Consider the following 576,716-nt stretch of genomic DNA (forward strand, 5'->3'; position numbering starts at 1 on the left):
CCCCTTGCCTGCCTGCATCGCTGAAGAGACCCCTTGGTCTCTCATTGATTTCCACTGGAAACCCGATGTGTGTTTGCACACTGCACCCGGCCGCCCCCGTGCTGCTGAGGGTGTACTTTCTGTGCTAACTTGTGTCCCCCCCAGTGCCCTACAAAACCCCCCTGGTCTGCCCTCTGAAGACACGGGTACTTACCTGCTGGCAGACTGGAACCGGGGCACCCCCTTCTCCATTGAAGCCGATGCGTTTTGGGCACCAATTTGACCTCTGCACCTGACCGGCCCTGAGCTGCTGGTGTGGAAACTTTGGGGTTGCTCTGAACCCCCAACGGTGGGCTACCTTGGACCCAAACTTGAACCCCGTAGGTGGTTTACTTACCTGCAAAAACGAACTAACTCTTACTCCCCCCAGGATCTGTTGAAAATTGCAGTGTCTAGTTTTAAACTAGCTATATGTGATTTATGTGAAGACTGTATATGCTATTTTGATTATTCAAAGTTCCTAAAGTACCTACCTGCAATACCTTTCATTTGAAGTATTACATGTAAAATTTGAACCTGTGGTTCTTAAAATAAACTAAGAAAATATATTTTTCTATACAAAAACCTATTGGCCTGGAATTGTCTCTGAGTGTGTGTTCCTCATTTATTGCTTGTGTATGTACAACACATGCTTAACACTACTCCTTTGATAAGCCTACTGCTCGACCACACTACTACAAAATAGAGCATTAGTATTATCTCTTTTTACCACTATCTTACCTTTAAGGGGAACCCTTGGACTCTGTGCATACTATTCCTTACTTTGAAATAGTGCATACAGAGCCAACTTCCTACACCCGTGCATCTATTTTAGCCATACAAGAAGAACTAACTTGGTTTGAACAAGTTGTGGGGTTCAAGGTAACCACTGGGAAATCCTATCTCCTCAATCTGACACTGCCCATGGGTGTGATGACACAGATAGCCTCCCTGACCTCATTTGCTTGGGCCAAGAAAGATATTACCTACTTAGGCATTCGGATTGTTCCCCAGGTGCCTGATTTGTTTAGAGCTAACTACCCCCCTATGATTAGGTCTCAACGAGAGGACATCAGGAGGTGGTCCCCGTTATCGATATCCTGGCTAGGGCGCATCAATAGTATTAAAATGACGGTGCTCCCCCGATTACTATACCTCTTTCAGAGCCTCCCCGTTGAGATCCCACCTGATTTCTTTGCGGAGACTCGAACGCTTTTCACAAAATTTATTTGGCAGGGCACAAGAGCTAGGGTTTCATACAGGGTACTAACGCGCCCCAGAGAGAGGGGAGGGTTGGCGCTCCCGGATCTCCTGCTATATTATAGAGCAGCACAACTGCGAGTCTTAGCTGACTGGTACCTCCGAGAGTCGGATAAGATTTGGCTGGCTGCACATGGACAGAGCAGTGACAGGCAAGACCTTGTGGGATATCCCATGGAAGCCCAGGGGGGCACGACCACCAAACGCATACCTTAGCACACCCACCGGCAATACCCTAAAAGTGTGGTACAAAGTAACTAAAGTCTATGGGCTTACGTCCTTCCCCTCGCCTCACACCCCTATTCACCTTAACAAAGCATTCCCACCAGGGGAACTTCCAGGACCCTTTCATCGATGGAGAGAAAGGGGCTGCTTATGCAATGCAAATCTATACCATGGAAACCAACTTAGGACCTTCAATAATTGCTGTAGGGACTTCCAACTCCCACAATCCAAACATTACCATTGTACACAGTTAGTGCATTGGGTCACACAGCCACATATTAAGGAAGCAGCTACGAGGGATCTTCTACCAGTGGAAAGATTTGTGCAAAGGTAAGGAGGGACAAAGAGCAGTATCTCTACGCTATACTCTATATTAACTAGGGCACAAACTGCCCCGACCCCTCGACACATCACCTTTTGGGAGCAAATCCTGGGTACCTCGGTGGAGGAGGAACAATAGCGCTAACTTTATCACGATATACCCAAGCACAACCGCTCCATGGCAGCTAGAGAGGCTCACTACAAACTACTCTATAATTGGTACCTGTATCCTGAGAAACTTAAGAAACTTTATCCCCAGGTGTCAGATAGATGTTGGAGGGGCTGTGGCATGTTGGGAGACTTTAAACACATATGGTGGGACTGCCCAACGATCTGTCCCTATTGGAATGAAATTCTCTCTCATTTGAAAGAGATGCTGGGATATCCCATTCCGATCACAATGGAGCATGCCCTCTTCGGCCTTCGAGCCCAAGAACTACAGCACCAAACATACGGGGACCGGGCTATCATGTGGCTGGCTTTAGGAGCGGCGAAGACAACCCTAGCTTTCTTCTGGAAAAAAGCGGACCCGCCTCCTATAACTTTGTGGCTAACGCGGTTATGGAAAATCCTCGTCATGGAGCGTTTGGTTGATAAAGGGGAGGGTACATGCAGAAATTTTGATTACATATGGGATCCCCTAGTTCGGTTTCTTTCCAGGGGACTTCCCTTCACGACTTGTAGCTCTAGACTAAGGGCCTTGCACCTCTTCCATATTTAGAAACCGGAGTCTGAGACGGGGGGAGACTAGAGATGACCCCCCGTAGGCCCAGGGAGGAGGACCCACAAACACCAACTTCTCTTAGCTACTCTTGACAGGACCAGGGATGGATAATTTGTTGCATGTTTACTGTTTTTTTTTACACTGTTTCACTTACGGTACATGCTGGCTACGCTTACAACCTTGCATGATGATAAGTGTCCCTTAAAGTAGAGTGTTCTTAGTGCACATTGTAACACTTACTCCAGCTGAGGACAAACGACAAAGGAAATGGAGTTGTATTGAGTAGTCTATGATGCTTATTGATTAAGTATGCTTGTACTGTTTCACAAAATGTCAATAAAAAGATTACAAAAAAAAACTTAAAAACAAAAATCTCAATTATTTTGTTACATAAGTGTCCATTATCACGATGAATGCTTGCACCAAAAAGTTTTGTCTATCACATTCTTTTTTACTAATGTGTGGACTTTACAATTAAGAAATAAAAAAAAAGCTGTTTTATTTCCTGTCATAACTGTAAGTAAAATATGTCAATGACATTTTCATCTTTAACATTTTTATGAATCAATGAACTGTAAATGAAAAATAATGTTCAGACATACTTTGTCAAATTAAAATCTTTTTTAATAATAAATGTGATACTTTTCTCATACATATTTTAATCAATTAAAAATCAGTCTAAATTATTCTATTTTTTGTAAGGTGTAATGCATATGTGTTCATTTATTCACTTATTAGGTTGCAAAAAACGCACCTGTCTTAAAACGTAAAAACAAAAATGTAAATTGATTTTTGCTGTAAGTGTCCATTATCATGATGAATACTTGCACCAACATTTTTTGTCCTTCACATTATTTTTTTTTACTATTGTATGGACTTCACAAATAAGAAATAAAAAAACAGGTTTATTTCCTGTCATATTTGTAAGTAAAATATGTGAATCACATTTTCATCTTTAATCTTTTTATGAATCAGTAATCTGTAAATGAAATATAGGGGGTCATTCTGACCCTGGCGGCCGGTGACCGCCAGGGTCACCGACCACGGGAGCACCGCCAACAGGCTGGCGGTGCTCCCAAGGGCATTCTGACCGCTGCGGTTCAGCCGCGGTCAGAAAGGGTAAACCGGCGGTCTCCCGCCGGTTTACCGCTGCCCGATTGAATCCTCCATGGCGGCGGAGCGCGGATTCAGACACCCCCTACCGCCATCCTGTTCATGGCGGGAAACCCGCCATGAACAGGATGGCGGTAGGGGGTGCCGCGGGGCCCCTGGGGGCCCCTGCAGTGCCCATGCCAATGGCATGGGCACTGCAGGGGCCCCCGTAAGAGGGCCCCACAAAGTATTTCAGTGTCTGCTTTGCAGACACTGAAATACGCGACGGGTGCAACTGCACCCGTCGCACCCCTGCAACTACGCCAGCTCAATTCTGAGCCGGCGTCCACGTTGCAGGGGCATTTCCGCTGGGCCGGCGGGCGCTCTTTTGGAGAGCGCCCGCCGGCCCAGCGGAAATGTTTGAATGGCCGCGCGGTCTTTTGACCGCGGTGCGGTCATTTGTCGGCGGGACCTTGGCGGACGGCCTCCGCCGTCCGCCAAGGTCTGAATCAGGCCCATAATGTTCAGACATACTTAGTCAAATTAAAATCTTTTTAATAATAAATGTGATACTTTTCTCATAAATATTCTAATCAATTAAAAACATAAAAGGAGAACAAAAGGCTTTCCGATTGCAACAGGATGTCAAATGGTACCCTCCTCGGTAACAAGCATCTTTTGGCCATAAAGCAATCCCCTAAGGGTTCTTTCTTGGGAGGGGTGGGTTTAGGTTTGACAGGTTTATTGACAGGTAAGATGTGAATCCAGGAGGAGGAGTACGGGTTGGAGGGATAGGATAAGATTTAATTTTGGAGGTAGAGGAAGCAGGATTGGGGTATGTGCATCCATCTGTATGTTTGGCAGTTGCATGTGAGTTTGGTGTATGTTCTGTATGTTTGGATGTGTGTTTTATGTCAGGTGTTTGGTATTCGGGTGAGTGTGTGCCCTTGGTTTTTGTTTAGTGTTGTTTTGTGTATCTGTGTGCTTTTGTGAGTGTGTTGGGTTAGATAAGTGTGCTGTTTAGGTGGTTGGTGTGATTGTGTGCATGTGTCTGTATGTTTGACAGTTGCATGTGGTTCTGGTACATGCTGTGTATGTTTGAATGTGTGTGGTTTGGCATTCTGGTAATTGTGTGCATTTGGTTTTGGCTTATGTTATTTTGTGTGTAGGTGTGCTTTTGTGTGAGTATGTTGATTTGAATGAGTGTGCTGTTGGGGTGGTTGGTTTGGTTATGGTGCCTGCGGGTGTGGTGGTGGTTGTGGGAGTGGTGGTGGTTATGGTGCTTATGGGTGTGCTGGTGTTTTTGGGCATGGTGGTGGTTGTGGTGCCTATGGGTACGCTGGTGGTTGTGGATGTGGTGGTGGTTGTGGTGGTTGTGGATGTGTTGGTGGTGGTTCCTGTGGGTCTAGTGTTAACAGTATATGAAAGTTGTTTTTGTGTTTTTGTTTCTTTGTGTGTTTGTGTTTATGTGTCTGTGTGTGTGTGATTGTACTGCCTGTGGCTGTTAGAGGGGATGCCTGCAAAAAAGTGAGTGTGCTTGAGAATGGGTAGGACTTGGGAATTGAGTTGAGGAAGGGGCCTGATTTGGGCAGAAGGTTGGACTGAATGGAAGGCTGCAGTGAGTGAGGACGCTATTTTTGTAAGCGATCTCTGCATTCCAGTCATTGAACTGTGAGTGGCATCCAGAAATGAAACCATTTGTTGCATTTAGCAGCTAGGGCCCTGGATGCCATTCACTATTGCAGCTTGGCCTACAGAGATTCTGTTTAAGAGGTCAACAGCCTCCTCACTCCTCACAGGTGGGGTAACAGGGGCAGGCGGTGAGGTGTCTGTGGCAAAGGAAACCCCAGCCCTTTTATGCGGCTGAGTTTGGCCAACTGGGAGGGAGAAACAGGGAGGGTAGAGATGGGTCTCTAAGTGGTGGACAAGGATGAAGTTGGTACAGTTCCTGTAGGGTCCACCACCACTAGGGACCGATCACTTGCGAAGGCCTCTGAAGATGATGACAAAGTAGTGGCCTCCATTTCAGTCCCATCACCCTCCATGCCACTCTGTCCATTGGTGCCAGATGTTTCAGCAAACGAAACACAGTGGCCAGATGCTTTCCCACCTTCTTGGCTAATGTCCCCTTCGCCTGTTCTTGAAGATGCTCTAAAGACGTATAGTTTTATTGTATCTGTGTAAATGTACCTGGTCATTAACTTTAAAAAAAAACATTTTTCAAATTTTCATATTTCACCTTCTTCCACGCTTTTAAAGGTTGGTTTATTTTTATCATTGTCTCATGCATGTAGGGAACATCTTCAGAAACTTTTTGGTCATTTTTGTAATTCCCCATAATTCCTCCTGATTTATTCCTTATCATTTATCCTAATCATTTTCACTTGTCTCCAGGATCTGTCTAGTGCGTCTCAATGGGTCGGTTGTGTTGTTCTGAAATAGTGAGCCTATGTCACAAAAATTAATATAAATCAAAATCCCTTTGTACATTGTGTGTACAAGTCAAACAAAGCTGATTTATTTTTATTTCTTGAAATATATATATGAATCAATGTGTGTTAATATTTACTGAAATGTTGTACCAATATTTGCATAACCCGAAAGCATGCTTCTTTTGTTTGGGCAGTTCACAATGGTAACACTAACGTCAAGTAACTTAAGTATTTCTAAAATGTTAAAATTAATTTCATAGATGTAATACTTAAGTTGCTTATTAATGTATTATGCCCTTTCTGTTTACTTATACTGCTGGAGAAATTCAAATATCATTTTGTTGGTATTTTTAAATTACTTCTACAACATAAGTACATTTATAGGGCTTGATACATTTTCAATCCACTTTAGTAAAGGTAGAAATATTTAAAATATGTCTCTGAAATATCTTTATTTAAATATATTTTTATAAACAATGTCAATAATTAAAAAAAATAAAAACTGGCTTTCAGGTTAGTCAAATATTGGTACAACATAACAGTAAAATGTAACACACATTGATTCATATGAAATTAAAAAAGAATAGGATATTCAAGTGAAATTTACCAGACTTAAGATGTTTACTTTGATGCATTTCCTACATTTTACAATCAATATTTTTTTGTGCCTGATTTAGATTTTTGCATGTGGGATACTCAAACATATACATAATAGAATTTCCCTCCCTCAAAGTCCAAGGGCATTGTAAAATATTGACCTTGGAATAGTTGGAACAAAATGGCTGTTTTCTGTGTGACGGAACATTTCATCTGCAAAAGTCCTTTTAAGAAATCTAGGGCCATATTTATACTTTTTGACGCACAACTGCGCCAACGCAGTTGTGCGTAAAAACTTTTAACACCGGCTAACGCCATTCCAAAGCGCCATGCGGGCGCCTTATTTATGGAATGACGTTAGCCGGCGGAGCTGACTGGTGTGCGTCAAAAAAAATGACGGCAAGTAGGTCTGAGGCAAAAAATCTGCCTCAACCCGATTTGCGCCATTTTTTTTTACTCCCACCCTCCATTGACATGACTCCTGTCTTAGCAAAGACAGGAGTCATGCCCCCTTGCCCAATGGCCATGCCCAGGGGACTTATGTCATTGGGCATAGTGGCATGTAGGGGGGCACAAATCAGGCCCCCCTATGCCACAAAAAATTAAAAAAAGAATATACTTTCCTGCACTTACCTTAATGTCCCTGGGGTGGGTCCCTCCATCCTTGGGCGTCCTCCTGGGGTGGGCAAGGGTGGCAGGGGGTGTCCCTGGGGGCATGGTAAGGCACCTCTGGGCTCCTTCCGAGCCCACAGGTCCCTTAACGCCTGCCCTCAGCAGGCGTTAAAAAATGACGCAAACGCGTCTGGATGTCATTTTTTTTGACCCGCCCACTCCCGTGCGTCATTTTTGCACGGGAGTCTAAATAAGGCGCACAGGCCTGGGAGTCATTTTTTAGACGGGAACGCCTACCTTGCATATAATTAACGCAAGGTAGGTGTCCACGCTAAAAAATGACACAAACTCCAAGAACTTTGGCGCTAGACGCGTCTAACGCCAAAGTATAAATATGGAGTTAGCTTTGCGTCGGATTTGCATAAAAAAAACCGATGCAAATCCGGCGCAAACGGAGTATAAATATGCCCCCTAGTTTTCATCATTGATGATATTTCAATTTGATACAGTAAAGGACATTGAACTAAACAGACTGGCATTGGTGAATGAGTAAAACATGGAAAATTGTCACATTTTACAAAAATTGACATGTTTTCATCATTAAAAACAAATTTCTAATATATGTCAACATTCAAAATTAAATCATTAATTCTAATGTTTTTGATCATTTTGGCTTGCATGTTTAATACTGATTGTTCAAAATACTGACTCACAATTGTGAATTTTGAAACATCCACTGCATCATAGATGCATTTGAAGCTATGTTACGTGTAAAGGGGGAAATCAACACCTTGACAATTGTAAAGGAATATCACACTTGACACAGAAAATAATTTTGCGCTGTTTGTTACAAATGTCACAAAAGAATGTTACATTTAGTTTAAGTAGGCATGTGTCAGCTCAAAACAGTCCTTAGTATGTGAAAAAATATAATGGTATCCTTTTAAACAAATCATAGCAAAAAACACATCATGATACACCTTCTGCAAAACTTATACCTTCAAGTCCACTTCTTGTGCATTGGTCATTAGATACCCTTAATGTTGAAGCCAAACGTTGTTGCTGTAACAAACATAAGTTATTTGAAACAAAAATTGAAAAGTAAACTTACCCCTTTCATGCTGCTGTCTGGCCTTCAACTGCTTATCAAGGTGGGGATAGACCACGGCAAGTATGTGGGCCACTGGGGGTCAGGGTGGGTGCATGCTGGGAGGAGGAGCGCATGTTTGGAGGACTGGTTATAGCTGGACTTTAGCTGACTATATGGTCCAGCATCATAGGTCCTCCCAGCACTTCCTGCAGGGAATGCTGCACTGCTCGTAGACCTACAGGGTCCACACCTTCTTTGCAAATGCCTTCCAGATGTCCTTTTTCTGATGAGAGCTAACCTGTATGAATACAAAATAGGCAAGAGCAAAAACTTGATGACTTCTAAGTAAACATGTTTTAATTAACACACATTTGAAAAATCTGTTACAAGCATTCAAATACATTAAATAAGCATATTTGTTATTAATATTGATTTGTGTTTTTATTGATTTTCTCAAATTTAAAACATACAAATTTGTAGCAACCTGTTGAGTAACTCCTTCCATTGCTATGTCCATATTTTACTAATCCAGGCCATTAATATCATCTAGACTGAGCCATTTTCATAATCTCTAAAACATTCAAATTGATTGGTATGCAATAATTCAGGTAATAGTTAAATGTTAATGTTTGAATTACAGTTTTTAATTTTTGAAAAAAATAACAAATATTTCAAAATACAGATATCTCGAAATATACTGCAAAAAATATGTCAAACACACCACACTTTCTAATGTTTTGGTGCTGAATATTTAAAATGTGTTTAAAATACACACCATAATTTAATATCTAAAAAATAAAGTTAACCTTCATTTCAATCACTACACTTTACTCATTAACTAAATGGGACATTCTAGCCTGTGTTTTTTAAAAAAAACTAAAGTTGCTCATAATTAAACTGCCAGTTTGAAATGTAACTGTTCTTCTGGTGAGCCATATAGCTTGCTGAAGAGGGACAGGACCGCTTCCGCCAGCATCTCAGCTCCTCTGGTGAAAGGTTTGGGCCCCTGTCTCCTGATTTGCCCAGAACCGTAGCTTCCAGTCAGTAAAGAGCAGCAAAAGTTAAGGAGATGTTGGTGTTGGCACTGTTAGAAGGCAAGTGAGCTTTTTTGGACGCTGCATATGTATACAAATGATGTGTATGACCATCAATGGAAACGAACAATGCCATTGGCTTTCAAAGATAGCTTTCACGTACATTAGACAATGGCTGTGTCCCTCATGGAGCTGCACACCCACTACTGCTGACTTCCATCTTCTTGCAAATGTCCTGACGTGGGGTCAGGTGTCTGTCATTTTAAATAGTGAAATAGTGTGTTTGTCAATTTCAGATGGGTCACCACCGCTCGAAATGGTGCCAAGTTTTCATAAATATGCAATATGTTAAAGTTATTTCCTTGGTTTTTTGAAAAATTGATTATGTTGTGCATTACTGTGGTAAAATGTGATATTTATGCAGTTGTCTTTACACTACCATTGGCAGAACTGTTAATAAAGTTAAAATAAATATTGCTTTTGTAACTGATTAAATTAAAACATCTAATTTATACATTTTTTTATACAAATAGCATGTAAAAATTTGAACGAAAAAACATATGTTCACAAATAAATGTTGTGTAAAAATATACTGTAAAGAAATCTTTGACACACAAATTTATGTTAAGTTTATTAAGGAGAGTGAGAGGACGATGGCTTCAAGTCATTAGACCATTTCAAGACCTTGTCACCATGGAAGAATGGGATATAATAAAAAATTACAGATTAAATAGGCAACCGGTTATTTATTTATGCCACAGCTGGAGCCAAATCTTCTTCCTCACAATAGAAATCCCAATAGTCTAATACACTGCTGCAGTATCTGGTGGGTAGGTGTAGGGCAAACTAGAAGGACAGTGTGAGGGTGCAAGAAGCTCTGGCATAATTATAAGTCTAGGTCGATGATAAATTGTCAAACAACCTGAAGGCAATCCTGCAGACAGGAGGAGGATCTAAGTACCAGGAGGAGCTGGACCCGTTGGAGGATCAGGTGGCATCAGTCATCCCAGCAGAGTTGTTGGCATGAGTGGAAGGACATGGCAGTGCTGCAGTTAAGGACCAGCAAGATTAATGGGGTAAGTGGCAACAAGGGGCAATATGCATATAGAAGTCATGCTGTGCAGTGCAGCAAGCTACGTTCCTGTGCTGCACTATATTGTGGCACGGGAGGGACAGGAATTACATGTTCAGTCATATGTCACAAAAAATGTAATTCTACTGCCCAGTTACATGTTGTACAGCCCAGTCAAGCTCTATTGAATTTGTCCAGTTCATGTGTGATGTGCAGCACCAGTCCAGTTTCACCTTTGTAGTCTGGGACATATAGTGGAACATATACCATGATTGACCAGGATTACAAGTCCGACTATACAAAGCACAGCTGGACTGGAACAGCACATTATGCATGGACACTTTAGCCCTGCTTAATCTGACTGTGACAATGTGGGCTCCCTTGCACCATGTGTCTAGTGTGCCTGTCTTGAGCCCATGCATCCAAATCTGGATTGTAAAGCAATGGAATGGAATGAGGTTGCCACAGGACTGCTCCTCATCTGAGTGTGGGCCCAGGTGTGATGTCTGTGATATCTCATCATATAGGATCATTCAAAGATACATGTGTATAGTCACTAGCATGTAACTACATTGAGTAGGTGTTGGCTTCCATGGGGCAGAACATTCCACCTCCTCTTATGTACAAATCGTTACTGGGGGTTGTGGTGAATGCAAATAATGCACATCAGAGGACCATGAATGTTTGTTGAAAGAATAGATGTTGTGTGAGCCATAATGGGCCCTTGGTGGTGCAGTGAAATGTAGGTGTTCCTGAGCACATTGAACTGGTACTATGCCTGAATGAGGAGACATTACATTGCAAGGAGGTGAGTTGTGGTGGGTGTACTACAAGGTAGCCTGAGCGATACTCATCCACTGCACATTACCTCAGCTTACTCTCATAGGCAGGGCAGGCGAGCAAGCTGTGTAGCAGTGTTACAATGGCTGCCATGACAAGAAAAATCACACTTTTCACACAGTGGTTGTGTTAACAATGGAAAGATTTTACCATCTGAAAGACAACTACAGTTCAATTTGCCCACATTCCCTACAAGTAACATATGTCCTATACATCAATGTTGAACAGAAAGTGAATGGGAATAAAATCTGTATGTCAGCAAGATTACTCATGTCAACATCTAGCATAGATCAACACTAACATATTTAGGGATAGAGCCCATTGTGTGTGCCCTAGAGGAAGTCTGTTGGTCCTCAGTCACAATAAGAAAATCTCTGAGGCAATCAAAGTCTCCTGGACTTCGCTACATAAAAGGGAGCAGTCCCTGGCTGGCATTGCTGGTGTCATGAGGCAAAGGCAACAACAACAGCCCTGCCAATATGACACCAGTAATGTTACCGCCCAGCTTGGGACCATATGCACCATTCTCCAATCTATGGAGCACAAGCAGAGCTCCTATATTCTAATTATGAGTGCATTTCACATCAACCTTATTGGCAGATCATAAGGCCATTTTCACCACTGTGCTGCCTTCCTGGTTGGCACAAGCCAATGCTGCCAGGGAGAGGGGAGGCATATCTTCTGCCCCTAATGTGTGTGTGCCTCAGATGCCTCTTGCACAATACCACCACCCTCAGGGGAGGCACAACACACATCAGAGGAGGAAAATGTAGATTTCTAATGGAGAACTGCCAATTAACATTTGTCTGTGCCTCTTGCCGACTTTCTCATTGGCCATGTGTTTATCATCATCCCACCTCCTATGCTGCCTGGTACTGTCCCCTTTTTGTTTGCCCACCTGTTAATCTGATCAAGATCAATGTGTGGACCTACTTGTCCCCATAGAAATTTAGACCTACTCCTCACAGTAATTCTCCCTACCACAACATGTCACATTACAGGTATGCTGTTTGTACTCTGTCTGGACATCCTTTGGTGATGAACAAAATTGGCCTTGTAGCGGCAAGAACTGCTAATTTGTAAATTCCTATGTACAAACCTGTAAGTAAATAAGCCCACATGAACTGGTGCATTGTATGACTGTTGCAGGTTGGACTAACTAGATGATGGCCTCTTCTTATCATCTTAACGAAATAACACTACATTCACTATAACCTGCTCTGGTTGGACATACTCAAGCATCATGTACATCCACTGCCCTGGCATTATGTCTTAAGTCTCATTTAATTGTGGTATGAGAATAAGTATAATTTACTAGACTGGCACAGTAAAAATGCCTTAATAATCATAAAAATGCTTACCTTCACAATATGGATCATGTGATCCATGTGAGCCACCAACACAGTTTCACATATCCGCATATATCTTGCTCCGTGACCATGACAACACGATAAAGCATATGTGATAGCCTCAATAAGATCCTAAATTACCAAAATTATGCATGCACTGACAATATGCAGATACTAATGCCATGACTTCTTCTGATTTAGCATCATACCTATGCCACTCAAGAAAATAGAACCCCAGTGCAACACCTTGGATATCAGTATACATGAAATGGTACTTCAGTTTATTACGAGCGGCGAAGACAACCCTAGCTTTCTTCTGGAAAAAGCGGACCCGCCTCCTATAACTTTGTGGCTAACGCGGTTATGGAAAATCCTCGCCATGGAGCGTTTGGTTGATAAAGGGGAGGGTACATGCAGAAATTTTTATTACATATGGCATCCCCTAGTTCGGTTTCTTTCCAGGGGACTTCTCTTCACGACTTGTAGCCCTAGACTAAGGGCCTTGCACCTCTTCCATATTTAGAAACCGGAGTCTGAGACGGGGGAGACTAGAGAGGACCCCCCGTAGGCCCAGGGAGGAGGACCCACAAACACCAACTTCTCTTAGCTACTCTTGACAGGACCAGGGATGGATGGTTTGTTGTATGTTAACTCGTTTACTGTTTTTTTTTACACTGTTTCCCTTACGGTACATGCTGGCTACGCTTACAACCTTGCATGATGATAAGTGTCCCTTAAAGTAGAGTGTTCTTAGTGCACAATGTAACACTTACTCCAGCTGAGGACAAACGACAAAGGGAATGGAGTTGTATTGAGTAGTCTATGATGCTTATTGATTAAGTATGCTTGTACTGTTTCACAAAATGTCAATAAAAAGAAGATTACAAAAAAAAACTTAAAAACAAAAATCTCAATTATTTTTTTACATAAGTGTCCATTATCACGAAGAATGCTTGCACCAAATGTTTTGTCTATCACATTCTTTTTTACTAATGTGTGGACTTTACAATTAAGAAATAAAAAAAAGCTGTTTTATTTCCTGTCATAACTGTAAGTAAAATATGTCAATGACGTTTTCATCTTTAACATTTTTATGAATCAATAAACTGTAAATGAAAAATAATGTTCAGACATACTTTGTCAAATTAAAATCTTTTTAATAATAAATGTGATACTTTTCTCATACATATTTTAATCAATTAAAAATCAATCTAAATTATCTTATTTTTTGTAAGGTGTAATGCATATGTGTTCATTTATTCACTTATTAGGTTGCAAAAAACGCACCTGTCTTAAAACGTAAAAACAAAAATGTAAATTGATTTTTGCTGTAAGTGTCCATTATCATGATGAATACTTGCACCAACATTTTTTGTCCTTCACATTATTTTTTTTTACTATTGTATGGACTTCACAAATAGGAAATAAAAAAACAGGTTTATTTCCTGTCATATTTGTAAGTAAAATATGTGAATCACATTTTCATCTTTAACCTTTTTATGAATCAGTAATCTGTAAATGAAATATAATGTTCAGACATACTTAGTGAAATTAAAATCTTTTTAATAATAAATGTGATACTTTTCTCATAAATATTCTAATCAATTAAAAACATAAAAGGAGAACAAAAGGCTTTCCGATTGCAACAGGATGTCAAATGGTACCCTCCTCGGTAAGAAGCATCTTTTGGCCATAAAGCAATCCCCTAAGGGTTCTTTCTTGGGAGGGGTGGGTTTAGGTTTGACAGGTTTATTGACAGGTAAGATGTGAATCCAGGAGGAGGAGTACGGATTGGAGGGATAGGATAAGATTTAATTTTGGAGGTAGAGGAAGCAGGATTGGGGTATGTGCATCCATCTGTATGTTTGGCAGTTGCATTTGAGTTTGGTGTATGTTCTGTATGTTTGGATGTGTGTTTTATGTCAGGTGTTTGGTATTCGGGTGAGTGTGTGCCCTTGGTTTTCATTTAGTGTTGTTTTGTGTATCTGTGTGCTTTTGTGAGTGTGTTGGTTTAGATAAGTGTGCTGTTTAGGTGGTTGGTGTGATTGTGTGCATGTGTCTGTATGTTTGACAGTTGCATGTGGTTCTGGTACATGCTGTGTATGTTTGAATGTGTGTGGTTTGGCATTCTGGTAATTGTGTGCATTTGGTTTTGGCTTATGTTATTTTGTGTGTAGGTGTGCCTTTGCGCGAGTATGTTGATTTGGATGAGTGTGCTGTTGGGGTGGTTGGTTTGGTTATGGTGCCTGCGGGTGTGGTGGTGGTTGTGGGAGTGGTGGTGGTTATGGTGCTTATGGGTGTGCTGGTGTTTTGGGGCATGGTGGTGGTGCCTATGGGTACGCTGGTGGTTGTGGATGTGGTGGTGGTTGTGGTGGTTGTGGATGTGTTGGTGGTGGTTCCTGTGGGTCTAGTGTTAACAGTATATGAAAGTTGTTTTTGTGTTTTTGTTTCTTTGTGTGCTTGTGTTTATGTGTCTGTGAGTGTGTGATTGTACTGCCTGTGGCTGTTAGAGGGGATGCCTGCAAAATAGTGAGTGTGCTTGAGAATGGGTAGGACTTGGGAATTGAGTTGAGGAAGGGGTCTGATTTGGGCAGAAGGTTGGACTGAATGGAAGGCTGCAGTGAGTGAGGACGCTTTTTTTGTAAGCGATCTCTGCATTCCAGTCATTGAACTGTGAGTGGCATCCAGAAATGAAACCATTTGTTGCATTTAGCAGCTAGGGCCCTGGATGCCATTCACTATTGCAGCTTGGCCTACAGAGATTCTGATTAAGAGGTCAACAGCCTCCTCACTCCTCACAGGTGGGGTAACAGGGGCAGGCGGTGAGGTGTCTGTGGCAAAGGAAACCCCAGCCCTTTTATGGGGCTGAGTTTGGCCGAATGGGAGGGAGAAACAGGGAGGGTAGAGATGGGTCTCTAAGTGGTGGACAAGGATGAAGTTGGTACAGTTCCTGTAGGGTCCACCACCACTAGGGACCGGTCACTTGCGGAGGCCTCTGAAGATGATGAAAAAGTAGTGGCCTCCATTTCAGTCCCATCACCCTCCATGCCACTCTGTCCATTGATGCCAGATGTTTCAGCAAACGAAACACAGTGGCCAGCTGCTTTCCCACCTTCTTGGCCAATGTCCCCTTCGCCTGTTCTTGAAGATGCTCTAAAGATGTATAGTTTTATTGTATCTGTGTAAATGTACCTGGTCATTAACTTTTTTTAAAAACATTTTTCAAATTTTCATATTTCACCTTCTTCCAGGCTTTTAAAGGTTGGTTTATTTTTATCATTGTCTCATGCATGTAGGGAACATCTTCAGAAACTTTTTGGTCATTTTTGTAATTCCCCATAATTGCTCCTGATTTATTCCTTATCATTTATCCTAATCATTTTCACTTGTCTCCAGGATCTGTCTAGTGCGTCTCAATGGGTCTGATGTGTTGTTCTGAAATAGTGAGCCTGTGTCACAAAAATTAATATAAATCAAAATCCCTTTGTACATTGTGTGTACAAGGCAAACAAAGCTGATTTATTTTTATTTCTTGAAATATAAATATGAATCAATGTATGTTAATATTTACTGCAATGTTGTACCAATATTTGCATAACCCGAAAGCATGCTTCTTTTGTTTGGGCAGTTCACAATGGTAACACTAACGTCAAGTAACTTAAGTATTTCTAAAATGTTAAATTAATTTCATAGATGTAATACTTAAGTTGCTTATTAATGTATCATGCCCTTTCTGTTTACTTATACTGCTGGAGAAATTCAAATATCATTTTGTTGGTATTTTTAAATTACTTCTACAACATAAGTACATTTATAGGGCTTGATACATTTTCAATCCACTTTAGTAAAGGTAGAAATATTTAAAATATGTCTCTGAAATATCTTTATTTAATTATATTTTTATAAACAATGTCAATAATTAAAAAAAATAAAAACTGGCTTTCAGGTTAGTCAAATATTGGTACAACATAACAGTAAAATGTAACACACATTGATTCATATGAAATTAAAAAAGAATAGGATATTCAAATGAAATTTACCAGACTTAAGATGTTTACTTTGATGCATTTTCTACATTTTACAATCAATATTTTTTTGTGCCTGATTTAGATTTTTGCATGTGGGATACTCAAACATATACATAATAGAATGTCCCTCCCTCAAAGTCCAAGGGCATTGTAAAATATTGACCTTGGAATAGTTGGAAAAAAATGGCTGTTTTCTGTGTGACGGAACATTTCATCTGCAAAAGTCCTTTTAAGAAATCTAGGGCCATAATTAAACTTTTTGATGCACAACTGCGCCAACGCAGTTGTGCGTCAAAAATTTTAACGCCGGCTAACGCCATTGCAAAGCGCCATGCGGGCGCCTTATTTATGGAATGACGTTAGCCGGCGGAGCTGACTGGTGTGCGTCAAAAAAAATGACCCACACCAGGCAGCGCCGTCGTAGCGGAAAATGGAGCTTGGGAGTCAAAAAATGGGGCAAGTCGGTCTGAGGCAAAAAATCTGCCTCAACCCGATTTGCGCCATTTATTTTGACTCCCACCCTCCATTGACATGACTCCTGTCTTAGCAAAGACAGGAGTCATGCCCCCTTGCCCAATGGCCATGCCCAGGGGACATATGTCCCCTGGGCATGGTCATTGGGCATAGTGGCATGTAGGGGGGCACAAATCAGGCCCCCCTATGCCACAAAAAAATAAAAAAAATATATACTTACCTGCACTTACCTTAAGGTCCCTGGGGTGGGTCCCTCCATCCTTGGGCGTCCTCCTGGGGTGGGCAAGGGTGGCAGGGGGTGTCCCTGGGGGCATGGTAGGGCACCTCTGGGCTCCTTCCAAGCCCACAGGTCCCTTAACGCCTGCCCTGAGCAGGCGTTAAAAAATGACGCAAACGCGTCTGGACGTCATTTTTTTTGACCCGCCCACTCCTGTGCGTCATTTTTGCACGGGAGTTTAAATAAGGCGCACAGGCCTGGGAGTCATTTTTTAGACGGGAACGCCTACCTTGCATATAATTAACGCAAGGTAGGTGTCCACGCTAAAAAATGACGCAAACTCCAAGAACTTTGGCGCTAGACGCATCTAACGCCAAAGTATAAATATGGAGTTAGCTTTGCGTCGGATTTGCGTAAAAAAAAACAACGCAAATCCGGCGCAAACAGAGTATAAATATGCCCCCTAGTTTTCATCATTGATGATATTTCAATTTGATACAGTAAAGGACATTGAACTAAACAGACTGGCATTGGTGAATGAGTAAAACATGGAAAATTGTCACATTTTACAAAAATTGACATGTTTTCATCATTAAAAACAAATTTCTAATATATGTCAACATTCAAAATTAAATCATTCATTCTAATGGTTTTGATCATTTTGGCTTGCATGTTTAATACTGATTGTTCAAAATACTGACTCACAATTGTGAATTTTGAAACATCCACTGCATCATAGATGCATTTGAAGCTATGTTACGTGTAAAGGGGGAAATCAACACCTTGACAATTGTAAAGGAATATCACACTTGACACAGAAAATAATTCTGCGCTGTTTGTTACAAATGTCACAAAAGAATGTTACATTTAGTTTAAGTAGGCATGTGTCAGCTGAAAACAGTCCTTAGTATGTAAAAAAATATAATGGTATCCTTTTAAACAAATCATAGCAAAAAACACATCATGATACACCTTCTGCAAAACTTATACCTTCAAGTCCACTTCTTGTGCATTGGTCATTAGATACCCTTAATGTTGAAGCCAAACGTTGTTGCTGTAACAAACATAAGTTATTTGAAACAAAAATTGAAAAGTAAACTTACCCCTTTCATGCTGCTGTCTGGCCTTCAACTGCTTATCAAGGTGGGGATAGACCACGGCAAGTATGTGGGCCACTGGGGGTCAGGGTGGGTGCATGCTGGGAGGAGGAGCGCATGTTTGGAGGACTGGTTATAGCTGGACTTTAGCTGACTATATGGTCCAGCATCATAGGTCCTCCCAGCACTTCCTGCAGGGAATGCTGCACTGCTCGTAGACCTACAGGGTCCACACCTTCTTTCATAGATAGCTTTCACGTACATTAGACAATGGCTGTGTCCCTCATGGAGCTGCACACCCACTACCCGTTCATCTTCTGCTGACTTCCATCTTCTTGCAAATGTCCTGACGTGGGGTCAGGTGTCTGTCATTTTAAATAGTGAAATAGTGTGTTTGTCAATTTCAGATGGGTCACCACCACTCGAAATGGTGCCAAGTTTACATAAATATGCAATATGTTAAAGTTATTTCCTTGTTTTTTTTGAAAAATTGATTATGTTGTGCATTACTGTGGTAAAATGTGATATTTATGCAGTTGTCTTTACACTACCATTGGCAGAAATGTTAATAAAGTTAAAATAAATATTGCTTTTGTAACTGATTAAATTAAAACATCTAATTTATAAAAAAATTTATATAAATAGCATGTAAAAATTTGAACGAAAAAACATATGTTCACAAATAAATGTTGTGTAAAAATATACTGTAAAGAAATCTTTGACACACAAATTTATGTTAAGTTTATTAAGGAGAGTGAGAGGACGATGGCTTCAAGTCATTAGACCATTTCAAGACCTTGTCACCATGGAAGAATGGGATATAATAAAAAATTACAGATTAAATAGGCAACCGGTTATTTATTTATGCCACAGCTGGAGCCAGATCTTCTTCCTCACAATATAAATCCCAATAGTCTAATACACTGCTGCAGTATCTGGTGGGTAGGTGTAGGGCAAACTAGAAGGACAGTGTCAGGGTGCAAGAAGCTCTGGTATAATTATAAGTCTAGGACGGATGATAAATTGTCCAACAACCTGAAGGAAATCCTGCAGACAGGAGGAGGATCTGAGTACCATGAGGAGCTGGACCCGTTGGAGGATCAGGTGGCATCAGTCATCCCAGCAGAGTTGTTGGCATGAGTGGAAGGACATGGCAGTGCTGCAGTTAAGGACCAGCAAGATTAATGGGGTAAGTGGCAACAAGGGGCAATATGCATATAGAAGTCATGCTGTGCAGTGCAGCAAGCTACGTTCCTGTGCTGCACTATATTGTGGCACGGGAGGGACAGGAATGACATGTTCAGTCATATGTCACAAAAAATGTAATTCTACTGCCCAGTTACATGTTGTACAGCCCAGTCCAGCTCTATTGAATTTGTCCAGTTCATGTGTGATGTGCAGCACCAGTCCAGTTTCACCTTTGTAGTCTGGGACATATAGTGGAACATATACCATGATTGACCAGGATTACAAGTCCGACTATACAAAGCACAGCTGGACTGGAACAGCACGTTATGCATGGACACTTTAGCCCTGCTTAATCTGACTGTGACAATGTGGGCTCCCTTGCACCATGTGTCTAGTGTGCCTGTCTTGAGCCCATGCATCCAAATCTGGATTGTAAAGCAATGGAATGGAATGAGGTTGCCACAGGACTGCTCCTCATCTGAGTGTGGGCCCAGGTGTGATGTATGTGATATCTCATCATATAGGATCATTCAAAGATACATGTGTATAGTCACTAGCATGTAACTACATTGAGTAGGTGTTGGCTTCCATGGGGCAGAACATTCCACCTCCTCTTATGTACAAATCGATACTGGGGGTTGTGGTGAATGCAAATAATGCACATCAGAGGACCATGAATGTTTGTTGAAAGAATAGATGTTGTGTGAGCCATAATGGGCCCTTGGTGGTGCAGTGAAATGTAGGTGTTCCTGAGCACATTGAACTGGTACTATGCCTGAATGAGGAGACATTACATTGCAAGGAGGTGAGTTGTGGTGGGTGTACTACAAGGTAGCCTGAGCGATACTCATCCACTGCACATTACCTCAGCTTACTCTCATAGGCAGGGCAGGCGAGCAAGCTGTGTAGCAGTGTTACAATGGCTGCCATGACAAGAAAAATCACACTTTTCACACAGTGGTTGTGTTAACAATGGAAAGATTTTACCATCTGAAAGACAACTACAGTTCAATTTGCCCACATTCCCTACAAGTAACATATGTCCTATACATCAATGTTGAACAGAAAGTGAATGGGAATAAAATCTGTATGTCAGCAAGATTACTCATGTCAACATCTAGCATAGATCAACACTAACATATTTAGGGATAGAGCCCATTGTGTGTGCCCTAGAGGAAGTCTGTTGGTCCTCAGTCACAATAAGAAAAACTCTGAGGCAATCAAAGTCTCTTGCACTTCGCTACATAAAAGGGAGCAGTCCCTGGCTGGCATTGCTGGTGTCATGAGGCAAAGGCAACAACAACAGCCCTGCCAATATGACACCAGTAATGTTACCGCCCAGCTTGGGACCATATGCACCATTCTCCAATCTATGGAGCACAAGCAGGGCTCCTATATTCTAATTATGAGTGCATTTCACAGCAACCTTATTGGCAGATCATCAGGCCATTGTCACCACTGTGCTGCCTTCCTGGTTGGCACAAGCCAATGCTGCCAGGGAGAGGGGAGGCATATCTTCTGCCCCTAATGTGTGTGTGCCTCAGATGCCTCTTGCACAATACCACCACCCTCAGGGGAGGCACAACACACATCAGAGGAGGAAGATGTAGATTTCTAATGGAGAACTGCCAATTAACATTTGTCTGTGCCTCTTGGCCACTTTCTCATTGGCCATGTGTTTATCATCATCCCACCTCCTATGCTGCCTGGTACTGTCCCCTTTTTGTTTGCCCACCTGTTAATCTGATCAAGATCAATGTGTGGACCTACTTGTCCTCATAGAAATTTAGACCTACTCCTCACAGTAATTCTCCCTACCACAACATGTCACATCACAGGTATGCTGTTTGTACTCTGTCTGGACATCCTTTGGTGATGAACAAAGTTGGCCTTGTAGCGGAAAGAACTGCTAATTTGTAAATTCCTATGTACAAACCTGTAAATAAATAAGCCCACATGAACTGGTGCATTGTATGACTGTTGCAGGTTGGACTAACTAGATGATGGCCTCTTCTTATCATCTTAAGGAAATAACACTACATTCACTATAACCTGCTCTGGTTGGACATACTCAAGCTTCAGGTACATCCACTGCCCTGGCATTATGGGGGTCATTCCAACCCTGGTGGTCGGTGTTAAAGTGGCGGCCAACCCGCCAACAGTCAGGCGGTAAAAAAAATTGAATTCTGACCCTGGCGGCAACCGCCAACAGAGACCGCCACTTTAACACTCCGACCGCCACGGCGGGACAAACAAACAGCGCGGCGGTCACCGCCAACAGGCAGGCGGCAGACAATGTACCGCCCACCCTATCACAACTCACCAATCCACCACCTTTTCCGGGGCGGGAGCCCGCCGATAAAAACACGGCGGAAAAAGACATTTCAAATGGAAAACGCTCACCTCTATACACTCCACGAGGAATCTGGACAGCATGGAACCCGAATTAAACATCCTACCAGCTATTGTCTATCTGCTCCTCTACCAGGAGCACGAACGCCGGCGCAGACGACAACGGTGAGTACTGCACCTACGACACAGGGGAGGGGGGAGGAGAAAAAGTTACGGGCACACACATACGTGACACACCCACCCCCCCCACACCCCCCAACTACCTACACACCAATGCAGAGCAGCAATTCAGATTGACACCCCCCAAACCCCACGGAAGAATGCAAAGACAAAATAAAATGATCATTAAAATTGAAGTATATTATAGCATATTTGAAGTTAAGTGAAATATGAAATATATAAATAAAATATATTACAACATGAACAATATATACATAGCTCAAAAGCCCGGCCCATATTTTGCTATTATCCATTGTTCGTGGGCCAATGGGCCTAAACACATGGGCAAAGCCCACACACGAGACCCGATTCCATTGGAGAGAACACTGCAGGGGCATCAGATAGTAAAACTACAGGCACCTCAGGGGGAAGGAAAGGGGGGGCACCTCAGCCACATGAGTCCACGACACCAGATCCATGAGGGGCCTCCATGGCCACTGTACCATCCTGGGGAGTGCAAAGCCACAGTCTCTCAAGTCTCTACAGTGGGTGGATTGCCCACTGTACCATCCTGGGGAGTGCAAAGCCACAGTCTCACAAGTCTCTACAGTGGGTGGATTGCCCACTGTACCATCCTGGGGAGTTCAAAGCCATAGTCTCATAAGTCTCTACAGTGGGTGGGTTGCCCACTGTACCATCCTGGGGAGTGCAAAGCCACAGTCTCTCAAGTCTCTACAGTGGGTGGATTGCGCACTGATCTATCCTGGGGAGTGCAAAGCCACAGTCCATCAAGTGGATTACAGACTCCACTGGTTCTGGAGGAGGCATGGTGCCCAGAGTGCTTTGTGAAGCCCTGGCCGACACAGATCCGGCCCTGCCAATGGGCCAGCGGTGCTTGACAGGAAGGGCCCAGCGGAGCAGTACAGAGACGGCAGTGCCCAGCGGAGCGGTGCTTGAGATGAAGGGCCCAGCGGAGCGGTGCTTGACAGGAAGGGACCAGCGGAGCAGTTCAGAGACGCCGTTGCCCAGCCGAGCGGTGCTTGAGATGAAGGGCCCAGCGGAGCGGTGCTTGACAGGAAGGGCCCAGCGGAGCGGTGCTTGACAGGAAGGGCCCAGCGGAGCAGTTCAGAGACGGCGGTGCCCAGCGGAGCGGTGCTTGACAGGAAGGGCCCAGCGGAGCGGTGCTTGTCACGGCGGTGCCCTGTTCAGCGGTGCTTGTCTTGAAGGGCCCAGTTCAGCGGTGCTTGTCACGCCGGTGCCCTGTTCAGCGGTACTTTTCTTGAAGGGCCCAGTTCAGCGGTGCTTGTCACGGCGGGGCCCTGTTCAGCGGTGCTTGTCACAGCAGGGCCCTGTTCAGCGGTGCTTGTCACGGCGGGGCCCAGTTCAGCGGTGCTTGTCACGGCGGTGCCCTGTTCAGCGGTGCTTGTCTTGAAGGGCCCAGTTCAGCGGTGCTTGTCACGGCGGTGCCCTGTTCAGCGGTGCTTGTCTTGAAGGGCCCAGTTCAGCGGTGCTTGTCACGGCGGGGCCCAGTTCAGCGGTGCTTGTCTTGAAGGGCCCAGTTCAGCGGTGCTTGTCACGGCGGGGCCCAGTTCAGCGGTGCTTGTCTTGAAGGGCCCAGTTCAGCGGTGCTTGTCACGGCGGGGCCCAGTTCAGCAGTGCTTGTCACGGCGGTGTCCTGTTCAGCGGTGCTTGTCTTGAAGGGCCCAGTTCAGCGGTGCTTGTCACGGCGGTGCCCTGTTCAGCGGTGCTTGTCACAGCGGGGCCCTGTTCAGCAGTGCTTGTCACGGCGGGGCCCAGTTCAGCGGTGCTTGTCACGACGGTGCCCTGTTCAGCGGTGCTTGTTTTGAAGGGCCCAGTTCAGCGGTGCTTGACATGTGGTCCCAGGGAACCAGATCGGGACAATATTTCCCGCTCAGTCGCCATCCGACCTTTCGCTTGCGGGCCCTCCTGTGCTGGAGTCCTGGGCCCGTGGGTGTCCTCCTTCACACCCGAAATGGGGCTGGTGGGGCCCTCCTGGGCAGCTCGCCTGCTGCCGGACTTGTCCGCCCTGCTGCCCTTGCCCTCCTTCGCCGATTCTCTGGGCCCCTTGCCTCCCTTTGTGGATGTGCCAGGTGAAGGTGCCAGGGTAGTGTCTTTGGGGGCTGCCGTCTCAGGCCTCTCGCGCCGGCCCTTCCCTTTTTTAGTTCTTTTCCCAGGGGGTGGGCTGGCTGTCCCCTTGCTGCTGGCCGATGTTGCTGCCCTAGGAGCTGGTGGACTCCAATAGCCCTGGACTATGGTCCTTGTAGTTGCAGGGCTTGTGGTGACTGAGGTGCTGTTTGGACTCTTACGAGATGGAGGGGGTGGGTCAGGTGATGCAAAGAGGTTCATTTTGGAGAGGAAAAACTTTTTAGGAGCAGTGAGAAGGGTAGGTGCAGTGGGTATGGGAGTGGAGGAAGAGGATGTGGTTGTAGGAGAGTCAAGTGTGCTGTCTTTGGGTGCAGGTGCTTGTGACGGAGGCTGTCGTGAGCTGGATGGCTGTTGGGTGGGTGGCTGCCTGCGTTTGTGTGGTTTGGAAGAGGGGGTGACAGACACAGTGGGAGAGGACACAGTAGACGTGTAAATGGCAGTGGGGGTGGTGACTGCACGTGTGCGGAGTGTTCTGGTGGGTGTGCTGGTGATGGACGTACTGGCTGATGGTGGTGTGCATGCAGGTGTGAGTGGAGACGTCACAGGGAGGGAGGAGGGAGACGAGGACGAGGGGGACATAGAGGAGGCAGTGGCTGTTGGCATGTCTGCATGTGGATGTTGCTTGTGTGAATGCTTGTGGGATGTGTGGTGCTTATGTCTGGATGAGCTGCCCTTGGGTGTTGATGTGTGTGCAGGCTGGTCTGTAGGTGTGGCTGGGATAGGCAGAGGAACAGGGGAGTGGGACTGGGATGAGGAAATCGGAGGGGGGAGGCAGGAGACAGGGACAATGGCTGCCGTCAATGCTGAGGTCAGAGCGTTGAACGATCACTGATGGGCAGCCTGACCCGAATGAATGCCCTCCAGGTATGCATTGCTCCGGTGCACCTCCCTTTCTACACCCTGGATGGCATTCAAAAGGGTAGACTGCCCAACAATGAGCGTCTGGAGGAGGTCAATGATCTCCTCACTGAGGGCAGCAGGGGTAACTGGGGCAGGGCCTGAGGTGGCTGGGGCGAAGGAGATGCCCGCCTTCCTGGCTGAGTGGGCACGGGGCGAACACTGAGGGGCTGCTTGGAGGGCAGAGCTGGTGCGCTGGGTGGCGGTTGTACCTGTTGTAGCGGTGGGCACGGATGTTGCCTCCACCACAAGGGAGCTCCCTTCCGAGGGCGTGTCTGTGTCGCTGACGTCTCCACGGGTCCCCGTTGTGGAGCTCCCCTCGCCCTCCGTCTCACTGGAGTCGGTTGCATGGCCCTCCGGGTCCATGTGAGATGCAGCTCCCTCGTTCTCCGATGCCACTTCTCCTCCGCCTGATGATGCTAATGCACACATGAACAGGAAGACCACAACAAAAGGAGGGGGGAAGAAAGACATGTTGAGTGCATGCATTGGCGACACCATTGGCGGAGAGTACAGACTCAGAAGCCCCCTGCAGTACGCCACGCACTCGGTGTACACTACTCAATAATCGTGACTTGACCTACAAGTCTATGGACGACAAATGCACACATAGGTGACCCAGGGCCATGGATAGCTGTACTTAGCACCATACAGAGGTGGGGGGCGGGGGCACAGGGCCATGCCGTACGGAGGGGCCTAGCCTACAGAAATCACCCTGGCCTAGAGATAACCACAGCCCTCCTCCCCCACCCAGACACCTCCACTGTGCGCTAATATAGCAGAATTTGCTGATACTCCCTTGTGTCTGCTGTGATGTCCTCACGCGCCCATCCAAATCGGGGTAGGCCACGGCCAGGATCCGGGACATCAGGGGGGTCAATTGCCGTGTGGCACCCCTCCTAGGTTGGGAGGCCATCCCCAGCAGAGCCTCTGCGGTCTTTCTGCTCCCGCGGCGGATGTCCTCCCACCTCTTTCGGTAGTGGGTGCCCCGTCTGTTGTGGACCACCAGGGCCCGGACATCCTTGGCGATGGCACGCCAAATGTCGATCTTCTGATGGGCGCTGACCTATGTGAAATGTACAGGGGGGGAAAATAAATATCATCATTTTCTGCATGGTCGATGTGAGTGGCCCCCCTCCCCAACCTTGCCATATGGCACATGCTCTCATCTGTCGTGCGATGCATGCCTCATTCGCTCCCCTCCCCACCATCTTTCATTCACCCAACTCAACCCAGGCATTGGGCACAAAACATTGTCCCAGTGTACTTACCAGTTGGTCTGGAGGACCGTAGAGTAGCGCATACTGGGGGAGGACCCCATCCATGAGTGTCTCCAACTCTTCTGAAGTGAAGGCAGGGGCCCTTTCCCCAGTCGCAGCAGCCATTGTCTCTTCCAGACCGAGGTCACAGCAGCACTTGCAGTATAGGTCCTCTCCTGTGGATGATCAGGTTTCGAGTGATTAAGCAGATAGAAAATGGCGGTCACGGCCGCGGCGGTGCGTACCGCGGCGGTGCGTACCGCGACCGCCGGCGCACTTCCTCATTGGCTCCTGAAACCCATAGGGTTCAATGTTAACCAATGCGGCTTAGCACCGCGGTCTTCGACCGCCTACCGCCACGGTGTGCCACGCCAGCGCATTGTCCTCACATCCCATTGTCACACTTCACAGGTCAGGCAGCCGCCATTTCAAGGGCCCACATGGCTTAATTTCTACTGCGTCACACAGGCCTAGGCCTTCCATTGCCACTCATACAAGCCATTCAATGCATAGAGAATTGTGTACTGTGCAAGCTGTGGTTACGTACCTGTGGGTTGATTGACTCTGTGCTCCATGTTGTCCTTCCTAGGCACCGTCCGCTATGACTTGCGAGGAGATGGAGGACTGTTCCCGTGTACAGACCGCTGGTGGACCTGTCGACAATGGAAGAACGACATGTCATACTCACGTACAGACTTGACAGAGCCACTATTAATGAGCTGTGTGCCCAGCTGGAGCCAGACCTGATATCACCCATCTGCCAACCCACAGGGATTCCCCCTCTAGTGCAGGTTCTGTCAGTACTCCATTTTTTGGCAAGTGGATCATTCCAAACAACAGTGGCCATTTCATCTGGGATGTCACAGCCTATGTTTTCTAAGGTTTTGTCCAGAGTGTTGTCTGCCCTGATGAAATACATGCAGAGCTACATTGTTTTCCTTGAGGTGGGCGATTTGGCTACAGTGAAGGGTGATTTCTATGCCCTTGGACATATTCCCAACATCATTGGTGCCATTGATGGGACCCATGTGGCTTTGGTACCCCCCAGAGAAAGTGAACAGGTGTACAGGAACAGAAGAAGTTATCATTCGATGAATGTCCAGGTGGTCTGTTTGGCAGACCAGTACATCTCCCATGTAAATGCCAAGTTCCCTGGGTCAGTGCATGACGCGTACATCATGCGAAATAGCAGCATCCCTTATGTGATGGAACAGCTACAGAGACACCGTGTGTGGCTAATTGGTGACTCTGGTTACCCCAACCTGTCCTGGCTATTGACCCCAGTGTGGAATCCCAGGACAAGGGCAGAGGAACGGTACAATGAGGCCCATGGGCGTACTAGGAGGGTGATCGAGCGGACATCGGCCTCCTGAAGACCAGGTTTAGGTGCCTGCATATGACAGGTGGATGCCTAATGTACTCACCAAAGAAGGTGTGTCATATCATCGTGGCCTGCTGTATGCTTCACAACCTGGCTTTGCGACGCCAGGTGCCTTTCCTGCAGGAAGATGGTCCAGATGGTCGTGTTGTGGCAGCGGTGGAACCTGTGGAGAGTGAAGAGGAGGAAGACGACGGGGACGACACAGACAACAGGGACAGAGTGATACAACAGTATTTTCAATAACACACAGGTAAAATTCAACACCGGCATTTTACAATTACTTACACTCTCCTGCTTCTCTACTGTCTGTCCTATTCCCCCAGTGTATGTTAACTGAGTTGTGACTTTCCCTTCAAATTTCAGAGATGTGGCCCCCACTGCGTGACCTCTGCTTTGTTTACCCATGGACTACAGCTGTGTGACAGTGGTATGTTCTCATCACTGTGTAGCAGCACAGCTCCCACCCAGCGGGCCCATGCCTCTGTCTCCAGGACACGTCAATCAGCGGTGTGTCCACCACTACAGGGCACCCAGGTTAACCCACCACCCCAACAACAACAGGGACCTGGGGGCAGTGGTAGTGGGCACACGGTCCAGGGGACGGAGGCCCAGGAACACAGGGGAACTGGAGGACTGCTGTGCGACAGGGGGGCGACAGGCCAAGGGAACCCACTCTCCACGAGGCCCTCTCCTCCATCATGGGAGCATACCACCACTCCCAGGAGTCCTGGCCTAGTTTCAGGAGACCCAGCGCATGCAGGAGGAACAGTATTTGGGGTTTAGGGAGGAGCTCAGAACCATCAGCTACGCCCTGGGCACCATCGTAGGGGTGCTGAAGGACATACAGAAGACCATGAGGGACACCATGGCACTCCAAGGGGCCCCTGACACTAGCCTGGACGATGAACTGCCCACCACCTCCGCCGCTAATGGACAGGACGTCCAGCCACAGGAACACCACGCCAGCACCCCACCCCCTGCAGACGGAGAACCACCCCGCAAGCGGTCCCTGAGATCCAGGAACAGGACAGAGCACGATGGCAAGACCCCCGCCAAGAAATTAGACCACCCTGATTGTCATCCCACTGTCCCACTTTGTTACCCTGTCCATATTCGAACTGGCACAGCTCCACTTCCTATGCCCATATGGGCAGTGCACCTGTGAGACTAATAGACTGGACTCTGCCATGGACATTCCTCCACCATCACTCATCACCATTTTGCCACCCCTTCCAATAATTAGCACTTCAATAAACACCCTTGAACCACAAAACAATCTGGAGTCAGTCTGTGATTTTTAAAATGTGTATTATCTATGACAATGACAAAATCCTTTCGAAAATGTAATGTCAACATACCTATGTCACACATCACAAGTCCATGAAGGATGCAAGCAGATATCACACGTTAGTAACCACACCTGTGAAACCGTAATGGAAATGTACAACTCAGTTAGCAAATACTGCTTCAAATTAACAGACAGGATAGAGGTAGAAGTGTGAAAGTAAATGTACTAGTAAAGAAATTGTTCTCACCTGTGTGTCACTGGAAATATTGCTGTATGACAGAGTCCATGTTGTCAATGTCTTCTTCCTCAGCTTCCTCCTCATCACAGTCCACAGGCTCCACAGCTGCCACAACACCGTCATCTGGAACATCCTCCTGCAGAAAAGGCACCTGGCGTTGCGAAGCAAGATTGTGAAGCATAGAGCAGGTGATGATGATCTGGCACACCTTCCTTGGTGAGTAGAATAGGGAACCACCTGTCATATGCAGGCACCTGAACCTGGCCTTCAGGAGGCTGAAGGTGCATTCGATCACCCTCCTAGTCCGCCCATGGGCCTCATTGCAGCCTTCCTCTGCCCTGGTCCTGGGATTCCTCACTGGGGTCAGCAGCCATGACAGGTTGGGGTAACCAGAGTCCCCTAATAGCCACACCCAGTGCCTCTGGAGTTGACCCATCACATAAGGGATGCTGCTATCCTGCAGGATGTAGGCATCATGCACTGAGCCAGGTAACATAGCATTTACCTGCGAGATGTACTGGTCTGCCAAACATACCATCTGTACATTCATGGAATGATAACTCTTCCGGTTCCTGTACACCTGTTCACTCCTGTGGGGGGGACCAGAGCTACATGGGTCCCATCAATGGCACCTATGATGTTAGGGATAGGTCCCAGGGCATAGAAATCACCTTTAACTGTAGCCAAATCCTCCACCTGAGGGAAAACGATGTAGCTCCTCATGTGTTTAAGAAGGGCAGACAACAATCTGGACAACATGTTGGAAAACATAGGCTGGGACATCCCTGATGCCATGGCCACTGTTGTTTGAAATGACCCACTTGCTAGGAAATGGAACACGGATAGCACCTGCACTTGAGGGGGGATTCCTGTGGGATGGCTGATTGGTGACATAAGGTCTGGCTCCAACTGGGTACACATTCCCTGGACTGTGGCACGGTCATACCTGTAGGTGATGATTAAATGTCGCTCCTCCATTGTCAACAGGTCCACCAGCGGTCGGCACACCGGAGGATTCCGCCATCTCCTCACATGTCCCAGCTGACGGTGCCTAGGAAGGACAGCAGCGACCACAGAGTCAACAATTCTGAGGTATGTACCCACAGCTACACAGAACACGACACAAAATACAAAAAGCTTTCTGTATGTGTGTTGAGTCCAGGCCTGGGTATGTGTGACGCAGTTGAAAATGAAGCCATGTGGGCCCCTGAAATGGCGGATGCCTGACCTCTAAAGTGGGACAATTGGATGTGAGGTAAATGCGCTGGCGTTGTACACCGTTGCGGTAGGCAGTTGTGGACCGTGGCGCAATGCTGCATTGGTTAACATTGGACCCTATGGTTCCCAGGAGCCAATGACGAAGTGCGCCAGCGATGATGATACGCACCGCCGTGGACGTCACCGCCGTGGACGTCACCGCCGCGGACGTCACCGCCATTTTCTATCTGTTCAATCACTCAATACCTGATCTTCGACAGGAGAGGACCTACACTGCAAGTGCTGCTGTGACCTCGGTCTGGAAGAGATAATGGCACGTGCGTCTGGGGAAAGGGCCCCTGCCTTCACAGAAGTTGGAGAAGCTCGTGGACGGGGTCCTCCCCCAGTACACGCTACTCTACGGTCCTCCAGACCAACAGGTGAGTACATAGGGTACAAGTTGTATGGGCTATGCCTGGGTGGAGAGGGCTGGATGTAAGTAGGAAGGGGGCAAAGTTCTGCGAGCATAAAGGAGTTTGAATGCATGTGCCACATGGCAAGGGCAGGGATGTGGGCCACTCACTTCGACGGGGCAGTTGGTAATGACTTCTCTTCTTCCCCTGTACATGGCATGTAGGTCAGCGCCCACCAGAAGAAGGATATTTGGCGTGCCATCGGCAACGACGTCCGGACCCTGGGGGTCCACCAGAGATGGAGCACCCACTGCCGTAAAAGATGGGAGGACATTCGCCGCTGGAGCAAGAAGATGGCAGAGACTCAGCTGGGGATGGCCTCCCAAAGTGGGAGGGGTGCCGGTCGCACTATGACCCCCCTGATGTTCCGGATCCTGGTGGTGGCCTACCCTGAGTTGAATGGGCGCATGAGGGCATCACAGCAGACACAAGGAGGTGAGTACACTCACATTCTCATGACGTTGCGCGCAGTGGAGGGGTCTGGGTGGGGGAGGAGGGCTGTGGGTCTCCCTAGGCCAGGGCGGGTTCCGTAGGCTAGGCCCCTGTAGAAAGGGAATTGCAACACACAAATGCATTCCTGGAGGGCATTCATTCTGGTCAGGCTGCCCATCATCGAACCCTGCAATCTCTGGCCTCAGCACTGATGGCAGCCATTGTCCCTGTGTCTAGCCTCCCCCCTCCAACTTCCTCCACCCAGACCCAATCCCCTGTACCTCAGCCTATCCCAAGCACACCATCAGACCAGCCTGCACACACATCAACACACAAGGGAAGCTCAGGCAAACATAGGCACCACACATCCCACAGGCACTCACACAAGCGTCACCCACATACAGACACAGCAACATCCACTGCCTCCACTGTGTCCCCCTCCTCGTCGTCTCCCTCCTCCCTCCCAGTGTCGTCTACACTCTCACCTGCATGCACTACCACTACAGCCACTAGGACTCGCACCAGAACACCCAGCACCACACCCCGCTCACCTGCACGCACCACCCCCACTACCATTTACACGTCCCCTATGTCCTCTCCCAGTGTGTCTGTGACGCCCCCTCCCACAGTACACAAACGCAGGCACACACACACCCAACATCCATCCACCTCACAACAGCCTCCAGAACATGCACCTGCACCCAAAGCATCAAAATGTACACCTCCTACAACCACGTCCTCTTCCTCCACTCCCAGACCCCCTCCAGCTACCTGTCCCAGTGTTCGTCAGAAACTTTTCCTGAGCAACCTTGACCTCTGTCCCACCACCCCGCCCTCCAATTCATAGGCCCCGTACTAGCACCTCAGCAAAAATAGTCCGGTACCAGTGGTGCCTGTTAGAGGTATGTGGAGTACACCGGGCACCAGGGCAGCCAGTGTGACAAGGAGCCAAAGCACTGCCAGTCCACCCCCTGTGAAGCACGAGAAGTTGGACAGTGGCCAACAGGAGAGTGTGAAGACTCCTGCCCACAAAGCCGCTCACAAGGGTTCCAGGGGGAGTGTCGAGTCAGCTGTGACTCCTCCCAAGGTGGGGAAGGGGCAGAAGAAGTCGCCAAAGTCTGGGAAGAGCAGCACGGCGGAGAAGGCCGCCATCCTCCCCGCTGCCCAGGACGCTACCGCCAGCCCCATCGTCACTGGTCCTGAGACCACCGCCAGAGTCAGTGCCCAGGAGGGTAGCACAGTCGGCACTGGTCCGGAGACCACCGCCAGAGTCAGTGCCCAGGAGGGCAGCACAGTCGGCACTGGTCCGGAGACCACTGCCAGAGTCAGTGCCCAGGAGGGCCCCGGCAGCCACAGCCCCGCTGGGCAATGAGGGACCGCCATGGCACACACCACTGCACAGGTCAGAGACAGCAAAGTCAAGCACCGCTGAACAGGGCAAGCACCGCTGAACCGGGCAAGCACCGCTGAACAGGGCAAGCACCGCTGAACAGGGCAAAGACTGCCATGGCAAGCACCGCTGAACAGGGCAAAGACCACCATGGCAAGCACCGCTGAACAGGGCAAGCACCGCTGAACAGGACAAAGACTGCCATGGCAAGCACCGCTGAACAGGTCAGAGACAGCAAAGTCAAGCACCGCTGAACAGGGCAAGCACCGCTGAACAGGGCAAAGACCACCATGGCAAGCACCGCTGAACAGGGCAAGCACCGCCAACTCAAGCTTCGTTAGCCCATGTGCGGCAGGGGCAGTGACGGAACTGGGACCGCCATGGGGAGCGTGATGCACTCTGGGCACCAGTCCCCCTCCAGAACCAGTGGAGAACAGCATCCACTACCTGAGTCCTTAACAGGATGAAGCACTCTGGGCACCAGTCCCCCTCCAGAACCAGTGGAGAACAGCATCCACTACCTGAGTCCTTAACAGGATGAAGCACTCTGGGCACCAGTCCCCCTCCAGAACCAATGGAGACTGTTATCCACTTGAGAGTCTGTGGCTTTGCACTCCCCAGGATGGTACAGTTGTAAAACCACCCACTGAAGAGACTAGTGAGACTGTGGCTTTGCACTCCCCCGGATGGTACAGTGGGCAAACCACCCACTGAAAAGACTTGAGAGACTGTGGCTTTGCACTCCCCAGGATGGCACAGTGGGCAAACCACCCACTGCAAAGACTTGTGAGACTGTGGCTTTGCACTCCCCAGGATGGTACAGTGGGCAAACCACCCACTGAAAAGACTTGTGAGACTGTGGCTTTGCACTCCCCAGGATGGTACAGTGGGCAAACCACCCACTACAAAGACTTGTGAGACTGTGGCTTTGCACTCCCCAGGATGGTACAGTGTGCAAACCACCCACTGAAAAGACTTGTGAGACTATGGCTTTGCACTCCCCAGGATGGTACAGTGGGCAAACCACCCACTGAAAAGACTTGAGAGACTGTGGCTTTGCACTCCCCAGGATACATCAATGGGCATGGAGCCCCGTCGTGGATCTAGCGTGGTGCTGTCATCCGACTGAGGTGCCCCCTCCCTTCCTTTCCCCCTGAGGTGCCTGTTGTATTTCTATCTGATGCCCCTGCAGTGTTCTCTCTGTTTCTGGACAGGTATCGTGTGTGGGCCTCGCCCATGCATTTTGGGCCCAGTGGTCCACGGACATTGAAATGTGCATAGCTGCACTACTAATCGTGATGTATATATTTGGAATGTGTATATATTTATGTTAATACGAGCTTACTGTATTTTGATACATTACAATGGTTGTACTGAATTCCCTTTTGTCTTTGTATTCTTCCGGGGCGGTTAGGGGTTGTTCCTGTGATGTTTGGAAATGCATTGGTGTGTGTGTTGTAGTGTGCGAGGGTCGGGTGGGGGTGGGGGTGTTGCGTGTGTGTGTCCCTGAATTTTGCCTCCCTCCTCCCCTATGTCGTAGGTGCAGTACTCACCGTTGTCTTCAGCGCCGCTGTTGCTGATGTTCGTAGAGGAGCAGGAACACTATCGCAGGGAGTATTTGGAGTTCCTGCTCCATGGTGCCCTACTTCCTCGTGGAGTGTGTTAAGGTGAGCGTTTTCCCATTGCAAAAGCTGTTTCCACCGTGTTTTTATCCATGGTGAATCCGCCCCAGAAAAGGTGGCGGATTGGCCTGTTGTAATACTGTGGGCGGTACTTTGTCTTCCACCTGTCTGTTGGCGGTGACCGCCGCGCTGCTTGTCTGTACCGCCGTGGTGGTCGGAGTGTTAAAGTGGCTGTCTATGTTGGCGGTTTCCGCCACGGTCATAATTCCCTTTTTTTTTTCGCCGGCCTGTTTGCGGTATTACGCCCGCTTTAACACCGTCCGCCAGGGTTGTAATGACCCCCATAATCTAAAAACGACCTTTACCAAAAGATGCATTTTTAAATTGTGAGTTCAGAGGCGTTAAACTCCATTATTCTATCTGCTCCCAGCAGGAATCTTCACTTTAATAATATTTAAAGGCAGCACCCATGTTAACCCATGAGAGGGATAGGCCTTGCACAGTGAAAATCGAATTTGGCAGTATTTCATTGGTAGGACCTATAAAACACATTAGTATATGTCCTACCTTAAACATACACTGTACCCTGCCCATGGGGCTACCTAGGGCCTGCCTTAGGGGTGCCTTACATGTATGAAAAGGGAAGGTTTAGGCCTGGAAAGAGGGTACACTTGCCAAGTCGAATTGGCAGTTTAAAACTGTCCACACAGACACTGCAGTGTTAGGTCTGAGCCATGTTTACAGGGCCACTCATGTGGGTGGCCCAACCAGTGCAGCAGGCCCACTAGTAGCATTTGAATACAGGCACTCGGCACCTCTAGTGCACTGTACTAGGGACTTACTAGTAAATCATATATGCCAATCATGGAAAGCCAATTACACATACATTTCACATAGGACCACTTGTACTTTAGCAATGCATAGCAGTGGTAAAGTGCCCAGAGTATCAAATGCAGCAAAAACAGAGTCTAGCACACATCAACAACCTGGGAAACAGAGGCACAAAGTTAGGGGAGACCACCCCAAGGATGCTTAGTCTCACAACTACCTAAATCTAACTTATCTTACACTAACTTAACGACTGAGCACAAAAGACTTCAACCCCACCACTCTCCTTAACACACATAGTCACACAACACAAACATAAACTATACCTAAACATAAAGTAACTGAACATGAAAATCTAAACAAATATATAATTTTTGATATTTTACATTTTTTATCACAAAGCCTAAACATTATCTCCCACCCACTAAACCATTCTAAACATATACATATCTAAATAAAAAAACCTGTATACTAACTAAAAAATCTAAAAGCTAACTTATCTAAACATACACTATCAACTAACTAAAATCTTAACAACTTAAATGCGACAATAAACCCTAAATATTAATTCATTCAAATACGTAAGGCGATCTGCCCTATTTCCTCCTCTATGTATCCATCTGAATTTTCTGGCCGTTCACTTTACAGTTCAGTCTCCTCAGTTCACATGGTGTGAAGTGGAATACTGAGACTCTTCTATGAGGCCTCATGGCCCGTGTTTGTCTAGGCTGCATGACAGCAGATGTAGTTGGTTGAATAGTTGTATGGTGTGTAGGTTTTTGGCTTGGCCCTGATCTTGACTGGCCACTGGCAGATGTGGGCATTGCTAATGCTGTTGGTTTTGCAACATCCCAGGACCTGCAGCATTTGAACAGTCATATAACTTATGCATTTTCCGATATACCTTTGATATATTGCGCACATAAGGGAAATGTTCAGGCCTCATCTCAAATGTTCATGTTTCGTCAGCTATCAGGTTGTCTAGGGTGAAAACATTTAACAGTAGTTAGCACATGCTGTATATGTGCATTAAGGGTATCATTACGAGTTTGTTGGTCTCATGACCGCCATGTTGGCGGTGGCGGTCGTACTGCCAACAGGCTGGCAGAGAAGACCACCAAATTATGACCAAATTATGACCAACAGAATACAGCCAATCCACTGCCGGCACCTCCGGGGTGGTCAGGCCGCCACATGACGGCAAACACCTACAGGCCAGTGGAGACCATGTTCCCGCGGGATAGATTACAAGACTGCACACCACCAAGATTTCCACTACAGTCGCACCACCATGGAAACCCTGGTGGAAACCAACTCTATAAAAAGAGACACTCACCTTCAGGAAAACGTATCCGTCTTGAGCCACCATGGAACCAGACCTAGACGTCTTCCTCCTGCTCCTGCTCCTGCTCACCCAGCAAATCCAGAACCAGCTAAGATTATGACGACAGACACTGTGAGTACACACACTTACCTGTCACCGTTACACAATGGCAGTGTATCTACATGCACACAACATACACATCTTGAACAGGTGGCGATGGCAACACACACACATACCCTCTCACTGACATGCACATCCACACACAGCCACATACACACATGCATATACATAGTACACGAACTATGGCCAACAGACACACATTACAAACTAGAGACCAGCCCAAAGAAAAACCACAGGATGGACAGAGAAAGAAGGAACATTTTCTTTATTAGAAAAACCGTCACCCACCAGGGCTATCCCTTGGTGGCATGCTTCATCATTGGGTTTCTTCTTGTTCCGCTGTCGAGCAGGGCATGTTACAACCAACGAATTATGTGGGAGCACTGTGGTAGTCTCACCAATGTGGATCATAAGAGGGATGGGAGTGGAGGTGTCTCAGGTGAGTTAAAATACCTGCCTCCAAGTGATGATGATGATTTAATAGATCTCACTGAGACAGTATGATTACAAAGGGGGCATCAGAAGTGGGGTGTATTTTGTACCCTACTTCCTGGTCCACATGTTTCAGAGCCTTACCCCCTAGGCCTCTCTTCAGGACCAGGGCTGACTCCCTAGTGTCACTCCTAGTATGACTACCACTATTTAAGAGCATTAATATTACATGCTATATAGTGTGGTATAATATACCCAACTGAGGTGATGACTAAAGATGATACCTATTAATTGCAATGCCCGTCCATAGTACATGTGGAAATAAAAAAAACACTTAGGGGCATATTTATACTCTCTTTGCGCCGAATGTGCGTCAAAATTTTCAAACCCTGCCCCATATTTATACTTTGACGTCCGACCCCGCGGGCGTCAAAGTTCCACCATGTGCGTCATTTTTTGGAAGGGGGAACCAGCCTTGCATTAATTATATGCAAGGTAGGCGTTCCCTTCCAAAAAATTACTTTAAGGCCTGTGCGCCTTATTTATACTGTGACGTCATTTTGACGCACAGGAGGGGGCAGGCTGGGCGCCGTTTTTTAACGCCTGGGTCATGGCAGGCGTTAAGGGACCTGTGGTCTCAGAAGGAGCCCAGAGGTGCCCTCCCATGCCCCCAGGGACACCCCCTGCTACCCTTGCCCACCCCAGGAGGACACCCAAGGATGAAGGGACCCATCCCAGGGAAGTTAAGGTAAGTTCAGGTAATTTTTTTTTCTCCGTATTTTTTTGTGGCATAGGGGGACCTGATTTGTGCCCCCCTACATGCCACTATGCCCAATGACCATGCCCAGGGGACATAAGTCCCCTGGGCATGGCCATTGGGCAAGGGGGCATGACTCCTGTCTTTGCTAAGACAGGAGTCATTTCAGTGGGGGTTGGGCATCAAAACAAATGGCGCAAATCGGGTTGAGGCCTGAATTTTGCCTCAGACCTGACTTGCCCCATTTTTTGATGCCCAAGCTCCATTTTCCCCTACGCCGGCGCAGCCTGGTGTGAGTCATTTTTTTTGATGCACACCAGTCCGCAGCGCCAGCTAACGTAATTCAATAAATAAGGTGCCCGCATGGCGCTTTGGAATGGCGTTAGCCGGCGGTAAAATTTTTGACGCCCAACTGCGTTGGCGCAGTTGTGCATCAAAAAGTATAAATATGGGCCTAATTGTCACAGCTCTCATGGATATTGAACTGCTTTATATATTGCTTGTAAGTGTGGTACCATCAAATTGCAAACTGCAGCCAACTCGTGGGGAGGGGCACCGTGAATATCAAGGCACCTCCATATTAGACAATACAAGACTTAATACAAAGGAAATATTTAAAACATTTAAAACACTTAAACATGTGAAGCACACTACAAATGCACATGTGATGCACGCGTAACCTTCTCTGTATTATCGGACTCTCATGTCATAGATCCGGGGTGGGGGGTGCTTGTAATCACACACTGAAGATTAGGCAGAGTATTAGGCCCTTTGTGGTTGTCAAAAGCCGCGACACGATGTGATAGAGATAGATAGCACTTACTTTTTCAAAGTGACATTCCTGTTCTGTACCTCCCCGGGGTCTGAAACACTCAAGCTCACACCGGAGCCGAGTTTAAGTGGATTGCAACGTGCACGTCCAGGCGTGCGGTGGCCTGCAGCACTAGACTACTACACCTCCAAGACGCCCGCTTCCCATGGAACAGACACACACACACATACTTCCAAAACACACACCAACACCCAGGTACACAGCACTGGCACAGTCAAACATCACAACACACAACACAACCAAATGACACTACAACAACTCAACTGCAACACCTCAAAAGTACCATCATTCATCCACAACACACCCCCCCACTTAACACAGCATACATAACCCACAACCTAACAATCTCAGAGAATCAACAAACACACAATCACACATCAATACAACAAGGCATACATCATATCCTGCAAAAACATATCACAACTGATCTGACAAATCAATTAATAGACACACTCATACACACAGTACAAACACATAAGGGCACACAACACTCAAAATAACACGTCAACACACTCACTACACACAATATCAACATTATTCCATGTCACAAACTCATACATGCCCATCACACAACACACAGTAATTACAGCTGGACTAATGTAATGCACACAACCACACATGCTGGCCAGACACAACTGGTAGCGCAACCACCACATACACAAAACATACTCACACATAAGCAAAAGCAGCCAAGACCAAAAAAGCCATAAGGAATGTAAGGTAGGAGAAAATTCTGACCATGGAACCAACAACTGGTTTGCCCAGATGTATGGCAATAAATAGATTACTATAAAAATATAACTATGTACATGATAAGTGGCCATGGGCCAGTTCAAACACATATGTGCTGCAGCACATATGGGACATTCTAGTCCCCCTACTTGACTCCTGACTGCCATACAACCACCACAGGTAGGGGCATTAAGGGGACAGGCAGGCACCTCAGGGAATAGTGGGGCAGAGGAGGAGGTTTGGGTTTTATCTTGGGAGGTGGATCTTTGGGCTTGGGCTTGGAGAGGGAGGTTCAGGTTGAGGCTTAGGGGAGGGCTGGCAACTCTTGGCAGGGGTTGACTTCTTGGCAGGGGAAGGGCACGGGCACCTGCAGGGGGCAGGGGATGACTTGGAGGTAGAAGGGACACAGATCTTCTGCTGGTCACACAGGGTGGGAGAGGAGTAGGCAAAAGGTTCAACTCTGAGAGGAAACATTTCTTCAACACACAGGGACAGTCATGGCAAAAGAGTTGGGGAGTGGAGGGAGAGGGAGTGGTTGTCTGATGTGTTTTAGTGGATGTCTTGGGTAAATGTGTGTGCAAGGTACGATTGTGGGTGCTGGATGTTTGTTGGGTGGGTGGGTGGGTGTAGGCATTTACGTGTTTTGGGAGGAGGGGGTGGAGGTGCTAGGAGACGCTGTGGTGAATGGGTGGCTGTCTGTTGGCGTGGTGACTGCAGGTATGGTAGATGTGCTGCATGTAGGAGTGTCTGTGGTTGTGGTATCTGTAGTTGTGGTGTCTGTGGATGTGGTGACTGGGGTGCATGCCTGCTATTGTGGTGACTGTGGGAAGCATGAGAGTTGTGGCTGTATCTGTGAATGTTGGTGTAGTGTCTGTAGGTGTGTCCAGTGTAGTGTCTGTGAAGGTGGGGGTAGCTGGGTAGTCAGTGCAGGTAGTGAGTGTTGTTAGGTCTGCTGGTGGGTCTTGTGGTGCTTGTGTCTGTCAGCTGTACCCTTCGATGTTGAGGTGGACGCATGCTTGCCTGTCTGTTTACTTTGGCTGGGACAGGGTAGAGGGGAATGGGATTGGGAAGAGGAAGGTAGAAGGGGGATGGAAGACAAAGTGTGAATGGCTGCCATCAGTGTAGAGGCCAGATCCTGAAAGGATCTCTGTAGGCTAGCCAGTGCACTGTGAATGAACTCCAGGAATGCATTGCTCCTGGGTGAGCGGGCACAGACACCTGGGTGGGGAGCTACAGGGAGGGTGGTGGTAGTAAGTGGGGTTGCGGACAAAGATGGTGCTGAGGTGATCCCAGAAGGGTCCACCACCACCAGGGAGTGTCCACTGGAAGAGGATTATGAAGATGAAGAAGCAGAAGATCCAGTCTCCCTTTTGGCACTTCCCTCACCCTCGGGGCCACTGGGTCCCTCGCTGTTGGTGGCATCAGCACTCCGGGTCCCATGGCCAACAGCATCCCCACTCACCTGTGCCCTGTCTCCTTTGCCTGCCAATGCTGATACACACAAATAGGGAGAGAGGGAGGGAAAGATAGAGAGGGAAAGAGGGGGTCATCACGTTCCTCACATACACAAATTAGAACAAGCACAACTGTAGTTATGCATATCCTGGCTAGGCTATGTTATCTAGCAACTCACATTACCTACATCATGTCACAACATGTTACTCCTATCCACCCCTTTATGTCCCCCCTCTCACCCACATCAAATTCCAATTGAGGTAGCATGACCTGAGCATTTTCTGGACTCACCGGTAAATCTATGTTAGTATGCACATCATGCCATGGCTGAAAATCTGTCTGAATCTGGATCAAAGCTCTCCATACTCCTATAACCTTAACAAACAACAGTTGACTGATCACAACATAGCATGTATGTTCTGAATCTACACCTGACCAGTCCATGTCCATAAGTAATGTCCAATGGCAGGTAAGAAGCACATATCATAGACCACTCCTCACCTGCCATTCCAATCACATGCCCGGCTGATCCCTCTGTACATATATGCCATAACGGAAACAATCACTGATGTAGCCACAACATGAGGCACCACCACACAGGTGACACCTGATGTGTAGAGCACATGTCTGGAGAACTGTCATGTCACTTCGTGTACCAAATTCCAGAGGAACCTCTGCAGACACTGAACACAGATACACCACATCATTTCATAAATGCTTGTGCAGCTACAGTGGGCCACATAGCACACATGAGACTAGCCAGCCAGGAATATCATCATAGGGCACCTAACATTCCACCTGACATGCAGATACAGTTCCACCCATGACTACATGAGTAAAGCAACACCCCTCACACCTTTCTTGACATGTGATTACCCGTACCTAAGTCCAGACAACACACATATCCCACTGAACAGATATGTACACATGATGTACACATGGAACTACACGACTGCTGTTGCACTGACAACATATCCCAATGCCAACACCCATATTAGTAAATGTAGTAAAGCAAAACCATTAAATCTTGAAATTAGAAGTCATTCAATAGCAATTCCTGTCCAAACTGCCCACATCAGCTAGGCAAAGGGTAGCAATGATTGACCCACTCTATTACATGTGACCCCAAGTAACCACTGAGACATGAAATAGGCAGACAATAACATATGTGAGACTGTTATTGGTAGGACATTGGCACACATTGCATATAGTCAAAGGGTAGCTCTGCCTAGCCACTTACTGCCTTGAGAACAAAGCCATTGGGATAAATGTATTTGCCCATACGTGAATGCCATGGAAATGCATGAAATGGACATATAGACAGAAATAAGACACCCAAAGTAGAATAGCCTTCCTTTACTCCCTTCACATACCACATAGTTTGACGATGATGGGACAATGTAGACACATCTACAGACCCATACATACTGTCCAAAACTGGCTATATCTGTGGAGGGAATGAGATGCATTTCTCACATGGAGTCAATACCTGCACCAAGAAAAATATCACCTAGCCCCTGTACAAAATACGTCAGGCACTCAGTTGCAACTACAGGTGATCAAGACAGATGGGAATGCTCAGACACCTTAGAGCTAATGGAACACATGTGCTGAAGGAAGGACCATAATATACTCTTAGGGTAGGATGAAACAACAGCTTACATCCATAAGAAATGGCTGGGTGGAGTCACACATATTGCATTGTCATCCGAGGATTGACACCTGCAGTCATAGATGTGTCATGACACAGGTGAAATAATCTTAAATAGCAATCCATGAATGCCAGATCTACATCTAATAGTCAGGCAATGTGGGAAATGTATATTCCCAGACATCTACATACAGGTTGCACCTACAACATTGTCACAGCTGCTACAGTGTGACTGCTAACACCATACAACCTAAGCCAAGTACAAGAATACAGTCAGTAATTACCCCCTTGTGGCTACTGTGCTGCCCTTAAACGCCCATCTACCTCAGGGTAGGCCACTGCCAATATGTGGGCCATTAGGGGCGTCAGGGCCTGACGGGCACCCCTCCTTCATTGGGAGGACATACATCCCCAGCTGGGCCTCCACTGTCTTCCGGGCCTAGTGTCTCAGGTCCTCCCACCCCTTGCAACAATGGGTGCTCTGCCAGCTGTGGAACCCCACGGTCCCGCCTTGCTTGGCAATACAATGCCAGATGCCCTTCTTCTGATGGCCGTTCATCTACATGGATGACATAGACAAAAGGAGAAGTCATGTATACATGCACCATAACAGTAGGAGAGGACACTTCACATCTGTCACTACAAGTGGGCACACATACCCATCCTCTCGGCTCACACACCTTCACAATATGGCATCTGCTCGCATTAACACCCTCAACAGTTCACATGCCCGAATAAACATCACACACCACATCTATCACACATGACTGGGCCATTCAACTCTCCTGCTTTTCTGCACAATATCATTGCATCGCAGCCAACCAGCCATTGTGTGATCTATCTCTCCTCTGTCCTCGTCCTCATCCTCCTCCATTGCTTCCTGCTCTTCATTGGCCATATCCCACTGACCGTTTGTCAATACACATATGTTGTGTAGGATGCAACATACAAGAATTCTTTTACACACCATGGGATGGAGTATAGCAATCTACTCCTGACACGCCCAAGCATTGGAAGTGGGGCTTCAGCAAGCCAAAAATGTGTTCAACAGTACCCCTGGTCTTGTCTAGTGCCTGGCTGTACTGCAATTCCGCCTCTCTGTGGGGATGTCCATTTGGGGTCATGACCCATGGCTGCAGCCCATATCCTTGGTCAGCTGAAATTTTTAAAAAAATATTTCTGTCAATGATTTTGGTGATTGTTACACCCATACTCCTATACATGTCAGTTAGAAATGGGGTCTTTGGTTGGCAGTCAGGTTATCCCCGTCCAAGCAAGGACCCTCACTATAGTCAGGGTAAGTCACACACAATCAAAATTATCCTGTGCCCACCCTCTGGTAGCTTGGCACTGAGCAGTCAGGCTTAACTTAGAAGGCAATGCGTAAACTATTTGTGCACTACATCATGCAACAACACAGAATAGCACCACAGTGTTTAGAAAAATATATAATATTTACCTGATAAGGTGCAGGTCCAAACGATTAAAATGCAATAAGTATATGTTGAGATATAAAAGTGATATAAAGTGTCTTTAGTCTTTTAAAATCAATCAATGTCTCTTTCAAGCACAAAGTACCTGGTTCATGTTCAAAATCTCTGCAAAGAACCGCAGAGGAGAAGATGCGTAGAAATCAAAGGGGTGTGCGTCGATTTCTCGAGCCGCACACAGCGATGCGTCATTTAGTATTCATACTGGGATGGCTGTGTGTTGATTTCCGGTGCTTGGTCATGGATCCTCTTTGGCTTGCGGGGTTTTTCGGATGCCCAGTGGAAAATGTGTGGATTTCCAGGGCTAATAGGAAGAAGTCACAGGGGCTGTGTCGATCCGGTGGGCGGTGCATGGAAATTTCTATCACACGGAAGGCGCTGCGTCTATTCTTCTCTGGAAGTTGGGCTGCATCATTCTGGCTCGGCTGTGCGTCGTTCCAGTGGACCGTGCGTCGAATTTCCAGTCACTGTTCTGGCACTGCATCGATCTTCTTGTTGCGAAGTCGGGCTGCGTCGATCCAGTTTAGCATGCAGTGAATCTTTCACCATGGTGCAGGCTGTGCGTCGTTTCTGGCAGGCGATGCGTCGATTTTGCCTGCATAAGGAGCCTTTCCCATTGAGATGAAGTCTTTTTGGTCCTGAGACTTCAGGGAAAAGGAGGCATGCTCTATCCAAGCCCTTGGAGAGCACTTCTAAACACAGCTAGAGAGCAGCAAGGCAGCTGGGCAACAGCAAGGCTGCAGTCCTTCACAGAAAGCAGTCAGGTGAGTCCTTTGGGCAGCCAGGAAGTCCTTCTTGGGAGGATGCAGGGTCTGGTTCAGGTTCTCTTCTCCAGGAAGTGTCTGAGTTGGTGGGGGCAGAGGCCCTGTTTAAAAACCCAAATGTGCCTTTGAAGTGGGGGAGACTTCAAAGAGTGTCTTAGAAGTGCACAAGTTCCCCTTTCAGTTCAATCCTGTGTGCCAGGGTCCGAATAGGGGGAGTGGCAGTCCTCTGTGTGAGGGCAGGCTACTGTTCTTTGACATCCAAGTGTCAGGTCATCCACCCTCACAGCCCAGAAAGACCCATTCAAGGTGTGTCTGAGTAAATGCACAAGGGTGCTGTCAACTAAACCCAGCCAGACATGGATTGTAAGGCATAGAAGGATTTAAGTGGAGAGAAATGCTCACTTTCTAAAAGTGGCATTTCTAAAATAGTAATATTAAATTCAACTTCACCAGTCAGCAGGATTTTGTATCACCATTCTGGCCATACTAAATATACCCTTCCTACTCCTTTCAGATCAGCAGCTACCACCCAAACAATATATAGGGTAGCCCCATTGTTAGCCTATGAAGGGAGCAGGCCTCACAGCAGAGTAAAAATGAATTTAGGAGTTTTACACTACCAGGACATGTGAACTAGACAGGTTCATGTCCTGCCTTTTGCCTATGGGTTACCTAGGGCATACCTTAGGGGTGACTTATATGTTGAAAAAGGGGAGTTTTAGGCTTGGCAAGTACTTTTAAATGCCAAGTCGAATTGGCAGTGACACTGCACACACATGCCTTGCAATGGCAGGTGTGAGACAAGGTTAAGGAGCTACTTAAGTGGGTGGCACAATCAGTGCTGCAGGCCCACCGGTAGCATTTAATCTACAGGCCCTGGCACACAAAGTACACTCTACTAGGGACTTATAAGTAAATTAAATAGTCCATTTGGGTATGATCCAATGTTACCATGTTTAAAAGGAGAGAGCATATGCACTTTAGCACTGGTTAGCAGTGGTAAAATGCACAGAGTCTTAAAACCAGCAAAAACAGCGTCTAAAATGTGGAGGGAGGTAGGCAAAAAGTTAGGGGTGACATCCCTAAGGCTGTCAGGTCTAACAGTGTCTGTTATGTGTACTGAACAACTTATACACATTTCGACCAGTATTTGACAATATTTATTACTCATACATTTGCCCATTTTATTACACATGTCTCTTCCAGGTCTCTCTGTCATTGCAGAAGATGTGCATGCACTGATTCTTGGGACATTTTGATGTGCAGATAATGATAATAATAATATTTGGATAGTAGCTTACTGTGATAGGTCTTTTGAGAGATCCATCACTACTGTAGGTTATGTGCACAATATTTTGATCTGATTTTTGTCCTTATGGTCATCCTTAGGTAAGTTCTGACAGTGCCAACCTGGTTTACACTCACACATACATATGTACCTGTGGAACCACTGATGTTGTTGCCTCATTATCTGACAATGGTGCAGCTTTTGAATTGTCACTTACTTTAGCATGTGGTTTAGGTGCATACATGTGGTGCATTCCAAACATGTTCCATTGATAGTTGTACGACTTATCGTAAGCCTTCAGCTGTTGCTTTTCAGCAGACAATTTGTCATGGTGCACTAGGATTGACACCTAGGCTTTTGCAATGTGGGGTACTACTATGTAAGACACACTGATGTTGTAACAAATATCTGTTTGCTACAGACCTGGTCACAATACTTTGGTCTTCACATGTATGTGTTATAGTGTACCTTGTAGGGGGTTGCAAACCTGTATGCCATGATTTAGTTATCGTTCCTGTGGCAAATTAATTTTGAGATTGGTGTCCTGAGTACACTGTGGTGCTTTGTCCAGGTTCCATTTTATTCCATATTGATGACTGATGTATGCAGTGTTTCCAAGCATTGTGTTAGACTTTGTGAGTTTCACATTGGTGGATTCATATACTTTTCATTTGAGCAACTTACACCTCAGAACAGGTGAGCTATTACATTGGTTACATCTGTCAATGTGGCTGTAAACCTAAGTGTATGTCTGTATATAGACTGTCAGTATGGGTGAGACATATGTGTGTTTTGCACTATTGGTTCCACATTGTTATCCAGTATTGACATTTACATGTCTGGGGCCTACACTGACCAAGCATGGCACACACAGCGTTTCAAAAGACATCTTCCTGTGTGGCTCCTGACACTTTTGTCAACATGTAAGTATACTGCCATGTGTGACACACTTACTCTTTTCCACAACACTTGTTCTCATGCCCCTGAAATTGTTGCGCCTTGACTGATGTGGAGACTAGGTTTGCCTTTGAGACAAAAATTATCTCACATTTCTCTCTTGTGTTGCCTTTGTACTCGTTTTGGCTTGTCTGGCCTACCACATGGTTTTAATCTTTGCAGCTCTACCCTCATCTTTCTTAACAATATTAGGCTGTCTGCATATAATTGATTTGAATCTCATTTACCACCCAATTCTACGTGGGTGTGTGATCACCTGATCCAATTTACTCAAAGGTATTTCTGTTTTGGAAGAAATTCAGTTTGAGATGGCTCCATGTCATCGACTGATCAAAGGCTCTTAGGCAACTGAAGATTTGTGAGTTTCCAATGTCTTTGGGACATTCCAGACTAAGGAGAAATTGTATGTCATCTGCATAGTTGTTGCTTGTGAACTGAAATTCATTGATTACTGCTGGCAATTACTTTATCTAGATGATTTAGCCTTGACGGACCCCTGCTTTTGTGAAGTAGGGTTTGGACAAGAAAAAGGGAGTATGGATAACATTAGTTTTGTTCTGAAGGTATGTAGTGATCCATTCAAGTGCAGTCACATCTTTGCCGGCTTCATAGGGTTTTTGTATTTGGATGTTGTTGGACCTGGCCCTTTTACAGGGTCATTCCCCAGACTTTTTGCCTTTTGCCTCCTTATTTTTCTGACCTTTGTTGGCTGACGTAATAACTCTGAGCACTTTTTCACTGCTAACCAGTGCTAAAGTGCATGTGCTCTCCCTTGCAAAATTGGTTTGATTGGCTTATAAATAATTGGAATATTAAATTTACCTGTAAGTACCTTGTAAAGTGGTATCCCTATACCCAGGGCCTGTAAATTAAATGCTACTAGTGGACCTGCAGCGCTGCTTGCGCCACCCACTGAAGTAGCCTTTCAATTCTATCTCCGGCCTGCTAGCGCAGGGCCTGTGTGCACAGTTTTCTGCCACAGGGACCTGGCATCTAAATTTACTTGCCAGGCCCAGAACTACCCTTTTACTAAATGTAAGTCACCCCTAAGGTACCCCCTAGCTAGCCCTATGGGCAGGGTGCCATGTATGTAGAAAGCAGGACATGTGCCAGGTTGCGTGGCCTGTCTTGCTGGTGACAAACAGCCTAACTTGGTGTCTCACTGCTGTGATTGCTGCCTTCTCATAGGACTGCATTAGAAATGCCCTGCCTTATGTACAAGGGGTATTGTCTGATTTATGAGGGGTATCATAGGCATGTTTGGTATGGTTGTGATAGTGATATGAAATGCTGCTTACTGGTGTAGGTGTATTTTTTATTACTAATACAGAAGTGCTGCTTCTAGAAAGTGCACATTTGTCCGTGCTTATGGCTCTGGTGTTTTTGCAGCTTGACTCCAATCCACGTCTGGGCAGACTGACAGTTGGGGCTTTGTGCATACTTTTCAGACAGCCTGTACACAGGGAGGGTGGAGGTGTCACAGAGGTGCATCCACATATTGTATAGTCTTCCTGGGATGAGGGAAGGGAGCAGCGGGGTACACCTGCATTTGTAAAGGCTGTGCCCTGGCCTTGCACAATAGGGTCGCTTACCCCCTCACTGATGTTTGTATCCTGTGCTGGAGGAGAGAAAGGGCACTCCCAGAACCAGTTGTAACTGGTTGGAACCCCCTCTCCTCCTCATTGATAAATACACTGTTAACTGAGTTTAAATACAGGGGAATTTCCCCACAATTTAGACATTCTTGAACCTTGAGGAAGCTTACCTGAAGCTGGACACCGGACGCTGCTGAATGGACTCACCTGTCACGTACTGCGCTGGACTTCTCAACTCTGGATTTCGGATTGGCGAATACACCAAGTCTTCTACAGGTCCTGGATGCTCCCAGATAAGGGCGACCCCTTCTAGTAGCCACGGTGCCGCTTGACAGGCTACGCCAAAGCAGACCGTACCCTCCAGAAGGAGTCCCAGAGGGAAAAAACCCCAACACTGGGGAAAAAACCTCTAACAGGAACTCCAGAAGGAAAACAAGAAAAAACTGGACTTGACAACAGGAAACAAAAATAGGCAATATCCAGGGTACAAGGCAGGAAAAAAGGAACAGGCAAAAATATCCCAAGGCAAAAGCAGGAACAAAGAACAGGCAAAAAATCTCCCAAGGAAAAAGCAGGAACAAAGAACAGGCAAAAATCTCCCAAGGCAAAAAAGCAGGAACAAAAAACAGGAGCGAACAGCACAACCAGAAGGAAGTGTTTGCAACGCAAGGAGGAACAAGACTGACTGACTTATATACTGAGAAAAGGGAAGTGACATCACTGGAAAGGGAAGTAACACCATCTTGGATTGGGAAAAGCCCATAGACCAGTATAGGAAAAAGGAAGTAGTATAAAAGAAAAACAGAGCATGCTGGGACAAAAACATGAAGAAGACAAGATGGACACAACATGGATAGAGACAGGCAAAAGGCCCAACAAAAAACCCACCACCAACAATAAAAGAAGAAAAAAGGCTAAGTAAGTGTAGCGCGACCGGGAGCGAAATATATGCTTCCCAGAAAGCTTAGTCAAAAAATGCGGGGAACGGCGCTCCGAATATCGGTAGCACGTTCCACCCGCGAGGACAGAAAGAGACGCCGCATCAGAGCGCGGCGTTACATCACCAGGACCCACCTTGGGCTGCTGCTGTGATGACCTGTGACCTGCCTGGTCACTAGGAGGAACTGCCAGCATCTGCATCCCTTGTGCTGGCCTGTAGCTGGGCCCACCAGCCCTGTGCCTCTTTTTTTTCTACCTTGTCTCCAGGGGGAGTGTGCCGTGGCCCCTAACCCCTGTAACGATCCCCATCATGAGGGGTACTTAATCCTTGGCTTGGCCACTATTGCGAGAAGTGTAGCGCTTTTGTGGGGCCCTTGGTGCTCAGAGGCACCTCACTATGAAGGCAATCACCGCCGCGGCCCGGGATAATAATAGTGCCCTCGCACTTGGTAAAGCACTCCTCTGCTGATAGGATCACTGCCGCATTTGGCTCCGCCGCGCTGTCCTCTGTGCCAACGGGGCACCTCAAAGTAAAGGAATAGGAGCGAGCGCTCTCCTATCGTGCCTCCGGGCAAGCTCACTCTCCGGAGCGCCCCAGGAGCATCAGCAGGCACCTGCTTTGGGTGCCTGCACGCTGCAGTGTGCCGGACCGGCTCACTGTGAAGATTCCCAGCTGGGCGAGGGGATGGAAGTTTCCTCAGAGGGTCCCCCTGCCTCACTGGGCCCTCAATATAATTTGTGGCCCTGTTGCGCCCCCACCCACCAGAGGGCATGGCCTGAGAAGCAGAGAAGAGCGGCATTTAGGAGCCCACAGGATTATTGCAGCCCCTTAGAGGAGAGCGGGGCTGCAATCTCTTCTCCATTCTCCCTGACGCTCACGGGTGGGGCAGGAGCCTCGCTGAGGGCCCCACTTGTTCGTCTTTGGGCCCTTGTTGTTGTTTGGGCTTGCCTGGCCCCCCACCTTTGATGGAGGCCCGGGGGAGGCCCCCAGAGATCACAGGTCCCAGGAAGGGCCCGTTATAAACATCAGAGAAGGTGCCGACCACCCCTCTCCCCCAGGAGCATCACATAGCCCTCGTTTTGCGCATAGGAGCACCAGGGGCCCCACGTTCCTCTCCCAGGCCCTAGGAGTGCCATGTTCCACCAGATAAGGTACTTTTTGGGATACTGGGAGGGTGGTATGCTCCAGGGTTGTTTTTTATAATAATATATATTGACTATATGTTCCCATTATGGGTATGTTAGGCTAATGTATGTTTATTTGGTCATGACTTGCCATATAATTTTGTAATGTTCCTGATATAGGCCCTTATGATATTTTCTATGGCAAGTGCATACAATTATTTACTGTGATTCCTGACTACTGCTTATGTTGCAGCATCCTGAGTACTTACGTGTTCAATTCCTGCAGAGTATTAGTAAATTGTGTAACGTTCTGACAACTGCTAAGGTAGCAGGGTATTACTGACGTGTACTGTTGGTCTAATTATGTTTTGTGCAATACAGTTAATTTTTACATAGCTCAGTGTTGTGTTTACTTTGTGCTGTACATTGTGCATCACATGTGTTGTATGTGTTGTGCAAACGCTTTACACATTGCCTTCGGGTTAGTCCTGACTGCTTGTGCCAAGCTACCAAGGGGGTGAGCAGGGGTTACCTTGGACGTGTAACTCCCTTGCCCTGGCTAGAGTGGGTGGGTTCAGCCTGGCTTAGGTGCATACCCTAGCCAACCAGAAACCCCATTTCTAACAGATGTCATGGTCAACTGTGTCAAAGGCAGCTGAGAGGCCCAGGAGAAGTAGTGCAGCAACTCCATTGCCGTCGATTGTGTTTTCAAGATCATCCCAGATGGTGATGAGGGCAGATTCAGTGCATCTTCCTGGATGGAATCCAGTTTGGTAGTCTGAAAGTACTGAGTTATCTTCAATATGTTGTGACATCTGGGCGAAAGCTCAGCTTTCTATCAGTTTGCCCAGGAAAGGTCCATTCATAATAGATCTGTTGTTGTTGGAGTCATGCGTGTCCAGGTTTGTTTTGTTTAACAATGGTTGTATGTATGCCTTTTTAAGGTCTTTAGGAATGATTCCTGATAAAGTGCAAAGAGACCACAACAACTCCAGAAAGCAGGCTTTATAGATGCTAGTGGCAGCCTGCAACTCCCGTAGACCATCTGTATGTCCCTTACGCTACATCAACATGCCACAGCCTGAACCAGTGAGGTATTCCAGGGCCCTATGACAGGTGCATCTTGGCAGCGAGTGTGATCAGAAGGTGCTGGTCTCATAACAGGTGGTAAGCCAGAAACATTACTCACTGTGAAAAGATTAAACTTTTCACTGTGCCCGTGCTCCCAGCTGGCTCTCACTACCTGCCAAGCAGTGCCCAGCTACTAGCCTGTCACCAGGGGAGTGTGGGACTCTGGTTTGCAGAGAGGAGAGACTTCAATGGTGGCCATCAGTGGAGCAGTGGAGGGTGTGAGGACTCACAAGATGCCAGAGCCTGAGGAAGGTCTGTATGGTTGGTGCAGGGTCAGTGTTTTGAGACCAAGTGCCAGGTCTGCCCTCTGGGGAAATGTTGATCTGTGTCAGACCTAGAAATGAAACCAATGCCTTCAATAAGATGGTGCCATGGAATGAAAGGTCGTGGGAGCTGGGGCAGAGTCACTCACAAGTTAGATGTGACCCTGACCTAGCGAAGGCAAGGACCTGTGAAGGTTTACTTTGCTGGGCTGTAACCTAACCACTCCCCTTACCTAGACAGCAATTGATACCTTGGGAACGGATGCACCAGTGAGAGCAAAGGCATACTAGACTGTTCTGGTGCAGTGAGGGAACTGGTGCACTGTGGAGAGCTGAGGCACACTGTACAGTCCTGGTGCAGTGAGGGAGCTGCTGCACTGTGAAGACCTGAGGGACACTGTACTTTAAAGACAGGGGGCATATTTATGAGAGACTTACGCTGCAGTTGCGTTATTAGTTTTGATGGCCCTAAAGCACAGACAGTACCCCATATTTAGAAGTCGACCCATGTGGCCCAATGAGTCAGTTTTAGTAAACCTGCATTGAAAAATACCTGCGCCAGAAACTGATGCAGTGATATTTATGTTTTCCTGAATGTGTGGTGCATTGTCGGCAAGCAGCGTGCAGAGCCTGAAAGGCATCAAAATTCCTGCGCATCGGCAACCCTGGTGTAAGAAATGACGCAGTGGCTGTGTTATATATATATACGGAAAAATCACACAAAACGGTTTGACAAGCTCAACTATGCCATGAAGTTACTCATTCTTCAGCTGGGAGTTGTGAGAAGACCAGCACAATCCCCACAACCACATAGGTAGGGAAGGAGAAGATAGCATGTTTTTCACTTGCAGATTTCCTTCATTGACCTCAGGGAGGATGAGGTCACCATATACTGCAGACTCAGGAGGGAGAACTTCATTGAACTACTGGACCAGATAGCTCTAAGGCTGCAGCAACCAACTGCAAGACCCACCAACATCCCTCCACAGGTCAAGCTGATGGCAGTCCTCCACATGCTTGCATCTGATTAATTCCAGATCGCAACAGCCAGAGTGGCAGGAATATTACAACAATCTTTTTCAGCCTTCCTACCCTCTGTCCTGAATGCCATCATCAACCTAACACCCCAGTACCCCCTCTTCCCCATGAAACAACAACAGCAGCTGTACACCAAGCAAGGTTCTACACCATTGCGGGATTTCCACATGTGCTAGGTGCTATTGACTGCACCTATGTGCACCTGGTTCCCCCTGCACATAATTCACACCTGTAGAGGAACTGTAAGCACACATACTCCATCAATGTCCAGTCCATCATGGACCACCTAGGGATGTTTACCAATGTGCTGGAAAAATACCTGAGTAGTGCTCATGATGCCTACATTTTCAGGCTCTCTATCATCAATGAGTGCTTCCGGGAATGGGTGATATGGGAATGGCCTACTCATTGACCAAATCTGAGGTACAGATCAGACCTCTTAACAGTACATAATGTATGACAAAATAGCCATCTCTGTGTCTGTAAACTGAGATAGGCCCATATGTATGAGGGGTGTACCTCTTACTTGCACTATGCATCATGGCACGTATTTAAAGCAAACCCCCAAGTCACATGTGTTACGACACGCAAAGCCACTTTGAATGGTGTAAAGATCCTGAGCAATGCAATGCTATGCAAAATGCAGTGTTGCATCACTGTGTGCAAGGGAAGTGTTCCATTGTTGTTGTGTGTGTGTGTCCCCATGCAACTCCCATGGTTCATGAGGCATGTCATCTATCCCACACCAGGTAAACTTTGAAATGTGTCAAATCAATTGTTCTCCCTGGGTGATGTATATTAAGGAACAAAAACATAAGTCCCCAAAGGCACTCCTGCATCCTATGTGTGCTGCATTCCATGACACACATACATAGACCTCAGGCCTCTGAGGGTTTATCTTGTCCAAGAAGGTGGCCTCTCCTGCACAAAGGCAATCACATATGCAATGCAGGCATACAAACACCATGTTGCAAGTGTGCCTGTGTCTGTGCTAGGCAGCCCATTGTGTGCCAGTGTAGGGTGGTAGGTCAGGAATGAGCCGTCTGGACAAAATACTGTGCCCTACTGCCCTTTCTCAGTGACACAGTGTAGTGCTGATAGGCAACTTGGTGCACTGCACAGTACCACATTCCCAAACATCTGAGCCCTTGTGTTACATGTACAAAGTGGGGCCCATGCACTGCAGCATGTAGACAGGTATGTCCAACATTGACATGCACTCACCAATCTGTCAATGGCAGTACCTGCAGAACATCAGTGACTAGTAATGTGTCATTTCACTCCGTGTGAATGAACATTACCACATCATCTGCACTGGGTGCTTGTCCTGCAAAGTACAATTTTAATAAATGCTGTGCCTCCTTTTAACGCCTACTCAAAGCAGGCCTTTAAAATGCCACTAAAAATGGCTTAAAGAAGTCTTTTAGGTTTCTTTGCGTAATTATTTCGCCCCCCAACACTGGAATGCCCCACTTGAATATATTATGCATGGTGTATAATGTGCTGCAAGGGGTTGCAAAGTTAATTTGTAAATACAGCACAGCGATTTTTGAAGCCTAATGCCACATTAGTATAAAAAAATTACACTAACGTGGCACAAAAGTTTTCGAAGGTTCAATATGGCCACATTTTTATTCTTGCCCTATCTACTTTATAATCTGTGTTCAATATAGTTAGTTAAGCACTCTATACTCTGCTGTAAGCATCGGGCAAAGTGCTCACTTATGAGCATTGGCTAAAACGATACTCCTCTACTCACCCATGGTTTGAGTGGGTATGAAGCATTTTTGAGGGAGTATTGTGATAAACACTTTATAGTTGGTTGGGAGAAATACAATTTTAATGGTTATGCCATCAAATAATTCAATTATATCTTGAAGGTAGACATAAAAGAGCGGATGCTGCATCTAGTAGGTATCACAGTGGCTGCAAAGCTCACACTTTAATGCATGAGGTTTGCACACTATGATACACACTATACTACTTGATCAAGTATAAAGAGTTAAATTCTCCAGGATACAAAACAGAAGGGAATTTCATGCAAGCTGGTTTCTGTGGGTTCCCAATATTATTCTAACTGATTTTATTCAGTTTGAAAACTCTCACCCCACCATGCACAGGGTTGACATTAATTATGTCATTTCATATGGTGCATTGATGTTATCAATAGTGTCATAGAACAGGTGATGTAGTATGTGATGTAAAAGCAGTGCATGGCGAAGGTGCAAGTTATAGTTACTTTAGTTCATGAAGTATAGTTAGTTGAGATAATTAATTAGTAGATTACATGGTTTTGTTAATTTAAAATGTAATCTTTTAACTGCCATTTTCAACTAACTATAATGACCCTTTACCCTTTTGATTATTTCAGTGAATTTTAATGCAAAGTAAGATGTCCATAACTGTGTGTCGCTCACCCGCAATACACATCTGACTATGTCATGTAATAATGTAAGGGGTGTCATTTCACATAATTGTTAGTTGTAGTTGAAATAATGATGAGCCTATTGGCTTCACCAAGGTGTCAGCACATCAACATATATAAAGCAGACCTGTTGACTTTGTCAAAAAGTCAGAAATAACTATAATTTAATATATATTTTATAAATGCACCCATTACAGTGTGTAATAATAGTGATTGTCACAAATTATTTTCAATAAAGCATTTAAAAACAGTAGAAACCATAAAAAAACATTAAAAACATTGAACAGTCTTTGAGACTTCCTTTTTTTAAATTTCTGGCTGCAAAGTGTAGCCAGTGTACAAACTAGAAGGGATCCCTTCTCTCCAGATGAAGAACTTACAGCTCCAGGTTGGAGTGCTTTAAAACATTTGGTAAGCTCTCCCGGTGCCATGGAATCAATGGCTCTGGACACATACTGTGTTTTTATATGTTGCTGGGCGGCTGCCATGCTCTCTGCAACCCTCCAAAACCTTAAAAAACATGCTTGGAGGTGCTTCTTTTAGGGGCACGGCCAAGATCCAAATACATAACTTAAAAGCCCTCACAGTGCATTGAACGGTGCTCCTTCCTTGGAGCAGTGAATAATAAAATATATGTAATTTATTATTTTTTATGGATGTCCTGTTCACACTCAGGGGGTGGGCTCCCCATGTTCCTGTCCCCACCTGTGGATAGGTCTCCTGGTACCACACAGGGGTGGGATCCCCTGGGACTTTAACGGCTCAAGGAGGAGGCTGTGCAGCCTTCTTACAATTTTAAGAAATGTTGACCCTGCCAGTGGGCTCACCAGGGGCATGTTAGACTTGGGGAGATGGGACCACATGGCCCCCTTCCCATTTTGCAAAATTTCAGCCCGGGGAGGGGTCACAGGGCTTTTGGGGGCTCAGAGTGGATGAACACACAGAACCCCTTCTGGTATGAATACAGTCCCAGGCCTGGGCTCCCTGGGCATACACTCAATACACAAGGACCAGCTGCCATTTTGTTATTTGTTTTTTTTATCCCAATGGAGTCCTGTGGGATCACAGCATATTTTGCCAATTTTCGTTTTGTTGTTGGCCCTAAGGAGGTCCCTGTGGTCAATGTATACTCACAAACATTTCCCCGGGGGCCACAAAGTACCAAACCTTTACATGACTTCTATCTGCCACCAACGCTCTGTTCTAATGCACCAATAATTAAAGTCAAAGCATTAGCTTCTAATGTAAAACATGAGAGAGAAAGAGATACTCATCTGGTGGCTGAAATGCAAAATGTGAAACCATAAAACCTGGTATCAGTCCTGACTTCCCCACTTGATCAAATTGTGTGATCCTAGGCAATCGGTTAATTTCACTTTGCCTCCCTTTTCTCCATTACCACATATGAGAGCCCCTTGAGATACATGAGTTCAGATTTTGTGCTGTACAAAATCTTCTCCTGTGTTTTATTCAATAAACTATAATGTTGTTCCAATTATATAACAACCAAGGCTACAGAGAACATGCACCTCACAAATGACTTTCCTCTTGGTTCGTTAATGGCATGTTTTCAGAATGGGGACAACTTGAATGTTTACAAGCTTATGTTTGAAAACTATCAGTGGTAATAAATGCCTCTCAATGTAGTGATATAACCTGATCTACTAAGATAGAACGCTCATGCATGTTAATAAAATTCACTTTTTTGAAGTTTGTAGAGAGTTTAGCATATTTTTACATGTGTAGTGCAAGAAGTCTTTAAAACTGAAGATGTTCCTAAGGATGAGGTGGCTAGGACACCTCCTTTGCTTTTTTACCTTTCATTTAGTTAATGTGTTAATAAAGTAGGCCCATTTCACAGCTTTCTGAATGTTCTTGCACTGTCAAGTGAGCATCAGCCCAGTGCTGCTGTTCACCAGGGGTCCGCAATTAAAGGTCAGGAGGGCCACATGTGGTCCCCAGGCTGTACTTTGATTATCCCTGTTCTGGGTTCTTCTCCGCCATGGGCTCTAAGTATCCCTACCCTGCCTTCTTACACTATTTTTCTGTTTTTACTTCAGGACAGGAGACTAAGGCCCAGATTTAAGATGGCCTAGCACCTCCTTGTGCCACATTAGTGTAATTGTTTATGACACTAATGTGGTCCAACGAGGCAAAAATCGTCACGTCATCTTGACAAAGTGGCACAATGCATGCATTGCACCACTTTGTCACTTTCTGACCACATTATGCCCACACCAGGCATAATGCATGCGGGGGACATTCCCCTCTTAGAGGCACAACAGAAATGGCACAGTGGAATCTAATAGATTCCACTGCACCATTTGTAGTGGCTATTTTAACGCCTGCATGGAGCAGGCGTTAAAGGGGGGCATACCATTGTTTTCAAAGGGCCTCCTATGTACTCTGGAGGAGTAGCTTCAGAATTTTGGTGCTAATCCTTCACAGTACATCAATAGTGTCAAAAATGTTGATGCTATTGCCCCTACCCTCTGCCATGGTGCGCAGTATATTAAATACGGAGCACAAATGGTGGCTATAGTGGGGGGTGCTAAGGGGTGAAAGAAAAGTTGTGCCACATTGGATGCCACGCTACTTTTCTTAAATTCAGTCCAAAGTCTTGGATTCCTATAATGGCTGCCAGCAAACTTTTTCTCATTCCTCTGTCAGACAATCAGAGAGCTCCCTCCCACAGAATCTGGCTTCCATGGGAACCAGATGGCCCAAGGGAAACAAAGCTCCCTGCACCAATTAAAACACTCATGGCATGACTTATTGGTAAATGTGTTCTATGTTTTTGCAGTGTTGTGTGTTAATAATTATTTTTTGTGACAACAGAGAGTATTCTCATCGGTGTAATGAGTCTGTAATTACTGATAATGTAATGTGTGTTATTAAACCCATCACCTTTTTCATCTTACTTTATCTCACTAGTTAGGTAGGATAAGTGTATGAGATGTACTTGCTGGTTATCAATACATTGCATATCTTTCCCACAAGAAGAAATGACAGATCTGCTTGCTAGTACAATCTGAAATAGTAAAATAATTTCCTGAATTTGCTAATTTTTCATTTAAGCGGGCATTCACAATACATGCTAGATCTCCATTCAGAAAAGCCATAAAATGGATTAGTTTAAGTAGTCGCACTAACAATCAGCTACTGTAATTAATTAAAAAAGTGCACCAATTTGTCTTCTATATTAAAATCGTTAATCAACTGTGTTTTTATAATGTGTTGCAATTGCATGGTAATAAAGCCGTGGGCATATTTACAGTTGGGTTTTAACAGTTGTTTGATTTGTGCTGGAAGAAGTAATTCATTGCTTGGAGATTCTTCTGGAATGCACGGACCCTCTGGTAGAATCACCTAAATCAAAATATCCATATGGTGGGACTACTCCTACCAAAGGACTTTTCATCCTCAGGGAATCCTCTAATGAAAGATTTACCACTTCTTCCAAAAATCAGACAATTTTACTATTCCAGATAATTTGTAATCCGGCACTTTTATTTTCAAAGAAGACATTATACAGGCGAGCAAAGCTATTATCATATCTGATTTAACATTTTTATACGTTCACACGTTTCTTTGTGTTTGGGCATCCAAAACAGAGATCAAATACATTAAAAAAAACAGAATCATATACCTCATTTAAAATGTTCTGTTTTAAGAAGTTTAAACTTGCTTCTTCATAAGAATCAATAATGTCAATAATTTAAATTGTCCACAGTGTGTTTTTCATTGCTTAAGTTATAATCGTTTCCTGTAATTTAGGAAGGGCAACCTAACCTAAAAAACATAACCTTGTTATGTTAGTTAGTTACCATTAGGGATGACTGACGCGAATATCCCTAGAGCTAAGGGACGCGTTATTTCATCTCTTTGGGTTGTATCACTTGACAACACTGAAGGTTGCCGTGTAATGTCAAACATTGTGATTTGCCAATGAAAAATGTAATATAAAGTATAACATTGCCAGACCTTTGACATGTTTAAAGTGCATTTGACCCCAAACACAAAACAAATGTTTTGCTCGAAAGAAACTTAGGTGAACAACATATGTCAACGAAATATAAAACAATATTGTGCTCATTTCTCGGACTTATATCCTATTTTTGATGCTAGATATTACATTTTATTTTTAGCTTTCTCACAGGAGACAAACAGTTCTCAAATTCAAATTATTGTGTAGTCTACTGCAAGCGAAAGATAAGTACGCTATGTTCAAAAAAGTACTTGAAATCTTATCTGACAAACTCTCAGCGTAAATATATAGTGAAAGGGTGAGCAAAGACAAGAACATTACATTTATGTAAAAATGCTGATCAAATTTACTATGCAAAGTTTCAGAACTTCTGCCGCAGGACAAATACATTTGGACTTAATTTAGATCTATGTGGACACACTGGCTTCTACAAAGTCTAACTCTTGCCAAATCGGCCAACGTTTCCCCACTCATTTAAAGTGGTAATAGGGCTATGGCGTCAAAAGAGCACCGTAGGTATTTCTATGCCAATACATGAAGCTGTATCTTGATGTCGTAGTTTTAGAACGATCCTGCACAGCTACCTATCAAAATCCATAACTTATGTACACTCTTTTCTTCTGCAGAGTACCCAGGGCCATATTTATACTTTTTGACGCAAAACTGCGCTAACGCAGTTTTGCGCCAAAAAGATTAGCGCCGGCTAACGCCATTCTGAAGCGCCATGCGGGCGCCGTATTTATTGAATGGCGTTAGCCGGTGCTAGCAGACCGGCGCTGCCTGGTGTGCGTGGAAAAAAACCACGTACACCAGGCAGCGCCGGCGTAGGGAAAAATGGCATTAGGGCGTCTTAAAATGGGGCAAGTCAGGTTGAGGCAAATAAATCGCCTCCACCCGATTTGCGCCATTTTTAACGACGCCCAGACGCCATTTACATGACTCCTGTCTTAGTAAAGACAGGAGTCATGCCCCCTTCCCCAATGGCCATGCCCAGGGGACTTATGTCCCCTGGGCATGGTCATTGGGCATTGTGGCATGTAGGGGGGCACAAATCAGGCCCCCCTATGCCAAAAAAAAAAAAAAAAAAAATTATACTTACCTGAACTTACCTGAATGTCCCTGGGATGGGTCCCTCCATCCTTGGGTGTCCTCCTGGGGTGGGCAAGGGTGGCAGGGGGGTCCCTGGGGGCATGGGAGGGCAGCTGTGGGCTCATTTTGAGCCCACAGGTCCCTTAACGCCTGCACTGACCCAGGCGTTAAAAAGAGGCGCAAATGCGGGTTTTTTTGCCCCGCCCACTCCCGGGCGTGATTTTTGCCCGGGAGTATAAATACGACGCATTGGCGTCGCAGTCATTTTTTTAGACGGGAACGCCTACCTTGCATCTCATTAACGCAAGGAAGGCGTTCACGCAAAAAAATGACGCTCATTCCTCATACTTTGGCGCTAGACGCGTCTAACGCCAAAGTATAAATATGCTGTTAGTTTTGCGCCGAATTTGCGTAGAAAAAAACGACGCAAATTTGGCGTAAACGGAGTATAAATATGCCCCCCAGTGTTCTCTCTCACAATGACGTAGACGCATTGTGGTCTTGGGGAGGCCAATACTAGGGACTTGCCAAAGTTTGGGAGAAGAGTAATCCATACAAATGGAAGGTCATGTCCACTGCCATATTCTAACGTGGCAGGTTTTGGGTGGTGTTGGAAAATGGGTTATTGGTAAGGGCAGGTAGGTACCTACACCTAGCAACAAGCCACTAACCTCCACTTAGGTCCAGTTAGGTCTCAGTAAATTAACCCCAGCTCAACCCTTGGTAGCTTGGCAACGAGCGTCAAGGCTTAACTTAGGAGACAGTGTGTAAAGCATTCAAATATCACAAAACAGTAATTAAATAAAACACAGGAAACAGTTTAAAAATCCAAAACAAATTTATAAAAATAGTTTATATTTTTATCTTTAAAATGACACCAAAACGAATAAAATCGGATAAAGGGAACCGGAGATATGAATTTTTAAAGAATTATTATTTTTCTAGCACTTAGAAACAAAAAGCGCCAATCGGGTCATCTGGTTGCACCTCGACCGGGGAAAAGTCAAAGTTTCAGGCCGACCGCGATGGAGCCCTGCTCGGCTACAGGTCGCGGGAGGCCTCGGTTAAAAAGTTACCTTCTGACTTAGTCTTTATTTTGAAGATTTTCTTCAGCGGGACGAACCTGCCAGTCCTATCCGACCTCCTGGAGCCCTTCTCCGGATACGCGATGCTGGATTCCTCGGTGGAGATTTTTACCTTCGGACTTAGTCGTTTTTTCGAGGTGAAAATCCTTCGACCGGGGTAAACCTGGATCTTGATCCGACATCCATGGAGCCCTTCTCGGATACGATGGCTGGGAGGTCCCGGTCAACTTTTTACCTTCGGACTTAGTCTCTTTTTCTGAGATTTTTCTTTACCGGGACGAACCACCAAATCAGGCCGGGTCGCGGTTGAGGCAAGCCGGCTAGAATTTCCGCGGCGGGTCGGTCCCTCTATGGAGCTTTTTTTTAAAAATTCTCAAATCTTCTCCAAACTTCTGGGGCTTCACCCAGATGTTCTTTTAAGGTTCTTTTGGGGTCCACAGCTCACCCCAAGGGTCCAGAAGTTCTGAGATGGTCCTTGGGGGGTGCGGACTACCACTCCCAGAATGCACCTGGCACAAACTCCTTTTTGGCCACTGGACAGTGGTCAGCTGGTCACTTTCTTCAGGAGTTGGTGCAGGGGACTCTGGATAGCAACTTTTCACCTGTAGCAAACAGGGAGTCCCTCCTTGAACCAGTTGAAGCCAGGCAAAGTCCTTCTTGTGGTGAAGCCCAAGTGTGCAGCTGGTGCAGTCCTTCTGAGTGCAGGTTCCAGGTGCAGGCCAGGGGTCCAGCAGGGCAGTCCTTCTTCTCCTTTAGTTCTTCCTTGTTGGAATCTGATGGGGATCTGAGGTGTGGGTGCAGGTCTGCCAGTTTTATCCTTGCTCCTGGGTGAAAAGCAGGGGGGTCCTGGTTCTCCAATCAGGTACAGGGTCGCCCCCCTGTGATGACCACTTCCTGGGAAGTGTGGCAAAAATCCATCCCAGAAGGCAACATTCTCTAAAAATCCAACATGGCTGAATCTGATTTTTGGAGGTTACATCTGGCTGAGCCCACCCACTGGTGTGGCTAAAAATCATAAACACACCCCTCTCCTGCCCTCTCCTAATCTAATCAAGGGGGCACCTAGTTGTCTGGGGTTGCAGGATGTGGGGGTGTTGCTGGTTGCTCCAAATGTCTTTCTCTGCCTTTGAAGACCAGTTTGGCAGCCCTCCCCCTTCCTGCCTCACCATCTACTGAGGGGAGATTCTCTCCCACAAGCACATTCCTTTGTGTGAAGCCATGCCACTTCACACCTCATCAAGGCAGCTTGGCTAAGCTGCTGCAGGCTGGCCAATCAGAGCACTGCAGCAAAAACAATGCAGGGCTGAAATTGGCAACTTTTTAGGTAAAGTCTAAAACTTTTTACCTGAACAAGTTATATTAAATCCCACAACTGGAAGTTGTGGGATTTATTACAACAATTAATTTGATACCAAATTCTTGGTATGCATCTTTTAAGGAGACTTTACAATTTAAAACAAAGTCTCCCCATTCTAGCCTATGAAGGCCATTTACTACAATGAGGGGAAAACGAATTTGGCTGTTTTTACCTCACCAGGGCTTATAAAACTATTTTTATAAAGTCCCTGCTTATAGTTACATGGCACCCAGCCCTAGGGGCACATATGGCACACCTTAGGGGTGACTTATATGTAAAAATAAGGTAGTTTAAGACTTTGGAACTACTTTTAATTCCAAAGTCGAATTTGCATATAACTTTAATTTAAAAGCAGCCAGCAAGGCAGGCCTGCCTTTAAAATGACACTGGGCACCTCAGCAGTGCACCTATGGGTGCACTACCTATGCTGTGGTCCCTAAACCTACATGCCCTACCATATACTAGGGACTTATAGGTAGGTTAACTTAGCCAATTATAATTAGCCTAATTTGCATATTGATTTTACACAGAGCACAGGCCCTGGGACTGGTTAGCAGTACCCAAGGCACCATCAGAGTCAGGAAAACACCAGCATAAAGTGGAAAATGGGGGCAAAAAGTTAGGGGGCCTCTGCAATCAGCCCTGTTTTCTCACACAAGCCCCCCCCCAGCCGACACGCCCAGGAGACTCAGCCCAACCCTGGGAGAGTCTTCCTGGCTTGTTAGGCGAGGAAGACAGTGAAGAAAACTGGCTGTCCCTTTGCAGGGCCTACTCTGCCTTACATCCTCCTATCATGGTCACTCCCTCTGGGTAGTGAAGCCATCCTAACAGTGAAAGGACCCATCTCAAACTGAAACTTCCCTCTAGGGGGGTCTTCCTCCTCTCTCTCTGCCAACTTGGGTAGTGAGGTGCCCACCTCCCCTACTCCTAACTTTGCTAGGGCAACACCTAGCTTACCCAAAGAGGTCACCCAACACTTGAGCAACCCCACCATGACCAACAGGGTCAGGGGGCCTACTTTGCTATTGGCCCTGGGGTCTGCCTCCCAGGCCAAGTACAGTGCTGCCAGGAAGGCTAGCACCCAGCAGAGGCTACTGACAGCTGTCAGTACCCAGAACCACACCCTAAGCTCTCCACTGACAGGTGGCTGAGCTGCTTTAGGGGCAACTTTGGGGTCCTGGCACCCCTCTTGCTGTCTAGAGTGGGGGGCTACCACCTCCTGTGGCAGGCACCCTCCTTCCACTCTCCCTTCTGTCAGTCCAGGGGCAACACCCTGCATCTGGACAGCTGCCTGACTACTCAGGACTTCCTTGGGGTCAGGGGAGGCCTCACCAGTGCCAACTCTGGGCTCCCCCCCTACTGGGGCAGAAGGCCTTTGGCTCCCTGGAACTCTTTTTAAGAGTGGCCTACCCTTCCTTTTCTTCTTTCCTTTTCTTGGGGACCCCTGTCTCCTAACTGTAGGGACTGACTCCCCAGGACTTTGGTTTGGGGGGGCGCCCTGGGCGACCGCCCCATCTGGGACCAGACCCACCTCTGGGAGGTCATTGCCCAGGATACAATCTAGGGGGAGGTCAGCACTGACTACCACACTAAACCAGTCAAGGATACCCTCCCTCTCTAGGGGCACTATGGCTACAGGTTTGGTGGTGACCTCCCCTGTGGCTATCCTGAGTTTCCTTGTCTCTCCTGGGACATACATGTCTGGGGTCACTAACCGGTCACTCACTATAGTGTGACTGGCACAGGTGTCTCTCAGGCCCGTGGTAGGATCCCATTCACCTGAATGGGGTGGAAGTGCCTACTTCCACCCTCAGGGATCACCAGCTTACCATCTGGTCCTGTCTCCCAGCTCAATGCTAGGAGGACTTCATCTGAGGAGTCCTCCTCCATGGCTACACTGGACAGCCCAGTGCTAACCACCTTCTTTGGACAGGCTGCATCTCCTCTGAAGTGACCTGTCTGCTGACAGTCAAAGCAAGCCCTACTGTCCAAGAGCTTTTTTAACCCTGGGTCTCCCTGTCTCTGCTTGTCAGAGTGGGAGTGGGATTTACTCTCCTCCTTCTTAGGGTTCTGGGGTACAGAGGGAGTCTCTTTGGTGGGCTTACCACCTCCCTCCTTAGGTTTTTGGGGACCTGCCCCCCCCTTCTTGGAGTCTCTCCCCTGGGACTTCACAACCACCCTGGTTCTCAACCACTCATCAGCTGCCTCCCCTAGCTCTCTAGGGTTGGTCTGCTTAGAGTCCACTAGATGCTGGCGTAACCTTTCTTGGGTACAATTGGTCAAGATGTGCTCTCTCATGATCAGATTGTATAACCCCTCATAAGTATTTACTTTGTTACCAATAATCCAGCCCTCTAGTGCCTTTAGTGAGGTGTCTACAAAGTCAACCCAAGACTGGGTACTGACCTTCTGGGTGTCCCTGAACTTCATTCTATACTGCTCTGGGGTCAGACCAAACTTCTTGGCTAAGCACCTCTTCATACTAGGGTATGAATCTGCCTCCTCCCCCCTTAAGGTCAGAAGCCTATCCCTCCCTGAGTTGGGGACCAACTCCCCCAAAAGGGAACCCCAGTATTGAGGCCTAACCCTTCTCATTTGGAGTGCCCTCTCAAAGGCCTCCAACCACTTGTCTATATCATCCCCCTCTACATAAGCAGGAACCACCCCCTTGGGTAATCTGGGGCAAACTCCCCCACCCATGGACACCTCAGCTTCTTTATCGCTGCCACAATCTCTTTTCTCCTTGTTTGCCCACTTTTTCTTTTCTAGGGCCAGCTTGTCTGCTTCCAAAGCTATATATGCTAGCTGGGCCTCCAGCTCTCTTTCCCTGATGGATGGGTTCTCTCCTCCTGTAAGGACCCCCTTCCCACCACTAGCTTTGGATCTGCCCCTAGTGACTGTATGTACTAAGGACCGTTCTTCCTCATCCTCACTTAGGCTCAGATGCATTCCCTCCCTCCCCTGAGTGGTTAGAGCTAGCACCCTCCCCTGTTTCTTCCTCCTCTGGAGCTTCCCCTAGGTCTACCTCTTGGGCCTCAGCCCATGCTGTCAGGGATTTGATCAGGACTTGCTTCCTGAGGTCAGTGGTTGCAGGCAACCCTCTTTCAGTACACAACCCCCTAAGCTGGACTACTGTCAGTGTGGGTAGGCTAGCCAGATCAAGCTCCATGGTTCCCTAGTTTTGTGTCAACAAAAACTTTTTGCAAAAATTGGAAACAATAATTTAGAAAAATTACAAAAATTCAATAATAGAAATTAATCCAAATTATTATTATTATTATTATTATTTTTTTGCACTAAGACAATTTAAAGGATTTTTTATTTGTTTTACTTAAAACTGTAACGTGATACTGAACACAAGTACAGGATCCCACCGCTGCCACCAAAAATGTTGGAAAATGGGTTATTGGTAAGGGCAGGTAGGTACCTACACCTAGCAACAAGCCACTGACCTCCACTTAGGTCCAGTTAGGTCTCTGTAAATTAACCCCAGCTCAACCCTTGGTAGCTTGGCAACGAGCGTCAAGGCTTAACTTAGGAGACAGTGTGTAAAGCATTCAAATATCACAAAACAGTAATTAAATAAAACACAGGAAACAGTTTAAAAATCCAAAACCAATTTATAAAAATAGTTTATATTTTTATCTTTAAAATGACACCAAAACGAATGAAATCGAATAAAGGGAACCGGAGATATGAATTTTTAAATAATTATTATTTTTCTAGCGCTTAGAAACAAAAAGCGCCAATCGGGTCATCTGGTTGCACCTCGACCGGGGAAAAGTCAAAGTTTCAGGCCGACCGCGATGGAGCCCTGCTCGGCTACAGGTCGCGGGAGGCCTCGGTTAAAAAGTTACCTTCTGACTTAGTCTTTATTTTGAAGATTTTCTTGAGCGGGACGAACCTGCCAGTCCTATCCGACCTCCTGGAGCCCTTCTCCGGATACGCAATGCTTTATTCCTCGGTGGAGATTTTTACCTTCGGACTTAGTCATTTTTTCGAGGTGAAAATCCTTCGACCGGGGTAAACCTGGATCTTGATCCGACGTCCATGGAGCCCTTCTCGGATACGATGGCTGGGAGGTCCCGGTCAACTTTTTACCTTCGAACTTAGTCTCTTTTTCGGAGATTTTTCTTTACCGGGACGAGCCACCAAATCAGGCCGGGTCGCGGTTGAGGCAAGCCGGCTAGAATTTCCGCGGCGGGTCGGTCCCTCTATGGAGCTTTTTTACAAAAATTCTCAAATCTTCTCCAAACTTCTGGGGCTTCACCCAGATGTTCTTTTAAGGTTCTTTTGGGGTCCACAGATCACCCCAAGGGTCCAGAAGTTCTGAGATGGTCCTTGGGGGGTGCAGACTACAACTCCCAGAATGCACCTGGCGCAAACTCCTTTTTGGCCACTGGACAGTGGTCAGCTGGTCACTTTCTTCAGGAGTTGGTGCAGGGGACTCTGGATAGCAATTTTTCACCTGTAGCAAACAGGGAGTCCCTCCTTGAACCAGTTGAAGCCAGGCAAAGTCCTTCTTGTGGTGAAGCCCAAGTGTGCAGCTGGTGCAGTCCTTCTGAGTGCAGGTTCCAGGTGCAGGCCAGGGGTCCAGCAGGGCAGTCCTTCTTCTCCTTTAGTTCTTCCTTGTTGGAATCTGATGAGGATCTGAGGTGTGGGTGCAGGTCTGCCAGTTTTATCCTTGCTCCTGGGTGAAAAGCAGCGGCGTCCTGGTTCTCCAATCAGGTACAGGGTCGTCCCCCTGTGATGACCACTTCCTGGGAAGTGTGGCAAAAATCCATCCCAGAAGGCAACATTCTCTAAAAATCCAAAATGGCTGAATCTGATTTTTGGAGGTTATATCTGGCTGAGCCCACCCACTGGTGTGGCTTAAAATCATAAACACACCCCTCTCCTGCCCTCTCCTAATCTAATCAAGGGGGCACCTAGTTGTCTGGGGTTGCAGGATGTGGGGGTGTTGCTGGTTGCTCCAAATGTCTTTCTCTGCCTTTGAAGACCAGTTTGGCAGCCCTCCCCCTTCCTGCCTCACCATCTGCTGAGGGGAGATTCTCTCCCACAAGCACATTCCTTTGTGTGAAGCCAGGCCACTTCACACCTCATCAAGGCAGCTTGGCTAAGCTGCTGCAGGCTGGCCAATCAGAGCACAGCAGCAAAAACAATGCAGGGCTGAAATTGGCAACTTTTTAGGTAAAGTCTAAAACTTTTTACCTGAACAAGTTATATTAAATCCAACAACTGGAAGTTGTGGGATTTATTACAACAATTAATTTGATACCAAATTCTTGGTATGAATCTTTTAAGGAGACTTTTAAATTTAAAACAATGTCTCCCCATTCTAGCCTATGAAGGCCATTTACTAAAATGAGGGAAAAACGAATTCGGCTGTTTTTACCTCACCAGGGCTTATAAAACTATTTTTATAAAGTCCCTTCTTATAGTTACATGGCACCCAGCCCTAGGGGCACATAGGGCACACCTTAGGGGTGACTTATATGTAAAAATAAGGTAGTTTAAGACTTTGGAACTACTTTTAATTCCAAAGTCGAATTTGCATATAACTTTAATTTAAAAGCAGCCAGCAAGGCAGGCCTGCCTTTAAAATGACACTGGGCACCTCAGCAGTGCACCTATGGGTGCACTACCTATGCTGTGGTCCCTAAACCTACATGCCCTACCATATACTAGGGACTTATAGGTAGGTTAACTTAGCCAATTATAATTAGCCTAATTTGCATATTGATTTTACACAGAGCACAGGCCCTGGGACTGGTTAGCAGTACCCAGGGCACCATCAGAGTCAGGAAAACACCAGCATAAAGTGGAAAATGGGGGCAAAAAGTTAGGGGGCATCTGCAATCAGCCCTGTTTTCTTACACAAGCCCCCCCCCAGCCCACACGCCCAGGAGACTCAGCCCAACCCTGGGAGAGTCTTCCTGGCTTGTTAGGCGAGGAAGACAGTGAAGAAAACTGGCTGTCCCTTTGCAGGGCCTACTCTGCCTTACATCCTCCTGTCATGGTCACTCCCTCTGGGTAGTGAAGCCATGCCAACAGTGAAAGGACCCATCTCAAACTGAAACTTCCCTCTAGGGGGCCTTCCTCCTCTCTCTCTGCCAACTTGGGTAGTGAGGTGCCCACCTCCCCTACTCCTAACTTTGCTAGGGCAACACCTAGCTTACCCAAAGAGGTCACCCAACACTTGAGCAACCCCACCATGACCAACAGGGTCAGGGGGCCTACTTTGCTATTGGCCCTGGGGTCTGCCTCCCAGGCCACGTACAGTGCTGCCAGGAAGGCTAGCACCCAGAAGAGGCTACTGACAGCTGTCAGTACCCAGAACCACACCCTAAGCTCTCCACTGACAGGTGGCTGAGCTGCTTTAGGTGCATCTTTGGGGTCCTGGCACCCCTCTTGCTGTCTAGAGTGGGGGGCTACCACCTCCTGTGGCAGACACCCTCCTTCCACTCTCCCTTCTGTCAGTGCAGGGGCAACACCTTGCATCTGGACAGCTGCCTGACTACTCAGGACTTCCTTGGGGTCAGGTGAGGCCTCACCAGTGCCAACTCTGGGCTCCCCACCTACTGGGGCAGAATGCCTTTGGCTCCCTGGAACTCTCTTTAAGAGTGGCCTACCCTTCCTTTTCTTCTTTCCTTTTCTTGGGGACCCCTGTCTCCTAACTGTAGGGACTGACTCCCCAGGACTTAGGGTTGGGGGGGCGCCCTGGGCGACCACCCCATCTGTGACCAGACTCACCTCTGGGAGGTCATTGCCCAGGATACAATCTAGGGGAAGGTCAGCACTGACTACCACCCTAATCCAGTCAAGGATACCCTCCCTCTCTAGGAGCACTATGGCTACAGGTTTGGAGGTGACCTCCCCTGTGGCTATCCTGACTTTCTTTGTCTTTCCTGGGACATACATGTCTGGGGTCACTAACCGGTCACTCACTATAGTGTGACTGGCACAGGTGTCTCTCAGGCCAGTGGTAGGGATCCCATTCACTTGAATGTGGTGGAAGTGTTTACTCCCACCCTCAGGGATCACCAGCTTACCATCTGGTCCTGTCTCCCAGCACAATGCTAGGAGGACTTCATCATCTGAGGAATCCTCCTCTATGGCTACAGTGGACAGCCCAGTGCTAACCACCTTCCTTGGACAGGCTGCATCTCCTCTGAAGTGACCTGTCTGCTGACAGTCAAAGCAAGCCCTACTGTCCAAGAGTTTTTTTAACCCTGGGTCTCCCTGTCTCTGCTTGTCAGAGTGGGAGTGGGATTTACTCTCCTCCTTCTTAGGGTTCTGGGGTACAGAGGGAGTCTCTTTGGTGGGCTTACCACCTCCCTCCTTAGGTTTTTGGGGACCTGCCCCCCCCTTCTTGGAGTCTCTCCCCTGGGACTTCACAACCACCCTGGTTCTCAACCACTCATCAGCTGCCTCCCCTAGCTCTCTAGGGTTGGTCTGCTTAGAGTCCACTAGATGCTGGCGTAACCTTTCTTGGGTACAATTGGTCAAGATGTGCTCTCTCATGATCAGATTGTATAACCCCTCATAAGTATTTACTTTGTTACCAATAATCCAGCCCTCTAGTGCCTTTAGTGAGGTGTCTACAAAGTCAACCCAAGACTGGGTACTGACCTTCTGGGTGTCCCTGAACTTCATTCTATGCTGCTCTGGGGTCAGACCAAACTTCTTGGCTAAGCACCTCTTCATACTAGGGTATGAATCTGCCTCCTCCCCCCTTAAGGTCAGAAGCCTATCCCTCCCTGAGTTGGGGACCAACTCACCCAAAAGGGAACCCCAGTATTGAGGCCTAAACCTTCTCATTTGGAGTGCCCTCTCAAAGGCCTCCAACCACTTGTCTATATCATCCCCCTCTACATAAGCAGGAACCACCCCCTTGGGTAATCTGGGGCAAACTCCCCCACCCATGGACACCTCAGCTTCTTTATCGCTGCCACCATCTCTTTTCTCCTTGTTTGCCCACTTTTTCTTTTCTAGGGCCAGCTTGTCTGCTTCCAAAGCTATATATGCTAGCTGGGCCTCCAGCTCTCTTTCCCTGATGGATGGGTTCTCTCCTCCTGAAAGGACCCCCTTCCCACCACTAGCTTTGGGTCTGCCCCTAGTGACTGTATGTACTGAGGACCGTTCTTCCTCATCCTCACTTAGGCTCAGATGCCCTCCCTCCCCTGAGTGGTTAGAGCTAGCACCCTCCCCTGTTTCTTCCTCCTCTGGAGCTTCCCCTAGGTCTACCTCTTGGGCCTCAGCCCATGCTGTCAGGGATTTGATCAGGACTTGCTTCCTGAGGTCAGTGGTTGCAGGCAACCCTCTTTCAGTACACAACCCCCTAAGCTGGACTACTGTCAGTGTGGGTAGGCTAGCCAGATCAAGCTCCATGGTTCCCTGGTTTTGTGTCAACAAAAACTTTTTGCAAAAATTGGAAACAATAATTTAGAAAAATTACAAAAATTCAATAATAGAAATTATTCCAAATTAAAAATTTCTTTTTTATTTGTTATTTAATTTTTGTAATTTTTTTTTGCACTAAGACAATTTAAAGGATTTTTAATTTGTTTTACTTAAAACTGTAACGCGATACTGAACACAAGTACAGGATCCCACCGCTGCCACCAAAAATGTTGGAAAATGGGTTATTGGTAAGGGCAGGTAGGTACCTACACCTAGCAACAAGCCACTAACCTCCACTTAGGTCCAGTTAGGTCTCAGTAAATTAACCCCAGCTCAACCCTTGGTAGCTTGGCAACGAGCGTCAAGGCTTAACTTAGGAGACAGTGTGTAAAGCATTCAAATATCACAAAACAGTAATTAAATAAAACACAGGAAACAGTTTAAAAATCCAAAACAAATTTATAAAAATAGTTTATATTTTTATCTTTAAAATGACACCAAAACGAATAAAATCGGATAAAGGGAACCGGAGATATGAATTTTTAAGGAATTATTATTTTTCTAGCGCTTAGAAACAAAAAGCGCCAATCGGGTCATCTGGTTGCACCTCGACCGGGGCAAAGTCAAAGTTTCAGGCCGACCGCGATGGAGCCCTGCTCGGCTACAGGTCGCGGGAGGCCTCGGTTAAAAAGTTACCTTCTGACTTAGTCTTTATTTTGAAGATTTTCTTCAGCGGGACGAACCTGCCAGTCCTATCCGACCTCCTGGAGCCCTTCTCCGGATACGCGATGCTGGATTCCTCGGTGGAGATTTTTACCTTCGGACTTAGTCGTTTTTTTGAGGTGAAAATCCTTCGGCCGGAGTAAACCTGGATCTTGATCCGACGTCCATGGAGCCCTTCTCGGATACAATGGCTGGGAGGTCCCGGTCAACTTTTTACCTTCGGACTTAGTCTCTTTTTCGGAGATTTTTCTTTACCGGGACGAACCACTAAATCAGGCCGGGTCGCGGTTGAGGCAAGCCGGCTAGAATTTCCGTGGCGGGTCGGTCCCTCTATGGAGCTTTTTTACAAAAATTCTCAAATCTTCTCCAAACTTCTGGGGCTTCACCCAGATGTTCTTTTAAGGTTCTTTTGGGGTCCACAGCTCACCCCAAGGGTCCAGAAGTTCTGAGATGGTCCTTGGGGGGTGCGGACTACCACTCCCAGAATGCACCTGGCGCAAACTCCTTTTTGGCCACTGGAAAGTGGTCAGCTGGTCACTTTCTTCAGGAGTTGGTGCAGGGGACTCTGGATAGCAATTTTTCACCTGTATCAAACAGGAAGTCCCTCCTTGAACCAGTTGAAGCCAGGCAAAGTCCTTCTTGTGGTGAAGCCCAAGTGTGCAGCTGATGCAGTCCTTCTGAGTGCAGGTTCCAGGTGCAGGCCAGGGGTCCAGCAGGGCAGTCCTTCTTCTCCTTTAGTTCTTCCTTGTTGGAATCTGATGGGGATCTGAGGTGTGGGTGCAGGTCTGCCAGTTTTATCCTTGCTCCTGGGTGAAAAGCAGGGGGGTCCTGGTTCTCCAATCAGGTACAGGGTCGTCCCCCTGTGATGACCACTTCCTGGGAAGTGTGGCAAAAATCCATCCCAGAAGGCAACATTCTCTAAAAATCCAACATGGCTGAATCTGATTTTTGGAGGTTACATCTGGCTGAGCCCACCCACTGGTGTGGCTAAAAATCATAAACACACCCCTCTCCTGCCCTCTCCTAATCTAATCAAGAGGGCACCTAGTTGTCTGGGGTTGCAGGATGTGGGGGTGTTGCTGGTTGCTCCAAATGTCTTTCTCTGCCTATGAAGACCAGTTTGGCAACCCTCCCCCTTGCTGCCTCACCATCTGCTGAGGGGAGATTCTCTCCCACAAGCACATTCCTTTGTGTGAAGCCAGGCCACTTCACACATCATCAAGGCAGCTTGGCTAAGCTGCTGCAGGCAGGCCAATCAGAGCACAGCAGCAAAAACAATGCAGGGCTGAAATTGGCAACTTTTTAGGTAAAGTCTAAAACTTTTTACCTGAACAAGTTATATTAAATCCCACAACTGGAAGTTGTGGGATTTATTACAACAATTAATTTGATACCAAATTCTTGGTATGCATCTTTTAAGGAGACTTTAAAATGTAAAACAAAGTCTCCCCATTCTAGCCTATGAAGGCCATTTACTACAATGAGGGAAAAACGAATTTGGCTGTTTTTACCTCACCAGGGCTTATAAAACTATTTTTATAAAGTCCCTGCTTATAGTTACATGGCACCCAGCCCTAGGGGCACATAGGGCACACCTTAGGGGTGACTTATATGTAAAAATAAGGTAGTTTAAGACTTTGGAACTACTTTTAATTCCAAAGTCGAATTTGCATATAACTTTAATTTAAAAGCAGCCAGCAAGGCAGGCCTGCCTTTAAAATGACACTGGGCACCTCAGCAGTGCACCTATGGGTGCACTACCTATGCTGTGGTCCCTAAACCTACATGCCCTACCATATACTAGGGACTTATAGGTAGGTTAACTTAGCCAATTATAATTAGCCTAATTTGCATATTGATTTTACACAGAGCACAGGCCCTGGGACTGGTTAGCAGTACCCAGGGCACCATCAGAGTCAGGAAAACACCAGCATAAAGTGGAAAATGGGGGCAAAAAGTTAGGGGGCATCTGTAATCAGCCCTGTTTTCTTACACAAGCCCCCCCCAGCCCACACGCCCACGAGACTCAGCCCAACCCTGGGAGAGTCTTCCTGGCTTGTTAGGCGAGGAAGACAGTGAAGAAAACTGGCTGTCCCTTTGCAGTGCCTACTCTGCCTTACATCCTCCTGTCATGGTCACTCCCTCTGGGTAGTGAAGCCATGCCAACAGGGAAAGGACCCATCTCAAACTGAAACTTCCCTCTAGGGGGGTCTTCCTCCTCTCTCTCTGCCAACTTGGATAGTGAGGTGCCCACCTCCCCTACTCCTAACTTTGCTAGGGCAACACCTAGCTTACCCAAAGAGGTCACCCAACACTTGAGCAACCCCACCATGACCAACAGGGTCAGGGGGCCTACTTTGCTATTGGCCCTGGGGTCTGCCTCCCAGGCCAAGTACAGTGCTGCCAGGAAGGCTAGCACCCAGCAGAGGCTACTGACAGCTGTCAGTACCCAGAACCACACCCTAAGCTCTCCACTGACAGGTGGCTGAGCTGCTTTAGGGGCAACTTTGGGGTCCTGGCACCCCTCTTGCTGTGTAGAGTGGGGGGCTACCACCTCCTGTGGCAGACACCCTCCTTCCACTCTCCCTTCTGTCAGTGCAGGGGCAACACCCTGCATCTGGACAGCTGCCTGACTACTCAGGACTTCCTTGGGGTCAGGGGAGGCCTCACCAGTGCAAACTCTGGGCTCCCCCCCTACTGGGGCAGAAGGCCTTTGGCTCCCTGGAACTCTCTTTAAGAGTGGCCTACCCTTCCTTTTCTTCTTTCCTTTTCTTGGGGACCCCTGTCTCCTAACTGTAGGGACTGACTCCCCAGGACTTTGGTTTGGGGGGCGCCCTGGGCGACCGCCCCATCTGGGACCAGACCCACCTCTGGGAGGTCATTGCCCAGGATACAATCTAGGGGGAGGTCAGCACTGACTACCACCCTAAACCAGTCAAGGATACCCTCCCTCACTAGGGGCACTATGGCTACAGGTTTGGTGGTGGCCTCCCCTGTGGCTATCCTGACTTTCCTTGTCTCTCCTGGGACATACATGCCTGGGGTCACTAACCGGTCACTCACTATAGTGTGACTGGCACAGGTGTCTCTCAGGCCCGTGGTAGGGATCCCATTCACCTGAATGGGGTGGAAGTGCCTACTTCCACCCTCAGGGATCACCAGCTTACCATCTGGTCCTGTCTCCCAGCTCAATGCTAGGAGGACTTCATCATCTGAGGAGTCCTCCTCCATGGCTACACTGGACAGCCCAGTGCTAACCACCTTCTTTGGACAGGCTGCATCTCCTCTGAAGTGACCTGTCTGCTGACAGTCAAAGCAAGCCCTACTGTCCAAGAGCTTTTTTAACCCTGGGTCTCCCTGTCTCTGCTTGTCAGAGTGGGAGTGGGATTTACTCTCCTCCTTCTTAGGGTTCTGGGGTACAGAGGGAGTCTCTTTGGTGGGCTTACCACCTCCCTCCTAAGGTTTTTGGGGACCTGCCCCCCCCTTCTTGGAGTCTCTTCCCTGGGACTTGACAACAACCCTGGTTCTCAACCACTGATCAGCTGCCTCCCCTAGCTCTCTAGGGTTGGTCTGCTTAGAGTCCACTAGATGCTGGCGTAACCTTCCTTGGGTACAATTAGTCAAGATGTGCTCTCTCATGATCAGATTGTATAACCCCTCATAAGTATTTACTTTGTTACCAATAATCCAGCCCTCTAGTGCCTTTAGTGAGGTGTCTACAAAGTCAACACAAGACTGGGTCCTGACCTTCTGGGTGTCCCTGAACTTCATTCTATGCTGCTCTGGGGTCAGACCAAACTTCTTGGCTAAGCACCTCTTCATACTAGGGTATGAATCTGCCTCCTCCCCCCTTAAGGTCAGAAGCCTATCCCTCCCTGAGTTGGGGACCAACTCCCCCAAAAGGGAACCCCAGTATTGAGGCCTAACCCTTCTCATTTGGAGTGCCCTCTCAAAGGCCTCCAACCACTTGTCTATATCATCCCCCTCTACATAAGCAGGAACCACCCCCTTGGGTAATCTGGGGCAAACTCCCCCACCCATGGACACCTCAGCTTCTTTATCGCTGCCACCATCTCTTTTCTCCTTGTTTGCCCACTTTTTCTTTTCTAGGGCCAGCTTGTCTGCTTCCAAAGCTATATATGCTAGCTGGGCCTCCAGCTCTCTTTCCCTGATGGATGGGTTCTCTCCTCCAGAAACGACCCCCTTCCCACCACTAGCTTTGGGTCTGCCCCTAGTGACTGTATGTACTGAGGACCGTTCTTCCTCATCCTCACTTAGGCTCAGATGCCCTCCCTCCCCTGAGTGGTTAGAGCTAGCACCCTCCCCTGTTTCTTCCTCCTCTGGAGCTTCCCCTAGGTCTACCTCTTGGGCCTCAGCCCATGCTGTCAGGGATTTGATCAGGACTTGCTTCCTGAGGTCAGTGGTTGCAGGCAACCCTCTTTCAGTACACAACCCCCTAAGCTGGACTACTGTCAGTGTGGGTAGGCTAGCCAGATCAAGCTCCATGGTTCCCTGGTTTTGTGTCAACAAAAACTTTTTGCAAAAATTGGAAACAATAATTTAGAAAAATTACAAAAATTCAATAATAGAAATTAATCTAAATTAAAAAAAAAATGTTTTTTTTAAAAACAATTTTTGCACTAAGACAATTTAAAGGATTTTTAATTTGTTTTACTTAAAACTGTAACGTGATACTGAACACAAGTACAGGATCCCACCGCTGCCACCAAAAATGTTGGAAAATGGGTTATTGGTAAGGGCAGGTAGGTACCTACACCTAGCAACAAGCCACTAACCTCCACTTAGGTCCAGTCAGGTCTCAGTAAATTAACCCCAGCTCAACCCTTGGTAGCTTGGCAACGAGCGTCAAGGCTTAACTTAGGAGACAGTGTGTAAAGCAGTCAAATATCACAAAACAGTAATTAAATAAAACACAGGAAACAGTTTAAAAATCCAAAACCAATTCATAAAAATAGTTTATATTTTTATCTTTAAAATGACACCAAAACGAATAAAATCGGATAAAGGGAACCGGAGATATGAATTTTTAAAGAATTATTATTTTTCTAGCGCTTAGAAACAAAAAGCGCCAATCGGGTCATCTGGTTGCACCTCGACCGGGGCAAAGTCAAATTTTCAGGCCGACCGCGATGGAGCCCTGCTCGGCTACAGGTCGCGGGAGGCCTCGGTTAAAAAGTTACCTTCTGACTTAGTCTTTATTTTGAAGATTTTCTTCAGCGGGACGAACCTGCCAGTCCTATCCGACCTCCTGGAGCCCTTCTCCGGATACGCGATGCTGGATTCCTCGGTGGAGATTTTTACCTTCGGACTTAGTCGTTTTTTCGAGGTGAAAATCCTTCGACCGGGGTAAACTCGGATCTTGATCCGACGTCCATGGAGCCCTTCTCGGATACGATGGCTGGGAGGTCCCGGTCAACTTTTTACCTTCGGACTTAGTCTCTTTTTCGGAGATTTTTCTTTACCGGGACGAACCACCAAATCAGGCCGGGTCGCGGTTGAGGCAAGCCGGCTAGAATTTCCGCGGCGGGTCGGTCCCCCTATGGAGCTTTTTTACAAAAATTCTCAAATCTTCTCCAAACTTCTGGGGCTTCACCCAGATGTTCTTTTAAGGTTCTTTTGGGGTCCACAGCTCACCCCAAGGGTCCAGAAGTTCTGAGATGGTCCTTGGGGGGTGCGGACTACCACTCCCAGAATGCACCTGGTGCAAAATCCTTTTTGGCCACTGGACAGTGGTCAGCTGGTCACTTTCTTCAGGAGTTGGTGCAGGGGACTCTGGATAGCAATTTTTCACCTGTAGCAAACAGGGAGTCCCTCCTTGAACCAGTTGAAGCCAGGCAAAGTCCTTCTTGTGGTGAAGCCCAAGTGTGCAGCTGGTGCAGTCCTTCTGAGTGCAGGTTCCAGGTGCAGGCCAGGGGTCCAGCAGGGCAGTCCTTCTTCTCCTTTAGTTCTTCCTTGTTGGAATCTGATGGGGATCTGAGGTGTGGGTGCAGGTCTGCCAGTTTTATCCTTGCTCCTGGGTGAAAAGCAGGGGGGTCCTGGTTCTCCAATCAGGTACAGGGTCGTCCCCCTGTGAGACCACTTCCTGGGAAGTGTGGCAAAAATCCATCCCAGAAGGCAACATTCTCTAAAAATCCAACATGGCTGAATCTGATTTTTGGAGGTTACATCTGGCTGAGCCCACCCACTGGTGTGGCTAAAAATCATAAACACACCCCTCTCATGCCCTCTCCTAATCTAATCAAGGGGGCACCTAGTTGTCTGGGGCTGCAGGATGTGGGGGTGTTGCTGGTTGCTCCAAATGTCTTTCTCTGCCTTTGAAGACCAGTTTGGCAGCCCTCCCCCTTCCTGCCTCACCATCTGCTGAGGGGAGATTCTCTCCCACAAGCACATTACTTTGTGTGAAGCCAGGCCACTTCACACCTCATCAAGGCAGCTTGGCTAAGCTGCTGCAGGCTGGCCAATCAGAGCACAGCAGCAAAAACAATGCAGGGCTGAAATTGGCAACTTTTTAGGTAAAGTCTAAAACTTTTTACCTGAACAAGTTATATTAAATCCAACAACTGGAAGTTGTGGGATTTATTACAACAATTAATTTGATACCAAATTCTTGGTATGCATCTTTTAAGGAGACTTTAAAATTTAAAACAAAGTCTCCCCATTCTAGCCTATGAAGGCCATTTACTACAATGAGGGAAAAACTAATTTGGCTGTTTTTACCTCACCAGGGCTTATAAAACTATTTTTATAAAGTCCCTGCTTATAGTTACATGGCACCCAGCCCTAGGGGCACATAGGGCACACCTTAGGGGTGACTTATATGTAAAAATAAGGTAGTTTAAGACTTTGGAACTACTTTTAATTCCAAAGTCGAATTTGCATATAACTTTAATTTAAAAGCAGCCAGCAAGGCAGGCCTGCCTTTAAAATGACACTGGGCACCTCAGCAGTGCACCTATGGGTGCACTACCTATGCTGTGGTCCCTAAACCTACATGCCCTACCATATACTAGGGACTTATAGGTAGGTTAACTTAGCCAATTATAATTAGCCTAATTTGCATATTGATTTTACACAGAGCACAGGCCCTGGGACTGGTTAGCAGTACCCAGGGCACCATCAGAGTCAGGAAAACACCAGCATAAAGTGGAAAATGGGGGCAAAAAGTTAGGGGGCCTCTGCAATCAGCCCTGTTTTCTCACAGGTGGGTTATGCTGGTGGAGGCTGTGTAATTCTCATGATTTGGTGGGCATTTGCAGACCTATGCCACTGTCTTGTAATTAGCAGGTGGTAGGATGCTATCATCGACAACTCAAACTTCATTTGAGTTTTTTATTGATGCTACTCAGAACTGATGGGTTAAAAATCTCCCTGTTATTCCCGACCTAAAATGTTGTATGTTTTGTAGGTTCTAGCTGAATGCCACCAACATGAATACCAGATTGTGAATCTGGTCATTCGTTGCTATGATACTTGGAACACAGCACCCTGCACTTCGATAGTGATAGGTGCAGGGTTCTGAACATAGATTTACAAGTGAATCCCTAGGATGTTTTTCACCTTCGGGTTCTGACTGACATCATAGACAACTTGAGCTTTGCCCTTTTTGTTACTCAGAATCTCTCAATGAAAAACATCCCTGTAATTTACTGTTACCCATTTATTATACTGTATTTATATGTGGGTCCCATAAACATCTATCATAGCCTTAGAACCTTCCATAGCGGGCTCTACCGGCCATTAAAGGCCCCATCCCAAAGGTAGAGGGCCTTTAATGGCCGGTAGAGCACGCTACGGCAGGTTCTAAGGCTATAAGAACATTCTGCCACTAGAAGGCAGAATGTTCTATCAAATGAAACACATTCCTCGCAACAGCTGAGGGGATTAAAATCCCCTCAGGCTCCATGAGGCTTTGTTCACAGCTGTTGCAACATTTTGAAAAGCCTGTTGATGGGTTTGTGTAACATAACATTGAAGGTGGATAACTGAATAAAAAAGATATTTCTACCCTTGGGGCTCGGAGTGATATTATGGACAGCTCCAGTTTTTCTCACTATGCTCAAATAAAATTTTCTAAAACTATTTCAATACATGATATAAATGTACATTTAATTTAATATGTGCATTATCAATCTAGAACTAATATAATGTTGTTGAATATTAACTTACCAAATGCAGTGTGTGGTAAATAATTAATTAAGTTAATTTGTGAATATTTTGGACACTATTTTACAAAATATTATTCGCACTAAGCAAGTTTATTTTTGTTTAATATGTAGTACATTTTGTTTATGACAAATAAACGTTTAATTAAATTTATGAAAAATAATGTTATTCATTTATGAAATAATATTTAATACTATATAAATATAACGTATTGAACTTAATATATATGTATATCATTTATCAACATCATTTAATTAAATAACATTATTTCACATAGGGCTGTATTTTATTTCTCTACCTCCATTGTTTTCTGCAAGAGTGTGTTGCAGTTCACCTGGAGACACTGTGCTGGTGTGTGACCTACTCCAAGGTTGGGCTACATCACATTTGCACCTGTTTTGACCCCTTTAGGGTGGTATTAACTTTAGAAGTACAGTTTGTGAATACCAATTGCCTAACACTTTTGAGGATGTGAATATCTATCAGCTTCCTAAACTCTTCTTAATTTTTTTCATAGACCCCACTCATTTAGTAGTAAGTAGTCCCCATTTTGTAGCCACTCCCCCTTAACCCTCTCACATTTACCCAAAAAAATAACAGTATACCTTTGTGTTTGGAGCTCACAGACACTGTCACAGAGATCTCCAACCAGAAAAGATAGGAGAGTTGGCGGCACAAGTCTTTGACTGAAACGTTTTGAATAGCATTATGTAATATATGAGTAGTAATACTGCAATGCTAATTTGTGCATGCAACAAAATGCAGTTTCTGAATAGACCCCTACATATTTTAGACCCTACACTGCTTCCAATTGTAAGCATGATACAGGCCAGTAAAGCAACAGCCATATAGAGAGATACCATCTGCACTTCTACTAGCACCCTCCTAAAATATGAAATGTAACAATCTGGAGGTTGCATATCAACAATGTTTACATGCCATGGCGGGGCACAGTTACTGAGGAGTATCAACAAAGACGTCAACTCAGAGCAGATTTCAGCACTCAAATCCTTGTGAATCCCCTGAGGCATTTGCCGACCTATGCCACTGTCTTGCAATTAGCAGGTGGGAGGATGCTATCATCGACAACTCAAACTTCATTTCAGTTGTCTACTGATGCTACTCAGAACTGATGGGTTAAAAATCTCTCTGTTATTCTCGACCTACAATGTTGTATGTTTTGTAGGTTCTAGCTGAATGCCACTAACATGAATACCAGATTGTGAATCTGGTCATTCGTTGCTATGATACTTGGAACACAGCACCCTGCCCTTCGATAGTGCTAGGTGCAGGGTTCTGAACATAGAGTTACAAGTGAATCCCGGGGATATTTTTCATCTTCGGGTTCTGACTGACATCATAGACAACTCGAGCTTTGCCCTTTTTGTTACTCAGAATCTCTCAATGAAAAACATCCCTGTAATTTACTGTTACCCATTTATTATACTGTATTTATATGTGGGTCCCATAAACATCTATCATAGCCTTAGAACCTTCCATAGCGGGCTCTACCGGCCATTAAAGGCCCCATCCCAAAGGTAGAGGGCCTTTAATGGCCGGTAGAGCACGCTACAGCAGGTTCTAAGGCTATTAGAACATTCTGCCACTAGAAGGCAGAATGTTCTATCAAATAAAACACATTCCTCGCGACGGCTTAGGGGATTAAAATCCCCTCAGGCTCTGTGAGGCTTTGTTCACAGCTGTTGCAACATTTTGAAAAGCCTGTTGATGGGTTTGTGTAACATAACATTGAAGGTGGATAACTGAATAATAGAGAAATTTCTACCCTTGGGGCTCGGAGTGATATTATGGACAGCTCCAGTTTTCTCACTATGCTCAAATTAAATTTTTTAAAACTATAAGTTAATTTGTGAATATTTTGGACACTATTTTACAAAATAATATTCGTACTAAACAAGTTTATTTTTGTTTAATGTGTAGTACATTTTGTTTATCACAAATAAACGCTTAATTAAATTTCTGAAAAATAATGTTATTCATTTATGAAATAATATTTAATACTATATTAATATAACATATTGAACTTAATATACATGTATATAATTTATCAACATCATTTAATTAAATAACATTATTTCACATAGGGCTGTATTTTATTTCTCTGCCTCCATTGTTTTCTGCAAGAATGTGTTGCAGTTCACCTGGAGTTGGTGTGTGACCTGGAGTTGGTGTGTGACCTACTCCAAGGGTGGGCTACAGCACATTTGCACCTGTTTTGACCCCTTTAGGGTGGTATTAACTTTAGAAGTACAGTTTGTGAATACCAATTGCCTAACACTTTTGAGGATGTGAATACCTATCAGCTTCCTAAACTCTTCTTAATTTTTTTCATAGACCCCACTCATTTAGTAGTAAGTAGTCCCCATTTTGTAGCCACTCCCCCTTGACCCTCTCACATTTACAAAAAAAAATAACAGTATACCTTTGTGTTTGGAGCTCACAGACACTGTCACAGAGATCTCCAACCAGAAAAGATAGGAGAGTTGGCGGCACAAGTCTTTGACTGAAACGTTTTGAATAGCATTATGTAATATATGAATAGTACTACTGCAATGCTAATTTGTGCATGCAACAAAATCCAGTTTGTGAATAGACCCCTACATATTTTAGACCCTACACTGCTTCCAATTGCAAGCATGGTACAGGCCAGTAAAGCAACAGCCAGATAGAGAGATACCATCTGCACTTCTGCTAGCACCCTCCCAAACTATGAAATGTAACAATTTGGAGGTTGCATATCAACAATGTTTACATGGCATGGCGGGGCACAGTTACTGAGGAGTATCAACAAAGACGTCAACTCAGAGCAGATTTCAGCACTCAAATCCTTGTGAATCCCCTGAGGGTTGAGGGAATTCGCAAGGATTCACAGTTCCAGTCTGACATGTATCAGCAGAAGGCTATGGGTTATTCGAAAGATTGTGTGAGCTTCCAGAGAGTGAGACTGCTCATGTCACACCTGTATCCCAGGCCACCAGTTTGATCCTGGGGATTAACTTATCATGGTAGTGCAGTTACCTTTCAAATAGTTATATGTGAGGTTCTTTTGGTAATGTTATGTGCATGCAGAGTACTGAAAATGGACTCCTTGGTGCTTATTCTATTTGCCACAAGATCCAAGATATATGTTACTGATGAGGACTAGTAAAGATGATTAAAAATATGGGGTTACTTTTTCCCATCTAAAGGGGACTTCACCGGGAAGTTTGGGATGTACTGTTTCCCTAGGTGACCCATGGTCAGTTCTGATTTGCATAAGGTGGACCTCTGTGTAGATTGGCACATTGGGCATAGTGAAATAGGTTGCAATGTGACCCAGAGTGATGTCCAGTAGTTTAGACTATTTGCTATAATCGCTTTTTGAGTGTTTGTTGTCAAGCCCTAAGAGGACCAGGGTATGCCCAGATGTGAGTTCCTTGATTACTGTTCCTCAGTATCCAAACTATACTTCACTGACACGGCTTAGTAAGGACAAAATTGGTCTGCTGTTGCTTGTGTCCCCTTCCTGGAGGGGGCCTAGCCTTTTGTTCAGGGTGAATAATTTCCAAGATATGCATGATTTATACACATTTGCATAAAGTAAGCTTCTGCCCAAAGTGGCACGGAGGGCTAAAAAAGAATGGATTGGGATGCCAGCCAGAGACATTGTTAGTAGATTAAACTATTTGTTAGCAATCCTTCCATCACTTTTTGAGTATCTGATTGCTATGCTAATACTTGACGCAAGCCCTTCATCCTCGCAATCACAATGTTTCCCACTGTAATCAAATGCAATTACCACCAGCCTTCTCAGCAAAGGGACTGATGAGGTAATGGTGGTTGTTAGGACTGAGGAAAGGCAGTTTCTCTCCCCATGGATAAATTAAGTCATTGATAACCTACACCTATGATTCCAAACAACACAAATAATGAAATCTATGTTAATGTGAACTTTGCATTTATTATAATATTACAATGTTTAGAACCTTTCATATAATGCTTCTATGGTTCCTAAGTGCTACAAATAACAGGTATTACTGTCTTTATCTCACTCATTCTCAGGAGCTATATTCATTCCCCATCTGAGTGAGGATTGCATTCAAAATCAGATTTTCTGCTCACTAAACCATGCTTATAAAGTACCCTTCTACCCTACTAGTCTTCGAAACTTCAAGCATTAAATATTAAGAGAGATTTTCTGGCTCCAGGGCATCCATTTTGAACCACACTGCCTGAAGAAGTGCAAACAGTATCTATCCTCCTGGCATTTGTTAAACCACTGAAAATGCATCTCCTCTGCAAATAAACAATCCAGCACTGCACTTATCTCTAGGGCCACTGCTCCATGGATAACATTGTAATCTTCTCTGTTCACTGTTGTCAAGTCCATTTGTGTACCAGATTATTATGTATAATGTAGTTCCATGCGAAAATAGCTAATATCTTAAGGTGTAGGTGCACTGCATAGCAACTGCAGTAAAAACAATACCTGATTTATAGTTGCTCAATTTTCCAAACTCAGAAGGATGAAAGGCTGAGTCAGCTCTGCTGGCATTCACATTCTTAATCAGCTTATTGCTGCATATTTAACCAGCTAGTGTACATCTCACTCAGCCATCCTGACTGTTTTTGTACAATATGCAGTCAAACGGAAGTCAATTGAGACATGTATGATTGTATTTTTTTAACATCTTTGACTACACTTGCATTTTTATTCCAGTATATCTAAGTCTTTGTTCCCTCTTAATTGGGTGTATCAATACCAAAATATTGAATATCAAAGTAAGCCTCTCTAGAACATGGAAAATATTTTGCTTAGAGGATAAACATGATATATGTAATTGTTTGTATCACTCTACAGAATTATGAATGGACTAGTAAAACCAACAATAGCATTAGGGAGGTATTACCTCACAGTGGTTTTACGAGTGGCATTAAAGACAATTCAAGCAATAGCCTCTGGTACAGCTTATGATCGCTGGGGCAGTTGGTGCACAGTACAGATAGCAGGGTGTCAGGGTGCCTGCCTCTGCTGTCAATTCAATCTCTTTTCAACCCTTGTGGAGCTCTGTTTCAAACCTCATGAACCTGACCCCTTAGGCAGCAAACAAATATTGGGATGTACTGTGCTCCACGTCCCTTCCTTGCAGGCTTCTGGCTGGCAGATTTTACAGCTTTGTCCTATTTCAATGTTAACACTTCTTAGCCATACGTTTGGTGTGTTAGAGTTATCGGCCTTACAGTGGTCTTCACTCAAAATGTTTTCCTTAACCTCTACTATTTTTGCTGATCTTGTTTTTGCTGGCCTTAGGACTCTGTATGCTTTACCACTGCTAACCAGAGCTAAACTGTATGTGCTCACTCCTTAAAACATGGTAACATTGGCTTTTTCCCAATTGGTATTTGTAATTTAATTGTAAGTCCCTAGTAGAGCAGTATTGCTTGTACCATACACAAGGCCTGTAAATTAAATGACACTAGTTGGCTTGCAGCACGTATAGTGCCACCTACTTAATTAGTCCTTTAAACATGTTTTAGGCCTGTTATTGAGGCCTGTGTGTAGAGTTTTAATGTGCCACGTGTCAAAATAAACCTTTTGCTAGGGTCAAACTTTAATTTCTAATATATATATGCAACCCCTAAAGTAGGCCCTGGACAGCCCAGAGGGCAGTGTGCGGTATTTTTAAAAAGTTGGGCATGCACTTTTAGTTTTACATGTCCTGGTAGTGAATAATTCTTAAATTTGTTTTTCACTACCGCAATGCCTACATCTTCCATAAGATAGCATTGGAGTTTCCGTAATACATTTAATAAACTGTAACTTTTAAATGGGAACAAGTATCTAGTTCAGGTTTGGTGTCATTGGAATTCTAATGAAAAATCCTTTCTTATGTTCAAGTCAAATTTTACATTACAAATTTGCAAATGCCACTTTTACAAAGTTGGCATTTTCCTGTCTTAGTCGTTAAGTGCCTATAGGTTGTGTCGTGGACACATGACTGGGTGTAACTGACAGTTGGACTTTGTGTATTCCTCCTACTTAGCCACACACAATAAAGAGATTAGGTGTGCTTGGAGGGGCCATCACTGGTAGGATGGGAGGGCAGAGCTGGGCACCACCCTACTTACTCTTCAATCGACTGTGCCCAGCTACCACCCAAAGGGTTCCATATCCCCAAGTTAGTCTGTATCCAGGACAGGGAAGGCAAGAAACCTATGCACTTCAAAGGGAAACCTTAAGAAGCTTATCCCATTTCAAAGGAAGGCCCAGGAATAAATCTTGGACCTCAGAAACCAATTCTTCAATATACCTTTGAACCTGTGGAGACTGTGCTAGGAAGAAGCACTGGTGTTCTGATGAACGAACTGCCACTCTGCTGGACTGCTTCTCTGAAAGAATGTTGTCCTGCTGTACTGACCAACTGCCTGCTGCCCTTGTACCTGGGTGAGAAGGATTGGACCTGCATCTATTGAGCACAGGACCCCAGGGTGACCCCCAAGGCTATTTGGATGGCCTCCTGTCCAGAACCTCAGAGGCAGAGGGCTCCAACCACATTGAGTCCAGCACTTGAACACTGCCATTTTTTAGTTGCATCCTGCCAGGTGGTGCCGCCCCAGCTCTAGACTCTTGTAAGTGGGACTGAAGGTGCTCTCTAAGTCCACCTGCAGATCCAATAGAACCAACACATCTCGTGTGCTGTGTGGTGCTACCCCAAACAGAGCTAACACACCTCCTCTGTTGTGAGGATACTTCCAGCACAAGGACTCCGAATTGACTTTACAGCCTACACTGTAACAATTGCTGCATGATGTCTTGTGAAACAAACCATTGCATTGCAAATCTTCATGAACAGCTGCCTCCACAACAGTGCAGGTTCCCACACCAAAGCCTCTCAGCTTCTCAGAACCAATACGTCACTGTGGCTGTGCAATGCATCCTCGGCGCTGGACTTCCATAGCAAGCCCTCTTTGAGGGGGTCCTCACTGATGATGCAGGACCTCACTTCGCAGCTGGGCAGCTCCTTTGAAATGACACATCACCTCGACTGCCTAATAAATCCTCAACATAGGACCTTGCATCTCCCCATAAAAAAGATTTAAAGTATTATTTTCCAGCAGGCCTACATGGATCCCTGTAGCCAGCTTGCACTCCATTGTGGTCTGCTTGAAATTGTGACTTTGTCCTCATCTAGCATGACTAGATATCCACAGTTGGCCCTTTTTGCTTTTTAGTGCTATTTTCACCAAATCTTGAAACCAGCATGTTTCTGGTTCTACTGATTGGATTTTTGTCAGTTTCACATTGTTTTATTGATTTAAAATTAATCTTTTTTTCTAACCTAGTGGGGCATCCTTTTTTTGTGGTGTGTTTTTTTTTTTATCACTCTTTGAATTGTTCCACAAATACTTTACACATTGATTTTAAGTCAAGCCTGACGGCTCTCTGCCAAGCTACTCGAAGGTTGAGCACAGGTGTTTTAAGGTTTGCTTGGGACTTCACCCTAACAGGGATTGTGGTGCCTGCTAAAGTAGGGTTTCACTCCCCTCAGCCAGTAAACCAATTTCTAACAGGGCTGACATCTGTAGTTTTGCTTGAGATCCTGAGATCCTGCTCAAGAATAAGAATGAGATCTTCTGGGAAGCTACGCTCTCAGTGACTATCTTGGGTGTTGTTCTATAAAACCCATATCCATGATCAGTGTAAAATCAGATGTTTGCTATGTTGCAGAAAATTTGAAGCATCACAGTCTATTCATTTAGGAGTTGTAGATGCAATTCAGTAGTGTAGTAAATATTGGTGGAATCTTGGATCTACAGTGCAGTTTTCAACTCTCATTAGATTGCATTTGGCACTAAATGAAAACTGTTTGGGGATCCTCTGTTTCTTACTCTCTCTTGTTTGCATGCCCCACTTCATCAATCAGACCGTAATTCCAGCTTGCAGACTTCACTGCTTTGCCATGTTTAGGTGTTCACACTTCTTGGCCATACTTTGGGCTGACTTCCATAGTTCTGCTTGAGTTCCTGGGATCCTGCTCAATAATTAGATCTTATGGGAAGTTGCATTCTTAATTGACATCTTGGGTGTTTTTCTATAAAGAACATATCCATGATAGTGTAAAATCTGATATTCAGAACATCATAAAAAACTGGTATCATTCAAAACATCTCAGTCTATTCATTGGAGAGACATAGAAGCAATTCAGTACTATACAAAATATTGGTGGAATCTTGGTGGTGTTGTTTTCAACCTTCCTTGGATTGCATTTGACACCAGATGAAACCTGTGTTGACAGAGAGTAGCTAAAATACCCCAACAAAATAAGAAGGTGGGGGCAAGTCTACTCAGCAGGGACAATAAAGTTGCAGATAAACATGGTAACAGGTCAATTCCTCAGTTGCATATCTAGCAGAGATTTCAGGTGATATTAACAAACAAGATTCAGATTGTTGCTTTACATTAACTTCTGTTCTTTTCATGTGACTGTTGAGTAATTCCATTCTTCCTTCTTAAACGTTTCCATGAAAGCAGTTAGGATTGCTCTACATCTGTACTGCAGACCCCCGAACATAAGTGCCTATCAAGAGTAGTGATTGGTTAACCACAGCAGACAACAGAGCAAGGCCAAATAGATCTTATTTTGATTCTGCCTTTGTCTTTGTTTCTCCCCATCAATATTTTATGTGAATGAAGCATGGAAAACTGTAGTGAAGATCCCTGCCCCTCCTGTGAGATACTGTTGCAACAGTAGGGTTAATGGTTGTCCCAATTCTGTATTGTCACATAGTATCATTTCTAGTGAAAACTCAATTTGTGAGCTCACTCTTTTGCTTTTTGTGGCCTTCTTATTATGCTGTGCTGAGAGGACAGGGAATCTAAGAGCTAGTGGTAGTGCTCCCAGGCAAATCATGCCCTGGTGGTCAGAGGCAGTGGTGTATCAAATATATTAATCAATCCAAGATGTCAAGACTAGCAAAACAGAGGCATATAGTTCCACAGAAAGACATTCTTTACCTCAGGACTCCGGATGGCTGGTGAAGGAATGTCAATGGATCTTTAGCAATGACCAAGGATGGGAGGCAATATGCCATTACACCCACTGAATATTGTAGATTTACACTGTTAGATATACTTCTTTGAATCCCCCAATAGGCCAAAGTTAAACTGTATGGGATATCTGAGATAATCTCAAGAGGTTCAATTGGTTAAATTGGCCAGCCATTGCTGAACATGGCCTGTCCTGACTCTGTGTCCCTTAAAGCAAACAAGGAACTCTCAGCATAACAGGTGGAAGGGACAAAAATAATACATCAGAAAATACTTTTGAAGTAGATGAGCGCACAAATGATGTGAATTCCTTCTAGTACTATATATATATATATATATATATATATATATATATATATATATATATTCTATATTCAGACGCAATGGTAAGATCCTGTGCATAGAATCCATGCAAAACTGAATGCGAGAGCCAGATGAATTGGCAGGAACTGTCTGCCTTCAAAGCTTTTGCAGTTGTGAGCAACATGAGAGTGAATGCACTGATTGAAGCTTGAACTCCTCGATAATTTAAGTAGTAGGGCACTACTTAGTGTTTTTGGCATACTTTCAAATATACCAACTAAATGTTTTGTGAAAAATTAAAAAAGCTCTGAGTGAACTGTTGAGACTGCAATCTGTACCTGAATCACCACTACTCAGATATGCACACTAGCTCTCAGGTGTGGAACATGAATTCCACTGGTAGAAGTTTTAGAGGATGATGATGTGGTCTTACATTCTGTAGACTGGAGCAAGAAGAGTCTGCAGGCAGCAATTCTACAGGGATCATTGAAGATGGGTGAGATCCAACTGCTGTTTCTTCTTAACTTCAACTTTAACACTCTGGTCTAAAAATGTGAAGTTTTATCTGTTAAAGGGGAGATTGTAGTGTAGTAAGGTGTTGCTTTTCTTGGCTTTTCAATAATGATCAAATCAGAAAACTAGAGTATACAAAAATGATGGATAGAAATATTGAATAAATACCTGCTACTGGTAGCTACTCAGTGGTGCACCCCAGTCCATCCTTATTTTGCACACAATGCCACCTAAGTTTGAACCCAGTAATATGCAAATCAGCTTTTACCCTGCTCCAATAGGAAGAGTACAGCCTGAAATGCCAGGCCAGGCCCTCCCTGAGCTGGAACACAAGCAACTTAGAACTGGTTGTTTTACTGTTTGTAGGGATCATCAGCCATGTACATTTCTAGTGTGACAGTGTGCACAGGACCCATGTTTGGGCATGCTCATCCCACTTAGAGCGACATCCTCAGATATAAAAAAATTATGGATGAAATGATTGAATTAATCTCAGCCACTGGTAATTACTCTGGGCAACATCCCAGTCCATTGATTATATAAAAGACAATACTAGACAAAACATTATGGCTTTCATTATGACCCTGGTGGTCCATGGACCACCACAGCCACTGTGGCAGTCTCGACGCCACGGGACCGGTGGTGCAGATTGCCATATTAAGACCACAGCAGTTTGGCCACTGCCATACCGCTGCGTCTCCGCACGGCCTGCCGGGCTGGAGGTTTTCACCTGCAGCCTGGCGGGAGTCAGATAATCGCCGGGGTTATTTCCACTAGTGACACCACCAGCATTTTCCTGGTGTTCTCACCACCACAAAATGCTGTCAGAAAGGTATCCTAATGACAGGACCTTGTGTTCCTGTCGCTGTGATACTCCCCAAACACTTCTGCACACATGCATGCATGCACACACACAATCACACACAGACAACCCCCACTCACAACATTCACCTCCATAGACACGCATACATACCCATACACATCACACACACACAAAGACACTCTCCATCCCCCACCCCATCCCTTCAACTACATACATAAATGCACAACCTCCACTCCCTCACTCATCTTCACACAACCACACCCCCACCCCCAATCGTACCTCACCGCACACACACACACACACACCATGGTCACATAATATCATACATGCACCTGCACACACGCACTCACTCACACCCTGTCCACATGCCTACCCACACGCATCACCACATTCACACATAGACACACACGCACACACAATCACTTCCCCTCTCTCCCCTCCACATTCATGACACGCATACACACACTGACACACATCCATTCACCAACCCCCACCTCCTCCCCTTGCGGACGACACTTACCTCCCCCGACGAGGTGCTCCTCTGTGAGGGAATGGGACCTTGTGCTCCCACCGCCAGCACCGCCACGCCAGAAAAAGACTGCCACACAGAATTACTGGTCGTAATTCTGTGGCGGTCTTTTTCTGGCATGGTGGTGTTGGTAATGGAACCTCCTAAGTGCTGCTGACCACCATAGTGAATGCTGCCAAATATCCGACCACTGGCGGTGCGGATATACATTGGCAATCATAATACAGCGGTTGGAAAAGACCGCTGCAGTCATAATGAGGGCCAACGTTTTTGAACAAACAAAGCATTTCTGAATAAATGTTTATGGTTTGTGATATCTTACTTAATTTAAAATATTGGTAGTTTGTAGAGCTGTAGTGTAAATGCAGGTTATGCTCCCAGGTGCTCGCTACTCAATGAATAGATTTAATCTTAGTTTTGTAGCTACAACATTCTTAGTGGCAAATTACTGAACAATGCCATCTATTGACATATTTTCTGGAAGTTTTGATAAAGTGGAAATGGACCAGGATGATAAATATTTCCTGTACTTAAATTCTAGGAACAATATCACCGGTGATGATAAATACATGGGCCAGATGTAGGAAACAGTTTTCACGTCGCGTTTGCGACGTGCAAACTGCACTTTGCAATGCACAAAACCCGTTTGTCGATTCAGTAACCTGGTTACCGAATCGCAAAACGGGTTTGTGAGTCGCAATTAGGAAGGGGAGTCCCCTTCCTAATTGTGAGTCACAGTGCAATGCCAGATTGCTTTGTGACCGCGAACGAGGTCGCAAAGCAATCGCAGTTTGCACCCATTTGAATTAGGTGGTAACCCATTCGCAAAAGGGAAGGGGTCCCCATGGGACCCCTTCTCCTTTGTGAATGGAAATGCAAACATTTTTTCAGAGCAGGCAGTGGTCCTACGGACCACTGCCTGCTCTGAAAAAATGAAACTAAAACGTTTTATTTTTCGTTTTTTTGTAATGCATCTCGTTTTCCTTTTAGGAAAACGGGCTGCATTACAAAAAAAAACCTGCTTTATTAAAAAGCAGTCACAGACATGGTGGTCTGCTGTCCGCAGCAGGCCACCATCCCTGTGAATGCCGCCACTCGCCAGGGGGTCGCAAATTGCGACCCACCTCATTAATATTAATGAGGTGGGCCTTTGCGACCAACTTGCGAGTCACAGATGGTGTCAGGGACACAATCCTACATTCCAATTTGCGCCTCACAAATTGCAAGTCGCTCTGACTCACAATTTGCAAGTCGCAAATTGGAATCTACCTACATCTGGCCCATGGTTCCTGACTTATGGATTCAGGGTTTGTAGAAAATGAGGGCCTGATTACAACCTTGGCGCAGGGTATTCCTCCATCCCAAATGTGACGGATATCCTACCTGCCGTATTACAAGTTCCAATATATACTATGCCAAGGTCGTAATCAGGCCCTTAGTCAGGTTTATGCTCTTTACATAAAGGGGACATCTACAAGCATGAATAGTGTTCTGCACTATTGCAGTTAAATTTCAGAATGGGTGTACACTTTTAAACAATGAAAGGACAGAGGGAGGAAGGTGGTACTGTGTAAATTGGTTTAAAAAAATTGTGCAGAATTATTAAAGGATTGTGGAACTTTTGCACCATACAACAGAGTGCAAAAGTGACATATCCCTTAAAAATGTGATTTATCAAGCCATGCAATGCTACCTTGTGAGTCCCTTAGTGGATTAATAAATCCTGAGTAATACAAATCGTTTCATTGCATTACTCTGCTCCTGGGAGGTGCCCCATGGGTGGTACATGGGTGTTCTAACTGAACACCCCTGGATTTTGATGCATTCTCATATTTGCCATAAATGGTAGACCTGGGAATGCACCAAAACTGCTAAGCCTCCCAGGTGAGGCATAAAGAAAAGAAATGTGTTTATTTCTCCTCATTTTGTCCTCTTCCTGTGTGTCCTGAATTTTGCAGAACACATAGAAAGAGGAAAAAGCCTCATGGCATTGTTTATGTGCCCCTTCCTGGACAAAAACAATCCTGCTTACATCACAGACACTCTTGCACCATAGTGCAAGAGTACCTGCATTGGCGCTAGGCAGCTCATTGTGCATTAGCGCTGGGCAAAGGCAAGAATGCACCATATGCTAGACACAGTGCATTTGTGCCCTTTCCCTGTCATGCAGCACAACAAGCTGACTCACTCGCTGCATGACTTTTTCGTTAAGGTGCCCCATACATTTTAATCTTTTTCTGCGTATTTATGGTATATCCCAATGGGTCTTTTCCGTCAATTTGCAGACATAAGTTTAGTACTAAAATATATTGAAGCAAATAGAAAAAAGAAGTGAAGAAGTTTACCAGACTTGCTTATCATTTCATGAAGAGTAAGGGAATAGTCCACCCGGAAAAATGTTTCATTTCTGATGAAAAAAACATGAAATGTTTTTTAATTTCCAGTATACATTTCTGCCTTAGTGTAATCCCCAGGAACAATTTTGCATGAAGAGAATTAATATGCATAGAAATATATTTGTTCATAGAAGTACTCATGAGGATTTTTAGTGATGTGAGGCAATCTGTGCATATTATAGGAGGAAGCACACCATTTGCCGATTTGCACAATTTAGGATATTACTTAAGAGTTTGACCAAATGCTACTGACTGTGAATCTGAATGACCTAATTTTGTATATACTTATACTTACATCCATGCTTGATAAAACGCTGGTTCTATTTAGCAATCAAGCAATTAAGCTATTGAGCAAAATCGTTGTTTTCAACTTAATAGAAATTACCTCAATATCTGTAAATGTGCATTCGTTGTGGTGAAGATAAAATAATGTACATTTAACAACTCAGACATCAGTTATGACGTTTCTAAAATAATAGAATAGCTTAGTTAAATTGGCATAAGCTAGAAAGTTAATAACGTGTTACTTTTTAATTCTTAAACTAACATTTAAACCACTACTTCAAAGAGTTGAGATATTTGAGTACCTTTGAAGTGCATAATCACATTTTGCTTAAAATATGCTCGTTTCTAAGGTTTAACTATTTAACTTTTTTTTTTTTTTAAAGAGCAATAATTATAGTTTGCATATTTCTATGTGATTTTCTATGTATATATATTTTATGAAAGAAGTAGATACTATTTTAAGTTACTAAAACATCTAGTTCTCTGTTTCATATTCATATATAATAAATTCACATTTTGTCCTTAAAGGCTCTTAAAGGTTCACATTGTCACAGGCAAGCGCAGAACTCCGTGTTCAGTGATAAACCACAGACGAAAATATATATATTTCTTGATTTGAAAACCACAGTTACAAAGTGAGTTATGGTTCTGTCACAAATTTCTGAAACCACTGAAATTTATCAATTAATGGTAGCAGCACACAAAACACATGCCTTAACTCTCATCACCCACCATAGTGCCATGTTGTTCTCTTTATCGCTCTTTTGTTTATTTCTGTATCTTTGCTAAACTTACATTTTTGGAAGATGGTTCAAGATAAGACATATGTTGTGTGCATTCCTACCTATAACTGGTGAATTGCAGCTATTTTACAAGTTTGACCTAGAATCGTACCTCACATTTTATCTGTGTTTTTTCAGAGCATGTCTTGTTTTTCATGATCTACTGCCATGCCCTCCTTCCATCCTATGATGGCTGCCCAACTCAATCTACACCTGGCATTTCACTGTGCACTGCAAGGGTTGAATTCAGGGCCAAGCCTTGTGCCCAACCTTCTGCAACCACCCAACCCTTACTGTGCATCACTTTCCATGTCCCAATTATGGGCCGTTAACAGCCTTCGGCCAGGCCCTGTGCCCAACACCTTTAGCTGTGTGCAGTGGGGTTAGATTTGCCTTTCCTTTTGCTGGACGTAATTTTCTAACTGTAAAATGTCAAGCAGATTAATTGAACAGTGCCAATGTTATCATTTAATGAAACTATAATTGCCCTCCCGTTCATCTTTGTCCCCACCCAACGGATTTGCTCAAAGCTTTGCCCTCCATTATCTGCCTAAAACTTGACCTTGACATAAGTAACAGTAAGCTAAACCTGCTAAACATCTTCCAAATGTTGTGTGGATTTATCAAACAGTGCTTAATTCCTTAGCAGCTGAACACGTCTTCCACCGTAACACTGAAATTCCACCCTCCCCCTTTGAGGGGCCTATATGAAATTGAGAAAACCAAGAGTAGGGTAACATGTAACATCTCTCCCAACGTTTTTGCATCTCTATCGGGATCTGCAAAGGATATTAGTAAATCAGTAATAGTTTGACCCCCCCCACTCTAACTGCTCTCCACTAAGAATCTGCACACAGCCTAAAAATCATGCACTGGGTTGCAGCTTGCAAACTACATGTCACATTTCATGCAGACTCAACAAGCAGTGCACAAGGTATAAGCTATTGCAAATTATTTTGCCCTCTGCCCTATTACTTTGACATCCCTTGCTGGATGGGCAGAAAACTTGACCTACTAATAAAAAACAACCCTTCCCTTCTCCTTCCATATTTTATGCAGATTTATTAAACAGTGTCAATGTTATTATCGAATGAACATTTTTGACCATCCCTTTTAGTGAATCTACACGAGTTCAAAATACCAAAAGAAGGTTAAATGTGAAAAGATCATGCTAAATGTCAGATCTTTCAAGTGGTGCTAAAGTTATCAGTAAATTAAATTTATTTTTTAACCCCCATTTAAACTTTGCTCCCCCTTGGAACTTTCCGAATTGTAATATACCTCCACTGGGCATTACCTGCTAACTATGTGCCACAGATTGATTAAACAGCGCCTAAGTTATAAGCAATTAAACTTTAATTGACCCACAACTCCTTTAACTGTATTACGTGCATGAATGTAGAAAATATTGGCATACTAATAGAATACCAAACCTTCCTTGCTTCTGTCAGATATTCTACAGTTTCATCACAAAATGATGAATTTATTGACCAAGGAACACTTGTTTGAGCCTACTCCCTTTTTACTGGGCCATCATTTATGGCAATGCACAAATCTAAATATTCCAATAGTAAGCTGAACATAATAAATGTATTTTAAATTGCACGTATATTTGTCAAATGGTGCTGAAGTTATAAGCGCATTAAAAAAATGCTTTTCAACTAGCAATATATACAAAACTGTTAACTCTTCAAATTCAGCCTCACACCTTTTTAAAAATGTGAACATATCAAAAACTGCTGAAAGGATGTATACCAAGTAAAAAATGCATGCTTTGTGAGTAAAATCAGTCTTTAATTGTAGCCGGTGGTTTACAGTGCCTGGCACAGGCACTTAATCGCCAACACCTGCACTTTTGACAGCTGCCACGTGGTGGTGCTTTCTCTGTAATTTAAAAAGGTGCAGAACAACATTTGTTTATTGATTCAATATACACAAAAACAACTAATAGCGACATCCCAAGCCATTCTTAGAGTTTTGGGGGCCTCGAATGGTCACACCTGTTGCAGTGTGTAGCCTAGTAGATGTATAGGTGCTGTCACTGGCAATGCTAGCAAAGGCAATGAGCAGGAAGCTGCGGTGGCCTCCTGACCGGGTCCCTGGCACTTATTGTTGTTCAAATTAGGCACTGAGTAAAATTATACTTTCAGGCACAGTTTGGTGTAAATCCACTCAGCGTGCTTTCTCTATCTTCTGAAAAGATTTCTATGGAGCTTAAACCTTAAGTGGTATAGTATATACTTTTTCATCCCTGCTTGAGTTTTGGTTCTTTGGTTCAATCGTTACGAAACTTGACATGCTGAGAATTAGCCTACTGAGTTAGTAGATTAGCAAATTTCGTACAAATCTGTGTTAAATGTTGGAATCAAATTAAATAACGTGTATTCAGTGGAAAGTGTGACGGAACTATAACCACACAGTGGTGACCAGAGAGAAGGGAGTGAGAGATTAAATAATATCGTACAGAGTTTTGACCGACACCCCTTCCTAGTGAACGTGGAATACTATAAAGTGAGTTAAAATGTTCGTTCTTATTAAACCAAAAGTCGAAAACATAAGTATATAAAGGCAAACCGTCCCCTTGAACAGTCTTTGAAAGTTGATAATTACCGTTCTCATTTTACCAACATGGACTCAGATATGACAATTTCCTCAGAAAAAAAGTAATTTATAACATATGTAAATTAATACTATTCCTAAATGTTGCCACAGCAACAGCTGCCTGAAGAAAATATTTATGGATATGTAATTTATAATAGACAGGCCCTTTTTCTTAAAAGCAGATCAAAAACGTGCTGAAATGACTAATTATAAGTATGGAGTATAATATTTTTATTCCTTCTTTTTAAAAATACATGGGTGTGGGATACCTTTACAAAAGCGTTTATGTAGTCTTTAGATTTAACTGCATCATTATGGAGTATATCTTGTGAAAAGGAACCACTACACGTCTAGAAATTGTTGGTTATGCTAATATTATCGCAAACTCTGAAGTTGGTTATTGCCGATTACCGTAATTAACCTCAGTGCTAGTTTTGTGTATGCTACATTGTGGGTTCAGAATGTGATGCTAGCTACTTAAAAAGAGAGCATGAAGTGGTTGTAGATATGGGCTCTAATCAGGAACTTTGAGGTCTTAGGCTTTTCTTGCTAACGGAGGCGAGCACCATTGGAAAAATTTAGAACTGGGCGGGCTCGTTAACAGACACTTTGTTGGTCTAGAGTCTGGTTGGGACACAAACACGTCTGCACAGTTTCAGATGTTAGTAGGCCACCACCATTTACGTGGACAATATATCACACAGTGTTGGCGGACCACTACTTTTGCTCATCTTGCAAGTGGCCCTTCACAAGGATTCACAAAATCCTGGCACATAAATATTTATGAGGTAGAATTTCTTTAGTAAACCCTTGCATATCCATTTAAATGTAAAGAGGGAGCCTGCAAAATACAGCAGAAATCCATCTTTGCATTTGCAAAGTGCCAGAGTTACACTTGTGTCTACGAGAGGTGCTGAGGCTGTAATACCTAAAAAAAAATGTCTTACTCAAAAAGGGACTTCAGGGACTGCGGGGGTGCATCAGCATCATTCCTCAAGCGCAGCTGTCCACTGCATTCTATCTCTGATGTCCACCACTGGTACTTTCAAAGAAGATGTCATGCCTTTGGCAAATTTTCAATTTGCTGTTGCTCTCAGCAATCAGGACCCTTTGTGACAACGGCAATCGTTGCAAAGCACTGGTAAATATACGTGGAATTTGCTGGGAATTCGAAGGTCCTTTTCCACGCACATTGCCTTGCGACTGTCAAAGAGCAGCACTACTGAAAGTGCAAGTCACAAAGGCATACACATTGCTTACTCCTCAAAAAAATCCCTTAATTCATAGAGACTGCTTCAATCACAATCAGTCTCCTCCTACTCTTTAGCAACACCTTCACCTAAAAAGAGTTGATCATCAGACCTATGGAGTAATTCAGGATGCGGACATTCTTTGCAACTTTCAGTTACTCAGGCAATCCAACCATTCTTTGCTCCACATCCTGATCCTTCTGGGTGTCTCCTCCTAATACAACGACCATAGAAAATGTAAGATAGATTTTCTCCCAGGGCTTCCCTCTGAGCATAAATAGGCAGCTGTAAGCAGAGGTTTGTGAGCGGGGGCAGTTCAGACTACATTCCTCAGCTGAGACTGCGGCAAGAGGGACATCACTGCCATCTCTGTGCCCAGAGGCACGCATAAACAGATCCCAGGCCCCCTGCAGCACAGGACACCATAAGTAGAGGTTTAGGAGCAGGGGAAAGCGAAGATTACGCCCCCCAGCTGAGACTGTGACAGGAGGGTGTACTGCCATTTGATAAAGTTTGTTTTGACCAATGACTTTGTGTTTCACCACTGCGCATATTAGTTGCTCAATGTTCACCAGTAGCACATGGTATGTTTTGTTCAGTTTAGCCGCCTATGGGCTTTGACATGGCATTAGCCATTACTTTCTGTATTCAGTTTAGCCGCCTATGGGCTTTGACATTGCATTAGTCTGTATTCTGCCTATTGGCTTTGACATGGCATTAGCCATTACTTTCTGTATTCATTTGAGCCGCCTATGGGCTTTGACATGGCATTAGACATTACATTTTGTATTCAGCTCCGCTGCCTATTGGCTTTGACATGATATTATACATTGCATTTTGTATTCAGCTCAGCTGCCTATTGGCTTTGACATGATATTATACATTGCATTTTGTATTCAGCTTAGATGCCTATTGGTTTTGACATGACACTAGACATTGCATTTGATATTTAGGTTAGCTGCCTATTGCCTTTAACATGACATTGCATTTGATATTTAGGTTAGCTGCCCATTGCCTTTAACGTGGAGTTAGACATTGCAGTTGAGAATCCAAGCTGTATTTTTCCAAGCTGTGTTTTTGCACCAGAGAACCAAGATGTTTTTCTCACAGTAGACTAGACATGATAAGAGAGAGTACATGGGTGTTGTTTTTTCTTCGCTTGAGCTTGGGAACAGGAGTAGTCTTGGAGACCTGGCCAGTCTCCAAAAGGCTTGCTCAGTTTCCCAGGTCTGAGAGGAGGGGGCACACCTTTGTAACGAATGTAACAGGCTGCAGAGGGTCAGATTCGAATCTGCCGGACCTCGTGCTGGAGCTTGGCGCAGGCTGCCAGCAATCCCGTGTGGGTAGATGAATCTCTCTTTCTCGCGGCTGACAGGGGTCATCAGCTTGCAGACCTTAGAAAGATGAAGCTGTAGATAGTTCCCACACGGTGAAGTATTTGTTTTGCTTTGCATTCAATATCTTATAAATATAACCTGCTGTGTATATTGCAAACTGATATATTTTGTTTGATTAACGCGGACTTGAAAGCTACTAATTCGTCATTCATAAATATTGTGGTTGGGGAAGAATTAACAACAATAAAAGTCTTCTTTGACCTCAGAAGTGCATTTCTAGTGGTTTATGTATGTGCTTAGAAACTAGATAAGAGGAAAGCACTACAATTGGTACCAGGAGTGGGGTCAGTCATTAAGAGGTGATTAAGAGGGTGTTGACGAGTTGGTAGATTTCTAAGTGCACACTTTAAAAGTGTAATTGTTTTTTGTTGTTTGGAGAATTACAGAAAGTGTTCTGTTTGGAGAATCACAGTAGCACGGCAGACCATGTCTGAGACATGTGTTGATGAACTGCCTGATGGTGCTAAGAAAAACTGTGAATTGTTTTCTGTTTGGGGAATTACAGAAGAAAATGCATGTGTAGCTAAAATGCCTGATGTAGAAAACGTGTCTTTTGGAAGTAATGATGACAGAAAGGTCTGGATACCTTTATCTGCTTACAGAGAAATGCAGGAGAAATGTAGGAAGTTGGAACATGAAAATAGGAATTTACGTGAGCAAATTAGCCAGGATACAATAATTCAAAATAATGCTGAAAGTTATAAAAATGAAGAATCTTTCTTGTCCCATTCCAGTAATGAGGGGGTTAAGACAGCTCCGAGCTGCACTGAGTTTTTGTGTGAGCCAGGGTTTTTGGCAGACAAAGCGCATTCCTTAACTGATAACACAAAGAGAGCTCAGAATGTGATTTACGAGTTACTGTTGCAAAATGCACAAGTAAAACGAAGGATTTTAGAGCAAGACACCCCAAGTTTCATTAGCTTGTTTGATTTTTGGAAAAAGAATAGCTCTCATTTGAGTGAAATCCTAACACTTTTGTATATGGTCACTGTGAAAAATAATATGCAGCTGCGCGCTTGTGATTTGGCAAATGAAATAATGCAGACTTTAGGTTTTTGCGCAGTGCAAGAAGGAAATACTTATGTACATGTAACTCAAGAACAAGGAAAGAAAATAGTGCCCCTAGCTAGAATCATACAATGGATCTGGTACTTGCAAGACAGGGCTAGAGTACCACAGGTAAAAGAATTATCAATGAAGTTGAGTGCACCATTTGAATTCGTGTCCACTGAAGATAAAAAGCATGTTTGTTTTACTAATGATTCATTGACTGAAATGTTGCTTTCTGGCACAGTAGAAGGAACAGCGTTGTATAATGTGTGTCAGATTTTAAAGCAAGAGCTACGTGAGATGTGTCATTTTTACGCTGATTTTTGGTCCATTGCTAATGTTTTAGCACCTAACTGGTTCAATTACCTTGCAGATGTTAAAGAGAAAAATTCAGAGAGAGAAGTGTACACCCAGAATTCTGCCTTAGTGGGGATGGCTAAGTGGGTGCCCCAGAAATGTGAACAGCTGAGAGAAAAAGCCACTTACAGGTGGGCAGAGATGAGAGAGATGCACATTCCCCTAGATTTGATAAAAACTGTGCAGCACGCACAAAAGCAATCTGTCATGCAAGCAGTCACAGAGCAGTTGGGGAGAGGAAAGTTACCAGGACAGAAATGGCAAATTGATCAGGTTTTAGGGAAAGTGATTGCTGCAAATTACCAAGGAAAAATCGAAATTATGCTGATACCTAGAAAATAATCTGATTCATTCATACAAATTGGAGACAGAATGGCCCAAATTGGCAAAAGTGCAGTGAATGGAGGTTTGGTAAAGAAGGAGTCTGCCCCAGCCCTTCTGACAGTGCAAGAAAAGGGAAGCTGTGGCGCAGCAGATACAAACCTCAGTGCTGATGTGTGGGCTGAAGCCCCAAGTGATCCTCCAAAACCTGCAGAAAATATAACAAAGGGCCCCAAAAACGTCTTGCTGATTATAAAACAGGGAAAGAAAGAGGAAGGGTGCAGTTTAAATGAAAAATGTTATTTGCAAGAAAAGTCATACTTGTTTCTTTTGCAGATCCTACCACGTTTCGCCACTGTCCCTGAGTGTGCTGTGTGGTCCCCCTTCCGGTGTGTGCGTGTGGGGTCGGGGAAGGGACCGAACCCCCAACCTGAACCTGGCTGAGTAAAGTGCCAGCACCATGGATCCATTTTGCGCAAACTGCGCCTTCAGTTCAAGTTCAACTTGTTTGATTGCATTCTTCCACTGGAACTAAGCTGTGTGTTTTTTTTTTTTTCCCTTCTCGTATGGAACTCTGACTTTTGCTTATCTTCCAGCAAACCTTTCAGGTGGACCGTGCACCTTTACATGAGCAGAACTCATGCCACATCAAATTGCTAACACTGTTGAATTAGAGACTCATTCAGAGTATAAAAATTGCCCAGTCTTTTCTGTATAGATGTATCTGATGTGAAAGGTTATGAAATCAATGTGTTAATTCACTTCTATTGCTTTACAGGGATTGCTTTGATCATAATGTTTTTTTTGTTTGTGCTGATGTTTTTTGTTTTTGTTTGAAACAGGAGATATGTGAAACAAAAATTCATTGGTCAAAGGGCGGAATGTACTGCCATTTGATAAAGTTTGTTTTGACCAATGACTTTGTGTTTCACCACTGCGCATATTAGTTGCTCAATGTTCACCAGTAGCACATGGTATGTTTTGTTCAGTTTAGCCGCCTATGGGCTTTGACATGGCATTAGCCATTACTTTCTGTATTCAGTTTAGCCGCCTATGGGCTTTGACATTGCATTAGTCTGTATTCTGCCTATTGGCTTTGACATGGCATTAGCCATTACTTTCTGTATTCAGTTGAGCCGCCTATGGGCTTTGACATGGCATTAGACATTACATTTTGTATTCAGCTCCGCTGCCTATTGGCTTTGACATGATATTATACATTGCATTTTGTATTCAGCTCAGCTGCCTATTGGCTTTGACATGATATTATACATTGCATTTTGTATTCAGCTTAGATGCCTATTGGCTTTGACATGACACTAGACATTGCATTTGATATTTAGGTTAGCTGCCTATTGCCTTTAACATGACATTGCATTTGATATTTAGGTTAGCTGCCCATTGCCTTTAACGTGGAGTTAGACATTGCAGTTGAGAATCCAAGCTGTATTTTTCCAAGCTGTGTTTTTGCACCAGAGAACCAAGATGTTTTTCTCACAGTAGACTAGACATGATAAGAGAGAGTACATGGGTGTTGTTTTTTCTTCGCTTGAGCTTGGGAACAGGAGTAGTCTTGGAGACCTGGCCAGTCTCCAAAAGGCTTGCTCAGTTTCCCAGGTCTGAGAGGAGGGGGCACACCTTTGTAACGAATGTAACAGGCTGCAGAGGGTCAGATTCGAATCTGCCGGACCTCGTGCTGGAGCTTGGCGCAGGCTGCCAGCAATCCCGTGTGGGTAGATGAATCTCTCTTTCTCGCGGCTGACAGGGGTCATCAGCTTGCAGACCTTAGAAAGATGAAGCTGTAGATAGTTCCCACACGGTGAAGTATTTGTTTTGCTTTGCATTCAATATCTTATAAATATAACCTGCTGTGTATATTGCAAACTGATATATTTTGTTTGATTAACGCGGACTTGAAAGCTACTAATTCGTCATTCATAAATATTGTGGTTGGGGAAGAATTAACAACAATAAAAGTCTTCTTTGACCTCAGAAGTGCATTTCTAGTGGTTTATGTATGTGCTTAGAAACTAGATAAGAGGAAAGCACTACAGAGGGCCACCAACACCATCTCTGCATCTGGAGGCGAGCATAAACAGAGCCCAGGCCCCCTACAGAGGTCGCCATAAGCAGAGGTTCTGGAGCAGAGGGGCAGCGCTGGCTATATCCCCAGCCGAAACCGCAGCAGGTGTGCTGCCAATGCTATCTCTGCACCTAGAGGCATGTATTAACAGAGCCCAGCCCCCCTGGAGTGTGGGACATGCACAAGATGTGCTTGAGTGAAGATTGTGACAAGACGGGTCATCTTCGCCCATCATCACCCAGAGTGGGCTGGGCAGGGCCACTCCCTTAACAACTGCAATTAGATTTGATGATGAATAGTGATGTTTTATTCCTTGGCTTGAGACTGCTCTAGCAAAGGTGAGGTTGTGGACAACGGACCAATAACTTTTCCGTTTTTAGTTTCACATTTCTTTGAGAATGGGAAACTACAAATTACCAGTGGATGCTGTTAAGTCTATTACTTGTATTACAATTGATGGGTTCCTTCCAAAGGCAGTTGTTGCACTTGATGGAGAAAATGAGTCTCAGAGAGGCATCTTTCCATTATTGTTCCCACCCATACGCTTTCTACTTCTCTGTGAACTATAGAACTATGTGGAGAGGCCCCTACATTGATTAATCCCAAAACTCAGGCAGTTCCATACAGGCATATGCTGCCCCAGAGGCTCTTTAGTTGATAAAGCCCCTTCAGTGGTACACCAGTTTGCTAGTAAGGATACCAGGGGAAAGAGGAAATAAGTAGAAAAATGCACTAAGACCAAGCGCCCTCCTATTATGGTGGACACCTCCCAAGAAACACCATCAAGGGGCTCAGAGGATCGCATTGACAGCATTTTTGAACCATGTCCTGGAAGGCTAATAGAGTCGTTCCAGAGGAAATTGAAACCAGTTACAGATCAGCAAACTGGTATCGAGGAGGCTCTTGGAAATCTTGTGCAACTATCGACCCTTGAAGTTTTGTCAAAGCCCCCATCTTACCCAGTATGCCCCTTGACAAATAATGACCTGGTTTTGCTGGCTACTAGCTGTGAATCTGAGCCCCAGGTCCAGAGTACTGTATCCAAGGATACTGCAAATTAGGTGTGACTCTCCCAAAGGCTAGCTGCGAGGAAGGGGAACAAGATGCTTTGAGTCTTCGGGAAGATACTAGGCATAGGACCAATAGGAGAAGAGGCACTAGTGAACCAGGTGCAAGTTTGTACCATCCTGTAATTAACCTCCCGCCTGAAGCAAGTCCTTTAGTAGCAGTGATTGCTAATGTACCCAGTCTACACTTAAATACTATAGAATCCTTTGTGGAGTTGAATAATAAGGTCCTTCATTGGTTGCACTCCTATGCAGACTTCCCATATCACTTAGCTTCTACAATATGAATGTTGAGGAGGGTAGTATGGGCGGCATGATGCTTAAGCAGTGGGTGGGAGACTGTATTTTTGTTAATTTCATGTCATCCATAATTTTTAAGCAACTTTTTTCCAATTCTGGGTAACAGGATCAGGGGCCTGTTTTTGCAGCCACTTGAGGCATTCCATACTTAGATATGTTCTGTTCAGTCACCTGTGGTATGACAAGGAGCATGGCAACCTACCATATGTAGAGCTAATAGAACTGCATCCGTTTTCCATCGGAATACCCACAAAGAGGGCTTTTGTTCCTTGTACGAGGTCGATTGATACTGCCAGTTAAATCTACTCCACACTAGCTGAGGATTGCAGGGGCCTTGGTTGCCATACCCCTCATCCTCCAGTGACAGGCATCCACACTAGGGGCCAATCCACCAAGGAAATCGCCCTCCCTCCGATGAGGTTCAAGATATCAATCCGGTGTCTCCAGTGCAACCCCAGCCAGAGGGAACACTATGTTCAAACACAATGGCAATTTTTCCAGGCTCACAGCCAGGCCAAAGCGTACTAATCCATCTTGGTGGGATTTTATAGACAAACATCAAATATGGATTTTTCAGGAAACCTAGGATCTAGAACCCAAGTACAGGAGTAGCTTCAAAAGTTTTGGGTTCCCGCTTGTGGGTTGGTAGCAGGGAGGGTTTTGGAAGGTTTATTAATGTGGGTAAGTGGGTCATTCAAATGTACTGTGAATGATTTAGGTTTGGGGTGAAATGATATAAAGGGCCCTGTCCTCTCAATAAGTAAAGAGGTTGCTGTACTGTTTATTAAGCTGTACAGTAGAAGTGTGGGGCAGCGTAGCGAATTGGAGACATTTTGTAAGCTAGAGAATCTTCTTTCAGGGCTCAAGGGAGCCTAATATTTGATAATAGTGGGGAATTTTAATGTTACCATTGAACCCTATCCAGTGATCCAGGATCTATCCCGGGAAAAAGAGAAATTGTAGCACATACATTAACTGATCACTCCCTTCAAGCACATTTAACTAGAGCAGCGCTACAGGTAGTGGGCAATACTTTGGCTTATGGGCTCTGGCTGTGTAATGGTTGCTCGCACTCGGATGTCCATTTGGCCCCAACATTTAGACAAGGCAAACACAAAAGTCACATAGCCTATGTACATTTAGATATTCAGTTATGGGAACATATGGCTGACATGGAGGTTTGGGAGCACACAGAGAGTGACCATGATCCTCTAATACTCTCTACTTGTAAACTACTACAGTCCACGCCCACTCCCATTTTTGGGGGCTTTGATCAGCAACTTAAGCTGACCAACAACAGGAGAACTATTAAGTAGGGAGCAGTTGAATGCCTATCTTCTACAATCGCTATAACACACTAGCCAAGCATATGGAATCCATGATTTCACATTGGAGTGACCATAAAAGAATAGTTGATGAGCATTTGATTTTCTATGACTCCCTCAGAAACTTATTTGTGTTGGATGCATCTGGATCAGGACCAGATCAAATAATGGGTGGTTCACCAAAAGGTGTGGAGAAGCCACGACCAACCTGCTAAAAGCAATTACAGTAGGTGATAGAAACAAGATTAGGTTAAACAGAGCAGACTATAGGCAAGAAATGACTCAGGCCAGGAGGAAGTGAGAATGGGCATGATGGGATGTTCTACTTGATGTAGCTAGGAGAAATGATCAGAAACACTTCTGGAAGCTGGTTAGCAGCTTCAATGGGAATACCTTCTCCCCTGCTGGGTCCTCAATATTATCAGGTGAATGGGTATTACATTTAAGTTCCCTATATTCAGTTTCTGTTGAGTCCCAGGATGAAAGTTCTAGTTTTACTGGGACCAAGGACACAGTCATCCTTGAATTTTCAATTTCTGAAACACTGTAGGTTGTGAACTCACTTAAGCTGGGTAAGGCCCCAGGTCTTGATAAAGTCCCAGGTGACCTTTACAAATCTAACACGAATATCTGGGTGCCCTATAGTAATACTGTCTGAAATGTGGTTGCAGCTGGTGCTCCAATTCCACCTACATGGAAGAGGGATGAGATAGTGTCTATGTAAAAAAAGGGTCCTCTGAGCAATCAGTCCACATTCCAGCGGGTCAGTCTGCAGGACAACTTGCAGAAAATGTTCTGTAAACAGATTTTAGATTGGTTGTTTGAGCAGATGTGTGAGAGTGGTGCCATCTCAAATTTGCAGGCAGGATTTAGACCTTCGACCAGCCCAGTAGACAATGTTTTTAGATTTTTACAGATCAAGTGGAGGACTGTGGATATCGGTGAAGGGACTTGTTTGCTGCTTCTTTAGACCTCTGTGCAACTTTTGATCTAGTCACAAGAGGGAAGTGATGGGGGTCCTGTCAGAATTTGTTGACCTCATTGTTTGTCTTCATTAGGGCACTGAACGGATTAGGCATGGTAATGAGGGTGAGTTAACGGATCCAGTCAGGGTTGAGTGGGGCGATTGCCAGGGTTGCGTTCTGGCACCTACACATTTTCTTTTGTACATTAATAACTGCATTATTTACATAAGTAGCTTTGTTAATGAATCCCGCATATTTGGCAGGACAAAAAATACCTAGGCTGTTTCACACTGATGACACCCATCTATTGGCTAAGACTAGGTTTGGTCTTCAGAATCTAGTAACTGGTTTATGTGCCTTCTGGAAGGATTTTGGGTTGGAAGTCAATGCGGCAAATACAAAGCTGACGAATTACATCAGGAGGAGGAAATTGAATGGTATGGTGACTCTGAATACTGAGAGCTTATAGAGGATCACTAAATTTGATGACTTGGCACGATGGATAAAAAAGCCCAGGATTTTCCAGTTAGACCTGCAATGGACATATATAAAATGCAGACAAGGGGAGCAGCCTTATATGGGGCTGAGTTGTGGGGACAGACTAACTTGAATACACTTGGTGTAAAGGAAAACAACTTCTTCATGAACATTACTGCCCAGGGGAGAAGCACCCCTTTGTTGCCCCTCAGACTTGATCTAGGTATTTATCTTATACATATTTGACAATCTTAAGAACCCTGCTCTAGTCTATCCACATATGGAAACAGAAGAACTGCATAACTACAGGACTGGCCTTAGTGATATTCTTGGACTTGTGCAAGCAGTTGAGAAGATAGACTGGCTGACGAATTTGAGGACCACCCGGACAACATTAGGTCTTTCAGAATTAATGGCCATTCCTGAAGCAATATCACACAATGCCTGTTGTAAAGCAGAAATGCCAGTCTAGTGATAGAGGTTCACTTACTAGTAGTTTCCTCCAATTCATACACAAACCAACAGCAGAGCATTTTTTTTGGATGCAATCAGACCAGTCCGTGCCGATCCTTGTTTCTACAGTTCAGTTATGGCATTTTTTCCTATAGCTGCCTTCACTTCTCGTAGTACCTCCCCTGTAGAGGGTGACAAAAAGTGTAAATTGTAAATACTAAATTGTGCTGTATGGCAGATGAAGTAGACAGGCATTTGCTTTTTTTGTTCCAGATATGTTGTCTCCAGGCGAAGGTGGGATTGTTACCCTATGTAAAATCCTCTGCATATCAGACCGAGTTACTGCCCTAAGAATACGCAAGAGTGATCCCTCAACATTAAGAGTGACAACTGCCTCCAAATGTTTACATTCAGCCTGGACTATAAGGCAGAAAGAACTCTGGTCAATAATTTCAAGTTCTACAGGGTTACAGGGGTCCTACAAAAGATAGGCTGCCAAAAGTAATGGGGCATTTAACACATATAAAGTGCTGCTATTAAGCAGCTGCGGCCCGCCCTTTAGGGTGGAGGGGCCACCCCCTCCCACCTTTTGCCCCTCATGAAGAGTGCCTGTCAGGCTGAGCAAATGTCAGCCTGACAGACTTTCTTCATTTTCAGATCAGGCAGCCAGGAGCAAGACATGCACAATTTGCGCAGACTCCTGGCTGCCTGAGCTGAATTTTGTTGTGCTGAAGAGGTCACAGCTCCTATGGGCGTGACCTCCTCAGATCAGCAAAGGTGCCTTGAAGCGTCGCCATTGACTTTAATCTGGGCGCTTCAGGTTTAAGCCCTGAAGTGCCCAGTGCGAGTGTCAATCAGTGACACCTCGTCACAGAGTGAGGTGGGGTCAGCAGTCTCACTAAACCTAACCCACTCTGTGACAAAGTTGGGACTGCTGCCTTCCCTCATTGACTGACCTAAGGTCAGCCAGTGAGGGAAGGCAGCAGTCTCAACCCTCCTAGGACCTCAGAGGAAGAGCTGAAGGTAAGTGTGTGTGTGTTTGTGTTTTTAAATGAATGTTTGGTGCATGCGTGTATGTTTGAATATTTGATGAGTGTTGCGAATGTATGTGCGTGTGTGTGCGTGTATGAATGAATGAGTGTGAGTGTGCTTCCTGCCCACCCCCTCCCTCTTAAAATTACCACCCACCACTGCTATTAAGTTTTTACATTTTGAATGTATTGTATTTTATACTAGGAATTTTTAAGAAGGATTTTTATCATATTAATATTGAATTGCTGCTAATGTTTTGTACTTATGTATGACAGTGAAATTATTGACTTAGAGCAGTCAATACAGTTTGTAAACTTTGCAATAGCAAGCCGTTCAACTCCACAGCCATTTATTAGGAATATGTATGTCCTGCATCACAAGGGCTCTGTCATACATGGCCTGGTAAGGTTTCCTCATAGAAAACCAGAACATAACAATAGCACATTAATAATTTTGCAAAACACATTTCATAACAGCTTTTTTGTGAACCGCAATATAAGCATTTTAAGCACTTAGGAGCTTATTTGTTAAATGTTCCTTGAATGTTCAAGTGTTGGTGCTTAATGTTCTGTTTTTCCTGCCTGCTTTTATTATGGCGAGTAAACTGAGGCAATGCTTTCTGTGATTTTGCCCTATTTGGTGCAACCTCCAAAACCTAAGTAAATAACCCTCAGCATGATTGCTACCACCAGCTCCCCTGAGATACCACTGCCTTTAATACTGTCATTGACTTATCAGGGGTTTGTTTGTTGTTACTTTTGCATTGTTTTGTTTTAGGGGTTTTATTTGGGCAAATCAATCACTGTATCTTAGCTGTATCTTAGCTTGGAGGACTATTGCCCACTTCCAGTCATCTGCATGGCTACATGTTGGGTGCCATTGTATTTTATAGCCCCTCCCGGCATTTCTGCACTACACGTTCTGGCAGTATGGTGGGGGCCTGGTAACACTTAGGCCCTCATTACAACCTTTGCAGTCTTTTGAAAAGACCGCCGAGGCTGCGGGAGCCAGAATACCGCCAGTGCGGGCAGTATTTCTGGCTCCCTATTATGACTTTTCCGCTGGGCCAATATAGCCGGCAGCAATGTTGATGGGCAGCGGGTGCAGTAGGACCAGTCATGCATTTCACTGCCCGAAATTCATGCAGTGAAATGCGCAACAAGGCTATGCCTGGGGGCCCTGCACTGCCCATGCCAAGTGCATGGGCAGTGCAGGGGCCCCCAGGGGCACCCCAAGTCCCCCTTACCGCCAGCCTTTCCAAGGCAGTGTTTACTGCCGTGTCCAGGCTGGCGGTAGGGGACTCATAATCCCCAGGGCAGCGGTCATAATCCCGCTGCCCTGGGGATTATGACTGCCAGGCAAAAGCCTGGCGGTATAGTGGAGGGGCCGGCAGTATGGCCGTGGCTATTGCGCCATGGTCATAATAGCTGGGGGAACACCAGTTGGTGGTGTTACCGCCAGCTTACTGCCGGTCACCAGGGTCATAATGAGGCCCTTATTGTCTCAAACCAACTCACACAAATGGTGACTCGCACATAACTGGGAGTTTGTGACCAAAATGGGATTCTGTGTTATCTACTATTTCTTTTATTAATGATTTCTTACACAATTGTAGCTCGGTAAAACTAGTACAAATCATGCTACCAAGCTTTTCCAATTCAAACATATTTTAAAGTTTTGCTTATGTTTACTCTTTGACTTGATGTGGTAAAATTAACGGTGTTAATTTGCAACACTATTATGGCAGACTAACTGTGAAAGCAATTATGGCACTAGTTCCCCTTTGTCTGTTTCCCACTATTCTATAGTTTTCTATCTTTCAGGCCTCTTGAATTCCATTTATGGTAAATGTGTAGATGGATACTTCCAGTCGTATGCCCAGCAAGACTACAAGGTGACTTGTATTTAGAGGATATTCAGCAGACTAGAACTCTCCCAGTCACCAGTAAATTGTGTTCTCCAGGACTCCCTTGCGTCACTGGTACAGACTCAAAATTCTCTCTCTCTCCTTTTTTATGACTTGTGTAGTTAACTATGAAATAAATTCATTGAAATTCTAAATTCTTTATTTGCCCATTCCTTTCTGCAATTCAGAATTCCATCTTTGATCTAAAAAGTCAAAGCCCTATTTAAGTCCATGCTGCTTAATGTTAGTTTTGCTCTAAAAAATTGAGTATCGGTTATTAAAATAATTGACAAATATTGTCTATACTGTGAATGCCATTCAAGACACAATCTTCCCTTTTTCTGCCTTGTAGCATTAGTGGGCTATGGTGTGCTACCATTACAGTTGTTACATCACAAGTAGAGTAAAGCACAGTCATTACATCAGAAGTAATTGATTCTAGGGTGGGTTTTCAGTACCTTTACATCTAGTCAGGGTAAGGGAGCCAGTCAGCTAAGAAAACCCTTGCTTACCATCTTGGCAGCTTGGCCTGGGCTGTCAGGCTTATATCAGAGACAGTGTGTAAAGTATTTGTACCCACACACACAGTAACACAGTGAAAAGCCTACAAGAGGACACCACAGAAATTAAAAAAATAACCAATATTTATCTGAGTAAAACAAGACCGAAACAACAAAAATCCAACACACACAAGAAAAGATATCACTTTATATTATACTAAATGCAACAGTAATTCCTTGAAATCAAGGAAGCACTTGACTGACGAAAAATACTTGAGATGCGTTAAAAAACAAAGACGATGTGGGCCACAGGAGAGTTGATGCATCGAAAGAGCCAGAGATGCGCCAGTTCCTTACTGTTGCAGGGGAGGTGATGCATGTGTTCCTTACTGCTAGGCAGGGGAGGTGAAGCGTTGGTCATGGACTTCAGGAATATGGTGCTCGAAATTCACGTAGCAATGGTTCTTTTGATGCACTGTGCCATAAGTCTGGGGCCTGCATGGGACACTGTGGTTGGTGCATCAATGGGGGACTTTGCGCTGGTGCAGGCAGAGGTGATACCTTGAATTCTTGCAGCGATGCGTCGGTTCAGAATGATGCAGTGAGTCGCTACATGGATTTTCTCCTTGTAGCACCAAAAACCTCCTTCAAGGGCCCAAATTGGATTTGGAGTTGGCACCACTTGGCAGGACAGGGCTCTTCAGCAAAGGAATCCAGGTGCTGGCAGATTTAATCTTTGATGTCCTTAAGACTTCTTAATAGTACGTAAGCTCAACTCAAGCCCTTGGAAAACATTGCAAAGTAGGATGAAGAAAGCAAAGTCCAGTCCTTTCACTCCCATGACAGAAGCAGCAAGCAGCAGGTCAGCACAATAAAGCAAAAGTGGCAGTCCCTCTTACAGCATCCAGCTCTTCTTCCTGGCAGAATGTCCTCAGTCCAGAAGTGCTCTAACCTTTTGAGGTCAGAGATCCTGTACTTATACTAATTTCTGCCTTCAAAGTAGGCAGACTTCAAAGAGAAGTGTTTGTAGTGCACAGGACAATGCCTTTCCTGGTCTGGCCCCAGGCACTCTCCAGGGTGTTGGGTACTGCTTAGTATATGGATAGGCACAGCCCTTTTCAGGTGCAAGTGAAAGCTCCTCCCAACACTCTAGCTCAGGAAGACTCATCAGGATATGCTGGACATACCTCAGCTCCTTTGTGTGATTGTCTAGAGTGAATTCACAAACAGCCTAATTGTCATCCTGACCCAGATGTGTATTCCCCAGACAGGCAGAGGCACATAATTGCTAAGCAAAAAAAAGCCCACATTTTAAAAGTGGCATTTTCAAACTTACACTTTAAAAACCAACTTCAGCAAAAGATGTATTTTTAAATTGTGATTCCAGAGATCCCAATCTCTATATTCCCTAATAGGAAATTACACTTCAAAGATTTGTCATGGCTATCCCCGTGTTGCCCCATTGGAGAATAGTGCAATAGTGCAAAACAAAATTAGAAGTATTTCACTATCAGGACCTGTAAAACACACAAATACATGTCCTACATTTTAAATACACTGCACCCTGCCCACTGGGCTGTCTTGGGCCTACCTTAGAGGTGACGTACAGGGAAGGTTTGGGCCTGGCAAGTGGGTGCACTTGCCGCGGCGACATGGCAGTGTAAAATTGCACACCCAGTTAAGCCTGAGGCTTGTTTGCAGGGCTACTCATGTGGGTGGCACAATCAGTGCTACAGGCTCACAAATAGAATTTGATTCACACACCCTGGGCACACTTGGTGCACTATACTAGGGACTTACTAGTGAATCAAATATGCCAATCATTGTTAAACCAATCACCAGTACTTTTCAGGCAGAGAGCATATGCACCTTGGCAATGGTTAGCAGTGGTATTTTGCCCAGAGTCCTATATCCAACTAAAGCAAGTCATAAAAATAGGAGGAAGAAGGAAAAAAGTTTGAGGATAACCCTGAAAAAAGTGCCAGGTCCAGCATTCACAAACAAATCAAACATTACAGAGACTTTATAGTTAGGTTAAAATTTTACACACACAAAACCATAGAAATTCAGCAGTTACAGTTAAATCAAGAAACTATGGGGCATATTTATAGGCCCCTAGCGCCACCTTTCACTACATTAACGTAATTTATTTTGACGTTAATGTGGCCCAATGAGGCCAAAATCCCCACAGCGTATTTACAGGGTGGTGCAATGCATGCATTGCGCCACCCTGTAACCCTTTGTGCTACATTATACCTGCACCAGGCATAATGTATGCAAAGGGGGAATTCCCCGTTAAAGGAGCCGGTAAAATGGTGCAAGGAAATCTATGGGATTTCCTTGTGCTATTTATTATGGCACTTTTAACGCCTGCTCAAGAGCATGTGTTAAAATGGGGCTTCCATTCTTTAGAGTGGGCCCATATGTACTTTGCAGGAGTAGCACCAACAGTTTGGCGCTACTCCTGCAGAGTACATCAATAGAGTAATTAAAAATGACTCTATTGCCCACTACCCTGCCCCATGGTGCACTGTATTTTAAATGCAGCGCACACATGGTAGCAGTAGGGGGGTGCTAAGGGGCGCAGGGAAAGTGGTGCTGCACTCAGTGCAGCGCCACTTTCCAAAAATCTTACCCTATAACTTTTGCCCTAAGTTAACGATAACTCAACTCCCACCATGTACAGTTTGCTCATCAATTTTATTGCAAATGTTGTATTGATATTATCAATAATGTAATAGAAGATGTCATCACTGATGTAATATGTGGGGTAACTAGCAGTGGATGTTGAAGTTATAATTATGATAGGTCAGGGATCTCCATCCTTTTCTGTGGCAAGAGCTACTTCTGACCAGTGACAATCATCATGAGCTGCCGAAGGCTAAACAACTCACACATTATTACCAGACACTCCCACACCCCGCTTCCTTGACTGTAAGCCTAATGTCCACAGAGCCAGATACTTTGGTTTTAAGAAATTACTTTGACCAGCGGCACTATGCAGAGCTGCCATGCATGTCAGTGAGAGTGTGGTCTTGGGGATGTATGAACATATGTGCATATGAATGGGAAATATGTGTATGGGTAACTGAGAGCGTGTGTTGTGTGTACCTGTGGAGCATGATATACCTTTGGCTGTATGTGGCACCGTTACATGTTTAACACAAAAATAAAACCATTTGTTTTAAACAGAAGAAATTTAAAGTGCAAAAATTTTCATAATATGGAAAATAAATTTAAGCTTTACATTTCTCCCATTTAAAAAATGACTGTATTTTTCAGTTTTAAATATGGCACAGTGTTCTACTGGCCACATGCAGCAAGAGGCCTGATGTTTAGAAACGTAACACTTTGAAAAAAATTAAAATGAAAATTAAAATGAAAAGATAACTTAATTACAGGGTAACTTTTCATTTTAATTTTCTCCAATTTAACCCGTATGGTCCCCGGTATGAGCTGGTCTTGTCCTCGCACACGGTTCAATGTGCTGGGGACGAGACAAGCTCGTCCTGCACTGTGCGCACGGTTGGAGATTAGCGCTCCCCCCCCATGAGCCTCCCGCCCACCACCCCAGGGCAGGGATGCAAGGGAATCGCTTTCCCTTCCATCACCGATTCCCCCAACTTCCAAGTGACGTCTGATGCGGTCAAATTGCAACCCTCCAATCGCGCTGAAACTATGCTTCTCTACTGACCGGGAGGTGGGGCAGGAGAGGCATGAAAGGAAAGGAAAGACCTTTCTTTTCATGTCTCTCTTAGCATTTCTGATGCCCGATCGCAATACAGTCGGCCTACAGAAATGTCCACTGGACACCAGGGATTTTTTTCTATCTATAAATTTCAATAAGAGGAGTGGGCCCTTGGGAAAGGGGTGCTCCCTACGGGGCAATTATTTTTAATGCCTTTTCTGACGCCCCTGGGGGCAGATCAGCCTATTGTTAGGGAAACCTCTAAATGCCACGGATTACGTATTATTTTTTTTTTTTTGCAGGAGTGCAGCAACCCCTTAGGCAAGGTTCGCTCCCCTGGGAGCAAATTATTTGTATTCCATTTTTGCCCCCCTTGGGGGCAGATGGGCCTATTCTTCTTAGGCCAATCTTCCCCCGGGGGGTCAGAAACCACTTAGGCACCAGGGATTGGTGTGTGTAGGTGTGTGTTTTGTTTGGGGGGCAGCCCCTAGTGCAAGGGTCGCTCTCCATGGGGACACATTACTGTTGGCCATATCTGCCCCAAGGGGGCAGATCGGTCTATTTTTAGAATGCCCATTTGCCCCAAGGTAGGTAGAAAGCACACCAGAGACCAGCGAAGATTTTGTTTTCAAAATAAGAGGGTTGGTGTATGGCCCAATTAAATGGGGCCAAAGTTGTTCTACCCACCACTGGGCAGATGCAGCAATTACCCCTGATCCACACCCCGGGGGCAGAAAGTCTACTAGATGCCAGGGAATTAAAACAAAAACAAAAAATAGTGGGGTGGTGGCTACCAACCAGTATGGGCCTGGTTATGCCCCCACCCCAACTGAAGGGGGTAACAGTCTTTCAGCTCTCCCACCGCGCACTAAAACATCTTATCCCATGGCAAGCAAGAGGACATTTGAGTATTTTGGGCTCTGGTTTTACATTTGGTCCATGAGCGCTCAGCTAACTCTCAAAATCGTCCCACCTGGAATAGTGAAGGCTGCACTTTTTGGACTTTGGGACGCTGCCATGTAGAAAAATCCACAAGACCTAGACACATCTGAAAACTAAACATCTGTGTGATTCCAGAGTGGCGTGCTTCACATGCACCCGCACCATTTTCTTACCCAAAATGCCCTGCAAACCTCCAACTTTGCTGGAAATCACACCTTTTTTACACATTTTTGTGATGGAACCTTCCGGAATCTACAGGAATCCACAAAATTCCTACCTCCCAGCATTGTCTCATCTATACTGATAAAAATTCTGCCCCACTTGTCAGCCTAAAAATGTTTTTTTTCAAACTGCCCTTTTGGACCCGGTTTGGTTCCCCTCCAATTTCAACATGTTTTTGGCTCTTCCCTGTCACAGGCAGTAGGCCCACTTACACAAGTGAGGTATCATTTTTACCGGGAAACTGAGGGGAACATTGAGTAGTAGGAAATTTGTCCCAGTGCGGTGATCCCACACAGAAATGTGGGAATAATGTGATATTTTTTAGCTAAATTTGAGGTTTGCTGAGGATTCTAGGTAAGAACACTTTGGGGATCCACGCAAGTCACACCTCCCTGGATTCCCTTGGGTGTCTAGTTTTCAGAAATGTTTGGGTTTGGTAGGTTTCCCTATATGGCTGTTGAGCCCAGGCCCAAAATGCAGGTTGCCCCCCTCAAAAACAGGTAGTTTAGTATTTGATAATTTTGATGTGTTCACATAGGCCCTCATTCTGACCCTGGCGGTCGGCGGAGAGACGGCGGTCGGACCGCGAACAGACCGGCGGTATTAAAAATGGCATTCTGACCGCGGCGGTCCCCGCCGCGACCGACCGCTACTTCTCCGCTCCGACCGCCGCGGCGGTCATGACCGCGGGGCTGGAGTTTGCGCACTCCGGCCCCGCGGTCGTCCCAAGACCGCCAAGGGTATTATGACCCTGCCTACCGCCGCGGTTTCTTGCGGGCGGGAACCGCCGTGCGAACCATGGCGGTAAGCACTATCGGGGCCAGGGAATTCCTTCCCTGGCACTGATAGGGGTCTCCCCCACCCCCCACTACCCACCCGAGTCCTCCCCCCACACCCTCCACCCCCCTGCCACCCCCCAGAGGTGGTACGAACCCCCTCCCCACCCCCACCCCGACACGTACATACATGTACCCCGACATGCACACACCCCCAACATGCACATATACACACCCCCTACACACACATACACAACGGGGACACATACCCGCACACATACATGCCGACATGCGCACCTGCCGAACAGCACACATTACCCATAGACACAACAGCACCCCTCTACACACTCACACGCACACCCCCATGCACGCACACATCACACAACACCCCCCCACCCCCTCCCCTCACGGACGATCAACTTACCTTGTGCGTTGGTCCTCCGGGAGGCGACGGGAGCCATAGGGACGTGACCGCCAACAGAAGACCGCCAACAGAAGACCGCCACACAGAAATGTGGGTCGTAATTCTGGGGGCGGTGTTCTGCTGGCGTGGCGGTGGAGGTTGACCAGTCTCCACTTTCCCGCCGACCGCCAGTGTGGCTGCTGGCGGTTTTCCGGCGGAACGCTCCCAGCGGTCAGAATGCGCACAGCGGCACACCGCCGCGGTCGGCGGTCTTCACCGCGGCGGTAACTCGGCGGTCTTGCGAAAAGACCGCCAAGGTCAGAATGAGGGCCATAGTGTTTTGGGGCATTTCCTGTTGCGGCACTAGGCCTACCCACACAAGTGAGGTACCATTTTTATAGGGAGATTTGGGGGAACGCTGGGTAGAAGGAAATTTGGGGCTCCTCTCGGATTCCAGAACTTGCTGTCACCGAAATGTGAGGAAAAAGTGTTTTTTTTTGGCCAAATTTTGATGTTTGCAAAGGATTCTGGGTAATAGAACCTGCTGAGAGCCACACAAGTCACCCCACTGTGGACTCCCGTAGGTGTCTAGTTTTAAAAAATGAACAGGTTTGGTAGATTTCCCTAAGTGCCAGCTGAGCTAGATGCCAAAATCCACAGCTAGGCACTTTGCAAAAAACAGCTCTGTTTTCTTTGGAAAAATGTGATGTGTCCACATTGTGTTTTGGGGCATTTCCTGTCATGGGCACTAGGCCTACCCACACAGGTGAGGCACCATTTTTATCGGGAGACTTGGGGGAATGCTGGGTGGAAGGAAATTTGTGGCTCCTCTCAGGTTCCAGAACTTTCTTTCACCGAAATGTGAGGAATGATTTATTTTTTACCTACATTTTGAGGATTGCAAAGGATTCTGGGTAACAGAACCTGGTGAGAGCCCCACAAGCCACCCCATCGTGGATTCCACTAGGTGTCTAGTTTTCAAAAATGCACAGGTTTGGTAGGTTTCCATAGGTGACAGCTGAGCTAGAGGCCAAAATCCACAGCTAGGCACTTTGCCAAAAAAAGCTCTGTTTTCTTTGGGAAAATGTGATGTGCCCATGTTGTGTTTTGGGGAATTTCCTGTTGCGGGCACGAGGACTACCCACACAATTGAGGCACCATTCTTATCAGGAAACTTGGGGAAATGCTGGATCGAAGGCAATTTGTGGCTCCCCTCAGATTCCAGAACTTTCTGTCACCAAAATGTAAGGAAAAAGTATTTTTTTTTAGCCAAATTGTGATGTTTGCAAAGGATTCTGGGTAAATGAACCTGGTGAGAGCCCCACAAGTCACCCCATCTTGGATTCCTCTCAGTGTCTACTTTAAAAAAATACACAGGCTGGGAAGGTTTCCCAAGGTGCCGGCTGAGCTAGAGACCAAAATCCACAGCTAGGCACTTTCCCAAAAACAAGTCAGATTTCAGTGCAAAAATGTGATGTGTCCATGTTGTGTTTCCTGTCACGAGCATTGGGCCTACCCACGCAAGTAAGGTACAATTTTTATCGGGAGACTTGGAGGGACACAGAATAGTAGGAAAAGTGTAATTGGCACTTGTCTTTCTCTGCAGTTTTTTCTTCCAAATGTAAGACAGTGTGTAAAAAGATGTCTATTTGATAAAAATGTCCTGTAATTCACATGCTAGTATGGGGACCCCAGAATTCAGAGATGTGCAAATAACCACTGCTTCTCGACACCTTATCTTGTGCCCATTTTGGAAATACAAAGGTTTCCTTGATACCTATTTTTCAGTCTTTATATTTCACTAAATGAATTGCGGTATACCCAGTATAGAATGAAAACCCATTGCAAGGTGCAGCTCATTTATTGGCTTTTGGTACCTAGGGTTCTTGATGAACCTACAAGCCCTAGTTATCCCCAAAACCAGAAGAGTCCAGCAGACATAACGGTATATTACTTTAAAAAATTTGACATCGCAGGAAAAAGTTACAGAGGAAAACATTGAGAAAAATTGCAGTTTTTTACCTCTATATCTATATTGTGTTATTTCAGCTGTTATTTTCTGTAGGAAAACCTTGTAGGATGTACACAAATGATCACTTGCTGAATTCCAAATTATGTCTACTTTTCAGAAATGTTTAGCTTTCTGGGATCAAGCATTGGTTTCACTCCCAATTCTGTCACTAACTGGAAGGAGGCTGAAAGCACAAAAAATAGTAAAAATGGGGTATGTCCCAGTAAAATGCCAAAATTGTGTTGAAAAATTTGATTTTCTGATTCAAGTCTGCCTGTTCCTGAAACCTGGGAAGCTGGTGATTTTAGCACCACAAACCCTTTGTTGATGCCATTTTCAGGGAAAAAGCCACAAGCCTTCTTCTGCAGCCCTTTTTTCCAATTTCTTTAAAAAAAAACTATGTTGTTCTGTATTTTGGCTAATTTCTTGGTCTCCTTCAGGAGAACCCACAAAATCTGGATACCTCTACAATCCCTAGGATGTTGGAAATAAAGGATGCAAATTTGGCGTGGGTAGCTTATGTGGACAAAAAGTTATGAGGGCCTAAGAGCGAACTGCTCCAAATAGCCAAAAAAAGGCCTGGCACCTGAGGGGGGAAAGGCCTGGCAGCGAAGGGGTTAAAAGGATTGAGAAACATCATTTTGTTCTCAGCTCCAATACTGAGTAGACAAGGACTTTAATTTCAGGGTTAAATACCTTAGTGGTTCAATTCTTCACCTCTGTGTCCTGGGTCATAAATCTGACTCCACCAGTGCTTCTTATCCGGCGCTGCTATCTGCAGCCTGATGATAATGTAAATTAAACACAGCTTTTCATTAACTTTAAAAGGAAATATGTGACCCTGTGCTTGCTTAAAAATTAACTCCAGGCTGTGAGGTACTCTGAAGGTGTCTGAAGGGCTTGATTTATAGTTTCTTGAGATAACTAGAAGTGCTGCATTTCTATGGGTTTGTATTTCTAAAATGTGAACCTCACTATAATGTCCCTGATACCTTTGTTTTTTTTAGTGAATTTCAAAGGTGTTTTTAATTCTATTTTCTAACTAGAAGGTCCTTATAATCTTTGCTTTTCAGTGAATTTCTAATATTTTTCTAATGTAAAGAAATATTTAATTACCATACTTTAATCCAACTACCTCCGCGCACAGCCTTGGCCTGTTTTGGAGGAGGGCCAGGCACTGTGGCTAGGCCCTCCCGCAAACCCCTGCAGAAAATTTCTATTCTAAATCGTACAAAACTCTACATCTACCACTCTGTTAAATGAAAAGTTGCATTTTTTTCTAGAAAATCATTACATCTATTTTAAAACATATTTTATTGGGTTTTGCAGAACATCATGCAGGCTAACAATGAGACCCCCTTAGCCCTGATGACATAATTGGATATCTATACGCATATAGCATAGCACATTACTTCAGCAGTTTTACCACAAATTTGCAGTCTCTACAGTGAAGAACAACATCAGTGCTTTGCATACATATCTACCCATTGCTTGGGACAAAACAACTAACCCTCTCTCCCTCCCTCCCCTTCCCCCACTGGTGTGGTGCAACAGCATGCCTACTACATCTTTTGAGCCCATGTGAGTGAGCAGTGTAGCTGTCGTGTGTCCACTGTTTGTCTTTTTGTTTTTACTATTATTGTTTTCGGTTTTTCTTGTGATCTTGTTATATCCCGTAGGCTTTTCATCTCATTCTTATTCCTCCTGGGGGGGTTTTGGAGCCAGGGCCATGACTAGTGATTCCCAAGCCCGTGCATTATCCAATATGCCTATCTCCTTATGTGCCTCTCTTCGCAGTAGAGTCCCTTTACCTTCTGCTCATTTCTCCAACTCCTTCATCCAGGAGAGTGTTGCCCAAGTCTGCCTCCCACTTTATCTGTATACCATTGATAGGCATAAGAGTCTCTGTTTGTAAATGTCGATATAGACAAGTAACCACCTTCACTGTCCCGGCTGGTTGCAGGACGTAAGAACAGCATTCATGAGTTTGCGGTTCAGCCACGCCCGCCTAGAAAAACATTATATCTATATATATCTTGATTGTCACCATGTATCATTTGGTAGACACAACTTGAAAAGGTTCAGTATCATAAGAAGCATCAGATTTTCCTTTGCGTGTCTGTCCAGCGATCACAAAATCTCCTTTTCTGAACAAGATGTCTTTTGAATGTTATTTGCCTAGCACATGTCAATGCATATGTGCACAGTTCTTTCACTGTCCTTTCTTGGCGCTACTGCTGTGGGAGAAACCCATTGTGTTGGATCCGTGGAATGCTCAATAATATTCAAGTTCTTTTCCAATAGCTTCTTGTCAATAGAAAGCAATTATGGGGGTCATTACAACATTGGCGGTAAAAGCCGCTTTCCGCCGTGCAGAAGACCGCCAATACACCGGCGCGGCCACGAGATCCGCCACAGCTATTATGACACACATCTTGGAATCCGCTGAAATTCAGACACCCACACAACACCGCCACACCAAAGGTCAGTGATAAACTGGCGGAAACAAATCTTCCACCTCCACGCCAACAGAAACACGCCCATGCTATTACGACCCACGAATCCACGCAGCGGTCTTTCAACCGCGGTATTCCATTGGCAGTACACACCGCCGCGCTCAAAATACACACACATCTCCAAAACACCGCCACATTGGACAATTCTAAATACACACACCTGATACACATACACACACCACTCCCACACACCCAATACAATATAAAACACACACCCACATCACCCACAAACCCCTACGACCAGAAATTCTGAAAGAAGGCCAGAGAGAGAGCACAGCAATTGACAACCCCATCACACAGAGGCACACAACACCATCACCCACACAACATCCATGCACAAAACACCACACACCACTACACTCACCACACTCATCACCACATACACCACCCCACACCTCACCCACACCACCCCATGGCACGCCAAAGACACCCCCGCTTCTCCGAGGAGAAGCTCAGGGTCATGGTGGAGGAAATCGTCCGGGTAGAGCCACAGCTATTTGGCTCACAGGTACAGCACACATCAATAGCCAGGAAAATGGAATTATGGCGCAGAATAGTGGACAGGGTGAACGCCGTGGGACAGCACCCAAGAAATAGGGAGGACATCAGGAAGAGGTGGAACGACCTACGGGGGAAGGTGCGTTCAACGGTCTCCAGGCACAACATCGCAGTGCAGCGGACTGGCGGCTGACCCCCACCTCCTCCCCCACAACTAACAACATGGGAGGAGCAAGTCTTGACCATCTTGCATCCTGAGGGCCTCGGAGGAGTCGGTGGAGGATGGGACACTGGTAAGTCAAATCTTAAATATCAGATCCCCCACCCTACCTGCATGCTCTCACACACCCCCTCCCTCACCCCCTCCCCTATCACTACAACTCCTCACTAATGTACCTATGACACCGAAGGACTGTCACCACACCAGAGGGTCAAGACAACACCACTCCACCCCCAGAAGAGGCCCACAGTGACGAGAGCAGCTCTGCCCTACTGGATCTTGATGACCAGCCCGGACCATCGTGGGCCTCAGGACAGTCGGTTTCCCTTGCACAGGCACAGCCCAACACCGTCCTTCCACCCTCTGGTAACACCAGCACAGCACCCACCCAGCGGGCCCAAACCTCCCTACCCAGGACAGGTCAATCAGCGGTGTGTCCACCACTACAGGGAACCCAGGGTAACCCACCACCCCAACAACAACAGGGACCTGGGGGCATTGGTAGTGGGCACACGGTCCAGGGGACGGAGGCACAGGAACACAGGGGAACTGGGAGGGCTGCTGTGCGACAGGGGGAGGACAGGCCAAGGGATCCCACTCTCCACGAGGCCCTATCCTCCATCATGGGAGCATACCACCACTCCCAGGAGACGATGGCCTCGGTCCTGGACAAGTTGCAGGAGACCCTGCGCCTGCAGGAGGAGCAGTATTTGGGGTTCAGGGAGGAGCTCAGGACCATCAGCTCTGCCCTGGGCACCATCGTAGGGGTGCTGAAGGACATACAGCAGACCTTGAGGGACACCGTGGCACTCCAAGGGGCCCCTGACACTAGCCACGACGATGAACTTCCCACCACCTCTGCCGGCGCTAGTGGACAGGACGCCCCGCCACAGGACCACCACACCAGCACCCCACCCCCTGCAGACGGACAACCACCACGCAAGCGGTCCCTGAGATCCAGGAACAGGACAGAGCAAGATGGCAAGACCCCCGCCAGGAAATGAGACCACCCTGATTGTCCTCCCACTGTCCCACTTTGTTACCCTGTCCATATTCGAACTGCCCCAGCTCCACTTCCTATGCCCAGATGGGCAGTGCACCTGTGAGACTAATAGACTGGACTCTGCCATGGACATTCCTCCACCATCCCCCATCACCATTTTACAACCCCCCTTCATTTTCTGAGCACTTAAAGAAACACCCTTGAAACACAAAATAATCTGGAGTCAGTCTATGATTTGGTAATTTGTATTATCAATGACAGTGTCATAATGGCTGTACCATTGTAAGGCTAACATACCTATGTCACACATCACAAGCCCTTGAAGGATGCAAGCAGTTGACACGTAGGTTACCACACCTGTGAAACTGTAATGGAAGGGTACAACTCAGTTAACAAATAGTGATTGAAATCGAGAAACAGGATAGAGGTAGACGTGTGAAAGTTAATGTAATGTTAAACATGAAAATGTTCTCACCTGTGTGTCACTGGAAATATTGCTGTATGACTGACTCCCTGTTGTCGTTGTCTTCTTCCTCAGCTTCATCCTCATCACTGTCCACAGGCTCCACAGACTCCACAGCTGCTACAACACCGTCATCTGGATCATCCTCCTGCAGAAAAGGCACCTGGCGTCGCAAAGCCAAATTATGGAGCATGGAGCAGGCGATGATGATGTCGCACACCTTCTTTGGTGAGTAGAATAGGGATCCACCTGTCATATGGAGGCACCTGAACCTGGCCTTCAGGAGGCCGAAGGTGCGTTCGATCACCCTCCTAGTCCGCCCATGGGCATCATTGTACTGATCCTCTGCTCTGGTCCTGGGATTCCTCACTGGGGTCAATAGCCAGGACAGATTGCGGTAACCAGAGTCCCCCAATAGCTATACACGGTGCCTCTGGAGTTGACCCATCATATCAGGGATGCTGCTATTCCGCAGGATGTAGGCGTCATGCACAGAGCCAGGGAACATAGCATTTACCTGCGAGATGTACTGGTCTGCCAAACAGACTACCTGGACATTCATGGAATGATAACTCTTCCAGTTCCTGTACACCTATTCACTCCTGTGGGGGGGGACCAGAGCTACATGGGTCCCATCAATGGCACCTATGACGTTGGGAATATGTCCAAGGGCATAGAAGTCACCTTTGACTTTAGGCAAATCCTCCACCTGAGGGAAAATGATGTATCTCCTTACGTGTTTCAGCAGGGCAGCCAACACTCTGGACAACACGTTGGAAAACATAGGCTGGGACATCCCTGATGCCATGGCCACAGTAGTCTGAAATGACCCACTTGCAAGGAAATGGAGCACTGACAGGACCTGCACGTCAGGGGGGATTCCAGTCGGATGGCGGATCGGTGACATCAGGTCTGGCTCCAACTGGGTACATAGTTCCTGGATAGTGGCACGGTCAAACCGGTAGGTGACGATGACATGTCTTTCTTCCATTGTCAACAGGTCCACCAGCGGTCGGCACACCGGAGGATTCCGCCATCTTCTCATATGTCCCGGCTGACGGTGCCTACGAAGGACAACAGCGAAGAACCAGTCATTATTCCTCCAGGTATGTACCCACAGTTACACACAAGACTACACCAGACACAAAACCCTTCCTGTATGTGTGTTGAGTGTAGGCCTAGCTATGTGTGACGCAGTAGTAAATGAAGCCATGTGGGCCCCTGAAATGGCAGCTGCCTGACCTCTAAACTGGGACAATGGGATTGTGGGGTAACTGCGCTGGCGTTGCACACCGTCGCGGTAGGCGGTCGTAGACCGCGGCGCAATGCTGCATTGGTTAACATTGGACCCTATGGGTCCCAGGAGCCAATGAACAGGTGCGCCGGCGGTGATGATGCGCACCGCCGCGGACGTCACCGCCGCGGACGTCACCGCCATTTTCCATCTGTTCAATCACTAGATACCTGACCTTCGACAGGAGAGGACCTACACTGCTAGTGCTGCTGTGACCTCGGTCTGGAAGCGACGATGGCTGCTGCATCTGGGGAAAGGGCCCCTGCCTTCACTGCACAGGAGTTGGAGAAACTTGTGGATGGGGTCCTCTCCCAGTACACGCTACTCTACGGTCCTCCAGACCAACAGGTTAGTACACAGGGAGCACGTTGTATGGGCTAGGCCTGGATGGAGAGGGCTGGGTGGAAGAGGGAAGGGGGCAGAGTTCATAGAACATTAATGCATGGGAATGAATGGGCCACATGGCCAGAGTAGGGAGGGGGCCACTCACATTGACGGTGCAGTTGGTAATGACTGTTCCTCTTCCCTTGTGCATGTCATGTAGGTCAGCGCCCACCAGAAGAGGTACATCTGGCGTGCCATCGCCAAGGATGTCCGGACCCTGGGGGCCCACCAGAGACGGGGCACCCACTGCCGGAAGAGATGGGAGGACATTCGCCTCTGCAGCAAGAAGACGGTGGAGGCTCAGCTGGGGATGGCCTCCCAACGTGGGAGGGGTGCCCGTCGCACCATGACCCCCCTGATGTTCCAGATCCTGACGGTGGCCTACCCGAAGTTGGATGGGTGCTTGAGGACATCACAGCAGACACAACGGGGTGAGTACATCCTCATTCTGCGCACTTTGCGTGCAGTGGAGGGGTCTGGGTGGGGAAGATGGTCTGTGGGTGTCCCTAGGCCAGGGCGAGTTAGGTAGGCAAGGCCCCTCCATAAAGTAGGCCATGTGGCACTCAACCCCACCTCAGCAGAGTGCCAAGTCAAGGTATAGTTGCCCCTGTGGCATCCATGTGCGCAGATGTCCACCATTGCCTAGTAGGCCATAACCCAGAAATTGCGTGTGCAGAGTGCAGGAGCACGGCGTAATGCAGAGGGCTGCTGCGTCTGTCTTGTCCGCCAACGGTAGCGGAATGCCATGCACTAAAACTCTCTTTCTTCTGTCTCCCCCCCCTTTTCCTGCTCTCCCTGTCCTTTTGTACATCAGCATCAACAGGCGGAGGTACAGTGGCACCGGAGCACGAGGGAGCTGCATCCCACATGGCCATGGAGGGCCACACCACGGACTCTGAATGCACCAGTGGGACAGAGGGCGAGGGGAGCTTCACGTCGGCCACCGGATCACCAAGCACCGACACAGACTCGTCCGCCGATGGGAGCTCCCCTGTGGTGGCGGCACCATCTGTGCCCACCACTTCAACAGGTACAGCCGCCACCTCCCCTACCAGCACCGCCCTCCAAGCAGCCCCTCAGCGTTCGCCCCGTGCCTGCTCACCCAGGAGGGTGGGCATCACCTTCGCCCCGGGCACCTCAGGCCCTGCCCCAGTCACCCCTGCTGCCCTCAGTGAGGAGGCCATTGACCTCCTCAGGTCACTCACTGTTGGGCAGTCTACCATTGTGAATGCCATCCAGGGTGTAGAACGAGAGTTGCAACACAGTAATGCATTCCTGGAGGGCATTCATTCTGGTCAGGCTGTCCTTCAGCGAACCCTGCAATCTCTTGCCTCAGCACTGATGGCAGCCATTGTCCCTGTGTCTAGCCTCCCCCCTCCAACTTCCTCCACCCAGACCCAATCCCCTGTACCCCAGCCCATCCCAAGCACACCTACAGACCAGCATGCACACAAGTCAACACACAAAAGTAGCTCAAGCAAACATAGGCACCACACATCCCACAGGCACTCACACAAGCATCACACCCATACAGACACAGCAACATCCACTGTCTCCACTGTGTCCCCCTCCTCCTCTTCTCCCTCCTCCCTCCCAGTCTCATCTACACACACACCTGCATGCACCACATCTACAGGCACCATGAATCGCACCAGGACACCCAGCACCATAAGCCGCTCACCTGCACTCACCACCTCCACTGCCATTTACACGTCCCCTGTGTCCTCTCCCAGTGTGTCTGTGACGCCTCCTCCCAAAGTACGCAAACGCCGGCAATCACTCACCCAACATCCATCCACCTCATGACAGCCTCCAGTACCTGCACCTGCACCCAAAACAGCTAAAGTGACACCTCCGACAACCACCTCCTCTTCCTCCACTCCCAGACCCCCTCCAGCTACCCATCCCAGTGTTCATCAGAAACTGTCCTTGTGTAAAATTGACCTTTTTGCCCCTACCCCCCCCTCCAATTCATCAGTCCCGTCGTAGCGCCTCAGCCAAAAAGCCTCCAATACCAGTGGTGCGTGTTCAAGTCTTGTGGAGTGCACTGGCCACTAGGGCAGGCAGTAGGACCCGGAGCCAAGGCACTGGCAGACCACCCCCTGTAAAGGCTCTAAAGTTGGAGGGTGGACGACAGGACTGTGTTAAGGCTCCTGGTGGGACAACAACTGTCATGGGTTCGAAGGGGATTGGTGAGTCAGCTGTGACACCACCAAAGGTGGGGAAGGTCCAGAGGAAGTCTGCCCATCCTGCTGTGAGTGTCACGGCGGAGAAGTGCGCCATCATTTCCGGCGGTCCAGACACAACCGCCAGCCCTGTCCTCACTGGTCCAGAGACCACCGCCAGAGTCACAGCCCAGGAGGGCACAAGTATCGTCACTGGTTCAGAGACCTCCGCCGGAGTCACAGCCCAGGAGGGCACAAGTATCGTCACTGGTCCAGAGACCACCGCCGGAGTCACAGCCCAGGAGGGCACAAGTATCGTCACTGGTCCAGAGACCACCGCCGGAGTCACAGCCCAGGAGGGCACAAGTATTGTCAGAGACCACTGCCGGAGTCACAGCCCAGGAGGGCACAAGTATCGTCACTGGTCCAGAGACCACCGCCCGAGTCACAGCCCAGGAGGGCACAAGTATCGTCACTGGTCCAGAGACCACCACCAGAGTCACAGCCCAGGAGGGCACAAGTATCGTCACTGGTCCAGAGACCACCGCCGGAGTCAAGGCCCAGGAAGACCCCGGCTGCCACAGTCCCGCTGGGCAATGTTGGAACGTCATGCCACACACCAATGCCCAGTGTAGAGATCGTCATGCCACACACCCATGTCCGTATCAGAACCGCCATGTCAAAGCACCGCTGAACAGTCCAGAACCGCCATGTCAAAGCACCTCTGAACAGTCCAGAACCGCCATGTCAAAGCACCGCTGAACAGGGCAAAGACCGCCATGGCAAAGCACCGCTGAACAGTCCAAAGACCACCATGGCAAAGCACCACTGAACAGGGCAAAGACCGCCATGGCAAAGCACGGCTGAACAGTCCAGAACCGCCATGGCAAAGCACCGCTGGACAGGGCAAAGACGGCCATGGCAAAGCACCGCTGAACAGGGCAAAGACCGCCATGGCAAAGCACCGCTGAATGCTGAACAGGGCAAAGACCGCCATGGCAAAGCACCGCTGAACAGGGCAAAGACCGCCATGGCAAAGCACCGCTGAACAGGGCAAAGACCGCCATGGCAAAGCACCGCTGAACAGGGCAAAGACCGCCATGTCAAAACACCGCTGAACAGTGCAAAGACAGCCATGGCAAAGCACCGCTGAACAGGGCAAAGACCGCCATGGCAAAGCACCGCTGAACAGTCCAGAACCGCCATGGCAAAGCACCGCTGAACAGCCAAGAACCGCCATGTCAAAGCACCGCTGAACAGGGCAAAGACCGCCATGGCAAAGCACCGCTGAACAGGGCAAAGACCGCCATGGCAAAGCACCGCTGAACAGTCCAGAACCGCCATATCAAAGCACCGCTGAACAGGGCAAGCACCGTGTAGGAATGAATAGCCCGCCACATCAGGCATCCTTATCCCATGTGCAGCTGGGACAGTGACAGGACAGGAACATTCACTGGGAGACTCATCCAGTCTGGGCACCAGTCCCACCCAGTACCAGTAGAGAACTGCATCTACTTGAGAGACTGTGGCTTTGCACTCCCCAGGATGGCACAGTGGGCAAACCAGCCACTGTAGAGACTTGTGAGACTGTGGCTTTGCACTCCCCAGGATGGCACAGTGGGCAACCCACCCACTGTAGTGACTTGAGAGACTGTGGCTTTGCACTCCCCAGGATGGCACAGTGGGTAACCCACCCACTGTAGAGACTTGTGAGACTGTGACTTTGCACTCCCCAGGATGGCACAGTGGGCAAACCACCCACTGTAGAGACTTGTGAGACTGTGGCTTTGCACTCCCCAGGATGGCACAGTGGGGAACCCACCCACTGTAGTGACTTGAGAGACTGTGGCTTTGCACTCCCCAGGATGGCACAGTGGGCAACCCACCCACTGTAGTGACTTGAGAGACTGTGGCTTTGCACTCCCCAGGATGGCACAGTGGGCATACCACCCACTGTAGAGACTTGAGAGACTGTGGCTTTGCACTTCAATGGGCATGGAGCCCCGTCGTGGATCTGGCTTTGCATTCATCCGCCTGAGGTGCCCCCCCTTCCCTTCTCCCTGAGGTGCCTGTAGTATTTCTATCTGATGCCCCGGCAGTGTTCTCTCCGATAGTGGTCAGGTATCGTTTGTGGGCCTCGCCCATGCATTTTTGGACTGTTGGTGCACAGACATTGTTGTGTACATATCTGCACTACTTCTCGTATTGTATATATAATTATGACTGATTTTCAAATATATATCTGTATATTTTTGTATGACATGTATATTGGCACATTATAATGTTTGACTGAATTTCGCATTGTCTTTTCATTCTTCCGGGGGGATTGTGGGTTGTTCTTGTGATCTTTGTGAATGCATTGGTGTGTATGTTGTAATATGCGAGGGTGGGGTGTTTGGTGGGTGTCCCCCTAACTTTTGCCTCCCCCCTCCCCGTGTCGTAGGTGCAGTACTCACCGGTGTCTTCGGCGCCTATGTAGCTGTTGGTCGTAGAGGAGCAGAAAGACAAGGGCAGGGAGTATTTGTAATTCCGCCTCCATGGTGGCCTCCTTCCTTGTGGGATGTGTTCAGGTGAGCATTTTCCCATTGCAAAAGCTGTTTCCACCGTATTTTTATCCACGGTGAATCCGCCCCGGAAAAGGTGGCGGATAGGAGGGTTGTAATACTGTGGGCGGTACATTGTCTCCCACCTGTCTGTTGGCGGTAACCGCCGGGCTGCTTGTCTGTACCGCCGTGGCGGGCGGTGTGTTAAAGTGGCTGTCTATGTTGGCGGTTTCCGCCAGGGTCATAATTCCCTTTTTTTGTCCGCCGGCCTGTTTGCAGTATTTCCGCAGCTTTAACACCGTCCGCCAGGGTTGTAATGACCACCTATGTCTCTGAGCAAAAGGACGGAATTCCTCATTAATATGCGGCTTTACTTTCATAGTCTTCAATTCTCCTAAACCATGAAAGAATGAAAGGATTTGACTTACCATTTTGTGATGTAATTCACAAAAATCAGTCCCATGTCAGCAGCCATGATGTAACTGGGCAAACAGGCACTGGCCGCTGTAACTTGAAGCACATGGATTGGTGCTTGGTTCACTATACCATTTCTCAAATTGCATAACATAACTGGTTACCACATCACCAGCATGTTCTCTAGCCCGCACTTAGATTGGGCCTTTTCCATCTCACCCTACATCTTCTGCTGTCCACCAACCTGCCGCGTTTTTCTCCTCTACTTGCAGCTCTCTTTCCTATCACCTCAATTTCTGTTTTTTACTTGCTTAGGCATTTCACCCTTACTCTTGTAATATTACAAGATGCCCGCCTTTTTACGAGCTTACCGACTCGATTTGGTCTCTTCTGGTCTCAGTTATACCGACTTCTCTTTCATACACCCAAGATGGCCGCCGCACTGCCATTTTCTTAGTCCCTCTTCCATGTCCATTTCACTTACACTTTCTATTTCAACACACGAGCGCAGGTGCTCAAGGACTGTTATACGCTCCGAAGACTGCGTGCCGCGCGTCTCCACTCCTCTCTCCAGGTATGCTTCCGATCCTTTGACTTTAGTTTCTTCGCCTCATACTATTATCAACAACACGTTACCTTACCGTTTGGGTTTTCGCTGGCTTTCCCGATCGCGGAAGCGTTAAGTTTATACTATTGCTACCTGTTGAGTTTTCACTGGCTTCCCCGTTCGCGGAGCGTTAAGTCTTTACTACTGCTACCGTTTCAATCACTTGGCAACGTTTTACTTGACTTGCCTGGTTTTTGTTGCTTCAGTTTTTGGCCGCATCACACCACGTCAGGATTACTTTGCCTTCAAACAGGATTATACTCAATACCTGTTATTAATTACAATGCTATACTCACACTCCCCATAGCTTAGTCTTGCCCAGTTTTTTATAATTAAGGTCCGTGTCCCTACTATCCAGTCATACTTACCTATGTCTCTTTCCTTTTCCCTTTCCCTTCTGATACTTTCGTAGGGTGGGACTCCAGGCTTATCAGGGCCTCCTCTTCTTCCCTAACCATACGCGTTCTATACCTTACTCACCTGCTGCTGCTTGGGTAGCTTTGCCTACTCACAGGTCCACTTTAAGAAGGTATGTACACAGTGACCTATATCTTTCATCGGTTTTTCTATTTTTATTATAACCTCTCCTCTTGACAGCCCGTTCTTTTATGATTTGACTATTATTCTATAAATTTGCTCTACTATTGGCTACTCACTGCCATTTTCTCTCTTTTCCCAGATCTAATCCACCTTCTAAGGCCCACTTAGCTGATCACAGGGCACCATTGCTACCTACCTTTTTGGCCGGACAGCCCAGGTATGAGCTACAAGCCCGGGCCCCCCCCTCTTTTTGTCCGCTATTCTACTTTGTGCGGTTTCACCCCCAATGTGTTCTTACTCACCAACCTTCCTGGTCTCTCTCAGTCCTGCTCCACTCACTATGTGTAACACTTCATTATACAGTCTTTGCTTATCAATTCCTCAACAGCATTGTTTCTACCTACTAAGTACTCTGGATTTACACTTTCCCACACTTTGGTTTTGACTATGAATAACATGGTCACGGTGACTCACTTTCTCTTCCATGTTTTGCACTTAGGGTCCCACTTACTCACTTTGCTTGCCATGTTCACTCAATGTTTACCCACTCAAGCTCTTACACTGATCACTGGTTATTGGCTTTGGTACCTTTCCTACATGGTACATGGTCACTCACTAGTTCACATTAGACTCCAAGCACGTTTATATGCAATTTTTGCTCTCGTTACTGTTTTGCAGCCTTGATGAAGTCACCTGAGTGATGAAACACGTGTTGGCTGTATCTCGACGGGCTGTATCTCGATGATGGCACAATGATCAATAGTACCTACAAATAAAGACACCTTCTACAAACAAGACTTGAGACTTTTTCAACCTCTTGCTCCCTCCGACCTCCAATACACCATCAGGGATACTTATCCTTGCTACACTGTTGGACTATACATTCTGTGTGCTGTGGTCATTTTGTCCCATTTTGTCATTGGGTACTCTGGTACCCTATTTGGTGCCTACTGGGAAGTAAGGCACTTGGCCAGTTTGCACCAGACTTTGTTAACTTCTACGCTTGTCAAATATGTTGTTTTACTGCCTAGATGTGCGGCACCTTTTCACCCTTACTACCCTTGTGTTAATATACATATGGTACTGGATTGAACTTGAGAAGCAACACATTTGTAATCTGATGGTATGTGACTTCTTTGTAAGTTCTCAGCATCTTCTTCATGACTTCTTTCACACTATCAGCAGCAATATATTTTAGATATTTGATAATATTTCTGCGAAATCACAAATCTTCAGATGTCTCTATCCAGGCAGTCCATCTATTGCCAATATTTAGCTTTTTGGCACGATTAAAAGATGATGGTGTCTTCAGGATGGCAGCAGCATTATAACTGTTCATGGGAGTGGCTGCATTTGAGTGTAAAACTCTGTTGAATGCTGCTGACTGTCCCTGAGAATATGCATCATCACTGAGGCCCGACGATGGTTCAACCTCTGGTCTCCCAGGACAGTTTTTGATGTTTTTATCTTCTTCAAGGTCCCCATCAGAGCCCTGTCATTCATGGATAACTCTGAAGGTGTACTAAGCTGTCACCTGGCAGTTTGGATGGTGTGTCATTTCAGGTATTGAACAGCTCAGTAAGCACAATCCCAAAGCTTCTTCTAGGGTCTTCCTGCCCGGTGCTGAGGTCAGACTGCTCCACTTATCAAGACTCAGGCAAGAGTAATAGCAGAATATTTCCTTTTTACCTGTTCTTTCAGCCATTGCTCTTATTCGTAACAATGTTTATAGCAAATTATGATTGTCTTTAACTGTGCTTTGTAAAACTGATTGAATCCACCATCAGTGTTAATACCCTGTTCAGTGTATACCTTTATTATGCATGGCATAGCAGTACCTTTTTGTATGATTTTGTTTGTAGCTTCTTGACCAACAATGCATGGACTTCTTAGTGAAGATCTTTTTCCATTCACATGCTTCACATCAGGTGGAGTTGTGCTTTGATTGCACATATGCCAACTGTCAACTCCTCACTTTGACAAAGGCACACATGGTATGCACAAGCAGTTTGCTCACACCATGGTAAACTCTCCAGGACAGCACTTCATTCTTCGGGTTACTTATCTCCTATCTTGTTGCCAGTTGTAATGTATTCCTCAGCCTGGGTACCGTCAATGACTAGGCCACACACGGAGCTGTAAATCACACGTCTTTATTTCTGTGCATGCAACTGTGAATGCCAACATTCTAAACCATATTTTCATTACGTTCTATTCTGGTGACTATTTCACACTGATACGGAGTCTGATGTGAGCAAGAAAGATTTTGTTATAAATCATGCAAGACACTACAGGGGCGTATAAATCATGCAAGACACTACATGGGCGTATGGGTGGATGAGTGGGTGTGTGAGTGGTTGTATCAGTTTATAAGTGGGTGTGTGAGTGGGTATGTGAGTGTGTGTATGAGTGAAAGTGAAGGTCTGTGAGTGGGTGTGCGAGTGATGTTGTGGGTCTGTGACTGGCTGTGTTGGTATGTGACTGGGTGTGATAGTGGTTTTGAGGTCTATGAGTGGATGTGTGAGTGTTTGAATTAATGTGGAAGTGGTGTTTGAGTAAGTCTCTGAGTGAGTGTAAGTGTTTTGGGGGTCTGGATATGTGGATTCTTTGCAGATCCACAGATCTTTATGTGACCCGCAAAAACATCTTCAGCAATGTCTTGCTCATGAGGAGTTACAGACCCCTCATTCAGTCCCATGGGCTCAGGGTACTTGTACCCTGACCACTTCTAACAATTTTTACTTTCATTTATCCCCAGGACTGAGTACTTACAAAGAAAATGGCAGGCATAATTTTTCTCTCAGGTTGTGGTCAGCCAATCACGGCATTGCTGGTGGCACCTAGATCCTGAGATCAGCACCTCTGATACACATCAATCTTTTTTCTTTAATAACTCCAAAACTATTCATTAGATTTACTCTAAATTACAAAAAGAAATATTTCTGAACCAGGTTTTAGCTTTCTGCCAAATTTAGTGTGAATCTGCTCAGCGGTTCGGACTGCAGTTGTTTCTAAAACCCTATTAGAAAATACATGTGATCACTTTGGGGAATTACATGGGGAAAACACATTTTGGAACCACCCATTTTCATAGCTCCCACTTGAAAAAATCACCCCAAAACTTTTCAGACAGCAGCTGAAGTGATTGGCACACTAGTTTTGAAATTTTGTAAAGATTCGTCAAACTGTGCAAAAGTTATTCTCAAAACAAAAAATGCTTTACCTATAGAAACTAGGCCCTAACTCTAACTACCTACTGGCAACCGTCAGTAGCTAATATATGTATATGTGTGTATATATAATTTGAATGGTTTGGCTATGGCACATAGATAAAAAGTGGTATATAAAGGCTTTTATGGCTCAGGTTTGAGTAGCGTTAAGTGGTGGTAAAGGACTTTTAGGTGTAGGAATGTGGTGGTGTTAAGAGGTAGTAAGGGTTTTTAGAGTTGCTAGCATTGTTAAAATGTAGTAAGGGTTTTTTAGGGCTCAGGGATGGATAGTGTAAAGGGGTAGATAAAGCAAATAGGGTTCAAAGATGAGTAGTGTAATGGGGTAGAGAGGTAGTTGTTGTAACAGCTGATATTAATGGGCTACTATGCCAGCCATTAAAAGCCCACTGTAGCATTATATGTTTGAGCCAAATTACCCATAAGGCTCGAGTGGGCCTTTAATGGCTGATAGAGCCTGCTTCTGAAGGCTGTAAGGCTACTGGAACATTCCACCCGAGGTGGAGTGAATGTTTTAATTCGAAAAAAAACTGCCTCCTGGAAGATCCAAGAGGTTGCCAACCCATCATGACTCCAAAGTTTTAGAGCTCTTGCTGTTCCCGGCAGTTGCTGTCACACACAGCCCCACAGCAGTAACTATGATGTTCTAACACTCACAGCATGAGTTATTGAGTTATGAAAGGAAGCACATATCAGCCTTATTGTCTATCAGCTCCGCCAAACTGTTTTTTCTTCATTTAGCAGAATTAAGGGAGATGGATGACCTGAGGAGAACCCCTCTAACTCCAAGGCTCCAGTGAGATTGTGAAAAATGGGAGAAGAGAAGAAAAGGCTTTCTGTGTGTGTTTGTCCACAGCCTCTACATCTCTTACTACATTGTGCAGTCCACATTTCCTAGAGAGGCGATGGGCAAGAGAGTCAGAGGACGCAGATTATGACATTGGAGAGTTGACAGCTGCAGGATTATGCCAGTGTTTATAACCCAGAGCTGTGCCAAGTCTGCCAAACTGCAATAACATAGAGTTAGCCATTATTGCACAAGAAATTCTGGCCTTAGCAGAGAAAGATTTCCCTTCATCTTTGGAGCTGAATCAGTGGAAGGTTCATTATAAAAGCTCCAGAATGTAGTTGTTAGTTTTTATTTATCTGCCATTACCCTTTGTTGGAAATGGGGTCTTTGGTTGGCAGTCAGGTTACCCCCTGTCCAAGCAAGGACCCTCACTCTAGTCAGGGTAAGTCACACACAATCCAAATTATTCTGTGCCCACCCTCTGGTAGCTTGGCACTGAGCAGTCAGGTTTAACTCAGAAGGCAATGTGTAATGTATTTGTGCAATAAATCATACAATAACACAATATAGCACCACAAAAATACACCACACAGTGTTTAGAAAAATATACAATATTTATCTGGATATTTGCAGGTCAAAACGATAAAAGATGCAATATGAAAATGTAACGATATCACTGGAAAGTGATATAAATTGTCTTTCGTCTTTAAAAAGCAAACAAAGTCTCTTTCAAGCACAAAGTACCGGTTTGGAGCGAAAAACCTCTGCAAAGGGCTGCAGAGGAGGAGATGCGTGGGAAATGGTGTGTGCGTCGGTTTCGCCCCTTCACACGCGGACTTGCGTCATTATTTTTCACGCCGGGAAGACGTTGCATCGATTTCCGGCGCACGGACGGGTCCTGGGCTTGTTGACCGGCTGCGCGTCGTTCCGGAGGGCGATGCATGGAATTTCCCCCCTCACGGCAGGCGCTGCGTCGAATTCCCCTCTGGAAGTCGGGCGGCGTTGTCCAGGGTGGCCGTGCGTCGAAGTTCCGGTCGCACCGCAGGTGCTGTGTCGATCTTTTCCTCGGGAAGTCGAGCGGCGTCTTTCCAGTTCGGTGTGCAGTGAATTTTTCACAGCGGAACAAGCTGTGCGTCAAATTTTTCGCCGCACAAGGAGTCCAGTTGCCAGAGAGAAGTCAGCAGGGCAACAGCAAGGCAGCAGTCCTTTGTAGAAAGCAGTCAGGTGATTCCTTTAGGCAGCCAGGCAGGGTTCTTCTTGTCAGGGTGCAGGTTCTGGTTCAGGTTTCTTCTCCAGGAAGTGTCTGAGGTGGTAGGGCAGAGGCCCTGCTTTCTACCCAAATGTGCCTTTGAAGTGGGGGAGACTTCAAAGAGTGGCTTCGAAGTGCACCAGGTCCCATTTCAGTTCAATCCTGTTTGCCAGGGTCCCAGTAGGGGGTGTGGCAGTCCTTTGTGTGAGAGCAGGCCCTCCACCCTCCCAGCCCAGGAAGACCCATTCAAAATGCAGATGTATGCATGTGAGTCTGAGTACCCTGTGTTTGGGGTGTGTCTGAGTGAATGCACAAGGAGCTGTCAACTAACCAGCCAGACGTGGATTGGAAGGCACAGAAAGATTTAAGTGCAGAGAAATGCCCACTTGCTAAAATGGTCAGCCATATACTTATCAATCATTGAAACAGGCACTGACTGCGCATTTTGAACCTTTTGCCAATCCTGATTATGAACGGTTTCTTCTTCGACAGGCGAGGCAGTTTCCACATGAATCGGTGGATGCCTTTTATGCTAGACTTAAGGATTTGGCTCGCACTTGTACTTTAGTGGATGTTGAGGATGAAGTGCGTGTGCAGTTTATACAGGGGTGTACCTCTGTGAAGTTAAGGGAACATATACTTCAAGTGCCTGGCATGTCAATGGTGAATATCCTCACATTGGGACAATCTAAAGAACTTTCTAAAGAGCGTGCAGCTCACATGGAAACAGCATTGCAGACTCAGGTGAAAGTGGAGCCGGTGAATGTTGTCACTACTACACCTGGGAGAGAAGGAAGTATAAACCTCGGACTTCTATGTTACCCCATTTTTGTTATTCTTGCGGGGGTCCTTTCCCTCATCAAGGGGTGTGTCCGGCACAAGGCAAAATATGTTCTAATTGCCAGAAACTCAATCATTTTGCTAAAGTCTGCAAATCCATGTCCCGTTTTCGACCACAGAAGTTCAAGGCTGTTCATTCAGTGGAGCCGGGCGTTGTCATGGATGATGACGATCTGGATGATGATGGGAATGGTGAGGGTGCCGTTCATATGGTCCATGCATTGCAGCCGGGTGGTCATTCTAGGAAGCGAGTACCACGATGTTCAGTTTTGTTGTCTGGTTATAAAGTTGATGCGCTAATTGATACTGGTGCTTCCATCAATGTTATAGCAACGTCAGTTTTGCAGCGCATTTCTTTTCAGCCTCCTTTACGGCCTACAACAACTCAGGTCTATACATTTGGATCTTCAAAGCCATTGCCGTGGCGGGGGTGTTTACTACGGTACTGTCTCATGAAGACCAGTCAATACCAGCAAAAGTGTTTGTTACCACCATGGGGTCAGACATGTTATTAAGTTGCCGGACTGCAGAACAACTTAATCTTATATCCTTTGCCTTCAGTGTCCATTTAGGGACTGTGGAGAACTTATTGACTGAGTCTCAATCTTTGTTTGAAGGCATTGGTTGTTTGAAGGATAGTATGGTGCGTTTACATATTGATAAATCTATACAACCCGTGGCTTTGAAGCATCGGAGGGTTGCATTTCATCTGAGGCCCAAGGTGGAGGATGAATTAGAAAAACTGGAACTTGCTGATATTATTGAAAGAGTTGATGGACCTACGCCTTGGGTGTCACCCATTGTGGTTGAGAGAAAGCCCCGCCAGCCAGGGGAGGTGAGGATTTGTGTTGACATGCACCTGCCCAATGTCGCTATTAAGCGTGTACGGCATTTGACACCTACTGTGGATGATCTTGTTGCTGAGGTGTCAGGATCAAAATGTTTTTCAAAGATGGATCTAAGGGCAGGATACCATCAGTTGCTACTGCATCCAGATTCTAGGGACATTACGACATTTTCAACTCACATGGGTCTTAGGCGCTATAAACGGTTGAGTTTTGGGATTTCTAGTGCCGCTGAAGTTTTTCAGCATACTATCCGTGGAGTGCTTGCTGGTCTGACAGGAGTTATCAATGTCAGTGATGATATCTTGGTGCATGCGCCAAGTAAAGAAAAACATTTAGTACGATTGAGGGCCACATTTCAGAGACTACATGAAAATGGTTTGACACTTCACAAAGATAAGTGTTTGTTTTTGCAATCAGAAGTGGCTTTCTTTGGATATAGGTTTTCAGGAGATGGAGTGCTACCTGATCCTGATAAAGTTAAGGACTTTCAAGCTGCCCTGGCTCCCATTAATGTGTCTGGCGTTCGCAGTTATCTGGGTATGCTGAATTACTGTGGGCGCTTTATTAAAAATTTGACGGCTTTAACAGCACCTTTGAGAGATCTGATCAAAACTGATGCTGTTTGGGAGTGGGGGCCTGATCAGGAAGCTGCTTTTCAGGCTACTAAATCGTCGCTCTCAGAACATACCACTTTGGTTTACTTTGATCCCATTAAAGAGTGTGAACTGTCTGTTGATGCTAGCCCTACTGGTTTAGGAGCTGTGTTGGCCCAAAAACAAGCGGATGGGGAATGGGCTCCTGTGGCATACGCCAGTAGAGCTTTGACAGAGACTGTGCAACGTTATTCACAGATCAAAAAAGAGGCCATTGCTGTCCATTGGGGCTGTAGACCTTTTCATCTATATTTGTATGGACAGCCATTTGTTGTGTATACTGATCATAAACCTTTGATTCCGTTGTTTAATGGATCTTCCTCTAAGCCACCACCACGTATTGAAAAGTGGATTTTGCAACTACAAGACTATCATTTTTTGGTGGTATTTCGTCCTGGTAGTTTGAATACTGCTGACTATTTGTCACGACATGCTAGACCTGTTACATCTCGTGAGGTGGCAGATGCTGAGGATGTTGAGGAATATGTACGTTTGATTGTGGAACGGTCTCGTCCATTGCCTATGTCTCTTGAAGATATTCGATTAGCCACGAAGGAGGATGAGTGCTTACAGGTGGTGATATCAGCTGTGGCATCTGGAAAGTGGCATTCCCTTTTAAGGAATTTGGCTCTTCGAACAGCTGCAGCACGTACCATGTTTTTCTCCTTATATAAAGTTCGACATGAACTGGTTATGTCATCTGATGGATGTTTGGTGAGAGGACACAGGCTTGTCATACCTATGGCATTACAACAGTCAGTTGTGGATCTTGCCCATGCCTCCCATCAAGGCATGGTAAAAACTAAAACCAGGTTGAGAAGTAAAGTGTGGTTCCCGGGACTGGATGATCAAGTGGAGCGGGTGGTACGGCAGTGTATGATGTATCAAGCTGGTGGTCCTAGTGAACGGCCTCCACCGATTATTACTGAGCCTATTCCTCCTGTTCCTTCGTTTAGAGCTAGTGCTGATTTTGGCAGTTTGCCAGATGGACGTCACACCTTTGTGGTGATAGATGATTTCTCGAAATATCCAGAAGTGGAAATTATTGATTCTGTCACTGCAGCTCAAGTGATTACTCGGCTGGAGAATATCATGGCCACTCACGGCGTGTTGCAGGAGATCCGTACTGATAATGGTCCTCCATTTTCCAGTCAGGACTTCGCTGACTATTTATCATCTAGGGGAATTGTGCATAAGAAAACTACTTCTCGGTGGCCTCAAGCAAATGGAGAGGTGGAGAGATTTATGAGGACTTTGAATAAAGTACTGCGTATAGCCGTTTCTGAGGGCCAGAATGTGGAGTGTGCTGTGTATTCGTTTTTAAGAGAATATCGTCTGACCCCTCATGTTGTTACTGGAGAAGCGCCAATTACTATTTGTATCAATAGACCAGTACGGGATACCATTCCTACTATTATGGAACATAATGAACTGCAGCAACAGGTGGGGAAAGCATTATCACGGAGAAAAGACAGTAATGATAAGATGTCCCGGAAGAGGGGGGCTAAGGAACGTGACATATGTGTTGGTGATATGGTGTTGGTGAAATGTAGAAGAGGGGGAAGTAAGTTTTTACTGCCCTTTGAGAAGGATCCTTGGGTAGTGAGTGACGTTAAGGGGACTATGATTACTGTTAAGAGGGGTTCGGAGTCAATTACCCGGAACATTTCTTTTTATAAAAAGGTTTATATTTCGGACTTTTCAGTGCCAATAGATGTGTCATCTGGGGATCAGGATTATGATGATGCTATGTTGCAAAGTTCAGGTTTTGGATCCAATGGTGCTTTTATTGCAGGTGATGTACAAAGCCCTGGTGGTAGTATGGGGTTGGATCATGGCTCAGGTGATCAGTTGGTTGAGGAATCTATTGTATCTGGATCTGGACAGGTTGGTCCGATTACCTCAACCCGTGGGGATGGTCCATACAATCTACGTCCTCGTCCACGATGTTCTACTAGGTTTCGTGATTTTGTAGTGAATTGATTTTATGTTTTTTTTTTGTATTTTTTTTGTAAGGAATATGATTTGGTGATGTTTAAGATTTTGGTAAGGGAGGAATGTTATGTTTAGAGGGCTCTGCCATCGGGGAAGCGGAATGGTGTTAATTCCCCCTCCCGATGGTTGAGTCCGTGACGGGGGTAATCATCTTAATTGTCCAATTAGTTACGTAATAAATAGCCTGGGGAGGTTTTCCCCGGTGTGTAGCAACTAACCTCCTGGAGTGCGTTTGCTTTCTTGCTGTGGATACACCACAATCATTTAAGGGTTGCTTAGCTTGCTATTTGCAGCACCTGGCACTGCCTTGACGACCCCTGACCCAGGATAATGATTAGTGCCAAAAGCACAGTTGTGGCTTGCATTACCAGCGTCCGGTCTCCAGCCTCTGTTATCCTCATTTTTTATTATAATAATAATGATCAATAACCTATCCTTCACTGTTAATGTATTAAAAAAAGTGAAGCAGCAGGATCCGGAACGGAACCTTCACTGCATTCTTAGGTAAGTAAATTAAAATCCTTGTCACTTTATATTATGTGAGTGGATGTGGGTGAGAGACAATATTAGTGATGGAGCATGAGTATGTGTGAGCATGTATATTAGTATGTGGGACAGTGTGTCTGCATGTGAAAGTGAGTGAGTGAGTGAGAAAGTATTGGTGAGTGAGAGAAAGAGAGAGCAAGCAAGTGCAAATGAGTGAGCCGGGTTGAGAGTGAGAACATGTACTGTGATATCATGAGAGATAAAGTTGTGACATCACTTATTCTGACATCCTTAAGTTCAAAGGGTGTATGATGTCTGTTGGACCTGACCCTTGTGGCAGGTTCATCCCTTGACTTTTTGCCTCCTTCCTCCTAATGTTTCTGATGTCTTGCTGTTGAGTCTAGGACTCTGAGCACTTTATCACTGCTTATCAGTGCTAACTTGCAGGGGCTCTCCCTCCTAAAGTTGGTATGATTGGCTTATACCGAATTGGCATATTTAATTTACTTGTAAGTCCCTTGTACAGTTGTATCTCTATACCCAGGGACTGTAAATTAAATGCTACTACTGGACCTGCAGTGCTGCTTGTGCCACCCACTGAAGTAGCCTTTAAAATCATGTGCCTGGTTGCATGGCCTGTCCTAGTAGTGACAAACAGCCTATTTGGTTTCTCACTGCAGTGAGTGCTGCATTCTCATACGATTGCATTGGAAATGCCTTGCCTTATGTGTAGGGAGTATTGTCTGATTTATGAGGGGTAGCAAAGGTTTGGTATGGTTGTAATGGTAGTGAGAAATGCTGCTTACTGGTGTAAGTGGATTTTGTATTACTATTACAGAAATGCCACTCTGTGCTTATGACTCCGTCCTTTTGCAGCTTGACTCCAATCCACGTCTGAGCAGGGTGAGAGTTGGGCTTGTGCATACTTTTCTGACAGCCTGTATACAGGGAGGGTGGAGGTGTCACAGAGGTGCGTTTACATACTGAATAGTCTTCCTGGGCTGAGAGAAGGGAGAGACGGGGCACACCTGCATTTGTAAATGCTGTGCCCTGGCCTCACACAATAGGGTCGTTTACCCCCAAGTGATGTTTGGAGCCTGTGCTGGAGGAGAGAGGGGCACTCCCAGAACCAGTTGTAACTGGTTGGAATCTCCTCACCCCCTTCTTTGTAAACACACTGTAAATCTGAGTAGAAGTACAGGGGAATTTTCCCCACAATGGGGTGACATTTTGGAACTGGACATAATGATGCTGGAGGGACTCAACATGAATCGCCATGGACTGCTGCTGCTGTGCTGACATGTGACCTGCTTGGTCACTTTAAGGAGCTGCCAACTACATGCATTCACTTTGAGCTGGCCTGCTGCTGGGCCCTATGGCTCTGTGCTCCTTTTTGTTGCTGTTGGTTGAAGCGCCTAGAAAGTGCTTCTGTTTATGCCCCAGCGCTGACAGCGCTCTATTTAATTGCTTTTTAGCACTTTGAGAGCACTTCCTGTGTGGTGCCGTTTCACTTGGAAGTGCATTTATTCAATCACCAAGAAATCACTGCCTCGACCCGGGCTGTTTTCTGAGAAGCGTGACCCCCAGGGCACCTTCGAGTAGAGAGAAGGAGCGGGCGCGGTCCTACCATGCCCTCGGGCAAAGTGCACTCTGAGGAGCCTCCCTGGGCACAAGCAGGCACCTACTTTGGTGCATGTACACCGCTGCAGCCCGGGCAGGCCTGGCTTGAAGAGGAAGACTTTGGGCAGGGAAGGAATCCCCGTCGGAGGCTTCCCGCTCCACTGGTCCCCTTGAGTCTCCTGCTGCAGGACAGGCAGGGAGAAAGGAAGCCTCATCGGAGGCTCCACCTGCCCTGGGGAGCCCTTGTTGTTGTCTGCTGAGACCGCAGGTCGGGCGGATGCCTCGCTGGAGATCCCCCCCACACCACAGGTCTCCATCGGTGGCCCCAATTGCAGTTTGTGTTGGCTTTGGCCACCCTCTTCTTGAGGGCCAGTTGCAGCCCAGGGGGGCCCCCAGAGATCGGGGGTCCCCATGGAGGGACCCATTATGAAACCAGAGAAGCCTGTCACTCCTCTCCCCCTGACATCAGCGTGAGGCCCCGGTTGAGCGCAAGGAGTGTGGGGGGCCTCCTATGTGTCTTCTCAGCACTGGAAGTTCCCTTCCCACCAAAACAGGTACTCTTTTGTTCATATGTTTTCTGAATGTGCCTAGTATGGACATTAGGGACTGGTGTGGTAATTTCTGGTATGATGTTACATATGTTTGCTAATGTTCTATTTATGAGCATAACATGTTAATATGTTTTTCTGACTTGCCATATGTTTTATAATGTTACTGGTATGGGCATTTATCATATTTCAATGACAAGTAATTCGTGTAGTAATTTGATTCCTGACTACTGCTTATGTTGCAGAATAATAAGTAACCTGTGTGTTATATGTGACTACTGCTGGCTCTGTAGAGTAACTATTGTGTAAAGTTCCGACAACTGCTTGAGTAGCAGGATATTACTGCCATGTTGTGTTTGGTCTAATAATTGCGTTGTGCACAATACAGTATAATTTCATATAACTTGATGTTGTGTTTCCCTTGTGGTGGGGATAGTGCGTCACGTGTGTTATTGTGTTGTGCAAACGCTTTACACATTGCCTCTGGGATGGGCCTTACTGCTCGTGTCAAGCTACCAAGGGGGTGAGCAGGGGTTATTGTGGACGTAAAACTCCCTTGCCTGACTAGAGTGATTGGGTTCTGCCTGGCTTAGGTGCATACCCTAGCCAACCAGAAACCCCATTTCTAACAATGTCAGTTCTGCTACCCCTGGTATTTTGGCGACTCGACACCTATGGAAGGCCACCTTCAAACAATCTTTAACAGCATGCTCTTCTTTCTACATGGAAAGGGGAAATAAGGAGAAAAAAACAATATTTCTCCTTGCTACATCTCACTGGGGAAGGCATAACATTTTGGCACATTCACAGGTTTTCAAGTCAATGCAAATCTGGAATGCATCGAAATCCATGGGTGGATGCATGGCAAAGTCCACACTCCACCCACAGAATGCCTTTTCCCACACAAGGTAACGCAAGGCAGCTCTATGTCCTGTCTTGCATTACTTTGTATTTACTGTACCATGCAGAGCCACTCAAAGTGGTTTTTCATGGCTTGGTAAATAGAAAAAAATATTTTGCTTTGAGGCTGTGCCACAAAAGTGATGCAACCACAATGCAAAATCTTGGTAAATTTGTCCCAGAGTTTACAAATATGTGTCTCAAAATAACTTCTGCACGATCCTTGGGCAGGATAGGAAATACTTAGATAAACTGTCTATAACTTTGAAAAACAAACACTTTCAAACAAATGTTCACAGAGTTTTATAAACACCCAGAGCCTCAACATTTTTCTTGAAATCAGAACTGCACAGCGTGACTAAAGTGGCCATCTGTATTTTCCCAAATTATATGTGATGACCCCAAGACTGAACATATGTGCATTTTGCAATACGTAAGGGTACATTTCTAATCACTGGCTGTTTATTCAAGTAATAAGACACCACATGATACTTGGCATAGATGCTCAGAAATGTACATCGCATTAGTTTGAGCAGAGCTTATGCTTACAATCAACTTCTAGTTACCCTGACAAAAATAATTTAGAGATTCAGTGATAAAAACTATGTAGGAATGAATATTTATTAGTCCACGGGAAAATTCCAATATCCATGCAACATTTGACAAATCTGCATAAATCTTTGCACTAACTATTGATTCTACACGTTTTGTATACTTGATCAAGTTAAAATTATATGGTGGAATTTTAAAGATCTATTTTCAATCGAATGTCACAGAGAAATATTTATTGTACAATATAACAAAAGCTGTTGCTCAAAACGACACCGATGATGCCATGAAGCTATGGGGTAATCCAGTTTAACTTACTTGCATGATTTGCTGTAAACTCATTTCATAGTTTTTGAGAAAATGTAAAACAAGTAGGGCCAGATGTATCAAAAGTTTTTGCATTCGCAAACGGTGCGAATCACAAAATTTGGCCGTTTGCAAATGCAAAAATGTGGTCTGCAATGCATGAAAGGCATTCGCAGACCAAAAATAAGAAATCGCAAAAATTTTGATTTTTTTGCGTTGCGACCTGGTTTTGTGAGTCGCATTTTGCGATTCGGTATTCCAAGTAGGAAATTTCGAGGCACAAAATGTGACTCGCAAAACCAAGTCGCAATTCGATGCATCAAAAAATCGCAAATTGAGATTTTTCACAGAATGGCATTTTGTACATGCAAAATACCACTAAGTGAAAGCAGGTGGTAACCAGGTGCAACCTATATAAAGAGGCCCAGAATTCCTCAGACTCTTTTCCACAATGGCTGCACTCTACGTCATGGTGAGGAGAATGAGGATCTTGGCAGGTTTGAGGAGAGGGAGGAGGAGACAGAAGCACATTTTCAGAGTGCGCATTACACTTTCTGACCAGACAGAGGAAGAAATATTTGAGAGGTACAGGTTGAGCTCTGCCATGATACTCGACCTGATAGCTGAGCTACAACCCATACTGCAGCGCACAACACAAAGGACTCATAGCATCCCCACCCATGTGCAGGTATTATTCTCCTTCCACCTACTCGCCTCAGGGAGCTATCAAGGGGTCATAGCAGCAGCTGGAGGCATCTCACAGAGTACCCTCTCTAGATTTTTCAATGCATTTATCAACGCCATGCTGAGCAGAATACACCAGTACATCTGATTCCCCCACACCCCACAGGAAATACAGCAGACAAAAATAGATTTCTACCAGATAGCACAGTTCCCCCATGTCCTAGGTGCCATAGATGGCACACATGTAGCAATCTGTCCACCATCAGCCCCAGAGTATGTGTACCGCAACCGTAAATACCAACATTCCTTGAATATACAGGTGACATGCAATGCCTCCTATATCATAACTGAACTCGTGGCCAGGTACCCAGGGAGCACCCATGATTCATACATCTTTTGCCACAGCGGCATTCACACAAGACTGCTAGCTGAGGAGTTTGGTGAAGGATATCTACTAGGTATTGTCCCTCTGTACATTGGTGCATTGTAGGCAGTGTGACGTCAGATGGCTCACTTACTCATTATACCCTCTGGTCATTCCAGGAGACAGTGCCTACGCAGTGCCTACGCAGTGCACACCTACATGATGACACCCTACCTAAATCCAACTACACCTGCTGAACGGAGATACAATGCAGCACACAGGGCGACCCGCAACATGGTGGAGCGCACCTTTGGACTTCTGAAGAGTCGCTTCTGGTGCCTCCACAAAAGTGGAGGGGCACTACAGTGCAGCCCAGAGACAACATGTAGAATAGTGGCAACATGTGCGATCTTGCACAACATAGCTACCACCAGGGGCATACCTGTGGAAATATCTGATTCTGAATCAGATGAGGATGATGATCCCATACCACCCCTACAGCCAGAAGACAGGACCAGTGCAGCAGAGTGCAGGCAAAGGCGTGCTGACATCACACACAACTATTTCAGATGTAAGTATGAACAACACAAATCCACTGACAAATGTACCTGTAGTAAGTAAATTTATTACCTTAACCCCTTCTGTGCCGAGGACGTAGTGGTTGCGTCCTTCGGCACAGTGCTGCTGTGCCGAGGACGTAACCACTACGTCCTCGGCACACAGCCCAGAGGGAGCGCTCTCGCTCCCTCTGTGTGCTTCCCCCCACCCCCCAAAGTCAGGGATGGAAGGAGAAGCCCTTCCCCTTCCACCACCACCCCCCCCACCACCCCATAATGACGTCAGCGCGCGATTGCGCGCTGACTTCATTATGGGGATATCGCCGCACAGGAAGCCATTTGATTCCTGTGCGGCGTTGAGAGAAGAGGTGAGTTCCTCTTCCCGGTGGGTGGGGGGTTTGGGCCAAAGAGGCACCGGGGGAAAGGAAAGGCTTTTCCTTTCCCCCGGTGTCTCTTTGAGCATTCCTGCTGCCTGATCGCATTGCGATCGGGCAGCAGGAATTCCCACTAGACACCAGGGATTTTATTTTTTTGTATTTATTTACTCTGTCTGGCACGCGGGGAGCGGCCCCTTGGGCAAGGGTCGCTCCCCTTTAGGGGGCAATTATTTGGCCTACTTTTTAGCCAGATCTGCCCCCAAGGGGGGCAGAAAACACTAGATCACCAGGGATTTGTATTTTTATGTGTATTTATGTGGGGGGGTGCCCCCTTGGGCAAGGGGCGGCCCCCCCAAGGGGGCAGAGAACTGTTGGCCTTTTCTGCACCCCTGGGGGCAGATGGGCCTATTTTCTTAGGCCCACCTGCCCCCAAGGGGGGCAGAAGCCACTTAGGCACCAGGGATAGTGTTGTGTGTGTTTTTTTTTGTTTGAGGGCTGTCCCCTTTGGCAAGGGTCGCTCTCCATGGGGACACACTACTAAAGGTATTTTCTGGCTTCCTTGGTGCAGACAGGCCTATTTTTTTAGTAGGCCCATCTGCCCCTATGGCAGAATCCACTTAGGCACCAATTTCTAAATGTTTGATGGTGGGGTGTTTGTCAACTGAAGAAGTCTTTGCATTTGTGATAAAAAAATGTTTTCCTCCTTTTTGTTCTAGTTCAAAGCTTTTGCTTTATTTGATGTGGCTCCTTGCGGTTTTGGCGGTGGTTGACCTGCAGTTTGCACAGTTGCATGTTTTAGGTAAGTAAAAACAATTTACTCCAAAGGAGTATTGTTGCCATGCATGAATGACATGTTTGTAGGGGGTGTACTAAATGCAGGATTGTGTGTGAAATTGTCCTTAGCGTTGTGCACAATGATATTTGTTTTGTCATATTTCTAATTTGCCTTTCTTTCTTTATTCTTAGTGGGATATCATTGGTGATTGCTGTGTAGTTGCTGGTGAATCAAGCTTTTTCAGGCAAGTGAGCGGTATAGTTTTTGAGTTTATAACTCTTACTAACAAAGCTACACTTTGTTACTTGTCTTACACAGTGCTGGTTGTTGGTGGTGAATTTGTCCAGTTAATTTTAGCAGGAGAGATCATGGCTAGCCGCAGGATGACCGCTCAGCAGGTGGTTGGTATGCTTTTTGAGTCACAGTCTGATCATGACTATGAGACAGACTCTGCATCTGAGGCAGAGGAGGAAGTCAGAGATTCTGGCAGTGATGTTTCTGTTGGAGGGGAATCTTCTGATGATGAAGCCACACTCAGTGCAGATGAAGGGCCTGTTTTAGAGGAGGACATTGATGTGCCAATAGTGCAGCAACCTGGGGCTGAAAGGTTTCCCGTTATAAGACCTGATGTCTGGGTTGCCCCAAACATGGAGCAGCCAGAGTTGCCTGCCTTTACTGGTCTACCGGGGTGTAACGCCAATACAGAGAACTTTTTGCCTATCAATTTCTTTGAGTTATTCATGGATGATATGTTTGTGGAAGAGATTGTTGAGCAGACTAATTTGTATGCGGAGCAGCATTTGAGGGACAACGCTGCTAGACTTAGGCCACACTCTAGAGCTGCCCAGTGGATTCCCACAAATTTGGAGGAGATAAAAAAGTTTTTGGGTTTGACTTTTTTGATGGGGTTGATAAGGAAGCCGTCACTGGCTTCTTATTGGTCTACTAGTCCCTTGATGGCAACAGCTATATTTCCAGCGACCATGAGTTGTAATCGGTATTTGCTTCTTCTTAGGATGCTGCATTTTGTTGACAATGCATTAGCCTTGCAACGAGATCACCCAGATTCTGACCGTCTTTTTAAGATTAGGCCTGTCCTTGATCATTTTGTAGATCGGTTTTCAGAGGTCTATGTTCCAGGCAAAGAGTTAAGTGTGGACGAGTCTTTGGTCCTCTTCAAGGGTCATTTGGTTTTTAGGCAGTACATTCCTAGCAAAAGGGCACGATATGGAATTAAATTGTATATGCTGTCTGAAAGTAGGACAGGATATGTGTATAGTTTCCGTGTGTACACTGGTAGGGATTCCAATATTGACCCCCCTGGTTGTCCTCCCACTTTTGGAGTTACTGAGAAAATTGTGTGGGATCTTGGTAGACGACTGTTCAACAAAGGTCACCATTTGTATGTAGATAACTTCTACACTGGTGTGCAGTTGTTCAAGGAATTGTTTAGAGTGGACACAGTTGCTTGTGGCACAATCCGTTCTAACCGGAAAGGCTATCCAAGGGAGCTTGTCTGTAAAAAACTTGAGAGGGGACAGTGCTGTGCCTTGCGGAATGAGGAGCTGCTAGCTTTGAAATTTTCAGACAAGAGGGATGTCTACATGCTAAGTACCTTCCATGATGAGAGTACTTCCCCTGTGACTGTTTGGGGCCAGGTTGCTGAAGTGCGCAAACCTTTGTGCATTTTAGATTATAATAAGCACATGGGAGGTGTAGATAGAGTTGACCAGAGGTTGGAACCTTATACTGCTATTCGTAAGTCTTACGTTTGGTATAAGAAGTTAGCACTTCACCTCTTCCACTTAGCAACCTTCAATGCTTTTATTGTGTTTAGGGATAGGTCTCCAGAGTCAAAGATGACATTTGTGAAATTTCAGGAGTCAGTGATAGAGAGCCTTATTGTGGTGGAACAGGCCAGACTTCCTAGAGAAGCAGTGGTGGAGGATGTGGCTAGATTGAAAGATTGCCACTTTGCTGAGCACATTCCTCCCACACCAAAAAAGACTTTCTAGCTAAGAAATGTAGAGTGTGTTTTCGAAGAGGTATCCGGAGGGAGACTCGAATGTACTGCCCAGATTGTCCTTCAAAGCCTGGGCTGTGTGTCGGTGGTTGTTTTAAGAATTACCACACCCAGAAGAATTTCTGGGAACAACCATGAGTGTAAACTCATGTCTGTTTTGTATTTTCATGTGTTTAGTTTCATGGTTAGCATTTCTGTCATGTTCTTAGTTAGAGCTTTTGTGTTTGTAGTTTTGTAATTCTTTCTACTTAGTTAGGGGTTCCTCTGTTTAAAAAAAAAAAAAAAATGATGCCATTGTGTGTGGAGTGGGGCTTGGCTGAGAGTGTACATATTGACTTGCTGTTGGCTACTGCAATACACTGCCAGCCAAACACCAGTCCACACACTCCCATCAGCTGGTGTGATTGTTGTATCAGGCATGTGGGCGTATGTAAGTGATGGGCCCTTGAGTGGCGCTGTCTGTCGATGTGAGTGTTGTAATGTGCTGGGCCCGTGGCTGGCGGTGTGAATGGCCTTGTGTGTGTCATGTATGAAAGTTGTGTGAATGGACTGTAAAGCGGTTGGTGCCTTGTCGCGGCTTTACAGCTCACGAGCTGTGAGTCATTAGTTCAGTTTTTTGCCTTTCAGTTATTAACAGTGCATTTCATTTTTGTGAAAGCTCTTGTTAGTAAAATTTGATCCACTGAACCATCACTCACCCTCGTGCCAAATCCAACCAGTATGTGTGGTAAAAATGACAAAACCTGCTCCGCTGTAATCAGGCGTCGCAGCACACCTGTGACACGCTTGCTGCCTCAGGTGGGACCCCGATGATGAAGCATGCCACCAACCTGGTTGGTGGGTGAGGGGTCTTTTTCACATAACCTAAGTGTGTTTCTTTCCAAAATTTTAGTGTTTGGCACATCACGGACGTATGTGGACACATCAAAACGATATATTACAAAACTACCTGTGTTTGGGGGGGAGAGGGCACCTATGTTTTTGGTCCTGTGTGCGGCCTTCATCTAGGGAAACCTACCAAACCCAGAATTATTTTTAAACTAGACACCCCAAGGAGTCCAGGGAGGTGTGGCTTGCGTGGATCCCCCAACATTTTCTTACCCAGACTCCACTGTAAACCTCAAAATTTGCTTAAAAAAGCATATTTTCCTGACTTTTCTTCGTAGGATCACCACTCCAGCACAAAATTCCTACTCCCCAGTGTTCCCCTCAGTCTCCCAAGTAAAATTACACCTCACTTATGTGGGTCCCCAAAGCAGAGTCAGTCTAAAGATGTATAAAAGAATATGTCCTTATAAACTCGCTGTGCTATCCCCTCTATCTCTACAAGTTTTGGGCCTTATTCTGTTGCAGGTACCTGGCCCACCCACACAAGTGAGGTATCATTTTTATCGGAAGCCTTGGGGGAACGCTGGGTGGAAGGAAATTTGTGGCTCCACTCAGATTCCAGAACTTTCTGTCACCGAAATGTGTGGAAAATGTGTTTTTTTAGCCAAAATTTGAGGTTTGCAAAGGATTCTGGGTAACAGAAACTGGTCAGAGCCCCGCAAGTCACCCCATCTTGGATTCCCCTAGGTCTCTAGTTTTTAAAAATGCACAGGTTTGGTAGGTTTCCCTAGGTGCCGGCTGAGCTAGAGGCCAAAATCTACAGGTAGGCACTGTTTTCAATAAAAAAATGTGATGTGTCCACGTTGTGTTTTGGGGCGTCTCCTGTCGCGGGCGCTAGGCCTACCCACACAAGTGAGGTATAATTTTTATCGGGAGACTTGGGGGAACGCTGCGTGGAACGAAATTTGTGGCTCCTCTCAGATTCCAGAACTTTCTGCCACAGAAATGTGAGGAACATGTGTTTTTTTAGCCAAATTTTGAGGTTTGCAAAGGATTCTGGGTAACAAACCTGGTCCGAGCCACACAAGTCACCCCATCTTGGATTCCCCTAGGTCTCTAGTTTTCAGAAATGCACAGGTTTGGTAGGTTTCCCTGGATGGCGGCTGAGCTACAGGCCAAAATCTACAGGTAGGCACTTTGCAAAAAACACCTCTGTTTTCTTTCAAAAATGTGGATGTGTCCACGTTGCGCTTTGGGGCGTTTCCTGTCGCGGGCGCTAGGCCTACCCACACAAGTGAGGTATCATTTTTATCGGGAGACGTGGGGGAACGCTGGGTGGAAGGAAATTTGTGGCTCCTCTCAGATTCCAGATCTTTCTGCCACAGAAATGTGAGGAACATGTGTTTTTTTAGCCAAATTTTGAGGTTTGCAAAGGATTCTGGGTAACAGAACCTGGTCCGAGCCACACAAGTCACCCCATCTTGGATTCCCCTAGGTCTCTAGCTTTCAGAAATGCACAGGTTTGGTAGGTTTCCCTAGGAAGGCTAGAGGCCAAAATCTACAGGTAGGCACTTTGCTAAAAACAGCTCTGTTTTCTGTGATGTGTCCACGTTGTGTTTTGGGGCATATCCTGTCGCGGGCGCTAGGCCTACCCACACAAGTGAGGTATAATTTTTATCGGGAGACTTGGGGGAACATAGAATAGCAAAACAAGTTTTATTACCCCTTGTCTTTCTCTACATTTTTCCCTTCCAAATGTAAGACAGTGTGTAAAAAAGACGTCTATTTGAGAAATGCCCTGTAATTCACATGCTAGTATTGGCACCCCAGAATTCAGAGATGTGCAAATAACCACTGCTTCTCAACACCTTATCTTGTGCCCATTTTGGAAATACAAAGGTTTTCTTGATAGCTATTTTTTACTCTTAATATTTCAGCAAATGATTTGCTGTATACCCGGCATAGAATGAAAACCCACTGCAGGGTGCAGGTCATTTATTGGCTCTGGGTACCTAGAGTTCATGATGAACCTACAAGCCCTATATATCCCCGCACCCAGAAGAGTCCAGCAGACGTAACGGTATATTGCTTTTGAAAATCTGACATTGCAGGAAAAAGTTACAGAGTAAAACGTAGAGAAAAATTTATGTTTCTTTCACCTCAATTTCAATATTTTTCTTTTTCAGTTGTTATTTTCTGTAGGAAACCCTTGTAGGATCTACACAAATTACCCCTTGTTGAATTCAGAATTTTGTCTACTTTTCAGAAATGTTGCGGTTTCTGGGATCCAGTGTTGGTTTTATGCCCATTTCTGTCACTGCCTGGAAGGAGGCTGAAAGCACAAAAAATCGTAAAAATGGGGTATGTCCCAGTAAAATGCCAAAATTGTGTTGAAAAATTGGGTTTTCTGATTCAAGTCTGCCTGTTCCTGAAAGCTGGGAAGCTGGTGATTTTAGCACCGCAAACCCTTTGTTGATGCCCTTTTCAGGGAAAAAACCACAAGCCTTCTTCTGCAGCCCCTTTTTCCCATTTTTTTGAAAAAAACGAAATTTTCAATGTATTTTGGCTAATTTCTTGGCCTCCTTCTGGAGAACCCACAAAGTCTGGGTACCTCTAGAATCCCTAGGATGTTGTAAAAAAAGGACGCAAATTTGGTGTGGGTAGCTTATGTGAACAAAAAGTTATTAGGGCCTAAGCGCGAACTGCTCCAAATAGCCAAAAAAAGGCTCAGCACAGGAGGGGGAAAAGGCCTGGCAGCGAACGGGTTAATGTCAGGTAATATAAGTTCCAATAGTACCAACAAAAGTATTTGTGACAATAAACAAAAGCAGTTAACAGAAAAGCACTATTCCTTCATAGTGTCCTCATGCCAGAAATATATACAGTTCCCTGTGGCCACTACACTCACTTCCTCCGGCCACGCATTCCACTCGAGTGCCCAGTTGCCTCACTGGCACCTCTAGTTTCTGCCTCTGTGACAGTGCTGTGCCTGGCACTGCGACGTCTGGCATCCGTTGTGGGCACAGCTAAGCTTCTGAGGCTCGATGTGTCCTCTGTGTCCCCCAGTCCCAGTTCACTTGGTGTGGCTGACCGGTTACCCATAATATTGTCTATCACATTCGTGATCTGAACCAGTCCTTGGGCCACATCCCTGCTGCGGTGCGCTACCTCAACCTGAGCAGCCACAGCATGACGCGATATTGGGGCTGTAGAATTTTCCAGCCTAGTGACAGAGCGACAGAAACTGCCAAACATACCCATGAAGCGTTGCTCCTGCCTGCGGTGGCTTACCCTGTCGTGGCGCAGCTCCTGACACAGTTCCCTCACAGCAGTAGCCAGCTCCCTCGTATCCTGCGATGCTTGGACCTGTCCCTCATGCAGCTGTTCGATGTTGGGAATTGAGACACTCCAGCTGGCGATGCAGCCCCCCCATGTTTGTATTATGTGCCTGCATCTGCCTTTGTAACGCCGTGATTTTTTTGTTTTGCAGGCGCTGCTGCTTCAACATAGCTGATTCCAGGCCACCAAATAATGATGTTCCCTCACCTGCCTCAAAAGCCTGTGCGCCTGCATATGTAGGCATGCTGCGGGGTGCTGTGTTCTGCTGTGAACAGGGCTCCTGCATCCGAGTGCATCTGCCACTTGGGGACGGTGTGTGTGAGTCTTCCTGCTGCTCATCTGAGTCCTGGCTCAGTTCTGCCAGTGACAGTACCCTAGGCCTGCGGCGGATTGGCGCGATGTTCTGTGACTCACTGGTATTGGAGTCTGAAGCAGGATGGGTGTCTGTTTCCCTGCAATGGCACATGCTGTAGCTGCTGGGCCTGGGCCACCTGCAACGACAATATGCAGCATGTCAGTTATGTATGTATCAATAAAGGTCACACAATGGTAATAAAGGTACAGTTACTTCTCATCACTATGTTGTGGGTGTTGTGTTCTTCTGTGTGCCGCTCTGCCTATTACATTGTTCGTGCTACTTTCAGCTCTGGGTTGTGGACTACCACTCCCATAAGGCATTGTTGTGCTGCTTCTAAGATGTGGAATGGATTACTTCTCACAATGTTTTAAATTACTTGCAAATTCCTAAGGGGCTTTTGTGCAAACACATATGGGGTTACATTTCAATATTGCACTTACCTTTACTTGTACTTGGTGTGCTGGATGTGTCAATGTCAGTGACCCCACTGACTGCTTCTGGGAGGAGTGTGGACTCCACTACGTCTTCCATCGGGGTAGAGGGTGTCTCTGTGGGTGGTCCGCCTCCTGTGCTCCTGGCAGTCGTCTTGCCACCCTCTCCTTGGCACGGGACCGCAGGTCGTACCACCTCTTCTTGATTTCCTCGACAGAGCGCTGCGCCACTCCAACAGCGCAGATTTTGGTCTGGATATCTGCCCAGAGTCTGCGCTTTTCACTCTCAGGCACCTGGACTGAGCTTTTGCCGAACAAACGGTCATGGCTCCTGACCACCTCCTCTGTGAGCACCTCCAGCTCTTGCTCACTAAACTTCAGTTTGCGCTTCCTTTCTCCCTTCTCCTTTCCCTGGGCAGAGGTGTCCATGTTGGTTCTGCTGTGCTGCCTTCTTCAGAGACTTGCTCAGTGTGGCTGGGCTGACTCTCTCTGAGTGCTAGTTTGGGTGTGGCACCTGCAAAATGCCTGGGATGACTCACTTCCTGATTGTGATGTCATCAGGCTCCTCCAGGTGTGCGTTCTCGCAATTTGCGATTTTCAATTACCGAATCGCAAATTGCAAGAATGCAAATTGCGATTCGGTATTTGGGCCTCGCAAACCACAAATAGCTCATTTTAAGAAATCGCAAATTCCGATTCACAATTATGATACATGGTCTATTGTGACTTGAAAATAGCGATTTCTTAAAAATCGCTATTTGCGATTCGCAAGGCCATTTCATGATACATCTGGCCCATAATCTCTTATCAATTTGGTTTCAGAATCTGCTCAGAAATCAGTTTGAATACAATTCGAATATGATTTTTCGAGATATATTATTCGGACATTTTGTACTTACTAAATAAACCATCCAGGTTCACAAATGTTATGCAAAAAAATAGTGCTGAGGCCATGCAGTGGAATGGATGTGAAGAATTAGGGGATGCCAGTGCTAAGCCAATTTTGGAAAATATTGTTCAAAAGACATGAAAAAGGGCCAAACGGTCATTGAGGGCATGGGTGGTGAACAAATCTGCACCTAGCACACATACAGATGATATCCTGTGCTTAGTACTTAAAGAGCACAGCTACAGAAGATGCCCAAGAGGTGCTCTAGTCTGGTCTACTGAATTTACACAAGCACACTTTTGGGAAGATGTCCGCAGGTTAGGTCCATAGTGGTAGTAAGGCCCTGATTTAGAACTTGACGGATGGGTTACTCTGTCCACAATGACAGAAATACTGTCCGCCAAAATCTAAATTCCATGATAGTCTATAGGATTTAGATTTTGGTGGAAAGGATATCCATCACCATTGTGATGGAGTAACCTGTCTGTCAACTTCTAAATCAGGCCGTAAGTCTTGAGTATTTGCCACATGTAGATAGAAAACACTTTTTGCACTTTTTTTTTGCAATTATTTCTTTGTCGACTCAAATGTATTGGAGCTCTTTACATGAGCACCAGTAACAGTAATTCATTTTTTAGACACATGAATATTAAGCGATTTCCCTAGAATATCAGGGTGTTGAGTCTTTGCTGGAACTCCAACCTGGTTTTCCAGTTATTTTTAAAAAAACAATTTTTTTTGACTCACAGCAGTATACAAATCTCATCATAGAACTTCATCAGTTACAACAAACAATAAAAACAATAAAAAATTGATCAGTAATAAATAAAGCAGGTGCAAGTTCATTAATCATTCAGTTACCAATCTATCCTCTAAACCCTTCGGAGCCATGATTACAAAGGGGCCCAGATTTTCAAACCCATTTTCCTAGAGGTGGTGCCCTTGATCATATATAAACAGCTTTCCAAATGATACACAGACAAGAGCCGCGTAAGCCATTGGTTCCAAGAAGGGGGTTCAGGTTTCAGCCTATCAGATGTGACACAACCGCACATCACTGACATTGCCAGGAAAAGAAAATATTGCGATTGGTAGCTACATACTGTCTCATCAACCCCTAGCAACACCAATTGAGGTGTTAGGCTGACGTTTCTTGAATTCTTGAAGTTTTTTTCAAGAATTCTGAAATATCACTAACAAAGCCTGATAGTTTTTCACAGTTAACAAACATATGACATAGATTAGCCATCGAGCTTCTACACCAGGGACAAGTAATACCTCCTGACCTTCCCCATCTAGCAATCTTGCCAGGTGTGTAATATAAATTAAATGATACTTTATAGTGCTGGGCTTGCGGTCCATCCAATAGAAACACACACTGAGCCACATCTAAAGAATCTAGGACCACAGCTTCACTGGCCGCTATCCGCCGTTCCCAGTTCGTGATGAGGTGTCCCAAATTGTCTTGCATCGAGTCTACCAAAAGTGGGTAGAGGTTGCTAATGGTACAACATGTTGCATTTCCCACAACATCCATTAGCGGGATCTTTCCCCCAAATGAATTGTCTTTGGAGATGGTCAGTAAGAAGTTCCGGATCTGTAGGAATTTAAACAAATCCAGTTCCAAAGTCGGTAGCTCTGGCTGTAACACCACATATCCTCCCCCTTAAAGTGGCTTGTGGGCAGGCCAAGGTAATCATTGTGATAGAGTTAAGCCCACATGATTTGGCTATGGACCATGGCAGTTTTGTGTTGAAAAAAAACTGCTGGCCAGGCCAGTGAACACGCAGTTGAATAAGGGACACAAGTACGGCTAAAGCTCATGAGCAGTGTCTTCTGGGCAGGACTACACTGTGTGACCAGGGAACATTGGGGACGTGATATTGAACACCAGGAGGAGTTAGATAAATGCCCTGTCTTGTTCCAACCTGACTTTAAGTGCAGCATATTGGGCAAAAAGTATGTGCAAAACATATACCATTTTGCTTGAACTATGGGTATGGAGCACTGGATCAGGGCATGTCTACAGACATCATCCTGAGCACTGAGTACTGTGGGCAGGGTTACCAAGACATTCTAGGTAGTATCACTGCAATCCACCAAAAAATAAAAACAGAATAATCTTTTCTTTTTGAACAGTAAGGTTGCCTACTACTAGGCTATTGCCAAATCCCACTGGATATACTAAAATAATCCTGAGTTAGGGTTATTTACTCAATCGTTATACCCTAAATACTGTTCTTTACCTCACAGATGACATCAGAGATGCCACCACAATACATACCATTAATTACATTACCAATAGCATTACAGATTACCTTGATAATTCTTCTATGGCACAATCTGTGTACACATAATCTCAATGACCCCAGATGATGTTAGACAGCATGGAAAGAGGAATCCACTTTTAATCAACTCCAGGCATATGACTTCATCACAGAAAACACCCAAACAGATGCATTTTACAGTGAAATAACCCGTCAGCAGCATAGGTAACTGGACAGGAAAGAAGCGTGTATGAACTCAGCAACATTATTATTACCTGCACAGTGGGCAACTTAACATCATAGCTCATATGATAAATACCATAAAACCCAATTACATGTTGCACAGTAACACCATAATGTCAATAAACCCCTAGCATGATTGTCACTTGTGTGCTAAACAGTATTTGACTGGAGCAGTAATTAATGCACACTGTTCACTGTGAAGTAAGGAAGTGAGAGCTGTTGGTTGTAGGGTTAATCTCTTTAAGGATGCAATAGGAAGCAGAAATGTGTTAAACAGGAAGTAGAATAATACATCACTTTGGACGATGAGCTGCTAAGAGTTAGGGAGGTGGTTAGATATTGTGTGTTTTTGATAGTTACCTTTAGGATTTAATAGGATGCTCAGTTACTGTGCTCTGGAGTGTTAAGAAGGAGTAGGATAGGTAGACTTTGTATGATGTTGCAAAAGGGTGTGACCCTCCTAATGTTCATGTTTCTCACTTAATAAATGGGTAAAACAGCAATCATCATCCTGTGCATGCATGATAAAAGATTGTCAGTTTAAACTGAAGCAATGAGCTTTGGGTGTCTCTGCATATCTGTTTGCAAAGCCATTTTATGGTGTGTCAACATTAGGCTTTTATGAATATAAATGCTGATGTTTTGCTTGTATATAATACCTTTTTCACATAATATTCAATATAGAGAACACAAAATGACTCACACATAATTTGGGAAAGACACATATAAAACCTCTTATGCTATAATGACAACATTGGTAAATTTCTGAACGTATGTTTTGTGTTAATTTTTGTACTTAAATACACAGATGTTTCTTTGAATGGATTTCATTGTATTCTGTAAATCTGTTATGAGACCTTAGTTGTGTCTGTATGGTCAATGATGGACATACAGAGTACATGATTGTTTCAAAGTTTAGCCAAGTTATCAGGATCTCAGGTTGCTCATATTGTAGATTAATGTGCGCACACACACACACGGCCACATTACGACACTGGCGGTCTAATGACTACCAGGGTCATGGTGGCAGTTGTGCCCCTGCCAATGTGGTGGTCTGAGTGCCACAGTACGACTGCAGCAGTAGCGCCGCAGTCAGACCACTCGCACTGCTAGATTTAATCTACACTGCGGTCTGGTGGTGCTGGCGGTCTTAATCCACCAAGGCAATATTGCAAGCAGCGCTGCCCTAGGGACTACGACCCCCTTCTCTACCAGCGATTTCATGGTGGTAACCCTGCCATGAAAATGCTGCTGGAGACAGGGTGACCCTGCATTGCCCATGCACTTGAAATGGGCAGTGCATTGGCCCCCTGTTTTGTAGACAGTGAACATTGCGACGGGTGGTGGTGCACCCAACGCACTACGGCATTTCTGCCGGCTCTATTAGGAGCTGGAGACAATGCTGTAGGCAATTTACCACTGGTCCAGTGGGCGGAAACTATGTTTCTGCCCGCTAACCCAGTGGGAAACTCATAATAGGCCTGAGAGGAAGGCTGCAAAACTTGCAGCAACCTACCCGTCGGGACTTCGGCGGAAGGGTTTTTCTGTCTGCCAAAGTCATAATAAGTGCCATAGTGTATACTAAACCAATGCCCTCTGTTGATGCACGTTACCTTTTACTTGTCCTAGGTTGTTTTGTATTTCAGTGACTAGCCACTAGTGATTTTCTCCTTCATAACATAAAAATCTTCATGATGATCTTTGCATATTCTTTCATTACCATGGCATTAGTTGTATTTATTCTTCATGACATCTTGGTGGCATGCAGTACTTTAAATTATCCTCCATTTCACATTTGTCAACATTGGTGGTCTGCCTCTTTTTGCTCTGTTTAATACATTTGAATATAGTGCTGTGGGAGAGAGAGAGGAGATCATCTTGATGTTAAACATGGCTGTAAAATGGGTAAAACAATTGTACGTAAAAATGTAAAATGGTTTTGTGTGAGAAATTCCTGGCTCACCCTTGGTAGCTCAGCACTTGCAACAATGCTTTCCTCAGTGACAGAAATGTGTCATCACTAGGATATACATGTGGAGGTATTGCAGCCTAATGTAGGTCTGACATATGTGTTAATTTTCCCCGGATTTCAGTTATTGTTGAACTGTTGGTGACATTGATAATTTCTGTTTCATTAATATCAACCTGTTTGCTGGTCAACACCTCATAAGCCTTTGTACACATCTATCTCAGTTGACAGGGACAATAAATGACATTTGTTTGAAATTCTCTCCTAATCATTTTAGTTGATGATTTTAACACTACAAAATCTGTTAGCTTTCTGACAGATAATGTAAACCCTGATGGAATGTACAACAAGTATAGTTTCTAGAAGAAGTGGTTAGTTATACGTAGATGTCTAGCAGAACTGGGAAATATAATTAACTGGAAATTGATCTCTAATCAACCAGCAAGAGAAATTATATTTAGATGTAGATGTTCATCATATGGAGCAATTGATTTGTTTGCTTTTGGTTTGGGAGCTTTTCCTATCAGTGCAGATACTAGTGTGCTGCCAGTACTCAGCAGTGATGATTTTCACATCGGTCATTGGCTTGAGAACGCACAGTAACACCATAATGTCAATAAACCCCTAACATGATTGTCACTTGTGAGATCTTGGTCTGAAGATTAACAGCTGACCTCTATGGGGGTCCAGAGACATTGGATCAAGAAGCATATAATTTGAATGCCCATGAACTGTTTTTTTGTTTGTTTAAACCTTAAAAATTGTGTAACGCTCCCAACATGGTGGGATATTGAATGCTGTTAAAAAATAAACCCTTCCTCTTGAGCTAGAATTTTCACTCTTGCATTCAAGTGTATGAGCACTACTGAATGATGTCCACTTTCTTGCCTTGGGTGATATATTTGATAGGTTTATAAAAGGAGTGAGCTTTGAGATTCAAGGGCCATATGCAACAAAGTTAGTGTTTGTGAATTCCAAATAGTGATTTTGTAGAAATCGCTATTCGGAAATCAGAAAAGGAGATGTAGGTAGGAGAGTCTTCCACTAATAATGATTTCTACAAACTTGCATTCACAAAGAGGAAATTTCATATTTGGAAATCACACAGATGCAATTTCCAAATAAGAAACCACAATTAGGAAAATTCCTATTTTGGATACAGAATGGTGATGTAAGAACCAGGAAACTTAGAAATACAGACTATGGCCACAGCATAGAAGCCTAAGAAGGAGATAGAAGGAACTAATACACCTGTCTGACTTTTGGCAGTCAAAATAAAATTTCTGAAGAACATCATGTCCAAGGAAGATGGTGAGAAGAACCCTGAAGCAGGAAGCGTAAAGTAAAATTTCCTCAGATGGAGCTGCTTAACAGACGAATGTGTAGCACCCATGGACCAGCTTTTTTGGGAAAGCATCACTTTAAGTTCCTGAAACCCAGTACACTTGGTGTCACTCAGAGAACCATACCAGAGATTAGAAAATCCTGGTATGACCTAAGATCCTGCACCAAAGTGGACATAAGGACGACTGAGGCTGGTGGCACAGGTGGTGGACCCTCCAAGCATTCTCCTCCCACTCCATTGGAATGTCTGATTGAGTGGACACTTGAACCTGAAATTGTGGTGGGAGTGTCAGACATTGACACCTCCAGTCCTGCAGTCTCCAGCCAAGGTGAGTCATTTCCCTGTTAATTTTGTACCATAATATACTGTTTGTAAGTCCTCAGGTACAACATCTTAAATAACACAACTCCATGGAGATGTTTGCTGTACTATAGTAATGCTTTCTGGATGTTTTAGTATATTTTTAGTTACATTGTAAACTGAGTGCTTTTAATAAAACTGCACATACCTATACATAATCTCCATGTCACAAACACTTACAAAATATTTCAACAATATTATGCAAACTTATTAACAATTTATTTACAATAACTATCAACATACATTTCTACAGATCACACCCAGGACATGTGTGAAACCACTGAGACTGACAAAGCAATTTGACACACACATGGAAATAGATAACAGCATAATTGCTACTCCTACACCCAATACTCATACTCCAACTACTATGAGAGCAAGGGTTTCTCCACTATCAGACATTGAGAAAGGTGATGAGGAGCTATCATAAAGCAGGAACATAACTTCATTTGTGTACAGGACACACATACACCATAGAGACCAACAATGATAATGTTTCAGATGACATGGCAGACAGTTACATATTCTGTGGTGGCCTTGAGAAATCCATAATCACAGTACAGCACCTGTAGACAAAACTGATCCGGCCCAAGTGACCACAGCTCTGGAAAACATACAGACACATAACCTGTCTGTCCCCAAAATTTGCCACTATCTGAAAGTGAAGACATCTCTAGCCTTGGCACCACATCTGTGCCAGATGGATGCTGTACCAGGTGAACATGCCAACACACATCTGGAACAGCTATGTCCCTACCTCCACAGCCATGTTATGCTGAGAAGCTGACAAACACCAGAGGCAAATAAAAGTGACTTTTGTAGACACTCAGAAGTATGAAACTACCTTGTTTTATTTGTGTTTTGAAGCTTTGTTGCTTTGTTAAAAAAAGCATCCTCTCAGGATACATTTGATGATGAAGAAATACAATGGCCGTCAAGCGGGAACCGCCAGAAGACCGTACCGTGGTCAAAAGACCGCGGCGGTCATTCTGGGTTTCCCACTGGGCTGGCGGGCGACCGCCGAAAGTCTGCCCGCCATCCCAGCGGGAAACACCCTTCCCGCGAGGAAGCCGGCTCAGAATGGAGCCGGCGGAGTGGGAAGGTGCGACGGGTGCAGTTGCACCCGTCGCGAATTTCAGTGTCTGCAAAGCAGACACTGAAATTCTTTGTGGGGCCCTCTTACGGGGGCCCCTGCAGTGCCCATGCCATAGGCCCCCAGGGGCCCCACGACACCCCATACCGCCATCCTGCTCCTGGCGGGCGAACCGCCAGGAACAGGATGGCGGTATGGGGTGTCAGAATCCCCATGGCGGCGCAGCAAGCTGCGCCGCCATGGCGGGTTCCCATCGGCAGCGGAAAGTCGGCGGTACACCGCCGGCTTTCCGCTTCTGGCCGCGGCTGTTCCGCCGCGGTCAGAATGCCCGGCGGAGCACCGCCAGCCTGTTGGCGGTGCTACCGCCAACCTCCGCCATGGCGGTATTTACCGCCAGGGTCAGAATGACCCCCAATGTGTTTTGACTATTTCTTAGATGTGGTAATTATTTTTAGCTTAAAAACAGTTGTTGGTGATCTGTGCAATGGGAGGAACCCTCTGCTGCACGTGTCCCATTCTGCTGAATCTGTAGTGGTGGTAGTTCATCATCTGAGTCTGATTCTGGCTCTATGTTGATGTTGTGCAGACCCTTCCTCATGGCTATGTTGTGGAGAATGGCACATGTGGCAATGATTTTACAACTGATCTTTTCTCTGTAGAGTAGTGCTCCACCGGTCTTGTGGAGAAATCTGGATCAAGACATGAGCATTCCAAAAGTATGTTCACTTATTGATTGTGTTGTCTTATGTGACATGTTGTATCGCCTTTTAATTCTGGTCCTTGGATGCATGAATGGTGAACACTGCCTTATTAGATAGTATCAGAAGGACAGGTAATTTTACAAACATACTATTGAACACACACTACCAGTACATTGAATGAATGTGTGCTGTTTCTGTTTATTATAAATGAATTAAGAGAAGAGATCGGACATATGGCAATATTTATGCCATCGACACAGCCAATTGTATTGGGAAACTGTGCTACCCAGTGAAAGATTAGTTTGGTCTGTTGTTATTATTGGGGGATATTTGGAACATAATTTCATTGGTTCACTTTGCTAACAATGATGTCCAGGAAAATCTGAGAAAAACACTCCCCCTGCCACTGCTATGACTCCCTGGTAACTACCAGAAGCTATAAGGTATAGACAACATAAATACCTGCGCATGTGGTGGGACTGCATGGCTTCTGAATGTTAGGGTCTGTAGCTGAGGTTGTAACTCAGCAATTTAATCATGTATCACCTCACTACTTAGTCTGTACTTCTTATAGATCTCCTCCTCAGTCTGTTCAGACAAGGTGACTTTCATCCTAAATATCCTCTCCTACCTCCTCCTCCTTCTCTGCCTATAGCCAAAATCCTCATCCTCCTCCTCGCCAAGAAATACAGAGCTGCCATTCTAAAAGAGCTAGATGCTTTTTGGGTGACTTTTGTAGTTTGCACCAGGTTACTATCTCATTCACATTGATGGTAATCGCATTTCCTAAAATGCCATTTTGCAACTACTCACAATTAGGAAATCCTTTGTACATACAGTTAGCGATTATCTATTTGAAAATCCTGATATGCGATTTCCTATTTAGGAATTCACAAAATGCGAATTCTAGATGACGGATATCGCAAATTGCACCACTGAAAATGCCTTTCGCACATACTAAAATGGCATTTTGCTTTTCCTACTGGCCTGAAATAGTAAATCACACCATTAGGAAATGCAAAATGCTTTCGTCCATATGGGCCTAATTTCATATAAACTTAGATCTCTTCCTGTTTTTGCAGATAAAACATTTTGAAGGCTTATTTTGTAGTGCCTTGAAGAGTTGACAAACTTTTGTTATATCCAAAACATTGTAGATAAACCAAAGACTTTTGCCCTCATTACGAACATGGCGGTCTGTTCTGCTCCACTGGCGGTGGTGGCAGTAGAAACTGCCAACAGAGGAGCGGTCCGGACAGCCAAATAATGATCCAAACGAAACACACGCATCCCGTGAACCACCCAGGAGAGGAGTCCCGCTGCGGATGGCAGAGTCCGCCCAAAGGCTGTCAGAAAGGCCCAACCAGCCCATCAAATGATGAAAAACCATTCCGCCGCGAGTTCCGGGGCGGGAACCACCGCCACACAAAGCCAGGTGGAAGTGAAACAAATATAAGGAACCACGTACCGGAGTCCCACAGAACGTGCTGCGGCAGCCATGGATAGAGAGCTGCAGATCATGCCAGCCCTGTTCCTTGCCATATACCTACACGACCGAGACCGCCGACGAAGACGACGCCGGTAAGTACCGCAACCTACGACACAAGGGAGGAAAGGGCACAGTTACATACCCACCCACTCCACCCATCTGGCAACGCCCCCCAACCCTTTGCAGCAGCACAAGTCATACACCCCACATCAAGAGGTACTTTCCCGACACAAGGCTAATGCAACTTGACCATAGTATATACAAAAGCCCCACACCCATAAAAAAGAAAAACATATCACCCGGGTGTAACGGCGTGCAGGACAAACACAGGCCACACAGAAACTTTAATAAGTAGCTCACTGCGCCAAACAGTGCAAACAGGGCCAATGGCCAGTCCGTAATATCCCAATCGACATGGGCAACAACGGGCCCCACTTGACTCCCACAAGTGCTGGATACTCCACATAATGGTGCGCCATATGGGGATCCAGGCACCTAACGGAAGTGGGGCAAGGGGTGGTGGGGGTGGGTATTTTTGACGGGGGTGGGCCTTAGACTTTCTTGTGGAGGGTGGAGGGGGGTGGGCTTCTCCTTTGAGGGGGGTGGGGGCTGTTTGGCTCAAGTGGAGCTGGATGGCCTAGCCTCTGTCTTGGCCTTCTTCTTCTCTGGGGAAGGGGTACGGGAATGTGAAGGGTGGACCAGGGTGGGCTGTAATGTGGAAGGAGCGGAAAGGGCAAGGAGGTGGGCACGTTTGGGGACAAGACAGGGTGGGCCAGTGGGTTGGAAGAGGTCAGTACAGGAGAGGAAACTTTTTTGGGAGCAAATGGGGGGCCGTGGATCAGGGTGTGGGAGTAGAGGCAGAGGGAGTGGATGTATGGAGTGTAGGGGTGCTTGTAGTGGGTGCAGGTGACTGCTCAGTATGCTGTTGTGTGGTTGATGTCTGATGGGTGGGTGTCTTGGTGCGTTTGTGTGTCTTGGGAGGTGAGGGGAGGACACAGTGGGAGAAGTAAGACAGCTAGTGTGGATGGATGTTGTGTGGGTGTCTGCAAGTCTGGTGAGTGTGCTGCAAGTGTCAACTACAGTAGAGGTGGTGAGTGCAGGTGTGGTGTATGGGGTGCATGTATGGCTGTCTGCTATTGTGGTGAGTGCAGGAAGAGGAGCAGTAACAGTGAGTGAAGGTGCAGTACATGATGGTGTGGATGCAGAGGGAACAGACAGGGAGGCGGAAGAGGTTGGCACACTGGGGGAAGTGGACGTTGTTGTGTGTGCAGATGTCTGTTGGCTGTGTAAATGCTTGTGGTGGGAGGTGTGGTGCTTGTGTTTTGAAGTGTACTTTTTGTTTGTTGGTGTGCCTGTCAGCGTGTCTGATTGTGTGCTTTGGACGGGTGAAGGGAGTGGGGTGCTGGAAGGGGTAGAGGAGGTTGGAGGGGGGACGGAATGGCCAGGGAAACTCGCTGCTGTCTGAGTAGAAGGCAAGTGCCTGAAAAGATCTTTGTAGGGCAGACACAGCACCGTGAATGCCATCCAGATAGGCATTTGCCTGCTGCACCTCTGATGCTAGGCCCTCAATGGCATTGACAATGGTTGTCTGCCCTACAGAGATGACTCTCAGGAGGTCAATAGCCTCTCTGTGAGGGCAGCACGGCTGACTGGGGCTGGGGAGGAGGTGCCTGGGACGAAGGAGACGCCCACCTTTCTGGGGGGGCGGGCACGGGCAACTCAGTGGGGAGCAGAAGGGAGGACGGTGATGGTATGGGGGTGGCGGCAGATCTCACGGTAGTGGTGTGTGCACTAGGGTCTGCCACCGCCGGGATACCCCCATCGGAGGAGGTCTCAGAGTCACTACCTCCTGTGGTAGTAGCCTCCCCCATGGAATTCCCCTCGCCCTCCCACCCACTGGTCCCCTGGGCGTCCATTGTCTCTGCCTCGGAGGATCCGTGGGCCGCTGCATCCCCACGTGCCGGTGCCTCAGCTCCCTCACTTGATGCTGTACCAAACCAACACAAGAGAACAGGGATGGGGAGACAAAACAGGAGAGACACTTGTAAATAGCTGAATGCAGATACAGAATGGCCGGACATACACCCACCCAGCAAACACACCCAACAAGCAGCACCGTACACTATGCCCATGGCCATGCCCCTGACTACTGACCATAATACTGCTCTACACCCATCCCCTGAAATACTGTAGGAGCAGAAGTAGGTGAAACCTGACAGGACACCCCTACACCCTTTGGGGACCATACAGTAGATAGACACCAGTCAAATCCCCTGCCTCTAAGCAGTATGAGCCCTATTGCACACCCCAGACATCCTTCCAGACTGAAGTATAGTCAATGAGTACTCATCCCCTTGTGACTGCTGTGCAGCCTTCAAGCGCCCAACCAGGTCTGGGTACACCACTGCCAGGATCCGTTGCATGAGGGGGGTCAGTGCCCGACGGGCACCCCTTCCACGTTGGAAGGACTTCCCCAGCTGGGCCTCACTGTTCTTTTGCGCCCAGGGTCGCAGGTCCTCCCACCTCTTTCGACAGTGGGTGCTCTGCCGGTTGTAGACCCCCAGGGACCGCATCTCCTTGGCGATGGCATGCCAAAGTGCCCTCTTCTGGTTGGCGCTGACCTAGAAGGGCGACACAAAAATGGAACACAGAGGTCAGGCACTTGCACGATAGGAACAGCTGGCCAATTGTCCACTATGGGACAGACAGTACCCTCAGACATACAGGACAGTCGCACACAGCATGCCATGCACCATGGCCCATGCAGACTCAGAAGAGAACATATATGTCCAATTAACACCATCCATTACGCACACAGTGCCCTCCAAACCCAGATTCACCTGTACCTCTGGCCATCCATACAGTTTCCCGTAAGGGGCAGGACCCCGTCCACTAGCTTCTCCAGTTCTTCCTGGGTGAAGGCTGGGGCCCTTTCCCCTGCACTACGTGCTACATCCATAGCCAGAGGTAGGCCACAGCAGTACACAGAGTGGAGTACCTGTCCGCACGAGATAAGGGAGTCAAGCGATCAAATGATGACGAACGCGCGTACGTTCCACGGCGGTATGCGCAGTCACCGCCGGCAGCGATCATGATATGCCACGATTCACCATTGGCCTCCATGTTAGCAAATGAGGGTGCAAACAGCGGTCAACACCACCTTACACTGTGACGTCAACCGCTAGCGGTATGAGGTCACTTCCACAGTGAAGGAGCAGATCTACAGTGGGCAGACATTTTTCCATCACCTATGCATCTAGAATTTCCTACTACTCACAATGCAGGGCCTACTAGCCACATGAAGCACCTAGCCCTCTGTCCATTCCGCATAGTAGCACACATGAAGTACTCTGTTCCCTCCTAGTGATTTCCATATACATCTGTTGGGTAGCAGTTACTGTTGAGACACTACAATTAACAATGCAGTGCAAAAATGATGAGAAGTGTGCCTATGTATGTGTCTTCATCACTCCTTTTTGTAACCCCTCGTAGGTACCGACCCTTGTGGTGAGGAAGGGCACCATCAGTGTACAGACCACTTGTGGATATCGGGGCCATAGTGGAGTGTCAGATCATAATCACTTACAGACTCACACGTGCAACTATTCAGGACCTTTGTGCATTACTGGATCCTGCACTAACTCTGGGAAATCGTAATCAGCATGCCATTCCAACTGAGGTGAAGGTGCTCTCCGCACTCCATTTCCTGGCCACAGGCTCATTTCAAGTGACAAGTGACAGTGGGCATGTGTGCTGGTTTCTCACAGCCAATGTTCAGCCAGGTACTGACAAAAGTTCTGAATGCATTTGTACAACATCTGCAATCCTATGTGTGGGTTCCCCAAAGTACTGAGCTCCCTGCCATCAAGTCTGACTTCTATGCCTTTGCCAACATTCCCCATGTGATAGGTGCCATCGATGGCACCCACATAGCTATCATCCCCCCAAGAGTGAGTGAACAGGTGTACAGAAACAGGAAGAACTTTCACTCCATGAACATCCAATTGGTATGTACTGCAGACCAGTACATTTCACATGTGAATGCCATGTTTCCATGTTCAGTCCATGATTCCTTTGTGTTGAGAAACAGTAGTGTGCCACAGAAGATGGAACAACTACAAGAGGACAAAGGGTGGATCATAGGTAAGTTTGCCTGTCACTAACTGACACATTTTAGAAAACCAGCCTGTCTGACTAAAGGACATAACAATGACGAGTCTGTATTGCACAATTGTGTAGGTGATTCTGGCTATCCAAACTTGCTTTGGCTCCTGACACCAGTGAGGAATCCCAGGACAGATACAGAGAGGAATTACAATGAGGCCCATGGACGCACTATGAGGGTAATAGAGTGTACTATAGGTCTCCTGAAGGCTGGATTCTGGTGTCTACATATCCCTGGGGGTTCCCTGGCCTATGGGCCTGATAAGGTGTGTAGAATAGTGGTTGCCTGCTGCATGCTGCACAACGTGGCAGTGAGACATTCTATGTCCCTCTTGGAGGTGGAGGGTGCTATAGGTCCTGATCAGCTACCTCAGAGAGGTGAGGAGAGTGATGCTGAGGATGAGGAAGGGGAAGATGTCAATTCCTTGAACCAACTGATACAACTCTACTTCCAATAAGTGTGTGGGATTTAAGCCTGTCATTGGGGTTAGTGACTAATACTGTCAGTGTGCTCTGTCAAATAGAGGGGGGTTGGTCATGATAGGTGATACATGGACCACTTCTGCATGGTACTGACTGAAAATATATGCATTCCCTCCCTGCCATCATTTGGGCACACAGTACTACCATCATGTACAAATTGACAATAAAGTTGTTCTCTGCCATTTGCATCCATACTCCACTTTGTTCATAATTTAAGACAGGGGACAGTGTTACAGGTGTGAAATGTGTTTTATTGGTAGAAGTGAGTGAATTGTGCTATATACAGTGATGGGAGTCGTAAGGGTTTGGGGTTCTCAAAACCAACTTGGTGGCAGCCTTGTTGGATGGTATTGATGGGTCCATTTTGTCGAACAGTACTTCAAAATGCCCTCAGCTAAGTGTTGTTGGTGAATGGGTGGGATGGTTGCTTTGCATTAGTAGCAGAGTTAATTGTTGGAGGGGGCCTTGTTCTTAGCTGTGTTTCCAGTGCCATATCTTGGCCTATGAATACGTTTGGGCGTCTGCTGTGGAGCTTCTTGGGGTGGCATGGTTGGCCCTTGGGTTTCCTGGGAGGGTGTTTCCTGGGATGTTTCTGCTGCTTGGGTCATCAGATGCTGGTTGTCCAGGGCTGTTGTGAGGGCCTCTTGTCCGGTGTGGGTGTCAGACTGTTTTTTTTCCAACTGCAGCAGTGCTCCAGCAATGGTGGCCATTGTAGCATTGTGCTCTTTCCACTGCTCCATGGCCTGTTGGTGTTGTTCTTGCTGCATATTCTGACTTTGCTCCAGGGTGGACACAATATTTGCCAACTTGTCTTGGGTATGTTGGTAGGCCCCCAATACCTCTGAAATAACGTCCTGGGCTGCTGCATCCATCCTGTGGCCTCCCCCCTGGTCCGCCGGGACCCTTGAACTTACCCTAGCCCCCTGTGCCCGTGTCCCCTGCACAGGTCTGGACGTGCCACTTGTACTGGGGCCCTCGCCTTCCTGCATGGTGGAAGTTGGAGACTGTGGCCTCTGTAGCTGTGTTCCACCAGTCTGTGCCCTGGATACACTGGAGTGGGTACGCCTGCCCTGGCCTGCTGGTCTTGACTGGGTGCTAGGGTTGACAGTGGTTTCCTGGGTGGGGCTGCTGCATGGACTGTGTGAGGGTCCTGCCTGCTCATCAGTGTCCAGGGATCCTTCGCGAAGGTCTTGGTGAGGTGCCTCTATCTCCCTGGGGGCAGTGGCACTCCTTGTCCCGTCCGTTATGGTTGCATGGGTGGTGGTGCCTGTTGGGGGACATAAACATGTCTGTTACATATGCATGTAGGGTGCCTTTGTGAGGTTGACCTGGCATTTAGCGCCAGTAGTGTGGTTGCATTGTGGTGGGTGGTATTGTTCCATTGTGGGTACGTGCAGGGGTGGGTGGCTGTGCACTGCAGGAGTGATGCGGGCCTGTTAGTGGGTTGTAGGTCATGCAGGGGGGTGGATGTTATGGGTAATGGCTGGGTGGAGTGTGGGTCCAGATGGGTGTGGGTGGGGTGGTGAATGCATTGCTGCTGTGGTGTATATGGGGTAATTGTAGATGACTTACCTGAGTCCATTCCTCCAGTGAGTCCAGTGAGTCCTTCTGGGTGCAGGATGGCGAGTACCGTCCCTCCCAGTTGGTGTTGTCGGGTGACGTTGGTGGCGGCCCTCCCCCAGTCTTCTGCACTGCAATGTGGTGCCTAGATGCCATGGCCCTGACCTTGCCCCGCAGGTTGTTCCATCTCTTCCGGATGTCGTCCCTGGTGCGTGGATGGTGTCCCACTGCATTCACCCTGTTGACAACTGTCTGCCACAGCTCCAATTTCCAGGCAATGGGTGAGTACTGCACCTCGGCCCTGAATATTTGTGGCTCCACCTTCAGGATCTCATCCACCATGGTCCTTAGCTCCCTTTCGGTGAAGCGTGGATTTTTGGGGGGGAGACATGGTGAGTGTGGTGGATGGCGTTGGGACTGGGGATGAGGTAAGGGTGCTCCTCTGTGGGTCGATGTGTGTGTCCTGTATGCTGGCGTTCGCTGTCTGGCTCTGGTGCTCTCCATCTTCTTGTCCTGGTTTCATTGCAAGGGATTGTGGGGTGTGTCTGGGGGTGTTTTATGGGGTTCTGGATGTGTGTCAGGTGTGTGGGTCATACGCCTATCCAATGTGTGCACTTCTTCCTATTGAGTCCACTGGCCGCCCGTGGCGGTTGCAGCCGCCAATGGTCGTCCGACTTCCACTGTCTGCCGAGGTGATTTGTGCATCATTATTTGGAGGGCGGGATGTGGGTGTGCCTGGCGGTGCTGGGGTGGGGTGGGCCGGGATTCCCGCCGACTGAGTCATGGCGGGGAGTGGTGGTCTGGGAATTTTTGGTGGGGTTGGGCTTTTCATTCATTATATGGTGGATTTCCATTTACCGCCAACAGCGGGATTCTGTTCACCGCCGACACTGTGGTCGGCGGTCTTTTCCGCCATGTTCATAATGACCGCCTCAAAAAACTGTTGCATTTATTATGGATTTGCTCTAGAATTAGCTACTTTTCCTTTGTACATTTGCACATTTCTTTTACTGTAAGGAAACATGGATTTAGAATCAATGAAAGCACATAAGATATGTTGTGCCCAGTGCTATCAATAATGTAATTTCCGATTTCATTAGGCATGTTATCAATACAGTTACAGAACATGTCTTGAGTTATGTAATATGTGCGGGTAAAAGCAGTGCATGGTGAAGACGAGAGATATAGTTACTATAGGGCTATAGTTCTAGATAATTGAGATACCTATAAATGGTGAATTTCAGTGGTTTTGTTAATTTACAACAGTACATTTTAACTGACATGTTAACCTAATTATAACATTCCTTTAACCTTTTTTCCTGTGATTTTTTAATTTTTTTTATTATAAAGTATGTTATCATTACAATTCCTAACTGCTTATTCCTTGTTTGTTTTTAAAACTTGTCTTGTCCCTTTTAACTGTACTTTTACCTTATTTTTTTAGTGTCTCCCTGTTTTTAGAAGTCCTCTCTTTCTTTGTTGTGTATTGTACTTTAATAGTTTGTTTTTACTCACCGAAATAAAGTAATAATGTAATAATAACTATAATGTCATTTTACCTTTGTTTGTTTAAGTGAATTTCTATTTTTGTGAACTAAAGTGAGATGTCCATCAACATGCTTGGCATGAGTTTGGGTGGAGGACCTGGCCTATGGCAAGGCCCTGCCTCCAACGCCTCCACCCAACCACCACAGTAGCCTAACCTTATCTCATTCACCGCCTTTGACTGTGCCTGGTGTAGGGTTATGTGCAGGACCTGCCCTGTGGCCAGCCCCCGCATCCAACACCCCTGTGGGTGCCCTATTTGCACAGTACATGGCCTTCTGGCGTACTCATCATAGGATTGGGAGCAGGGCCTGTCCATGGGGGTCAAACCATTTTGTTCCACTGGGATGCTCAGTGCAATACCCCTAAAAAATTGCTTTGGATCTTTGATCTGCTACAAAGCCCCAGGTATGTCGCACTGACCCGCTTGATGGATCTGTAAATCTCCTATAACCCCCAAAAATATTTTTTCTTTCAATTTGACATCAGGAGGTGTTGCTATACAGGCTCCAGGAGGGGGCTGTGTGCCCTCCCCCTTTTCTACATATGGCTGTCTCAGGGTATGGGATACCGGGCCCTTATGAGGCTCAGGGAGGGTGACTGTGTGCCTCCTCCCCTTTGAAAAATACAGCAGGTTCTGGGAGATGGGATCACCGGTTCTGAAATCGTGTACGGGGTCCCACACCCACCCACCTCCTCAAATTAAAATAAAAGTTAAGTACGTTTTGGCCCCCCAGGCCCTAATCCAACCCCGTGGGTCATTTCAATTAAAAAATACAATGGCAGCTGCCTTTTTTAATGCAGTCCCTTACGAGAACCAATGGCTTGCAGCAAAAAAAAAAATATTTTCTAGTTTCGGCCTCAGGTTAGGGGGTACCTCTTGGACACACTCCCAAGGGCTGTGAGGGTCGGGGTATCTCTACATTGCATCTTTATGTTCATTTTTTCAAACATTTTCAGGACATGGGACTTAGAGGGTCATTCTGACCCTGGCGGCCGGTGGCCGCCAGGGCCACCGACCACGGGAGCACCGCCAACAGGCTGGCGGTGCTCCAATGAGCATTCTGACCGCGGCGGTTCAGCCGCGGTCAGAAGCGGAAAGTCAGCGGTCTCCCGCTGACTTTCCGCTGCTCATTGGAATCCTCCATGGCTGCGGAGCGCGCTCCGCAGCCATGAGGATTCTGACCCCCCCTACCGCCATCCAGTTCATGGCGGGAAAGCCGCCATGAACAGGATGGCGGTAGGGGGGGTCGCGGGGCCCCTGGGGGCCCCTGCCGTGCCCATGCCAATGGCATGGGCACGGCAGGGGCCCCCGTAAGAGGGCCCCAAAATGTATTTCACTGTCTGCCTTGCAGACAGTGAAATATGCGACGGGTGCAGTAGCACCCGTCGCACCTTCCCACTCCGCCGGCTCGATTACGAGCCGGCATCCTCGTGGGAAGGTCGTTTTCCCCTGGGCTGGCGGGCGGTTTAACGGGAACCGCCCGCCAGCCCAGGGGAAAACTCGTAATACCCGCCGCGGTCTTTTGACCGCGGCGCGGTAATTTGGAGGGCGGGATCCTGGCGGGCGGCCTCCGCCGCCCGCCAGGGTCATAATGAGGCCCTAAGTCTCAGAGTCCTTAATTGGCATCACAACATTTGTTCATGTTGTAGAAAGCCATTCAGAATGCTTCCTCCTTTGGACCCTCATTAGGGTGGGAGTAAGTTGGCCAAAGGAAAAAAGAAATCTCATTGGCCACTCAAAATGCTCTCTTTTATGAATTTATGACTACTTTGACCAGATATTTAAATATTTTTTAACCTTAATCTCTATAAAAACTACAGATTTCTGTCAGATGTGATGTAGTTTTGTCCATCTGAAAAATACCAATGCAAACTGCATGGCAAAATTGTATTTTTGGATCTGTATTTGTTTGCAGCTCCTCTGAAACAGGACACCCCAAACCTTCCTGGAAGATGCTGTCAAAAGAAGAGCGCTTTTTTGGAATGTTTTATTGAAGATTCTTTAAGTGTCGCCAAAGATATTAGCAAGTTAAAAGAGCAATCCTAACCATAACTCCCCAGGGGCAAAATTAGCTACTTGTTCAACAACTGTCAAAAAGTCAATGCAGTTGAGTTTCACAGTAAAACATCCAGTTCCCATTGGTCTTTGGGACATCAGTCTTCTTGGTACACCATACCGTCTGAATACTTAGGTTGCAGGGAAATAGTTTCAGAGTATCAGGCAGAAAGAACACACAGTTTGAAATGACTCTCTGTTTTCCCTCCAGGGAGCCTGGTTGTTTCTCTTTCCATGGTTTTTGCACTCTCCAGCAAGAGCAACAAAGTTCCACACAGAGAAATACATTTCATGGCAGGACAACGAGTCATGTCTTCTTGCAGTCAGCAGAGGCTAGTACCGCTAGCTCTCTGGGGCTGCTTTTCACTTAAAGAGATTTTAGCTGAAGCCTCTGTCAGGTAAACAAACAAATCTTTAAAGCATCAGCAAAGAGGTTGTTCTATCTTATTTAGTTCTAATCATCTCCTTCCTCTGTGTTAAACTGTGCTAGTGACAAAAAAGGCCTTGATGGTTGTTTTCTAAGATGACAACACCTCAACAAGCACAAACTCCTTGTGATTATGGAGATGGCCTGAAGTGAGTATTCCACTCTAAGGGCCATATTTATACTTTTTGACGCAAAACTGCACCAACGCAGTTTTGCGCCAAAAAAATTTGCGCCGGCTAACGCCATTCTGAAGCGCCATGCGGGCGCCGAATTTATTCAATGACGTTAGCCGGCGTTAGCCGCCGGCGCTGTCTGGTGTGTGTTACAAAAAACGACGTACACCAGGCAGCGCCGGCGTAGGGGGAAAATGGCGTATGGGTGTCCAGAAATGGTGCAAGTCAGGCTGAGGCAAAAAATTCGCCACAACCCGATTTGCGCCATTTTTTTACGATGCCCATCCCCCATAGAAATTACTCCTGTCTTAGCAAAGACAGGAGTCATGCCCCCTTGCCCAATGGCCATGCCCAGGGGACTTCTGTCCCCTGGGCATGGTCATTGGGCATAGTGGCATGTAGGGGGGCACAAATCAGGCCCCCCTATGCCACAAAAAAAAATAATAAATAATAATACTTACCTGGACTTACCTTAATGTCCCTGGGGTGGGTCCCTCCCTCCTTGGGTGTCCTCCTGGGGTGGGCAAGGGTGGCAAGGGGTGTCCCTGGGGGCTAGGGAGGGCACCTCTGGGCTCATTCTGAGCCCACAGGTCCCTTAACGCCTGCCCTGACCCAGGCGCTAAAATCCGGCGCAAATGCGGGTTTTTTAGTCCCGCCCACTCCCGGGCGTCATTTTTGCCCGGGAATATAAATACGACGCATATGCATCGCAGTCATTTTTTAAGACGGGAACGCCTACCTTGCATATCATTAACGCAAGGAAGGTGTTCACGCAAAAAAATGACGCTAACTCCATGAACTTTGGCGCTAGACGCGTCTAACGCCAAAGTATAAATATGGAGTTAGTTTTGCGTTGAATTTGCGTCGAAAAAAATGACGCAAATTCGGCGCAAACGGAGTATAAATATGCCCCTAAGTGTAGCCAGTCTTTGCAATAAGGTAAGCATTGGCAATTTGGTTTGAAATTAAGCACATGCCAAATTAACCTGTGCTTAACCCTCAAGTAGCAATTGAGTCACATTTAACTTAGGGTCAATGTGTAAAGTATTTATGCAGCACTACAAACAGTAATAAAGTGAATACACAACACACGAAAAATCCCACCCCAATTTAGAAAAGTAGGGAAAAATGCATTAAATTATTTGAGACTAAAATTACAAAAATCCAATCAGTAAAACTGAGATATGCAGTATTAAAGATTTCAGTCAAAATAGTGCCTAGAAGCACAGACCCCAAACTGTGGTTTTCTGATTATACCAGACCAGAGCAACATGATAAGTTGAGACCAACCACAATGGAGTGTGGGGCGATGCAGGACCAAGTTAGGCCCCATGAGGAAAGTACCTTAAATACGGGTGGAGAAGTGTTTTAAGGTCCAGTGTTAAGGATGCCTTGCCCTGTGGCACCTGTAAGAGAATGCCTCACACAGCAGTCTTTCTGAGGACCTGCAGTGCTGTGGTGTGAGGTAGTGTGCATAAAAGAAGATGTACAGCAGTGGTTCCTAGTAGATACGGAGCTGCAATCGAAGGTCCTGAGTCGAGTTGCTTCTGATAAATTGTGGTGTCCTTCATAGGGAATGCAGTTAACTGGTGCAATTCTGATGTAAGGCTGTGAGGTGATGCATTGTGCTGCATCAATCTTGCCCAATGTATGAGAGTGGGTCTGACAGAGCACCTTCAGGCCCACTTCCAAGGATCCAGCTCTGGGGTGGCACCACTTGGGGGCAGGACTCTGAGCAGACAGAGTCCAGGTGCTGAGCTTAAGGTTGTTGGAGCCTTTTTTGTCCCTGAGTCTCTGATCAGGATGCCATCCAACTAGCCCTTGGAGTCATTCTAGTGTTCCTGGGTTGAGGATGCAGGTCCATTCCTTCTCACTCGGACAGCAGGACAGCAGAGTAACAGTCCTTCTTGAAGAGCAGCACAGAAGTCCTTTTGAATCTTCCACATGTTCAGAGGTGTACTGTAAATCTGGGTCTGAGTGTCCATTATTTATACCTTGTGCCCACTTTGATATAGGAGAAGATTCTAGAGATTCTTGGAATTTCCTTTCTTGCTTCCCTGGCCCCAGCTTGTATGAGGACACAAAACAGTAGTCTAAAACCCTCTGTGGGTGTGCTCAGGCAGAGGCTTTGTGATGTGCGAATATGGTAGGTAACAGTTCCTCCCCCTCATCAAGTCAGAGATGGCCCATCTTGCCTGCATTACTCCCCCCTTGGCTCACTGTCTGGGAGCAATACACAAAGACCTACTTCTAGCTGCACCTAGTCATGTGACCCAGGATACAGGTTGCAGGCACCAAATGGTTAGCACAAGAAAATGCCAACTTTCTAAAGTGGTGTTTTAAGAATTGTGACATAAAATCTGACTTTGCCATTAATACAGATTTTAATTTCCAATTCCATAGACACCAAACTTATACAGTCAACCTGTTCCCAATTGAAAGTTATCACTTATCAAATGTTATAAGGAAACCCAATGTTATATTAAGGAGGGAGTAGGCCTTTCAGTAGTGAAAAATGAATTTAGAAGTTTTCACTACCAGAACATGTAAAAGTTAAAGGTTAATGTCCAACTTTTTTAAGTACACTGCACACTTCAGGTTAGTTAGGTCCTACACTCCGTGTGACTTATATGCTTTCAAAAAGAAAGTTTATGTTTATTTTGCCAGGTCGAAATGGCTGTTTAAAACTGCACAAAAAGACTGCTTTGGCAGGACTGAGACAAGTTTAAAATGATATGTAAGTGGGGGATAATGAGAGCTGTGGGTCAACTACTGGATTTGAATTTACAGACCCTGGGTACATGCAGTATCAATTTACTATGGAATTACAAGTAAGTTAAAAGTGGCAACTAGATGTAAGCCAATGTTACCATTTTTAAAAGAGAGAGCACAGTTACTTTAGCACTGGCTAGCAGTGGTAAAGTGTGCAGAGTCCTAACGTAAGCAAAAACTAAAGTCAGCAAAACAGGAGGATGGAAGGCAAAGGGCTAGTGGGAGAACTAGGGCAAGGATATCAGGTCTAACACTCAGCATAGCAGCTTTGCTGAAACCGAAAGAGGCAAGTCATAGAATGAATCTCATAGGATGTGTGTTGTGTGCGTTAGTCTGAGCCAGCACTGATGGATGTACAGGTCTAAATACATGAGCTACATAAACTACAGTGATCTTGGGGGACCACAAGCCCCCTCATCCCAGAATTGGTGACCAAAACTAAAGGCTGCAACACAATGAATGCACGGTAGACCCCTTCCCCCACCCAGAAGAGAAGAAGGAGGCACAAGAAAATCCTCTATTTAATGACAAAAATGGCGCACTCTTAGAAGAAGATTTCTTATGCCCATTCTTAAAACCAAGGGTTTTTATCAATATCGCCCTACTTTCTTATATTTGCAACTGCTGAATGATTCCATGGTTGCAGGGTCAGTTTCTAACTTTTTAAAAAATGCCTTGCGTTGGAACAAGATTATGAACTTCAGGCCTTGGATTTGTATGGCTTCTGTAAATAGAATATATGATTTTTTTTATTTAAGAACCTATGATCGGTTTATGGCCTTGATTGTTTTTAATGTTTTAAGGTCTTTAACATGTCTATTTGTTCATCATATGAATTATGTAAATTGTAATGTTTGTACTTTTATGATTATTTTTTAAATAATTGAAATACAGAAATTTCAATCAATCTACTTCGACAAGATTCAAAAGGCTGCTTTGTACTCTACAAAAAATTGTAATATGTATTATTTACTTGTTCTCACCTGACTGTAAGAAAAATGTGATAATCTTCCTATGTTACAAGTGCTTATGCATCCAATGAAAAAGCCTTTCTAGTAACTAGGCAAAAGATTCGCCTGAGCTGCACATCTTCCAGTTCTGTTAACAATTAACATTCTATCCCTTTGCCTTCTATATCTTATGCCCTTATTATGAGTGGCCACTCAATTCTGATGGGTCTGGTAACATCTCTGTCTGTCTTCTTTAGAATTTTAACATACACATGATATAAGCAGCTAAATGCAGCCAAAGTCTCCTAATGAATGTTCAACCCAAAATGAGGAATTATTGGATGAACTGGAACCAGAATTATCAATTCCCATTGTAATTCCTTATATTTTAGAGAACCTTACGGATCAACTCATAATGGGCTGGATTTTCCCCACCTTTGCTGTTAGAGGTACGCCAGGGGAGAGGGGAAATCTTGCCAGTAGTTAAAGATCCCATCCTCAATGTTCCAATTCCCAAATTGGTTTAAATGGTGGGGTGGGAGACATGAAGTAACTTATCAATATTCCCAAGGACCACATTTTTATAGACCCTCTTGTTTCATTATAAGGAGTTTATCAGGTTCAGAGTTGCAGTCAGTACTCTGGCCCTCATTAAAAGTTTTACGGTCTTCGGGCAAGACCGCCATGCAAAATCCCACCACCATCCCGCCAGTGTTGGCGGTACAGTGTCTGCCGTATTATGAGACACAAACACCAAGGCAATGGTACACAACTAGAAATCCAACACCACCAGTGGCACTGACGGAGAAAGAGCGACTGTCTGTCCACCAGCCCCGCCATGCCGACACCATTCCGCCCACCATATTATGAGTCACATTTCAGCACAGCGGAACATGCTCAGTGGTAAACCATTAGCAGTGCCCACAGCGGTGGGCTAGAAAATCACCGCCAATAGAAGGCAACACCAGATTGGACAGCCCAAATACCCCACACCTGAAACATATACACACACCTGTTCACCGCACTATAATACACACACCCGCATGCCCCCACAAACCCTTGCAAATATCACCACGAGCCAGAGATATACGACCCACGAACGACTGCACATAGAGCAACAATCCTCATGTTGCACGCACCCCCACAACATGTCATGCCACAAGCACCCACGCTTCACCAACAATGAGTTGCGGGTCATGGTGGATGAGATCATCAGAGTTGCGCCACAACTGATGGGAACACAAGTACAGCAAACATCAATGGTCAGGAAAACCGAGCTATCAGAGGGGATCATCAACAGGGTGAATGATGTCGGCAGCAACCCACACACAAAGAAGGACATCAGAAAGAAGTAGAATGACCTCAGGGGAAAGGTCTGTTCCATGGCATCCAGGCACAACATCGCCCTCAGCAAGACTGGTGGTGGACCCCCACATTTTCCCCTTGACCTGACAACCTGGGAGTAGAAGGTCTTGGACATCATGCATCCAGCGGGCCTGACAGGGATCATTGGAGGGATTGATATTGGTAAGGAACCAACACCCCCCCTGAGCACTAACCACTCCAGTCCTGTATGCCAACCAAGCACCTACCACTCCCCATCATATCACAAACCACAAGAATGCACCCCACTATCACCTCACCTTCCTACTCTGCATGCCACACCACCCCTCTCCCACCACCCACACATCCAACCCACACAATGCATGCTAAACCTTCACTATCTCCTCAACTACCACTCCCACAATCCATCACTAGGCATGCCGGATCTGAGTCACACTCACACCTCACAATGGTGCACCTGCATGGACATGCATCCCACAGCCCACAGCCCACCCAGACTGCTAGCCAACACCACCTCACTACCAATGCTAATTACAGCAATGTCAAATAGCAAACCCACAACTACAATTGACATGACAAGCATGGCCCAAAGGCCACTCACCATACAGTGTCAGCAATGCTGCAAATGTCATTGCCATCCCTGGGTAACGAATCCACCCACAGCAAGCGGCACACCATTATACTACAATCAAATATCCATGTAATAACTCTCATCCTTTCCATCAACAGCGAACCCTGCTACTGCCATTCAGCAGAGGATTCCAGGGGCAGACAGCCCTCCCCAGAATCAAGGCCCCAGTGGATGTCTGTAGGACAACAAAATGCCTGGACCATCTGGGGCGACTGGCTAGTCCACCTCCAGCAGCCCCAACCTAGACACCCTGGGAGCAGCCTCCTGTGTGGCTACTACACAACAGCTCCTCCTCAAACCTGTGCCTCAGGGACCATTCAATTAGAGGTGTGCCCCACAGTACAGGGGCCTGAGTCAAGGGCGCCCGCCCCAGACAATGAAGGCTGTGATGCTACTGGGAGTGGCCACACTGTGCCTGGGGAACAGGCATAGGGGGGCAGGGCTAGTGGGAGGGGATCTGTGGTCCAAGGAAGGAGGCAGCAACAACATCAGACTGGCCAGGAGGCCCTCAACCAGGTCCTGGGTGCATACCACCATGGCCCAGATCCTCACTACCCTGCAGGAGACCCAGAGGATACAGAAAGAGAACCATCAGGAGGCCATGCAGCAGTGGCAGAACCATCATGCCACCATGGCAGCTATAGCAAGGGTGCTGACAGAACTTCCCACCATACAGCATCAGTCCACCTCCCAACAGCAGGCTCCTACCATAGTCCAGATCACATCTGAGACCTCCACGTCAGCCGCAACCAGTGGAATGGAGACCCTGCCACAGGACATCCAGGACACAAGCACCCCATTCCCTGAAGATGAGGGGCCCCCACGCAACCAAGGACATCCAACCAGACATACAGTCTCCACTAATGCCAAGACTATGACAACCACCACCACGTGAGCCACTTCAGAACATACCACCTTGTGTGTCACAGCAACACCCTGTTGACTGTCCACCGTCATAACCCCTTTTTCACATGGACATCATACTGGACAACGACTCCCTACAGGTGGACTAAGTACTCTGATGATCCCACTCGCCAACACCCCACTCATCAGCCCTTGCACTAGTATCATAAAAATGAACACCTTTGAGCACAGTTTCTGTCTATGTCTTTATATACCATGAGTACATTATGTACAGCCATCACATATGTAACAGGAAGACCACTGTCCTACCAATTAATATGACAGTGCCAGAAGGGGGAGAAAGCATATACAAATACTGTGATACAGTTTACAGCACCGCATCTAAAGTACTGTGTACACACTACACCCACATTGAATACACACCCCTGGTAGCAGCCCTGCACATGACATACAATGCCACTGGTTACATAACATGGCTCTGACACATACCTGTATGTCAGTGGAAGTATTGTATCAGCTCTGCTCTGGAATCAGCTGCATCCTTCTCATCATTTTCCTCATCACTCTCCATGTCCCCTTCATCAGCCACTGGCAGAGCCACACCCTCCTCAGCAAATTGTGCAACATGCAGCATGCTACAATGATCTGTCACACTTTTGCTGGTCTGTGCAGTAGGACCCCTTCAGTAAGGGACAGCCACCTGAATCTGGCTTTCAGCACTCCAAAGGTATGTTCGATTACCTGTCGGGTCCTAACATGGGCCTCATTGAAATGGTTTTCTGCTGCTGTAGTCGGATGCCTGAGAAGTGTCAGTAGCCATGTCAGGTTGGGATAACCAGAGTCACCTATGTGCACTGAGGTAATGGGCATATTGAAAACTGTATAGAAATCTGGAAGGTGGTGTAGAGTGTGTAGAATACAGAGGCACACATATGACATGATACATACCGATGCGCCAGGCACAATCCCTTTGCAGTGGTGCCATCAGGTATGGGATGCTGCTGTTCCGCAGTATGTAGGCATCATGGACTGACCCTGTGAAGCGGGCAGTCACTTGAGTGATGTAGAGGTCTGAGAGACATACCACCTGAACATTAGTTGAGTAGCAGTTTTAACGATTCCTAAACACCTGTTCACTCCTCCTGGGTGGCACCAGGGCAATGTGGGTCCCATCAATAGCCCCGATCACATGTGGCACATGTGCCACCGCATAGAATGCTACTTTCACAGTGGGCAGATCGTCACGTTGGGGGAACCTGATATAACTGCCAATATTTTTCAGTAGGGCACATAGGACATTCTTCAAGATGTTATTGAACATGGGCTGGGACATTCCGAAAGCCCAGCCCACTGTAATTTGGAAGGACCCTGAGGCAAGGAAGTGGGGGACTGCCAACACCTATACTGTGGGTGTGATGGCACTGGGATGACTACTTCCAGGCCGCAGATCTGGCTCCAACAGCTTCACAAGATCCATGATGGTCTGGAGGTTGAGCCGATAGCACTGGATGACGTGCCTCTCTTCAAGGCTGGCAAGATCGACCAGGAGCCTGTAGACAGGAGCGTACCTCACCATCATTCTTCCACCATACCTGGGAATAGGAGAAAGTGGCAATAATGTGCATTAAGGACTGTGTGGATGCAGCGGAGCTGTGCACAGGTCACTATTAAACATTCCTGACGTACCTCGTAAACCTCCTCTGTACACATTGTAGCAGTAAAAAGGCAGACACCGGTCCTGCATGCACAGGACAGATAGAAGTGAGCGAATTCAACTGGCATAAGACGTCACGGCGGTAGGCGGCTGCAACTGCCATGCAACTCCTCATTGGTTAACATGGTTGCCTCTTGGAGACATGAGCCAATGCCGAACACCACCAGTGGTGACGGTGATGTCCGCGGCAGCCGTGACCGCCATTTCATGTGCTCATGTTCACTTGACTCCTGGCACTAGTGCTGAGAAGACCTCCACTGCATATGCTGCTGTGTTCTGCCACTGGTAGCCAAGATGCCAAGTGCTGCAGGGGATAGTGCCCCATTCTTCACACAGGAGGAACTTGAGAAGGGTGTCCTACCACTGTATGCCCAGTTGTATGGGGCACCAGGGCAGCAGGTGAGTGCACTAATATTGTACTGTCTGTGAGTGGTACGAATGTGGATGGGGGCCTTGGGACGAGGATGATTGACTTGTGGAAGGACCTGGCTGTGGTCTGTGAGGACAACTGGAAGGTTGAAATGTGCATCTCTTCAGGGGAAGTGTTGTGCCCAATGCAGTCCCTAATATGCCACGCTACATGACTGTATCCTTTTATTCGGGTTATCAATGCAGGTGAGCACCCATCAAAGGAAGGGGATCTGGCGTGCCATCACCAAGCAAGTGCGGAACCTGGGGGTCCATGCCCAGTGGAGTACCCACTGCAGGAAGCAGTGGGAGGACCTGTGACGCTGGGCGAGGAAGACCGGTGAGGCCCAGATGGGGATGTCCTCCCAACGAGGGAGAGGTGCCCGTCGGACTCTGAACCCCCTCGTGTCCCCCATTTTGGCAATGGCGTATGCTGACGTGGACGGGCGCTTGAAGGAAAGACAGCAGCCACTAGGTGGTGAGTTCACATTCAGACTTAAGTTATGTGGTGAGTGATAGTTGCAGGCCTGTGCAGTGTGTGAAGGCTGTGGAATGTGTGCTAGGTAGCTACTGTATGAGTAGGCGTGGGACACATTGATGCCAGATGTGCTACATACATGTGTTAAAATGCTGTGCAGGATGTGAGTTGGGGTTACCTTCACTGCTAAGTGGCATTGATGGCAAGGCAACTATGTAGTACATGAGCAGGGTCTTAGATGTGGACGTGGTTCCAGCTTCTGGAGTCCACACACATTGCGCTCTCAACTATCCTATTAGTGTTGCTGTGGCCATGTCCCTATCTGCTGTCTACTGGCATGTGGTGTATGTGTAGTCTGCAAAGTCTGAGGTTTTACAGTGTACAGCTATATGTGCTTAGATTATGTGGCTGTGTCAGTATGCCTCTAAATGCCCATAGATTACAAATTTAGGGTCTAGTGATCGTATGGAGCCATGAGCCAATGGGGTGGATCGGACATGTGTTGAGGGTATGGCTTACATTCTGTACAGGATTGAATGTGTGTCAGCATGTGTGTAACTCATGAGTATGACTGAGGTGGCACACATGGGCTGCCATTGCAGTGGAATGTGTGTGAGAAGGCATGGCATGTAATGACATTGCACTGGAGTATGTTGTAGTGTCTAGTTTGTGGCTATTGTGCTGGCATTGGCCACTTGCTCCCTGTTTCTCTTCCTCCCACCCTGTCTCTCACTGTCCCACCCTTCCTCCCTCTCCGCCTCTGTCTTTGTGTGCAACAGCATCATCTGGCAAAGGAGAAGGGGCACCAGCAAGTGGGGAAGCTAAATCCCACGGGACACAGGATGCTGATACCAGCGGAGCTGAGGTGCCAGTGGGGACGAGGTGCCAGTGGGACGGAGGGCATGTGGAGCACCATGGGGGAGACAGGAACATCTACAGTATCATCAGATTCTTCCTCTGATGGTGACTCCCCGGTGGTGGTGGATCCTTCAGGCCCTATGCCTGCACCATTCTTGTCCGCCACACCCCTTACCAGCACCGCCCTCCCTGTAGCTCCCCACCCACTTGCTCATGCCTGCTCACCCAGGAGGGTGGGCATCTCCTTCGCCACAGGCACCTCTACCCCTGCCCCAGTCAGCCTTGCTGCCTTCACCGAGGAGGCTATTAGCCCCCTGAGGTCCATCTCTGTTGGACAGACAACCATTGTGAATACCTTCCAGGGACTGGCATCCCAGATTCAACAGTCCAATGCGTTCCTGGAAGGCATTTATAGTGTCCTGTCTGCCCTTCAGAGAAGGTTTCAGGCGATCCTTTCACACTGGCAGTACGGACGGAAACTTAGCTGTGTTCTGCAGGTGCCTTCCCAGTACTCGTAATATGGTGGTCTATACCACCAGTCCCGTGGCGGTGCAACTACCATCTCCACCGCGGCGGTTCACTGACCGCCAAGCTCATAATGAGGTTCTCTATGTGGTCTGACAAACCAAACTGAGGCTAGGTTGTTTTGCACTGGCCCTTTCACCATTGTCAAATCACGATGGCCCTCTGTCTGAGATACCCAGAGTGGATTCCCCAGGCCATGGAACAATATTCAGGGCAAATGGAAGTTTTATGTGTTTTCAGACCCAAAATAATCTGTTCTTCAAATTTTAAACCTGATCATTTTGAACCCATAGACACCAGACCCAGAGACTTGTGAGGAGCTGAAACAATTGAGTGTAACTACTGAGCCTAGCCCCCACCAAGCGTCATATTTCAGCATGGGGAAACAAAAAAGCAACTTTATAGCAAATGTTAAAGGAATTTTAAAAAGAAGAAGCTTTTTGTTAATCCCCAACCCTCTCTAATCCCCACAGAAGAAAGCCCCAGTAGCATTTACCACTTTGCTTAAAGTAGGTTGGAAATGTTTGCAGATTTGGGCCCTTTCTTTCCTCTCAAAGGGGAAAACATATGGAATTGGACCCAGCATTCTCATATCTCCATGGCATACCCCTTTCAGGGAAGATACTGGCTGATGTAATAAATTCAGGTGCCCGTACCTCCGTGTAGAGATAATAAGGAAATAAGGGCCAGATGTACGATGCATTTTTCAAGTCGCAAACGGCGAATCGGGCCGTTTGCGACTTGAAAAATGCAATTTGGGATGTACAGACATATTTTTGGAATTCGGTAATGTATTTACGAATTGCAAAAAGGGTTTGCGAGTCGCAATTAGGAAAGAGTGTTCCCTTCCTAATGCGAGTCGCAGTCCCATGTGTAATTGTTTTGTGACTGCGAATGCGGTCGCAAAACAATCGCAGTTAGCACCAGTTTCAAACTGGTGCTAACCCTTTCGCAAACAGGAAGGGGTCCCCAGGGGACCCCTTCCCCTTTGTGAATGGTAGCCAAAATATTTTTTCAGAGCATGTCAGAGATTTTTTCATTTTTTGTTTTTGAAATGCATCTCGTTTCCCTTTAAGGAAAACGGGATGCATTTTTTTTTTTTTTAAACTGCTTTATTTAAAAGCAGTCACAGACATGATGGTCTGCTGTCTCCAGCAGACCACCATCCCTATGAGGGTGGCCGTTCTAAATGGGGTCGCAAATTGCGACCTACCTCATGAACATTCATGAGGTAGGTCATTTGCGACCCCATTAGGAATGGCAAACAGTGTCATTGACACTGTTGTACATCAGGTTTTGAGAATCGCAAATTGCGAGTCGCTAGGACTCGCAATTTGCGAGTTGCAAAACCTGAATTTCGTACATGTGGCCCCTATAATGAGACCCTATATGGTGATACATGATGTTTATTGCAGGATGAGTGGCTAACACCGTCTTCAAAATAACCCATTCTCTCTGCTTGATGGCTATTTAGGCATAGGTCTTTTAGCTATTCCCATCACTCCCTGCACATGATTCAGTAATTTAAATTCATGCAAACGAGGATTTATGTTTAAATTACAGTAGTTTAGATGGGTATAAACTTACAGGTTGTGACCCTTTGCATGTGGTTGCACCTTAAACAGAGTTTGACTACATATCATAGTTAATATAATAATGCACAATTTCTGGAGTAATCACAGCTTCAAGCATGGCTAAGGTACTCGAAGGTTCAATTGGTTCATTTTGAGGGTCCTTAAACAACACCGTCATTTGATATGTTGACAACAGTTGTGTTGCCTCTCTTAAAACGAAAATAAGCGCCTTTCTCCCACACGGGGGCAGAGGACTCTGAAATTCTGCATCTTTCCCCTTCTTTTAAACTGTATTGAGCTTTAAAATGTATTGAGCTTTTTTTCTGGCCTTTTATTTTTGCGAATAACTCTTTGGTATGACGAAGAAATGCAAGTTGGTTGGAATCTTTCACCGACTATAACCTCCTGCATCGGATCAGAGTCAGACCAATTGTATGACCCCAAGATAATTCTTTCTAGAGCAGTTATAGCCTCAAGAGTGGTTTGAGCAGTTTGATACCCATTGAGTCTGACATAATGGAGTTAGTGCAGTCAGATTTGCATAAAGAGGAGGCACAATGCAATATGTCACATTTTACATCATGAGTGTGATTTCTGGTACAAAGTTTATGTAAAATAGACAGACAATTGAAATTTTACAAATTAACAAAAAAGACATTGTAGGTACTGCTGGATTGACAGAGAACCTGCTGAGTTTTTAGCATGTAATAGAACTGAGACAACTGTTCAACGATTTCATCTACAGAATGTTTTTTTTCTGTGTACCCACCCAGAATCTTAATGACTTGAGAGTTTGCATCCATTCTAAGTCAATGGAATGACTGACACATACCCTCCAAGGTCCTCTACCTGGACTCCTGGCATGCTGGTATTCTAGGTCTTTGCTCTCTAAATACAGTTTCTGTTTAATGACTGAAGGCCTCATTCTGACTTCGGCAGTCCTTTCACAGGACTGCTGAAGCTGTTGCAAGCAAAAGACCGCCAGTAATGGCGGTCTTTTGACCACCCTTTTAGGAGTTTTCCACTGGGCCAGCGGGCAAAAACAGTGTTTCCGCCTGCTGGCTCAGTGGAAAACTCACCACAACATTGATGCCGGCTCGTAATCGAGCTGGTGGCAATGTTGTGGTGCGTCGGGTGCGACAGCACCTGTCATGCACTTCACTGCCTGTAATTCGGGCAGTGGAATGTGTGACAGGGCTGTCCATGGGGGCCCTTGAACTGCCCATGCCAAGTGCTATGGGGCCCCCGATGCCCACTTTCTGCTAGCCTTTGCATGGGTGGTGGAAAAGGGACTTGTAATCCCCAGGGCAGCACTGCCCTGGTGGATTGTGACCACCGAGACCACCAGGCCTGGTGCTGCCGGTGGTCGGACATTGGCACATCTGCCATGGTCATAATAGGGCAGTCGGACCACCCTGTCTGTGGCGGTCTGACCACTATCACGAGTGTGGCGGTCTTGAGACCACTACACACGTAATGAGGGCCTTAGTTTCTATTATCACTTCATCTGTACAATCCATTTTAGAAGTGATATGATGGTGCTTCTCATGGGTCACGGACTATGAATCATATGGCTGTTCTGGGACAATATCAGCTGGCTGTCCATTTTAATCTGTAATACTAAAGTGTTATTCTGGTAAAGGCTCAGAGAGAGTAGGCAGAGCTAGTTTAACAAGGTCCACACTATCTGATTTTCTTGTGGATGCGCCATTATTGTCAAAGAAGTATGTGATGACAAGTCGACCTGAAGTGATACACGATCCTATCCTCCTCCCATGGTATGCAAGGATGCTTCAGTGCAATGAACTACATTAGTAGAATATGTTTCTCTTTGAAATGAATTGAAGCATTAACATTATAAAGAACTTTAAAATCTGAAGAAACGTAGCCTCCCATCCTTCCACCAAGATGATGATGTGGTGCAACCATAACTCCTCTCTTGCAATTTTTAAGAACTTGCAACCAGTCAGAGCTTGGAGTTTTATATTACCTCCTCCTGCCCTGCGACTGCATTACTCTACAATGAGCAGACATGGACATGTACTTTAAAGGCTGGTAATGGGGAGCAGTTCCACAAAAAGTGTGTTGACAATGTGTTTCTGTCACAAACGTTAGCATCAGTGAGAGGCAAAGTAGATTCCAAACTGTCCCAAATATGATTTTTTCCAAACAATGCCACTTGGTATTTTTTATCATCAAATTTATTCAGTGAGAAGCTTTAAAATTACAGAAATATAGCCAGTAAAAAAACAGAAGACCACTAGTATGCTTACATCCCATAAGTTATCTAAGGAAACAATAGACAAACTAGATAATAAACATATAAACAAGTAATCAAGTCATTCAAATTGTGCACTTGTTGAGCAAGACTTGTAAGCAGAGGTGACTGGTGTTAATAGGCACAAGGGGTGTTGCCCTGCCACCCTTGGTGGAGAGGCAAGAATGGGGAAAATAAAACCCAGAATAGCTGAAAATAAATCACTGCTCTGAGACAGTGTGCTGAATCCCTTGGGTGACCTCTAGTGAACCTTGCAGATGCCCTGCTTGCATGTGCCAGTTGGGTGAGGTTTTCTTCGACCTGCAGGCACAAGCTACAGCACTGACACCATGGGAAAGGGAGTGCCAAATTAGAATGCTATCGATTGGGTTGCTTTTGGAGTGGGTGGAGATAGCAGGCCAATGAGGACAAGGAGGTAGTTTGTGGCAATAATTTGTTGATCATCACTGAGGGGCAGACTATAGGAGGGTGTCAGGGGCTGTTCTCCTTGCATTAACACATTAAGGGCCAGATGTACAAACCGTTTTGCATGGCGCAAACTGCGAAAATCATAGTTTGTGCCATGCAAACGGCCATCGCGATGCACATTCCCATTTTGCGAGTCGGTACCGACTCGCAAAATGGGAATGCGATTTGCAAATAGGAAGGGTTGTTCCCTTCCTATTTGCGACTCGCACCCCGATGCAGAATTGCTTTGTGACCGCGAAAGCGGTCGCAAAGCAATTCGCAGTTAGCACCCACTTGAAGTGGGTGCTAACTCATTCCTTTGTGAATGTCGCACAAAATATTTTTTCAGAGCAGGCAGTGGTCCAATGGACCACTGCCTTCTCTGAAAAAACGAAACCAAATGGTTTAATTTTTTCTTTTGTATTGCAACTCGTTTTCCTTTAAGGAAAACGGGCTGCAATACAAAAAAAAACCTGCTTTAATGAAAAAGCAGTCACAGACATGGAGGTCTGCTGTCTCCAGCAGCCCACCATCCCTGTGAGTGCAGGGAATCGCAAGGGGGTCGCAAATTGCGACCCACCTCATTAATATTAATGAGGTGGGTCTTTGCGACCCCCTTGCGATTCGCAAAAGGTGCCTGAGACACCATTCTGCATACGAATTTGCGAATCGGAAATTGAGAGTCGCACTGACTCGCAATTTCTGATTCGCAAATTCGTATCTTGCTACATCTGGCCCTTAGTTCTGCATTTGGTTTCACTTTGAAACTTGTATGCTGCAGCAGTGTGAAGGAACCAGCTGTGGATAACAATTGCACAAGTCAGCTAAGAGCTAAGTATGCAGTTAAGCTTCTGCATCATGGGTGTAGAGGTGGGGTGCTTGATGGACCTCTTCTGCTGCACATTAGCAGAAAAAGGCTTATAATTAACTGGGAGGGTGAGTGAGTGAGTTAAAAGATTGATGGGCGGATGGATAAATGAAATGGTGGATGATAGTTGTATGGATGAATGATTGAAGGGATGGATGTAAATATGGAAGAGTGAAAGGGAGGGAGGGTGAATGCTTGAAAGCAAAGGTGGATGGATGGATGGATGAAAGAAAGGGTGAACGGATGACTTAGTGAAAGAATGGATCAATGGTTGATGAAAAGATGGATGGATGGAAGAGTGAGAGAAAGTAAGGATGGATGAGTGAATGAATGGATGTGTAGGTGGAGTGAAAGGGTGAATGGGTGAGTGAAGAGAGGGATGGATGAGTGAAAGGATGTATGTAAAGGTGGTTGAGTGAAACAATGGGTGTATGAGTGAAATGGAGGGTAGATGTATGTATGGACGCTGGGTGAATGAATGGGTAAATTGATGGATGGATGAGTGATTGAGTGAGTGAGTGAAAGGGTGGATGGCTGAGTGAAAGGGTAAATGGAGGGATGGAAGAGTGGATGGAAAAGGGATAGTGGATAGATAGATGGGTTGAAGTAAGGTTCAATGAGTGTAAGGATGGATGTCTGAGAGAAAGGGTGGATGGATGGATAAGCTAAAGGGAGGATGAATGGATTAGTCTGTGGATGAATAGATTGAGTGAAAAGGTAGATGGAAAAGCAAAAAGATGATTGAAAGGATGGATGAAGGGATGTATGAAAGGGGATGAATAAGTGAAAGGATTTTTGATTGTGTGGATGGATAGGTTTAATCAATAGGTTTGAAGATAGATGGATAGGTTTGGATATGGATGGATGAATGGATAAATCGAATGATGACAGACTGAATGATGGTTGAATGATTGAATGGATGACAGAATATAAAGAGGAAATGGAGGATATTAGTGGGTGGATGGAAGGATGAAAGGATGAATGGACAGATGCTTGCATGCATGAAAGAGACAAGCAAGGTCTTCTGGGGAAGGTTGGGATGATTTGCTTAGCTTGCTTGTTGCCATAAGAGCTTTGCTTCAAAGTGAGGGGTGTTGTAATTTTTGACTACTTCCATGTTCAGCACTTTGCTAATAAAAGAACCATTCTTGGAAAGGATATGTGGTGAGGCATTTAGGGGGTCATTACAACATTGGTGGTATAAGGCGCTTACCGCCGTGCAGAAGACCGCCAATACACCGCGGCGGTAGACCGCCACAGCTATTATGACACACATCACGGAATCCGCCGAAATTCAGACACCCACACAACACCTCCACACCAAAGGTCAGCGATAAACATGCGGAAAGAAATCCTCCACCTCCACAGAAACATGCCCATGCTATTACGACACACGAATCCACGCGGCGGTCTTTCAACCGCGGTATTCCATTGGCGGTACACACCGCCGCGCTCAAAATACACACACATCTCCAAAACACCGCCACATTGGACAATTCCAAATACACACACCTGATACACATACAAACAACACTCCCACACACCCAACACAATATAAAACACACACCCACATCACCCACAAACCCCTACAACCAGAAATTCTGAGAGAAGGCCAGAGAGAGAGAGCACAGCTATTGACAACCCCATCACACAGAGGCACACAACACCATCACCCACACAACATCCACGCACAAAACACCACATACCACTACACACACCACACTCATCACCACATACACCACCCCACACCTCACACACACCACCCCATGTCACGCCAAAGACACCCCCGCTTCTCCGAGGAGGAGCTCAGGGTCATGGTTGAGGAAATCGTACGGGTAGAGCCACAGCTATTTGGCTCACAAGTACAGCACACATCAATAGCCAGGAAGATGGAGTTATGGCGCAGAATAGTGGACAGGGTCAATGCCGTGGGACAGCACCCAAGAAATAGGGAGGACTCAGGAAGAGGTGGAACGACCTACGGGGGAAGGTGCGTTCCACGGTATCCAGGCACAAAATCGCAGTGCAGCGGACTGGCGGCGGACCCCCACCTCCTCCCCCACAACTAACAACATGGGAGGAGCAAGTCTTGACCATCTTGCATCCTGAGGGCCTCGGAGGAGTCGGTGGAGGATGGGACACTGGTAAGTCAAATCTTAACTATCACATCCCCCACCCTACCTGCATGCTGTCACACACCCCCACCCTCACACCCTCCCCTATCACCCCAAATCCTCACTAATGTACCCATAACACAAACCACCCATCCCAACACCAAGCCCTCATGACACAACAAAGCATGGGCACCCCTCACTAAAGCATGCTCACTGCACATACCCAGAACACCCCCCAACCATCATCACACAAGCCCCCACACAGGAATGCTTGCACTGGGGTACACAAACACCCACCCATTGCACACCATGAAACACACACATGCAATAATCATGTTCTCATACCCCTGCAGGAACCCGAAGGACCGTCACCACACCAGAGGGTCCAGACAACACCACTCCACCCCCAGAAGAGGCCCACAGTGATGACAGCAGCTCTGCCCCACTAGATCTTGATGACCAGCCCGGACCATCGTGGGCCTCCGGACAGTCGGTTCCCCTTGCCCAGCCACAGCCCAACACCGAGCTGCCACCCTCCGGTAACACCAGCACAGCACCCACCCAGCGGGCCCAAACCTCCCTACCCAGGACAGGTCAATCGGCGGTGTGTCCACCACTGCAGGGCACCCAGGCTAACCCACCACCCCAACAACAACAGGGACCTGGGGGCAGTGGTAGTGGGTACATGGTCCAGGGGACGGAGGCACAGGAACACCGGGGAACTGGGAGGGCTGCTGTGCGACTGAGGGAGGACAGGCCAAGGGAACCAACTCTCCACGAGGCCCTCTCCTCCATCATGGGAGCATACCACCACTCCCAGGAGACGATGGCGAGGGTCCTGGACAAGTTGCAGGAGACCCTGCGCCTGCAGGAGGAGCAGTATTTGGGGTTCAGGGAGGAGCTCAGGACCATCGGCTCCGCCCTGGGCACCATCGTAGGGGTGCTGACGGACATTCAAAAGACCTTGAGGGACACAGTGGCACTCCAAGGGGCCCCTGACACTAGCATGGACGATGAACTGCCCACCACCTCCGCCGGCGCTAGTGGACAGGACGCCCTGCCACAGGACCACCACACCAGCACCCCACCCCCTGCAGACGGACAACCACCACGCAAGCGGTCCCTGAGATCCAGGAACAGGACAGAGCAAGATGGCAAGACCCCCGCCAGGAAATAAGACCACCCTGATTGTCCTCCCACTGTCCCACTTTGTTACCCTGTCCATATTCGAACTGCCCCAGCACCACTTCCTATGCCAAGATGGGCAGTGCACCTGTGAGACTAATAGACTGGACTCTGCCAAGGACATTCCTCCACCATCACCCATCACCATTTTACAACCCCCCTTCATTTTTTGAGCACTTAAATAAACACCCTTGAAACTATGATTTGGTACTTTGTATTATCAATCACAGTGTCATAACGGGTTACCCATTGTAAGGCTAACATACCTATGTCACACATCACAAGCCCTTGAAGGATGCAAGCAGTTGACACGTAGGTTACCACACTTGTGAAACTGAAATGGAAGGGTACAACTCAATTAACAAATAGTGAGTGAAATGTAGGTACAGGATAGAGGTAGACGTGTGAAAGTTAATGTAATGTTAAACCAGAAAATGTTCTCACCTGTGTGTCACTGGAACTATTGCTGTATGACTGAATCCCTGTTGTCATTTTCTTCTTACTCAGCTTCATCCTCATCACTGTCCACAGGCTCCACAGGCTCCACAGCTGCTACAACACCGTCATCTGGATCATCCTCCTGCAGAAAAGGCACCTGGCGTCGCAATGCCAAATTGTGGAGCATGGAGCAGGCGACGATGATGTCGCACACCTTCTTCGGTGAGTAGAATAGGGATCCACCTGTCATATGGAGGCACCTGAACCTGGCCTTAAGGAGGCCAAAGGTGCGTTCGATAACCCTCCTAGTCCGCCCATGGGCATCATTGTACCGTTCCTCTGCCCTGGTCCTGGGATTCCTCACTGGGGTCAATAGCCAGGAAAGGTTGGGGTAACCAGAGTCCCCCAATAGCCATACACGGTGCCTCTGGAGTTGACCCATCATAGCAGGGATGCTGCTATTGTGCAGGATGTAGGCGTCATGCACTGAGCCAGGGAACATAGAATTTACCTGCGAGATGTACTGGTCTGCCAAACAGACCATCTGGACATTCAAAGAATGATAACTATTCATGTTCCTGTACACCTGTTCACTCCTGCGGGGGGGACCAGAGCTACATGGGTCCCATCAATGGCACCTATGACATTGGGAATATGTCCAAGGGCATAGAAGTCACCTTTCACTGTAGGTAAATCCTACACCTGAGGGAATATGATGTATCTCCTTACGTGTTTCAGCAGGGCAGACAACACTCTGGACAAGACGTTGGAAAACATAGGCTGGGACATCCCTGATGCCATGGCCACTGTTGTCTGAAATGACCCACTTGCAAGGAAATGGAGCACTGACAGCGCCTGCACGTCAGGGGGGATTCCAGTTGGATGGCGGATCGGTGACATCAGGTCTGGCTCCAACTGGGTACATAGTTCCTGGATAGTGGCACGGTCAAACCTGTAGGTGACGATGACATGTCTTTCTTCCATTGTCAACAGGTCCACCAGCGGTCGGTACACCGGAGGATTCCGCCATCTTCTCATATGTCCCAGCTGACGGTGCCTACGAAGGACAACAGCGAAGAACCAGTCATCAATCCTCCAGGTATGTACCCACTGTTACACACAAGACTACACCAGACACAAAACCCTTCCTGTATGTGTGTTGAGTGTAGGCCCAGCTATGTGTGACGCAGTAGTAAATGAAGCCATGTGGGCCCCTGAAATGGTGGCTGCCTGACCTCTAAACTGGGACAATGGGATTGTGGGGTAACTGCGCTGGCGTTGCACACCGTCGCGGTAGGCGGTTGTAGACCGTGGCGCAATGCTGCATTGGTTAACATTGGACCCTATGGGTCCCAGAAGCCAATGAACAGGTGCGCTGGCGGTAAAGAAGCGCACCGCCGCGGACGTCACCGCCGCAGACGTCACTGCCATTTTCTATCTGTTCACTCACTAGATACCTGACCTTCGACAGGAGAGGACCTACACTGCTAGTGCTGCTGTGACCTCGGTCTGGAAGCGGCAATGGCTGCTGCGTCTGGGGAAAGGGCCCCTGCCTTCAATGCACAGGAGTTGGAGAAACTTGTGGATGGGGTCCTCCCCAGTACACTCTACTCTACGGTCCTCCAGACCAACAGGTTAGTACACAGGGAGCACGTTGTATGGGCTAGGCCTCGGTGAAGAGGGCTGGGTGGAAGAGGGAAGGGGGCAGAGTACATAGAACAGTTATGCATGGGAATGAATGGGCCACATGGCTAGAGTAGGGAGGGGGCCACTCACATTGACGGTGCAGTTGGTAATGACTGTACCTCTTCCCTTGTGCATGTCATGTAGGTCAGCGCCCTCCAGAAGAGGGACATTTGGCGTGCCATCGCCAAGGAGGTCCGGACCCTGGGGGCCCACCAGAGACGGGGAACCCACTGCCGTAAGAGATGGGAGGACATTCGCCGCTGCAGCAAGAAGACGGCGGAGGCTCAGCTGGGGATGGCCTCCCAACGTGGGAGGGGTGCCCGTCGCACCATGACCCCCCTGATGTTCCGGATCCTGGCGGTGGCCTACCCGGAGTTGGATGGGTGCTTGAGGACATCACAGCAGACACAAGGGGGTGAGTACAACCTCATTCTGCAGACTTTGCGTGCAGTGGAGGGGTCTGGGTGGGGGAGGTGGGCTGTGGGTGTCCCTAGGCCAGGACAAATTCGGTAGGCAAGGCCCCTCCATAATGTAGGCCATGTGGCACTCTACCCCACCTCACCAGAGTGCCAAGTTGAGGTATAGTTGCCTCTGTGGCATCCATGTGCGCAGATGTCCACCATTGCCATGTAGGCCATATCCAAGAAATTGCATGTGCAGAGGGCAGGAGCACGGCGTAATGCAGGGGGCTGCTGCGTCTGTCTTGTCCGCCAACGGTAGCGGAATGCCATGCACTAAAACTCTCTTTCTTCTGTCTCCCCTCCTTTTCCTGCTCTCCCTGTCCTTTTGTACATCAGCATCATCAGGCGGAGGTACAGTGGCACCGGAGCACGAGGGAGCTGCATCCCACATGGCCATGGAGGGCCACACCACAGACTCTGAATGCACCAGTTGGACGGAGGGCGAGGGGAGCTTCACGTCGGCCACCGGATCACCAACCAGCGACACTGACTCGTTCACCGATGGTAGCTCCCCTGTGGTGGCGGCACCATCTGTGCGCCCCACTTCTACAGGTACAGCCGCCACCTGCCCTACCAGCACCGCCCTCCCAGCAGCCCCTCAGCGTTCTCCCCGTGCCCGCTCAACCAGGAGAGTGGGCATCACCTTCGCCCCAGGCACCTCAGGCCCTGCCCCAGTCACCCCTGCTGCCCTCAGTGAGGAGACCATTGACCTCCTCAGGTCACTCACTGTTGGGCAGTCTACCATTGTGAATGCCATCCAGGGTGTAGAACGAGAGTTGCAACACGGTAATGTATTCCTGGAGGGCATTCATTCTGGTCAGGCTGTCCTTCAGCGAACCCTGCAATCTCTGGCCTCAGCACTGATGGCAGCCATTGTCCCTGTGTCCAGCCTCCCCCTCCAACTTCCTCCACCCAGACCCAATCTCCTGTACCCCAGCCCATCCCAAGCACACCTACAGACCAGCATGCACACAAGTCAACACACACAAGTAGCTCAAGCAAACATAGGCACCACACACACCACAGGCACTCATGCAAGCCTCACCCACATACAGACACAGCAACATCCACTGTGTCCCCCTCCTCCCTCGCAGTCTCGTCTACACACTCACCTGCATGCACCACATCTACAGGCACGAGGACTTGCACCAGGACACCCAGCACCACAAGCCACTCACCTGCACTCACCACGTCCACTGCCATTTACACGTCCCCTGTGTCCTCTCCCAGTGTGTCTGTGACGCCCCCTCCCAAAGTACACAAACGCCGGCAATCACTCACCCAACATCCATCCACCTCATGACAGCCTCCAGTACCTGCACCCAAAACACCTAAAGTGACACCTCCTACAACCACCTCCTCTTCCTCCACTCCCAGACCCCCTCCAGCTACCCATCCCAGTGTTCGTCAGAAACTGTCCCTCTGTAAAATTGACCTTTTTGCCCCCCCCCCCTCCAATTCATCAGTCCCGTTGTAGCGCCTCAGCCAAAAAGCCTCCAATACTAGTGGTGCCTGTTCAAGGTTTGTGGAGTGCACCGGCCACCAGGGCAGGCAGTAGGACCCGGAGCCAAGGCACTGGCAGCCCACCCCCTGTAAAGGCACTAAAATTGGAGAGTGGACGACGGGACCGTGTTAAGACTCCTGGTGGGACAACAAGTGACATGGGTTCGAAGGGGATTGGTGAGTCAGCTGTAACTCAAACAAAGGTGGGGAAGGTCCAGAGGAAGTCTGCCCAGCCTGTTGTGAGTGTCACGGCGGAGAAGTGCGCCATCATTTCCGGTGGTCCAGACACAACCGCCAGCACCGTCATCACTGGTCCACAGACCACCGCCAGAGTCACAGACCAGGAGGGCCCAAGTATCGTCACTGGTCCAGAGACCACCGCCAGAGTCACAGCCCAGGAGGGCCCAAGTATCGTCACTGGTCAGGAGACCACCGCCACCGCCAGAGTCACAGCCCAGGAGGGCCCAAGTATCGTCACTGGTCCAGAGACCACCACCAGAGTCAGAGCCCAGGAGGGCCCAAGTATCGTCACTGGTCCAGAGACCACCTCCAGAGTCACAGCCCAGGAGGGCCCAAGTATCGTCACTGGTCAGGAGACCCCCGCCACCGCCGGAGTCACAGCCCAGGAGGACCCAAGTATCGTCACTGGTCAGAAGACCACCGCCACCGCCGGAGTCACAGCCCAGGAGGGCCCAAGTATCGTCACTGGTCCAGAGACCACCGCCAGAGTCACAGCCCAGGAGGGCCCAAGTATCGTCACTGGTCAGGAGACCACTGCCACCGCCGGAGTCAGAGCCCAGGAGGGCCCAATTATCGTCACTGGTCCAGAGACCACCGCCAGAGTCACAGCCCAGGAGGGCCCAAGTATCGTCACTGGTCAGGAGACCCCCGCCACCGCCGGAGTCACAGCCCAGGAGGGCCCAAGTATCGTCACTGGTCAGCAGACCCCTGCCACCGCCAGAGTCACAGCCCAGGAGGGCCCAAGTATCGTCACTGGTCAGGAGACCACCGCCGGAGTTACAGCCCAGGAGGGCCCAAGTATCGTCACTGGTCAGGAGACCACCGCCAGAGTCACAGCACAGGAGGGCCCAAGTATCGTCACTGGTCAGGAGACCACCACCACCGCCGGAGTCACAGCCCAGGAGGGCCAAAGTATTGTCACTGGTCCAGAAACCACCGCCGGAGTCACAGCCCAGGAGGGGCCCGGATGCCACAGCCCCGCTGGGCAATGATGGAACGTCATGCCACCCACCAATGCTCATTGTAGAGAACGTCATGCCACCGACCAATGCCATTTGGAGAGAACGTCATGCCACACACCAATGCCCAGTGTAGAGATCGTCATGCCACACACCAATGTCCGTATCAGAACCGCCATGGCAAAGCACCGCTGAACAGTCCATAGACCGCCATGGCAAAGCACCGCTGAACAGGGCAAAGACCGCCATGGCAAAGCACCGCTGAACAGTCCAGAACCGCCATGGCAAAGCACCGCTGAACAGGGAAAAGACCGCCATGGCAAAGCACCGCTGAACAGGGCATGCACTGTGTAGGAATGAAAAGGCCGCCACATCAGGCATCCTTCTCCCATGTGCAGCTGGGACAGTGACCGGACATGAACTTTCACGGGGAGACTCATCCAGTCTGGGCACCAGTCCCCCCCAGTACCAGTAGAGAACTGCATCTACTTGAGAGACTGTGGCTTTGCACTCCCCAGGATGGCACAGTGGGCAAACCAGCCACTGTAGAGACTTGAGAGACTGTGGCTTTGCACTCCCCAGGATGACACAGTGGGCAACCCACCCACTCTAGTGACTTGAGAGACTGTGGCTTTGCACTCCCCAGGATAAAGCAGTGGGCAACCCACCCACTGTAGAGACTTGAGAGACCGTGGCTTTGCACTCCCCAGGATACATCAATGGGCATGGAGCCCCATCGTGGATCTTGCTTCGCATTCATCTGGCTGAGGTGCCCCTCCTTCCCTTCCCCCTGAGGTGCCTGTAGTGTTTCTATCTGATGCCCAGGCAGTGTTCTCTCCGATTTTGGTCAGGTATAGTTTGTGGGCCCCGCCCATGCATTTTTGGACTGTTGGTGCACGGACATTGTTGAGTACATATCTGCACTACTTCTCGGATTGTATGTGTAAATAAGAGTGATTTTGAGATATATATATCTGTATATTTTTGTATGACATGTATATTGGCACATTACAATGTTTGACTGAATTTCGCATTGTCTTTTCATACTTCCGGGGGGATTGTGGGTTGTTACTGTGATTTTTGTGAATGCATTGGTGTGTATGTTGTAATATGCGAGGGTGGGGGTGTTTGGTGGGTGTCCCCCTAACTTTTGCCTCCCCCCGTGTCGTAGATGAAGTACTCACCGGTGTCTTCGGCGCCTACGTAGCTGTTGGTCGTAGAGGAGCAGAAAGACAAGGGCAGGTAGGATTTGTAATTCGGCCTCCATGGCGTCCTCCTTCCTCGTGGAGTATGTTGAGGTGAAAGTTTTCCCATAGCAAAAGCTGTTTCTGCCGTGTTTTTATCCACGTTGAATCCGTCCCCGGAAAAGGTGGTGGATTGGCGGGTTGTAATAGTGTGGGCGGTACATTGTCTCCCGCCTGTCTGTTGGCGGTGACCACTGCGCTGCTTGTCTGTACCGCCGTGGCGGGCGGTGTGTTAAAGTGGCTGTCTTTGTTGGCGGTTACCGCCAGGGTCATAATTTCCTTTTTTTGTCCGCCGCCCTGTTTGCGGTATTTCCGCAGCTTTAACACCGTCCGCCAGGGTTGTAATGACCACCTTAATGCCTCTGGTAAAGGTTGTCATAAGCCCTCACCTGTGCATGAAGAGGTTGCACAATGCAGGATGATTTAGATGCCCTCTCTTCACAAGCATTCCTTTTCTTCTCCTTGCAAGAATGGAGAGGCATTTAGGAAGTGGCTGACTGGCTGGACTCTCAATCAATCAACCAATCAATCAAGGATTTGTAGAGCGCAGCTACTCACCGCTGAGGGTATCAAGGCACTGAGGGAGGCAGAGGGGGTTGTGGGTTTGTTCGAAGAGCCAGGTCTCGAGGTCCTTCTTGAACTGTGACAGGGTGGGGTATTTCCTGAAGTGGGTGGGGACGGTGTTCCAGGTCATGGCCACGATGTAGGAGAAGAATCTTCCTCTGGCTGTGGCCTTCCGAGTCCGGGGACGTTGACCTTTCACTCTAGAACTGGAGTTGAGTAGATTTATTCAGAGATCTGACAGGATGACACAAACCAAGTTAAAGGCAATATCCTCTCTCAGGTACTACCATGGTTGTTAATTCACATTCCCTCTGCCAGGATCTAGCTCCACCCTTGTGCTATGTTGCATGTGCTAACACTCCTTCCTCTTTCTTAGACTCCAAGCACCCCTGCAGCCTACTTTTAATTATTAATTAGTCTTTTCCTAAATAGTGCTGCATTTTTGCATCTAGCTCTTCTCTATGCTGGCTTCCATTATGCTCATTTGTCTCTTTCTTTGTTACAACATTTTTCGAAGGCCCAAGCAAAATCCCACTCTATCATTTGGGCACTCCTTACTCATTCTCTCTTCTCTCACTTTTGCTTTCTGGCTTTTTCAGGCCATGCCCATAAGCACCACCTCTCTCTGTAAGCTTTGCTTCTTCTTTACATCCCTTTACCTCCCTCATGCAAGCTGGGGTATAGCTACCATTGGTGCAACAGGTGCAGATAAACCAGGGTCCTGAAGGCTTCAATGAACCCCGACAATTACTATATTGTATTACTACAACAAATGTCAAAGCAGCCATTCCTCTCTTGTATCAGGGCCCATGGCATTGTTGCTACACTACTGCTAACTCACTTCTGATTCACATTCATAATATTCCTTATGAAGTTTCCTATTGCCTCTGCTTTTTGTATCATATTGCACAATGTTCAGTGCATTCGTGCCAGTGCTCTAGAAAGTTGAAGAAAGAAAATACAATTTTGTGCTGCAAGGAAGCAAACCAATCACTGGCCACATTCACCTGATGCAAAACAAACAAGGATGTTGGTAATTCAACCAGAGTCAGTATCTAAGATATGAAGCAATACAAATATAAAAAAATTACAAAGCACGAAACATGCAAAAAAAATGAAGTTGAGTTAGGTGTGGTAAAGCCTTCACATGTGTTAATCACAAATGTGAATTGTAGCCTTATCTATAATTGAAAACTACACCATACTCAATTCACTGCAACTCCTCAGGCTTACTAATTTGTAGGCAAGACTTAGCAAGTAATTGCAGGTCCAGGGAGGTTCTGTCAGTCCCTAAAAATGCTAGTATATTGTGGTATTCACCGAGATATCATGAAACATGGGCAGCCTAGCTGCTCATTTAAAGGTAACTTGTTTTTGTCCAGTAGACTGCAGTGATGAAGAACATGCACTCTCTCTCCTGCCTCAAATTCTTTACTGGGGACAATTCCCCATAAAGCAACCAGATTTTTTTCTTTTTTTCAGTACCTGTGGAGTGTAGACAAAGAGTGCCCTGTGATATCTGATTGCCTTGCTCAAATCTCCTACGGAGCCACTTCTGTTTCTTTCTTGTAGAGTGTCATTTTGGTAGACCATCTCCAATAGACGGTTGTGGGTAGCAGTACTTCAGTGCACATCCTTCCTCTCTTTTTTATGGGCCAACAAGCTGTACCATTCGTAGCAGCTCTGGGAGCCCCTTTAACCATCAGATCATGCCCTATCAGCCAGTGTGATCCTGTGCAATTAGAGATCTAGTTGACAACTTCAGTACAGTTAATGTCAAGTCATTTTTAAACAAAAATAACAGTGAATGACTTTGTGAAAATACATTTATCAAGATGTTGTATTTTTTTTTCAAGTTTGAGGACAGCATATTGTTGATTCTGTTTCCAGGCAGCTTATACTGTGTAAGTAAGCACTATTTCATCATAGGCTGTAAAGGTCGGTAGGGAGTGTAAATACACTGACTCACTCAAATGAGATCTTTTGGTTGATTGTTAAATAAAACATCCCTTGCTGCATGATAGATGAGCACACACACACAGCTAAACACACACCACAAACACTCTATTTCTCTCTCTTTTAATGTTAATGATGTGAGTAAAGGTCATCACTTGACTTCCTAGGTTTAGTTCTAAGGTGCCAAATAATTACAAGCTATGCCTGATTTTCAAGGGGATAACTTGGAGTACGCAATGATTATCACTCCTAATAATTTCCAAACACAGGGTGCACTTATTTTGTGAGGTGCTATATTTATTGCATCAGAAGCTAGGCCCTTGAATTTGATGCATAGGTTTCCCTTAACCAGTGGCAGCTCTCCTTTATGGTGTCCACAGTTACATTACAACTGTCTTGTTTTCTGGTCCATTTTTATTATATCAAGAGTGAATAGTCTTGGTATAATAAAATGCATACCTGCTTTGGGTCCAGCAATAAACACAGGTGCATGAAAGTGTCTGCATTAGCCATCAGAGAGACCATTCAGAGCTGGTGAAATCCCAGCACTTTGAGCATGTTTGCATGACTATGGCCTAATTACAACCCTGGCGGCCGGTATTAAAGCGGCGGTAATACCGCCAATAAGCCGGCGGTAAAATAAATGGGGTCACGACCACAGCGGAAACCGCCAAAACATACAGCCACTTTAACACACCAACCGCCACAGCGGTAGCAACAATCACTGTTGGCGGTCACCGGCAACAGACAGGCGGAAGACAATGTACCGTCCACCCTATAACAACCTGCCAATCTGCCAGCTTTTCTGGGGTGGTACCAACGACATCAAAAGTACGACGGAAACAGGACTTGGAAGGGAAACCACTCACCTCTCGTCAAGCAACGAAGAACCAGAACGCCATGGAGCCCGAGCTGTACGTCCTGCCGATGCTGGTCTACCTCCTCATACCCAATGAATATCCAAGGCGGCGCCGACCATGGTGAGTACTGCACCTAGCACACAGGGAAGAGGGGAGGAAAAAGAGAGTGACACATACATGCAACACGCAACACCCTCACCCTAACCCACAACACAATACACACAACACATGCAGCAACAGTACATTTACACCCCGTTACCCCCTGGAAGAATGCAAGGACAAAAGGAATTGAGTTAAATCAGTGATATTTTGAAATATGCAGATAAATTAACTGAATATCGAAAAACAGTATATACAAATATTCACAATATGTACAGAAGGCCGTACACTGTCCTTTGCAAATGTCCATGGACCACTGGGCCAAAAATAATGGGCCAAGCCCACACTTGACCCTTGCCTCAATATGGAGAGAACACTGCAGGGGCAACAGGTTGTAAACACACAGACACCTCAGGGGGACGGGTGGACCTCAGCCAGAAGATGGCACAACGCCACTGCTCCTCCATGGGGCTCCATGCCCACTGCTTGGTCCTGGGGAGTGCAAAGCCACAGTCTCTTAAGTGGGTGATGTGCCCACTGCTTGGTCCTGGGGCGTGCAAAGCCACAGTCTCTCAAGTGGGTGGTTTGCCTAGTGCTTGGTCCTGGGGAGTGCAAAGCCACAGTCTCTCAAGTGGGTGGTTTGCCCACTGCTGGATCCTGGGGAGTGCAAAGCCACAGTCTCTCAAGTGGGTGGTTTGCCTACTGCTTGGTCCTGGGGAGTGCAATGACACAGTCTCTCAAGTGGGTGCTTTGCCCACTGCTTGGTCCTGGGGAGTGCAAAGCCACAGTCTCTCAAGTGGGTGCTTTGCCCACTGCTTGGTCCTGGGGAGTGCAAAGCCACAGTCTCTCAAGTCTCTCAAGTGGGTGCTTTGCCCACTGCTTGGTCCTGGGGAATGCAAAGCCACAGTCTCTCAAGTGGGTGCCAGTTTTCCACTGGTTCTGGAGGGTGCTTTGTGCCCAGTCAGCTTCATCCTGCCAAGGAGGGGGTGAGTGGATGCATATCTCCACTGGTTCTGGAGGGGGCCTGTGCCCAGTGATGCAGCACTTGGGGTGTGGCAGTTCACATCCCACCACCTGGGTGTCTGAGGCACGAGAATTGCAGGAAACAGGTTGCATGATACTCCATGGAGGCAGGGCCAAACTCCATCCTGCGGCGACTAAGGCTGCAAATTGCTGGTAGTGCCTGTGCTGATGGGGGTGCTTCCAGTGGTGGTGGGAGGCTCCAGTCTGTCTCCTGCAGCCTCGGATAGCTGCCCACTGGGGATGCTGCTGCTGACAGTTGTTGTTGCAGCGGCGGTGCAGGTGGTGGTGCTGGTGTGGTGCTTGCGGCAGTCCCTGCGGCAGGGATGCTGGCAGTGCTGGTCATGGTGCATGTGATGGTTGTAGTGGAGGGAGGCACTAGCCCGTCTCCTGCAGCCTCAGATGGCTGCCCCCTGGGGATGCTGCTGCTGACAGTTGTTGTGACAGCGGCGGGGCAGGTGGCGGTGCAGGTGGGCGTGCATGTGGCCGTGCTTGCGACGGTGCTAGTGGCGGTGCTTGCTGCGGTACAGGTGGCGGGGCTGTCGGTTATGATGGTGAGCACCAGGCCCTCACTTGGAGCCTCCGAGGCCTGAAGTGCCTTGCCATGGCTTTTCTGCCCCTTCTTCACCTTGGCAGATGCTGCTGGCACCTTGGCACTGGCAGCAAGGGTTTTGGAAGAGGCCTTGCTGGGTGGGTTGTGCTCCTTGGCTGTCCTGCATGCTGGCCCCTTCCTCCCCTTGGCAGGTGGCGGAATGGGTTGGTCCTTTGCAGGGGTCAGTGGCACACTGGCTGCCCTGACGGGTGCCCCCTTTGAACTTCTGGGACTTGCAGGTACCACATCATCCGCCGACTTGGTGGCTGAGGTGCTGGCCTGGGATCTGGACACCCTGACCCGAGGGGATGGACGGGGGTAGGTGTAGGGAAGAGGTCAGTGTTAGCCAGTAACAGTTTTTTAGACACACTGGAATGGGAAGATGGAGAAGTTTTGGGAGTGGAGGTGTCGCGTGGGCTCTCATTATTCTAAATGAAAATACTGGATTTCTAGGTAGCAGGATCTATAACGGTGTGGGGGACTGAGTCTGACCCACGTGTAAAGAACTCTGTCACCCTAAATCCGTTTTTTGCTCCGGCTAACTAGCAGTGCCTCATTTCTCCCATGTGGAAGGAATGATTTGGCAGCCGAACGCATGACATCTTTGGAACTTCTCAGGGAAGTCGTGGTTACTCAGATCCAAACCAACTCTCTTATTTCCAATATGATCTCATATACAAATGACAAAGACAGTATAAGTTTTATATAATGTTTTTTAATAAAACAACTGTATTTTAGATATTAAGGCGTGAGCCGCAATAACCAGAACGATACAACACAGTAGGATTGTAATAGTTACCAGGAGAGTAAAACATAAGAACAAAGCTATCATATTGTCAAACAGTTTCTACTCTCCCTCTGCCTGTTCTATCTAGAGCACAGCATGTTAAGCTTCTAGCTTGCTTATTAGAATCACTGTGGAGACATCAGCCCTCATACCTGAGCAAAGACCTGTGATCTTGGTTCAGCATCTGCAACGAGGCAGTCAGCGTCTAGTTGTGGTTCCCTGGTCGGAATCTCCCTCTTGCGTGTATTGGGACAAGGAAGTGATTTTATAACTAACATGTCATCGTGATCACAAAATGTCCCTACGCAGGAATGCCAAGTCTAAACTCTTACCACGTCTATCGGCAATGTACCAGACTGTATCCTTGACTGAAGCACAGAGTAAATATGTTATGGATAACTCCAGTGCTGAAGTAGGCAAAACAGTGTGATATGAATAAAAAAACAACACCGTAGAACTGGCTATTTGAAAAATAACAGTACGAAGCCTAATAAAAAGCATGTAGAGCACAGTGCACAGAGGCTCTAAGCTGTTAGCAAATGAATAAAATATATTCAGGGCAAAGTGCACAAAGGCCTAAAGCCTGAAGCTAAAGCGCATTGAATACGTAAAACTAACCACACTACAGAGGAAGAGACAGTGGTTGTAGGAGGTGTCTGTCTGCTGAGTTTGGGTGAAGGGGCATAGGCTGGATGCTGTTGTGAGATGGATGCTTGTTGGGTGGGTGGGTGCTTGCGTTTGTGTACTTTTGTAGGAGGGGTCACAGACACACTGGGAGAGGACACAGGGGATGTGCTCATGTTTGTGGGGATGGTGACTGCTCGTGAGGGGTGTGTTGTGATGGGCGTGCTGGTGATGAAGGTAGTAGATGAGGATGTAGTGCATGGAGGGGTGAGTGGAGATGCTACTGGGAGGGAGGTGGAAGACAAGGAGGAGGGGTACACTGTGGAGGCAGTGGATGTTGGTGTGTTTGCATGGGCATGGTGATTGTTTGAGTGCCTGTGAGATGAGGTGTGGTGCTTATGTTTGCCTGAGCCAATTTTGTGTGTTGATTTGGGTGAATGCTGGTCTGAAGGTGTGCTTGGGAGAGGCTGGGGTTGAGGAGATTGGGACTGGGTAGAGGAAGTTGGAGGGGGGGTCTAGACACAGGGACAAGGGCTGCCATCAGTGCTGAGGCCAGAGCCTGAAATGCTCTCTGTTGGGCCGCCACGCCAGAGTGAATGCCCTCCAGGTATGCATTTGTTTGTTGCAAATGCCTCTCGACACGCTGGATGGCATTCAGAATGGTTTACTGCCCAACAGTGAGGGATCTCAGGAGGTCAATAGCCTCCTCACTGAGTGCCAGCAGGGCTGACTGGGGCAGGGCCTGAAGTGCCTGCGGTGAAGGAGATGCCCACCCTCCTGGGTGAACGGGCACGGGAAACACGCTGAGGGGCTGCTGAGAGGGCAGTACTGGTAGGGGGGTGTGGCGGCTGTACCTGTTGTTGGGGTGGGCACAAAGGTGTCTGCCACCGCCAGGGAGCTTCCATCGGAGGAGGAGTCGCTGTGTGTGGTCTCCTCTCCTATGCCTGTCGTGGTGCTCCCCCGGCCCTCCGTCCCACTGGTGACTTCACCCTCGGTGGATTCGGCCTCCAGGCCCATGTGAGATGCAGCTCCCTCCATAGCCGGTGCCTCTGCTCCTCTGCCAGTTGATGCTAATGCACACAAGGACAGGGTGACAAAACAAGAAGGTGGGGAGAGACAGAGGATACACTTGGTCAATGCCAGCAACACCACTACCGTTGGCATACACAATACACAGGGAGCAGCCCTATGCACTAGGCCATGAACTACCAGTTACTAAGATAGTCACCAGCCCATGGGGTACAATGCCTAACGCCAGCATCTGCACACTAGATACCCACAGGACCCTCCCCAGTGGTAGATGGCCAATTACACCATTAGGGTAGGAGTGCTCCAGAGCCTGCCAACAAGGGACCTACCCTGCCATGACTGCCCTGGCCTAGTGGCACCCACAGCCAACATCCCCCACCCAGGTATCTCCTACTGCGCGCAAAGTCAACTCTCAGAATCTATACTCACTCCCTTGTGGCTGCTCTGATGCCCTCAAATGCCCATCCAACTCTGGATAGGCTACCGCTAGGATGCGAAACACAGGGGGGGTCATGGTGCGACGGGCACCCCTTTCACATTGGGAGGCCAGCCACAGCTGGGCCTCCGCTGTCTCCTTTTACCAACGGCGCAGATCCTCCCATCTCATGCGGCAGTGGGTGCTCTGCCTGTGAAAGACCCCCAGGGTCTGCACCTCCTTGGCAATGGCATGCCAAATACTATTTTTCTGGTGGGCACTGACCTGGAGGGAAAAGATAGCAGAAAAGGATATTACTCACCCGTCCAGACCATCAGACTTATTGCCCACCAGTTCCCACCCATGCCCTGATGCACATACACTGACCAGCTTACATGCTGCACTCTGACCAGGACGCCTCTGCACCCCCCAACATGTGACTTACATCCACAGCACTCCGAACATTCATGGCCCATGCATCATGCTCACAGTGTACTCACCTGTTTGTCTGGAGGACCGTAGAGTAACATGTACTCCTCCGTAGTGAAGGCAGGGGCCCTTTCCCCAGACACATGAGCCACAGTTGCTTACAGACACAGGTCACAGCAGCACTTGCAGTGTATTTTCTCTCCTGTTGAGGGTCAGGTAGCAAGTGAGTGAATAGATAGAAAATGGCGGTCACGTCCGCAGTGGTGCGTACTGTCACCACCGGCGTAAATCGCCATTGGCTCCTGGAACCCGTAGGGCCCAATTTTAACCAATGTGAAGTTGCGCGGCAGTCATCGACTGCCTGACGCAACAGGGCACAACGCCAGCGCAAATACCTAATTTCCACCTGTCCCTCCTCACAGGTCAGGCAGCCACCATTTCAGGGGGCACAGGGCATGGCACCTAACTGCATCACATCAGACATTGGCACATCAACTGACTCTCGAGTTCACATACTGTTTCCGTAAATTAAATAAATCAAAATTAGTGCAATAGATGTGGAAATATGACCCTCGCTCACCGTTCTCTTCCATAGGCTTAAACCGCTGAGGCATCATATGAGATGGTGGCATTCTCCGGTGTACAGACCCCTGGTGGACCCTTCAACAAAGGATGACAGACACATTATCATCACTTACAGACTTGATTGTGCCACAATCCAAGAACTGTGTGCCCAATTGGAGCCAGACCTGATTTCAGCTATCCGCCAGCCCACAGGAATCCACCCTCTAGTGCAGGCCCTGTCAGTGCTCCATTTCCTGGCAAGTGGTTTCTTCCAAACATCAGTGGCCATAGCATCAGGGATGTCTCAGCCAATGTTCTCAAATGTGTTGACCAGAGTATTGCTTGCCCTGCTGAAACACATGCACAGCTACATCGTGTTCCCCCAGGTGGAGGATTTGGCCACAGTGAAGGTTGACGTTTAGGCCCTGGGACATTTCCCCAACATCATTGGTGCCATTGATGGGACACATGTAGCATTTGTCCCCCCCCCCGGAGAAATGAACAGGTTTACAGGAATAGAAAAAGCTATCACTCGATGAATGTGCAGATGGTGTGTTTGGTGGACCAGTAAATCTCCCATGTCAATACCAAACATCCTGGCTCTGTGCATGACCTTTATATTGAGGAATAGCAGCATCCCACATGTGATGGGACAACTCCAGAGGCACCGGGTGTGGCTAATAGGGGAGCCCAAGGTCCCTACCCAGTATATGTTGGTGAATGGCTATGGGGTTGTTCATAACGGTTAGTGTGTGTCTAACAGGTATCTGTTGAATATTTGCAGGAGACTCTGGTTACCTCAACCTGTCATGGCTACTGACCCCAGTGAGGAATCTCAGGACAAGGGCAGAGGAGCGTTACAATGAGGCACATGGGCGTACAAGGAGGATTATAGAAAGACCTTCGGCCTCCTGAAGGCCAGGTTCTGGTGCCTCCATCTGACAGGATCCCTGTACTACTCACCCAAGAAGGTGTGCCAGGTCATCATGGCATGCTGTATGTTGCAAAACCTGGCCTTGAGACACCAGGTGCCTTTTCTGCAGGAGGATGTGCCTGGAGATGGTATTGTGGCAGCAGTGGAGCCTGTGGACAGTGATGAAGAGGAGGCAGAGGAAGAAGATGTGGACAACAGAACAAACATAATACAGCAGTATTTCCAGTGACACACAGGTAAGAGACTGTAACTCCACTTAACATTTCAGTGATCTGTTGGACATTGCACAAGGCAGCCTCTTACCCTATGCCTATGGCCACTGACTTTTCCCTTTGGATTCTCTATTTTCACTGTGAAAATACTGTGCCCCATTCTGGCTCCTGCTATATGTCCTGCTGCCCACCAAAGGTCATCCTGTACTATGTTTCAGTGTACATATACCTTGCAATGCTTTGATAATGTTGTACTAATACATTTGTGAATCATTAGACTGACTCCAGATTGTTATTTGTTTCAAGGGTGTTTATTTAGGTGCTAATAAGTATATGGGAATGTGTAAGGGGCTGGGGTGATGGTGGAGGAAAGTCAATGGTAGAGTCCAGTCTGTTGGTATCCCAGGTGCATTGTCCAATGGGGCATAGGAAGGAGAGCAATGGCAGTTCAAGGTGGACAGGGTAACAGAGTGGGACAGAAGGGTGACTATCAGGAGAGTCCTATTTCCTGGTGGGGTCTTGGCACTGTTCTCTGTCTTCTGCCTGGATCGCAGGGACCGTTTGCAGGGTGGTTCTCTGTCTGCAGGGGGTGGGGTGCTGGTGGCCTGTTGGTCCTGTGGCAGGGCCTCCTGTCCACTAGTGCCGGCGGAGGTGGAGGGCTGTTCCTCGGTTTGGCTAGTGTCAGGTGCCCTTTGTTGTGCCACTGCCTCCCTCATGGTCTTGCCTATGTCAGCCAGCACCCTTGCAATGGTGACCAGGATGGTGTAGATTTTTGTAAGGTCATCCCTGATCCCCAGGTACTGTCCCTCCTGCAGCCACTGGGTCTCCTGCAACTTGGCCGGTATCTGGCCCATCTTCTCCTGGGAATGTTGGTATGCTCCCAGGATGTTGGAGAGTGCCTCATGGAGAGTGGGTTCCCTGGGACTGTCCTCCCCCTGTCGCACAGCAGTCCTCCCACCTTCCCTGGTGTCCTATGCCTCTGTCCCCTGAACCGTGTGCCCACTGCCACTGACCCCAGGTCCCTGATTGTCCTGTGTTTGTGGGGTGGCCTGGGGTCCCTGTACTGATTTAACACTGCTGATTGATGTGTCCTGGGGACAGTGGCATGGGCCAGCTGGGTGGGTGCTGTGCTGGTGTTTCCTGAGGGGGAGGCTCTATGGTGGTTTGGGACTGTGGCAGGGGATGCAACTGTCCAGAGGCGCCTGATGGGCCAGGTTGGGCATCCTGATCCAGGCGTGCAGAGCTGCTATCGTCACTGTGGGCCTCTTCTGTGGGGGGACAGGATGTAGCTGGCACCTCCTCTCCGGTGAGATTGAGTAGGGGTCCTGTTGGGATGCAAATGCATTGTTAATGTATCTGCGTGGGCCATATTGTGAATGAGTGGGTTTCCATCTCTGATTGTAATTTCCCTGTCGGCTTGGCCTTGTGTGAGTGGTGATTTTGTGGCCTGTGTGAGTCTCTCTACTGGGCATGTTGTGGTGATGGGTGTCCATGCATTGTTGTTGCATGCAGGGCTTGGTATTGGGATGGGTGGGTTGTGATGGTGAGGTATATGTGAGGTGGTAGAGTGATGGGGGTGAGTGTAGGGGTAGGAGTTTGTGATGGCATGCAGAAAGTGTGGGGGATATAGTAGTGAAGATTTGACTTACTAGAGTCCAGTCCTGCTGCTACTCCTGGGAGGCCCTCAGGATACATGATCGCCAAGACTTGCCCCTCCCATGTAGTTAGTTGGGGGGGGGGGTCCACCGCCTGTCCTCTGTACAGCAATCTGGTGTCTTGATACCACAGAACACACCTTCCCCCGTAGGTCGTTCCACCTCTTCCTGATGTCTTCCCTTGTTCTTGAGTGCTGTCCCACGACGTTGACCCTGTCCATGATTTTCCGCCATAGCTCCATCTTCCTTGCAATGGACGTCTGCTGCACCTGTGATCCGAATAGCTGTGGCTCTAGCCGGATGATTTCCTCCACCATGACCCTTAGCTCCTCCTCTGAAAACCTAGGGTGTCTTTGGGGTGCCATGGATGTGGTGTGAGTGATATGTGTTAGGATGTGTGGGGTGATGTGTTGTGGTGTATGCTGTGATGTGCATGAATGGTGTATGGGTGAAGGTGGTTTGTGCCTCTGATTGGGTGGGTGCTCCTTGCTTGTCTCTCTGTGCTTGGTATCTTTTTTTTCGCTGTAAGGGGTTGTGGGTATTGTGGGTGTGTGTTTTATAATGGTGTTAGTGTGTGGGGGTGGTGTGTGTATGTGTGTCAGGTGTGTGTAGTTTGAATTGTCCAATGTGGTGGTGTTTTGTCAGTATGTGTGTATTTTGAGCACACTGGTGTGTACCGCCAATGTTTTACCGAGTTGATTCATGGGTCGTGATACTGTGGGCGTATTCCTGTTGGGTTAACAGTGTGGGTTTTGCTATCGCCAGTTTATCACTGACCTTTGGTCTGGCGGACATGTGTGTGTCTATATAGTGGCGGATTTCTATGTGTGGGTCATAATACCCATGGCGGATTACTGCCGCGCTCACGGTATGTTGCCGGCTGTCAGCATGGCGGTAGGCGGCATATACCGCCACAGTTGTAATGAGGGCCTATGTGTATTAATAAAAATGAGAGAGAGTTAGTGAAGGAGTGAGTGAGAGTGTGGCAGAATGAGTGACAGTAGGGACGAGTATCTGTGAGAATGAATGTGAGTGAGGGAGAATGTTGGTGAGTGTAACTGAGTGTTAGTATGTATGAGAGTAAGTCATAGTAAGGATGAGAAATTCAGAATGAGTGAAACTGAGGGAAATTTAATGTGTTAAAGTAGAATGAGTGAGAGTGTTTGAATTAGCAAGACCAAGTGAGACTGAGTGAGTCAGAGTGAGAGAGTGAACTTAGTGCAAGCAAGTGTGAGAGAGCTCTTCAAGAGAATGCTCATTGGAGTTTTAGTCAACAACTGTGCCTCACCACTTTTTAAAGGTTACCAGCCAACACTACTATGTTAAAATACCCAACAGTGCAGCAGTGCCAAGTAAGTTAAAGCAAGCCTGCATTCAATAGAGCTCTAAAGCAGAAAATAAAATGTTCAAAATTTGAGTAAATGCACCACAATGAAGTGCTCTAAAAATAGTTCAAGACAACAAAAAACAGTGCAGATCAGCAGAGATAAGAGCAGAATGAAACCCAAATAAAAAAGAAAACCCTACGTACAGTAACTAGAGTCCATTTATACAGTTTCAGACAGTATACATTACACAAAACAAAATGTGACATTTTAAGAATTTCCCATACAGTCTGCAACAGATTTAAGGCAAAAGATGTCAAACCAAAATAAAAATATTTTGCCTGCTTTTTATCCGGGCATATCTATTTTCTAAATATAAAACACAATATTACTATTGGTGCAGGCAGTTTTCATATAATCTTTTAATCAAAATGAATAATGGCTTGAAAATACATGGCAGAAATTAATGTCTCACATATTGTAACATTGGAAAATATAGAGTGTGCTATTTCAGGGGGAAAAGATGTAAAATATTAAAAGTTAAAAATTGGGGAAAGGACGTTTTACCACAATTACTTATCCGCCATGCATTTGTAAAACAGACCCAGTGCACTACTTTCAAGTTTTTTTGAGGAATACTGTTTTAATGTCAGCTTTTTATATAAATCCTATTCAATCCTTGGCATAGTACACTATCCAGCTAAATTAACATTACAAGTGAGAAACTTGTCTAGAGATAGGCTCAAAAAGTTTACATTTAGCGACAATGAGCTGAAACTTAAGGATACTCAGGCTGATTTGAAATACTATCATCCAGAGTGTGAATACTCTATCGCCACATCCTTCAATGGTAGAGAACTTAAAAAGTGATTTCAAGACCTCATATCCTGTCTGCATGACCTTCAAACCAACCATAGGCATAGCACCATGACCAATGAAAGATGTCCAGCTCCATTACTTGAATTAGAACTATGGGAGGATGCCAGGAGAAGTATAATCAACATAGGCACAGTTGAGGATACTGAAGGAGTAGACACCAGGGTTGTAGAAGAAAGAAGTGAGTGATAAAACCTTTCACAAAAAATGTATACAAAGCATTGAAAAACAATATCAGGTTTCCTTATGTTTTAATAAATTAACAAAGAAAGGTAAATGATGGCAATGTAGATATATGTTACAATTATTCATATATACTCATCTTACATTTTTTTTTAGAAAGCCTGGGGCAGATTTAAGAGCCCCTAGCGCCTCCTTGTGCCACATTAGCATCAATATTATAATGTTTATGTGGCCCAACGAGGTCAAAATTGCCTCACCAAATTTACAAAGCATTGTGCCACTTTGTAACCCTTTGAGCTACATTATGCCTGCGCCAGGCATAATGTAAGCAAAGGGGGAGTTACCCCATTAGGGGGGCCAAACAAATGGCACAAAGAAATCTAAGAGATTTCTTTGGGTCATTTTTTTAGGCACTTTTAAAGCTTGCTCAAAGCAGGTGTTAAAAGGAGGCACACCATTGATTACAATTGGCCTTAATGAGCTTTGCAAGATTGGCGTCCACATTTTGGACGCTAATCCTGCAAATCTCCCAGCTAGCATCAAAAAGTCTGACGCTAGTTCCCTAACTACCGCCATGGTGCACTGTATATAAAATACGATGCACACACGGTGGAGTTAGGAGGGGCGCCAAGGGGTGCAAAAAAAGTGGCGCTGCACTATATGCAGCACCACTTTTCAGAAATCTGCCCCTATGTGTTTTAAAATCAACCTTAGGGTATAGTTGAGAAATTGTTTTTGCTTTTTAAAATGCACCCATGATTCATGACTATGTCAGGTCTAAGCCAACAAAAACACATTTGATTCAAATAAATGTTGTTTATAGTGTACATTGATGACTGAATGTATGCCAGTACTATCACTTTTGATGGTTTTATTGATAGAGAATGATTGTAGGAAATTGGCGGCTCTGTATATACTATCTCAAAGTAAGAGATTGTGTGCACAGAGTCTAAGGGTTCCCCGTAGAGGTACGATAATGGCAAAATTAGATAATTCTAATGCTAATTGTGGTAGTGTGGTCGAGCAGTAGGCCTATCAGAGAGTAGTGTTAAGCATTTGTTGTACACACACAGGCAATAATTGAGGAACACACACTCAAAGACGTACTCCAGGCCAATAGGTTTTTATATTGAACAATATATTTTCTTAGTTTATTTTAAGAACCACAGGTTCAAGATTTGCATTAAACACTTTAAATGCAAGGTACTTCACTTAGATACTTTAGGAACTTTGAATAAAAGGAATATCATATACAGTCTTTGTCAAAATGGCAATAAGCTGTTTTCAAAGTGGACACTGCAAAAATCAACAGTTCCTGTGGGATGTAAGTAAAGGTTAGATTAGGAGATAAGTAAAACACTCACAAGTCTCCGTTCTGGGGCATAGGCAGCCCACCGTTGGGGGTTCAAAGCAACCTTAAAGTTACCACACCAGCAGCTCAGGGCCGGTCAGGTGCAGAGGTCAAACAGGTGCCCAAAACACCTAGGTGCCTATGGAGAACAGGGGTGCTCTGGTTCCAGTCTGCCAGCAGGTAAGTACCTGCGTCCTCGGGGGGCCGACCAGGGGGTTTTGTAGACCACTGGGGGACACACAAGTAGGCACACAAAACACACCCTCAGCGGCACAGGGGCGGCCAGCTGTAGTGTGCAAAGCAGACGTTGGGTTTCAGGTCAAAAACAATGGAGGTAGCCGGGTGCGCTCTAGCGGTGCAGACAGGCACAGGGGGGCTTCTCGGACAGCCAACACCTGGGCTAGGCAAATGGTCACCTGCGGGTCACTTCTGTGCTGAGGTTCGGTTCCTTCAGGTCCTGGGGGCTGCGGGTGCAGTGCTGGTTCCAGGCGTCGGTTCCCTTGTTACAGGCAGTCGTGGTCAGGGGGAGCCTCTGGATTCTCTACTGCAGGCGTCACTGTGGGGGCTCAGGGGGGTAATCTCTGGTTAATCACGGGCTCGCAGTCACTGGGGAGTCCTCCATCAGGTGTTGGTTCTCTGAATCTCGAGCCGGGGGCATCAGGTGCAGAGTGAGAAGTCTCACGCTTCTGGCAGGAAACGTGCAGTCTTTGGAAGTTGCTTCTTTGTTGCAAAGATGTAGCGGGTCTTGAGCAGGGCCGCTGCTCACGGGAGTTTCTTAGTCCTTTAGTCCAGGGCAGTCCTCTGAGGCTTCAGAGGTCACTGGTCCCTGTCGGATGCGTTGCTGATTGCAGTTTTTCAAAGTCGGAATGAGGCCGGTAGGGCTGGGGCCAAAGCAGTTGTTGTCGTCTGTCTTCTCTGCAGGCTTGTAGGTCAGCAGTCCTTCTTGTTTCTTCAGGTTGTAGGAATCTGATTTCCTGGGATCTGGGGTTCCCCTAAATTCTGAATTTAGGGGTCTGTTTAGGTCTGGGAGGGCAGTAGCCTATGGCTACTGTCCTTGGGGGTGGCTACACCCTCTTTCTGCCTCCAGGAAACAGGTTGCATGATACTCCATGGAGGCAGGGCCAAACTCCATCCTGCGGCGACTAAGGCTGCAAATTGCTGGTAGTGCCTGTGCTGATGGGGGTGCTTCCAGTGGTGGTGGGAGGCTCCAGTCTGTCTCCTGCAGCCTCGGATAGCTGCCCACTGGCGATGCTGCTGCTGACAGTTGTTGTTGCAGCGGCGGTGCAGGTGGTGGTGCTGGTGCGGTGCTTGCGGCAGTCTCTGCGGCAGGGATGCTGGCAGTGCTGGTCATGGTGCATGTGATGGTTGTAGTGGAGGGAGGCACTAGCCCGTCTCCTGCAGCCTCAGATGGCTTCCCCCTGGGGATGCTGCTGCTGACAGTTGTTGTGACAGCGGCGGGGCAGGTGGCGGTGCAGGTGGGCGTGCATGTGGCTGTGCTTGCGACGGTGCTAGTGGCGGTGCTTGCTGCGGTACAGGTGGAGGGGCTGTCGGTTATGATGGTGAGCACCAGGCCCTCACTTGGAGCCTCCGAGGCCTGAAGTGCCTTGCCATAGCTTTTCTGCCCCTTCTTCACCTTGGCAGATGCTGCTGGGACCTTGGCACTGGCAGCAAGGGTTTTGGAAGAGGCCTTGCTGGGTGGGTCGTGCTCCTTGGCTGTCCTGCATGCTGGCCCCTTCCTCCCCTTGGCAGGTGGTGGAATGGGTTGGTCCTTTGCATTGGTCAGTGGCTCACTGGCTGCCCTGACGGGTGCCCCCTTTGAATTTCTGGGACTTGCAGGTACCACATCATCCGCCGACTTGGTGGCTGAGGTGCTGGCCTGGGATCTGGACACCCTGACCCGAGGGGATGGATGGGGGTAGGTGTAGGGAAGAGGTCAGTGTTAGCCAGGAACAGTTTTTTAGACACACTGGAATAGGAAGATGGAGAAGTTTTGGGAGTGGAGGAAGAGGGAGTGGTTGTAGGAGGTGTCTGTCTGCTGAGTTTGGGTGAAGGGGCATAGGCTGGATGCTGTTGTGAGATAAATGCCTGTTGGGTGGGTGGGTGCTTGCGTTTGTGTACTTTTGTAGGAGGGGTCACAGACACACTGGGAGAGGACACAGGTGATGTGCGCATGTTTGTGGGGATGGTGACTGCTCGTGAGGGGTGTGTTGTGATGGGCGTGCTGGTGATGAAGGTAGTAGATGAGGATGTAGTGCATGGAGGGGTGAGTGGAGATGCTACTGGGAGGGAGGTAGAAGACAAGGAGGAGGGGTACACTGTGGAGGCAGTGGATGTTGGTGTGTTTGCATGGGCATGGTGCTTGTTTGAGTGCCTGTGTGATGAGGTGTGGTGCTTATGTTTGCCTGAGCCAATTTTGTGTGTTGATTTGGGTGAATGCTGGTCTGAAGGTGTGCTTGGGAGAGGCTGGGGTTGAGGAGATTGGGACTGGGTAGAGGAAGTTGGAGGGGGGAGTCTAGACACAGGGACAAGGGCTGCCATCAGTGCTGAGGCCAGAGCCTGAAATGCTCTCTGTTGGGCCGCCACGCCAGAGTGAATGCCCTCCAGGTATGCATTTGTTTGTTGCAAATGCCTCTCGACACCCTGGATGGCATTCAGAATGGTTGACTGCCCAACAGTGAGGGATCTCAGGAGGTCAATAGCCTCCTCACTGAGTGCCAGCAGGGCTGACTATGGCAGGGCCTGAGGTGCCTGCGTTGAAGGAGATGCCCACCCTCCTGGGTGAACGGGCACGGGAAACATGCTGAGGGGCTGCTGAGAGGGCAGTACTGGTAGGGGGTGTGGCGGCTGTACCTGTTGTTGGGGTGGGCACAAAGGTGTCTGCCACCGTCAGGGAGCTTCCATCGGAGGAGGAGTCGCTGTGTGTGGTCTCCTCTCCTATGCCTGTCGTGGTGCTCCCCCCGCCCTCCGTCCCACTGGGGACTTCACCCTCGGTGGATTCGGCCTCCAGGCCCATGTGAGATGCAGCTCCCTCCATAGCCGGTGCCTCTGCTCCTCTGCCAGTTGATGCTAATGCACACAAGGACAGGGTGACAAAACAAGAAGGTGGGGAGAGACAGAGGATACACTTGGTCAATGCCAGCAACACCACTACCGTTGGCATACACAATACACAGGGAGCAGCCCTATGCACTAGGCCATGAAATACCAGTTACTAAGATAGTCACCAGCCCATGGGGTACAATGCCTAACGCCAGCATCTGCACACCAGATACCCACAGGACCCTCCCCAGTGGTAGATGGCCAATTACACCATTGGGGTAGGAGTGCTCCAGAGCCTGCCCAACAAGGGACCTACCCTGCCATGACTGCCCTGGCCTAGTGACACCCACAGCCAACATCCCCCACCCAGGTATCTCCTAATGCGCGCAAAGTCAACTCTCAGAATCTGTACTCACACCCTTGTGGCTGCTGTGATGCCCTCAAATGCTCATCCAACTCTGGATAGGCTACCGCTAGGATGCGAAACACAGGGGGGGTCATGGTGCGACGGGCACCCCTTCCACATTGGGAGGCCAGCCACAGCTGGACCTCCGCCATCTCCTTTTACCAGCAGCGCAGGTCCTCCCATCTCATGCGGCAGTGGGTGCTCCGCCTGTGAAAGACCCCCAGGGTCTGCACCTCCTTGGCAATGGCATGCCAAATACTCTTTTTCTGGTGGGCACTGACCTGGAGGGAAAAGATAGCAGAAAAGGATATTACTCACCCGTCCAGACCATCAGACTTATTGCCCACCAGTTCCCACCCATGCCCTGATGCACATACACTGACCAGCTTACATGATGCACTCTGACCAGGACGCCTCTGCACCCCCCAACATGTGGCTTACATCCACAGCACTCCGAACATTCATGGCCCATGCATCATGCTCACAGTGTACTCACCTGTTTGTCTGGAGGACCGTAGAGTAACATGTACTCCTCCGTAGTGAAGGCAGGGGCCCTTTCCCCAGACACATGAGCCATAGTTGCTTCCAGACACAGGTCACAGCAGCACTTGCAGTGTATGTTCTCTCCTGTTGAAGGTCAGGTAGCAAGTGAGTGAATAGATAGAAAATGGCGGTCACGTCCGCAGTGGTGCGTACTGTCACCACCGGCGTACATCGCCATTGGCTCCTGGAACCCGTAGGGCCCAATTTTAACCAATGTGAAGTTGCGCGGCAGTCATCGACTGCCTGACGCAACAGGGCACAACGCCAGCGTAAATACCTCATTTCCACCTGTCCCTCCTCACAGGTCAGGCAGCCACCATTTCAGGGGGGCACAGGGCATGGCACCTAACTGCATCACATCAGACATTGGCACATCAACTGACTCTCGAGTTCACATACTGTTTCTGTAAAGTAAATAAATCAAAATTAGTGCAAAAGATGAGGAAATATGACCCTCGCTCACCGTTCTCTTCCATTGGCTTAAACCGCTGAGGCATCATATGAGATGGTGGCATTCTCCGGTGTACAAACCCCTGGGGGACCCTTCAACAAAGGAGGACAGACACATTATCATCACTTACAGACTTGATCGTGCCACAATCCAAGAACTGTGTGCCCAATTGGAGCCAGACCTGATTTCAGCTATCCGCCAGCCCACAGGAATCCACCCTCTAGTGCAGGTCCTGTCAGTGCTCCATTTCCTGGCAAGTGGTTTCTTCCAAACAACAGTGGCCATAGCATCAGGGATGTCAAATGTGTTGACCAGAGTATTGTCTGCCCTGCTGAAACACATGCACAGCTACATCGTGTTCCCCCAGGTGGAGGATTTGGCCACAGTGAAGGTTGACTTTTAGGCCCTGGGACATTTTCCCAACATCATTGGTGCCATTGATGGGACACATGTAGCATTTGTCCCACCCCCCCCGGAGAAATGAACAGGTTTACAGGAATAGAGAAAGCTATCACTCGATGAATGTGCAGATGGTGTGTTTGGTGGACCAGTAAATCTCCCATGTCAATGCCAAACATCCTGGCTCTGTGCATGACCTTTATATTGAGGAATAGCAGCATCCCACATGTGATGGGACAACTCCAGAGGCACCGGGTGTGGCTAATAGGGGAGCCCAAGGTCCCTACCCAGTATATGTTGGTGAATGGGTATGGGGTTGTTCATAACGGTTAGTGTGTGTCTAACAGGTATCCGTTGAATATTTGCAGGTGACTCTGGTTACCTCAATCTGTCATGGCTACTGACCCCAGTGAGGGATCTCAGGACAAGGGCAGAGGAGCGTTACAATGAGGCACATGGGCGTACAAGGAGGATTATAGAAAGGACCTTCGGCCTCCTGAAGGCCAGGTTCCGGTGCCTCCATCTGACAGGTGGATCCCTGTATTACTCACCCAAGAAGGTGTGCCAGGTCATCATGGCATGCTGTATGTTGCAAAACATGGCCTTGAGACACCGGGTGCCTTTTCTGCAGGAGGATGTGCCTGGAGATGGTCTTGTGGCAGCAGTGGAGCCTGTGGACAGTGATGAAGAGGAGGCAGAGGAAGAAGATGTGGACAACAGAACAAACATAATACAGCAGTATTTCCAGTGACACACAGGTAAGAGACTGTAACTCCACTTAACATTTCAGTGATCTGTTGGACATTGCACAAGGCAGCCTCTTACCCTATGTCTATGGCCACTGACTTTTCCCTTTGGATTCTCTATTTTCACTGTGAAAATACTGTGCCCCATTCTGGCTCCTGCTATATGTCCTGCTGCCCACCAAAGGTCATCCTGTACTATGTTTCAGTGTACATATACCTTGCAATGCTTTGATAATGTTGTACTAATACATTTGTGAATCATTAGACTGACTCCAGATTGTTATTTGTTTCAAGGGTGTTTATTTAGGTGCTAATAAGTATATGGGAATGTGTAAGGGGCTGGGGTGATGGTGGAGGAAAGTCCATGGTAGAGTCCAGTCTGTTGGTATCCCAGGTGCATTGTCCAATGGGGCATAGGAAGGAGAGCAATGGCAGTTCAAGGTGGACAGGGTAACAGAGTGGGACAGAAGGGTGACTATCAGGAGAGTCCTATTTCCTGGTGGGGTCTTGGCACTGTTCTCTGTCTTCTGCCTGGATCGCAGGGACCGTTTGCAGGGTGGTTCTCTGTCTGCAGGGGGTGGGGTGCTGGTGGCCTGTTGGTCCTGTGGCAGGGCCTCCTGTCCACTAGCGCCGGCGGAGGTGGAGGGCTGTTCCTCGGTTTGGCTAGTGTCAGGTGCCCTTTGTTGTGCCACTGCCTCCCTCATGGTCTTGCCTATGTCAGCCAGCACCCCTGCAATGGTGACCAGGATGGTGTAGATTTTTGTAAGGTCATCCCTGATCCCCAGGTACTGTCCCTCCTGCAGCCACTGGGTCTCCTGCAACTTGGCCGGTATCTGGCCCATCTTCTCTTGGGAATGTTGGTATGCTCCCAGGATGTTGGAGAGTGCCTCATGGAGAGTGGGTTCCCTGGGACTGTCCTCCCCCTGTCGCACAGCCGTCCTCCCACCTTCCCTGTTGTCCTATGCCTCTGTCCCCTGAACCGTGTGCCCACTGCCACTGACCCCAGGTCCCTGATTGTCCTGTGTTTGTGGGGTTGCCTGGGGTCCCTGTACTGGTTTAACACTGCTGATTGATGTGTCCTGGGGACAGTGGCATGGGCCAGCTGGGTGGGTGCTGTGCTGGTGTTTCCTGAGGGGGGAGGCTCTATGGTGGTTTGGGACTGTGGCAGGGGAAGCAACTGTCCAGAGGCGCCTGATGGGCCAGGTTGGGCATCCTGATCCAGGCGTGCAGAGCTGCTGTCGTCACTGTGGGCCTCTTCTGTGGGGGGACAGGATGTAGCTGGCACCTCCTCTCCGGTGAGATTGAGTAGGGGTCCTGTTGGGATGCAAATGCATTGTTAATGTATCTGCGTGGGCCATATTGTGAATGAGTGTGTTTCCATCTCTGATTGTAATTTCCCTGTCGGCTTGGCCTTGTGTGAGTTGTGATTTTGTGGCCTGTGTGAGCCTCTCTACTGGGCATGTTGTGGTGATGGGTGTCCATGCATTGTTGTTGCATGCAGGGCTTGGTATTGGGATGGGTGGGTTGTGATGGTGAGGTATATGTAAGGTGGTAGAGTGATGGGGGTGAGTGCAGGGGTAGGAGTTTGTGATGGCATGCAGAAAGTGTGGGGGATATAGTAGTAAAGATTTGACTTACTAGAGTCCAGTCCTGCTGCTACTCCTGGGAGGCCCTCAGGATACATGATCGCCAAGACTTGCCCCTCCCATGTAGTTAGTTGGGGGGGGGGAGTTGGGGGTCCACTGCCTGTCCTCTGTACAGCAATCTGGTGTCTTGATACCACAGAACACACCTTCCCCCGTAGGTCGTTCCACCTCTTCCTGATGTCTTCCCTTGTTCTTGAGTGCTGTCCCACGACGTTGACCCTGTCCATGATTTTCCGCCATAGCTCCATCTTCCTTGCAATGGACGTCTGCTGCACCTGTGATCCGAATAGCTGTGGCTCTAGACGGATAATTTCCTCCACCATGACCCTTAGCTCCTCCTCTGAAAACCTAGGGTGTCTTTGGGGTGCCATGGATGTGGTGTGAGTGATATGTGTTAGGATGTGTGGGGTGATGTGTTGTGGTGTATGCTGTGATGTGCATGAATGGTGTATGGGTGAAGGTGGTTTGTGCCTCTGATTGGGTGGGTGCTCCTTGCTTGTCTCTCTGTGCTTGGTATCTTTTTTTTCACTGTAAGGGGTTGTGGGTATTGTGGGTGTGTGTTTTATAATGGTGTTAGTGTATGGGGGTGGTGTGTGTATGTGTGTCAGGTGTGTGTAGTTTGAATTGTCCAATGTGGTGGTGTTTTGTCAGTATGTGTGTATTTTGAGCGCACTGGTGTGTACCGCCAATGTTTTACCGAGTTGATCCATGGGTCGTGATACTGTGGGCGTATTCCTGTTGGGTTAACAGTGTGGGTTTTGCTATCGCCAGTTTATCACTGACCTTTGGTCTGGCGGACTTGTGTGTGTCTATATAGTGGTGGATTTCTATGTGTGGGTCATAATACCCATGGCGGATTACTGCCGCGCTCACGGTATGTTGGCGGCCGTCAGCATGGCGGTGGGCGGCATATACCGCCACAGTTGTAATGAGGGCCTATGTGTATTAATTAAAATGAGAGAGAGTTAGTGAAGGAGTGAGTGAGAGTGCAGCAGAATGAGTGACAGTAGGGATGAGTATCTGTGAGAATGAATGTGAGTGAGGGAGAATGATGGTGAGTGTAACTGAGTGTTAGTATGTATGAGAGTAAGTCATAGTAAGGACGAGAAATTCAGAATGAGTGAGACTGAAAGAAATTTAATGTGTCAAAGTAGAATGAGTGAGAGTGTTTGAATTAGCAAGACCAAGTGAAACTGAGTGAGTCAGAGTGAGAGAGTGAACTTAGTGCAAGCAAGTGTGAGAGAGCTCTTCAAGAGAAAGCTCATTGGAGTTTTAGTCAACAACTGTGCCTCACCACTTTTTAAAAGTTACCAGCCAACACTACTATGTTAAAATACCCAACAGTGCAGCAGTGCCAAGTAAGTTAAAGCAAGCCTGCATTCAATAGAGCTCTAAAGCAGAAAATAAAATGTTCAAAATTTGAGTAAATGCACCACAATGAAGTGCTCTAAAAATAGTTCAAGACAACAAAAAACAGTGCAAATCAGCAGAGATAAGAGCAGAATGAAACCCAAATAAAAAAGAAAACCCTACGTACAGTAACTAGAGTCCATTTATACAGTTTCAGACAGTATACATTACACAAAACAAAATGTGACATTTTAAGAATTTCCCATGCAGTCTGCAAAGATTTAAGACAAAAGATGTCAAACCAAAATAAAAATATTTTGCCTGCTTTTTATCCGGGCATATCTATTTTCTAACTATAAAACACAATATTACTATTGGTGCAGGCAGTTTTCATATAATCTTTTAATCAAAATGAATAATGACTTGAAAATACATGGCAGAAATTAATGTCTCACATATTGTAACATTGGAAAATATAGAGTGTGCTATTTCAGGGGGAAGAGATGTAAAATATTAAAAGTTAAAAATTGGGGAAAGGACGTTTTACCACAATTACTTATCCGCCATGCATTTGTAAAACAGACCCAGTGCACTACTTTCAAGTTTTTTTGAGGAATACTGTTTTATTGTCAGCTTTTTATAGAAATCCTATTCAATCCTTGGCATAGTACACTATCCAGCTAAACTAACCTTACAAGTGAGAAACTTCTCTAGAGATAGGCTCAAAAAGTTTACATTTAGCGACAATGAGCTGAAACTTAAGGATACATAGGTGCCTATGGAGAACAGGGGTGCTCTGGTTCCAGTCTGCCAGCAGGTAAGTACCTGCGTCCTCGGGGGGCCGACCAGGGGGTTTTGTAGACCACTGGGGGGGACACAAGTAGGCACACAAAACACACCCTCAGCGGCACAGGGGCGGCCAGCTGCAGTGTGCAAAGCAGATGTTGGGTTTCAGGTAAAAAACAATGGAGGTAGCCCGGGGCGCTCTAGCGGTGCAGACAGGCACAGGGGGGCTTCTCGGACAGCCAACACCTGGGCTAGGCAAATGGTCACCTGCGGGTCACTTCTGTGCTGAGGTTCGGTTCCTTCAGGTCCTGGGGGCTGCGGGTGCAGTGCTGGTTCCAGGCGTCGGGTCCCTTGTTACAGGCAGTCGTGGTCAGGGGGAGCCTCTGGATTCTCTACTGCAGGCGTCACTGTGGGGGCTCAGGGGGGTAATCTCTGGTTACTCACGGGCTCGCAGTCACTGGGGAGTCCTCCCTCAGGTGTTGGTTCTCTGAATCTCGAGCCGGGGGCATCAGGTGCAGAGTGAGAAGTCTCACGCTTCTGGCAGGAAACGTGTAGTCTTTGGAAGTTGCTTCTTTGTTGCAAAGAAGTAGCGGGTCTTGAGCAGGGCCGCTGCTCACTGGAGTTTCTTAGTCCTTTAGTCCAGGGCAGTCCTCTGAGGCTTCAGATGTCGCTGGTCCCTGTCCGATGCGTCGCTGATTGCAGTTTTTCGAAGTCGGAGTGAGGCCGGTAGGGCTGGGGCCAAAGCAGTTGTTGTCGTCTGTCTTCTCTGCAGGCTTGTAGGTCAGCAGTCCTTCTTGTTTCTTCAGGTTGTAGGAATCTGATTTCCTGGGATCTGGGGTTCCCCTAAATTCTGAATTTAGGGGTCTGTTTAGGTCTGGGAGGGCAGTAGCCAACGGCTACTGTCCTTGGGGGTGGCTACACCCTCTTTCTGCCTCCTCCCTGTGGGGAGGGGGGCACATCCCTAATCCAATTGGGGGAATCCTCCAAACTCAGGATGGAGGATTTCTCAAGGCAGTGGTCACCTCAGCTCTGGACACCTTAGCGGCTGTCCTGACTTGTGAGTGACTCCTCCTTGTTTTTCTCATTAACTCCTCCAGCCTTGCCCACAAAAGTGGGGGCAGTGGCCGGAGGGGCAGGTATCTCCACTAGCTGGGAGGCCCTAGGGCACTGTAACAAAAGAGGTGAGTCTTAGGGGCTCACCGCCAGGTGTTACAGTTCCTGCAGGGGGAGGTGAGAAGCACCTCCACCCAGCACAGCCTTTGTTACAGGCCACAGAGTGACAAAGGCACTCTCCCCATTTGGCCAGTAACAAGTCTGGTGTGTGGCAGGCTGTCAGAAACTGGTCAGCCTACACTAGAAGTCGGATTTGCATTCAGGGGGCATCTCTAAGATACCCTCTGGGTATATTTTACAATAAATTGCACACTGGCATCAGTGTGTATTTATTGTGCTGAGAAGTTTGATACTAAATTTCCCAGATTTCAGTGTAGCCATTATGGAACTGTGGAGTTCATGTTTGACAAACTCCCAGACCATATACTCTTATAGTTACCCTGCACTTACAATGCCTAAGGTTTTGCTTAGACACTGTAGGGGCATAGTGCCTATGCACATATGCCCCCAACTGTGGCATAGTGCACCCTGCCTTAGGGCTGTAAGGCCTGCTAGAGGGGTGACTTAGTTATGCCACAGGCAGTGTGAGGTTGGCATGGCAATCTGAGGAGAGTGCCATGTCGACTTAATCTTTTTCTCCCCACCATCACAGACAAGCTGAGTGGCAGTGTGGATGTGCTGAGTGAGGGGTCCCCAGGGTGGCATAAGACATGCTTCAGCCCTTAGATACCTTCCCTGGCATCAGGGCCCTTGGTACCAGGGGTACCAGTTACAAGGGACTTATCTGAGTGCCAGAGCTGTGCCAAAGTGTAGATGGTTAGTAGGGTCCCAGCACACTTTCAATCAAAACTTAGCATCAGCAAAGGCAAAAAGTTAGGGGATAACCATGCCAAGGAGGCATTTCCTTACAATGGCGTTACAATATTAAATTCATGTACACCTATAACAGGCATGGTGAGTATACTTGGAACCAAAGCATTGAGTACTGATTGCTATTGAAAATTATCATATTTAGAGATGACATGTCAAATGGCAATTTTTTTATTTTATATGAATGGTAATATTTTGTGGGGAAAGAAGGACTGATTGTGGCATATTCATTAGAAAAATGTATGTACTCTATGTCTCGAGGCTTGACAAATAGGAGGTATACCTATACTTTAATTGCAGACAAGACTTTGCAGTATGCCCCATATGTGCATTAGCAAGCACACCACCCCAATCTCCAGTAAGATCCAGGCCACAGAAATATTTATGAATAACTGCCTCCTCCACCACCTCATTCCCTACATCACACACTACCAACAGTTTATCGAAAGCTACCCATGTATTTGCCTTCCACCCATGTGTGAACCTGACAGTCAACTGAAGTCTGACAAAAGAGGCTGTAGAACAATATCACCACTACCCACAGTTAATGTGGTCACTTTCTTGTTGTCTGAACCTACTTGCTCCAGTGCAGGAAGAACATGTTCAAATAAAAGCTTTCACTATAGTCACTGAAATCATCAACAGTTTACAATAGGATACAATGGGGGTCATTACAACATTGGCGGTAAAAGCCGCTTACCGCCGTGCAGAAGACCGCCAATACACCGCCGCGGCCGTGGAATTCCGCCACAGCTATTATGACCCACATCTCGGAATCCGCCGAAATTCAGACACCCACACAAGTCCGCCACACCAAAGGTAGGTGATAAACTGGCGAAAACAATTCCTCCACCGTCACGCCAACAGAAACATGCCCATGCTATTACGACCCACGAATCCACACAGCGGTCTTTCAACCGCGATATTCCATTGGCGGTACACACCGCCGCGCTCAAAATACACACACATCTCCAAAACACCGCCACATTGAACAATTCCAAATACACACAGCTGATACATATACAAACACCACTCCCACACAATCAATACAATATAAAACACACACCCACATCACCCACAAAACCCTACGACCAAAAATTAGAGACGAAGGCGACAGACAGAGACCACAGCAATAGACAACCCCACTACACAGAGGCACACAACACCATCATCCATACAACATCCACGCTCAAAACACCCCACACCACCACACATCACCACAATCATCAACACATACACCACCCCACACATCACCTACAACACCCCATGTCACGCCAAAGACACCCCAGGTTTTCGGAGGAGGAGCTCAGGGTCATGGTGGAGGAAATCATCCGGGTAGAGCCACAGCTATTTGGAGCACAGGTGCAGCACACCTCCATAGCCAGGAAGATGGAGCTATGGCGAAGAATCGTCGACAGGGTCAACGCTGTGGGACAGAATCCAAGAAATCGGGAGGACATCTGGAAGAGGTGGAACGACCTACGGCGGAAGGTGCGTTCAGTGGTATCCAGGCACAACATCGCGATTCAGCGGACTGGCGGCGGACACCCACCTCCACCCCCACAACTAACAACATGGGAGGAGCAGGTCTTGACCATCATGCATCCAGAGGGCCTTGGAGGAGTCGGTGGAGGAATGGACACTGGTAAGTCAAATCTTAACTAACATATCCCCCACCCTACCTGCATGCTATCACAAACCCCCACCCTCACCCCCTCCCCTATCACTCCAACTCCTCACTAATGTACGAAGAACACAAACCACACATCCCAACACCAAGACCTGCATGACACAACTAAGCATGGACACCCATCACTAAAGCATGCCCACTGCACATACCCATAACACCCCCCTCAACCATCATCACACAAGCCATCACACAGGAATGCTAGCACTGGGGTACACGCTCACCCACCCATTGCACACCATGACACACACACATGCAATAATCATGCTCTTATACCCCTGCAGGACCACTATGTAACGTAACCACACAGGAGGGTCCAGACATCTCCACTCCACCCACAGAAGAGGCCCACAGTGACGACAGCAGCTCTGGCCAACTGGATCCAGATGACCAGCCCGGACCATCGTGGGCCTCGAGACAGTCGGTTCCCCTTGCACAGGCACAGCCCAACACTGACCTTCCCCCCTCTGGTAACATCAGCACAGCACCCACCCAGCGGGCCCATACCTCCGTCCCCAGGACACGTCAATCAGCTGTGTGTCCACCACTACAGGGAACCCAGGATAACCCACCACCCCAACAACAACAGGGACCTGGGGGCAGTGGTAGTGGGCACACGGTCCAGGGGACAGAGGCCCAGGAACACAGGGGAACTGGGAGGGCTGATGTGCGACAGGGGGCGGACAAGCCAACGGAACCCACTCTCCACGAGGCCCTCTCCTCCATCATGGGAGCATACCACCACTCCCAGGAGATGATGGCTACGGTCCTGGCCAAGTTTCAGGAGACCCAGCGCCTGCAGGACGAACAGTATTTGGGGTTCAGGGAGGAGCTCAGAACCATCAGCTCCGCCCTGGGCACCATCGTAGGGGTGCTGAAGGACATACAAAATGTCCCCATGAGGGACACCGTGGCACTCCAAGGGGCCCCAGACACTAGCCTGGACGATGAACTGCCCACCACCTCCGCCGGCGCTAGTGGACAGGACGCCCCACCACAGGACCACCACACCAGCACCCCACCACCTGCAGACGGAGAACCACCCCGCAAGCGGTCCCTGAGATCCAGGAACAGGACAGAGCAAGATGGCAAGGCCCCCGCCACGAAATGAGACCACCCTGATTGTCATCCCACTGTCCCACTTTGTTACCCTGTCCAGATTGGAACTGCCCCAGCTCCACTTCCTATGCCCATATGGGCAATGCACCTGTGAGACTAATAGACTGGACTCTGCCATGGACATTCCTCCACCATCACCCATCACCATTTTGCCACCCCTCCAATAATTAGCACTTCAATAAACACCCTTGAACCACAAAACAATCTGGAGTCAGTCTGTGATTTTGAAAATGTGTATTAGCAATGACAGTGACAAAATGTGTTTTCAAATGTAATGCCAGCATACCTATGTCACACATACAAGTCCATGAAGGATGCAAGTAGATGACACACGTTGGTAACCACACCTGTGAAACCGTAATGGAAATGTACAACTCAGTTACCAAATACTGCATCCAATTGGCAGACAGGAGAGATTTAGAAGTGTGAAAGTGAATGTAATAGTTAAAACATTGTTCTCACCTGTGTGTCTCTGGAAATATTGCTGTATGACTGACTCCCTGTTGTCTATGCCTTCTTCCTCAGCTTCCTCCTCATCACTGTCCACAGGCTACACAGCTGGCACAACACCGTCATCTGGACCATCCTCCTGCAGAAAAGGCACCTGGCGTCGCAAAGCAAGATTGTGAAGCATCGAGCAGGCGATGATGATCTGGCACACCTTCCTTGGTGAGTAGAATAGGGAACCACCCGTCATATGGAGGCACCTGAACCTGGCCTTCAGGAGGCCGAAGGTGCGTTCGATCACCCTCCTAGTCCGCCCATGGGAATAGCCACACACAATGCCTCTGGAGTTGACCCATCACATATGGGATGCTGCTATTCCGCAGGATGTAGGAGTCATGCACAGAGCCAGGGAACATAGCATTTACCTGGGAGATGTACTGGCCTGCCAAACATACCATCTGTACATTCATGGAATGATAACTCTTCCGGTTCCTGTACACCTGTTCACTCCTGCGGGGGGGGGGGACCAGAGCTACATGGGTCCCATCAATAGCACCTATGATGTTGGGGATATGTCCCAGGGCATAGAAGTCACCTTTAACAGTAGCCAAATCCTCCACCTGAGGGAAAACAATGTAGCTCCTCACATGTTTCAGCAGGGCAGACAACACTCTGGACAACAAGTGGGAAAACATAGGCTGGGACATCCCTGATGCCATGGCCACTGTTGTTTGAAATGATCCACTTGCCAGGAAATGGAGCACTGATAGCACCTGCACTTCAGGGGGTATTCCTGTGAGATGGCGTATTGGTGAGATCAGGTCTGGCTCCAACTGGGTACACAGTTCCTGGACAAACATAGGTGATGATCAAATGTCGCTCCTCCATTATTAACAGGTCCACCAGCGGTCGGTACACCGGAGGATTCCGCCATCTCCTCAAATGTCCCAGCTGACGGTGCCTAAGAAGGACAACAGCGACCACAGAGTCAACAAATTCTCAGGTATGTACCCACAGCTACACAGAACACGACACCAAATACAAAACTCTTCCTGTATGTGTGTTGAGTGTAGGCCTAGGTATGTGTGACGCAGTAGTAAATGAAGCCATGTGGGCCCCTGAAATGGCGGCTGCCTGACCTCTAAACTGGGCCAATAGGATGTGAGGTAACTGCGCTGGAGTTGTACACCGTCGCGGTAGGCGGTCGTAGACCGCGGCGCAATGCTGCATTGGTTAACATTGGACCCTATGGGTCCCAGGAGCCAATGATGAAGTGCGCCGGCGGTGATGATACGCACCGCCGCGGACGTCACCGCCGCGGACATCACCGCCATTTTCTATCTGTTCAATCACTCGATACCTGATCTTCGACAGGAGAGGACCTACACTGCAAGTGCTGCTGTGACCTCGGTCTGGAAGAGACAATGGCTGCTGCGTCTGGGGAAAGGGCCCCTGGCTTCACTGCTCAGGAGTTGCAGAAGCTCGTGGACGTGGTCCTACCCCAGTACACGCTACTCTACGGTCCTCCAGACCAACAGGTAAGTACACAGGGAGCACGTTGTATGGGCTATGCTGGGTGGAGAGGGCTGGATGTCAGTAGGAAGGGGGCAGAGTACTGCGACCATGAAGGAGTGTGAATGCATGTGCCACATTGCAAGGGTAGGGATGGGGGCCACTCACTTCGACGGTGCAGTTGGTAATGACTTCTCTTCTTCCCCTGTACATGTCATGTAGGTCAGCGCCCACCAGAAGAAGGACATTTGGTGTGCCATCGCCAAGGACGTCCGGACCCTGGGGGTCCACCAGAGACGGGGCACCCACTGCCGTAAAAGATGGGAGGACATTCGCCGCTGGAGCAAGAAGACGGCGGAGGCTCAACTGGGGATGGCCTCCCAACGTGGAAGGGGTGCCCGTCGCACCATGACCCCCTGATGTTCTGGATCCTGGCGGTGGCCTACCCTGAGTTGGATGGGTGCTTGAGGGCATCACAGCAGACACATTCTGCAGACTTTGCGCGCAGTGGAGGGGTCTGGTTGGGGGAGGAGGGCTGTGGGTTTCCCTAGGCCAGGGCGAGTTACGTCGGCTAGGCCCCTTCGTAAGGCAGGCCCTGTGGCCCCCCACCCCACCTCTGTAGAGTGCCAAGTCAGGTATACATGCCCCTGTGTCATCTATTGGGACAGATGACACTCATAGCCATGTAGGCCATATCCCAGGAATTGCATCTGTAGAGGCCAAGAGCAGGGCGTAGTGCAGGGGGCTGCTGTGTCTGTAGTGTCCGCCAACGGTAAGCCATGCACTCAACCTGTCTTTCTTCTGTCGTCCCCCCCTTTTTGTGCTCTCCCTGTTCTTTTGTGCATCAGCATCATCAGGCGGAGGTACAGTGGCACCGGAGCACGAGGGAGCTGCATCCTACATGGCCATGGAGGGCCACACCACAGACTCTGAATACACCAGTGGGACGGAGGGCGAGGGGAGCTTCACATCGATCACCGGATCAGCAAACAGCGACACGGACTTGTCTGCCGATGGGAGCTCCCTTGTGGTGGCGGCACCATCTGTGCCCCCCATTTCTACAGGTACAGCCGCCACCCCCCTACCAGCACAGCCCTCCCAGCAGCCCCTCAGCCTTTGCACCGTGCCCGCTCACCCAGGAGGGTGGGCATCACCTTCGCCCCAGGCACCTCTGCCCCTGCCCCTGTCACCCCTGCTGCCCTCAGTGAGGAGGCCATTGACCTCCTCAGGTCACTCACTGTTGGGAAGTCTACCAATGTGAATGCCATCCAGGGTGTAGAAAGGGAGTTGCAACACACTAATGCATTCCTGGAGGGCATTCATTCTGGTCAGGCTGCCCATCATCGAACCCTGCAATCTCTGGCCTCAGCACTGATGGCAGCCATTGTCCCTGTGTCTAGCCTCCCCCCTCCAACTTCCTCCACCCAGACCCAATCTCCTGTACCCCAGCCTATCCCAAGCACACCATCATACAAGCATGCACACACCTCAACCCACAAAAGTAGCTCAGGCAAACATAGGCACCACACATACCACAGGCACTCACACAAGCATCACCCACATACAGACACAGCAACATCCACTGCCTCCACTGTGTCCCCCTCGTCGTCGTCTCCCTCCTCCCTCCCAGTGTCGTCTACACTCTCACCTGCATGCACTACATCTACAGGCACTAGGACTCGCACCAGAACACCCAGCACCACACCCCGCTCACCTGCACTCACCACCCCCACTACCATTTACACGTCCCCTGTGTCCACTCCCAGTGTGTCTGTGATGCCCCCTCCCAAAGTACACAAACGCGGGCACCCACACACCCAACATCCATCCACCTCACAACAGCCTCCAGTACCTGCACCTGCACCCAAATCACCTAAAGTTACACCTCCTACAACCACCTCCTCTTCCTCCACTCCCAGACCCCCTCCAGCTACCCATCCCAGTGTTCATCAGAAACTCTTCCTCAGCAACGTTGACTTCTTTCCCACCACCCCCACCTCTCCAATTCATAGGTCCTGTAGTAGCACCTCAGCCAAAAAAGGTCCGGTACCAGTGGTGCGTGTTAAAGGTGTGTGGAGTGCACCAGCCACCAGGGCAGCCAGTGTGACATGGAGCCAAAGCACTGCCAGTCCACCCCTGTAAAGCACCTTAAGTTGGAAAATGGCCGACTGGAGAAGGTGAAGACTCCTGCCGGCAAAACAGCTCACAAGGGTCCCGGGGGGAGTGCTGAGTCAGCTGTGACTCCCCCCAAGGTGGTGAAGGGGCAGAAGAAGTCTCCAAAGTCTGGTAAGAGCCGCACAGCGGAGAAGGCCGCCATCCTCCCCGCCGGCCGGGACGCCAAGACCAGCACTATCATCACAGGTCCGGAGACCACCGCCAGAGTCAGTGCCCTGGAGGGCAGCAGTATCGTCACAGGTCAGGAGACCACCGCCAGAGTCAGTGCCCTGGAGGGCAGCAGTATCGTCACTAGTCCGGAGACCACCGCCAGAGTCAGTGCCCTGGAGGGCAGCAGTATCGTTACTGGTCCGGAGACTACTGCCAGAGTCAGTGCCCTGGAGGGCAGCAGTATCGTCACAGGTCCGGAGACCACCGCCAGAGTCAGTGCCCTGGAGAGCAGCAGTATTGCCACTGGTCCGGAGACCACTGCCAGAGTCAGTGCCCTGGAAGGCAGCAGTATCGTCACAGGTCCGGAGACCACCGCCAGAGTCAGTGCCCTGGAGGGCAGCAGTATCGTCACTGGTCCGGAGACCACCGCCAGCGTCAGTGCCCTGGAGGGCCCCGGCAGCCACAGCCCCACTGGGCACTGAGGGACCGTCATGCCACACATTGCTGCACAGGTCAGAGACAGCAAAGGCAAGCACCGCTGAACAGGGCAAAGACCGCCATGGTGAAGACCGCTGAACAGGGCAAAGCACCGCCATGGCAAAGCACCGCTGAACAGGTCAGAGACAGCAAAGGCAAGCACCGCTGAACAGGGCAAAGACCGCCAAATCATGCATCGTTAGCCCATGTGTAGCTGGGACAGTGACGGGACTGGGACCATCACGGGGAGGGTGATGTACTCTGGGCACCAGTCCCCCTCCAGAACCAGTGGAGACCTGCATCCACTCTGTCTGTCCTTCACAGGATGAAGCACTCTGGGCACCAGTCCCCCTCCAGAACCAGTGGAGACCTGCATCCACTCTGTCTGTCCTTCACAGGATGAAGCACTCTGGGCACCAGTCCCCCTCCAGAACCAGTGGAGACTGTTATCCACTTGAGAGACTGTGGCTTTGCACTCCCCAGGATGGTACAGTGGGCAAACCACCCACTGCAGAGACTTGAGAGACTGTGGCTTTGCATTCCCCAGGATGCAGCAGTGGGCAAACCACCCATTGGAGAGACTTGAGAGACTGTGGCTTTGCACTCCCCAGGATAAAGCAGTGGGCAAACCACCCACTGTAGAGACTTGAGAGACTGTTGTTTTGCACTCCCCAGGATAAAGCAGTGGGCAAACCACCCACTGGAGAGACTTGAGAGACTGTGGCTTTGCACTCCCCAGGATGGTACAGTGGGCAAACCACCCACTGTAGAAACTTGAGAGACTGTGGCTTTGCACTCCCCAGAATAAAGCAGAGGGAAAACCACCCACTGTAGGGACTTGAGAGACTATGGCTTTGCACTCCCCAGGATACATCAATGGGCATGGAGCCCCGTTGTGGATCTGGCATGGTGCTGTAATCCGGCTGAGGTGCCCCCCCTTCCCTTCCCCCTGAGGTGCCTGTTGTATTTCTATCTGATGCCCCTGCAGTGTTCTCTCCGTTTGTGGACAGGTATCTAGTGTGGGCCTCGCCCATGCATTGTGGACCCAGTGGTCCACGGACATTGATATGTGCATACCTGCAGTACTAATCGTGATGTATGATTTTTAGAATGTTTATATATATCTGTATATATTTGCTCACTGTATTTTGATACATTACCATGCTTGAACTGATTTCCTTTTGTCTTTGCATTCTTCCAGGGGGGGAGGGGGTTTATGGGTTGTTACTGTGCTGTTTGGAAATGCATTGGTGTGTGTGTTGTAGTGGGTGAGGGTTGGGTTGGGGGTGGGGGTGTTGCGTGTGTGTGTCCCTAACTTTTGCCTCCCCCTTCCCCTATGTTGTAGGTGCAGTACTCACTGTTGTCTTCGGCGCCTACGTTGCTGGTGTTCGTAGAGGAGCAGGAAGACAAGCGCAGGGATTATTTGTAGTTCGGATACCATGGTGGCCTCCTTCCTCGTGGAGTGTGTTGAGGTGAGCGTTTTCCCATTGTAAGAGCTGTTCCGCCGTGTTTTTATCCACGGTGAATCCGCCCCGGAAAAGGTGGCGGATTGGCGGGTTGTGATACTGTGGGCGGTACATTGTCCTCCGCCTGTCTGTTGGCGGTGACCGCTGCGCTGCTTGTCTGTTCCGCCGTGGCGGTCGGAGTGTTAAAATGGCTGTCTATGTTGGCGGTTTCCGCCACGGTCATAATTCCCTTTTTTTGTCCGCCGGCCTGTTTGCGATATTGCAGCAGCTTTAACACCATCCGCCAGGGTTGTAATGACCCCAATATGTCAAGATGTCACATCAAAAGTAAGTAGTAAAGGAATGCTGGCATTTTAACAGATATTCCAGCAATTAACTGCTAAGTAGCTGCACAGTGAGACTTTCATTGAAAACGCAAGGTCACCTGCAGCAGCTGATGTAGCTTTTGGTGAGTGTTTGACCACAATTAGCTAGAATTTAACAAATCCTGTCAGCCCCCAAGAAAATCAATGAAAGCCACGTATAGAGGAGCTGATACAGGTGAGTGGTGCAATGCCAACTTATGGGGTCTTATTTGAGGCTAGAGCTAATTATTGGGAAATGAATCACTACACGTCCTATCAGCAACTTCACCAAGGACATTGTGGAAGAACAATGGCATTGTTGCTAGCAACTGAGGTGTATACCAGAGAAACACAAAAAAGGACTTTTGATCCAATTGTCTACATCACTATCTGGAGTTTATTCGAGATAGGTTTTTTCAGCAGATTGCCACAACTTTTATTTTGAATGTACAGTTCTTGTATGATGTTGCAGGTAAATGTAAACATACGAGAGAAAAAAAGCAAACTACGTTTATACGAAATAAACATCTTTCATCACTTATATTAGTGTTCATCATTTCTTTCAAATGAATTATGTGTAAATGGTTTTCAGTGAGGTTGTTCATGCTGTAGTAAAAATCCACTCATGCGCGGAGTTCTTAAATATATACATTCAATCATCGAAATAATTACTATGATTAGCATTTCAATGAATGGAACTGTCGCAATTGTATGTGATATAGCAGTCTTTATTTAAACACTTGGGCCCATATTTATACGTTTTTTGCGCCTCATTTGCGCCGCTTTGTGACGCTAAATCGGCGCATACTTACAAAATACAATTGTATTTTGTAAGTTTGCGCCAATTTTACGTCACAAAGCGGCACAAATGCGGCGCAAAAAAAGTATGAATATGGGCCTTGTTGCTTTACATGATTGCGCACATAGGTGTTGTTAGAAATGGAGTTTTTGGTTGGCAGTCAGGTTACCCACTGTCCAAGCAAGAGCCCTCACTCTAGTCAGGGTAAGTCACACACAATCCAAATTATCCTGTGCCCACCCTCTGGTAGCTTGGCACGAGCAGTCAGGCTTAACTTAGAAGACAATGTGTAAAGCGTTTGTGCAATAAATCATACAATAACACAATATAGCACCACAAAAATACACCACACAGTGTTTAGAAAAATATATAATATTTATCTGGGTATTTGCAGGTCAAAACGATCAAAGATGCAACATGAATTTTTAAAGATATCATTAGAAAGTGATATAAAGTGTCTTAAGTCTTTAAAAAGCAAACAAAGTCTCTTTCAAGCACAAAGTACCTGGTTCAAAGTGGAAAATCTCCGCAGAGGGCCGCAGAAGAGGAGATGTGTGGAAAAATGGTGTGTGCGTCGGTTACGCCCCTTCACACACGAACTTGCGTCGCTATTTTTCACGCGTGGAGACGTGCATCGTTCTAAGGGAGGAAAAATGGTGTGTGCGTCAGTTTCGCCCCTTCACACACGGACTTGCGTTGTTATTTTTCACTCAGGGAAGACGTGCGTCGTTTTCTGGCACGCGGACCGTCTCCTTCTATGGATCGCAGGATTACCAGATGTCCCATGGCCTGTGCGTGGATTCGTCGGCTTGTTTTTCAGCTGCGCGTCGTTCCACGAGGCTGTGCGTGGAATTTTCTTTCTCACGGCAGGCATTGCGTCGATTTCCCCTCTGGAAGTCGGGCAGCGTTGTCCATGCGAGCCCATGTGCTGAAGTTCTGGTCGCCCCGTAGGCCTTGCGTCGATCAGCGGCGGTGTGCGGCGATTTTCCCATCGCCGAGCATGCTCTGTGTTTAAATTTTCGGCGCACGAAGAGTCCAAATGAAAAAGAGAAGTCTTTTTGGTCCTGAGACTTCAGGGAACAGGAGGCAAGCTCCATCCAAGCCCTTGGAGAGCACATTTACAGCCAGACAAGAGTTCAGCAAGGCAGCAGGCCAACAGCAAGGCAGCAGTCCTTTGTAGAAAGCAGAGAGGGGAGTCCTTTACAGCAGCCAGGCAGTTCTTCTTGGCAGATGTAGTTTCTGGTTCAGGTTTCTTCTTCAGCAAGTGTCTGATGAGGTAGGGTCGAGGCCCTGTTTTATACTAAATTGTGCCTTTGAAGTGGGGGTGACTTCAAAGAGTGGCTAAGAAATGCACCAGGTCCCCTTTCGGTTCAATCCTGTCTGCCAGGGTCCCAGTAGGGGGTGTGGCAGTCCTTTGTGTGAGGGCAGGCCCTCCACTCTCCCAGCCCAGGAAGACCCATTCAAAATGCAGATGTATGCAAGTGAGGCTGAGTACCCTGTGTTTGGGGTATGTCTGAGTGAATGCACAAGGAGCTGTCAACTAAACCTAGCCAGCCGTGGATTGTAAGACACAGAAATATTTAAGTGCAAAGAAATGCTCACTTTCTAAAAGTGCCATTTCTAGAATAGTAATATTAAATCCGACTTCCACAGTCAGCAGGATTTTGTATTACCATTCTGGCCATACTAAATATGACCTTCCTGCTCCTTTCAGATCAGCAGCTGCCACTTCAACAATGTATGAGGGCAGCCCCAATGTTAGCCTATGAAGGGAGCAGGCCTCACAGTAGTGTAAAAACGAATTTAGGAGTTTTACACTACGAGGAGATATAAACTACACAAGTACATGTCCTGCCTTTTACCCACACAGCACCCTGCTCTAGGGGTTACCTAGGGCACACATTAGGGGTGACTTATATGTAGAAAAAGGGGAGTTTTAGGCTTGGCAAGTACGTTTAAATGCCAAGTCGAAGTGGCAGTGAAACTGCACACACAGGCCTTGCAATGGCAGGCCTGAGACAAGGTTAAGGGGCTACTGAAGTGGGTGGCACAACCAGGGCTGCAGGCCCACTAGTAGCATTTAATCTACAGGCCCTAGGCACATATAGTGCACTCTACTAGGGTCTTACAAGTAAATTAAATAGCCAATCATAGATAAACCAATCAACAGTACAATTTACACAGAGAGCACATGCACTTTAGCACTGGTTAGCAATGGTAAAGTGCCCAGAGTTCAAAAGCCAACAGCAACCGGTCAGAAAAAATAGGAGGAAGGAGGCAAAAAGTTTGGGGAGGACCCTGTCAAAAAGCCAGGTCCAACAGGTGTGCAATTGTGTAACATCATCCTTATGTGCGTGAACCTCCATATTTAAAAATTTAAAAATATAATAGCTCCATCTAACAATTTTAAGATAATATACTTATAAAGATAAAAAGATTCCTAATGTAAAAAGTAAGATTAGCAAGTATTGCCACTTGCTCTGAGCAGATAAAAATATGAGATGGAATTCCTCATAAACATCTTCTTTCCATACATCTTGTAATCTAAATCACATGGATTTTTGACGTATGGTTAATACGCATGCAGTAGTATACTACGAATTTGTATGTGAACAGGTTAAAAACTAAAGAGATTCCACATACGTTAAAATCATACAGTGAGACACTTTTAAAAAGCTTGAGCGAAATTAATGAATGAAACCTTGTGCTAATTTCACCCAGCCTGGCTTGTAGTGAGGTACTTTAAAAGTGAAATATTCAGAGGTAAACTGAACGATACTACTTGCTAATTCGATAAAATGATTATGTTAGGTAAAGAAAAAGTATGGGCAATCATAAGTAATTTAGTGGCCCAATGTCATAAGCTAAGTTGTACACTTTTTTAACACTTAGCAAACATCACCAATCAAACTGATTCACGAATTATGTTCGACTTTGTTAAGGCTTCTGTCCAATAAGCACTTAGGCTGGGTCCTACACTTTTGATACCAAAAGTCCTTGCTGTTTACTAGAAAAAGCCGTGGTCACAAAATTGCTTCGGTGTCAGACTTCAACAGAGCCTCGAGCCCTCCAGTAATGGTACTAGTGCACATGTATATGGAAATGTTCTGTAGTACATTTTTAATATAGGCCTTTGTGCTGTCGAGCTGTAATTGACAAACCTGTGTGTCTGTTGCCAGCTGGGGACATGACTGCCCTTCCAGCTGTGTTTCTTTTAGGTTCCAGTGAGGTCATGTATTACATTTCTGATTTGCATTGATTCAGCGACTGTTGATATAGCACCTGGATGTTTAGTAATTAGTGAGCACATATATATTAAATGAGGGGATTAGGTTTACTTTCTCCTGCGTGTGTTTTCCGGTGATGGTATATCAGGCATGGGCCTCATTGTAGCGTTCCTCTGCCCTGGTCCTGGGATTCCTCACTGTGGTCAATAGCCATGGCAGGTTGGGGTAACCAGAGTCCCCTAATAGCCACACACAATGCCTCTGGAGTTGACCCATCACATACGGGATGCTGCTATTCCGCAGGATGTAGGAGTCATGCACAGAGCCAGGGAACATAGCATTTACCTGGGAGATGTACTGGCCTGCCAAACATACCATCTGTACATTCATGGAATGATAACTCTTCCGGTTCCTGTACACCTGTTCACTCCTGCGGGGGGGGACCAGAGCTACATGGGTCCCATCAATAGCACCTATGATGTTGGGGATATGTCCCAGGGCATAGAAGTCACCTTTAACAGTAGCCAAATCCTCCACCTGAGGGAAAACAATGTAGCTCCTCACATGTTTCAGCAGGGCAGACAACACTCTGGACAACAAGTGGGAAAACATAGGCTGGGACATCCCTGATGCCATGGCCACTGTTGTTTGAAATGATCCACTTGCCAGGAAATGGAGCACTGATAGCACCTGCACTTCAGGGGGTATTCCTGTGGGATGGCGTATTGGTGAGATCAGGTCTGGCTCCAACTGGGTACACAGTTCCTGGACTGTGGCACGGTCAGACCTATAGGTGATGATCAAATGTCGCTCCTCCATTATTAACAGGTCCACCAGCGGTCGGTACACCGGAGGATTCCGCCATCTCCTCAAATGTCCCAGCTGACGGTGCCTAAGAAGGACAACAGCGACCACAGAGTCAACAAATTCTCAGGTATGTACCCACAGCTACACAGAACACGACACCAAATACAAAACTCTTCCTGTATGTGTGTTGAGTGTAGGCCTAGGTATGTGTGACGCAGTAGTAAATGAAGCCATGTGGGCCCCTGAAATGGCGGCTGCCTGACCTCTAAACTGGGACAATAGGATGTGAGGTAACTGCGCTGGAGTTGTACACCGTCGCGGTAGGCGGTCGTAGACCGCGGCGCAATGCTGCATTGGTTAACATTGGACCCTATGGGTCCCAGGAGCCAATGATGAAGTGCGCCGGCGGTGATGATACGCACCGCCGCGGACGTCACCGCCGCGGACGTCACCGCCATTTTCTATCTGTTCAATCACTCGATACCTGATCTTCGACAGGAGAGGACCTATACTGCAAGTGCTGCTGTGACCTCGGTCTGGAAGAGACAATGGCTGCTGCGTCTGGGGAAGGGGCCCCTGCCTTCACTGCTCAGGAGTTGCAGAAGCTCGTGGACGGGGTCCTACCCCAGTACACGCTACTCTACGGTCCTCCAGACCAACAGGTAATTACACAGGGAGCACGTTGTATGGGCTATGCTGGGTGGAGAGGGCTGGATGTCAGTAGGAAGGGGGCAGAGTACTGCGACCATGAAGGAGTGTGAATGCATGTGCCACATTGCAAGGGTAGGGATGGGGGCCACTCACTTCGACGGTGCAGTTGGTAATGACTTCTCTTCTTCCCCTGTACATGTCATGTAGGTCAGCGCCCACCAGAAGAAGGACATTTGGTGTGCCATCGCCAAGGACGTCCGGACCCTGGGGGTCCACCAGAGACGGGGCACCCACTGCCGTAAAAGATGGAAGGACATTCGCCGCTGGAGCAAGAAGACGGCGGAGGCTCAACTGGGGATGGCCTCCCAACGTGGAAGGGGTGCCCGTCGCACCATGACCCCCTGATGTTCTGGATCCTGGCGGTGGCCTACCCTGAGTTGGATGGGTGCTTGAGGGCATCACAGCAGACACATTCTGCAGACTTTGCGCGCAGTGGAGGGGTCTGGGTGGGGGAGGAGGGCTGTGGGTTTCCCTAGGCCAGGGCGAGTTACGTCGGCTAGGCCCCTTCGTAAGGCAGGCCCTGTGGCCCCCCACCCCACCTCTGTAGAGTGCCAAGTACAGATATACATGCCCCTGTGTCATCTATTGGGACAGATGACACTCATAGCCATGTAGGCCATATCCCAGGAATTGCATCTGTAGAGGCCAAGAGCAGGGCGTAGTGAAGGGGGCTGCTGTGTCTGTAGTGTCCGCCAACGGTAAGCCATGCACTCAACCTGTCTTTCTTCTGTCGTCCCCCCCTTTTTGTGCTCTCCCTGTTCTTTTGTGCATCAGCATCATCAGGCGGAGGTACAGTGGCACCGGAGCACGAGGGAGCTGCATCCTACATGGCCATGGAGGGCCACACCACAGACTCTGAATACACCAGTGGGACGGAGGGCGAGGGGAGCTTCACATCGATCACCGGATCAGCAAACAGCGACACGGACTTGTCTGCCGATGGGAGCTCCCTTGTGGTGGCGGCACCATCTGTGCCCCCCATTTCTACAGGTACAGCCGCCACCCCCCTACCAGCACAGCCCTCCCAGCAGCCCCTCAGCCTTTGCACCGTGCCCGCTCACCCAGGAGGGTGGGCATCACCTTCGCCCCAGGCACCTCTGCCCCTGCCCCTGTCACCCCTGCTGCCCTCAGTGAGGAGGCCATTGACCTCCTCAGGTCACTCACTGTTGGGAAGTCTACCAATGTGAATGCCATCCAGGGTGTAGAAAGGGAGTTGCAACACACTAATGCATTCCTGGAGGGCATTCATTCTGGTCAGGCTGCCCATCATCGAACCCTGCAATCTCTGGCCTCAGCACTGATGGCAGCCATTGTCCCTGTGTCTAGCCTCCCCCCTCCAACTTCCTCCACCCAGACCCAATCTCCTGTACCCCAGCCTATCCCAAGCACACCATCATACAAGCATGCACACACCTCAACCCACAAAAGTAGCTCAGGCAAACATAGGCACCACACATACCACAGGCACTCACACAAGCATCACCCACATACAGACACAGCAACATCCACTGCCTCCACTGTGTCCCCCTCGTCGTCGTCTCCCTCCTCCCTCCCAGTGTCGTCTACACTCTCACCTGCATGCACTACATCTACAGGCACTAGGACTCGCACCAGAACACCCAGCACCACACCCCGCTCACCTGCACTCACCACCCCCACTACCATTTACACGTCCCCTGTGTCCACTCCCAGTGTGTCTGTGATGCCCCCTCCCAAAGTACACAAACGCGGGCACCCACACACCCAACATCCATCCACCTCACAACAGCCTCCAGTACCTGCACCTGCACCCAAATCACCTAAAGTTACACCTCCTACAACCACCTCCTCTTCCTCCACTCCCAGACCCCCTCCAGCTACCCATCCCAGTGTTCATCAGAAACTCTTCCTCAGCAACGTTGACTTCTTTCCCACCACCCCCACCTCTCCAATTCATAGGTCCCGTAGTAGCACCTCAGCCAAAAAAGGTCCGGTACCAGTGGTGCGTGTTAAAGGTGTGTGGAGTGCACCAGCCACCAGGGCAGCCAGTGTGACATGGAGCCAAAGCATTGCCAGTCCACCCCTGTAAAGCACCTTAAGTTGGAAAGTGGCCGACTGGAGAAGGTGAAGACTTCTGCCGGCAAAACAGCTCACAAGGGTCCCGGGGGAGTGCAGAGTCAGCTGTGACTCCCCCCAAGGTGGTGAAGGGGCAGAAGAAGTCTCCAAAGTCTGGTAAGAGCAGCACGGCGGAGAAGGCCGCCATCCTCCCCGCCGGCCGGGACGCCACCACCAGCACTATCATCACAGGTCCGGAGACCACCGCCAGAGTCAGTGCCCTGGAGGGCAGCAGTATCGTCACAGGTCCGGAGACCACCGCCAGAGTCAGTGCCCTTGAGGGCAGCAGTATCGTCACTAGTCCGGAGACCACCACCAGAGTCAGTGCCCTGGAGGGCAGCAGTATCGTCACAGGTCCGGAGACCACTGCCAGAGTCAGTGCTCTGGAGGGCAGCAGTATCGTCAGAGGTCCGGAGATCACCGCCAGAGTCAGTGCCCTGGAGGGCAGCAGTATCGTCACTGGTCCGGAGACCACTGCCAGAGTCAGTGCCCTGGAGGGCAGCAGTATCGTCACAGGTCCGGAGACCACCGCCAGAGTCAGTGCCCTGGAGAGCAGCAGTATCGCCACTGGTCCGGAGACCACTGCCAGAGTCAGTGCCCTGGAAGGCAGCAGTATCGTCACAGGTCCGGAGACCACCGCCAGAGTCAGTGCCCTGGAGGGCAGCAGTATCGTCACTGGTCCGGAGACCACCGCCAGCGTCAGTGCCCTGGAGGGCCCCGGCAGCCACAGCCCCACTGGGCACTGAGGGACCGTCATGCCACACACTGCTGCACAGGTCAGAGACAGCAAAGACAAGCACCGCTGAACAGGGCAAAGACCGCCATGGTGAAGACCGCTGAACAGGGCAAAGCACCGCCATGGCAAAGCACCGCTGAACAGGTCAGAGACAGCAAAGGCAAGCACCGCTGAACAGGGCAAAGACCGCCATGGTGAAGACCGCTGAACAGGGCAAAGCACCGCCATGGCAAAGCACCGCTGAACAGGTCAGAGACAGCAAAGGCAAGCACCGCTGAACAGGGCAAAGACCGCCAAATCATGCATCGTTAGCCCATGTGTAGCTGGGACAGTGACAGGACTGGGACCATCACGGGGAGGGTGATGTACTCTGGGCACCAGTCCCCCTCCAGAACCAGTGGAGACCTGCATCCACTCTGTCTGTCCTTCACAGGATGAAGCACTCTGGGCACCAGTCCCCCTCCAGAACCAGTGGAGACCTGCATCCACTCTGTCTGTCCTTCACAGGATGAAGCACTCTGGGCACCTGTCCCCCTCCAGAACCAGTGGAGACTGTTATCCACTTGAGAGACTGTGGCTTTGCACTCCCCAGGATGGTACAGTGGGCAAACCACCCACTGCAGAGACTTGAGAGACTGTGGCTTTGCATTCCCCAGGATGCAGCAGTGGGCAAACCACCCATTGGAGAGACTTGAGAGACTGTGGCTTTGCACTCCCCAGGATAAAGCAGTGGGCAAACCACCCACTGTAGAGACTTGAGAGACTGTTGTTTTGCACTCCCCAGGATAAAGCAGTGGGCAAACCACCCACTGGAGAGACTTGAGAGACTGTGGCTTTGCACTCCCCAGGATGGTACAGTGGGCAAACCACCCACTGTAGAAACTTGAGAGACTGTGGCTTTGCACTCCCCAGAATAAAGCAGAGGGAAAACCACCCACTGTAGGGACTTGAGAGACTATGGCTTTGCACTCCCCAGGATACATCAATGGGCATGGAGCCCCGTCGTGGATCTGGCATGGTGCTGTAATCCGGCTGAGGTGCCCCCCCTTCCCTTCCCTTCCCCCTGAGGTGCCTGTTGTATTTCTATCTGATGCCCCTGCAGTGTTCTCTCCGTTTGTGGACAGGTATCTAGTGTGGGCCTCGCCCATGCATTGTGGACCCAGTGGTCCACGGACATTGATATGTGCATACCTGCAGTACTAATCGTGATGTATGATTTTTAGAATGTTTATATATATCTGTATATATTTGCTCACTGTATTTTGATACATTACCATGCTTGAACTGATTTCCTTTTGTCTTTGCATTCTTCCAGGGGGGGGGGGGGGGTTTATGGGTTGTTACTGTGCTGTTTGGAAATGCATTGGTGTGTGTGTTGTAGTGGGTGAGGGTTGGGTTGGGGGTGGGGGTGTTGCGTGTGTGTGTCCCTAACTTTTGCCTCCCCCCTCCCCTATGTTGTAGGTGCAGTACTCACTGTTGTCTTCGGCGCCTACGTTGCTGGTGTTCGTAGAGGAGCAGGAAGACAAGCGCAGGGAGTATTTGTAGTTCGGATACCATGGTGGCCTCCTTCCTCGTGGAGTGTGTTGAGGTGAGCGTTTTCCCATTGTAAGAGCTGTTTCCGCCGTGTTTTTATCCACGGTGAATCCGCCCCGGAAAAGGTGGCGGATTGGCGGGTTGTGATACTGTGGGCGGTACATTGTCTTCCGCCTGTCTGTTGGCGGTGACCGCTGCGCTGCTTGTCTGTTCCGCCGTGGCGGTCGGAGTGTTAAAATGGCTGTCTATGTTGGCGGTTTCCGCCACGGTCATAATTCCCTTTTTTTGTCCGCCGGCCTGTTTGCGGTATTACCGCAGCTTTAACACCATCCGCCAGGGTTGTAATGACCCCAATATGTCAAGATGTCACAACAAAAGTAAGTAGTAAAGGAATGCTGGCATTTTAACAGATATTCCAGCAATTAACTGCTAAGTAGCTGCACAGTGAGACTTTCATTGAAAACGCAAGGTCACCTGCAGCAGCTGATGTAGCTTTTGGTGAGTGTTTGACCACAATTAGCTAGAATTTAACAAATCCTGTCAGCCCCCAAGAAAATCAATGAAAGCCACGTATAGAGGAGCTGATACAGGTGAGTGGTGCAATGCCAACTTATGGGGTCTTATTTGAGGCTAGAGCTAATTATTGGGAAATGAATCACTACACGTCCTATCAGCAACTTCACCAAGGACATTGTGGAAGAACAATGGCATTGTTGCTAGCAACTGAGGTGTATACCAGAGAAACACAAAAAAGGACTTTTGAGCCAATTGTCTACATCACTATCTGGAGTTTATGCGAGATAGGTTTTTTCAGCAGATTGCCACAACTTTTATTTTGAATGTACAGTTCTTGTATGATGTTGCAGGTAAATGTAAACATACGAGAGAAAAAAAGCAAACTACGTTTATACGAAATAAACATCTTTCATCACTTATATTAGTGTTCATCATTTCTTTCAAATTAATTATGTGTAAATGGTTTTCAGTGAGGTTGTTCATGCTGTAGTAAAAATCCAATCATGCGCGGAGTTCTTAAATATATCCATTCAATCATCGAAATAATTACTATGATTAGCATTTCAATGAATGGAACTGTCGCAATTGTATGTGATATAGCAGTCTTTATTTAAACACTTGGGCCCATATTTATACGTTTTTTGCGCCTCATTTGCGCCGCTTTGTGACGCAAAATCGGCGCAAACTTACAAAATACAATTGTATTTTGTAAGTTTGCGCCAATTTTACGTCACAAAGCGGCACAAATGCGGCGCAAAAAAAGTATGAATATGGGCCTTGTTGCTTTACATGATTGCGCACATTGGTGTTGTTAGAAATGGGGTTTTTGGTTGGCAGTCAGGTTACCCACTGTCCAAGCAAGAGCCCTCATTCTAGTCAGGTTAAGTCACACACAATCCAAATTATCCTGTGCCCACCCTCTGGTAGCTTGGCACGAGCAGTCAGGCTTAACTTAGAAGACAATGTGTAAAGCGTTTGTGAAACAAATCATACAATAACACAATATAGCACCACAAAAATACACCACACAGTGTTTAGAAAAATATATAATATTTATCTGGGTATTTGCAGGTCAAAACGATCAAAGATGCAACATGAATTTTTAAAGATATCACTAGAAAGTGATATAAAGGGGGTCATTCTGACCTCGGCGGTAAAAGCCGCTTACCGCCGGTCAGAAGGCCGCCACAATACCGCCGCGGCCAGCCGCCACGGACATTCTGACCCACAACTGCAAAACCTCAGAAAATCCGCCCTCCACTGCAGTCCGCCACATCAGCGGCCAGCGGTAAACTGGAGAAGACCAAACCTCCACCGCCACGCCAACAGAAATACGCCCATCCCATTATGACCCGCAAATCGACGTGGCGGTCATTCAACCGCGGTATTCCATTGGCGGTACACACCGCCGCGGTCAAAATACACACACCTTTACAAACCCCTACCACATTGGACAATTTGAAAGGCACACACCTGAAACACATACACACACCACTCCCACACATCCAATACCATATAAAACACACACCCACATCACCCACAAACCCCTACCAACAAAAACCAGAGACGAAGGAGAGAGAGAGACACATCAGAGAATAGAGAGCCAGACACACAGAGGCACACCGCAACATCACACTCACCACATAGAAGCACAAAGCACCACACACCAACACACACATCATCACATACACCACCCCACACCTCATACACACCACCCCATGGCACCACAAGGCACCCACGCTTTTCGGACCAAGAACTCCGGGTCATGGTGGAGGAGATCATAAGAGTGGAACCCCAGCTCTTCGGCTCACAGGTCCAGCACACCACCATAGCAAGGAAGGCGGAGCTCTGGCAGCGGATCGTGGACAGGATCAACGCGGTGGGACAGCATCCCAGAAATCGAGAGGACATCCGCAAACGATGGAACGACCTACGGGGGAAGGTGCGCTCGATGGTCTCGCGACACAACATCGCAGTGCAGAAGACTGGCGGGGGACACCCACCCAGTCCACCAGAATTCACAACATGGGAGCAAGAGGTACTCAACATCCTGCATCCTGATGGCCTCGCTGGAGTACACGGAGGAATGGACTCTGGTAAGTACAAGGCCAACCACTTCACCCCCCCCCCAGCATGCTAACCCCCACCCTCACCCCCAACCCCCCAGCACACATCCTCCCTGAGAATGTCTCCCCAGCACAACCCACCCAACACCAACCCCTGCATGCCACCCCCAAACTATGGACACCCATCACCTAAGCATGACCACTGCACATACCCATCACCCCCCCCCCCCCCACAAAACACCCTCACAACACCTCCCCCAAGGGAATGCCAGCACTGGGGGACAAGGGCACCCATAAAACGCAAGCTAATGTACACACAGAAACAATAACCATACCCTCTTACCCCATGCAGGACCCGAACGACAACACACCGGTCAGGAGGGACCAGAAATGTCCATCCCACCCCGGAACAGGACCCTAGTGATGACAGCAGCTCTGTCGACCTGGAACCTGACGACCAGCCCGGACCATCGGGGACCTCTGGGCAGTCGGTTCCCCTCACCCAGACACAGGCCACTGCAGACCCAACCCCCTCTGGGAACAACAGCACAGCTCCCACCCAGCGGGCCCATGCCTCTGTCTCTAGGACAGGTCAAGCAGCGGTGTGTCTACCACTACAGGGCCCCCAGGGTAACCCACCAACCCAACAACAACAGGGACCTGGGGGCAGTGGGAGTGGGCACACCGTCCAGGGGACAGAGGCCCAGGGAAACAGGGCAACTCGGAGGGCTGCTGTGCGACAGGGGGGGGAGGAGAGGCCCAGGGAACCCACTCTCCAAGAGGCCCTCACCACCATCATGGCAGCCTACCACCACTCACAAGAGACGATGGCGACGGTACTGGCCAGGTTCCAGGAAATCCAGGCACAGCAGGAGCAATGCTACATGGGGTTCAGCGACCAACTCAGCAACATCTCAACCGCTATGGGGAGCATAGTCCAGGCCCCGAACCGTATAGAGGACACGTTTCGGGACCATGTGGCATCACACAGGGCCCCTGTCACTAGCCAGGAACAGGAACAGCCTACCACCTCCGCCGGCGCTAGTGGACAGGAGGCCCCACCACAACGACAGCCCACCAGAACCCCACCTCCTGCTGAACAACAACCGCCCCGCAAAAGGAGCCTGAGATAAAAAAAAACGACAGAGTAGGATGTCAAGTCCCCCGCCAGCATCACATACCCCCTGAAGTCCTCCCACTGTTCCACATTGCCACCCTGTCAAACCTTGAACTGCCCCTGCTCCATCCTGCCACAGGCATATGGACAATGCACCTGTGAGACTGAGAACTGGACTCCGCCATGGACATTACTCCACCCCCACCCATCACTGTTTCACTATCATGTACCAATATCTATGCACTAATAATAAATCACACATTGCACTGAAATCAATCAGGACTCAGCCTGTCTTATTTACAAATGTATGACACATTACATATCAATTACGTATTATTAACATTGTGAATTACACATACCGAGGTAACTTAGCATTAGTCCATGGGCCAACCAAGCCGAGGTCACGCAGTGGCTCATACAGCACAGAAAGGGGAAGGGAAAATCAAACATCATGTTTATAGGTCTGGGGGGAAATCGACAAAGTTGAGATGCAGGAGGCTTTCAGGAAATGTAAAATGGCATGGGTGATTATTACCTGTGTGCTACTGGAAATACTGTTCTATTACTCTGTCCCTGTTGTCTGTGTCGTCCTCTGAGTCTTCCTCCTCTTCACTCTCCGCAGGCTCCACAGCTGCTTCAACACCACCATCTGCACCATCCTCCTGCAGGAAAGGAACCTGACGTCGCAATGCCAGATTGTGAAGCATACAGCAGGCCACGATGATGTGGCACACCTTCTTTGGTGAGTACATCAGGGATCCCCCAGTCATATGCAGGCACCTAAACCTGGCCTTCAGGAGGCCAAAGGTCCTTTCGATGATCCTCCTAGTTCGCCCATGGGCCTCATTGTACCGTTCCTCTGCCCTGGTCCGGGGATTCCTTACTGGGGTCAGTAGCCAAGGCAGGTTGGGGTAACCAGAGTCACCTATTAGCCACACACGTTGTCTCTGTAGCTGCTCCATCACATAGGGGATGCTGCTATTTCGCATCACATACGCGTCATGCACTGACCCTGGGAACTTGGCATTTACATGGGAGATGTACTGGTCAGCCAAACAGACCACCTGGACATTCATCGAATGATAACTTTTTCTGTTTCTGTACACCTGCTCATCGTCTTTTGGGGGTACCAAAGCCACATGGGTCCCATCAATGGCACAAATGATGTTGGGGATATGTCCAAGGGCATAGAAATCACCCTTCACTGTAGGCAAGTCACCCTCCTCTGGGAAAATGATGTAGCTCCGCATGAGTTTCATCAGGGCAGACAACACTCTGCTCAAAATCTTTGAAAACATAGGCTGAGACATTCCAGATGACATGGCCACTGTGATCTGGAATGATCCAGTTGCCAAAAAATGGAGGACTGACAAAACCTGCACCAGAGGGGGAATCCCTGTGGGTTGGCGGATGGGGGACATCAGGGCTGGCTCCAGCTGGGCACACAGTTCATGGATAGTGGCACGGTCAAGTCTGTATCGAAGTATTATATGGCGTTCTTCCATTGTCGACAGGTCCACCAGCGGTCGGTACACGCGAGGATTCCTCCTTCTCATCGCAAGTCCCAGCGGACGGTGCCTAGGAAGGACAACATGGAGCACAGAGTCAGGCAAACCACAGGTACGTACAGACAGCTTGCACAGTTAAAGAATGGCAATGGGTTGAAAGGCGTGTATGTGTGGCAATGCAAGGCCTAGGCCTGTGTGTCGCAGTCAAAATTAAGCCATGTAGGCCCTTGAAATGGCGGCTGCCTGACCTGTGAAGTGGGACAATGGGATGTGAGGTCAATGCGCTGGCGGGGCACACCGTGGCGGTAGGCGGTCGAAGACCGCGGCGCAAAGCTGCATTGGTTAACATTGAAGCCTATGGGTTTCAGGAGCCAATGACGATGTGCGCCGGCGGTCGCGGTACGCACCGCCGCGGTACGCACCGCCGCGGGCGTGACCGCCATTTTCTATCTGATTAATCACTCGAGACCTGATCATCCACAGGAGATGACCTATACTGCAAGTGCTGCTGTGACCTCGGTCTGGAAGATACAATGGCTGCTGCGACTGGGGAAAGGGCCCCTGCCTTCACGTCTGAAGAGTTGGAGAAGCTCGTGGATGGGGTCCTCCCCCAGTATGCGCTACTCTACGGTCCTCCAGACCAACAAGTGAGTACACCGGGTGCACATGGAATGGGCTATGCCTGTGTGGATTGGGGTGGATGTAAGTTGGTGGGGTGGGGGGCGAATGAGGAGTGCCACGCACGACAGATGAGAGCATGTGCCATATGGCAAAGTTGGTGGGGGGGGACAATCACATCTAACATGCAGGTCATTGATGATTTCCTCCTTTCCACCCTGTACATGTCAAATAGGTCAGCGCCCATCAGAAGATCGAGATTTGGCGTGCCATCGCCAAGGAAGTCCGGAACTTGGGGGTCCACAACAGACGGGGCACCCACTGCCGCAAGAGGTGGGAGGACATCCGCCGCGGAACAAGGAAGACCGCAGAAACACTGCTGGGGATGGCCTCCCAACCTAGGAGGGGTGCCAGTCGCACCATGACCCCCCTGATGTCCCGGATCCTGGCGGTGGCCTACCCTGAATTGGATGGGCGCTTTAAGACATCACAGCAGACACAAGGGGGTGAGTATCAGCACATTCTCCTATCTTTCTGCGCAGTGGAGGCGTCTGGGTGGGGGAGGAGGGCTGTGGGTGACATTAGGCCAGGGCGCTTTCTGTAGTGTAGTCCTCTCCCTTAGGCATGGCCCTGTGCCCCCGGCCCCCACCTCTGTAGGGTGACAAGTACAGCCATTGAAGGTCCAGCATCTCCCATGTGCGCGTTTGCCGTCTCTTGGCCTGTTGTCCTAGTCAATAGTACTGAGTAGTGTACCCCGAATGCGCGGCTTAGTGCATTAGGCTCCTGTGTCTGTCCTCTCCGCCAACGGTGTTGACATTGCATGCACTCAACCTGGTCTTCTTTTTTCTCCCCCCACCCTTTCTCTTCATCTTCTTGTGCATGTGTGCATTAGCATCATCAGGCGGAGGAGATTTGGCATCGGAGCACGAGGGAGCTGCAGGACACAAGACCCCGGTGGGCCCAGGAACAGACACCGAGGGCACCAGTGATCCGGAGGGCGAGGGGAGCACCACGACGGGGACCGCTGGTGAGAGCAGCGACAGCGACACGTCCTCGAATGGGAGCTCCCTAGCGGTGGCGGCAACATCCGTGCCCCCCGCCTCTACAGGTACAGCCGCCACCCAGCGCACCAGCCCCGCCCTCCCAGCAGCCCCTCAGTCTTCGCTCCGTGCCCGTTCGCCCAGGAAGGCGCGCGTCTCCTTCGCCCCAGGCACCTCAGCCCCTGTTGCCCCTGCTGCCCTCAGTGCGGAGCTCATTGACCTGGTAAGGACGCTCATTGTTGGGCAGATGACCCTTTTGAATGCCATCCAGGGTGTGCAAAGGGAGGTGCAACAGAGCAATGCGTACCTGGAGGGCATTCGTTCGGGTCAGGCTGCCCATCAACGAGCGTTCACTGCTCTGGCCTCAGCACTGACGGCAGCCATTGTCCCTGTTTCCAGCCTCCCTCTTCTTACTGCCTCCAGCCTTTCTCTGTCTCCTGTTCCTCAGCCTATCCCATCCACACCATCAGACCAGCCTGCACACACCTCAACACCCAAGAGCAGCTCATCCAAACACAAGCACCACAGATCCCACAAACACTCACCCAAGCAACACCCAGATGCAGACATTCCAACAGTCACAACCACCTCTGTGTCCCCCTCCTCCTCGTCTCCCTCCTCCCTCCCTGTGACGTCTACACTCACACCTGCATGCACCCCAACATCAGCCAGTGCTTCCATCACCACCTCACCCTCCAGTACAGTCCACACTCGTGCAGTCACCACCCCCACTGCCATTTACACGTCCCCTGTGTCCTCTCCCACTGTGTCTGTCACCCCCTCTTCCAAGACACACAAACGCAGGCAGCCACCCACCCAACAGCCATCCACCTCACGACAGCCTACAGCACCAGCACCTTCACCCAATGACAGCACACCTGACTCTCCTACAACCACCTCCTCTTCCTCCACTTCCATCTCCACTTCTCCTACCCTTTACCTTGGCCCTAAAAAACTTTTCATGGCTAATCTTGACCTCTTTCCCTCCGATGAGCTCCCCCCTCCATCTTCAAAGAGTCCCAAGAGCACCGCAGCCACCACCAGCCCAGCTTCGGGTGTCACTGTTGTGCATGGGTTCTGGAGCCCACCCTTTGCAAGCAGTGACACATCGATCAGCAGCAAGGACACATCCAGCCCCCCCCCCCGGCAAGAGGACCCCCAAAAACAAGGGCCGCTGTGCGAGGACCGACAGGGCTGCCCCCAAGGAGCAATGTGCGGCCACTTCACCACCCACACCATCTAGGGGAGGCAAGGGCCCGAGAGCCCCATCAAAGGAGCGGAAGGGCAGCAGGAGCGCGGAGAAGGTGGACCCCACATGTCACATCCCAGCTGGGAAGGAGGACACTAAGGAGGCCAGGAGTCCGTCCCCGAAGGGTCCAGAAACGTCACGGTCCGAGGGCGACTGAGCAGGGAGTCCAGGCCAGGTCTGGCTCCCTTGACCTGCTGGATGAGCACCGCTGAACAGGGCCCGTGGTGCAGAAGAGCACCGCTGAACAGGGCCCGCGGTGGAGAAGAGCACCGCTGAACAGGGCCCGCCGTGGAGAAGAGCACCGCTGAACAGGGCCCGCGGTGCAGAAGAGCACCGCTGAACAGGGCCCCGCCGTGAAGATAGGCACCGCTGAACAGGGCCCCGCCGTGAAGATAGGCACCGCTGAACAGGGCCCGCCGTGCAGAAGAGCACCGCTGAACAGGGCCCGCCGTGGAGAAGAGCACCGCTGAACAGGGCCCGCCGTGCAGAAGAGCACCGCTGAACAGGGCCCGCCGTGCAGAAGAGCACCGCTGAACAGGGCCCCGCCGTGGAGAAGAGCACCGCTGAACAGGGCCCGCCGTGCAGAAGAGCACCGCTGAACAGGGCCCGCCGTGGAGAAGAGCACCGCTGAACAGGGCCCGCCGTGCAGAAGGGCACCGCTGAACAGGGCCCGCGGTGCAGAAGAGCACCGCTGAACAGGGCCCGCCGTGGAGAAGAGCACCGCTGAACAGGGCCCGCCGTGCAGAAGAGCACCGCTGAACAGGGCCCCGCCGTGGAGAAGAGCACCGCTGAACAGGGCCCGCCGTGCAGAAGAGCACCGCTGAACAAGGCCCGCCATGGAGAAGAGCACCGCTGAACAGGGCCCGCGGTGCAGAAGAGCACCGCTGAACAGGGCCCCGCCGTGAAGATAGGCACCGCTGAACAGGGCCCGCGGTGCAGAAGAGCACCGCTGAACAGGGCCCGCCGTGGAGAAGAGCACCGCTGAAGAGGGCCCCGCCGTGCAGAAGAGCACCGCTGAACAGGGCCCGCCGTGGAGAAGAGCACCGCTGAACAGGGCCCCGCCGTCTCAAGCACCGCTCCGCTGGGCCCTTCCTGTCAAGCACCGCTCCGCTGGGCCCTTCCTGTCAAGCACCGCTCCGCTTGGCCCTTCCTGTCAAGCACCACTCCGCTGGGCCCTTCTTCTCAAGCACCGCTCCGCTGGGCCCTTCCTGTCAAGCACCGCTCCGCTGGGCCCTTCTTCTCAAGCACCACTCCGCTGGGCCCTTCATCTCAAGCACCGCTCCGCTGGGCCCTTCTTCTCAAGCACCGCTCCGCTGGGCCCTTCTTCTCAAGCACCGCTCCGCTGGGCCCCGCCGTCTCAAGCACCGCTCTGCTGGGCCCTTCTTCTCAAGCACCGCTCCGCTGGGCCCTTCATCTCAAGCACCGCTCCGCTGGGCCCCGCCGTCTCAAGCACCGCTCCGCTGGGCCCTTCTTCTCAAGCACCGCTCCGCTGGGCCCTTCATCTCAAGCACCGCTCCGCTGGGCCCTTCTTCTCAAGCACCGCTCCGCTGGGCCCTTCATCTCAAGCACCGCTCCGCTTGGCCCCGCCGTCTCAAGCACCGCTCCGCTGGGCCCTTCCTGTCAAGCACCGCTCCGCTGGGCCCTTCATCTCAAGCACCGCTCCGCTGGGCCCTTCTTCTCAAGCACCGCTCCGCTGGGCCCTTCATCTCAAGCACCGCTCCGCTGGGCCCCGCCGTCTCAAGCACCGCTCCGCTGGGCCCTTCCTGTCAAGCACCGCTCCGCTGGGCCCTTCATCTCAAGCACCGCTCCGCTGGGCCCTTCTTCTCAAGCACCGCTACGCTGGGCCCCGCCGTCTCAAGCACCGCTCCGCTGGGCCCTTCTTCTCAAGCACCGCTCCGCTGGGCCCTTCATCTCAAGCACCGCTCCGCTGGGCACCGCCGTCTCAAGCACCGCTCCGCTGGGCCCTTCATCTCAAGCACCGCTCCGCTGGGCCCTTCATCTCAAGCACCGCACCGCTGGGCACCGCCGTCTCAATCACTGTTTATGGTTCACTGTGCCCACCATGCCTCCTCCTTGACCAGTGGAGACTGTCATCCACCTGATGGACTGTGGCTTTGCACTCCCCAGGATGGTACAGTGGGCAGCCCACCCACTGTAGAGACATTGAGAGACTGTGGGCTTTGCACTCCCCAGGATGGTACAGTGGGCAGCCCACCCACTGTAGTGACATTGAGAGACTGTGGCTTTACACTCCCCAGGATGGTACAGTGGGCAGCCCACCCACTGTAGAGACATTGAGAGACTGTGGCTTTGCACTCCCCAGGATGGTACAGTGGGCAGCCCACCCACTGTAGTGACATTGAGAGACTGTGGCTTTGCACTCCACAGGATGGTACAGTGGGCAGCCCACCCACTGTAGTGACATTGAGAGACTGTGGCTTTGCACTCCCCAGGATGGTACAGTGGGCAGCCCACCCACTGTAGAGACATTGAGAGACTGTGGCTTTGCACTCCCCAGGATGGTACAGTGGGCATGGTGGCTCCTCGTGGATCTGGCGTCGTGGACTCATGTGGCTGAGGTGCCCCCCCCTTCCCTTCCCCCTGAGGTGCCTGTAGTTTTTACATCTGATGCCCCTGCAGTGTTCTCTCCAAAGGACTCAGGTCTCCTGTGTGGGCTTTGCCCTTGTTTCTCAAAACTTTGGCCCACAGACATGATGAATTCGTAGGATGTGCAGGACTTGTTACTTCAGTTATACACTGATGTGTATGTCATTTGTTTTCTTGTGAATATCTTTCATGGTTGTACGATAATTTTCAGGAGCTTTTTGGTACATAAATATTTATTCAAAATTTGATTATGTCCTAGCATTTTTCAGGGGTGTTTGGGTGGTGTCACTGTGACATGTTGCTCTGCATTGGTGTGTACATAGTTGGGGGGGGGGTCGCATATGTGTGTGCCCGTAACCTTTCGTCCTCCCCCCTCCCGTGTGTCGTAGGTGCAGTACTCACCGTTGTCGTCTGCGCCAGACTTCGTACTCGTGGTAGATGAGAAGGTAGACGAGAGCAGGTAGGATGTTTAATTCGGGTTCCATGCTGTCCTCCTTCCTCCTGGAGTGCGTAGTGGTGAGCGTTTTCCCGTTCGTAGTCTGTTTCCGCCGTGTTTTTATCGGCGGTGCTCCCGCCTCGGAAAAGGTGGCGGATTGGTGAGTTGTGATAGTGTGGGCGGTACATTGTCTGCCGCCTGGCTGTTGGCGGTGACCGGCGCGCTGTTTGTTTGTACCGCCGTGGCGGGCGGAGTGTTAAAGTGGCTGTCTGTGTTGGCGGTTCCCGCCAGGGTCAGAATTCCATACTTTTTACCGCCAGACTGTTGGCGGGTTGGCTGCCGCTTTAACACTGACCGCCAGGGTTAGAATCACCCCCAAAGTGTCTTAAGTCTTTAAAAAGCAAACAAAGTCTCTTTCAAGCACAAAGTACCTGGTTCAAAGTGGAAAATCTCCACAGAGGGCCGCAGAAGAGGAGATGTGTGGAAAAATGGTGTGTGCGTCGGTTACGCCCCTTCACACACGGACTTGCGTCATTATTTTTCACGCGGGGAGACGTGCATCGTTCTAAGGGAGGAAAAATGGTGTGTGCGTCAGTTTCGCCCCTTCACACACGGACTTGCGTTGTTATTTTTCACTCGGGGAAGACATGCGTCGTTTTCTGGCACGCGGACCGTCTCCTTCTATGGATCGCAGGATTACCAGATGTCCCAGGGCCTGTGCGTGGATTCTTCGGCTTGTTTTTCAGCTGCGTGTCGTTCCGCGAGGCTGTGCGTGGAATTTTCTTTCTCACGGCAGGCATTGCGTCGATTTCCCCTCTGGAAGTCGGGCAGCGTTGTCCATGCGAGACCATGTGCTGAAGTTCTGGTCACCCCGTAGGCGTTGCGTCGATCAGCGGCGGTGTGCGGCGATTTTCCCATCGCCGAGCATGCTGTGTGTTTAAATTTTCGTCGCACGAAGAGTCCAAATGAAAAAGAGAAGTCTTTTTGGTCCTGAGACTTCAGGGAACAGGAGGCAAGCTCCATCCAAGCCCTTGGAGAGCACTTTTACAGCCAGACAAGAGTTCAGCAAGGCAGCAGGCCAACGGCAAGGCAGCAGTCCTTTGTAGAAAGCAGAGAGGGGAGTCCTTTACAGCAGCCAGGCAGTTCTTCTTGGCAGATGTAGTTTCTGGTTCAGGTTTCTTCTTCAGCAAGTGTCTGATGAGGTAGGGCCGAGGCCCTGTTTTATACTAAATTGTGCCTTTGAAGTGGGGGTGACTTCAAAGAGTGGCTAAGAAATGCACCAGGTCCCCTTTCAGTTCAATCCTGTCTGCCAGGGTCCCAGTAGGGGGTGTGGCAGTCCTTTGTGTGAGGGCAGGCCCTCCACTCTCCCAGCCCAGGAAGACCCATTCAAAATGCAGATGTATGCAAGTGAGGCTGAGTACCCTGTGTTTGGGGTGTGTCTGAGTGAATGCACAAGGAGCTGTCAACTAAACCTAGCCAGCCGTGGATTGTAAGACACAGAAATATTTAAGTGCAAAGAAATGCTCACTTTCTAAAAGTGGCATTTCTAGAATAGTAATATTAAATCCGACTTCAACAGTCAGCAGGATTTTGTATTACCATTCTGGCCATACTAGATATGACCTTCCTGCTCCTTTCAGATCAGCAGCTGCCACTTCAACAATGTATGAGGGCAGCCCCAATGTTAGCCTATGAAGGGAGCAGGCCTCACAGTAGTGTAAAAACGAATTTAGGAGTTTTACACTACGAGGAGATATAAACTACACAAGTACATGTCCTGCCTTTTACCCACACAGCACCCTGCTCTAGGGGTTACCTAGGGCACACATTAGGGGTAACTTATATGTAGAAAAAGGGGAGTTTTAGGCTTGGCAAGTACGTTTAAATGCCAAGTCGAAGTGGCAGTGAAACTGCACACACAGGCCTTGCAATGGCAGGCCTGAGACAAGGTTAAGGGGCTACTGAAGTGGGTGGCACAACCAGGGCTGCAGGCCCACTAGTAGCATTTAATCTACAGGCCCTAGGCACATATAGTGCACTCTACTAGGGTCTTACAAGTAAATTAAATAGCCAATCATAGATAAACCAATCAACAGTACAATTTACACAGAGAGCATATGCACTTTAGCACTGGTTAGCAATGGTAAAGTGCCCAGAGTTCAAAAGCCAACAGCAACCGGTCAGAAAAAATAGGAGGAAGGAGGCAAAAAGTTTGGGGAGGACCCTGTCAAAAAGCCAGGTCCAATAGGTGTGCAATTGTGTAACATCATCCTTATGTGCGTGAACCTCCATATTTAAAAATTAAAAAATATAATAGCTCCATCTAACAATTTTAAGATAATATACTTATAAAGATAAAAAGATTCCTAATGTAAAAAGTAAGATTAGCAAGTATTGCCACTTGCTCTGAGCAGATAAAAATATGAGATGGAATTCCTCATAAACATCTTCTTTCCATACATCTTGCAATCTAAATCACATGGATTTTTGACGTATGGTTAATACGCATGCAGTAGTATACTACGAATTTGTATGTGAACAGGTTAAAAACTAAAGAGATTCCACATACGTTAAAATCATACAGTGAGACACTTTTAAAAAGCTTGAGCGAAATTAATGAATGAAACCTTGTGCTAATTTCACCCAGCCTGGCTTGTAGTGAGGTACTTTAAAAGTGAAATATTCAGAGGTAAACTGAACGATACTACTTGCTAATTCGATAAAATGATTATGTTAGGTAAAGAAAAAGTATGGGCAATCATAAGTAATTTAGAGGCCCAATGTCATAAGCTAAGTTGTACACTTTTTTAACACTTAGCAAACATCACCAATCAAACTGATTCACGAATTATGTTCGACTTTGTTAAGGCTTCTGTCCAATAAGCACTTGGGCTGGGTCCTACACTTTTGATACCAAAAGTCCTTGCTGTTTACTAGAAAAAGCCGTGGTCACAAAATTGCTTCGGTGTCAGACTTCAACAGAGCCTCGAGCCCTCCAGTAATGGTACTAGTGCACATGTATATGGAAATGTTCTGTAGTACATTTTTAATATAGGCCCTTGTGCTGTCGAGCTGTTATTGACAAACATGTGTGTCTGTTGCCAGCTGGGGACATGACTGCCCTTCCAGCTGTGTTTCTTTTAGGTTCCAGTGAGGTCATGTATTACATTTCTGATTTGCATTGATTCAGCGACTGTTGATACAGCACCTGGATGTTTAGTAATTAGTGAGCACATATATATTAAATGAGGGGATTAGGTTTACTTTCTCCTGCGTGTGTTTTCCGGTGATGGTATATCAGGTATTTTAAACCAATTAGAGCCAGGGTAGTTATTAGATAGCTAGCCGCCCTTAAGATATTGCCTTTTAAGGGCATATTTATAAGCCCCTTGTGCTTCATTGCGCTTCCATAGTGTCATTTGATTTTACCCGAAGGAGGATGCCACTGTGTGCCATATTTACAACGTGGCCCAAAGCATGCATTGCACCACTTTGTAACCCTGTGCGCCACATTATACCTGTGCCGGTACATTGTATGCACGGGGGCATTCCCACGCAGGGAGGCCTGAAAAAAGGCACAGTCAAAATTAACAAGATTTTACTGCACTATTTTTTTCTTCATTTTTAATGCCTGCTCAGGGCAGGCGTTAAAATGAAGCTCCCAAGATAACCTATGGGCCTTCCTGTGCTGTGCTGGAGTAGAGCCATAATTTATGGCACTAATCCAGAAAAGCGCCACAGTAGCTTCATAAATTATGAGGCTGTTGTGCTAATGTGCACCATGGTGTGTTGTATGGTAAATACAGTGCTACCATGGTGAGGAGAGGGGGGTGCAGGGTAACGTAGGAAAAGTGGTGCATCAGAACTGATGCATCACTTTTTTGTAAATATGCCCCGTTGTTCCTCTTTCAGGGCTTGATGAAAAGCTGTAGTGTCAACCTCATCTGCTGCTGTCAATTCACATGATTAGTTGAAAGTGGAATTTGTACACTACTAAATACTCTGCAGTCTACCTCATGGTCAGTAAAATGTGTTCACATACTAGTCATTGGTAGCCTTAAAATATGTCACAAAAGAATTATGATCTGCAAGAATCATATTATTGTTTAGTGTCAAGAATGTAGTTCAAGCTAAATCATGTTCTGTCAGCTATAAGAGGATCAAGACCAGTTTCTAAATATGTGTTGCAAAATGTGGGCCTAATTACGAGTATCGGTGTTATGTTATGTTATTTTATTTATCGCACCTGCTAAACAATGGTACAATGTAGCACTTATTACAAGATTCTCTGGAAAAAACATACTGATTTTGGTGTCTAACGCTTCTAAAACTGCATACGACTTTAAACAATGCCTGCTTTTCCCCTGTTATTTCTTCAGTCTTGACCTGCCAAAACGAAAGGAAGGTTGAGGTATTTAACGCAAACTAGTAATTCCAACTCCTGCACAAACAAGAATTTATTCAGGGGCCAGGAAACAACAACACACTCATAATCAGGCTATATGTGTTCTAGTTCAAAAACACAAGTTAAGTTTGTGCGACAAAGTGAGATAGTTCATTTGGCTCTCTTGAAAATGACCATCAAGTAGCCGCAAAAGGAAGCACTGTGTTTAACTATAAAATCAACACAGACCTCACAGGCAAACCAGATTCTTCTGCAGAAGGGAAGACCGAGACCCTCACTCATTACAAGGTGTGTCCGAACAAAGCAAAGTGTTAACCACATACTATTCCAATTTTTGAGCACGAAATAAGGCATAACATGCAGAATCGCGTTTTAACAGTCCACATTTCGTATGTTTTGCCTTTGTCCAGGCTTTTTCCCCTGATAAATTTGCTGGATTTGACCTGTCAGAATTTTTCAGGGGAAAATTGTGAGGATGTGATAATTATTACACAACATATCATTCTGATCCCTGTGCAAACACATGTTTGCACAGGGAAGATAAATCAACCCTAAACTCACAATGAGGGTTACATTGGAGAATGATTAAGAGGCATAACATGTGGTTGTTCTGTATTTAGTGGTGTGGCAAAATATCTCCATAAATTATAAACTCTGATAAAAGTCCTACTGTTCTAATGAATAATGCGGTCAATGTTTCTCTCACAAGTTTTCTTTCATTTAAGTGACTGATTATGAGTTGTCTTGCAATCATGACAGAGATAAAAATTTAAATACCTTGTCAAAATATAAGGTACTACCCGTTCTACAATGTCCAATAATGATAACTTGCTACCTTTACCCCACACAAATATAATTTGGGGAAATAACAACTAGTCCCAGAAGAGGATGAGATGGGGGAAAACAAAGAACATTAAGACAAGTCACAGAAAGAATTTAAACTTTACTGGTTAGACGACAGATCTGCCTTACAGAGACAACAGTTTGGTGCTAAATTACCAAATGATGTACATGATCAGCAATCAAGAACTGTGAAACAGTATGAAGAATAACTGAAATAGTTGTTCATAACTTACTGGGATATGGCAAAAGGAGCAGAAACTAGGAATTTCCAGGTAGACAGTCTCAGTGCACCAAAGCATTACTCAAAAAGTGAAGAAAACAGAAAGAGGGATGCAAGAAAGCCTGTGATTCACTTGAAGAAGCAACAAAATGAAACAAGAATTGGCAAATGCATTAGGTTTCGCCTATGTGATTAATATTTTTTTTGTTCTGAGATTTAGCTTGGTGAGCAGTTGTGCAACATAAGTTACTAAAACTCCATAAAAGTGTTATGAATTGTGTATTGAGAAAGCCAATATATTGTGCAGTAACTGGTAGTAATATAATGCGCGGAGATCAGCCAAATGGCAGAGGAGAAAGAAAAAAGAAAAGCATGCAGGGGCCAAGCACATTTAATATGCTTGCCATACTTCAGCAAGCTCATGAACTAAACTTGCAAGGAGCTGTGAAATGTTCTCACCTTACCTCAAGAAGAGAGCTTGAAAAAAGAGTAAAGAATTATACAACATACAATATTCCATACACTAAACTGGATCACCTGTGCGTCTGAGCAAGTTCATGTTGTCAATCAATCAATCAACCAGGATTTATAAAGTGTGGCTAATCACCCAATAGGCTATCCAGGCCGGTCCTAGAGGCATGTTCTGGAAGGCCATTTGGAATTACAGAAGTGAGGTGATGGTCCGGAAGTGCGTGGGGAGACTGTTCCAGGATTTTGCTGTGATGTGAGAGAAGAAACATCCTCCATGTCTGCTTCGGTAGATGCGGGTGTAGGAGCCTGACTCTCTATATAATGCAAATAATAATACAACATTGATGTACAGTTTATAGAGAGTCTCAGCAACCACATCTTGGTTTCCAGAGGCAAAAATAGATCACTTAATGCTCTATCTTTGTGGTAGTGTGGTCTATCTCTTAGGCTAATCCAGGAGATTTGCTAGGCATTTGTGAACTCACAGTATCAATAAATGTTGACACACACTCGGAAGAATAACTTGAGACCAATTTACAAAAATACTTCAAATAAAAAATATAAAAAATTAAGACCAAGATCATCAGAATCAGGTAAGTTCTCTTTAAGTTATAATTTTTCAAAGTTTGAAAAATGTTCTGATTCTATGTGTAATTACCCACCATAGGAATCAATAAGAGAAAACTTTAAATTTGCATTTAAAATCAGATAATGCTCTCACAAGTGTCCCCTTTTGTTTCTAGATCAAAGTGGTTGATATATCCTGTGGGCCCGCTGAAGAAGTTCAGGTTGCTCCTGGTTCCGGCAGGAGGAGAGGCTGAAAGTTTTCGAGCTGGTGTGCCACAAGGAAATGAACCACTTGGAAACACAGTGCACAGGGGGACGTAGAGGAAAGTCCTCTTGGAGGGTCGAGGTTGCAAGGGGTTAGGGACCACTAAAGCACAGCTAGTTCTCTGGTGCAGGGGCCAGGGATACCTAGTGCAGAACAGATGGTTGTGCATCAAGGAGCCTTTGGAGCCAGGTACAGCTCACTTTGAGGGTGGATTGCAGGTCAGCAGGGCCACTCTGGGGGGCTGTTTTTTAGGTGTTCTGAAGTCCCTCAACTAGTGCTTGCTTCTAGTCCTCAGAGAGTTCAGAGGGGACTTTTCTTCTTGGTGTCTGACATTGGGGGTCCAGTATCCCAGACTAAGGCATGTCTCTGACACACAAGATTAGAGTGCCACCAAACTTGGCACACTTGTAGTGTTTGTCCTCTGGGTCTGTTGGGTGAAATTTGGTTGGGCTGCTATGCCTAGTTCATTGGTCAGCACCTGGTCAGTGAACCGAAATTCACTGGTTTCTTGCCTGTAGAGTGCAGGAAGTGATGCCTTCACTCAGGAATATTCTTGGTGATTTTGAGAAGGTTGGAAGTCTTCTGGTGTCCTGGGTGCAGCAGGCAGGGTTTGTCACCTTTTTCTTCTGGTAGCAGGACTTCTGTTCTCAAGCCTTGGGTCTTCTTTGTCGCTGACGTTCTTGTGTCCATTGAATCTGATCTGCAGGTCTGAGGATGCCCACTAAATACTGTATCTAGTGGGTGTTAGAGGAAGTCCCTTGTAATGGCCAATGTGCCACTTACCTTTCAGTGGATACACCCACTATGTGACAGTTTCCTGTGGGAAAAAGTCACATTTCTAACCCTGGCTGGCTATTTTCCTGCCATCCAAGATGGAGTAAAATTAAGTGGAGTGGACACCGCGTCTGCCATACCTGAGTGATGGTGCAAGCTGAAGGCGGGCCCTCCCCCTATCATTTGTGTGTTCTCTGTCATTTCTACCCACGAAAAGTGGGGTCTAGGATTTGGGTGGCCATCTGCTGCTATAAGCAAATGGCTGAAGTGGTGCTTTATTGGCGGCATGGCCTTTAAAGCTCCCTGCCAGAGCAGGGCACGTTTCTGGGGGAGGAGGTATGACACCTCTTTCCAGGAAGGGCATTGTCTTCCGGTCCCAGAGAGCAGGAGCTCTCACCCCAAGGATCAAGAATTGTGACAGGTGGTGTCAGGATGGTTTGGGCTATCCAGCAACAATATCAGGGTGCTGTAGGTTTTGCAGGTGCACCTCTAAGATGGTCCCTGGTGTACATTCTGAGTTGTTTTATTACAAATTAACCCAGGGTCCAGGGTAGCCTTCATGTAGCTGGTAGCTTATAATCACCAGTGTCCAGCACATATACTCGCTTTAGCTCCCCTGTAAACTTACTATGCCTTAAGGTTTTGTAAAGACACAGTAGGGGCTTATTTGCTCAAGCAAACATATGCCCTCACGCGTATTATAGTGCACCCTGCCTTAGGGCTGTGAGGCCTGCCAGAGGGGTGACTTACCTATAGTGCATGCAGTGTTAGTGAACAGGGCACTCTTTATGAGTGCCATGTTGAGTTTATAACTTTTGAATCAGGTGTCTTCAACGCGAGGTACCAGTAGCTCCCAATCCCCTTCAGAGTAGCTCACAGCATGGAGTTCATTTTTAAGTAGGCAGTGTCATATTTGTCCTTTTAAAGTTAATGGAAGGCTGTGTTTATTTTACATTATTAACATCAGGCTGCAGATAGTAGGGCATGACAAGGAGCAGTGCTGGGCATGGAGGTGAAGATTGAAGCACTAAGGTCTTCTAAAGTCCTTGTCAACTCAGTATTGGAGGTGAGAACAAAATTATGTTTCTCAATCCTTTTAAATTGGAGAAAATTCAAATGAAAAGTTAACTATAATTAAGTTAACTTTTAATTTTAATGTTATCAATTTGTTTTCAAAGTTTTACATTTCCAAACAGCAGACCTCTTGCTCCTGGTGTCCAGTAGAACACTAAAGTGCAGAAAAATGTTCCACATTATGAGCAGTTTTGCACATTAAATGTCTTCTGTTTAAAAAAATGGTTGTATGTTTGTGTTAAACATGTAACGGTGCCACATATGACCAAAGGTGTGTCCTGCTCCACAAGTACACATGACACACACTCTCAGTTACCCATACACACACATATATCCCATTCATATGAACATATGTTCATACATTCCCAAAGACCACGCTCTCAATGACAGACATGGCAGCCCTGTCATGGTGCCCCTAGTCCAGTCGTCTGGTGATGAGGGTCTGTGTCATGGTGTGCCTTGTGTGGAGGGGTAGCTACTTGCAGATCTTACATAGCATGCGCAAATTGAGGTTGCAGGCAAAGGAGACAGCATTGTTCTGTGATTTCATGGTGATCGTGGGGTCAATGATGATTCTGAGATTTGTGGAGTGGTTGGAGGCAGTGGGTGTGGGTGTGGGCCCAAGGTCTGATGGCCACAAGGAGTCATTCCATGTGTTGATGCTGTTGCTAAAGATCAATATTTCTGTCTTGTAGGTGTTCAGCTGCAGGCAGTTGTCCTTCATCCAGTCAGCAACGCTTGTCATGCATCTGTGAAAGCTGGTTCTGGTGATAGAGGGATCGTCAGTGAGAGAGAGGATGAGTTGGGTTTCATCTGCATAGAAAATTATGTTGAGACCATGGGATTTGACAATGTTGCTCAGCGGGGTCATATATGCTTTGGAGAGCATGGGGCTGAGGGATGAACCATGAGGAACATTGCAGGTGATCTCCTTGGGTTTGGAGGTGAAAAGTGGGAGGTAGATCCTCTGTGTTCTTCCGGTGAGGAAGGAGGTGATCCATCTGAGCGCGTCCCCTGTCAAGCAGATGTGGTGGAGTCTTCCGATCAGCATGTGTTGGGATACAGTGTCGAAGACTGCCAAGAGGTGGATCAAAGCTGCTACTTCTCCTCAGTTGAAGAAGGTTCAGATGCTGTCCGTGGCTGAGATCAGGGCAGTTTCTGTGCAGTGATAGCTGTGGAAGCCAGATTTGGAAGCATCGAGTAGCTGGTTCTGATGTAGATATGAGTTGCTTGTTGATGATCTTTTCCAGTACCTTCGCTTGGAATGGGAGCAGGAAGATTGAATGGTAGTTTTTGGGTTCCCTGGTGTCAGAGGAGGGTTTTTTGAGTAGAGGCTGTTTATAACACAGCAGTTTTGAAAGCTCTGGAGAATAAAAGACAGTGCAAATATCTCACAGTGCCTTTCATTGGGGCAGAATACATGCTCTTCCAGTCCTTGCAAGAGAGGTATGTCTCTGCAGAGTACAAGAAAAGGCAAGTCCGAAGTGCTCTCAAAAAGCCAGGCTTCACTGGTAAAAACATTAGCTGCTGATCTGCTTGGTAGAGATGTTTTCATACCTTTGAGGGAATGGGGTGTCAAGCAATGAAGAAAGGCTGTCGCTGCAGCTCTGTGCACCTCTGTGGAATGCTCACTGTCAGCTGCTACTCCCATCTCCCACAGAGAAACATGACCGCGCTAGCCATCTGACAGATGTAAACATGGAGAAAGGACTGCAGAAGATGCTTATTGAGATCAACCAAACTAAGGCCACAAGAGTAAATTGTTATTCGTAGTTTTCCAGTTTTCAGCAGTGCACTGAGGGCAGCATTTGCTGGTACCCACTATCTCTTTAGCATTTGCAATTAAATAAGTTCCAATATATTGATTTTCATTTTGAATAGATGCATTTTCTTATTTTTGAATAGCTTAAAAGTAATATTTAAAGCATTTCTCAGCACACACACACACATCAGAGGGAAGCTTGAAGAAAAACTAGAGCAAGAACATTCCATGTGTGCCTCATTGTTCTGCTGCAGAGACTGTGTGAGCATGACACAAAGAAGAGAAGGCAAACTAATGCGTCAGAATGCACGCACCTCATTGAGATGTACTTTCATGCAAGGCAATGCCCTGGGAGGCGTCCATGTTAAAGTCAGGCTGTGGTGAGCACAACAAAGATAATAATAGTACTAATAAGAGAAGAACTGACATGAAACTGATGAGGCACATGTAGTTCTGCATGGGGGCCGCATTGAGAGCTGTTAGCTATGCATGCAAGCGCTATGCAGACAAAACATAAACAAAGTTCTGCTTCAAAAGCGTATTAAAACATATGCCTTGAGACACTGAGAAGAGCAAACACATGAGGAAGAACAGGAAACAGCATGCTACATCCAATACAAACAGAGGAAAAGTAAGTAGCAAGCATGGGAACCAATGAAAAGCAAGGGAGCGTGATGTAAGCCCCTTTTAAGATATATAGATAATAGATGTCACAAGCACAGCAGAAGCACTATGCAGGCGAAACTTGAAAAGGGGATAGAACAAAATAAAGGTGACATGGAAGCCAAGGGTAAACTGTAAGTAACAGCAGAAACCCCACTCAAAACACAACATAATAAAACAGCTCACCCAAAACTTCCTATATAGTCATAACAACAACCAACACCCCATCAGCAGAGCGCTCCGATAATGCTCTCGGAATCATATGCAAACTGGGGCACTTTGTGGCCTTGTTGGGAACGTGAAGCTAAATAACAGTATAAGACAAATAATTTTAAACTGATATTCTAGCCTCTTATTTTCCCTTTCACGATGTTCATGTTTCCACTTTCCAGGCTCGGCAAGCCCCAATATTGTATGATGTAGCTTGACGGGAAATGCATTCTCTAATTAACACCAGATTTTTAGAATACAGTACATGCAATGACCCACGCAGCTTCACTGGCATAAATGGCATAAATTCTTGTACCTGACGTGAACATTTCAGGGAAACTTTTCTCCTATAACAAATTGCTGGCAATTATCCAACAAACAAGTCCGGCGAGCTAATTACAACATTGTCTACATGTCTGCATTGTGCGGGAGGCATGTACTTGTCTTTTTATTGAAATAGTCTGCATAGTAACTGATTTTGCTCTAACAATAATTACTAATTAAAACGTGCATTCGTGTGAATAGACTATAAACTTGCTTAGTATTTCTCCGTTTGGATTATGGAACACACATAAAATAGATATTAGCCGTTTATTGTAACTGTCTCGTATATTGGAGGATGAGAAGCATGACAATTCACAGCAGCTATAGAAAGTTATAAGAATGTGGACGATTGGAACATTATGACTCAGTTGGATGTTATATTCATAGGAAATCCATACATCCCCTATACTGTCCCTCTTATTGTGATACAAACAACATCCCACCTACCTCTAATAAGTTTCAATACTTTAACCCTAAACTATGGGATCTTTGAAGCTACATTGACAACCCTCTTCTTGAACCCAAATTTAGTCGAGCCACTATATTTTATCTTGCCCATGAATATGTAAACAGTTTTCTACTCTATGGGGTATGGGATGTGATTCACTACATTTTTGTATTTTTTGCTTACCAGCCAATGAAAAATGCCATTTCCTTTAGTATTACTAGGCAGTTTAGTATTGCACATATTTTGGTTTAGTAAAATGTCTCTGCTTTAAATGTAAAATGTTTGTATTAGGTAACACATTTACTGTCATTGTGAACAAGGGTACTTTGTGCAAACGGAAAGAAATAAAATTGTATTTGTAAGGGTATAAGTTATATTTTAATAAATCAAGACTGCGTCTATAGTAAGATTAAGGCACAAAGGAACATCTGGTGTGCACTATAATTGTGTTCACATATTTCTGCTGCATGTGACTGCCAAACATATTCAATCTTTCTATAAACCAGATTGGACCTATACAACTGTTGACTCTCTGAATGTGTCACACCAGCAGCCTAGCATCAGGGAAGCCCTGCTGACCTGGAAGCAAAAAGCACTCACAACCCTCCTAAAAAAAGAAGTTGGCATTTGTCCAAACTCTTGCATCACTATCCTTCCATAAGCACACACTTGTTTGGAAAATGACTAACAATTCCCTAGTTTCTCCTCCTTTCAGCTCTCTGTTCAACTACAAATTGTACTGATATGTGCAAACCTGCCTGTGCCTGTGAGATAACCGTACTGATGGCAGAAAGGGAGTACTAAGGCTCGCAAGCCCCTGCTGTCTTCTGGTGAAGATTTATGTAAACAAACCAGCACCCCTCCAGAGGTAGCCAGTCACTCGCCCACATTTATTTGCAGTGATCCACATATTCACCTCAAAAGCTAAGACATAATTTGCTCAGCTCCCATCTTCCTCTATTTGTGCAAAATACAGAGGTAGGTCTCACCTGTCACAGATAGACAAACACTACACATCACTTAATATAATCAGCACAACTATTTCTCTCAAATCACAGATAGCAGAGCAATCACTAACTTTTGGCAGATTGTGAGAAAATGCCTCTTTGTGGTCGATCACCTCTATTTTTATGGGCAGATGCTGCCAGTGCTTGAACTCTGCACACTGGGCTTATGTAAGGCGTCCCATAAAACATACAATAATTGGCTAGTCCCCAATTGGCATACTGGTGAATAGTGCAGTAAATACAAAAATGGCATGGAAAGTTAAATGCCATCTGTGGACTGCAGCATATATTGCACCATGCACTAGGCTGACAAGAGAAACATGACATTAGACCTACATGTGTAACCTAACAGCTGAAGCTTTAAACCCATTGACAGTCCTGTCAAAATAACTAGGGGTGAGGGTGCGTGTAAATCATATTTTCTCAGTGCAAAATAAACCCTTTTGTCAAAAATGGACCAGAGTGTTCATTATGTGCTAAGAAAACAGTGGTAAATGCAACAGAACACAAACAGCAGCAGCCACAAGCCGCACACATTAACTAGGTTAGATGTACTTGTGCTTCTGCCATAGGATTTTCATGCCATATTGCTCATAATTACAGATATGGGCAAAATATGGTCGTTTTCAGAAATTTAACATCAAAGAGAAATGCAAATTTACCAAAATTACTCTATTTACTCCGTTGTAAATAATATTTGCTTAGGCCTACAAATAACCCTTTCCTTGAGAGGTAGGAAACCCATGTTTATATATTAGGTAAGTCACCCTAGCCCACAAGGTGGAGTGTTTTGTTTTTGAAAGTGGAACTTGTAAAACGTTAAGGTTAGCAGTGACTGGCCTACAAAAGCTTTTATTTTCACTGCAAAGGTTTTGTTGCTTTTCTGTGAGACAAGCTAAAGTACAGTATAAATGCTAATTCTGTAACTTTGGTTTACAGTAGGCCTATGGTCTATTCTAACAAAAAGATAAATCCAATTCAATGGTGAAGTTGATTTTTTGATAAATAGACACGAAATGTGATTTTCCAAAAGTCATACTTTCCTAACTAATGCACCACCAGACTAATTATTTAGATGCCTTGTAGCTGTCTTGTCAGTTTTACCCTTGATGAGGAAGGAAATACTGCTCCATGAGCAGAGACAATGGCCTGGGACTGGCAGGGTGGCTTCTATGAGGTATTTGACACAGATTATCCTAAGCAGTGAAGGAGGGCCCTGGACCTGTGCTAAATCTAAAAGGACACGGGAGAGACATGTACATTTAAAGTACAGTAATAAGTGAAGCATCGAAGGGAGAGCCTTTTGATCCCAGGATTCACTTTAGCACTCTTGTCTTCTTTGAAGGAGTAACTTGGCCCGAAAATTAGTTTGGAAAAGCTAAGTCGGAGGGGACTGATTATTACTTTTGACACACCCCTTGGTGTGCCACAAGCTTCCTCCAGGGGTTAAAGACTTTGCCATGTTGGATCTCTCCTAGGATGGCAAACATGATGTACTTTAAAAGAAGTAGGGGGTTAGCTTGGGAACTTTTTACCAATTCATTTTGGAGTGTCCAGGAGTCACCTCTACCAATGGCGAGTGAAATGCACAAAGGTAGCACCTTCACCATAGCCTCTAAGAATGCATATGACCAGTGGAAGGGCAGTAGAGGCCTAGACCTGATGTCTCTGACCTGTGTGGAGAACTCTAATGCTGGAACAGTTGCCAGTTGTACCTAGGACTGAGAAGTGTATTCCAAGGGACATTTGACTGACCTTTTTTGTGGGTACTGAGGACCCTGATTGAACAGTGCTGGGGGCTCTAGATGAAGTAGGTCCTGGGCCACAAGTATCGATGTCCTAGAAGCCTTAGAAATGATCTAGACAATAGCTCTCCCATCATTTGCTACAAACAGCACAGCTATCACTCACTTTCCAAGTAAGTTATCCATTTTCTTTGGCAGATACTCACTTTCCAAGTAAGTTATCCATTACCTTCAGAAGACAAATCCCATGCTCGGTTGGTAGATTTCTCCCTCAGTACAGAGGAAAACATTTGCCCATTTCTTTAGACAGCATGGCTAACCTTCACAGTCACAGCCTATGTTTTTCTCCATTAACCTATGAATGAAGTGGTGTACTCCTCTCCCGTGTTATCTGCCTAGCTATCCATTCTGCCTGTATGACTGTCTCTTTGTACCTATTAATTTATTGAAGGGACCTATGTTGTACACCCTGGAGGAAAATTACTTTCAAAAGCCACGAAGACAAAGTACAGTGGATCCTACAATAAAGTAATCTCAGAAGTGACCAACGTAGTGCTGAAAAAAGCAAGGAAGTAGCAATAACTGAGTAATGGGATAGAGGCACAATCAAAAGTGAGTAATATTGGCCCGAGACACATCAGTTAGTACAAAACATGAATGATGTCTTCAAAAACAATACTTACATTTCAAGATGGAGCCAGACCTGTTACAACTACAAGGAAGCAAGGAAACACAAAGCCAAGGTGTCATGCTTCCATTACAATCTAAATCAGGACCAATAAACTACATATAAGGGACACAATATAAATAATCAGTGCAATGAAAATACTCTGTTATCCAACCACCTAGTTTCTTTAAAAAGACACAGGATCAACTATACATATTCAGCAACATCCTAAAACATTTCCACAACAGTCACACATTAGCTCAAGCAGACAGTCCTTAAGTTAGAGTGGAGTAGAAACCTTTAATGAATGAATCACATTTTGTTGTATCTATGTGGTATTTCCAAAGCATAAACCAAGCCAGCAGTGGACTGTACAGGGTCAAAGCAAGCATGAAGTCAAACAGTAGAGGTAGCTGGTTTGTGCATGGTTATGCAATGTTCTTTAAAGGGGTGTGTATACAACTCTTTCCTAAATTAGAGGTGCATTGGGTGGTCCTGATGGACATGACAATGTTGTTGCAGATCCTGGTTTCATTAAAGGGAAAAGTGTGCTGCCTATTTTTTTATTTTTTACACTTCTTAGTCTGCAGTCTGATGGTGTCTTAGCTGTGGGTGTGCTAAGAACCACCAGAGATGGTGAGCTTGTTTGCAAGGTAAGCAGGGATACTGGTCCTGATGGATTTGTAGATGAAGCAGCTCGGTTTGTAAATGGTGTAGGGCTAATCTAGTAAAATCATGCTGTGGATGATGTGATCATGCACTCTACAAATTTAAAGCAACATAATCAATCAATCAGTCTTTGTAAAGCGTGGCTACTCACCCATGAGGGTCTCAAGGCGCTTATTACACCCATGTAGAACTTGGATTAGGAAAGTTGTCATAAATTGCAAATCCAGATTTACAGAATGAGGATTTGTTGATGTTATTCCCAGGCATTACATATCCGACTGTGAACTCTTACAGAGTTTCAACAGCTGGAAAGGTCTGATCAGGGTGAGTGCAGGAATGTTCCTAGGATAATAAACACATGGTTTTTCTATTTTCAGTTTGCCAGATGATTGAAAATTGGATACATAAATCATCCAACTGTATACTGCAGAATAACTAGAAAAAATGGATGAGTACGCTAGACCAAGAGATTTTGGAGCACATTTATCAAACTTTCATGCAGTGCAGAAAGCCACATGCTACATAAAAGAGAAACATAGAAATGTGCCAGATTTAACACCATATGGTGCATTCCTGCCCTTTCCTTGCACTGGCACCCCTTCGGCCAAAGCAGGCACCCTTCCTTCCTGGTGCAAGGATTCCTGCATTGTAGGCATGATGTTTTTTACGCAAGAAGAGGTACCTTCCTGCACAAGAACAATCATCAAAGACATTTTCCTTCTTCTAAGTGTTCTTCAGAATGCAGCACACTCAGAAAGAGGAAACAACGAAGAGAAATAAAGATATTTCTCCTCTTTGCACCTCCCCTGGGAAGGCGTTTCATTTTGACACATTCCCAGGTCTATCACAAATGGTAAATCTGAGAATGCAACACAATTAATGGGTAGATGCATGGGAACACCCACACTTCACCCATGGAATGGATCCCCTGGGCAGAATAATGCAATGCACTGATTATCTCTGTGTTGCATTACTCTAGATTTATCAAGCCATGCAGGGCCTTGCAAGGTGGCCTTGCCTGAATCGATAAATCTGACTTAGTAGTTGAGTCCCTCCTGCACCCCCCTTGCAAGTGCGACACACCTCAATGAGAATTATGCCCCTAAGATTGGCTTTCAATATTCAATCAGAACAGTCCCAGCAAAGGGGCCCTTTCTACTAATCTGACTAGTGCCAAATGCTAAAAACCATGAGATTAGTTCCTGAAAGTCAGTCAGAAATACCTATACACGAATTGCTATAGAAGTATGTGCTGGTAGTTTTGCTGTGGTCTTTGGGCACCTGCGAAAATACGCATATGTAGTTAAGCCCATTTATGCGAATTTAGGGGCATCAAGATCACATAAGCAGGCAGGTTGAATTCTGATTAGCACCTGCCTGTAAGTGGAACAAAGACAAATGCTCAGAACTAGTACATCATCCAAATTGGCTTTATAATTATTTGCATAGTTTTCTACATAGTCTGTGACTTTTTGGAATCACACAAAAGTATTACATTTTTTTAATGTGTAGGCATGAGCCTATTGATACTGCATAGCTTCTATTTGTTGTGAATTTCACAAGTGTTAGCACATCTAGTAGACAGGCAGCACTTTTCTATAGATTTATGCATAGTTTCAAGAAGCTCACCCATATTTTTTCTCAAAATTAAACTAATTGTCTTCATTCTAAGTTTATTAGGTTTAAACACGAAATATTTTGGCGAATGTCTTTATTGAAGTTATATTTCAGGCACATTATCAAACTTGTGACAGCATTTTATGTGACCATATTATGTAAGCATGTTTACCTCGCCATCATTTTAAGGCTGTAGCAGTCGCTACATAAGAATGCTTATTAAACATCGAATACCCAGTGTTCATTAAAATATCGAATTAAGTAGCCCTAATCTCTCTGCATACTTTGCGTGCCTGGATAACTAATCTCGACCTCTCGACTTTTGAAATCAAAACCCCGAACCGAGAGTATCTGCATAAGTCTCAAGTGATCTGAAAATGCCCTTTCTGTTCATTCTTCTTTTTTTAAAACCTAACTCCCCTTTTATATTTATGCCCTCTTTTCAGCAAGATTGACAAGATGTTTGGTGAATTACATATCTTGCTGGGCATGTTGCTGCCATGCCAGTTATTGATTCATGCTGGAGCAGAAGCCAGCTGACCAGTGCAAGGTCGTTTATAATTGCCTCCCTCTGTTTTATCCCTCTTCCCAAGGGAGGGCTCAAAACAGACCTTCCCTACCTTGCACGTCCTTTTCCACAAATCATGATATTGACTAACACTGCTGGGAAGTGAACGGCAGCCTCCCCACTGAAAGACTTGTCTGCCAATGGTCAGTGTGCCTTGGGGAAAAAGCGAATCTCGAACGCATAAATATATAGCTTATGATAAGCGGTCACTGCAAACCCCTAACCATTCATAAGCAAATGTTATAATATAGAATTATGGTATTCTGTATTTTTATATAAGCTGGGCAGCTTTTTTAATTATACCCTTTATGTTGTCACCATCATTGTTTACCGTACTGAAGGGATTTCATGACACAATACATGTTGCTCATTTTACTACTGAACACTAAAATAAATAATTTGATTGCTAAATGGTATATAACATTCACGAGTGTGTGTGCCACTATAATATCTTTAGAATTCACTCTTTCTGGATATTTGTTTTTGCCAAGATGTTGTTTGACGTATGTGTCATCTCTTGGGCATAGCATGCTGCCTATAAAATGGTAAACATGCATGCATTTTTAATGAACATGTATGTTATTGGTATGAACAGAAACCCTACACAGTTGTAAGTCCTTACTATAATGCATCTATCTTTGAATTATATGCATTCGATCCTGAAAATACTAAAAAACATCCTTTGCCAGCTACAGATTTCAGCTCTTCTTTCCTCTAAGGTAACTTAACTAGTTCCGATTGGGTTGTGCAATTTAATGTAGGTTTTTTTTTAACAATATTTCAAGAACACCCTTTTCTCTTCCCACGTTCTTAATTGTGTGTCACTTACAACTACTAGTTGTAGAACATAAAGCCTCACGAGTCCCACAGTCGTGTCAGTTTGTGGATATTCATATACGTTTAGTATATTTCTTAGCTCCCTGGATAATTACTCCTATAAACAGCAGAGAGTAAAGGCGCACTGGTAGAAAGACGTCTGCAATTACAACCACTGCGATTTGAAAAACCATGAGGTTTTCTGCATTTCAATTAAAATGATGCAATAAAGGTGATTACCCTCTTCACTAAAATTCATAATGACATGTATCTAAGGTTTGTAGCTGCTGGTGCGGTCATGAACCACCGACCACATACTGACAGCTGGTTTGTGTGGTATGTGAATCTTATACTTTGTCACTCTGGAATGGTGTGAAGCAGCATCATGGGGAATGGGAAACATTTTTGAAACAGCATTGGTCCAATTAATGCACGAGCTGTAAAAAAAATAATCTCAAATCCTCTTTTGGTGATTCAAGAGCAAGGTAGAAGGTGTACTATTTCTTGCGAGTTACCATTCCTGCATTTGTATACAATTGCAGTAGTCTGCAAATCACTTGTCTTTGAAATCAAAGCATAGAATTATGTGTATTTGTGCCAAATGGACACACAGGCATTGTCTCCATCTAAACTTAAATATGTTAAGAATATTCAGCTACATGGATTGAGAAATACAGTAAATACGTTTTCCCCAAAAAATAAAATCCACAATATTGTAAATTTGTGATATAATTTGAAAACACGTGCGTGGAAGCTTGAGGAGCAGGTGCAGGTGGCTAACTGCAAAAAAGTATTGTTTTGATCTTATCATCACTTTCATCACAGGTTGCTAGTTAGTTTTGTTCCCTTCTTAAAACTGAACAGATCTTCATGACAAACAACAGTCGCAGATTTTCTACAGCCTTACGCCTGCCTCAAGGTGAGAAAGCTAATGAAAAATTGGCAGATTTAGTTTTTGTTTTTACTAGCGCACCATATGGTAAGAATTTGAGAACTAGCAACAGAACCTGTGAGTTTTCTTATTTCACATAATAAAACTGAATTTTTAATAGGCCGATAAGACCCGCCTTAAACAGTCAAACACGTATTCCAATACCTTATCACAATGTTTTGTTAATGTACCTAGTCTAAACTAAATTAAGTAAAGCTCAAGGCTCAGAAGTACTCAAGGGTATTATTTGTCACCCGCAACTCAGCTTCAAACAACTAGGGCCATATTTATTGAAAAGTGGCACAGCGATCTGCTGTGCCAAAATTGGCAGCACCGCGCTGCGTCACTTTGGAAACGCAGGTATGTGCCGTATTTAAGTGAATACGGCGCACCCCTGCGTTTACCCCTGCACTGGTGCTAAATTTAGCTGCCAGCGCCTAAGCAGGCATCCTTGCAACATCGTGCAAGGATGCCTGCATTAAGGGGTGTGATTGTTCATGTGTGGGAAGGTGTCCCTTCCTGCACATAAACAATCACTAATGGCGCTTTGACACTTCTGTGTGTACTGCACAATGCAGGACACACAGAAGTAACAAGGCGTCATGTCCAAATGATCGCTTATGTGCAGGAACGGCACCTTCCTGCACATAAACAGTAATTTCTGGCATTTTGCTTTTTCTAGGTTTGCAGCAGAATGCAACACGCATAGAAAAAGCAAAAAACAAGGAGGAATGCGCCCTGTTAACGCCACCCTGGGGGGTGGCATTAGATTTTGGCACTGCCTCAGGTTGACGTGATTTCATAAATCTGAGCATCAAAATGCAATGGGTGTTGCTGTGGCACGCCCACAGCAACACCAATTGCACGCCTCTTCCACACACAGTGCTGTGTGGGAAGGGGCTGTATTTACAAGGTTGCGTTAAGCCACAAAAAGTGGCTTAACGCCACCTTGTAAATACAGCACTGTTCTGAGCATCATAGGAGCGTCACAAAAAGTGACTCTCCTGTGGCGCTAGGGCGTTTAAACACAGCCCCTAGTTCGAAGGTAAGAAAAGTGGATATTTGTATGTATCTTCTTGCTGGTATAACAATGAAATTGTTCACTGATTTATTTGGATTCTAGTCACCAAGCCCCCTATTATCAGATAGGCGGAACAAGTGAGGTATTTATCACACGTGGAAAATACCATTGCCCCCAAACAGAAATATTTAGATGTAAAACTCTGACGTTTCAGCTTTCAAATGAGGTGTAACATGCAGAATTGGTATTTGACAAACTGAATTCCACGTTTTGCAATTTTGACCTGCCTTTTCTCTAATAAATGTAGGCATGTTTAACCTGCCTGAATTTATCAGAAGAGAGCCTGTGAGGGTGCACTCTGGAAATGGAGATGTGCTTACGCATAAAGCTTGAGTAAATCCATTTGGATGGTGGAAAAAGAGAACAGAAGATTCTTAAAAGTGGTGAGGGTGTATTTGAGCGTCTATTTCCCCCATGGAGAAAAATTCCAAACACTCTAAAATTCAAATTGGGGACAGAACCTAACAAAATAACTAAAATGAAACAGTTAAAGTAACAGCTGAGGTATGTTGCAAAAGGTATAAATCTAGTTCACTGTCTCCAAAACAATAAATTACGCTTCAGTCTATGTAGGTAAGCTTGCAGGAAAATCAGCAGTACCAGTATGACAACTTTGTATTGGGGACTTTAATTTTAATGTGAACTGGATTACTACCTTACATTTTGGCCCTTAGCAGGTAAATTTTCATTAAATTATGGTAAGTCAGTATATATAAAGAGGATGGATAGCGAAGATCTCTGATTCATCATTTTCCAGCCCTTGAAATAGTTAAAGTGACATTATGGGGGTCATTCTGCGGTCTTCTATGCAGACACTGAAATACGCGACGGGTGCGACTGCACCCGTCGCACCTTCCCACTACGCCGGCTCAATTCTGAGCCGGCGTCCTCGTGGGAAGGTTGATTTGCCCTGGGCTGGCGGGCGGCCTTTTGGCGGCCGCCCGCCAGCCCAGGGCAAATCCCAAAATACCCTCAGCGGTCTTTAGACCGCGGAGCGGTATTTTGGTGGCGGAACTTCGGCGGGCGGCCTCCGCCGCCCGCCGAAGTTAGAATCAGGCCCTATATCTGGAAGGCAAATATAACACATTATGAAATTCTCCAGTTAAAGCTCGTCTAACGAATCATACCTCATGCTCTAGACATGCATTGCTAATGTCCTCAAGTGATTTAAGATTATGTTACCTTTTTGTTAAGTCTTCTAAACAGTGCATGGTATTAACATAGATCACTAACTAAGATCATTGTGCAGTTGGAAGGTTAGGTATAGTCCAAAGTCAAAACACTGAGCACCCTCAACATAGATAGATAATACTTGTCTGCCAAGAAAAGGTAGCAATATTTATAGATTTCAATAAATATAAACATTGCAGGGACCAAAATGCTTCAGGTGCACAAAATAGGGCATAACGTGGATTTTAATGCCTATCACTGAAAAATCCATGACATGTTATTTTTACCCTGGTAAACGTTGGCAGGTTTGCAGTACAAAATGTATCCGGGGTCTGGTGCTTATCGCTCAGCTCTTAATTACGGTATATATACTAAAAGGAGTTAGCACACATATCACAAATATTTGGGCTGACCCTAATCAGAGCATGTGCTTTGACAAAGACATTGGCCTGATTTAGGGTTTAGAGGTATTTGAAAAGTGTCCAAGAGTGCATGAGACCTAAAATATGGAGGAAATTCATGGGCTGAATTGAATTAGTCAGAAGCCTGGTATGGTGGAGATTATGCAGTCACTGAATTGTACTCCATATTTAGAAGATCCTCTAGACACTGAAGGATTTTCAAATAAAGCATATTATAAACCGGGCCCATACTTTCCACAATTAGTAGTATTAATGGATGATAAAAATGGATGAAGCATGTAAACAGTGTCCTAAAAATGTTTGACATGTACATACAGATTTTATCATAAAGACATTTTGTGATATCATAAGACTTTACAACAATAATGGTGATGTTACTGGAGATGCTACATGTGTTCTCATCATCAATTATGTAATTTAAGATTTCATTAGTACTGCCATTGGCATCTTTTCAAATTCCATCAGTGATGCCCTGTATAATCTCACAACAGTGTCTGATGGGGTGTGAGTCACGCTTTGGGAGTGGCCCTCAATGTCAATTTTCAAAGTTATCTTTATGTTTTGTTATGGAACCATAATGTCTCCATATCTTTGTTAGTCTCGAAGTTATGTACAGAGCCTGCATAAGTGGCATAAGTAGAGAATACAGAGGAAGCCCAGCACACATCCTAATTCCAGCTGTAGGCCAAGAGTAGCAAGGGTTAAGTACCTGTGTTAAGTATCACCCTCGCTTTGCACAGATTTAGCAATTGGTCAGGTCCTGCAACAACTCCCTGGTAATGGGTACTTGGGGCCAAGACTTACTCTAGCAGAAGTCACCAGCAAGGCCCAGGACAGGTTGAGTTGGAAGGGGTTATCTGACTCTTCGGGAAAAGGGGCTTCCTTCAGCTTGTTGTTTCCCTGTAGCTCACCAGAAGGTCAGCCAAATGATTCTTGAGATCCACTTATTTGTCCTTGAAACAAATGGGAGAAGGACCAGGGTTTCAAGCCTCCTCAAAGGTCTCAACAGCAGGTACAGACCATTTTCTGTCTTTCACTGATCCAACAGTTTTCTGAAGAGAGTGTCCAGGGACTATCACATTTATGCCTGGCACTAGTCTGTGGGTGGAGGTGATGCCCAGTAAATCCATAAACAATAGGGAAAAAGATCTCTGTGATAACTCTCACCTCTTTGCAGCAGTTACTGTGTGCTCTATGCCAGAAAACCCTCCACAGCCCAAGATGGTGAAACACTGCACCCTTTCTGTGTGACCACCTCGCAGGTGTGGCCAGAGAAATGAGCGGTCCCTCCTCTGTGGTCAATTCTATCCAGTTCTTGGGGAACTTCTATCCTAGTAGGATTGATGCCTTCCTGCCTACGGGAATAAAGAAGTGCCCTTCTCAGGTGTCAGGTAACATTTGCCTTACCTGTGACTAGGTAGACATCTTTGAAGCTAATCAAGTTCTTGTCCCCCTTAGTATCCATCATTGTTCTCTTCTGGGATCCTCATTTAGGACTACAAGCCAGTTTTTTAAGGTCCCAGTTTTCGCAGGGTTGTCCTGTCACAGTTCAGGTCTCTCCTTTTAAATGACCCTCATGCCTACACAGCCATGCATAGTTGTTCCAATAAACTTCATAAATATGCCAGACTGGTCTTGTTGACCCTTTTTCTTAACCCAAACTCTGTCCCTAGATCTAGTAACAGGAGACGTGCCTGTTCAAATCCCGTTTCCTTGTGCTGTGCATGAGAACTTGAGTTTTTGTGATTTGGCGGCCTTTATGGAATGGTGCATTCAATATAGGTTATGCCCATTTCTCCATGCCTCTTCTTGGCTTCAACTTACAGTGAGAGCGAGTCACAGTGTCTTGAGTTACAACAACTACTCCTGATTCCAGCAATCCACTTCAGAAAAGACTTGCAGCCCAACTTCCTGTGAATTGGCAAACATCACAGCTTTGTTGCTCTCTCCATCTGTGACACCATCTAAAAAGAAAAAGGCAATTAGCAGAACCATAAGAAGAATCAGTGTACTGAATGTCTAAATAAGCAAACCCGAAAAGAAAGACTGTTATTTATCTTTACTAAAGTTTATTGCAATATGCATCAAGTGGCAGGCAACATGGTGCTTCTTCTTCAGCTGACAGAACAATAGCGTGTGCATAAAAATAACTCTTCTATGAAGAATCTGAAGTAAATAGAGTCATGGCTTGCTTGATGTAACTATGAGTGTGGTGCAAGCTTTGCCCTGAATTTAAGAATATTTATTTTTAGTACAGTACAGATCTTAAATCATGTGCTAACCTAATTGTGTGTGCTATGGAGTCTGTTATTTCTCCTCAATGAACAACCTACAATAGTGTTGAGCCTAATGAAAAGCCACATTAAAGAGAAAAAAAAAGAGACAGAACACTGGGAACCCTGAGAACATGACCTCCCTAAGAAGTTGCAGAATACTTGCCAACATCTTTTCCTATCCTCTTTCATCTCATCCCCATTTCCCTCCAAGGTTATTCACCAGTACCTGTTTTCCTATTGCACGTGTTGAGGGATAGCCTAGAAATGAGTGGGTAGACTTCCTTCGGTCCTGAAGAACCTCGCTCTTTAGGTGAGTGGATTTCCATAGCTTGACAGGTAGCAGTTGGGGTTTATCCAAGTGCACCTCTAGAAGCTTTAGGCAAGTAAAAGGCAACTTCCCCTTAATTTTTCTTACAAATGTAACTTTACCAGAGAATTGGGCTGCTTGTAATACATATTTAAAATATTTTATTTTTAAAATGAAACTTGTAGGTGTTCCTTAGTGTGAGAAACTAGGGCTGATTGCAGAGGCCCCATAACTTTTTGCCCCCATTTTCCACTTTATGCTGGTGTTTTCCTGACTCTGATGGTGCCCTGGGTACTGCTAACCAGTCCCAGGGCCTGTGCTCTGTGTAAAATGGATATGCAAATTAGGCTAATTATAATTGGCTAAGTTAACCTACCTATAAGTCCCTAGTATATGGTAGGGCATGTAGGTTTAGGGACCACAGCATAGGTGGTGCACACCTAGGTGCATTGCTGATGTGCCCAGTGTCATTTTAAAAGCAAGCCTGCCTTGCTGGCTGCTTTTAAATTAAAGTTATATGCAAATTCGACTTTGGAATTAAAGGTACTTCCAAAGTCTTAAACTACCTTATTTTTACATATAAGTCACCCCTAAGGTGTGCCCTATGTGCCCCTAGGGCTGGGTGCCATGTAACTATAAGCAGGGACTTTATAAAAATAGATTTATAAGCCCTGGTGAGGTAAAAACAGCCAAATTCGTTTTTGCCTCATTGAAGTAAATGGCCTTCATAGGCTAGAATGGGCAGACTTTATTTTAAATTTTAAAGTCTCCTTAAATGTTACATACCAAGAATTTGGTATCAAATTGATTGTTGTAATAAATCCCACAACTTCCAGTTGTGGGATTTAATATAACTTGTCCAGGTAAAAAGTTTAGACTTTACCTAAAAAGTTGCCAATTTCAGCTCTGCATTGTTTTTGCTGCTGTGCTCTGATTGGCCAGCCTGCAGCAGCTTCTGCCAGGCTACTTTAATGAGGTGTGAAGTGGCCTGGCTTCACACAAAGGAATGTGCTTGGGGGAGAGAATATCCCCTCAGCAGATGGTGAGGCAGGAAGGGGGAGGGCTGCCAAACTGGTCTTCAAAGGCAGAGAAGGACATCTGGAGCACCCAGCAACACCCCCACATCCTGCAACCCCAGACAGCTAGGTGCCCCCTTGATTAGATTAGGAGAGGGCAGGAGAGGGGTGTGTTTATGATTTTTAGCCACACCAGTGGGTGGGCTCAGCCAGATCTCTCCTCCAAAAATCAGATTCATCCATTTTGGATTTTTAGAGACTGTTGCCTTCTGGGATGGATTTTTGCCACACTTCCCAGGAAGTGGTCATCACAGTGGGACGACCCTGTCCCTGATTGGAGAACCAGGGCCCCCCTGCTTTTCACCCAGGAGCAAGGATAAAACTGGCAGACCTGCACCCACGCCTCAGATCCCCACCAAATTTCAAGAAGAAGGAATTACAAGGAGAAGAAGGACTGCCCTGCTGGACCCCTGGCCTGCACCTGGACCCTGCACTCAGAAAGACTGCACCACAAGAAGGACTTTGCCTGGCTTCAACTGGTTCAAGGAGGGACTCCCTGTTTGCTACAGGTGAAAAATTGCTAAACCAGAGTCCCCTGCACCAACTCCTGAAGAAAGCGACCAGCTGACCACTGTCCAGTGGCCAAAAAGGAGTTTGCGCCAGGTGTATTCTGGGAGTTGAAGTCCGCACTTCCCAAGGACCATCACAGAACTTCTGGACCCTTGGGGAGAGCTGTGGACCCCAAAAGAACCTTAAAAGAACATCTGTGTGAAGCCCCAGAAGTTTGGAAAAGATTGGAGAATTTTTGAAAAAAAGCTCCATAAAGTGACCGACCCGACGCAGAAATTCTAGCCGGCTTGCCTCAACCGCGACCCGGCCTGACTTCGTGGTTCGTCCCGGTAAAGAAAAACATCCAAAAAAGAGACTAAGTCCGAACGTAAAAAGTTGACCGGGACCTTCCAGCCATCGTATCCGAGAAGGGCTCCACGGACGTCGGATCAAGATCCAGGTTTACCCCGGTCGAAGGATTTTCATCTCGAAAAAACGACTAAGTCCGAAGGTAAAAATCACCACCGAGGAAACCGACTTCGCGTATCCGGACAAGGGCTCCAGGAGGTCGGATCCAACTGGCAGGTTCGTCCCGGGGAAGAAAAACATCAAAAAAGAGACTAAGTCAGAAGGTAACTTTTTAACCGAGGCCTCCCGCGACTTGTAGCCGAGCAGGGCTCCATCGCGGTCGGCCTGAAAGTTTGACTTTGCCCCGGTCCTGGTGCAACCAGATGACCCGATTGGCGCTTTTTGTTTCTAAGCGCTAGAAAATAATAATACTTTAAAAATTCATATCTCCGGTTCTCCTGAACCGAGTTTAATCGTTTTTGTGTCATTTTAAAGATAAAAATATAAGCTATTTTTATAAATTGTTTTTGGATTTTTAAACTGTTTCCTGTGTTTTATTTAATTACTGTTTTGTGATATTTGAATGCTTTACACTTTGTCTCCTAAGTTAAGCCTTGACTCTCGATGCCAAGCTACCAAGGGTAGAGCTGGGATTAATTTACTGAGACCTAACTGTACTTATGTGGAGGTTTGTGGCTTGTTGCTAGGTGTAGGTACCTACCTGCCCTACCAATAACCCATTTTCCAACACCTAGCCAGAGAAAACATAATTAAATGTAATAGTGTATCCCTATGCTTTCCCATTAAAACAGGCAGCCTTGCTACATTGAAAGCAGCTTTAGAAACCTTTTCGATGTAAGAATATTTAACTTTTACATATGCTACTTTTAAATATCATGCTTTTAAATACTGTGCACTTAGCCTTGTGGGCAGTAAGGCCTACTTGGGGGAGACATGTTTTCAAATAACAAACTACAATAGTGTTGAGCCTAATTAAAAAACACATTAAGGAGGAAAAAAAGAGACCGAAAACTAAGACCCCTGAGAACACGACCCTCTAAGAAGTTGCAGAATACTTGCCAACATATTTTCCTATCCTCTCTCATCTCAACCACATTTTCCTTCAAGGTTAATCACCAGTACCTGTTTTCCTCTTGCACGTGTGGAGGGATAGCCTAGAAGTGAGTGGGTGGACTTTCTTCGTTCCTGAAGAACCTCGCCCTTTAGGTGAGTGGATTTCCATAGGTTGACAGGTAGCAGTTGGAGTTTATCCAAATGCACCTCTAGAAGCCTTTTCATATTTAAAAGAAATGTTTTTAAGCCTGTCAAAAGGTGTTATTTTGAGAAGCAAAACTTGCAGTTTTACAACTGCACAGTGGGTTACAGTAGTAAGTCTGCAGTCATGTTTACACAGGCATTGTAGTGGGAGACACAATGAGTGCTGTAGTCCACTAGTGACTTTTAGGCCTGGTGTACCCTTTCTACCAATAACTAGGAATGTGCAGGCAAGTTAAATATGCCACTTATGGGTATAGGATCAGAGTGCATACACTGGGGTCTGGTTAGTAGATTTGCAGTACACAGAGTAAGTAAAAAAGCAGCATCAGTCCACAAAAAGTGAGTGGTCATGCACAAGATGCATTTTCCTACACTCCAACACTACTCCACTTGATAAAAGTTTTAGTGTATGCCAATGTATTGCTATAGCTCCATACCCACAAACATTAGGGAAAGTGTTTACTTTAAGGAGCTCATATTTTCTTTTTTAACTCCATACCCACACCCATCTGGGAAAGTGTTTAGTTTTGGGTAGTTCATATTTCCACTTCTACTTCCAGTGAGAAATGTTTAATTTTCTGGAGTTCAGTTTTGCTATTGTGAGTCTAGCCCGCACCTACTTAGGAAAGTTCTTGATTCTGGATAGTGCAGATTTTCTAAGCTAATTCTAACACATTGCAAAATGTATTTCACTTTAGCAGTTCTGACGTATTAATGTCTAAAAGGCAAACAGCTAACAATGTTATTACTTACATTAACCTTAAGTAACACGAAATGTTATCTAAATTGTATTTTTGTATTAAAAAAAATATATTATTATGTAATATGTAATTAATTTGAAAAACATTCACATCATATTTACAGAAAATCTAATCCTGCTCCTATACATTTGATTCAAGGTACTTAACAATCCCAAATGTGAGCATCAAGTCTATTCGAACCTCACCTCCCACTTGTTCCCAAAGTAAAATCCCCACAATTAATGCACACAAAATTCAAAGTAGTAGCTGCTCCAAAGTACACCTCCTAAGCAGATGATAATGTAATGGTGCACCATAGGGACATACAAATGAATCCAATCAAATGTCAATTATTCCATTTCTTCTTTATTCCAAAATGGTTATTACTGTATGGTCCAATAATTCCATACAACGGATACACAGCAAACGTGTTTTATTCACTTCATTAAATTCTTCAAGGCATCATAAATTCTAGTGGGTCATGACCATTTATTCTCAGGAGAATGGTTTCCTAGCTCATATTTTATAACCAGTATGTTACGTCCCAGTGCATTGCAAATCACTGCCTTACTACAAGAATAAAGTAAGGGGAACATCACAGATGACACCAAATCCATTTTGTGCAGCAAAAGTCTGAACACCATGCCAAAAGTAAGTAAAATAGGAGAATTTGTGATGCTCTGAAGAAGTTTACAAAGTGAATGAAACACATTGGCTATTTATCTGTTGTGTGGCATTATTGGTCCATTAATTCTAACCACGTTTTTAATTTAAGGTACTCACTTAAAAACAAATAGGGCAAATTTATGAGAGGCTTGTACCGCTGGTGTATCACTTTTAGTTATGCAGTGGTGGTGCATACCTCTCAACCATATCAATGAGGCCATGCGAAGCGTGGATTTGAATGGATTCATAGATTTTGAGTAAGTCAATGTAGCCCAAGTCACTGCATTGCCTTACTCTGCACCAGGGAGACATTCCATGGACGTTGCAGTGGGTTTTCCCATGCAACACCCATGGATCGTGACGGATCCATGGTTTTGATTTTGTTAAGGAATGTGCCCTTTTTTACATGAGAACAATCCTGCCAACAACACAGACACCCTTGCACTACAGTGCAAGGGTGTCTGCATTGGAGCTAGGCACCCAAAACTCCACAAGTGCAGTTGGAAGGGACAGGAATGTGCTGAATCACATAGATATGGTGCATTCCTGCCCTTTCCTTTTGACGCATATCACTATAGCAAGATGACTTGCTGTTCTGCCCTGCACTAAAATTTAATAAATTTGGCCCAAACTTTTGCTTTCCATTGCATGCAGACACTCACACATGGCATGTTTGCTTTCCTACCTGGGCCCTGATGCGCAACCATGGGACAAGTGTCACCAGCACACACCTGAGCCATCTGGGACACCAGTGTCTTTTCCCAGTCACATGCGTTTCTCCCTCCGGTAATGCATAAAACAAATGGTGGTCCTGGGATACGCTTATCAGTTCTTCCCCAAGATTCTGATGCTTCAGGAGTCCCACCTCCTGGGAAATTAGTGCCCCTTCCTGGCATGCTGGGGCTATGACAGAGTCTTCCTCTCTGGTGTTGCCCAGGGCTCCCGAGGGCAGCCATCAACATTGTTGTTTCCCTATGGCCATTACTTGGGAAGTCAGGGACCCTAAGGGGCCCACCACTTTAGTTAGTGTCTACGCACCCCCAGTGTCTCTGGATGCCTTCTTTCAAGATCTTTCCCCAATTCTTCTTCGCCTCCCTCCAGGTCTGACAGTCATTGGAGGGGTTTTCAGTGCAGTCCCTGCTCCCAAAGTAGACACCACTGGTCCCCCATCTGCTGCCTGCCATGCCAGAGCACACCACTACTCCGATTGGACCACAACTCTGGGCCTTTGTGATGCTTGGCATTTGTGGAATCTAATTTCCACACACTTCTGCAGCTGACCACACCAACTCCTGCATTGATCTCCTCTTTATGCTAGCACCAGACTGTGTGTGAATTCAAACATCTAGAGTCTCTCTCATGGCATATCCGACCATTCCTGTCTCTTCCCTCATCTTGGCCTCACCATCGCAGGCCCACACCCCACGTTGTGGCTCGATGCTTGGTATCTCCAAGAAAAAGCCTATACTCGGGCTCTTGGCGAGGACCTACAGGCTTATTTCCAATTCAGTGTGGGTTCTGTTGACTCAGCTGGTATACTTTGGGCAGCTATCAAAGCGATGACCGGGGCTGTGCAAAGGGGCATATTAGAGTGATGGAGCATGCTCAATGCCTCCTCATCACACAACTAAAGGCCTGCGTCTTCGGACTGGAAATAGACTTGCCTACCAACCTTCTGGGTAAGGTCTCCCAACAGTTGAGCCTAATTTGTGAAAAGATCCATCTTCACTTGATGGACGCAGTGAAGCACATATGGCATGCCACAACAGCCAGAATCTGTGGCTGGGGGGATAAAAATGGTAAGCTCCTATTTTGGATGGCCTCTTGCCCACTTGCAAACAGGATCATCCCTGAAATAGTGGACAGCATGGAGTGACTCACCACTCCCTCCATGACATAGCCAACCAGTTTGCATGTTACCAGCTCTGCCTCTACATGAAACCCACTTACCAGACCTCGGACCGGCCCTCCAATTCCTGCATTTGAATGTGCCCTTACCGCTGCTGTGACACTCTGAGACCCAGAGGCATTTATAAGTCTTTGGCAGCCTAAGAGATTGGCAAGGCCATTTCCACAGTTGCCTCTGTATAAAACCCAGGCCCAAATGGCTTCCCCATAGAACATTATGCCAAATTTAGAGACCTTGATTCTCCACCTCTTAGCCCTCTATGGCGAGGTGGAATGGACTGGTGCCTTCCCACCCCACCCGACCTTGATGCAGCCACCATAGTGGCCATCCCAAAGAAGCAGCCTTCCCCCCTCTTGTGAAGCCTACCACACAATGTATTTCATTAATGGCAAATTCAATATATTCGCCACTCTGGTAGCCACCCAGCTTCAAGGGTTCTTTCTATGCTCATTCACCCAGATCAGTGCAGCTTAATGGCTGCTTGCAGTACACGGCACTGCCTTTGCCACCTTTACGCTTCATGTAGTTCAAGCCCACTGTCACTGCCTTCCAAAAAATCTGGCCTTGCTCCTTATAGACTTTGATAAGGACTTTGATTCGGTGGACTGGATATATCTGGGATGTGTGCTGGAATGCGCCAGCTTTGGGCCCTGTTTCCGAAGGCTTGTCCTGACCCTTTACACCAACCCCACTGCACGGGTCCAGTAGAACAGTGTGCTCTCTAAGGCCTATTCCATCTGGAGGAGGACACAACAGGGTTGCTTCCTATAGCCCCTTCTTCTTTCATTAGCTCTTGGACCTCCAGCACATCACCTACCATGCATTGCCCAGGGACAAACGCAACGAGGACTGCATAGCACTGTATGCTCATGATGTCCTCCTTTACTTGGCAGTCCCAGTAGTCAGTGGTCCCCCTTGTCTATAAATCCTTTACTTATTCGGAGATATCTTGGTCATCCCCTCCCGTTGAATTTGATGGGCCATAAAGCCCTTTTACAAGATGATGATCCTGACGAGATTTCTTTGTGTCTTTCAGAACTTGCCTTTTCCCGTATAGCGAGCCTGATTTTGAGCTCCAGGCAGAGCCCTAGACAGGAAATCAAACTCTTTTCTCTGACGCTAATCTCGGTCCTGCCTGGCTCTGGCTTAAAGTCAAAATCCCCCATTCAATGGTGCCCTGAGGATGACAAATCTCTACCTATATTATCTTGCATCCCAACTGCTGGTGGTGAACAACTGGTTCATCGGGGTGGTCCACCTTTCACTTAGAAGTATGACTCTGGGGTTCCCTCAGATCATGGCACTGGTTTATAGTTCACTGGTTCATACTGCCATTCTGTGGTGGCCAGGACAGCCTTCTTCAGGTGGAGGGCATCCCTGGACCATTGTTGCTTGGACAGGTGCCTTACTCAACAGCTCGCCTTCTGGGATGGTAGCTGGGCCTGAGAGCTGGGGGCGGTGGAGGGCTTCAGGAGATTGGACCTTACCGGTTTGACGTTGATCAGGGACTTGTGGACTGGAACCCACATGGGATCCTTTCAAGACCTTTAAGCTAAGTACATGCTCCATTCTACACAATTTTGCAAATACCGACAGCTGTGATACACACTCCAGGCACAGGTACCCCAAGATGCCCTTCTCCCAGAATTCAGGCTGTTGGAGGCTAAACTGCTTATGGGTGCCCTGGACAAAGGGTGCATTTCTCAAATCTACTGCACCCTAATCATCAATTCCCTATGGTCATGAGACCATCTTTTGAGTGGCTGGGAAGGGTGAGTAGGTCCAATGGATGACATGGGATGTTGGGATGCTCTGATGGCCCCCTGGGTCCTCACCATCTCCTCCTGGTTATGCCTGATCCAGACTTACTACTATCAGTGTGCATACCTTGCCCCGCCCCAACAATACTAAGCAGTAGCCCTACCCACACATGCTTGACCCTGCGGTGCACACACCTCTGCCGATTTCGTACATATGGTGTGGTCCTGTCCTTTGGTCCAGATCTACTGGGCTGCAGTGGTAACAGATCTGATCGATGTTCTGGGCTTGGAGGTGGATCATTTGCCATTGAGGTTCCTGCATGGAGTGATGGAAAGTTCTGGGAACTGGAGGGCTGATAGGACCAGTCTGGGAACTGCACTTATGGAGGCCAAACATGACATAGTCGCCAGCTGGAAGGATCATGTCCCTTCCCTTTAATTTGTTCTGGTGGAAGCAAGGAGTTGAATGGTGTGCCCAGCAGGAGTTCCCTACATATGAGGCCCAGGATTGCCCAGTGAGACAGGACCGAGTGTGGGGGAAATGGCTGGGACAAATGGAGTAAGATATGTGCTTCCCTGTTTGTGTTTTGCAGCATACCTATCACAAGCTGATGTCACCCTGTTGTCATAGCTAATAGATCACTGTCCCGTGATGCCCAATGTGATTGTTCTACTTCTGTGTCTTGAAGTGCATTGTTATTGCCTGAAAAAGTCAATAAAACTGTTTATCAAAAATAAATGTGGGCCAAACTATTTTAAATTGCATGTCAATTGAAAAGCTCGTTAAAATACATTATGTATTTTTGTGATAAGGAACTTCAAATATTTCTCCCCTTTACTGGCTAACATATTAAAAACATTACTCATTTTTCATAAGTGAATACTTGCCTTTTTATTTGTTTAAAAGAATTATGTTATTAAATATAAAATATGATTACAATATCCTTAATATGAAATAAAACCTATATATTTATAATTGTGTCTATTAAATGTGTTAAAATATTATTTCAATTATTTTAGCTCATTCATTCAGTAAAAATGTAATTATGTATAACTAAATAATCTTTTATTTAAAACTGTTCACACCCCTTTCCCATACAAACCCAGAGCCCATAAAAGCAATGCAAAATGATAAATTCTATCCACTGATTCCACCTATTTACTAATTATGAAATATGTACAAATATTATACATATATTGTTATTTCTTTTTCAAATAGGTTGAACCTTATTCCCCCAAAACACCACAACTCGTTAAAAAGCAATAAGAAGTAATTAATAACAAATTCACAAACTACAAACTAGAAAACCAATAGCACGTTAAAGCTAATAGAACGTTAAAAATAAGTCGTATATGAAGCAATACAACAAAATTAAAATGAAGAAATATGTTTTTAACATAAACAGTATGCCACATAAAAAACGTAACCAAAATACAATGTTCCAACAATTCGAACACATTACAAAAACCTTATAATAACATAAGAAAATTAAAAATAAAGCTCAATAAAAATCAGACATACAAATTATATTTTAAAAATCCAATAAAACAACATTACATACAGTGATATTAAAGTAGATGATAATATGATATAAGCACTGATGTCTTTTATATAGATTAAAAAAAATCGATGTTCTTACTTTCCATATTATGTGCTATTATGTTCTGGATACCAAGTTGTTTTCGAAAATTATTGTCCAGCTATATTCTGAGACAATTTAAATAAAGGTGAAGCACTTCTCCAGATCATCATTAATTTTATTTTCAATCACTGTTGTCTATTCGCCAAACAATTATTATTCTCAGATAATATTAGTCGGTTGAGGACAAAGAAACATATAGCTGTTGTATGTTTCTGATACGATTTCAAAAATATGGATTGACAATTTACAATGGCGGGGTGGGTGCTGATGGAAGGGTCCAGGGCCTGATGATTTGCTCTATCTGATTCTATTGCTCCTTCTAGGTGCTCACGATAGCCCAGAAATATGCAGTTCTGACATTTTGGTACAGAGCATTGAGAACTCAGGAGGAGCGTTCACATAATGTTGGCATTCACTAATACATAAATGGTCCGTTATCTTTTTGCTGCGTAATGGAACTGCATTATGAACTGCAAGATTTAGAGTGAGTTCTATGGGCAGTGCCAGTTTGCCATATGGTGACACCAAAACGCAGGGAGAAACGAAATACCAGCACTGTTTCCAGAAAGTTGAATATCCCTCTAGTACATTGATAACAATCATCCACAATAAATGTGAATGGCCAGTTTCTGGTAAGGGGCTGGTTATTTGATGCTTAAACCTCACAATTATAAATATGTTGTGCATAGCTCATCTATGGCTATACTTACCCAGATCGTCATAATTGTGATGGTCGATCACGCTTGCTTTTTGCCTATTGGATTAACAGTATGGGATAGTATCAAAAATTGTTACAGAGTAAAATCCCGTGTCAGCAGTGGTTCTAGTTAATATGAGTGCAAAGATGTGCACTGACAATTTAATAATAAAGAGGAAATGACAAATGGTTGAACAAATTACAATGCAGGCAAAAACAGGATGAGCTTGAAATTTCATGTACTAAGGCCCATATTTATACTCTGTTTGCACCAGATTTGCTTCATTTTTTTACGCAAATCCAGCACAAACTTAACTCCATATTTATATTTTGACGCTGGACTGGTCTAGCGTCAAAAGTATGGAGTTTGCGTCATTTTAAGGATGCGTGAAACCGCCTTGTGTCAATGAGATGCAAGGTAGGCGTTCCTGCCTAAAAAATGACTCAAACACCTTAGCACCATGTTAATCCAACAGGGCAAAAATGAAGCACGTGGGAGGTGGACCTGAAAAATGACACTAATCCCGATTTGCGTCAAATTCTAATGCATGGGTCAGGGCAGGTGTTAAAATGAGGCAAACACACCACTACTTAAGGAAAACACACACAAGCAACATCATAGCCCAACCAGACAACATGGAGGTGCTACTGATGCAGCATGCTAGACGACGCAGAGCACAGGACCAACAGCAGCAGTCACTATCACCCCAACGTGGCCCCCAAAGGCAACGCAGAAGGCAAAAGAGGGTCTTGAGGAACAGCACAACCCATCATGGCCTCAGGGAACAGGACATCATAAGCAGATATAGACTCAATTGTGAAACCATACAGCAGCTGTTGCACCAAACTGAGCCACAAATAACAGCCAGCCTGCAGACACACACATTATATCACCGGTGACCAAGCTGCTAGCTGTCCTCCATATGTTGGCAAGTGGCTCCTTCCAAACAACGGGTGCCCTGGTCGCTGGGGTATCACAGCCCTCATTCTCCACCTTCCTTCCCAAGGTCCTAGATTCCATCATCTCCCTCACACCCCACCACATCAGCTTCCCCAAAACCCAGCAGAAGCAGCAGGAGATCAAACAGGGGTTTTATCAAATACATGGCTTCCCGCATGTGCTTGGTGCAATTGACTGTACCTATGTCCGGATTGTGCCCCCTGCAGCAACAGAGCATCTATTCCAGAACAGAAAGCACCTGCCTTCCATAAATGTGCAGGCCTTAGTTGACCACCAGGGATTGTTTGCCAACGTCTTGGCCAAGTATCCTGGGAATGTACATGATTCCTTCATTTTCTGCCACAGCACAATCAATCAGCATTTCCAGGATGGACAATATGGGAATGGCCTTCTTGTCGGTAAGTCCATAAACCTAGCAATGTACACAAAGCACAGCACAGCAACCCTGTCGGACTCACAATACATACACTACTACATTGACATGTGGGCAGGAAGACACTGAGGTGTGACACAGCTAGTTATGTTTTACTCCCTGACACAATGGGATACACACCTATGGACTAATGACAGCTGCCACAAACATTAGCTGCCACTCTAGAGCTACAAGGGACTAATGTGAATGCACACAGTGACACTGACATGGTCTGCACTGGAAGTACAACTTGGAAGATGAACCATTTACAATTACATTATGCCACATAGTCAATCCGACACCCTCCCAAGCAATATGTAGCGTGGAAGGGGTGTGCAATGTGTGTTGCAGCAGGTCTAACACCATGAGACACATAGCATGATGATGCAAACTCACATGTAGGTGACACGGAAATACTGAGGCAGTCCCAACATCATACATCACTCCCGGGGTGCTGTTGCCAGGTATCAATAAGGAAGTGGACTGTGCTATGAACACATATTGATGTGTCACTAATGCAAACTGCACACTGCTGCACACACTGAAAGAGCCATTTGTTCATCAAAATAGCATATGCACAGAGAGATAGCCCTTCCTGCACAGATACATCCACCTCCACAGGGCAGTTAGCCAGGTTACCTGGAGCAAGTTTGGTAGTGTAGGTGCACGGTTGCACATGAGCCACTGGCAGAGGGAACTACAAAGGTTTGCCTAGAACCAAGTCACATGGGACAATTGTGCATTGTCAATACTGAACACCTCGGTGCTGCCAACTTTTTGAGGTGTGTTGTGCATTGTCACCAAGCCAAATCAAAGGGCCTCACTGTTGCATTTCATCTGCAATGACATTTGTCTAATTTGATGGGATGTCCAGGCCATGTAGTGCAACTATGTTACCACCACATCGGAATATATTTTGTGTGTGAAAGTATCATGTCCCCGGCAGTGAAAGCACACTAAAACATATTGGTCACTAAACAACGCATGGTACATACATGCTGACCATCAGTTTGGAAACAAAATCATACATCCAAGGTCAATGAGCTAAACACATGTTGTCAAGTCAAACAACCCACTGCAGAAAAAACCTCACAGAAGCCCACGATCTCACCCAATACCACAAACACCTATGAGTCACAGACGATACAAGATATCAACTGCCATGCTACATGACATTCCTGTTGCAAGCACTAACAAAATACTCACTCCTATTTTCTTTTTCTGCTGATCAGGGTTACGGGATCCAGCCATGGATCATGATCGCATTCCCCAACTCAAGCACAGCAGCAGAGCGCAACAGAGGACATGCACCATTGCAGAAAGGACCTTTGGCATCTTGAAGTCCAGGTGCAGGTGCCTGGACATCACAGGAGCAGCCTCCTCTATGCCTGACACATTGTTTGCAAAATCATACTTACATGTGCTATACTGCACAACATTGGTGTGAGGAGGATCAGCCCCCTTAATGACCAAGAACTGCCTGAAGAGGAGGATGAGGATGGTGCCAGGGAAAATGAGGGAGAACATCAAAACACAGCTGCAGGAATGCGTCACAGACAACAGATTGCTCAACATTTTTATAACCAATAGTCACTCTACACACCTATATAATTAAACACCTTACTTGATCACACAATCAAGCTCTGGTTTCTTCTTTCTCTATCACATGTTCTTTAGGAATGTGAGTATTACCTCAGGGAGCATGTTACAAAGACAAATCTGACTACTTCTGATGCAGCATCACATTTGATGCATATGATTGTACAGCACACATCCATGATGCCAGCATGGTTTACTGTAGCACATGACACACAACTATGACATCTCCAATCATAAGGTAAATAAGTGCACCATACATGAGGCAATGAATGTGAAATATCACTGGAAACAGGAATGTATAAATAGACCCCTCACATTAGTAAGTGTGGCATTTGCAATCTCTGCAAGCAGCTTGTGTGACAAGAGGGGCATCATTTCTGAAAATGGATAGCATGAGTGTCCCAGGTATGACAAGTGTTAGAAATTGGGTCTTTGGTTGGCAATCAGGTTACCCCCTGTCCAAGCAAGGACCCTCACTCTAGTCAGGGTAAGTCACCCACAATCCAAATTATCCTGTGCCCACCCTCTGGTAGCTTGGCAACTAGCAGACAGGCTTAACGTTGAAGGCAATGTGTAAAGTATTTGTGCAATAAATCATATAATACCACAATGTGACACCACAAACATACACCACACAGTGTTTAGAAAATATATAATATTTATCTGGATAAATGTAGGTCAAAATGATTAAAGATGAAATAAGCAAATGTAGGCATACCTGAGACAAGGTTAAGGGGCTACAGAAGTGGGTGACACAATCAGTGCTGCAGGCCCAGTAGTAGCTTTTAATCTACAGGCCCTGGACACATATAGTGCACTCTACTAGGGACTTATAAGTAAATTAAATAGCCCAACTAGGTGTGATCCAATGTTACCATGTTTAAAGAGAGAGAGCATATGCACTTTAGCACTGGTTAGCAGTGGTAAAGTGCGCAGGGCACTAAAGCCAGCAAAAATAAGGTCAGAAAAAGAGGAAGAGGAAGGCAAAACATCTGGGGATGACCCTGCAGAAAGGCCATTTCCAACAACAAGCAATGTTCACAACACATGCCCTGCGCAGTCCTGCCACTGCCATGTGTTAAGTCTCTGCCCTCCCATCTCTAGGGGGTGCTGTAAATGGACTATCTGTACCCTGGGAATCATCATTAACAATCACCCGGAGTCCCTTTCTGACTCCTGTTTGCTTTCCTTTTCCATATGGCATACTATAGAAGAACTACATTAGCCTGCATGGACTTCAGGTCCCATAATGCACTGCTTGGTATTCAGTAAGACCTGTAATCTTCTGTCTATTGCTTCCTATGGAAAAGGTCTGGTTGTCCCTTTATACTGGATTCTCTCCTCCAGGACTTCTGAAAGACTGAAGCTGCACACAACTGTGACCTCTCTTGTGCAGCCCAGCCATGTGACTCTGCCCTGGCCTTGTTGCTGCCTGGAACTGCTTAGAAGCTGCCATTCCCTGAAGCCCCTCATTGTGCATTAGAGTATGATTCATTTGTGTTACAGAACCCTTGTTAGATTGTGTTCCTGTCCTGATTACACCTGAACCTGCTCTCTGTTTACCCAGTCCTGCTCCTGCTTGTTCCAGTCAGAGTCTGCTCCCTGTTTTTAAGCCTTGCTCATGTTTGTTTTTGCCAGAGCCTGCTTTCTGTTACACAGACCTGTGCCAGCCTTTGCGTCAACCTGAGCCTGTTCCCTGTGCCTGGCTTTGCCTCTTAGTTGGTTCCCTCGCTTTCTGTTTCCTCTTGAGTTATCGTGTCTGGTAAGTGTCCTATCAGTCCTCACCAGCCTAGAAGTGTCTTCCTTTGTATTTGGTCAGGCACATGGTTTCTAGGAGGCAAATCCAGCCCCCACCCTTTGTCTAGTGTTGTGTGTAGTCATTAGTGCCTAACAGTGACAATGTGCTATGGTTGTATTCCAGGAATTTTACTGTGTCGCCAGCCCGACAAGCAAGGGATAGTCTCATGTATGTAAGTGCATTCCTTATTTGTGCCCAAGGGGCCAGACACAGATTCACTTCTGCTGCCTCCTTTCTATGGGGCTTGTGTGGTTTCTAGCTGTAAGATTTATCTGCACAGATGCACTGATGTTTCCTGTTGCTGTGGGAAGTTCTGAGCCCTACCCTGTGTACAATCTTATTGATAAGCCCTGAATGTTTGTCCATTACTGACCCGTTCCTTATTTGTTCACACTAATGTTGCTCTGCCTTCACATTTCTGTTTTTTCTGCCTTACCATAGCTGGCTTTCCCCTTGTATGCCTTTTGCAGCTCTTCAGCTTTGGGACACTACGTCCTTGCAAGATACTCTGTGATCTCAAGGGTTGCCCCTAACAGACCCCTGACTAGACCCTCACGAAACCATAATACCATGGAGCCCAATCCTGACACAGGGTACATGTGCCCACTCACTTGAACTGGACACTTCGGTGGAATGCACATCTGAAAATATGTGAAGACATGCATCCAGGGCAGCAGGTCCACCACAGCAATATGAGTAACACAGGTAATTCTTATGAGTCAAACTGGTGTGTACATAACATTTTTATGGGTGGAATTGAGGCACAGTGTCTCAAACACTGTACGTGCCAAAAATGTACACATGGCCGACATATGGGTAGTTCACACACAAGTCACCATGAAGTTGTAGCCAACAATCAATGACATATGAGGGGTAACATATCCAACCTAGCACTCATCAGTCATCTTCAATCATCTCTGAGTTTTGTTTGTCATGTGAAATGTAATGTCCCCACAGTCAAACAACTACACACATCAAATGAGTCAACACATATTACAAACACATAGCATGACTGTTGTATGTCATTGATTGCCATCTGATGTAGATACCTATTTGTAACACATTCATACATGAACTTTACGTCCAATGTATGGCATGCCGTTCCTTCAGAAGCACACATATTGCTGTCACAAATCATTCACACACAAAATTCACAGTTGCATGCTCTACCACATGTGGCCAACCACTATACCACACACTGCAGGCCATACCATCCTATCTCCATCTTGATAAAGGGTGAAAGGGTGCATGCATGTTAAATAATTGAAATTCACTCAAACACAGTTTGAGTCAAAAAAAATTACTAAATTGTCATTTTTTTTTACTCAATCGTCAAAAAATCACACAAACGCTAACTAAACATACATGGGCCCTTGGCGTTAATTCCACCCGCGCAGGCGTATATCAATTGAAATAGAAGTTTACCAGTACTGCGTGGTATTTTGCCACACATGTAGGTTATGCGTTGAAAATATTCATACAAACATTGTATGCGTACAAAAAAAACACGCAAGATGGAAAATGTGTTGTAAAGGGGAGAGGAAGTGGTGTAATGGAAATTCTTATTTACAGGCAAAGTACAGTGGGTGTACTTTCACTTTACACTCTGTGTTTTTCCTGATGCTGGTGTTTGGACTGTGTTTCTTGTATATTGTGGTGTCTCTCTCGTGCCTTTTGTGTATTCTATTTGCATATTGTACCTGTTTATGTGCAGTTTAGTTTCTTTTGGTTTGTATTTGTACTGTTGGTGTCTGTTTGTGGGTTACATTAGTTAGGTTAGTTGGGATTCGTAGTTTGGGCTGTAAGTTTCCTATTTCACATTATTTTCCTTCCTTTTTCTGTTTTGCATTGTTGTGCAAGGACATGTTGGGATGGGCAAGGCAGACACGCATGGGGGAGGAGCTTAGGGGCTTTGTGTGGCTGGTGTGCCACTTTCTGCCATTTATGCTGGAGAAGGGTGGGCGTGTGATACAGGGGTATCACACAGAGGCAAGGGGGCTGCGGTGGGCAAGGTGCTGTACCACCTCAAATGGGTATTCCACATGACAAGGAATGAGCACCAGTTGAAGCATCACTGGGCTGACCTGGTGGCCAGAGAACAGGATCTGCTGGACCACCTGGGTGTGGAGATCGGTGGCCCTGTTGGTGTGTATCACATTGACAGATATGTACAGAAGAATGCTCCTGAGTGACAGTAGCAGATGTCTTGAGGTGTTGCATGCAATGCGTGTGGCCATGTTGAATGCAAGTAGAACGAACTGTTACTGTCTCAGTACTGAGACGAATTCCACATGTCTATACATGTTAACAATGCGGTCCTGAGCTTTGTTGAGTCATGTCGGACTATTACTTAGGGCCACATGTACCAAGCTATTTTTAATTGGCACAAACAGCCTAGTTTTCAGATTTTGTGTGTTTACGTCAGGAAAAAATGTTTATTCCAATGCACACCCCCAATTTTGCCATTTGGTTCTCACATTGCCCAATCACAAAACAGGGTTTGCTAGTGGCATTTAGGAAGGGGCGTTCCTTTCCTATTAGCGAGTCGCAGTCGACTGATTGATTGTTTGGTGACCGCAAATGCTGGCTGTTGGACTTTTGCTTATGCAGGGTCATCCCCAGTCTTTTTTGCCTCCTGCCTCCTATTTTTTTCTGACATGTTGCTGTTGGCTTTTCAACTCTGAGCACTTTACCACTGCTAACCAGTGCTAAAGTGCATATGCTCTCCTGTTTAAATTGTATGTAAGTGGTTTATCCATGATTGGCATATTTGATTTACTAGTAAGTCCCTAGTAAGGTGCACTAGAGGTGCCAGGGCCTGTAAATCAAATGCTACTAGTGGGCCTGCAGCACTGGTTGTGCCACCCACATAAGTAGCTCTGTAATAATGTCTCAGACCTGCCACTGCAGTGTCTGTATGTGTATTCTTACACTGTAAATTCGACTTGGCAAGTGTACCCACTTGCCAGGCCTAAACCTTCCCTTTTCTTACATGTAAGGCACCCCTAAGGTAGGCCCTAGGTAGCCCCAAGGGCAGGGTGCAGTGTATGGATAAGGTAGGACATATAGTAATGTGGTTTATATGTCCTGACAGTGAAATACTGCCAATTTCGTTTTCACTGTTGCAAGGTCTGTCTCTCTCATAGGATAATATGGGGGCTACCTTTAAATATGATTAAAGTGTAGATTCCCCTAGAGAGTAGATGGACATGTGGAGTTTGGGATCCCTGAACTCACAATTTAAACATACATCTCTTAGTAAAGTTGATTTTAAGATTGTGAGTTTGGAAATGCCACTTTTAGAAAGTGAGCATTTTCTTGCTTAAACCATTCTGTGACTCTGCCTTGTTTGTGGATTCCCTGTCTGGGTCAGTTTGACAGTTGGGTTGTTTTTCACCTCACACCAGACAGTGACACAAAGGGAGCTGGGGTGTAATCTGCATTTCCTGATTAGCCATCTCTGCTAGGAGGGAGGGGTGGAGTGGTCACTCTCATCTGAAAGGACTGTGCCTGCCTCTGACAATGCTGTCTCCAACCCCCTGGTGTGTGTCTGAGGCCTTGCCTGGGCAAGGCAGGATTTCACAAGAAGGTGTGAGTCCCCTTTGAAGGAAGGTGACTTCAAAGACTAAAATGGGTATAAGAAGGGCACCCAAACTTACAAACTTCAGAAACACTTCTGGAACCAAGAGGAACCTCTGCCTGGAGAAGAGCTGATAGCTGAGGAAAACATGCTGCCCTGCCTGTGACTGTGCTTTGTGGAGCTTTCCTGCAGTGCTGCTTCTGCCAGAGTAAGAGGGCAAAGACTGGACTTTGTGTGCCTTCCATCTTGAAGAAGAAATCTCCAAGGGCTTGATGTAGAGCTTGCCTCCTGTTGTTGAAGTCTCAGGGATAGCAAAGACTTCTTCCTGCCAGCACCTGGAGTCTCTGGAGAGACCCCTACTCTGCTCTGTGGTGCCCTTCCAGTTCCTGGGACCCTGAAAGGAGAGGCTGGCAGCCTAAGGACAAAAATACACGCACCGAGCGCCGTGCGGAGAAAAGATCGACGCAAATCCGATCGCGGCTGAGAAAACGACGCGACGCCGGTTCCGCAGCTGAGAAACGACGCCGCAGGAAACGCGACCGAAAAACCGACGCCCGGAGCAGGAGAAACGACGCGCAGCATCGCTGACGGAGGCTGAGAGATCGCACCCTGCGCCGCGGGACTTTCGGATCGTCGTGTTGCTGGCTTTTTCAACGCGCACCGCCGTGTCGAGTTGCTTTCGACGCACACAGCCATGCAGGGTTACTTTCGACGCACACCGCCCGTGCGGGGTTATTTTTGACGCAAACCAGGTACATTTCCACGCTAGCAGCGCTAGTGTGGTGTTACAACTACCTAAAGACTCTTTTTATTTTAAAACCTTTAAAAAATCATAACTTGACTTGTGTATGTTGGATTTTTGTCGTTTTGGTCTTGTTTTGTCTAGATAAATATTTCCTATTTTTCTAAACTGGTGTTGTGTCATTTTGTAGTGTTTTCATTAAGTTACTGTGTGTGTTGGTACAAATACTTTACACCTAGCACTCTGAGGTTAAGCCTACTGCTCTGCCAAGCTACCAAGGGGGTAAGCAGGGGTTAGCTGAGGGTGATTCTCTTTTATCCTAACTAGAGTGAGGGTCCTTGCTTGAACAGGGGGTAACCAGACTGTCAACCAAAGACCCCATTTCTAACATTGGTGGCAGCGGTGGGATTGGACTTGTATTTGTACTTGACATACAGTAATTAAGTGTACACTACTGTTTTGATCTCAGACCACTACGTGACCACATACTACTTGTTTGGTGATCTTTTGATTTTTCTCTTAAGGACTCTTTTTATTCTACTTCCATGATTTTGCTGATCCCTTGACTGATTCTTTTTACTTCATTGGGAAATTATTTTTTTCTGCCTTTTGGAACTTTGCACTTGTGACCATCATGTCTCAATCTGGAGATGCAACAGCTGGAGCTGTGTTTGAAATGGAGAAACTGAAGGAGTACTCAGTTGCTCAATTGAAACAGTTCCTTAAAGATCTTGACTGTCCCACTGAGAGCTCCACCAGGGAGGGGGAGCTGCAACAGGCACAGAGGGCCTGGGTGACAATCAAGAAGGCTGGAAGGCACACAGAGGAGGAGAATATGGGGGGGGAAGTGCAGAGGATACACAGTGGTGTAGTGGAGGAACCTGTTACGCCTGGGGGGAGGGTCCCCAGGAGGGATGGCAGGGTGTCACCCAAGGGTCTGACTCCTGAAGAGTTACAGGACAGACAGGCAGAGAGGGAGTACCAATGGGAGCTGAAAAAGCTCGATTGGGAGTTGGAAGAAAGGAGGAGGAACTTAGAGATTAAAAAAATGATTTATGCTTACGAGCTTAAATTGAAAGAGCTGGAAGTCATGAGGGCTGAGTCCAGCTGGAATGGTGGCAGCAACAATTGTATATCCAGTGATGCTGCAGAAGTGCACATGCCCAGAGAGGTGGTGCCCTACTTGAAGGAGGGAGTTAACACACGCCAGGAGGTTCAGGGGTATGAGGTAGCTCCAGTGATGCACAGGGTCCCTGAGGTGGATTGGGGAACTGGCATGGGGAGTCATATTCCTACTGGTGGGAGGGACACTCTACTGACTCTAGGTGAGAGTGACAGGGAGAGGGGTTCCCCCCAGGTAGAAGTCCTGGTTATGGAGTGTGAAAACATCCCAGAAGAGTGTGGGTTGAGTGTCAGGGACAGTCAGGTACTGTCTCACCAGTCTCAGGAGGGTGATGTGGGGTGCTTTTTCAAAGCAGAGTCACTGGATGGTTGGGTGAAGGGTACTTTGGTTAATTCATGCGAGGGGCTGAGTGATGTAATTGCTGGAGAGCATATGTCTAGTCCTTATTTTCCAGAGCTATGCCAACACCAGGTGGAGTGTGAGTTCTCTGACCCCAGGGAGCTTACAATGGAGGCAGACTTCTGGGTGAGTACCAGAGAGTCTGAAGAGGCATTTGGGGGTGCTCCTGAGAGGAGTGGTCTAGGTAGTTCCCAACCAGGAGAGGTAGGGAAGGATTGTAGTGTCCCAGGTAGGTCCCAGTGTAGTGGGATGGGTGAGGGACCCCATGTCCAGTCTCAGAGGAGAGGGAATGGGGATGGGTTGAGGCCCAAGGTGCCCGAGATCCGGTCCCAGGTCCAGGAGGGTTCCCTGCAGGAACACCAGGAGGGGAGCCTAGCCTGTACCATAGGGCCATCTGTTGAGGGAGACCCCACAGTGTCAGGAGAACTTGGGGGGGCGGCTGTAGCCAGCGTCCCACCAGTTCTGGTGTCTGGCAGTACCACTCCTAGTGAGGGGGTGCAGAAGTCCAGACAGAGGGTTGAGAGGGGGTTGCGGACCCCAGTGGAGAACCTGGAGGGTCAGGGGTCAGCTCTGAGAGCAGAGCCCCCCATGAATGACCTTGGTGAGACCATTTCTGGGTTGGGGGGAATCCAGACTCTGTCAGATGGGCAGAGGTCAGGGGACCTGCGCCAGCCAGACTCTTGTGTGGCCCTTCGGGACAGTGTGTCCCTTGAGGGGGGTAAGTGTGCCCCCCTGGAAGTCCTGGTGTGCCAGGCAACGGTTCAACCGCAGGGTGGTGACTCTGGGTTGAATGATCAGGTTCAGGGGGTAAACTCTGACCTGATGGGGGGTAAGTGTGCTCCCAAGGAAGTCCTGGTGTGCCAGGCAGTGGTTCAACCGCAGGGTGGTGACCCTAGGTTGGATGACCAGGTTCAGGGGGTAAACTCTGACCTGGTAGGGGGTAGGTATGCCCCCCAGGAAGTCCTGGTTTGCCAGGCAGTGATCCAGTCTGTGGGTACAGACCCTGGATTGGGAGGCCAGGTTAAGGGTGTCCCCCCTGACCTGGAGGAAGGGGCTACTGCTAACAGTGCCCCTACCATGTTGTCTTCTGGGGGGGCCACTCCTAGTTGGGTGGTTCAGGACCCCAGAAGAGAGGGCAGGGGGAGGGAAGCCTCACCCCTGGCCCTGGTCCAACCTGAAGGTACAGACCCCAGGTTGGAAGATCAGTTGCAGGTTAACATCCCTGCACTGGTGGAAGAATTGTGCAGGACTGCTTCTACAAGCACCCTGACAGTTTTTGACTCTGGGGGTGCCGCTTCTGCAGGGAGGTTACAGAGCCCCAGAGGGGAGGACCAGGGTCAGGTTGTCATCCCTGACCTGGTGGAAGAGAGAGTGGTCAAAGGGTGCCAGGCACCTGGGGCTACCACCCCCCACTCTCCACAGTCACAGTGGTTAGAGAGGCCTGAGGTCGGGCTCTCATCCCTGACAGTTGTCTGGGGCCACTGTGGCTTGCTGTCCTGGTGGACAGAGTTGCCCCTGGGGGGGGGAGGACGAGAGTCACACCCCGGGGGTGGAGTGGGCAACACCACTGTGTTGGCCCTGGTGGTACTATCTGCCCATTGCAATACATCTGTGAGCAAAGTAAAGTTAGGTGTTGCACAGATGGTGTCTGTAGATGTGGAGAAGGGTTCCCCATGGGTTAGCTTAGTGGGCCCTGAGAGTATGGACAGAGGGATCCAACTGGAGTCAGGAAGGCGTAGAACTGGAACATGCCCCTGCTGTTGTGGGCCTGGGTCCCTGTTCTATCGCCCCAATCAGGGAAGTACATCAAGGTATTGATTGTTCTCCCCTGGCTTTAGGCTGGTAGGGGGTCGTGTTGGACTTTTGCTTATGCAGGGTCATCCCCAGTCTTTTTTGCCTCCTGCCTCCTATTTTTTTCTGACATGTTGCTGTTGGCTTTTCAACTCTGAGCACTTTACCACTGCTAACCAGTGCTAAAGTGCATATGCTCTCCTGTTTAAATTGTATGTAAGTGGTTTATCCATGATTGGCATATTTGATTTACTAGTAAGTCCCTAGTAAGGTGCACTAGAGGTGCCAGGGCCTGTAAATCAAATGCTACTAGTGGGCCTGCAGCACTGGTTGTGCCACCCACATAAGTAGCTCTGTAATCATGTCTCAGACCTGCCACTGCAGTGTCTGTATGTGTATTCTTACACTGTAAATTCGACTTGACAAGTGTACCCACTTGCCAGGCCTAAACCTTCCCTTTTCTTACATGTAAGGCACCCCTAAGGTAGGCCCTAGGTAGCCCCAAGGGCAGGGTGCAGTGTATGGATAAGGTAGGACATATAGTAATGTGGTTTATATGTCCTGACAGTGAAATACTGCCAATTTCGTTTTCACTGTTGCAAGGTCTGTCTCTCTCATAGGATAATATGGGGGCTACCTTTAAATATGATTAAAGTGTAGATTCCCCTAGAGAGTAGATGGACATGTGGAGTTTGGGATCCCTGAACTCACAATTTAAAAATACATCTCTTAGTAAAGTTGATTTTAAGATTGTGAGTTTGGAAATGCCACTTTTAGAAAGTGAGCATTTTCTTGCTTAAACCATTCTGTGACTCTGCCTTGTTTGTGGATTCCCTGTCTGGGTCAGTTTGACAGTTGGGTTGTTTTTCACCTCACACCAGACAGTGACACAAAGGGAGCTGGGGTGTAATCTGCATTTCCTGATTAGCCATCTCTGCTAGGAGGGAGGGGTGGAGTGGTCACTCTCATCTGAAAGGACTGTGCCTGCCTCTGACAATGCTGTCTCCAACCCCCTGGTGTGTGTCTGAGGCCTTGCCTGGGCAAGGCAGGATTTCACAAGAAGGTGTGAGTCCCCTTTGAAGGAAGGTGACTTCAAAGACTAAAATGGGTATAAGAGGGGCACCCAAACTTACAAACTTCAGAAACACTTCTGGAACCAAGAGGAACCTCTGCCTGGAGAAGAGCTGATAGCTGAGGAAAACGTGCTGCCCTGCCTGTGACTGTGCTTTGTGGAGCTTTCCTGCAGTGCTGCTTCTGCCAGAGTAAGAGGGCAAAGACTGGACTTTGTGTGCCTTCCATCTTGAAGAAGAAATCTCCAAGGGCTTGATGTAGAGCTTGCCTCCTGTTGTTGAAGTCTCAGGGATAGCAAAGACTTCTTCCTGCCAGCACCTGGAGTCTCTGGAGAGACCCCTACTCTGCTCTGTGGTGCCCTTCCAGTTCCTGGGACCCTGAAAGGAGAGGCTGGCAGCCTAAGGTCAAAAATACACGCACCGAGCGCCGTGCGGAGAAAAGATCGACGCAAATCCGATCGCGGCTGAGAAAACGACGCGACGCCGGTTCCGCAGCTGAGAAACGACGCCGCAGGAAACGCGACCGAAAAACCGACGCCCGGAGCAGGAGAAACGACGCGCAGCATCGCTGACGGAGGCTGAGAGATCGCACCCTGCGCCGCGGGACTTTCGGATCGTCGTGTGGCTGGCTTTTTCAACGCGCACCGCCGTGCCGAGTTGTTTTCGACGCACACAGCCGTGCAGGGTTACTTTCGACGCACACCGCCCGTGCGGGGTTATTTTTGACGCAAACCAGGTACATTTCCACGCTAGCAGCGCTAGTGTGGTGTTACAACTACCTAAAGACTCTTTTTATTTTAAAACCTTTAAAAAATCATAACTTGACTTGTGTATGTTGGATTTTTGTCGTTTTGGTCTTGTTTTGTCTAGATAAATATTTCCTATTTTTCTAAACTGGTGTTGTGTCATTTTGTAGTGTTTTCATTAAGTTACTGTGTGTGTTGGTACAAATACTTTACACCTAGCACTCTGAGGTTAAGCCTACTGCTCTGCCAAGCTACCAAGGGGGTAAGCAGGGGTTAGCTGAGGGTGATTCTCTTTTATCCTAACTAGAGTGAGGGTCCTTGCTTGAACAGGGGGTAACCAGACTGTCAACCAAAGACCCCATTTCTAACACTGGCACTAAACAAATTGCAGTTACCAGCCATTTTAAGTTGGTTCTAATCCATTTGCAAAAGGGGAGGGGTCTCCATGGGATCCCTTCCCCTTTGTGAATGCATGCCCAAAATTTGTTCCAGAGCAGGAAGTGGTCCCACAGACTACTGACTGCTTCAAAGAAATTGTTAAAATCATAATATTGCTTTTTTTAAATGCTTTCTGTTTACCCTAGATGAAATAAGGCTGCATTAAAAAAAATGTATACATCTCTATTTGAAAGCAGTCACAGACATGGTGGTCTGCTCAGCCCACCATGCCAGCATCCCTGTGAGTGCCGCCATTCCCAAGGGGTTTGCAAATTGAGACCTACCTCATTAAAATTCATGAGGTAGGTCATTTGCTACCACAATTGTGATTTGCAAACAGTGTAATTGACAGTGTTGTACCTCAGATCATCCTACTTGCAAATTATGAGTTGCACATTTCAGGTGCAATTACAACACCTGTGCCCATTCATTCTGTCAGTGATGATCAGGGAAGACACTGCCAGCATACCACATTTCATTGTATCGGGAAAGCAAAGCGGGCAATCCATGTTTAGCGCTACATTGTCATAATTAGCCACACATGATCCCTGCCATTATGTTGGCAAAGGGGGCATATACCACTTAAGGGACACTGCCAATGGGGCAATTGTTACCTACATACAATTTTGCCACATCTGTTATGGACCACTGAATGCATGATAATTGCAGACTGAAAATTGAGCCACATGTTCATTACACAGTAACTCAGTTCCCCTTGATGCACAAGGCACACTACCTGAGTCACTTGTATTGCAGTGCACTAGGGAAGGGCCATTGAAATTGTCACCCAAATACAAATCATGACATGGAGTACCATCTGAAATGGATTAGCCACAAATGTTTGTAGTCAGGTTTAGCACCACATGATTGTTAGGCCCAGTGCCTGTGTGCAGATTTGTGTCTATCACTCACTGGAGTGTCAGTGTCAATGTGAGTATGCAGTGGTATGTCTGTTGGAGTGTCTACATGCAGGATCAGCAGCTCACTCATATAAAATGTTACACACTGTGAGATGTTGTCCACACATTTGTACAGTGATCTGGCATTGAACATTTATTTCCTTTTCCCGTCTTACAGGTGGACCGGCCCCCTATACCATGGGAGAAGTGGCTCAATTTCAGGACCCAGACGTATCCAGTAAGTGTGATAATGTCTGTCCTGTGTAGTGATTGCAGCTGTTGCATAAGTGATTCTTGTGTGTTGCACTCATTGAAAGATATGAAGAGCTGGCAAGTGATCTGATATATTACTTGACTGGATGTTGACATAGTGTTCGGTGCAAGGTTTAGACATTCACAGGCAGAGAGTCATATCTTGGGAGTCTTGTTCTGTGCAATAAGCAGCAGCATGTGAACAAGGTGATTAGTAGCTACATGTAGGCCCACATGTGACTTGGAAGTGCTCCAGTCTCAGAATATTGTCATTGAGTCATACCGTCATTTTCACAAGACAGTGAAAATTGCACATCCCTGTATTGTAATGTACATGTAGGCCTGTATGGGTAACTGTACCCCAGCACCTAGCCCCATAAGTTGTATTCCATTTACGTGACACTTATGTGGTATGTAATAGACGTGCATGCAGGTCAAGGCCAGACGTGTGCTGTCATCAATGTGGGTGTCTTGGGAATTGTGTTGGCAGATGAGGCGCTGATGGTTGTCCACAACTGGATACATGAATGTAGATGTGAATGACTTATGAATACCTAATTCCTAGGTGGCAGTCCTCCTCACATGTGTTCACTCACTAAATCCATGTACATAGTGGACAGTTATGATGATGTATTGCATGCCTATCCCCCCTGAGGTACAGGGGTAAGGGAAGAACATATATGTAGGTAGATGTGATGGTCACAGTGCAGATGACAGTCATCTCATTCAAGCATGCATGTGACCCAAAAAACACTGACCCCTTATGATTAGCAACTGCATACCCTCCTGCCAATTACATCCACAAATCACTGGTCTTGGGTGCCTTGATGTTGACTCAGGTGATAAAGATTAGTCGGCCTGGCCCATGTGAAGTAGTTGGTGCCTTTGCATTGTGACACATTGCACTACATCAATGCACAGATCACTTTATTTGGTCCACCTCTTGTTGTGCTTTCCTGTGCTGTTAAATACTCGATGGGTAGGCAACATTGCCATTTCATTCGTCAGGGACATTATATCATCTGGACTGTAATTAGGACTGCATGTGCAAATTGAAGCAGAGTGTTAGATTATCATCTGTACATGCATCACACAATGATGACACTGATGGTTGCCTGTCTAATATTTACAGCTACCAACATGGATATAGCGGAGATCAGGGCTTTCCAGAAGCAGGCAGTGATAACAGACACATGTTAGATGTCAAGTCTGGGTACCGAAGGATGGCAAGACGCTATCAGTGAGAGTGAGCCACAGGAGAATTGCAGGCTTTAAGCCAAGGGGGACCGGCACTGGCCACAAAGGTTGGAGCCATAACAACTGCAGCCAGTACCACAGCGGCCACCATCACATCAGCACCATCTGCTGCACCGTCAACCTCAGCACCACCAACTACCACACCTGTTGCACCTTCAGCATCAGCACCACTGACCACCACACCTGCTGGAGCAACAACCTCTGCAACACAGACCACCACATCTGCTGCATTGGACATGGCCACAGTTTCCAAACTCCAGAGGGACATGAGGAAAGTGTTGAGAAAGCTTGACACTATACAGTTGGACGTGGACAAAAATGCCCAGAGACTCAAAACTATTAAGAAGACACTGAGGAGGGAAAACCTGTGAACTCTTGCCTCCCCTCACCTCTAATTCCATCCCCTCCCTCCTCATTCCTCATCCTCCTTTTTAGTGAGCTTAGGGGGTTTAGTGGTAGGTTAGAGTAGGATAGTAAAAATGTAACAAAAAACAAAAATACATATATTTGTTTAGTATTAGTTAGTATATGTTTAGCTTAGTATATGTTGTCCTACACGTGTCTCGTCATATAAAGGGGGTGGAGGGCAAATGTTTATATTGTGTTGTTAACTGTGGTAAGTAAGCTTAGCATAGGGTAGTTAGGGCCAGGTGTTGGTAATATATAGTTAGGATAGATTAGGTTAGTATAGGTATGTTACATGGTTTTATGTTCTGTTTGGTACATAGTCATTAAAGATTTAGGTACTCCATTACTGCATGTGTCATATGCTTAGGGGTCAGGTTATTTGCATGCGTGTACAGTGCCAATTGTCTGTTGACCTGTGTATTCCATACTGCATCCACATCCCCTCTTGACATGTTAATTCCCACCTCCAACTGAGCTGTCACACTGGCGGCTACAACAAATCTAAATCTCAATGCATCTGCCATCCATTTTACCCACCACTCAACGTGACTATGGTTCCCATGTATTTGACAGGTAGGTGTCGTTTCAAAGTTGTCATTGTTTGGGTCCACAATGACTTGCTTGTAGGGGATGTGGCTAGCAATGACTTTCATCTTGTCGATACCTTGACCCTGAATTATACTATTAATGCACTGCATCTGCCTCATTTTTTGTCGCAAAAGCAGTGCAAACTTACAATATACAATGATATTTTGTAAGTTTGCGCTGCTTTTGCTTTTCCACATCTTCATCCTCTGATGTGTGTGTCATCTCCTCTGCTCTTGATGGTGGTGCTGGTGGGTTTGAGGGGGCAACACACACTTCAGTGTTTGGAGAAGTGGTCACTAAGTTCCCGGCAGCTGCCATCTGTGGAACTACATATGGCATCACTGCAGCAAGGAGGAGCTGCTGATTATTAAGCATGGCAGCAACATCCCTGTGGTACACAGCCATGTCTGCCTTGAGGGAGGCCTGTTCCCGGTGCATGGAGTCCAGCTTGTTGTCATGCATGCAGCTGCAAGGTCTGGCTGCCGTAGTTTGCATCCCCACCGCACCTCCTTGGCCATCTCCCGCTTTGCTCCCACTACTGTCCTCTCAAAGGTGGTCCCTGTGTCATCAGAGTCCTCAGCTGTGTTTGAGCTGGCAGGTCGTACTATTGGGGTGGTGGGTGGGTCTTCTGGGATGGCTGCTACATGGGTGCTCCTTCTTGCAACTGGAGGTGGCGTCTGGAGGATTCCCAGGACATCTTGGAGGGTTTCCCGGCTGATGGTTGTCAGCTGGTCATCCAGATCATTAGGGTAGTCCAGGACAGACAGATCCACAGGAGAGCCATCGTCTTTTGCAATGGGATATTGTACAATTAGTGTGTCTGTGTTGTGTCAGTTGTAATGTGACGTCACTAACTTCCTATTGGTGGTACATTGTTATCTTGGTTCCCATGCATTGTTCCTGTCATTAATGTTTGCAGTCTCTCAGCCCCATGCCCCACATGCATGTCACATGTAGTGTGGGCACTTTGGGGAATTGTCTGCGTCACATCTTCTAGGTGTGGGTTCTGCCCAATTTGTGGTTTGCCACCTTCTTGTCCTCATCAACCCTACCCCGGGTTCCATTAGAATGGTGAGGCCTTGCAAAGATTGTTGGTGTGCGGATGCACATGCACCCCCCATGACAATATGGCCCTGACCCACTCTATCATTTTTTACATACACCTATGTGGTGCTGAGACCTAGCACCATACCATGTATTCCATTTTCATGAAACAAAACAGTTGTCAGCATTAGTAGTTTCTCATGATGATGTCTGTGTATGCGTGCTACATTGCATTGCACTGATGGGCCTGGAACAATTCCATTTCCTCTTAAGACTGTGCAGGTGTGTTTGCCTATCTACACACACATGTCCTCCCCGGCGGTCCTGCCCTGTGATACCAGTGACGATTTCCTCCGGAATTATGACTGAAACCATCTCCTCCATCTGGTCCAGGTCCTCTTGCTGTGCTGGACTCCCACCTCCGGTCTGCAGTGCTGCCTTCCTGTTCCTTGCCATTTTCTCCTTTGTCCTGCGCTTGCAGTCATGCCAGCATTTCTTGCACTCAGTGACAGTTCTCCTGACCTCTGCCACACTGTTAATCTTGTCCACAATCTGTTGCTAAATTGCCTCTCTCCTCCCATTTGGCAATTTAGAGGTGATGAAGAGTTGAAGCTAGTGCTCCGTCACCTCTCTCACCAGAATTGCATGCTCCTCTGCCCTGAAGCGACACTTCCTCTTCTTCTTGTCTCTCCCCTGGGTTTTGTCTGTGTCCTCCTGGCTGGTTGTGTGGGCTCTCCCTGGGCTCTCTCCTGGCTTTTGGGATCCTTTTTAGGGGTCCTTAGCACTGTTTGCTCTGTTTGCGTCTCTTTTTGACGCTATTGCAGTGAAAAATGGTGAATATCCGTTTTGCAATGTTTTTCCAAGTCGTAAACCGGATTAGAATCATTTTTCATACGTTAACGTCATTTTGCCTTATGACAAGGCGCAATGGTTAGCACCAGGAAAAATTATTCTAACCTATTCTTAGCGCCACCCAGCATCATACTATAAATTGGTTGCACGGGTGGCGTTAAGAAAAGACGCTAGCCAGCACAAACATTTTTGACGCAAAACTGCGTTAGTGCAGTTTTGCCTCAAAAAAGTATAAATCTGGCACTAAATGTGCAAAACATGCACAGAAGCTTGTTGTGGCCCCTCAAATGCCTGCAACGCCTATAACATTGTGAAATTACCAGCGCCTCTGTGTATTTATTTTTGGTGGAGAACGAGCAGTTAATGTCATGTTTTGAGATGACTGCTCCATCATCAATCTGTAATGCTTTCAGTCAGTCTTAAAGAAGGGGAAACACAAGTAACAAGGTGAACCCTGAAGACTCCCAAATTTAGTTGAGCTTTTAAAACATTGAGAAACAGTGGTATGGATGGAGTGGCTGGGCTAATATATTTATTTATGTGGCACGTAATGAGTATTCATAACAAGCTTCTAAATATTAAACACAAAATGCCAGCATTTCATCATCCTCTATTGGAGGGTAGTATGTAATGCTCACACCAATTGAATTGATGAATTCAAGTGATGCATTTATAATTACGGAGAGAAACAGTGAAGGTCACTAGACCTCTGCGATTTTGCAGCTTTAAATCCAGCCTTCCGTAAGCTAAATGGCAAATACGACAGAGTGCCCTGAATATAGATAGGGATCAAGGAAAGGCATATACATATACTGTACGGACACAGAATGAGCAATTACAGGAGATGCCAGCTGCTGACCAAGACAGAGCAGGGTGAATGAGTCCTCAAATAGCAAAACTAATAACAACAACAACAGTAATAAGAATAATAGAAAGGAGAATATGACGTAAAAATATTATACTGCTCTTTTTAGATCCTATCTTGTGTAGATAAAAAAAAAGCAAATGTGTTTTTTTATTCTCTACCCTGATTAAAGGCAGGACTATAACCTAAATGTAATTTGTGCCTGTAATGCATTTATAGCCACTTTCCTGAGTGCAGCGTGCAGGAGTCATTTCTTGAGATGGTGGGCAATGCACTGAATACTTTAGTTTATTGAGGATGAATTTCGTATTGTTTCATAATACATTTCGGGCACAGTGATACCCTTTCCAGAAAGAAACCATCTCCCCAATTGTTCATACATTTTATCGCACCATGAGCAATTTCTGATTGCCAGTAAAACATTAGCATACATGTGCTTATGACATATTTAACGGTGCAAAACCACTTTTGAATTTCACACAATGCAGTTTTGCACTTGGTGACAGATTTATTCACAAAACGTGTTCCATGTGAGAGATCCTCCTGTGGGTAGGGTCCAGGCATGCCATGGTTGGTTTAGCCTGGAATATCGAGCATGCCTACAAGCTAACTAGTTTCTAGGCACTCAAAAAGGAACTTTCTGACCCATTTTTATCGTGTAAATGATCAAAGATGCACTCATGTCAACTATACGAGTAAAGCACTTTCTAGGATGGCAACGGAACAGCCCTCAAAATTTGTGAGGGTGTAGGGATTTCTCTATGAGGGAAATATACTTTTACCGTGGGTTTCTCCGAGAGGGAAAGTTACTTTTACAGTGGTTAAAAACATCAAGAAAAAAGTTTGCAAGTGCCTTTGCGCTTATTCTCTTTATTTCTCATCCGAAAATGCATGCGAATATTTTCGCCCGACAAAATCGAATTCACAAACTTCCACGATTACTCGTGGAAATATGCATCTGTTGCAGGCTTCCCAGAATAACTTGGAATTGTAATAATCTGCAGCAGTTTTTGGTAGCAGTTCTCAGGGTGAAGGCTCACAACTGTGTTAGAGAATGAGGCCCATTTTGTGATAGTCTGGGGAGGAGATGCTTTGAAGTTGCAGTGGCGTGTGCTACAAGTCTGCCCTTTGGTTTCTATTTACAATTGTTTGCATATTGTTACAAGTTCTAACCAGAAGAAATTGGGCCCATCTCACAACATAGCATTCCCATAACATTCATTAGAAGCTGAACTGTACTGAGGAGGAAACAATCCTTATAATTAAATTGTGGTAAAACACTACAATCAACTACACGGCATGCCCCAGTACAATATCTGTCGAGCATAGAGAGTGGGACTTTCTGCAGCACACTTTGTCAATGCATTGAAAGAAGGAGGAATGCAACATGGGGGGACAATAAATTGCAGGATGAGATGAACTGAGTGAAGGAGAAATTCTCCAAGGATCAGCTGGTAAAGGCTTTTCCTGGAGACACCTGCCTGTTGGAGATGACCCTAAGATAAGCCCAGGTAAGATTCTATCACTCTGTCTTTAAAAGGTATATTTCACCCACTCACACAATGCAGTCATTCCCCTGCTATACACTACTATGCAGAGTTCACACAACTAACCCTCATTCAGAAGCTCTACCAAACACACAATTAAATTGGTTACTGGTAAACTTAGCATCTATGGCGTGGCTTTCCCCCTAACTTTTTGCCTTCAGACCTCCTATTTTTGCTGACTTACTTTTTACTGTCCTAGGACAAATAGGGCCTCTTTTACTAGAAACTGGTGTGACATAGCCGAAGCAGTTTTCTTGAACCACCCTGTACCCCCCCTAATGATGCCATGGTATCACTCTAATTACAATACAGTGCTCGATGGCACATAGTGATTCTGACACAGTTGTGGTGCTAAACCTTAGCATTCCTGGACCAGTGTGAAAAATGTTGATGCTAGTTCAGCAATGGTAGGGTGGGCTCATTGTAAACAGCACAGCGTCACTTTAATGTTTGCCCCGAGCAGAAATGTAAAAAACTACACTGTGAAGGCACAGAATGGTGCAGTGAAATCTTGTGATTTCATTGCACTATTTCTGCAGGTGTTTTTGCTGAGGAGCACCTACCTTGCATGCATTATACCTGCTGCAGGTGCAATGTAGCGCAAGGCTTTACAAACTGGCGTAATGGTCCCCTTACCCCGTTTGTAAATGCAGCACTGTGTGGGGGACTGTTTGTGCCACTGTAGCGTAAACAAATGATGCTACGGCAGTGCCAGGGACTTGAAAATTGCTAAATAGTGTTAAATATACAATTAAGTCCCTATTAAAGTGAAACTACATGTGCCCAGGGCCTGTAATTTAAATGCTGTTAGTGAGCCTTAAGCACTGATTGTGCCACCTGTTTAAGTAGTATTTTAAGCATGTCTCAGGCCTCCATTTGCAGCGTGTTCGTGTGCAGTTGTAAATTGCCATTTCGCCCTGGCCAAGTAAACATTTTTGCCAGGGCCAAAACCTTCCTTTTTAATACATCTAAGACACTCCTAGGATAGGCCCTGGTCGGCCCAGAGAACAGGGTATAGTGTAGTTATAAAATAGCATATGTATTTTTAAATCTTACATGTCTTAGTAGAGAAAAACTCTTATATTTGTTTTTCACTACAGCAAGGTCTACCTCTCCCATTGGCTAAAATTGGAGCTACCTTATTACATTTTATGCTTGTAACCTCGGAATGGGAATGCGTGAGCAGTTCATGTTTGGTTTCTCTGGAACTGCAATTAAAAATCCTAGTTTATAGTGAAGTTGGATTTTAATTTACTCTTATGAAATTGCCACTTTTAAAAGGTTGGCATTTTCTTGCCTTAGTCATTTGGTGCCTGCAGCCTGTCTCTAAGTCACATGGCTGGGTGTAGTTGACAATTAGGCTTTGTGTATTTCTTCTAGACAGCTACACAAAATGGAAAACTTAGATGTGACTGGATGCGCCATCACTGGCACAATGAGAGGGAGGAGATTGGCCCAGTCCCACTTACAAGGGCTATATTTTGTGTCCACACATTCACACAAAGGTCTACATACCACCTGTAGATAGGCAGAGCACCTGTGCACGTTAAAGGTATGCCTCTAGAAGCTTCTCCCCACCTTAAAGACACAAGTGTGTATAAATACTGGACCTCAGACACCAACTCTTCAGTACACATCTGGACCTGTGGATACTCTGCCAGAAAGAAGGACTGCTGTGCTGCTAGAAGGACTGCCACTCTTTAGACTGCTGCTCTATAGGACTGCTGCCCTGCTGTGCTAACCTGCTGCCTGCTCTCCTCTTACCTGGGTAAAAAGGACTGGATGTCAGAGAGACCAGATCCTCGGGGTCTGCGCGCGTTCCCAACATGTCCACCACTAGACAGCTCCAAAACTCTGATAGAGAAAATCACGGCACCTTAGAGAGTCCAAGCAGGGTAAGAGGGGATTAGGATGGGAACAGCTGGGAAGGAGACCTGTAGGAAGCAAAAGGTTAAACCACACAATATCAAGATTATATCACATTGATTTTTACTAGACTATGATTCTAGGCATTGTCGTACTGTAACCATCGATAACTTAATAAAGGACTATAACTAGCCCTCAAGACGTCTGGGTACCTGGGAAGGAATCAAGAATGATTAATACAACTTTTCATATGAAACTTTTCATGAAATGTTACATATTGTCTAGGAATATAAGAACCTTCTAGAATTATATTTTCAGAACAAACATTGTCTTTTTACATAAGGACAAAAAGTAATTTGAACATTCCCTGGAAAACAATAGTACTTGTACTAAGGTCTTAATATGCACATATTTTGTATTATCTTGAATTGTAACACCTTTGCAGAAAATTCAAAAGCCCTGGATAGTTGTATGCACTTCAGGAAGCACTACACATCAAACGTTTTTAATTGCCATGAAATGATCGCGCACACTGTAAGCGATCTTAACACCTAGGTTTAAATGCGGGAAATGAATCGCGCACACTGCCGATTCCAACAAGTATATGCAAATGCCATGAAATGATCGTGCACTCTGTAAGCTATCTGAACATCATGGTTTAAATGCGGGAATGAATCACGCACACTACCGATTCCAACAAGTATATACAAATGCCATGAAATGTTTGCGCACTCTGCAAAAGGTCTGAAACATCAAGGTTTAAATGCAGAAATGAATCGCGCGTCTTGCCGATTCAAATGCCACCATGCAAATGCCAAGAAATGGTAGCGCACAATGAGTATCAAGAGTTAAATGCAAGGAATGAATTGCGCGTCTTGCCGATTCGAATGCCACCATGCAAATGCGAAGAAATGGTAGCGCACAATGCGTATCAAGAGTTAAATACAAGGAATGAATCACGCGTCTTGCCGATTCGAATGCCACAATGCAAATGCCAAGAAATGGTAATGCACAATGAGTCTCAAGAGTTAAATGCAAGGAATGAATTGCGCGTCTTGCCGATTCGAATGCCACCATGCAAATGCCAAGAAATGGTAGGGCACAATGAGTATCAAGAGTTAAATGCAAGGAATGAATTGCGCGTCTTGCCGATTCGAATGCCACCATGCAAATGCCAGAAACCACAAGCACATTCACACCCACAAGGAAAAATCTTTCAACATGAAAACTAGGCCCAAAAACTTTACTGCCTTCGAAAACGGGATCGGGGCCCAGCCCGACCTCCGTCTTACTGCCCTAATCAAGGATCACCAACACAATGAAGGGCAAAGGCCTGGAAGGTCAAGGTACGCCTCTGGAACAGGAGCTCAGGAAGTTGCAGCTGCTGTGCACCGGGACCTCTGAATAGTGAGCACGTGGAGCTGGGCTGGCTTCCTTATATAGAGTCTGGCCCAGCCCACAAACCACACCCAGTCATGCTGCAGAGAAAGCTTCTAGAAGGCCCTGGAAAGGTACCACACCCTGACACAGTCTGAAAGCCTGCACCAATACATTGCAAATGAACAGGATTTACAAGCACCTTGAATATAAGTCTTCAGGATTAAAATCTGCAATGCAAAAGGTTAATCAACAGCATATCAACATAATGCATGAATTACGTTTTCTCATAAGCGCTGGGTTTTTGCATTCCAGTGACCGGTAGAGCGTGCACTGCCCTTATGTTGACACTAGACCTGCATCTCATGAACCCAGACTGACTCTAAGGGCTAGTTGGCAGGCCTCCTGTTATGTTCTCAAGAACATAAGAGGCTTCCAACATGCTTGCACTTGAACTCTGCCATCAATCAATCAATCAATATTTATAAAGCGCGCTATGGACCCGTTAGGGTTTCGAGGAGCCATCTGTCTACCATGCCAAGCAGTGCCACCAAGGTCCTGGACCCTTGGAAGTGGGCCTAAGGGGCTCTGCCAGGCTCTGTGAATCCAGCTAAACAAACTCATCTCCTCTGCTGCAAGGCTCAAACCCACGCAAAACTTACATACTGCTGCTGCTGCATGGATTGTACCTTTCGCAAAGATTCAAATCACCACCGTGGCTCCATCGGAACCACCACTGCGTGATGCATCTTTACCGCAGGCCCTCGCACTCCTCGTCAATGGGAGCCTTGCCGACAATGCTGTACTCTGCATCTCAGCCTCACAGCCCTGGGGAACCAACGCATCGCTGCAACTACAGCCGCAACCTCGACGCCGGACTTTGCATCACAAGCTCCACTGACAGGATCCTTGATGTCAACACAGGCCCTCGCATCACAGCCTCGCTGAGTCTCAGAACCAACATATCGTTTTGTCTGCTTGACCCATCTTCGACTCAGATGCTCGCAATACTCAGCAAACCAGGATTTAAGGTACTTTGCTCAGCGGGCCTAACTGGCTCCCTGTAGCTGGACCACTCTCCATTGGGCTAAGCTTATGACTTTGTCCCAGTCCAGATATCCACAGTTGGCGCTTTGTACCCTTTTGCACTATTTTCTCCAAAATATTTAAAATTGCATATCTCTGGCTCTACTGATTGGATTTTTCTCATTTTGGTCTTGTTTTATTAATTAAAGAACTTGTATTTTTCAAATGTGGTGTGGGATGACTTTTGCGTGGTGTTTTCACTTTGTTTACTGTTTGAAGTGTTGCACAAATACTTTACACATTGCCTTTACGTTAGTTAAGCATGACTGCTCTGGCCCAATCTGCCAGAAGGTTGAGCATGGATTTATTTAGCATTGACCTCTGCCTCATCCTGACAAGGGTTTGTGTTTGCTGCTTGACTATGGCTCACAACCCAGCCAATCAATCAATATAACTGGTAAGTTGAAGAAATTAGGTTCTTCAAAAACCCAATTTCTTCAAGTTACAAGTTATAATGATTTCATTTTACTCTTCCATATTCATAAACAATCACCATTATGAGCTATTTTGGCTGCTACAGGTGGGGCAGGAGCACGATCTAATACAGTAGGACCACACACAGTTTTCTGCCTTCAAATGTAACCTACAACACACACAGGTTTTTCCCTATGCTAACAGTGCCACTAACCTTTGCTTGTTGGTCTATAATGCTCAACTAATTTATAAAGTATGTTGCCATATTGATTGAAACAAATAGACTCAAAACATGGCCAGGCCACACACAGGAAATGTATAAAAGAGACTCATAACTATACCATCTATTTTTTGTGTTTACATAAAACATACCTGCAGCCTCATAATTGACAAGGCAGGTGTATGTCTAATGTCACAGATCCATATAGCCACCCATGTTCCTATTTTAATCAATCATTGACTGCAATATACTTTGTAATGTATTGTTTTGAAATGACATGGTGTCATAATGGCAGCACAAGAGTCTGCTTTAGCACAGTATAATCATTGAAGTGTGAACTCTGTGTGCGTTTTACACTTTGTCCAACATGTCATTGAAACATAATGTATTTCTTTTGTTATCTTATTGCTCTGCAAATGTTTCTCATGTCAACTACAGTGAGACAATAGCTTCTGGTGTCTTCATTGCAACCAGCATCAGAGATGGCATCAGGAGACATCCTGGCAGCAGCAATTAATTCCTCTGTCATCCAACACTCATTTACGTCTGGGAAGAACTATTTGTTTTAGGTTGTTGCTTATTGCTCATGTATATGCATCTATATTCATATTATTTGTGTTAAATGCCGCTGTTATCCTTGCTTCATACCTCTTTAATTCATGTTAATCAATAGTCTTCTCTTTAGCTGCAGGATCAGGGGCTACTTTGCCACCACACATGTTATTATGTAATTTACTGTGTGTTTTGGCACTTTAATGTTGTGATGTGGCTGCATGTTTGTATGACATGTTGGAGATGTGCACATTTGTTTGCTATAGTTGTCTGCACTCAGTACAGCATGCTGATGAAGAGCACTACAACTCCCATGATACATTGCCTGGGTCGGCCAAACACCTCAATGGACTATTTCATGCTATGATGTATGTGATGTGTATTGCCTAACATCATGGCCTGGATGGACCATAAATGTAGATGACTTACACTGGCTGGTGCCTGTTGGGTTGAAGGTGTCAATAGCCCCCACACTGATGAAACTCTCCGATTCAAGGGTCTCCTCGATCAGGGTTTCTATTGCAGTTGGGAGGGGTGTCTTGATGGTCCTCCTCCAGTCCCACGTCCCTCAACCATTCGATTGGACAGCTTGTCCTTGAAATTGGGAGCACAGGTCGTACCATTACTTCCTGATTTTGGGGGTGGTCCTCTCTGTGGCCCCCAAGGAATTTACCTTCTCCAGTATCCCCCTTCCAAATAGTGTTCTTCTTGGCCTCAGTGATTTGGAAGAAGGCCTTCACAAACAGATGGTCCATTTTTCCAACACACCCCTCTGTCAGCATCTCCAGTTCCCTCTCAGAAAACTTCATTTCTCATTTTCTGCTGTCTCCAGCTTCCCTTTCATCCTCTGCAGTCATGGTGTGACATGGTCTTGATTCCTTGTGCTGGCAGCAGTGTTTCAGGGTCACTTCCTGCTTCCAGTAGGTGTGTTAGGCCTCTGGTCGGAGGCCATGCCCTGTCATTATCCTCCACCTGGGCTCTGACATCATCATACTGCTTCTGGCTGCATTTTGGGCTTCATTTCCTACTAGGAAATCACAATTTAGCAATTTCTCAAATAATGATTCCTAATAGCGATTGCAACTCTGTAGACATTTTTATTAGGAAATCACAGCCTTCATACACACCAATTTGCGATTCACAAATAGAGATTTGTATGGAATTGCTATTTGTGATTTTCAAAATAGGAATTCATATTTCTGGCCCTAACTGCATTATAGATTTTTTTCCCATGATTGAAGTGTCACAGAATTAGTGATGGTACGTCTGCACAGATTTCTGCATCTGCTTCTAAATGTCAGTGTGAGTGCTATGTGGGTCACACATATATCTGGGTCTTCATGTAACTATTTCAGAGACCATTCAGTTTCTGTAAGCTCTCCCAAGGTTATTGACAGTGTCTTTGATGTAGTATCTGAGTTTGCCCTTCTATGTCTCGGTGAGTATCAGTGTTCCGACACATGCCTCTTGGTGTGAGATTAAGGCCCATATTTATACTTTTTGACACTAAACTGCTCTAACGCAGTTTAGCGTCAAAAAATTTAGCGCCGTCTAACGCCATTCTGAAGCGCCATGCGGGCGCCGTATTTATGGAATGGCGTTAGCCGGCGCAAGCGGACCGGCGCTGCCTGGTGTGCGTGGAAAAAAACACGTAGACCAGGCAGCGCCGGCGTAGGGGGAAAATGGCGTTAGGGCGTCTTAAAATGGGGCAAGTCAGGTTGAGGCAAAAAAATCGCCTCAACCCGATTTGCGCCATTATTTTCGACGCCCAGACGCCATTTAAATGACTCCTGTCTTAGTAAAGACAGGAGTCATGCCCCCTTGCCCAATGGCCATGCCCAGGGGACTTCTGTCCCCTGGGCATGGTCATTGGGCATAGTGGCATGTAGGGGGGCACAAATAAGGCCCCCCTATGCCACCAAAAAAAATTAAAAAATAGAAAAAATGATACTTACCTGAACTTACCTGAATGTCCCTGGGGTGGGTCCCTCCATCCTTGGGTGTCCTCCTGGGGTGGGCAGGGGTGGCAGGGGGGGTCCCTGGGGGCAGGGGAGGGCACCTGTGGGCTTATTTTGAGCCCACAGGCCCCTTAACGCCTACCCTGACCCAGGCGTTAAATAGTGGCGCAAATGCGGGTTTTTTTGACCCACCACCTCCCGGGCGTGATTTTTGCCCGGGAGTATAAATACGACGCATTTGCGTCGCCGTCATTTTTTTAGACGGGAACGCCTTCCTTGCATCTCATTAACGCAAGGAAGGCGTTCACGCAAAAAAATGACGCTATTTGCCCATACTTTGGCGCTAGACGCGTCTAACGCCAAAGTATAAATATGGCGTTCGTTTTGCGCCGAATTTGCGTCGAAAATAACTACGCTAATTCGGCGCAAACTGAGTATAAAAACGGGCCTAAGTATTATCATCTGTTTGACTATGACAGAGTCAGTTATAGTGTGGTTATTCAGATTTTTACATGAGCATGTGGAATCTGAGTGAGTGGCTGTGTAGTCACAAATCTAAATGAATGTGTCTGTAAGTGCATTGTACTGAACTTTTTAAATTACATAGTCAGTTTTAGTGATGCTGGAGTTGTGGCAGTATGTGAGTTTTATTCAAAGTGAATGGTTGTGTGCAAAGTGTCTGTACACTTGACAGTAACTCCAGCATAGCCATTTCGATTTCATTACACTGTCACATATGTATTTAATGATGAGTGGCTGTTAAAGTTTGTGGCTGTGTTGCTGCGTGTCTCTGTAAGTGAAAGTAGTGTGCGACATATCTCTATTTCTAAGTGCATCCTGGTGTTTCTTACTAACTAGGCTATTACAGAGGTACTGTTGTTGGACTTGCAGAAATGTTGGAGCTTGGCCGTTAGTGTTCGTGAGTGCCAATGTTATATTATGCTACGTTATGTGTATTTGCTATGCTATGTGTATTTATATGGCACATAATTCACCCAGAATGATATCCTGAAGCTGAAGCTGGAGATTCTTTTCGAATTCAAGAGTTGAGTAGGAGGCTATGGTGTGCAGTCAGATCGCAGCATACGTCGTGGCTGGCAGGGTTCTTCATCGAAAGTCTTTTATCAGCAAAACAAAAACCTAATGGGAGTTAATACAGACTTTCTGCTTATTACATCATCATAAAGTCAGGATGCAGGAGAAAGGGAACCCTTATTATAGGGCAGACACTGCTTGCAGGATTGGAATTTTCATGCTCTGACCACCAATGTGGTGGCATGTGTACCTAAATGTGACTGAATGTAGATAAATGTGTCTTTGCTTTAACTTAACTGTTACAGAGTAATCTGTGATATGTTTTATCAAGTCTCTAGGCTTGCTAGTGAATATCTTGGCAAGTGTCTTGTTCTAAGACATATTCCTGACTGCGGATTTAAGTATGTGATAGTGCTTTTCTCATAATTATCCTGCCACAAAGCTACGGTTAGTACACTTCAACAGGTGCACAAGTCTACCACGACTGTTTCTGTGACTAGCAGTGTACAGATATCTATCTGTGGATATAATTCCAACAATATTTTTGTGTTTTTGCTTTAATTAAAGTGAAACGGAGCTAGTGATGGTTTCTTTTGCTCTGTCTCTCACTGTGCTGTTGAGTGTCTTAGTGAGTGGTAGCATTTTGAGACATCTCTCTGGCCAGGAATCTAAATACATTATAATATCATGACTACACTGTCACAAAAACATTGATAAAGGAGTTGTACTGGTGTAGGAATCTGCTTCTAAGGGTCTGTGTAAGTGCCACTGTGGTGACACATACATCTGGATCTGAATGTAACTACCTCATAGTGTGTTTACTTCATTAAACTGACAGAAAATTACTAATGCTGTGGTTTGTCAAGCCTCTGAGTCCCCAGGGCCCATATTTATACTTTTTGACGCAAAACTGCGGCAACGCAGTTTTGCGTAAAAAAAATTAGCACCGGCTAACGCCATTCTGAAGCACCATGCGGGCGCTGTATTTATTGAATGACGTTAGCCGGCGTTAGCCGCCGTCGCCGTCTGGTGTGCGTTAAAAAAAACAACGTACACCAGGCAGCGCCGGTGTAGGGGGATATGGGGCTTGGGCGTCAAGAAATGGGGCAAGTCAGGTTGAGGCAATTTTTTCGCCTCAACCCGATTTGCGCCATTTTTTACAACTCCCAACCTTAGCAAAGACAGGAGTCATGCCCCTTTGCCCAATGGCCATGCCCAGGGGACTTCTGTCCCCTGGGCATGGTCATTGGGCATAGTGGCATGTAAGGGGGCACAAATCAGGCCCCCCTTTGCCACAATTTTTTTTTACAAAAATACTTACCTGAACTTACCTTAATGTCCCTGGGATGGATCCCTCCAGCCTTGGGTGTCCTCCTGGGGTGGGCAAGGGTGACAGGGGGTGTCCCTGGGGGCATGGGAGGGCACCTCTGGGCTCCTTCAGAGCCCACAGGTCTCTTAACGCCTGCCTTTTGCAGGCGCTAAAAAACGGCGCAAAAGCGTCCGTACGTCATTTTTTTTGACCCGCCCACTCCCGGGCGTGATTTTTGCCCGGGAGTATAAATCCGACGCACATGCCTCGGAGTCGATTTTTTAGACGGGAACGCCTACCTTGCATATAATTAACGCAAAGTTGGTGTCCACGCTAAAAAATTACGCTAACTCCATGGACTTTGGCGCTAGACGCGTCTAACGCCAAAGTATAAATATGGAGTTAGTTTTGCGTCAAAATTGCGTCAAAAAAAATGACGCAATTCCGGCGCAAACGGAGTATAAATATGCCCCCAAGTGTCTGAGAGAGAGGAAGTGTTATGACACATGCCTCTAGGTGTTACTTGTTTTATTTATTTTTTGTCCTCATACACCTCTGGCCTTCAAACCACTCCATATCACCCTTGTAATGTTCACCATACATGGAGATAGCTAATGCCAGGGACAACAGAGCTCTCTAATTTAGACTTCGGCCAAAGTCGATGTCAATGACACAAGAGTAACTAAGTTGATAATCATAAAAAATTATATACATAGTACATAGTGTCTTTCCACTCCCATAAACGTGACCAGATCTTTATTTTCTTATCCTTATTTAATTTACTCGCACCCACTTCCAATCTTAAGGTAGCCATCAAAGCATTAAGCCAGTCTATGTACGAAAGGGCGGAGAAAACCATCCACTTCCTGCTAATTTCCCTCCTAGTCAAGAGTATTGCATAGAACAATATTGTTCTAATATCTTTATTGATTAAGTCATCCCCTTCCTGAACCAAAAAATAACTAAAGATAGAGTTGGATAGATATTTTGCCGAATATTAGCTGAAAGAGATATACATACTTCCCGCCAAAAACAAAACACCCCTGGGCAGTCCAAAAACATATGGATATCGGAAGCACCTGACAAACCACATTTTGCAGACAGCGCGTCCTCGTCTCCCCTCATCTTGGAAAGCCTATTAGGTGAGAAAAAGGCCCTATGCAATGTATAAAGATGGTTCCTCCTCAATGAAGCCGGTTTAACAATTTTAAATACCCCTCGCATTGATGTTTCCCACCGTACCTTCACCTGCCCAAAAGGGAACTCTTCCCCCCAAAGATCAACTGGTAATCTAAAGTCACCCTCTAGGACATCCAACATTCCCCAATACCATTTTGAAACTTTTTGTAATTGTGCATAATTCCTTACCAAACTATCTTCTAAATGATTTGCGTGGCCTGGAGTAATTATAGGCTCGCAGGATCAATTACTTATTTGAACATATTTGAGTCTTGAAAGAGATCCCTCTGCTATTTCCATGAGCTCATACCAAAATAACAAGGCCCCTGCACTAATCAGATCCCCCACACTTCAATTCCTGCCCTCTTAAGAGGCCGAGCCAATACATCTGTTAAACATTCAGGGGTACCTGGGGAATCCCAAACCGGAGCCCCCAGGCTGTAGTATTCTATCTTTGCCACTCAACGCACCTCAAACCAGACCTTAGCTGTATCTTGTAGTATTTTCAATTTCACTTTCTTGACAAATTTGGGATCCCCAAACTTATATAAGAAATACTTTGCTCCCCCTTTTTCGGTAGCCACCATACAATTAAACATTGTGCCCACTATTGACAGATCTGGAGAGGCAAACAACATCCTAATATTGTTAAGATGAAATGCCCACGCATAATGTTGAATATCCGGGAGCATCAAACCCCACCTCCTCTCTTCTACGCAGTTTCTTCCAAGTTATCCTAGGACCCTTATGTGCCCACATAAAGAAGGTTATATTCTGTTGGCACACAGCCAATACTTTTTTATCCATAAGTAAAGGAATGGAATTAAAAAGAAAGTTCAACTTAGACAATATTATCATTTTAATCAGATTCACCCTCCCAATAACTGTGAGCGTCAGATGTAACCAACCGAGCATTAACTTGTTGCACTCTGTTATGACCGACCTAATGTTTACTAAAGGTATTTGTTTCAAATCGTGAACGATTGACAATCCTAAATACCTCATACAAGTCGTAGTACGCCAATTTGCACTCTTACAATTCCAGACCATTATTTCGGTCTTATCCAAATTAATACAATAGCCTGAAATCTTCCCAAATTCTTCTGCAATATCTAACAAAACACATATTGTTGTCAATAAGTCAGAGGTATAGATGAGCAGATCATCAGCAAACAGGGCTACTTTCTTCACCCAACCCTTACTTCTAAATGGAGAAAATCTTGAATCCTGCCTAATTCTCCTAGCCAATGGTTCTATATACAAGTTGAATAACAGAGGAGAGAGAGGGCAACCCTGTCTGGTACCCCTAATAATCTTAAAAGAATCTGTTAGCATACCATTAACCAACAGCCTAGCGTCGGGTGCCTGATATATAGATCGAATTAGTTGACAAAATTTATGCCCCAAATTACAACGATCAAGAACCCTATATGGATAATTCCAGTTCACTCTATCAAAAGCTTTCTTTGCATCTACTGCTATAACTGCCTAGGGGTCCTTATAAGTAGTAGCCAAGTCAATGGACCCCATTAAGTTAAATGTCTGCTCATATAAAAAACTATTCCGGATGAATCCCCTCTGATCAGGATCAACCAAATCGCTCACAACAGTGCTTAACCTGTTCACCAATATCTTAGCAAAAAGCTCATAATCACTATTTACAAGGAAATAGGTCTGTAAGAATCGCACTTCAATGAAGATTTACCAGGATCTAAAACAAGCGAGATAGTAGCCTCATGCCAGAAAGCCGGCAGAGCGACTCCACCCTAAAAAATCTCTTAAAACAATTGCAAGAAAAAAGGGACTATAGAGTCCCCCAATACTTTGTAAAACTCAACGGGGATTCCATCCGGACCTGGGGCCTTACCATTTTCACTTCCTCTTAACACTGCTCTTATTTCCCCCTCCATCATAGGTCTAGACAAGTCATTCTGTTTACTCTGCAACAAGCGGGGGCATATCATTTTCCAACCATTCCCCAATCATCTCCTCGCTTACCTCCCTCTCCTCCATATAAAGTTGTGAAAAGAACTTATAGAAAACCTCTCCTATAGCCTCCGAAGATGTAATACTAGCCCCTGACTGAGTATCCACCAGTTCCTTGACCATATTACGCACCTGATCCTTTTTACACTTCCAAGTTAGTAATTTTCCCATGTTTTATCCATATTCAAAGTGAATTTTCTCTCTTGCCTCCCATCGCTTGGCAATCCTAGCTTGTAAGATAGATTCCAACTGTAATTTTAACTGGGAAATCTTATTTTTCAAATAGACCTCATCTCCACCTCTATCGTAATAAGTATTATGTAACGTAATTTGCTGTTCTAGATATTTCACTTCCTCTCTATATTTCTTGTTCCTGTAACTCACAAGACTTGTAGTTTTTCCCCTTATTTCTACCTTGAAAGTATCCCATACTACCGCTCCTGATGCTGACCATTGATTTTCTCAAAAAAAATCCTCAACCTCCTTCCGTAGAATACAAATGACCTCATCCTCCACTAAAAGGGTCCGATCAAAAGTCCATCTCACCCCGCCTACCTCAGGGGGGCAACTCAAACTTAACGTCACTGCAGCGTGGTCTGATAAATGGGCGGGTGAGTAAGCTATAGTCTCTACCAAATCACAAATAGTATAGTCCACTAAAAAATAATCAATCCGCGATGCATGACCATACTTTTAATTACGGAATGAAAATTCCTGCATTTGCCCTGCTCTCTGCCTCCACAAATCACACAAACTAAAATTCTTCATCATTAATTTTAGATATTGCTGAGACTTTGGAGTGCCCACCGACCTAGATTTTGCCGACCTGTCAAGCCTATTGTCTAGAATCACATTAAAGTCACCAATCATAATAACTGGATCTGAGAAACTCAAAAGATGAGAAAAAAAACGCTCTAAGAGGTTCTAGATCATCACAGTTGGGACAATAGTGTCCTACCAATGTAAATGCCCTACCACTCAGCTGCAGTCAAAGTATAATCCATCTCCCTAACCTATCCGTTAATACCTAGGATAGAATGACTGTTAGAAATGGGGCCTTTAGTTGGCAGTCAGGTTTCCCCTGTCCAAGCAAGGACCCTCACTCTAGTCAGGGTAAGTCACACACAATCCAAATTATCCTGTGCCCACCCTCTGATAGCTTGGCACTGAGCAGTCAGGCTTAACTTAGAAGGCAATGTGTAAAGTATTTGTGCAATAAATCATACAATAACAAAATATAGTACCACAAAAATACACCACACAGTGTTTAGAAAAATATAATATTTATCTGGATATTTGCAGTCAAAACAATCAAAGATGCAATAAGAAAATGTAAAGATATCACTGAAAAGTGATATAAAGGGGGTCATTTTGACCTCGGCGGTCTTTTGCCAAGACCGCCGAGGGACCGCCGTGCGGAAGACCGCCATTGGTGGCGGTTTGCCGCTCGATGTATTATGACCGTTGGGAGCTCTCCGTCCTTTTTCGGACGGAGAGCCGCCAACAGCCATACTGGCGGGCGGCGGGGAAGTGGAGCTTGGTCCTGTGATTCGGTATGGCGGTGTTCTGTTGATGGTGTGGTGTCGGTGGAGCAGCCCCCATGGCTCCCGTCCCCTCCCGGAGGATCGACGGACCAGGTAAGTCGATCGTCCGTTAGGGGAGGGGGGTATGGGGGTGTTGTGTGTTGTGTGCGTGCATGGGGGTGTGTGTGTATGTATGTAGAGGGGGGTGTGAGTGCATGTATGCTTGCGGGGGTGTTGCGTGTTTGGGAATGAGTGCATGTATGTCTGTGGGTATGTCTGTATGGATGTGTGCGTGTATGTTTGAATGTGGGTGTGCGTGTCTGTGTGTGTGGATGTTGGCATGTATGTCGGTGTGTGTGCGTGTATGTGTGTTGGTGGTGCCTGCGTGGGTGTCGTGTATGAGTGAGTGATGTGATATTGGGGGTCAGGTGGAGGGTGGCCCTGCCACCTTTGAGGGTGGCAGGGGTGGTGGGGAGTGTAGGGGAGGGAGTCGGGTGGGGGTGACCCCTATCAGTGCCAGGGAAGCAATTCCCTGGCACTGATAGTGCTTACCACCATGGATTTCATGGCGGTTTCAAACCGCATGAAATCCATGGCGGTCAGCCGTGTCCAAATACCGCCGGCGGAATAGTGACGGCCGCTGGGCTGGAGACCCAGGTCTCCAGCCCGGCGGGCGGAACGGAGAACCGGCGGATGACCATGGTGGGAACCGCCATGGTCATAATTCCAAAAAAAAGACCGCCAGCCTGTTGCCGGTCTTACCGCCACTTCTCCGCCTTCCGCCAGGGTTATAATGACCCCCAAAGTGTCTTAAGTCTTTTAAAAGCACACAAAGTCTCTTTCAAGCGCAAAGTATCTGGTTTGTGTGAAAAATCTCCACAAAGGGCCGCAGAGGACGAGGAGCAGGGAAACAAAGGGGTGTGCGTTGATTTCTCGGGCCGCACACGGTCGATACGTCGTTTAGTTTCCATGCAGGGACGTCTAGGTGTCGATTTCCGGCGCTCGTCGTGGATCCTTTTCGGGTTGTGGGGTTTTCAGACGCCCCGGGGTCTGAGTGTGGAATCCTGGGCTTGTGACAAGCTCTGTGTCATTCCGGTGGGCGGTGCAGGGAAATTTCTCCCTCACGGCAGGGACTGCGTCGATTTTCCCTCCGGAAGTCGGGCGGCGGCGTCCCAGGTTGGCTGTGCGTCGATCTGGTTGGCTGTGCGTCGAAGTTCCGGTCGCACCGCAGGCACCGCAGGCACCGCATCAATCTTTTCCATGCGAAGTCGAGCGGCATCGTTCCGGTCCATCGTGCGGTGAATTTTTCAGCGTGGGACAGGCTGTGCGGCGTTTTTAGCCAGCTGTGCGTCGAATTTTCACCGCACAAGGAGTCCAGTTGCAAGAGAGAAGTCTTTTTGGTCCTGAGACTTTAGGGAACAGGAGGCAAGCTCTATCCAAGCCCTTGGAGATCACTTCTGCACCACATCCAGGGAGCAGCAAGGCAGCAGGGCAACAGCAAGGCAGCAGTCCTTCTCAGAAAGCAGTCAGGTGAGTCCTATGGGCATCCAGGCAGTTCTTCTTGGCAGGATGCAGGTTCTGGTTATAAGTTTCTTCTCCAGTAAGTGTCTGAGGTGGTAGGGCAGAGGACCTTATTTTATACCCAAATGTGCCTTTGAAGTGTGGGAGACTTCAAAGAGTAGCTTAGAAGTGCACCAGGTCCCCTTTCAGTTCAATCCTGTCTGCCAGGTTCCAGTAGGGGGTATACCAGTCCTTTGTGTGAGAGCAGGCCCTCCACCCTCCCAGCCCAGGAAGACCCATTCAAAATGCAGATGTATGCAAGTGAGGCTGACTATCCTGTGTTTGGGGTGTGTCTGAGTGAATGCACAAGGAGCTGTCAACTAAACCCAGCCAGACGTGGATTGTAAGGCACAGAAAGATTTAAGTGCAGACAAATGCTCACTTTCTTAAAGTGGCTTGTCTAAAACAGTAATATTAAACCAACTTCACCAGTCAGCAGGATTTTGTATTACCATTCTGGCCATACTAAATATGACCTCCCTACTCCTTTCAGATCAGCAGCTACCACTCCAACAATGTATGAGGGCATCCCCAATGTTAGCCTATGAAGGGAGCAGGCCTCACAGTAGTGTAAAAACGAATTTAGGAGTTTTACACTACCAGGACATGCAAACTACACAGGTACATGTCCTGCCTTTTACCCACACAGCACCCTGCCCTAGGGGTTACCTAGGGCACACCTTAGGGGTGACTTATATGTAGAAAAAGGGGAGTTTTAGGCTTGGCAAGTACTTTTAAATGCCAAGTCGAATTGGCAGTGAAACTGCACACACAGGCCTTGCAATGGCAGGCCTGAGTCAAGGCTAAGGGGCTACTTAAGTGGGTGGCACAATCAGTGCTGCAGGCCCACTAGTAGCATTTAATCTACAAGACCTGGGCACATATAGTGCCTTCTACTAGGGACTTATAAGTAAATTAAATAATCCAATTGGGTATGATCCAATGTTACCATGTTTAAAGGGAGAGAGCATATGCACTTTAGCACTGGTTAGTAGTGGTAAAGTGCGCAGAGTCTAAAAACCAGCAAAAACAGTGTCCAAAAAGTGGAGGGAGGCAGGCAAAAAGTTAGGGGTGACCACCCTAAGGCTGCCAGGTCTAACAATGACATTCAACTGACACATAACTAGAATTGCCACTCCCTTCGTGTTAGAATCATGCTCTGTAGTAACAAAGTCCCCTATCCATTTCTGTGTTCTAAACAGAGTTACGCTTTCATCTTTGGTTAAGTGTGTTTCCTGTAGAACTATAATATGGGCTGGGGAATCCTTAAGAAATTGCAGAACTCTCCTCACTCTAGCTCTCTCACGCAACCCATTAACATTCCATGACATCAATTGTACCAGTCCCTTCCTGTCTCCCTGGACCCCCTGGCTCTTATCCAGATGAAAATAAATCTGAGGTGTATAAGGTTATTTGTTGAGATGCCTAAGTCTGGTACTTAAGTGTCAGACTGTCAAATATTCAGTGACAGTGGACTGGCAAAAGTTTCTAAGTGTAATCTTGAGTTTTTCTGTGATTGCCGGTGTTACCAACTGGAGATTCTAAGTACTTCATAGGGATTTTGCTTTCATTAAAATTTCAAGGACATAGTGATCCTAAGACTCTCATTGGCTATGACTTTCTTTATCCTTGTCTACGTAACTGCCAGGGTTATGACACTCTCTTTGACTGTTACTCCAGCTAGCTACATCACAACTATTTTTTTCTCTGTTTGAGTGTTACAAAACCATTATTGATTGAATTGGAGATATGTTTAAGTGTGCACCTGAGTGCCTCTGGGAGTTCCGATATGAAGACAGGTCTTCCTAACTATGATTCTAACTACATTATAGTATTATGACTGAAGTGCTAAGATTTGCCTGTTGAACAATGTATTTCAACCCGTGCTCCCTTCCTCACAAAAGACATAGGGCCTGATTTAGAGTTTGACAGACAGGCACTCCACCACAAACTTGATGGAAATCGCATAAGGCGGATAGGATATGCATCACATTTGGGTGATGTACCTATCTGCCAAACTATAAATCAGGCCGTTAATCTCCAGCCTTATCCTTTAGACTCATACACCACCAGCAAACTGTGTTTAGTGTCTAAAAGCTGTAATAAAATTTTTAGAGTCACAGTTCTGGCCTATAATGTTGTACAAACATGTGGTTTTCACAGTATGTTGTCCTGCTATAAATGGATATACTGTTCAAAAATAAAAATACTTTCATTTAATAACATAAAACAATGACTGCACTTTGATATTATTAACTTTTTTCTAAGGAAAATTAATTCTGATTACCTATCCCATCTCACTCTCTTTAGTAAACCATGGACAGTTCAGTGTCAGTACCCTGAGAGATTTTCACCTCAAGTGGAGAGTTTCGTAATTACCCTGTGTAAACCTTCTTAAAAATAAACTACACACATCTCTTGATCAGCTACATCTATTTGATGAGACATGAGGGCTCTTAATTAAACTGAAGAGACCAAGTTAATGGGATTAGTCTGGTTGCTTGCCTTCATAGGGAGCATCAATTTATGGGAAGGAGGGCAAAGAGGTACTACAAACCTTCACAGACCTAGCTACCTATAAACCTACCCACTTTGGGATCAAATGATCCTGTCAAAATGTATTGTTTTCACATGACCGGCCATCACAAATACATGTTGATATGGAAACGGCCAAAGTTGACATACCTGCCTCAAAGTCCTCGGAATTAGACCCCCCACTTTGCCACCCCCATGTGAGCCCCTCTTTAGTCAATGAAGGAAGATATTGATGCCTTGCCCACCCATTAGTTGCATCCTTGTCCTGTTCAGCTGGGCGTAAACACAGACCCCTTCAGGCTCCGTATTTCATGCAACATGACCACTGGTGCCATCTTAAAACTTTTTGGGGTCCTATGCAAGATGTATTTTAGCGAACCTCTTTAGTTTACTTTTATTAGGCTCTTTTCAGCTAATTCCAGCCTTTATGTTGCCCAACAGGATATTCAAAAACAGGCGAAAGGTCAAGATGTCGGATGTTCGCTAGCCAAAAAACACAAAAAGAAAGCAGTGGTGAAAAATGGTGAAGAAGCAACATTTTTGCGCTTGGATCCATATTTATTTTTCTTGAAACAGTAATGCTTTACACGGATTACATGGATATGAGTGTCTATGCATCCTGTTGGACATAACTTAGTGGATGTTTAATGAACAAATGATTTACATTAACATAAGACATATGCACGTAAACCTGTGGCTTTAATTACACGATACAGATAAATATCGTCTTCACAGCTGGCATTATCATTGCAACAGGAAAAATCAAAGCAATATTTAAAATAATTTTACCATTCAATCATGTGAAATGTGATAATTTCCTCCTTAGTTTCCTTCTGTTGTCTTGTTCCCACGCTCATCTGTCTATGCCTACACTTCCCTGGCTATATTGTGACAACCAGCCCTGCTCAGTAAAAGAACTGGGAGACAGCTGAAGACAGGAAGAGGGGATCGGTAAGAAAAATATTATAGTGATATAGGCAAAATAGAGGTAGAATGAAAGAAGAGACAGAGATAAAGTAGAGAGATAGCTGTAGAAACAAGATACACAGTGTAAGAAATCGGATTTTTGGTTGACTGGGGTATGAGTCCTGGTCAAGCAGCAACCACAACCCTTGTCATAAGCCGACCATAAATTCACCTGCGCTTAACCATCTAGTAGCTTGGCACAGAGCAGTCAGGTTTAACTTAGAGGCAATGTGTAAACTATTTGTGCAACACTTCAAACAGTAACAAAGAGAAAAACACCACTCAATAAGGATCCTACAACAGGTTAGAAAACAAGATTTTAATAGATAATACAATACCAAAATGTCAACAATCCAACCAGTAGAACCAGGGATATGTAAGTTTAAAAGTTTCAATGAAGATAGTGCCTGAAAGCACAAAGTGTCAACTGAGGCTATCCAGTCATACCGGACCGGGACAAAATCACAAGTTCAAGTTGACCGCAATGGACCATGGGCCTGCCACAGGGACCCAGTTAGGACGCCTGCTCAAAGTACCTTAAATCCTGGCTTACAGGGTGGCACGGCAAACATGCATTGACCAGTTAAAGCAATCCGCTAGTTCTGAGATGCAGCAAAGCTGTGATGTGAGGTCCTGCATCATCATTGATGATTCCTTCGAGGTGGGCTTGCAAAGCAAGGGCTGGCATTAAGGATGGGTTGCTCATTCTGGGTGATGCATTGGTTGAGGAGCTGCAATGAAGAGTGTAGCATCATCGTTGAGGTTGCTGTCAATGAGGGATGTGAGGGCTTGTACTAAGGATCCATTGCACAGCAGCGGTTCCAGTGAGGCAGTGGGCTGAGATGCAAAGTGATTCTTTGCGATGGAGTAGACCCATGCAGCACCTGAGATCCATCAGTTCTGCTCAGGGTTGCGCCACACAGAAGAGAAAATACATTGATTCCGCTGGATCCATAGAGACTGGCAGAACACCTTAATTCCACTTCCAATGGTTCAGGACTGGGATAGCACCACTTGGCAGGCTGTGATGGTAGAGTCCAGGCACTGGGGTCGATGTTGTTGAAGCCTCCTGTCCCCAAGGCTCAAGTCAGGAGGCCAGTCAACTAGCACTTGGAGTCACTCTGGGGTCTGAAATTCAACAGATTTGGGTTCAGTCCTTCACATCCAGAGAAGAGGACAGCAGTCAGCAAGTCAGCACATCAGGGAAGCATGCTTTGAAAGTAGCTGCCAAGCAGAGTGGCAATCCTCTCAGCAGTACAGTAGTCCTTCTTCCTGGCAGAGTATCCACAGGACCAGAAGTGTACTGAAGATTTGGTGCCGGAGTTCCAACTGCTTCTAGAGGTTTGCCTTTGAAGTGCAGAAGTACCCTGCATTCCATTCCATACCTCAAGACTACCTATATGGGGTATGCAGCCCTTTGTGTGGAGGCACAATACAGCCTTTTCACGTGTAAGCGGGGCTATGCCCAGCTCCTCCCTCTCATCCTGCCCATGATGGCCCATCCAGGCATACCTAAGTACCCTTATGTTTGTGGCTGTCTAGGATGAATACACAAACTCCAAATGTCAACTACACCAAGCCATGTGACCAGCGGCACGCCGCAGGCACCAAATGGCTAGGGCAGGAAAATCCGACCTTCCTAAAATTATTACTTGACCAAAAGTTAGGACTTTTTATTACCATTCAAAAGACGCCAAACATGAATGGGTTAACAGTACCCATTTGGAAGTTACAGCTTATTAAATATAGGAAGGTAACCCCAATGTTATCTTATAGGGGAGGTAGGCCTTCCAGTAGTGAGAAACATGTCTAGCTCCTTAAATACACTGCAAGTTGCCCTTTGGGTCTGTCCAGGGTCTAACATAATGGCAAATAATATATTTTTGAAGGATAGTTTGGGCCTCGCAAATGGTTTGTTTTGTCAAGTCGAAATGACAGTTTTAAACTGCACACACAGGCTGCAATGGCAGACTTGAGACAGGTTCAAATGTGCTACTTAAATGGGTGGCAGAATCAGTGCTACAGGTACATTAATAAAATTTAAGTTACAGAATATTTGCACATGTACTGTCACTGTACTAAGGACCTACACAGTAGACCAATTAGGTATAAGCCAAAATGACCAATGAGAGACCACAAACACTTCAACACTGGTTAGCAATGTAAAGTGTGCAGAGTCCTAAGGCCAGCAAAACAAGGTCAACAAAACAGGAGGTCTGAAGTCAAAACGTTAGGGGGGACACCACGCCAAGGATGCCAGGTCTAACACACAAGGTAAAGAGAGAATGGTGAGTTTGAGATATTGGGCTGTTGGTTGACTGGTAGGTGAGCCTTGGTCAAGCATCAACCACAATTCTTGTCAGAGTAAGCCACAAGCAAACCTCAAATTAACTTGTGTTCACCTTCTGGTAGGTTGGTACAGAGCAGTCAGGCTCAAATTAAAGGCAATGTGTAAAGTATTTATTCAACACTTGAAACAGTAAAACAGTGAAAACACCACAAACAATTATCCCAGACCAGGTTAGAAAAATAGAACTTAACTTAATAAATAAAACAAGATGAAAATGACAAAACTCCAATAAGCAGAACTTGAGGTATGATTTTTTAAACAATGAACTATAGAATAGCTCTTAGAAGCACCTGACCAGGACAAAGTCAAAAGTTCAGGCTGACCGTGATGGAGCATGAGCCGGCTACAGGAACCCACTTAGGCCAGCAGAACCAAGGTACCCTAAATCCTGGTTGTGGAGGGTTGTGTGGGTCCAAAACAAATATGCATTGCATAGCCGATGCAAAGCATTGATTCTTAGATGTAGGGAGGCTATTGTGTGAGGTCTTGTTGTGTCATAGTTGAGAATCCATTTGATGGGGCTTGCGATATGAAAGCCGGCATTGTGGGTACATTGCGCAGCTGAGCAATGTGTCATTTCAGATGAGTGCTGAGGCTGAGATAAGGAGCTGTTGCGCCATCATCGAGGCTGCCAACGACAAAGGATGCAAGGAGCTTGCGCCAGGGGAAGCTTTGCACAGTGGCAGTTCCAAAGGCAATGTGTCGGTCCCAAGATGTGGTGATGCAAGTTTGTTGCGTCAGTTCTGACCCACGCAGCAATGGTGATGCCTCTGGTCTGCTCCACACAGCAGCAGCGATGCATTGGTTCTGCTCCCACAGCATTGGTTCCATTGAAGCGAACAACTTAGGCCCACTTTCAATGGTCCCGGACTGAGGTGACACCACTTGGAAGGGCAGATTCATGCATGGCATAGTCCAGGTGCAGGAGCAGGGTTGTGGAAGTCTTTTATATCCTTGAGATTGCAGATCAGGAGGTGAGCCACCTCACCCTTAGAGTCACTCTGGGTTCTGAGTTGGAGAGATCCAGGACAAGCCCTTGTCAGTCCCAGGCAAGAGGGCAGCACATCAGCACGGAAAAGTAGAAGTCCAGCAGAGTAGCTGTCCAGCGGAGTGGCAGTCCTTCAACAGCTCAACTGTCCTTCTTTCTGTCAGAGTATGCACAAGTCCAGAAGTATACTGAAGTGGTAGTCGCAGAGGTTCAGGATTTATATCCAGTGCTGCCTTTGATGTGAGGGGAGACCTCAAAGACATGCCTTTGAAGTGCATAAATGTCTTGACCTTCCTTTCCTAGCTACAGTTTCACTACAGGGGCTATGCAGACCTTTGTGTGTGGACAGTACACAGAATATTCAGGTATAAGTAAGGGTGTGTCCAATTCAATCCTCCCATCCTGCCCAGGATGGCCCATTAAGTCACAGAAGGCCCATCAGTTCACACCTAAGCTCCCTTTGTGTGCAATGTTCTGAAGCTGCAATGATACCCTATGGGAGAGAAAATATATGCAGCAAACAGATACTTAACAGCAACTTACAGGATCAATCTTCCAGATGAGGTGAGAATAGGGCAGGATCCTGGGCTACCCCAACAGGTCACCTCAGGCGGCACTGGGGTAGCCAGGTGTAGAGATGCAGTTAATTGTCGGGTGCCCTGTTGAAGTCAGTGGGAATCAGTCCAGTTAGAAAGAAACTGCAGGTGGGGACTGAGGGACCAGTGCAGTCAAACCACCAGGTGGTCTCAGTTCTTGTGATGCTTGGGGACATAGGAACACCAGTGGTCCTCTTCTCCTAGGTCTGGGGCGGCCAGGTGCAAAGGTTTGTTGGACCGTTGGGTTTCAGTCACGGGGGGTCATTCATAATAAAGGGAGGCCTGCATAAAGGGGCTGCAGGTGTAGACTAGGGCACCAGTCCAACCAAACCAAGAAGTGGGCTCAGGTCTCACAAGGCTTGGGTACGTGGGGACACCAGTGGTCCTCTTCTCCTCATTTTGGGGTGCCGGGAGCAGAAATGCAGTGGACCATTGGGTTTCCGTCACTGCAGGCTGATGTGACACAAGGGACGCCTGCACAAAGAGGCTGCAGGCGTCGACTTGCAGTTCCCAGTTGGAGAACCCACATTGGACTTTGTCTCTGGAGAGTCTGGGGACCACACTGGCACTGTTAGCCCACCTTATTTCAAGCTAGGGGGTACAGGTGCAGTGGTATTGTCTGGCAGTGGGTTGTCTCTCAGTGTCTCTTGGGTTGCCTGAAAGATACAGGGAAGCAGCTCTGCTACTCCACAGGAGTACCTAGTCCTTGGGTGAAGACTGGCAGTCCTCCTGAGCTTTTGGAGGGACAAACAGGTGCAGAATGAGGCATCTTTGGCACAAATTTTGAAGTCAGCAGGCAGGCTGGCAGGGTTGGCGCCGAGTCCTTCGCTGGTCTTCACTTTCTCACTTTTGTATCTCTGGAGTGTCCTTCTTCTTTTTCAGGTCAGCATGATATGATTTTCTGGTACCAGGGTGTTTTGGGGAGTGCAGGCTAATAGCCAATGGGCTTTTTCCTGCTGGGGTCGCTACACATCCTTTATTACCACTTCCTGTGGGGAGTGGTCATAACCCAGTCCCAGAGTTCCTACTTCTGCCATCAACAAAATGTGCATACTTTGAAATTTCATGTCCTCATCAGGAGCTCATCTTAGGGGTTCAACTGACCTGAGGGGTGGGCATGCATTTCTGACTGCTAATGTGCCCTGGGGCATGAGGGTCGGCATCTCCTCTGAGGGAAGCCAGATCTTCATACCAAGGGCAGTAGGCTCTTTGAAACCCCCTGCCTTGGAATACAGATTTGTAGGTCATCCTGTTGGGAGGGGTGTGTTAACACCCCTGCCACAGAAAGCTTGTTTCCTGAGGCTCTCACCCTTGGAGCTCAGAAACCTGTCTGTTGGTGGTAGGGTGGTTAAAACTAGTCAGCCAGTACACCAGCAGTTGGTAGGTGTTAGAAATTGGGTTTTTGGTTGGCAGTCATGGTTACCCCCTGTCCAAGCAAAAGCCCTCACTCTAGTCAGGGTAAGTCACACACAATCCAAGATTATCCTGTGCCCACCCTCTGGTAGCTTGGCACGAGCAGTCAGGCTTAACTTAGAAGGCAATGTGTAAAGTATTTGTGCAATATATCATACAATACCACCATATAGCACCACAAAAATACACCACACAGTGTTTAGAAAAATATATAATATTTATCAGGGTAATTGTAGGTCAAAAAGAATAAAGTTGCAATGGGAAATTGTAGAGATATCACAGAAAAGTGATATAAAGTGTCTTAAGTCTTTAGAATATAAACAAAGTCTCTTTCAAGCACAAGTACCTGGTTTAGAGTGGAAAAATCTCCTCAGAGGGCCACAAAAGAAGAGGTGCGTGGAAAAAGGGTGTGTGCGTCGATTTCTCCTCAGCACACACGGACTTGCGTCGTTATTTTCCACGCGGGGAAGTCGTGCGTTGTTTTCCGGCGCGCGGACAGTCTCTTTTCGTGGATCGCGGGGATTACCAGATGTCCCGGGTCTGTGCGTGGATTTTCCTGCTTGTTTTCCGTCTGCGCGTCGTTCTGCGGGGCTGCACGTCGAAATTACGATCTCACTGCAGGCGTCGCGTAGATTTCTCCTCTAGAGGTCGGGCGGCGTAGTCCTTGTGAAGCCGTGCGTCGGATTTTCGGTCGTCCGAAGAGCGTCGCGTCGATCAGCGTCGGTGTGTGGCGTTTTTCTCGCCGCGGCACAATCTGTGCGTCAAAATTTTCACGCACGGAGCGTCCAAGCGAAAGAGGGAAGTCTTTTTGGTCCTGAGACTTCAGGGAACAGGAGGCAAGCTCTATCCAAACCCTGGGAGAGCACTTTCACAGCCAGACAAGAGATCAGCAAGGCAGCAGGCCAACAGCAAGGCAGCAGTCCTTTGTAGAAAGCAGACAGGTGAGTCCTTTGAGCAGCCAGGCAGTTCTTCTTGGCAGGATGTAGTTTCTGGTTCAGGTTTCTTCTCCAGCAAGTGTCTGCTGAGGTAGGGCAGAGGCCCTGTTTTATACCCAAATGTGCCTTTGAAGTGGGGGAGACTTCAAAGAGGTGCTAAGAAGTGTACCAGGTCCCCTTTCAGTTCAATCCTGTCTGCCAGGGTCCCAGTAGAGAGTGTGGCAGTCCTTTGTGTGAGAGCAGGCCCTCCACCCTCCCAGCCCAGGAAGACCCATTCAAAATGCAGATGTATGCAAGTGAGGCTGAGTACCCTGTGTTTGGGGTGTGTCTGAGTGAATGCACAAGGAGCTGTCAACCAAGCCCAGCCAGACGTGGATTGTAAGGCACAGAAGGATTTAAGTGCAAAGAAATGCTCACTTTCTAAAAGTGGCATTTCTAGAATAGTAATATTAAATCCGACTTCACCAGTCAGCAGGATTTTGTATTACCATTCTGGCCATACTAAATATGACTTTCCTGCACCTTTCAGATCAGCAGCTGCCACTTCAACAGTGTATGAGGGCAGCCCCAATGTTAGCCTATGAAGGGAGCAGGCCTCACAGTAGTGTAAAAACGAATTTAGGAGTTTTACACTACCAGGACATATACCTACACAGGTACATGTCCTGCCTTTTACCCACACAGCACCCTGCTCTAGGGGTTACCTAGGGCACACATTAAGGGTGACTTATATGTAGAAAAAGGGGAGTTCTAGGCTTGGCAAGTACTTTTAAATGCCAAGTCGAGGTGGCAGTGAAACTGCACACACAGGCCTTGCAATGGCAGGCCTGAGACAAGGAAAAGGGGCTACTTAAGTGGGTGGCACAACCAGTGCTGCTGGCCCACTAGTAGCATTTAATTTACCAGCCCTATGCACATAAAGTACACCTTACTAGGGACTTATAAGTAAATTAATAGTCCAATCATGTATGATTCAGGGTTACCATGTTTTAAGGGAGGGAGCATATGCACTTTAGCACTGGTTAGCAGTGGTAAAGTGCGCAGAGTCTAAAAACCAGCAAAAACAGTGTCCACAAAGTGGAGGGAGGCAGGCAAAAAGTTAGGGGTGACTACCCTAAGGCTGTCAGGTCTAACAGTAGGGTTTTCAGGGAGCATCTCTAAGGTGCCCGCTGAGTGAAATATATTAATAAAATCATCACTGGAATCAGTTAGGGTTTATTAATGCTAGATGTTTGATACCAAACATCTCTAGTTTCAGGGAAGCCGTCATGTAGCTTGGGATCGCATATAGACCAGTGTCCAGCACATGTACTTAAAATGGCTACCCTGATCACTTACAATGTCTAAGAATCAACAAACTCATAGCAGGGGCCTATCTGCCATGGCAGATATGTCCACACATGTAATATAATGCACCCTGCCTTAGGACTGAAAGCCCTGCTGTAGGAAAGCCTTACATATATTGCATGTAGTGTTAGTCACCATGGCACACAGGCTGTGTGCCATGGCGTGTTTTCACTTTTAGCTGCACCAAGACACCCAGCCTGCAATGGCAGTCTGCATGACTATGTGAGGGGTCCCTGAGGGTGGCAAAGGTATTGCCAATTGGGGAACAATTGTGCAGTTTTAGGGAAAGAGATCTGGCACTGGGGACCTGGATAGCAGGAACCCAGAGCACTTTCAGTAAAAATTTACCAGGCAAAATATTGGGGTGACCATGTAAAAAAGGGGCACTTTCCTACACTTCACAATTGGGAATTACACGTATTACATGTAATAAAGTAATCCCATTGGTATCCAATGGGACAGATAGGCCTTGCCGTAGTGAATTCCAAGACATGTAAAAATATGAAATATATGTTCTACTTTTTAACTATATTGCACCCGGCCCCCAGAGCGGTGCAGGACCTACCCTAGGAGTGACATATGTATTAAAAGGGAAGGTTTAGGCCTGGCAAAGCATTCATTTTGCCAAGTTGAGATGGCAGTTCAAACTGCACACACAGGCTCTGCTGTGGCAGGCCTGAGACATGGTTAGAGGCCTACTTATGTGGGTGGCACAAACAGTGCTGCAGGCCCACACGTAGCATTTAATTTACAGACCCTGGGCACATGCAGTTACCTTTACTATTGAATTATAAGTAAATTAAATATGCCAGTTGGGTATAAGCCAATTCTGCCTGTTGCAAGGAGAGAGAACATACACTTTAGTAATGTTTAGCAGTGGTAAAGTGCTTAGACTCCTAAAGCCATGAAAATGAATTCCACAAATAAAAGAGAGGAGAAAGGATGGGGATGACCCTGTAGAAAAGGCCATTTGCAACAGTGAAGTGAACAGAAAAGAATATATAGAGTTAAAAAGTGAAAGAACTAGTTAGGTAATGAGAATTAGAGAGATAGGTCAAGTTTCAGAGTGAGGTAGACCTTCAATAGTGGGAGAAAGTAATGTAGAGTGGTGGGGTATATTAACAGCAGAGATCGGAAGAGAGAGAGAGGTGTAGGGCTGCAAGAAAGGAAAGTTAGAGTGGGCAAACACAGAAAGAGATAAAGGGTAACAAATCCAGAGATATGATAGTGAGAAAGGGATAAATGTTTGCAAGTCACAGAGAGAGATGAAGACTGGTGAAGTTATGGGGCAAAATGGAAAGTGAGATTCATAAAGACAGATAAGGTAAAATGAGTAGTGAGGCAGAGTAAGGAAGAGAAATAGGAGTGAAAGTAGAGAGACGAGGTTTAGAGGGACTGACGTTTAGTAGAGAAAGAGGCGAAGCAGAAAAATAATGGGCCAAAGGTAGAGATAGGCAGAAATAGGGAGAGAGGGTGAGAAGGGGAAGGGGATAGAGGCGAGAAAGAGAGAGTGAGTCAGTTTTCTGACTTATCTAACTACTTTAGAAGGGGGGCACTTGGTCCATGCTTTAAACTAGCTCTTATCATGCCATTAGAATGTTGCAAGTATTCCATCATACACACTATTACATAAGATTTAAGCAACTGTGCTGTCAAAACATACCTAAAATGACTTTAAAAAAACATTTTTAAGTTTGAAAGACCACACATTTCCCTAATAGTCTCCGGCCCTGAAGGAACTACTGTGTGTGAACGGTGCTCTCCGTGATAGAGAATATGCTTTCTCTCACAGTGAAGTTGGACAGTTGCTGACCTACTGCCACATGCTGTACGCAGTGAACGGAAGAAAAATGGAATTAACACAAGGAACCGATGGATGATGAAAGCTAACTGAAAGCCCTCGTGGAAAAGACGTTCGTGAGAGACAGTAAAATCAAAACTAGAAATAAGTGCCTTTCAAGTCATGCTGACAACACACTAGAGTGTCAGGACATGCTCCTGACGGTCAAAACGCAATCGAGTACACCGTTTGGTCGTCCCTTTCTTACTGAGAAACACACTTACAATAGCAAAAAATGGAAAGGGCAGACATAAATGCTTGGAATTGAAGTGCTACGCATTTCAATGCGACAGAAACCAAGTGAGGAATACTAATGCGAAAAGGCTAATTGGAAACTGCAACGTGAAAGTAAGAAAAATGAACGGCTGTTAAAGATGACCACTAGAGGAGTGCAGTACACCTGATAATGGAACAACCAATCCGGTGCTTCGTTTCTTCTGGTGCTAAGCCCTGTGGAGTAGCCATCGATTGCTAATAAACTGTCTAGTGGCTTCTAGTTTTACTTCGTTAGATGCAACATTAGGCAAAATCAAATATCCAAGTATTTAATACGCTTTGGCAGACCAGGAATTTAAAAAAAGGATGTGGCTTCCATTGAATGCTTTCTGCAAGATGTTTTTGTGCATATATTACTAATGTTCTGCAAAATGGTGGTAATACGATATTAGAACATAGCTGAGCATTTTCAGTTCATGAATATGAATAAACCATTTAAAGCTGACACTTTAATTTGAAGGGTTTCCAAATAATGTATCTTTCCCCCTTAGGAGAAAACATTAACATTAGTCGAATTCACCTGGCACCGCGTTCTTGTAATGCTAAAAATAGATACAACTAATAACGCCGGTAATCAATCAGCACTCGAGAGCAACAGAATGACGTGCTGCCATCCACGGAATTGCTATAATCCATTAGCAGGAACTATAAACAAGAGGTGTACAGTGAAAGGGAATTTTCAACAATGTTCGGTCACGTTGGTATTGAGCTTTGAAAGCATGCCTTGATGTTTCTAGGACGATGCAATTCGTGCATCCAGGAACACTCACCCACTTTAAATCAGGGTCACCTGGTAGGAATTTGTTGGGCGAGGCCCATCATGTTTGCCAGCTTTCCTGGTCAGTGAATAAGCTGATAGGCTAAACTGAACTCAGTCCTTCGGGTCACTAACTAGTTCAATATGCAATGCTGAAATGTACCAGCTAAAGAATCATTGCTCTCTGGTTGTCGGGGCCGCACTGGAAAACAAAGACAGTCCTGACAAAATGTTCAAATCAGCCATACACAACAGAAGGCCACAATATAACGGGCGCCATGGATGGATGGTCACTGCACAGTATCTTGCTCTCAAAACAGGCCCCAGGCCTGCAGGGTACTGTGGAAATAACAGAGTGGCAGAATGGCCAGCCCGATCCCAGTTATCTATCCAGATGCACAGCATGCAGGCAAGCACAAGGTAAATTGTGCAGACAACTCTCTTACATACTAAGGGGCTCATTTACAAGCCCCTTGCACCGTCATAGCTTTATTTTTTCTGATGCTCCGGTGGAGCAGAACAATCCCCTGTCCCGTGCTGTATTTACAAACTGGCGCAAAAGACCATTGCGCCAGTTTGTGAACCCTTGCACCACATTATTCCCCTGCAAGGAGGCTCGCAAGGAAGCCCTTAGGAATGGTGCAGTGAAATCTACAAGATTTCACTGCATTATTCTAGCATAATTTTTTAATGCCTACTCAGGGCAGGCATTAAAGTGACTCTGTGCTTTGTTCTATGGGCCTCCCGCATTTGCTGGACTAGCGTCAACATTTTTGCTGCTAGTCTAGCAAAGCATCACACTGCATCAGGCACTGTATTGTAAATACAGCGCTACCATGGTGTTGTTTGGGGGGCGCAGGGCAGCGCAATCAAACTGGCACATCATAAGAGATGTGCCCGCTTCTTATAAATGAGCCCCAAAGGGTGCTGAATACCCAAACTATCAACATAGTGAAAGTTGTTCTCAAGACCCTGCTCTTCCCTCATTGTCTGTTCTTGACAGTCTGTCAGCTCCAGCCCATAATTGGAAGATGCATGGACATGAGCGGGAGGGGGAAGGAAGAGCATGATTACAACTCTTTTGTGCTGCAATTCCTCATTCTCTCCTTGCATTTCACTGATGTCATGCAGCTTATTTTTCACCACTTGCCTCGGCCTTCATGGAGGTTCACAAGATAGAGAACTTCAGCCTTTAGGCATTTACACCTCCAGAGCCAAGGTGTACTATCCCCCTATCCCCAACATGACTGGAGAGACAGAATGGGAGCAAACACTGCTAGCCCACCAGCTTTCTCACTCACATAGGGGTGAGGAAACAGAGAGGTGAGTAAGTGTTGTTTTGTGTTGTTGTATGTTAAAAACCCACTGACAGGCTGAGGGGAGACACTGAGCCAAGATGCTTGCGCCTAATGTCAATAATCCACAATAACTTAGTGAGGGTGACCATTCAGAGGAAAATCTAATATTTCTTAAATATATCTTTGCTGCACCATTGAATACCCACTCTTTGCATGGGTTTGTAAGGGATTCAGCAACACTGGTACAATTCAGTCAAAGAGAATAGGACGTAATATTCAAACACTTTTTATAAAATAAGAACCACATATATTTAAAAGAAAAGCAATACATAGGAAATGGGGCAGAAACAATCTAAACATTGCAACAAAAACTATGGGAGCCATTTTTAATATTAACCCTTATGAAAGTCAATGTAAGTCTTTGGAAATCATCAAAAATCAAGAAAAGTTTGATAATTGTACAGATTGTTCTTTCTAGAAGATCCTTGGTGAAGACATCCCTTACCTAAGGGGGATACATTTGGACAGAGATAGTAATTTACTCTCAATAAGTAACAATATAGTTAGGCTAAGGGTCTACTCTGATATAACTCACTTTTTATAGGGCAGCCAAGTTATCTTTCATGTTTGTGACAGAATAAACCATCCGCCAAACTCTTACTCAGGCCCCTAGTTACTTTACAAAATATATATATACAACTGGCTGTGACAGGGCACAAGGAATGGGGGCGACCTCCTGTACCTCCGGGGCATTACTCAGGACACCAGAGAGGAGTTACGGCCAATACGTTATTACGGCAGCGGAACGCTGGGGGAGGAGACTGAAAAATCCGGAAGGAGCAGAGAAGAAACTGGAAGGGCGAGGAGGAGGACACATGTTGTACAGCAACAAGAAGAAACACAGAGCATGGTAATTGGAGAGGGGAAGCAAGACGGCGAGCCCAAGGAGGAAATAACAGAGGACGGACGTCATACAACTCAGAGAGAAAGTCTGCAGTGAGAAGACCGAGAGGGAGAGCTGTATACGAGGAAGCCAGCAATGTTCCAGGAGGAACGTGGATCATCCAGTTATGTGAACGGGGCAGGGGAAGAGAATGGAATTATTAGCGGGAGGGAATAGAGGATCGCGAAAAGGGGAAGAACTGTATTGACACTAATTAGACACCTGTAAATTCAAGTGTACAAATAGGAATAAAGAAAACAAGTGCACAAGGTGACAGTAAGCTGGTGATGCAATTTTTGAAATGAAAAAGTAATAAAAATAAAGAGAACACAGATTAACAGACGGAGCAGCATATTACTAACCTAGAGAGATAAAAAGAGAGAAAGAAAAGCTAGGAATTAACCAGAGCACTACTCACCAAAAGGCATAGGAAAGGGTAAAGGAAAATCGTAAAAAGAAAGAGAAACAGTCTTATAGCAAACAGCAACTAGTTTTCCACTGTACGTACCTACTAAAAGGCTTCTTACACTTTCCTCTCTCCCTCTCCTGGCTTGGACGACCTCTTGAAACCCTGGAATACCTCTAACTGAACAAAGAAAAAGAAGATATATGAAGGACTTGACAGGAGGAAAAGGAAAAAACATCCTAAAGAGGTACACCAAGATTAGAGAATTGTCTAAAGCACAAGATAACAAAAGAAGAAAATTAAAACCCTTAACAAGTGGTCTGCTTACTTACTTACGTAAATATTTACTTACCTGTCACACTGGCATAGTTCAAAAGATAACTCCAGACAAGGCCTGAGCAAAGTCACATCTACTGGTATGTCATTCTGGTGAAGAGAGAAAATAAAGCTAGAAGTGTACTAGATGGTCAAGGACAAATAAAACTCATATGCGCTGGGTAGTTTCCCTTGGTTAGTTTGCTTAATGTGGTTTTACAGAGCTTTTTCTTTCTAGAAGGCTAAGTAGATCTCAAAGGTATCATGTTAAGCAGTTGAGAACTCAGGCTCTGTAGTCAAGATAACCTATTGGTGTAGGCAGATGATCTCATTAGTGACACCCTAAGCATATGTGGAGCCATGGGAAGCATATATTTTGGGGCCCTCTGTTTGGAAAACTTTGAACTCAATAAGCCTTTTTGGCTCATTCAAGTTTTTGTGATGCAAAACAATATTGAATTATGTGTTACAATGTTCAGAAGCAGTGACACACAAAATCAACGGAAAGTTTAGGATGCCTGATGTCAATCAACCAAATAGTTCCAAAACTGAGCTTGAATAAGCATTGATAAAGCTGTACTTTTGAGTGTGGACCTATATTTTTTTACTTACAATAGCAACATTTTATGTGAAGTTCAGTGTCTAATTTCCACATATTTCTAATCATAAACACCCCCCTTTACTACTGGTGTTTTTCACGAACAGCAGGACTTCAAGAGCTATTGAGGATTTTCATCAATTCCTTTGGTTAAACTCTAATAACATCTCCTGATCTCTCTTCCCCTACCTTGTCCCTCTTCTCTTCTTTATATGTGTGCACGTTCGGGGCTAGAAACGTACCTGTGAGTAAGAGAATGGGATGTGGCAGGATAGAGGATATGAACTGAGACATAAAGAGAACTGTATAGAGAAAGTCATGAAGTAGAGGGAAATGGGATTAGAGCTAGAGATGATGTTGAAAGATACGTGAGCTAGGGAGAGAAACAAAGCAAATTGATAATCAGAAGGAAAGATAATGGAAGAAAGAAAGAGGACATTGTAGGTAGAGACAGGGAATTAGATTATATGTTCAGATATAGTTTTCAGAGTGGGGTTGTGAACTATAGAGATGGTCAGAAGGAAATGTCGAGAGAGATGGAGAAATATAGTACTCCAAGTGTTGATCCACAGAGAGAAAATGTAGAAAAAAGAGTAGAATTATAGAGAGAGGAAAGGCAATGAGAAGTAGAGGTAGACAGAGGAAAGTGAGGCAAATCACAGAGATGCAAGGTGAAGAGAGAGATCAAGAAGAGATGTAAAAAAATGCAGGTCAGGCAAAGTGACTACTGCGCAAGAGTGAAAGGTAGAGACAGGCATGAGAGAAATATGTGCAGTAGAGAAAGAGAGGTGATTTTTGTATATAGAGGTACCGAGTTGCTAGGGAAAGAGATGGTGAGTCAGGGGTATCTATACAGAAAGAGGTTGAGTGAGAAAGTTGAGGTGGAGGAGTAGGCTGATTGGAAGGAGGGGGTACTGTTGTAGGACTCTCATTATTAGAAATAAACTGCTGGACTCAGGAGGGCAGCACCATCATTTGTGGATGACTGAGTAAATCCCACAAGGTCTTGTCAGCTGTCGAGAACAACTCTTTCAGCTAGCTAGCAGCACCTCACCCAAACATAGAAAGCAAAGGTGATTTGTGGCAGCTTAACGCATGATACTCTGTGACTTCTAAGGGGAAGTTATAGTCAACAAATCTCACCCCTTTCCCTAATTAGCAAAAGATCTCATACACACACATAGGCCAAAGAAAAGATGCAGGACGGCTTTCAATAATTTTTTTTAAAAGACTGTAATCTACAATAAAATATTTAAGTTGCATTTATTATGGCAAAGTGGTATGACAAGATTAAGATTGTTGTGACCAGCGAGAAGAAAATAAACAACCCCAGCTTATTGGAAAAGCATGAATATATAAATTGTAACTAAACCTTAACTATTAAGTGAGAGCGTTGCAGTGACAGCCCAATCTGTCCATACTTAGTCCGTGAGAGGAGCATCCACCTTCATTACTTAGAAAGTAGGGGTCTGCCTTCGGTCTCCTTGGCTGGATGTAGAGACAGGGCTGAGGTCAGCTGTGAAATAGCATGCAGAGTGGATGGATAGGCTAGCTGGAATTACCACTCTGTTTTCCCTTGGCCTGTACAGTGTTTTTATAAGAGAGATATTTCTGCCCATGAAAGAGGCCTAATGTGAGTATGTGCCTAAGTGTCAGACTGTTTACATACTCTTGAGGTGACAATACTAGCTGTATTATTATGTACTGTTCTTTTCAGCCTTGGACAGAGGTACATGTTGAAATGTCATGCACATAAATAATAATAATAAAAATAAATAATAATAACACATTTACAGAATCACAGCTGATTAGGGAAATAAAACATTCCCACTGAGAAGCAGGCTAACTAAATTGAATAAATGAAATCAGAGCACATATGTAGGTGAAAGGGCACATGCTGCAGGCCTAAGCTTAGCTAAAATATGTGTACCCAAGCAAAGTGTAAAATGAACCGACAACAGTACAAAAAGAGATAGAGAGAGCAGCAGAGGACTAAGGGCCGCATGAACAAAGCTTTTCTCTCATCGCAAACGGGCCGATTCACAAAATCAGGCCTTTTGCGACACGAAAAAAAGCACTTGGCGATGCACAAACCCAATTTTGTGTTTTGGTAATCTTTTATCCGAATCGCAAATAGGGTTTGTGAGTCGCAAATAGGAAGGGACATTCCATTCCGAATTGCGATTCGCATTGAGATGCATGATTGTTTTGTGACCGTGAATGAGGTCACAAAACAATCGCAATTAGCACCAATTTCAAATTGTTGCTAACCCATTCGCAAACAGGAAGGGGACCCCATGGGACCCATTCCCTTTTTGTGAATGATAGCGAAAATACATTTTTTGGAGCATGCTGTGGTCCCACCGACCACTGCCTGCTCTGAAAAATGAAAAGAAAACTTTTCATTTTTGTTTTTGAAATGCATCCCGTTTTCTTGTATGGGCTCAGAACAGATTTTTTTGTAAGTGCATTGTATAAAACACATAAGGACATCTCTGTATCATCCCATGAGCAACGGTCTACTTGAGTGTTTTAACCTTAAGTTGAAAGATCAGAAACAGTTGGTATTGGTGAACAAACTAAATTGGAGATGTGTTGTAGATGAAATGCTGTGGGCAACAATAACAACTCCCATTATTAGCACAGGTCTGTCACCATTTATGTTGTTGAGGAGGAGAGTCCCAGGATTCAAGATAAACAAGGAATGGATGAGTTAGATGAGGTGCATGCACAATGGAAGACATGTATCCTGAAAAATAGGTGAGCCACTGTTCCGAGGGTAGTTGTCATTGGCAAGAAACTGTATTGGATAATCTCAAGATGTGAGCCATCAGCCCTCCCATTACCATCAGTGTGGTGATGGTTGAGTTTAGCCTGACAGCTGAGGTTGGGGTGTTAGAGGGCCCCAGAACTCTCCACCAGGAAGCTACATCACATTCTACATGAGTGGTTCTTCCCTTGGTGAATTCCAATCATTCCAGAAGAACTGTGGCATCTGTGGAGCCCATCCAGAGTGCTGAGGTTCAAAGGTCTTGTGAGTAACCTGTAACTCCACCTGTAGGATGCAATGGCTCAGACTGAGGTGGAAAGTGGTTCGTCCCTCTCACCAGAGGGCTCTGAGGGCCTTCAATAACCTCTTCCACATGACTCAATGATAGTGATGGTGCAGCAGGAAAGAGGCAGCTTAGCCTATATGCTTCCTACCGTAAACAAGAAAGCACATTGGACACTGAAATACCCATATGTGTGCCCTGTTGTTCTCCATTGGGAGGCTAAGAGACCGTAGTGAGGGTTCTGAAGTTATGAATTCTACAGACGGAGGACAGGCAGTTAAGCAGTCACATCTCTGCAGGGAGAAGCTTGGTGTGCAATGTAATAGCTTCAATTTCAGAACGAATAGTTTCTATTCTGTTAGAACAAGCAAAGACCCAGAAGACTGTAAATCTTACTCTCTGTTTTCATTGTTGAAGATTTACTTAAACATTGTAGCTAAAATCTTGTCCTCTGCATCAATAAAAGTATGCCACACAAATCTATATGGAGCAGTCAGGATTAATCTCGAAATGCCAAGTAATCCATAACAAAATGAAAAAAGTACATCTAATAGCAAATCTAACATAACAGTGTGCTGCTGCATTTGACAGAGGTAGCAGAGCCTTCTAACTAAGTCCCTGAAAATCTTGCCCAGATTTACTATGATTTTACATCAGGGTTGTGCCACTTTTGAGTCACAGCTCTGACGCATAATCCTTTTTAGAATTTGCTAAGCAGTACAATGTTGATTGTTGTAGCTTTGCAAATACAAAGTTACGCAATGCATTACTTTTTATCGTGTAGGCATTACATGGATGGAGAATAGGCGTTCCCATGCATCTACCCATATATTTTGATGCACATCCTGATTTGCAAAGTCTTATAAACCTGGGTTTGCACCAAAAAGGTGTCCGTTACCGACAGAGGCATAACAAGGAAAAATATCTTTATTTTTCTTTGTTATTTTCTCTTTCCATGTGTGCTGCATTTCTTTTCACATAGAAAGCACAATGTGCCTCTAAGGATTGTTCTTGTGCAGGAAAATATCATTTTGTGCACATACAAATCCTGCCCGTAACACAGGTACTCTGCCTATGTTGGCACTAGGCATCACAAAATGAACCACTGCTGGGAAAGAGCAGAAGTGCACCATGTCTTAGTAGATATGGTACATTTCTGTTCTCTCCTTTTCATGTAAGGCAGCACAGCAAGTTGCCTTGCTGCATCACATCGCGTGTATACTAATAAATCAGGCACTAAAGTTTTTGACCCAGCTTTATAAATATGGCTCTGTGAAATTTTAGAATCAATGAGAGAAACTCTTCAAAGAGCATAGGCAGGTGACTACTATGCAGGGAGAACCCCTCTCCTTTTCATTACTTATACATTAACTTGAGCTGAGGACATATAGGGTGAGAAATGCAGTGGAAGGTAAAGGGGTTAAACTGGGGATAGAAAGATTAAACTAGGGTTTAAACTAGGGCTAGAAAATTGAAATTGAGTTCAAAATGTAATTGAATTTGAACCTTTTTCGCAGATGACATGCTGTTTTCCCTGACTAACCCAAGCCACTGACTGCAGCCCCTTCTTGAGGAGTTTCAACAATTCTGCTTGGAGTCTTGCTGCAATCTTAACAGGCTGAATGTGAAGCCTTAGGCAGCAATATATCAAAAGAGGAGACGGAGAGGCATCCTGCTTGCTCTCAGAGTTGTTTGAGACAATATTGCTGTTATTTGTGCAGGAAATTAAGAAAGCTGTAAAGATGTGGCACAGCCCCTAGCTATCTAGGTTTATGTATTTTGGCATATATTAAGATCATAGTCTTGCAAAAATGTTGGGCCTGATTCACAAAGGCAAACTTAGACGTTTTGTCTGAGTTTATACCAAACATCTAAGTTTACGATTTTTGGGATTTTACAAAGGGCATTTACAAGCTGTATCTTTATGTCTGTACTCGAGGCAGATCTCCAAATCATTTGCCAAATATTTGTGCATCTTTTAAATAGGTATGTGGATGGGTGGTTCGTTGTGTGCTACTACTGCTTATTTGTTGCCCATGGTCACACACTGGACAATAAGGAATGTGAGTAATCTACATTTGAATGCGACAGAGGGAGTTCAAAATATGTTATTGGGGGTTATCCCTGTAGTGGCAAATGTGACACTGACACTGTGAACACTTTGAACATTGACAGGCATGAATTTGTGAGCAAATTAACTCATAAGTCTTCCTCTCCTAATTGCTTAGCAGAAGAAACCACTTCACTGTCAGGAGGCCACAGTACTCAGGCAAAATAGATAAAGGACCCCACCTGCATGACGGACACAGGCCATTATCCTCAGCAAGGAAGAGCGTAATGGCATCAATGATGGGCAGAGTGCGCCTTCTGATAGGTGAACAAGGTCTCAAGCAAAATAAATATGGGAAGAAGTGGCTTTCAAATCCCTCTTGGAAGATGACCAGAAGTTCATCCGCACATCCTGTATGGCAAAAAACTGAAAATGTATATTTTCAAGGTAAGTATATGTGTAGTTAAGATGAGTAAACCTAGACATCACTATATATGCTTACCTTGGAATTAAAGTGGCAAGGTCCACGACTGTGAAGTTTCTCTTCCTCTTAAAGGGGTTGGTCTGCATCTTGAATCCTGTTGCAGAGCTTTCTATCCACAAGGGGAAGAGGGCAGAGCTCAAGTAGTGGGCTGTATGTGTATTCTCCAAATTCTATTTCTTCACAGATGTGTGGGATGCTGCTTAGGTAATGGCTTACCCCCAATGTTATGGTACTCATAGTTGAACATAGTATAGGCAGAGATACACGGCTATGTGTCATAAGAAACTTCCACCAAAAATCATAATGTGAGGATATTCATAGTAACATTAAAGTAGTATTTTAAGGCGTGTGCTTATACTTTATGTATACTGTTCAGAAAATGTGACATGCATGCCTACGATTTTCTGTGTGAATTGCATTCGAGCATAACATTTCTCACAGTAGTTAATGTACAACTAGGTGCACGTAGTTATACATTTAAAATTTTACTTTTGGGAACTAAAACCAGTATCCCTGATATATGTTTTTGCGACTGTGGTACTTTAAAATCCATGTTTTCTATATTCATTTATATAATTGATACCTGTAATGTCGTATTTTCTAAGTATGAAACTTACGAACATCAACACGACATTATGAAAATCCCAGTTTTTAGACAGGTGTACTGAAAAGACCACGTTTGCAAATATAGAGGGTGTGTGATAGTCATATACATATCTATGCACAAACGGTGCCAATTCATTCCGGCACCAAATACTCAATCAAGCCTTGGCACGCAGAAGAAATTCTAGATCTTGAATTCCACGGTGTGTGCAATTGCCAGAACTCCTACTTCTCTGTATGTAACTAAGAGCAAATCAAAGCAATCAAATTCTACCTTGAGCAGGCAGTGCACTCTGCTGAGATTGGGTGATGATTGGCTTGGGCTATAGAAGATATCGAGCAAGCCTGAGGTAATAAGCTCCTCAAGCTTGAAGGAATAGAATGACACAAAGTCCAAAATGAAGTGGGACGAAGATTGCAGCATAATGATGCTCAAATTGAGAGCGCCCAGTCTTAACAGCCACTAGCCTGCCTCCATCATACACACATTTTCAATTACACAATCCACAGAGGAGACGAGAGAATCCTTTTACTTGCACTCGGAGTTCATTCAACTGTATTCATCCTCTAATTTATTCACAATCTCAATCCAAGCAATGGCGGCGAGGAAATACCTCTAAGGAATATTCCACGTGTATTATTTCCCTTTCAAAAATGTTGGTCGAGATTTGTTTTTAAAAGCAGAGGTGAGAAAATGCTTTGGAATGAAACACAACAACAGATGGGATGTCAGCCCGTGGAAACCTTGTTGTCATCTATTCTATTGTTTGTTTTGAACTTCTGACTCAAAAGCACGAATTTAGAAAACCGGATGAAGAGTGTCCTATCCTATCAGAAGTGATAAACATAAACGTTTGTGTGAATACGATGTCTATATTTGAAAAACGCATAGTAAGTTAGAAATCACGATTTTTGCAATATGTATGTTGTTTTATCAATGTAACACGAATAAGGCATCTCTTTGTTGACCTCCTAATGTCCTGTCAATACTGGAATAATAAGCACAAAGCTTATTTTTTGATTCGAACAGTAGGATATAGTACGCGATATTTGTTTAAGACAGGAAGAATTAAAAAATCAAATGCATGAGCGAGGTAGATCGTGCTTTATCATTTTGTCAATACTATTCCAGATTTTGAGAGGAATTAAAAGGCACAATGACAATTATGAAAGTTATCTAGTCTAGAAATATGTATGCTAATTCTCATTTTTCCATAGTGTGGGAATTCTACAGCATTAAGGCTGTACAGAAGACCGATGGCACCATTAAAGAATTTGGGCAAAGTAATGAGCTATCTGCTTATATAAGAGCACAGAAAGGTAGTAGTGTAGCTATAAATCGTGCAGTGGCGCCGGAACTCTCGGGGGTGGGCAGGAGGGTTAACCTCTCAAGCACCGACTTCACTATTATCAGAAGCAGCCCTCTGCGGTTGTGGGGGGTTTAGGGGCACAAGAAAGGAATGTGACTGGCCATCCCTAAGCACATAGTGGGTCAGAGCGACTGTCACTCTTTCGGAATTCAATGAATCACTAGTATGTGTAGGGTCTGCTTGCTGCTCATCATTAGCTGAGGTGCTTGGTAAATGGCGACTCAGCTCGCACCAGTATGAGTACTTGAGAGAGCACATGAGAGAGCTTGCATTCGCCAAGTGCAGAAATGCTGGCACCCGCAAGTGAGGAGGTTGAGAGGATCTAGTTGTCAACCTTCTACAAAGTGTCCCACTCACTGCTGCAAACGTACTTCAATACATGTAGATAAGAAATGCCCTAGATTTCAGGCCACATCTTGCATCTATACTCTTTGTGAAACGACAGAAATATCATCTTTTCTCCTCAGGATGTTGCATTTCCAGAGGAAGAGTCTCCCCTGAGAGTCATTACAGTGTGCATATTTATGCAAGAATATTAGCCTGCTTAAAACAATCTCCAATCAGAAGTATTGTAACAACAGCAGTGAGTTGAGCAAAATTAGCAAGAGGCACACGGTGCTAATATCCGGTTATCCAGGGTTAAGTGAGGGATGAAAGCGAGTAGGGCTGGAGAGGAGTGAAATCTTTAACTTTCTCATTTTCAGATTTCATGCAGCTTAATTTTGAGGTTTTTAGACTCCAGGCACGGAATACAGAATCATTACCCCCCTGTGTTTCATTTTAACATGTGCCCTCCGGTCCCAATTTATGCAAGAAACATTCAGGTCGTCATTAACAAAGTTTTGGTGCAGGGTCGCGTCGCAAGCCTTTCTGATGTGCTGATGTGCATAAAAAAAAGGACAGGAATGCACCGTATGTATAAGATATGGCACATTCCTGTCTTTGTTCACTGCGCTGGTGCATATCTTGCTGCCTTGTGCCAACGCAGGCACCCTTGCACTATGGTGCACTGATGCTTGTGTTGCGGGGACACCTTCCTGCACAAAAACAAACACAAGAGGCCTTTTACTCCTTATATCTGAGCTGCAGAATGCAGCACACATAGAAAGAGGAAAAATTGTGGAAAAATAATGTTATTTCTCCAGTTGTGCCACTCTTGGGGTGGCGTAGGAAAATGATGCATTACTAGGTTTACCAAACCTTGTAAATCTGAGAAATGCATCAGATTCCATTGGTGTTGCGTGGGAACACCAACATCAACACCCATGGATTGTCCCTTTCATTCAGAGTAATGCATGAAAGGGGGCCATACTTTCGAGGACATGTAAAGCCACAAGAAGTGGCTTTGCGTCGTCTTGTAGATATGGCCCTACATCCTGCGCTGCCGGATGTAATGCACCGTCTATTCATGCCACATGTAAATGAGGCCCTCTGTATGCAAGACCCAGCACTTTAATTCATCAGCTATAGATACTGCAGGTTTTTCAACTGATCAAGAGGTTTGACATGCCTATTAATATTCACCACAACCAGCAACACAGATGGAAGGGAGTTTCTATCTTCTCCCTGGCTCCTTGGTGGAGGAAGTGGGTGGTAGGAGGGGGGAGATCAGAAAGGGGACAGCTCTTCTCAGTTCCATCAAAAATTCTTGTTCACAGTGTTGTCTGTCTCAAAATCAAAGTCCATTCCATGGTGCCTCCCACCAAAATAATTGGAAATATACATCTATATTAATGAGCAATTTGTGAAGGTATGCTGAAGCTATTGGGCAGGCTGGACTGGGAAGAGATGTTGAAACTCTGGAAAAGTGCTGAGGCTGTGGAGAGCTGCTAAGGGTATGGAGAAAAGATGGGAATGTTAATTGATACTGGGTATGTAGAATAATGCTGGGGTTCAAGAGAGATGCACCTGTGGCAAAAAAAAAACACAAATAGCTTTGGTCTATGCAGAACTGTCATGGTAGCAAAAAGAGTGTGCTGCTATTATGAAATGCACTGTGGAAAAGATGTGGGATTGTGAAGAGATGACAAAGCTGTGGAGAAAAGGTGGACCTGTGAACAGATGCTGCTGTGGCGATACACTGGGATTGTGGAGAGGTGCTGGCCTTGAGGAGAGATGTGGTGGCAATAAGAGCCAGTAACTGTGGCAGATAAAAGCAGTAAAGTGTAACAAAGGCTAAAGACAGGTGTGAATGTAAAGATGCAAGGGCTGTGAAGAAATGGTGCTGTGAAGCAACACGGAGGCCTTAGAAAGATGTTCCTATATGCAGAAAACATCTTTGAGTGTTGTGTATTTCAGGTTCCTGGTAAATAAATGGGTTACAGGAACCTAAATGTTTAAATCTGTACTACCTTCAGATCTCAGTTTATTAAAATGCCTAGAAAGGTTAGAAGCAAAACATACAGAAGTCGAACAGGATTGAAAAGAAGTGATTTATGTATTTCAGTAAGAGGTTTACTTTATTGCTCCTTGTTAGAAATGGGGTCTTTGGTTGGCAGTCAGGTTACCCCCTGTCCAAGCAAGGACCCTCACTCTAGTCAGGGTAAGTCACACACAATCCAAATTATCCTGTGCCCACCCTCTGGTAGCTTGGCACTGAGCAGTCAGGCTTAACTTAGAAGGCAATATGTAAAGTATGTGTGCAATAAATCATACAATGACACAATATAGCACCACAAAAATACACCACACAGTGTTTAGAAAAATATATATAATATTTATCTGGGTATTTGCAGGTCAAAACGATAAAAGATGCAATATGAGATTGTAGAGATATCACTGAAAAGTTCGGCCGCGGTCAGATGCGGAAAACCGGCGGTCTCCCGCCGGTTTTCCGCTGCCCCTGTGAATCCTCCATGGCGGCGGAGCGCGCTCCGCCGCCATGGGGATTCTGATCTCCCGCCAGGAACAGGATGGCGGTAGGGGGTGCCGCGGGGCCCCTGGGGGCCCCACTTTGTATTTCAGTGTCTGCTATGCAGACACTGATATACGCGACGGGTGCCACTGCACCCGTCGCACCTTCCCACTCCGCCGGCTCAATTCTGAGCCGGCGTCCTAGTGGGAAGGCCGTTTTGCACTGGGCTGGCGGGCGGCCTTTTGGCGGTCGCCCGCCAGCCCAGTGCAAAACCCAAAATACCCTCAGCGGTTTTGCGACTGCGGAGCGGTATTTTGGAGGGGGGAACTCTGGCGGGCGGCCTCCGCCGCCCGCCAGGGTGAGAATCACCCCCAAAGTGTCTTAAGTCTTTAAAAAGCAAACAAAGTCTCTTTCAAGCACAAAGTACCTGGTTTGGAGTGGAAAATCTCTACAAAGGGCCGCTGATTGAGGAGATACGTGGAAAAATGGTGTGTGCGTCGGTTTTGCCCATTCACACACTGAGTTGCGTCGTTCTTTTTCACGCGGGGAAGTCGTGCGTCGTTTTCCGGCGCGCGGACAGTCTCCTTCTGTGGGTCGCGGGATTACCAGATGTTCCGGGGTCTGTGCGTGGAATCCTGGGCTTGTTATCCGGCTGCGCGTTGTTCCAGTGGGCTGTGCGTGGAATCTTCTCCCTCACGGCAGGCGTCGCGTCGATTTCCTCTCTGGAAGTTGGGCGGCGTTGTCCAGACGGGCCGTGTGTCAAAATTCCGGTCGCACCGCAGGCGTCGCGTTGAGCGGCGTCTTTTCCGGATCGGCGTGCAGTGAATTTTTCACCGCGGAGCAAGCTGTGCGTCAAATTTTTCGGCGCACAAGGCGTCCAGTTGAAAAAGAGAAGTCTTTTTGGTCCTGAGACTTCAAGGAACAGGAGGCAAGCTCTATCCAAGCCCTTGGAGAGCACTTTGGCAGCAAGGCAAGAGTTCAGCAAGGCAGCAGGCCAACAGCAAGGCAGCAGTCCTTTGTAGAAAGCAGTCAGGTGAGTCCTTTGGGCAGCCAGGCAGTTCTTCTTGGCAGGATGCAGGTTCTGGTTCAGGTTTCTTCTCAAGCAAGTGTCTGAGGTGGTAGGGCAGAGGCCCTGTTTTATGCCCAAATGTGCCTTTGAAGTGGGGGAGACTTCAAAGAGTGTCTAAGAAGTGCACCAGGTCCCCTTTCAGTTCAATCCTGTCTGCAAGGGTCCCAGTAGGGGGTGTGGCAGTCCTTTGTGTGAGGGCAGGCCCTCCACCTTCCCAGCCCAGGAAGACCCATTCAAAATGCAGATTTATGCAAGTGAGGCTGAGTACCCTGTGTTTGGGGTGTGTCTGAGTGAAAGCACAAGGAGCTGTCAACTAAGCCCAGCCAGACGTGAATTGTAAGGCACAGAAAGATTTAAGTGCAAAGAAATGCTCAGTTTCTAAAAGTGGCATTTCTAGAATAGTAATATTAAATCCAACCTAACCAGTCAGCATGATTTTGTAATACCATTCTGGCCATACTAAATATGACCTTCCTACTCCTTTCAGATCAGCAGCTACCACTTCAATAATGTATGAGGGCAGCCCCAATGTTAGCCTATGAAGGGAGCAGGCCTCACAGTAGTGTAAAAATGAATTTAGGAGTTTTACACTACCAGGACATGTAAACTACACAGGTACATGTCCTGCCTTTCACCCACACAGCACCCTGCTCTAGGGGTTACCTAGGGCACACATTAGAGGTGACTTATATGTAGAGAAAGGGGAGGTTTAGGCTTGGCAAGTACTTTTAAATGCCAAGTCAAGGTGACAGTGAAACTGCACACACAGGCCTTGCAATGGCAGGCCTGAGACAAGGTTAAGGGGCTACTTGAGTGGGTGGCACAACCAGTGCTGCAGGTCCACTAGTAGCATTTAATCTACAGGCCCTAGGCACGTACAGTGCACCTTACTAGGGACTTATAGGTAAATTAAATAGTCCAATTGGGTATGATCCCATGTTACCATGTTTAAAGGGAGAGAGCATATGCACTTTAGCACTGGTTAGCAGTGATAAAGTGCGCAAAGTCTAAAACCCAGCAAAAACAGAGTCCAAAAAGTGGAGGGAGGCAGGCAAAAAAAAGTTATGGGTGACCACTCTAAGGCGTGTCAGGTCTAACACTCCTGCATTGAATGAACTAGTGTCTGAATCGTGACAAGAAGTGTCTTCCAAAAGGATTCTGGGTACTGAAAAAAAAATGTATGATATAAAATAAGGTGCTTCTCCTCATTACAAGCAGGACTTATTCTGTGAACTGAAAGTCCCTTTTTATAGACACAATTGTTTGTCCTTGGGATTTTGTGTACCAAGAAAACTTTGATGCCCATTCACAAAGGTAAATTCAGTTATGGACAGATGTTTTGCGACTACAGTTACCTAGCTCATGCCAGCCAGAAATTCTCAAAGGAGTCTATTCAAGATGGTGAATTTAGTCATAAACATGTTTACAATTGAATTTACCTTACTTATGCTTGCAGGAAGTCACAAAGGCATTCCTGGAGACATAAGCCCATACACATGTGCAGCCATATCCACCACAGGAGCATAGGCTTATGTGCTCTTAAATCTCATTGAAACAATCATATGATTATACGGGAGACTCTCTCCCTGTACTGATGTCTCTACTATAGACAGTGTTGCATACCGGGAATAGGATCCTGCTGGAAATCTCACAAGGCCTTTCCTGTAGTACACATGGAAAACTGCACCTACTGCAGCTTTCCAGACCTACTCCCAGGAATGTTTGTGAATTCCAGAAAATTGGAAATATACATGCGGGAGATGTGAGGATATTTGTTCATACTTTTCCTGTGTACTTTGAAAGTTGAGCTCGAAGTGATTCCTAGCAGGAGTAAGCCCTGCCAGGAGACGTGTGCGAAGACCTGTGCCATAATTGATGAGTACCCTGTACCTGCAAATTCGACTCAAGGGGTTGAAAAATGGGCATTCCACTGCATTGTTAGCCCTGAAGGTTTTTGAATACACACAAACATGGATGTTTGTCAGCTTCTTCACCTTTCTACTGTGGAAAGATTCAGATGTTTACTTCAGGTAGGAGCTGACATGAATCTCTTTCAAGGTGAGAGGGGAATGAACGAAAGATTTAACCATGCAGACTAATAGTTTCTCTGCAAAGACAAAGCTAAAATTTAGTTTGCTCTGATGATCCTATTCTCTTTATGCAGAGTTCACTGCTTTCAAAGCTCCTCACAAAGGGAATAGAATCCCACTGGGATGTCACCTAACCTTCCCAGAAGTATGCCTGGAAGCCATGTGTTATCTGCAGCTTTCCAAGCCAACTCCTTGTAATGCTTGTGAATACCAGAAAGTAGAAAAATCACATGCAGCTGGAGGTGGATATCTCTGTCTGTACTTTTCCTACTTTCTTTTTTTTACTTGCAGGATATATGCATGAAAAGTGATCACCTTTTATTATTCTACAGATTGATGCCATGTGAAAAACCTCAAGTTAACTAGATATGTAGGTTGTCATCCTGAATTGTGTGCTGGGACATATGTCCTCATCACAAGTCTGGCAGTCGCATAACCGCCAGACTTGTGGTGGTGGTCCCACCGCCACAGGGTGGCAGTGGGACCACCACACTATGACCGTGGCAGGGCCGCCACGGTCGGACCACTGACACCACCAGGCTTCTGAAAACTGGCAGCCTGGTGGTCCCATCCTTCAGGGCAGCCCTGCTTGCAGCGCCGCCCTGGATATTATGAGTCATCATACCACCAGCCTTTCCCTGGCGGTTTACACCACCATTGAAAGGCTGGCAGAATAGGGCTTCGGGGGCCCCTGGTGGCCCCTGCACTGCCCGTGAACCTGGCATGCGCATTCCAGGGGCCTCCATGCACAGCCCCATTGCACATTCCACTGCCCGAATTACGACCATGGAATGCACGATGGGTGTTGCTGCACCCAGCGCCTCGTCACTGTTAAGGCCCTGCGGTGAACTCCTAATAGGGCTGGCGGTGTTCAGGCGGGAAGAATTTGGCGGGGGCCTCCGCCACCCGCCAAACTCATAATGAGGGTCAGAGTTATCTTTAATGCATCACATATGCTACCTCTAACTCTGGGCTAAGGTGCCGTAAGGGACCAGTTGCATCCACAACTATTTTTTGTAATTTGGGACAGGAGAAAAACGTTCCTTCCTTGTGTTGACATGTTCCTGCAGGATGGATTTCTCTGATAGCCAAAGTAAGCTTGCACACTTAACATGTGGGTGAAGCAGGGTGTTTTGTTTTTTACTTCATCCTTCAGTGAGCATCAGTGCATATTTTAAAGCGGTTAATACCTTGTTCATGGTTTTCAAGTTCAATATTCATCTGCCCAGTTTACTTCACATTAACTGTTATTCATTTAATCTCTGTCATTCTGTGAAGGCTACTTTACACTTTTTTGCTTTAATAGTATGTTTTGTCTGATTATTCACATCTTCTGATTCCTAACTAGATGATAAGTAGGACAGAAGTTGACCAAAAATATAAATCAGTGTCTCTGTATAATTTCATAGAATGAGGACAATTGGAATAATGTTGCCATTTTTATATTACTACCTCTGTGTTCTCTACTTCTCAGTACAAATACACCAATGCCACTACTTGGATGCAAATGCATCTTTTTGGTAAGTTTTGAATATATTTTACTATTACATCAATGCAACTTCTTGAACTAAACAACTACATCATCCATTTCTTAATGAACATAACACTAATTAACCCTATTAGTGTCCACTGACATTCATTCAGTGCCAAGCCATTCATTGATTCTTAAAGTGTCTTGATTGCAAGGTCTGTAGTTTCTGTAATTGTGATTGTATAATGTTGGTAAACTATATATTTTTAGTTTCAGTACTTATTTTCACAATTAATCTATATATAAAATATACATCTATAAAACTCCCTAATGTCACAGTGCACAAATTAAGATAGCTAACAGGCCAAATGATCTCTGAAAATACCCTTATTTGTAAGGTAATAAAAATATAGTTTTTTTCCTAAAGTAAATAAACAGACTTTTTTATAAGTTTGATTGTTTCCACAAAAAACAACAGATTTTAATTTTCTTTTTAATGTTTATGTTCTAATTGCAATTTTTAATACTGTCACATACATATAATGCACACACATTTTCATGTATTTCAACTGTTTTACAGAGCCTGAAGTTACAGTCTAGTAGAATTGTTTCAAGATTGTAAAATGGATATTTTGAGGATACTGTGAGCAGAGAAAAGCAAATACTCATTTGTACTATTTTTAAAACCACTTTAAATGCTACAAAATGAGTGTCATGCTATTTTTATTGTGTATTCAGGTCTTTCATATGAACAACTTAATCTTGTTACTGGTACTATGTTCAACTTTAGAACATTAATTTTGTGGCTTTCATGTATAGTAGAGAGACATATTTTTTAGACAGGGTATGTATCATTTCATACACAGCTACTTCACAGCATTTGACTTTTGACTCCAAATGGAATTGTGTGGAAGTGTGCAACATATCTATAATTGTAACCATAACATTGTTTTACCAAATTGAGGTATCATTGGAAATGTCATTGTCTGTACTCGGAACCTAACTAGTTAAATTCAATAAAATGTCACAAAATGTGGCATTTTAAATTACAATTCAAATTTGTTCAGTGTTTTTCAGTTTTTGTTCTGTTACCCTTTAAGCCATTTCTACATGTGTATTTTTATTGGACTTGACATTTAATCATTCTTTTCCTCCACATGAAAACACTTTCTTCCTTATTTAAATTGGTGGACAGGTCATTTGATCTTTAATTATACTTTTTCAAAGTGTGGTAAAGTAATTGTTTCATTACTGTTAGATTGTTTGTTAAACATTTTTCATCACTGGAATCATCATAAATGATTGGTGATTTTGATGGAGGCGTGTTATGAAATTTGACCTTTGACTTCTATTTACACTTTTCAAAGTCTTTCATGTTTATGAATCCATTGAATTTAGGTTATTTTTGCAAGTGTTGCATAACAGGAATTGCCATGATAAGTATTTATGATTTCTTTAGTTAAAATGTTAGAGGGGTCATGCTATTTGATCTTTGACATCTAACTACACTTTGTCTAAGTGTTTAAAGGTCATCATTCCATTACCCTTTTATTATTTTTCACAAGTGAATTATCATTGGAATCATTATGAAAATTACTTGAATTAAATTGGTAGCGAGGGCATGACATTTGATATATGGCCTCAAAAGATACCCTTTTTATGTGTAAAAACACCTTTATTCTATCATTGTTGAATCATTTTGTTCAAATATAGTGTCTTTGCAATCATTATAGTAAGGCATTGTATTACTATGATTTGCTGCCTTACACTTGGTGAAATTGGTGGAGGGCTCACTTCAATTTAACCTCTGATACGAAAATACAACTCTTGTTAGTGTCTAACTCTAACAAATGTCAGGGAAAGAGGCATGCCACAATGCCTTTTGGTGTATGAAGTGGAGAGTGGTTCTACCAAAAACAGTCAAATCCCTTTACAATTTTGCTCCAAGACTTGTCAACAAGAGTAAAGATTGAGAGAATATCTTCAATCAAAGAGATCTCTCATTGAAAGGATATTCAACATGACCTGAGGTACATAGGGTGTGAGCAGCAAAATCATGTTAGACACACTCTTTATCAATTATACTTTGCTGCTTGAAAGCAAGTCTGAATCTACAGACCATTGATAGTCTATGACCAATACAAAAACATAGAGGGAACAAGACAGCATGAAATAAGGTATGTTGCAAGAGAAAGACAGTGACAAACTTAGTTATTGCCCTTTTCAATCACGGTAAACTGCTTGTCTTTAAGGGAAAAGCTGGATAAAAAGGGAGACTATAGCTAATGAACTGCTCAGAAATAAAAAAAAAAGCATGGTCTGCGTCAGATGTTAACATTGCCATTAAATTTAGTCTTCAGCATTTGCAATTGTACACCACTAAGGATTAGGCTTCATGCAATGGAGGGTATATGACCAGAGAATTGTCAGGGTATGTGCATATATGGAGCTACATACAAGGGATTAAAATAGCACAAATGTATTGTCAAAGGTGGCAAAATTTAAAATACATGTACAAAGTCTTAATTTTGTTTTCGTCATGTTTAATATTAGCATATTATTTTTATCTCTTTGGAAAAAAGAACTTCAAATGCAAATACAAAATGGGTGTGTAACAGTTAATGAAGATATGTAAAATGTTCAATATAACAATTTTGCTAGCAGAAACATTAGCATAAGAAAAAAAGTCATGTCGGTTATGATGAATTTGCTTTAAACTGTCTTTTACAGTTAGGGAAAAATCCCTAAAGTCATGTTTGTGAATACGTTTATAATTTACCTCTGGCACTCATTACAAAATGACTGACTCTCTCTATTTAATGGTTTATTGTGTCTGTTTGTCTTTTTTTCCTCTGCCAGCATACTCTTAACATGAGCATCTAAAAAGTTACATGAGCACTCTCTCTGAAAGGAATTTCTCTTACAGGGATTTTTAAGTGTTGGAGAGAGGTTATTTTTTTGATCTTGTGAGAAAAGTATTAATCTACACATTTTTTGTTTATTTATTTGCTAAAAATTGATTTCACAAGTTTCTTTACAAATATAGGGTTTGTTTTGTCATTTTTTAATCTTAGTAGTGAAAAATTGGGTACTGTGTGAGGGAGGGTTCTGATTATTTTCTGTGTATTGTTTTTACATTAAGTTGAGTTCTCATCAGTTGTCTGTGTCTAGTTAAAAAACGGAGGCCTGTGAGAGAGTGTGCTAAATGTTTTACATGTGCATTCATTTTTTTAAATAACTTTTACATGCGTACTTTGGTGTTTGAAAATTAAGAACATGAACTTCACAAGGGTTTTTTTTTTGTTTCAATTTCTGGATGAAACTCCAGATATTACTTCAGAGGGATACAGTGACCTTGAGATTGATTCTGGGTAAGTGCAGGAGTGTAGCAGTGGGGAAGAGAGTGTTGTTGATGATAATTGTAGTAAGAGTGCAGGAGAAGAAGAATGTTTCCCAGAAGACACATTTGAGACTCTCTAGGAATAAATTCTACCAGTCACTAATAATAACAATAACAGGGTTAAGTTTATTGTAAGAAATCAAGTAGATCTACCATGAACTACCCCCCAACACATACATGCACATTTACAATTGTTTTTAACCATGAAATTGCATGTACATATAGGGCCTCATTGCAAGTTTGGTGGTCCATGCACCGCCATGGTGGTAGCGGTGGTCCGACCACCATCAGCTTGGTGGTCGGACCACTGTATTACGATGTTGGCGGTCCCGGAGAGCAAAGATCACTGCAGTCCCTATGGCATTGGCATGAAGCGTAGACTGGACGATGACGAGGCAGGACAAACAGACCAGTGGAGCCAGTCTTTCCGCCAGACACATTATGATGTTGCACACTGTCAATGTGACTGTGGAAGTTCATCTACCACTTTCTAGCAAGCTGAAATGGAGATTATAAAGGAAGCAACTGATCTGCAGGCAGCGTTACACATCCTGTTCTGCCATGGAACCCATCACACATGTCCTGCCACTGCTGCTGGGCATCGAAGGAACCCAAAATCTAAACCATGGTGGATGCAACTTATGGCAAGTGCACACACCTACCTGTGTCATTAATCTCAATAACAGATTGTCGTGCCTTCATCCACATGATATGGGGCTCATGCTACGGGCACCAAGGACATGTCACAATGAATGACACATTCACAGCAATTAAATGCCCCCTTTGGACAGGTCACTGACACTGCATTGCAACATTACACTAAACAACACATCTGCCCATCTCAGGCACTTGGACAGCAAAGTGAACACAACAATGTTTCACACAATAACAACAACACAGCAACATCACATCTACCAATACAACTGTCATCCTCACATTGAACACATGCCATGGAATGTCATCAGATTGAACACACGTATGTATGGATGTGTCATAGAACACAAACACCCCTCCCATGAAACAGCCCTGCAATGGACACACACATCACCCACATTGCAACACAATGGAAGGTCAATGGGATGCACCGTAGTTTGAGAGACAAATATACAGAACTCACTATGCAAACAATACCTGCACAATAAAGATGGCGGCATCAGGACCACTCAGGGCAGGATGCTGCCCTGGGACATGTTACACTTTGCACAAGCCCCTAAAACAACATTTGCACAGGAACTGGCCTTTCAAGTATCTCAAGGACAAATAATAGTTGAGCCAAGTGGCATGCCTATCTGCATAATGTGGAAGTGCAAGTCAAGACAGCAAAGACAACTACAGCAGCATGGGCCATACATCTACATGAAGTAGCTGCAAGGTACAAACGTCAAAATGGACAAATGTACAGTCAAATGCAAAGGAAGCTAGCACTATTGAACATCCTCCATGTCCGAACAAACAAAACTCAAGCTTCCACAAATAAGATGAATGTACAATCCATATCAGGGGGACACGTCTAACACCATACATGCTGACATTGGACAACACAAGATGACATTTTTACCATACTAAACATAGCCCAATGCAATGACACCCCATTTGGATTAACACCCACATATCAATACAGTCAACATCTACCTTTTTCCTGGGTGACACCAGCACTGTCCACAAAGTCGGATAGTGCAAACAACAGCAAATGGATAAGCAATCAGGTTGAAACACACAACTGCATGCATACAACACAAGTTGTTCAGGAACAACATAAATGTAGAAAAGGAATTGTAGGACAAATGTATACCATAAAAAACTAAAATTTCCCAGAATAATGGGAATTAAAGGCCAGTGTCCAGTCCTTTTGAAAGTCTCTGCACAGGTCTGTGCGCACACTTGACTCCAATCACTGCCAGGAAACCTCCACAGGAGGGGGCATCAAGGGAGCAGTCAGGAGCCTCAGAGATCATCCTTAAGGGAGATGGTTTGGGACGGCTGGGTTTGGGAGGGGGTATTTTTCTTTGGAGGAGTGGGCTTCTTGTTGGGGGAGGGATATGGGTGCTTGCGGGGGGCAGGTGTGACTCTGGAGGATGTTGATGTGAATGGATGGGTTGGGATGTGAGTGGGGGACTCGGGTTTGGAAGGGAGGGTAGAGGGAACGGAGAAAGGGCAAGCTTGAACACAAAACTTTCCTTGGGAACATGGGGGAAGTCTGCAGAAGGAGTTGGGGATTTGAAGATTGGGGGAGTGGTTGTCTGGTGTGCTGGTGTGCATGTCTTGGGTGTGTGTGTGTGTGTGAGGTATGCTTTTGTTTGGGTGGTGTCTGTTGCATGCGTGAGTGTGGGTGTTTGCATGTCTTGGGGGCTGGGAGGTGGCAGTGCTGGGTGATCAAGTGGTGGATGTGTGTGTGTCTGTTGGGTTGGTGTCGTGGGTATGCTGGATATGGTAGATGTTTGTGGGTCTGATGGGGAGGTGTGTGCAGGTATGCTGGATGTGTTGGATGTGTGTGTGGGTGTTGTGCTGGTGTCTGTGGAAATAGTGGGTGTAATTAATGTGCCACTGGCTGTTGTGATGGTGTGTGTGGGTATGTCTGATGTGGTGTGTGGGGATGGTGGGGGGGTCTGGCGAAGTGGTGGCTGATGTTGTGCTTGTGGGTGTATGTTGCATGCAGGTGTGCTGGTGTGTCTTGTGGTGTTTGTGTGGATGTGTGCTGATTGTGTGTGTGTTGAGATGGGTGACTGCAGATGTGTCTGTGTGCTTGGGACAGGTAGGGGAATGGGGGTTTGGATTGGGAAGTGGGAAGTGGAGAGGGGAATGTGGTGGGTGACTGGCTGTTGTCAGTGAGGAGGCTAGACCCTGAACATACCTCTGTAGGCCTGACATGGCACTATGAATGGCTTCAAGTGAAGCATTGATCTACTGACGTTGGCTGGCCAACCCCTGAACGGCATTCACAATGGCAGTATGCTCCACAGAGATGCTCCTCAGAAGGTCAATAGCTTGATCACTCAGGGCCGCAGGGGTAATTGGGGCTGGGGCGGAGGTGCCTGTAGCACAGGATACACCCACCCTCTTGGGTGAGTGGGCATGGCCAGCTGGGTGGGGAGCAACAGAGAGAGTGGCAATAGAACTGGGATGGCAGGCAAAGATGATATAGGAGTAGGTCCTGATGGGTCTGCCTCCACTTGGAAGCCGCCACTGGAGGTAGAATCTGATGATGACAATGTTGATCTTGTCTCCTCCATGGCACTTCTCTCACCCTGCAGGCCACTAGGTACCTCAATGTCGGTGGTTTCATGACTGGAGGTACCGTGGCCAGATGCTTCCCCATTTGGTTATACCCTGTTTCCTTTGCTTGCCTGGGCTGATGCTGCAAATACAAAGTGGAAAAGGGTCGCCACATGTTCCTGATCCCACTTGAACAACAGCTGTGATTAGCAAACATTACCCTGATGTCAAGTAGGCCCCAGCAACAAACTACATCACAGTGCCTCCTACATGTACCATACCATATGCATGTATGCCATGTGAACTGTCAACAGGAAAATTAGGATTGTAGACAATTACAATTGCATGGCAGAATTTGTGCAATCGCAGTAACCATTAACAAGAAGGAGATCACAGCACCTTCAATGCTTTGCCTCATGGAGCATACCTAGGTTACCTGTGGTCATACGAAAGTAGACTAATGCCAACTTTATTCCCATAGATCCCACAGAAGGTCATGCAGGCATCAATTTGTAACATTCACAATAACACAACATTAGGAAATGATGCTCCTAGAACCTGTCATGTTGCTGACAACAGTACAATAGCCTGGAGAAGGTGACATGGAAATACTCATGTCACACTGGAAACATATCAACAATACACACTTCACCATGTGAAGATTGTCCTAATGGCATCATAGAAGTAGTATTAATGTTGCTCAGATATGCTACACATTTGGTATGGAAATGTACACTGTAACCAAAATGTGCAAAATGTCAGGGAGATATGTCTCTTAAATCCACAACACAATGAATCAGCAAGCCCTGGGAAATCACCACTCATGTCTAGCACCCATTACAATGACATACTCTGATTGTATCAGTAGACGCCATTAGTCCTTTGTATGTTGGAGAGGCCCAGAGAGTATGCAAGTACTCATAGAAAGCCCTCAAGATGTTTTGCCAATGGAAAGCTACATCACTGTCTCTATTTCTGTCCTGCAAACCAAGATGTTGGTGGATGAATGGTAGTACCCAACCATAATTGATTCCAACCAAATTGCAAGTCACTCCATGATCCACGCCAATAGTCAGGTTGCAAACCTTACCAAATACACATGTGCAGTGCACTTTTCCACATGATGCCACATCAATGACATGGAAATGTGTGTAAAAACTCCAGTCCTATCTGTCATGTCCCTACAAAAGACATGCTATGATGGGTTAGGGTATGTGTCAGCCAACAATCAAAGGTGACACACTCCTGTCTGTGGCACTACATGAAATGTAGCCCTATTGCAAATGTCCTATTCCAAAAACAGGTTGGCATGCACATATATGTGAGGGAATACAGAAATTATCCCATAAACACAGGTAGACCATGAAAGAAACAGCAGTGCACACATTTTGTCAAAAGAGAAAAAGGCACTGCTAACATGTTGGCAAAAGAAATGTTGGCAACAGTGATGGCACATTAATCATGTCAATGGGCATTCCCCACTTACCAAGGGAAAGTTTCGGTCTGCACCTGACCCAAAGAACATTGTATGCTCTGTCACGTGTATGATGGCCATCTTCACATTACAGACCTGCACTTATCACACACTGAAGGCAAGTGTCCTCTGGGGAGCCAGATGCCAATGTATTCACTTGGGCATACACATGGCTGAGGAAAGTGACTGATTTGCATATGACTGGGTCCAAACTGTAATGGCATGGCAAGCAAAAAACTGCTGGATTAAACCCAGTTCTGTGAGTGGGGGTGAACGTTTGATTTGCTTAGCATTCCGTCCATCATCTGTTGTTTTTGCATTTGTTGCCCCAAGTGGGAAGGGTATACCCAGACGTGGGTTCCCTGCTTGCTATGCCACCAGATTCAAGCTAGCCTGGCTGATGAAGGGTGATACCCTGAAACCGGTCCCAGAATGCTTGTTTCTGGTTCAGGGAGGACTGGCCAGGCAGTTCGGGCTGGACTGTTCCCATGTGGAACAGAGTCAAGACTGATTTGCATATGGCTGGGTCCAAACTGGAATGGCATAGCAAGCAAAAAACTGATGGATTAAACCCAGATCTGTGACTGGGGGTGAGTGTTTGATTTGCTCAGCATTCCCTCCATCTTCTGTTGTTTTTACATTTGAGGACAGTAATACATCACTTATTTTTCTTTGGCCTGTAACACTGAGGAATAGTGGTCTGTAGAATAGAATTTACACCCACAATAACAACTAACATTACTTAATTGATCAATGTACACAAACATGTGTTGTCCCTGGAGTGTACACAGTTTTGTTCTAGGTTCCTGGGCCAATAGGAAAGGTATCAGTATGCACTGCATTACATATCTACACTAACAGTTACTCGTCTACTGTGTCACACATGGCTCATCTCTATTTGTCATGGAGAGATGTCAGAACCTAACATAGTAACTTTGAAATGTGACAGGCAGGAATATGCCCATTGCTCACCCCCTTGTGGCTGCTGTGCTCCCTTTAAACGCCCATCAAGGTCTGGGTACACTACGACCAGACTGCAGGCCATTAGGGGGGTCATGGTTCGATGTGCACCCCGTCCATTTGGGAGGACGGCCTCAGCTGGACCTCCACGATCTTCCGGGCCCAGCATCTCATGTCCCTCCCCCTCTTGCGACAGTGGGCTCTCCACCAGCTGTGGACCCCCAGGGTCTGTACCTTACAGACTATAGCTCTCCATTTCTTCTGATGGACTTTTACCTCTATGGATGCAAGAGACAAATCAAGTGATTGCAATCACAAATATTTGCACAAATGGTTTTGTCACACACATGTCAGAAACTCCAAGCACTAAGCACACCACAATGATAAAACACACAAGCCAATAAGTACAGGAACATGCCTAAAAACATTTGTAACCATTTGCAGACTAACCCACTACCCTCCTCATGGCCTACAGTGACTAAGCAAGCCTACTAACATTAGGTAGCCCATGATCCAGCAACATGTACTGTGATGTGTTCCACAATGAAACATTGCACACACAGGGGGCTTCTGAAGCATAAACTGCTTAGGCCTGACTGAACCAACACATTCATAGGCAACGTCTACGATCTCTACATCTCAAATGTGTGTGCCTGTTATCATGGATCAGCCCATGATTCCTTCATAATGAGGAATAGCACCATGCGCCAGCTGATGTCAGAACTGCACCCAAAGAGGGCCTGGCTGGTTGGTAAGTCACATCTGGCCTGATTGTGAGTGAATAATGTTAGGCCCTACAGTCATGACATGAGTGACTCATTGTTGCACTTATGTCACATTCCTTAACAGGAGACTCAGCATATCCAAACCATCCTTGGCTGTTGACGCTGCTGAGGAATCCAACTACAACCCAGCAAAACAAAGGGGAGAAGCAGGGCCAGTAAAAACATTTTTTTTTCTCCAACAAACACTAAAAACTGAGGGCCAGATTTATGAAAAGTGACACTACATTAATACGGCGCACCATGGCACAGGGTAGGGAGCAATAGGGTCAACATTTCTGACGCTCTTGATGTACTGTTAGCACCAACATTTTGGCACTAACCCTGAACAGTACCTAGGGGCCCATTGTAAACATGGTGTGCCCCCTTTTACCTCCTGCTCTGAGCAGGTATTAAAAGTGCAGAAAAAAATGACGCAAATAAATCTTTTACATTTCTTTGTGGCATTTTTTGGGCCCCCCTTACGAGGGAACACCACCTCTGCATAAATTATGCCTGGTTGAGGAATAATGTAACACAAAGGATTACAAAGTGGGGCAATGCATGCATTGCGCCACTTTGTAAATATGGCATGGGTAAAAGGCCACCTTAGCGCTGCCTTAGCATAAACAAATGACTCTAAGGTAGCTCTAAAGTGGCTCTGGGCCCTCTTCAATGAGGGCCTGAGTTTGTGAGATGAAAAAATCAATTTGCATAAGAAATAAATAATTAATCACCTATTTGAATCCTATAAATTACCAATTCAGCAATAAAATATTATTTTTATTCGATTTTACATTCATTTTACCACATAAATATTGCAAAAAATATGTATAAATATCCATCACTCTTCCTTTTTCATAGTAAAAAGTTTTGTTGGGAATTCAATATCATATATAGCTTTTAGCATTCATTAGATCAAACATGACTTAACTTTTCAAACACATAATTTTCAGACTAAAATGCTCACTTGTGGTTATATATTAGAATTTCCAATGTACAATCCACTGGTCAGGTCACCATTGACAAAGAAACATCTATTCCCTTAAGTGTCTTGACTTGTTTGACTGTTAGAGCATCAGCTTCAGATAATGTCCATTTATGAATCAGGCTCCTTAACAATACTGGTATTGACACACTTCACCCACATGACTTATTGGCCTCATCAGGACTTATGGCTGCAAGGTAATTCTACAATCTGTGCTCGCCTTTTTTTCCATTTTGTTTCCTTTGTTCTTACTTGGGGTACGAGATGCTGAATGCTGACTTTTATACGTAGTTATGTGACAGTGTAGGAATGACGTTTCATGTGCCTGTAGCATACTTGTAGGAGGGATTCCCGTTCGGTTGTGAAAATAATTGTCTGGAAGCGATTCTTTTGCCTATCTAGAAGCGGATCCCATTTTTGGTTATTGGCGCTAGTTCACGCTTAGGCCCTCATAACTCTTTGTCCACACAAGCTATCCATGCCAAATCTGGGGTTCTAAAGGTACACAGAGTTTGTGGGTTGCCCTGGAGGAGACCAAGAAATTTGCCAAAATTGAGATAAAATGTGTTTTTTTTGGGACAGAAGTTCTGCAGAATAAACCATCTGGTGGGATCAATGAAGGATTTGTGGTGCTAAAATCACCATCTTCCTGGCTTTCAGGAACAGGCAGACTTGAATTGAAAACCACATTTTTAACACAGTTTTGGCATTTTACTGGGCCATCCCTCATTTTTACTATTTTTGTGCTTTCATCCACCTTCCAGTTAGTGACAAAAATGGGTGTGAAACCCATGGTAGATGCCAGACAGCTAAATATTTTTGAAAAGTAGATAACATTCTGAATTCAGCAAGGGGACATTTGAGTAGATCCTTCAAGGTTTTCCTATTGAAAGTAACAGTTGAAACAAAAAAATATTGAAATTGAGTTGAAAAAACAGCCATTTCAGTCTATGTTGTCTTCTGTAAATTCTTACATCTATGTCAGATTTTTTAAAGCAATATACCGTTGCATCTGCTGGTTGTGGGGATATATAAAGCTTGTAGGTTCATAAATAACCAAGGTACCCGGAGCCACAAAAGAAGCAGCACCTTGCAATGTATTTTCATTGTACACCAGGTATACAGCAATTCATTTGGAAAAATATAGAGAGCGAAAAATCAGTATCAAGGAAACCTATATATTTCTGAAATGGGTACAAGATATGGAGTTTGGAAGCACAGGTCATTTGCACATCTCTGAATTCGGCAGTACCATTACTAGCAAGTGAAGTACGGGGAATTTCTCAAAATTACTTCTTTCTTACACACTGCTGTATAGTTGGATGGCCCAAATGTAGAGAAAGCATTTGACAAACGCACTTGTTCTTCCATTCTGTGTTCCACCATGTCTCCCCAAAAAGATGGTACCTCACTTGTGTGGGTAGGCCTAGTGCACGCAACAGGAAACCCACCAAAATGCGAGGTGGACACAGCACATGTTTTATACTGAAAACTGATGCGTTGTTTCCAAAGTGCCTTGCTGTGGATTTTGGGCTCTAGATCAGCTGCCGCTTATGGAAATTAGGCAAACCTATATATTTTTCAAAACTAGACACATCGAGGAATCCAGAATGGGATGACTTATGGGGCTCTCACCAGGTTCTGTCACCCAGAATTCTTTGCAAACCTCAAACTTTGGCTAAAGAACACTTTTTCTTCACATTTCAGCGATGCAAAGTTCATGAACCTGAGGGGAGCTACAAACTCCCTTCCACTCATCATTGCCCCAACTCTCCCAATAAAAATGGTACCTTAATTGTGTGGTAGGCCTAGTGCCCGCAACAGGAAACACCCCAAAGACACAACGCGGACACATCACATTTTTCCAACGAAAACTGATGTGTGTTTTGTAAAGTTCCTAGCTGTGGATTTTGTCCTCTCTCCCAGCCGGCACCTAAGGAAACCTAGCAAACCTATAGAACTCTAAAAAGTAGACAACAAAGGGAATCCTGAATGAGGTGACTTGTCGGGCTCTCACAAGGTTCTGTCACCCAGAAACCTTTGCAAACCTCAAATTGTGGATAAAAAATAAATTTTCCTCCAATTTCAACAATGCAAAGTTATAGAATACGCGAGGAGCCACAAAAGTCCTTCCAACCAGAATTCCCCCAAGTATCCTGAAAAAAATGACACCTCACTTGTGTGGGTAGGCCTAGTGCCTGCGATAGGAAACGCTTCAAACCACAACAAGGACACTTCATATTTTTCCAAAGAAAATGGACACGTATATTGCAAACTGCCTAGCTGGGGGTTTTGGGCTCTAGTTCAGCTGGCACCCAGGGAAACCTTTCAAACATATACGTCTTTGAAATTTAGATCACTTAGAGGAATCCAGAATGGGGTGACTTGTGGGGCTCTCATCAGATTCTGTCACCCAGAATCCTTTGCAAACCTCAAAACGTGGCTAAAAACGCACATTTCCCTCACATTTCGGTGATGCATAGTTCTGGAATCTGATGGGAGCCACAAACTTCCTTCTACCTAGCATTACCCCAAGTCTCACAATAAAAATGGTACCTCACTTTTGTGAGTAGGCCTAGTGCCCTCAACTGGAAACCTCCCAAAACATAATGTGGACACCTCACATTTTCCCAAAGAAAACTGATGTGTTTTTTTAAAAGTGCCGATTTATGGATGTTTGTTTCTAGCTCAGCCGACATCTAGGGAAACCTAACAAACCTATATGTCTTTAGAAACTAGAAACCTAGTGGAATCCAGAATGTGGTGACTTGTGGGACTCTTACCAGGTTCTGTCACCCAGAATCCTTTGCAAACCTCTAAATTTATCTACAAAAAACACATTTTCACTAAATTTCAGCGATGCAAAGTTCTGGAATCTGAGGGGAGCCACAAACTTCCTTCCATCCAGCGTTCCCCCAGGTCTTCAGATAAAAATGGTACCTGACGTGTTTGGGTAGGCCTAGTGCCTGCGATAGAAAATGCTGCAAAACACAACACATTTTTCCAAAGAAAACTGACAACTTTTTGCAAAGTACCTAACTGTGGATTTTGGGCTCTAGCTTAGCCGGTACCTAGGGAAAACGAACAAACCTATACATGTTTGAATATTAGACACCTAGGGTAATTAAGAATGGGGTGACTTGTGGGCTCTCACCAGCAGCAGATTCTGTCACACAGAATTCTTTGCGTACCTCAAAATGTGACCAAAACATATTACAATTTTCTCACATTTCAGCGATGCAAAGTTATGAAATCTGAGGGGATCTGCAAAATTCCTTCCACTCAGAATTCCTCCAAGTCTCCCAATAAAAACGGTACCTCACATGTGTGGGTAGGCTAAGTGCCTACAATAGGGAAGAGCCCAAAGCATACTCTGGTGATAATAACTGAGTTGAGTGTCCTAATTAGTCCTGGGGTCTGTAACCATTTAGGGAAACCTATCAATCTGTTTGTAGGAGGCTTTGCTGACTCTCTCCTTTCCAGCAACGCCTCCCACAAACATGGGGGGGGGCTTATAAAAACCAACCAATATCCCACAGGACGCCGGAGCAGACCTTACCATCTTCCTCTAAGCCGCTCCGGTGGGGGTTTGTGATGTCAATGCATCTCGCAGTGCACTGATGTCACAGATAGGTGGTGGGGGCGATGGGAGACGCAGAAGCTCTTTCGCATCTCCTGAGGGCATTTAATTTTTTTAAAAAAATGCTCTGGTTCTCCGGTAAGTTTTTTAGAGCCCTCCCTGGTGTTAGCCAATTGTCGTGGCCCACTCCCGGGAGGTAGTGTGTGTCCTTTATTGGCTGACACACGCATCAAACTGGTTAAGACAGTTTGCACAGTGTTTGGGTGGAGGTTCAGAAGTGCCCTTTGCACTTGTTTTGTGTGTTGTGGTGGGCCTGATGCATCATGTGTATCATCATGTGGTCATCAAATATAAATATTCTTACCTTACGACTTCACAATTGGCTAAACACTTTTTGAATGACCTGTATGGAGCTGTAGATGTGTTTCATCATTGTAAGCCACAGTGCCTGTGTCACAACACTGACATATGTTTGTGTCATAACACCAGATGCATGGAAATTGGGTTTTGATGGGCCTCTGATCAGGGACTGTTGTACAGCCATCAGTCTGTATCTTGGATTATGTAATGTTGCATTACTTTGGTGTGGTATGTGATAAAGCTCATGCTGCTGACATCAACCACATCAATGTTTGCCTATTCTACAGAACAGTGTCTGACAAATTCCTTCTCTCTGTGGTCCAAGGGTCTGTACCTGTCAATATGTTAATGTACTCAGTATGAGTCAATCATACTTGATTTCCAATACTTCAGACCTGTTGACAGCCTATGTGCGGAACACTGTTATCATATTTTTAGTTTGTCAGACACTTGTATGCATGTTTTGTGTGAAAGGGTTGTAATCCTAAACTGGACACTGTGTACCTGCAACAAACCCCATCTTGAACAAGGAGCTTGGATCATCTTTGTATAGTCCACATGGTCTGACATATGTACATTGCTAAATATGAAATCAAAATCAGCAGACAAAGTCAGTGAAGGGTGATTTTATTAGACAGCTATGACTCACATAAAATATACATGACATGACTAAACAAAATTTCCAATGTGAAGGGGTCAGTCATGATGAATAAAATCATTGGAGTAGATGCCACACCATTGGGAGTACTAAGTCCAGAGTACTCCTCCCATTGAAAATAGTAGGTGGTTCATAGTCAGTTCAGAGTAAATGTGTAACACACAGAAGAGGTCCTTAAGAAAGAGGGTTAGTACCGTTACTCCACTGACCTTCTGGCCGGTGTCCGTTGCTCCCTCTCGCCTGGCTACTGCTGCTGCCGCTGTCGGTGTTTAACAGAGCCTACTAGCACTGTGTTTGAGGCCTGCCTCCACTCACAGGCACATACCTGCATCTCTTCCCTGGTGGCCTGGTGGCCATCTCTGTTTTCTATCTTTCCTCTTTTTTGTGTTTTTTATTCCTTTTCTGTTTCTCTGTTTTGTATTTTTCACCTGTTTTGCCCTCTGCCTATAATGCCCCCACACTTCCCTCCCTGCACTGCTTTCCCTGCGGCCCGTCCCCGCCCTTGAAGCGTTTTCCTGCCCTCCCGCCTCCCAGCTGACCAATCCCTTCCCCTTCCTTTTCCTAAGGATGGCCGCTGTGCAGCCATGCTGCTGGCGCACCAAAGGCAAGCCCCTCTGCACTAGTCCATGCCTGGACTGCACCCAGCGCCACAGACCCTGGCTCTTGCACCATCCACCGATACAATGCCGAAACCCTCTGCGCACTGAACCTGGTACGTTCGACAGCCTGCTACCTCCCTTTCACCAGAAGCACACAGAGAGCCTTTGCCTGCCTCAACAGCCATCGCACCTTCTCTGCACTCCAAACACCAGCCCCCCAGCCACAGAACCATCAAAAACCCCTCTACACTACCTCAAGTGCATCCTTCTCAACAACCGCTCCCTGCACATGCACGCTTTGGAACTTTGGGACCTGATAGATTCCACCCACCCAGACATCACCTTCCTCATCAAGACATGGACAAACACAGAATCTGAACCGGACATCACCATTGACATCCCCAATGACTACAATCTGCTCTGCAAGGACCAACCTTCCAGACCAGGCGACTGACTAGCCATTGCCTACAAGACCTCCCATTGCCTCTCAATCAACACACAGGAACACTCCTCCATCATGGAGCACCTCTACTTCCAAGTGCACGTCACCCCCAAGACCACCATACATGGCACCCTGCTCTACAGACCACTCTGCCCACACCCAGCCTTCAGCATCTCCATCGTTGACGTCATAGCACCCTAAGCACTTGTTGTAATTTAATAGCGATTAGATTGAGCATTAGCAGAAGACATGTTGTATTTAGCAACTATTGTGAATATTTGGCGGAATCCATTTTGTATTCATGGCAGCCATTTTCTCTGCCATGTGCTCGCCATGTGCTCTGTCCTACCTTTCTGTTAACTACTCTTGAAAATCTGTCGAGTGACAAGTTATATTTAGCATCTCCCACTTTCGCACATGCCCAGTAAGATCTGCAGCTGTTAGTAATCAGTAACAGACAGTAATGTGTCAAATAGTACTTGAAACTGTTAGCCCCTCCTACCTGTCGACTGTGCATTTCCATATGACCTTACATGTATTGTAAGTCTTGCTTCTATAATTGTACCACCTTCTTTTAGCCCCTGCGTGGGTATAAAAGGACCATGCTCTCTTAGTTCAGTGTGCTACTTCAAACATTACCGAAGGGTGCTGTTTGAACTGTAGTACCACCTCATGAGGTTTAATAAACTTTGTCTTTTATTTCAGTTTCTGTGCCAGCTTCTTCCTATATGGTCTGAGGACTTTGTGCAGAGAAGGGCGAACCCCTTGCACTAGTAGGCCTTGCTGAGGCTTACTTCAACACACTCACCTCCACTAACTACATAATCCTCAGAGACATCAACTTCCACATCTATGACCACAACACACAATTGCTACTCGAGAACCTTGACACCATGGGTCTCAAGCAATTGGTCACATCACCAACACACATTGGCAGACAACACTTAACCCCGTCTTTTCAGCCAAAAGCAACATCACTATTGATGACGCAACACCGCTACACTGGAGTGACCAATACTGCATCTATTTTTCCATCACCACACCTACAGCTCACGCCTACACAGCCCAACCCCCCACAGAAAATGGAACCAGACCACAGAGGAGCAACTCATCTATACCATCAGCAACTCGCCACCCCCTACACAACAGAAACCAATACCTCAGCATGCAACCTCTGCAATGGCTCACCAATTGCACCAACACCCTAGCTCGTCTCTGAATGACCACAGGGAAACACACCACCAAGAAAGCTAGCTGGTTCATCCTCACACTCCAGGAATCAAAGCACACCAGGAATCAAAACATACCAGGAAACTTGAGAAAAAATTGAAGAACAGCAATCCCCAGAGGACCTTGCAGCCTTCAAAGCCACCACAAGATCCCACTATGGCTCATCAGATCAAACAGAAAAACCACCCTGGAGGACTGCATGAGCTCCACCACTCACAACACAAATATGTTTTTGCCATCATCAAGGAATTCGCCAAACCACAAGTTGAGGCCCCTAACAACCCTCCATCCCAGGACCTCTGCCACAGACTAGCTGCCTTCTGCTATTGGAAAAATAAAGAAAGCTATGACAGCTTTGGACCCCAAGACACTCCAAACTCACCAACAATGCCACAACCTGGATCCACCAAACCCCCACTGTTCCTGCACTCCTGGACCCCCTCACGACAGACAAGACTCACTCCATCAAGAGCAGCATCCACTCCGGAGCCCCCACCGACCCTTGCCCCATTACATCTTCGACAAGGCCAGTGCCTTGATCACACCCAAGCTCCACAAGACCATTAACTGCTCCCTAGAGTTGGCCACTTTCCCTGAAGACTAGAAGCATGCCGAGATCCCCCTTCTCTTTTAGAGATCCACAGATGACCCAACAGATCTCAAAAATTACCAACCCATCTTGCCGCTGCCTTTCCCAGCCAAGTTCACTGAAAAAGCAATCAACGGCCAGGTACCCCAACACATTGAGGACAACAACATCCTGGCCATCTTCCAATTGGGATTCAGAACTAATCACAGCTCTGAGACCACCCCACTCGCCGCCACAGACAACATCTGCTCTGTCCTCAACTGCAGCCAAACAACAGGCCTCATCCTACTAGACCTATCAGCCACCTTCGATACAGTGTCCCACCGCACCCTATGTGTCAGACTCCAAGGCCCTTCAGTGGATACACTCATTCCTGTCAGGCAGAACACAGAGAGTCAGACTCCCACCAGACCGATCAGATCCTACAGAGATCAGCTGTGGAGTACTCCAAGGATCCTCGCTGAGTTCCACACTGTTCAACATCTACATGGCCCCGCTTGCCCAAATCATTAGAAACTACAGACTGAACATTGTCTCCTACACTGACAACACCCAGCTGATAATCTCCCTGACTGAAAACCCCACAACAGCCAAGATGGGATAGAAGCAGTCGCCACCTGGATGAAGGAGAGCTGCCGTAAGCTAAACTCTGACAAGACTGAGAACCTCATCTTGGGACCCTTCTCCTCACCCTGGGATGCCTCCTGGTGACCCTCAACACTTGGCAACCCTTACAGACCATGCACGCAACCTTGGCGTCATCCTTGACTCAGCGTTAAACATGACACAGCAGGTCGACTCCGTCGCCTCCACCTGTTTCCACACGCTTTAACTCCTACAGAAGATCGTACGATGGATCCCAAGTGACTGCTGCAAAACTGTGACACACGTCCTGATCACAGGCAGACTTGACAACGGCAACACCCTCTATACTGGAAACCCCAAGAAGAACCTGAGAATTTTACAATAAATCCAGAACTCCTACGCCAGACTCATCCTGACCATTCCCTTTTGAGAACACATCACACGACACCTGAGAGATCTCCACTGGCTCCCCATTGATAAAAGGATCAACTTCAAGCTCCTCATACATGACTACTGGCCCCTCCACAACCTTGGACCTACCTACCTCAACCACTGCATCACCGTTTACTCCCCTGCCAGACCTCTCAACTACCCTGCATAAAGAAGTCCTCGGCTGGAGGAGATCGTTCATTGACCTTGTGGAAAAATGTTGGAACACCTTTCCTCTCGACCTTGACAGCTGCCATCACTACCTCAATTCTAGGAGGACCTCAAGACCTGGCTCTTCGACTGAACCCTGTGGATATTCCCCACAGCACATTGAGATCCTACTGGTGAATTGCGCGGTCTGAAAAAGTCTGAGTGATTTATTGATTGACTGGCAGTGATGGGTGTCTTGCAATCTGCAGCTCCTGGATTCTTTGCTGGACATCCCTGCTTGAGTGGGGTGGGGATCTGAGGCTACAGAGGCAGAGGTGTCTGGGGCTTGTTGTTCTGCTGGCAGGCCTTCCCTTCCAGTGGCTGGCACCGATATTGATGGGCCTGCTGTTGATGAGCTAAACGAAGGGGTAAACTGTTGTTGAAAAGCCCTGCTCAGGCTGGTGTGTATGTCCCTCAACAGGCCTTTTAGAGAGGCCATCTGTTCCCATATGTCCCTATGCATGTCCCTCTGTAGCTGCTTGATTTCTTGGAGTTCGGTCAACACCTGGCTCATCGCATTATGGGACTCCTGAGAGACACCCAAGACGCTGCTGATGGTGTCCTGGTCAAGAACAGCCTTTGTGGTCTCACCCTGCTGGTCCACAGTATCCCTCCCATGCACCCTACCCCCACTGCCATTACCACAAGGTGCCCTCTCCAACTTGCTCTGGGGCCCTCATAGTTTGAAGTGTTGTGCTGCAGCTCAGGATCCAGGACTGGGGGTGCAAGATGGTGGACACTGTGCTAGGGACACAGGTTGGGGGTGGTGGTGGCCTGGAATGTTGAAGCAACAGGGCTGGGAGGTGACCTTGTCGGCATAGTGAGACTCACTGTTGCTGTCTGACCAGGTTGCCCAGATGGGTGAGAACCCTCTTCATGTCCAGATGTCCAGAAGTATCATTCATGAGGGTAGTGGCAGTGTGTTCCATTGCCTCTGTGTGCACTGCGGCAGCTCCCCCTGTTGATGTAAAAACACACATTGGTACTGGTTGTTTTGTGACATCTACCTCCAACAATTGTATGTTATAGTAACCAGAGACCTTGGACGAATTTAAGTTGGAGGTAATCAAGTTGTAGCAAGTAACCATGGTACTGGGGGATTTGACACTGCATGTGTGAAGCATGCCAACCCATTTTAACTCAAGCTGCTGCTTAGATGTACAGATCAGTTGCACTTTGGAGGATGGCCTGAAAATGACATCTTGCCACCAGTGCAGCCAACACATTGGAGAGCCAAGATATGGCTTTGACCATTTTGAGGCCTAGTTGAGTGGGAGGCAGGCAGACCCAGTATTTTGTTGTATATGTTACTGGAGTCATCATATCAACAGTGCTGTATCAATGTGTCTACTGCCAATACCAATATAATGATGCAGCTTGGGGCCTTAATAATACTTGTTGGACACACTAGTAAGGTGTTATTCCTGTCCTCAATAATGTCATCATGGGTTGACAAATGGTATCCTCCCATGTGAGTCCACTTCATTTGAGAGTTAACACACAGGGGTATATGGACAAGTGAACACTGGGCTGGTGGTTGGAATTGAATTACAGAAACTGGGCCTCCTTGGAGTTGTGGTCAAGTCACTCTCTAAACTACACACACTATACAGATGTTATCCTCCCAGGTGAGTCCACTTCAATTGTGAGCTAACAAAGAGGCATCTTTCGACAAGAGAACACTGGCCTGATGTTTGGAGTTACTGAAACAGTGCCTCCTGGGAGTTGCAGTCACGTCAATCCCTGTACTACACACACTATCCAAATGTTATCCTCCCAGTTGAGTCCACTTCATTTGATAGTTAACAAACAAGGGTATATGGGTAAGTGAACACTGGGCTGGTGGTTGGAATTACAGAACAGGGCCTCATGGGAGCTGCAGTCAGATTAGTCTATCTACTACACACACTGTACAAATGTTACTCTCTGAGGTGAGGCCACTTCAATTGAAAGTTAACAAACAGTTGTCTTTGGGCTGGTGTTTGGAGTTATTGAAACAGTGCCTCCTGGGAGTTGCAGTTAGGTCATTCCCTGTAGTATACACACTATTGTATACAAAATGTATCCTCCCAGGTGAGTCTACTTCATTTGAGAGTTAACAAACAGGGGTCTTTGGACAAGAGAACATGGGCTGGCATTTAGATTTACTGAAACAGAGCCTCCTAGAAGTTGTAGTCAGGTTATTCCCTGTACTACACAGGCTGAACAAATATTATCTTCCCAGATGAGTCTAATTCATTTGAGAGTTACCAAACAAGGGTCTTTGGACAAGAAAACACTGGGCTGTCATTTGGAGTTACTGAAACAGTGCCTCCTAGAAGTTGTAGTCAGGTTATTCCCTGTACAACACAGACTGAACAAATATTATCCGCCCAGGTGAGTCTACTTAATTTGAGAGTTACCAAACAAGAGTCTTTGGAGACGAGAACACTGGGCTGGTATTTGGAGTTACTGAAACAGTGCCTCCTAGAAGTTGTAGTAAGGTTATTCCCTATACTACATACAATATACAAATGTTATCCTCCCAGGTGAATCCACATCAATTGAGAGTTAACAAACAGTGGTATAAGAGCAAGTGAACACTGGGCTTGTGGTTGGAATTACAGAAACACGACTTACTGGGAGTTGCAATCAGGTCACTTTCTTTTCTACACACACTATGCAAATGTTATCCTCACTGGTGAGTCCACGTCAATTGAGAATTAACAAACCAAGGTCTTTGGACAAGAGGACCCTGGGCAGGTGTTTGGATTTACTGAAACAATGCCTCCTGGGAGTAGCAGTCAGGTAAATCCCTTATACTGCACACACTATACCTATGACAGAAATTGGTATAGTAACCAATGTTATCCTCCCAGGTGAGTCCACTTCATTTGAGAGTGAAGAAACATGAGTCTTAGGAGAAGAGAACAGGAGAAGAGAACACTGGGCTGGTGTTTGGAGTTACTGAAACAGTGCCTCCTGGTAGTTGCAGACAGGTCAACCCCTGCACTACACACACCATAAAAATGTTGTTCCCCCAGGTGAGTCCACTTCAAATGAGAGTTAACAAACAGAGGTCTTTTGATAAGAGACCACTGGGCTGGTGTTTGGACTAAATGAAATAATACCTCCTGGGAGTTGCAGTTAGCTCATACCCTGTAGTACACACACTATACAAATGTTATCCTCCGAGGTGAGTCCACTTCAATTGAGAGTTAACAAACAGATCTATTGGGGCATGTGATCACTGTGGTTGGAGGTACAGAAACATGGCCTGCTGGGAGTTGTAGTCAGGGCACTCTCTCTACTACACACACTATGCAAATCATTGGTATTATATGTCTGTATGCAGACTGCATTTAGGTTTTGGGCATACCATGAGTCCTGGGATGGTTTGTTGATAATTGTAAGACTTACAGGCACCATTTGAACAAATGGCATGTGATGGACCTCGTTATCTGTGATGTTGGGTCCAACAATACAGTTTGACAGTGTTAACACTCATATACTCTGGGTATTGAATGTTGGCTGGGTACATGAACAAGACAGTGGCATTAGGTGAGCTGTGAGCATGTGTGACATTGCATTTTTGTAAGTTTTTGTGTTTTAACTTACCAAACTCCAATCCCCCAGGTATTCCTGTCAATCCCTAAGGATGCAGGATGGCCAAGACCTTTTCCTCCCAGGTAAAAGACTATTAATAATGCACTGAGAGGGCCACCAACAGTCTTCTTGGCCTGTAGCTGGTGCCCAGAGACCAGGAAACACACCTTGCCCCTTAGGTCATTCCACCTTTTCCTAATGTCCCCTTTTGGGCGCAGGGTGGTGTCTACAGCATTCACTCTGTTGATGATCCTGTCCCACATTTCCATTTTCCTACTGAGAGGAGTGTGCTGAGCTTGTGCTCCAAACAATTGTGGCTCTACTCTTATGATTTCATCCACCATGGCTCTAAACTCATCTTCTGAAAAACAGGGATGTTTTGAACATGCCATGGTAGGAATCAAAATACATGTTACAGGGACTTACTTAACAGGGGAAGTACAATAGGGTGTGAATTGGCAGTAGTGTGTGCAGTGTGTTCTATGGGAAGGTGAAAAAAGGGGAACTCAATGTATGTACTCTATGGAAAAATGGCTCTCTGGCTTATGTGTCTTGCAGTGGAAATGTAAAGGATTGTGGTCTGTGAAGGGGTGAGCTTTATAGTGTCCTTTGGAGGTGTGTCCACTTGACCAATGTGTGTCAGCTGTGTTGTTTTTAAATGTATCCTATGTGTACTTATCTGTTATTTTGCAGACCGTGAACTGCAGTGGTCCTGACCACCACTGGCTGACTGTCACGATCCGACTGCCACAGCAACTTTGTGATTGTAATAAGTTTGTTGGTGACCATGGCGTTGACGGCGCTGGAGGTTGGACCACCTATATCCAGGCCACCGTGCCACTGCCGGTCTGCCTTTTTTGCTTGGCAGTCGGCGGTCCTGCCTGTATAACTCATAATGGAGTGGTCTGGAAGACCACTGGCATGGTGATCTGTTCAGGATCACGAACCTGGCGGTCTTGTGATCTGAACGCCACACTCATAATCAGGTCCATAGTTTCTGAAAGAAACAAATATGCAAAGGGTTTGGTGGATAAAATGACAAATTGAGTAAGTAAACATCCTAACTCTTGATCACGCCGATGGCTGAATGGGGAATTGACGGTAGCCCTCTTAAAAAAATTGATTTATTTATCTATCAAAATGGGTCTCATAAAGAAATATAGCAAGAAACATCACTGGATTTGTCACCCTTCTTCAGCCTCACGTATGGTTTCGCAGGTCATGGCATTGTTGCAATACACTACTGGCACACAAAGGCTCCTGCAAAGATGAGGGGAGATGAAAATATTGACCAGTGGCATAAGATCAGACTAATACTTTATTCACTAACCTGTGCTTGCAAGAGGTACTATGCGCTAAGACAGGTGATTTCTATTGATGAATCAATGGTTTAAATTTAATAGATGCCTAGTAAAATGCATGCTATTTAAAAAAATAATTTTAGGTATATTGCAACTGTAACAGTTATGTCCTTTATGTAGACCCACGTCTGGAACGTATATAACAAGAGAAACACAAAAGGGGTTTGTGTACAATAAGGTGATGAATCTTCTTCGATATTGTAATTTCCTAGGTAAGGAGTGTCACCTAATGAAAAGCTATTATACAAGTGTCAGTCTAGAGGTGGAGGAACTTTATTTATAGACACAGTGCAGTCAATCTCTAAAGGACTTCCTCCAGAGATTGCAAGGGCAAAATTGCAGGTAGAAATGTCTAAGTATAGGAGAAAGAAGGGGCATTGGCATGTGCCTGTATACCACAATGAATTAGCTAGTAGCACTCAGAGGAAGGATTACTACAGTTGAGGACAATACAATGAAATCCCCAGTAACAATCCTCTCAATTAGCACAGATATTGCAACATTGCTTTCTTCAAGGCACACTTACAGGGCACTGAAGACAGGCTGGATCTGGTTAAAAAACAGATCACTGTCTCAATCGACTGATAGTCGACCACTGGTGTTGAAAAATAGATTGTGGATGTCTAAGAAAGACATCTCATAGACAGCCTATGCCCTTCCTGGACTTCCAGAGAAACTAGAAAGTAATGAGATGTTAGCCTTCCTTACCTGGTTCATACCAAGTATCATAAACTTAACGTCAATGCCTCCTTTGGAGTTATAACATGCCTACAGGATGTTATGTGTATTTATAAAGTGCACTATCACCTACAAGGGTAGCCTGTCACTGAGCAGATGTGTTTGCATAGTTCTTCCTCTGGTAGGTTGGTTAATTGAAAAGCTAGGTATTCAGTTTCTTTCAGAATTTAAGAATGGAGGGGGAGGTTCTGATGTGGAGAGGGGGGTTGTTTCAAGCTTTAGGAGTAATGTAAGAGAGTGCTTGTCCTCACCTGGTTCTACATTTGTGCGAAATATTGGTGAGTAGGAGTCCTACAGAGCAGAGGTGTCTGGTGGTTAGTGGAAGGAGATGCAACGGTTAAGGTATGTGGGGCCTGAGTTGTGGAGTGCCTTGATTGTGTGAATAAGGAGTTTGATTTGAGCATATTTGTGCATTGGAAGCCAATGTGGTTCCCTGTAGTTAGGTATAATGTGAATTCTGTGTGGGAGGTTTAGATTGAGTCTGACTACCCACTTCTGGATGATTTGTCGTTTTATACTGAGTTACTTTGTAATACCAGGGTAGAGGATGTTCTTAAAGTCCACCTTGTTGATGACTAAGGCATGAGACATGATAATATTTCTTGTGTTGCTTGGCAGCCAATTGTAGATCTTCCTCAGTAACTTCAGGGTGTGAAAGCAGGATGGAGTGACAATGCTGACATGTGCAGTCATCCAATTTGCTGTTGATTATTTCAAAGTTGCTGGCATGGGTTGTTGGTGTGGGTTCATGTTTGGCAACCACCCATTAGAGTCCCATTGTAAGGTGTTCTTGCTAAAGATCACTAATTATGTCTTGGCTGTGTTGAACTTGAGACAGCTGGCTTTTCATTCAGTTAGCGACTTTGGTCATGCCGACGGTGAACTTTCTTCTTGTGTTGGGAGTCTTGTCCAAGAGGGAAAGTATGGGTTGGGTGATGTCTGCATAGTATAGGATGTTGATGTTGTGTGCTCAGATGTCATTGGCCAGAGGGATCATATATGCATTGAAGACAGTGAGGTTGATCGTTGAACCTTGAGGGACTCCGCAGATGAGTTTGCAGGCTTCAGAGATGTGAAGTGGCAGGCTGTTAGCCTGTGTTCTACCTGTTAATAAGGAGCAGATCCAACAGAGAACAGGTCTTTTGATGCAAGTTTCACGCATGCGCCAGATGAGGATAGGGTGTGAGACCATGTCAAATGCTGTAGAGAGGTCAAGGAGAATGAGGGCTGTTGTGTTTCCTCTGTCAAGTATCATGTGGTTGTTGTCTGTGGTGTAAATGAGTGTTGTTTCTACATTGTGGTAGGGCCAGAATCAAGGCCGAATAGCATCAAGGAGCTGGTGGTTGCTTAGGTGGTCCGTGAGGCATTGGTTGATTAGTTTCTCCAAGTCCTTTGCCGGTTATGTTAGGAGGGGTATGAACCTGTTGTTGGAAAGCGTGGTTGTGTCAACTGATGTTTTCTTGAGCAGGGGCATGATGGAGGCAGGTTGTCTGGTGTCCAAGAATGTGGCTGAGTCAGTGAAGGCACTGAAGATGGGTCTTAGTGCTTCTCTGATTGGTAGTAATCCTTTGGTGAAGGTGTGGTGGGGGTAAATGTCATATGGAGATCCTGAGTAGATGGTCTTTACAATAGCAGCAATTTTGACACCGGTGATGGCAGGTCTCGAGGTCAGGATTTGTTAATCGGCCATGATGGGAAGCTGAGTTGCAACTGTAATGGGGTTCGGTTGATGGCTGAAGATGCTGTACATGGAGGTGATTTTGGTACAGAAGAATACCAACAGCTTGATACAAAGGTTTTATGAGGGGACGATGTTGCTGGTGGCAGGAGGCATGGTGAAATCTTCAGGTGGAAGCCCACTAGTCTTCTGAGATTTTTTTGCAGCTCCAGTAGGTGGTTGTTATGGTGGTAGGACTATGATAGTGTAGGATGGGTATACTGAAACTGATGAGGGCATGTTTTATCGAAGTCATAGTTGCTGTCTTGCTGACGGTGATGTTGCTGTTTGAGGAGAAAATTGGGTCTAGTAGGTGTCTGGTAGAGTGCGTGGGCACAGACCAGGCATGGACGGAGGATGACAAGCTTGCCTTTAGCGTGCCGTCCGGATCCTAGTGGCATGGCCACTGCACGTCCACACTGCAGCTGCCATTCTATAGATCCTGGGAGAAGAGAGGCGCACAGGGTACTGTGGGCGGGAAACCAGTGATGTCACTTCCTCTACATATAGATAATGAGAAAAGAAGTCCTTTTACTTGGCTTCTTCTTTTAAAGAACATGAACACAGGAACCCAGTGATGTCACTTGTTGTGCTGATGGATGATAAGAAGTCCAATTATGTAACTTCTTGTGCAGATGAGAAACTAAGGCCCTCATTACAACCCTGGTTTTAATTTTTCCAGGGCGGAAACAACAGCCACCACGGCGGTAGCAACTTACAGCCAGGCGGTAGACAATGTCCCGCCCACCATATTAAGACCCCGCAATCTACCACCTTTTCCGTGGCGGTACAAACCACGCCACCATGGATCCTGAACTGCATATCTTCCCAATGATTTTTTACGTGCTGCTCCACCACGAACACCAACGACGGCGAAGATGGTGACGGTGAGTACAGCCGCCTAGCACACAAGGGAGGGGAGAGGAAAAAGAGAGTGACACACACACGCACCACACACACCCCCAACCCCAACACCATACACACAATCAGCTGCAATAATAAAACATATGTACCCCGTACTTTAGGATGAATAATGCAAGGACAACAGGATTTTATGAAAGGGAGTGTAATAAGATCAACACAGTAGAAATAATAAATATGCAATGTAACTGGTATAATCAAATGTACTGTTCAAGGCACACTGCCCAGTCCTCAGTGTGCGTGGGCCACAGCGTCACAGGCCAAAGTCCAAGGCTCAACTTGTCACCTGCACCAATACTGAGAGAACCTTGCAGGGGCATCAGTTGGAAAATAGGCAGGAACCTCAGGGGACGGGGAATGGGGGGGCACCTCAGCCGGCAGATGGAACAAGACGACTGGTTCTGGAGGGGGCAACATGCCCTGTGCTTGGTCCTGGGAAGTGCAAGGCCACAGTCTCTTAAGCGGGTGACTTGCCCACATGCTCTGGAGGGGGCAACATGCCCTGTGCTATTGGTCCTGGGGAGGCTGGGGTTGGTGGGTGTCTTACCCACTGGTTCTGGAGGGGGCATTGTACCCTGTGTTCTTGATCCTCGGGAGGATGGTGTCGGTGGCTGTCTTACCCACTGGTTCTGGAGGGGGCATTGTGTCCTGTGCTCTTGATCCTGGGGAGGCTGGGGTTGGTGGGTGTCTTACCCACTGGTTCTGGAGGGGGCATCATGCCCTGTGCTCTTGGTCCTGGGGAGTGCAAGGTCACAGTCTCTCAGGTGGGTGTCATACCCACTGGATTTGCAGGGGGCAGCCCATGGACGCAGGATTACATATCATCCGCCGGCGGTGACGGCTGCCCAGTGGTGGTGGTGCTGCTGCTGGTGAGGGGAGGCTCCAGCCCATCCCCTGCAGCCTCGGACGGCTGCCCACTGGTGGTGGTGCTGCTGCTGGTGGGGGGAGGCTCCAGCCCGTCTCCTGCAGCCTTGGAAGGCTGCCCAGTGGTGGTGATAGTGCTGCTGCTGCTGGTGGGGAGAGGATCCAGCCTATCCCCTGCAGCCTCAGACGGCTGCACAACCATGGTTGGTGGTGGGGGCTCTGTCTGAGTCCCTGCCCCAGGCCCCTTTTCCTTTATCCCTGCTGATGCTTGCCCCTTGTCCTTCCTGCCTGCAGATGGTGCTGGCTCCTTGCCCTTCCTGGCAGGACGTGGGGCTGGCTCCTTGCCCTTCCTGGCAGCAGCTGGTGCTGGCTCCTTGCCCTTCCTGGCAGCAGCTGGAGCTGGCTCCTTGACCTTCCGGACAGCATCTAGGGCAGGCACCCTTTTCTCGAGGCTGCCTGGTGGAGACTCTTTCACCCTCTGCTCAAGTGCCCTGGATCCTTTCCCACCATGAGTGGGAGTGGAGAACACTGAGCCCTTGGACTGGGTGGTTGAGGTGCTTGTCTGGGTTTTTGCCACTCTGGCCAGACATGAAGGACGGGGTGGCAGGGGTAGGGAAGAGGTCAATGGTGGTGAGGAAAAGCTTCTTAGGGACATTGGGGTGGGAAGAGGGAGAAGGTTTGGGAGTGGAGGAAGAGGGAGTGGTTGTAGGAGGTGTCTGGCTGCTGATTTTGTGTGCAGGTGCATGGGCTGGATGCTGTTGTGAGGTGGATGGTTGTTGGGTGTCTGAGTGCTTGCGGTTGTGTACTTTAGCAGGGGGGACAGACACAGTGGGAGAGGACACAGGGGACGTGTGCATGGCTGTTGTGGAGCTGTCTGCTATTGAGTTGTGTGTTCTGCTAGGTGTGGTGGTGATCCTGATAGTGGATGAGGATGTAGTGTATGCAGGTGTGAGTGTAGACACAACTGGGAGGGAGGTAGAGGAGGAGGAGGAGGGGGACACAGTGGATGTTGGTATGTCTGCATCTGGATGGTGTTTGAGAGAGTGCCTGTGGAATGATGTGCGGTGCTTGTGTTTGCCAGTGCCACTCTTGTGTGTTGTCTTGTATGCAAGCTCTTCTGCCTGTGTGCTTGGGATAGGTTGAGGGGAATGGGATTGGGAAGAGGAAATTGGAGGGGGAGGGTGGAAACAGGGACAATGGCTGCCATCAGAGAGGAGGCCAGAGCCTGGATCGATCTTTGTTGGTCCGCCAAGCCAATGTGAATGCCCTCCAGAAATGAATTAGTTTGTTGCATTTGGGCTGCCAGCCCCTGGATGGCATTCACAATGGTTGACTGCCCTACAGAGATGGATCTCAGGAGGTCAATAGCCTCCTCAATCAGGGCAGCAGGGCTCACTGGGGCAGGGCCTGAGGTGCCTGGGGCGAAGGAGATACCCACCCTCCTGGGTGAGCGGGCACTGGCAACTTGATGAGGGGCTGCTGGGAGGGCGGTGCTGGTACAGGGGGTGGTGGTTGTACCTGTATCTGGGGTGGTCACCGAGGTGTCTGCCACCAACAGGGAGCTTCCATCAGAGGAGGTATCTGTGTCTGAACTGTCCCCTCCAGTCTCCGCCGTGGTGCTCCCCTCGCCCTCCGTCCCTCTGGTGCCCTCACCGTCGGTGGACTCTGACTCCTGGGTCCTGTGGGATGCAGCTCCCTCTGTCGCCGGTGCCTCTGCTCCTCATTCAGATTATGCTAATGCACATAAGAACAGGGTGACAAAACAAAAAGGGGGGAAGAGACAAAGGATACACCTGGTCAGTGGCTGCACCAACACCACTGTTGGCATGCACAACACTCTCACACACAGGAAACAGCCTTAGGCACTATGCATTGCACTACCAGTTATTTTGCTAGCCACCAAGGCATGGGGAGTGGCACACACCACCAAATGCAGCACACCTGGGACCCACGCAGCCCTGACCAGTTGTGGATGTCTACAAGCTAGGTAGCAGGATTATCTCTTCAGGACCCTTGCCACCAGGGGACCTACTCTGCAATGTCAGGCCTGGGCTAGGGGCACCGATTGACACATATTCCCCACTCGGATACCGACCTACCATGGGTAAGTTATAATGATGGGCACTCTACTCACCCCCTGCTGTAATGCCCTCATGCACCCATCCAACTCTGGAGAGGCCACCGCCAGTATGCGGGCCATCAGGGTGGTCAGGGTTCAACAGAAACCCCTTCCTCGTTGGGAGGCCATCCCCAGCTGGGCCTCCACCGTCCTCCATGCCCAGCGTCTCAGGTCCTCCCACCATTTCCGACAGTGGGTGACATCACGCATTGTACTGTTGTGGCTCCAATGTTCAGTATGTGACCGGCTCCTCGCTCCTTTGACCCTTAGATTGATACCGCTGCGGATGAATACGAGATAGAGACGCACCCCCATGTACAGACCCCTGGTGGACTTGGCAACACTGGAGGACAGGCACATCATCCTCACCTATAGACTTGACATGGCCACAGTCACAGAGCTGTGTGCCCAATTGGAGCCTGACTTGATATCTGCTATCCGTCACCCCACTGGTGTCCCCCCTCTTGTGCAAGTTCTATCAGTGCTCCGTTTCCTGGCAACTGGTTCTTTCCAAGTGACAGTGGGCATGGCAGCAGGAATGTCACAGCCAATGTTCTCAATAGTGCTGACAAGAGTGTTGTCTGCCCTGATTAAACACATGTGCAGCTACATTGTTTTCCCCCAGGTGAAGGATTTGGCCACATTGAAGGCTGACTTCTATGCAATGGGACATATCCCCAACATCATTGGGGCGACTGATAGAACTTATATTGCATTTGTCCCCCCATCACAATGAACAGGTGTTCAGAAATCGTAAGAGTTTCCACTCCATGAATGTACAGATGGTGTGCTTGGTGGACCAGTACAAATCTGTGTCAAGTATCCTGGTTCGGTGCATGATGGCTTTATCCTGAGGAATAGCAGCATCCCAAATGTGATGGCCCAACTACAGAGGCACAAGGTGTGGCTAATAGGTGAGCCTTGTTTACCACCCAGTAGGTGTTGGTGTATGGGTATGATATGGGCCATGTGGGATAGTGTGTGGCTGAATGTTGTCCCTCGATATTTGCAGGTGACTCTGGTTACCTGAACCTATCATGGCTACTGACCCTGTGAGGAATGCCAGGAAAAGGGCAGAAGAACGTTACAATGAGGCTCATGGGTGAACAAGAAGGCTAATTGAAATAACCTTTGGCCTCCTGAAGGCCAGGTTCAGGAGCCTCCATCTAACAGGTGGATCCCTGTGCTACTCACCCAAGAAAGTCTGCCAGATAATCGTGGCATGCTGCATGTTGCACAACCTTGCCTTGAGACGCCATGTACCTTTTCTGCAGGAGGAGGAGGTTGGAGATGCCCATGTGGCAGCAGTGGACCCTGTGGACAGTGAGGATGAGAAGGTAGAGGATGAGGATGAGGACAACAGAACAGCAGATACGACAATACTTCCAATGACACACAGGTAAGACAGTGTTACTTCGCATTTCATTGTCAATATTTTTTATATCTTTGGTACTGGCATGCTGTTATTTCCTACTTCTATGCCCACTTACTAGACCCTTTGGCAATTCATTTTACAGATGTTGCTGCCCCACTATCGCTCCCGGTGTGATCACTGCAGCCAAATACAGGTCTTTCCTATGTGCACAATTACTGTACAGTTGAATTGCAATGTTTGCACCTGGTTAAGCGAACACACACTTTAAAAATGTAACATACTCCATACTTGTCTTATTTTACAAGGGTGTTTATTTAAGTGCTAAGATATTGAGGGGCAAGAGCAAGTGCATGGGGTGATGATGGAGGAAAGTCCCGGGTATAGTTCCAGTCCATTTCTAGCAGAGGTGCATTGTCCACGGGGACCTAGGAAGGGGAGCAATGGCAGTTCCAGGTGGAGAGGGTGAGACACAAGGGTGACAATCAGGAGAGTCTCATTTCCTGGTGGGTGTCTTGGCAATAGTCTATGGCTTCTGCCTGGATCACAGGGAACTTTTGTGGGGTGGTTCTCCTTCTGCAGGGGGTGGGGTGCTGGTGGCCTGTTGGTCCTGTGGCGTGGCCTCCTGTCCTCTAGCGGCAGCGGAGGTAGAAGGCAGTTCAGATGTCTGGCTAGTAGCAGGGGCCCGCTGTTGTGAGACTGCCTCCCTCATAATGTTAGCCATGTCTGCCAGCACCTCTGCAATGGAGACCAGGGTGGTGTTGATGGCCTGCAAGTCCTCCCTGATCCCCTGGTACTGTCCCTCCTGCAGCCACCTGTTCTCCTGCATGTTGTCCAGGATCTGGCCCATCGTGTCCTGGGAATGTTGATATGCTCCCAGGATCTTAGCGAGTGCCTCCTGGAGAGTTGGTTCCCTGGGCCTGTCCTCCCCCTGGCACATAGCACTCCTCCCAATTTCCCTGTTGTCCTGTGCCTCTGTCCCCTAAACCATGGGCCCACTGCCACCGACCCCAGGTCCCTGATTTTCTTGGGTATGAGGTGTGCCCTGGGGTCCCTGTAGAGGTAGACACACTGCTTATTGACATGTCCTGGGGACAGAGGTGTGGGTACGCTGGGTGGGTGCTGTGGTGGTATTTCCAGATGGGGGAGGCTCTGTGGTGGTGTGTGACTGGGCCTGGGTAACCGACTGTCCAGAAGTCCCTGCTGGGCCAGGTTGGTCATCGAGATCCAGGCGACCAGTGTTGCTGTCATCACTGTGAAACGTAAACGTAAACTTCGCACTTGAATAGCACACTACTCACCCGTTAGGGTCTCAAGGTGCTGTACGCATACTGCTGTGCAACCCCTCCTGGCTTTTCCCTATGAGGCACCGACTCTGGGGCAACCCCAGGGTGAAGACAGGCATCCAAGCGCTGTCAAGGATGTTGTGGAGATTAAGCAAGCTATTGCCCAGAGTTACAGAGTGAGACCCATTAATTAGATTAGGCACCGAGGCGAGAATGATCTGGTCCAAGGGAATTGAGCCCAGGACCCGCCGAGGCGGGAATTGAACCCTGGTCCTGGGCCACATCTCTGCATCAGGGTCTGCCACTCTAACCATTGTGCCACACTTCTCCACTGTGGGACTCTTCAGTTGGGAGACTGGATAGTGCTGGCACCTGTTCTCCGTTGACATTGGCTGGGTTACTTGTGGGAATGTAAATGAAGTGTTATTGTTTCTATATGTGACATATTGTGCATCAGTGGGTTGCCCTATTTGGTTGTATTTGCCCTTGAAGCTTTCACTTGTGTAAGTTGGTATATGGTGGGCTAGCTGATTCTCTCTAGTGTGCATGCTTTGGTGATAGGTGTCCATGCAGGGCTGTGAGTGATGTCAATGCATTGGTAGTGCATGCAGGGCTTGGCATTGGAATGAGTGGGATGTGATGGTGGGGAGTGTGGGTGGTGGTGGAGTGATTAGAGTGAGGGTGAGGGTGGGGGTATGTGTTGGCATGCAGGTAGGGGGGTAGTAGTAGTATGGCGTTGACTTACCAGAGTCCAGTCCTCCTACTCTGGCCAGGCTCTCAGGATGCATGATTGGCAAGACTTGCTCCTCCTATGTTGTTAGTCGTGGGGGAGGAGGTGGGGGTCCACCACCAGTCCTCTGTACAGCAAGTTGGTGTCTTGCTGCACTGGAACGTACCTCCCCCCGATGTCATCCCTAGTTCTTGGGTGCTGTCCCACGGCATTGACCCTGTCCACGATTCTCTGCCATAGCTCCATCTTCCTAGCTACAGGTATCTGCTGCACCTGTGCTCCAAATAGCTGAGGCTCTACCCTGATGATTTCATCCATCAATACCCTTAGCTCCCCCTCTGAGAATCGGGGGTGTCTTTGTGGTTCCATGGTTTTTGTGTAAGGTGTGTAGGTGAGGGTGTGTAGAGTAATGTGTTGGGGTGTGTGATGTGGGGTGCGTGAGTGGTGTATAGGTGTGAGTGGTATGTGGCTCTGGTTGTGTGAGTGGTCTTGCTGTCTCTCTCTGGTGGCAATTATTTATAGTTGTAAATGGTTGTGGGTAATGTGTGTGTTTTATAGTGGTGTGGGTGTGGTATGTGTATGGGTGTCAGGTGTGTGTTATTTAAATTGACCAATGTAATGTTGTTTTGTATGTGTGTGTGTATTTTGAGCAGGGCGGTATGTACCACCAATGGTTTACTGCGGTTGAATGTCCGCTGTGGTGATTCGTGGGTCATAATGTGATGGGCATTGTTCTGATGGTGTAACGGTGTGGGTTTTGATACCGCCAGTTTATCACTGACCTTTAGTGTGGCCGACTTGTGTCTGTGGCTGAATAGTGACGGATTGGTGTGTGTGTGTGTCATACTATGGTGAACGGATATCTGCTGCGGTGGCGGTATGTTGGGGGCAGTCAGCATGGATGTAAGTGGGATTTATCGCCAATGTCATAATGAGGGCCTAAGTCTTCTTGCTTGGTGTTTTCTTTTAGAGAGAGATTTGGGTGGAAAACCAGTGAGGTCACGTTCTGTGCAGATGGATGATCGAAAAAAATGCCTAGACCAGCCCTCACCCAGTATGACAGATCACACTCTGATCAGTCAGTAGATAAAATGAAAAGGCTGGTAGAATTAAAATGTCAATGGTCTACTAGGCACAAATTGAAATACTAGCAAAAACCTCTTCCAACCAGAGACTAGTCTGGATCAGCATTGAAACCTACATATTATAAAAAAGGGAGTGGCACACCATAATGATCAAGATTCATCAGACATTGACCTTGACATGTCACTAACAATGAAACTTTTTCACTAGTAAGTACATTACTGTTATCCCTGACCATGCTGCACAGGATCTCTCTGAAAAAGACTAAAAATGTGGAAGTCTACATGTTATTCATTTGAGACAGCAAGCAGCCCACCCCAATTAGACATTCAAATCTTCATTATTCCTAAATATTTATGTGAGTGGGAAACATACAAGGGGGTACTATCTGCACTTTTTATTTAACATTTTGAAAGATTATCTGTTTTCAGACCCTGTATTCTTGAAAATGTTGTGGTTGAAGAGGTTGCAACAGAACTACTTGAACAACAAATGGTCAGACCTCGTGGCATCACATGAAGACAGCCTAGGGAAGCATGTTTGAAACTGTAAAAATATAAAGTATTAAATGGTTGGTACTCCCCAAGAAAGCTTTCCTTGGGTAACATTCTAGAGATGTAACTCTTCAGATGTCCACCTTCTCTGGAAATGTACCATGATAAATACATTTTGGGCAGAGGTGTGGAGATGAGGGCTATAGTGAACATAAGGCAGTCTTTTTACATGATTTTGACCCGTACCCTAGGGTTACTGTAGTGCTTTCCTCTTATCTAGTTTCTAAGCACTAACATAACACAACAGAAATGCACTTCTGAGGTCAAAGAAGACTTTTATTGTTGTAATTCTTCCCCAACCACAATATTTATGAATGACGAATTAGTAGCTTTCAAGTCCGCGTTAATCAAATAAAATATATCAGTTTGCAATATACACAGCAGGTTATATTTATAAGATATTGAATGCAAAGCAAAACAAATACTTCACCGTGTGGGAACTATTTACAGCTTCATCTTTCTAAGGTCTGCAAGCTGATGACCCCTGTCAGCCGCGAGAAAGAGATTCATCTACCCACACGGGATTGCTGGCAGCTGGCGCCAAGCTCCAGCACGAGGTCCGGCAGATTCGAATCTGACTCTCTGCAGCCTGTTACATTCGTTACAAAGGTGTGCCCCCTCCTCTCAGACCTGGGAAACTGAGCAAGCCTTTTGGAGACTGGCCAGGTCTCCAAGACTACTCCTGTTCCCAAGCTCAAGCAGAGAGAACAACACCATGTACCCTCTCTTATCAGGTCTAGTCTACTGTGAGAACAAAACATCTTGGTTCATCTTGTGCAAAAACACAGCTTGGAAAAATACAGCTTGGATTCTCAACTGCAATGTCTAACTCCACGTTAAAGGCAATAGGCAGCTAACCTAAATATCAAATGCAATGTCTAGTGTCATGTCAAAGCCAATAAGCATCTAAGCTGAATACAAAATGCAATGTCTTATATCATGTCAAAGCCCATAGGCAGCTAAGCTGAATATAAAATGCAATGTATATTATCATGTCAAAGCCAATAGGCAGCTGAGCTGAATACAAAATGCAATGTATAATATCATGTCAAAGCCAATAGGCAGCGGAGCTGAATACAAAGTGTAATATATGATATCATGTCAAAGCCAATAGGCAGCGGAGCTGAATACAAAATGTAATATATGATATCATGTCAAAGCCAATAGGCAGAATATATAATAGCATGTCAAAGTCAATAGGCAGCTAAACTGAATACATCATGTCAAAGTCAATAGGCATGCAATGTCAAAGCCAATAGGCGGCTAGACTGGATACAGCATGTCAAAGCCAATAGGCAGAATACAGAATGTAATGACTAATGCAATGTCAAAGCCCATAGGCGGCTAAACTGAATACAGAAAGTAATGGCTAATGCAATGTCAAAGCCCATAGGCGGCTAAACTGAACAAAACATACAATGTGAACATTGAGCAACTAATATGCGCAGTGGTGAAACACAAAGTCATTGGTCAAAACAAAACTTATCAAATGGCAGTACATTCCGCCCTTTGACCAATGAATTTTTGTTTCACATATCTCCTGTTTCAAACAAAAAAAAAAAAAAACATCAGCACAAAAAAACATTATCAGCAAGTCACATTTGAATGATCAAAGCAATCCCTGTAAAGCAATAGAAGTGAATTAACACATTGATCTCATAACCTTTCACATCAGATACATCTACATAGAGAAGACTGGGCAATTTTTATACTCTGAATGAGTCTCTAATTCAACAGTGTTAGCAATTTGATGTGGCATGAGTTCTACTCATGTAAAGGGGCACGGTCCACCTGAAAGGTTTGCTGGAAGATAAGCAAAAGTCAAAGTTCCATACGAGAGGGAAAAAAAAAAAAAACACAGCTTAGTTCCAGTGGAAGAATGCAATCAAACAAGTTGAACTTGAACTGAAGGCGCAGTTTGCGCAAAATGGATCCATGGTGCTGGCACTTTACTCAGCCAGGTTCAGGTTGGGGGTTCGGTCCCTTCCCCGACCCCACACGCACACACCGGAAGGGGGACCACACAGCACACTCAGGGACAGTGGCGAAACGTGGTAGGATCTGCAAAAGAAACAAGTATGACTTTTCTTGCAAATAACATTTTTCATTTAAACTGCACCCTTCCTCTTTCTTTCCCTGTTTTATAATCAGCAGGACGTTTTTGAGGCCCTTTGTTATATTTTCTGCAGGTTCTGGAGGATAACTTGGGGCTTCAGCCCACACATCAGCACTGAGGTTTTTATCTGCTGCGCCACAGCTTCCCTTTTCTTGCACTGTCAGAAGGGCTGGGGCAGACTCATTCTTTACCAAACCTCCATTAACTGCACTTTTGTCAATTTGGGCCATTCTGTCTCCAATTTGTATGAATAAATCAGATTCTTTTCTAGGTATCAGCATAATTTCGATTTTTCCTTGGTAATCTGCAGCAATCACTTTCCCTAAAACCTGATCAATTTGCCATTTCTGTTCTGGTAACTTTCCTCTCCCCAACTGCTCTGTGACTGCTTGCATGACAGATTGCTTTTGTGTGTGCTGCACAGTTTTTATCAAATCTAGGGGAATGTGCATCTCTCTCATCTCTGCCCACCTGTAAGTGGCTTTTTCTCTCAGCTGTTCACATTTCTGGGGCACCCACTTAGCCATCCCCACTAAGGCAGAATTCTGGGTGTACACTTCTCTCTCTGCATTTTTCTCATTAACATCTGCAAGGTAATTGAACCAGTTAGGTGCTAAAACATTAGCAATGAACCAAAAATCAGCGAAAAAATGACACATCTCACGTAGCTCTTGCTTTAAAATCTGACACACATTATACAACTCCATTCCTTCTCCTGTGCCAGAAAACAACATTTCAGTCAATGAATCATTAGTAAAACAAACATGCTTTTTATCTTCAGTGGACACGAATTCAAATGGTGCACACAATTTCACCGGTAATTCTTTTACCTGTGGTACTCTAGCCCTGTCTTGCAAGTACCAGATCCATTGTATGATTCTAGCTAGGGGCACTATTTTCTTTCCTTGTTCATGATTTACATGTACATAAGTATTTCCTTCTTGCACTGCGCAGAAACCTAAAGTCTGCATTATTTCATTTGCCAAATCACAAGCGCGCAGCTGCATATAATTTTTCACAGTGACCATATACAAAAGTGTTAGGATTTCTCTCAAATGAGGGCTATTCTTTTTCCAAAAATCAAACAAGCTAATGAAAGTCGGCTCTTGCTCTAAAATCTTTCGTTTTACTTGTGCATTTTGCAACGGTAACTCGTAAATCACATTCTGGTCTCTCTCGTCCGTTTTATCAGTTAAGGAATGCATTTTGGCTGCCAAAAACCCTGGCTCGCACGAAAACTCAAAGCAGCTCGGAGCTGTCTTAACCCCCTCATTACTGGAATGGGACAAGAAAGATTCTTCAAAAACAGCCTTTTTATAACTTTCAGTCGGGCTAATTTGCTCACGTAAATTCCTATTTTCATGTTCCAACTTCCTACATTTCTCCTGCATTTCTCTGTAAGCAGATAAAGGTATCCAGACCTTTCTGTCATCATTACTTCCAAAAGACACTTTTTCTACATATGTACAACAGAAATTATTTCTCAAAGCATTATCAGGCATTTTAGCTACACATGCATTTTCTTCTGTAATTCCCCAAACAGAAAACAATTCACAGTTTTTCTTAGCACCATCAGGCAGTTTATCAACACATGCATTCTCAGACATGGTCTGCCGTGCTACTGTGATTCTCCCAAAAAAAACCAACTCACAGTTTTTCTTAGCACCATCAGGCAGTTTATCAACACATGCATTCCCAGACATGGTCTGCTGTGCTACTGTGATTCTCCAAAAAAAAACAATTTCTGTAATTTTCCAAACAACAAAAAAACAATTACACTTTTAAAGTGTGCACTTAGAAATCTACTAACTCGTCAACACCCTCTTAATCACCTCTTAATGACCGACCCCACGACTCCTGGTACCAATTGTAGTGCTTTCCTCTTATCTAGTTTCTAAGCACTAACATAACACAACAGAAATGCACTTCTGAGGTCAAAGAAGACTTTTATTGTTGTAATTCTTCCCCAACCACAATATTTATGAATGACGAATTAGTAGCTTTCAAGTCCGCGTTAATCAAACAAAATATATCAGTTTGCAATATACACAGCAGGTTATATTTATAAGATATTGAATGCAAAGCAAAACAAATACTTCACCGTGTGGGAACTATTTACAGCTTCATCTTTCTAAGGTCTGCAAGCTGATGACCCCTGTCAGCCGCGAGAAAGAGATTCATCTGCCCACACGGGATTGCTGCCAGCTGGCGCCAAGCTCCAGTACGAGGTCCGGCAGATTCAAATCTGACTCTCTGCAGCCTGTTACATTCGTTACAAAGGTGTGCCCCCTCCTCTCAGACCTGGGAAACAGAGCAAGCCTTTTGGAGACTGGCCAGGTCTCCAAGACTACTCCTGTTCCCAAGCTCAAGCAGAGAGAACAACACCATGTACCCTCTCTTATCAGGTCTAGTCTACTGTGAGAACAAAACATCTTGGTTCATCTTGTGCAAAAACACAGCTTGGAAAAATACAGCTTGGATTCTCAACTGCAATGTCTAACTCCACGTTAAAGGCAATAGGCAGCTAACCTAAATATCAAATGCAATGTCTAGTGTCATGTCTAAGCCAATAAGCATCTAAGCTGAATACAAAATGCAATGTCTTATATCATGTCAAAGCCCATAGGCAGCTAAGCTGAATATAAAATGCAATGTATATTATCATGTCAAAGCCAATAGGCAGCTGAGCTGAATACAAAATGCAATGTATAATATCATGTCAAAGCCAATAGGCAGCGGAGCTGAATACAAAGTGTAATATATGATATCATGTCAAAGCCAATAGGCAGCGGAGCTGAATACAAAATGTAATATATGATATCATGTCAAAGCCAATAGGCAGAATATCTAATAGCATGTCAAAGTCAATAGGCAGCTAAACTGAATACATCATGTCAAAGTCAATAGGCATGCAATGTCAAAGCCAATAGGCGGCTAGACTGGATACAGCATGTCAAAGCCAATAGGCAGAATACAGAATGTAATGACTAATGCAATGTCAAAGCCCATAGGCGGCTAAACTGAATACAGAAAGTAATGGCTAATGCAATGTCAAAGCCCATAGGCGGCTAAACTGAACAAAACATACAATGTGAACATTGAGCAACTAATATGCGCAGTGGTGAAACACAAAGTCATTGGTCAAAATAAAACTTATCAAATGGCAGTACAGTTACATATCAATGGACAAAGCATATTGCAACAGCATTAGTCACAGCAAATCTCTGCATCCCTAGACTTTGGAGAATATCACTTAGATTTACCATTGAGTCTTGAATTCAGGAAATATACAAAGTTGTCTGTGAATATGTAGGAAAGTGGTGATCCTCTCAGATGGATCTGAATACAGACACGTCATCCAGATAAGCTGCACTAAAAGTTTCCAACCCAGGAAGGTTTCTGTTCACCAACCTTTGAAAGGTGGCATGGGCATTTTTCAAGCCAAAGAGCATCACCTTGAACCTGAAAGTCGCCCTCTGGGGTGGAAAATACTGCCCTCTCCTCTGCTCCTGAATTTAATGCAATCTGCTAGTATCCTGAGGTCAAATCTAAGGGGCTCAGATACTTTGCAGCTCATCAGCTCTAACTATGAGGTGAACGTCATCTTGGTGACTACATTCAAACCTCTGTAGTCCACACAAAACCTCAATTCTTTCTTTCTCAGAAAAAAATGGAAGGCATATCAGCACCTTCAATGCTTTTGAACAATCCGGGTGAACCCTCACCATCATGGGAAGACTGATATGAAAGTTTCGAAGCACACATATTGGCTATTGGAGGGGACATATTCACAGCTCTAGAAAGTTGCCTCTACTAAAACACTATTTGGGTGAGAAAGGAAAGGGAATTTTGAAACATCTTCCACAGGTGCCAGATGCAGAGGATTCTGATGATGAAGAAGATAAATACAACAAACAATAAGACAATTGTAAGAAAACTTTGATAAAAAAACAAACATCGTAGTGGAAAGATTCAAGTTCTTTAAAAGGAAACAACTTCCAGGGGAGTCTGTAGAAAGTTACATAGCCAGTTTGAGGTATCTAGCTCCCAATTGTGATTATAAATGTTTATTAGATTAAATATTAAGAGATCAACTTGTATTGAGTGTGAACAATAAGAAAGTATAAGAAAAGCTACCTAACATGGCGAACCTGACTTTGACTAAAGCTATAGAGATAATGAAAAGCGCAGAGAACACAGATGAAGGTTTGAAGGAGAGAGAAAGAGAAAATGTAATCAGTACAAAAAGGAAACCAAAGAGCCAAGAGAGATGAGATGGATAAACCTCAATGTATATGAAAGAAAGAGGTAAGACCAGCTGGATTTCTTATAAATGTAGATTGAAAGGACATGTAGGGCCTGATTCTAACTTTGGAGGACGGTGTTAAACCGTCCCAAAAGTGGCGGATATACCACCTACCGTATTACGAGTCCATTATATCCTATGGAACTCGTAATACGGTAGGTGGTATATCCGCCACTTTTGGGACGGTTTAACACCGTCCTCCAAAGTTAGAATCAGGCCCGTAGTGACAAGTGAAATGTATCCAGCAATTGGACAAACATGTCACAAATGTAAAACAAAGGGGCATTTTGCTCGAATGTGTAAGAGCAAATTATATGTAAATAGAAGCAGTGTTATGAAGTCAGTAAATATATTAGAAAATAATTCTGACAATGAGGGTGATTTGCCATAGGTAGTTTTGCATATAGAGCAAGTAGAAATTGTGTCAGAGGACAGTCCATTTTGTGTGATCAAAGGGGATGGTGAAAGCATCAAAGTCATGGCAGATTCTGGTGCAAGATACCTTCGTCATGTTTTTTTGACCTGATATTAAACTAGTGGCTTATGGGAATGAGTCCATAGAATTGGTGGGTTATATCAATGCTTAGTTGGAGTTTCAAGGAGTTGAGGTGTAAGCAAAAGCATATTTCACAAAGGATGATTCAAGTTTATTAGGATGGCCACAACAAAGAGATTTGGGCATTAGGTTACACCCAAACCATTCTGAGCAGCTATTGGGAGATACGTTGGTGCTAAATTCAGCTGAGGAGCATTCTTAGTCTTCATTTATTAGTGAATTCCCAGATGTTTTCTGTGATAGGTCAGGTCTATTGAAGGGTTTCAAGCACAAGATCATGTTAAAGAAAAATGCCAGTCCCAAAGTACAAAACCCAGAATGGTTCCTTTGACCATGAGAGAAATACTGCAACAGGAATGTACGAAAGGAGTTATAGAAAAGATTGAGGCATCTGAATGGTTAGCCCCAGTGGTGATAGTAAAAAAAAAATATTAATAGTGATATAAATTTCTGTGTTGAATTGAGGGATTTAAATTTTGCCATTTGGGTTGACAGACACCCGTTACCTAACATAAATTAAATGTTGGCCACTACAAAAGTAGCCATTGTATTTTCAACATTAGATTTGTCTTCTGCGTATCACCAGATATCCCTGCACCCTGAGTAATGTTACAGAAGCATGAGGAAAGAGAGGTCATCATTGTGTATGCTTCCAGACCTTTAAGAGCAGCTGAAAAGAATGATTCCACATTGAAAGAGAAATGTTAGCTTGTTTTTCAGGTGGAAATTATTTCAGAAAGTTTGTTTGACAGAATTTAGTGATCAAAGAGATCTTAAACCCTTACTTGGGGTATTTACGGTTGGAGGGTCTGGAAAATATCACCAAAGATTGCTCGATGGGTGATGAGGTTGTTAGAATTTAACTATGTGATGGAATATGTGCCAGAAAAAAAATACTTTGGTAGACTTCTTGTCACGGTTGCCTGCTGATGATATAGGTGAGGAGGTCAAACAGGATGATGATGACAAGATTGCAATAGTCATGAAGATCATTGAGGGGAGAATTTCACCTGAAGAATGGAGAACGAGCGTGGAAAATTATAGTGTATTATGTGATGTAATGATGTACAAGTTTCCAATAATATGGAGTGTTTCTACAACATGGGCAGGGAATTGTCGGCGGTGAATGGCATATTAGTCAGGAGAAATCAGTTGGTCATACCTGCAGCTCTCAAAGATACAAATTTAAGCTTATTCCATCAAGGTCATATTGGGATGAGTGCCACTAAGCGATGCACTCATTAGGAATACTGGTGGAAATGTTTTGACCAGGATGTAGAACATTTCATAAGAGATTACCTTGTGCCTGGAGTAATAAATTGCAAAAATTGGAGAAATATTCCCCAGTAATTTCTGACAAATCTAATGAGCCACTGAAGAATGTACCTGTAGAGTTTATGGGCCCAATGTATACATTAGGCTCTCGTCCTAAGTTTGCTATAGTGGTAGTGGACAATTACTCTTGTTGGCCAGAAGTTAAATTTACAGACTGCTTCACAGCAGAAGTGCTAGTAGAATATTTAAACGAGCTCTGGGAAAGACAAGATGTGCCAGAGATCATAGTCACAGACAATGGTGTGTAATTTTTTATTAGATACCATGAAGAAATTTCTGGAAACATTTGATATTGAACATGTTCATACTTCTGTGTATTATCCTCAGAGTAATGGTTTAGTAGAGAGGTGGAACAAAATGCTTAAGGAGTGTTTGCAATCAGCCCTTGCAAATGGAATGGATTGGCATGAAGTTGCGTGTGACCTATTGTGGTCATCCGTACAGCACCACAAAGTGTGACAGGAATATCTCCATTCAAGCTGATGCAAGGTCAAAATCCTAGAACCTTGTTATCTAAGGGAGTAGAAAGGAAACACATAATACAGAGAGATAGCCAAGACAACATTAGCCAAGAAAAGTGTAACAAGAATTAACATTTTAAGGGTGGAGAATGGGTAAGAGTTTTGAAGGAACAAAGAGTGAACAAGTGTGTGTCAAAGTTTTCTAAACCTATAGTGGTAAGAAGGATATTCTTTATTATTAAGTGATGGAAATGTGTGGCATAATAGTAAAGTGGTGAGGTTACTATTTTGTATAAAGCAGAGAGGAGATTTAACAAGAAAAGTGGACAAGAAATGGGAGACAGAACATTGTCTGAGTGAAGAGTGGTGTGTGGAACCCGAGGAACTAATTTACCTTCCAGTTATGAAGACAATGTATTGTATTAGTCTATGTATTAGATTATAATTTTCTGCTGGTTTTACTTTTAACATTTATATCCATATTGTATGTATTTTCTGAATTTCAGGTTATGCTAAAAAAAAAAACATTTTTTGAATATTTATACAATATTTTGTGTACTTGTGAGGGGGAAGATGTGTTGTGTCCTCGCTCTGTTTCATGAAGATTCAGTTCTAGAACCTCTATGAAACAGAGATGGACGTTTTTGAACAAGAGTCTTCCAGGGCAGTTTGGAAGAACTGACTTCGAGAATAAAGGAGTAATTTTACATAGCTTTGAGTCTCTTAACTTAGCTGACAGGTATGCGTAAAGTATTTAACGTTCCCGAAACAGTAAATAAGAAGAAGACACTACACAACAAAAACTCAACATCAGTTTAGGAAATTAGAGAACAAGTTTATCCTTAAAATGACATCAAAATGACCAAAGTATAATCTAGGGAACCTATAATATGAGTTTTAAAAGATTAAATAAAGAAATGCATTCTAGAGCCAAAAAGCATAAAGTCGCACTCATGGCTATCTGGTTGCACTGGACCAGGACATAGTCAATGTTTTAGGCTGACCACAATGGTGTGCAAGTCGGATAGGTTGAGTACTAGGTCCCATTCTTAAGTTTACCTTCGGACTTAGAGGCATATTTATGAGCCGCTGGTGCCACAGCTGCGTCACTTTTTGTGAAACCTTGCACTTATATCTATGAGGCCATGCAGAGATACTTGCAGGGCTTTGAATGGCATCTTACATAAGAAGTGAAGCAAGGAAGCACAAGTCATTACTATGTACAAGGGTGGCATTCCATAGGTCTTTTGGTGGGTTTTCCCACACAACACACATGGAATTTGAGCATCTCCATATTCTCAAAAGTTTATGAACCTGGCGATTCGCCGAAACCTTACACTTCCACAGGGGAGGCACAACAAGGAAAAATATCTTTATTTCTTCTTTTTCTTTCCTCTTTCTATGTGTGCTGCAGAATACAGCAGACATAGAAAGAGGAAAGAGCCTCTCAGAATTATTTTTGTGCAGCAAAGGAAGGAAGGAAGAAATGCACCCTGTAGCTTAAATAGGGCACATTCATGCCCACTCCCTTTGATGCAGCACTGTGCAGAAAAGTAACTTGCTGTACTACCATGCGTCAAAAGCCCATAAATATTGGCCTTGGTCTTTTTCTTGGAGCTTTTCTCTCAACATTGAGTCCTCCATTTCCTTGGATCCAGAGTTTGACTAAACGATGTTGGCCTGCTGCAGCATGATATCTTGGTGAGCCCCTGAAAATCTTTGTCCTCTGTGCTGACAGCGAGGAGCTTCAGAGCTTTCAGCGGGACAAATCAGGCCATTAGGCTGATTCACAGTTCTGTGTTGGCAGCTTGACTCTCGACGTTGTGTCAGTCTCCTCCCACAACTTTTAAACAAAACTTTGTAGAAAACTTCAAACTTTAAGATTGAGTAATTTCTGAGTTCCTTTGGAGAAAATTAGGGTCCAATAGGTCCATCCAAGGATTCAGAGACTTTGCATTGCTTCTTTGTGGCAAGAATTTAATTTCCTGCAATATACCTGCATAGTCCAATTTCAAATTTAGCTACCACTGATCAGCTTTAGATATGCAGGTGACTTTTTCCAGCTCTGTTGTACCTGCTTCTGATCAATGAGTCCATTCCTTTCCCTTTGAGCCAGGCATAGTCCTTTCTTTGAAGCACCTTGAGAGTGCAGCAGGTGCAGTCTTTTTGAGTGCAATCCTTCTGTGGTGCAGTCCAATGATCCATCAGGGCAGTCCTTCTTCTTCTGACATTTGAAGCAGTGATCTGAGGAGCTGCTGCACGTCTCCCATATTTATTTTCAATTCTGGGCTGGGAAGAGGAGCATAAACCCCAACCAATGGGTGCAAAGTTACCTCTCTCTGCTATGACTACTTCCTGTGAGGTGTGGCATGTTTTTGACCAAGAATGCACTATTTTGACAAAATCCAAATTGGAAAAATTCTCTCCTTGGAGTGTATCTGTGTAACTCAACCCAGAGATGTGGCTAACTTATGACTGTACTCCCCTTCCAGCTCCTCTCCTAATGTAATTGGGGGAGGTGGTTCCCATCTAGCTGGTGATCAAGGAAGTGGAGGCTGGTCTGGGTACTGCGATATATATTCTCATACCTTTGAGGTCCAGCTTATCTTCCCAGCCCCCTTTCTGTCCCTAGCTTCTCTAAGAAACTAATCTCTTCCCACCCAATGTCTGTATTGTTTCAGCACTGGGCTTCTTCACACCTACTCAGGTATTAGCATGGCTTGGGCTTTAGAAGGCTGACCAATCAGAAGAGGCTGCTACAGGGTTGCTTTGGTTAACTTCAGGATATTAAGTTCTAAAATTACTTTCTTGTAATAGTTCTTAAAAATCCACCCTTGGCAAGTTGTTGGATTTATTCTAGCCATTATGTTGATATTTTGGATGACATTTCTAGCTGGCTCCAATCAGATGTTATACTTTCCTAAGTTTAATATTGCCTTCCTATGTTAGCCTACAGCCCAGAAGGCTAATAGCACTACAAAAGGGGAAAAATGCCTTTGGCTGTGTTTCTTTACCAGGGCATATAAAACCATATTTTATATTGAACCTGCTTTTCATAACAAGGCACCCTACCCTTGGGACACTTAGAGCAGAATTTAGGATTGAATTATAAGTTATAAAAGTTTTTTTGGGACATGGAAGCATGTTTAATTTCATATTTTCAAGGCAGACTTGGCCTTACAATGACACTAAACACCACAGCAGTGCACTCATAAGTGTTTAAGTCCACTGGTGTCTTCAAACCTACATGCTCTACCATATACTAAGCACTTACAGGTAGGTAGTCTTGGCCAATTGGAATTATACCAATTACCATATATCTTTAGAGGATAGAGCACTGGACTGGGCTTGGTCAGCAGATCCCAGGGGACTTTCAGAGTCAGTAACCACTAGCATCAGTCCAAAAATGGGGGTAATCAGAGTAATAACAGATTCATAGCCTGAATGACCAGTTAGATAACTTTCAGGTTACATACAGAGGTTTTGTTGGGGATCTTTGATGCCCAGCTTTTTGTAAGTTGACTGTGCATATGGTCAAAGTTACCCTCAATTGGACTTTATGTGCAACCCACCTACTAAGGGGATGAATGGCGTTTGAGGGCTGAAAATGAACACAATATGAAAGTTGGACACTATACAATTACACTAAGGTAAATGCATGTTTATGCTTTGTGACTTGAAAATGTAGTGGAAGAGAGAGCAATAGCAGGGGGATAGGTTAACATCACAACTAACATAGCACTCAGAATAAATCTGAGCAGGACCTTTTAAACTGAGGTGTACCGTGTAATGGATAGCTAGATTGTTCATTTAGCAATGTTTAGAGTCAGTAATTGCCAATATTGGAAGTTAAATGAGCCCATATACTTAAAATGATGACATTGGTTTTGTTTTTCAAAACTATTCATAGATATACAATAAAAATGAGGGCCTTAGCTAAAGGTAAAGTGCAAACCATTAACCTTCAAACTGTTCCTAGGACAAACGTGTAGATGACCCATCTCTATACTAAACATTCATGGTACAGCCAGTAGAAACAAGACTGAGGTTGCCTTGAAACAACTGTCCACAGTGGTGCTGTGCATCTCTTGCCAGCAAAAGCACTTCATTGAGGGCATTAGCTCAAAGCAAACTACAAACCATGAAACTACAAACTGTCCCAAGGCTAAACATGTGTCGCTGATGGCTATCCAGAATCAAATACAGAAGAAGCAACTCTTTCTTTTACATATGATTAGGTCACACTAAGTGGCATATTTATACATTTTGGTATAAAACTGCACTAACGCAGTTTTGCATCAAAAAGTTTCGACCGCCTTGCGCCATTGCGGAGCACCAGTCGGACGCCATATTTATGGAATGGTGCAAGCCGGTGCAAAGGGAGGACTAGCGTAAAAAAATGGCATTAGCAAGGTGGGGCTGGTGGTATGGGAGAAGGGGGTTTTGCTCCCAAAAATTACATTAGGCTGATTAGAGTAAAAAAAAATGACTCTAATCAACCTAGCATCATTTTCTGATGCAAAAGCATCCATACCACATGACTCCTGTCTTGGAAAAGACAGGAGTCATACCCACTAACCCAATGGCCAGCACAGGGGACCAGTGTCCCCTGGGCATTGCCATTGCTCCCTGTGCCATTTAGGGGGCACTAAGTTGGGTCCCTGATGGCACTTTAATAAAAAAAAGAAAATTAACTGTACTTACCTGGGATGGGGTCGCCATCCTTCTGTTTCCCTCTGGTATGGGTGGGAGTGTTCCCGGGACTTGAGGAGGGCACCTATGGACCGATTCCATGGTTTCTAACCATGGAAATGGGTCGACAGGTCCCTTAACGCCTGGTCTGACCCAGGTGTTAAATAATGGTGCAAAATAAGCTTTGCACCATTATTTAGCCCCTCCTCCCACCCGTGTGTCATTTTAGCATGGGGGAATAAATAGCACCATTTATTAGATGGGAGTGCCTACCTTGCATCTCATTGACACATGATAGGTTAATGCATCTAAAAAATGGTGCAAACTCCAATATTTTGACGTTAGACAGGTCTAACGTCAAAATATAAATATGGAATTAGTTTTGCCCTAAATTTGTGTTAAAAAAAATGGGGCAAATTTGGAACAATTGGGTATAAATATGCTCCTATGTAGGTCCCAAGGACAGCAGGGTGCTAAGTATTTTAAAACAGAATGTTAGACTTTTCATCCTTGGCGTGGTCTCCCTTAACTTTTTGCCTCTGTTCCCCAGGTTATTGATGTGTGCTGGACTCTGATTTTGCTGTTTTTATTACTCTGGGCACTTTACCACTGCTAACCAGTGCTAAAGTGCAAGTGCTCCTGTTTGAAACGTGTATGTAACTGGTTCTCCATGATTGGCATATTTGTTTTACTGTTAAGTCCCTAGTAAAATGCACTAGAGGTGCCCAGGGCCTGTAAATCAAATGTTACTAGTGGGCCTGCAGCACTGGTTGTGCCACCCACACAAGTAACCCTGTAATCATGTCTCAGACCTGCCACTGCAATGTCTGTAAGTGTATTTTTACACTGTAAATTTGACTTGGCAAGTGTACCCACTTGCCAGGCCTAAACCTTCCCTTTTCTTACATGTAAGGCACCCTTAAGGTAGGCCCTAGGTAGCCCCAAGGGCAGAGTGCAGTGTATGGTTAAGGTAGGACATATAGGAATGTGTTTTATATGTCCTGACAGTGAAATATTGCTAAATTTGTTTTTCACTGTTGCAAGGCCTGTCCCTCTCATAGGTTAACATGGGGGCTACCTTTAAATCTGATTAAAGTGTAGATTCCCTTTGGGAGCGGATGTACATGTGGAGTTTGGGGTCTCTGAGCTCACAATTTAAAAATACATCTTTTAGTAAAGTTGATTTTTAGATTGTGCGTTTGAAAATGCCACTTTTAGAAAGTGAGCATTTTCTTGCTTATACTATTTCTGTGACTCTGCCTGTTTGTGGATTCCCTGTCTGGGTCACTTTGACAGTTGGGCTGGTTGCACCTCACACTAGATAGTGACACAAAAGGAGCTGGGGTGTAGTCTGCATTTCCTGACAAGCCATCTGTGCTAGGAGGGAGGGGAGGAGTGGTCACTTGCACCTGAAAGGGCTGTGCCTGTCCTCACACAATGCAGTCTCCGACCCCCTGGTGAGTGTCTGGGGCCTGGCCTGGGCAAGGCAGGATTTCACATTCAGAAGAGACTTTACTTTGAAGTAAGCCTACTTCAAAGGAGGAAATTGAGTATAAGAAGGGCACCCAAAACCACAGACTTTAGAAACACTTCTGGAACCAAGAGGAACCTCTGCCTGGAGAAGAGCTGATAGCTGAGGAAGAAGTGCTGCCCTGCCTGTGACTGTGCTTTGTGGAGCTTTCCTGCAGTGCTGCTTCTGCCAGAGTAAGAGGGCAAAGACTGGACTTTGTGTGCCTTCCATCTTGTGAAGAAATCTCCAAGGGCTTGAGTTAGAGCTTGCCTACTGTTGTTTGAAGTCTCAGGGACAGCAAAGACTTCTCTCTGCCAGCACCTGGAGTCTCTGGATAGACTCCTGCTCTGACAAGTGGTGCCCTATCCAGTCCCTGGGCCCTTGAAAGGAAAGCTGGTGGAAATCCAAGGAAATCGACTTCGGACGACTCCGGACCGACGCCGCTGCTGAATCCGGTGACGCCGCCTGCACCCGACACCGTAACCTTCGCTGGAACGCGACGCTCTTCGCAGGCCCGACGTCGCTGCAGCCCCGCTGAAGTCCGCGACTCCATGGAAGTCGCCACACCACGTCGTGACCGACGCCACTCGAAGTGCGCGGATTCAACGTTTCGCACAGACGCCGCGATCCCTGACTTCGGGCATCGGCTTGTTTTCACTCTTCACCAAAGGTACTGTACTTGGGGGTTTACACGACTCTGTGTCCGGCTCCGCTGGTGTCAGCTTGTTGGGAACGACTCCGTCACGACGCCATGTTAACATCTCATCGAAGCATTTTTTGTTTCTAAGCGCTATTTTTTTGTTTAATCTTTAAAAATTCATTTTTGTCGTTTTGGTCTTGTTTTGTTTAGATAAATATTTCCTATTTTTCTAAACTGCTGTTGTGTCATTTTGTAGTGTTTTCATTAAGTTACTGTGTGTGTTGGTACAAATACTTTACACCTAGCACTCTGAAGCTCAGCCTACTGCTCTGCCAAGCTACCAAGGGGGTAAGCAGGGGTTAGATGAGGGTGATTCTCTTTTACCCTGACTAGAGTGAGGGTCCTTGCTTGAACAGGGGGTAACCTGACTGTCAACCAAAGACCCCATTTCTAGCATTGGTGATCAGCGGTTGGGATTTGGACTTGTATTTGTACTTGACATACAGTAATTAAGTGTACACTACTGTTTGAGTTCAGACCACTACGTGACCACATACTACTAGTCTTGTGATTTTTGTTTTTTTTTCTATTTGGACTGTTTTTGCTCTGCATTCAGTTTCTTTTTTCGCTGATCCTGTGATTGACTTTTCTGGAACTTCATTTGGGAACTTGTTTCTGCATTTGGAACTTTGCACTTTTTTTACCTTTCATCATGTCTCTACTTGGAGGTGCATCAGTTGAAGCTGTTTTTGACCTGAAGCAATTGGATAGTTATAACAAGGCTCAGCTAAAGCAGTTTGAACATGTAGACATTAAATTCTAAATATGTCTTTACAGTGAGTAGCACCTGAATCTTTTTTCACTTCAGCAAGGCTGCCGTTCCATAGAAAAAATCTGGGGTGAAACATTAAATTTTAATAATGTTCTCTTCAGCTACAGAACTCCTTGAGGCCTCACTTTTGGACTTTGAAATATTGATTAAAAGCACAATTCACTAGTAAAAAATGTAATAAATATTCTGGAAAAAGTACTTTTAAAAAGTTGCTTTTGCCCTGCCAAAAGTCTCTGGAGAGTAATTTGCATTAGCCTCCAGATATAGCCCTTTGAGTGTTCAAGCCCTGAAAGAAGTGTGAACAATGCTCTGAATGCAGAGGCAAAGGTCTAAATGTGGGTAGGTGTTTCTGTCCTTCTAGCAGTGTGACTATTTGAACAGTGCCCCGGAATTACATTAATTCCAAAGAGCCCTACTTCTGTAACAGGAAGATGTTAGATGACACATGCCCATACCCATTTTGTTCCCCTGACAGCCAGGCTCCAATCACAGTGGGGAGGGAGTTGCCCCCAGAACTGGTGTGAGCGTACCACAATGGAAGGGTTGCTCATTTTCCTGGCCACATCTCTTTAGTGAGCACAGAGGCTCTACACAAGGAGAAAAGGCTTTCACCATCTTGGATTTAGGCATTGAGGGACACTGTGGGATTGCTTGTATTAGGGAATTTAAGAAATACTGCAAATGTGCATATGATCACCCTTGGTAACTTTTACTTGACCTGCTAGAAATGTTTTGAGTCCAAAGACCTTTGGGGGACCAGTACAACCCTGTCAACCAATCCGAACAAGATGTGTTGTCACTAGGCTGAAGATTTAGGTTTCTCAGATTAGGCATGAACTTGCAGAGAGGGTATCTGGCCTTATGAATCCCTTTTCTGCTACATCCTATGTCCTTACCCAGTTATAAGAATCCAAAGCTCAAAAAAGGTTCTAAGTACGCTAGGAGCTCTGATGCTGAAAATCAATAGCTTCATTGGGACCCCATCCGACAGCTATTTGACCTCATTAAAAACCTTCTCAGCTACAATCTGATGCATTGCCCTGCTCAAGATTTTGGAATTCCATTTCTGTGACAAAGTTGCAAGGTAAAATGTCCGACTGGGTCGAACATGGTTTCTTTATATGAGCTCAAGTTGTGCCTAGGTCCCCTGATTACATTTTTATATTTTGATGCCATTATATTTATAAAAATATACTGTATTTTTCTAAATATGTTTTGGGAATTTTATTGTGTTGTGTTTTTTTTTGTTTTGCAATTCTTTAGTAACAGAATGTAGTCACATATACAGAAATAATGTACAAAAGAAAAATACTACTGAAGGGACAGAGCAAGAGCTATCATACATTGCTGTTGTGCCCTGCGTTCGTAGTCGTGATACAATACGCATAGTGGAAAGGTAGCACGCTGAAGTAACAAATGTCCATTGCCTATTAGGAAGAGAAAAAAAAGAAGAAACATCATGCAGAACTGAGAAGAGAGGGGAAGGGAGGGAGAGGGAGAGGAGGGAAGAGAAAGAGCGAACAGGGGTGATATTGCAATTTGCCGTCTGGGGCTCTGTGTCCTGTGATCCGGCATGGCCGCTGAGGGCAGCAAAGTCCGATTGTAGTTTTATATTTTCAGTAAAACGTGGGGTATAACGGTAACCATAGTATTTGTCGATGAATCAAATCTCCTTACAGTCAGAGCCGGGGGAGAGAAGAGCGGTGGGTTATCCGTAAGAAGACCAGAGGGAGACTTGTGGGGGAGGGAAGAGGGGAAAAGGCTAAATAGTGGGATGGAAAGTGGGTAAAGGGGGGTACTAGAAGAGGGGGGAGTAAGGGGAGAGAGGGTCGATGAACTAAGAAACACATACACAAAGGGCACCATCGTAAGTCAAGGAAAAAAAGGGGCGAAGAGGCAGGGGGGAGGGGAGGGGAGCAAGAAGGGTAGAGATTAGAAAATAGAGGTTACAGTGTCTCCGGCAGGAATAGGGCCCAGATCTGAGCGAATAAGGCTACTTGGTCCAGTAAGTTGTAGATAACCCGCTCATGGGCGGCTATTCGTATCATAGCCGACATCCATTCATCTGTGGTCGGAGACGCAGTGGATCTCCAGTGCCTTAGGATGCATATCTTTGATGTCGCAAGGGCCACGCGAAACAATCTTTGTTGAGGATGAGAGAGGGCGGGGAATGGGCCCAGGTCGTGCAATATGATGGTCGAGGGGGTCAACGGCCGTTGAAGAGGTATGGAGTCCTGGAGAGTGGAGCTCACAGCTTTCCACAGGGGCAATACCGAGGGACAATCACTTAGAATATGGAGCAAGTCAGAGCGGGGATCCGGGTATCTCCAGCAGTTCGCATGCGGTAAAAGTCCGACTCTGTGCAATTTCAGAGGGGTCTAGTACCAATCATGTAATACCTTAAAGAGGCAGAATTTCAATCAGGCTTCCCTCACAACCCGGTCAAGGGCATCTAGCATATCCGTCCAATCTTCCATTAGATAATCCGTCTGCAAACAAACCTGCCATTTGGAGCGCAGCGTTTCTAGAAGGGGTTGTGAGTAAAGATGATGTGTGAGGACATCATAGAGACATGAATCCTTTGTATCGATTCCACGTTTTCAGGTAAGCAACAACGGGAGAGGCCCGTAGGTCCCAGGGCATTACACCTAACATTTTCCGGAGATAATGCATTTGTTGTTGGTAGCACCATTCCTGCCACGGGTGTAGGTCATAGTTTACTCTTAAAGTTTCAAAAGACTGGTGGGATCCCTCTTCTACTACCTGGGCAAGGGAGCAAATGCCCGCTTGACTTCACTGAGGCCAATTAAGAGTAGAACCCCCAATCTTAAAGCTGTTATTCTCCCAAATGGGGGCTTGGGTGTGGAGGGAGGGGTGTATTCCAAGGAGGCGATGCGCTCTGCGCCAGGCTGTCCACATTGCCGCTATCATCGGATTAGCTTGGTGGGGTGGCGATGGCACTGTACAATATAGTCCGTTTAGACCGCCCGAGTGAGAGAGTAGAAGCCTCTCCGTTTCCACCCTTTGCGGTTGTTCCGGGTGCCCGGGGATCATGAATCTCAGTTGTGATAGATGGAGAGCTAAGGAATAATACTGGATGGAGGGGAGGCCGAGGCCCCCGCAGGAGCGTCGTGCCAAAAGCTTTGCCGCTGACAGCCTGGGACACATTGAGCCCAACACGAAGGCTCTCAACTCCGTGTCAATTTGTCTGAGTGTCGAGAGGGGGATTTGTATGGGGAGCATACCTAGAATGTAGAGAAAGCACGGAAGCGTGACCATTCTCACAGCCTGTACTCTACCTCACATGGAGAGACCGAGCTGGGACCATTTCGCAAAATCGAGTCTCATACATGCAAGAAGGGGGTCCAGGTTATCGGGTACCATGCATTCCAGTCCTCGTTAACGAGTATTCCCAGATACTTGAGACGGGACAGAGTCCACCAAAACTGGTACCCGTTCTTGTCCCAGTTCACCCGGTATCCGGATTGTGATGCAAAGTCGTCGATGATCTGCAGTAGAGCTGGTAGTGATCTCGTCAGGCCTGTCAGAGTAAGAAGTACGTCATCTGCATATAGATAGACTGTGGAGGTATGCCCGTGATCCATGGAGACTCATGGATCGCAGCTACAAAAGGCTCCAAAGCCAGCAAAAACAGAAGTGGTGAAAGAGGGCATCTCTGTTGTGTCCTTCTTTGGATTGGGAATGGGTCTGATATGAAACCTGCTAGTGGGCCTGAAGCACTGATTTTGTCACCCACACAAGTAATCCTGTTAACATGCCTCAAACCTGCCATTGCAATCTAATAAGTAGAAGTTGAGATATGAATTAAAAAAAAAAAAAAAAACGTAGTGCTTACAAGTAGAAACCAACAGCTGGGGCTATCTGGTCGAGCTAGACTGCGTCCAAGGTCAAAATTCCAGCCTAATCACAATGGAGCAACTACATGACCCACTCAGGGCATGCTGAGCAAGAGTTCCTTGGTCCCTGAGATGCGTCAGTTCTGATTGGTGCAACAAGTTTGATGCATCAGTTCTGCGCCAGTGCTGAAGAAAGCAGTAAAGCCAAGCTTCTGGAGGATGAAGGCGATGTGTTCATTCTGGCCCATGCAGAGAGGATGTTGCATTGCACAGTCGGCAATGCAGTGATCTGAGTATTGTTGACAGTGATGTTGTGTCCTAGATCCCCACAGCAGCTGCAATCCTGTAGTGAAGCATCAATGATGACAGAAATGGGTCTGATATGATCGGTGCAGCGAGGTCGATGCACAGTTCTTTGCAGGAGCAGCCAGAAAACCCACTTCCAAGGATACAGGACTGCTTTAACACTACGTGACATGGCAGGACTCACAGTTGGTGGAATCAACATGGTGTAGAAGGATCGTTGGAAGTCTTTTGTGTCCCTGAGACTTCAGAAAACAGGAAGCAAGCCAGCAAGCCCTTGGAGTCACTCTGGGTTTAAGTGATGCAGGACATGTCCTTCTCAAGTAGGCAGAGGAACTACAGGCAGCAGGGCAGCTCAGCAAAACAAGAGTCCAACAAGGCAAGGATCCAGCAAGGTATCAGTCCTTTATGCAATGCACCAGTCCTTCCTGTCAGAGGTGTCACAGGTCAAGAAGTGTACTGATTTGGTGGGGGCAGAGACCCAGTACTTATACTCAGCTGTGCCTTTGAATTGGGGGTGACTTCAAAGAAGGGTCTTTCAAGTGCACAGAGGTCCTTTCTTCGCAACCCTCGCTCCAGACTATCGGTAGGCAGTAATCTGTGGAGACAGGCACTGCTTATTGAGGGGTAAGTGTAATCACTTCACTCCCTTCCTGCCCTGGAAGGGCCATCAGAATGCAGATGAGTGCTTAGACACATCCAACCTCCCTGTGCTTGTGCCTGTCTAGAGGGAATGCACAAAGTGTAGCTGTTTCAATCTGAAGGCACACACAGATGTAAGAGCAGAGAATAGTTCACTTTCTAAAAGTAGCATTTCTAAAATAGCAATATTAAATCCATGTTTACCAGTAATGAGGACTCATCATTATCATTTCAATGATATGAAACATGACATAGACATTCTTTCTCAACCAGGAATTACAGCTTGAAGGTGTAATAAGGAATTCCCGGTGTTAACCTATGAAAAGATTAGGCCTCACAGTAGTGAGAAACACATTTGGGAGTGTTTTACTATCAGGCCATGCAAAACGTAAAAGTATATGACCTACTATTTACTTACACATCACCCGGCCCAATGTGCTACTTATGGCCTACCTTAGTGTTGACCTATGTGTAATAAAAATGGGAGTTTAAGGCTTGGCATAGGGTTTTAAGTACAAAGGCAAATTGGCAGTAACACTGTACACACAGGCTCTGCAATGACATGTCTGAGACATGTTTAGAGGCTACTTAAGTGGGCATCACAATCGGTGCTGCAAGCCCACACGTAGCATTTAATTTACAGGCCCTGGGCACAGGCAGGGCACCTTACTAGGGACTTATGAGTGAATTAAATATCCTAATTTAGGGTTAAGCCCACATTATCATGATTTAGAGGAGAGAGCAGAAGCACTTTAGTTCTGGTTAGTAGGGGTAAATTGCACAGAGTCCTAAAACAAGCAAAAATTAAATCAGAAAATGGAGGGAGGGAGGCAAAAAGTTGAGGGGAAGACTACTTTAAGAATCAGGTCTGACACATGTCTCTTCCAGCTGAAAGTGGGGAGAGCTATGCAACCCCCTGAAAAATATTGAGAGACCATCAACAATGACATGGTCTGACCCCGGACGGTGTTCCACTGTAAAGTCCATTCCCTGTAGGGAGATGGACCACCTCAACAGTTTGGGATTTTTACCTCTCATCTGCATGAGCCACCTGAGGGGCCTGTCATCTGTCTGAAGAAGGAGGTGAGTCCCAACCAGGTATGGTTCAGATTTTTTTGTGACCAGACCACAGCTAGCTTCTCTATCAATGGCACTCCACCTCTGTTCCTTTGGAAGTAACATCCTACTAATGAAGGCTACTGGTTGGTGAAGGCCCTCATCATTTAGCTGTGCTAAGACAGAGTCTTAAAACCAGCAAAAACAAGATCAGAAAATGGAGGGAGGGAGGCAGTCAGAATTTGGGGGGGGGCACCCTAAGCCTGTCAGGTCCAGCAGTCACCTTCTCATTGCAGTCCTGTCATACTTGTCAAATCACATGAGAAAACAAGTATTGATGGGAGGGGAAGGAGTGTTGTAGGTCAAAGCCAACCTGAGCAGGGTGGATCAGTACCAAAAAAATCCTTCCCAGTATGTTTGCCGGAAATCTGGTGAGAATCTTAATATCAGCATTTAACAATGAGATCAGTGTGTAACTCATGCATTGTAATTGGTCCTCCAGAGTTTTAATATGAGTGAGATTCTCTCTGTGTTTAATTCTGGGAGAAGTTGCGAGCCAGGGGTAATTTAAAAAAACTGCTTTTGCAACCAAGGCTGTCTTCTATCTTTGTTCACTTTATTAAATTCCAAACAATATTCATCAGGTCTTGGGGTTTTACTTAAGAGCAGAGAATCTATTACCTGGCCTATCTCATCAGCTGATATTTCAGCATCTAATGACTAAGTTAGATCAGGGCATAAAGATCTCAAATGGAGGTGAGAGAAAAATTGGTCTTCTTGTAATTGGAAGTCTTTATTTTATGATATATACAATTACTGAGAAAAGTGGGGTGTGTTACTATTAGTCCTACCCCAATAGTAGTCACTGGGATGGTGTTCTGCGCTTCTTTTTGCCTGAGATGAAGAGCTGAAAGACACCTAGCTTTTTCCTCTATCTCACAGTGGTGATGTGATTGAAAGAGTGCCTTTTTAACTTGCAATACTAACAGTATGTTCAGCTGATACTTTGCCATGAAATTGATTTGATTGATGGGTGTTACCATAAAAAATTATCAAACAAACGGGTGTTACCATAAGCTTGTTTTTTTCCAGAAGACAATTATATTTGTGGACGAAGGTGCTAGCAAGTCCAACAAGTCAGTGAAAATGCAAGCCAACATGTCACACAAATGTGGCTCTGGGTGTGATTTTGAAAGAGATCACAGCACTCATAAACATCAGTGCCAACCATTGAGGAGAATACAGGGAAATGTCCTCATAAAGAACGTCCCTCATAACAGAAGTGGTCACATTCAACACTTGACTGAAGAGAAGCTGGAAAAAGTGGAACAATCAATGACCAGAACAAATGGCTGTGAGCAGGATCATTAAAACATTCAAATGAAACTCACAGTTAGAAGACAGTAACTGGAGAAACAACTTGCACTTCCCAGGGAACCTGGAAGACACTAAAGAAAACTGACACAATCACTTTTTTTGACATTTTGTGCCTGATATAACAAGTGTGACGTTTGACTAAGGTGGGGAGGAGGTCAAATTTGTAATTTAACCTACGGAATTGGCGGAATTTAATAATTCCGTGTTACTGTTGTAACGCGGAATAACTAAGAAATTTTGCTGCTCCGCCAGCAGAATTAATCACTAACAGCAGAGCATTAATTAAACCTTAAGATGACTGCATAGTTATTCTACCCCTGTTCGTGAGTTGCTACAGAGTTCAATAGACAATTAACGACTAAACAGACACAATGATGTGAAGGTGAAGCTTTGGAGACAGTGGAAGCGTGGTACTCACCTGTTCTTTGTCCCTGGAAGAGCTTACCACTCACACATTAAACATCACCAGGGAGCGAGGAGAGGCAAAGCATGGTGTGGCTACTGAGGCTTCTGGAAGAGTTGAGTCGACATCAATGCCCCAGAATACCAGGAGCACCAGAGTGTGGAACCAGAGCTCGAAAAGCAGATGAGCAAGCAATGGTGCAGGCAATTGTAGTGGCAGCCCCAGGCAGACCAGGCCAAGAGGTAACACAAATAGGGCACAATGAATACATTTGAACCAGGGTGAACCAGGGTCGGGCGCTCGAACACTGTTGTTAGACTGTGGTAGGAATATTGAATCTTCTGTAGTTCTTGGAGGAAGTGTAAAAGTATATTTTGTTCTTGAAAACAGATTGTAACTGTCTCAGCTATGGAACACTATTATTTTTCTTCCTTCAGATGTCCGCTTAGTCCTACTACATATATAGAGCAGCCTGCAAGCTAGCAATGCGGCTTGCATTTAGGAAAATGTTCAGTTAGGCTTGCAATATTCCGTACTTGGGCTTTACTTTACAGGTATAATCCTGTGTCTCTGGGCTATCTTTCAGTGCTCTGAAGGACATAATATGTGGGGAATTTGTCCCATACTCTGTTCACTTTCTGTTTCATGAGAAGAACTCTTCAGACATTGACTACCCCATTGCAGGTTCATTCAATTCTAAAATATATGCTGTTTGAGAATGGCATAATTTTGGAGTTTCCAAATTCCATACAATGTTCTTTAAAAGTGTAGTGATCAGCAGGTGGCCGTCAGATAATAATAACTCTTGTGGGCAAAGTTTCTATACATGTAAATACTAATGCCAGACATTAGTAGCAGAGTGAAGATTCCAATTTTTATATGCTTGCAAAGGATTTGGTTTTTCTAGATCAGTTACTACACTTCCAGTCTTACCTTTCCAATCTAGGTGGATAATAGAATTATTTGTGGGTAAAAGCAGAACCATTGGTGTTTGGTATGAAAAGTTAACCAAAGTCTATTGAGATAATAAAAGGAGACAATTATGGGGGTCATTCCGACCCTGGCGGTCCATGACCGCCAGGGCCGGGGTCCACGGAAGCACCGCTAACAGGCTGGCGGTGCTTCCAGGGCCATTCTGACTGCGGCGGTAAAGCCGCGGTCAGAAAAGGGGAACCGGCGGTTTCCCGCCGGTTTTCCCCTGGCCCAGGGAATCCTCAATGGGGATTCCGACCCCCTTCCCGCCAGCCTGTTTCTGGCGGTTTTCACCGCCAGAAACAGGATGGCGGAAACGGGTGTCATGGGGCACCTGTGGGCCCCTGCACTGCCCATGCCACTGGCATGGGCAGTGCAGGGGCCCCCTAACAGGGCCCCATGAAGATTTTCACTGTCTGAGCCATTCAGAGCCGGCTTCCTTGTTGCAGGGTCTTTCCCGTTGGGCCGGTGGGTGCCCTTTTGGCGGTCGCCCGCCGGCCCAGCGGGAAAGCCAGAATGGCATCCGCGGTCTTCTGACCGCGGAGCGGCCATTTGGCGGTTCCCGTTTGTCTGGCGGCGCCCGCCGCCAGCCAAACTTAGAATGAGGCCCTATATCCTTAATTTGCTAAAATGAAGTTTACAATCGGTGTACATCCAGGTAATCCTTACAACAAAAAGTGTTGACTGAGAGCAGGATTAAACAACCCTTGGCTCCAAACCTTGAGTAAAAAGCACATTTTCATACTGTAATAGTTCCTTGGTTAGGTGCCAATGATACATTTTGTACTGGTCAAGGGAACCCATAAATACAACTAATTCAAAACTGTCAAGCAATGCTTGTAGAACTTCTCTTAATTTCCTTGAACGTTCAAACAATTCAGTGACAAATAGCTACACTGATTGCTCTGGGAAAGTAATTGCATTTGTGCCCAATATTGTCACGTTACTACTAAGTTCCATTTAGTAAAATGGTCAATGCCTCTGAAACTTTACATCAAGAGATGTATGGATGTTTTTGAACTGTTTACAAAGTTGTAAATGTCAATTATCACTGGAGGTGGTAATCTACATTGATAATACTGCACATTAATAGTGCCCGAATGCTTTGGGAGACTATGTCAAACAAAAGTCAACAGTAACTTCTCCAATATTATTTAATCCGTCATTTACACACTTGTTCATAAATTGCAAAATTAGCACAATCAGGCCTGTGCTGATATTTCTGCAGTTTGGAAGGAGGATGCAGACTTGCAGAGTCAGAAAATGTGCATCGTACTTTGAGGGCCTGCATAAATAGAGTAACGCAGTTCAGAGATATATATTGCTTCTCAGAAATTAGTAAGGGGGGGCAAAGTTGGGATGCATCCAAAATGGCCGCAGCCCATTAAGCCTCTGAGTCGTCCCGGAGATCTAATGAACATCTCAGAGGTTTGTGGACACTGCCGAAAATATGCTCTTGTGACTGGAGCGTGGGGAAACAGATATTTTACTTTGAAATCTTTTTGTTTTTGCCTGTTTTATTGCTTTTTTTCCTCTTGCGTGGGCTCTTCTCACTTGCGGTTCTTGCAGCCGTTATTTTCTATTCAGAAGCGCAATGTCTCTTGTTTTCGTTTTTTCTCATTACGCTCTTATATTTAAAGGCCCTTTTTAGCCAACAATTAATCCACATTTGGGGAACTCTTATAAACATCTTTAGTTAATATGTTTGTTACTGCAACATGGACTGAATTAATGAAATACTGCCAACTCCTGCAGGCATTACGTTATTGTTGCCTGCACTTCCTGTAATTTTGTTAGTCAGGAGGTGCATTCTATGGAGCATATCAGACACCTCTTTGCTTGTTAACACCTCCATTGAACTCTGCTGGTACTGGCCAACATCCTTACATTTGTTTTATTTCCTTCCCCAAGAATCTGTTAATTATCTTTATTATAACTCCTAATAACTGGTTATCTTTGTGGAATCTGCAGCTTGTGATCTTTTTATATAAGCTTTTTCTCTGCTGCTTTAATATATTTAGCAATTTTTCGTGTGTGCATTGACATACTCATTGTGTACGCAGCCTTACTCGCCTCCTTGTCAAAAGGCTGCGTCATAATCTGGAGCAATGTCTTTTTCTCACAAGGATTCTAGCAATACTTCTAAGCGTAAAAAAAAAAGAACCTGCTTCCCCAATGAAATCTCCATTGCCTTTGACCCTTGAAGACCTCATGGAAGAAATAAAACACCTGAAGCCATTTGTAATGGAGACTAATTCTACGCTTCAAAGGATTGAAGAAACGTGGTCTAATCTAGAATCCAGGGTTACAGAAGGTGAGCAAAGGATAAGCAATATACAAGACGCAGCAACCAAAATAGATGTTATGTCTAAAGAAATTTTGCTTCTCAAACAACAAACAGAAGACTTGGAAAATGTCAATAGATGAAACAATCTTAGGATTTATGTAGTTCCTGAGGCAGCAAATGGTGATGACATAATTGCTTTTCTTAAAACACATATTCCCAAGATAGTTGGTCTCAAAGATGATGCTGCTCACAATCTACAATGTGCCCATTGTGTAGGTCCCAAACCATCTGAAGCATTTTCACCTTACCGACCAAGAGGCATAATAGTTCTTTTTCTGGAATATCATAAACTAATTATGGTCTTATCTGCGGCTAAGCAAAGGAAACAAATGTTATGGTCCAGTCGTAGGGTTTTCTTCTCTCAGGGTTGTGGCTCATGCTATTGCAGCTTGACGCAAGGAATTTCTTTTTTTTCATCCTGATCTAAGGTCTCTGAATGCTTGATATGGCCTGGTGCACCCTTGCTTTTTCAAAGTGACTTATGAGGAAAGGTCATTTCAAATTGGTTCCCCAGTAGAATTAAGAGAGTTAATCTCCCAGTGCAAGGGTTAAGAAATGGAACTTGGCAAATTGACTCTTTATCTGCTTTCTTCTATAAACGTATATACATATTGCTGTTTTGCTCAGGGATTTGATGCTACTGTTTATTAACTACAACTGTTCTTTTTGTTCAATAACCTTTTTTTTCTTCCTTACAGATCTCCCATGCCCGCCTGACTCCCCTATTTCAAATATGTGCTCACTTTGTGCCTTCTGTCTCAGTCCCATTGTCTCCAATATGTTCCCATTTGTCGGTAAGTGTTCTGTATCAGTAGATAGCATTAATTCAAATTCCGCCTTATATATTTCTTTTTACAAAACAGCTCAGTGACTGCTTGTACCACCTCTTGTGAGGTTCCTGGTTGCTGGCCATCTTTTCTCCCTTTGCGCTTCCCTAACCCCCCTTATTTTTATTGCATTGGACATGCCTTTTTTAATTGTGGTTGAAACCATTATGCTTATAGCCATCTATTTTATTTTTATCCTGTATCACTTTTCTTTTCTTCTTCTTTCTTCATCTCTTCCTTTTTCCTCCCCTATTTCTTTGAACTTTACCTTACCATCTTTTTTAGCTATTGTAACTATATGAGCCACTGGTTTTCTATTTGTTGTCATGTAGCCATTGCTAAACTGAAGATTCTGTTACAAGATTAACTTTATTGTCCTATTATGTGGTTAATGTTAAGCATTTTTATCCTGGAATGTGAAAGGTCTGTACAATCCGATCAAGAAGCAGAGGGCTCTTTCTCATATATACAAATTAAATTGTAAGATTGCTATGTTACAGTAAACTTATTTGTCTGAAAAAGCTCTCAATTCCTTAAAGAAGCAGTGGATGGGTCATGTATCCTGTTCTCCCCCATATCATAATAAAAATGGAGTTACTATTCCATTTAAAAAATCACTCTTGTTAGAAATGGGGTCTTTGCTTTGGCAGTCAGGTTACCCCCTGTCCAAGCAAGGACCCTCACTCTAGTCAGAGTACATCACCACAATCCAAATTATCCTGTGCCCACCCTCTGGTAGCTTGGCACTGAGTAATCAGGCTTAACTTAGAAGGCAATGTGTAAAGTATTTGTGCAATAGATCATACAATATCACAATATAGCACCACAAAAATACACCACACAGTGTTTAGAAAAATATATGATATTTATCTGGATATTTTCAGGTCAAAACGATAAAAGATGCAATATGAATTAGCAGATATATCACTGAAAAGTGATATCAAGTGTCTTAAGTCTTTAAAAAGCAAACAAAGTCTCTTTCAAGCACAAAGTACCTGGTTTGGAGTGGAAAATCTCCGCAGAGGGCCGCAGAGGAGGAGATGCGTTGAAAAATGGTGTGTGCGTCGGTTTCGTCCCTTCACACACGGACTTGCGTCGTTATTTTTCACGCGGGGAAGTCGTGCGTAATTTTCCTGGGCGCGGACAGTCTCCTTCTGTGGGTTGTGGGATTACCAGATGTCCCAGGGTCTGTGCGTGGAATCCTGGGCTTGTTATATGGCTGCGTCGTTGCGGTGGGCTGTGCGTGGAATCTTCTCCCTCACTGCAGGCGTCACGTCGAGTTCCTCTCTGGAAGTCTGGCGGCATTGTCCAGGCGGGACGTGCGTCGAAGTTCCGGTCGCACCGCAGGCGTCGCGTCGATCTTTTCCTTGCAGGGTCGAGCGGCATCTTTCCAGATCAGCGTGCGGTGAATTTTTCACCGCAGAGCAAGCTGTGCGTCAAATTTTTCGGCGCACAAGGAGTTCAGTTGAAAGATGGTCTTTTTGGTCCAGAGACTTCAGGAAACAGGAGGCAAGCTCTATCCAAGCCCTTGGAGAGCACTTCTGCAGCAAGGCAAGAGTTCAGCAAGGCAGCAGGCCGACAGCAAGACAGCAGTCCTTTGTAGAAAGCAGTCAGGTGAGTCCTTTGAGCAGCCAGGCATTTCTTCTTGGCAGGATGCTGGTTCTGGTTCAGGTTTCTTCTCCAGCAAGTGTCTGAGGTGGTAGGGCAGAGGCCCTGTTTTATACCCAAATGTGCCTTTGAAGTGGGGGAGACTTCAAAGAGTGGCTAAGAAGTGCACAAAGGTTTCCTTTCAGTTCAATCCTGTCTGCCAGGGTCCCAGTAGGGGGTGTGGCAGTCCTTTGTGTCAGAGCAGGCCTCCAGCCTCCCAGCCCAGGAAGACCCATTCAAAATGCAGATGTATGCAAGTGAGGCTGAGTACCGGTGTTTGGGGTGTGTCTGAGTGAATGCACAAGGAGCTGTCAACTAAACCCAGCCAGACGTGGATTGTAAGGCACAGAAAGATTTAAGTGCAGAGAAATGCTCACTTTCTAAAAGTGGCATTTCTAGAATAGTAATATTAAATCCAACTTTTCCAGTCAGCAGGATTTTGTATTACCATTCTGGCCATACTAAATATGACCTTCCTGCTCCTTTCAGATCAGCAGCTACCACTTAAATAATGTATGAGGGCAGCCCCAATGTTAGCCTATGAAGGGAGCAGGCCTCACAGTAGTGTAATAAACGAATTTAGGAGTTTTACATTACCAGGACATGTAAACTACACAGGTACATGTCCTGCCTTTTACCCACACAGCACCCTGCTCTAGGGGTCACCTAGGGCACACATTAGAGGTGACATGTGTAGAAAAAGGGGAGCTTTAGTCGTGGCAAGTACTTTTAAATGTCGATTGCAATGGCAGGCCTGGGACAAGGTAAAGGGGCTACTTGAGTAGGTGGCACAACCAGTGCTGCAGGCCCACTAGTAGCATTTAATCTACAGGCCCTAGGCACATACAGTGCACATTACTAGGGACTTATAATTAGATTAAATAGTCCAATTGGGTATGATCCAAAGTTACCATGTTTAAAGGGAGAGATCATATGCAGTTTAGCACTGGTTAGCAGTGGTAAAGTGCGCAGAGTTTAAAAGCCAGCAAAAACAGAGTCCAAAAAGTGGACAGAGGCAGGCAAAATGTTAGGGGTGACCACCCTAAGGCATGTCAGGTCTAACAACTCTCCTTACAGATAGAGAGAGGAAAAAAATGATGAAGGGAGATGGCTTCTCTTGCACCTTACCACTGATAACATCCCCTCTTTCTTATTTAATATATACCACCGTATGGGCCTAGATATAAAGTTCTGGGAACATATCTCAAATATTCTGTGCTCATGCCCAACCGATAACCTTTTAGTGGGTGGGGATTCCAATCAAATCATGGACCCTTTTACTGATATATCCCTAATAAAATTTTAAAAAAGTTCCAAAACACTTTTCACTCTAGAGGCCTAATTGATGCTTGGAGAATATGCAATCCAGATAAATTAGAAATCACCTTTTTTCCCCTCACACATAAATCCAAATCTAGGATTGACTATGGGAGTCATTACAACATTGGCGTTAAAAGGCGCTTACCGCTGTGCAGAAGACCACCAATACACCGTTGCGGCCGCGGAATTCCGCCACAGCTATTATGACCCACATCTCGGAATCCGCTGAAATTCAGACACCCACACAAGTCCGCCACACCAAAGGTCACTGACAAACTGACGAAAACAAATCCTCCACCGTCACGGCAACAGAAACACGCCCATGCTATTACGACCCACGAATCCACGCGGCGGTATTTCAACCGCGGTATTCCATTGGCGGTATACACCGCTGCGCTCAAAATACACACACATCTCCAAAACACCGCCACATTGGACAATTCAAAATACACACACCTGATACACATACAAACACCACTCCCACACACCCAACACTATATAAAACACACACCCACATCACCCACAAACCCCTATGACCCAAAATTAGAGACAAAGACGACAGAGAGAGAGCACAGCAATAGGCAACCCCACCACACAGAGGCACAAAACACCATCACCCACACAACATCCACGCACAAAACACCACACACCACTACACATCACCACACTCATCACCACATACACCCTACACACATCACCTACACCACCTCATGGCACACCAAAGATACCCCAGGTTTTCGGAGGAGGAGCTCAGGGTTATGATGGAGGAAATCGTAAGGGTAGAGCCACAGCTATTTGGATCACAGGTGCAGCACACCTCTATAGCTAGGAAGATGGAGCTATGGAGAAGAATAGTCGACAGGGTCAACGCAGTGGGACAGCACCCAAGAAATCGGGAGGACATCAGGAAGAGGTGGAACGACCTACGGGGAAGGTGCGTTCCGTGGTCTCCAGGCACAACATTGCGGTACAGAGGACTGGCGGCGGACCCCCACCTCCTCCCCCACAACTAACAACATGGGAGGAGCAGGTGTTGACCATTATGCATCCAGAGGGCCTCGGAGTGGTCGGTGGAGGAAAGGACACTGGTAAGTCAAATCTTAACTATCATATCTCCCACCCTACCTGCATGCTTTCACACCCCCCACCCTCACCCCCTCCCCTATCACTCCAACTCCTCACTAATGTACTAATAACACAAACCACCCATCCCAACACAAAGCCCTGCATGACACAACAAAGCATGGACACCCATCACTAAAGCATGCCCACTGTACATACCCATAACACCCCCTAACCATCATCACACAAGCCCCCACACAGGAATTCTAGCACTGGGGTACACGCTCACCCACCCATTGCACACCATGACACACACAGATGCAATAATCATGCTTTTATACCCTGCAGGACTACTACCTAACGTCACCAGACAGGAGGGTCCAGACATCTCTACCCCACCCACAGAAGAGCCCCACAGTGATGACAGCAGCTCTGGCCAACTGGATCGAGATGACCAGCCCGGACCATCGTGGGCCTCGGGACAGTTGGTTCCCCTCGCACAGGCACAGACCAACACTGACCTTCCACCCTCTGGTAACACCAGCACAGCACCCACCCAGCGGGCCCGTACCTCCGTACCCAGGACACGTCAATCAGCTGTGTGTCCACCACTACAGGGAACCCAGGATAACCCACCACCCCAACAACAACAGGGACCTGGGGGCAGTGGTAGTGGGCACACGGTCCAGGGGACAGAGGCACAGGAACACAGGGGAACTGGGAGGGCTGCTGTGCGACAGGGGGTGGACAGGCCAAGGGAACCCACTCTCCACGAGGCCCTCTCCTCCATCATGGGAGCATAACACCACTCCCAGGAGACGATGGCTACGGTCCTGGCCAAGTTTCAGGAGACCCAGCGCATGCAGGACGAACAGTATTTGGGGTTCAGGGAGGAGCTCAGAACCATCAGCTCCGCCCTGGGCACCATCGTAGGGGTGCTGAAGGACATACAGAAGAACATGAGGGACACCGTGGCACTCCAAGGGGCCCCTGACACTAGTCTGGACGATGAACTGCCCACCACCTCTGCCGGCGCTAGTGGACAGGACGCCCCGCCACAGGACCACCACACCAGCACTCCACCCCCTGCAGATGGAGAACCACCCCGCAAGCAGTCTCTGAGATCCAGGATCCGGACAGAGCAAGATGGCAAGACCCCCACCAGGAAATGAGACCACCCTAATTGTCATCCCACTGTCCCACTTTGTTACCCTGTCCAGATTGGAACTGTCCCAGCTCCACTTCCTATGCCCATATGGGCAGTGCACCTGTGAGACTAATAGACTGGACTCTGCCATGGACATTCCTCCACCATCACCCATCAACATTTTGCCACCCCCTCCAATAATTAGCACTTCATTAAACACCCTTGAACCACAAAACAATCTGGAGTCAGTCTGTGATTTGGAAAATGTGTATTATCTATGACAATGACAAAATCCGTTTGAAAATGTAATGTCAACATACCTATGTCACACATCACAAGCCATGAAGAATGCAAGCAGATGACACACGTTGGTAACCACACCTGTGAAACCGTAATGGAAATGTACCACTCAGTTAGCAAATACTGCTTCAAATTGACAGACAGGATAGAGGTAGAAGTGTGAAAGTAAATGTAATAGTAAAACAATTGTTCTCACGGGTGTGTCACTGGAAATATTGCTGTATGACAGAGTCCTTGTAATCAATGTCTTCTTCCTCTGCTTCCTCCTCATCACTGTCCACAGGCTCCACAGCTGCCACAACACGTCATCTGGACCATCCTCCAGCAGAAAAGGCACCTGGCTTCGCAAAGCAAGATTGTGAAGCATAGAGCAGGCGATGATGATCTGGCACACCTTCTTTGCTGAGTAGAATAGGGAACCACCTGTCATATGGAGGCACCTGAACCTGGCCTTCAGGAGGCCGAAGGTGCGTTCGATCGCCTTCCTAGTCCGCCCATGGGCCTCATTGTAGCGTTCCTCTGCCCTGGTTCTGGGATTCCTCACTGGGGTCAATAGCCATGACAGGTTGGGGTAACCAGAGTCCCCTAATAGCCACACCCCGTGCCTCTGGAGTTGACCCATCACATAAGGGATGCTGCTATTCCGCAGGATGTAGGCGTCATGCACTGAGCCAGGGAACATAGCATTTACCTGCGAGATGTACTGGTCTGCCAAACATACCATCTGTACATTCATCGAATGATAACTCCTCCGGTTCCTGTACACCTGTTCACTCCTGTGGGGGGGGGACCAAAGCCACATGGGTCCCATCAATGGCACCTATGATGTTAGGGATATGTCCCAGGGCATAGAAGTCACCTTTAACTGACAGCACCTGCACTTGAGGGGGGATTCCTGTGGGATGGCGGATTGGTGACATCAGGTCTGGCTCCAACTGGCTACACAGTTCCTGGATGGTGGCACGGTCAAACCTGTAGGTGATGATTAAATGTCGCTCCTCCATTGTCAACAGGTCCACCAGTGGTCGGTACACCGGAGGATTCCGCCATCTCCTCACATGTCCCAGCTGACGGTGCCAAGGAAGGACAACAGCGACCACAGAGTCAACCAATTCTGAGGTATGTACCCACAGCTACACAGAACATGACACAAAATACAAAAATCTTCCTGTATGTGTGTTGAGTCCAGGCCTAGGTATGTGTGACGCAGTTGTAAATGAAGCCATATGGGCCCCTGAAATGGCGGCTGCCTGACCTCTAAAGTGGGACAATGAGATGTGAGGTAACTGCGCTGGCGTTGTACACCGTCGCAGTAGGCAGTCGAAGACCCGGCGCAATTCTGCATTGGTTAACTTTGGACCCTATGGGTCCCAGGAGCCAATGACGAAGTGCGCCGGCGGTGATGATACGCACCGCCGCGGACGTGACCGCCGCGGACGTGACCGCCATTTTCTATCTGTTGAATCACTCAATACCTGATCTTCGACAGGAGAGGACCTACACTGCAAGTGCTGCTGTGACCTTGGTCTGGAAGAGACAATGGCTGCTGCTTCTGGGGAAAGGGCCCCTGCCTTCACTGCACAGGAGTTGTAGAAGCTCGTGGACGGGGTCCTACCCCAGTACACGCTACTCTACGGTCCTCCAGACCAACAGGTGAGTACATAGGGTGCAAGTTGTATGGGCTATGCATGGGTGGAGAGGGCTGCATGTAAGTAGGAAGGGGGCAGAGTTATGCGAGCATGAAGGAGTGTGAATACATGCCCACATGGCAACGGCAGGGATGTGGGCCAATCACTACGACAGTGCAGTTGGTAATGACTTCTCTTCTTCACCTGTAAATGTCATGTAGGTCAGCGCCCACCAGAAGAAGGATATTTGGCTTGCCATCGCCAAGGACGTCCGGACCCTGGGGGTCCACCAGAGATGAAGCAACCCACTGCCGTAAAAGATGGGAGGACATTCGCCGCTGGTGCAAGAAGACGGCGGAGGCTCAGCTGGGGATGGCCTCCCAACGTGGGAGGGGTGCCCATCGCACCATGATCCCCCTGATGTTCTGGATCCTGGCGGTGGCCTACCCTGAGTTGGATGGGCGCATGAGGGCATCACAACAGACACAAGGGGGTGAGTACACTCACATTCTCATGACTTTGCGCGCAGTGGAGGGGTCTGGGTGGGGGAGGAGGGCTGTGGGTTTCCCTAGGCCAGGGCGAGTTCCGTAGGCTAGGCCCCTCCGTAATGCAGGCCATGTGCCACTCCACCCCACCTCTGTAGAGTGCCAAGTACAGGTATACATGCCCCTGTGTCATCTATGTGGGCAGATGACACTCATAGCCATGTAGGCCATATCCTAGGAACTGCATCTGTAGAGGCCAAGAGCACGGCGTAGTGCAGGGGGCTGCTGTGTCTGTATTGTCCGCCAACGGTAGCGGTAAGCCATGCACTCAACCTGTCTTTCTTCTGTTTCCCCACCCCTTTTTGTGCTCTCCCTGTTCTTTTGTGCATCAGCATCATCAGGTGGAGGTACAGGGGCACCGGAGCACGAGGGGGCTGCGTCCCACATGGCCATGGAGGGCCACACCATGGACTTGAAATACACCAGTGGGACGGAGGGGAGCTTCACGGCGGTCAGCGGATCAGCAAACAGCGACACGGACTCGTCCTCCGATGGGAGCTCCCTTGTGGTGGCGGCACCATCTGTGCCCCCCACTTCTACAGGTACAGCCGCCACCCCCCCTACCAGCATCGCCCTCCCAGCAGCCCCTCAGCCTTTGCCCCGTGCCTGCTCATCCAGGAGGATGGGCATCACCTTCGCCCCAGGCACCTCAGCCCCTTCCCCTGTCACCCCTGCTGCCCTCAGTGAGGAGGCCATTGACCTCCTCAGGTCACTCACTGTTGGGCAGTCTACCATTGTGAATGCCATCCAGGATGTAGAGAGGGAGTTGCAACACACTAATGCATTCCTGGAGGGCATTCATTCTGGTCAGGCTGCCCATCATCAAACCCTGCAATCTCTGGCCTCAGCACTGATGGCAGCCATTGTCCCTGTGTCTAGCCTCCCCCCTCCAACTTCCTCCACCCAGGCCCAATCCCCTGTACCTCTGCCTATCCCAAGCACACCATCAGACCAGCCTGCACACACGTCAACACACAAGGGCAGCTCAGGCAAACAGAGGCACCACACATCCCACAGGCACTCACATAAGCATCACCCACATACAGACACAGCAACATCCCCTGTCTCCACTGTGTCCCCCTCCTCGTCGTCTCCCTCCTCCCTCCCAGTGTCGTCTACACTCTCACCTGCATGCACTACCACTACAGCCACTAGGACTCGCACCAAAACACCCAGCACCACACCCTGCTCACCTGCACTCACCATCCCCACTACCATTTACACGTCCCCTGTGTCCTCTCCCAGTGTGTCTGTGACGCCCCCTCCCACAAGTACACAAACGCGGGCACACACACAGCCAACATCCATCCACCTCATGACAGCCTCCAGAACATGCATCTGCACCCAAAGCATCAAAAGTTACACCTCCTACAACCACCTCCTCTTCCTCCACTCCAAGAGCCCCTCCAGCTACCCGTCCCAGTGTTCGTCAGAAACTTTTCCTGAGCAACCTTGACCTCTGTCCCATCACCCCCCCTCCAATTCATAGGTCCCGTAGTAGCACCTCAGCCAAAAAGATTCCGGTACCAGTGGTGCCTGTTAGAGGTATGTGGAGTGCACCTGGCACCAGGGCAACCTGTGTGACACGGAGCCAAAGCACTGCCAGTCCACTCCCTGTGAAGCACCAGAAGTTGGAAAGTGCCCAACGGGAGAGGGGGAAGACACCTGCTGGCAAAGCAGCCCACAAGGGTCCCGGGGGGAGTGTTGAGTCAGATATGACTCCTCCCAAGGTAGTGAAGGGGCAGAAGAAGTCTCCAAAGTCTGGGAAGAGCAGCACGGCGGAGAAGGCCGCCATCCTCCCCGCTGCCCAAGACGCCACCGCCAGCCCCATCGTCACTGGTCAGGAGACCACCGCCGGAGTCAGTGCCCAGGAGGGCTTCACAATCGTCACTGGTCAGGAGACCACTGTTGGAGTCAGTGCCCAGGAGGGCAGCACAATCGTCACTGGTCCGGAGACCACCGCCAGAGTCAGTGCCCAGGAGGGCAGCACAAGCGTCACTGGTCCGGAGACCAACGCCAGAGTCAGTGGCCAGGAGGGCCCCGGCAGCCACAGCCCTGCTGGGCAATGAGGGACCGCCATGGCACACACCGCTGCACAGGTCAGAGACAGCAAAGTCAAGCACCGCTGAACAGGGCAAGCACCGCTGAACAGGGTAAAGACCGCTGAACAGGGCAAAGACCGCCATGGAAAGCACCGCTGAACAGGGCAAAGACCGCTGAACAGGGCAAAGACCGCCATGGAAAGCACCGCTGGACAGGGCAAACACCGCTGAACAGGGCAAGCACCGCTGAACAGGGCAAACACCGCCATGGAAAGCACCGCTGAACAGGGCAAAGACCTCCATGAGAAGCACCGCTGAACAGGGCTAGCACCGCTGAACAGGGCAAAGACCGCCATGGACAGCACCGCTGAACAGGGAAAGCACCGCCAACTCAAGCATCATTTGCCCATGAGCGGCAGGGGCAGTGACGGAACTGGGACCGTCACGGGGAGCGTGATGCACTCTGGGCACCAGTCCCCCTCCAGAACCAGTGGAGACTGTTATCCACTTGAGAGACTGTGGCTTTGCACTCCCCAGGATGGTACAGTGGGCAAATCACCCACTGAAAAGACTTGAGAGACTGTGGCTTTGCACTCCCCAGGATGGTACAGTGGGCAAACCACCCACTGAAAAGACTTGAGAGACTGTGGCTTTGCACTCTCCAGGATGGTACAGTGGGCAAACCACCCACTGAAAAGACTTGAGAGACTGTGGCTTTGCACTCCCCAGGATGGTACAGTGGGCAAACCACCCACTGAAAAGACTTGAGAGACTGTGGCTTTGCACTCCCCACGATACATCAATGGGCATGGTTCCCTGTTGTGGATCTGGCGTGGTGCTGTCATCCGGCTGAGGTGCCCCCCCTTTCCTTCCCCCTGAGGTGCCTGTTGCATTTCTATCTGATGCCCCTGCAGTGTTCTCTCCGTTTCAGGACAGGTATCGTGTGTGGGCCTCGCCCATGCATTTTGGGCCCAGTGGTCAACGAACATTGAAATGTGCATACCTGCACTACTAATCGTGATGTATATATTTGGAATGTGTATATATTTATGTATATATGAGCTTACTGTATTTTGATAAAATACAATGGTTGTACTCATTTCCTTTTGTCTTTGCATTGTTCCGGGGGGTTGGGGGTTGTTACTGTGATGTTTGGAAATGCATTGGTGTGTGTGTTGTAGTGGGTGAGGGTCGGTTTGGGGGTGGGGGTGTTGCATGTGTGTGTCCGTGACTTTTGCCTCCCCCCTACCCTATGTCGTAGGTGCAGTACTCACCGTTGTCTTCGGCGGCGCCGTTGCTGATGTTCGTAGAGGAGCAGGAAGACAAGCGCAGGGAGTATTTGGAGTTCCGGCTCCATGGTGCCCTCCTTCCTCGTGGAGTGTGTTAAGGTGAGTGTTTTCCCATTGCCAAAGCTGTTTCCGCCGTGATTTTATCCACAGTGTATCCGCCCCGGAAAAGGTGGCGGATTGGCCTGTTGTAATACTTTGTCTTCTGCCTGTCTGTTGGCGGTGACCGCCGCGCTGCTGTGGCGGTCGGAGTGTTAAAGTGGCTGTCTATGTTGGCGGTTTCCGCCACGGTCATAATTCCCTTTTTTTTCCACCAGCCTGTTTGCGGTATTACCGCCGCTTTAACACCGTCCGCCAGGGTTGTAATGACCCCCTATATCTTTTTGATACCCCACTTACTTACAGCTCTAGTGCATGATGAAATAGGTTCTATATTATATCTGACCACGCACCTAAATTCATTGACATAGAAACTATATCCGAAACTCATAGGTCAAGAAGATGGCGTTTTAATAATTATTTGTTGAAAGATAAGACTTTTGTAGAAATTTTTTAAAAATTTCTTAAAGATTATTTTGAATCTTACTTCAACTCTGCAGTTCCATGTCATTTGGGATGCTTTTAAGGCCACAGCTAGAGGCTTTCTCATTGACTATGTGGCCAGGAAGAGGGAAACATTTCTTACAGACTGTGCACTTCTTCTTCTATCTATTAAGAATCTTGAACATAAATATTATACTTCAAATAACACTGACACTCTTAAACTTCTCATTCAAGCCAAGCTGGATTTTAAAAAAATCAACTGAAGATGCCTCTGGCAGACTTTTGAACTTCAATCCTAAATTCTATGATGGACGTAACACAGCCGGCAAACTGCTCGCAAATTATCTTAAAGTTAAATCCCCAAAATCTAAAATGTCAAGCATTACAGATGAACAAGGTATCAATCACTTTAGGGATAAGGACATCTTACAATACTTTTCTTAATTTTATTGTGATCTTTATACACCTGAATCTTCCCAATCGGAAGCAGCCCTTGACTCCTTTTTTGATTCACTCCCACTTCATCCCCATCAATCATAGGACTTCTCTTTTTTAGATAAAGAAATATCTTTGCAAGATATTAAGATGGCTTTGACCGAGCTACCCAAAGACAAAGCTCCAGGCCCGGATTGTTTTTAAAGTAAAATGTTATCTACGTTTCTTCCAAGTTCTCCTTCCATATTTTCATTCACTATATTATCATTTTCTTCACAATGACAAAGCTCAAGACACATTTTCTGAAGTGATGTTCTGCCTTATTCCCAAAAAGAACGAAGATCTAACCGGTTGTGCCAACTGTCGACCTATCTCTCTGATTAACTTAGATTTGTGAAGATTCGAGTACTGCAAATTAATCAGATTATTCCTGATATAATTGGCACAGAACAAACTGGTTTTGTTAAAGAAAGATATATCACTGATAATTGCTGAGCTTCATTAAAAATCTTATATTTACCTTCTAAATGTTCCACCCCTTGGCTGCAATTACATTGGATGCTGAAAAAGCAATCGATCATGCTAATTGTCTTTTTATGATGCAAGCCCTTGAGCGGTTTGGCTTTGGTCCTGAAATCTTAAAATACATAAGTATACTTTATTCTTCCCCGTCTACTTCAATTTTTTTAAATGGTATTAAATTATCTTATTTTTCCCTTCATCGAGGCAACTGGCAGGGATGTCCACTATCACCGTTATTATTCATCTTATCTCTGGAACCATTTTTAAATTCCCTGAGACATTCTCTTTCATTCACTGTTTTTGTACATAAAGAACTGCATATCAGATTTCCTGCCTATGCAGATGATATCATTTTATATATTTCTAATACACAGACATTGTTACCTGCATTTGCAGATCTCTTAAACTTTCAAGTTATAAATTAAACTTTAGTAAATCTGAAGTACTTCCCCTGAATACATTTTATCTCAAGCATATGTGTGCAGGGATTGATTTTAAATGGAATGCCAAATATGTAAAATGCCTAGGTATTAAATATACCTCTTCTATTTCAACAACTATTCAGATCAATATGGAAGATCTTCCTCACAAATGTATAATATGTTAGATGATTTGTTTCCCCTTTATCTATCCTGGTGGAGTAGGCTGGAATAAATTAAAATGGTGATGCTCCTGGTGATTAATTTCTTTTTGTCCATGTTACCAGTTAAAATACCTCTGAAATTCTTTAAACTTCTTAATAGCACATTGGTAAAGCACCTATGAAATGGACGGAAATCGCATATATCTTTATTCTTCTTTTGTAATCCTAAAGAAATAGTTGGAGTTAATTTTCCTAATCTTCGCCAATGCCACTCTTAATTTTTACTAAAACTAATCTTACCTTATATTTATTCTTCTAGCAGCCTCTCCCTGGTGATCTGGAACAGACTGGAAAACATTATGATTTCCCCATTTCCTTTTCAGTCATTAGCTCATTTGTCACATTCGCCCACAAGGTTCATATCTCCCACTGTCATACACTCTGTTTCAATCATCTGTCCCTTCGTTCGTTCGTTAGCTTTATTTCGGTAAAAGTAAATACCATAAAAGCACATCACAATTCACAGTTTCATAGTTTTACAAAACAACAAGCTATGTGAAAAAGATTTCAGACGTAAAAAGTTAAACTACATAAAAAATGTTAAGCGTAAGCATTTTCCCTCTGAAAATTCATACCGTATTATAGAATCGTATAAAAATGCAGGATTTTGCATGATAGGTATCAAAAGTCAAACACAAACCTAACCAGACATATCACATAAAATAAAACATTTCTATTTAAAAATATAAAAGTATCTAAACATAAAAAAATACATTAGACAATAAAAAGGGATAAGTGCATACATTAAAATTCACAAATGGGTTCATCAATAGCCACTCCCCAAGTCTATTGTTAAGTTTTCCTCTATTTTTTTTAAGCGTATTCATTCTACAATGCCAAATAGAATCTAGATATTTTGCCAGGCAACAAGCCACTAAAACAGATGAATCAGATTTAAGAATTCTCAAAGCCAGTGAGCAGTTCTTAAAACCCATTTTCATACAATAAGGAATAATCCAACGAACTCTCTGTTTATGGTATGCAGGACATTGGAAAATGACATGGGTTATGGATTCTTCCCTGGCACAGCCCATCGGGCACATCTTAGAAGTGCAACTAGTGTTAGTCCATTTATGTGTTAGGATGCGCAAAGGAAGAAAGCCTATCCTAAATCTAATATACAATGCACGTGGAGAGAGTACTATGTCCATGTATTGCGCAGATTCATAGTGGCATTTAATTTGTAAAAAACTGCCCGTCATGGAAGATGTTGAAACAGCAGACAATTGTGAAAGTTGGACATAGAGCCAAAATGCATCCTTCAATATCTGTATTGCATTTTTTGGAATAGATGGCGGATCCCTCCAATAAGACCCCAAACCAAGTAGTGAGAAGGTCCGTTCTACATACACACACCACTTGATTTTTGAACTAGTGTTATTGGCCATCAAATTGACTAGCCCACATCTATAGGGAATAAGAGAGTCTAGTGACCATAGGCGAATCCAAAACAACAAAGGCCTGAGAGCAGCGATCTGGCTAATGGGAGGCAGATTTAAATCCATTCGAATAGGGAGCATTGGAGTGCTAGAAGGAACTCTTAACAACGACCTTAAAAAATAATTTTCCACCTTTGTCAGATCGTCTAAATTGCAGTGGCCCCACAGATCGGCTCCATAAAGGCCCCCCCCCCCTTGCTTGTGATTTATAAATTTCAATAGCGGTCGTCATGGCAAAGCTAGGAGATCTAGCTGCGAATCTTACAATACCACTCGCCCGTTGTTTCAAGCGGAAGTTAGCTTTCTGAAAATGACAATACCACTTGTGCGAGTCTTCTAGTTTCAGGCCTAGGTCATCGAAATCACCAACTCTTTCCAACGCGGCACCCTCTAAGTAAATGGGATGCCGCATCCTGCCTTTTTTATCCCCAAACACGATACACTTAGTTTTTAGTCGATTAATTTCCAGGCCATGGTCATTGCAGAAGTCCATGAACCTCGAAAGCAGGGTTGAAAGACCTGTGGCTGTTTGGGATATCAACAAGGTGTAATCAGCAAATAGGAGGCAGGGGATCTTCTGCCCTCCTAATTTGGGGCCATCGTTAGAACACTCCATAAGATAAGGAATGCATGCATTTATGAAAAGGAGAAATAAGATAGGGGCGAGTACACAGCCTTGTCTTACGCCACGAGCAGTAGGGAATTTTTCAGTTAATTCATCTTGCCGATCCCCTCTAATTCTGCCATAATTACCAGTATAGAGATCTCTGATAATATTTAGAATAGAGCAAGGGACTCCCATTTTAGACAAGACCTCCCACAATTTGTAGCGGGGTACTAAATCGAAAGCTGATTTTAGGTCAACAAATGCTACAAATAGATGACCTAAGTCCACATCTTTCCATTTGATGGAAATGAAGCGGAATATCTGATCTATTGTACTGATTTTTTCTCTAAAGCCCGCTTGGAGGTGGTTTAGGATTTGGTTTTCCACTATCCATTTGATCAGCCTGCTCAACAGTTGATGGCAAAATATTTTTTGAAGATTGTCGAGAAGGCTGATAGGTCTATAATTTCCCAGGGAATTCCTCTCTCCTTTCTTATAGATGGGCACAATAATTGCCTCTTTCCATGAGTCAGGGTAAGATCTGCTAATCAAAATGGCGTTAGAAAGCCTGTTACTGTACGGACTCGAGGTGTTCTGGTCCTCTTTAAACATATGAGAGGGGATCCCATCCGACCCTGGGGCATTCGCTGCTTTTTGAGCAGTGATGGCCAGCACAGTTTCATTCAATGTGAAGGGAGGCAAGGAGGACGTGGGCTCTCCCAAAGTTGTCGGCTCTCCCAAGCTTGGTGCATCACAGGCCAGTGGGGGGCCATACAGTTCCTTGAAATGGGAGAGCCAGGCATCAGGGGTAATATGGGACTCTAGATAGGTGCTCGGTTCTGGTCGCTACGAGAGACCAGAAACCAGAACCGTTTGGAGTCATGGGCCCTAGCTGCCTCAAATAGATCACTCCAAAGCCCCTCTTCGTACTCATGTTTGCTTTTATTGCATGTAGAAGCATAATGACGTCTAGCATTGATAATACCCAGTCTGTCCTTTATTCTTAACACATTGACCAAGGTATTTTTAGCCTCTTTACACCTCTTGTTAAACCATTTAGAGTGGGGTTGGGCACAAGAGTTAGTCGATGGCCTAGCACATTTGGAAAACAACTCTTTCATGGTAAGAAAGAGATCCAAATGAAGAGACGTAACTTGGGTTGGAGCAAAAATAAGGCTATCATCAAATAACTGGTGGGAAGAAATTAAAGCACACAGTTTTTCTCGAAGCTTGTTCAATCTCTCAAAGGAGTCCCATTTTACTGTGCGCCTATTTCTAGACAACTCCATAACAACAGAAGAAGCAGGAGGAAATACAGCTCCTGCTAAAAGAGATCTCTTGTACGTGATCTGGAGAGGGGTATGATCACTAGTATGTGGATTACCCACTTCCACGTCTAATATGTGGTGCCAAGCTCTTAAATCAAAGAAAATGTAATCCAGTTTATTGCTATGTAAACCCCTGAAGAAAATTGGTCTGGCGGGAGTGTCAGCTGGAAAGCGGCCATTACCAAGGCGGGGACCATGAGATATCATAAGGTCTATTATCTGCGTAGCCCTAACACAAGGTTTATATGAATTTTGTTGAATGGAATAGGGAATGGAATAGGGAGGAATGTTCCATACACTATCTTCAGGCTGCATAACATCTATGAGGTCTGAATTAAATTTGAGTTGGACATTAAAATCCCCTGCTATTATAATATGATATTTGAGATGGAGGTCCGGGATTAAGGTATTCAATAGCTCGATAGTAGGTGAGCGATGGTTAGAAGGTCCCGACCTACTGTAGATATTTATACAGAGAACAGGGGAGCCTGAGATTGGTTGGATGGCAACAGCCAAAATATCATAGGAATCCACATATATCTCCTTTGTTCCTCCCACCTCTGTCGATTTTACCCAGGTAGTTAAGCCCCCTACCGCCCTACCTGCTAAAGATGGCTTGGCTGGTTTAAAAAAGGAGCTAAACCCCTGTCTGTACATGCAGTGTTTTGCCCAAGTTTCCTGAAACATACAGACATTAAAGTTTTCGACAAATGCCCCCCACTCAGTGACAGAGAGTTTGCCATTAATGCCAGCCACGTTCCAGGACAGAAGTTTTGCTATTTTCTGGGCAGTGGAGCAGCTTGATTTCATGAGAATGTCGTCTGGAGGATGGCTGTCGATAAGTTTCACCATGAATGAATTTGTAAAATTGTTAATGATATCAGATTGTAACTCCGGAGAAGGGACAACACCTGGACTAGGTAAATTAGGTGAAGAATCTATAACCGGTGAATCCGGGCTAATATATAATTATTATTAGTTGAATTAGAATTTTGGCGGGAGGCTTTAGTAGTGTCCCATTTAAAAAGAACATTAGAAGGAAGAGGAATATTACTTTCGAGAGGAGACATATGCCGGCTATGGGGACACTGCTCTTCCATAAGGCCTGCTGCACTTGCTGGCAGTGGCAGGGGCCCAGTTGACAAAACGCCTTTTGCAAGTGAATGTTTGGTTGTCGCAGGATTTGGCTTGGGCTCACAAGTAGGGAGAAGATGTTTGCTTTTGAGAAGAGTGGTGATTTCAAGCAGTAGAGATCTCAGCTCACCTACTTTGCTCTTAAGGCTAGACACCAGTGCTAACAAGTCATGTTGCAGGGGAGCACTCTCCGTGCGTAGCGAGGTCATGGGAGTTAGTCGAGGATTTTCCAGATCTTGGGGGGCCAAAGGAGAAAAGCGATTAGAGCAAGGAATTGTAGGGTATGTTGCATTGGTTTTTAATGCTTCAGAATCGAGGTGAAGTGCGGAGAGGGTAGAAGTACTGCTAGTGTTAATGGGGCCTTGGCAGGCTGACAGCTGATGAGGTGAAGTAACAGTTTGCGAATTGGAAGCAGTATGCGATCTTGAAGTTAAAAACTGAATGAGAGTACCGGATTTTGGCTCCTTTCATCGAACCCTCTCCTTATTATTTAAGATCTGTTCTACCTCTTCAATCAGGTCGTCTATTTCCTTAGCAACACAGTTGGTGTGTGGTAGCGTGGCCATGTTGGTTTTAGGTATTTTAGATTTAACAGAGCCCAATGCAGGGCTGCCTTTCGCCTTACGCTTCCCCATTGAAAAGTAAAACTACAGCACAATGTAAAAAAGGATTTTTAGAATACTACCCAGCACTAGGTAGCCTGATGCTGTACCTTAGAGCCCAGAGGGGGGGCCCAGTCCGGCCTCCTTCGGTCCCTGACGGGCACGGATGGGCCCGCCCTTGGCCCGGGCTGTGCCCGGGCGCGTCCCGCGCAGCGGTGTTGCGCGGTGCGCTTTATAGCGCCAGCGATATAATCAAAGTGGCCCCAGGTGAGGGGCAGCAGAGAGCAGACAGCAGGGAAGACTAGCCTGGGACTTGGAGTCCCACCAGGCTCTGTGCAGCAACCAGGAGCTGTGTTGCGCAGTGCGCTTTATAGCGCCCGCAATATAATCAAAGTGGCCCCAGGTGAGGGGCAGCAGAGAGCAGACAGAAGGGAAGAGGAGCCTGGGACTTGGAGTCCCACCAGGCTCTGTGCGGCAATCATCTGTCCATTCTTCACCAAACCTCTATCATCTCTACATACTTTTCAGGTCTCCTTCTTAATTATCCAACCCTACTCTCTTCGGAAAGAATGGGTAGCTAAAGGAATTATACAAGTCAAACAATTATTTCACAACATGCAACCAGTCTCTCACTCTATCGCCCAATCCAAATTCAATCTTTCAGCCACGTACATGTTAAAATACCAATCTCTAAGTACTTTTCTTACACAACAATTACATATCTTATCACAGGACTCATCCCTCATCCCAACTTCAACTCCTTTACAGTTCTCTTCTTCTACCCCCACTAGGACCTCTTCTATACAAATACATATCTTCATTATCAGTTCCCAGGTTGACCCAAACATAAAATAGAGCTTATATGGGAATCCGATCTCCATCGCTCTTTATTTGTCTAAACACAGAACTGTATATAGTCAAAAATACATCATACCTCCTGCAATGCTACCACTATACACACAAACAACAATTTTTATCACAGGCTTTTTTTAACTCCTCCTTACATATATGTAATGTCGACTTTCCTTTTGACATTATCAACATTCTTTTGGGATGCTCTTCTCCTATTTGGATTGGCGCCTGTAAATTGGGTTGTTTTATTGATTTGCTCATTGCTATAGCTTTCCAAATTATCACTGTGAACCGGAAAGATGCCACTAATTTTACTTTCAACGGATGGTGGAATTTACTTTCCCATCATCAAAGACTTGACAGACATCTGTTAATTTCACAAGGTAACACCTTTCAAAAGACTCCTTCTGGTCTCCTCATACTACATATTCATGTTATCAATCAACTCAGTCTCAAAATAAGAATTCTGTTTTCCAGCCACCATGAAATGTTATATTATGTCAAAATTATAATACTTAATTGGTTGTTTTACTGTTTTCACTTGTGAGAGACATTGTATGTGCAAAAAGGGGCTTGCAACCTGCCCAACGCTTAACATGAGTTGGCTTTACTGTCACTTGTATTTTCTACTTCTAATTGGACAGTGAGAGGTGCAACAAAATGGCCCCACGAACATAGCACAGAATATGCAGAAATAAATGTGCATACTTTGACCCTGAAAAGTATTCAATAACCATTTTGTTGCATGTACCAAAATATACCAAGGTCCTTCGACTTGTTGGGTTGGACCATTGTTCTGTATCATCCTAAATGGACACAGTCACATCCTGTTTTTTCTTGGCTGGATCATAGGCCAAGTACTGATTGCTTCAGCTTGATTGCTGTCCTTTCTCTGATCGCACTGTGATTGAGGCATTACATACTTGTTTGTTCTTCCCTGTCCTCATTGTTGCACCTCTTGGCATTTATGGCTATGTATTACTATGCCTGCCACACTTCAAAGAAGTTCTTTACCTCTTCGAAATGGGTTTAGTGTGACAACAGATACTATTTGCTTTTATTGTGATTAAATATGTTATCTGCTTCCAAATGTATCTTTACTAAGCCACAATCATGGGCACAACTACTTTCTTCATATGATAGAATTTTGTTTGCCAGACATCATATTTATTTATTTTTCATGCATAGGGAGATTAATCAATTAACTCAGAAATAAATGGGTGTTGTGCCAAGTCCTATCAAACATTGCCAAAGCCAAAAGGGTCTCACTTTGAGGCTAATTGCTCTGCCATTGCCTTTTGCTCATGCTTTAAAACATGGGCCTTGCCGGACTGGCAACTGTTTATAATCATGCTGTATAGCAGCATGACTGCTGCAACGTGAATAGTAATAATTAACAAAAATAAAACGTCTATTATGCATCCAGCACTTTTGCACTTTAAGAAAAAAAGCACATGAGCTGCGTCATAGCATTTTTTAAAAATAGGCTTAGCCAGACTGCAAAGCATTTGAGCCTCTATACAGCATGGCTGCAAAATATTGCCAAAGCCAATAGCTCTCTTAGGCTAGACCTATTGGCTTTGCCAATGCTTGTTGCTCAATGGAAGTCCGTATTCACTATGGTACCTGTGTGAACAGGGGGTCTTCAAACTGCCTTTTTGGGATTGGTCCTTCATGAAAAATAAAATAGCGGGCATGTGCTCTCGGCTTCACAACCTATTGGGCTCCCATAAGCCACAACTTGAGGAAAATAAGCAAGTTGATTTTATGTCTCCCAAAATCGTTCCAATCAGAAGATTGGGGATGCTGGGTCTGACCCTTTCACATTCCATTTCTAACCAATAGTCAGACTACAATAGATTCAACTTGGGCGTATTCCTTGCATGAACACTGTTGTAGGAGAACTGCAGTATGGGGACTTAACAGTTCCCAGCTTGCATTGTGCTTTTCTTGTGCGACGACAGGATTTGCATAGAGGAGGAAAAAGTGCACCAAGGGCCATATTTATACTCTGGTTGCGCCGAATTTGCGTCATTTTTTTCGACGCAAATTCGACGCAAAACCAACGCCAACTAACGCCATATTTATACTATGGCGTTAGACGCTTCGGGCGCCAAAGTGCCCGGAGTGTGCGTCATTTTTTAGCGTGAACCCCTTCCTTGCGTTAATGAGATGCAAGGGAGGCGTTCCCGTCTTAAAAAATGACTCCCAGGCCTTTACGTGGTATTTATACTCCCGGGCAAAAATGACGCCCGGGAGTGGGCGTGGCCAAAAACGGCGCATTTGCGCCGCTTTTTAACGCCTGGGTCAGGGATGGCGTTAAGGGACAAGTGGGCTCAAAATGAGCCCACAGTGCCCTCCCCTGCCCCCAGGGACCCCCCCTGCCACCCCTGCCCACCCCAGGAGGACACCCAAGGATGGAGGGACCCACCCCAGGGACATTCCGGTAAGTTCAGGTAAGTATTATTTTTTATATATATTTTTTTTTTTTTGGGTGGCATAGGGGGGCCTTATTTGTGCCCCCCTACATGCCACTATGCCCAATGACCATGCCCAGGGGACACAAGTCCCCTGGGCATGGCCATTGGGCAAGGGGGCATGACTCCTGTCTTTACTAAGACAGGAGTCATGAAATGGCGTCTGGGCGTCGTAAAAAAATGGCGCAAATCGGGTTGAGGCGATTTTTTTGCCTCAACCTGACTTGCCCCATTTTAAGACGCCCTAACGTCATTTTTTCCCAACGCCGGCGCTGCCTGGTCTACGTGGTTTTTTTCCACGCAAACCAGGCAGCGCCGGTCTGCTTGCGCCGGCTAACGCCATTCCATAAATACGGCGCCCGCATGGCGCTTCAGAATGGCGTTAGACGGCGCTAAATTTTTTGACGCTAAACTGCGTTAGCGCAGTTTAGCGTCAAAAAGTATAAATATGGGCCCAAGTGTAGTCTATGATTGAAGAATGTGCATAATTCTGACATGGACGCTAGAGAGGATAATGTGCCAGTTGCATGACATTTCAAACACAAGAAAATTGTTTTAGTAATTTTCAATTGCACCACAGTTTTATTTTACCCTGTGCGCCCTCCTGCTTCTATGGAAATCGATAGATGTTACTGACACCGTGGAGATCAATGAAAAATGTATTCTGAACATGCGTATCTAGCTGTGTATATGTGCACGTTTCTGAAATCTAATGGTCGCAAAGAACATTAAATAAATAGTGCGGGGTGTCGTTATATTAAATCTTGCATTTATACATTCCTTTAAGATAATTGTCCTATGTCCCTTTCTAAGATCCTTCATATTGTGGGAAAGTTGCAAGATTGACAGGCAACTAATAACATAGTAGAATAAATATTTACAAGATAAGTGTAGTGCTAACAATAAAAGAAACAGATGTGAGAATAATGTTCTCTTATCAAACCTCTCCTGAGAATTTAATTTGAATGTAAACTTTTATTGGATGTGGGATATTACTAATTCCCACAATTCACAGCTGAACTGTATGTCAGCAGTCTGTGTGGCTGTAGCTAGCACATCATTTGAGCTATGGCTGACTTTACAAGGAGCTCATTCCGGTCCCTTTATTGCACTCTAGGATGAAAAGAAATTGCAAAACCCAACATATCAATTGGTTTTTTGAACGTTCGGAGAATTGTGTAACCTCAGCATATCCATGGCACGCTAAAGATAATATCAGTTGTGCCATTGCAGTAGCATTGAGCTATAGCACACTTTGCAGAATTACCAAAATCTCGTCATAAAATATGTTTTCAATTAAAATTACCAGCAGGATCAAGGAAGAAGATAATATGAAATTGCACACACTTGGCGATGAATCCGGATTCACTAAATTAACTGGTTAAAATGAAATAAAACAGATCAATAAATAAAACGTTCAGAAAAAGACTAATCTGAATGCGACGCAGCTGACTGCAAGATGTTTGTAAGAGCATTTTTAAAAGGCGTATACTCCATTTCCTACTAATATAGGGTAACGGGCCTAGATTTACTAAGGCTTTGCCACTGCGCAAACTGAGACAAAGCAGTGCCTGGAATTTACTATCAGATGCAAAAGGCAATTTGTGCTGGAAATGTGCTTTTATCTCAGCGCAAATCCATTTTGTGTCAAAGGGGATTTACTATGGTAGATCAGTACAAACACCAGTAAGTTTTGGTGCAAAGCCTCATCAATTGTGATAGAGCAACTAGGCTTTGCAGCAGAAACTAAAATTTACATCAAGAATGCATAAACAAGATGCAACGTGTTAATTTGTCCAACAAACAATGCAGTGCTTGTGCGCTGCAGTGCATATTGCACCTTCAACACATGGGTTCCTTCTCATTTGTCTATGATTCCACTACAAATCCTATGCAAGACAGCACATACTCACCTTTGCACTGTGGTTGGATTTTTGATTCACACAAGGAAGTCTTGTGAAAGCGCCATTGCAGGGGATGCGAGCGTAGCACGCAAGTCTTAGTAAAAACCGCCCTGCGTTGTGTTTTCCCCCTTGTGCAACGGAATGCAGAACATCTAACTTTGGTGCCGTTCCTGTGAAAAATAAGTAAACGTGGGCCTTGAAGTTGGGTAAACTGAATGTTAAATGCTGAAGAAAAAAAACACAAAAAGAGCCCTTAGAAAAGATGCTGGATGCTATGAAATTTAGATATAAAAATATGAAACATTTTCAGTTATTGCATGCTATAAAAAGATTGCATTGATACAAGCAAAGAACAGAGTAGAATATTTGTAATCACTGTAACCGTGAAATACACAGACTGACATGGTGAGGGTTCACACAAGTCGGAGAAGTGGGTAGTGGAATGGGAGAGAAACGCCTCTGGTCAGCCCTCTGTCATCTTTGCTTACTTGCATTACAGGATGAGCTACGGTTTAGTCTTGTGTTAAAAACTAAGGGCCAGATGTATAAAAAAAGCCTTTTCCGAATCGGTAATAGCGAAAGAAATCGCTATTTCTGATTCGCAAAATGCTATGTATCATATTTGCGATTCGGTAATAGCGATTTCTTAAAAATCGCAAATGCTATTACCGAATCGCAAATAGCGATACAGCCCCCATTCGCACCTATGGGCCTGTAGGTCCATATTTGTGATTTTTTTGCATTTCCCAAATAGCTAATTCCTAACTGGAATTTGCAATTTTGGAAATGCAAAAACCCAGGGTGCTGGGGGCCTAAGGCCCCCTCTGCTGCACCCCAAAATGTTTTTTGGGACATGTAAGGCGCACACATGCCATTTTTAATGCATTTTTAAAATTTGCACATGGTTACCACCAAGTTTTACTTGGTGGTAATTGCGATTCCTTAATGCCAAATTCGCATTAAGGAATTGCTTGATACATGTGGTTTAGAAATCGCAAATAAGGATTCCTTATTTGCGATTTCTTATTTAGAGAATTGCAATTTGCGAGTCTCTAAAGGGGCTCGCAAATTTAAGGAATCGCTATTTTAGCGATTCCTTAAATTTGTGTTGCGAATGCCTTTGTTAAATACTGAAAGGCATTTTTGCATTCGCAAACGTGCATTCACAATGTTTGCGAATGCAAACAGTCTTGATACATCTGGCCCCAAAGGACATATTTAAGAAAAGTGGAACTGCACACAGTACAGCACACCTTTTCGCTCACCCCTTAGCACCCCTTTAACACCAACATGTGTGTGCAGTATTTAAATTACGGCGCACCATGGGGGTAGTTAGGGGACTAGCATCAGAAGTTTTTAGGCTAGCCCGGAGCTTTGCAGGATTAGCGTAAAAAATGTTGACAATAATCCTGCAAAGCTCATTGAGGCCCATTGTAATCAATGGTGTGCCTTATTTTAGCACATGCTCTGAGCAGGGGTTAAGAGTGCCGAAAAAAACGATGCATAGAAATCTATTAGCTTTCTTTGCACCATTTTGTCAGTACCCCTAATGAGGGAATGCCCCTTTTGCATACATTATGCCTGGCACAAGAATAATGCAGTGCAAAGGGTTACAAGGTGGTGCAATGCATGCATTGCACTACTTTGTAAATTTGGCACAGGATTTTTGCATTGTTGGACCACATTAATGTAAAAACAATGATGCTAATGCGGCAAAAGGAGGCGCTAGGGGCTTTTAAACATATACCCAAGTGCCACCTTAGCTCTGCCATAGCGTAATTTGTGTAACGCTAAGACAGTGCTAAAGTGGCTTTTTACAAGCGCCGTATTTACAAAGTGGTGCAATACATGCATTGCGCCACTCTGTAAACCCTTGCGCCACATGATGCCTGCACCAGGCATAATGTATGCAAGGGCAGCAATCCCACGTTAGGGGAGCTGAAAAAATGGCACAAGGAAATCTAAGAGATTTTCTTGCACCATTTTTTTCAGCACTTTTAACACCTGCTCAGAGCAGCCGTTAAAGGGGGCTTCCATTACTTATAATGGGCCCCTATGTACTCTGCCGGAGTAGCACCACAATTTTGGCACTACACCTGCAGAGTACATCAGTAGCATAAGAAAAAGTCACTATTGGCCCTACCCTGCACCATGGCGTGCTGTATTTTAAATATGGCGCACATATGGTGGCAATAGGGGGGCGCTAAGGGGTGCAAGGAAAGTGGCGTTGCACTAGGTGCAGTGTCACTTTTCTTAAATCTACCCTTTAGACTTTTGGTCTAAGTTTACCTTTGTGAATTGGGCCCATTATGTGCCAGGCATAATGTATGCAAGGGGGGAGTCCCCTGTTATCAGGGGCTGAATAAATGGTGCAAGGAAATCTAAGAGATTTCCTTGCACCATTGTTTTTGGCACTTTTAGCTCCTGGTCTGTGCAGGCATTTAAAAGGGACATGCCATTGAATACAATGGGCTATTAGTACTCTGCAGAAGTGGCGTCAACATTTTGCCGCTACTCCTACAGAGAACATCAATAGCACCAGGAATACGGATGCTATTGCCCCCTACCCTGTGCCATGTGAGCCGTATATCAAATATGGCATGCACATGGCAGTGGTAGAGGGGCGCTAAAGGGGTCAAGGAAAGTGGTGCTGCACTGGGTATAGCGCCACTTTTCTTAAATTAGCCTCTAAGGAGCATATTTACAAGCCTCTAGCACCTCCTTGCGCCACATTAGCATCATTTTTGTAAGCTAACGTGGCATTAAGGAGGATTTATTGTTGCACCATTATGTCTGTAAAGGGGGTGTTCCTGTGTAGGAGGCCTGCAAAAATGGTGAAGTGAAATTTACAAGATTTCCTTGCATGATTTTTGGCATCATTTTTTACACCTGCTCAAAGCAGACGTTAAAATGACCCACCCATTGAAACCTACGGGCCTCCTTACACTTGAACTAGTGTCAAAGTGCCATAATAGCGTCAAACATTCTAACTCTATTGGCCTAACGACAGCCATGGTGTGCCATCTCATAAGTACGGTGCTCCCATGATGTTGTTAGGTGTCAGAAGGATGGGTGCAAGAAAATTGGTGCATCATCTATGATGCGCCACTTTCTTGTAAATATGCCACTTGGGATATTCAATCAGCAGTGGACATGAATCAAGACTTATTAAATAGTCCTTGAACATAATATACAGAAAAATATACTGCTTATTCCCTATTCAAATATGCCATACATGTACTAGAAGAAAATACTTGAGTCCTCTCTTATGCACATTCAAATCTTAGGGCACAAATATCCGTTAACACTCTTTGAGATCTTAAACCCATTTCCTTAAAGTTTTTACAGATACACATCCACATATCTTTGCAGCTAAAGTGCAGCCAAACGTGCTTTTGAGTCCTATTGCACTGCTTCACGCATGGAATTAGACTTTTCTCTATTATAATCCTGCAGCTATGTTTCAAACCAGCACCAAGCCAGGAATGTTCGAAACCAAATTCTGACTGTGACAAGAGTAATTGCCAAGAAGATCATGGTTCAGGTTAGAATTCTGGTTCATCAGTACATTTCCCAAATATCTCCCTATGCTAGATCCCTAATTAGCTTGATGCATAAGCTTTCATTTACCTAGTACCTGCCTAGCGATCTAATGTCTCTTGCCTCCTTCTTTATTCTTTATGTGGTTCAGGAGCCAGAGTCAAAGGAGCAGGAGTCATAAGAATGTAGCACACACAGAAAGAGGAAGTAACAAGGCGAAATAAAGATATTTCTCCTAGTTATGCCCCACCTGGGAAGGCGTACCATTTTGGAGCATTTCCAGGTTTGCCACTTTTGGTAAATCTGGTAATGTGTCAAAATCCATGGGCATTGCATGGAAACATCCACCCAGCACAATGCCTCCCTGGGGCAGAGAAATGCAATTGAGCACTTTGCTCTGCATTGCATTACTCTGGATGTTTCAAGACACTCAGGACCACACAAGGTGGCCTTGCAAGGCTTGATAAATTGCATTTCAGGCTTGCGTCATGCATGCACCATGTTGCATGGTGCAAGAACGTCTCAACCCCTCTCATAAATATGCCCCTTACTCTTTAGTAGTATCTTACACTGTTTTTAGTAAATACAAATCTCCATTATATTTTGTGCAAAGGTGTTGCAGTTCGAGTGATTGGGTATATATTGTGCTGAACTTTCTATGAATGCATAAGTTACCACAAAAGTGCAATTTGTGAATACCGAAAAGTAGTAAACTTACCCAACAGTGTAAACTTAATAAAAAGTGTATGTTTTCCTTGAGAATCAGGAATGCAATTTGTGTCCTTTCTGCTATTTGGAAATTACTTGATATATCGATAATATACTAACTGGGTGGCCTAATACAGATTGAGGGAGTGACAATTCAGTGCAGAGTTTTGTATACACTTGAGGGCCTAAATAAACATATTAGTTGGTATGATGGTGTTTTGCTTTACTGCAGATTATAACAAGAAATCCACAAATACTGAGTGGAATACCAAATTAAACAATGCAAATACACTATTTTAATCATGGATTATATATCTGCATATCCAGTGATTATATATTAATGCATAATGCAAAGCTAGAAATAATAATCAAAAAGAATACATCATCATGGAGGTTGCTTGTTTCACCTCTTTGCCAGCAAAAGGTCGTGAACCAAGACAACCGTGGAGAAAGAGAGACAACTACCCTCAAGGGAGTGATAGCAGACAGAGAGTTCTCTCCTGCCTGAGTTCAATCCTTTTTCTCCAGGCCAGCCTGGCTCCGGCCTCTTATATATTTTAACCCATTCACTGCTAGGCCTTTTCCTCCTCAGGTGCCAAGCCTTTTTTTGGCTATTTGGGGCAGTTCGCGCTTAGGCTCTCATAACGTTTGTCCACATAAGCTAACATCCTAGGTACCCAGACTTTGTAGGTTCCCCTGAAGGAGACCAAGAAATTAGCCAAAATAAGGCAAAAAGTTTGTTTTAAAAAAAAAATGGGAAAAAAAGGCTGAAGAAGAAGGCTTGTGTTTTTCCCCAGAAAATGGCATCAACAAAGGGTTTGTGGTGATAACATCACCAGCTTCCAGGAACCGGCAGACTTAAATCAGAAAACCCTATTTTTCAACACAATTTTGGCATTTTATTGGGACATACCCCATTTTTACTATTTTTTGTGCTTTCAGTCTCCTTCCAGTTAGTGACAGAAGTGGGTTTGAAACCAATGCTGGATACCAGAAAGCTAAACATTTCTGAAAAGTAGACATAATTATGAATTCAGCAAGGGGTAATTTGTGTAGATCCTACAAGATTTTCCTACAGAAAATAACAGCTGAAATAAAAAAATATTGAAATTGAGGTGAAAAAGACAGCCATTTTCTCAATGTTTTACTCTGTAACTTTTTCCTGTAATGTCAAATTTTTGAAAGCAATATACCATTATGTCTGCTGGACACTTCTGGTTGTGGGGAAATGTAGGGCTTGAAGGTTCATCAAGAACCCTAGGTGCCCAGAGCCAATAAATGAGTTGCACCTTGCAATGGGTTTTCATTTTGTATTGGGTACACAACAATTCATTTGCTGAAATATAGAGTGAAAAATAGGTATCAAGAAAACCTTTGTATTTCCAAAATGGGCAAGAGATAAGGTGTTGAGAAGCAGTGGTTATTTGCACATCTCTGAATTCCAGGGTGCTCATACTAGCATGTGAATTACAGGGAATTTCTCAAATAGAGGTCTTTTTTTACACACTGTCTTACATTTGGAAGGAAAAAATATAGAGAAAGACAAGGGGCAATAACACTTGTTTTGCTATTCTGTGTTCCTCCAAGTCTCGTGATAAAAATGGTACCTCACTTGTGTGGCTAGGCCTAATGCTCGGACAGGAAACGCAACATGGACACATCACATTTTTACACTGAAATCTGACGTGTTTTTTGCAAAGTGCCAGTAGGAGGCTGGCCTGGCTTGTAGTGGGTACCAGAGGTACTTACACCTTGTGCCAGGTCCAGTTATCCCTTATTAGTGTAGAAGAGGTGTTTCTAGCAGCTTAGGCTGATAGAAGGTAGCTATGGCAAAGCAGCTTAGGCTGAACTAGGAGACATGTAAAGCTCCTACTATACCACTGGTGTCATATGCACAATATCATAAGAAAACACAATACACAGAAGTACTAAAAATAAAGGTGCTTCGGGCCATATTTATACTTTTTGACGCAAAACTGCACTAACGCAGTTTTGCGTCAAAAAAATTAGCGCCGGCTAACGCCATTCTGAAGAACCATGCGGGCGGCGTATTTATTCAATGACGTTAGCCGGCGTTAGCCGCCGGCGCTGCCTGTTGTGCATGAAAAAAAATGACGTACACCAGGCAGCGCCGGCGTAGGGGAATATGGAGCTTGGGCGCCAAAAAATGGGGCAAGTCAGGCTGAGGCAAAATTTTCGTCTCAACACGATTTGCGCCATTTTTTCTGACTCCCAACCCCCATTGAAATGACTCCTGTATTAGCAAAGACAGGAGTCATGCCCCCTTGCCCAATGGCCATGCCCAGGGGACTTCTGTCCCCTGGGCATGGTCATTGGGCATAGTGGCATGTAGGGGGGCACAAATCAGGCCCCCCTATGCCACAAAAAAATAAATAAAAAAATACTTACCTGAACTTACCTTAATGTCCCTGGGATGGGTCCCTCCATCCTTGGGTGTCCTCCTGGGGTGGGCAAGGGTGGCAGGGGGTGTCCCGGGGGGCATGGGAGGGCATCTCTGGGGTCCTTCCGAGCCCACAGGTCCCTTAACGCCTGCCTTGTCCAGGTGCTAAAAAACGGCGCAAAAGCGGCTGGACGTCATTTTTTTTGACCCGCCCACTCCCGGGTGTGAATTTTGCCCGGGAGTGTAAATACGGCGCACATGCCTCGGAGTCAATTTTTTAGACGGGAACGCCTACCTTGCATATGATTAACGCAAAGTAGGTGTCCACGCTAAAAAATGACGCAAACTCCATGGACTTTGGCGCTAGACGCGTCTAACGCCAAAGTATAAATATGGAGTTAGTTTTGCATCGGAATTGCGTCAAAAAAAACGACGCAATTCCGGCGCAAACAGAGTATAAATATGCCCCTTCATTTTTATGACAATATGCCAAAGGTATCTTAGTGAGTACCCTCAGTATGAGGATAAGTTATATACACAAGATATATGTACACAAACCAAACTTAGGTAACTAATAGCAAGAAAAGTAATGCAAACAGTGTAGAATTACAGTAGATTGAAATAGGAGCACATAGGTAAAGGGGCTACAAAAACCATATACTCCAAAAGTGGAATGCGAACCATGAATGGACCCCAAACCTATGTGAGCTTGTAGAGGGTCGCTGGGACTGTAAGAAAACAGTGAGGGTTAGAAAAATAGCCCACCCCAGGACCCTGAAAGGTAGGTGTAAAGTGCACCTACTACCCCCAGAGAGCACAGAAGTCGTGATAGGGGGATTCTTCAGGAAGAACAATCACCAGCAATGCAACAACAGTGGATTTCCGGACCTGAGTACCTGTAAGACAAGGGGACCAAGTCCAATAGTCGGGACAGTGTTGAGAGTGAGCAGGAGCCCAGGAAATGCCAGCTGAGGGTCCAAGGAAGCTGCCACTGGATGGAAAAAGCTTGGAGTTCTGCAAGAAAGAAGAAAGCTAGGGACTTCTCCTTTGGAAGACGGATGTCCCATGTTACGATGAAGCTTACAGAGGTGTTCCCATGCAGAAAGACCACAAGCAAGCCTTGCTAGCTTCAAGGGTCGCGGTGGAGGTTTTCGGGTGCTGCTGTGGCCCAGGAGGGACCAGGATGTTGCCACTTGGATGAGGAGACAGAGGGGATGCCCAGCAACTCAGCGAGCCCTCACAGAAGTAGGCAGCACCCAAAGAAGTACCTGAACAGGCACTTGGAAGAAGAATGAACTGGAGTCCATGCGAACTCACAAAAGGGAGTCCCACGACACCGGAGGACAACTCAGAAGGTTGTGCACTGCAGGAAGGAGTGTCAGGGACCCAGGCTTGGCTGTGCATAAAGGAAATCCTGGAAGAGTGCACAGGAGCCAGAGCAGCTGCAAATCACGCGGTACCCAGCAATGCAATCTAGTGTGGGGAGGCAAGGGCTTACCTCCACCAAACTTGTACTGAAGAGTCACTGGACTGTGGGAGTCACTTGGACAGAGTTGCTGAGTTCCAGGGACCACGCTGGTCAGGATGAGAGGGGACCCAGAGGTCCAGTGTTGCAGTCTTTTGGTGCCTGCATTAGCAGGGGGAAGATTCCAACAACCCACAGGAGATTTCTTCAGAGCTCCTGGTGCAGGGTGAAGGCAGGCTACCCCCAGAGCATGCACCACCTGGAAACAGTCAAAAAAGCCGGCAGGATGAGGCAATACAAGGTTGCTAGTAGTCGTCTTGCTACTTTGTGGCGGTTTAGCAGGCTTCCTGAGCAGTCAGCGGTCGATCCTTTGGTAGAAGGTGAAGAGGGAGATGCAGAGGAAATCTGGTGAGCTCTTGCATTCGTTATCTAAAGAATTCCCCAAAGCAGAGACCCTAAATAGCCAGGAAAGGAGGTTTGGCTACCAACAAAGGAGGATTGGCTACCAAGACAGGTAAGAGCCTATCAGAAGGAGTCTCTGACGTCACCTGCTGGCACTGGCCACTCAGAGAGGTCCAGTGTGCCCCCAGCACCTCTAAATCCAAGATGGCAGAGGTCTGGAAAACACTGGAGGAGCTCTGAGCACCTCTCCTGGGAGGTGCAGGTCAGGGGAGTGATCACTCCCCTTTCCTTTGTCCAGTTTCGTGCCAGAGCAGGGCTGGGGGATCCTGAGACCGGTGTAGACTGGCTTATGCAGAGATGTGCACCATCTGTGCCCATCAAACCATTTCCAGAGTCTGGGGGAGGCTACTCATCCCCAGCCTTCACACCTATTTCCAAAGGGAGAGGGTGTAACACCCTCTCTCAGAGGAAATCCTTTGTTCTGCCTTCCTGGGCCAGGGCTGCCTGGACCCCAGGAGGGCAGAAACCTGTCTGAGGGGTTGGCAGCAGCAGCAGTGGAGACCCCTGACGGGCAGTTTAGCAGTACCCGGGTACAGTGCTAGAGACCCGGGAGATCATGGAATTGTCCCCCCAATGCCAGAATGGCATTGGGGTGACAATTCCATGATCTTAGACATGTTAGATGGCCATGTTCGGAGTTACCATTGTGGCGCTATACATAGGTAGTGACCTATATATAGTGTACGCGTGTAATGGTGTCCCCGCACTCACAAAGTCCGGGGAATTTGCCCTGAACGATGTGGGGGCACCTTGGCTAGTGCCAGGGTGCCCACACACTAAGTAACTTTGCACCCAACCTTCACCAGGTGAAGGTTAGACATATAGGTGACTTATAAGTTACTTAAGTGCAGTGGTAAATGGCTGTGAAATAACGTGGACGTTATTTCACTCATGCTGCACTGGCAGGCCTGTGTAAGAATTGTCAGAGCTCCCTATGGGTGGCAAAAGAAATGCTGCAGCCCATAGGGATCTCCTGGAACCCCAATACCCTGGGTACCTCAGTACCATGTACTAGGGAATTAAATGGGTGTACCAGTATGCCAATGTGAATTGGTAAATTTAGTCACTAGCTTGTTAGTGACAAATTTGGAAAGCAGAGAGAGCATAACCACTGAGGCTCTGGTTAGCAGAGCCTCAGTGAGACAGTTAGGCATCACACAGGGAACACATACAGGGCACATACTTATGAGCATTGGGGCCCTGCCTGGCAGGGTCCCAGTGATACATAGACTAAAACAACATATATACAGTGAAATATGGGGGTAACATGCCAGGCAAGATGGTACTTTCCTACAGTGCCTAGCTGTAGATTTTGGCCTCTAGCTGAGCCAGCACCTGGGGAAACCTATCAAACCTTTGCATTTTTTAAATCTAGACACCTAGGGGAATCTAGGATGGTGTGACTTGTGGGGCTCTCACTAGGTTCTGTTGCCCAGAATCCTTTGCAGACCTCAAAATTTGGCTAAAAAAACACTTTTTCCTCACATTTTGGTGACAGAAAGTTCTGGAATCTGAGAGGAGCCACAAATTTCCATCCACCCAACGTTCCCCCAAGTATCCCGATAAAAATGGTACCTCACTTGTGAGGGTAGGCCTAGCGCCCATGACAGGAAATGCCACAAAACACAACGTGGACACACATTTTCCCAAAGAAAACAAACCTGTTTTTTGCAAAGTGTCTAGCTGTGGATTTTGGCCTCTAGCTCAGCTGGCACCTAGGGAAATCTACCAAACCTGCACATTTTTGTAAACTATACACCCAGGGGAATCCAAGATGGGGTGACTTGTGGGGCTCTCACCAGGTTCTGTTACCCAGAATCCTTTGCAAACCTCAAAATTTGGCTAAAAAAACACTTTTTCCTCATATTTCAGTGACAGAAAGTTCTGGAATATGAGAAGAGCCACAAGTTTCCTTCCACCCAGTATTCCCCCAAGTCTACCAATAAAAATGGTACCTCACTGGCGTGGGTAGGCCTAGTGCTCGTGAAAGGAAATGGCCCAAAACACTATGTGGACACATCAAAATTCTGAAATACTAAACTACCTGTTTTTGTGGGGGGGGGGCTGCGTTTCTGGTCCTGGGCTCAGCAGCATATAGCAAAACCTACCAAACCCAAACATTTCTGAAAACTAGACACCCGAGGGAATCCAGTGAGGTGTGACTTGCGTGGATCCCCCAATGTTTTCTTACACAGAATTCTCAGCAAACCTCGAATTTAGGTACAAAATCACATTTTCCCCATATCTCTGTGTGGGATCACCACACTGGGACAACTTTCCTATCACCCAACGTTCCCCTCAGTCTCCCAGTAAAAATTATACCTCACATCTGTAGGTGGGCCAAGTTCCTGTGAGAGGAAAGAGCCAAAAACATGTCGAAATTGAGCGGGAACCTCAGTGGGTCCAAAAGGGCAGTTTGAAAAAAATAAAAATAATTTACGCTGACAAGTGGGGCAGAATTTTTATCTGTATAAATGAGACAATGATGGGTGGCAGAAATTTTGTGGATTCCTGCCGATTCCGGAAGGTTCCATCATAAAAATTTTGTAAAAATGTGGGATTTCGAGCAAACTCTGAGGTTTTCAGGGCCTTGTGGGTAAAAAAATGGTGCGGGTGCATGTGAAGCACACCACCTTGGACTCAAACGGATGTTTAGTTTTCAGATGTGTCTAGGCCTTGTGGATTTTTCTACATGGCGGCGACCCAAAGTCCAAAAAGTACTGCCCTCACTATTCCAAATGGGACGATTTTGAGAGTTAGCCAAGCTCTCATGGCCCAAATGTAAAACCAAAACCTGAAATAATCAAATGTCCTCTTGCTTGCCGTGGGATAAGATGTTTTAGTGTGCGGGGGAGAGCAGAAAGACTGTTACCTCCTTCAGTTGGGCTGGGGGCATAACCATGCCCATCCTAGTTGGTAGCCACCAACACACTATTTTTTTTTAAATTCCCTGGCATCTAGTAGACGTTCTGCCCCCACCCCCCCCAGGTGTAGATCAGAGTAATTGCCCCATCTGCTCATTGGTGAGCACAACAACTTTGTCCCCATTTAGTTTGGGAGGGGATATGGCCATACCCCACCATCTTATTTTGAAAAGAAATCTTCCCTGGTCTCTGGTGGGCTTTCCACCCCCCTTGGGGGCAGAGGGGCCTTCCAAACATAGGCTGGGGGGCAGATATAACCAACAGTAATGTGCCCCCATGGGGAGCAATCCTTGCCCAAGGGGCTGCCCCCCAAACAAAACACACACATACACACACACACCAATCCCTAGTACCTAAGTGGTTTCTGCCCGGCCTAATAGAAACAGGCAGAAATGGCCTAAAAACAATTTCCCGCCCCTTGCCTAAGGGGTAGCTCACCTTATCAATGTAAATAAAATAAAAAATCCCCGGTGTCTAGTGGCTTCTGACCCCCCAGGGGCAGATCGGCCAAATTAATGTAGGCCAATCTGCCCCCAGGGGGTGCAGAAAAGGCCTAGTAAAAAAATTGCCCCAGGGGAGTGACCTTTGCCTAAGGGGTCACTCCCCTTATCAATATAAATGTAAAAAACAATACCTGGTGTCCAGTAGCTTCTGCCCCCCCAGGGGGCAGATCGGTCTAATTAATATAGGCCGATCTTCCCCAGGGAGGGCCGAACAGCCCTAATAAAAAAACTGCCCCCAGGGAGCGACCCTTGTCTGAGGGGTTGCCCCCCCCTTAGCAATATAAATAAAATAAATAAAAAATCCCTGGTGTCTAGTGGTTTCTGCCCCCGGTGGCAGATCGGCCAAATTAATGTAACGCCCATGTGCCCCCAAGGGGGTCAGAAAAGGCCTTTTAAAAAAAAGAACCCCCTGGGAGCGACCCTTGCCTAAGGGGTTGCTCCCCTTATCAATATATATAAAAAAAACAACCTGGTGCCTAATAACTTCTGTCCCCCCTGGGGGCAGATCGGCCTAATTATTATAGGCCGATCTGCCCCCAGGGGGCAGAAATAGCCTTAAATAAAATGCCCCCCCCTTGGGGAGCAGCCCTTGCCCCAGTAGCAAATGTGCTAATATAACTACACTGGCTCCCTGTAAAGAAGCATGTGGTGTTTAAGGCACTTTGCATAGCCCACAAAGCTCTTTATAGCACTAGACCTAGCTATCTTTCGAGGAAAACTAAGTGGTACTCACCAAACCAAAACTTGAGATCCACAGCATCCTTTTTCATGCTGACTACCAGGATAAATTGAGCCTACTGGAGAGGACATGAGTTTGTCTACACTGTCAGACAGCTATGAAATAAAATGCCATTTCATTTTAGAAATTAACCACGTCTACTCAACTTTCACAAGCTGTGGAAATCCTGGCTGTTTACTCAACCCATCTATTGGCTGTGGCTCCAAGTCAGAGTGTTTTGAAGTATGTCTAGATCTCTTGTGCCAAGACACTCGCAGGTATTTGCGCACTTTAGAAATTCTGTTTCATTCATTCATTGAAATGGTGCCAAATGAATACATATTTTATATACTGGAAGACAAGATCGTTTGTTTCTACAATTTAGAATGCATTACTCTCTCTTGTCAGGCAACATTCTCAGGCTTCAATCACTATTTTTGTTCATGGTGTCCAAAATGTAGAGATTGGTACGTCTGTGCCCAACTGAATTTGAAGCAGGGGAGGACGCACAGACTTAGTTGCATGACATATAGCAGGAGTTGAGAAATGAAGCGTCTGTGCTTTCAAAGTAAGTTTATTCCTATAAATATGCAGGACAGCTTACAAAGAACGACCACCACCGACACCGTCCCAACCGCTCTCCGGCCCCGTTCTCTTATGTCGAGTCTCGTGCAGGAATTCCAGAATGCATGGAAGACTCGCACAGAGGACTCGACATAAGAACCCAACACATCCTCCCCCATAACACATGAAAATTTTACCAAACTAAAATCAAAGCTAAACACAAAAAAAAAACATTACAACAACTATTCTAAAGCACAAAATCACAAAATCTTCTGGGAAGCATCCTGTTTCTAGACGAAGCCATTCTCCTCACGTTGTTCTTCTTTTACTCTTCCTTGGAGGGGTCCACCGACTCCTTGTCCAACACTTTCACATCACGAAGAGAATTATTTCCCAGAATGTCCTTCATTTCTTGCTCCACCTTGGTGGACTCATCCCATGTCCTGTTCTATAATTCCACCTCGCGAGCCAAGGACAACCTCTCCTTGTTCCACCAATTGCCATCCTCCAACATAACAGCATTTTTGCAAATTTTGATGACTTTCCTTGGGCTCGAAAATTTAGATTCACCCTTATGAATAATACGAGCACTTTTAATATTGACATAATCACCCACCTTAACACAAACAGTCTTCCTTGGACTCCCCTTATATTTGTCCTGAGCAGTTAACCTCTTTTCACTCACCTTCTTAATCAAGCCCTTTTCAATTTCAACTTCACCCATCCATTTTCTTGTCAACTTGGTTGCAGGAACTCTTCCTCTCAATAACATAAAAGGGGACACACCCGTATCTGCATTGGGTGTAGTTCGCACCGCCCACAATAGCTTCCTCAACTCTTCCTTGCAATTCAAACCTCCAACCTTAGCCAGTTGTATGTTTTCCTTAATCACCCTGTTTAAACGTTCAACAAGACCATTACTCTTAGGATGATAAAGGGATGTTTTAACATGCTTAATTCCAAGGTGCCTCAGGAAATCCGAAAACTGGGCAGATGTGAATTGACTCCTGTTATCTGTAAGTATCTCATCGGGAATACCTTCTCTGTCAAAAACGGATTCCAAAAACTCAGTGACTTTATGAGAAGTAGGAACTTTCACCAACTTAAACTCAGGCCAATGACTATAGAAATCAATTAATACTATACCATATTCCACCTGTCCATTCAGCAAATTAACAGGACCAATCAAATCCACAGCAATCTTGCTCCAAGCTTTCACGGGTACTTCAATTGCCTCAAAAGGAGAAGGAAGAGTGACCTGGACTTGTCACTAATAGCACAGGGCAAACAATCTCTCACAAAGTGTTCCACTTCTCTGTCCAACCCCGGCCACCCAAAATTTTCCCTTAATCTCCTCTTCATGGCCCGCATACCAATGTGACCTTCGTGTTCCAATGTTAATATTTTATACCTCAATCCCACAGGAACAACCATAGTTCCCGTACGCATCAACATATTATTCACAACAGACACTCCTCAAAAATGTGTTTGTACCCTTCACAATGTATAGATTTGCAAACCGACCATCCTTGTGATATGCCTCCCATAACTTCCTTCATTTGTTCATCCCTATCACATGCTTCCCTCCATTCATCTTCAGTCACCGCACCTTCCAATTGACATTGCAATGAGCATACTGGAACATCATCTTCATCTGTCTCTTCCTTACCAAGTACGCCAGTATGAGGAAGACGGGAAAGGCAATCAGCTAGAACATTCTTTGCACCTGGCACATATTCCACATGAAAGTCGTACATTTGCAATCTATACTGCCACTTGGCTATTCTAGGAGTGGCGCGGTGCGCACCTGAAGTGGAAAATAATTGCACAAAAGGTTTATGGTCCATCCTGACAGTAAATTGCACACCCCACAGATAAGGCTTGAAATGGACAATTCCCCACCAACACGCGAGAGCCTCTCTTTCTATTGTCGAATATGTAGCTTCCGCACCTCTTAGACTGCGTGAGGCAAAAGCAATCACTTCATCCTTGCCATTCCTCCGCTGTAACAATACCGCTCCCAAACCCAGTTGACTAGCATCAGTCATGATTAAAATTTCATCTTTGGTGTCGAAGGCCTTCAACGGAACGGCCAAAACAACTTCTTTTTTGATAGCTGCAAATTTCTGCTCACATTCATGACACCAGTCAAATTTAACATTTTTTTTAAGAGAGACCTGATATTATGTGTTTTACTGGCACAATTGGGAATGAATCTGGCGTAAAACTCAATGAGACCCATAAAGGATCTAATTTGATTCTTATTACAGGGAGATTGGAAATCTTCAATAGCTTTGACCAAACTCTCCTTTGGTTCCACCCCTCGTTCTGATATTTTATAACCTAGGTAGTCAATTGATGACGTACTAAACTTATATTTGTCTGCACTGAGAACAATCCCTCTCTCACCCAACATCGATAATACTTGTCTCTTCCTTTCATCATGCTGATCTTGATCCTTGCCAAAGACTAGAATGTCATCTTGGAAGGCCATAACACCATCCATATTTCCGAATAAACTATCTACCACTCTTTGAAACACTGCGGAAGCGGAAGCTAATCCAAATGGCATGCGTCTAAATTGAAACAACCCTTCAGGCATAATAAAGGCTGTCAAGTGCCTTGACTCGGGATGCAAATTGATTTGATGGTATGCTGATGTCATGTCTAATAAACTGAACAAGCAAGCTTTACCAAGTGTAGATAGCATTTCAGCAATGTTGGGCAAGGGATGACAATCCACCCAAATTTGCGCATTAAGATCGCGCAAATCCACACACATGCGAATGGATTCGTTGGCTTTACGGGCAATCACAATGGGAGCTACCCAATCAGACGCGTCCACCTTTTCAATTATGTGTTGATCACACAATCTGTCCAACTCTCTTTTCAACTCTGCTCTCAGTGCTAATGGTACTCTGCGTACCCTGTGAACCTTGGGAACAGCATTCTCCTTCCACTTAATCTTTTGCGCAAAGTTTTTAAACATACCAATACCATCCTTGAAAACATCCGGAAAAGCATCAAGCCAGATAGATCCTACAGACAACACGCGGTTGTAATTTTTGCTTAGGATTACTTGCTCGGGGTTATTGGGGTCCAATAAAATACCTAACTTCTTTTGATTCCCCCACCCCAACAAACAGTCATCATCTTTAGCTACATACACCACTCCTTTAGCTAAATTACCTTGGAAATTCAATTCAACCTCATACTCCCCCAATACTTCCACTGGTTTTCCACCATGTCCCACTGGCCTAATATGAGACTTCTGAAGCTCAATATGGTCAAAATGTTCCTTTCATACCTTCTCACTCACAAGTGTGTAGGGTGAACCTGAATCAGCCACTACAGCTATTTCATATCCATTGATTGACAATTTACAGGTAGGCCTCCTGAATTTATTAAAAAATACACAGTAGCGGCTGTCACTGCCAATTTTAGAACCACCAGAAATAGTAAGAATTTCGTCCTCCTCACTGGTAGATGGATCTAAACCACCCCTATTGTCACTATGTAACTTAAAAATCTTATCCCTTGAAATCTTATCCCTTGATCCATATTTACACACCCTTGCAAAATGCCCGATCTTAGAACACTAGGCACATCTCTTTCCTACGGCCGGACAACTGCTTACATTGCCTAAATGAGAGGAACTACCACATCTAAAGCATTCATTTTTCTTAAAGTTCTCCTTCTTAACTGATGTTTCATCTTTGACATTCACGTGAGATTTGTTAGACTTCTGTTTGATCATTGCTATTTTCTGAAAAGAATCCTTCTCACTGGCTGTGTTAATCTGTTGCATGAACATGGTAGTACTTTCAATTCTAGTTGCTATCTCTACCGCCTTTTCTAATGTTAAATTTGGAGTAGAGTTTCCTGTACCTTTTGTTATCAGTCTTCTCAACGAGTTGATCATTTCATCCTCACACGCCTTATAATCACATGAAACAGCTAACATTCTTAAAGCACCCACAAAACGCGCTACTGGTTCCCCAGGAATCTGTACTCTTTTGTAAAATGTGTGCCTTTCCATAATAACATTTTTACATGCTTTAAATCTAGAATCCAGTGACTTAATAGCAGAAGCATATTCATCAATACCTCCATCCCCTTCACCCACAGGCAAAGGAACACATACTTGGGGAATGTGTTTTAAAATTTTGTGACCTTCTGGGCCTAAACAATGACGTAACACAGCAAACTTTTTTTTGTGAGTAAAGGAGTCACCATCGAGAGCATCAAGATAAGCTTCAAAACCTTCCTTCCATGAATCCCAATCTGCCTCTGATGAGACTGGATCAGGAGAAAACACAGGAGGAGTAAGGATGGAATGCTGCATGGTAACAAGTTAGTTATAAGTTCCCACTAATATGATAGTGGTAAAGATAAAAATTGTTACTGGAGAGATGACACGCAAAAAGGGTGTACGTATCACTGTTGAAATGGTCGAAGAATTATGAAGAATATGAAAACTGCAGAAGATACGCTAGCATTAGATGAGTGTATCACCGCTGAAGAAAAGTCTTGAAAACACAGTTTAATCGTTGAGGAAAAGAAATTCCACTCCTTGCGATTTACAGGAGGAAACAAAGTGAAAGTGTTCCAGTTGCTGAGGAGACCAATTAGAAGACGCACGTGCACGAGGACGGAGCGTCACAGTTGCTAGGAAACACTTCAAACGCAGGAGCGTCCCAGTTGCTAGGAAACACTTCAAGCGCAGGGCAGTGACGCAACATGAAGCGCGCGCGTGTAGATTAACACGCGCCACCAATGTACAGCTCCTCGAAGAATCTGCCTCAAAATCAGTAGGCAGGGACACAGCAGCAACGCTGGGGTAACCAGCGCACAACCGCACCATGAAATCCGGAACCGCCAAGTCCAGAACAGGGGTCGTCCGTTCAAACTGGTGCCAGAAGAAAAACCGGCACGGCGTCGAACACAGAAGAAGCGCACGCGTGGGCGCAAACTGTCCTGCAGCTCCCTCGTCGCCAAATGAAGCGTCTGTGCTTTCAAAGTAAGTTTATTCCTATAAATATGCAGGACAGCTTACAAAGAACGACCACCACCGACACCGTCCCAACCGCTCTCCGGCACCGTTCTCTTATGTCGAGTTTCGTGCAGGAATTCCAGAATGCGTGGAAGACTCACACGGAGGACTCGACATAAGAACCCAACAAGAAACTAGGTCAGTTGCTGAATGGAGACAAACTGAACTCATTTCACAGACCCCAAGGGATTATGTGGTTCCATTCGGTCAAGTCCTAAACTTTAATGCATTGGGAAGGAGTTTCACAGGGTAATGGTTGCCACTGGTGGTCTGCCACAGATGCACACAGTTTTGTCTTGTTACTGATGCTGTGAGACAGTAGAAACGTGGATGCACAGATTTAGGGCCTGATTTTGATTTCGATGGAGGGCAATACCCCATCATAAATGTGACAAATATATTCCATCCACTATAATACAATCCCATTATATCCTATGGAGATCATAATACAGTAGACAGAATATTCGTCACACATGTGACAGAGAATTCCCTCTGCCAAGATCTAAATCAGGCCCATACTCAGTTTTGCAGGATATGACCAAAATAAACCTGCCAGGTCTGTCAGAGACGTGATCTAGTGATGTAGATGGGTTCTATCCCTTAAAGAATGTTTGAATGAGGAGAGGTAACAGAAAATTATAACTAAAAGTACCTAACCTTTACAGTACATTATAATGCATAGGTCATATTTGACACAAAACAACCTTCATAAAATGTTTGCAAACCTGCCAGATAGGTATCCAAGATGTGAGACACAGGGGACAAACCTGTTGCACATATTCTGGTCCTACCTCTTGCCAGAATCATACTGGATCCATATTCTTTTGTTCACAGAGTGTGAAAGAGACATTGATTATTTGTCACTCAAGACACTCGTACTAGGGTTAATGAGTACACCAAAGGGAAACAGTTCACCATGTAGATTTGTTAGGTCTCACCTAGCCACAGCCCAAAAGACAGCTTGTAATAGATCGGAAAAATTATAGCAACCCAAAGTACATTGAGAAGAGAGGGGAGCTCACCAACTGTACTAAGGAGGAAGGCAGGGCTTTGGTTTGCCTGCTAAAGAAATTTGGCTGGCCAGTAATGCTGACTAATTGGAATATGCTGCTGTTGAAATTTAGAAACAAATGATGAAAAGCCTCTTTAGGCATACTGCCTTGTGTTGTGTTTCTGTAGCACTGTATTCAAAATATTTTTTGTCTGGGTGTAGGGGTTAATTCAGAGGTGAAGTAAAGAGGATTATAACATGTATTGTGGATTGTGGGTGTTGATGAGGGCGAGATCCAAATGGTTGGCTGAGTGCAATATGCAATGTCTGCAACTGCATTAATGTAATTTCAGTGCTAGATTGTATTCTAGGTTAATCGACCTGACACAACTTTTAGTACAGTTTTAAAAAGATGTTGTCCTGCTATTAGGAATAGTATGCTTATTGACTCGAAATGTAAATATTGATACTTAAGGAAATACGTAAAGTTAAAAGAAGCTGTTGCTCATTTGCTCAGATTTTAGAAGATGACTAAACTATATGAATAGACTACTCTGAAAAGTTACCACCAAAGTTTTCCCAAAATAATAAAGGCCAAGTAAAGCATTAGAAATAAGCAATGCTGTATCTAGAAGTCTGTACACGCATGTAAGAGAGTAACACAGAGTTGGTGTATGCGATTATATTTTTATACAAATCTATATGGAGCAACTATTTGCCTGTTCTGAAACACATTTTAAATTTTATGGAAAATAGTTGAAATCAGAAAATAGTGCAAAACAGTGCCAGAATAATTTTCAAAAGCATTATACCTGATGTCCCAGCACCTTAGACCATATTTTGAAAACACGTCTAAAGTTGGCATCCTAGAGAAAAAGCATAAAATAAAAACTAAGGGCCCAATTCACAAAGGTAAACTTAGACATTTGGTCTAAACTTAGACCAAATGTATAAGTTTCTGTGTTTGGGAATTCACAAAGGGCGTTTACGAGTATTATATTTAGGTCCACACTATCAACGGACCTCAGCCTAGAGCGCGGACCTAAGGATACTAATCGTAAATGTCCTTTGTGAATTCCCAAAGATGTAAATTAGATGTTTGGTCTAGGTTTACCTTCGTGAGTCGGGCCCATCAAGAATGCATGCAAGGAACTTTCTATGTTAGGGGGAACCTGGGGAACTGATGAAATGAAACAATCAAGAACTCATGTTGTACCATGGTTTGAGACTTCTCCAAAAGTGAGTTATTATACGAAAAGGAGATACCATTACCAACCTAATTAATACACTATGTTTATCTCTCAAATCAGTTCTTCTGAAACTATGCTTGACATGTGGTAGCTGAGGCGGAAGCAGAATGCACTTTCCCTGAGAAATGTCTGATAAATTAAAAAGGTCCTCCAGCAAGTTTAAAGTTTAATGTCAAGAAAATAGATCAACAAAATGTCCAAACAAATCTTGAAAATTAGAGACATATATGATGAGCAAAAAGCATCCACTAAAAAATTCCAATAAAGCAAACACGATTATTTTTAAGTTTTAAGGCAAAAGTCACCTAAAGTTGAACGACAAAGTCATGAATTCTTTTTGACAATAATAAAAACACACGTCAGCTGCTCCAAGCGGGTTGCACCATTTAAAGTATCTTGTTACTCAAAGACATCCAGCTGGACAAGGTCCAAATCTGAAAATGGCAAGGGACTCTCAAAGTCAGATATGCAATTGTCGAGGTTCTGCTGAAGTTGTTGGTAGCTGCTGTTGGCGGCTGAGCAATCAGAGATCTTTGACCTTCAGAGGAGACACTGATATGGGGCTACTCTGAAGGCATGAAACATTTGCATTCTGGGTGCCAATTTCAATGCACAATCGTGGCATAGATTTTGTTTTTCAAAACAGACCTCTTAAAATGGTAATTTGCTGTTGAAAATAATTAATGACCCTGACCTACTGAGAATTTTATGGAGGGTCCAAGCAAGAAACCAATGGTGTCAGACTATTGAGTGTGGATTGTCTAGAGTCCAATGGGTAATTGTCAGATAGGCCATCAGTCAAAATCTTTCCCTCACTTCAAATAGAGCAGGAGGAATTCAACTTTGTTGGAAAACATACTGTGTCAAGCTCTAAATAAGCCCCTGAGTCACATAGCCATAATATGGGAACTCTGTTCACCTAATCCTAGATGTATTAGCTCCCTTTAAAAGACACTCAGTATCAGTCCATTTTTTGACTTTGGGGTGCTTTCATTGAAATTACTTTATGTATTGTAATTGCAAGTGATAATCTAGGTAAACTATGTATTTTTATTTTCAATACATTTTCCTTTTTTATACATAAAAAACACATTTATTTCCCATCCCCAAGGCCCAAGATACAACTCAAGATGTTCAACAATTGCCTGTGAAAATAGTGTTGATCAATTACCAGACTCATAGAACCTTATAGTTCTCTGAAAGTAGTGTCACAGAATCCTTTGTAATTATGTTACCTCTATTGGCAGAAAGACAGACCTCAATTTTCATTTTGTTTTTTGGGTGTTTGTAATCTTATATTATGCAAGCTGCTCATGTTTTCTAAAGATTTTCAGTACATGTATAGAAATCAAATCTGTAAGTCAAATAGAAATTATTCACATTAGGAAAATGGCACAATGGTGGTTTGATACAGAAGTTACTATAATGTTGATTTTTGGGCACCTCTATATTAAAATGACTACAATGCTTATCTCTCTGTTGTTGCCTTTCATATAAACATCAAAAGCTTGTAACTTGTAACGGGAGTTTTTGGTGTCATGAAATATAAATGTCTGATAATTTTGGGTAGCATTGGGACATATCTTGGCAATTTGTAGTGTCTGTTTCTTCCAATAGTCATTTGAAGGTCATAGAAGTTGATCTAGACACTAATTGGTAGACTCTGGTAGTGTAACACTTTTTTTCTTCTCTAGAACCATGATTTTGCTTTTTCAAAGTGGATTATCATTGGTGAGGGTATCGTGTTTATTTCCAGGTCCACCTACCAGGCAGGATTAGAGGTTCTTGTTATGTCCTCTATCTATGACATTTCTAAGTGGTTTTGTAGTTTGGTACTGTTTGATCAATATTTATAAGTGTGAAATTATTGGAATGGTCATGATAAATGCTTGTGTTTTCTTTAGTCAGTGGAACGATCATGCAATGTGTTTGCTGACCTGTAAATATATTGATATTGTATTTCAAGGTTTTTATTCTTTTACTGTTCTATTATTTTTTTATTGTAATGTGATGGGAAATTATAAGAAAAGTACATGTATTTTTCTTGGCTAAATTGGTTGAAATGTTTAAAATGGAATATCATTTGTACGGTGAACCATAAATATCCCTCATATATTTCTCATGTATTTATTTAATTATTGTTTGACCAAATCATTTGTGTGACATCTTCTTGAATTTGAATGAAAGATAGTTGCTTTGCCTTAGTCAAAATGGTTGAAAGGGCATGCAATGCAAATGTTCACTTCTATCTTTTTCATTTAATTTCTATGTGGTTTAGTTGCTGAATGTCTGTATTTTGTCAGTGTTTGATAAATATTCATTAGTTTGTTGCCATTGGAATTGTTATAAGAACCTCTTGAATGACATTTGAATTTTAAATACACATTTTCAAATTGTCTTAACACCATTAAGGTTTGACCATTTTCATAAACAAATTAATATTGTAACCCTAATGATAAGTTTGTGCATTGTCCTTGGTCACTTAAGATGTAAGGGCATGTCATTTGACCATTTCCACTTAAATATTAATTTTTAAGATTTTCATGGTCCTCATTCCATTTGTATTTGATAATTTATTTTATAATTGCATTATTAAAGGCATGCAGATTTGTTTGTTTAGATTGTTTGTCTAATTTATTGAAGTGTAAAGGTATTTGACCTTTGTCTTAATTGACCTTTATTCTGTTCTCCTGGATTTTTTACGGAACTGTAGTGCTGTTGGAAACTTCATAGTAACTACTTGTTTGTCAAAATTGTTGTAAGGGCATGTAAGGAAATGCCTCCTTGGCATGGTTACCCCCTGACTTTTTGCCTTTGCTGATGCTATGTTTTGAATTGAAAGTGTGCTGAGGCCTGCTAACCAGGCCCCAGCACCAGTGTTCTTTCCCTAACCTGTACTTTTGATTCCACAATTGGCACACCCTGGCATCCAGGTAAGTCCCTTGTAACTGGTACCTCTGGTACCAAGGGCCCTGATGCCAAGGAAGGTCTGTAAGGGCTGCAGCATGTCTTATGCCACCCTGGAGACCCCTCACTCAGCACAGACACACTGCTTGCCAGCTTGTGTGTGCTGGTGAGAGCAAAACGAGTAAGTCGACATGGCACTCCCCTCAGGGTGCCATGCCAGCCTCTCACTGCCTATGCAGGTATAGATAAGCCACCCCTCTAGCAGGCCTTACAGCCCTAAGGCAGGGTGCACTATACCATAGGTGAGGGCACCAGTGCATGAGCACTGTGCCCCTACAGTGTCTAAACAAAACCTTAGACATTGTAAGTGCAGGGTAGCCATAAGAGTATATGGTCTGGGAGTCTGTTTTACACGAACTCCACAGCACCATAACGGCTACACTGAAAACTGGGAAGTTTGGTATCAAACTTCTCAGCACAATAAATGCACACTGATGCCAGTGTACATTTTATTGTAAAATACACCCCAGAGGGCACCTTAGAGGTGCCCCCTGAAACCTTAACCGACTATCTGTGTAGGCTGACTGGTTCCAGCAGCCTGCCACAACCGAGACATGTTGCTGGCCCCATGGGGAGAGTGCCTTTGTCACTCTGAGGCCAGTAACAAAGCCTGCACTGGGTGGAGATGCTAACACCTCCCCCAGGCAGGAGCTGTCACACCTGGCGGTGAGCCTCAAAGGCTCACCCCTTTGTGCCAGCACCGCAGGACACTCCAGCTAGTGGAGTTGCCTGCCCCCTCCGGCCACGGCCCCCACTTTTGGCGGCAAGGCCGGAGAAAATAATGAGAACAACAAGGAGGAGTCACTGGCCAGTCAGGACAGCCCCTAAGGTGTCCTGAGCTGAAGTGACTCTAACTTTTAGAAATCCTCCATCTTGCAGATGGAGGATTCCCCAATAGGATTAGGGATGTGACCCCCTCCCCTTGGGAGGAGGCACAAAGAGGGTGTACCCACCCTCAGGGCTAGTAGCCATTGGCTACTAACCCCCCAGACCTAAACACGCCCTTAAATTTAGTATTTAAGGGCTTCCCTGAACCTAGGAAAACAGATTCCTGAAACTACAAGAAGAGGACTGCTGAGCTGAAAAACCCCTGCAGAGGAAGAACAGAAGACACCAACTGCTTTGGCCCCAGACTCACCGGCCTGTCTCCTGCCTTCCAAAGAAACCTGCTCCAGCGACGCTTTCCAAGGGACCAGCGACCTCTGAATCCTCTGAGGACTGCCCTGCTTCGAGAAAGACAAGAAACTCCAGAGGACAGCAGCCGTGCTCCAAAAGAACTGCAACTTTGTTTCAAGTAGCAGATTTAAAGACCCCTGCAACTCCCCGCAAGAAGCGTGAGACTTGCAACACTGCACCCGACGACCCCGACTCGACTGGTGGAGAACCAACACCTCAGGGAGGACCCTCCGACGACTCCAAGACTGTGAGTAACCAAAGTTGTCCCCCTGAGCCCCCACAGCGACGCCTGCAGAGGGAATCCCGAGGCTTCCCCTGACCGCGACTGCCTGAACTCCATTTCCCGACGGCTGGAAAAGACCCTGCACCCGCAGCCCCCAGCACCTAAAGGAACGGAACTCCTGTGCAGGAGTGACCCCCAGGAGGCCCTCTCCCTTGCCCAGGTGGTGGCTACCCCGAGGAGCCCCCCCCTTGCCTGCCTGCAACGCTGAAGAGATCCCTTGATCTCTCATAGGAAACCATTGAAAACCCGACGTGTGTTTGCACACTGCACCCGGCCGCCCCCGCGCTGCTGAGGGTGTACTTTTTGTGCTGACTTGTGTCCCCCCCGGTGCCCTACAAAACCCCCCTGGTCTGCCCTCCGAAGACGCGGGTACTTACCTGCTGGCAGACTGGAACCGGGGCACCCCCCTTCTCTCCATTATAGCCTATGTGTTTTGGGCACCTCTTTGACCTTTGCACCTGACCGGCCCTGAGCTGCTGGTGTGATAACTTTGGGGTTGCTCTGAACCCCCAACGGTGGGCTACCTTGGACCAAAAACTGAAACATGTATGTGACTTACTTACCTGTTAAAACTAACATTACTTTACCTCCCCCAGGAACTGTGAAAATTGCACTGTCTCCACTTTTAAAACAGCTTATTGTGTTTTATGTAAAAAGTATACATGCTAATGTAATGATTCAAAGTTCCTAAAGTACTTACCTGCAATACCTTTCAAATGAGATATTACATGTAGAATTTGAACCTGTGGTTCTTAAAATAAACTAAGAAAATATATTTTTCTATAACAAAACCTATTGGCTGGATTTGTCTCTGAGTGTGTGTTCCTCATTTATTGCCTGTGTGTATGTACAACAAATGCTTAACACTACTCCTTTGATAAGCCTACTGCTCGACCACACTACCACAAAATAGAGCATTAGTATTATCTCTTTTTGCCACTATCTTACCTCTAAGGGGAACCCTTGGACTCTGTGCATGCTATTCCTTACTTTGAAATAGCACATACAGAGCCAACTTCCTACATTGGTGGATCAGCGGTGGGGTACAAGACTTTGCATTTGCTGGACTACTCAGCCAATACCTGATCACACGACAAATTCCAAAAATTGGCATTAGAAATTTATTTTTGCAATTTGAAATTTTTCTAAATTCTTAAAAGTCCTGCTAGGGCCTTGTGTTAGTCCCTGTTAGCATTTCCTTTTAGAGTTTAAAAGTTTGGTAAAAGTTTGAATTAGATCCTAGAACTAGTTTTAGTTTCTATAACAAAGTATTCCAACTTTTAGAAGCATAATGTCTAATACAGATGTGAATGTGGTGGAACTCGACACCACACCTTACCTCCATCTACAGATGAGGGAGCTAAGGTCACTCTGTAAACTAAAGAAAATAGCAATGGGCTCCAGACCTTCCAAACTACAGCTCCAGGAGCTGTTGGCAGAGTTTGAAAGAGCCAACCCCTCTGAGGATGGCAACACAGAGGATGAGTATAGTGACTTGGAGGGTGATTCCCCCCCACCAGTCCTATCTAGGGAGAACAGGGCCTCTCAAGCCCTGACTCCACAAATAATAGTCAGAGATGCTGGTTCCCTCACAGGAGGGACCAACCTCTCTGAAATCACTGAGGATAACTCCAGTGAAGAGGACATCCAGTTAGCCAGGATGGCCAAAAGATTGGCTTTGGAAAGACAGATCCTAGCCATAGAAAGGGAAAGACAAGAGATGGGCATAGGACCCATCAATGGTGGCAGCAACATACATAGGGTCAGAGATTCTCCTGACATGTTGAAAATCCCTAAAGGGATTGTAATTAAATATGAAGATGGTGATGACATCACCAAATGGTTCACAGCTTTTGAGAGGGCTTGTGTAACCAGAAAAGTGAACAAATCTCACTGGGGTGCTCTCCTTTGGGAAATGTTCACAGGAAAGTGTAGGGATAGACTCCTCACACTCTCTGGAAAAGATGCAGAATCTTATGACCTCATGAAGGGTACCCTGATTGAGGGCTTTGGATTCTCCACTGAGGAGTATAGGATTAGATTCAGGGGGGCTCAAAAATCCTCGAGCCAGACCTGGGTTGACTTTGTAGACTACTCAGTAAAAACACTAGATGGTTGGATTCAAGGCAGTGGTGTAAGTAATTATGATGGGCTGTACAATTTATTTGTGAAAGAACACCTATTAAGTAATTGTTTCAATGATAAACTGCATCAGCATCTGGTAGACCTAAGACCAATTTCTCCCCAAGAATTGGGAAAGAAGGCGGACCATTGGGTCAAGACTAGGGTGTCCAAAACTTCCACAGGGGGTGACCAAAAGAAAGGGGTCACAAAACCTCCCCAGGGGAAGGGTGGTGAGACAGCCAAAAACAAAAATAGTAAAGAGTCTTCTACAGGCCCCCAAAAACCTGCACAGGAGGGTGGGCCCAGAGCCTCTTCACAAAACAATTCTGGGTACAAGGGTAAAAACTTTGATCCCAAAAAGGCCTGGTGTCGTAGCTGTAGTCAGTCTGGACACCAAACTGGAGACAAGGCCTGTCCCAAGAAAGATACCACTTCTAACTCCAATCCAGCTAAAACTGGAATGGCCAGTCTCCAAGTGGGATCAACAGTGTGCCCAGAGCAAATCAGGTGTCACACTGAAGCTACATTAGTCTCTGAGGGTGGGGTGGATTTAGCCACACTGGCTGCCTGGCCCCCTAACATGCAAAAATACAGGCAGCAGCTCTTAAGTGTAGAGGGCCTGAGGGATACAGGTGCCAGTGTCACTATGGTGACAGAGAAACTGGTTTCCCCTGGCCAATACCTGGCTGGACAAACTTATCCAGTCACCAACGCTGACAATCAGACTAAAGTACATCCCATGGCAATGGTAACTTTAGAGTGGGGAGGGGTCAATGGCCTGAAACAGGTGGTGGTCTCCTCAAATATCCCAGTAGACTGTTTGCTTGGAAATGACCTGGAGTCCTCAGCATGGGCTGAGGTAGAACTGAAAACCCATGCAGCCATGATGGGTATCCCTGAACTGGTGTGTGTCAAGACAAGGGCACAGTGCAAGGCTCAGGGTAAAAAAGTAGAGCTGGAGTCTGGAAAAAGGGCCCAGCCTACCAAGAGGAAAGGAAAGTCAGCTGGGAAACCAGCTGCAACACAACAAGAAAACGAGAACCTCTCTTCTCAGGAAGAAGTTCTGCCCTCTGAGGGAACTGAGCCTATGGAGCTGGAACCTTATCAGGTTGAGCTCTTAGGCCCAGGGGGACCCTCAAGGGAAGAGTTGTGTAAGGGACAAGAAACCTGTCCCTCTCTTGAAGGCCTTAGGCAGCAAGCTGCTGAAGAGTCCAAAGGCAAGAAAAATAAAACACATAGGGTCTATTGGGAAGATGGACTCCTGTACACTGAGGCAAGAGATCCCAAACCTGGTGCCACTAGGAGAGTGGTAGTGCCTCAGGGTTTCAGAGAGTTTATTCTGACCTTAGCCCATGATATTCCCCTTGCTGGGCATTTGGGACAAACCAAGACGTGGGAGAGGTTAGTCAACCACTTCTACTGGCCCAAAATGTCCCAGAAGGTTAAGGAGTTTTGCCTCTCCTGCCCCACCTGTCAAGCCAGTGGTAAGACAGGTGGGCATCCAAAGCCCCCCCTCATTCCACTTCCAGTGGTGGGGGTCCCCTTTGAAAGAGTGGGTGTGGACATAGTTGGTCCACTAGAACCTCCCACAGCCTCAGGAAATATGTACATCCTAGTAGTAGTGGATCATGCTACTAGGTATCCTGAAGCTATTCCCCTTAGGTCGACTACTGCCCCTGCAGTAGCCAAGGCCCTCATTGGTATCTTTACCAGAGTGGGCTTCCCTAAGGAGGTGGTGTCTGACAGAGGTACCAACTTCATGTCAGCATACCTAAAACACATGTGGAATGAGTGTGGAGTGACTTATAAGTTCACTACACCATATCATCCACAAACTAATGGCCTTGTTGAGAGATTCAACAAGACATTAAAGGGCATGATCATGGGGCTCCCAGAGAAACTCAAAAGGAGATGGGATGTCCTCCTGCCATGTCTGCTTTTCGCTTACAGAGAGGTGCCTCAGAAGGGAGTAGGGTTCTCACCCTTTGAACTTCTGTTTGGACACCCTGTAAGGGGACCACTTGCTCTTGTTAAAGAAGGCTGGGAGAGACCTCTTCATGAGCCTAAACAGGACATATTGGACTATGTACTTGGCCTTCGCTCAAGGATGGCAGAGTACATGGAAAAGGCAAGTAAAAACCTTGAGGCCAGCCAACAACTCCAGAAGTTGTGGTATGACCAAAAGGCTGCACTGGTTGAATTTCAACCATGCAGAAAGTCTGGGTTCTGGAGCCTGTGGCTCCCAGGGCACTTCAGGACAAATGGAGTGGCCCTTACCCAGTACTAGAGAGGAAGAGTCAGGTCACCTACCTGGTGGACCTGGGCACAAGCAGGAGCCCCAAGAGGGTGATCTATGTGAACCGCCTTAAGCTCTTCCATGACAGGGCTGATGTAAATCTGTTGATGGTAACAGATGAGGACCAGGAAGCTGAGAGTGAACCTCTCCCTGATCTCCTCTCATCAGACCCTAAAGATGGCTCAGTGGATGGAGTGATCTACTCAGACACCCTCTCTAGCCAACAGCAGTCTGACTGTAGGAAGGTCCTGCAGCAGTTTGCTGAACTCTTTTCCCTAACCCCTGGTCAGACACACCTGTGTACCCATGATGTGGACACAGGGGACAGCATGCCTGTCAAAAACAAAATATTCAGACAGTCTGACCAAGTTAAGGAAAGCATCAAGGTGGAAGTCCACAAGATGCTGGAATTGGGAGTAATTGAGTACTCTGACAGCCCCTGGGCTAGCCCAGTGGTCTTAGTCCCCAAACCTCACACCAAAGAAGGAAAGAGAGAGATGAGGTTTTGTGTGGACTACAGAGGTCTTAATTCTGTCACAAAGACAGATGCCCATCCCATTCCTAGAGCTGATGAGCTGATAGACAAATTAGGGGCTGCCAAATTCTTAAGTACCTTTGACTTAGCAGCAGGGTACTGGCAAATCAAAATGGCCCCTGGAGCAAAAGAAAAGACAGCATTCTCCACACCTGATGGGCATTATCAGTTCACTGTTATGCCCTTTGGTTTAAAGAATGCCCCTGCCACCTTCCAAAGGTTGGTGAATCAAGTCCTTGCTGGGTTGGAATCCTTTAGTGCAGCTTATCTTGATGATATTGCTGTCTTCAGCTCCACCTGGCAGGATCACCTGGTCCACCTGAAGAAGGTTTTGAAGGCTCTGCAATCTGCAGGCCTCTCTATCAAGGCATCCAAATGCCAGATAGGGCAGGGAACGGTGGTTTACTTGGGACACCTTGTAGGTGGAGGCCAAGTTCAGCCACTCCAACCCAAGATCCAGACTATTCTGGACTGGGTAGCTCCAAAAACCCAGACTCAAGTCAGGGCATTCCTTGGCTTGACTGGGTACTATAGGAGATTTGTGAAGGGATATGGATCCATTGTGACAGCCCTCACAGAACTCACCTCCAAGAAAATGCCCAAGAAAGTAAACTGGACTGTAGAATGCCAACAGACCTTTTACACCCTGAAACAAGCTATGTGCACAGCACCAGTTCTAAAAGCTCCAGATTACTCCAAGCAATTCATTGTGCAAACAGATGCCTCTGAACATGGGATAGGGGCAGTTTTGTCCCAAACAAATGATGATGGCCTTGACCAGCCTGTTGCTTTCATTAGCAGGCGGTTACTCCCCAGGGAGCAGCGTTGGAGTGCCATTGAGAGGGAGGCCTTTGCTGTGGTTTGGTCCCTGAAGAAGTTGAGACCATACCTCTTTGGTACTCACTTCCTAGTTCAAACTGACCACAGACCTCTCAGATGGCTGATGCAAATGAAAGGTGAAAATCCAAAACTGTTGAGGTGGTCCATCTCCCTACAGGGAATGGACTTTATAGTGGAACACAGACCTGGGACTGCCCATGCCAATGCAGATGGCCTTTCCAGGTTCTTCCACTTAGAAAATGAAGACTCTCTTGGGAAAGGTTAGTCTCATCCTCTTTCGTTTGGGGGGGGGTTGTGTAAGGAAATGCCTCCTTGGCATGGTTACCCCCTGACTTTTTGCCTTTGCTGATGCTATGTTTTGAATTGAAAGTGTGCTGAGGCCTGCTAACCAGGCCCCAGCACCAGTGTTCTTTCCCTAACCTGTACTTTTGATTCCACAATTGGCACACCCTGGCATCCAGGTAAGTCCCTTGTAACTGGTACCTCTGGTACCAAGGGCCCTGATGCCAAGGAAGGTCTCTAAGGGCTGCAGCATGTCTTATGCCACCCTGGAGACCCCTCACTCAGCACAGACACACTGCTTGCCAGCTTGTGTGTGCTGGTGAGAGCAAAACGAGTAAGTCGACATGGCACTCCCCTCAGGGTGCCATGCCAGCCTCTCACTGCCTATGCAGGTATAAATAAGCCACCCCTCTAGCAGGCCTTACAGCCCTAAGGCAGGGTGCCCTATACCATAGGTGAGGGCACCAGTGCATGAGCACTGTGCCCCTACAGTGTCTAAACAAAACCTTAGACATTGTAAGTGCAGGGTAGCCATAAGAGTATATGGTCTGGGAGTCTGTTTTACACGAACTCCACAGCACCATAATGGCTACACTGAAAACTGGGAAGTTTGGTATCAAACTTCTCAGCACAATAAATGCACACTGATGCCAGTGTACATTTTATTGTAAAATACACCCCAGAGGGCACCTTAGAGGTTCCCCCTGAAACCTTAACCGACTATCTGTGTAGGCTGACTGGTTCCAGCAGCCTGCCACAACCGAGACATGTTGCTGGCCCCATGGGGAGAGTGCCTTTGTCACTCTGAGGCCAGTAACAAAGCCTGCACTGGGTGGAGATGCTAACACCTCCCCCAGGCAGGAGCTGTCACACCTGGCGGTGAGCCTCAAAGGCTCACCCCTTTGTGCCAGCACCGCAGGACACTCCAGCTCCCAGACCATATACTCTTATGGCTACCCTGCACTTTGCCTGCCTGCAACGCTGAAGAGATCCCTTGATCTCTCATAGGAAACCATTGAAAACCCGACGCGTGTTTGCACACTGCACCCGGCCGCCCCCGCGCTGCTGAGGGTGTACTTTTTGTGCTGACTTGTGTCCCCCCCCGGTGCCCTACAAAACCCCCCTGGTCTGCCCTCCGAAGACGCGGGTACTTACCTGCTGGCAGACTGGAACCGGGGCACCCCCCTTCTCTCCATTATAGCCTATGTGTTTTGGGCACCTCTTTGACCTTTGCACCTGACCGGCCCTGAGCTGCTGGTGTGATAACTTTGGGGTTGCTCTGAACCCCCAACGGTGGGCTACCTTGGACCAAAAACTGAAACCTGTAAGTGACTTACTTACCTATTAAAACTAACATTACTTTACCTCCCCCAGGAACTGTGAAAATTGCAGTGTCCACTTTTAAAACAGCTTATTTTGTTTTATGTAAAAAGTATACATGCTAATGTAATGATTCAAAGTTCCTAAAGTACTTACCTGCAATACCTTTCAAATGAGATATTACATGTAGAATTTGAACCTGTGGTTCTTAAAATAAACTAAGAAAATATATTTTTCTATAACAAAACCTATTGGCTGGATTTGTCTCTGAGTGTGTTTTCCTCATTTATTGCCTGTGTGTATGTACAACAAATGCTTAACACTACTCCTTTGATAAGCCTACTGCTCGACCACACTACCACAAAATAGAGCATTAGTATTATCTCTTTTTGCCACTATCTCACCTCTAAGGGGAACCCTTGGACTCTGTGCATGCTATTCCTTACTTTGAAATAGCACATACAGAGCCAACTTCCTACAGGGCATGCAAGACCCTTTACTGTACAGTGAAGGCACTGTATTATAAAAAGATTGAAATCTGCTTTTTTACAGATGAAGCATTAATATCAATAAAAAGCTCTACCAGTTGCCTTTGTAGAAAGCAGGCTAGTATTATAATGGTGTCCAGGAGTGCAGTTGTTACACAAAAACATAGGCTCTGTAGCAAGAGGCTATCATTCTCTCCACAGAAATGTTGTTGGGTCTATGCAGGCATGTAATGTTACCTTTTTACTAAGTAAAAGTACAAATTACATTATTAAACAGGTCTGGACTCCAATTTCATACACCTGTCCACCCTAAAAGGTATACCCATATACATATTGTTCCCTTATTGAAATTATATGTGACATATAGGATCATTATTCAGTTTTGTAATTCGAGACTCCATGTAATAAAACAGAAAATTGTTCTGTAAACAATGTTTCTTGGAGTTAAAAGTACATTACACATTGAGAACATAAGAATGCCTAATTTTTTGTTTAACAGATTAGAATTTTAGGTATGTTCAGGATGCAGGCCTGCCATCATTCCGTGCAGGTTCCTGCATTAGGCCACAACAAACTCTGTCCAGAAGACTTGAGTCTATACCTGCATATCAGTTTGTCCTGTTACAGGAAAAGAATATATGTCACTCCTTAGAGTGGGCTAGACATTAAGGCAGAGCAGCCAAACAATGACAATGTCCACTTTCTCACAACTGGCCTTGAGACAATGGGTCAGAGCCCACCTTGTACTATGTTATATGCTTTGAAATGTTAACCAGTGAGTACAAATAACACTGAAGTAAATTTAGGCTACAGCACAGGATAATTTAAGGGTCTATTTAAACATGCCTCTACCTCAGGCTTGCTGTGTTCCATGATTTATTACTTGATTTTAGGAAGGTCCCTTTAGGAACATTTAGAGCTTTTGAATGTCATCAGTTTAAAATGCAATGTTTGCCTGAAACTGCAGATGTCTGTCTATGTTTTAAGAATTAAGGTGGTCATTATGACATTGGCGGTAAATGCTGCTTACTGCTGCTGTGACGGCTGCCAACATACCATCACGGAGGCAAACATCCATTCGCTATATTATGACACCCACACACATGAAACCGACAGAATACTGCCACAAACACAAATCCTCCAGACCAAAGGTTAGTGGTAAAGTGTCGGTACAAACACCAATACCGTTACGTCAACAAAACAACGTCCAGCACATTAAGACCTACAGATCACCACAGTGGAAATTCAATGGTGGTAAACCATTGGCGGTACACACGGGCGCGGTCAGAATGGTCATCCAAATACAAAACAACACAACATTGGCCAAAACTAAAATCACACACCTGACACTCATACAACCACCCACCCACAGCACTATAAAACACACACCCACTTTGCACACAACCCTTTACCATCACAAAAAGACTGCAATAGCTAGCCACGCAAATCACAGAGGCAACTACACACATGCCACAAACACTTAGGGGGTTATTCTAACTTTGGAGGAGGTGTTAATCCGTCCCAAAAGTGACGGAAAAGTGACGGATTTACCACCAGCCGTATTACGAGTCCATTATATCCTATGGAACTCGTAATACGGCTGGTGGTATATCCGTCACTTTACCGTCACTTTTGGGACGGATTAACACTCCTCCAAAGTTAGAATAACCCCCTTATACATCCGTTGCGCACTCCACATCCCACACCACACCACATTACTCAAGACCCTCTGCACAACACACACCACACAACACCCATGCCCCCACTAAAGCACCCCCGTTTCACTGATGAGAAGTTGCGGGTCAAGGTGGAGCAAATAGTCAGGGTAGAGCCACAGCTCTTCGGAGCATAGGTACACCAAATATCCATCGCAAGGAAGATGGAGCTATGGTGGCGAATCATGGACCGGGTAAACGCCGTGGGACAGCATCCAAGTACACAGGACGACATCAGGAAGAAGTGGCACGACCTATGTGGGAAGGTATGTTCCATGGCAAAAATGCACCAGTTCACCATCCATAGGATTGGCGGTGGACTCCCACATCATCCCCCACAGCTGACAGCATGGGAGGAGCAAGTCATGGCAATCCTGCATCCTGAGGGACTCACTAGAGTTGCCAGAGGACTGGACACTGCTGAGTCAAAATTGACTACTTATCAACCCCATACCTGCATGCCATCTCACCCCCTCACCCTGACTCCCATCACTCCACCCCATGCCACACAGTGCACCTACACATGTGACTAACCCCAACGCCAACCCCAACATGCCATACCAATGCATGTACAGCCCTCCCAGCCCTGCATGTACACCCACCACAACTGAATGCACAGCATGGAGAACTAACAAACCCACACTACATCACCATACAAACAAAGGTGGCAGGGCAACAGCAATGGTATAGGGGGAGCTAGGGATGCACACTATGGGGGTCATTCCGACCCCGGCGGTCAAGGACCGCCGGGGCCGGGGATGCAGGAGCACCGCCAACAGGCTGGCGGTGCTCCTCAGGACATTCTGACCGCGGCGGTTCAGCCGCGGTCAGAACAGGAAAACCGGCGGTCCCCCGCCGGTTTTCCGCTGTCCTGCAGAATCCTCCATGGGATTCTGACACCCCATACCGGTATGGCCCCCTGGGGGCCCCTGCAGTGCCCATGCCAATGGCATGGGCACTGCAGGGGCCCCCGTAAGAGGGCCCCACTTTGTATTTCAGTGTCTGCTTTGCAGACACTGAAATACGCGACGGGTGCCACTGCACCCGTCGCACATACCCACTCCGCCGGCTCCATTCGGAGCCGGCTTCCTCGTGGGGAGGGGTTTCCCGCTGGGCTGGCGGGCGGCCTTCTGGAGGTCGCCCGCCAGCCCAGTGGGAAAGCCAGAATGGCCTCCGCGGTCTTTCGACCGCGGAGCAGCCATATGGCGGCTCCCGCCGCCCGCGGGGGTCAGAATGACCCCCTATGTCACAGATATGAAGCATAATCCATCACTCCATCCCCACAGGTGCCCCAGACAATCCCAGCGGCAAGGAGGTGCCATGACTATCCAGTCCCCCAACTGAAGATGCCCCCAATGATGACAGTAACTCTGGACTACTGGATCTGGATGACCAACCTGGCCCATCTAGGACCACTAGTGAGTCGGCCATTCCAGGCCACTCTCAGTCCACCACAGAGCCTCCCCATCAGTATCCAACAACACAGCACCCGCTCAACGTCCCCACACCTCTGTCCCCAGGACACGTCAATCAGCAGTGTGTCCACCTGTACAGGGACCCCAGTCCACACCTCACAGCCAAGACAATCAGGGTCCTGGGTTCAGTGGCAGTGGGCACATCGTTCAGGGGACACAGGCACAGGGACCCTCAGAAGACAGCGATGCGCCAGGGGGAGGACAGAACAGGAAACCGACTCTCCAGGAGGCACTCACTAATGTCCTGGGGGCTTACCAACAGTTCCAGGACAAGATGGGCCAGATTCTGAACAACATGCAGGAGAACCAGCGGCTGCAGGAGGTATACCATCAGGAGATCCGGAAAGATTTGCAGGCCCTCATTACCACCATGGTCTCCATAGCTGGGGTGCTGGATGATATGGCCAACATCATGAGGGAATATACAGCACACCAACGGGCCCCTTCCACTAGCCAGTCAACTGAGCAGCCTACCACATCTCCTGTAGCTAGTAGACAGGAGGCCCTGCAACAGGACCCAGAGGCAGCCAGCACGCCCCCCTGCAGAAGGTAAACCACCCTGCAAACTGCCCCTGCGACCCAGACAGATGCCAGAGACATTGCCAAGACCACCACCAGGAAATGAGTCCCTCTTGAATGCCCCCCTTGTGTTTGACTCTGTTACCTACTCAACTTTGAACTGCCATTGCTCCACTTCCCATGGTCAACTGGACACTGGACCTGTGCTACAAACAGACTGGACCAGTACCCTGGTCTTTCCTCTACCATCACCCCATTCCATTGAATCATTCTTTCTATATATTTCACCACAATAAACACCCTTGAACTCAACTTGAATGATAGTGCTTTATGTGATGAAAATGTGCAATTATGTTTGCAGTTACATCTTGTGCAATTGACTTGAACTTTATGATAGCATACATATAATAAGCTGTAGCCATCTGTAGTGATCGCATCAGTACACAGTTGAAATAACACTAACATCTGCAAATTGAGAAGGCATAGGTGGCAGTCAGTTGAGATGCAAAGGAAGTGATTGCCATCCTGCTAACGCCACACTGAAAACATATTTAATTAGGGGAATGGTCAGTTCCACTTTCTCACCTGTGTGTCATTGGAAGTACCGCCATATTACTGATGCTCTGTTGTCCATATCCTCATCCTCTGCCTCCTCATCCTCACTGTCCTCATGGTCCACTGGTGCCACAGGGGCATTTCCAATCTCCTTCTCCTGCAGATAAGGTGCATGTTGTCTGAGGGTCAGGTTGTGCAACATGCAGCATACTACAGCTATCTGGCAGACCTTCTCAGGGGAATAGCACAGGGATGCACCTGGCAGAAGGAGGCATGTGAACCTGGCCTATAGGAGACCGAAGATACGCTCTATGAGTCTCCTGATTCACCCATGTGCATCATTATACCGATTCTCAGCCCCTGTCCTGGCATTCCTCACAGGGGTCAGGCGCCATGACAGGTTTGGGTAGTCAGAGTCTTCTGCAAGAATTGAGGGACAAACATTAGCCTTACACAATGGTATGGGAGAATACTCCATAAGGCATACAATGACATGTCTTGGGTGGGGACTCAGGCTCACCTATCAGCCACACCCTGTGCCTCTGTTACTTTGCCATCACATTTGGGATGCTGCTATTCCTAAGGGGAAAGGCGTCATGCACTGACCCAGGATACCTGATAGTGACATTGGAGATTTACTGGTCAGCAAGGCACACCATTTGCACATTGAGTGAGTGGAGACTCTTACGATTCCGTAACACCTGTTTATTGTGCTGGGGGGGAATGCAATATGTGTTCTGTCAATTGCCCCAATATTATCAGGAATGTGTCCCATTGCATAGAATCCAGCATTCACAGTGGCCAAATCTTCCACTTGGGGGAAAGCAATGTAGCTGCACATCTGTTTGAGCAAGACAGACAAAACCCTTGCCAGCACAATTGAGAACATTGGCTATGACATTCCTGCTGCCAAGCCCACTGTTACATGGAAAGAACCAGTTGCCAGGAAATGGAGCACTAATAGAACTTGCATCTTGGATCCCAGTGGGATGACGGATAGCTGATAGCAGAACTGGCTCCAATTTAGTACACAGCTCTGTGATTGTGGCCCTGACCAGCCTATAGGTCAGTATTATATGCCTCTCCTCCATTGTAGCCAAGTCCACAAGGGGTCTGTACACAGGAGCTTGCCTCCTCCTCCTATTCTTCCACAGTGGTAGGTACCTAAGGGACACAAGAGTTTGAAGGGTGCCAGAAACTGAACAATGGAACCACCACCCCAATGCTACTGGGCATGTATGTAATCAGACTATGTGAATGACAATGTATGTACAATTCACAGCAATGACACAGTTTCAAATTTCTGATTGTTGTCCACAACTATGAAATGGCAACTTCCTGTCCTGTAAGTATAGACAGGTGGAAGTGATGTAACTCCAATGACGTTGGGCATCATCGGTGGAAGACGGTCTTGCACTGCTGTGCTATTCCTCATTGTCTAACATGGGGCTCTATGGAGTACAGCATCCAATGTGAATCACCGGTGATGGTGACGGTGTACACCACCGCGGACGTGACTGCCATTTTCTATCTAGAACCTCACTTGATTCCTGACTTTCCATAGAACAACACCTACACTGTGTGTGCTGCTGTGACCTATGTCTGGATCCTGCCATGTCCAGTGTGACAGAGGAAAGGGCCCCTGCATTCACTTTGTAGGAGTTAGAGCGCCTGGTGGATGGGGTCCTACCCCTGTATGGACAGCTGTTTGGGCCTCCATACCAACAGGTGAGTACACCATTGGGACGAGGCATGCAACAAGGTGTGGGGTAAGTCTGGTGGTAGTGTACATGCAGGGCTCCGGCTGATGTGTGTGCCAATGGAGATGGAGATGTAGTTTGTGGGCCATATGTGTGACAGGCTGGATTGTCTGGTTTATGGTGACCTCCTGTCTGTATTACCTCTGCAGGTCAGCTCCCATCAGAAGAAATGATTGTGGCATGCCATCATCAAGGATGTGCGGACCCTGGGGGTCTATGTCAGGCAGAGCACCCACTGCAGGAAAAGGTGGGAGGACCTGAGACGCTGGGGCCGGAAGACCGCAGAGGCCCAGCTGGGGATGGCCTCCCAGTGAGGGTGGGGTGCCCATCGGAACTTGACCCCCCTGATGGCCCACATACTGGCAGTGGACTACCCAGAGCTGGATGGGCGCTTGAAGGCAGCACAGCAGCCACACAGGGTGAGTACAGTGAGCATGACCACCATTGTTTATGGCTGGCATGGGATCCAGATGGTGGGTTTCAGTAAGTAGGTGCCCCTTAATGACAGCTCAAACATTGCTGCATGGTCCAGCACAAGGTAAATTAGTGAATAGAGTCATCTTGTATTCCAGACAGGTGGCAATCCAGGTCAGACAAGCCTTAGTGGGTCCCAGGAGGGGTGCAGATGCTGATGGTTGTCTCTCATTTTGCTGTGGTACCTAGCCAATGGAATGCAAATGCAATGCATAGTGCCCATTCTTGGCACCTGTGTGTGATGGTAATGTGTATGCCATCTGTGGTGTTGATGCTGTAATTGACCCAGTGCTCCCTTTCTCTCTCCCCCCTATTTTCTTCTGTCATCCTGGCCATGTGTGCATTAGCATCATCTGGAGTAGGAGCAGGGACGCCGGCGATTGAGGGAGCTGCACCCTACAGGACCCAGGAGTCCACCGACACTGAGGGGACCAGTGGGACGGAGGGTGAGGGGAGCATCACCGCAGGCAAAGGAGGATGCAACACTGACTCTGATACCTCCTCCGATGGAAGCTCCCTGGTGGTGGCTGAAACCACCCTAGCTACAGGTACAGCCACCACCCCCCATACCAGCACTGCCCTCCCAGTAGGCCCCCACCGAGTTGACCGTGCCTGCTCACCCAGGAGGGCGGGCATCTCCTTCACCCCGGGCACCTCAGTCCCTCCTCCAGTCAGCCCTGCTGGCCCAAGTGAGGAGGCTATTGACCTCTTGAAATCCATCTCTGTAGGGCAACAGACAAGCATGCACACAAAACATCAAACAAGAGTAGCACAGTCAAACACAGGCAGCACACTTCAGGTCAAAAGCACTCACACAAACAACAGACAGTTGCACACACAACCACATCCACTGCCTCCACTGTCTCCCCCTCCTCCTCCCTCTCCTCCTTAACCACAGTCACATCCGCACACTCACACTTGCATGCACTGCATCAACAGCCACCATCACCACATACACCTCACTTGCAGACACCTCCACAACATCCATCCACGCATCCCCTTTGTCCTCTCCCACCCTGTCTGCCCCCTGCTAAGAGACACAAATGCACGCACTCAGACTCCCAACAGCCATCCAACTCACACATGCACATTGTCCATGTAACTGCAGCCAAGTCCGGCAGACATATACCTCCGACAACCACTCCCTCAACCTTCACTCCCATCCCTCCTCCCACATCCTACCCCAGCATACCTAAGAAGTTTTTCCTTGCCCGACTTTACCTCTTCCCTCCCCCCACCACCTCCCTTCCTGTCCGTAAGAGCAGGGTCCCAACGACCCAGCACAGCATCTCAGCCAAACAGTCTGCCACTTTTTCCATCAAATCCTCAGCTGCTGACACAAAGGTGCCTCAGAGTGTGACAGCTGCCACTCCTACTGTGAGCACACCTCCTTCTCATAAATGGAGAACTAGGGTGGTGAAAACCAAGTGACAGGAGATGGGGACAGTGGAAGCACCTCTTAGTCCTGGAGGCACGAAAGGGAAAGTTCCCACTCCACACCCCAAGAAAGGGAAGGAACTCACTCCACCACCCAAGAAAGTGAACGTTCCTACTCCACCAGCAAAGAGAGGCAGGAAGTGCCCTCCACCAGCAGTGGGCAAGGAGCCCTCACCTCCAGCAGAGGCAGCCAGGGTAACACCTCCATCAGCAGTGAGCAAGGATCCCTCACCTCCAGCAGAGAAAGCAAGGGTGACACCTCCGCCAGCAGTGAGCAAGGAGCCCTCACCTCCAGCAGAGGCAGCCAGGGTAACACCTCCACCAGCAGAGAACAAGGAGCCCTCACCTCCAGCAGAGGCAGCCAGGGTAACACCTCCACCAGCAGAGAGCAAGGAGCCCTCACCTCCAGCAGAGGCAGCAAGGGTAACACCTCCACCAGCAGAGAGCAAGGAGCCCTCACCTCCAGCAGAGGGCATGTAGGCCACCCACCATGAAGAATTGGGCATGGAGCCCCCGCCAGAACCAGTGGGTAAGTTCCTCACTTCAGAGACTGTGGCCTTGCACTCCCTACCAGGGACAATTGAGCATGGAGCCCCCTCCAGAACCAGTGGGCATGTTCCCCACTTCAGTGACTGTGGCCCTGTACTCCCCACCAGGGACAATTGGGCATGGAGCCCCCTCCAGAACAAGTGGGCAAGTTTCCCACTTCAGTGACTATGGCCTTGCACTCCCCAGCAAAGACAATTGGGCATGGAGCCCCCTTCGGAACCAGTGGGCATGTTCCCCACTTCAGTGACTGTGGCATTGCACTCCCCAGCAAAGACCAATGGGCATGGAGCCCCACTCAGAATCAGTGGGCATGTTCCCCACTTCAGCTGAGGTGCCCCCCCACCCCCACCCACTTCCTCCTTCCCCCTGAAGTACCTGCCCATTTCCAACATGATGCCCCTGCACAGTGGAGTCCGGATAGTCAGGAGTCAAGTTGTGCATTGGACTGTGCCCTGTGGCCATGTGGGCCTTTTGGACTGGCCATTGGCCCTTTCTGAACATTGACAGATGCTTTTGTTTTCGCATGGACAACAATGTGGCAGTTGGCATCAAATTACAGTGTTTGCTGATTCTCATTGTTGTTCTTGTTTTATTATAACATGTGTCCTGTTACATCGGTTTAACTCTACAGCTCGTTGTGTGTATCATGTGTGTGTGTGTATGGTGTGTGTTGTGTGTGTGTGTGTGTCACTCTCCTTTTCCTCCCTCCCTTGTGTGCTAGTTGGCTGTACTCACCGTCATTGTCTTCGTCAGCGTTGGTATTCCAGATGGAGCATGGCGTAGAAGAGCATCGGGAAGACATGAAGTTCCCGTTCCATTACGGTGGCAGAGTCCTCAGTGTACCTGTTGGTGAGTCTTTTGTTTTCTGTGTTCTGTTTCCGCCAGCCTTTTGATGGTATTGGTACCACCCCAGAAATCCTGGTGGTTTGCTGTGTCATAATATGGTGGGCGGTACCTTGTTTTCCGTCTGGCTGTTGTTGGCTCCCGATGTGGTCAGTGGTATTAAAGCGCTGGTACATTTGCTGTCTGTGGGAGGATTCGCTGCCATGGTCATAATTTGGCGGTAATTACGGCCAGCCTGTTGGCGGTATTACCACCATTTAACAGTCACGGCCAAATGTCATAACAAGGGCCTATTTGTCTTTGAGGGGGGGCAATGCGCTAATATTCAAAATGTGTTTTATGCATTGTGCTTTTCTTTTGTGGTATGTTCTCACTAGAGCATATTTAAAGAAAGAACACAAAGTGCAATGTGGAACAGTTCAACTTTTTAATGATAGTATTTAATAATGACAATGCTCAGTTTCAAAACCAGGCGATGCTTGCATGTTGGATGGCTCTCTAAGGGGTATTGACTGGTGTGCTGGTTCATGCTCTAAGAGAAGCACTGTCTTTGTTACCTTAGGGCACAGGTTATAGTTACTTGAGATAACAGGTGAATTTCTATGGTTTTGTATATTTAAAATGTTATCCTAACTATAACATCCCTGTGACCTTTGGGTTTTGTAACTGATATTCTATTTTTTTTATTTTTTACATTAAGTAATTTTCATTATTATACATTAATCCAACCACCGCCGCACATAGCCTTCAGCTGTGTGCAACAGTGGTTGGCTGCTGGGCCTGTAGCCAGACCCTGTGGCCAACCCCCCATAACCACACAGCATTGCACTATGCACGTCGTTCAGCCAATCGCACTTTTGAGGGAAAAAATAATTTGGTGTTCCATCACTAGGAATGTTTAACAGTCAAAACACTAGAAAATAAACATACACACTGTCATGAGATTCTAGGATTTCAACCTTCAACCTACTAACAGTATAAGAGCTTTACAATTAGGCCAGAAGTGACTCTTCTCTGCTGTGCCTCAAAACATAAGTATGACATTGTTACCAAACATCTTACTAATCTGACTAAAGTCATTGCATCGAGACACCATTGCAATGACAATCTCCTTCTCTTTCTTTTCCATGAAAGAAAGAGAGAGAGAGACTGACAGGACTGCAAGGGGAGCCTCAAGGCCTTTGTGGTCCTAGCCGCCTTACCACATCCTGCAGGAGCTGACATTGCTCACACAAGCAGGGAGCTGCTTTAACTAGCAGCGCCCTGCTTTTGGAAGAAATGTTTTAATCTGAAAAGATGAAAATGTCACCTTCTGCAAGTGAGAGTTTTTTGACAGCTCTCACTTGTAGAAAGTAAACTGTTTACTCTGATAGGGCAAAAGCTGTTAAAACTTCTGCCAAGTCTACGAGAACAGCTATGTCCCGGGGTGGGCTCCCCAGGACATTGCAGGAGCCAGTCCTGGGGTATGGTGATCCCCAGGGCCATTATTGGCTCCACGGGGGGCATGCGCCCCCCCCCTTTTAATTTGTATTGCCCCGGGGAAGTGGTGGTCCCCGGGGCTGGGGGGCTGAAACAAACCCCCCTCATTATTGTATTTTTGCCTCAGGGTGGTGGTGGTCCCCAGGGCTGTGCAGCCTGGTTTGCAGGGGGGCAAGCAGCTGCTGTGTGCCAGGGTACCCTCATTGACAACCATCCCTCCTTCAATAAAGATACGTTCTTCAATCTTGTAGATGAATTAGAAAATTCTCCATGAACTCCGACAGGGGAAAACAAGGTTTGAGTGGCTCTAACACATCAAAATACCTCTTTTTAATGACAAAAAGAAAATAATGTGTTTGTGTAGATGATAAATATCCAGAATCCACCTCTAAAAGGCTCATCCAAGAATACATGAAAAGAGTGTAAAAGAAGTTAAGAAGGGGGTGGAAACACCCTCAGGCAGTTTTAAATGAGTCTGGAGTTTTCTGAGCCCAAAGACAAACTTATCTGATACCATTAAAGACACTCATTATTGGATGAATGGCATGGATATGTCACTAGCTGACATTGCTGAAGGTTATTAAAGAAAAGCATTCAGAGTCAGACTTAACAACAGAACGTACCAATATTGTAAAACATATGCAGAAATAATACCTCAATTCTAACCTTTCAAAATAGAGTTTAAAACAAAAAATGATTTCCCCCTTCCCAGCATGAGTGTACTAAATCAGAAAATTGTCTCTGTTTTGACATTCCATCAAAGTATGTTACAGCAATCTTCTGAAGTCTCATAATACTTACACTACCAGCCGCTGGTGTCTCCTCAATGCAGACACCTACACAAGAGCTTGCACTATCCAAAATCATCAAGGAATACAAGAACACATCAAAGAATGATGTTGACAATTTCAGTACTGTACGCCAAAATATTAAATAGTGAAGCCCTTGACTTTGTTAGTTTATTTCTCACAAAGCTACCTGGTTCATTGAGTTTTCAGGTTTTTGTTTTACAATGGCATTATCAACAGTTTATTGTTATTGTGTGTTAAAATGTTTTTGTGTTTTCATTGCATACATTAACCCTTTAGGTGTGTGTGCCATCCAATGGCTATCACCCGCATACCCCCCCACTGGATCTGCCTGCCATTGGCTGACACTGGGGAGGATTAGAAAAAGCTCAATCTTGCTTTGCACCAGCAGTTTTCCCATTTTATTCAAGAGGTTTGGGCTTCTTGGGAGCAGACATTACATAAAAAAGTGAAAGTAGAATGAGCTGAAGGGCTCGTTTCACTTTCATTGAATCAGTGCTTGAGAGAGGACTCAGCCCCCAAGCACTGATTCTTATGGGAAGGTATCATTGGAAAGGAGAAAATCTCAATTTCTAAAAGTGGGGCTGCTGCCCAGTGGATCCCTGCTTGGGGATCGACACAGGAGAGCAGTCCCCAAGCAGGGATCCAAACACTAGGCACTAGGCTAAAGGGGGAGCAGCCCCTTGGGTAGGGACCTGTGCTCACCTTCATTATTTTTATATTTATGTCTTTTTCACCCCTCCGTCATTCTGTTCCCCCTGGGGCAGATAGGGCAATTGCCCATGATCTGCCCCTCCAAGGGAGTAGAAAGCACACTAGACATGAGGGATTGTTTTTACCCATATAAATATATGGCCATCAGGCCATGGCCATGCCCCCACCCCTAAATATATGTAACAATCTTTCCGCCTCGCCATGAGATAGATGTGGCATTTTCCCCTGATCTGCCTCCCAGGGGCTTCTTGGGAGCAGACATTACATACAAAAGTGAAGTAGAATGAGCTGAAATATCGGGGTGGGGTTGCCAATAGGCCATGATCATGTCACAGCCCTAAATTCATGGAACAGTATTTCTGCCCCCTGGGGGCAGATGTGGCAATTGCCCCATACTTGTCCCTCGGGGCAGAAAGCGCACTAGATACAAAGGATTTTTTTCCCTTATAAAATTATAAGGGTGGGGCTGCCCACCAGGGCATGCTTAGCCCCCAACCTAAATACATTGAACAGTCTTTCTGTTCCCCCTGGGGCCGATGGGGCAATTGCCCATGGTCTGCCCCTCCAAGGGAGTAGAAAGCTCACTCAACATTAGTCTTTTTTTTTACCCATATACAAATATGGCCAACAGGCCATGGTCATGCTCCCACCCCTTAATATATGTAACAATCTTTCTGCCTCTCCAGGGGGCAGATGTGACATTTTTCCCTGATCTGCTTTCCAGGGGGGCAGAAAGTCCACTAGAAGCCAGGATTTTATTTTCTCAAATATAAGGGTAGGAGCTGTCCAGCATGAGCATGTTTATGCCCTCACCAACCCAAATAAATGAGGCAGCAGTCTTCCTGGTGCCCTGGAGGCAAATGGGGTAATTATCCCTAATCTGCATTTCCAGGGGGATTAGAAAGCACACTGTACAGAGGAAATATGGGCAAAAGCAATCCCCATGCCAGGGCTCCTATTGACCTTGGTTTAATCTGTTTCTGTCACAAGCACTAGGCTCAGCCGCACAAGTGGGGCAGTGTTTTTAGTGGCGCTAGTGGGGTAATGCTATGTGGTAGGAACTTTGTGGATTCCTGTGGATTCTAGAAGTTTCCCTCACAGAAATGTGAGGAAAACTTGTGATCTCAGGCAAATATTTGAGGTTTGCAGGGCCATGTGCATTAAAAAAACCCTCATGGAATCCACAAAAATCAACCCATCCTGGATTGCCTTAGATGTCTGTTAATTAAAATATACAGGTTTGCTAGGTTTCCCTAGGTGCTGGCTGAGCTTGGGACCAAAATCCACAGCTACCAACTTCTCGAAAAACGGCTCAGTTTTAAGTGGAAAGATGTCATGTATTCATGTTGCATTTTAGGGAGTTTCCTGTTGCAGTCACTAGGCCTACCCACAGAAGTGAAGTGCCATTTTCATTTGAACACTGAGGTGGTAGGAGGTGTGTGGGTGTTCACATATTCCAGAACTTTCCATCTATGAAATATGAGGAAAATGTGTTTTTCAAGTAAATGTTTGAGGTTTGCAAGTGATCCTGGGTGAAATAACCTGGTGAGAGCCATGCAAGTCACCCCATCCTGGATTGCCCTAGGTGTCTAGTTTTAAAAAATACACAAGTTTTCTGGGTTTCCCTAGATGTTGGCACAGCTAAGGGAAAAAATCCACAGCTACCCACTTTGCAAACAAAGGGTCAGTTTTGAGTGAAAAAATGTGATGTATCTATGTTGTGTTTTGGGACGTTTCCTGCCACAGGAACTAGTGAGGTACCATTTTTAGCCCAGTGCTGGGTGAAAGGAGGTTTATGCCTCCCTATAGATTCCAGAGCTTTCCATCACTGAAATGTAAGAAAAATGTATTTTTTTAATCAAAGTTTAGGTTTGTAAGAGATTCTGGCAAAAACAACCTGTTAAGAGCCATGTAAGTCACCCCATCCATGATTTCCCTAGGCGTCTAGCTTTAAAAAATGACAGGTTTGCTCAGTTTCTCAGGTGCCAGATGAACTACAGGCCAAAATCCACAGCTACCCACATTGAGAAAAACGGGTCAGTTTTGAGAGGAAAAAATTTGATGCATCCATGTTGCATTTTGGGCCACTTCCTGTTGCAGGCACTAGGCCTTCCCACAAAAACGAGTTAACATTTTTATTGGAGGACATAGGGGTAGTCTGAGTGGACAGATGTTGGTGACTCCCACTGATTCCAGAACTTTCCATCATTGAAATGCATGGTAACTGTGTTTTTTTAGTAAAAGGTGGAAGCTCAAAAGGGATTCTGGGTGAAACAACCTGGTGAGAGGCATGCAAGTCACCCCACTCTGAATTTCTCTAAATGTCTAGTTTTCAAAAATGTACAGGTCTGCACAATTTCTCTAGATGCAGGCTGAGCTAGGGCCCAAAATCCACAGCTGCCCACTTAGCAAAAAATGGGCAGTTTTGAGTACGAAAATGTGCTCTATCCATGTTGTGTTTTGGGCCATTTCATGTCGCGAACACTAGACCTATCTACACAAGTGCTCAGTGTTTATCTGAAGACATGAGAGAGAATTGAATAGTCAGCATATTTGTTACTATCAACTGTACTTTTCTGCATTTGTGCCTTCCAAATGTAAGCAAGTGTGTAAGAACAAAGGCATTTTGAAAAATCCCTTCTAAATCAAATGCTCCTATGGGTAACCACAAATTCATAGATGCACAAATAACCATTACTCCTAAACTCCATATCTTATGCCCATTCCAGAAGTACATAGGTAATCTTGATACCTATTTTTCACTCTAAGGGCCAGATTTAAGAAAAGTGACACTGCACCCAGGGCAGCATCACATTTCTTGCACCCCTTAGTGCCCCCTAATGCCACCATATGTGCACCTTATTGAATATATGGCACACCATGGTGGTAATTAGGGATCTAGAGTCAACATTTTTTATGCTAGTTTGGAGCTTTCCAGGATTGGTATAAAAAAATGCACACTAATCTTGCAAAGCCCATTGTAGACAATGGTGTGCCTCCTTTCAACGCCTGCTCCGAGCAGGCATTAAAAGTGTAAAAATAAAGATGCAAAGAAAAATCATTTTTTTCAGCCCCCCGATGGGGGAACGCCCCCTTTGCATACCTTAAATCTGGCGCATATATAATGTAGCGCAAAGGGTTACAAAGTGGTGCAATGTATGCATTGCGCTACTTTGTAAAAGTGCCCAAGGGAAAAGGCCACCATAGCGCTGCCTTAGCATGAAAAAAATTATGCTACTGCGGCGCTAAAGTGACACTAAACCCTCTTAAATAAGGTCCTAAATATTTTTCCATATGAATTGATCTATACTCACTACTCTGTATATTTTCTCAACCAAAAAGATCTAGCGAATGTAATGGCACATTGCTTTTGTAAATTAGTCATTGTGACTAAAAGTTACAGAGGAAAACTTTGTCGCAACAGACTGTTTGTTCCCACTTGTTTTCAATATTTCTTTATTTCATAACTTAGGGCCTGACTTAGAGTTTTGCAGATGGGTGACCAATATCTCGTCCACTGTATTACGATGTCCATAGGATATAATAGACTCGTAATAAGGCGGACGGGATGTCTGTCATGTTTGTGATGGAGTAACCCCATCTGCCAAACTCTAAATCAGGCCCTTAGTTTGTTTGGTAAAACTTTGAGAGATCTACATATATAATCCCTTGCTGAATCTGAGATTTTGTCCACTTTTCAGGAATATGTAGCTGTCCTGGATCACCAGTAGATTTAGTCTGGATTCCACCACAACCTGGAAGTAAGTTGAAAGCTCATAAATAGGAAAAATGGAATACCGATTTTAAAAAAATACAAAATCATTGTAAAAAGTTACTTTCAGCTCTGCATGTTCCTGAAAGCTCTGCATATAGTGACTTTAGCACAGAGAACCATTTGTTGATGCCATTTGTATGAAAAAACTGACATTTTTATCCAGAGCACATTTTTCCTATTTTTTTACAAAAACCTACATTTTTTTGCTATTTTCTTGGTCCTTACCAGGGCAATCCACAAACCCTAGAATCCCCAGGATGTTGGAAAAAAAGACACAAATTTTGCATGGATATCTAATGTGGACAAAAAGTTATGGAGGCCTACGCATGAACTAACCCAAATAGCCAAAAAAGGGCTTGGGATGTGGGGTTGCAGGCCTGGCACGTAAGGGTTTAAATATCTTGGTGTTATTCTTATATTAACACAAACGTACAGAAACTAACAACAAATGAAAATATTATAATTTAATAAATTAATTCTTAAATTAAAGTTTTTTGCCTTTAATACTTGTGACTATTCACCTTTTCTGAGTGCAAAATTACTAAAAAATGTGAACTTACCTGTCCTCACTCCCGGAATTCAGGGGGTGGGGTGGAGCCTAATTTATGAATATACAGTTACTACTTTAACTTTCATATCTAGGGGAAAAGATAACCCTATGGTAAAAGTAGAGGTAACATTTTAATTGCTTATTAAAGTTTTATACACATATGTTTGTGTTCTTTATTAATGGCAATTGTATATTTTTATCATTTATTATTTTGTTAACATTATCTATTAATTATAAAAATTGTCCAGCACTATGAACTTACTTTTAAATAAAAAATGTAATTACATTGAATACTTTAACATACATTACATTTAAATTTGATTTTCTGAGGTTTTAATTCCACCTAAGGTAAGAAAATATATATGTTTATTGCAAGTCCCTGCTTCCTTGATTTTCTTTCAGAGAGTGTTGCAGTATCAGTGAGGGGACAGATATTGGACCTGACATCCTTAGTCTGGTTTTCCCCTACCTTTTTGTTTTCTAGCTCATGATTCTGCTGATTTTGTTTATGCTGGCTTTGGGACTCTGAACACTTTACCATTGCTAACCAGTGCTAATGTGTTGGTGCTCTCTCCTTTAAACATGGTAACATTGGCTGACACCAAATTGACATATTGAATTTTCTCATAAATTTCTAGTAAAGTGGTACTATATATTCCCAGGGCCTGTAAATTGAATGCTACTAGTGGGCTTGCAGTACTGAGTGTGCCACCCACTTAAGTAGGCTTTTAAAAATGTCAAAGGCATGCCATTGCAGCATGTCTGTACAGTTTAAACTGCCATTCCAACATGGCAAAATAAACCTGTTGACAGGCCTAAACCTTCGTTTTTAATACATATTAGTCACTGCTAGGCCCTAAAGAGCCCATACGCCAAGGGTGTATTTAAACAGTTGGGCATACAGTTTTTAATTGTGTATATGTCATGGTAGTAAATAAACTTTACATTTGTTTTTCACTACTGCAAGGCCTACATCTCCCACAAGATACCATTGGGCTTCCTTATTATATTTAATAAGTGATACCTTTCAGTTGGAAGCAGGTAGACATATTGAGTTTAGTGCTTAATGGACTGTAATTTAAAGTCCTCTTTAAAGGTAAAGTGGGATTTTTAGTTGAAATCCCAAAAAGTTGGCAATTCCGTGTCCTAGCCAGATAGTGCCTGCAGCCTGTCCTTGGGTCACATGAAAAAATTTAGCTGGCACTTGCACTTTTTGGATTGTTCCCACACAGTGAGACAAAGGGAAGATGAGTGTTGGCAGGAAGGGCCACTCTGACTTGTCTAGGAGGAGGAGCTGTCACCTGCCACTTTAGCACATCACAAAGGCCCTCCCTGAACACACTCACAAGGGGTTTGCCACTATACTTATGTGTCACTGGACAAACTGGGGCTAGGACAGGGAGGAAGAGGATACCTGATACCTCAAGGGGGTGGAAACCTTCAGAACCTTCTCCCACTTGAAAGTGAGTACCATGTATAAATGATGGACCCTCAGACCAAACAATTCAGTACACATCTTGACCTGCTTGTGGAAGACCCAGAGGAAGAACTGCTGTGCTGCTTTTCTGTAGGAAGGACTGCCAATTCGCTGCCCAGCTAAGCTGTCCAGCTGCCCTGCTGCCATCCTGGCTGAGTGAGAAGGACTGGAGCTGCATCTTGAACCCAAGACTAGCAGAGTGACTCCAAGGGCTAGTTGGCTGGTCTCCTGACTAAAGCCTCATGGACAGAAGGCTCCCACACCTTGAACCCAGCACCTGGACTCTGCTTGCTATGAGCCTTGCCCTCAAAAGTGGTGCCTCCCCTGTCCTGGACCCTCAACTGAGGCAGAGCGACGCATCGCCTCACAAGACTATGCAATATAACTGCTTTGTGATGCATTCCAGACACAGGATGTTGCATTGCAGTATAAAAGCTGGATACACAACTGAACAACACATTTCCACACAAGGACATTGCACTGCCAATTGCAGCTCCCCAGAACCTCTGCTGCGTGAAGCATTTACATGCAAGGACCTCACCTGCTGTACAACACATCCTCAAAAGTGGAACTCTGCATCTTTTTGCAAGCAAGATTTCAGGTGCTTAATTCAACAGGCTTAACTGGATTCTTGTAGACAGCCTGCACTCCATTGTGGTAAGCCTGAATTTGTGACTTTATCCTGGTCTAATGCAAACAGATAACTACAGCTGATGCTTTGTGCTATTTTCACTTAAATCTTTAAAATTGCATATCTGATTAGATTTTTGTTGTTTTGTGTTTCAAATAATTATTTTCATTTTGATTTTTATTAAATTAATGTGAGGATTTTCTTCAGTTGTGTTTTCATTTCATCACTGTTTGAAGTGCTGCATAGTACTTTATACATTGCCTCTAAGTTAAGCCTGACTGCTTTTGTTCCAAGCTACCCGAGGGTTCAGCACAGATTAACTTGGGGGTTTGCAGTTACTTCCTCCTGATAGAGATTGTGGTCAGTGTTTGAGCAGGGGTTTGCCCCCCTCAACCAGTAACCCAATATCCAACATCAGGGGATGTGCTGGACTAACTCCAGCTCTGAGCTGGTCAACAGTTTTTAGTCCTTTTTAGATGTAATACCTATAGATGGCCAGTTTATGAACAGGAATGAGCTTACTCTATTGTGGGTGGATGCCCCTTCATAATCACATTCCTGATCCTCCCTTACACCTTTCTTAAAGCCTTTCCATTAGTAACAACTGTAGTAACTGTATTCACATTTTCCAGCCACTTCTCTCTGTCCCTCTAACATTTCCTACTAAAATATGCTTACAGACACATAGATGGCTGCATTTGGCATGTAGGTCTCTGCACCTAAAAGGTAGGAGAGGCAGAGCCGTAGACCTCCACACATAGGTTTGAGAACGCTCTTGAACATTTTGCAGCATGTTATTAGTTCAATTGTAGCACTACTAAACACTCCACAAAATGCAGTTTGTGCAAAGGCTCCCAAACCGAGATACATTGCCATGGTCCCTGAGCTACACAGACTGTTATTGTGAAGCAATATTAAAATTGCATTGTCATGACTTCCTCTTTCATTGGAATATGAGTCAGTATCTGAAGAATGGCCAACAAAGAAATCTCTTCAATTTCACTATCCCTGATCATCTTCTTTAGATGCAGTGTTTGAATCAGAACCTGCTTCAGATCTCTTCACAATTAACGGCCACATTTACAACCCACAAGTGGCACACTGCAACACTAGATCTTCCTTTTTTTTTTATGCTCCTATGGCGCAGTGTGCTCGTACATATTTACAAGGCCACACCAAGCCACCTTGCATGAATTTTCATGGTCTCCTAAATGTGGCCCACCTTCATGCATTACTCTGCATGAAAGGGGCATTCTATGGGTGCTGCTGAGCGAGCTCCCACACAACACCCATGGAATCTGATGCATTCACAGATTTACAAGGTTGGGAATGCATCTGGTTCCTATGCCACCTCAGGGGTGGTGTTTAAGGTGTGCAAAGGGGAGAAATAACATAATTTCTTCCCGTTCTTTCCTCTTTCTTTGTGTGCATTCTGCAGCACACATAGAAAGAGCAAAATGCCAATAATGGTTGTGTATGTGCAAGAAGATTCCTGAACATAAGCAATCATCCCTGTGAGGCAGACACCCTTGCACCATGGTACAAGGGTGCCTGCTTTGGCACTAGGCAGCAGTTTGTGTGCCAGCGCAGGGGAAAGTACAGGGATGCATTATATTTCTGTAAATATGTTGCATCCCTGCACTTTCAAAATAATGCAGCATGCAGCAAGCTGTCTTGAGGTGCCACGCTGAGTCATTGTCTTTGAAAATGACCCAGTGCATTATGGCAAGAACAAAAGCCATCCGATACAACCCCATCACCTGTTAGTTTCTAAAGCTTCCTTTCTAAAAATATGTATGCTCTCTACAACAAAGCAATCCCGCAATAAATGCAATAGGAATACTGTGTCTGTAACATGGTTTGATAATGAAATTGAAATGCATTGATCAGCAAGTCAAAGTGTAATGGAAAATGCAAAAACAAGTGACTCAAATAAAAACTATATAAACAATATTTTATTCTCTGAAATGATCAAACAAGTAGGATATAAAAGCATGAACAATGTAGCACACACAGTAATACAAGCTTAAATGTAACACCTATCTGTAATTGTTTAACACTTTATTTATTGGATTGGGGTATGGTGAAATTGCCATCACCAGGGACGTAAATAATTAAATAATTTGTATATGACCCTTGGTATTGTTAGCCATAGCATTGGGGCAACACATTCAAAGAACCATTTCCAAATGTCTGTTATGTAATCCATATTGGGGATTATGGTCCCCTATGTAACGAACAAACAACGTTTTCTGAAGAGGAACTGCTGGAAAGGGGACACTTGTCACTTTCTAACATATTTGTACCTGCCTAAGGGTGCGAGAGAATGCCAACAGAAGCATGATGCAATTATCCGTTAGGTGAATCACATCAGTTCAGTACAAGGTATTCTACTTCATAGTTCGGAGTTTAAAAAAAATATATTAAATATAAAAATGCAAAAAAGTATATATGTGTTTAGTATAAGATAGTATGTGCTTAGGTTAGTATATGTTGTTCTCCATGTGCCAAGTCTTATAAGGGGGGTGGGGGTTAATGTTTAGATATTTAGTTAAATGTGATAAGTAAGATTAGCTTAGGTTAGTTAGGGCCAGTTGTGGGTAATGTGTAGTTAGGATAGGTTAGGTTAGGTAAGGTGTTTCCCCTGCTTTTAGCTTCTGTTTTTACTGTTTAATACATTTTTAGGTAACCCTTTACAGTATGTGTCACAAGCTTGGGGATCAGGGCCTTGGCATGAGTGAACAGTGTCTCTTTAGTATTAGCTTTTGTATCCCATGCTGCAACCAAATCCCAACTGAGCTGTTACATTGGCAGCTACACCAAAGCTACTTTGCTAAGAATATGCCACCCTTTGCACCCACCACTCATTGTTACTATGGATCCCAAAGTGTGGTTAATTTTTGATGTATGTTTTCAATGTCACATACTTTGCTACCATAATTGGTATTGAGGACACTGTGTTAAGTCTGCCTGCAGCCTCATATCCAAGTGAATCCTTATAAGGTGAGTGGTAGTATGCTCTCATATAGTGTGGCATACATAACTCACACCTATCTTTTGTTACAATGTTCACCCCAGTTACATATTTGTACGTAACCTCATACACATCCATTTATGCAGTATGGTGTCTGTTAGGTAATAATAATTTTATATTTAATTTGTGGCTTAGACATCCCTCGAGGAAGCGTTATTCTGCCCAACACAGCATTATGGTGTATTCTATTTTCCTCAGAATTAAGCCTCAGGAAGGGCAGATGATGGTACAATCCAGACCACTGTGCATAGTTATCAGCCAACATTCTTTCAGGTCAGGTGTATTGACAATCTACAATCATTGACCTGAGGTAAACATCACTGATCGCCCTCCCGGTTGATGTGTCACAATACACAGAGACAAAGTTGTTGCGTAAGTGCTATTTATTTGAAAGTGCTGTAGTGCTATGTGTACATTGTCCTTGATTGTTAGTCCATTAGTGTGACACCTTCCATTGTGATCCTACAAAAGTGCAAAAGGACATGTCATTGGACATGCTGGGGTGAAATGTCGAACAGTGCAGAGGGACAGGATTTGCCAATGAGTTAGTGAGAGACAATCACAGGGCAAGGTGACAAGATAAACAGTGGGCTGAAGAACAATGCTTGAGTACAGTTGTTGCACGACTGGCATGTTACAAAGCACAAGACCTTGGCAATAGGTGCATTGTGTCAGGGACTAGTGCTACCGGGTACTCTTACTGGTGACGGTGATCTGTTCCACGTCTTCATCTTCTGATGAACATGTGTTGTCTCCTCTGGCCTTGGTGGTGGTGGTTGTGAAGGGGCAACACACACCTCAGTGTTTGAAGACGTGGAGTCAGACATCCCGGTAGCTGCCAACTGTGGGGCTATCAAGGGCAGTACTGCAGCAAGGAGGAGCTGCTGGTTCTTAAGTATAGCAGCCACATCACTGTGGTAGGCAGCCAGGTCAGCCCTGAGGGGTTCAATATTGCATTTGTGCACGCATTGGCAGGATTGTTGTTGTAGGTGTTGTGTCAACTCTCTTACAGCTGTGCTGATTTCCTTCAATCATTTTTCAAGTTCCTGCAAGATTGATGTTCGCCCTTGCATGGCTGCTGCCTGTTCTGCAGTTGACATCATGCATGAGCGCACCCCCTCTAGGCTGGCTGCCATATTTTCCATCCTCACCCTCTCCTCTTTGGCCAGCTCCCGCTGGACTCCAACTACAGTTCTCTCAAAGCTGGTGCCAGTGTCGTCAGAGTCATCAGCTGTGTTGGAGCTTCCAGGTCGTACAATTGGGGCGGTGGGTGGGTCCTCTGTGATGGCTGCTAGTTCTGTGCTCCTCCTTGTGACTGAAGGTGGGGTCTGGAGGGTTCCAAGGACATCTTGGAGGGTCTGCTGGCTGATGTTTGTCAGCGCGTCATCCATGTCAACAGTTTAGTCCTGGACAGGCATATCCGGAGGAAAGCCATCGTCCTCTGTATTGAGATATGGTACAATTAGTGTGTCTGTGTTCTGGGATTTGTAATGTGACGTGCCTGCCTTCATGTTAGTTTCACATTGTGATCTCGGTTCCTGTTCATTTTTTCTGTCTATAATATAAGCATTCCCCAATAGCCTATGCCCCACCTGCATGTCACATGTTTTGTGGTCAGTTTGGGGACTTGTCAGCATCACATCCTCTAGATGTTGGTTCTGGCCAAAATGGGAAGTGCCACCTTCTTGTTCTACTCAACCCTCTGTCCACACTTCCATTCTCATGGTGAGGCCTTTCACTGGCTGTGGGTGTTCTGATGGCACTTGCACCACACTCAACATTCTGGAACTGACCCAGTATCTGATATTTCACATCCACCTATATGTTGCTGAGACCTCGCATATACTATGTGTTGCATTTGCATTGCAAGATACGGATGTCAGCATTGGTAGTGTTTACTGCTGATGTTGCAAAATGTGTGCTGCATTGCATTGCACTGATGGTCCTAGCAGTGTTCTATTTCCTCATCTGACTGTGCTGGTGTATTTCTGTAGCCAGTTACATATGTTTTCCCCAATCAATGCTTTTGTCTGGGCAGTATGACATTTGGGCGGTCATTACAACATTGGCAGTAAAAGCCACTTACCGCCGCGCAGAAGACCGCCAACACACCACCGCGCCCGCGGAAGTCTGCCACAGCCATTATGACCCACAGCACGGAATCCGGCAATATTCAGACACCCACACAAATACGCCACACCAAAGGTCAGTGATAAACTGGCGAAAACAAAACCTCCACCGTCACGCCAACAGAAATACGCCCACACTATCACGACCCACGAATCCATGCAGCGCTCTTTCAACCGCGATATTCCATTGGCGGTACACACCACCGCGCTCAAAATACACACCCATTTACAAAACACAGCCACATTGGACAATTCGAAATACACACACCTGATACACATACACACACCACTCCCACACACCCAATACAATATAAAACACACACCTACATCACCCACAAACCCCTACGACCACAATTGAGAAAGAAGCACAGAGAGTGACACCACCATCAACAATACTAGCATCCACAGACACACAACACCATCACCCACTTAACTTCCACGCACCTCACACAACACCCCACTACATATCAGCACACTTATCACCACACACACCACCCCACACATCACCCACACCACCCCATGTAACGGCAAAGACACCCCAGGTTCTCGGAGGAGGAGCTCAGGGTCATGGTGGAGGAAATCGTCCGGGTAGAGCCACAGCTATTCGGATCACAGGTGCAGCACACCTCCATTGCTAGGAAGATGGAGCTATGGTGAAGAATAGTGGACAGGGTCAACGCAGTGGGACAGCACCTAAGAAATCGGGATGACATCAGGAAGAGGTGGAACGACCTACGGGGGAAGGTGCAATCTGTGGTCTCAAGACACCACCTTACGGTTCAGCTGACTGGCGGCGGACCCCCACCTCCTCCCCCACAACTAACAACATGGGAATGAGCAGGTCTTGGCCTCTCCCCCACAACTAACAACATGGGAATGAGCAGGTCTTGGCGATTCTGCATCCTGAGGGCCTCACAGGACTAGATGGAGGAATGGACTCTGGTAAGTCAAATCTTAACTATTACATCCTCCACCCTACCTGCATGCCATCACATACCCCCACCCTCACCCTCAACCCCATCACTCCTACTCCTCACAAATGTTCCACTATCACAATTCACACATTCCAACACCAAGCCCTGCATGCAACAACAAAGCATGGACACCCATCACTAAAGCATGCCCACTGCACATACCCATACACCCCCCTAAACCATCATCACACAAGGTCCTAGACAGGAATGCAAGCACTGGGGTACACGGTCACCCACCCATTGCACACCATGGCACACACAGATGTACTAAACATCCTTTTATACCCCTGCAGGACCCCTACCCAACGTCACAAGACAGGAGGGTCCACTCATGTCCACACCTCCAACAGAAGAGGCCCACATTGATGACAGCACCTCTGTCCAACTGGATCTAGATGACCAGCCCGGCCCATCGGGGACCTCGGGACAGTCGGTTCCCATCACACAGTCACAGGCCACTACAGAGCTTCCCCCTCTGGAAACACCAGCACAGCACCCACCCAGCGGGCCCATACCTCCGTCCCCAGGACACGTCAATCAGCAGTGTGTCCACCACTACAGGGAACCCAGGCTAACCCATCACCCCAACAACAACAGGGACCTGCGGGCAGTGGCAGTGGGCACACGGTCCAGGAGATGGAGTCCCAGGAACACAGGGGAACTGGGAGGACTGCTGTGCGACAGGGGGCGGACAGGTCAAGGGAACACACTCTCCACGAGGCCCTCTCCAACATCATGGGAGCCTACCTCCACTCCCAGGAGACGATGGCAACGGTACTGGCCAAGTTTCAGGAGACCCAGCGACTGCAGAAGGAACAGTATTTGGGCTTCAGGGAGGAACTCAGAGCCATCAATTCCACCCTGGGCACCATCGTAGGGGTGCTGAAGGAAGTACTCAACACCGGGAGGGACACTGTGGCACAACAAGGGGCCCCTGACACTAGCCTGGACGATGAACTGCCCACCACCTCCGCCGGCGCTAGTGGATAGGAGGCACCGCCACAGGACCACCACACCAGCACCCCACCCCCTGCAGAGGGAGAACCACTCCGCAAATGGTCTCTGAGATCCAGGACAAAGACAGAGAACGATGCCAAGACCCCGGCCAAGAAATGAGACCACCCTGAATCTCATCCTACTGTCCCACTTTTTCACCCTGTCCATCCTTAAACTGCCCCAGCTCCACTTCCTATGCCCATTTGGGCAATGCACCTGTGAGACTAATAGATTGGACTCTGCCATGGACATTCCTCCACCATCACCCCTCACCATTTTGCTACCCCCGACAATATTTTGCACTTAAATAAACACCCTTGAAGCACAAAACACTCTGGAGTCAGTCTGTGATTTCAGAATAGTGTATTAGCAATTACAGTGTCAAAAAGCTCTTTCATTTGTAATGTCAACATACCTATGTCACACAGCTCTAGTCCAATGAGGAATCAAAGCAGATGTCACACTGTGGGACCCACATCTGTGAAATCGTAAGGGAAAATGACAACTCAGTGACCATACACTGGGTGAAAACGACAGACAGTAGAGAGGTAGCAGTGTTAAAGTACATGTAGTAGGCAGGTTTGTATTCTTACCTGTGTCTCACTGGAAATATTGCTGGATCACTGAGTCCCTGTTGTCCATGTCTTCTTCTTCTGCTTCCTCGTCTTCACTGTCCAGAGGCTCCACAGCCTCCACAGCTGCAACAACACCGCGATCTGGACCATCCTCCTGCAGAAAAGGCACCTGTCGTCACAAAGCTAAGTTGTGAAGCATACAGCAGGCCATGATGATCTGGCACACCTTCTTTGGTGAGTAGAATAGGGATCCACCTGTCATATGGAGGCGCCTGAACCTGGCCTTCAGGAGGCCGAAAGGTCCGCTCGATTATCTGCTGTGTTCGCCCATAGGCCTCATTGTAGCGTTCCTCTGCCCTTGTCCCTGGATTCCTCACTGGGGTCAGTAGCCATGACAGGTTGGGGTAACCAGAGTCACCTGCAAATGGCGAGGGACAACTGTTAGACACACACTAACCTGTAGGGATAACCCCTGACCCAGACAACCATTCCCACTGTCTTGCTTCCAGGTGCTCACCTAATAGCCACACACAGTGCCTCTGGAGTTGACCCATCACATAAGGGATGCTGCTATTCCGCAGGATGTATGTGTCATGCACTGAGCCAGGGAACGTGGCATTAACATGGGAGATGTATTGGTCAGCCAAACATACCATCTGTACATTAATCGAATGATAAATCTTCTGGTTTCTGTACACCTGTTCACTCCTGCGGGGGGACCAAAGCCACATGGGTCCTATCAATGGCACCTATGATGTTGGGGATATGTCCCGCATAGAAGTCTCCTTTCACTGTAGGCAAATCCTCCACCTGAGGGAAAACAATGTAGCTCCGTATGTGTTTCAGCAGGGCAGACAACACTCTGGACAACATGTTGGAAAACATAGGCTGGGACATCCCTGATGCTATTGCCACTGTTGTTTGAAATGACCCACTTGCAAGGAAATGGAGAACTGACAGCACCTGCACTTGAGGGGGATTCCTGTGGGATGGTGGATAGCTGTCATCAGGTCTGGCTCCAGCTGGGTGCACAGTTCATGGATTGTGGCACGGTCAAGCCTGTATGTGATGATCACATGTCTTTCCTCCATTGTCGACAGGTCCACCAGCGGTCGGTACACCGGAGGATGCCGCCATCTCCTCACATGTCCCAGCGGACGGTGCTTATGAAGGACAACAGCGACACAGAGTCAACCAACTCAGAGGTACGTACCCACAGCTTACACTGCACACAAATCATAATCCAAAAAGTGGCCTGTATGTGTGTTGAGTCTAGGCCTAGGTATGTGTGACGCAGTTAAAAATGAAGCCATGTGGGCCGCTGAAATGGTGCTGCCTGACCTCTAAAGTGGGACAATGGGATGTGAGGTAACTGCGCTGGCGTTGTACACCGTCGCGGTAGGCCGTGGCGCAATGCTGCATTGGTTAACATTGGACCCTATGGGTCCCATGAGCCGATGACGATGTACGCCAGTGGTGACGGTACGCACCGCCGTGGACGTGACCACCATTTTCTATCTGTTCACTCACTCGATACCTGATCTTCGACAGGAGAGGACCTACACTTCAAGTGCTCCTGTGACCTTGGTGTGGAAGAGAGAATGGCTCGAGTGTCTAGGGAAAGGGCCCCTGCATTCACATCGGAGGAGTTGGAGAAACTCGTGGACGGGGTCCGCCCCCAGTACACGCTACTCTGCGGTCCTCCAGACAAACAGGTAGGTACACTGGGAGCATGCTGTATGGGCTATGCCTGTGTGTAGTGGGGTGGATGTAAGAAGGGGGGGATATTGCGGCATGCATGAAACAACGGTGAGTGCATGTGCCACATGGCAAGGGTAGGGATGGGGGCCAATGACTGTGACGGTGCAGTTGGTAATAAGTTTCTCTTCCTCCTGTACAATTCATGTAAGTCAGCGCCCACCAGAAAAAATATATTTGGCGTTCCATCGCCAAGGACGTCCGGATCCTGGGTGTCTACCACAGACAGAGCACCCACTGCCGGAAAAGATGGGAGGACATTCGCCGCTGGAGCAAGAAGACGGCGGAGGCTCAGCTGAGGATGGCCTCCCAACGTGGGAGGGGTGCCCGTCGTGACATGACCCCCCTGATGTTCAGGATCCTGGCGGTGGCGTACCCAGAGTTGGATGGGCGCTTGAGGGCATCACAGCAGCCACAAGGGGGTGAGTACACTCTCATCCTGCTGATTTTGCATGCAGTGGAGGGGTCTGGGTGGGGGAGGTGGGCTGTGGGTTTCCCTGGGCCAGGGCGAGTTTCGTAGGCAAGGTCCCTCCATAAGGCAGGCCATGTGGCACCCCACCCCAACTCTGTAGAGTGCCATCTACACCTAGTCATGCCCCTGTGTCATCAATGTGTGCAGATGTTGTCCATAACCTAGTAGGCCATTTCCCAGGGATTGAACAGTGGAGCCCAAGAGCGCGGTGTAGTGCAGGGGGCTTCTGTGTCTGTCGTGTCCACCAACGGTAGCGGTAATGCATGCACTCAACATGTCTTTCTTCTGTCGTCCCCCCCTTTTTGTGGTCTCCCTGTTCTTGTGTGCATTAGCATCATCAGGCGGAGGAGTGGTGGCATCGGAGCAGGAGGGGGCTGCATCCCACATGGCCCTGGAGGGCGACACTACGGAGTCTGAATTTACCAGTGGGACGGAGGGCGAGGGGAGCTCCACGGTGGGGACAGGAGCTGAGACCAGCGATACGGACTCCTCCTCTGATGGGAGCTCCCTTGCGGTGGCAGGACCCTCTGTGCCCACCGCATCTACAGGTACAGCCACCATTCCCCCTACCAGCACCGCCCTCCCAGCAGCCCCTCAGCTTTTGCCCTGTGCCCGCTCACCAAGGAGGGTGGGCATCACCTTTGCCCCAGGCACCTCAGGCCCTGCCACAGTCACCCCTGCTGCCCTCAGTGAGGGGGCCATTGACCTCCTCAGGTCCTTCACTGTTGAGCAGTCTACCATTTTGAATGCCATCAAGGGTGTAGAGAGGCAGTTGCAACAAACCAATGCATACCTGGAGGGCATTCACTCTGGTCAGGCAGCCCTTTAGTGAGCGTTTCAGACTCTGGCCTCAGCACTGATGGCAGCCATTGTCCCTGTCTCTAGCCTCCCCCCTCCAACTTCCTCCACCCAGACACACACCCCTGTACCTCAGCCTATCCCAAGCACACCATCAGACCAGCATGCACAAACGTCAGCACACAAGGGAAGCTCAGGCAAACATAAGCACCACACATCTTACAGCACTCACGCAAGCATCAGACCCATGCAGAGTTTCGTAGGCAAGGTCCCTCCATAAGGCAGGCCGTGTGGCACCCCACCCCAACTCTGTAGAGTGCCATCTACACCTAGTCATGCCCCTGTGTCATCAATGTGTGCAGATGTTGTCCATAACCTAGTAGGCCATTTCCCAGGGATTGAACAGTGGAGCCCAAGAGCGCGGTGTAGTGCAGGGGGCTTCTGTGTCTGTCGTGTCCACCAACGGTAGCGGTAATGCATGCACTCAACATGTCTTTCTTCTGTCATCCCCCCCTTTTTGTGGTCTCCCTGTTCTTGTGTGCATTAGCATCATCAGTTGGAGGAGCAGTGGCACTGCAGCACGAGGGGGCTGCATCTCACGGACTCGGACTTCACCAGTGGGACGGAGGGTGAGGGGAGCTCCACGACGGGGACAGGAGCTGAGACCAGCGACACAGACTCGTCCTCTGAAGGGAGCTCCCTTGTGGTGGTGGCAACATCTGTGCCCCCCCATCTACAGGTACAGCCGCCACCCCCCCTATCAGCACCGCCCTCCCAGCAGCCCCTCAGCCTTTGCCCTGTGCCCGCTCACCCAGGAGGGTGGGCATCACTTTCGCACCAGGCACCTCAGGCCCTGCCCCAGTCACCCCTGCTGCCCTCAGTGAGGAGGCCATTGACCTCCTCAGGTCCCTCACTGTTGGGCAGTCCACCATTTTGAATGCCATCCAGGGTGTAGAAAGGCAGTTGCAACAAACAAATGCATTCCTGGAGGGCATGCATTCTGGTCAGGCGGCCCTTCAGCGAACTTTTCAGACTCTGGCCTCAGCACTGATGGCAGCCATTGTCCCTGTCTCTAGCCTCCCCCCTCCAACTTCCTCCACCCAGATCCTATCCCCTGTACCCCAGCCTATCACAAGCACACCTACAGACCAGCATGCACACACGTCAACACTGAAGGGAAGCTCTGGCAAACATAAGCACCACACATCCCACAGGCACTCACGCAAGCATCACACACATGCAAACACACCAACATCCACTGCCTCCACTGTGTCCCCCTCCTCCTCATCTCCCTCCCCCCTCCCAGTCTCGTCTCCACTCACACCTGCATGCACTACATCTACAGCCAGTACTGCCATCACCAGCACACCCACCACCACACCCCGCTCACGTGCAGTCACCACCCCCACTACCATTCACATGTCCCCTGTGTCCTCTCCCAGTGTGTCTGTGACGCCACCTCCCAAGATACACAAACGCAGGCACACACCCACCCAACAGCCATCCACCTCACGACAGCCTCCAGCCCAGGCACCTTCACTCAAAGTCAGCAAATGAACACCTCCTACAACCACAACCTCTTCCTCCACTCCCACACCTCCTCCACCCCATCCGTCTGCTAGGGCCAGACTCTCCAGGTCCCAACCTGGCACCTCAGCCACAACATCTCCGGGACCAGTGGTGCCTGTAGTCACCGGATTCTGGAGTGCACCGGCTCTGCCAGTCACCGGATTCTGCAGTGTGGCACGGAGCCACAGCATGGACAGTCCCGACCTGTGAAACATCAAAAGTTGGCCAGTGCCCGGTGGGAGAGGGGGAAGACTACAGCCACCAAATCCGCTCCCAGGGGTCCCAGTGGGAGTGTGGAGTCTGCTGTGACACCTTCCAAGGTGGGGAAGGGCCACAAGAAACCAGGAAAGTCTGGGAAGAGCAGCATGGCGGAGGAGACCGTCCTCATCCCCGCTGCCCAGGAGGCCACCGCCATCATCCCCGCTGCCCAGGAGGCCACCGCCAGCTTCCCCGCTGCCCAGAGGCCACTGCCATCATCCCTGCTGCCCAAGAGGCCACCGCCGTCATCCCCGCTGGGACAGCGAGGACCGCCAGCACAAGCCCCGCTGGGACAGTGAGGACCGCTAGCACAAGCCTCGCTGGGCTGGAGAGGACTGCCAGCACAATCCCCGCTGGGCTAGAGAGGACCGCCAGCACAAGCCCCGCTGGGACAGAGAGGACCCCCAGCACAAGCCCTGCTGGGACAGAGATGACCGCCGACAGAGAGGACCACCAGCACAAGCCCCGCTGGGCTAGAGAGGACCGCCAGCACAAGCCCCACTGGGACAGAGAGGACCGTCAGCACAAGCCCAGCTGGGACAGAGAGCAGCTGAGTCACTGCAAAGGAGCCTGCCGCCTCAAGCACCGCTGAACAGGGCACCGCCGCTCCAAGCACCGCTGAACAGGGCACCGCCGCTCCAAGCACCGCTGAACAGGGCACCGCCGCCTCAAGCACCGCTGAACAGGGCACCGCCACCTCAAGCACCGCTGAACAGGGCACCGCCACCTCAAGCACTGCTGAACAGGGCACCGCCGCCTCAAGCACTGCTGAACAGGGCACCGCCGCCTCAAGCACCGCTGGCCCATGAGCGCCAAGGGCACTGACGCTACTGAGTCCGTCACGAGCAGGATGAAGCACTCTGGGCACCATGCCCCCTCCAGAACCAGTGGAGAGATACATCCACTACCTCTGTCCTTAGCAGGATGAAGCCCTCTGGGCACCATGCCCCCTCCAGAACCAGTGGAGACTGTCATCCACTTGAGAGACTGTGGCTTTGCACTCCCCAGGATGCAGCAGTGGGCAACCCACCCACTGTATAGACTTGAGAGACTGTGGCTTTGCACTCCCCAGGATGCAGCAGTGGACAACCCAGCCACTGTAGAGACTTGAGAGACTGTGGATTTGCACTCCCCAGGATTGAACAGTGGGCAACCCACCCACTGTAGAGACTTGAGAGACTGTGGCTTTGAACTCCCTAGGATTGAACAGTGGGCAACCCACCCAGTGTAGAGACTTGAGAGACTGTGGCTTTGCACTGCCCAGGATTGAACAGTGGGCAACCCACCCACTGTAGAGCCTTGAGAGACTGTGGCTTTGCACTCCCCAGGATTGAACAGTGGGCATGTGGCCCTCTCGTAGATTTGGCGTCGTGCACTAAACCGGCTGTGGTGCCTCTCCTTTCCCTCCCCCTGAGGTGCCTGTTTTCTTGCTCTTTGATGCCCCTGCAGTGTTCTCTCCGTCATGGTCGGGGATCTTGTGTGGGCCTCGCCCATACCGTGTGGACCCAGTGTTCCACGGACTTCATTGGAGCACTACCTGGACTACTAAGCTTGGTGTATATTTTGTTTATGGTGTATATATATATATATTTTTTTTTTTTTGGATACTTGATTTTAATATATTACAATGGTTACACTAATTTCCTTTTGTCTTTGCATTCTTTCGGGGGGGTTGGTGGTTGTAACTATATTGTATATGTTGGAAAATGGGTTATTGGTAAGGGCAGGTAGGTACCTACACCTAGCAACAAGCCACCAACCTCCACTTAGGTCCAGTTAGGTCTCAGTAAATTAACCCCAGCTCAACCCTTGGTAGCTTGGCAACGAGCGTCAAGGCTTAACTTAGGAGACAGTGTGTAAAGCATTCAAATATCACAAAACAGTAATTAAATAAAACACAGGAAACAGTTTAAAAGTCCAAAACCAATTTAAAAAAAATATTTTATATTTTTATCTTTAAAATGACACAAAAACGAATAAAATCGGATAAAGGGAACCGGAGATATGAATTTTTAAAGAATTATTATTTTTCTAGTGCTTAGAAACAAAAAGCGCCAATCGGGTCATCTGGTTGCACCTCGACCGGGGCAAAGTCAAAGTTTCAGGCCGACCGCGATGGAGCCCTGCTCGGCTACAGGTCGCGGGAGGCCTCGGTTAAAAAGTTACCTTCTGACTTAGGGGGTCATTCTGAGATTGGCTGGCGGCGGGCGCCGCCAGCCAAACAGGACCCGCCAGAATACCGCTGCGCGGTCAAAAGACCGCTGCGGTTATTCTGAGTTTCCTGCTGGGCGGGCAGGTGACCGCCAGAAGGCCGCCCGCCCGCCCAGCGGGAAACCCCTTCCCACGAGGAAGCCGGCTCCGAATGGAGCCGGCGGAGTGGGAAGAGTGCGACGGGTGCAGTTGCACCCGTCGCAATTTTCAGTGTCTGCTATGCAGACACTGAAAATCTTAGTGGGGCCCTGTTAGGGGGCCCCTGCAGTGCCCATGCCAGTGCATTGGCCATGGCACTGCAGGGGCCCCCAGGGGCTCCGCGACACCCGTTACCGCCAGCCAGGTTCTGGCGGTCAAGACCGCCAGAGCCAGGCTGGCGGTAAGGGGGTCAGGGAAACCGGCGGGACACCGCCGTTTTTCCGTTTCTGACCGCGGCTGTACCGCCGCGGTCAGAATGCCCATGGGAGCACCGGCAGCCTGTTGGCGGTGCTCCCGCGGTCGTTGGCCCTGGCGGTCATGGCAACCCCCTTAGTCTTTATTTTGAAGATTTTCTTCACCGGGACGAACCTGCCAGTCCAATCCGACCTCCTGGAGCCCTTCTCCGGATACGCGATGCTGGATTCCTCGGTGGAGATTTTTACCTTCGGACTTAGTCGTTTTTTCGAGGTGAAAATCCTTCGACCGGGGTAAACCTGGATCTTGATCCGACGTCCATGGAGCCCTTCTCGGATACGATGGCTGGAAGGTCCCGGTCAACTTTTTACCTTCGGACTTAGTCTCTTTTTCAGAGATTTTTCTTTACCGGGACGAACCACCAAATCAGGCCGGGTCGCGGTTGAGGCAAGCCGGCTAGAATTGCCGCGGCGGGTCGGTCCCTCTATTGAGCTTTTTTTACAAAAATTCTCAAATCTTCTCCAAACTTCTGGGGCTTCACCCAGATGTCCTTTTAAGGTTCTTTTGGGGTCCACAGCTCACCCCAAGGGTCCAGAAGTTCTGTGATGGTCCTTGGGGGGTGCGGACTACAACTCCCAGAATGCTCCTGGCGCAAACTCCTTTTTGGCCACTGGACAGTGGTCACCTGGTCACTTTCTTCAGGAGTTGGTGCAGGGGACTCTGGTTAGCAATTTTTCACCTGTAGCAAACAGGGAGTCCCTCCTTGAACCAGTTGAAGCCAGGCAAAGTCCTTCTTGTGGTGAAGCCCAAGTGTGCAGCTGGTGCAGTCCTTCTGAGTGCAGGTTCCAGGTGCAGGCCAGGGGTCCAGCAGGGCAGTCCTTCTTCTCCTTTAGTTCTTTCTTGTTGAAATCTTGGGGATCTGAGGTGTGGGTGCAGGTCTGCCAGTTTTATCCTTGCTCCTGGGTGAAAAGCAGGGGGGTCCTGGTTCTCCAATCAGGTACAGGGTCGTTCCCCTGTGATGACCACTTCCTGGGAAGTGTGGCAAAAATCCATCCCAGATGGCAACATTCTCTAAAAATCCATCATGGCTGAATCTGATTTTTGGAGGTTACATCTGGCTGAGCCCACCCACTGGTGTGGCTAAAAATCATAAACACACCCCTCTCCTGCCCTCTCCTAATCTAATCAAGGGGGCACCTAGTTGTCTGGGGTTGCAGGATGTGGGGGTGTTGCTGGGTGCTCCAAATGTCCTTCTCTGCCTTTGAAGACCATTTTGGCAGCCCTCCCCCTTCCTGCCTCACCATCTGCTGAGGGGAGATTCTCTCCAACAGGCACATTCCTTTGTGTGAAGCCAGGCCACTTCACACCTCATCAAGGCAGCTTGGCTAAGCTGCTGCAGGCTGGCCAATCAGAGCACAGCAGCAAAAACAATGCAGGGCTGAAATTGGCAACTTTTTAGGTAAAGTCTAAAACTTTTTACCTGAACAAGTTATATTAAATCCAACAACTGGAAGTTGTGGGATTTATTACAACAATTAATTTGATACCAAATTCTTGGTATGCAACATTTAAGGAGACTTTAACATTTAAAATAAAGTCTCCCCATTCTAGCCTATGAAGGCCATTTACTACAATGAGGGAAAAACGAATTTGGCTGTTTTTACCTCACCAGGGCTTATAAAACTATTTTTATAAAGTCCCTGCTTATAGTTACATGGCACCCAGCCCAAGGGGCACATAGGGCACACCTTAGGGGTGATGTATATGTAATAATAAGGTAGTTTAAGGCTTTGGAACTACTTCTAATTCCAAAGTCGAATTTGCAGATAACTTTAATTTAAAAGCAGCCAGCAAGGCAGGCCTGCCTTTAAAATGACACTGGGCACCTCAGCAGTGCACCTATGGGTGCACTACCTATGCTGTGGTCCCTAAACCTACATGCCCTACCATATACTAGGGACTTATAGGTAGGTTAACTTAGCCAATTATAATTAGCCTAATTTGCATATTGATTTTACACAGAGCACAGGCCCTGGGACTGGTTAGCAGTACCCAGGGCACCATCAGAGTCAGGAAAACACCAGCAAAAAGTGGAAAATGGGGGCAAAAAGTTAGGGGGCCTCTGCAATCAGCCCTGTTTTCTCACAGTATAAATATGTATTAGTGTGTTTGTGTTGTAGTGGGTGCGGGTGTGGGTTGGTGTGTTGTGTATTGAGTGTGTGTGTGTCTGTTTTTTCCCTCCACCCTCCGCTGTGTCTTAGGTGCAGTACTCACCGTGGTCTTCACTGCTGTCGTTCGTGCTCCTGGTAGAGGAGCAGGAAGACTATCGCAGGGAGACTTTGGAGTTCCGGCTCCATGGTGTCCTAGTTCCTCGTGGGGTGTGTAGAGGTGAGCGTTTTCCCTTCGAAGTCCTGTTTCTGCCGTGTTTTTATCTGCGGTGAATCCGCCCCGGAAAAGGTGTTGGATTGGTAGGTTGTGATACTGTGGGTGGTACTTTGTCCTCCGTCTGTCTGTTGGCGGTGACCGCCAAGCTGTTTGTCTGTACCGCGGTGGCGGTCGGAGTGTGAAAGTGGCTGTTTTTGTTGGCGGTTTCCGCCACGGTCGTAATTCAATTTTTTTTTGCGTCGGCCTGGTGGCGGTCTTACCGCGCTTTAACTCCGACCGCCAGGGTTGTAATGACCACCTTGGTATGTTGCATGGTGTCATTAGAGCTATTGTGACCCAGGCATAGGGTGGATGCTGAGATATGCAGCATGGGTATGACATTCATGCTGTGTACCTCATAATGTTTATGACAATGGCTGGTGTTTGTAGCAACTATGGACAATAACATTTGACAGGATTGGAACATTTGTATTGATTTCAGGAGATTGATAACGTTGTCATCCTGAACCCTCTTCAATTTGGGTGTGTTTGATTCATGGGGACGTTACTGCCATTAGCTACTTGACCTGCACCCACAGCAGAGGTGGTAGTGGCAACTGTTGCCAATGTTAAATTCCACTTGCGGATATGGTCTGAGGTTGTTAATCGGGCCCTACTTCATGTAGGGAGAATACTGTCTGACGTGTGACAGCATGCCAGTTTTACGTTGTACCCTACCCTCCTGGCCTGGCTTTACCTTTCCAACATCCTTGGCATGGCAGCATACCCCCATGCAAAGGTTGTTGGTGTAGGGTAGTACTGTGCGCCAGGTTTCCTCTGAACTGGTCATGCCCCCGTACCGTGCCCCTTTGCCCATGCCACTCCCTGAATATCATGACTTACATGCATTGTGTAGTAGGTATGCCCCCCCCCTTCCCGTTTGCAGTTAACAATCAGGCATTTTAGTTCCCCATGCGACTTACCCTGCATCTGTGTTGTCTGCTGGTAGTCTGTGCTGTCCTGTCCTTGAATCCCTGTGACGATCTCCTCAGGGATGACGGCTGCCACCATCTCCTCCATGTGGTCCAGGGCCTCCTGCGGTGCTGGACTCAAACCTCCAGTCTGCAGTGCTGCCTTCCTGTTCCTGGCCATCTTTTCCTTGGTCCTGCGCTTGCAGTCATGCCAGCGTTTCTTGCACTCGATGACTGCTCTCCGTACTTCTGCCACACTGTTGATCTTGTCAACAATTTGTTGCTATATTGCCTCTCTCCTACTGATTGGCAACTTTGAGGAGACAAACAGTTGGTTCTGGTGTTCCGTCACCTCTTTCACCAGAATTTCCTGCTCCTCTGCACTGAAGCAACACTATCTTTTATTTTTCTCTCTGCCCTGGGCCTTGTGTGGGTCCTCCTGGATGGTTCCTTGTCTGTTGTCATCTTCCTGGGGTCTGTGCAAGCATCTGGGATCTATTTTGCCTCCACTTAGCACATTTTGCTGTGTTTGCGCCGCTTTTTGACACAAGTGCGTCAAAAAACGGCATGTTTGCGACGTCGTAAACCAGCTCACAGCCATTTACGCCACATTAACGTTGTTTTTCTTTACGACGTGATGCTTTGGTTTGAGTAAAAAAAATGACTCACACTTGTGGTTTGCGCTGCCGTGCGACAAAGTATAAATTTGACGCCCTAACGGCACAAAGAAATGGCGTTAGCCGGCGGTAAAATTTTTGACGCAAAACTGCTTTGGCGCAGTTTTGCGTAAAAAAGTATAAATATGATCCTTAGCCTCTCAGCAAAGGGTGGATGAGCCCATGATCCGTAAGGGCAGTATACAGGCCATCCCCACCTGTGCCTCCAAATGCCCAAGCTTCATATCCGTGGATTCCTCTGGCATGTGCCCCGTATATTTTAATTCTGAAAAATATACCTAGATTAGATTTGTCTTATCCTGAGTCTCATCCCTCATTGTTAAACAAGGTAATGTGTTGGGTTGGGAAGCATTCAGGCTGGATATCAGATCTCTCCAGAGAAATTCTGACTGTGAGAAGGGTACCATGGATTGGTTTATCCAGTAAAGCTTAATCAGGGGATTGCATCATTATTAATTTTAGGAACTCTCAGCTAGTCAACGCTTTGCACTACAATTTTTTAACACCAACATTAGATTTAGGATCTACCAAGGTGCAACGACTGACATATTTCAATAGCATTTGCCCTCAGGCCCAGCCACCTTGTTTTACCAAGCTAGACAATCAGAAACCTTGTTGTCTCCTTACGTCCAAGTCTCCTGATGGCCCCCTGCCTTTATCCAATAGCTTTCAGCCTTGGATTCTTTTGGAGGAATCAGACTGATCACCAGTCACTGGAAGTGTCCCATGTGGAGACCCGGAGACAGATATGGCACATTTACTCAACCTGCAGTCCCCCGGAACATCAAATGCATCTGCTGTTGCAATTACAGGGATCATCCAATGCAATGTAAGAGGATTAAAGTCCAAACTGGACAATTCAGACTGGCTAAAGCTTGTGGGCCAATTTTAATATGTTTGCTGTCAAGAGACTTGGCTCATAGACCCCCCTCATATTAATGGTTTTACCACCTATTGTGTTCCTGCAATTAAGCCTCCCTTGGGAAGGGCCAAGGGGGGCTTGGTCACATTCATATATGTACTTTCAAAAGGGGTAGATGTACTTGACATGGATATAACACCAAATTACTTGGTTCTTCTTCTCAAACTAACTGAGCCGCATGATGTGTTACTGATTAACTACTGTAACAACATCTTTGATTTGTCAGACACTAGCCTGATTGACAGTCTTGAGACTAGGGTGCATAAGGCATTGAATGGAAGCAAAAAGGACCTTATGCTAATTTGGGCTGGAGATTTTAATGCCCACCTATGTGAACACAAATCTTTAGATTGTGGTGTGTTCTCTGATGAATACGATCACCCTATGCAGCATATCAAACATTCCCTTTATGGGAATGTGCTCAATCGAATGATGGCTGCCAATTCTTTGTTTTTTCCAACTCCAGAGGCTAAGGGAGTCCCTACGTTTATGGGGGGAAGTGCTCACTCTACAATTGACTTTATTGTTTATTCTAAACACCTTATCTCCTTTGTTGGGAAATCCAGCATGATGTCAACTTGTATGAGTGACCAAAACCCCCTAATTCTAGAAACTAGAATGGGTCTGGAGAAGGATTCTGACCTGGAGGCACAGCAGCCAGTGTTGAGGCTTAATGGCCGGAAAGGACTGACAATTAAGTGGGAAAAAATTGACAAATACAGCTTTCATAGCGATTTGATGATGAGTAAGAAGAAAGAGGTCATGATCTCATTGGGGGAACACACCCCTGAGTACAACATTATTGAGGCATTTTCTGCCTTGACAAGTTATGTGGTAGGCGAGCTTCAGCGTCCAAGTATTAATAAAGATAGAGGCCTTCGTTGGTTTAATCATACATGCACGTCTGCCCTCAAAGATCTAAAGAAGACAATTAGCTCTGTCCCACGCAATCAACACACTATTAAAGTAGCAAGAAGGACATATAAGGCCACTCTTGCTGCCAGGAAGAAGGAATTGAGGGAGAATGCCTGGGCCCAGCTTATTGAAGCAAGCAATAGTAAAGACATGAAGGCTTTCTGGCAAGTGGTCGACTCTGCCCCACTGAATTACAAGGATAAAACCATAATAGATACGGTCATCCCAGCTCCAGTTTGGGTGGAACACTTTTCCAATTTTTTAAAATAGAGAATAATGCCCCCCATAAAGAAATGAATGGCCCCATGGTGGGGAGAAATGTCTCTCTAGGCACAGCTTTTTGCAATTCAACAGAAGTATCTGATGTAATACAGGCTATCCAAGATTGCCCTTCTGACAAAACACCTGGCCCGGACAGAATTTGATTATAATGCCTATTTTTAAGAAGGGGGACAGGGCTGCCCCACAATGTTATCACCCAATCTCCCTCTTAGATAGTTTGTTTAAGATTTTAGGCAGAGCGGTATTAAACAAATTGGAAAAATGGGCCATGGAGACCAATTGTTAATCAAAGGTACAATATGGGTTTCTACCAGGGTTGGGCACAGTTAAACAGACTCTTAACCTGACTCTGATAGTACAAAAATATACCAAGGCAAACCAAGTCTGTGTACACTTAGTCTTCATGGATCTGTCCTGTGCCTTTGAAACAGTTGACCAGATCCAAACTGTGGACTGTTATGTCAAACATGGGGGTGGATAAAGACATAAGCAGTCATTATGAACATGGAGGTCTGGACCGCCACACCAGCGGTGGTGGTCATTACCGCCAATGGAATGGCGGTCCAGACCGCCATATTCTGAACACAGTAGTGAACTGGCTGCAAAGCACCCAGTTCACTACCACCTACCGCCAGGCCAGAATCGACTGCCGGGCCAACTGTAGGCACATTTGACCTGACAGTGGAGGCCAGACCAGCGGTGGGATTATGATCCCATTTCCACAAGGGATTTCCTGGAGACAGGAATACTCATTCGTGTCACCTGTGTGTTACATGCCACAGCCCCCCTTGTCACTACAGCCACCCACCATCAAGCCCCTAGGTCCGCCCCACCCCCGAAGCCTACAACCCCAAAACCCCATGTAGGCCCACCAGCTCGACCCACACCATCCCCCACCCCCACCCCTACATACAGGTCCCCTCAAACCCCAATGCCCACATCCTCATGCCCCCATTCACCTACATGCACATATGCATACATATACTCAGAGACACATCCCCCCACACATACATTCATGCACACACCCATGCACTCGCACACTCACACACACACACACACACACCCCTTCCATCTCGGGCAGCACTTACCTCATCCTTCACGTTGCTCCGGGAGGGAACGGGCTCCGTGGATGCTGCTTCACTGGCATCTTACACCGCCAAGCCTATAACTGCGTCATAATTGGTGTGGCGGTGTCTGGAATGACGTGGCTGTGAGGGTGGGGCAGCATCCACCCCCACTGTCGACCGCCAGCATGGCGCCTGGCGTCCCTCAATGCCATCAATGGTGGTGAGGCTCCAGGCATCATAATTTGGTGGGATGCCGACTGCCGCCACTGGCGGTCTTCCGTTGACCGCCGGCATGGTTGGTGGCGGGGCATCCCTCCATGATCATAATGAGGGCCATAATCTCTTTACTCAGTAGGCTTCATGCCTGTACTTCTGCACGGGTCTACTTCATTCAGGAGGGCAATCTTATGGAAGAATTTTCTTCCTTACAGGGGGTCAGACAGGGTTGTGTGTTGGCCCCCTTTCTTTCCCTTCTTTATATAAATGGCTTGGAAGATTTTTTATGTAATATGGGGAAGGATTTGTACTTATTAACTCCCAGTCAATTCCATTTCTGCTCTATGTGGATGATGCTGTGTTTATTTCAAGGACAGCAAATGGCCTTCTATCTTTATGAAATGCTTTTAATATGTTTATGAGAATCCTTGGTCTCAAAATTAACAGACCAAAGACATTTGTGATGAAGAGTGGCCCAAAGTTATCAAAAAGCAAACAAATTATTCTGGAAGGTGTAGAAATACTTAAGGTCCCTAATTTCAATTATCTGGGGTCCCAATTGATGTTGATTTTAATTGGAAATTTTGAATTAGTGTTCGTGTCTTGCAATTTCAAAGAGACATAGATGCTCTTTTTAGATTTTAGAAGAAGCTGGGGCATAAACCAGTGAAGGAAATGCTGACTGTTTTTAAAAGTAAATGTTCTTCTATTGCATCGTTCGGAGCTGGGGTGTGGGTCTACACTGACTGTACAAGTCTTCAGGTAGTTGAAAACAAGTTCTTAAGAAGGATGTTAGCAGTCCACAATCTATCCCAGCATTGTTCTGTCATGATGAGGTAGGCCTGAGGGGCATTGCCGAACATATAAGATTGCAACCCATATTGCTTCGGCTAAAAGTCTGGCTAAACCCTGAAGCCCATCTGTGTACATGAGTGATTATGGACTGTTTGTCACTGACTCGGTTGATGGATATACCTTGGCTTTGAAATGTCAATTCCACACTCTCTCAACTTGGGGCAGGGGAATATTTCCGGGCCCCGACTCCTTAGTGGGGTGGGCTAAGGAGAGGATCAAGGAGCTATATTGGCATTCTATTTAAGACTTGAACTTAATAAACAACACCATCAGGTGGTCTGGGGAGGCTGCTGTTACAGCCATCATGTCCCATGTTATACCTTAAGACTATTACCTCTGAGCGGAATACGTTTTTACTTACTATACTACGCCTGAAGACTATACACTATTTATTAGCATTTCCCACTCAAGGCACCTGGTTTATGAAACTTCTGCCATGTTATTGTGATGGTAATTAGCCCCAAAGCACTTTGCAAAGTGGGAGTATGTGCCTAACGACAAACCTCATGATTGTATATATATTATATATATATTCACTTGAAAAACCAAAGGTTACAGGGATTTTATAGTTAGGTTCTGAATTTTCTTGCACAAAATTCAGAGAAATGTAGCAGTTAGAATTATTAGAGAGTTTTTTCTTCAACAATCTTACTTCTAATTTTTCATTGATATTTTTATTGATGGCCAACCCCCCTAACCATACAAGCTTTAAAAAAGCTTCAAATTACCTTTTGCCGTGTGTGGCAGGAGTTGGATGCAGAGTCTGTCTCTCTGGGTGTGAGAATAGGTGTGAGAGGGTTTCTCTGGGTGCAAGACTGGATGTGGGAGTGTCTATCTGGGTGTGAGAGCGGATGTGGGAAGGTCTATGTGGATATGAGAGTAGGTGCGACAAAGTCTGTCTGGGAGTGAGAGCAGGTGTAAGAGGTTGTCTCCAGACATGACAGTGGGTGTGAGGGTGTCTCTGTGAGTGGGTGTGTAAGTGTCTGTGTGGTCTGTGAGTGTATGTGTGAGTCTGAGTGGGTATGTGAGTGGCTGCACGAATATTTAAGTGGGCCTGTGAGTGGGTGCATAAGTGTCTAAGTAGGTCTGTGAGTGACTGCTTGAGTTTGAGTGGGTCTGTGAGAGGGTGCATGAGTGTTTGAGTGGGCTTGTGAGTACGCGTATGAGTCTCTGAGTAGGTCTGTGAGTGGGTGTATGAGTCTTTGAGTGGGTCTGTGAGTTGGTGTGCGGGTCTATGAGTGGGTCTGTGAGTAGATGCGTGAGTGTGTAAGTAGGTCTGTTAGTGGGTGGGTGAGTGTCAGAGTGGGTCTGTGAGTGGGTGAGTGAGTCTGTGAGTGGGTCTGTGAGTGGGTGAATTAGTGTCTCAATGAATGTCTCAGGGCATCTGTGAGTGGGTGTGTGAGTGTCTGTGTGGGTGTGTCAATAGCTGTGTGGTTAACTCTGCCACAGAAGAACCTCACCTGCCCTTATATCCAACAAGAGCACACTGCTTTGCATGACATATCTACCCAAGTGGAGTTATTTCTACCAACTTGGGTAAATGTAGTGTATGTGCTCTACACTACGCTGTGTAATGGTGCACAAGGAAATGTCACCAGTGACCTTGTGTGCACTCTGGCAACATGGTAGTTCCTGTTGCCTGTTTCTGTAGAATTCTGTGATAATATTAATCGTCCTGTAGCGAGGCCAAAAAACTACAAAGACGCAAATAACTACCAACCCAGAGTCCTCCCTCTTATCCATTGAAGTAAGGGCTTCTTTGGTTTATAAAGATGCCCTCATATTCCTCACCATCAAGAATGTGGCATAAAAATCAGTGGGAAATACACTGGGGACCCTCTGGAGTGTTTTTGTAGTCTTGTGGGCCTCTCAACTGGAGGATTCATGTTATCGCCAAATTCTGGAGAAAGACACACAAGGAAAGCTTGCTGGAAGTGGACTTGTGTTTGCTCTGTCTTGGCGGGAGCTGTCAAAGCTCCCACCACAACAGAGCAAACAGTTATGTCCCGAGGGTGGGCACCCTGGGACATAGGAGCCAGCACTCGGGGTGGTGGGCCCATGGGCCATTATTGGCTCCCCAAGGGGGGATGTGCAGTCCTGGGGTGGTGGTGGTCCCCGGGGCTGGGGGTCTGTGATGGTCCATCTTCATCATTTTCATTCAGCCCTGGGGATGTGGTGGTCCCCCTGATATGTGGGGGGACCATGCAGCGCCCCCTGCATAAACTTAATATTCAACTCCAGGGAGGTGGGTGGTGGGGGAGGATATATGTGCTTCCCCCTTAAATCAACTGTTTTGCCCCATGAAGGAGGTGGTCCCCAGGGCACAGGGTCTGTGCAGCCCCTACACACTTATTAAATAAGGCTCTGGGGAGGTAATGGTATCCTTGCCCCAAAGAGCCTTAGGAGGGGGGCCCTGTGCACTCCCTCCCTTTTTTTAATAAAATACCCCCAGCACCTGGTCCACTGCGTGGCTCTATTCAAAACAAGTGCAGAAGCCCATCCTTGGTTTTTTTTTTTCTTTTTTACTGCAAATTTTTTGTGACAAAATATTTTTTAGAAAGTGCTTTTTTTGTCTTGCCGGAAACCCTCTGGGACCCCAGCAACAGAGATAAGAGGTCAGGGTGTCTCTTCCTTGGTCCGTTTTTTTCTTTTCTTTTTTTCAGGGACTCGGCTGAAGACGAGTCCCAAAATATCTGCCAACACTTCCTGGTTGAAGTGTTGGTAGTCAATCAGAGCTCTGCTGATCTCTGTATGAGCTTGTTATTATTCACGAAGCCTTTGCACCTCTAGCTATCTATATTTCTTTTTCTCTTAAAATTTCAAAAACTACTGTACGTATTTCCACCAGACAACAAAAATGCTTCTTTCTGGATCAAAGGCTGCCTTTCTGCCAACTACTAAAACATTTTAATCAAAATTAAAAATGTTTTTCTAAACAGTAAAGTGATTTTAACAATGCATTCATTTTATATTACATTTACATATGTGTACATTATTATATTCTATTTGAATTTTTAAAATTGTATTAAATAATTAGTATTTCTTTGAGATATCTGTTAAAAATTATTTAGGAATATTCTATGTTTTATATTAAACTCAGAAATTTATTGCTTTATTACATATTTGTGTAAAGATGCATTTAACATTATGCCTCAGCTATGTTTTGCAAACGACTGCGTGGAAAAAATCATGCATTATTCCAAAATGCGATTTCTCATGAGTAGTGTACAAAACAGAAACACAGGGGGAATGGGAAAACTCTTTCCTTTTCCCTGGTGTGCCTCTTCCACCTTAATCCATCTCACCATGAACAAGTCCTGTTTAAACATACACTGGAAATAAAATGGCTTTCAGCATGCCTCTGAGCCATATCATGGCATCGGCATGCTTGTCATGATTCTCAGAGGGAAGGGTCAGGGTCTCAGCAAAATAACTCCTGCTTCCATCCCTGGTGGGCTCATGCAGCAAGGGCCTTTGGGGAACCACCAGTGCTTCCTCTGCGGCTGAGTGCTAGGATGTTCTGGACACGTCCTTAGCACTGGCAAGGCTCTAGCTAAGTTAAACTTGAGAAATTAAGATTTGTAATATTTAATTACCATTTTTGCCCAAAATGTTGTCCTTACTTTCACCAAGTGTCAGTTTTCCACACATTTGTTAAACAAAGCATGGAAATTTTAAATCACATAGCACTGACGTTTCCCACCATGCATTAAAAATAATCAATGTAGCATTAATCAACACAAATCTTGCACCATGTAAGTAGTAAAATTCAAGAAAATCCAAAGCTGTGCAATTTAGTAAATACTTCTCAGAATATTGTGCTGGGCTCACATACAAAAGTGTGAGTAAAAAGTAGGCTTTCATATGATGCAAAAGCTTAGTAAATCTGGACCTTAGTTCTTACTAACATCGAAGTATTATACTAAACTAGAAGTATCATACTGAATTGCAAACATGCATACTGCTCTCCTCTCTCTTCCGAAGGAAAAATAAAAAGGACTGTTTCTTCCAACTCTGGACTGCTGCTTTGCTGCTTTAGAATATCACATACGTATTGTTTTTATTCAAGGCTCAGGGTGTGCAGTCTGTCAGACAGGCTGCAAACAATCTGTAATTAGCAAGTAATGTCTATGTGTAATAGTGTATATATATATAAATGTTTAAATATATACTGTTGGTCACCAGGAGATAGTTAGTACCTAGTTTCCATAGGATAAGTGTTTTTTGTTTTAGGAATAAGTTTGGCACCATTTGAGGAATCTTCACAAACATTTCAAAACTAGCATGACAGTCAGTTTAGCTGCTGTCTTAAAAGTCTTGGGGTGATTCGGCTAGCAGGGCTAAATAAAGGGAGTCCCAAAACATATTCTCCCCATGGAAATTCCCAATGGGATTTTGAACACACCTATAGCCTAAACTGCTGGACGGAATTGAACCAATTTTCGCAGAAAGCTGGCTTTTGGTCCAGAAAGTGTGCTTTTTGTGATTTGGTGTTAATCCGTTCATTAGTTTTAGAGATAATAAAGGAAAAAATAAATATAGATATATAGGCATGTGGAGGCTCTGCAGATCCCAGAGTCTCGTGCTGCGATCTGATTGGCTGCCAAGACTTCATCCAGGAAAGGTTGGAAGCCATTTGAAGCAAAGTGTCTGAAAAAACCTAAAAAAAAAAGAAAAGGGTGCAGAATAGGAATACCCTGACCCCTTAGCCTTGGTGTTGGGGTTCCCCTGGGCACCGCCAGGGAAAAAACAATTTTTTTTAAAAAAACATTTAAGTGAAATTTGTGTAGGATCTGCAAATCTGATGAACATTTTTAAAAAGTGAGCATGTTCTCCCGTGCTTATTTCCAGTATATGCCCTGGGTGGGCCAGGTCTCAGGGGCATGTGCAAATATTAAAACTAAAATTAGGGGGGGCAGATAGGGACCACCACCGCCCCTGTGATCACTCAATGTTATGGACGGGGGCTGCGCGGACCAACTCCTGTGGCTCTTTGAGCCTTGGGGACCACAAACTCCCCAGGGCTTCATTAAAAAGGAGGATGGGGGCCTTGCCCCTCCCCTGGGGCTTTGATATGCCTCAGGGACAACCACCTTCCTGGGGTCAAATGCATCATTTGAACGAGGGGGTGCACCGCCCTCCCGGCTATATATATATATATATATATATATATATATATATATAGGCCCAGGGACCACAACTTCCCCGGGACTGATCTGTGAAACTTAAAGGACCGGACCTCAAGGCCCCCCTCCTGCAGCCATTATTAGTTCTTCAATGAGGTGTTAACACGGCGTTGTGACGGAGTCGTTCCCAACAAGCCGACACAAGTGGCGCTGGACACGGAGTCGCGTAGACCATTAAGTACAGTACCTTTGGTGAAGAGTGAAAACAAGTCGATGCGCAAAGTCGGGGATCGTGTCATCTGTGCGAAACGTGGAATCCACGCACTTCGAGCGGCGTTAGTCACGACGTGGTGCAGCGACTTCCACGGAGTCACAGACTTTAGCGGGCTGCAGCGGCATCGGACCTGCGAAGATCGTCACGTTCCAGCGAAGGTCACGCATCGGGTGCAGGTGGCGTACCGGATTCAGCAGCGGGTCGGTCCGAAGTCGTCCAAAGTCGATTTCCTTGGATTTCCACCGGCTTTCCTTTCAAAGGCCCAGGGACTGGATAGGGCACTACTTGTCAGAGCAGGAGTCTCTCCAGAGACTCCAGGTGCTGGCAGAGAGAAGTCTTCGCTGTCCCTGAGACGTCAAACAACAGGAGGCAAGCTCTAAATCAAGCCCTTGGAGATTTCTTTACAAGATGGAAGGCACACAAAGTCCAGTCTTTGCCCTCTTACTCTGGCAGAAGCAGCAACTGCAGGAAGACTCCACAAAGTACAGTCACAGGCAGGGCAGCACTTCTCCTCAGCTCTTCAGATCTTCTCCAGGCAGAGGTTCCTCTTGTTTCCAGAAGTGTTCTAAAGTCTGTGGTTTTGGGTGCCCTTCTTATACCCAATTTCTCCTTTGAACTAGGCCTACTTTAAAGTTAAGTCACTTTTGAATGTGAAATCCTGCCCTTCGCAGGCCAGGCCCCAGACGCTCACCAGGGGTTCGGAGACGGCATTCTGTGAGGACAGACACATCCCTTTCAGGTGTAAGGGACCGTGCCTCCCCTCCCTCCTAGCACAGATGGCTCATCAGGAAATGCTGACTACACCCCAGCTCCCTTTGTGTCACTGTCTACTGTGAGGTGCAACCAGCCCAACTGTCAAACTGACTCAGACAGGGAATCCACAAACAGGCAGAGTCACAGTAAGGGTATAAGCAAGAAAATGCTCACTTTCTAAAAGTGGCATTTTCAAACACACAATCTCAAAATCAACTTTACTAAAAAGATGTATTTTTAAATTTTGAGCTCAGAGACCCCAAACTCCACATGTTCATCCGCTCCCAAAGGGAATCTACACTTTAATCAGATTTAAAGGTAGCCCCCATGTTAACCTATGAGAGGGACAGGCCTTGCAACAGTGAAAAACGAATTTAGCAATAATTCACTGTCAGGACATATAAAACACATGTCCTACCTTAACCATACACTGCATCCTGCCCTTGGGGCTACCTAGGGCCTAACTTAGGGGTGCCTTACATGTAAGAAAAGGGATGGGTTGGGCCTGGCAAGTGGGTACACTTACCAAGTCGAATTTACAGTTAAAACTGCACACACAGATACTGCAATGGCAGGTCTGAGACATGATTACAGAGCTACTTATGTGGGTGGCACAACCAGTGCTGAAGGCCCACTAGTAGCATTTGATTTACAGGCCCTGGCACCTCTAGTGCACTTTACTAGGGACTTACTAGTAAATCAAATATGCCAATCATGGATAAACCAATTACATACAATTTACACAGAGCATATGCACTTTAACACTGGTTAGCAGCAAGTGCTTAGAGTTCAAAAGCCAACAGCAACAGGTCAGGAAAAATAGGAGGCAGGAGGCAAGAAGATTGGGGATGACCCTGCATAAGCAAAAAAGTCCAACACCCACTATACACAGCCAATGGCCCTGTGCAGAGGTGGTTATATTAACGTAATTTTAAAATAAACATAGAAATTCACTGAAAAAACATAGGTTACCAGGAGTTTATAGTTAGGCTCACTGCTAATTACCCCATATATAACATCACTCATGATATCTTTTATATAATCATTAATCATATCAATTTAACATTTGCAGTAAAATTATTAATGAGACAACTGAGCATGGCAGGGGCGCAAGTTATGGTTACCTTAGGGCACAAGTTATAGTTACATGAAATAGCTATAACTGCTGAATTTCAGTGGCTTTGTACCTTTGAAATGTGAGCCTAACTATAACGTCCCTGTAATCCTTGTTTTTTTTGACTGAATAAATATATGCATATAAATATATATGTATTGTCTATGCAACAGTAGGAAAAGTGTTGGACTTCGGAGAGACAATGTTTACTATTCCAACTCCAGTCAGTGCAACAGTAGGGAAGGTGCTGAACTTCAGAGGGGTAAAATTTACTATTCCCACTCCGGACTGCAGTCTTACAATGCAAAGCGTAGACACAGAGCCTGGTTAATGCAGTGTTGTCTAAGAGCAGGCTGTACCAATCTTCGTTTTGGGGGAGTCGCTTTTCAGAGAATTTTTGCTGTACACCAATATCAATGGAATCATCAGAAGGCCAAGCTGTTGAACATTCACTTAGCTCCTCATGCAATCTCGTGGGATGGTTATGATCCTGACCAACTTCCCTATGGGCTCTGTGTGGCAGCATAGTGTGGGAACAAGGGCAAAATGGTAGTAGTGGGAGTCTGAGAGTAAAAACATATGTTCAACCGAATAAGGTGATTAAGTGTTCTGGGACCCTTCAGCAGTGCTGGAAAATTAACAGAATGTGCTAGTCTAACCCAAAACACACCACACTTGGCAGTGATGCCTCTTGCACTGTTGGATCGATGGTTTAGCACGTGTTTCTCTTTCACACCTCTTGCCCGTATTCCTTGAGGTGTCTATTTTACTGTCTTTGCATAACAATTGTGTTTCCTTCTGATCAATGCTCACGTGCACACCTACAGTTGGGATACCAGACCCTTCAGCTTGGCTCAGGTGAGTGTACCAATCACGCTCTTTGGTGGCCCGGCTCTCTTCCTCTGGTTTGCAAGCACCTGAATATAGATTTGGCAGAAACTGCAAATGCTGTAGTCTGCAGGGGGGAACTAAAAAAAATACAACTTTGTTTAATTGCAACTTGCAGAGTTTCTGTGTCCTTTACAAGGAAAATAATAACTGCCATGCTGTTTAGTGAAGCTAATACGGGCTGACGATTTTTCTGAGAGCTCCTTGGGTCACCCAGATCTGATGTTCCACAGGACTCAGGTACTCCCAGGTTAGCTCGTACAAAAAGTTATTCGTGCGGGGCAAACAGTAGACCTTATGCAATTAATTGTATGCATACATAATTAATTGCAGTAATGTAATTTGTCATTTCATTTCAAAATGCAGAAAATGGACTGCTCACAATCCGTCGGGAGTCCAGCGCTTGCCCTTTTGCATGTTTTATGCAAGTATAGCTGGGAGTTTTGATGAACTAATAGCGAGAATGCGCTAGTGTGCTAAAAGAACAAATTGGCATGATTTGGAGCCTGCAACCAGAGATGTCCATTGCCCTGCTCAGGTAACCCTGTAAACTAGATCCCTGAGCATACATTGTGGAGGCTTCCTCAGAGACAGACCTGTGCCATTACTTGTGCAGAACTGCCTACCGCTGTTGTAATTGTTGACGTAGTCTTGGGGTTCTCTGTTCCTTGTAACAGTTCCCTTGTTGCGCATGTACATGGATGGTAACCTGCACCCTTGAAAACCTGTTGCTACTTAGTAGCCTATGAGGGAAAATTACTGTAGCCTAGCTTGTGTTATTTAGGCTGACAGTGACTTAAAAAGAAATACACTTAAAAGGCATCCCGTTTGAAGTCATTTTTAGCACAGATCCAAATGCTTGCCATTTTTTTGATAATACTAAATCGATTGAACAGGAAAATGTAACTCTTTTTCAACACATTTTAAACACTTTAAAACACATTTTCCGGATGTGGGAAATCACACTCTGCTATCAAAAGCTGGTGGGTGGCACAAGTACAAAAAACCCACACAAAATGACTGTGCTTATTATAAAAAGTTACTCTGAGCTGGAAAATTGAATTGTACTGCAATTGAAGGAATGCGGTTGTTCTGTTCTCGTATCCGAGTGGCCGCCTCTCCATCACATCAGACTTGCTGAAAAGAAGCACGTTTGTCTCGTGGCTTTTTAAGTTCGTGCACGGTATTTTGAAGTGGAGCTTCTTTCAAGGCCCCCTGCCTGTCATTGCTGTTGAGCAGGGTAATTGAGCACTTCTTTCAGTACAGCTTCTACCTGAGGGCAGCTGTTGAGCTAAAAAGCACCTGCAGGGAGGGTCACCTGGAGATCCTTGACAGCGATGAGTTCGCTGTCCAGAAATGGAGTCACAGCTGTGTTCCATACCTACCGAGTTGGTAAAGCGCCAAAGTAGTGATGAGTTCAGCGTGCAGTACATTTGGTAGTCTGTCTTTTGAACAGTGATGTTATATTAATATTTCTACCAAGGAGTGGATGTGTTGTATATTTCACAATGGGCCCAATCGAGGCAGAACTGGGAAAACATAAAAGCCAGATTTATTAAGCCCTTGTTTTGTAGATGTATCACACAAGGAGACACAAGACAACGCAAAGGCTTAAGTGAGATTTACTAAGCCACAAAAAGCCATCTTGCATAGTTCTGTGTGGCATACTAAATCCACAGCAACCTAAGCTAGCTGAAATCACTGCTTTGTGTTGCATTGGGAAGGTGTTACATGGGTGGAGCATTGGCGTTCCCACACATCAACCCACTGATTATTACGCAAACTCAGATTTACTAACGGTAGTATACTTGAAATTGACCTCAAAATGGTATGCCTTCCCAACAGATGTTTTAAAAGGAGTAATATCTTCATTTCTGTACTTTATTTTCTCTTTCTAAGTGTGCTGCATTTTGGATTGTTTTTGGTGCAGAAAGACGTGTCTTCCTGCACAAAAACAAACTTCCCTGTAATGCAGGCACCCTTGCACCGGTGCAGGGAGAAAAGTGTTGTGCACCGTCCTTTTCAAAACGCAGGAATGTACTGTATTTACTAGAACACGGCACACCCCTGTGTTTCCCTCTGTGCCAGCACTACATTTTCTGCCATGCGCCAATGCAGCAGCCTTTGCACCATAGTGCAAAGATGGCTGCGTTGAAGGAGAGATTGTTTTTGTGCAGGAAAGAACACCTTCCTGCACAAAACCAATCTTAAATGGCGATTTGCTCTTTCTATGTGTGCTGCAGAAGGCAGCACAAATGGAAAGAGCAAAAATAAAAGGAGAAATCAAAGCATTTCTCCTTGTTGCTTCATGCTAGTGCCACCCATGGGTTAGCATTAGATTTAGGAGTAGCCTCTGGTTTACGAAAACCCGTAAATCTGAGGCAGCATCAAAATGCAATGGTGTAGGAAAGTACATCTTGCCTGGCATGTTACCCCCATATTTCACTGTATATATGTTGTTTTAGAGTATGTGTCACTGGGACCCTGCCAGCCAGGGCCCCAGTGCTCATAAGTGTGCCCTGTATGTGTTCCCTGTGTGATGACTAACTGTCTCACTGAGGCTCTGCTAACCAGAACCTCAGTGGGTATGCTCTCTCTGCTTTCTAAATTGTCACTAAACAGGCTAGTGACCAATTTCACCAATTCACATTGGCATACTGGAACACCCTTATAATTCCCTAGTATATGGTACTGAGGTACCCAGGTTATTGGGGTTCCAGGAGATCCCTATGGGCTGCAGCATTTCTTTTGCCACCCATAGGGAGATCTGACAATTCTTACACAGGCCTGCCAGTGCAGCCTGAGTGAAATAATGTCCACGTTATTTCACAGCCATTTACCACTGCACTTAAGTAACTTATAAGTCACCTATATGTCTAACCTTCACCTGGTGAAGGTTGGGTGCAAAGTTACTTAGTGTGTGGGCACCCTGACACTAGCCAAGGTGCCCGCACATCGTTCAGGGCGAATTCCCCGGACTTTGTGAGTGCGGGGACACCATTACATGCGTGCACTGTACATAGGTCTCTACCTAGGTACAGCGTCACAATGGTAACTCCGAACATGGCCATGTAACATGTCTAGGATCATGGAATTGTCACCCCATTGCCAGAATGGCATTGGGGTGACAATTCCATGATCCCGAGTCTCTAGCACAGACCCGGGTACTGCCAAACTACCTTTCCCGGGATTTCACTGCAGCTGCTGCCAACCCCTCAGACAGGTTTCTGCCCTCCTGGGGTCCAGCCAGGCCTGTCCTGGAAGGCAGAACAAAGGACTTCCTCAGAGAGAGGGTGTTACACCCTCTGCCATTGGAAAAAGGTGTCAGGGCTGGGGAGGAGTAGCCTCCCCCAGCCTCTGGAAATGCTTTGGTGGGCACAGATGGTGCCCATCTCTGCATAAGCCAGTCTACGCCGGTTCAGGGATCCCCCAGCCCTACTCTGGCGTGAAACTGGACAAAGGAAAGGGGAGTGACCACTCCCCTGACCTGCACCTCCCAGGGGAGGTGCCCAGAGCTCCTCCAGCGTGCCCCAGACCTCTGCCATCTTGGATTCAGAGGTGTGCTGACACACTGGACTGCTCTGAGTGGCCAGGGCCAGCAAGTGACGTCAGAGACTCCTTCTGATAGGCTCTTACCTGTGTTACTAGCCTATCCTCCTTCCTAGGTAGCCAAACCTCCTTTCCTGGCTATTTAGGGTCTCTGCTTTGGGGAATTCTGCAGATAACGAATGCAAGTGCTCATCATAGTTCTTCTGCATCTCTCTCTTCACCTTCTGCCAAAGGGTCGACCGCTGACTGCTCAGGACGTCTGCAAAACCGCAACAAAGTAGCAAAGACGACTACTGCAACCTTGTATCGCTGATCCTGCCACCTTCTCGACTGTTTCCTGGTGGTGCATGCTCTGGGGGTAGCCTGCCTCCTCTCTGCACCAGGAGCTCTGAAGAAATCTCCTGTGGGACGACGGAATCCTCCCCGTGCAAACCGCAGGCAACAAAAGACTGCATCATCGGTCCTCTGGGTCCCCTCTCAGTACGACGAGCGTGGTCCCTGGAACTCAGCAACTCTGTCCAAGTGACTCCCACAGTCTAGTGACTCTTCAGTCCAAGTTTGGTGGAGGTAAGTCCTTGCCTCCCCACGCTAGACTGCATTGCTGGGTATCGCGTGATTTGCAGCTGCTCCGGCTCCTGTGCACTCTTCCAGGATTTCCTTTGTGCACAGCCAAGCCTGGGTCCCCAGCACTCTAACCTGCAGTGCACAACCTTCTGAGTTGTCCTCCGGTGTCGTGGGACTCCCCTTTGTGACTTTGTGTGGACTCCGGTTCACTCCTCTTCTAAGTGCCTGTACCAGTACTTCTGCATGTGCTGCCTGCTTCTGTGAGGGCTCCCTCACTTGCTGGGCGCCCCCTCTGTCTCTTCATCCAAGTGGCGACATCCTGGTCCCTCCTGGGCCACAGCAGCATCCAAAAACCGTAACCGTGACCCTTGCAGCTAGCAAGGCTTGTTTGCGGTCTTTCTGCATGGGAACACCCCTGCAAGCTTTTACACAACGTGGGACATCCATCCTCCAAAGGGGAAGTTCCTAGTCCTCTTCGTTCTTGCAGAATCCACAGCTTCTACCATCTGGTGGCAGCTTCTTTGCACCCTCAGCTGGCATTTCCTGGGCATCTGCCCTCTCTCGACATTGTCACGACTCTTGGACTTGGTCCCCTTGTTCCACAGGTACTCAGGTCCGGAAATCCACTTTGGTTGCATTGCTGGTGTTGGTCTTCCTTGCAGAATTCCCCTATCACGACTTCTGTGCTCTCTGGGGAATATAGGTGCACTTTACACCTACTTTTCAGGGTCTTGGGATAGGCTATTTTTCTAACTCTCACTGTTTTCTTACAGTCCCAGCGACCCTCTACAAGCTCACATAGGTTTGGGGTCCATTTGTGGTTCGCATTCCACTTTTGGAGTATATAGTTTGTGTTGCCCCTATACCTATGTGCTCCTATTGCAATCTACTGTAACTTTACATTGCTTGCATTACTTCCTCTTCATCTGTGTTCTTCTTCTTTTCTCTTCTTCCTCACCGCGTTCCCTTCCTGCTTTGCTGTTCATCTGTGTTCTTCTTTTCTCCTCTGCACCCCGTCCTGCGTGTTCTTTTCTTCTTCTGTACTCTTCTCTGCGTGTTCCTTTTCTTCCTCTGTGGCCTTCTCCTCATCTTCTGGGCGCTTCCCTCCTCTGCTTCTCTGGTCTCTCCTCTTCTGCTTGACTCTTCTCTCCTCTTCTTCTTGACTCTTCTCTCCTCTTCTGCTTGACTCTTCTCTTCTTCTTGACTCTTTTTCTTGACTCTTCTCTCCTCTTCTTCTTGACTCTTCTCTCCTCTTCTGCTTGACTCTTCTCTCCTCTTCTTCTCTCCTCTTCTCTCCTCTTTTGCTTGACTCTTCTCTCCTCTTCTTCTTGACTCTTCTTCTTGACTCTTCTCTCTACTCTCTTGACTCTTCTCTCTTGACTCTTCTCTCTCCTCCTCTTCTGTTCTTCCTGACTCCTCTCCTCCTCTGTAATCCCCCCTTCCCCATCTTTTCTCCCTTCTCCCCCCTCCTCCCTCTTATGGCGGCCGCTGCGCGGCAGAGTCAGCGACCCTTGACCCTAGGGTAGGTCGCTCCCCCTGCCGCTGCAGCTCCACCAGCCCAGGCTCCTGACACCTCCCAGCAAGACCTGCTAAAACCGTAAGTACCCCCCCCACCCAGCCCCTCGCCCAGCCCCGCCCAGCCCCGCACTACTCACCTCTCTTTCCCTGAAATTTTGTCTTCTGCCCTCTCCTCCAACCTTTCTCCACACCTCTGCTGTCCATTTCCCTTTGCTTTCTGCTCCTTCTTCTGGTAGCCATCTTCCTCCGTTCTCTGCTCCTCTTCTGCAGCCCACTTGCTGCGTGTTCTGCTCTTCCTCTGTGCCCCGCTCCTCTTCCTCACCGCGTTCTCTTTCTGCTTTGCTCTTCATCTGTGTTCTTCTTTTCTCCTCTGCACCCCGTCCTGCGTGTTCTTTCTTCATCTGTGTTCTTCTTCTTTTCTCCTCTTCCTCACCTCGTTCTCTTCCTGCTTTGCTCTTCATCTGTGTTCTTCTTTTCTCCTCTGCACCCCGTCCTGCGTGTTCTTTCTAAATCTGTGTTCTTCTTTTCTCCTCTGCACCCCATCCTGCGTGTTCTTTCTTCATCTGTGTTCTTCTTCTTTTCTCCTCTTCCTCACCGCGTTCTCTTTCTGCTTTGCTCTTCATCTGTGTTCTTCTTTTCTCCTCTGCACCCCGTCCTGCGTGTTCTTTCTTCATCTGTGTTCTTCTTCTTTTCTCGTCTTCCTCACCGCGTTCTCTTCCTGCTTTGCTCTTCATCTGTGTTCTTCTTTTCACCCCTGCACCCCGTCCTGCGTGTTCTTTCTTCATCTGTGTTCTTCTTTTCTCCTCTTCCTCACCGCGTTCTCTTCCTGCTTTGCTCTTCATCTGTGTTCTTCTTTTCTCCTCTGCACCCCGTCCTGCGTGTTCTTTTCTCATCTGTGTTTTCTTCTTTTCTCCTCTTCCTCACCGCGTTCTCTTCCTGCTTTGCTCTTCATCTGTGTTCTTCTTTTCTCCTCTGCACCCCGTCCTGCGTGTTCTTTCTTCATCTGTGTTCTTCTTCTTTTCTCCTCTTCCTCACCGCGTTCTCTTCCTGCTTTGCTCTTCATCTGTGTTCTTCTTTTCTCCTCTGCACCACGTCCTGCGTGCTCTTTCTTTATCTGTGTTCTTCTTCTTTTCTCCTCTTCCTCACCGCGTTCTCTTCCGGCTTTGCTCTTCATCTGTCTTCTTCTTTTCTCCTCTGCACCCCGTCCTTCGTGTTCTTTTCTTCTTCTGTACTCTTCTCTGCATGTTCCTTTTCTTCCTCTGTGGCCTTCTCCTCATCTTCTGGACGCTTCCCTCCTCTGCTTCTCTGGTCTCTCCTCTTCTGCTTGACTCTTCTCTCCTCTTCTTCTTGACTCTTCTCTTCTGCTTGACTCTTCTCTCCTCTTCTTCTTGACTCTTCTCTCCTCTTCTTCTTGACTCTTCTCTCCTCTTCTGCTTGACTCTTCTCTCCTCTTCTTCTTGACTCTTCCTCTTGACTCTTCTCTCCTCTTCTTCTTGACTCTTCTCTCCTCTTCTGCTTGACTCTTCTCTCCTCTTCTTCTTGACTCTTCTCTCCTCTTCTGCTTGACTCTTCTCTCCTCTTCTTCTCTCCTCTTCTTCTTGACTCTTCTCTCTACTCTCTTGACTCTTCTCTCTTGACTCTTCTCTCTCCTCCTCTTCTGTTCTTCCTGACTCCTCTCCTCCTCTGTAATCCCCCTTCCCTATCTTTTCTCCCTTCCCCTCTACCTGAACCCCCCACCCTCCGCTTTCCCGCCACCACCTCCTGCTCGGCCCCACCTCCCCCTGCTCCCATTCGTCACCCCCCTCCTGCCTCCAACCCCCAGCTGACCCCTCCTCCCCCCTCCTCCCTCTTATGGCAGGCGCTGTGCGCCAGAAGCTGAAGGACTTTGTGTGCATAATAACTTTTGATCCAGTTGGGGAGGGATGTAGTGTTCCGTGATGGTCTAGTTGTATCGCGGACTTCATCTCCCCGCACGCCCTTGCCTCGCCGGACTACATCCTCCTCGGTGACCTCAACTTCCAGCTGGAACAGAACAACGACCCCACCACCACCGCCCTGCTCGCCAACCTCGCCAACCTCGGTCTCAAGCAACTGGTGAACACCCCCACCCACATCGCCGGACACACGCTCAACCCCATCTTCTCCGCCAGCAACCTCGTATCCTTCAGCCACTCCTCCGTAATACACTGGACCAACCACAGATGTGTCCACTTCACCTTCAGACTCAAGACTCTCCACCTCCGCACACAACCCATCCCACGCAGACATTGGAACAAAATTCCCACGGAACAGCTTCTCTCCACTCTTAGCGACAACCAACCCACCTTCTCCAACGACGCAGCCCTCAGCCTCACGCATTTGATCACCAACTGCGGGGACAACCTCGCACCCCTCAGACGCCTCCCAAGACAGACCAGCACCAGGAAACCTCAATGGTTCACAGACACCCTCAAGGAATCCAAAAAAAACTGCCGTAACCTCGAGAAAGCCTGGCGCAAGGACCACACTGCAGAAAACGTCTGCCCTTAAAAAACCCCACCCGCGAACACCACCAACTGATCCGCGCCACCAAAAGAACTTCCTTCACAGACAGACTGGACAAGAACACTCACAACAGCAAAGAACTCTTCAACATTGTCAAAGAGCTCTCCAATCCTAACGCCAACTCTAACGTCATCACGCCCTCACAAGACCTGTGCAACTCCCTCGCCACCTTCTTCCATCGTAAGATCACCAACCTACACGACAGCTTCGGACACCAGACCTAGCCAACCACCACAGAACCTACAACCCCAGCCATCACCCTCAACGCCTGGACTCACATCAGCACGGAGGAGACCAAAACTACCATGAACTCCATCCACTCCGGTGCCCCCTCGAACCCCGGCCCACACTTCATCTTCAACAAAGCCGACGACATCATCGCCCCGCATCTCCAGACCATCATCAACAGCCGTCTGAAACTGAACTCAGAAAAAACGGAAGTCCTCATCCTCGGAAACACCCGGTCCACCTGGGACGACTCTTGGTGGCCCATGGCCCTAGGCACCGCACCAACCCCCTCAGACCACGCATGCAACCTCGGATTCATCCTGGACCCGCTTCTCACCATGACCAAACAAGTCAACGCCGTTTCATCTTCCTGCTTTCTCACCCTCCGCCTTGAGACTCAGAAAGACTGTGACCCACGCCCTCGTCACGAGCCGCCTGGACTACGGAAACACCCTATACGATAGAACCACCGCTAAACTCCAGAAACGTCTGCAGCAAATACAAAACGCCTCCGCCCGCCTCGTCCTCAACATACCATGCAACAGCCACATCTCCGCCCACCTGAGACACCTCCACTGGCTTCCTGTCAACAAAAGGATCACCTTCCGGCTCCTCACCCACGCACACAAAGCCCTCCACAACAAGGGACCCGAATACCTCAACCGTCGCCTCAGTTTCTAAACGCCCACCCGTCAACTTCGCTCCGCCAACCTCGCACTCGCCGCTGTCCCTCGCATCTGCCGCACCATGGCAGGTGGTAAATCCTTCTCCTACCTGGCGGCCAAGACATGGAATTCCCTCCCCACCAACCTCAGGACCACCCAGGGCCACCTTTCATTCCGGAGGCGGCTCAAGACCTGGCTCTTCGAGCAGCAGTAACCCCCTCCCCCTAGCGCCTTGAGACCCTCACGGGTGAGTAGCGCGCTTTAGAAATGTTTTTTGATATTTTTGGTATTGTGTACATATATCTTGTGTATATTTGGCATCCTCATACTGAGGGTACTCACTGAGATACTTTTGGCATATTGTCATAAAAATAAAGTACCTTTATTTTTAGTATATCTGTGTATTGTGTTTTCTTATGATATGGTGCATATGACACCAGTGGTATAGCAGGAGCTTTGCATGTCTCCTAGCTCAGCCTAAGCTGCTCTGCTATAGCTACCTTCTATCAGCCTAAGCTGCTAGAAACACCTATTCTACACTAATAAGGGATAACTGGACCTGGCACAGAGTGTAAGTACCCCTTGGTACCCACTACAAGCCAGGGCAGCCTCCTACAAATGGGTGTTGCTGCGGCATGCCCACCGCAACACCCATTGCATGCCCCTTCCATGCAAAGTGCTGCATGTGAAGGAGCTGGCTAAACACCACCTTGTAAATACAGCACAGGGCAGGGCATCACATAAAAGTGACTCTCCAATGGCAATTAGGTATTTTAAATCTGGCCCTTAGTTTCATTTGGAGTTTGGGATAAGACATGTACATTTTCCCTAAACAACACTGTGTTTCGGGAGCTATGTCTTTGATTTTGTGTTTGCACTAAGTGTGGGCACTGGGCATCACCCTTGAATCAGTCATTTCACAACAGTTGCAGTGAGGCTACAAACTTTAGAAAGAGCAGATCCTTTCAAGGGCAGGTGGATTTCTTTTTCAGGAAGTTTGATACATTGTATTGTATACAGCTGGGAACTGCCTGTATATGTCTTAGAGGGGCGTTAGGGCAAGCTCCGTGACAGTTTAGAGGTAAAATAGACATGATTGCATGTACACAGGAAGCTTGGGTCGGCCTGCAGGCTGGGTTATTGAATGCTCGACTCCCTGAAACAGCTGATTATCCATTCCCCACTGCACTCCATAATGTGAAAAAGAGAAGCTACTCAGAGGGTATTGTGGTGGGGTATGACAGAGATGAGTCATATTTTCCCTGATGGGCGCTTCTACAGCTATTGACTACCAGCATGGGCAAATCACTGGACACATTAGACCTGTTAATTTTTTTCACATATGTGCGAAGCTCCGATACTCCTTCAAAGATATCCTGAATGCTTCAGTTCAGTGTAAGATTTCTACCTTCCTTCTCATAGCATCTTCTCCTAACCACCTTTTCTCTTACCTCTAAGCCTCTGCGCAAACTGAGATGCCCCTGAGGATGCAGGGCTTCAAAGGGAAAGCGCTCACCTCTACACACCCCACGAGGAACCAGGACGCCATGGAACCGGAACTTCAGATTCTGCCAGCCTTTATCTTCCTGCTCCTCTACCAGGAGCACGAACGTCGGCGGCGAAGATCACGGTGAATACTGCACCTACGACACAGGGGAGGGGGGATGGAAAAAACAGTGACACACACACGCAATATGCAACACCCCCACCCCCACCCTCACCCAATACAACACACACACAAATACAGCATGACATATTACAGTTACACCCCCGAACCACCCCTGGAAGAATGCAAGGACAAAAGGAAATGAGTCAAATAATTGTGATATCTTCAATTACATAAATCAACAAGCATTTACAATACAACGGGTCTCGCGTTTCTCATGTTAGAGCAGATCGCGTTGTAAACTCCTAACCCGACTTTTCACCTATCGGGCAAAAGTGCATTTATGTACATAACCCGAAAAAGTTACATTAACTATGTAAAGCGCTCGACTTCTGCCAAGCGAGATCGCGCTCGTAAATTAGAGAAAAAGAAGTCCATGAGCCCGATGGAAAACAGCGAGCCTCGCATGTTTTCTGTACTTGGTCGCTGCGCTCGAGGAGGGCTAGCTACCGGAAAAGGCATGACGTATGCGTGCCTTCGACTAATGAAAGCAAGCAGATTTTATTAGGCAAGCCCACAAACCAATAATAAACACTGACGTGAAGTTGACAGGGCTCCGAGCCCTTTTCTAAATACTAAAGCGTCTTGCTGCGATACGCATCCGCGAGCGCATGCAACGCAGGCTCGACCGTAAAAATATTTACATATATACATTTATACTATATACAATTATATACACCACGAACACAAGTCCAAGGGATTCCACCATCATAGTCCGTGGATCACTGGGCCCAAAAGGCATGGACGAGCCCCACACTCAATACCCGAAGAAGACGGAGAGAACACTGCTGGGGCATCAGATAGAAATAAAACAGGCACCTCAGGGGGAAGGGAAGTGGGGGGGCACCTCAGCCGCATGAGTGCATGACACCAGATCCACGAGGAGACTCCATGCTCACTGTTCAATCCTGGGGAGTACAAAGCCACAGTCTCTCAAGTCTCTACAGTGGGTGGGTTACCCACTGTCCAATCCTGGGGAGTGCAAAGCCACAGTCTCTCAAGTCTATCCAGTGGGTGGGTTGCCCACTGTCCAATCCTGGGGAGTGCAAAGCCACAGTCTCTCAAGTCTCTCCAGTGGGTGGGTTGCCCACTGTTCAATCCTGAGGAGTGCAAAGCCACGGTCTCTCAAGTCTCACAATTGGGTGGGTTGCCCACTGCTTTATCCAGGGGAGTGCAAAGCCACAGTCTCTCAAGTGGATAACAGTCTCCACTGGTTTCTGGAGGGGGCTTTGTGCCAAGAGTGCTTCATCATGCCAAGGACTGAGGTAGTGGATGCCTTTCTCCACTGGTTCCGGAGGGGGCTTTGTGTCCAGAGTGCTTCATCCTGCCAAGGACTGAGGTAGTGGATGTGAATCCCCACTGGTTCTGGAGGGGGCTTTGTGCCCAGAGTGCTTCATCCTGCCAAGGACTGAGGTAGTGGATGCCTTTCTCCACTGGTTCTGGAGGGGGCTTTGTGCCCAGAGTGCTTTATCCTGCCAAGGACTGAGGTAATGGGTGCCTTTCTCCACTGGTCCTGGAGGGGGTTTTGTGCCCAGAGTGTTTCATCCTGCCAAGGACTGAGGTAGTGGATGTGAATCTCCACTGGTTCTGGAGGGGGCTTTGTGCCCAGAGTGCTTCATCCTGCCCGGGGCGGCCTCAGTAGCGTCGGAATCATTGGCGCTCACTGGCCTGAGGTGCTGCTGGCGGCGGTGTCCTGGGCAGCGGTTCTGCTGGTGGCGGTCTTGTCCTGAGCAGCGGGCCTGGTGGCGGTCTTTTCCTGGGCAGCGGGGCTGCTGATGGCGGTCTTCTCCTGGGCAGCGAGGCTGCTGGGGGTCCTCTCCTAGGCAGCGGGGCTGCTGCTGGCGGTCTTGTCCTGAGCAGCGGGGCTGCTGGCGGTCTTCTCCTGGGCAGCGGGCTGCTGGTGGCGGTCCTCTCCTGGGCAGCGGGGCTGCTGGTGGTGGTCTTGTCCTGGGCAGCGGGCCTGTTGGTGGCAGTCTTGTCCTGGGCAGCAGGGCTGCTGGCGGTCTTGTCCGCTGTGCTGCTCTTCCCAGACTTGCCGGTTTTACTGTGCCCCTTCCCCACCTTGGATGGTGTCGCAGCAGTCTCCACACTCCCAACTGTACCCCTGGGAGCGGCTTTGGTGGCTGATTTCTTTCCCCTCTCCCGCCGGGCACTGGCCATCTTTTGATGCTTGACAGGTGTGGGACTGTCCGTACTCTGGCTCCTTGCCACACTGGCAGCCCTGCTGCCTGGTGCACTCCATAATCTGGTGACTACTGGCACCACTGGTCCCGCCGATGTTGTTGCTGAGGTGCTAGGTTGGAACCTGGAGAGTCGGGCCCTAGGAGACGGAAGGGGTGGGGAAGGTGAGGGAAAGAGGTCAAGGTTGGCCAGGAAAAGTTTCTTAGGAACACTGGGAAAGGTAGCTGGAGGGGGTTTGGGAGTGGAGGAAGAGGTAGTGGTTGTAGGAGGTGTACGTTTGCTGAATTTGGGGGAAGGTGCATGGGCTGGAGGCTGTCATGAGGTGGATGGCTGTTGGGTGGGTGTGTGGCTGCGTTTTTGTACCTTGGGAGGTGGCCTCACAGATAGACTGGGAGAGGACACAGGGGACGTGTGAATGGTGGTGGGGGTTGTGACTGCACGTGAGCAGGGTGGTGGGTGTGCTGGTGATGGACGTAGTGGCTGAGGATGTAGTGCATGCAGGTGTGAGTGGAGACGAGACAGGGAGGGAGGAGGGAGACGAGGAGGAGGGGGACACAGTGGAGGCAGTGGATGTTGGTGTGTCTGCATGGGTCTGATGCTTGCGTGAGTGCTGTAAGATGTGTGGTGCTTATGTTTGCCTGAGCTTCCCTTGTGTGCTGACGTTTGTGCATGCTGGTCTGATGGTGTGCTTGGGATAGGCTGAGGTACAGGGGTGTGTGTCTGGGTGGAGGAAGTTGGAGGGGGGAGGCTAGAGACAGGGACAATGGCTGCCATCAGTGCTGAGGCCAGAGTCTGAAACGCTCACTAAAGGGCTGCCTGACCAGAGTGAATGCCCTCCAGGTATGCATTGGTTTGTTGCAACTGCCTCTCTACACCCTTGATGGCATTCAAAATGGTAGACTGCCCAACAGTGAAGGACCTGAGGAGGTCAATGGCCCCCTCACTGAGGGCAGCAGGGGTGACTGTGGCAGGGCCTGAGGTGCCTGGGGCAAAGGTGATGCCCACCCTCCTTGGTGAGCGGGCACAGGGCAAAAGCTGAGGGGCTGCTGGGAGGGCGGTGCTGGTAGGGGGAATGGTGGCTGTAGATGCGGTGGGCACAGAGGGCCCTGCCACCGCAAGGGAGCTCCCATCAGAGGAGGAGTCCGTATCGCTGGTCTCAGCTCCTGTCCCCACCGTGGAGCTCCCCTCGCCCTCCGTCCCACTGGTAAATTCAGACTCCGTAGTGTCGCCCTCCAGGGCCATGTGGGATGCAGCCCCCTCCTGCTCCGATGCCACCACTCCTCCGCCTGATGATGCTAATGCACACAAGAACAGGGAGACCACAAAAAGGGGGGGGAGACAGAAGAAAGACATGTTGAGTGCATGCAATACTCCTACCATTGACGGACATGACAGACACAGAAGCCCCCTGCACTACGCTGCGCACTTGGAGCCCACTATTCAATCCCAGGGACATGGGTTACAAGGCTATAGCCAATTTCTGCACACATGGATGTCACAGGAGCCTGACTAGGTGTAGTTGGCACTGTACACAGGTGGGGTGAGGTGCCACAGGGCATGCCTTAAGTAGGGTTGTTGCCTACTAAACTCGCCCTGGCCTAGGGAAACCCACGGCCCACCTCCCCAACCCAGACACCGACACTGCGCGCTGAATCAGCAGAATGAGAGTGTACTCACCCCCTTGTTGCTGCTGTGATGCCATCAAGCGCCCATCCAACTCCGGGTACGCCACAGCCAGGATCCTCAACATCAGGGGGGTCATGGTGCGACGGGCACCTCTCCCACGTTGGGAGGCCATCCCCAGCTGGGCCTCCGCCGTCTTCTTGCTCCAGCGGCAAATGTCCTCCTATCTTTTCCGGCAGTGGGTGCTCCGTCTGTGGTAGACCCCCAGGGTCTGGACTTCCTTGGTGATGGCGCACCAAATGTCCTTCTTCTGGTGGGCGCTGACCTACAGGAATAGTGCAGGGGAAAAGGAGAAGATATTACTGTCCGCACCGTCACAGTCATTGGCCCGCACCCCTACCCTTGCAACGACGCACATGCACTCACCATCTTTTCATGCACGCCTCATTCTCACCCCCCCATCTTTCATCCACCCCACCCCACAAAGGCATTGCCCATACAGCATGCTCACAGTGTACTTACCTGTTTGTCTGGAGGACCGTAGAGTGTCGTGTACTGGGGGAGGACCCCATTCACGACTTTCTCCAACTCCGCCGTGCTGAAGGCAGGGCCCTTTCCCCAGACACATGAGCCATTGTCTCTTCCAGACTGAGGTCACAGCAGCACTTGCAGTGTAGGTCTTCTCCTCTCGAAGATCAGGTATCAAGTGTTTGAACAGAGAGGAAATGGCAGTCACGTCCACGGTGGTGCGTACCTTCACCACCGGTGTACATCGTCAGTGGCTTCTTGGACCCATAGGGTCCAATGTTAACCAATGCAGGATTGCGCCGTGGTCTTCGACCGCCTACCGTGACGGTGTACAATGCCAGCCCAGTTACCTCATATCCCCTTGTCCCACTTCACAGCTCAGGCAGCCGCCATTTAAGGGCCCACATGGCATTAATTTGGACTGCGTCACACATATCTAGGCCTTGCCTAAACACTCATACAGGCAATTTTCGAATTGCTAATATTTTCAGATTAAGCTGTGTTTACGTACCTCAGAGTTGGTTTACTCTCTGCTCGCTGTTCTCTTCCATAGGCACCGTCCGCTGGGGCATGTGAGGAGATGGCTGCATCCTCCAGTGTACAGACCGCTGGTGGACCTGTCGACAATGAAGGAAAGACATGTGATCATCACCTGCAGGCTTGATCGTGCCACAATCCAGGAACTGTGTGCCCAGTTGGAGCCAGACCTGATGTCAGCTATCCGCCATCCCACAGGAATCGCCCCTCAAGTGCAGGTGCTGTCAGTACTCCATTTCCTAGCAAGTGGGTCTTTTCAAACTACAGTGCCCATAGCATCAGGGATGTCGCAGCCTATGTTTTCCAACGTGTTGTCCAGAGTGTTGTCTGCCCTGCTGAAACACATGCGGAGCTACATCGTTTTCCCTCAGGTGGAGGATTTCCCTACAGTGAAAGGTGATTTCTATGCCCTAGGACATATCCCCAACATCATAGGTGCCACTGATGGGACACATGTGGCCTTGGTCCCCCCGCAGGAGTGAACAGTTGTACAGAAACCGGAAGAGTTACCATTCCATGAATGTGCAGATGGTGTGTTTGGCAGACCAGTACATCTCCCATGTGAATGCTAAATTCCCTGGCTCAGTGCATGACGCTTACATCCTGCGGGATAGCAGCATCCCTTATGTGATGGGGCAACTCCAGAGGCACAGTATTTGGCTATTAGGTGAGCACATGGACCCAATACAGTGGGAATAGTTGTCTTGGTCTGTGGATGTCCCTATGAGTTCGTGTGTGTCTAACAGTTGTCCCTCGCCATTTGCAGGTGACTGGTTATCCCAACCTGTCATGGCTACTGAACCCTGTGAGGAATCCCAGGACAAGGGCAGAGGAACGCTACAATGAGGCCCATGGGCGGATTAGGAGGATTATAGAGCGGACCTTCGACCTCCTGAAGGCCAGGTTCCAGTGCCTCCATATGACAGGTGGTTCCCTATTCCACTCACCAAAGAAGGTATGCCAGATCATCGTGGCCTGCTGTACACTTCGCAATTTGGCTTTGTGACGACAGATGCCTTTTCTGCAGGAGGATGGTCCAGATGCAGGTGTTGTGGCAGCTGTGGACCCTGTGGACAGTAAAGACGAGGAAGCAGAAGAAGAGGACATCGACAACAGGAACACGGTGATCCTGCAAAACTTCCAGTGAGACACAGCTAAGGAGACAACACTGCCTGCTAAAACTGATGTAAATACACTACCTCTCTACTGTCTGTCCTTTTCACCCAGTGTATGGTCACTGAGTTGTCACTTTCCCTTACGATTTCACAGATGTGGGTCCCACTCTGTGACCTCTGCTTTGTTTCCACATGGACTAGAGCTGTGTGACATAGGTATGTGCCATTACATTTAAATGAGCATTTTGCCACTGTAATTGCTAATACACTAATTCGAAAGCACAGACAGACTCCTGATTGTTTTGTGCTTTAAGGGAGTTTATTTAAGTGCTCAATATTGGAGGGGGTTGTAAAATTGTGAGGGTTGATGGTGGAAGAATGTCCATGGCAGAGTCCAGTCAATAAGTTTCACAGGTGAATTGTCCAAAGGGGCATAGGAAGTGGAGCAGGGGCAGTTTAAGGATGGACAGGGTGACAAGGTGGGACAAAAGGATGACAATCAAGGTGGTCTCATTTCTTGGCGGCGTCTTGGCATCGTTCTCTGTCTTTGTCCTGGATCTCAGGGACCGTTTGTGGGGTAGTTCTCCCTCTGCAGGGGGTTGGGTGCTGGTGTGGTGGTCCTGTGGCGGTGCCTCCTGTCCACTAGCACCGGCGGAGGTGGTGGGCAGTTCATCGTCCAGGCTAGTATCAGGGGCCCCATGTAGTGCCACAGTGTCCCTGTTGCTCACAAGTTCCTTCAGCGCCCCTACAATGGTGCCCAGGGTGGAATTGATGGATTTGAGTTCCTCCCTGAAGCCCAAATACTGTTCCTCCTGCAGCCGCTGGGTCTCCTAAAACTTGGCCAGTACCGTTGCCATCATCTCCTGAGAATGGTGGTAGGCTCACATGGTGTTGGAGAGGGCCTCGTGGAGAGTGGGTTCCCAGGGCCTGTCCTCCCCCTGTCACACAGCAGCCCTCCCAGTTCCCCTGTGTTCCTGGGCCTCTGTCCCCTGAACCGTGTGCCCACTGCCACTGCCCCCAGGTCCCTGGTGTTGCTCGGTGGTGGGTTAGCCTGGGTTCCCTGTAGTGGTGGACACACTGCTGCTTGAAGTGCCCTGGGGACAGAGGTATGGGCCCGCTGGGTGGGTGCTGTGCTGGTGTTTCCAGAGGGGGGAAGGTCTGTAGTGGCTTGTGCCAGTGTGAGGGGAACCGACTGTCCCAAGGCTGATCATCTAGATCCAGTTGGACAGAGCTGCTGTCAACACTGTGGGCCTCTTTTGTGGGTGGAGTGGACATATCTGGACCCTCCTGTCCGGTGAAGTTGGGTAGGGGTCCTGCAGGGGTGTAAAAGCATGATTATTGCATCTGTGTGTGCCATGGTGTGCAATGGGTGGTTGACCGTGTACCCCGGTACTTGCATTCCTGTGTAGGACCTTGTGTGATGATGGTTTAGGGGGGTATATGGGTATGTGCTTTGTTGTTGCATGCAGGGCTTGGTGTTGGGATGTGTGGGTTGTGATAGTGGGACATATGTGAGGAGCTGGAGTGATGGGGGTGATGGCGAGGGTGGGGGTATGTGATGGCATGCAGGTAGGGTGGGGGATGAAATAGTAAAGATTTGTGATACCAGAGTCCATTCCTCCAGCTACTCCTGCGAGGCCCTCAGGATGCAGTATAGCCAAGACCTGCTACTCCCATGTTGTTAGTTGTGGGGGAGGAGGTGGGGGTCCGCCGCCAGTCCTCTGTACCACGATGTGGTGTCTTGAGACCACGGAACGCACCTTCCCCCATAGGTATTTCCACCTCTTCCTGATGTCATCCCTATTTCTTGGGTGCTGTCCCACTGCTTTGACCCTGTCCATGACTCTTCGCCATAGCTCCATCTTCCTAGCTACGGAGGTGTGCTGCACCTGTGATCCGAATAGCTGTGGCTCTACCCAGATGATTTCCTCCACCATGACCCTGAGCTCCTCCTCAGAGAACCTGGAGTGTCTTTGCGGTGCCATGGGGTGGTGTGGGTGATGTGTGTTGTGATGTGTGTGGTGATATTTAGAGGTGTGTTGTGTGAGGTGCCTGGATGTTATGTGGGTGATGGTGTTGACTGCCTGTGGATTCTAGTTTGTAGATGGTGGTGTCTCTCTCTGGCCTTCAGTCGCAATTGTGGTCATAGGAGTTTGTGGGTGATGTGGGTGTGTGTTTTATATTGTATTGGGTGTGTGGGAGTGGTGTGTGTATGTGTATCAGGTGCGTGTATTTTGAATTGTCCAATGTGGTAGTGTTTTGTAAGTGTGTGGGTGTATTTTGAGTGCAGCGGTGTGTTCTGTCAATAGTTTACCGCGATTGAAAGACTGCCGCGTGGATTCGTAGGTCGTGATTGTGTGGGTGTGTTCCTGTTGCCGTGACGGTGGAGGTTTTGTTATCGCCAGTTTATCACTGACCTTTGGTGTGGCGGACTTGTGTGGGTGTCTAGATTTTGGCGGATTCCGGGCTTTGGGTCATAATGACCGTGGCGGAATTCCGCATGGCGGTAAGCGGCTTTTACCGGCAATATTGTAATGACCCCCACAGTGTGTAAAATATTCAAGTATCACAAAAGAGTAAATAAAAATATTAAATATTTTTATCTTTTATTTGACACCAAAACAGATCAAATTGTATAAGGGGAACCAGAGATATGATTTTTAAAGAATTAATGTTGTCTCGCACATAGAAACAAAAAGCACCAATCTGGTCATCTGGTCTCACCTTGACCGGGGCGAAGTCAAAGTTTCTGGCTGACCGCGATGGAGCCCTGCTCAGCTACAGAAAGTGGGAGGCCTTGGACAAAAGTTTACCTTCAGACTTAGTCGTTTTCTTGAAGATTTTCTTCAGTGGAACGAAGGAACAAATCCAATCCGACCTCCCTTGATCCCTCCTCATACACACATCACAGGAGACCACAGTGAAGATTTCTACGTTCAGACTTAGACGATTTTGCGGGCCAAAAATCTTCATACCGGTAAAAGCTGAATCTTGATCCGATGTCGCTGGAGCCCTCCTCGGATACGCTGCAAGGGAAGTCCCGGTCAACTTTTTACCTTCGGACTTAGTCACTTTTAGGAGCTTTTGCTCACTGATGTCGTACAAACCTCCACAGCAAGACGATTTCAAGTTGAGGTTGTCGGATTGCCTTTCAAGGAGCCCCGGTGAAATCCTGGAAGTCCGGGGCTCCACAGCTTTTCAGCGAGACGAACCTGCAAGTCGGGCGGGGTCACGGTCGACGTAAGCCGACTTGACTCTCAATGGTGGGTCGCTCACTTTATGGAGCTTTTTTAAAAAAGTTCTCCAATCTTCTCCAAACTTCTGGATCTTCTTCCAGAAGGTCTTTGAAGGTCTTTTAGGAGTCCACAACTCACCCTAAGGTTCTAGAAGCTCTGAGTTGCCCCTTGAGGGGTAGGACTCCAACTCCCAGAATGCACATGGCTCAAACTCTAAAATGACCACTGGACAGTGGTCAGCTGGTCAGTTTCTTTAGGATTTGGTTCACGGGACTCGGGTTAGCTATTGTTCACCTGTAGCAAGCAGGGAGCCCCTTCAGGAACCAGTTGAAGCCAGGTAAAGTCATTTTTGTGTTGAAGCCCAAGTGTGCAGCTGGTGCAGACCTTCAGAGTGAGGTGACCAGGTCAGGGGTCCAGCAGGGCAGTCCTTCATCTTCTGATATCCTTTCCTGTAGGGATCAGAGGTGTGATTGCAGCTCTGCCATATTTATCCTTGCTCCTGGGATGGAAAGCAGGAGGGTCCTGGTTGTCCAATCACAGGCAGGCTCATTCCCCCTTTGATGACCACTTCCCGGGAAGTGTGGCAAAAATCAATCCGAAGGAGCAACATTCTTAAAAAACCCAACATGGCTGAAAGTGATTTTTGGAGGTTAGATCTGGCTGAGCCCACCTACTGATGTGGCTAAAAATCCTAAACACACCCCTCTCCTGCCCTCTCCCAATCTAATCAATAAGGCACCTAATTATCTGGGGTTGCAGGGAGTGGGGGAGGTCCTGAGCTCCAAATGTCCTTCCCTGCCTTTGAAGACCAGTTCGGCTGCTAAACCCCATCCTTTTTCACCATCTGCTGAGGCAGTATCTGTCTTATAGTTTGGAGGGTGACCATGGCAAAAAGGAGGAGTTTCCTACAAGTATTAATAAGCATTATGAGTGGGTTGCCTAGAAAACATAGGGGTGTAGGGTGGGGAAGTGTATTAATACCTGAGTATTATTTTCTATACATGAGTAATAACTTACACTTTATGGTTAATATTAGAAAAAATTTAAAAGCACGATTCCAACATTTTTTTTGCTTAAAAAAACAGCATTATCAAAAAGACAGCCATCCAGTATTGAAAAATGACAAACTCATTAGAAAATCATTTTTTTAAATTTAAAATTAGAGTAAAGTCTAAAAAATGTATTATTATATATTACATACTTTTACAAAGCAAGGCTCAAATTTTAACAACACTTGCTGAAAACATTGTTTAAAAATATTTTCTCAAACAATTATGTTGCTAAAAAAGTATAAAATGTCCATTCCCATGAATAATATTCGGGCATGACGAAAGCAGAAGTACTTCATAAAGTACAATGCTATGTAGAAGCAATAAAATTTGCATTCCAAGAATAGATTATGGCAGTATAAGAATGATTTAGGTACATAATTTTAGTACATTGGTGGTTAACTTTAATGTAAGGTAGAAGACGGGAGGTACAAACTTTATTTTCACATTGAAACTATGTTAAATAGGTCTTAACCCCACATTTATTTCCCATGCATGTTGCGGCAGTTTACCCACATTACAGAGTATTTGAAAAAATCAAACAAAATGTCACAGATAATTAAACAAATGCAGAGGAGATGTTAAAGACTAGGGACACAAAAAGCTAATTTAGTATAAAATAGTAAAAAGAAGCCAATTGAGTTGAGGTTTAACATGAAAGCAGGCAAGTAATGAACAGTTTAGGTAAGTATTGTTAGTAATGTAGAATGGGTGAAAGATTGTCAAGGTAATCTGAAGCCACCATCAACAAAAACTGTTGCAATTTGGGCAAAAGTCTTTCTGATATTTCCTTACTTTTTTTTTTAAATACTTGGTGTTGGACCTGGCTTTTTTGACAAACTTTTTGCCTCCTTCCTCCTATTTTTTCTGACCTGTTGTTGTTGGCTTTTAAACTCTGGGCACTTTACCACTGCTAACCAGTGCTAAAGTGCATATGCTCTCTGTATAAACTGTACTGTTGATTGGTTTATCCATGATTGGCTATTTGATTTACTTGTAAGACCCTAGTAGAGTGCACTATATGTGCTTAGGGCCTGTAGATTAAATGCTACTAGTGGGCCTGCAGCACTGGTTGTGCCACCCACTTCAGTAGCCCCTTAACCTTGTCTCAGGCCTGCCATTGCCAGGTCTGTGTGTGCAGTTTCACTGCCACTTTGACTTGGCATTTAAAAGTACTTGCCAAGCCTAGAACTCCCCTTTTTCTATATAGAAGTCACCCCTAATGTGTGCCCTAGGTAACCCCTAGAGCAGGGTGCTGTGTGGGTAAAAGGCAGGACATGTACATGTGTAGTTTATATGTCCTGGTAGTGTAAAACTTCAAAATTCGTTTTACACTACTATGAGGCCTGCTCCCTTTATAGGCTAACATTGGGGCTGCCCTCATACATTGTTGAAGTGGCGGCTGCTGATCTGAAAGGAGCAGGAAGGTCATATTTAGTATGGCCAGAATGGTAATACAAAATCCTGCTGACTGGTGAAGTCGGATTTAATATTACTATTCTAGAAATGCCACTTTTAGAAAGTGAGCATTTCTCTGCACTTACATCTTTCTGTGCCTTTCAATCCACATCTGGCTAGGTTTAGTTGACAGCTCCTTGTGCATTCACTCAGACACACCCCAAACATAGGGTACTCAGCCTCACTTGCATACATCTACATTTTGAATGGGTCTTCCTGGGCTGGGAGGGTGGAGGGCCTGTCCTCACACAAAGGACTGCCACACCCCCTACTGGGACCCTGGCAGACAGGATTGAACTGAAAGGGGACCTGGTGCATTTCTTAGCCACTCTTTAAAGTCACCCCCACTTCAAAGGCACAATTTAGTATAAAATAGGGCCTCTGCCTTACCTCATAAGACACTTGCTGGAGAAGAAACCTGAACCAGAAACTACATCCTGCCAAGAAGAACTGCCAGGCTGCTCAAAGGACTCACCTGTCTGCTTTCTACAAAGGACTGCTGCCTTGCTGTTGGCCTGCTGCCTTGCTGAACTCTTGTCTGGCTGTAAAAGTGCTCGCCAAGGGCTTGGATAGAGCTTGCCTCCTGTTCCCTGAAGTCTCAGGACCAAAAAGACTCTTTTTCATTGGGACTCTTCGTGCGCCGAAAATTTCAATGCACAGCTTGCTCCGCGGTGAGAAAATCGCCGCACACCGATGCTGATCGACACGCCGTCTTCGGGGCGACTGGAACTTTGACGCACGGCCTCGCAAGGACAACGTCGCCCGACTTCCAGAGGGGAAATCAACGCGACGCCTGCCGTGAGAACGAAAATTCCACCCACATCCCCCCAGAACGACACGCAGCCGGAAAACAAGCCGAAGAATCCACGCACAGACCCCGGGACATCTGGTAATCCCACGAACCACAGAAAGAGACTGTCCGCATGCCGGAAAACGACACACGACATCCCCGCATGAAAAATAACGACGCAAGTCCGTGTGTGCAGGGGAGAAATCGATGCAAACACAATTGTTTCACGTATCTCTTCTTCTGCAGCCCTTGGCGGAGATTTTCCAGTTTAAACCAGGTACTTTGTGCTTGAAAGAGACTTTGTTTGCTTTTTAAAGACTTAAGACACTTAGACCGCCAGGGTCACCGACCACGGGAGCACCGCCAACAGGCTGGCGGTGCTCCCAAGGGCATTCTAACCGCGGCGGTTCAGCCGCGGCCAGAAAGGGTAAACCGGCGGTCTCCCGCCGGTTTACCACTGCCCTACAGAATCCTCCATGGCTGCGGAGCGCGCTCCGCCGCCATTGGGATTCTGGCACCCCCTACCGCCATCCTGTTGGAACAGGATGGCGGTAGGGGGTGCCGCGGGGCCCCTGGGGGCCCCTGCAGTGCCCATGGCATGGGCACTGCAGGGGCCCCCGTAAGAGGGCCCCACAAAGTATTTCAGTGTCTGCCATGCAGACACTGAAATACGCGACGGGTGCCACTGCACCCGTCGCACCCCTGTAACTCCGCCTGCTCCATTCGGAGCCGGCATCCTCGTTGCAGGGGCATTTCCGCTGGGCCGGTGGGCGCTCTTTTGGAGAGCGCCTGCCGGCCCAGCGGAAATGTAAGAATGGCCGCCGCGGTCTTTTGACCGCGGTGCGGTCATTTGTCGGCGGGACTATGGCGGGCGGCCTCCGCCGCCCGCCATAGTCAGAATCAGGGCCTTAATATCACTTTTCAGTGATATCTCTACAATTATCCAGATAAATATTATATATTTTTCTAAACACTGTGTGGTGTATTTTTGTGGTGCTATATTGGGTTATTGTATGATTTATTGCACAAATACTTTACACATTGCCTTCTAAGTTAAGCCTGACTGCTTGTGCCAAGCTACCAGAGGGTGGGCACAGGATAATTTTGGATTGTGTGTGACTTACCCTGACTAGAGTGAGGGTTCTTGCTTGGACAAGGGGTAACCTGAATGCTAACCAAAAACCCAATTTCTAACACTTGGGTTCAGGATACCTGACAGTTATTGTGCAATTCTCATTTCTTGAAAACTTTGTTCTTTCTTCAAAATTTCCAAGAAATGATACTGGTTGGGATGATGTTTGCCAATTGCTTTGCTGAAGGAATTGTGCTATCCCTCTATGGCATTGTTAGTTTTTACGCCTCCCTCTAAATACGTTGAGTAGTAGTTACAATATACAATTGCAAACTTTGGCTTTCTCCTGTGACCCCACCTGCTTAGACTTCCAACCCAGGTATCCTCAAAGTAATTTAGCAAGGGAGCAAATTTCTTATCATTTTGGAGAAAGTAATCCGATTCCAAAATTGCAGTGTAAAACTCTTCTACACTGTCAGGAGACACACAAGTTAATGCAGTTAATTTACATAACTGAAACTGTAGTTTTGTATTGGAAAATTAATCCTCAACTAAAGATGTATTTTTATTGTATGCCAAAATGCCTGAGAAGAGTGAAAAACATCCTTGAATTTGACATTCGGGGTACAATTTAGTTACTGAAATAATCATTGATAATTCAAAGTCAATTATTACTTTTCTCTGTTTTTTACTCATTGTTTTAGCTTTAATTACAGAGGAAAATTCTGTATAGGTTGAGGATTGCTTATCGGATAGTAAACTAGATACTAAAGTAACAGTTGTATTGTTAATGTTGAGGTGACTTGGGTGAATATGGGAGAATGGATGGGGATTGGATTTAAAGGTCCTATCCGTCAATCAAATTTCAGAATTCTTAAGAGTTATTTTGTAATGTGCCGTGCTAAAAATTAGTATTCTGTTTTTTAAGGGTTTTGGTTGTCATGGAGGAGGAAACGTTCATCACTAAAAGTTACTTTAAGTTCTGGGGGTATAACAATATCAGAGTATGTTTGAGGGGAAACATGTTGTGGATTACTTCGCTGTTTTCTTCTTTGTATCATTCTATGGAGGTTGGTAATGGAGAGCACACTGTTAGCAACATGTATGGGAATATTTTGTGATACCTTCCTCAAAACTGACCACAGGAATCATTGGAGGTGTATGCAAGCATTGTGATGTGCTGCACATGTTCTCTAACTTTCTAACTTCTAGCTTCATTGCAGAGTGGCTATGTATGATCGACAGTCTGCTCATGAGTAACCTCTCTGCCTCTGCAATGAGGCGAGCGATAATGCATTCACCTCCATTAGTTCATGGGCTCAGTTATCTTCTCCTTACAGTAAAGAAAGCTGTTGTACATTACAATTTGGGTTCCCTTTTCAGATTCAACATACAAAGCTTGGTGGGAAGATGCCATCTTGCTCAGGCCTGCAAAAACAACATTAAAAAATAAAAGGCACATTACATAAAATATATATATTTTTTTTGTATGAAACTGAAGGCCTCATTTACAAGTAGCTTGTGCTTTGATGCAGCAGTGGCACAATATTAACTCCACATTTACCGCTAGCATCGCTTTTCCCCCTTGTGTATCATTTTCCCTTAGCAGCAGATCTGACTGCATCAGATACTAACAATGATATGCAAGGTAGGTATTTCTTCTTTAATAATCATGCTGGACCAAAGCAGTTGTATTTACAATCTTTAAAAAATGATGCTCCATTTCTAAAAGTTGCAAAGAGTCTCCAGTGCTTCAGAAAAAAATGCCTGGTCAGGCCAGGCATAACAAAGATGCATTGCACAGATACATAAAGAGAACATACACAAGTTACCCTGCCAAGCGCTAAATCACCACAGACCTACACTGAATGCAGCTTGGAGCACCAAGAAGAGCCCACAACCACCACCATCACCACCACCACCACCTCCATCATCACCACCACATTCACCGCTACCTGCACCACAGAGGCAGCGCAGGAGAAGGATGAGCATATATCCACAGTGTACTTCACTTATTGGACTCAGGGAGGAAGAGGTAATCACCCATTATCGTCTGAGGAGGGAGTCCATCGTATAGCTGTTACTACCCATTACACCAAGACTACAGTCAACCGTCAACAAAGTTACCAACATCCCTCAACAGGCAAAACTTCTGGCTATGCTACACATGCTAACCACAGGCTCCTTCCAGACAACAGCACTCTGAGCAGCTAGAATCTCACAGCCATCATTTTCATCATTCCTACCCTCTGTCCTGACTTCTCACTACATCCTCTTCCCGAACACCCAGCAACTGCAGCAGGAGATCAAACAATGATTCTATATCAGTGTTGGTTTCCAACATGTGCTGGATGCCATGTCCTGCACACATGTGCAACTTGTTCTTCCTGCTGCATCTGCCCATCTCTAACATAACAGGAAACACGCACACTCCATCAACGTTCAGGCTGCTGTTGACCATCATGGGGTGATCACTAATCTGCTGGCAAAATACCCCGGCAGTGTGCATGATGCATACATATTCCTGCACTCAATCATCAATCAACGATTCCAGGATGGACAATATGGGAATGACCTATTTGTGGGTATGCAAACAGCAAGTACCTGATAGACACAATAACAAATAGAAATGGGGGACACAACACACAGCTCACTGTCTTACTACAAAGATAGGGACTTCAGGATGGGGGTTGTTCCCCATACATGCACCCTGCTTTATGTTACATATGCAATGCAAATCACACTGCCATATAGGTGAATACATTCCAAGCCAGTATTTCAGAGGTTACATGATATAAAGGCACACTTCAATGCATGGCAGGTAGAAAAACTGGCCAACATCCCGGTGTGAAAGGGAGGTGTACCATGTCCACTGGGGGGATGTTCCTGTGCAACACACATGGTCCATCAGCTGTGTCATGGCTCCCGCACCAATAACTAGGTGCAAGGTGACAAACCACAGCTCAAAGGCAGGTTACATTTAACTGTACAAATGAATAATAACCAGCAACATAGCTCTCATGTCAGATGTGTGATGCGTAATGCTACACACATTCATCACTTACCATGCCACTGCAGCACTAGACTTGACGGGAAGGTGCACCTGAACATACAAATACAATCCTAAAAGCAATGAAGAACCACTTAACCATGATCCAAGTGTTAATATGTACTTGCTAAGCAACTTATGTGCATGTCAAGTTTGAAGGAACTATAAAGTCCCGGAGGCCCTAAATATTGTGTACCAATTCCCCTTTTCAGAGACGTTGTAAAGTGCAGGAAGTTGTGTAGCTGGACTGCAGAGGACAACTCACAAAACTTCAGGATTGATGTGTTGTGTGCACATACTTAGGAAGGACCTACAAAAATAATCCCATCCACATTCTGTCTCTCCACACATGTAGTGTGAACACATAACATTGAGTAGACTAGAGCAATGGGAAATTGGCACCACCAAAATCTGCTGTGAAGGAAATATGACAGACAGGATGTTGTATTGTATGATGCATCTATATACGCACTGCATTTGACATCACATGGATTGATTGATTAGGCCCCTGTAAACCTCATGACACAGGCATAATTGATACATCATGTGATTATTACAAGGAGAAGTGCATGGTAATACCACTATACCTAACACACATGGACGGGACTTTAGCCAATTTAGTTATCCTAAACATTGACAATGTCTCTTTTTAATATTTCAGCTGACCAAGGATATGGGATCCAGCAGTAGGTAATGACCCCATATGCAAACCCACAGACCGAGCCGGAGAAGGCATGCAACCATGCCCACATTGGGACATGTTATATTGTAGAGGGGACCTTTGGCCTGCTCAAGATCCAGTTCTGCTGCCTGGATGTTTCTGGTGGCAGACTGCTATACCCCCCCTCACTCTGCAAACTTACTCCTGTCTGTGCTATATTGCACAACATATGTGTGCACACAAATGTCGGCTGAGATAGAGGACCCAAGATAAGAAAGAGTAGGAAGAGCCAGCTCATGATAACAATATACAAAACACTGCTGCAGGTACATTCAGACACACACATTATGCAGAATCTCTTCATATAAGTACATGTCTATGAATGTATAATAGTGCTTCAACGTGTAAATGTTGGACTTTTTTGCTTATGCAGGAACATTCCCAATCTTTTTGCCTCCTGCCTCCTATTTTTTCTGACCTGTTGCTGTTGGCTTTTTAACTCTGAGCACTTTACCACTGCTAACCAGTGATAAAGTGCATGTGCTCTCTGTGTAAATTGTATTGGTCATTGGCTTATCCATGATTGGCATACTTGACAATGTCTATATGTAGTATTTATCGACCTGCGATCTGCTTTTGATCTGGTTCCAAGAGCTAAATTGTGGGAAGTGCTGGGCAGACTGGGAGTTCCAGAGGACCTACTACTCCTGCTAAAACGATTACATGAAAATACTTATGCCCAAGTGAGGGGGGGCGAACAGGGCGAATTGACAGAACAGATCCCAATCAGAAGGGGAGTCCGCCAAGGTTGTGTGCTAGCCCCCTTATTATTCACTCTATTTATCAACGAAGTAGTGAAGGCTGTGTCCACATGCCAGAATGACTCTCCCTCCCTGAACACACAAAAAATCCCTATCCTGCTTTTCACAGATGATTCGCTCCTCATTTCTAAGACACCAATGGGTTTACAAATCCTTGTTGATCGATTCTATTCATTTTGTCGCGATCACGGGTTGGAGGTTAACATTAACAAAACAAAACTAATGGTGTTATCCAAAGGGCCTAATAAAAGATGGTCCATCCACATCAATGGTGTTTTCTTGAAGGAACTTAGCTCTATAGACTATTTGGGAGTCAGGTTAACTAGTAAACTATCATGGGAAGAGCAGATCACAAAAAGCGCAGGGTTGTTACAACATAGAGCTTCGTCCATACTGCGCTTTTATCAGGGCTCCTTTGCAAAAGCTGTTTCCCCAGCATTAAAGATTTATATAGCCAAGGCACAAGGTGCAGCCCTGTATGGAGCGGAGGTATGGGGTTTCTCCAACTGTAACAAGATCTCAGCGGGAGAAAACAACTTTGTGAGGGCCTTGATAGCGTGTCCACGCTCCACACCCCTGCTACCAATATTTTTGGATCTGGGGCTAAGTCGAGCAGCAGATTTAGCTATTTTAAGACCTCTCCTGTACTGGATCAGGTTATGGACTACCCCTGAACTAGATATATATAAGATCTCATTACTTGATCTATTAAAATGCCAAAATGCCAATACTCTCCCCTGGATTTGCGACGTGTCCCATTGGTTCCACTTGTTGGGCTTGGGTGATTATTGGGAAAGTCCCCACAAACTAGAGAGACGCCGCAAAAATGTTTTAAAGCTAACTTATTGGTCTTATGTTAGGGATAGCAACATAACCTGTAAATCTCATTGTCGTTTAACTAACCTTTTTATTGATCTTAAATGGACTCCAAAGTTTGAAGCCTATTTGGACATTATACCGGATCTGCACGGCAAAAGCCTATATGCAAAGTTTCATTTCAGATCCTTGCCTCTGATGTCATTGATTCACAGGTGGGGGCCGATTGGTCTCCCTGGTATATGCCCTGCTTGTGGCAGTACCTCCGAAACCATTGAACAATTTATATTCTTTTGTCCAGATTATGCGAACCCGCGATCAAAATGGATCCGCAACACTTGTAGGGCTATGGGATTTAAGACCTGTTCCTTGGCTCTACGGGTGTTAAAAAGTCATAATTCAGCTGATGTAATTCTTCCAGGGAGCAAGTATTTAGTGACAGCCTGGCTCACACGTTGCCACTCCCAAAAAGCAACTTAAGGTTATTATCTCTTCTTAGAGTTTTATGTGTAATTTGAGCTTTTACTGTTTTAATGTTTTAATGATTTCAAATTAAGTTATTGATGTGTAGCTGTTGTATCTTATCAAAAATTTATTATTTATTCTTGTATCTTCACTAGCTTTGTTTTATGTGCTTTCATGGTCAATTGATCGAATAAAAGCTGTGTGTATTGTAATAGTGTAGGGTATGTTGGGATAGGTAGGATTTGTATGTTAGGTAGTGTTAGTTACATATATTTAAGTTTTCAATAAATGTTGTTGTTTGCTACATATGAGTCTCCATCATTATTTACTGTGTAGAAATTACATGTTAGGTAAATGCCTTTGTCTTTGCTAGCAGTGTTTGGGTACATGTGTGAGTAGGTCACTCCCTTGTGGACAGGCACCTGTCGGATTGGTCATGGAAACACATGAGTTATCCACAAACATCGTTGAGCTGTGTACGTGACAATCTAGATGTGAATGTCCAACATAGGTATTCACATACAGTTGCTCTGTGTAGGTACGACATACATTGGTGGGATGTTGTTGTTATTGCTCTGACCCTAATAAAAGGAATTTTTACTTACACACTGATACCTGCCCCTTACCACTCACACTTGCATCATTTGCTTTCCACAACAATGGTGTTTGGTTACTTCTCTTCATGGTTAGGCCAACCACTTATGGTGTGAGTTACATCAGCTTTCACAATGACTGCATGATACCTGTTACACTTCATGCTTGGGTGCCTCGGTAACTGCTTGCTAGTCAACATTCATATCAGGTTCAGCAAGTATGTTTCACTCGTGTGACTTTGTCTCTAGCTCCAAACTACAAATGTTCCTTTGGCAAACAGTCAGTGTATTTGCATCACACAATGCAAGATTTACAACTTAGTCCTGCTTCAGACACACATACAACACACAAGTTACAGTTAGTGCATTTATTTACAAGTGAAAAATGATATGTTGTTCAGAGGGACAATTCATGAGACCGCAACTCCAACAGATATTTCAAACTAGTGGCTATCCAGACAGAGTCCATGGGGATAAAATGTCATGGGACATGTGTAGGAGAGAAGTGCTTCAGTAAGGAGGAGAACCACATTGCCATTAGGATAGACTGGCCACTATAACAGTCCACAAATGTGTATAATCAACAAAGCAAATTGAAGACAGGGGCAATTATTTTGACAAAAGCATGCTGTTAAGCACGGGCAAAAGAAAAAGTGGGTATGTGCCACAGAGAAATGCTACCAAGCACTTTTTTCGGGAAAAAGATGTGATGTCCACATATTCTTTCTCTGATGTATGTGGTGCCTCCTGTGAAAGAGGTGTTGTAGGTGTTGAAATAGAGAGAGGCACACACACATCAGGGGTTGAAGATGTGGATCTCATGTGCACTGCAGCTGTCATCTGTGCACATAAGGCAGCACAGCAGTAAGGAGGATCTGCTGGAACAGCAGCAACATCATGGTGGCAGGCAACCATGTTGGCACTGAGGGAGTCCTTCTTCCGTTCTGTGGACTCCAAGACATCTCTGATTGCCCCCACCTGGTTGACAACCTTACTGGTGACACTTTGGCAAGGCATTTTCTCATGCCTCTGCCTCATGACACCAGCCGTGTCAGCCAGGGACTGCTGGAGGTCATGGAGCAGAGAGTAGGCTCCTCGTATGAAGGAGGAGTTGTCCTTATTTGGACTGAGGCACCTAAGGACTGCCTCTATGGTGTCTGACATGGTCCCCATCCACACTTGATCTACCAGCTCTCACTGTACTCCTTCTGCTGTCTCTTGAAAAAATTGTTGTGGTTTCTGTGACTCCAGGGCTGTGGGTGGGCTGGCAGGTGACGTCTGCAGATCATCTGGGGACCCCAACGCTGTCAAGCTTACCTATGACTGGAAGTGGTGTCTATAAGGGGTGCAGGATTTGCTGATGGGTGTCCAGGTTAATAGTTTGCAGCTCGTCATCCACATTATCAGTAAAATCCAGGTCAGTCAGCTGGCCAGGAGGTATGGGTTCATCCTTTGCAATAAGATAGAGAAATGTTAATTGTGATCTCTGTTAGATGTTTAACATGAATTATCAGGTTGACCTTCATGGTTTCAGATGTAGCACTTTCAGTTCAACAGTGATGTGTAGTACACTTTTTAGGCATAGGTACTAATGCCAAATTTCACAGTATTTCAGTTAGTGATGGCAACATCTCTTTATTGTACTCCCAAGCACTGTGTCCTTACTCTGAGTGTCCTACTGGGTAGTTGACAATCACTGAGATTACCCCATTTCATCACACTCAGAATTTTTTTATCTGCAGAGTATCACATGCCATGTGACTTAGGCCCATGCCCTTGCATGCGTCCATGCCTCCTCTCATCAGCCACTTTTGGGTCTGGTACACAGGTTAGTGTCACACAGTGATGCTACCCAGATTATACATTCATTCTCACATGCCTACAACACATGGATTATGTGTGACCACATCCAAGGGTGCTACCTGTTGCTTTGTTATTGAACTATGGGTTTGGCATCACCCCATATGGTAGAAGTGTTGTACTAGAGCCTAGGTGCTTCATTGACTCCTGCAATATGTGATGGCTAAGTGGTTACTGGCAAAGCTTTGTCAGGTCCCTGTCCTCCAAATTCTAATGTGACACCTTTGGACAATGTTGCATCATACTCCCTCCTGGCACATGCTACATGTTCCTCCAGGTCCACATGCCATGTAGGTTGTAGTACCCCAATGGGTTATTCTCTGCCATCCTGTCCCAGGTATGACAGAAGCGTTGTACAGTCAGACCCAGATGCGGATGTGTATTTCTGTGGAAACATTGCAGGACAAATGTCCATTCCCATCTCCCCAGTATGCACAGTCTCTTCATTCAGACCAAAGGGCAGTTTGACATGCACAGCCAGCACCTATGATGCACAGCAGTATCAATTGCCCATCAGGCCCACACATTCACATCATCATTAGTTTGTACACACATGGTCCTGTGGTGTGCATCTCTTGGATCTCCCACCTAGTCCGATTGATTAGTTGTGAAGGGTTGCTGTGGTCCCTTTCATGGCAGAAGACACTTATGTTCACTCACCCTACATGCCAGGCCAGCTGGGTGCAATGTAGTTTCATGCAGGGTGCTATGGAAATGTCTCTTGCCATGTCCTTGTGTGTTGATACTTCCCATAGCCCTCACCTGATCAGCGTCTCAGATGATTTGTATCTCCTATGACACAGTCATTTAATTCAGAGGATTTCCATTCTACATTAGTGTGCCTGGGCCCAAGTAGGATCAAGTAACTACATGGTGCAAGGTTGCCTGCATTGTCACAGTCAGGTTGTGCAAGGTATTGATGTATTGTTCCAGTCCGTGTTTTTTGCGGTGTATTCTGGGAGTTGTAGTTGTAGTTATTGCTGTTGTACATTGTACTGCAAGTGCCTGAATACAAAGAAAGATAAATATGGATTGACGCTGCACTTCACACATTACACAGAGTAAGGTGACAGTTCTGTGCTGGTCTGTGCAAATTGTGAGTGGGCAGTGCTCATTACAGTTCTTTGCTGGTCAACCATAGATGGCCTACAGACAGTGTGTTGTAGAGCTGGGACCGGGGACATAGCTGATTGCAGCTTATGATGTAACCTAGTTGCCACAGTGCCCCACGTTACGAATGTGGTTCTTGTTGGTCATTATAGGCCACAGTGTCCTGTCCCTGGACTCCTGTCACCAACTCCTCAGGGATGTCAGCTGCCACCATCTCCTCCAACTCATCCAGCTGCTCCTGGGGTGCCAGACTTCCACCTCCTGTCTGCAATGCTGGTTGCTGGCCAGTTTCACCTTTGTCTTGAGCTTGCAATCCTGCCAGCACTTTTTTTTACAATTGATCATTGTCCTCTTGACCTCTGCCACATTGTTGGCCTTGTTCATAATGGACTGCCATATGGCTTCTTTGATCCCTAATGTCAATTTTTAAGGGAAGAACAGCTGGTGTTAGTGCTCCATCATCTCAGTGATCAGGATGTTATTCCCCTCCACACTAAACATGCACTTCCCCTTCTTCTTCCCCTTTTCTTGGGAGTCTGTCTGGACATCCTGGCTGATACTGGTGTTGCTGGGGTTGAATTCCTGGTCTCCTGGGTTCTCCATGTCTGCTTCTGGAGTTTGTTCTGTTGTTTTCTTTTTCAAATGTGGCATTTTTAGACAGTTTTTAGAACTCACAAATGATGCTAGGACGCTTGCATCTAAATATGTGCAAATATTCAGCCTTGCATCACTTCTGCAGCAGTAGTTTCATTTTTTTCCAATGTGGCACAGGGGCTAGAATCACTTTTTTGATGCTGCAAGATCCTAACACCACTGTGCACTGTTTTGTAAATATGGCATAAGCATGACTTAACTTTTGAAAGACAAAGGTGGTCATTCTGACCTCGGCGGTAAAAGGCGCCTACCGCCGGTCAGAAATCCTCCATAATTCCGCCGCGGTCGCGGTAATCCGCCACGGTCATTCTGACCCGCAGCAGCCAAACCTCCGAAAATCCGACAGCCACAACAGACCGCCAGACCAGCGGTCGGCGGAAAAGTGGAGGTGACCAAACCTCCACTGTCACGCCAACAGAAATACGCCCATGCCATTCTGACCCACGAATCCACGCGGCGGTCTTTCAAACGCGGTTTTCCATTGGTGGTACACACCGCCGCGGTCAGAATACACACAAATGAACAAAACTCAGCCACATTGGACAATTTGAATTCCACACACCTGATACACATACACACACCACTCCCACACACACAATACAATATAAAACACACACCCACATCACCCACAAACCCCTTCGATCAAAATCCAAAAAGAAGCACTGAGAGACACAGCAGCGATCACAGAACACCATCACACAGAGGCACACTACACCATCACCCACACAATATCCACACACAAAACAACACACACCACCACACTCAACACACTTAACTACACATACTCCACCCCACACATCATACACACCACTCCATGGCACCCCAAAGACACCCCCGCTTCTCAGACGAAGAACTCAGGGTCATGGTGGAGGAAATCGTTCGGGTTGAGCCCCAGCTCTTCGGCACACAGGTCCAATACACCAGCATTGCCCGGAGGACGGAGCTATGGCAGAGGATTGTCGACAGGGTCAACGCTGTGGGACAGCACCCCAGAAATCGGGAAGACATCAGGAAGCGATGGAACGACCTACGGGGGAAGGTGCGTTCCATGGTATCCAGGCACAACATCGCCGTGCAGAAGACTGGCGGAGGACCCCCACCTCAACCCCCACAATTTACAACATGGGAGGAGGAAGTCTTGAACATCCTGCATCCTGACGGCCTCGCAGGAGTCGGCGGAGGAATGGATTCTGGTAAGTTGAAGCTTCAATACTGCTTCCCCCCCACCTGCATGCCAAATCATACCCCAACCCTCACCCCCATCCTCGAACCCCACCCTCACCCCCATCCCCATCCTCACCCCCACCCTCACCCCCACCACCATCCTCACCCCCACCACCATCCTCACCCCCAGCACACCTATTCCCTGCCAATGTCTCACCATCACAACCCACACATCCCAAAACCTAGGCCTGCATGCGTCCACTAAGCATGGACACCCATCACCAAAGCATGCCCAATGCATATACACATCCCCCCACAAGCCACCCTCACCAAAGCCCCCACACACGAATGCCAGCACTTGGGGACACGGGAACCCACAGATACACCCATATAGCACACATTGAAACTATAACCATACCTCTATACCCCTGCAGGACCCGACCGCCAACACACCGCCACGGAGGGCCCAGAATTCTCCACACCCCCCACCCAAGAGGCCGTCAGCGATGACAGCAGCTCTGTCGACCTGGACACTGATGACCAGCCCGGACCATCGGGGACCTCTGGACAGTCGGTTCCCCTCACACAGGCACAGGCCACTACAGACCCAAACCCCTCTGGGAACACCAGCACAGCTCCCACCCAGCGGGCCCATGCCTCTGTCTCCAGGGCGCGTCAATCTGCGGTGTGTCTACCACTACAGGGCACCCAGGATAACCCACCACCCCAACAACAACAGGGACCTGGGGGCAGTGGTAGTGGGCACACCGGCCAGGGGGCAGAGGCCCAGGGAAACAGGGCAACTCTGAGGGCAGCTGTGCGACAGGGGGGGGACGGGCCCAGGGAACCCACTCTCCACGAGGCCCTCACCACCATCATGGGAGCATACAACCGCTCCCAGGAGACAATGGCGACGGTACTGGCCAGGTTCCAGGAGATCCAGGTACTGCAGGAGGAACACTATCGGGGGTACAGGGAGGACATCAGAGCCCTCACCTCCACCCTGGTTACCATGGTAGGGCTGCTGCAGGAACTCATCAACACCAGGACGGACACTCAACAACAACAAAGGGCCCCTGCCACTAGCCTGGACCAAGAACAGCCAACCACCTCCGCCGGCGCTAGTGGACAGGAGGCCCCCGCACAACAGCAGCCCACCAGACCCCCACCTCCTGCAGGAGAAGAACCACCCCGCAAGAGGGCCCTGAGATCTCGCAAGAAGACAGAGTAGGATGTCAAGACCCCCGCCAGCAAAGGATACCACCTGATGTCATACCACTGTCCCACATTGTCACCCTGTCCATCCTTGAACTGCCCATGCTCCATCTCTCCACAGGCCTATGGACAATGCACCTGTGTGACTGTTACTCTGGACTCTGCCATGGACATTCCTTCACCATAGCCCCCACCCACTTGAAACCACCCATCCCATTTTGAGCACTGAAATAAACACCTATTTTGCACAAAACTATCTGGAGTCTGGCTGTGATTTCAAAATATTGTAATTGACATGAGAGTGCAAATATGTCCTTGTACATAGTGAAGTCAACAAACAGCTGCCACAAAGCTGTAGTCCATGGGGAAACGAAGCACAGGACTCGTAGTGGGGACCCCAGATCTGAAATAGGGAGGGAAAAGCCACAACTCAGTCATCATACACTGGGGCAAATAGACAGGCAGCAGAGATGCAGGAGAGTAGTTTACATTTACTAAATTATGTTTGAATTGTTACCTGTGTCCTATTGGAAGTACTGTTCAATGATTCTGTCCCTGTTGTCTGTTTCAGCCCCGTCGTCTTCCTCCTCGTCACTCTCCACAGGTTCCACAGCTGCCACAACACCACCGTCTCGACCATCCTCCTGCAGGAAAGGCACCTGGCGTCGCAAAGCCAGGTTGTGAAGCATGCAGCAGGCCACGATGATGTGACACACCTTCTTAGGTGAGTACATTAGGGATCCACCTGTCATATGCAGGCACCGAAACCTGGCCTTTAGGAGGCCGAAGGTGCGTTCGATCACCCTCCTAGTACGCCCATGGGCCTCATTGTACCGTTCCTCTGCCCTGGTCCGGGGATTCCTTACTGGGGTCAGTAGCCACGACAGGTTGGGGTACCCAGAGTTCCCCAATAGCCATACACAGTGTCTCTCTAGCTGTTCCATCACGTAAGGGATGCTGCTATTCCTTAGGATGTAGGCGTCATGCACTGACCCAGGGAATTTGGCATTTACATGCGAGATGTACTGGTCAGCCAAACACACCACCTGGATGTTCATGGAATGGTAACTTTTTCTGTTCCTGTACACCTGCTCCCTGTCTCTTGGGGGAACCAAAGCCACATGGGTCCCATCAATGGCACCAATGACGTTGGGAATATGTCAAAGGGCATAGAAATCACCCTTCACTGTAGCCAATTCGCCCACCTCAGGGAAAAGGATGTAGCTCCTCATGTATTTCATCAGGGCAGACAACACTCTGGATAACACCTTCGAAAACATGGGCTGAGACATCCCAGAAGCAATTCCCACTGTTGTCTGAAATGACCCACTTGCCAAGAAATGGAGTACTGACAGGACCTGCACCAGAGAGGGAATCCCTGTGGGTTGGCGGATGGGGGACATCAGGTCGGGCTCCAGCTGGGCACACAGTTCATGTATAGTGGCACGGTCAAGCCGGTAGGTCAGGATAATGTGGCGTGCTTCCATTGTCGACAGGTCCACCAGCGGCCTGTACACGGGAGGATTCATCCGTCTCCTCGCCAAACCCAGCGGACGGTGCCTAGGAAGGACAACATGGAGCACACAGTCAAGCAACCCACAGGTACGTACTCACAGCTTGCACAGTAAACGATTCTCTATGCAGTGAATGGCGTGTCTGAGTGGCTATGCAAGGCCTAGGCCTGTGTGACGCAGTTGAAATTGAGCCATGTGGACCCTCGAAATGGCGGCTGCCTGACCTGTGAAGTGTGACAATGGGATGTGAGGTCAATGCGCTGGCGTGGCACACCGCGGCGGTCGGCGGTCGAAGACCGCGGCGCGAAGCCGCATTGGTTAACATTGAAGCCTATGGGTTTCAGGAGCCAATGGCGAAGGACGCCGGCGGTGGCGGTACGCACCGCCGCGGTACGCACCGCCGCGGGCGTGACCGCCATTTTCTATCTACTTATTCACTCGCGACTTGAACTTTCACAGGAGAGGACCTATACTGCAAGTGTTGCTGTGACCTCGGTCTGGA

The sequence above is a fragment of the Pleurodeles waltl genome, chromosome 1_2 (genome assembly GCF_031143425.1).
Source record: "Pleurodeles waltl isolate 20211129_DDA chromosome 1_2, aPleWal1.hap1.20221129, whole genome shotgun sequence".
NCBI classification, from domain to species: domain Eukaryota; kingdom Metazoa; phylum Chordata; class Amphibia; order Caudata; family Salamandridae; genus Pleurodeles; species Pleurodeles waltl.